At 48.1% G+C, this 576,716-nt stretch overlaps 2 protein-coding genes and 1 non-coding gene across 3 annotated transcripts; 2 read left to right on the top strand and 1 right to left on the bottom strand.

The window, feature by feature from the left end:
* Positions 1–34,402: 34,402 nt before the first annotated feature.
* On the top strand, positions 34,403–74,826 carry LOC144790656 (receptor-transporting protein 3-like). Its single transcript, XM_078665386.1, has 3 exons — positions 34,403–34,751; positions 47,527–47,711; positions 73,753–74,826. The coding sequence occupies exons 2-3, from the start codon at positions 47,530–47,532 to the stop codon at positions 74,090–74,092; spliced, it is 522 nt and encodes a 173-aa protein (XP_078521512.1). The 5' UTR covers positions 34,403–34,751; positions 47,527–47,529; the 3' UTR covers positions 74,093–74,826.
* A 32,985-nt stretch (positions 74,827–107,811) lies between these two features.
* Positions 107,812–567,460, bottom strand: MASP1 (MBL associated serine protease 1). Its single transcript, XM_078666144.1, has 16 exons — positions 567,335–567,460; positions 527,429–527,654; positions 427,098–427,275; positions 389,280–389,411; positions 384,783–384,979; positions 370,402–370,549; positions 369,229–369,347; positions 366,410–366,488; positions 325,217–325,354; positions 305,727–305,801; positions 176,848–176,982; positions 173,108–173,221; positions 166,617–166,802; positions 162,405–162,472; positions 130,114–130,213; positions 107,812–114,403 (listed from the first exon to the last, which is right to left on the bottom strand). The coding sequence occupies exons 1-16, from the start codon at positions 567,337–567,339 to the stop codon at positions 114,213–114,215; spliced, it is 2,091 nt and encodes a 696-aa protein (XP_078522270.1). The 5' UTR covers positions 567,340–567,460; the 3' UTR covers positions 107,812–114,212.
* LOC144793291 (small nucleolar RNA snR46) lies at positions 520,346–520,536 on the top strand. The gene has a single exon (XR_013602881.1). It is a non-coding gene; the product is annotated as a small nucleolar RNA snR46 (small nucleolar RNA).
* Positions 567,461–576,716: the final 9,256 nt, after the last annotated feature.

Below are 576,716 nucleotides of genomic sequence, written 5' to 3'. Positions count from 1 at the left end.
TACTTAAAATTGCGATTCCCTAAATGCACTGCAACAAAAAAGAATGCGATTTTGCATTTCAGAAACGCAAATTACCAGCAACTCAAAGTTGATGGTAATTTGCGAGAACTTTGAAAAATGCACAAAAGTGCATTTTTCAAAGTTCTATGTTGCACGCATACATGTCCTTGAGGCATGTGTGTGTGCAACATGTTTTTAAAATGCAATTTCAGGGGTGCATCAGGGTCTCCCTGTGGCACCCTTGAAATTGCATGCGCAATTCGCGAGTACCTATTTGGTACTCGCAAATTTTGCATGCAATTCCCATTGATTCCTATAGGCCTCATGGCCCATAGCAATGAATGGGAAGCAATTCCTTATTTGCGAATCGCAATTTGCGAATCGCAAATAAGGAATGTGTAGGATTCACAATTTTTTTACGATTCCTACATGCATAAGGAATTGCGATTCCTAAATTGCAATTTCTTACAAATCGCAATTTTGGAACCCCAATTCCTTACTTTGATGCATGTAGCCCTATATGAAGTGCAAAAAAGCATAAAGTGCACTATCATTTGGGGCGAGGAATTATTACCTGGGCAGCCTGGGAAGAGATTCAAAACAGGAGCCAGAATTAGCGAAAGCAACCAAATAGTGAATTGAGTGTAACCTGCGACTCTAAAGGGAAAGCCTATGTTCTGGTTTTTCCACCCAAATTGGATACTGCTCTATCCCAGGCATTGTGGAAATTGGGAAATGGTTAAGAACGGAGGTTAAAGGGCTGGATCTGGGAAACATCCTTTACGACGAAACTTTTACAACGCGGTACCATTACCACGCAGGTTTTACAACGCAAGTCGTTACAATGACTTGCGCTGGAGAGCCCTGTAGGATAGGGAATAGTTTAATTTACTATCTAACACCTTCCCTACTATCCACGGGGACTGGAGTCGGAATAGTAAATTAAACTATTCCACTATCCAGCGCCCCCCAACGCAAGTCGTTGTAACGACTTGCGTTGTAAAACCTGCGTGGTAACGGTACGCGTTGTAAAAGCACGCGTTGTACCGTCATACATCCCTGGATCTAGCGATTCTAATCTCTTCGTTCAGCATGAAAACATTTTCCTTAACTATGGCCTTATTTTGGGGTACACTACCATCTGGAGTTTCGAAAAATGTGCCCAGGCCCCTGTCATTGAACATTTTCCTGGCATATGCCAGCCAAGGTGTAGAGTATCTATTGCCCAAATACAGACAACCACTCAGAATGTTTTTCGAAAAACCTGCTTGTGTGGTACACCAAATTTTAACCCAGAGTAAAAGGGGACCCATTTTAACTTGATCTTCCTAATAGCCCATGCTCATTTGCTATGGGAGATATAGATTGGGGTCAAAATAATGATGGCCAATAGCCAGCAGAGGAACTAGTTTTCAGAGGCCTGCATTCTAGCTGGTGCTCCATGAACCCACACACCTGCTCCATATGTTCCTACACCCAGGCATTTGGATTTATATAACTGGAACATCTCTGTAATTAACTTGTACCCCAATGTTTTGGGAATACTCCAATTTTCTGTATTCTCTGGCTGGTCATTCTCCCCCATGACAAATTAGCTTCAAGCAGGATGCCAAAATAAGTAAAATGGGAAACCTTAGTGATCGGGGTCTTACTAATGAAACAATAATTTTTATTTGGTGTTTTCTGCACCACAGGTTAGGATCAATAATTTCTGGTGGTTTACTTTTCAACTTTTTATCATGAAATCATTAAAACCATTTAAAGGTATCTGGAGGCTAATTACTGTTTGTGAAATTAAAACCTCCTCATCTGCACATAAAAGAACTAGTAATGTACGAAAGACAATCCTGGGGGTATTGTTACTACTTAAGCCCAGTTATGAGTTAACATTTCTGACACACAGAAAAGAAGAGTCACTTTAGAAATTTGAAATTGTATTACAAAACAGCAGTCTGAATAAGTGTATTAAATTCAATTCTTAGCTCCAAAAAGATTTTCAGTGACAATAAAGGTGCTCAGAGAGGGTGCTCGTGTAGATTTACAAGCAAAAGAAAAAGGGGAGGTATGGACCCATTGCATATGCCATATTTCTTCACATTGAAGCCTGTTCCAAATCTTTACTACATAGCAGAATTAAATTCAGTTTAATCAGACTGAGGTTAAGGTGCAAATTCCAAATTGTCCTTCTGTGAAACATCTCCTCAATCCATCCAGACTTTTCATAGGATGTCGACGTTTCGAACCGGCAAGGAGGAAAAGGGCCAGTAATTGCCTCAACAGTGGGTCTTCTTCAGGACTGTGTAAGTGAGTAAAGAAAGAGCAAGCTGGAAAAAAACATCTTCCATGTGTGGATGAATAATCATTGTTTTGTGAAATGACAAGCCTTGGCAGCGTCAAGTACAGCAGATTGATACTTCAACGTCCAGTGGTCACGAGGAACACGGTAGCTGTCTGAACTTCATGGAAGGCAGGACTATAGTTCCCACAATGCACTAGACCATCTGGATTGTCCGATCCCTCAGCGGATTCTTCAGATCTCTAGTTTTGTTTTACCTGCAGTTTGCAGAGTACTAGTACCACTAGGCCAGGGGGGCTGAGGGAGCTTCAGTCTCTCACAGGGATTCCTCTGTCAAAGGGCCGAGAGTTAGCCTAGGATAAGTCTTTGTCAGACAATTCCAGTAGTGTTGCCACAGGTGCATATTATCCCTCCTTTGGTTTGTGTTAGTCCTGTTGTCACAGCCAAAGGTTTCTGCTATGTCCTCTTCGATACAGGTTGGTTCAGAACTGAGCTACTCGTGTCAGAGGTGGCCCTTAAATCCTAGATTTAGGGGTTTTAGCGGTGTGGGTGCAAGTGGTCAATGGTCTGCTTGCCCCAGCGGCAAAATATGTGTATCAAACCTAGGCATTTTATGGCAACATAGAGGGAATCAGGATTGCAATAGACGAGAACAACAAAGGCAAAAACTGTTAAAAAGTTATATTATCTTTAATTAAACATACATGAAAAAATTACAATTCATATTCAACAAAGACCAATAATACACAATTAGTTACATAAAATCATATACAGCTTATCAACATAATCAAATTAAAATCAAACAGTGGCATTCATTAATATCTACGCGCGTTTCGGCGTTGGAAAAACGCCTTCTTCATGAGCCACGGATATTTCTGGAAAGAAACATAAAAATATAACTATTTTTCTTTTTACAGTAAAACAATTTAATGAGTTTAAAACTATTCATATACCTCTTTTTTTTTAATACATGTTCTCATCTCATAACAAGACAACCTATTTCCCTCTTGATATAACAAGCATGGCGACAAATCCACCCCTGAGGTGACCACATCCAGGGTTGTAGGTCACCTTTTCTACCAAGAACACACTATTTACCCCTTTTAAAAGGTACCTTAGAAATACAGACATGGCAGCCCATCCTAGAAGTGTGACTAGCCTTCTGCGGATGTACACCTCATGAATACCGTATTTCCTGCCCATCCGGGTGTAAATGTGCCTGTGGCAGGGGAGGGCTGTTTCCTCCTTTGGGAGTCAGCCTTGATACATATCAAGGGTGCCATAGCCTTTTAAGCTCATCACCTTGATGTGCTACTTCACTAGCCTTCCTGGGAGAGCGGAGGTGTGACCTTCTTTCTGCCCAGACCTTTGTTCCTGACTCCTGGGAGTGATCACAGTGCCTGGCAGCAGGTTAGAATCCTGTCTTGGCAGCAGCAAATCCGGGCTGCCAGCCTGAGAACAGAGAAGCTGGGGCAATCAAGTTGGCAACCTCTAAGGTAGCCACCTGGGTGCATACCACCACATCACCCTCAACACAAGATTCATGCCAGGGGTGAGAAGGCAAGTTATTTGATACCAAACTTGACATATTTAGGTGGTACCATAATGGAGCTAGGGACCCCGATTCTGCCCAGGCGCAAGCCTGTGTTATCCTTCTGACTGCCTATCACTTATAGTGTACTTTAATGGTAAAGTCCACTATAGGGACATATAAGCCTGCACTTTCATGCCCACATATTTAATAAGGCACCCTGCCTCCTGGACTCAGGAGGCCTTCCTTAGGGGTGACGGACGTATATTAACAGCAGAACATTGAATTTGACACGCTTGGTAGGGACAAAGTCGTAATGGAGTAGCTTACACTGCTCCTGCAGTCTGCATTGGCAGGCCTGCTGTCCGTAGTGTACCTGGGACACTCAGGGTGGCACAAACAGTGCTGCCAGCCCGGGGGACCCCTTTCCCACACATGCCTTGGGTATCACTGGTATTGTATACTTGGACTTATAAGGAGGGTAAAGTCCTGGTCAATTGAGGTTGCCAATTTACACATAACAGTCTTAGGAAGTGTTTGGGCTGCAGACACCACTGCACTATCAGAGTCATAACCATCAGCATTGGAGCAAAAAGTGTGGGGGGGTCACCATCCAAACAGGGCACTTTCCTACAATATTCAAATGCTGTGAGATTTAACAATACCGCTCAGATTTTAGGAAGTATGTGACACCAGTCACTCAAAGGTGCAGTTTTAGGTCGAGCCTGGGCAGTGATGCACTGCTCTGCCAGTCATGCTGTATTGGAGTATGTACTTCAAGCCCCGCCTACTCTCTGCCCATATTTGTCATTGGCTTGTGTCCTTGCCCTTCGTAAACGCTGGTTTCTGATTTGTTATGAGGCTTGCAAGTCCCTCCTTAGTACCGCCTTGTCTTCATTCGTAACCTTCCATGAGGACTTTCCCTTTTACTTCGGATGTTACACTGTACGTCTTCTTTAGTCTGTAAGCACTATTTTTTTAATGAGTTTTTCTTACTGCAGGAGGGCAGGAGGGTGTCTCATGCACAGTTGTGCCCACCGCCTTGTTTATTTAACTCGTAGCAAACGGGGTGCTCTTCAGGGGCCATGGGAGACAGAAAGGGGCAACTCAGTGATGCCTTCAAGCATTTCGAATGCAATAGGTCTTGCATTTGCGAGAGTTTAAGCTGTTGGCACTGTGAATGGCAAGGCCTTTTGTTTATGTTTTAAAAACCAAAACATAAATAAAAGGCATTGTCACTTACAATGCCAATACCTCAAACTCGTGTAAATGAGAGACCTGTTGCATTGCAGAGGCTTGTTTAGGGTATGTGAGTGAACAGTCACTCAAAGGGTGCGGTTTTATGGAGAATGGGGTACCAGCCTTACAGAGAGTCATCAAGTTAGACTGTGCCGCAATGCGTCAATCATCTCATATCGACTCAGAAATAACCCAGTTTCACATTACAGGGAACCAGGTGAGGTCAAGGATCTCACAGCATGCCATGTGTAGTCAATTACCGCAAACCCTACCTCATGTGGGTACGCATCGTTCATCATGCTGCATCAAGCAGGAAGGTTTGGCGGCCATCTTTGGTGAGGAAGTTCCAATGCAGGAAAGCTTAGTGCCATTGAGTCACCATTGTCAGTCATAGGTGTTTGATTCCATTTGTGGATCGAACATAGTGACACTCACCGTCGATATAGGACATTGTAGGAAGAGAAGTACCAGCAAGCATCTGAAAGCTGTGTACTGGAAAATTGGGGGACCCAGTTCCCTGAGCATGAAGTAAAGCCTGACTCCCTGAACTATTTGCTCCAATTTTGTGCTAAAGTTATTACCCCTGTAAAAACAACAATTGATGGACAGAATGCAGAACAATGTCATACATTCACCCCAGTACAGAGATCTGGGCCTACATCCATCATTTCTTTGCACTCCACACCACCCCAGGTCAGACATGGCCATATGCAAATTAGCCTTGACCCTGTGCCTCATGGGAACAGTCCAGCCCGAACTGCCAAGCCATGTCTTTCCTGGACCGGAATCAAGCATCCTAGGATCGGTTTCTGGCTATCAGCCGTCATCAGCCTGGATAGCTTGACTCCAGTGGTGTGGAGAGCCTGGGACTCACGTCTATTATTATTACCCCTGGCAGCCTGGTTTACAGAGGCCATTAGCACCAAGTAGGGGCCGTATTATACAAAGTGCCCTGGGGGTGCAACAGGTGTATGTTCCCACTTTATGAGCCCCCTGTGCACTTTGTAATGAGAGAAGGGCAAGTAGATCCCTTCTGTAATACCAATCGCACCGGCACTAAATGTGTGGTGGTGTGACCCCAAGGGGCGTGCCCTCATTTGCATCTAGAAGGCTAGATGGCTCATAAAAGTACACACTCTATATTCCAATACAGTTATTGGCCTCTCGGCGGAGTGCACAGAGCAATACTTGCATATGTGCCAATGGTAGTTATAGGAAATATGAGAGATGCACATAGAGGATTTCATAAAGATATGGGGAGAAAAGGGGTGCACGTGTCTCTCAGAACAAGACGCTGCACAATTTTAGTGATGTGAGGGGGAGAATGGGAGGGTTTGAGAAACTTTCATTCCCTTCTGCCGTCATTATTAATGTTTAATTCAGACTCATATTTTCAGGATTGAAAAATGTTTGAGTCTAATTGTGAACAGCAAAATCATTGTTATTCATTTATCTGGTACATCTAACAAGCACTGGTAAAGGCAATACGTCTTCCTTGTTTTAGGTGGATCACTGACATAATATCGAATACACAAATATAGAATTACCAAAATATCGAAGAAAAAATATAGAATGCAGAAATATCGAATTCCTATCTACAAACAGGTAAGTACAAAAATATCGAATCAAAAATATAGTTTTAAAAAATACAGTTAGTCAAAATATCGAATTTTTTTTAATGTCTTAAAAGTAATTTAAAATTAATGAAATAATAAATATAACATTTACTATTACCACCCCAGTGAGTGCAACAGTAGGGAAAGCGTTGGATAGCGTAGGGGTAAAAATTACTATTCGATATTAAATTACTTACCTTCAATTAGATATTTTCCACCACTATATTCTGTCCATTTGATATTTTATCCATTCTATATTTTGACTTCGATATTTTGATAATTCTATATTTTGAATTCAATATTTTGTCTTGTTACCTTTTAGGTTTATGTGCTTTTTGTTGTGTGACATGTCTGGATGCAACATCAGAAAGTCACTGAGAGGCACCCAAATACTATTCAGGGGCACCCTGTGTGAAGCTCAGGATTTTAGTGTACATGTTTAAGCCACACCCTTAATTACATCAGCCATGCCACCTAGAAAGGATTCTTAGTTACGCTTTTTGGTGCACACCTCTTTTAGAGACCCCCATTTTGACTTTTTTCATGCAACTTAAAGCACTGGTTTGATATTGCTATCCCCACCCTATCCGGGGGCAAAAACACAGTCACATTTCATTCCAGTGCTGTAATGAAGTCTCTCTGGGTGGCTGGAGAGTGTAAGCTGAACTGGGCTCCATGCTAGATACAGGACACCTACTTGTAAAGTTGCTACTCAACCAGATAACGTTGAGGGTTCAGCTGGGTCTCAGCCCCGGCAGTAATTGAAAAACAACTCTGAAACAGGTCCCTATCAGGCTCTATATTCATGTCCTTAACTTTACTGGCAAAGCACTTTTCAATATCTCAGCAATAATGTAGAAACACTTCAGGTATTCTTTGTCCGGTCGAGTTGCAATTTGATCCACCGTCTCTTCCTGCAGAACCTGTTTATGCGGTTCTCCTTTTAAATGTCCTTTCCTAGCTGCTCTCCAAACACAGTGTTTGTGTAGTTATGCGTCTCAGAACACAGTAGCCTCTGACCCAGAGCGACCACAACAGAGCCACAAACAGGAGTGAGGTTTCTGCACTGAAAGTGTGATTAAGAAAGAACCAAGGGGCATATTATCAAGGGATTTATCTCCGCTTTTTTGGCTTTAAAAGCCAAGAAAGCGGAGATAAAATTATCTCTCTATCAGCCACAGGGTGCTAACACGCAAATTCGCATGTTAGCACCCTTTTTTTCTACGCTTCCCCTTGCATCTCTAATGAGATGCAAGGGGGCGTTCCAGAGAAAAATAATAGGAGAAATGTTGTTAAGCGACATTTCTCCTATTATCAAGGATTTCGCTAACCCTGTTAGCACTGCTTTTTTTACACCTGGTATTTTCCTGACTTAGCCATGGTATCCTATGGAAGGTGGATATCATGGCTAAGTTTGTGAGCCCCTATCAAAAAGCTAACGCCAAACTTCGAGAGATTATCGTTGGTTTTCCAGAGATAATTTCTCATTTGGCAGTTAACGCGAGGATTTTTATCACTTCTGAGATAAACCTTGCTAATAGCAAGTTATCTCTGCGATAATTTCCGGCGATGCTTAGTGTTAAACAATATGTTGCTAAGCATCGTTAGCGATAAATATCGCTAATCGTTGGTATTATGCCCCATCTTGTTCCTCAGCAAAACAGTCCGCTTCACCTTGAACAACAGAACCTGCATGCCCGCCCCTCACACACGCCATCTAACAAAGGACAGAGCTTCAGGGAGTCTAATCAGCAGCCCCTCGCTAACAAAGTCTTCAATAAATTCCTATAGATGGTCTTGACACCATCATCCTCACACCAGTGTCGGCATCTCCACTCTCCAGCTACAGAAACAGAGGCAACACACTTCCACAGTCTGAGGGAACCGTCCTTACGCTCCACCTTGTCTAATATCATAACCAGAAACGTCAAAGCAGATCCCACTTTCCTTTTGTAATTAAAGTTGAAAACCACACATGAGGATTGTTAGACCTGATGGTCTTCTCCCCAACCTTTGTCTCCCTACCCTCTTCTGAGCTTGTTGTTGCTGGTATTTGGACTCTGCACACTCAATCACTGCTAACCAGTGAAAAACTGCAGGTGCTCTCACCTCTAAACGGTATTATTGTCTCATATCCAATGGCATATTTTATTTATTTATAAGTCCCAGTGGCGTGCAATACATGTGCCCAGAGCCTGAAAATTAAATGCTACTAGTGGGCCTGCAGCACTGCTTGTGCCACCCACTTAAGTAGCCCTTTAACCATGTCTCTAGCCTGCCATTGCAGAGCCTGTGTGTGCAGTTTACCCTGCCATGTCCATCTGGCAAAATAAACCTTTTGCCATGCCGAAATCTATACTTTTTACACATATAAGTCACCCATAAGGTATGCCCTTAACAACACAGAGGGTATAGTACAATCTATTTAAAAGGCATGCCTTGTGCTTTTAGATATTACATTTCCTCGTAGTAAAAAACAACCTCTTACATTAGTTTTTCACTACTGCAAGGCCTACATCTCCCATAGGACAACATTGGGATTACCGTATTACATTTTATAAGTGTAATTTCCAAATGGCAAAATATAAATGATTGAAGTTTGGTGTCGCTGAAATCCAAATTCAAAATCTTAACTTATGGTGAAGTTGAATTTTAAATCACAATTCTGAAAATGCCACTTTTAGAAATTTTTCATTTTCTAGCTTTAGTTATCTGGTGCCTGTAGCCTGTCTAAGGTCACATGCCTGGGTGTAGTTGGTGGCAGTTGGGCTTTGTGTATTTCTCCTAGACAGCGACAGACATTGAGAGCGTAGGTGGATCTCTATGTAATGAGAAAATAAAAAAACTTGTGGAAGGGGGAGTGGATTCCATAATAATGGGGCCATATAAGAAAAGGCTGTGATGACAATCTTTTTTGTCTCTCTCCTCCCCCACAACCTTGTTCTCCATGATTTCCTCATTACCACTCTCCAAAAGTGCACCTCATTTCTCTGTAGCGTTTCTTTGACGTGCATTTAATTTTTTTTATAGTGCTGCTCATAGTTCACTCACACTCTTTACAATGAGCCGAAACTGCGACTAGACAAAATTCCGAACTCGCTAGTAGGAACATTAATCACCAGAGTTATCATGACGTTTTTATTATTGCCTGACAACTGCCTGATGCTCTAGTTCATGGGCTTTTAAACCAAAAATTACTTTTAAGCACAGCACCCCCTCACCCCCCCCCCCGCCAAAGGAGTGGCTGCACCGGTTGCCCCGCCCTAATGCCAGTTCTGCTCCCAGCAATGGGACAGGCCAATCATTTCCAGAAATGAGGTCAGAGCTAACCTCATAGTCATTATATAAGGAATATGGTCTATGGAAGAGGTGGGATGTGATACTTTACCTGAATGCCAGCCAGCAAAACAATTTAACAGATTTCATGTAGATGATTTAAGGGAGAGTAGAGTTCTCCTCTAAGACTTTTTTGACATTTTTGGGATCAAATGTGTAAAATGCTGCAGACCCTTTCAGGCCATTCATGAAATATTCCAGTATTTTCATGGTGCACCGGGGAAGCCTGGCCTTTCCTAGGAGTAGATATCATTTATTTCAAATGTCTTAAGTAAGAAATTACTTCCACTATACCAAAGTCATTATTTTTTCACGGTTGAGCCCCTTATGCCAATGAGTACATTCTATATGACAGTGCCGGAAATTTACCAAAGATACTTCAGCCACAATCTTGGGTACCTCTAAAAATTCTCTAAACTATACAATGGTCAGCATTTTGCCATTGACACTCCCTATCTATAAAATTAGTACAGGAAATCTTATGAGAAGAGTTACCTCAACTATCAGTTCCAACATTTTGCCATTGATCCACCCCATAGGCTAAGAATTATGTGCATCATGTCAGGGCCTTCTACAAGGAGTGGTGGCTTGTGTTCTGTGTGTGCCTGATGCTGGGTATGACTGGGTTAGTGGCTTTCTCAGTTAGACAGTTCGAGTGCCCGTAGCCAATGATCGTGTCTTCATAGAAGCATGGCAGGGCCTGCGGTTAGCCATAGGTAACCCCTCCCCTCCATATTCTATTAATGCCCTTGTCCATAAGGCAGGAATAACCTCCTGTATGCCAGACCAGCAGCACGCGTCCATGCATAACACACATACACTCACACACAAACATTCTCTCACACACACATTCTCACTATGGGGCAGATTTACAAGCCCCTTGCGCCACTTTTGCGTCACTTTTCCCATGTTAAAATCTGCCCCATGCCTCTTGCACTCTTTCATACCTTTATCTTTCACACACTCAAACACACTGCCACTCACACTTCCATTAGTCGATCTGCTTTTATTGTGTTGGAAAAGCTTGCACTGCTGCTTCTGTTATACCTGCCTTGCCTTTTAGTGAAGCTTAATAAAAATATATTCTGTATACGCTATTCAAAGATAATAATACATATCAATGTTTGTGACAAGTATGATGTGAATGAAAAGTTCACTTCCTTAACCCCTTGGCTGCTGAGGCTATTCCCCTGCTGTGCTGGTGGGCCGGGGGGACGCGCACAGCGCTGAGCTCGTCACGACCACGCCCGTTTAATGGAATGCTCAGCACAGCAGGGGAATTAGCCCAGCGTGCGTGCGTTCCACAGGCCATGACGAGCTCAGCTCGTCATGAGCACCGGAGCACCGTGGCTCATGACGAGCTCAGCTCGTCATGGGCATGGGAGGGGTTAAAATAGCTGTACAGGGCTGATATTTGGTTTGACATGTGCATCAAGCATTTACTGTATTGGCAATGAACTAATCTATGTTCTAACTTGTAATATCACAGCATCCAGATGATCTGATGAAATGCTTGACTTCTTCAGCAGCCATGGATTTCATCCAGTAACACTTTAAATGTTGGGGTTTTTGATACTCAACTTACAATGTAAAACAAAAACAATCCACACCCCGGAATAAAGCGTTGTGGGCATGGAAAGCCAGGAATGGCTGAAGGCGTCACACGATCCTCGATCCATCACTATACCCCACAGCCCTAGTCTCGCTCCGCATGCCATCCCACATTCTCAGTCCACTCTCCCCTCTTTTACCAGTCCTGTTGTCAAAGATGGAGTTAAGGAGACATCTAGTACTACGGAAAGAGCAGGTATTCCGTGGCTGCTTTTGTAGAAATGTGTGTAGATTCATGAAAGATGTGTCTTTTTATATGTGCAGAGTAAGAGGAGTGCTCATGCAAGCTCTGGGTGATGGCGAATAGTGTGAGTGAGTGCAGCATGAGTGGTGTGAGTGTAGGGTAAAAGAAGTGGCATATGTGAGTGTCAGGTGACCTGCATGAATGCAATGTGAGAGGAGGACCCATGTGAGTGTCAGGTGAGAGGAGTGTGTGCAGAGTGAGAAGAGTGAGTGCAGGGTGGTCTCAGCGGTATAAATGCAGTGTGAGTGGTGTGCCTGTGTGTCGTGTAGGAGGAGCGGCAAGAGTGAAGGGTTATCTGTGAGAGTGACTGGTGAGTGCATGGTGAGAGGGGTTAGTGCAGAGTGAGTGGTGTGTCCCTATGAGTTCTGGCAGACTACTGTCCCTGTGGGCAGGCAAGATGAACAGAGTGCATGTATTAATGCAGGCTGAGAAATGTGTCCTTGTGAGTGCAGGGTGAGAGGTGTGACTCCAGGGTGAGTGCTGGGCTTGTTTGTGTAGAGTGATTGCTGGGTCGAGTGCCGTGCCCATGTGAGTGAAGATGTGCGAGAAGATGTGAGTGAAGGGTGAGCTGTGTGAGTGACCGGAGTGCCTATGTGAGTGCACAGTGAACGATATGACTGTGTGAGAGTAGGGTGAGAGGATTGACTGCAGTGTGTGTGATGTGACAAACAAGTTTGGGTGTGGGGGAAGTACAGAGTCGGAGGAATTAATGCATGTTTAGCGATATGTTTGAGTGAGATTGCAAAGTGAGCAGTGAGAGTGACAGGTGAGTGAAGAGTCACATGAGTGCAGGGTGAGTAGTGTGCTCATGTAAATTCAGGGTGAAAAGCGTGAGTGCATGGTGAGTGCTGTGCTGATGTGGCTGCAGGGTAAGTGGAGGGAGAACATTGTGAGTTCATGGTGAGGGGCATGAGTGCAATGTGGTTGCTGTGAGTGCAAGTAAGTGGTGTGCTCGTGTGAGCATAGGTTAAGAGGAGGCTATACTGTGTGAGAGTAGGGTAACAGCGTGAGTGCAGTGCGATCGCTGTGTGTATAGGGTGAGAGGTGAAGTTGACAATTGAGTGGAGGGTCATGTGTGTGCAGGGTGAGCGGTGTGCTCATGAGAGTACAGGTAAGGAGGAGGGTGAATGGTGTGAGTGCATGGTGACCAGTGTGAGTGCAGTGTGATCACTGTCAGTGCAGGGTGAACATGAAAGTGAGGGGTGAGAATTCATTTTCGAGCAATATTTTGATGAGTCTGCCAGGAGAGACTGGTACCTCGGACCTGACTGCAGCCACAGGAACAGGCCCTCGCCTGTACAGATTCACATCTGCACAACATGAACGGTGAGCAGACGCCGCAATTGATTGGCAGTTCTGCTGAATCCGTGGGCGGAGGTCCATCCTACAGCTGCCAGTCAGAGACTACATCTGATCCTTAGTCTCAGCATTTGGCGTATGGCAAACTAGGGAGAAGTGCAAAAATGTAACCTGAGTGCCCTGCCACAGACAGAAATCTGGCATTTTACCTATTTTATGTGCCCGATCTAAGCAATCGCAAAGTGGCCTTGGAGACGATTCCGCGGAGGTCACCTTTTTTCGATAGTCAGAACGCTAGAAAGGGAGAAGGTTGTTTGTTACTTGGACCGGTGGGCGTGTTACAGATGGTGTGCTTTTACCCTGGGTCAGAGTTGAGGCCTCACCGCATGGGATGCTGGGTGGACATAGATGGTTCGTATGGGCCCTTGATGTGATATAGGGTGACCACCACAATCTTATTTTTAAGTCTAAAGAGTTTTTCTCAATGCTACTGGTTTCTTAAAGCACAGATGGTATCTGAAAGAGGTGAGAGGTGTTGTTTGCTTTGAACGGTGGGCATGACACAGATGGTATGCTAAGCCCCATGGTGTAAAAGAGGGTGCAATTCGGACGCTAGGAAAAAAGATTTAAATCTGGGAGATTAGGTGTAGCTTGTGTTTGCCCAAGAGGGCCCTGTGGTTCTTTGAGGTATCAACAAAAACACAACGGTAGGGGGGGACCTAGGGGAAGTTTACAGACCACGCTCTGGATACAGTCCCCAAAAGGCATATAAACAACAGAAGGTACCAGAGGGTCTCAAAGGGTGTGCCCACAAAGAACAGAGAGCCAACCAATCCCTGCAAGCCAAAGTGATGCGTCACAGAAGATTCTCAACAAGATGAGGAAAATACCCATCAGTCACCATACGGATCCGCCCTTCATCATTTGGGATTTTATCCGTACCACCCGTCTGAGAAGCTCGATGCCACACTAAGAGGTCAACCCGGTGGTAAGGGGGTTCCTCAAAAGGTAAAGGCAGTGACAGTGTGGTAGACCACTCGGTGTTAATAAGTGGCCCCACATATGGGACTGGGGTGTGCAGTGCTAGAAAGAGTGATAGGGTGAAGGAAACCAATAAGAAGTGTAGTTAAAATTGGTTTGAAAAGGCACTTGACAAAAAGTTTATTCGGTGTGTGCCTAACATACCAAAAGTATAAAATCAATACAACCTAAGGCTATCTCATAATGTAGACTGCTCCAGGTAAGGAAAGGTCAACTAGTTTCTGCAATACTGGGACTGCTGTTCCCTTGCATTCGTCAGGACCAATAAACAATTAAAAACTACTGCACCATGTGAATTTAAATAAAGTGAAGGGTGACACCAGGATAACAAAACAAGTGCATAAAGTCACCTGAATGCTCCAGATGCCCTTACAGTCTGTGTTGATCACTGAGGAAAAAGAGAAGGGTTAGGTATAGCTATCATCATCGAATGGGCTGACCAGAAGGTCCATTTTATGTGGATCAAACATTACATCACACTCACAGTGTTGACATGTAGACACTTAACACTAATATGGCCTGATTTATGAGTTATTTGGAAAGACAATTTCGTAAGCCAAATATCTCCCAGTCCTTACCTCGATCTGTAAGGTGGACTGACCTCACCCCACCTGGCTGCGGCTCAGGGGAAAATGAAGCACCGCTCTAGAAAACATGTGAAAAACACGTAAACAACACAATGCACACAACAAAGGACTGAGCACTTCCTCTTATCAGTAGCCGACAAGAAATGGTGTCGGTATCTATCAAAATGAATGTTTTGGTACCCAGCAGTCACGGAGCCAGGACTCAATTTAAAGCCAGCTGCCATTTGTTGGAAGAGCGCAGCATGGCGCGAGTAAGAGCGGTAGGCACGGAGCCTGGGCTCTGTTTAAAGTTAGATACCGTTTGTTTGAAAGAGCGCAGCATGGCGCGAAGAACAGCGACAGGTTTCTCCTACCTCTCCGTCGGTACTCCGGGCCGGCGTCCTGGCCGACTGGGGAGGTAACGAGAGGCGAAGTAGCGGTTGTTTATGAGTCGCGCTGCTATTGGTTGCCAGGTCACGTGGGGCGACTAACAGACCTGTAGAATTGGTGCAAAGTTAGGCGAGCCTGTGTTCTCATAGGCTATTGCACTATAGGCCGTAAGAGTTCATTGGCCGATCAGGCGTTTGGTGGTCATGGTAACGCGGGTCTAAGGCAAGTGTAAACACAACACGAGCAAAATACAGGGGGGAGAAAAACCGGGGAAGTACACAGATGTAATCTTGTATTAATTAAGAACAGGAAAAATAAGGAAAAAATAACTGGCTTTCAGTTGCTGACGCCCGATCAAGCGTTCAGAAGAAAGCTTGACTCGCGGGTCACTGGGGCTAAAAATAGCCGCGTAGTGCAGCTAGCGGTGCATGCCTGTTACCTAACACTGTAGTACAGAAAGAGATTACCCAGACACGGCTTACCATAAATCTCACTGGGATAAATATAGTGTGTTCATATTTATCGGGACAAAGTCCCAGGTAGGGTCACAATGTGATCAAGATGGACAAACTCACAGGGCGCTGTTACTCCGCCCTACTAGCGACATTCAAAGAGGAGAGAAAGGAGATGACGTCAAGCCCTTCATCAACTATTCAGACAAATGTTAGAACAAAAGCCCTCCCACAGGTAAAATACCCTGACGGGAGGCCTGATATGGTGGGGCCCTACACTGTTATTGTAGACGGAATCACAAAGCAGACCAGGGAATGTCATCGTTCAGGCCCCCTCTGTGTGTCTTCAATTTAAGCACCCATCTTTGTTCTTTTGTCAGCAGGTACCTAGTCACATCGGCTGTGTGTTTAGGGATAAATGGTTGCTCCAAAACAGTCCAATGGAAATCAGTGGCTAGGTGTTTAGCTTCAAGAAAGTGAGCAGTTAACTTAGTGGCTTGTCTGGCACACCTGATGGTACTCTTGTGCTCAGATATCCGTATGCGGACCTTCCGGGTAGTCATGCCCACATACTTGTAGCCACAAGGGCAGGTAATCAGATAGATCACGTGATCACTGTTGCAACTAGTGAATTTTATTTGTTTCCACGGTCTAGCCGTGCCGATATCTATCTCCAGTGATTTCTTTGTTTGTGCACAGGCCTGACAATTGCCGCAGGGATGGTGTCCCTGGACAGGAGGAAGGTTCCATAGTGAACCTATCGCCCTAGGCGGTTCTTCACGTGGCCTAGTGTGCACCAGTCTATCTCTTAGATTTGGGCCCCTCTTAAATGACACCAAAGGACGAGAGAGTGTTAGGCGTCCAGAATTTAATATAGACCAGTGCTTCTTGACCATCCTTTGAATGCTGTTTGAAAGACTCCCAAAAGTCTGGACAAAAGTGAGGCGTTCTAAATCAGGCTTAGGAGGTCTGGGTTCCAACAAGGCCTCACGATTGTTGTTCATTGCCCTCTTCATGGACCTTTGGACAAGTTTAGGGGGGTATTTTCGTGCCACCAGTTGCATACTTAGATCCTTCGAATGTTTTTTGAAGGCTGTTGTCGTAGAACAGTTCCTCTGAACCCGTAAAAATTGACTGAAGGGTAAACTCTCTTTCAATGCTCTAGGATGGTTGCTATCAAATAGCAGCAGAGAGTTCCTTGCAGTCGGCTTCCTGTAGAGCTCTGATCGTAGGCCTTCCGGGCCAGCAGTAATCAATAGATCTAGGAAAGCTAATTGGTGGTAACCGATTTCAATGGTAAACTTGAGATGGTTATTTCTCCTATTCAACCAGCCCAAAAATTCAAGGCAACTAGCACTTGACCCTCTCCACACCACAAAAACGTAATCGATATACCTTTTCCAGGTCATAAGGTTATCGACGAAAGGGTTCTCATTGTTCAGTACATGATTCTGTTCAAAAGAATGAACATATAGGTTGGCCAAGCTGGGGGCGTAAACGCTCCCCATGCTGGTCCCCGATGTTTGTAGGTAAACCTGTTCTTCGAATTGAAAGAAGTTTTGTTTCATGGCCATGGTGGCACAAGCCATTATAAATCGGACGGGAGTGATGCTGTCTAGTTCCCTGGACTCCAAAAGTTGGTACACTACGTCCAATGTCTCATCCTGGGGGATGGAGGTGTAGAGTGCCTCCACGTCAAAAGACACTAAGAGGTCCCTCTCTGCATCGAATTCGATGTTGGGTAGCAGTCTCAACAAATCAGTGGTGTCTTTGAGATAAGTGGGCATTTCTTGCACCATTGGTCTCAGGAAATGATCTACAAAGGTGGAGAGGGGTTCCAAGGCTGATCCTATCCCCGAAATGATCGGGCGCCCGGGGGGCGGTCGTTGCTCTTTATGAACCTTGGGTAAGGTATAAAAATAGGGCATCTTCGGGTGTTCCGTGCACAGGTAAAGGGCTTCGGCTGGTGTAATCCATCCCTCTGACGATGCTTCTTCAACCATGGTTTTGATGTCCCGTTTCAAGTCATCTGTTGGATCATGATTCAAAGGAGTGTAAGCATGCCGAGTATTGAGTTGCCTAAGGCACTCAGCTCGATAGACTTCAGTATCCAGGAGGACAATCGAGCCGCCTTTATCCGCTGGCTTTATTGTTAAGTCCTTGTTCTCAGTCAGGGATTTAAGTGCCAAGTGGTGTGATTTGGGCAGATTCTGGAAAATCTTATGTTTAGTGCTGAAGAGATCGTCCAGCTCCTTCTCCAATGCCTGTTCATAGGCTAACACCTGTGGAAGCATCAGATGAGTAGGGGGAGTGAAGGTCGACTTGCATTTCAGTCCGGTATTGACATCAACCTCATTCTGTGTTGAGGCTTCTTTCCCAGCGAAGAAAAAGTGTAGTCTTATCTTTCTTAGGAATCTGGCCACCTCCAAACGAGTTTTGAACTCATCATTATGATGGGTCGGCACGAAGCCCAGTCCTTTGTTCAGGGCCTCCTCCTCAATTGGGGTTAGGATATGTTTGCTCAAGTTCATGACTATACTGGAGCTGCACTGCTCTGTCCCGCCTCTTTGTTCTTGGACGAATTGCTCCTCAGAGTCCTCCCTTCTGTTGACGTTGGGGGGGGGCTGAAATGAACCTGAGGCTGTGGGTTCCCTCTCCTCTTGCCTCGGGATCTGCCCCGGCCAAACCCTAAAAAAGGCTGCCCGTTAAAGTTGTTTGAGGGGAAGTTCCCAGGGAAATGAGTCATGGGTGGTCCCATAGGTTGTTGAAAAGGGCCCGGTTGTTGTGGGGGGTAAAAAGGTGGCATGCCACCAAATTGCCACGGGGTGGGTGGCCACCATTGTTGTTGCTGGTTGCTTTTCCAGTTATTTTTGAAATTCCGTTTGCCTTGCCCACGCCCTCGTGTGTTAGAATAATCACTACTAGTGTCGCTCCCTGAGGTGTTATCACCCGAGCTGGATGTGCTGTAAGATGATCCCTTTCTGCGACCACTAGCTCCGAACTCTGGGGGGGTATAAGTGTCGCTTGAGTAAGGATATACTCTCTCAAATTTAAATTTATCCAGGTCTTTCCTGAATTTGTCCATCTTAACCGCCAAAGTATGCTCCCTGAAATCTCTGTTGTTTTTATTAGAGTCATCTAGGTTTTTGCTGAAGACTTTAGAAGCTATAGTAGTCTTGATCTTAGACTCTAGAATTTGAATTTCTATGAGCAAGGTATCAGCTATGCGTTTGGAGGTTTGGATGATCAGAATCAACCAGTCCCTGGTGCATCTCCAGGCGATAAGGGCCCAGTTTTTCAAAAACTCCTTATCACTTAAAAACAGCCTAGGTGCGTTAGTCACTATAAGTCCTGTGGGCACGCAGTCACTGCGCAAATATTGAGCCATAATGGTGCCATGTAGGGCTGTCCTCGTTTGTGATTTTTTTAAACCTAGTAATTTCCCCCACTCGTCCTCGCTCAGACTGACGACAGAAGTGGAAGACTCCGTCAAGTCAGGGTGTTCAGCAAGAGCTGCCAACAGGTCATCATCTGAAAACGATAAACCGTGATTCTCGGCCATAACTAAGGAAGTGCGCTGTCTGAAGTGTGAACTGTGTTCTAGAGTCACAAAAAAAGTTCGAAACAAAAGTGTGATGAACTATTGCTACGAAACCAATTAATCGTAGAAAAAAGGTCCGCAGTTGAAAAACTGCACTGAAACAACAAAAACACTACGGTAGGGGGGGACCTAGGGGAAGTTTACAGACCACGCTCTGGATACAGTCCCCAAAAGGCATATAAACAACAGAAGGTACCAGAGGGTCTCAAAGGGTGTGCCCACAAAGAACAGAGAGCCAACCAATCCCTGCAAGCCAAAGTGATGCGTCACAGAAGATTCTCAACAAGATGAGGAAAATACCCATCAGTCACCATACGGATCCGCCCTTCATCATTTGGGATTTTATCCGTACCACCCGTCTGAGAAGCTCGATGCCACACTAAGAGGTCAACCCGGTGGTAAGGGGGTTCCTCAAAAGGTAAAGGCAGTGACAGTGTGGTAGACCACTCGGTGTTAATAAGTGGCCCCACATATGGGACTGGGGTGTGCAGTGCTAGAAAGAGTGATAGGGTGAAGGAAACCAATAAGAAGTGTAGTTAAAATTGGTTTGAAAAGGCACTTGACAAAAAGTTTATTCGGTGTGTGCCTAACATACCAAAAGTATAAAATCAATACAACCTAAGGCTATCTCATAATGTAGACTGCTCCAGGTAAGGAAAGGTCAACTAGTTTCTGCAATACTGGGACTGCTGTTCCCTTGCATTCGTCAGGACCAATAAACAATTAAAAACTACTGCACCATGTGAATTTAAATAAAGTGAAGGGTGACACCAGGATAACAAAACAAGTGCATAAAGTCACCTGAATGCTCCAGATGCACTTACAGTCTGTGTTGATCACTGAGGAAAAAGAGAAGGGTTAGGTATAGCTATCATCATCGAATGGGCTGACCAGAAGGTCCATTTTATGTGGATCAAACATTACATCACACTCACAGTGTTGACATGTAGGCACTTAATACTAATATGGCCTGATTTATGAGTTATTTGGAAAGACAATTTCGTAAGCCAAATATCTCCCAGTCCTTACCTCGATCTGTAAGGTGGACTGACCTCACCCCACCTGGCTGCGGCTCAGGGGAAAATGAAGCACCGCTCTAGAAAACATGTGAAAAACACGTAAACAACACAATGCACACAACAAAGGACTGAGCACTTCCTCTTATCAGTAGCCGACAAGAAATGGTGTCGGTATCTATCAAAATGAATGTTTTGGTACCCAGCAGTCACGGAGCCAGGACTCAATTTAAAGCCAACTGCCATTTGTTGGAAGAGCGCAGCATGGCGCGAGTAAGAGCGGTAGGCACGGAGCCTGGGCTCTGTTTAAAGTTAGATACCGTTTGTTTGAAAGAGCGCAGCATGGCGCGAAGAACAGCGACAGGTTTCTCCTACCTCTCCGTCGGTACTCCGGGCCGGCGTCCTGGCCGACTGGGGAGATAACGAGAGGCGAAGTAGCGGTTGTTTATGAGTCGCGCTGCTATTGGTCGCCAGGTCACGTGGGGCGACTAACAGACCTGTAGAATTGGTGCAAAGTTAGGCGAGCCTGTGTTCTCATAGGCTATTGCACTATAGGCCGTAAGAGTTCATTGGCCGATCAGGCGTTTGGTGGTCATGGTAACGCGGGTCTAAGGCAAGTGTAAACACAACACGAGCAAAATACAGGGGGGAGAAAAACCGGGGAAGTACACAGATGTAATCTTGTATTAATTAAGAACAGGAAAAATATGGAAAAAATAACTGGCTTTCAGTTGCTGACGCCCGATCAAGCGTTCAGAAGAAAGCTTGACTCGCGGGTCACTGGGGCTAAAAATAGCCGCGTAGTGCAGCTAGCGGTGCATGCCTGTTACCTAACACTGTAGTACAGAAAGAGATTACCCAGACACGGCTTACCATAAATCTCACTGGGATAAATATAGTGTGTTCATATTTATCGGGACAAAGTCCCAGGTAGGGTCACAATGTGATCAAGATGGACAAACTCACAGGGTGCTGTTACTCCGCCCTACTAGCGACATTCAAAGAGGAGAGAAAGGAGATGACGTCAAGCCCTTCATCAACTATTCAGACAAATGTTAGAACAAAAGCCCTCCCACAGGTAAAATACCCTGACGGGAGGCCTGATATGGTGGGGCCCTACACTGTTATTGTAGACGGAATCACAAAGCAGACCAGGGAATGTCATCGTTCAGGCCCCCTCTGTGTGTCTTCAATTTAAGCACCCATCTTTGTTCTTTTGTCAGCAGGTACCTAGTCACATCGGCTGTGTGTTTAGGGATAAATGGTTGCTCCAAAACAGTCCAATGGAAATCAGTGGCTAGGTGTTTAGCTTCAAGAAAGTGAGCAGTTAACTTAGTGGCTTGTCTGGCACACCTGATGGTACTCTTGTGCTCAGATATCCGTATGCGGACCTTCCGGGTAGTCATGCCCACATACTTGTAGCCACAAGGGCAGGTAATCAGATAGATCACGTGATCACTGTTGCAACTAGTGAATTTTATTTGTTTCCACGGTCTAGCCGTGCCGATATCTATCTCCAGTGATTTCTTTGTTTGTGCACAGGCCTGACAATTGCCGCAGGGATGGTGTCCCTGGACAGGAGGAAGGTTCCATAGTGAACCTATCGCCCTAGGCGGTTCTTCACGTGGCCTAGTGTGCACCAGTCTATCTCTTAGATTTGGGCCCCTCTTAAATGACACCAAAGGACGAGAGAGTGTTAGGCGTCCAGAATTTAATATAGACCAGTGCTTCTTGACCATCCTTTGAATGCTGTTTGAAAGACTCCCAAAAGTCTGGACAAAAGTGAGGCGTTCTAAATCAGGCTTAGGAGGTCTGGGTTCCAACAAGGCCTCACGATTGTTGTTCATTGCCCTCTTCATGGACCTTTGGACAAGTTTAGGGGGGTATTTTCGTGCCACCAGTTGCATACTTAGATCCTTCGAATGTTTTTTGAAGGCTGTTGTCGTAGAACAGTTCCTCTGAACCCGTAAAAATTGACTGAAGGGTAAACTCTCTTTCAATGCTCTAGGATGGTTGCTATCAAATAGCAGCAGAGAGTTCCTTGCAGTCGGCTTCCTGTAGAGCTCTGATCGTAGGCCTTCCGGGCCAGCAGTAATCAATAGATCTAGGAAAGCTAATTGGTGGTAACCGATTTCAATGGTAAACTTGAGATGGTTATTTCTCCTATTCAACCAGCCCAAAAATTCAAGGCAACTAGCACTTGACCCTCTCCACACCACAAAAACGTAATCGATATACCTTTTCCAGGTCATAAGGTTATCGACGAAAGGGTTCTCATTGTTCAGTACATGATTCTGTTCAAAAGAATGAACATATAGGTTGGCCAAGCTGGGGGCGTAAACGCTCCCCATGCTGGTCCCCGATGTTTGTAGGTAAACCTGTTCTTCGAATTGAAAGAAGTTTTGTTTCATGGCCATGGTGGCACAAGCCATTATAAATCGGACGGGAGTGATGCTGTCTAGTTCCCTGGACTCCAAAAGTTGGTACACTACGTCCAATGTCTCATCCTGGGGGATGGAGGTGTAGAGTGCCTCCACGTCAAAAGACACTAAGAGGTCCCTCTCTGCATCGAATTCGATGTTGGGTAGCAGTCTCAACAAATCAGTGGTGTCTTTGAGATAAGTGGGCATTTCTTGCACCATTGGTCTCAGGAAATGATCCACAAAGGTGGAGAGGGGTTCCAAGGCTGATCCTATCCCCGAAATGATCGGGCGCCCGGGGGGCGGTCGTTGCTCTTTATGAACCTTGGGTAAGGTATAAAAATAGGGCATCTTCGGGTGTTCCGTGCACAGGTAAAGGGCTTCGGCTGGTGTAATCCATCCCTCTGACGATGCTTCTTCAACCATGGTTTTGATGTCCCGTTTCAAGTCATCTGTTGGATCATGATTCAAAGGAGTGTAAGCATGCCGAGTATTGAGTTGCCTAAGGCACTCAGCTCGATAGACTTCAGTATCCAGGAGGACAATCGAGCTGCCTTTATCCGCTGGCTTTATTGTTAAGTCCTTGTTCTCAGTCAGGGATTTAAGTGCCAAGTGGTGTGATTTGGGCAGATTCTGGAAAATCTTATGTTTAGTGCTGAAGAGATCGTCCAGCTCCTTCTCCAATGCCTGTTCATAGGCTAACACCTGTGGAGGCATCAGATGAGTAGGGGGAGTGAAGGTCGACTTGCATTTCAGTCCGGTATTGACATCAACCTCATTCTGTGTTGAGGCTTCTTTCCCAGCGAAGAAAAAGTGTAGTCTTATCTTCCTTAGGAATCTGGCCACCTCCAAACGAGTTTCGAACTCATCATTATGATGGGTCGGCACGAAGCCCAGTCCTTTGTTCAGGGCCTCCTCCTCAATTGGGGTTAGGATATGTTTGCTCAAGTTCATGACTATACCGGAGCTGCACTGCTCTGTCCCGCCTCTTTGTTCTTGGACGAATTGCTCCTCAGAGTCCTCCCTTCTGTTGACGTTGGGGGGGGCTGAAATGAACCTGAGGCTGTGGGTTCCCTCTCCTCTTGCCTCGGGATCTGCCCCGGCCAAACCCTAAAAAAGGCTGCCCGTTAAAGTTGTTTGAGGGGAAGTTCCCAGGGAAATGAGTCATGGGTGGTCCCATAGGTTGTTGAAAAGGGCCCGGTTGTTGTGGGGGGTAAAAAGGTGGCATGCCACCAAATTGCCACGGGGTGGGTGGCCACCATTGTTGTTGCTGGTTGCCTTTCCAGTTATTTTTGAAATTCCGTTTGCCTTGCCCACGCCCTTGTGTGTTAGAATAATCACTACTAGTGTCGCTCCCTGAGGTGTTATCACCCGAGCTGGATGTGCTGTAAGATGATCCCTTTCTGCGACCACTAGCTCCGAACTCTGGGGGGGTATAAGTGTCGCTTGAGTAAGGATATACTCTCTCAAATTTAAATTTATCCAGGTCTTTCCTGAATTTGTCCATCTTAACCGCCAAAGTATGCTCCCTGAAATCTCTGTTGTTTTTATTAGAGTCATCTAGGTTTTTGCTGAAGACTTTAGAAGCTATAGTAGTCTTGATCTTAGACTCTAGAATTTGAATTTCTATGAGCAAGGTATCAGCTATGCGTTTGGAGGTTTGGATGATCAGAATCAACCAGTCCCTGGTGCATCTCCAGGCGATAAGGGCCCAGTTTTTCAAAAACTCCTTATCACTTAAAAACAGCCTAGGTGCGTTAGTCACTATAAGTCCTGTGGGCGCGCAGTCACCTCTTAGTGTGGCATCGAGCTTCTCAGACGGGTGGTACGGATAAAATCCCAAATGATGAAGGGCGGATCCGTATGGTGACTGATGGGTATTTTCCTCATCTTGTTGAGAATCTTCTGTGACGCATCACTTTGGCTTGCAGGGATTGGTTGGCTCTCTGTTCTTTGTGGGCACGTTCTTTGAGGTATTTCTTTTCTCTGGGAACAAATTTTTATTTCTTTGTCTGACAGACTATAGGGCTCACTTAGGTCCGTGTACCATGCAGGGCTTCCCCTGTTCACAGAATAGCATACGCTAGGAGCGGGCTACGGTATTTTTAACAAAGTCACCATTTTTTTTCCCTGTCAGTTTTTTTCTTATTGTGGTATTGAAATTGATACAAGGTATATTTGATGTTGTTTGGTGATGTGATGCTGATAAATTAATGCACTTGTGTTTTTTGTCTCGAGTATTATGTTTTATCGATCCCTTAATCTCTCAATGTGCTATATGAAGGTGTTGCGATTTCTCACAATCGTTATTTCATATCACAGTAAAGTCTGCTATTTGCTGCCAAATTTCACGATGTTTTTAACAATTATATTATCGTCTAGTTTGTGACACTTCACAAGCATTGCTATTTGTGTTTGTGAAATGTTCTTGTTGGTGCATCTGTAAATAGCATTGAGCTCATAGTAAGTAGTTAGAACCAGCAATCCCCTTGTATATATTTGCCCAAAAACCAGAAAGACTAGGGGGCATTTGTTCCTTAAAACCATCCGAACTTATCATGGAGTAGCCACTAAATCACATGCAAACTAGGATCCCAACACAGGCTAAACAACTTAACAAGTATTGCCGCAAATGGCACGCACACACAAAGGCATACATATTTCCATGGACAAAGGAGGGAACCTTTGACCCTAACATAATCGAACACATGAGGACACATATACGGACCAAATGCATGGGATAGAAGGACAGGAGAGAGGCAGTATTAGAGCTGTGGGCCATCTTCGAGGAGGACCAGAGAATAATCTTATCTCACAAGCAATAAGCGAAGCATCCGCACCTCCCCTGCCATATGTAGGCATGGAGGTGCTCTCCCCGATGTCAGCTATCCCAGCGTTAGGATATACCAACCCGCCAGTTGGGGGAGCTAGAGGGTCCCATACTGAACAACAAACTGTTAGATCACACCAAACTCCTGCAACGCCATATCTAACCTCCGCTAGCTCCCGTACTAACCCCACCGGCCACATGCATAAACTCACATACCCTTACTAGCGATCACACTAAACTCCTGGATTGCCACATCTAACCTCCGTTCGCTCCTGCACTTACCCCACCGGCCAACTGCACAAACGCACGTACCCCTACTAGCGATCGCAACTAACTCCTGCAGCGCTGTGGTGTTGTGTGTCTTTATTTATATTTCCTACCATATAACACTACATCAATAAAAAAAGACATCAACGTTTTGATTAACATTTATTTCTATAATTAACATAATTAATAATACATTTAAAATATATTATTAAAAAAAGATAATAAACATTCATTGATTACACATTCTTTAACACTATAATAGCCACAACACACAGCTAACATTTGTTATACAATCACGATTAACAAATACTTAATAATTCATCAATAAAAATAAATGACTTCCTACCCTGCACACCATGTATACCTATAAACACCACAACACACACATAAAATGAATTACACAATTACCATAATTAATTACTAATTAACTAATATACATTAATTAACAACTAATTAATAATTCATCAATAAAAAATAAATCACTTCCCACCATTCCCATCATTTTTTCCCTTATAAACACTATAAGACACACCGAAAATTAATCATACAATTACCACAATTCATTACTAAATAACTAATTTAAAATAAGTACCAACTAATTAATAATTCATCAATAAAAAATAAATTACTCCCCACCCTTCCCACCATTTACACCTATAAACACCACAACACACACCTAAAATTAATTACACAATTACCGTAATTAATTACTAATTAATTAATTTACATTAATTACCAACTAATTATTAAACAATTATTAATAAATGAATTTACACAGTTAACACTATAACATCACAATTAAACAAATATGAATACATAAAATATGATTCAATAAATTCTATATAAATAAATTACTTCCCACCCTATTCCCCTATGAACCTCCAACCCACTATGGTACTAAAAACGCAAAATTCAATTTAAAATAAAATAATAACTACTATAAATAATCAATAACATTTATATAATTAAATTACTTTCCACCCTATTCCCCTATAAAACCGCAACCCGCTACGGAACTAAAATCGAAAAATTCAATTGAAAAAATTATTAACTACTAAAATTTTAACACATATAATAAAAATACATACAATTCGTATACGAAAAAAACTAACATCACACTCCTATAAAACATACACTAAAATACATAACATTAATAAAACATTGATGTTTATAACAAATATATTTTTACAAACGATATTAAACACTTTGATGTTTTTATTAATCAATATTACTTACCTAAAATCGATATTCTTGATCATGAGATTTTGTCTGTCGATATTTTTGACCCTCGATATTTTTACATCTGTATTTTGTCCCTGCACCAACTCACATACTCCTACTAGCGATCTTAACTAACTCCTGCAACTCCACATCTAACCTCTGCTTTAACGCCACATCTAACCTCCACTCGATCCTGCACTAACCCCACCGTCCATCTGCACAGGGTCTCATACCCCTACTAGTGATTACACCAAACTCCTGTAACGCCACATCTAACATCCGCTAGCCCCTGTACTAACCCCTCCGGCCACATGCATGAATCACCATCAACACTGCACCAAACACTACCCTTGGGTTCGGGAGCAGTGTGCTTCAACGTGTATCAGGGGTAGTAAGTGCTACATAGAATGCAATGTGCTCATCTTGGAAGTGTTGCAAGTTTTGCAGCACATGGGTCGACATGACCTCTAATTTAGTGCAAGGTGCTGGTTGAGGGGCAAAGAATAGTGTTTTTTAGGCTTCGCCTGCACAGCGCTTGCGCTGTGCTTGTGAAATCTCTTGTATTTATTATATCTTAAAAGGGGGCTCTTATCAGTTTCCATAGCCGATTGACTGTGTTAATTTGCTTTTGTGTGGAACTTTTTGTTGTTAATTTCCCCTGGCTGCTCGCATTTACGATTCTTCTACTAAAGCTGTTCACACAGTTTAGGCCCTATTCACTGTCAAGATAAGATCTCTTCCCATGGAAAAAGGCAGACAGCCATTAACAGTAGCTGGAATTCTTGCTTTTTATTACTCTGGGGCCGATTCTGATCCCGGTTGTAAAACATCCAGACCGACTCGCATCCATAGAGCTTTCTGACCGACTCGGGCTGGTAGGCTCCGAGCAACTGAGTACAATGCGATGCAGCGCTGACAGACTTGGGTCGCTCAGAGCCCCATTGAAGTCAATAGGAGCCTGTTGTACGGTGCGTACATAGGCTCCCATTGAGAAAAACGCACGTCTTGGACATGTGCACCCCCTATCGTGGGGATGACTCGGGCCTGCCCGCACCGTGCATGCATGTATAGGGGGGACCCTTGGCTCCCCCCAGTGACTGAGTCGTAGGACCCAGGGTAAAGGGGGTCCCGATAAGGACCCCTGAAGTCAGCTTCTTGTAGCTTTTTTGAGTCAGAGGATTCGAATCGAACTGGCTACTCGACGCGCGCATCGTACTTGGTCGCTCGGAAATCAGACCCATTGCGCTGTACGCGTCGGCCATCTTTGAGTCGCTTGGAAGGCTTCGTTGACGGGTACAAGTCGGTCATAGCGCGAGGCATCACATGCATTGTACTTGCTCGCTCGTACAGGAGTAGGAGTCAGTCGGAAATCATAGGAGTCGGTCGGAAATCGGCTCTACGAATCGGACTCGCCCTGATTTGTAGCCATTTCAGGCGAGATCGGAATCGGCTTTAGCCTTAGAATGTTTGTGGGATTTCCTATTCATGGCTCAGTATCTTTCTTTGCACTTTGTAGGCATTATCTGATAGATTTTTCAAATACATAAGCAAATTCTAAATGTTTTAATAAACATTGAGCAATAAAAATGAATTTAATTTACAAGAGCTATGCTACATTTTACTACTAAACAGGCAGCCACTAGTGCAGCTACCTTGGAGCTAAAAGAAGCTTGATTTAAATAATGCAGCAGGTGCAGGGGCACTGGGACAAAAGTTGTCATGAGTCCATTAAACACCAAATATTGCTATATTTTGCTACTAAACAGGCAGTCACAAGTGCAGTTATCTTGCAGGCAACAGGGTCTTTATTTGGATGGTGCAGGAGGTGAAGTAGCGCTGGGTCTAAAAGTTGTCAGAACTCCTCTAAACACCTAATATTGCTATATTTTACAACTAAACAGGCAGTAATAAGTGCAGTTATCTAGCAAGCGCTAGGGTCAAGATGTCAATAGTGCAGCAGGTGCAGTGACACTGGGACCAAAAGCTCCAGGCACCTCACTACACACCGATTATTGCTATATTTTACTACTAAACAGGCAATCACAAGGTCAGTTACCTTGCAGACATTATTAAAATAGTGCAGCAGGTGCAGTGGCACAGGGACAAAACTCTAGGCACCCTACTAAACACCTAATGTTGCTATCTTTTATTCCTATGCAAACAAATGATGGACGAAATGATGAATAAATCATACATTCACTCCCAGTCAGGAGATCTGAGTTAAATTCATCATTCTTTTGCCCACTATGCCACCCAAGTTTGGACCCAGCCATATGCAAATCAGTCTTGACCCAGTTCCTCAAGGGAATAGTCCAGCCCGAACTGCCAAACCAGGTCCTCCCTGGACCGGAACAAGCATCTTGCGACCAGTTTCGGGGTATTACCCCTCATTAGCCAGGCTAGCTTGAATCCAGTGGCACAGTGAGCACGGGACCCAGGTCTGTGCATACCCGTCCCGCTCATGGCGAAAAGAGCTACGCTAACAAATGATGGATGGAATGATGAATAAATCATACATTCACCCCCCAGTCAAGAGATCTGGGTTAAATCCATTGTTCTTTTGCTACTCGCGCCACCCCAGTTTAGATGGATTAAACGCGAATCTTTGTGACTGGGGCTGAATGTTTGCATTGTTCAGCATTCCGTCCATCATTTGTTCCTTTTGCATATTTTATTCCTATATACAGGCAACCACAAGTGCAGTTACCATGCAGACAACAGGGGCATGATCTGAATGGTGCAGCAGGTGCAGTAGTATCAGGCCCAAAAGTTGTCAGAACCCCTCTAAACATAATAACGTTATATTTGACTACTAAACATGACAGTCACAAGTGCGTTTATCTAGTACTAGATCTCGTTTTGCATTGAGGGCAAAAAATCTGAATTTAATAGTGTGCTCAGGCACAGAGGAAACTAATATCATAGGCATTCTAGATCATGCCCTCACTGAAGGCACAGGAAAAAACCCTCTAGTGGTAGCTGAGACTTTAGTTGTACATTTGCCCCCCTCGCCTCCGCTCCATTAGATTTGACTGGGGAGTGGGATAACTTTTGGAAAATTCCTCAGCTAGATCTCCCATTGTAGAAATAACTTTTATTGTTGGTTAATTAAAACCCTTACAATATAAAAACACTTTCAGCATATTCTTTAAAGAAAAACACTAAGTAAAATTACAGAAAGTTACAAAATTAACATTTTACTTAAAACTCTGCAGAGCTTCTCGGCAGTTAATGTTCGACTCGAAGACCAGGTTCGGGTCAGCAGTTTATTGGTGGTCGGAAAACTGTTACTGAACCCAAAGATGGAATGCCGCGCTTCTATAGTGGGGAGTGGTTAGCAGCACCGATGACTTCCAACAGTTTTAACGCCTTGTGACAAATGTTGTTAACCCGATATTCAACTTCGTGTTGTCCGGGTTTAAGGCTGCTATTATGCCTTGGCGGCATGATCAAATTCCGAGCTTAATCCATTCTTCTCTCAGTAAAAATCGTCTAACGGTAAGCATTGAGGGGCATAGACAAACTATATGTTCCATTCCTTCAGTGTGGTAGCCGCACAACCTACATTGGGTGTGATTATCTTGGTGGCGCCATTCTGGCCGATTCTTTAAAAAAGGCCATTCACCCATCCTTAGAGCCAGGAACTTTTGTTTCCAATAAAGTGCGAACGTGCTTCATAAACAAGGGGGCACAAATCCCAGATGTGTTTCCTTTTTAGGTCTCGACCTCTGCCAATGCGCTTGCGCATTGCAGATGTCGAGACTTATAGAGTTGGAACCACGAAAGCTAAACCAGGCGGATTGCCACAGCATCACTATGCGCTACCACAGCATCATTCTGCGTCACCACAGCATCACTCAGGGCCTCCACAACATCACTCACGGCCTCTAAAGCATCACTCATGGCCTCCACGGCATCACTCACGGCCACCACAGCATCACTCAGGGCCACCACAGCATCACTCAGGGGCACCACCACATCACTATGCGCTACCACAGCATCACTGAACGCTACAACATTACTCGTCGCCACCACAACATCACTCCGCGCCATCACAGCATCAATCTGTGCAACCATTCAACAACAACTGCTTTATATATGTTCTCTCAATGTTTCAAGCTTTATTACAAATGTCACAAAAAAGATGTTAATATTTCACTTCTGTTCTTGGATTTTTGTCACAATAAAATACACTGAACACAATCTTCACAAAAGTTATTTACAAAAGTTTAAGCTATTGCCATTATAAATTACAATCACTTTTATTTAAGCATTAATTATTTAAAAAAATTAAAAGCCATTGTTATTTGTAATATCAATACATCTAAGTCACGTAAATACAAAACATGTTGCATTACAAATGCTATAGGTGTCACATTTGCGAAAGTTATAATTATTGACATTGTAAATGACAAAGCTATTAATTTAGCTATTTTGAAAACCAACACATAAATAAAAAAAATGTGATTTCCAGACCAATAGCTCAAACTTTCATAATGCGAGACCTATTGCATTGCAAATGCTTGTTGACAATATTGCCCTATCCGAATGAAAGGACCACAACCTCACGCTCTTCTTAATAACTGCTTTTAATGCCAGCTGGGAGGGGTTTGTTCCCCAAAAATCCTTCACACCAAGTAGTTGTAAACTATGATCCAGGTGAAGCCGATATTTATGACTGCATTAACTTTTCTGGATTTCTTTCCAGAGATCGCCCAGTGGTTAATGGATCAAAAGAGGAGGACTGGTGTTGGCTCTTATGTTGCAGCACGATCTCAGGGCCACAAATGGCAGAACCAAATCAGATCCCAACGGTGGAATGACCTTTAATAGACCAGGCCATGCTAGTAGAATTGAATATTGCCTGGTCGACCTTACTCTGTGGCCCATTGTGTCAGATATAAAAGTGGTCGGAAGACCTGACAGCGACCACAATGTTCTCAATCTTTCTTTAATTAACTATGGAGAATGCAAACCCAACGTTAGGGGTCGGAGCGACCTAGGCAAGCTATCCCTTAGTAATAATCTGAGAACGATTCCATGGCCCTGGAAGCTGTTAAGTCTAAAGTGATTATGCAGGTGGCGGTGTTGTCCAAACTCACCAGGGTGGATATAATAGGGAAGTTGAGCAACCAACAGAAGATATTTAATATGCAGATATTGGAAATATTGGTCAAACACAAAAAGGAGGAAATGTCATGTTAAACGATGAGAGAAAAGACGCCCCCCGTGGCTGAGTGGTACAACCAGGAATGCAGGAAGGCCAAGGGAGAGTTCCTACAGGGAGTGAAATCTAAGCTCCGCCCAGATATGGCGGAATGTAGAGCCAGATATAGACAGGCATTAGATCACGCCAAGGAACAGTGGGAATGTTCGTTATGGTCTTCTCTACATAGTGCCTTGGTCGCCAAGGACAATAAGTCCTTTTGGACGAAAGCTGCCCTTTGCCTGACCGGACCCAAGTCGGCCCTACAGTTTACTGTACGGCCGGAAGAGTCGGTATCCCACTTTGTGGACCTGTATTCTTTTGGCAGTAAGGAGGACGAGGAGAATGTAGTTTTGGGGAGAAATCTCTCAATTGGCACCCTAGAAGTTCTTGAAATTTCACTACTAGAAACCCATGCAGCAGTTAGCTCCTGCATTCCCAGCCAGAGGTCCTGGCCCTGGTCGAATTGTTAATGATCTGTGCAGAGAAGATCTAAAAGACAGTGGCTCCTATATTAATATGTTATCCAATGCCATCCAATTAAGTATGAAATCCCCCCTCTTGTAACTCAGCTGAGATTATACCAATTTTTAAGAAAGGGGATAGGTCCAATCCAGCCAGGTAGTTATAGACACAACAGTCAATTATGTCAGCAATCAGATATTGGCCTGTATTCAGGATTGGATCTCTCGAGAAAATATTCTGTCCGTCTTCAAAGCAGATTTTTGTGTCAATATTAGTACCTTGGATCAGGTTTTTCGTTTCCTTTGTATTTACAGGAAAAAAATGTTTTATTGAAGGGGAAGTTTTACGTAGCCTTCGTGGATCTGCATGTTTTGCTCGGGCCTTTAACGATTCAGCGGGCCTTTAATAGCCGGTATAGCCCGCTAAGGCGGGCTATAAGGCTATATTAAATGATTTTAAACTTGCTTGTGATGAGCGTAGTTTGGAGCTCTAAACGCCTAATATTGCGATATTTTACAACTATGCAGCCAGTCACAATTGCAGTTATCTTGTAGCTGAAAGAGGCTTGATTCAAAGGATGCAGCAGGTGCAGTGGCACCGGTCCAAAAGTAGTCATAAGTCCACTAAACACCAAATATTGCTATATTGTACTACTAAACAGGCAGTCACAAGTGCAGTTACCTTGTTGGCAACAGGGCCATTATTTGAATGGTGCAGCAGGTGCAGTGGCACCAGGTCCAAGACTTGTCAGAACTCCTCTAAACACCTAATATTGCTATGTTTTACAACTAAACAGACAGTCATAAGTGCAGGTGACAGGGTCATAATTTCAATGGTGCAGCAGGTGCAGTGGCACCAGGGCCATAAGTTGTCAGAACTCCTCTAAACACTAAAGATATTGCCATTTTGACATACTAAATAAACAGCCACAAATGCAGTTACCTTTTAGGTACCAGGTTCATGATCTGAATGGTGCTGCAGGTGCAGTGACACCGGGGACCAAAGCTCTAGGGACCCCTCTATACACCAAATATTGGAATATTTTGCTATTAAACAGGCAGTCACAAGTGCAGTTACTTTACAGGCAATAGGGTCATGATTTGTGTGGTGCAGCAGGCGCAGTGGCACCGGGGCTTAAAGTTTCCTGGCTCATCCCTGCAAATCAGCAGGGATGCGCCAGGAAAGATGCGTCACGCAAGTTTACCCTTGCGCCACCACAGATGCGCCGTATTTACAATGCAGTGCATCATGGCGCACGGATAAACAGATGCATTTCGCATCTGCTGGCGTAAGGTTGGCGCAGTGCTGGAGTTGCGTCATGGGCGCAACGCAACTCCAGCACTGTTCCAACCCTGCCTATGTCCAACATGGTGCGTCACGCCTTACACCTGCTTCAATCAGGTGCAAGGTTTTGACGCATCAGCGTCGGAAAAGTGACTGAGTGAAATCTGCGTCACGTTGTAAATAGGGCTCAACGTGGCGCATGGTTTACGCCGCCGCTGTATCACAGAAGTGACACAGCCATTGCCATTACATCAATAAATTGAATTATTTCCCTCTTTCATTTCATTTTTCTAAATTTTGCTAAAGCTTACCCGCACTGTACCAAAAGTAACAGCACAATACATTGCCTTTTTGTACAGAAACAAGTCATAACACTTTCACAGACTTTCTGCAACTTATATTGTGCAACTACTCAGCAAGCTACAACTTACAACAAAAAACAGCTTATTATTAATCACATAAGCGAAACCGAAACCTAATGCGTTTGCTAATGCTTGTTTTTCCTAGAAGGCTCTCCTCACAGGGATGAGACGCAGGTGGGGGGGCAGGTTCTTGCCTGGACTCTGTGTAGACAGCTCGCTGAGCCTCCAGGCAGGAATCAAGGTCGGATCTACCCCGAGCTCTGAGTTTCGATTCCTGCTCAGGCCGCCTCCTCGGATACACTCAGCCCCAGCTGACGCCCAGCTCTGACTGTCACCCATCACATGCCCAGACTGTCAGTCACTGGAGCACAGCAGCCAGTCCCCCAGACAGAACTACAACCGCAGAGGCACCGTGTGCTCCTGGGCAAGTCTCCAGGGTCAGCGAAAAGTAACCGCAGGTATGTGACCAACAAAGGGTCTATCTGTTGTGGGGAGACCGACGGGGGGGGGGGTGTCTCCAGGTGATGTCTCCAAGAGAAGATAAGGTGCAGGGCGCAGCAGTTCACCAGCTAAACGCTCGCCGCTGATTTCATCCATAGACCGCACTCTGCTGAAAACCACATTCAGGAGCCGGCATAATCCACTCAGCCTTTTAACCTTCACGGTCGATAAATTTCCCACTTCAAATTAGGGTAATAAGGATACCTTTTATTCACGGCGCTTAGAGGCAGCAGAAGCGCTGTGAAGTAAAGTGTGCTATTGTGTCATATTTCGCGGGGTGCGCTCGGCCCCAGACGGCCCCAAGGGGGCAAGAGTTGAACATGTCAATCTTTATATGTACAGGACGTCTCTAAGACGCCCTTGAATTGCACCGACAGGCTTCGAGGCACATAGGACAGTGTGTTTGTGCATAGCTCGGATCTGGGGTTCAGTCTCTTTCCATCGACCCCCACTGTTCATATGACAGAACCAAGGCACGGTCACTCGCCCAGGCACACCCGAGCAGGCCCAGGACACCCCCCCCCCCCAACACCCCCCCCCACCCGAAATATGGCAGCCCCAGGCCAGTGACCATAAGGTGCTGGAAGTCGGGGTGCTGGGGGTAATGCAGCGCGACTTTAACTTTTGTTTTTTTTATCTGGTAAGAGTTGCTGTTCCTCAAAGAGTGACGTCAAAGCTTCTGCCCATGGCTGTTCATTATTTTAACAAGGAGAGTGGGGTTTACTTTCTCTAACTGCCAAGTGAGATGAAATTGTAAAGTGAACTATGTGGCGGTCGCGCAGGAATACAGCACACGCCATTTTTTCTGACACAAATTATGAAATCTAAATACCTGTATATGGACTGTACATATCCTTCAGACTAAATCAGCCGTTCGGAAAGCTTTAAATGAAGCACCATTGCTTGTAATCCTGAAGTGTAATGAAAAAAAAAGATTTAAATAGGATTAAAATAAATCAAGACATAATTATTTCCTGTAGGCGAATTTCCACGCATTGTCGCCACTCTTTTTAACAATAAAAAAATCCGCGTGTCTTTCCACATTTATGGCAATTTCAACAGAAAATGTGCTGTTTATTAATTATACTGCACTACCATATTTTAGTAATATATCTGCAAAAGTGTTCTGCAAAAAAACCCCACCAGCTGCTACTACATCCTTTGGGGCAGATTTATGTTAACTGGCGCATCCCCAGGGATGCGCCAGTTAATGTGCGCCACAGTGCGCCACAGATCCGCCACCCATGGTGCGCCGCATTTACAATGCGGCGCACCATGGGGCAAAAACGGCACAGTTGCGTGACGCAAGCGCGACGCAGCTCCAGCAAGGCTCGGGGGTGCTCCATCTCCACAATGCTGCGTCAAGACCTACGCCTGCTTCAAGCAGACGCAGGCTTTTGACGCAGCATTGGCCTGAAAGTGACTGAGTGAAATCTTATAGATTTAACTCAGCCACTTTTGCGAGGCGCACCTGCCCCCGAACGCCCACCCTGCGCCGGAACGCCCACAAGCGGCGCAGGGCTTTACAACGTGACGCATCTGCCTAGATGCGTCACGTTGTAAACCGTTCGTAGGGATGCGCCACGTTTACGCGGCCTTGCGTGACGCAACAGCGGCGTAAACGTGGTGCAAGGGCCTCATAAATCTTCCCCTTTGTTTGCTACACGCGTTCTTCGGACACTTGGGGGCGGATTTACAAGCCCCTTGCGACATCTTTACGCCGCTGTTGCGTCACTTCTATGTTGCTGCGGTGTCGGAAACAATGCACCACGTTGCGACACATTTACAACGAGACGCATCTAGGGATATGCGTCACGTTGTCAAGCCCTGCGCTACATTATACTTGTGTCAGGTGTAATGTATACAGGGTGGGCGTTCCGTCGAATGGAAGGCCCGTAAAAGTGACGCAGTGAAATCTACAAGATTACACAGAGTCACTTTTACGATGCCACTGAGTCAAAACCTTGCGCCTGCTTCAAGCAGGCATAAGGAGTGACGCAGCATGTTAGGAATAGGCAAATGCGCTGCTCTTACGCCGAAAAGGTGCATCACGCATCTGTCTAGCCTTGCACCAGGGTGTGTGGCATTGTAAATACGGCGCATTCATGGTGGCGCAAAGGTATTTTTACGTGTCGCAATTTAACTGCCGTATCCCTGCTAATATGCAGGGATGCACCAGTTCTCGTAAATCTGCCTCTTGGGATTTTCACACTTCCTATGACTTCTGTGATGTAAAATTGATGTCAGCACCCCCGCTCTGTACCCCACCTCGCTGTCTCCCAAACCACAACGTGGGGATGAGGTTGAAATAGTTGGGTACAGGCGCTTTCAGTCGGGTATGGTGAGGTGGCTGCAGCATTTCACCAAGAATTCTTACAAGCACACAGAGCCAAAAACGTACGGACACACACTTCTCTCTGTTTTAAAGCTCTTAAAACTGTGGGTTATTTTACAACATTTGCAACATTTCACAACACATTTTCTTTGAAGGCCCTGAAGGGGGACTGCATAACACAATTGGGCCTGCGGAATTTCAGCATTTTGATGAATAAATTCCTTCACTAAGTGTCTTTAGTCACTTCAGTTGGATCAGTTTCATGTGGACTCCTCAGGATCTGGGCTTTAACAAGCCATTTTGGTATATTGTATCTGTTTTTGTATTTGCATTGCTCCCTGCATTTTCCATCTTGCATTTTGTTGTATGTATGACTTGACTGTTATATGCACAGCGCTCTGATACCCTGAAGGGTCATGTTCACACTTTATAAAACTCCGCAAATAAATAAATAAAATAAATTACATGGTTCATACCGCACAGCTGAAATTCTTCCACTGACAGAAGAGATTGCACATCATTCACACAGCCTTTTGATTTTCTTGGGGACTCAGAGGAAGAAGTGGGTGGCTGTATCGGAGGCTGAGAACAGACCCTTTCAGAACTAAAGTAGATTTTCTGCTAACAGCCAGACCGGTGAAAGGACACCCCTGGATAGCAGCGACTATCCGAGGCATTCTTTTTAGGAAGTGCTCTTCTCAGAATAGGGACCATGTCTACCAGTGCTTAAATTGAGCTGGTGGTTTTCGGTGCTCGGCACCAGCACTTCATCCGGTGCTTCTGACAGCTGCCACAAGGTGGAGCTGTCTGGCTTATTTTGGAGATGACAACAACAACAGGTAATTATTCATTCAATATAAATAAAAAATGACTATTACCGGCTGCCCAAGCCATTCTTATAGCTTTGGGGGCCTGGAGTAGTCGGAAGAGGTGTGGCGCCGCGGCTAGGGTGACTGACTCTGGAATCTGGGGCTCACGGTTCAATCCCTGGCAGCTGCGGCAGATTAGCCCAGCACCATGTGACTCTGGGCAATAGCTTGCTTAATCTTCCCGACGCCCCCCAGCGCCTAGAGACCCTTACGGGTGATTGTGCGCTTTACAAATGTGGATTATTATTATTACTTGTAGGAGTGTGATGGTTAGTAGTTGTGCTAGTACTGCCATTGGCAGCGCTGGCAGAGGCAATGTGTGGTTTACAAATTAAGCACATGACAGCTGTTGGTGTGTGTAGAGGGCCTTATACAGCACAGATGGGGAGATGTGTTCCCACAGTGTCCCTCATACTTAAAAAAGTTTTGGGGGCGTTTGCCTTATATTTAAAAATATTCAGAGTAAAACTGACCTGAAGGGTCATGTGTCCCAAAAAAACAAAATGGCCATTTTGAAAACTTTAACAAAGAACTCCTTGACAACAGCTGAGCGTCAACACTAAGTAATGATAGGATTGCAACAGCCCTTGTCATCGCAGTACTTGATAGCTGTCTTTGCTACTGGTTTGAATGGTGTGAAGCACCCCACGTGGTATCAATAACAAGAGCCATCACCACCCCACTCTGGGAGGTCAGGTTGTGAGAATGAATAAGTGCATTTCAGGATCTCTCAGTGAGTGACATGGATAAGAAGGCAAAGCCGCTGAAGGTAAAAATGCCATATATTCATATACATACTTAAGTGAGCTGCAAGTCTGTGTTATGTGTCGAAAGCTGGTTTGTATGTAAGCTTGAATCAGAAAGATCCGAAAATTGTTTTATCAGACAAAAGATAAGGTTGTGCTTTTTGGATATGTGTTGAGTAACACCTACTGTGTGTGCAACATACTGGGCCCGATTCACAGAATGAACTTAAGACTCAATCCTAAACTTACTACTATTTTGGTATTCACAGAATGCACTTACTACTTTTGGCATTCACAGAATGAACTTACTACTTTTGGTATTCACAGAAGTTAGGATTTTGTCTTAAGTTTGTCCTAAGACAAACTTAAGACAGACTTAAGACATACTTAAGTTAGGATTTTGTCTTAAGTCTGTCTTAAGTCTGTCTTAGGTCAGTATTAAGTCAGTCTTAAGTCTGTCCTAAGTTTGTCTTAAGTCTGTCTTAAGTCTGTCTTAAGACAAACTTAAGACAAAATCCTAACTTCTGTGAATACCAAAAGTAGTAAGTTCATTCTGTGAATGCCAAAAGTAGTAAGTGCATTCTGTGAATGCCAAAAGTAGTAAGTGCATTCTGTGAATACCAAAATAGTAGTAAGTTTAGGATTGAGTCTTAAGTTCATTCTGTGAATCGGGCCCACCGTGAGGATATGGGCGTGGCTTTGGAGGGGTTTTTGGGGTGTTACACCGCTCTAATAAATGTATTCTCTAGTAAATAGTTGGGTATTTTATCATGATATGCCAGCGTGATTGTTGAGAAATGTGAAACTTACACTCCCCCAGTCTTACTGACCAAGTGACTCCCCGAAGCCAATCTATGGTCATTTGCCTCAAAGTCCCCTCTCCCTAGGGTCAGACAGAAAATAGTAGGCCCCGGCAGCAAAATAATAGTGTCCCCCCCATTAGCGAATCAAATTGCTAAAAAAAGGCCCACGTTTGCAAATAGGGCAGTCTTGAACTTGTAAACACGTTGCATAGGTTTTTTATAAGGAACAGGAGATTGCATGGATTTGTGCTTGCTACAGGATATTTTTATGGTAATATCAGAGAAATCAACAGTAAAAAAGGCACACCAAACTACGAAACAGGCTCAAAATCCCCCATAAAATACTGTCAACCCACTGAGCTATTAGGCTGGCGTTCATGCACTGCCTGATCTCCCTATAGGCTAGTCCCACCCTGCCTCTCTCTGATCACAGGGTCACATCTAGACCTCATTGCCCCCTTCCTTCACCCAAGATGTCTTGGCCCCAGTGCAGTTCTGACTGAACCACATAAGCCTTCCCCCTTTATGGAAGCCGTCAATTGTCTTCAATGTTTAATTTACCTAAAGATGGCCTGCATCACTCACAAGGCGCTACCTACACCACAACACCCCCCAGTACCTAGCCCAAAAACTTACCTTATCTGGAGGAAACAGACACTCTAGGAGCGCAGACAATCTACTTCTGAAACCCCCACGTTTCAACAAGACCAAAACCTCCAACAGAGCTTTCTCCGGAGCAGCGACAAGAATATGGAACTCGCTTCCGCCATACATCAGAAAAATCTCCTCTACTCCTCTCCTTAAAAAGGAAACCAAATCTTTCTTGAAGAGCAAATTTCTACCATAAAACTGCACAAACACGACCCCAGCTATACAACGTCCGAATGACCTCTACTTTTGAGTCAATGAGACCGCGAAGCTAAGACCTATGCAAACTCAAACTTTTTTTTTTTTGCTCAGAACAAGGCTCAATACTGCTATCCACCTGAACCTTTTACTATATGCTGTTACTTTTATGCTTTGTTTTGGTAAACAGCGTGTTTTCACCAATTGTTTTCACCTTGCTCTTTATGTAAAGCGCTCTGATACCCTACCCTGGGTCTGGTTCGAGCTGTAGAAAACTCTGAAAATAAATAAATAAATACAATTGTTGAGTTTCCATTCCCACAAAAAACACCTGAGCCTCAACTTGCCTTAGTGGCCAGGTTCCTTGCAGGTTGGGTTATGCTAACACCTTCTATCTGGATGTCTAGGTGGCTAGGGGTTCAAGGGGCAGGCTGGCCACTGGGCCTGGAATGTCTAAGCATGTGTCTGAGGCCAGTGGAGACCACACTGACCAGTCTAAATGGCTCTCCTTATCACATAGCTGCGTTGATGACAAAGGGCCAGATGTATCAAGATACCCATTTGCGATTCTCAAATAGCGATTTATAAGAAATCGCTATTTGAGAATCGCAAATTGATATGTATATACAAAATCAAATTTTTTTTGCGATTTCTTAGAATTCCTTAATTGCGATTAGCGAATTGCGAATCGCAATTAAGGAATACTTTCTCATTCATTTCTATGGGCCAGGAGGCCCATAGGAATGAATGGGAAGTTATTCTCAATTTGCGATTCGCTATTTGCTAATCGCAAATTGAGAATAATTTCAAGGGTGCAGGGGTGTCCAAAGGAAATATGCTTGGGTGCACATGTGGTGCACATGCATGACCTAAGGGCATGTATGTGCGTCACATGGCACTTTGAAAAATGCAAAAATGTGCATTTTTCAAGAAGTTGGTGATAATTTGCGATTCCTTAAGGGCATTTTGCTAATTTTTTTTGCTACATACATCACATTTAAGGAATCGCAAAATTTGCGATTCCTTAAATGCAATTGCAAAATAAGGAATCGCAAATTTTGCGATTCCTTATTTTGCACCAAATTTTTCTTATTACATTCCATTTAGCAAATTCGCATTCGCAAAGGCCGAAATTCTGCGAATTTCGGCCTTTGCGAATGCGAATTTGCATGATACATATGGCCCAAAAGTCTTTTCCTAGCTAATGCTGGAGCTGTGAGTTCTCCAAGTAAGGGGTCCTTTCATTCTTCTGTGCTCCGACTGGCAACCGAGCGAGGGTGGACTTTGTACCCCAGGGCGAACCAGATATGGAACCGGTACCCCACACATTTCAGGAACCGTCGCTGTTCCATTCACAGGAGCTAAAATCCCACTCTTTCCATTGCATCTCAATGCAATCCCAAAATCTGAGCGGCTTTAGGATGACCCACACCCAGGCCCTTATGTACTAACGTGTTTCCCCATAGACACAATGGGCCCGATTCACAGAACTAATTTAAGACAAAATCCTAAACTTACTACTTTTGGCATTCACAGAAGTTAGGATTTTGTCTTAAGTTTGTCTTAAAACAGACTTAAGACAGACTTAAGACAAAATCCTAACTTAAGTCTGTCTTAAGAAAAACTTAAGACAAACTTGAGACAAAATCCTAACTTCTGTGAATATCAAAAGTAGTACGTTTAGGATTTTGTCTTAAGTTAGTTCTGTGAATCGGCCCCAGAACGGGTAAAAGCCTTTGCTATATCAGGCACCTAGTGAGACTTTGTGTAAAGCGTACTTAGCAGACACGTTTCAATCAGTCGTCACTGGTACCAATGGAACAATAGTGGTACTCTTAGAAATCAAGCACATGCCATGTTATTATATAACATTTGCCAATATTTGTTTGACTTTTTTTTATCCAACACATTATCACAAGCAAGAAGGACCTATTGTAGCATGCATATAGGCACATCAGTGCGGAAATCCCAATAAACGTGCACATCCAGCTGTAGTCCATCTTGGGCGGGATATCCGTCTGCTTTGGTGAAATTGGATGAAGACAGTGCTTAATTTGAGCTGGGTGTTTCCAGTGCTTGGCACTTGTCAGAAGTGCTTCCATAAGTGGCTGTCAGGTGGGGAAGTGGTGCCCGTTGGTGCCACGCGCCCCTGCAGAGCTCTTTGCCATCAAGCGCTGGCAGGCTGCACACATTCTGAGGGGATGCCCCCTCAGGCCTGCATGTTGGTGTCACTTGGGCCCCCTTTGGCAAGCATGGTGGCACCCACAGGCGCTTGGCAGCACTCACAGTCATCTCCTAAGTGAAACTTTGAGCCCTGCCCTCAAGTCGTTTTAACAAATAAAGCACAAGCCAATGGAGGGCCACTCTCCAGGAGATGGGTGTTGGTGTAAAGGTAAGTCTTCAGCTAATAGATAAGTGGCAGGGCCTGTGTCAGGGGCAACTGCACCTTACGGCACCCATTGCCCCTGTCTGTGCTCGCAGTGGCAGCGTTGTGATTGGTCTGAGCGCCGTGGTTCAGCGCTCCGAGAGGGACTGGGGGCCTGGGCGCGTTCTCCACCCCAGGCTGTGATACAGCCTCGGGCCGGCCAAACATTCATGCGCACTTAAGACAGCGTCACCACTGTTCCTGTGACGTCCAGCCCTGCCCCATATCAGCTGAGACAGAGACGGAAAAATAAAATGATAATGTTTGTTATTATTATTTTATTTTTCCATTTTCAACTGCTCACAGAGCGGTGAGGCGACGCTCCTCCGCCTTGGCAGAGGAGCCGCCCCTGTCCCGTGCTGTCTCCAACTTGGCTCGTTTTCAGGATCAGGGCAGCTCTGATGACGCACCTCTCTCCCTCTCTCCACCTCCCCCCCACCCCTCTGCTTCCTCCTGTGCCCTCCTTTTTTCTTACCCTCTTTTTATCTCCCCTCCTCCTCCTCATTGTGGCCTTCATACCATGACACACTTCACCTTTCACTTGTGTCCCTTGAACTAGTTTACTGCAGGCTGTGATTTCCTTCTATTATTAATTGGTGTACACCACTCTGAGTCACTTTCCCTGTAAAGGAAACCTTTACATACGTAAATAGATAAAAGGTGAGGTTTAAGGCTTCACCCCCCTTTCTTCAGCGTTTTTTAACAACCCCGACCACCCAGAGATGCTAGCTGTAAGCCCAGGGTAAGATTGGAACATTTATTGCACTTTCAGAAAAGGCATACCTGAATCTTTTCTTTCAAAAGAACACTCTGCACAAATGGTAGATCTTCACAAAAGCAGCAGTGCGGAACAACCTTTACAACGCAACTTTTCAACGCACTACCATTACAACGCAGTCATTACATCGCAACATCCCTTACATCGCATGCCATTACATCGCAACCATTACATCGCATGACACTACAACGCATACCATTACAACGCATGTCATTACAACGCATGTCATTACAACGCAGTCATTACAATGCATACCATTACAAAGCATACCATTACAACGCATAGTACCCTACACTATCCAACACTTACCCTACTGTTGCACCCCCTGGAGTTAGAATAGTCATTTTTACCCCTATACTATCTAATACTTACCATACATGCAATGTAATGGTATGCGTTGTAATGGTATGCACTGTAAAGGTAGTATGTGTTGTAATGGAATGCGTTGTAAAGGTAGTTTTAGGCAATTCATTGTAATGGCATGAGTTGTAATGGAATGTGTTGTAAAGGATGTTGCGTTGTAAAAGTATGCGTTGTAACGTCATACAACCGCAGCAGTTATCACAATAAATATTTTGATCATGGAAACCACAAGTTTTCACTAATTTATTTATTTTAAAAAATTCCATGTCGTCTGGAACAAAGGTCATCTGATTTAATTTTCTGTGACATGTCCATGTTCTAATAGGCACATGATGTAACTGCCCTTGCCAGTAGGGCATCGTGGAATTGCACTGTTTTCAAATTTAGAGTTTTTAAATCTGTCTTCTCAATGTGGGACAGATGTTCCTCTGACTGCAGTGGGGAATGGGTTAGGTACTTTTTTTTTGGGGGGGGGGGCATGAAGGACATCAGAGTATATGAAGGGAAGGTTCCCACGTCACATGAAGTATCATTCCACTACAACTGGACCCCTCTAAATTCAGACCCTCAAGGCTGTTATCAACCCTTCCCTGGAACACCTACCACCTCCTTGTCACTCAGCTAAGAACCCAACAATGCGACCCGTTAGGAGACCACCTTTCTTGTATCTATGCAAGGTCTTCTTATACTCATCTCATGAGAAAACTGTGCTCCTGTTATTAATCAATGCGCAAGTTTCTCTCACGTGTACTCTCATTCAAAGAATGCTCGAAAAAAGCCTGTGAATGTTATGCAAAAGTGTTGGAGCCAGTGCTTAATTTGAGCCAGTGGTAGCTGGTGGGGTCCACCGGCACTCATTTTCAGGGACCATCACTCTTTTTCCTCATCTGACATTTCCCAAAAGCAAAGGAGGAAAAATCACACCAAGTGGCAAGAAAGTAAAAGAAAGGCGGAAAAACCATCACAAAGGGGGAAAGCGAGGACCGCGATGAGTGGGATAAAGATACAGGGATTGACTGGTAGTGGATTAAAGAGGCATGAGGTGGATTTAAGTCTACCCCACCTTGGCATTCCACGCAACAACCTTTAATGACACCGTCCTCAGGGTCGGAGCAGAGCTTCCGCACCGGCAATCACTCTTTTACAAATTAAGCACTGGTGAGAGGGTCCACGTGGTTGCCGTGCATAGCAATAGTGCACTTTACTTGTGCAGACTTATGTAGGCTTAAGAGAATTTTGACTTATTTCAGCCACCGCTAAAAAGCACCGATTCGGTATGCATCTGCTCACGCACTCCGCGATTTCCACCTCTCCTATAGTGTATGAACTACGTTAATTAATCAACCAATCAGTAGATTTGTAGAGCGCTACTTGTCACCTGTGAGGGTATCCAGGCGCGGCCAACTACATGTTACCACCTAGACCAAGGTATCCTGATATTACCAATGCTGCCCTCATCCTTTATACGAGAGCTGCACATCAGACGACCATTACAGAAATATCGTCTACGTAAAAATGGTGTCCTAAATATGGTTTACAAAAATAATGTATGTGCTATGCGTACTTAATTTCATAAAGGCACATTGCAGCTTTGCAATACTATGGGGGTCATTAGGATGGCGGGCGGACGGCGGGGGGTCCCGTGGGTGCTATTAGGATGTGTCGGACACAGTGGCGGGCGCATCCTGCATCCCTAACATTGTGGCGGGCGGTGCACTCAGCACCGCCCGCCACAATGCCAGGGAAGCATGTTGGGCACTTCAATGCACAACATGGCAGGCACCGCGCGGTGCCTGCCATGTTGTGCATGGAACTGCAGGGGGTACCATAGGTACCACCCATGTGCACCCCCCAGGAATCCCTGGGGGCCCGCAACAGCCCCCCTAGCAGACTCTTCATGCCTTTCCAGCCACGGAAAGACATCTGTAAACCCACATCCTAATATGGCTGGCGGTGTCTTTCAGACACCGCCACCATATAGAATCTTTTTCCGCCCGGTCGACATGTCGACCGGGTGGAAAAGCGGCGGACGGACTTTCCGTTCACCGCTGACCCCCCAGCCATTATAATATGGCGGGGGATCATTACTGCAGGGATGGCAGGCGATCGCCCCCGCCGGGCCGGCGGTGGCTACCTCCGGCCGGGCGGGGCGATCCGTCCGCCATCCTAATGGGGCCCCAAGAGTTATAGTTCAAGATTATACCTTTCCTCCCTATTGACCCCATTAATTAATACAATTTATTTAGATGTGGAATATCTCAGTCCCATTTGCTGTGGATTTTTCACTATGAACTCGAATGAGCTATATGTTTGTAAACGATATTTATGACATAATATTTATGTGAGCCTATATTCTGACAATGGTATTCCGGTCAATACCTGTTTTAGCCCTGCTTTTACACCATCAGTGGGAATTGTGATACATTGACCATCTTATGTATAGGGGTGGGCGGTAAACTCTGCTCAACTGGCGGAGTTCACTGAACTTTGCCCACTCCATGCTCCGCCTGGAGCACGGAGTTCCAGAAAAACTCTGCAAACCGACACATGGCGGAGTTTTTCTCACGCGCATCTCCCTTTCATTAGGTTAGCAAGCATGAGCAAGGAAATTGGAGTGCTCGGATGAGTCCCAGAGCAATATTTCAAAGCAGGCGGTTGCGGCAGGTCGCTACCATTCACGTTGAGAATACTACCGCTCAAGCAGAAAATCCACTTGAGCGGCAGAAATAAGCAGAGGCGAATGGTGCAGTTTTCGCCGATTTTACAGTGCATCACAAGCTCCCAGCGCTAAAAACCAGCTTGAGCAGCGTGACGTGCTCGCGGAACTCAGTGAAATCTCATGGAGTTTTCATGTGACTTTGCTGAATTTCATAGAGTACAATTCTGCTAGTTCCACCGACCCCTGCTTAATGTAGAGAACAGTGATCCCACTGGCACAATAGAAAACTATAAACAGAAAAATAAGAATATTTTACAGTAAGAGAGAATTGTAATTATTTTGTGTAGAACTCAATTGATTTTAGATTCAGATTACAAAAATAAACTTCGTGTAAGATTTCTAATTAGGCGTTCATTACTGCGATTCTAGGGAAACATCCTTTACAACAGAACCATTACAACGCGGTACCGTTACAACGCAGGATTTACCACAAAAGTCATTACAATGACTCTGGCTGGAGGGCGCTCTAGGATAGGGGATAGTTTAATTTACTATCCAACACCTTCCCTACTATCCACGGGGACTGGAGTTGGAATAGTAAATTAAACTATTCACTATCCAGCGCCCCCCAACGCAAGTCATTGTAACGACTTGCGGTGTTAAACCTGCGTCGTAAAGGTACGCGTTGTAACGGTACGCGTTGTACCGTCATACATCCCGATTCTAGTAATAAGAGTCTTAGTCTCACTGCAAACAGTTCAATGTGAAAATATGCTACAACAAAGAAGAATAGAATTTTGTATATGATGGTGGAAGTCACCTGAAAAGTCAGTAAACGTATTCGTAGAATTTCTGTCAGAGCCACAAGTTTACAGAATATCATTTTCATTGGTTCCTTTTCTTTGAAGGACATGTCTCGGCAGGAATCAGGAAACGCCTGGATTGACCTGTTCAATGAAATTCAGGAGGAGGAGCTAGAGGAGGAGCATGGAGACACATGGCAGCTCCACTTCAACTATAGCATAACCAACGAGCTGGCGCAAGAGAAGCGTAAGGAAGGGTGGAAGGTGTTTGAGAAGGCATCTTATGGCAGGTAAATATGTTAAACCGTGGTGAGCGCCGCCAAACCTGTTGGATACCACAATGAATCCCAGCGAGGCTGACTCCAACACCCATTTACCTGAGGTTGGAAAAATGGGTATCAATAAGCTGGGAAACATTAACTCTTATTGTGGTGAGCAGTGTTTAGTTAGTGAAAAATATAAGTGCCAAGGCCCAAAGGCGGTCTTAGGAGGTTGCGGTCCACGTGACTGCTGCGAGTTGCAACCGCTGGTGCGGAAACCGTTCTACAGTCCCTTTCTTAGACATTGGGCCTGATTCACAGAACTAACTTAAGACAAAATCCTAAACTTACTACTTTTGGTATTCACAGAAGTTAGGATTTTGTCTTAAGACAGACTTAAGTTAGGATTTTGTCTTAAGTCTGTCTAAAGTCTGTCTTAAGACAAACTTAAGACAAAATCCTAACTTCTGTGAATACCAAAAGTAGTAACTTTAGGATTTTGTCTTAAGTTAGTTCTGTGAATCGGGCCCCATAGTTCCTTTATCAGTACTATTGAGATGTATTTTAATCCTCAGATTTCCAACTGGATTTTGCAGCATCATAGAAACACAAACACATATATTGCATGTGGTCATTTGTTTCAAATAAGCATTGGTCCATGTAAGTGAACAGAAAGGCTTGTACGAGACCCCGGACAAGTGAAACGACAATAAGGTTCTCATTGCAGAAACTGGCAGTGCCCAACGTGCACCAGTGGATGACTCTACCTCCAGGTGGCATTCACCACCAATCACACAATGGCATGACATGCTCTTTTATGATATGTAGCGCAGTTTTTATGCTCCGCAATGTTCGGTAACTCTTTGGCTTTTTACTGCTGTTGGGTTAGTAGGAATGTGGCCTGTTGTCTGCTGGTTGTGACTTCTTTTCCAAATGGTGGTGGCTCTGAAAGACTGTCAGATCTTGCGATCTTCACTATTGGTGTGAGTTTGGTCATTGGGTTTTGGATTTCAATTATGATGTGTGTAAGTCTCACTAGATACTCAATTTGCAGACTATTTAATGCCATATCCAAGATGGCTGACATTCAGATCTGTCTCTGCTAACCTGGGATCACATTTTTTTTAAACAGGTGAATTAAACAGGTGAAAGAATCGGCAAGCCACACTCATGAACCACAAGGAGTGCACAGTACAGCGTACCTCACCGTTCTGTGCGAAGGACCAATGTGTGTCCTCCATCAGAGAGCATTGTGCACAGTATGCTTTCTCTGCTGTATCACGCTGGCAACACATCATTCCTTCTTATATATTGGATTCAGAGGATCCAACCTATTTGTTAATAAATATCTGTACTATCGGAGACGCCAGCTGTATCAGGTTCTCACACTCAGGTGTGCAAGGAAGCCGTGCTCCCCAAAAATGTGTGTCCCCTCACAATACTGTTGACTGCCACTGCCTGGTACCAGGTACTCCGGCCAATAGTTTGAACAAACATAACAGTGGTACACGTGGCACAAGGGTGTAACGCTTGCCCTGTCATGATGGTGGTAATGACTGGCATATTGCAGTCACTCTTGGCATGATGGTGCCCACTCCTGATGCAATACTTTTTGTCTTTTTTGTTTACATAATGTGTACTTTCTTTTTTGTAATAACATTTTTATTTGCTTTTCCAATACAATAGACCAGAGCACACATGACCAATAACAACATATAGAAATGCACGTATGTATTAATCGAACACACGATCTGCCCCCAGATATGGAGATGCTAGAAGCTTCCAGCTGATCCCACTATAAACGATACACATGATAATCGAAGGCATTATCACTACGGGTCATTGTACTAGGTCCATTTGGACTAGATTGTTGGTATTTAGTTGGACAACCTCTGGATTTGTAAACGGTTTCTTCTATCCAACCAGTAGACGTGCACTGTGGCCGCTTCCCACCCATCCATGATCCCCAGCAAAGGAAAGAGCGCTAAACACTGAGACTCACCGGACTCACGGAGCAATACCTTCGGCGACTTTGGCGATTCGGGGATGCGAGCCTATCCACCCCAAGGCACAGCTACAGCAGACAGCAACAGCAAGGGTGGAGCCGCGGTGACGATCGCGATTCGAGGCATCCTGACGATGTACTCCGGGCTCTGGGCGGCCGCATCAGGAGCAAGCGGGGACTGCAGGAAGGCGATCGGAAGGATCCCCTTCCTGTTCCGGGGCAGGAGCGGCAGCGTGAGCGCGGCAGACACCGCCGCAAGCACTGCGGTCCCAGTCTCAACTAATTTGCAGTTCCGCATTAGACTGGGGAGCGCTGTCAGAGCGAATTTGGTGGGACGGCCAGGACAGGCAAAATCGGCAGAATCAACAGATACGGGCGAATCCGAGGGATGCACCATAACGGAGGAGAGGAGTGAGAAGCTGACAGAGGAGACGTCCCGTATACCCCCCCCCCCACCAGAGGCGAGGCATTTCCACTTCGGAAATCGGCAGAATCTACCCAGGCCTGAACAGAGGACTGCATACACGGCCATGAGCAAGGTACAAGGAGGGAGAGGAGGGGAGGGTGTTGCCACGCTAGACTTGCTTGCTGGCTGTAGAGGGAACAGGCAAGTGAGTGGTAATAAGGGGACAGGACCAGAGGGAGCCAAGGGAGGAATAGAGGCAGAACACGCAATCCCACACGCAAGTTTGGAAACCAGGGGAGAAGGGGAGACTCAACCCCCCATTGTAGGGGCAACCCTTGTTGACCCGCCAGCAGAGCTTGAAGGTGGGAACAGGACAAGATCTAGCTATTGCCTCAGGAATAGGCAGTTCTCCAAACAGAGCTTCCCCCCCCCAACAAAACATAGCGTCCCCCCCAGAAGGACAAAAAGGAAGCCAAGAGGGGTTCCTAACCCAGATCACCAAGAGCAAAAAACAAAAAGCAAAACAGTGAAGGGGAAAGATCCAGGGAAAGACCAGTTAGAACGAAATATCAGAGTGACCCCCTCTCTAAGATCTTTCTTTAAAGTTTAGCAGCTGGTTCAAACGAGAGGCAATCACCCAGCTCTGGAAGATAAAAACAAACCTGAATCTGTTAACGTAGGCTTCACCCCAAAAAATAAACCTCCTGCTGGAGCGGGACCAAACGCCGTAATACCAGAGGACAAAATCCTGGGCATGAGCAAAGAGAAAGAGACAGCTACTCATATACCCCCACAGGCTGAGGCACCAGGAGACTCCGCCATGGCAAAATCTGCGGAACAATCAGCAGGTGACCTAGGGGAAGACCATCCCACACTAAGTCAAATGGAGAAGTTCATCGAGAAGTTCATGGACAAAATGCTGGGAGAAATGAGGGAAAAATATACAGTCTTAGAAGCTAACCAGAGCAAAATCCAGGAAGTGTGTGAAACTCTTGACGACAAACTGAACGTGCTAGGAGAAAGAGTGACAGCGGTGGAATCAATGGTAGAAGCCCTCAATAAAAAAGTGGAAACTAATCAAAAGGAAATCCGTTCCTTAAGAGATAGCGACAGAAGCATGAAGGAGAAACTTGAATCACTAGAAAATCAGGCAAGAAGGAACAACTTGAGGGTTTTGAACGTCCCAGAGAATTTGGAAGGGACGGACATCAAAAAGTTCACTGTCTCACTCCTGGAAGAGTACTTCCCCTGGGCCAAAGAAGCTAATCTGGCAGAAGACATACAGAGGGTTCACCGCGACCCCTTCAGCAAAAATAAAGAGAGGAAGACACCAAGGAAGATTTTAATTAATTTTAAAACTTACACCTTGAAAGAGAGAATCTTAAGCGAGGCCTTAAGAATGGGCACCTTTAATAAGGACAACTGGTCATTTAGAATCCGCTCAGACATGTCCAAAGCCACGCAGGACAGGCAGTGGGAATTGGGACAATATATGCAAGAACTAAAGTCCCTTGGAGCCACAGTTCAAATGAAATTCCCTGCAGCTCCGAGGATCATGTGGAGAAACAAAATGTATAATATCAGAGACCCAAGAGAGGTCGAAACTTTTTTAGAACAAATTAAGGATCAACTGCGGACCGCAACATAACACAAGAAAGGTGAAAAGGTAAAAACTTGCGAATTAGGTGAAGAATGGAGATCGAAGAGGGTGAATAATACCACCCAAACTGAAGAAGGGAGGCTTCCTCAGGGTGGGCAACGATGAATTTCACAAAAAGTACAAATACAAAATAAGAAGAGAACACGGGTGGGGAGCAAACTAGGGAAAAAACCGAAAAAATGTCCTCACTAATAAAACCAAAAGGAGTATACGGGGCCCGTAAACTTGAATTAGACCATGCACTCCCCAACATAACATAAGAAAATGACGACAAACTCCCAAAAAGTTAAAATACTCTCTTGGAACGTTAATGGTCTTAGAACAGCTAATAGAAGGAGGAGAATCCTTGATTACCTTAAAGAAGCTGACAGTGAGATAATCATACTTCAGAAGACGCACCTTTTATGCGCGGAATGGGACCAAATCATGAAAAATCTAAGCTGGGTCGATGCCCATGTCTGCACTAATCAAGACTGTAATATCAAAGGCACAGTAATAATCATCAAAAAATCACATAAATCCAAGATTGAACATAAGGTAGTAGACAATAAAGGAAGATGGGCATTAGCTAAAATAAGAATTTTGGATAGTATATTTACTGTAGCAGGCTACTACGGCCCAAACTTAGATGACCCAACCCCCCTTCAAAGACTCTACATAGAACTTCTATCAACAACCGCACCGATAATACTAGGGGCGACTAAAACATAATACTAGATCCCAAAATGTATAGATCTCCCCCAGGAAGACAGCAAATCTACCTAAAATGAGGGATTGGCTAGGAAACTAAAAAAAAGATTTGGATCTGTTGGATATGTGGAAAGAAAAGGGCGACAAAAGGCAGCCCTTTACCTTTCACAACAAAAAACTCAGACACAAATCAAGAATTGATTATTTTCTAATAAATAGGAGTTTTATAGGCAATATCAGGAGCATAGAGCATCTGCCAGCTCATTTGTCCGACCATTCAGCAGTCCAACTAACACTGCAAATGACAAATAACAATGTACAACCTAGATGGACTGTCGACCGATCTATATTACTAGACACACAGTTAACAGAAGAACTTAGGATTGCTACAGTCAACTTCTTTGAGGACAACAAAACTGGCAATTCAAAGCAAATCACCTGGGACACGTATAAGGCAGTAATCAGGGGGAAGCTGCTGAGTATGGGAGCTCATAGATCCAGAACTATGAAACAGGAAACAGGCGACTTGGAAAAGGGTATAAAAACACTCGACTCACGAATAGCGACTGAAGGCACTTCATCCATCAAAGAAGCACTAGAGAAGGAGAGGCAAGAACTAAAAGAGAAACTAGTTGACCTCCCGGAGAATAAAGTGAGGAGAAAATGGGAAGCCAGCAAACTATCGCAGCATGAATATGGAGAAGGATGCGGCAAAATGCTGGCTTGGAAAATGAAGACGGATCAAACCAGAAATAAAATATCCAGCATTCAACAGCACAACCAAATAGAATCAAGCTCCGAGGATACTGTAATAATGCAGGAGTTCACAGACTTCTTCTCCAACCTATACAAGAAAGACATAAATCCTACTGAGGAACAGATCAGAAAGTATCTAGATCTCCAGCCACTCCGATCCTTATCGGAAGAGGAAAAGAAGACCTGAACGAAGAAATCACAATTGAAGAAGTAAGAGACGTGATAAAAAGCTGAACTGCGATTACAAAATCTTTATGCAGATCATGGCTAGGAGGTTAGCTACTGTAATGACAAAACTGGTCAACCCAGACCAAAAGGGTTTCGTGAAGGGAAGGCAAATACAGGAGATAACCCACAAACTCTTTGCTGCAATAGATATAGCCACCTGTGAATAAAAACCTTTAACAATAATCACCTTCGATGCTGCCAAAGCATTTGACAGAGTCAATTGGACATTCTTGAACAAAGCCATCAGCAAATACAACCTAGGGGAGAACTTTATCCGCATGGTGGCGGGAATTTATAAAAAAACAAGAGCTAAGATACTAATCAATGGGAACCTCACCAATAATATCGAAATCCAGAGAGGAACAAGGCAAGGATGCCCGTTGTCACCTTTGCTTTTTAATCTCTACATTGAGCCTCTGGCAAGCAATCTTAGAAACCATAGCTCAATAACACCTTTTAAACATCAGGAATGGACCAAAAAGGTGGCTCTATACGCGGATGATCTGATGATATTTGCAGATAATTTTCAAAATTCCACTGCAGCAATAGAGGACACATTAAGTAACTTTGGGAAAGTATCAGGGTATCTGACAAATCAGGCAAAGACTGAGGCCATGAGTTGAAATACGCACCCTAACACCGCTTACTCCAAAGACAAAATACAATACTTGGGGATCAATTTGGTTTAAGACCTGGAAAAAGTGCCTCAGATAAACCTCAACAGAATTGCTGGAGAGACTAGAAGACTCCTCAAAGTATGGGATGGGCTACCACTAAGCTTCCTGGGTAGATCCAACATAATAAAAATGTCCATCTTACCCAAATTTACCTACCTTTTCAACACTATACCACTGGATTTCAAGAGAGACGCATTGAAGAAAATTCAGGGGGAATTAACGAGTTTCATCTGGTCATCCAAATGAACGAGAATCGCATGGAGTAAACTAAGGAGGAAAAAAGAACAAGGGGGGATAGCCAGTCCTGACCTTTTTGAATACTACAGGGCATTTCAATTCAAAAACGTGAGACATCTCTTGAAGAGTTGCCAATACTACCCCGAATTCTTACAAAATATGACAGGAAGAACAGATCATTTCCTATATAAATTTGGTCACCCCAAATTCTTCAAAAAGGTAAAACTAAAGATCCTAATCAACGCAGCAAAATTGTGGTATCAAATAAGAAGCACGCTAAACATACCCTATTACAGCACCTTGGCCCCTATATGGGAATCTCCGGGCACACCAGACTGCCTAAAAGACTGCATGGCCTCCCCGCTGAAAGTAGCAGGAATTAAGGAATGGGGCCAACTGATGATAGAAAACTCCATAACGTCGTGGGATCGATTAATCATAATTACTAACTCATCACTATCTAAATTTAAATACTACCAACTTACGAGCTGGGCTAAATCACTCACTGAGAAAAAAAGAGGAAACAAAGACCTAGAGAAAGAGATGATGAAAGTTTCTCCCATAAAAAAAAGAAATATAAAAGTGGTATTGGGCCCTCATAACTGCTGGGGAAGAAGACGTTTTGATCCCAGAAACAATATGGAGGAAAGATATACCAGAGCTAGACTTACAAAACATATGGCAAAGATCCCTGGAAAAGTGCTGGTCTACCATAAAACCGTCCGCCTTAAAACAGAATCACCTATTCACAATACACAGGGCCTACTGGACTCCCAAAAGCCTATCCAAATTCAAGGGAGCCAATATAAAGACCTGCCCTAAATGCGGAATGGAGAAGGCAAATGATCTACACATGTTCCAGGACTGTCCCATCCTCGACTGCTTCTGGCGGGAAGTTGGTAAGACGATAAGCCTGGTATTGAAAAAACAACTGGCCGTAAGTATAAACCTTATCATATTTGGGATTAACACCACAAATGATCTGGGTAAGCTAACAAAAAAAACAGGAAAATCTACTGTTTGTTTTAATACTACTAGCAAGGAGGGAAATATGCATAAACTGGGTTAAACCAGTACCACCACTACATAGGGACAGGCTGAACTCCATTGTAAAAATAAACAAACTTGATAGGAAAGGAAAATCCAGCAAAAAATATAGTTTTTGGGAAATATGGGAAGACCACTGTCAATCAGGCACTTAATGCACAAGGGCGATTCCGGAAAATCAAAATCAAAATCCAATGATTAAGCGGTGACAATAATTCAGACGGGAAACATTCCCGCCGAGAAGCCAGGAGGGCTATCTCCCCCACGAGCAAAGGGAATTATTGATTATGGTAAAGGACCAAGGAGACCCCAAACTAATACAACAGCTAAAGGGAAACTCCCCACCCAGGATGTCCACCACGGGGCAGTGAAGGTTCAGACGTTGTAGCGACGGGCTCCCGGAAACTCCTTACACATAGAATCGCACAATGAGGATTAAAAATAAAAAAATAAAAAAATAAAAATGATCCCCAACAAAGGAACCCTAGGCTCCAGTGAAAAGTTGTGTGCTACTATGCCCTTGGTGTATGTGTGTATTTTGGATCAGTACGTGGTATTGATTGGGCAACCCGATATGACGTGCAGGAATGTGCCTTCCATGTTCATACAATGTCAGCATGCAGCCGTAAGGGCTCTGCCTATTTTCCACAACCTGCGGGATGAAAGTATGCACTGTGCAAGTATCTGAATTGTACAAGTCTGGGTATAACAGAAATAGCCCGCAATCTGAGGGTCATTTTTGCTTCGGTCCGATCGTCATCCTCAACGGTTCCGCATTTTTCTCTGAGATACAAGAATGGGTCAGTAGAGTTAACGATCGAGGACCTCTACACCCATGAGATCCTCTTCCACCCTACTTGTTATATTGTGATACTTGCCTCCAAGAAGTGGAACCCAGGTGTCATGTCCTCTAGGAAAAGACATTGTTATATAAGTAGGTCAGCGGTCTAGCTGGCCCGGAAAGATATGGGACACCAGGAACTTCCTGGGAGGATAAGGAAAGCATTGGTTTCCCTCTCACTAAATCGGAGAGAAGAGGAAGCTCTGTATCAGTGGGGCATGTATAAGAGTTGAGGAATTAATAAACATGAGTGAACAGCCTTATTGGCTGATGTTGTCTTTTATGCAGAGTGTTATGCTTGCCTGCGCTGTGAGGAGAAACCTATCCAGAACAGGACAGGACACGAGGCACCCCACACAGCTCGGCATATAGCTGCTAGGGCATACCTGAGCTGCAAGTCCCCGAAGAATTGTCTGTCATGAATTGCAAGGTCAACTGTTAATTGTTCAGCGGATTTCATAAAGTCCGTCACCTAGAAGTCTCCGATTTTGGAGATACCAGTGAGATCCAGTGCTTCGAGACCCCGTGTCCGGCCACTTATTTAAGGAGTATGCAACGCCACCAAGGGGTCTCCGTGGTCACCAAGCTCTGCCAGCCTATGTGTTTGATTGCTGCTTGCCGGCAGTTTGTTGGGATTCTAGTGATTGTTGGTAGGGTGTGCAGGGCTTGGGCTCCATACAGAGGGGAGTAAAGGTCATACGGTTTCAGTATAGATAGCTCCTGGTGTACCGCGGTATCCACCCTGTTGCAGAAGAGGCAATCGTTCAACGAAATAGGTTGGGAGGTCCAGTACTTAAATTGGAGGTTAGGGATCCCCAGCCCACCGTCAGATCTAGTCTGTGCACATGTAGCAAATTATTCATGCGGGTTACCCCGCCCACACAAATTGTGCTAATAAATAGTGTTGTGTCTGAAAGAAATGTAGGAGAAGAGAATAACTGTAGTTTTGTTTATTGAACAGGATATGGGTCAGGGCTACCATCTTGAAGAAGGCATCTTGGGCCAGATGTAGGTCGCCAAATACCGGTCGGTAATGGCCTATTTCGGCCGTTACCGACCGGTATTTGGCTTTTGAGATGTAGGTGGGTCTGAATTTACAGAATCGGTATATTTACCGATTCGGTAAATTTACCACTTTGGTATTTTACCGAATCGGTAAATATACCGATTCTGTAAATCCATATGTAGGTGACACTCCTAAGAGTGCCACAGGCCCTTAAGAGTCGGTATTTTACCACACAATCCTATTGTGTGGTAAAATACCGAATTCAGGTGTGCATGCACATCTGTGCATGTACACCTGTGCCATGTGACACACAGACATGCCCTTAGGGCATGTCTGTGTGCCACATGGCACACATGCCTGTAGTTGGGGTGCTAGAGGGTGTCAAAGTGACACCCCCTGCACCCTTGCAGGATTCAGTATTTACCGAATTTGTAAATACCGAATCGGTATTTCACATTGATTCTTATGGGCTTCAAGGCCCATAGGGATCAATGTGAAATACCGAATCGGTATTTACAGATTCGGTAAATACCGACTCTTACAGAATCGGTAATTTTTTACCTACATCTGCCTCCTTCCTATTTACAGACTCTTAAATACTGATTCGGCATGAGTCGGTATTTAGTTGGCCCCTTGTCCCATAATGGTTAACCTAAGCTTGGCCCAGTTGCGGAGTTCCCGCTATCTCCTGCTCTGCAACGGGGTAATATTGAGTCTCCAGCCTAGTCCATGGTCAAACGTGATCATCATGTCAAGGAATCTCAGGTGGGAGGGGCCAATTTTAATTTTGAGATACAGGCATTTTGTGGAGGGTCCTCTACCAGTGCAATATAAATTGATTGTCCCCAGCTTACTCTGAGGTACGATCAGTGACGGCCTGTACCAGGGAGGGGGTGGTCGGGGCACAAACGCACGCAAAAACACAGACTCACATCCGTGCATGCACACACTCACACCAATTCACAACTCTCACTCCCAAATACTCACACGCGCACCAAACATTAAAAATAAAATCACACTTACCCGCATAGCTCTGCCTCAGGGTCCGAGGAGGGTTGGGTCTGCTGCCTTCCCTCATTGGCTGACATAAGATCAATGAGGGAAGGCAGCTGTGCCAAGTCTTGGAGCCAACAGTGTGGTTGGGGCAGCTGCCTTCCCTTACTGGCTGACCTTAGATCAGCAAATGAGGGAAGGCAGCAGTCCTTTGTCTATTCACAGAGTGGGACGGGGTCAGCGAGACTGCTTACCCCACCCTCCCCTACTCTGTGAATAGGTGGCAGTGATTGACACAGTCCTAGGCACTTTCAGGGCTTAGAGTAAAAGCGCCCAGGTCTGAGGCAATCAGTGATGCTCCCCCTCGTCACAAGGACAAAGGCCTCGAGGTGCTTCACCAGGCTGAAGAGGTCACGCCCACAGGAGCTGTAACTTCTTTAGCCCGGCAAAGTTCAGCTCAGGCAGCCTGGAGCCTGTGCATTTAGGCGTGTCTAGCTCCTGGCTGTCTGAACTGAAAATAGAGTGCCTTTGCTCAGCCTGGCAGACGCTCTTCTTTTGGGGGAAAAGATGAATGGGTGGGCCGCTGCTGGGTATGATGCATCCCCATAGACTTGCTGCATATGGAAAGTTCTTGGAATGGAGAGTTCGGGCTGCTGCACAAAGAGGAGGTGGTCATTTGTGTACAGAGAGATACTTTCTTTATAGACCTTCAACCCTCCGAAACCCCCAAAGACCTGCGTCACACCTGGTCCAGTCTGTGAGGGGCTCAACGACTAGGGCAAAGGGGAGCAGGGAGAGTGGGCGTCCCTGGCATGTACCGCAACCTATCTGCAATGGGGCAGAGAGAGCAGTGTTTACATAAACTTGGGCCCATGGGGCAAAGTAAAGGGCCCTCACAAACATGTGAAAACATTGACCACGCCCCTTCCTCCCTAGTACTTCACACATTAAGGGCCATTTGGCTTCAAAGGTTTCTGGAAGTCCGAAAACTGGTGAGGGAGCACACTGCTTCACCTCCCAGCAGAGTCGCCCCTAGGCATCATGGTAGATGCAGTTCAGTTCGCCAAGCGAGTACACTTGGAAAGTCTCTTGAGTGTTTCACCAGGTGGGTGCAGATTAGTGCTGGCCATCTCTAGACACGTGGTTCTAGATTATTATCCGTCATCAGCAGAGATTAGGCAAAATTAGTAAAGCCACCTTATCCACCAAATCAAATCAAGCTTTATTCGGATCATATGGAATGTCCATGAAAGCATACTATAAAATACAATAACATCCATATATAAAGAAGAAGAGAAAAAAGAGACAAAAAACGGCATCTTAACATAATTAAATATGCATAGTCATTATACAATTATACATATCATGAGGAAAATACACTTTATAATATTTCATAATTCAAGTTTTCTAAGTAAACAAGTTCATTCCTTAGTTTAATTGCCGACGTTATATAACCAAGTACAGCATTACAAACTGATATTGTATCCAAGTTATCCACCAATCTACGAGTCTTTGTAAAATACTATCTGGAACCTACAAAGCCCGTGCCTGGGGCCTCATTTATGAAAAGTGACGCATCGCTGCGTGAAAACAGCGATGCGTCACTTTTCACTGCGCTCTCCCTTGCGACATGATTGATGCGTCATATTTATAATATGACACATCATGTCGCAAGGAGTTACAGATACGTCAGTATTTCTGACGTATCTGTAGGCGCAAAAGTGACGCATTGCTGGAGTGTGTCACAAAAGTGACGCAACTCCAGCAATGCTTCCTTTCACATGGGGAAAGCCCCATGTGAAAGGGCTTGCGTCAGTCTTACGCCTGCTGTGAGGCAGGCGCAAGATTTTGACGCAACAGCATCCTAAAAGTGACGCAGTGAAATCTCATAGATTTCACTGCGTCACTATTACGAGGCTTTTTGCGGGTGAACGCCCCCTCTGCATACATTATACCTGGCGCAGGTATAATGTAGCGCAGGGGTTTACAAAGTGACGCATCTGCTTAGATGCGTCACTTTGTAAATAGTGCGCATCAGGAGGCAAGTTTTACGCCGCCGATGCGTCACAAAAAGTGACGCATCGGAAGCGCAAAACTGACGCAAGGCCTCATAAATGACGCCCCTGGTACTTCTGCCAGGTATGAAGCCTTTTAGGTCAGAACTAATTAGGGTGTGGATTTTCTTGACCAGCCACTGTATTCTTGCGCCTGCGCATTCTTGATTTTGTCCCATTCACGTTAAACATCCTATGCAACCAATCAGAAACTCACAATGTAAGGAACCAATCAGAAAGCAAAGGAATCTACACCCTGCTTATTCAGCCCCTGGTGTAGTCTTTCTTCAGTTACAGTTGGTTTGCCATGAGTGAAACCAAAACCAAACCTAACAACAGGTTCAGTGACTGACCTTTAATAATCATTTTACACTGTGTGCAGCCATCATTAAGTCAACCGAATTCATTAGATATTACAGATATGACCATTCTTCGCAAAGGGAGCAGCTGTTATAAATAAACCGAACATTGCTTCCTGGTGAGTTTTATTATGTTTATTCAAGATCAACAAAACATGCAAATCAACAACTTTCCAGGTGCTATAAATGTTAATGTTAAACCTGAATAAATGATATTTCTTCCTTGTTCTTGTTTGTGTTGCCATTGAATAAAAGTACACACAGCTGCACCCATTTTATGTCTGCTCTTTATTTATTCACACAAAGTTCATTATTGCACAGGCCACGCCCCTGGAGCTGGAAGTTCACTGTGGAACCGAAGAATAATGCACAGCCCTTCGACAACACGTTATGTGCCTGTTCCAGGTCTCTGGAACCAGCTGATTTGTTTATTACGGGAAACATCCTTTACAACGCAACTTTTACCACGCAGTGCCTTTACGACGCAACTTTTACAACGCAAACCATTACAACGCATTGCGCTGGGGGGCGCTCTAGGATAGGGAATAGATTTAATTTACTATCCAACACCTTCCCTACTATCCACAGGGACTGGAGTTGGAATAGTAAATTAAACTATTCACTATCCAGCACCCCAAAGCGCTATGCGTTGTAAAGGCATGCATTGTAAAAAGTGTGTTGTAAAGGCATGCGTGGTAAAAGCATGCGTTGTAATGTCATACATCCGTTTATTACGTGGGCATATGTCAGAGACGTGCCAATACATGGGCAAGGTGGCTCCTGCCCAGGGCCCCAGCCTTTCAGGTGACCCCTGCTAGACGCTGCTCTATTCTACACACAGTCCTGCCCTGATCACCTTGAATGATTTTTTAAAAATACATTATTTTAAATACCATTTTCCTTTATTTTTAATAGAGGTATTGTGCAGGAGTCTATTACAGATATTTTGCATAAAATGCTTTGTTTATGTTTCTCGACTCTACGCAACATCCATAGAAAAGTTCCTTTTAGATTAAAATGGGACCTCACATATGAGAAATGGCAGTGGGTCTGCTGCTATATTACAATATTGAAAACAACCATCAGAATCCTTCAATATTAAATGGAAATGCATTTAGAATGTCTTTAAGACTCTTTGGGGCATATTTACAAGGAGCTGTCACCACCAGAACGTCACTTTTATTCACTCTCTGGTGTTGATATCCCCTTCTCCTTATTTACAAAGCGGCGTTAAGCCCCTTAACATGGTTTACCACCACCTTGGAAATAAGGCCCCGTTTCACGCTTGAAAGGGGTGTGCAATGGGTGTAGCAGTAGGTGTTAATGGGTGTAGCAGTGGGCGTTAATGGGTGTAGCAGTGGGCGTTCTGCCGCAACACCCAGTGCTTTTTGACTCTATCCCAGATTTACAAGGCTAGGACAGCGCCAAAAACTATGACCAGGGAATACCTGGTCTTAGCCTGGCGATACAAGGAGAAATTGATAATTTCTCCTCATTGTTTGCTCTCTCCATGTGTGCTGCATTCTGCAGCACACATGGAAAAAGCAAATTGTCTTTCAAGATTGTTTATGTGCAGCAAGGTGTCCCTTCCTGCACATAAACAGTCACCCTTGCAACATGGCTGATCAGATGCGCAGCTCTCACCCTGCTGCTGCATCGCTCTTGCTCCTGTCTTCTCTTTGTCCCCCACCCCAAATTTTGTGTGCCTTCTATGTTTTTCCCCGTTTTGTCAAAGCCTTCGTCTTGCTTTTCTCTCGTTTTCACTGCCTCTCTTTGCTTTTTTCCTGTTTCTTGAGTCCCTTCTCCTTGCGTTTCCCTCATTTTCATTGCTTTATCCTCTCTTCATCCCCTGTTTTTTCAGCACACATGGAAAAAGCAAAACCGAGGAGAAATAATGCATTTCTCCTTATTTCGCCAACTTTAGACCAGGTTTTACCTGGTCTTAATTTTGGCGCTGCCTCCTATGTATGCTGCCCTTGTACATATGAGGCAGTGGTAAAATCAATAGGTGTTGCGGTAGAACACCCACCGCAACACCCACTGCCCAACCCTTTCACACTAACCATAGCTTGAAAGGGGGCCTTATGTACAAGGCAGCGTTAAGCCATGTCAAGAGGCTTAACGCTGCCTTGTAAATGACGCTAAGCCCCTATCACTCAATCACTCAATCAATCATTTTTAAAGCGCACTACATACCCGCAAGGGTCTCAAGGCGCTGGCAGGGCGCTACTGATCGAACAACCAGGTCTTGAGTGTCCTCCAGAAGGTCAGCAGGTCTTGGGTCTGGCGTAGGCTCAGTGGGAGGGTGTTTGTAATGGGGCAGGGGTAGTGGGAGTAACAGAGTCGGAAGCTTTGAGTAAGGATTTCAATGATGGCTTTATTTTCATGTAGGCTCTACGACTCCTGCTAGTCAGTCTTTCTCTAGCAAACGTTGCTGGATCCGTCTTAATGTTCTTGAGGGACTCCAGGTTGTCTTTCTCTGTTAGGACGTGGCCTCAGCAGGGTCCGATGCTCCAGGTACCCAAGACAAACGAAAGAGAAACAGAAAGACCAGAATTACTGGCACGTTCTAGCAGTTCTGTCAGGGACCGGGGGTGAGGGAAACCAAGTGCTCCAGTGATCCGGACTGCTAGCTAGGTGTGGTGCTCAAGTGCTCGTGAGGGGGGGAGGGTTTTGGAGAACACACGGCTGTACACGTATTTACACTAGAGGGTAGGTTCCTACTCGGCAGGCTGAACACGCCGTCCCACCCAACCCGCTACTTTGCCCCGTACCTCGGAGAGCCACGCCCCTCCCGTGGGTGCGTGGCTGGGCGGATCGTGGGAACAGTGGCCTCCTGGCTTGAAGTACACGCCTGGGCTCGTCTCGTCCTGCTCCACGCCGTCCTCCGCTCTCCTCGCTTGCACACTCCTCCTCAGCTCACTCCGTCCTTCTTCCTCCAGGGAAACGCCGTCCGCCTTCTTCCTGGTTTGTCCCTCTTTTGTCTCGGTTGCTCCGATGACGTCGTAGGGCGGAGTCTCGTCACTCCGGAAGGCGATGTGAAAGGCGCCCTGTCCTTGGTTTTCCCCGCATTCCCAGGTATGTCCGCTCTCCTTAGTGAGCCAGTCGTCCTCCAGGTAGGGGGGCTCGTGCTGTTGAGAGGGGAGAGAAATGGGAGATAAGGGGACCTCCGACCACCAGTCTCGTTGTAGGTCACCTTGATTGTCAGGGGGACGTCCCGCCCCGTCACACTCCTCCCCCCCTGGATTCTCCCGATCGGGGAGAGGAAAGACTCGGGATAAGAAATCCGCATTCCCATTGTTAGCGCCTTTCTTATGCTGTACAGTGAAGGCATAGGGCTGCAAGGATAGGAACCACCGGAGGATTCTAGAGTTACGACTCTGGTTTTGGTACATCCATTTCAATGGGGCATGGTCTGTTTGGAGGATGAATGGTTTCCCCTCTAGATAGTACTGCAGTTTGTCAATGGCCCATTTGATCGCTAAGCATTCCCTCTCTATCGTTGAATATCTACACTCTCTAGGGAACAGTTTCCGACTGGTAAAGAGAACAGGATGCTCAACCCCATCATCCCCCACCTGAGACAGGACTGCCCCTATTCCCACGTCCGATGCATCTGTAGCCAGTATGAACGTTTTGCTAAAATTGGGTGATTCTAGCACCGGGGCAGAGGTGATGATTGTCTTTAGTCCGTCAAAGGCATTCATGGCTTCCTGAGACGGTACCTGGATTTCTCGAAGCTTTACATCTTTTCTTAGGAGATCCGTGAGTGGGGCTGCGACCTCCGCAAATCTGGGGATAAACCACCGATAATACCCCACCAGTCCTAGGAAGGCTCTTAGGTCCTTTTTCCAGGTCGGAAAGACCGTTTCTTTGATGGCTTTTACTTTTTCTGTCTGGGGGGCTATGGAGCCATCACCCAGAACGAAACCCAAGTACTTGACCCTGTTGAAGGCCACCCTTCACTTTTTCGAGTTGACATGTAGTCCTGCGTCTCTTAAGGCTGCCAGAATGGTGCGGAGATGGTTCTTATGTTCATTCCAGGTTTTGCTGTATATCACAATGTCATCAAGATACGCAGAACTAAATGAAGGATACGGTTTCAAGACGTGGTTCATCAATCGTTGAAAGGTGGCAGGTGCTCCGTGCAGACCGAAAGGTAAAACCGTAAATTCATATAATCCTTCGACCGTGATGAAGGCGGTCTTTTTCCGGTCCTCTTCACGGAGGGGCACCTGCCAATACCCCTTGGTGAGATCCAGGGTGGTGATGTAAACGGCATCTCCGAGTTTCTCAACCAATTCGTCAACCCGGGGGATCGGGTATGCATCGAATGTGGATATTTCGTTGAGTGCCCTAAAGTCCATGCAGAAACGCTTGGATCCATCAGGTTTAGGCACCATCACAATCGGGGAAGCCCAACTGCTAGTAGAGGGGCGGATGACGCCGAGTTGTAACATCTCTCTGACTTCTTTTCTTACGGCTTCCCGTCTGGCTGCGGGGATACTGTACGGCCTTTGTTTCACGTATTTTCCTGGGGGAGTTTCGATGTGGTGCTCCACCAGGGTCGTCTTCCCCGGGAGGTCCGAGAAGATCTCAGAAAAAGGACGTAGAACGGTGTTAAGTTCCGTCTTCATAGAGTCAGAGAGATTGTCATTCACGACCAGGAGTTGGATAGTGGTCGATTTCTCCGTACCTGTGGGGACTGCCAGATGGTTCCCTCTTGGTGGGGGTCCGATCCATTTCTTTAAGAGGTTTATGTGGTAGCACTGGGTCTTACTGGGAGACAACCGCAGTCTATAGGTGGTGCTTCCGATGGACTCGATTACCTTATATGGCCCGGTCCATTCGTTTTTCTTGGATACCGATGGTAGGAGCACCAATGCCCAATCCCCTCTAGTGAGCTGCCGTAACTTCTTTCCATGGTCGTAGTATTTCTTCTGTTTTTCCTTTTGCTGTTCCAAGTTGGTATACGCGAGGCTTCGTAGTTTACCCAGTTTGGACCGTAGGTGTAGCGTATACTCCAGTAGGGTCTTTTGTTCCTGTTCGTCTTCGGTTTCCCAGGCGTCTTTCGTCATTTCCAACAACGACCGTGGAAGACGACCATACAGAAGTTCAAAGGCCGAGCACCCCAAACTGCTTTGCTTCTGAGCCCTGAGGACATATAGGGCTAAGGGTAGTAAGCGGTCCCAGTCAGGTCCCTCAATGGACAGCATTTTCTTCAACGTGGACTTTAGAGTTTGGTTATATCGTTCCACTAGACCATCGGTCTGGGGATGATAGACCGACGTCTTTATGTGACGGATATCCAATGTCTTGCAGACCTCTCTCATCAAACGGGAGGTAAAAGGAGTGCCCTGGTCCGTTAGGACCTCCTTGGGAAATCCGACTCTAGAGAAGAGTTCCAGGAACTTCTCTGCAATATTGGTGGTTGTAGGTGTTCTTAGGGGAAATGCCTCGATAAACCGTGTTGCATAGTCCACTATCACGAGGGCATATATATGGCCCCTGGATGACTTTGGTAGGGGACCGATTAAATCCATACCCACCCTTTCGAACGGAACTCCAATAATAGGCATGGGTTGCAAGGGTGCTGCCTGAGGACGGTGGGTGTTCCTTTTCTGACAAATCTCGCACTTCGCACAGTAATTCTGTACATCTTTATAGACCCCTGGCCAGTAGAAATAGCACAGGATGCTGTCAGTGGTTTTTTCCTTCCCAGCGTGTCCTGCTGTTAGGTGTGCGTGGGCGAAAAATAACACTTGGTCTCGGAAGGACACGGGCACCAGGAGTTGGAGGACTCCCCCTTCCTCGGCTTCCCTATACAACATGTCTTTCTTGATCACAAAACGGGGACAGTTCTGGGGTTGGGTACTATGATGCAAGTGGGCATTTTCCCATGCGTTGTATAGAGTCCTATCATCTGTTTGCGCGAACCTGAAACTACGGTCCATGATCCAGGGTTCTGGGGTGAGCAGCATTGGTTTAGGTCCTTCTCTCCTCGGGGTTTGTTCGTCTAGGGTCTTTCTGAACAATGCCAGGAACTCTGGATTGTCCACTCCTAAGATTACGTCTTCCGGAAGAGAATCAACCACCCCACTCTCACTAGGCAGGTTTCTTTGTCATGGGGAGTTATGGACACCTGGGCTAGCGGGTATGGTTTGACGTCCCCATGAACACAGCGAATATACACTAGGGTCTCTGGTACGTATTGACTGGGGAGCACAAAGCACGCTTGGACCACGGATTGTCTGCACCCCGAATCCAGGAGGGCCTTCACTACATATCCATTCATCATCATACTCACGTGGAATGAGGTCCCCATTTCTGCGGAATAAAGGACTGTTCGGGGGAGGTACCCCACCTCCATTGGTTCTTCTTGGGAACGTTTCCTGGGGCATAGACGGGCGATGTGGCCCCACTTGCCACAATCGAAACATTGGGGTCCCCGCATGAACGGTGGGTCGATCTTCAGCGGGCGGGGTCTTGGAGTCTCTATGGGAAACTTCGCTTTCTTTTCCGGTTTGGCCGGGGGCATGGTTTTGTTCGGTTTTTCATGTTCCCACCCGGTGAGACGAGGTTGGGCTCTCGCATAGTTTGCTGCCATGTCGATGGCCTGTTCGACAGTAAGTCCTGAGTGTTGCCGTAACCATCTTTGCGAGCCGTATGGAAGAGACTCCATGAACTGCTCCAAGTAGATTTTTGCCATTACTTCTTCCTTGGTGCTAGTGTCTGGTTTTAACCACTTATCAGCGGCCATTTTGAGTCGAAAGAATAGTGTCTTAGGATTCTCATTCGGGGTTCCTTTTTCTTTCCGGAAGCGGACCCTATAAGCCTTGGGATCCAAACCCAAATGATCCAGGATAACGTTTTTAATTAAAGGGTAGGGGGCATTGCCTACAGGGTTGGCTACCCGATAGGCGAACTGTGCCTCGCCGGTCAACAGCGGTGCCAGGAAAAAGGGCCACTTCTCCTCTGGCCACCCCAACGCACGAGCAGCTCGCTCGAAGTTTAGCAGGAATGCGTCAGGGTCCTCTCCGTGAACATATTTTTGTAGGGCAATCCCGGAAGGGTTGGGGACATGGATTTTGCCTTCTACAGGAGGGGCTATTGCTGGAGATGATACTGTTTTCTGGAGGCCCTCTAATTGTGCCGCGATGGTGTTCTGAAACATCTCACGATCGGCCTGTGCCGAAGTGAGTTGTCGCTCGACGGCCCACTCCAGTTTTTCCTGCCCCTTGATGATGTGTTGAATCAGGGCGTCCATCTCGGTATCACAGATGGGCTGAGGTGTTAATCCCACTTGTGACACCACTTGTAATGGGGCAGGGGTAGTGGGAGTAACAGAGTCGGAAGCTTTGAGTAAGGATTTCAATGATGGCTTTATTTTCATGTAGGCTCTACGACTCCTGCTAGTCAGTCTTTCTCTAGCAAACGTTGCTGGATCCGTCTTAATGTTCTTGAGGGACTCCAGGTTGTCTTTCTCTGTCAGGACGTGGCCTCAGCAGGGTTCGATGCTCCAGGTACCCAAGACAAACTAAAGAGAATCAGAAAGACCAGAATTACTGGCACGTTCTAGCAGTTCTGTCAGGGACCGGGGGTGAGGGAAACCAAGTGCTCCAGTGATCCGGACTGCTAGCTAGGTGTGGTGCTCAAGTGCTCGTGAGGGGGGGAGGGTTTTGGAGAACACACGGCTGTACACGTATTTACACTAGAGGGTAGGTTCCTACTCGGCAGGCTGAACACGCCGTCCCACCCAACCCGCTACTTTGCCCCGTACCTCGGAGAGCCACGCCCCTCCCATGGGTGCGTGGCTGGGCGGATCGTGGGAACAGTGGCCTCCTGGCTTGAAGTACACGCCTGGGCTCGTCTCGTCCTGCTCCACGCCGTCCTCCGCTCTTCTCGCTTGCACACTCCTCCTCAGCTCACTCCGTCCTTCTTCCTCCAGGGAAACGCCGTCCGCCTTCTTCCTGGTTTGTCCCTCTTTTGTCTCGGTTGCTCCGATGACGTCGTAGGGCGGAGTCTCGTCACTCTGGAAGGCGATGTTAAAGGCGCCCTGTCCTTGGTTTTCCCCGCATTCCCAGGTATGTCCGCTCTCCTTAGTGAGCCAGTCGTCCTCCAGGTAGGGGGGCTCGTGCTGTTGAGAGGGGAGAGAAATGGGAGATAAGGGGACCTCCGACCACCAGTCTCGTTGTAGGTCACCTTGATTGTCAGGGGGACGTCCCGCCCCGTCACAGTGTTCCATGCCTTGGCGGCGAGATGGGAGAAGAATCTCCCCGCTGAAGGTTGTTCTTCGGATGCGCGGGTGGTTGGGGATGTAGAAGGAGAGCCGTCTGTTGAGGTAGGTTTGGCCGGTCTTGTGGAGTGCCTTGTGTGCGTGGGTGAAAGTTTGAAGGATATCCTCTTGTTGACGTTGAGCCAGTGCAGGTCCCTCAGGTGGGGGGTGATGTAGCCGTGGCGTGGTACGTCGAGGATCAGTCATGCCGAGGAGTTTTGAATGCGCTGTAGTCCTTTGATGAGCTTGGTCGGGGCTCCCGCGTAGAGGGCGTTTCCGTAGTTGAGTCTGCTGCTGACGAGGGCCTGGGTGACTGTCTTTCTTGTATCTGTCGGGATCCATCTGTAGATCTTGCGGATCATGCGGAGGGTGTTAAAGCAGGAGGAGGAGACGGCGTTGACTTCCTTGGTCATTGAGAGCGTTGAGTCGAGGATGATTCCTAGGTTGCGTGTGTGGTTGGTGGGTGTCGGGGCTGCCGTCGGCCACCAGGAGTCGTCCCAGGCTGAGGGGTTGGAGCCGAGGATGAGAACCTCTGTCTTGTCTGAGTTCAGCTTCAGACGGCTGGTCTTCATCCAGTCCGCGACGGCCTTCATTCCTTCGTGGAGGTTGGCTTTGGCGGTGATGGTGTTCTTGGTGAGTGAGAGGAACAGTTGTGTCGTCGGCGTAGGAGATTATGTAGAGGTCGTGCTGTCGGGCGACGTGTGCAAGCGAGGCCATGTAGATGTTGAACAGTGTCTGGCTGAGGGAGGATCCCTGGGGTACATCGTCGATAAAAGTGACGCTGTGTTGGCAATAGGAGCTTGTACATATGCCCCCTTGTTCCTTGCAAGGCACAATCAATTGGGCAAAATGGGTAGTGCTGCCTCTAACCCAAACCCAATCATCTACAGAGTTTAGAAGGTTCAAAGTTGTCCCTGCGTTGTTGGAATTCTGTGGGGAGTTGCAGAGAATTCCGATGGAGAAAGATGGTGAAAGATGTTCAGCAAACACCCAGGGAACTACCTCCCTCTAAGATGCTCTCACTCTACAGGTCTGCCTGCAAACAATAGAACACCGGATGCCGCAGGAATGTTCCTGGACTGAACCCTGAAAAAAACAAGGGTGGAATATTTACAAAAGAAGTGACGGAGCGTGGCATTAGCCTTGTAGGCTTAACGCTCTGTTCCACCACTTCAGAAATGCAGGGCTGCAACATATTTACAAGAATATGGTACAATCCTGTGTTTCCCCCTGCGATGGTGCTAAACTTAGCAGCCTAGCGCCAATGCAGGCACCCTTGCACCATGGTGCAAGGATGCCTGCGTTGAGGTGAAGGATTGTTTATGCGCAGGAAGGTCCCCCTTTCTGCACATAAACAACCTGAAATAGCGTTTTGTAACTTCTATGTCTGCTGCATTGTGCAGCCCACATAGAAGTTGCAAATCGTCATTTTTTTAATGATTGTTTATGTGCAGAAGGGACACCTTCCTGCACATAAACATTCTTTACAGACGATTTGCTGTTTCTATGTGTGCTGCACAATGCTGCACACATGGAAACAGCAAAAACGAGGAGAAATAATGCATTTCGTCTTGTTTCGCCATGTTAAGACCAGATTTCCCCCAGCCCTAATTTTGGTGTTGTGGTGACACTACTATAATGAAGTTTACGAGCATGCAGACATGCTCACTGTGAGAGCATTGTTGAACTATGCATGTTGGGATGTCGGACACACAAAGAAAGAAAATCAGATGGAATTCATAGTCTCTTGTCTCTCTTCTCTTGCCGCATTCTGATTGCCCCATGGAGAGAGGGCAGGAATGTAAAAAATTTGGGCAATGTTAAATTCATTTAAAATGGCATTGCAAAAGGCATAACTGCTAAAACGCATCGGCCTCAATAAATTGAAGTTTGCAAGCTGCAGAGTGCTCCGTATCTATCTATCTATCTATCTATCTATCTATCTATCTATCTATCTATCTATCTATCTATCTATCTATCTATCTATCTATCTATCTATCTATCAATCTATCTATCTATCTATCTATCTATCTATCTATCTATCTATCTATCTATCTATCTATCTATCTATCTATCTATCTATCTATCTCTCTCTCTCTCTCTCTCTCTCTCTCTCTCTCTCTCTCTCTCTATCTATCTATCTATCTATCTATCTATCTATCTATCTATCTATCTATCTATCTATCTATCTATCTCTCTCTCTATCTATCTATCTATCTATCTATCTATCTATCTATCTATCTATCTATCTATCTATCTATCTATCTATCTATCTATCTATCTATCTATCTATCTATCTATCTATCTATCTATCTATCTATCTATCTATCTATCTATCTGTCTCTCTGTCTGTCTGTCTGTCTGTCTGTCTTTCTATCTATCTATCTATCTATCTATCTATCTATCTATCTATCTATCTATCTATCTATCTATCTATCTATCTATCTATCTATCTATCTATCTATCTATGTATCTATCTATCTATCTCTCTCTCTCTCTCTCTCTCTATCTATCTATCTATCTATCTATCTATCTATCTATCTATCTATCTATCTATCTATCTATCTATCTATCTATCTATCTATCTATCTATCTATCTATCTATCTATCTATCTATCTATCTATCTATCTATCTATCTATCCATCCAGAGAAAGAGAGAGAGAGAGGGAGAGAGGTGTCATACTTGGTTTCCAGCCCACCCTCATGGTGACCCTTATTTTTTGGCCAATTGTTTTGGTATTTATCCATATTTATTTTGCTTTTTGAGGATAAATGGAGTAGTGAATTGGTATATTTCCATATTTTTTACTGATAAATATGCAGCCTGTCGCGCTTCAGCAAATTAAACAGCCAAATATAGTGAAACACTACACTCACTGGTGAATAACTACTTTATAATACAAATATGAGTTAATGTATGCCTGTAGTTATGGAAATCTCAACCAGATTTTTTGGCGTCCCACACTGTCTATCTGCTCTTCTGTAGTCCTGGACATCACAAACACAGCATGGAGAGTCACTCACACGAACCACAACTTTCCACATTTTTCTGCTTTCAGAAATAAATACAGACAGGAAACATATTGGTTTCGGTCTGTATTTATTTGTAAAAATCAGTAAAAAAGGAAAACTGGAAGCCTTACTTATTATCTGTATGGTCCACACTGTAGTGCCTTCTTTTAACTTACCTCCAAGTAACAGCAGCCAATGAGATCAGCTTCTGAGCCTAGGTGTGGACAAGAGGAGAGACACCAAAACAGAGACAAGGCAGGGCTTTTAAAGAGCTTATATGAAGCCCAGCACTCTGCCAGCAGCCCCCAATCTGACGCCAAATACATATTTAATTATATTGAAAATGTTGAATGTTTTTCTACAGATTGCAATACCTTTGACTTGTAAGTCTTACATTGTGAATGTTACATTTGTTAGTCTAATATGTTTGGTTCTATATATCTTTAATAAAAACTAGCACAAAAAATGGAATGGTTCAAAAGTGCAAATTTAATGAAGCCAAATCACCATAAGGCCATTGTCGCCAACCCAGTTGGCATTACCAGTAGAGTATTGAATAAACACGGGCTTGCTGGCCCATGAGGATATTTCTGCAAGTCTGTTTTTTGTGATCATGATTCCCAATCCTGCCTTCTTGGCTTCTTGGCTTCCTGGCTCATGAGGATATTCAGGATATTCATGTAGTCTGTTTTTTGTGTTCATGACTCCCAATTCATGCTTGCTGGCCAATGGGGATAGTCCTGCAGTCTATCTTTTGTGATCATGATTCCCAATCCATGCTTGCTGGCCCATGGGAATATTCCTGTAGTCTGTTGTTTGTGTTCATGATTCCCAATCCAGGCTTGCTGGCCAATGGTGAAATTCCTGCAGTCTGTTTTTTGTGTTCTGACTTGCTGGCCCATAGGGATATACCCGCACCCTGTTTTATTGTGTCTATGCCTGCCAATCCATGCTTGCTGATCAATGGGGATAGTCCTGCAGTCTATCTTTTGTGATCATGATTCCCAATCCATGCTTGCTGGCCCATGGGAATATTCCTGCAGTCTGTTTTTTGTGTTCATGATTCCCAATCCAGCCTTGCTGGCCAATGGTGAAATTCCTGCAGTCTGTTTTTTGTGTTCTGACTTGCTGGCCCATAGGGATATACCCGCACTCTGTTTTATTGTGTCTATGCCTGCCAATCCATGCTTGCTGATCAATGGGGATAGTCCTGCAGTCTATTTTTTTGTGTTCATGATTCCCAATACAGGCTTGCTGGCCCATGGCGATATTCTTGCAGACTGTTTTTTTGTGTTCATGATTCTCAATCCAGGTTTACTGATTATTGGAGATATTCCTGAAGTCTGTTTTTTGTGTTCATGATTCCCAATCCATGCTTTCTGGTCAAGGGGGACCGTCCTGCAGTCTGTTTTTTGTGTTCATGATTCCCAATCCATGCTTTCTGGTCAATGGGGATATTACTGCAGTCTGGTTTTTGTGTTTATGATTCCCAAACCAGGCTTACTGATCGATGGGGCTATTCCTGCAGTCTGTTTTTTGTGTTCATGATTCCCTGTTGTCTGTCCTTTTTTGAGGAATACAGTAGCACTACAGCAGCAATGTTTAAGATTACTCCGATTTGTTGCATTAGTCATATATATATATATATATATAGACCTACCTCCATCTTGGAGAACATGTCCTCTTACTTCACACCTCAGTCTGTACAAAACGTGATTGCACTTTAGAGAATATCATGCATTTAATCAATGTTCGATAGTTGGTTATAAGGCATCAATCTGTTCGCATTTTTCTGTAACTGTTGATTTTTTATCCTGTCTGCAGCTTCACCTGCTCTAAGTGCTCCCATTTCTGGAATTCTGCCAAGATCTGCATCGTTTTTCACTACCGGCTGCGCGAGAGGGCTGGACGCGGGCAGGTACTCATGCGCCCCTTCCGCCAGCAGTGCCGTGAGTGCGGCAGCAAAACTTGGTGTACTCCACGATTCAATGACAGCGAAATCGAAGACATTTTGTTGATCTTGATTGCCAAAATTAAGAAGAACTGCTACCACGAGGTGGATCCCGATGAGCCGACTCCCACCGGTCCGAATACAATCCCGACGACACCCCATCATAAGGAGCTCTGTGAAGCCTGCCAGCAGGGCATCTGTACGAAGGCTTGAGCTGTGTGTCCGAGCTCCGCTAACAACTGGTGTACTCCATGGGCACCAAGAGGTAGCTCCAATGAGCTTCCATCACAGGGTGCCTGTGTCTATGTCTCCCATGCCGCTTCCACCGCTCTTATGATTTGGGACGATTGCCCCTTGTTAGGGAGGTATGAAATTGCTGGACTTCTCTTTAATAATTTAAAATATATATACACACACACACACGTATATACACATGTTCTAAAATCTAATAAAATATCTTATATTCAATTTTAATTATGCGGGAAAATGTGGATAAAAATAGGGTTAGCACCAGAATACTTTCCACGAAAAAACCCACAAATCGACATTTTGCAGATTTTTCCAGCAAAATGATTTGCTGAAATTAAAATCTGAAAACTTTGCAGGAGAAAAGATCTTTAAAAATATAACTTTTTTTCAATTGCATGAAATTGTAAATTGATGGATTTTGCTCATTCTAGCAATTGTTGTCCATACCTACAGATTGTACACAAGTATACACCTAAAATGGAATGTTCTTAATTATCTACTTATGATATTTTCCTTAGAGATAAGAGTCGAATTCTTTACACTCTCAATTCAGAAACAACTTTGAATTTATGGTAAAAATATGATTTTTGTGTCATCGGCGCGCCTCGTTTGCAGTCTTGGGTTTTCATTTGTAAACAATAGAGCGGATAAACCATGTTTCCTCACTTTTGAAGATATTAAATCGTATTTGTAATTACGCTTTAGAATAGTAATGTGCATTATTCTCCGGTGCCTTCCATACATACTATTATATTATTTCAGTGCAAGCCAGGACCCAGAGGCTTCCCTTCTCCTCTTGTTGAATCCCAAGGTGACACTTTTAAAAAAATATCTGTGTGTCCACCTATCCCTAGTTAAAGTAAAACTTCAGGCCAGATCCATCGGTAAACATCCTTTACCACGCAACTTTTACCACGCAGTGCTTTTACAACGCAGGTTTTACAACGAAAACCATTACAACTCATTGCACTGGGGGGCGCTCTAGGATAAGTAATAGTTTAATTTACTATCCAACACCTTCCCTACTATCCACGGGGACTGGAGTTGGAATAGTAAATTAAACTATTCACTATCCAGCACCCCCCAAAGCAATGCGTTGTAATGGCTTGCATTGTAAAACATGCGTGGTAAAAGCATGCGTTGTAACAACCTACATCCGATCCATCGGATGTTATTGAGGTCTCAAGTCTGATTCGCTTCTACTGGTCCCACCTACTTTATGCAAATCAGTACTGACCCTGCATCCCTTGGGACCAGTCCATCTCGTACTCCAAGGGGAGGCTCCCTCCAGACAGGAACATAAGCAACGTCAGACCAGTTTCAGGAATATGAAACTTCTTAATTCAGGGGCAGATTGATTCTAGTGGCACAGTGAGCAAGAAACCCATGTCTGGCCATACCCGACGCACTTAGGGTGGTGCATCAAACACACAAAGGTGATGGAAGGAATGCTTGTAAATAGTCCAAATCACTGGCAATCTCTCCGGGTAGCATTCCAAACCATTGTTTTTCATGTGCTGTGCCAGTCTAGGCAAAGTCCCGCCTTATGCAAATCAGAACTGACCCTGCTCCTCATGGGAACAGTCCATCCAGAATGCCAGGTACCTCAAAAGGGACCATGAAGGGACACGTCCAGTCTTCATAGGCCTCTTCCGTGAGATATAGTTTGGATCCAGTGACACAGAGAGCAAAGGACCTACGCCATGGCATAGCCTTGGCCACTGCTAACTCAAACACATGTCAGGGTTCCACGTCTGGGCGTACCCTTGGCCACTTGCGACATTAACATAAACACATGCCAGGGTTCCATGTCTGCGCATACTCATGGCCACTTGGGATGTTAACACAAACACATGCCAGGTTTAAACTTCTGGGCATACCCTTGCCCACTTGGGACGCTAACCCAAACACACACCAGGGTCCCATGTCTGGGTATACCCTTGGCCACTTGAGGTGTTAGCACAAACACACGCCAGGATTCCACATCTGTGTATACCTGTAACCACTTGGTGCATTAACAAAAACACATGCCAGGGTTCCACATCTGGGTATACCCATGGCCACTTAGGACATTAATACAAACACACACCGCGGTTCCACGTCTGGTTATACCCATGGCTACTTGGGATGTTAACACAAACACATGCCAGGGTCCCACGTCCAGGTACACCCTTGGCCACTTGGGGCATTAAAACAGACACACACCAGGGTTCCGCATCTGGGTTTACCCTTGGCCACTTGGTACGTTAACACACACAAACAAGAATTCCACATCTGGGTATAACCCTGGCCACTTGGGATATTTACACAGACACACCCCAGAGTTCCACGTCTGGGTATCCCCTTGATCACTTGGTCCGTTAACACAAACACACACCAGGGTCCCACGTCTGGGCATACACCTTGCCACTTGGGACGTTAACAACAATACATGTCAGGGTTCCACGTCTGGGCCTACCATGGCTACTTGAGGCATTAACATAAACACACACAAGAATTCCGTATCTGGGTATACCTTTGTAACCCTGGGCGTAGTTTGCATAGTAGCACTGCACGAGCTATGCGAACTGCGTAGTGCACTGTGCAAAATGCTGTTCGCACTGATTGCACAGTGACGGATGCTTGTCTGCACTGTGCAATCAGTGCAAACTGCATCTTGCACAGAGCAAGTGGTCATCTTCTGCCGCTCGAGTAGTTTTCTACTCGACCTGCGGCTTTCTCAATGCGGACTTGTTGTTTCTCATCGCGAGCGGTCGTTAGCATACGCGACCACTCGCAATGAGAAACCTGACCTCCCGCGTTGAGAATCTCGCCGGGAGGTATATTTTCCATGTTCGCGATTGACAACTTGATGTTGCTGATCGCGAACGAGGAATAATCTCGCCAGGATGTCACTTTGCTCGCTTGCGGTCGCCAACTTGACATTGAGGACATCAAGCAAGCAAAAAAAGACCGCTACGCTATGCGTGTTTGCAATGTGCTACGTGCAAATTGCGTAGTGCGAAGTGGCGCAAACTTCGCAAACTACTTGAGCGTAGCGTAGTACTTCGCCCAGGGTTATACCTTTGGTCACTTGGGGTGTTAACGCATACACACACCAGGGTCCCACATCTGGGCATACCCTTGGCCACTTGGGGTATTAACGCAAACACACGCCAGGGTCCCACGCCTGGGCCTTCTCTTGGCCATTAGGACGTCACATCAAGCGCACAAAAAGTGGGCAAAAAACAATGGGTTGGAATACTAATTCGAGCAATTCCCAGTGGTTTAAGCTCTTTGCAGGCAGCCTCTCATCACCCTTTCTGTGTTTGATGTTTATCATTAAGACTATCACTTGCACCTATCTAGCCCTGGTTTTTAATCCCGGTAGCATGGCAGTCACAGGCTTGTGCAGGACTTATACGCTTTTTAAGCATTTTTTTAAATTTGGGATTGACACCTTAATATCATGTCTCATTGCCTCAGTTTAACTTTTATTTTTGAAGTGCTTTGGGGCATATTATCAAGGGGGTTTATCTCCGCTTTTTTGGCTTTAAAAGCCAAGAAAGAGGAGATAAAATGATATCCCTATTACCTAGCTGACGCTAACACCAGTTAGCGACAGCTAGTAGGAGATAGCGACCATCTTGGGCCCCGCTTTGCACGTCAGTGATATTTATCACTAATGACATGCAAAATGGGCGTGCCAAGATGTTAGCGACTGGAAACAGTCGCTAACATCGCTATCTCCTATTACCAACTTTTGGAGATATTCGCGCTAAGCGTGAATATCTCCAAAAGCTAACACCTGCCCCTGAGCAGTTCTTAGCCATGTTATCCAATGGTAGGTGGATAACATGGCTAACAGCATTAGCTCGGTAATGCCTGAATATCGCTGACTTTGCAGCGATATTCATGCATTTTGGCCGATTTTTATCGCTTAGGAGATAAACCTTGATAATATCAAGGCTCCTAAGCGATAAAAATCGCCGCAGCTCGGCAATAAAAATATTGCCGCTAAACCAACATAGCGATAATTATCACTAGTTGTTGGTAATATGCCCCTTTGTTCGCTCACATTATTGTGACTTTTATCAAACTTTTTAAATATATTAAAAGAATGAAATAAAGTAAAAAACTGTTCCAAATGTAACTATGAGTCGCTGGGAGGAACAAATACCACACAATTTAACAAATCAGTATAAAATAGTATATTTTATAAACCAAATATTGTAGAATTGGTGCAATGGACAGGCTAATTTTTAGAGGTTGGTGAAAAAAAAACGTGTGGCAGGAAGCGATTGTTCTGCCTACTTTGTTCCCTCATGTGTGGTAAGTGAAATATGCACTCATTCGCATGGCAGTCACATCTTGCTTCTCGCTCGCTGTCAGCTGGTGGTACAAAGGGGTGTGCTATGGACGCCATGAGAGGTGTAATAAGTGATTGCATGTATTATTGTTGTTGAGAAAGAGGAAAAAGCCTCTCAGTAATGTTATTGTGCAGGAAGGTGTCCCATCCTACAAAAAATCAATCCTGCCTACACTACAGGTCCCCCTGCACCTGCAAGGGTGCATTATAGGTGCACTTGTATCACCATGGTTACTCACACAGGTGAATCAATCAATCAAGACATTTGTAAAGCGCGCTACTCACCCGTGAGGGTCTCAAGGCGCTGGGGGGTGGGGCAGGTGGGGGGATGCTGCTACTGCTTGAACAGTCAGGTCTTGAGTAGCCCCCTGAAGGTAAGTAGGTCTTCGGTATGCCATAGGAGGATGCGGCGGTTGTTCCAGGGCTTGGCGGCGAGGTAGGAGAATGATCTACCGCCGGTGAAGACTTGAATCAAGCAAGAGAACAGGAACATTGTATAGCAGGACATAAGCGGGATGCAGACACACACACACTCCTAAGCTCACACTGCACATTGTGGTAAATCAACATGTATCGAACCAACACCTTATGAAACAAACACCCACAAACTGCTCGAAGGTAAAACAGACCTGGAGACATACACAGGTGCCACAAACAATTTTTATTGCCGCACATTAAAAAATCAATATTAATAAATATGAGTAAGAGCAGCAAATGAACACTGCATCGCTCTGCAACTACCTGCGACAAGTGCAACCACAGGATTACCATGCACTGGCCTGTGCCCCCCTGGATGCCCACCCCTGCAAGAAAGGTACACATTTGTTATTCCAGACTTTGTAATACCATATGCACACAATTAGAAGAAGTTACACATTCTGGACATGCAACTACAGCTGCACACACACTTTACTTCTGCAGGACAACCACAGAGAAAGTTATTGCAGGTAAAGAAGCCAAAACAGAGTCCCACACTCATTTGAAGAGAATAGAAAAGCTCATTTGTTAGAACAGGAATTCTCTCTGATAGACAACATTCTAAATTCTGTACACACAATATTTAACTTATTACAACATAATGTTACCAGCCACAACAGAAAACAAACCACACACAGCAGAATACAGCACCAAGTAAGAGCTCTCCACTTCAATGTCATTGCTTGCAATTCTCTCCATTTAATAAACTCCTGAAGCTCATATGCCTTCAACTTAAGTTTCTAGGCTAAATAGATGTTCACAACCAAAAACCAGGATGGTCACAGATATAAAAAATATAGGTAAGTGATGGATGTACAATTACACTTGTTGCAAAAATTATGGTTTCCAATTGAGACCAGTGTGAACTTTTGGAAACCAATCACTGTACTGATTGGTCGGTTTGTAAAATTCCAAATCGGAGTGGGTTGCCGTCCAACACACTTCATTAATATAGATTTAGCTTCTCAAGTTCTGCACAAAGAATCCAGCTGGTCAGTGTTGCGGATGGTCGTTATTGTAGCGCAAAGAGCAGGACCTGCTGGCATTGCATGTTAGCGGTCCTTACGGGAGTCACAGTCTTGCCGCGAACAAACCTGTTCGCGTTGGCGAGCAGTCCAAACTTCAGGATTTCACCTTTTTCTTTTGGAGGAGCTCTCACTGATGCCAGCCAAGGGTCCAGGACCAGGGGAGACGTCTTGGGGCCCAGGCCTTACTTCAGAAGAGGCCAGGAGCTCCCAGTAAGCCCTGAAGTTCCAGCCTGCATTCCCACTTACCAGGCTGGTGATTGCTCATTGTATCTTTTTTATACAGCAGTGGGTACCACAGTCTGAAGGATGTTACCAGAAAAAAGGTCTGTGACAGCACGACCAGGGTCGTACTGAGTCAGAAAATAGGCCCGGGCACCGAAATAAAAGGGGCCACCATTAGTGAAACAGATAGCTCAAATAAAAGTGGTCCATATTTGCAACGGTGGCAGTTTTGAACTTGTAAAGACACACAGTGTAGGTATTTTGCAAGGTATGGAAGACTGCATGAATTTCAGCTTGCTCCAGGTAATGTATGTTGCAATATCAGAGAAAGCAACAGTAAAACCCAACCGGGCAGACCAGAAAAACAAGTCCAGAAGCAGACAAACTCAGGCCCACACACTGACCTGTCAGACCGCTGCCTGGTCGCCCTACAGGCGAGTCCAACCGCACAACCAGTCTTGACAAACACATACGGTGGCCCCAATGGTACAAACTCTGCAGCACACCCCATGCATGGTGTAAAAAGGCCTTTTCACATCACTCCAACACTGAAGTCCCATCACTGACTGATGGTCAAGCAGTCGTCCCTCTCTGTCTGGACCACAAGATCTGCATGCTCGAACTCGGGACTTCACTAACAACCAGCTTCTTCGTACCAACTGACAAAGTGCCTACGGTCTCAAAGTGCCAACTTTTGCAACTTCCAGTCAGTGACAGGCCTCAGGAAGACTGAGAAAGCCTCAACACACACCTCTTCTGCAAAAGAGCTGATGTAGAAGCTGCACCATTACCCATTTGCATGATTTGCCATTCCTACTTTGTCACATTGCTATATGCCCGTGCAAGGGTTGCTGCTATTCATGTGCTAGCGCTTCGCTTTTCCAACTAGACCACTAATTAAGCACTATACAAATGCTACAATACAAGGTAGGAATGATGAACTCTTTATCTGGTCCCTAAAAGCATTGGTACTTCGTTTCTCTGCATGTAGTAATAACATTGGCCAGCAGATGGCAGACCATGTCCATGCAAATAAAATTATACTGTGAAAGTTGTAGGAATAATAGATTCGGCCCCAAAGCAATATCGAAGGGAGAAGCTTGCACATTAGGTGATAGTCAATTCATTAAATAGTAAATAGATGCTGTCGTCCAATGATATATAAGTACCAGTTTAATGATTCACGTCTATGGATGTTCAGCTGCAGAATCTGACAAAACTAACGCCGGGCAGTGTAAACTATTTATCTTTCTTAGATACATTTGTAGGCATAGTGATTGAAGGTGGTGATATACGATGCCCTCTTTCCACTTATGTAAGTAAACCTTTTCCTCCCTATACAGTAAATAATTTGGGGGATTCAGGCCATCATCCTGAACCGGATGATGGAATTTGCCGCCTAACCTGTACCAGGAACTGACTCTTTAATCACCCCCAGAAGTTGGTTTGGTGACACTGGCTCTCGGGGTTTAGTGGTCTTTCACCCCTTAACATACTCACTAGTCCAGGGCACAAGTTCCAAAAAACAGAAGTGGGGGGACGCTGACGTCACGACAGGAAGTGACGTCACGAAAGGTGGCTTGCACCATCAGACTCCTTGCCTCCCCTCGCACACCCCTTAGATGTGTTTACATCAGAGAAGCCAGCGTGTGAGCAGCCTTCTGAATGGGCTCCGATCTCGCTCCAGAGAGGCCAAAGAGGGAATGTTTGTCTCCATTTGCTCCAGTTATCGAGCTCCCGGTAAAATAAGTGGAGGGACGCCGTCCACCCGCGTGGTACCCCGACTCGAGCCCTGCGCACTACCCCGTCCACGACAACATCCCTGCGTCATCTCACCATTAACTTTCTCAATTGCACCTGTCACGTGACTGTCCCACCCTCCCCATCTCTGCTGAAGCAAACATGGAAGAAACACGTGTGCTGGATTCACAGAACCCGCCTCCAGGGCTTCCCGCTCTCTCTTGACCAATCAAGAAAGACTTCCGCGCGTGACGTCAGCGCGCATGTAGACGCAGGGGCGGAGCTTTGAGCTGAGTCACGTTTAGGCCTAGGGCCATCCCACCTAGACATGATCAACAACCATCGCATCCTATTTTTAATTATTGATTACTGATTGAAGAATTGCGCATATTGCCGATGCCTGGTTTTATTTGTGACAACGATTTGGCCCGGCTCTGTTTTACTTGACAATAGTAGTTATAAGTTTCCATCAAAATCTGTAGGTGTTTAACTGTGTCTGTCGCGTTACACCTACATAGGACGGATAATTAAAGGTTTCGCACTGTGCAGTTGTGCAATGCAAGGCCACTGAGCACCCTTCTCACATCAGCATTCAGGGCAAACATATTTCTGTACATAATGGATGGTTGCTATTCAAGGATCACTCAGGGCCAAATTTATCAAGGGTTTCCTCACTTTTTGAATGACGCGGCAGGGTGCAGAAGCAACGCAATCTTTAAAATGTGATTTATCAATTCACGCAAGGTCAACTTTCGTTGCCGTCACGGGCTCGATAAATCCAGAGTAACACAACGCAGCACAAATCACTATGGGCCAGATGTAGGTAAATTCAATTTAGCGAGTCCTTAATAGCGATTTTTACCGAATCTCTATTAAGGACTCGCTAAATTGAATGTAGGTAGGACTCGCTAAGATATTAGCAATTCCTTAATAACGAATCGGTAATTGAGATTCGTTAATAAGGAATACCTAGTCATTCATTCCTATAGGCTATGAAGCCCATAGGAATGAATGGGGAGAGATTCACTATTTGCGATTTGGTTTTAAAGAATCGCAAATAGCGGAGCTATTTCAAGGGTGCCAGGGTGTCAAAAGGACACCCTGTTGTACCCCTGAAATGTGCATGTGTGCCACATGGCACTTTCAAAAAAGCAAAAAAGTGTTTTTTTAAAGGAAATCGCTAATTACCACCAACTTGAAGTTGGAGGTAATTAGCCATTCCTTAAGGCTGAAGTGCACTTCCTTGTGCCACTTACATTGCATTTAAGGAATCGCAATTTCTGATTCCTTAAATGGAAAGAGCAAAATAAGGAATCACAATTTTGCGATTCCTTATTTAGCAAGTAGGTTTAAACTCGCCTACATTGCTCTCAGCCAAATACCGGTCGGTGACGTAGAAATTCTGCAAATTTCTGCGTTACCGCTCGGTATTTGGCCACCTACATCTGCCCCTATGTTGCATTTCTCTGCCCAGGGAGGCATTCCATGGGTGGCACATGGGTGTTGCCTCGCAAAACCCATGGATTTTGACGCATTCGCAGATTTACCATAAGTGGGAGACTTGGGAATGCGCCACCACGGTCACACCTCCCCAGGTGAGGCGTAACAAGGAGAAATATATTTCTACATTTCTCCTTGTTTCTTCCCCTTTATATGTATGCATAGAGGAGAATGCCTCAAGTGACTCTTTTTTGTCCAGGAAGGTGTCTCTTTCTGCAGAAACACAAACCTGCTTCCAATGCAAGCACCCGTGCCCCATGGTGCAAGGGTGCCTGCATTGGTGCCAGGCAGCACATCTTGCACTAGGAAAAGGCAGGAATGTGCCGTACAGTGTTAAGTGCAGCTTATTCTTACCCTTTCTCTATCTGCGTGATAAAATGATAAATATACCCATCAGTGTTCCATAAGGTAATTTTTTGTCAGAACCTTCAAAAATCTTGGCTAAGTCTGTATGCGGGGCACTTATCCAACACTCCCACAAGATTTATCTGTCTCCTTTATACTTACTCTACTCTTATGGTTTTTGTAAAAACTGAATAAAGAGTACTACTACTAGTGCATCCTTTACTCCATTTTTGGGCTATAATGGGGGATGTATGACGTTACAACGCATACTTTTACAATGCATACCTTTACAACGCATTTTTTACAACGCAACATCCATTACAACGCATTCCATTACAACGCATGCCATTACAACGAATTTTTAAAAACTACCTTTACAACGCATTCCATTACAACGCATAACATTACATTGAATGTATGGTAAGTATTGAATAGTGTAGGGGTAAAAATTACTATTCTAAATCCAGGGGGGTGCAACAGTAGGGTAAGTGTTGGATAGTGTAGGGGTACAAATTACTTTTCTAACTCCAGGGGGGTGCAACAGTAGGGTAAGTGTTGGATAGTGTAGGGGTACAAATTACTTTTCTAACTCCAGGGGGGTGCAACAGTAGGGTAAGTGTTGGATAGTGTAGGGGTAAAAATGACTATTCTAACTCCAGGGGGTGCAACAGTAGGGTAAGTATTGGATAGTGTAGGGGTAAAAATTACTATTCTAACTCCAGGGGGTGCAACAGTAGGGTAAGTGTTGGATAGTGTAGGGGTACAAATTACTATTCTAACTCCAGGGGGTGCAACAGTAGGGTAAGTGTTGGAAAGTGTAAGGGTACTATGCGTTGTAATGTTATGCATTGTAATGGTATGCGTTGTAATCACATGCGTTGTAGTGGTATGCGTTGTAGTGTCATGCGTTGTAATGGTTGCGTTGTAATGGCATGCGATGTAATGGATGTTGCGTTGTAAAAGTTTCGTTGTGATGGTAGTGCATTGTAAAAGTTGCGTTGTAAAGGTTGTTTCCCAAAATGGGCTATGCTTTGCTAACGGCATTGTAAAGTACCTGTTAGGATCTTGTGCGCCTTGCACCTGACAGCCATTCCCCAAGTGCGCCTCTCATATCAAGTCTTCTTATCCCTACTTCTCTTACCCAATATCCCTTCAGTTTCAGGTTTCTTGACTATTTCCCTCTAGTTAGAATCACTAACCTTCCCTGCTGCTGCCACAACCTTCTCTGGCCCAAAGGTTCTCAGGAGTTTTCCAATCGAGTATTCCTTGTTGGGCCACTGTTTATCAAGTACAACTTTTCCAGACAATTCTGCAGAGCTGGTATATCCAGAAGGCACTTTCTTTCTCAATATATACTTTTTTTTAACGTTGTAATTTCCTGTTATGATATTGATTCACCAGGACTCCAAGATATATTCATACCAATACTTCCACATTGGTGACCTTTCTATTGTCATTTGTCAGGGTTTTCCAAATTGGTGAATGCTCCATCCAATCCATTCGAATGATTATTTGTTTCAAAGTGCCGCATATCTCCTTTTGGTTACTTGAAAGTTCTAGAAAGTTATGATGAGGTAAAGTAAGTCTTGCTCAGAAGAGAAGGTTGTTAGAATCTGGTTTATGAGGTGGAACCTTGTCCTATGCGCATCAGTCGTTGCACCTTTACTGCGTGACGCTCAGTTCAGTTCAGTTTGCATTAATTTTTCCAAAACAAGTGTAGTTTGGTTATGTTATGTTAATTCATATTACATTCTGTTTTGTTATGTTATGCACTTTTTTTAGTGCACCATCACCTGGCAGGGTATCCCGGTGCTGAGCAGGTGAGTCTAGCCAAACCTATGGGCTAGTGGAACTACTTTATAAGGCAGGTCTTAACCTTCTTGGGGAAGTCAAGAAGTCAGGAGGAGTCTCTTATGTGTCGACATAGATCCTTCCACGCTTTAGGAGCGATGTAGGAGAAGGCTCGACCACCAGATCTGGTTTTCCGTATATGTGGGATTTGTCGAGTAGGAGTCCGGATGAACAAAGGTGTCTGGAAGGTTTGTGACATCAGATGCAATTGTTGAGGTGCACTGGGCCAGTGTTATGCAGTGCCTTGAAAGTGTGAGCGAGGAGTTTGAATTGTGGTCATTTGTGAATTGGGAGCCAGTAGAGCTCCTCAGGTGTGGTGCGATGTGAAAACGGCGTGGGAGGTTGAGAGTGTTACTGGCTCCGAGTTCAGAATGGTTTGTTGGTCTTTTGGGGAGTTTATTGTTGATCCCAGCATGAATGGGGTACCGTAGTCCAGCTTGCTTGTGACAAGGGCATGCGTGATGGTTTTCCGGGTAGCAATTGTGGGCCATTTGATCATCTTCCTCAGCATCTTCAGGGTGTGGAAGCGTGAGGCTGTGATGGCATTGGCTCTGGCAGTATTGTTAAGTTTGCTGTTGATGATGAGCTCAATGTTCTTGGCGGGGTGGGTTTCGGTCCTGGCTCTGTTGGTCACTAGGTGAACTACCACGGCGAAGTGCTCTTCCCGAAGGTCATGATTTGGTCCTTGTTGGTATTCAGCTTCAGAAAGTTGGTCTTCATCCAGGTGGTGATTTCAGTCATACAGGTATGAACTTTATCTGGGTAATGGTCATCCGGTTTGGGAAAAAGAGAATAGGTTGCCTGTCGCCACCATAGGATAGGACCTTGACGTCATGAGAGTGGATGATGCTGACTAAATGAATCATTAATACATTGCACAGGGCGGGGCTCCGGGAGAATCCTTATGGAACTCCGCAGATGAGGTTTCCGTTTTCCGAAGGGTGCGGTGCCAGGCTGATGGATTCTGATGTCGTATAGGCACTGGATGAAGTTGGGGTAAATGAATGAACCTAGGCTGGAGACGTGACGGTCCAAGAATCCGTCCTTGTCAAACCCTGCGAAGAGGTCCAAGAGGATAAGGGCTGCAGTTTTCTTCTCCATCCGGACTCATGTGGTTGTCATCTGTGGTGGCAATGAGGGGAGTTTCCATGATGTGGTTGGATTTGAAACCAGAATGAGAGGTGTCAATGAGTTGGTGGTCATTGAAGTATTCGGTGACGCATCTGTGGATGATTTTCTTTAAGACCTTGGCCGGAAATAGTAAGAGGGAGACGGTCTGTTGTTGATGAGTGCTGAACGGTCCACGGAGGGGTTCTTCAGTAATGGAAGGACAGTTCAGGGCTTCAAAGCATCCGGGAAGGTCACAGAAGAGGTGGAGGCATTAAGAATGGGTGTGAGCATGGTGCTGATGGGTTGCAGTCCGGCGGGTAGGCGCGGTTGGGCAGGACTTCGATAGGTTCCTGAGTGGATGAACTTTATAGTGGCGGTGGTTTCCTCTGCTATGATGATGGACATGTGGTTAACATTGGTTCTTTGGATAAAACCGGGAGGCATTTGACGAGGTCTGTCGGGTGTGGTTGTAGGATGAAGTGCTGTTATCATTGTGATTTTGTTGCTAAAGAATTGAGAGAGATTGTTGCAGACGTCCAACGAAGGGGGGATTGAGTTGTAGTCGGCCACCGGTGAGATGAAATCCTTCACAATGGCAAAGATTTCTTTGCTTCTGTTGTTGTTGGAATCGATGCAGTCCACCACAGTGGCGTTTGGTGGTCCGGATCATTTGGTGGTAGCATCTCACGCCAGATTTAAATGTGCCCCTGTCTGCACAGCCCTGGATCACTCCTCTTTTGTGCTCCAGTTGTTTACAGTGGAGTTTCGACAGCCTGAGTTCCACGTGTACCAACTGGCCTGGGGTCTAGATCTTGTTGTATTGCTGTGTTTGAGGGGTTGAGGGAGTCGGCACAGGAGGTGACTGATTTGTTGAAATTCCTGATGACTTTGGGGAGGCTGTGTTCGGGTCAGTGGGTGTTGAGAGCGATGTTCCAGTTCTGATCAATGATGTTGTTCTAGTTTTCGCAGCCTGGTCTTGCAGTGGTGTCTGAGTGTTAAACTGGCACGGGGATGCTGAACTTGATGAGGAAGTGATCTGGTCAGAAGACTGGTGTGGGCTCTTTGACTTGGATGTTGCTGAAGGTGTGAAAATAGGGTCCAAAGGTTTCTGGTAACAGGGGTAGGTCCCAGTACTCATTGGGCTAGGCTCCCAAGGTCTTCGATGAGATATTATATGTTTGGGGGTCGGGGTGGTCTTCCAGGTAGAAGTTCAGGTCTCCGTGTAGGATGTAATTGCTAGCGTTGAGTGAAAGTGGTGCAACGAAGTCTGTGAGGGTGTTGGTGAAGTTGATGTGCTGTCCCTGTTTGCAGATGAGAGTGCCACTTAGGGTGAAGGAGGCTGTGACATAGAGCTTGATAGACAGGTGTTCCATGTTGGAGGATGACGTGTCCATGTAGGTGGTGCAGCTGATATCGCTCTTGTCGCTGATGATGACGACTCACCTCCGGGCTTGTGAAGTCTGTCTTGCCTGGTGAACTTGCAAGCGTGTTGTGTGGCTGTGGCAATGCAGGTTTGGTCCCATGGCATTATGCCATTAATCTAGCATTAATTCTATATTCACATCTCCAACGAGAGGTGTAGACCCGAAGAGCTACAGTGGACTGAGTACAAAGCCATGTGTGGGGTATTTAGTGGAGACTAGCTATGCAGGGCCATGCTAGCCTTTCATCCACAGAGAGGCTGTGGCACCTCAATGCTTCGCCGAGGGCGGATAACCAGACACTGGGGCCTACTGCGGGGTATCACAGCTTAACACAGGTCCCTCGGGCTGGGGAAAAGTCAGTCGCACGACCTGCTTGCTAGGCCTGTGATTCACTATGTCTAAGTCCTGCTGGCCTTTCAGAGGCAACAGGAGGTCTGTTGGAAAAACCCCTCCCAGCTGACTGACTCGGCCCCACCCCGGTGGGCCTTTGAGAGTCAATTTTTAGTGAAAAATATTGACTTTAATATTAAGTGGGGTCCTAGGGTTCCAGTAATGATTAAGTGGGGGTCAACAGAAGTCAAAAGGTTATGATCCACTGGTCTAGAGGATGCAGTGCTGGGTTGATGCACATCTGGAGCATGGGTGATGCCCAGATGCTACCTCTGCTTCCAGCCGGCAGAGGGCACAGTTACCCAGGGAATCTAAGCAGCCAGCTCTCACCACCACCAATGGCCTACCAACCCAAGGTGAAGGAGCAGAAACATCTGGACATAGAGTGTAGGATCAGTACACAGCAGCAACCTCTCTGTGGTCTCCCTGCTGATGTAGGAAAACAGGGGGCCAGGCTCTGACTGTCTCTGTCCCCCCAAGCAGGATGGTAGAAAGGTGCGATAGACAGACCCCAGCTGCTCCAGACTGTCTGTCGTCTCTGAGTGTACTGGCAATGGAAGTGTTTGCAGTGGAATGGAGTTCTGGACAGTTCGGATGTCCCACCAGAGGACACAAGAGGTGGGAGGGGTCAGAACAGCTGGCCCTGGCAGGAAGGGGATAGACTGCACCCTTATGGTCTACTGTGATTGACAGCCACATGGTGGACATGGCCCCTCTACAGACCTCTCTAGCCATCTCCTAAAGGCTCCTAAGATCTGGAAACCCTTGCTTTGGTGCAAAATATAGGGGCATATTATCAAGAACGGCGATAACATTGTCGCCGCTTTAGCGGCAGGAAACTGCTGCTAAAACGGCGATAATGGGCTTGATAATATGCCCTTGTGAATTCCCATAGAAGCCCAGGTGTGGTGTGAACCTGGGCTTCTATGGGAATTCACAAGGACATATTATCAAGCCCATTATCGCCGTTTTAGCGGCAGTTTCCTGCCGCTAAAGCGGCGATCATTTTATCGCCGTTCTTGATAATATGCCCCATAATTCTAAGAAAATGAAGACAGCTTTAAATAATTTGGCAAACTTTTACTGCCTTTTTTGATGGATTCAGTGTTGTTTGTGAAACGCGAGCTCATGGCGCCCTAATCGAATGTTGATTTCTTTTCGCGCGACACCGGCGGGGCACGTTGGCAGACGCAGAGAGGCTTTGCGTCTTTCTAAAGCACGCACTGTCAATTAAACAGGACAAACAAGCTCAGTGAATGCAAAGCCCCTCGTTTAGTTCAGCAGGTGGTAGATGGGCCACCCATCACGTAGACGCATCAGAGAGCTGAAGTCACGCTACGCGGCTCTGACGCTGTGCCAAGCAGGGCTGCAGGTTGGCATGAGTCACTTGCACCCTCCAGGGGTGGCATAGCTCGGAGGTGGCAGACACTTGCTGTGCCCTGGGCATCTCTCAGCCTGAATAATGACAGCCAGCGGTGCCACCACACTCAAGGGCATGTTTTCTTCTTCTAAGCATCCTTCGTGGGGCGAGAGGGCAGGCGTCTCTTGGAGCTAACAAACATTTTAATTAAAGGAAATACATGCTAGATGAGCTTGGAGTAATGAGTGTTTGTTTTTTAATCAGCTCTGCAGCGGAGCACGTCACCAGGGAAGAAGTAACAGCTTTCTGGTAGGGTTGAGAACTGGCTCCTCCGACGACCCGTATCAATCCGGTTCCATGTTGAGATGGCTAGCTCCGGCCGTCACGGACTAGTCACTGATCCGAGTGACGAGTCTGCACTATCTGGGCACGTCATCTCTGAGTGGATGTCAGGGGTATTGTCTCTGCTGGTAAAACCACCAGTTTCTTGAAGGCTCTGATACTCTCACCTCCTGGCAACTTGAGTTTCATCCTGACAGGAAACAGAAATGGCTCCCGTCGTTGCTGTGGAGGGAGTAAGATGTGCTGTGAATGACAGCAATATAGCAGGGAGGTCACCCTTTGCACCTTCCCGCCACATTCCGCACTACAATGATCTAGAAACTGGCATTAGTTTGAGTCACTGACATGGCATTGTATTGTAATTGTATTTATATAGTGCTTACTACCCCTGACGAAGCATTGAAGCACTTTATGCTGGGCAGCACTGTGCTCTGGACCCATTGTTACCAGTTAGTCTAATATTATTGGCTATTGTTAGTTATTGGGATTCTTTTTGAGCGGTCACGGCCTGCACCTGGCAGCCACCCTAGCTTGACTTGATCCTGGGGCGGTCAGAGGCAATCCAATCCCTTGGAAGAACAGAAATAAGTGTTTGCTCGTGGCGCCACGGACACTTGTAGGATGGGTCCTCTTGACGTGCCCCTGGCCAGCGTGTATAACATCACACAAAGACCACTTCGATGGAAAGTAATCAGAGGACACAGCTGGGAAATTTGGGAAGTCCACTTTATTGGCAGCTACTACATGACACATTTCGGCGGGGTGTGCCTTCCTCAGATGCTCTGTCACCGGGAACCTACCCCAACCTTCTTTTGAATATTAGGTGGTATTCCCATTGGTGGGAATCCAGCGGGACCCAGTTCTTTATTTCGAGTTTAGCTGCAGTCCTGGATAGTGAACTACAGCTCTTTGTTCCCATAATGAGCGCTGGTGTACCTGGCAAAAGATGGTTGTGTGTGAATAGTAAGTCCCGGCTTTTCTATCAAAGTCTTTAAGCGTAGAATTAGCACAGTGCCATCCAAGCTGAGATAGAAAGGGACAAGGGGGCATATTACCAAGGGCCTTATCGCCGCTTTAGCGGGAATTTTTCCCGCTAAGACGGCGATAATTTTATTACCTAGCTGTCGCTAACACGACAGCTAGTAGGAGATAGCGACCATCTTGGGCCCCGCTTTGCATGTCAGAGATATTTATCCCTAATGACATGCAAAGTGGGCGTGCCAAGATGTTAGCGACTGGAAAACAGTCGCTAACATCGCTATCTCCTATTACCAACTTTTGGAAATATTTGCGCTAAGCGCGAATATCTCCAAAAGCCAACGCCTGCCCTGAGCAGTTCTTAGCCATGTTATCCAATGGTAGGCGGATAACATGGCTAAGAGCATTAGCTCGGTAATGCATGAATATCGCTGACTTTTCAGCGATATTCATGCATTACGGCCGATTTTTATCGCTTTTGAGATAAACCTTGATAATAGCAAGGTTTATCTGCGATAAAAATTGGCGGAACTCGGCGATAATAATATTGCCGCTAACCGTGTTAAGCGATAAATATCGCTTAATCTTGGTAATATGCCCCAAGGTCTTTTACCATTTGAGGTGAGTCAATTTAGAACTACCCAGAGTTCTCTACTTCTTGTTTTGCATATATATATATTCTTTTCACATATGCAGGACTGAAACACAGACTTGTCTTCCTAATGAGGGACCAGAAATATGGAAGCCCCTAGCTACAGTCCCTGCTTCCCCATAATAAACAACAAAAAACATGAAAGAATGTTAGGCGGGGACTCAGATGAGCTGCTCCTTCCTTAGCCTCACATCTGCTTGTAGTTTCTCGACCATGCTTTGTTTGATCTGAGAAAGCATTTTCTAGGGGCGTCTTAGCCCCCACACTCCCCCCTGAAGATACCTCTAGATGCAGATGTCAATATTTTACACAGAAAATGGACTCTCAAAAGCCGACAGGGATGGGACGGAGTCAGTCAGCTTCTGTGGGTTTTTTCCAACAGACCTCCTGTTGCCTCTGATAGGCCAGCAGGATTAAAACATATTGAGTCACAGGCCTAGCAAGGCGGACGTGCAACTGACTTCTCCCCAGCCCGATGGACCTGTGTTGAGCTGTGGAACCCCGCAGTAGGCCCCAGTGTCTGGTTATCCGCCCTCGGCGAAGCATTGAGGTGCCACAGCCTCTCTGTGGATGAAAGGCTAGCATGGCCCTGCGCGGCTCGTCTCCACTAAATACCCCACACATGGCTTTGCACACAGCCCACTGACGCTCTTAGGGTCTGCACCTCTGGTGTAAGGTGTGTTTATATGATTAATGCTAGATTCATTCCATAATGCACTTTTAATAAATCTATTCATTCATTACCTTGCACTTTAACACCTCTAACAAAGCACATTCCTTTAATGAAGCTCTGGGCCTGTTGCATCACAAGGTTTTACCTCTTCTTAGTCTGTGGGGAAATGAGTTAACACACGAGGGCCTCACCCCTTCAGCCTCGTTGTGAGTTTAAGTAGAACAGGCTGCTACAAAGTAAGGGGAGCTTTATTGGTCATTCATGTAACACCAACCAGAGTCACAGGTCCTGCCTTTTAAACGTGTATAACTACCACCCACAATAGTATTCATGCCATCGACCGCAGAAGGATGAGAAGCTGGGACGGCACTGTTGAGCCACTGAGCTGCTAGGGACACGAGGGTACTTCACTTTTACGCCGCCGGTGCGTCACTTTTTGTGACGCACCAGCGGCGTAAATAATGTGCCTTGTTGCACCATATTTACAAAGTGACGCATCTAGGTAGATGCGTCACTTTGTAAACCCCTGCGCCACATTATACCTGCGCCAGGTATAATGTATGCAGGGGGGGCTTTCTTCCGCAAAAAGCCTCGTAGAAGTGACGCAGTGAAATCTATGAGATTTCACTGCGTCACTTCTAGGACGCCATTGCGTCAAAATCTTGCACCTGCCTCACAGCAGGCGTAAGACTGACACAAGCCCTTTCACATGGGGCTTGCCCCATGTGAAAGGATGCATTGCTGGAGTTGCGTCACTTTTGTGACACACTCCAGCAATGCGTCACTTTTGCACTTACAGATACGTCAGAAATACTGACGTATCTGTAACTCCTTGCGACATGATGCGTCATACTGTAAATATGACGCATCAGGTATGTCGCAAGGAGTGCGCACTGAGAAGTGACACATCGCTGCTTTCATGCAGTGATGCGTCACTTTTCATAAATGAGGCCCACAGTTCTCTGCAGCAGGAGCTCAACACACTGATTTCTCTTTTCTGCTCTGTACACGAATCCCTTCTCTTCATCGAGTATAAATGCCATTGCCTCTAGCAACCCAGTGTCCAGCCTTCTCTGTGCCTTTTCTTTTCCAGACAGTGACAAATTACCCCAGCGCCTTTCCTCCTCTCTCCTGCACCTGCAGTAAAACCGAAGGGCCACCTTGGAAGTGGCTCTTTGCTTCTGATTGGGCGAACTCAGAGTCTCTCAAGGAATTCCAATGCCTCGCCATGGCTCTCACCTCTAGTACTAACTAAGATGAATGACGACGGCCTCGAGGATGCAGCGAGCCAAGGGGATGTAATTACTGTTCAGGCGGAGCAATTGACAATATGTCTGCCATAGCAATACTGCTGGCTTGAAGGCAGGTTTGCTAAGGGTATGCACAGCGGTGCGTGACAGCGCTAGCCTTTCTGCGATCCCCAACGCTGACAGGCCTGTGTGGCACTTCAGTTTGCGGCACTTCTACGCAGTGTGTGGCGCTGATGTTCAAATTGGAAGCGATGAAATGTTCCCTGGTGGTCGTCACACTCCGGGGCATGTTTACATTGGTATTAGCTCAGTTATATGTTTCGATTTTTTGTGGCACCTTCGCTGTGCAATTGATGTGAAGACAGAAAGTGAAAAGTATTTACTGTAGTGGGTTTCCTGCCTCGAACCTCTATCAGTAACGGATCATCTGACCAAGATGATGATGCTAATAATAATAATAATAATAATACTAATAATAATAATAATAATAATAATAATAATAATAATAGGTATGATAATAATAATAATAGTAATAGTAATACTAATAGTAATACTGCTACTACTAATAATAATAGTAATAATAATAAAAAATAAATAATAATAATGGTAACAATAATAGTAATAATAATAATAATAATAATAATAATAATGGTAGTCATAATAATAATAATTGTAATAATACTAACAGTAATAATAGTAATAATAATAGGGGTAATAATAATAGTAATAATAATAGTAATAATAATAACATCAGTACTAACATTAATAATAATAATAACAATAATAGTAATAATAATAATAATAATAATAGTAATAATAATAAAAATAAATAATAATAATGGTAACAATAATAGTAATAATAATAATAATAATAATAATAATGGTAGTCATAATAATAATAATTGTAATAATACTAACAGTAATAATAGTAAAAATAATAGGGGTAATAATAATAGTAATAATAATAGTAATAGTAATAATAATAACATCAGTACTAATAATAATAATAATAATAATAATAACAATAATAGTAATAATAATAATAATAATAATAATAATAGTAATAAGAATAATAATATATGTTTTAGAATTCAATTCAGACAGTTCTTTTGCCATGCCTAAGCGCTGTAAATAATAGCAGTCCACTCTATTCAGTATTGTATTTGTGTTCTTAATTATGAAATAGGTCTAAAAGCATCAAAATACTGTGTAAAAAGCATGTTTATAAAAAGAATAATTAATAAACAACAAATGAATCACAAACAAAACAAAAGAGCACTGGAGACAACATCCGATACTACTGAAGTTGAGATCAATTTCTTCCTGATGAAGTGCCGAGACATCCTACAACAAGCTTTGGTAAATCCAATCAGTCCTTGCTGATTTATGTTGGCACATAGAACATGTGAAGCACTGTAGAACAAAGGCTTCTAATGTCTAATCTTAAGATATAAAAACACACACTTATTTTAACACCATGAACTTGGGGCAGCAGTCACTAATATTCACCTTGCTAATGCCAGATGCTTTTTAAGTGCACAGAGAGTGGCAAAGTCAATACAGGTCGCTGACCATCTTAAAACTACAGAAGCTTGTTCTCGGCTGAGTTCTGACAAGCAGCAAAGCCAACAGCAGGGCCACCACTGGAGCAGGAGGCATGGATGTTGATTCACCAAAATGCCAGAGGTCGTGGAAGTGACATTATATACCCTTTGACCTTAATTATGTAATCGGAAGTAAAATCATATGACCTTTGACTCTGCATCATCCCAAGAAGTGATGTCACATAACCTTACTCCTGATGACATCACAATAATTAACATTGCTGAAGTTACATAATTGCATAATTAATATTATATATTCCTCTGGGGGAGAACAAAGTGTGGGGGTTTCTCTTCCCTGAGAAATGTTTGAAAAAAATGGGCTTTACTAGTGCATTTTAATGCACAATTTTCACAAACCTTTGCTAAAAAGCCATAGACTCTAAAAAACACTCACTAAATATTTAAGTCCTTACATGGTGTGCCAAGATACTGAAATCTGATAGTCCCCATGAGATCACCCAGTAAGGTTTTTCAAATGAACTATGGGTGCCCCCTTATGTCAATAATTACCTCCATTGCTAGGACCAGCAATTTTGCCATGGGGGCCCCTTTTGCCCAAAACATTACATACAATAGGCCAGTGCCAGAGTTTTCCTAATACTGCTTCTCTTTCACTATGGAGCTCCCTCGCGTCAAAGGGTATGTCTAATATGACAAGGACCACATTTAGTCATGGATGACCCCTTGACCTTGCCGCAGATGTCTTCCCATATGCCAAGAATTTCCTCCAATGTGCCATCACAAGCAATTTGCCACATTGCCAACTATGCCAAGAATTTCCTCCAGGAGACCAGTGGTGCCATTTTGTTTCATGGGTGCTCCATGCCAAAATGGTTGCAGAGGGTATCTCATATACAAGTATTGCCTCCAGTATTCCAGCGCCAACATTTTGTGAAGGGTGCCTCTATAAGCCGAGAAGCATGCCAGGTACAACAGCGGACCTGCACGCATAGCAACACATGCTCACTTACATTCACTTATTCACACTCATCCTATCATTAGCACGGACTTGCACTCATTCATTTTCACCTACTCTTGTGCACTCACTCTCTCTCTCTCACTGTGAATCACTCACACACACTCACTCACTTTTACTCTGACTCACTCATAATTACTCACTCATCCACGATCCTATATACAAACATACATGCTCACACATATACACGCTCTCACCCAAACTCACTCTCACCCACATGCTCGCACAAAACATACATTAAAACCGTTCTATTTTTCTTATCTAAGATGCCAGTGAAGGTTCCGCTTTTTATTACAATAATAGTGAATAATAAACTATTATTCACTATTAATGTAATATAAATTAGCAGAAAACGAGGACCGGGACAACATCCAGGACATTACCAAACCCTCCATCTGTTGCCACCCCAGAGACACATGTAAGGGTCATCCCAAATAATATTAAAGCAACAGGGTTTTGGTAACATAACATGTGTATTTGTAAAGCGCGCGTTCACCCAGAGGTCTCTTGGCGCTGAATAACAGATGTTCATATGTACCCAACTCAATGGTACTCATTTTATCGACCTCAGATGGATGAAAGGCTGAGTGGCCCCACCAGGATTTGAACCTGTGACCATGAGGTCGAACACAGGCCCCTGCACTGGACGCATTAGTCCACAGAGCCACCAGGCCCAGTAAGGCACTCTGCTTAAGATCTAACAGCCTGATTCATGTACGGGCCGTTTTGCGTGTCCCTAATAGCGATTAATAGCGACTCGCTATTGAGGAAACGCAAAACGGCATTCATGTACTTTTCGGGGAAAAAATAGCGACTCGCACGCGGGCGCTAAAGCCGTTAGCGACCGACAAAAAACGCAGAAAAATCGCTATTTCCGGCTACCTGCGATCGGGATAGCGACTTGCAATCCCGATCGCACGGGATAGCGACTCGCAATCCCGTGGGATCGGGAATGCGAGTCGCTATTTCGCGGGATCTGGAAAACGGGAAGACGCATTACGAGCACCGTGATGACATCACAACCAGGAAGCAGCCAAATCCCACCCCCAAACAACACAGTGACGCTATCAGTCGAGTGTTGAAGACCGAAAGCTGCCGCTAAACTGCCGTTAGCGACTCACAACCCCGCCGAAATAGCGACCGCCATGTCGGAGGAACCCCAGCCAGGCCCCAGCAACAGCGCTGCCCGCAAGCGCAAACTGAAATTCTCCGAACAGGAGCTGGAGAACCTCATCGAAGGGGTGGTGGCCAACCACGACCAGCTGTTTGGTGCCAACTCCCGGAGGGTCCCAGAGCAGGAGAAGAGGAGGATCTGGGTTGGGATTGCCTCCAGTGTGAACTCTGTGGGCGTTGCGGACAGGTCTCTGGAGGAACTCAAAAAGCGGTGGTACGACCTCCGAGGCCGTGCCAAGGAGAGGGTTGCGGAGCGCCTTGGTGAGGCATCAGGCACCGGAGGTGGTGGACCGACTGTCCCACCCAACACCCCCCTGGAGGACCAGGTAGAGGACACGTTGGAGAGGGAGGCGTGTGTTGGCGTGACCCCTCTGGACTCCTCCCGCCCCACCCAAGACACCCAAGGTACGTGGCATGCGACTGCGACCCTGTCCCCTATGACCGCCCCTGACCAAATAGGCTCACTCATTGGCCCTTAGTCATGCCTATGTTGTGCATCAGGAAATGCCCTGAAGCATTGTGGGAGGCGTAGTATGTCCACAATGTAGTAGTACCACAATGCGGCCAGAAAGGTTCCAAAGTGCGCAAATACACAGCCACCCAGGGAATGACACCCAGCATGCATGTAACATCTGCACGTCTGACAGTCACATGCACCTAATGAGTATCCACTTACCCTCACAGGTGCGGGAGACAGCAGTGACAGTGAGAGGCTGCTGATCGATGAGGAGGCCCAGGAGGAGGAATCCCTACCTGAGACACAGCCACCAGCCCCAGCAGCAGCGCCAACACCAGCAGCCAGGCCCCCCGCCTCTGCTGCATCAACACCTACAGGCCCACCGGCTGCCAAGGCCAGGCCCCCCGCCTCTGCTGCATCAACACCTACAGGCCCACCGGCTGCCAAGGCCAGGCCCCCCGCCTCTGCTGCATCAACACCTACAGGCCCACCGGCTGCCAAGGCCAGGCCCCCCGCCTCTGCTGCATCAACACCTACAGGCCCACCGGCTGCCAAGGCCAGGCCCCCCGCCTCTGCTGCTTCAACACCTGCAGGCCCACCGTCTGCCAGAGCCAGGCACCCCACCAATGTGCCTCCAGTGGCTGCGGCACCTGCAACACCAGCTGCAACAACACCTGCAGCACGGCCAATAAGATCTGGCCCAGCCACATCCGCTACACAGCGGCCCAACAGCAGGCGGGGCAATGGGCATCTCCATGCCTGCCTGAGCGTGGAGCGGCGCATGCTCCGCATACACCAGCGGCAGTCCCAGCAGCAGGGAGCAATCCAGCTCCAGCTCCATAAGATAGGCCGCAATGTGGCTGGAGTCGGGGAGAGGATGGACCGCATGACGGCGGCCATGGACCGCATGACGGCGGCTATGGAAGACAACACTGCAGCGCTGGTGAAGCACCGCAGTGTTGCAAGCAGGCGCCACCACCAGTTGCTGAGCCGGCTGTCCACCTACAGCCGCTCCAATTATGTCTCGGCAAATGCCACCACCCTGCTTGCGCGGCGCTCCCTGACCCAGCAGCACCAACTGGTCCAGTGCTGCGAAGATATTACCCGGGTGCTGGAGCATTTGACCACCGCCGTCACCGCACTGCACGCACCTGTGCTACCGGCAATTGTGGGGGGTGATGATGCTAGTGAGGGTGCCTCCAGTGTCAGCAGCCACTCTGCCACGTAGGCCCCCCCACCTAGGCGCAGCACAAGGGCTACGCCTGCTCCAGCTGCCCAGGAGGAGGAGGAGCCTCCCAGGCGCATGCAAATTGTGCGCCGGAGGCGCCAATGACATTGTGTCAGGGACACAGGCGCAGGCTGAACTTAAGCCTGCCATGGACCGTGTCATGCAGTATGCATGAATACTGCATTTTGTAAATAGTTGTTTCCAAGACCCATTATTTTTTGTGATAATAACAAATACATTTATTTTGGTGCACACATACGCCTTGTGTAATCATTACAGTTTGCATGCAATTGTGATATGTGGGGTGGGGGAAGGGGGTGGGCTAGAAATTGTTAGCTGTGATGTGGTTGCGACGTCTGTGGCCTTCAGCTGGGTTCTCCCCGCGTGCATGGTGCGCATGTGCTGGTGGCCGGTCGTCCCCCTCAGATTCACTGCCTGAGATGTCAACTGGTATCCGGCGCTTGGTTGCAATGTTATGAAGCATTGCACAGACAGCCACAATGCGGCAGCACGCTGCAGGACTGTAATACATGGCCCCACCTGTCTTGTGCAGTATACGGAACCTGCTCTTGAGCAGGCCAAATGTCCTTTCAATACAGTTCCTTGTCCGGATGTGCGCAACATTGTAGCGGCGTTGCTGAGGTGTGGCAGGGTTGAGGTAAGGGGTCAGGAGGTATTCCCGTAGGGCGTAGCCACTGTCACCTGTATGAGAGGAGCAGATGTTGATTGCCTGTGCAGCGCAGTTACTTCATAGCAATGTGACATTGTCGACAAAGTGTACTTACCGAGTAGGTGTCCTTCCCCAAACTCTCCCCTGATCAGTCGTGTGTGGAGTCCGCTGTGCCTGAAGATGAAGGAGTCATGGGTACTCCCTGGGTACTGGGCCACAATGTCAGTGATGATGGTCTTGGCATTGCAGACCATCTGTATGTTGAGGGAGTGGTACGACTTCCTGTTGCGGTACATATACTCCGTGCCAGCTGGTGGGCAGATGGCTACGTGGGTACAGTCTATGCAGCCGAGGACATGGGGAAAATGGGCAACATTATAAAATTGTAGTTTTGTGAGGTCCAAATCCTGTTGGCTCGTGGGAAATGTGATGTGCCGGTGGAGCTGGGTGAGCATGGCGTCAACAAAAGTGTGGAGGCAGCGTGACATGGTGGGCTGGGATATCCCCCCAGCAGCGGCTACTATGCCCTGGAAACTGCCGGATGCCAGGAGGTGCAGGCTGCACAATACCTGCACATGTGTGGGCACAGAATGGTTTCGCCTTGTTGGGTGCTGCATGATGGGGTCGAGTTCTTGTATCAGCCAGGTGATCATTTCCCCATTCAGCCTGTATTTAGCATAAATCTGTTCTCTGGTTTGCCCCAGCAAGGTGACCCGCTGCCGGTAAATCCTTGCCTGCCTCATGCGTCTCCTCCGTGCTGCTCGCTGTAGCCTTCGCCGCCTCACCACCATGTACATCCCAGGCATTGTGGAACGCCTATTGCTGCTGCTGAATGTCCTTATGTGTGATTGGTCAGGCCTGGACCTGTTGGTGATTGGCTAACAGTTTTTCAAAATTTGGTTAATCATGGCTTTTATGGTTACCACCTGCTTTGAGTTGTCCTTAAATTGCGCCGCGCAAATGTGCGATTTAGCGCTTTTTCGCTAATGTATTTCTTTCATGAATGCCGATTGAGACAATATTGCGTTTCGCTATTCAATTCGCAGATTCCGTGGTTGGTCGCTATTTCATTATCGCTAATGCTCGGCTTCCCGGAGTCTGCGACTTTTACAGCGTAATCGCTATTCCGGTCGCTATTATTTTTTAGCGATTTCGCTATTTCGTACTTGAATGCCGATTCCGTGTTTTGCACCCGCAATTGCGTTTTCGCAGCCATTGCGGGCGCTATTTCGCTTCATGAATCAGGCTGATAGTGGCCTGGGTTCTCAGGGTAAAACACATTTCTGTTGTTAAAATGAGTTAAGTGTCAAAATGCACATTTACACCTTCTTAACAAATGCAGATTTTCCAAATGAGTAAGTATTGGGCCCTAGTAAATCTCGCACTGATGTAGATTTGAATGCCTGTACCTGGAGAGGCTTGTGAATCCCCTAATATTTGGATATGTTCTCCAAGCTTAGGAAGACACTGGTAAGAGAATAATGACTTTTTAAATCTAAGCTGTATCTGAGTCCCTAACCTTATAGTGGATCACTCTTCATACTACACCATCCAGCAGGAAGACAAATTTATGTTTCAGGTGTGGCATACTGCAAAGACGCGGCACTTTAAAAACAAAGACCCAGGTTTACTATGATTTTGCCTTGTGTCACTTTTGTGTTGCAGTCCCAAAGCAAAATACATTTTGGCAATTAATAAGCCATGTAAAGTTGATTTGCGCGGTTTAGTAAAAACAAAGTAACACAAGCGGTGCGTAGCCCTGCCTAGCGTTACTATGCACCGGGTAGGTTTTACATGGATGGAGCATGGGCGTTCTCGTGCACCCACCCATGAATTCTGAAGCAATCCCAGGTTTACAAAGACTTGTAAACCTGGGGTTGTGCCAAAATGGTACGCCTACCCAGCAGAGATGTAACGAGACGAAATATCTTTATTTTTCCTCATTACGTCCTCTTTCTAAGCTTGATGCCTTCTGCGTCATGCATATAAAGAAGAAACTGCGTCTTATTGTTGCTTTTGGGCAGGAATGCTCCCATTCCTGCACATATTTAATATTATTATTATTATTATTTATTTAGGGTCTAACAAACTATTAGATCCCACACAAACCGGCTTCAGGGCCACCAACAGCATGGAGGCAACTCTCCTGGCCATCCTAGATAACATTAGATCTCTTACCAATCAGGGGGGAGTTGTAGCCCTGATACTGTTGGACCTGTTGCAGCGTTCGACACGGTCTCGCACAAACGACTGTTGGAAATCCTGCATGAAAAGGGAATCCATGCCAAAGCCCTCCAGTGCCTCAGCTCGTTTTTGAACAATAGAACACAAACGGTACAATTGGGCCATTTCCTGTCCAAACCCAGCACCATCGGCTGTGGCGTCCCGAAGGGTGCAGCCCTGAGCCCAACACTCTTTAATGTCTATGTGTGATCTTTGGCAAAAATCAGTAAAAAATGGGGCGTCAGTATCTGCTCCTATGCGGACGACACACAGCTGATGATAGCTCTCGAGGAAAGGCATGAGGATACCAGGGCAAACTTGAACAACTGCCTCTCCGAGATGGCACAACGGATGTCAGAACATTGCTTGAAACTAAAACGCAGGGAAATCAGAAATCCTGTTCTTTGGAGGAGCCATTTTAATCTGGGATAATACCTGGTGGCCATAACCCTCGGAAATGCCCCAGCACCCAAGCAATGCGCTAAAAACCTAGGCATCCTCATCGACAATACTCTTTCCATGACGGACCATGTGCGGGCCCTGTGTGGAAGGGGATTTGCAACTCTGAAACTCCTAAGAAGGCTCTTTCTCTGGAACCCACTGGACTGTAGAAGAACAGTTACACAGGCCCTGCTCATCAGCAAACTTGATTATGGAAATGCTCGACTCGTAGGCATGGCAGAATACCTGTTCACACGCCTCCAGGTGCTGCAAAATGCCGCAGCCAAACTGGTGTGTAATAAAAGCAGCCTCGCTCAGCATGGATGTGCATGAAACAACTTCACTGGCTACCCATGCGACAAAGAGCAGAGTTCAAACTACTCAGTCACGCACATAAAGCACGGCATCAATGTGAACAAAATTGAATTCTACGTCCCTACGAGGTTCTTAAGGTCACTCTATCAAGCGCAGGCCAGGACAAAGCGTGTAAGGAGAGTGAGGGCAGAAGGACGTTCATTCGCATATCCAGCAGCTAAGAAGTGGAACGAACAACCTCAAGACCCACGCCTCACGGCTGACTATTTAGCTTTTAGAAAAAAACGTAAAACCCATCTGTTCCCCAAGGACTAACACCCGACAGATCTACTACTCCCACTGGCCGCCCTACAACGAGTTCTCGCTACATAGCGGTGTGATATACTCCGGGATGAATGTTGCGCTTTATAAATAAATAAATAAATAAAAGCAATCCTGCCTGTACACAGGCACCCTTGCAGCATGGCGGAAGGGTACCAGCGTTGGCGCTAGGTAGCACATAGTGCGCCAGTGCAAGGGAGAGAGCAGAAGTAAACATTTGGCACATTTCTGCTCTATCCCTTTCACGCAACAAAACCCAGAAAGTTGCCTTGCTGCGTTGCGTGAAACATGAATAAATGTGTTCCTAAGGGTAACAAGACAAAACATCGAAGTCAAAATATAAAATGGACAAAATATCGAATGGACAGAATATAGTGGTGAAAAATATCGAATTGAAGGTAAGTAATTTAATATCGAATAGTAATTTTTACCCCTACGCTATCCAACGCTTTCCCTACTGTTGCACTCTCTGGAGTGGGAATAGTAATTTGTACCCCTACGCTATCCAACGCTTTCTCTACTGTTGCACTCACTAGAGTGGGAATAATAATGTTTACCCCTACGCTATCCAACGCTTTCCCTACTGTTGCACCCACTGGAGTGGGAAAAGTAATTTTTATCCCTACGCTATCCAATGCTTTCCCTACAGTTGCACCCACTAGAGTGGGAATAGTAATTGTTATCCCTACGCTATCCAACGCTTTCCCTACTGTTGCACCCACTGGAGTGGGAATAGTAATTTTTATCCCTACGCTATCCAACGCTTTCCCTACTGTTGCACCCACTGGAGTGGGAATAGTAATTTTTATCCCTACGCTATCCAACGCTTTCCCTACTGTTGCACTCACTGGAGTGGGAATAGTAAATGTTATATTTATTATTTCATTAAATTTAAATTACTTTTAAGACATTTAAAAAAAATTGATATTTTTACTATATTTTTTAAAACTATATTTTTGATTCGATATTTTTGAACTTACCTGTTTGTAGGTAGGAATTCGATATTTTTGCATTCTATATTTTTTCTTCGATATTTTGGTAATTCTATATTTTTGAATTCAATATAATGTCAGTGATCCGTTCCTAAGTGCTTCCTTCCAAACAGTTCGTAGAAGCCATTGTGGAGTCTGGGAGATGGGGTGAAGTAGGAACGCCCCTAACTGAGGCAGGTGGCAGCGCAGAGCCACCTGGCTCTGTGCCAGCCAGGAATGAGGCAGGCCAGCTAGGACTGCTCTACTGGACTCTAAAGCTGAAGCACCATAGCTCGTCCAGCAGTCCGGCGGCGAGCACAGATGGCGAGCCTTCCACGAGAGGATGAGCTGGAAGATGGAGTGTGCCGTGGTGCAAAACAATTGGCAAAGAAGCAAACAGCTCGCAAAGGCATCTGTGGTTTGAGTAATAAACATATGGTAGTCATTAGCATACCAGCTGCTCATGTATAAGGTATAATTTGACTATAAAAATGGATATTAGAAATTTCTTATAATGCTGTTAATAAATATCTTCTGCACAGTCCTGTACCTCTGCTCAGGACATTTGCTAATTTAGGTGGGAACAACCTTAGAAGGTGACATATGATAATATTTAGAGTTTGGCAGAGCGAGACCTCATTCATAAACTGCCAGAGGTTCCACCCACACCAGAGCTTAATTTGAGCCAGTGGTTTACGGTGCTTGGCGCAGCAGTAAATGGCAACGGCGCTTGTGACAGTCGACCACAGGGTAGCACTGCCTGCCAAATTTGGGTATGAGCACAAGAACAGGTGTTTATTCATTAACAATCACTAATACCTGCCACCCAAGCCATTCTTGTAGCTTTGGGGGCCTGGAATAGTCTGAATTGTGTCACTTGCAGGAGTGTGATGGGTTAGTAGTTGTGTTGGTATTGTCATTGGCAGTGCTGGCAGGGGCAATGGATAGTGCAAGCTGCTGTGTCCTCCTGACGAGGGCCCTGGCACTTATTGTTTTACAAATTGACCACTGGCCCACACCAAACTTGCATTTTCCCCACTTTAATTATAGCTGGGGAACCACCATGTTTTTGACAGCACGGGCTCAGCCTGGTCAACTGTTGGAAACCCCTGACCTGGCAGCTCATTGGCCAGAGGGCTGCCCGGTCACAGAGCCACCAGCCTATCTTATTTAAAGTGGGACTACTGCCTCTGACTTCCTCTGCCAGGTCTGCAGTGAGAGGCAGGGAAGCTTTGGAAGGGAAAAAACACATTGACCACCCCCTCCTCCCACATGCAGGGAGAAACTCCCTGTGTGCGCGGAACATTGGGTCAAATTAGCAAGAACCTCGTTAAAATTATCGCCGTTTTAGTGGCAGTAAAAACTGCCGCTAAAACGGCTATAATGGGCTTGCTAATATGTGTTATAGAATTCCAATAGAAGCCCAGGTCAGGTGTCCTGCACATCTAACCTGGGCCTCTACTAGAATTCTATAACGCATATTAGCAAGCCCATTATAGCCGTTTTAGCGGCAGTTTCCTGCCACTAAAACGGCGATAATTTTAACGAGGTTCTTGCTAATATGCCCTTCTGTTTTTAGGTTTTTTTGCAAATAAACTGCCAATTTGAAGGAATTATTTCTAAAAAAAATATAATCGACTGCAGAGCATGCGAAACAACCTGGAGCCCCACATGCCATTCTGCTTTGCCGAAAGTGCATCCATTGCAGGTCACTGACGAGGAGTCGGGGGGGTCTCTTAATGTGATTGTCAGTCATCTGCTGGGGGGGCGGAGGCCATGGCCTTCTCCGACCTGACTGGCTGGGGTGTTGCTGGGCAAAAACTCTCACTCTTGCCCTTGAGAGGAGTAAATGTCTGACCACTTCTAGGGTGGGAAGGGGTTGGAGAGGAGCTTGTGAATAACAGTAAATGCAGGGGTTTGTAGGGATTTGCACACTTTCAAGTCTTATCACCCTTTAGAATATGCACCTCCCTCACTTGCATGTGACTTTGTCCCATATAATGTTACGTGATTGTGGGATAAATGTAAATGTTGGTGTACTTGTAAAGCGCACTGCGACGTCCTGGTTTTCCCTTTGAGATGGTCCCTTTCTGGGTATCTCCAAGGTGAAACCAGGCATCCCCAGCGTCTGTGGGGGGCGGTTGTAGAGATGAGGCAAGCTTAATGCCCAGAGTTGCCGAGTGTGTTCCCTGGTTAGAGTAGACACCGAGTCGAGAATTATCAAGTCCGTTTTGACACTGGTCCACAACCCTGCCGCGTCAGGAATTGAACCCTGGTCCCGGGCTGTCCTCTGCTTATGGGTCTGCCGCCTCTAACCAGTGAGCCACACCACTCCACAGGATACATGACTCCTGGGTCCTCTTTTGTGACTTCTTTGCAGTTGTAAAGGCAGCCATTTTGTCTGGTGAGTCAATTTAGCCAATAAGTGGCTGTGTGCGTGGGGACTTGATATGCAAACTCTGGCTTGCCTAAGGACGTAATTTGATGGTCAGCAGTCATTGGTTCTCGATGGAGTATTTAGGGTGACATTCTTATTTAGAGACCGGACAAGACACCCAGAAACCAGTCCCAGAATTCTTGTTTCTGGTTCAGGCAGTTCTGACTGGACTGTTCCCACGAGGCACAGGGTCAAGACTGATTTGCATATGGTTGGATCTGAACTCTGGTGGCGAAGTGAGCTAAAGAACGATGATGGATTCAACCCAGAGCTGTGACTGGGGGTGAGTGTCTGAAAAGTTTCAGCGCTCTGTCCATCATTTCCTTGTGTTGGCTTTGTTCGCCCTAAGTTGGCAGGGAATGTCCAGGCGTGGGTCCCTTGCTCACTTTGCCACTGGATTCAAGCTATCCTGGCTGATGAGTGGTGAAACCCCGAAACTGGTCCTAGGATTCTTGTTTCCGGTCCAGGGAAGCCCTGGCTTGGCAGTTCGGGCTGGACTGTTCTCATGAGGCACAGGGTCAAGACTGGTTTCTCGGCTCTCCTGAGCTCCGGAGCACTCAGGCTGCCTGAAGCCAGTTCTTGGAGCATGGAAGATCTTCTCAGGAGCTCCACCCGTGTGGACTCGACTCCTCCTCTGGAACCTGGCGCTACCAGGTCGAAGAAGGATGCTGGAGGCAAAGGTTCAGGACAGAGCCGGAGGCCCACCGCACAAGGTCCCGAGCAGGCACTCTATCATGTTCTAGTGTAGCAGGCAGCACAGCATTTATTTCTTAAGCTCCAGGCAGGTTAACCTGCTCTTGCGTTTCAAGGATGATGTTTTATGGAGTACCATTGAGTTGGGTAACAATAAACTTCTGTTATTCAGTACCAAGATAAACTTGGATGAATGTGCACTTTACAAATACACGTTATGTTATCTTTTAAAGAGCATACTAGTTTTGTAATGGTTGCATTCACTAAGGCAATGTGATGCCCTTCTTTAACTGTGCCTTGTGAGATCACATCTATACCAGATCCTGTGCATCAGCACACTGGGGGGAGGCTGCCTCTTCTTTGTCTAATAGCAACATGATTAAAAAGCAACACAGTCATGGTGTACATAAAAGGAAGAGCAATTTGTGAGTGATTTACAGTAATCGAAACAAAGAGACTTGTAATGCAACAAACTGAGAAGCCATTTGGGCCAACACTTAATTAAACTTTATTATCTTTAGGAGGTTCAACCACAATATCCTTTTTACAAAGAAGCCATGACATTACATTCACTAGTCATGTGAACATGAACATAATACTGAAAGGTTAAAAAATCTAAATTGATAACAATAAACTTAGAGCAGCATTGATTTCCCCATGATTGACAAGGCAGGCTTGCCAAGTCTCTTCATCTATTGCACTGTAAAGAAGCAAAACAAAACTGGTTGATGACTTAAAAACATCTGGGAATATTGCATCTTTGGAGGGCACCAGCAGTGGTTTGTAAGCACAGCCCTTTAAACTTCCATCTGAGTATGATCCTAGAAACAGACCTGTCATTCTTTAAACAAAGTTCACCGTGTGAGAGGAGAGGCGGGGCCTTGGAGTGGGCGGAGCCTGGAGAGTGAGCCTGGGGCTTTACCTGAGGAGCCATGGGGGGCTTTGGAGGGGGCAGGGCCTTGGAGATGCTGCTCCTACCCTCTTCAAAGGCACAAACAAAGATGTCCATGTCCTCGGCAGAGTGAAAAGCCACAACGGATCTCAACTGTGCAGCAGCTTCACACACAAGCTAAACATCTAGGTCCAGGTTGAAACATGTTCTTGTCTCTTTCCAATCTCCCCACTCTCTCTCACTCTCTTTCTCTCTCTTCCTTTCCTTCTCTCTTAAATGCTACTAGTGGGCCTGCAGCACTTACGGAGCTCTTCGCAGCACCTCATCGGACGGCACGCAGTGCAATGCATCCTCGATGCTAGCCTGCACCGCCGCCCTCACAGCTCATCGGAATCGCCGCTGCGAGACACATCCTCGATGCAGGTCTTGTATCGCTTCTCGAGACAGCAGCTGTGTGGCACGAAGCTCCACAACCAGGGTTCACGATACATTTCTCAACGGTACTAACTTGGTCTCTCAATCCGCTACATCGTGGTTGGCCTGAACTTGTAACTTTGTCCCGGTTCGATGTGACCGGACAACCCCAGTTGCCACTTTGTGCTTTTAAGCACTATTTTTACCTACATTTTTAAATTTGTATAACTCTGGTTCTACTAATTGCATTTTCGTTATTTTGGTCTCAAATACTTTATTCAATTTTACCCTATTTTTCTAAATTGGTGTGGTATTTTTCTTGTGTTGTGTTTTTACTTTATTACTGCTTGAGTGGTGCATAAATTCTTTGCACATTGCCTATCAGTTAAGTGCCAAGCTAACAGGCTTAAACACAGGTTAGTTTGGGGTTTGCTTGTGTTTCACCCTGACAAGAAAGAATAATAATAATAAGGGAGATTTGTATAGCGCCTGGTTACGCTAAAAGCGTGTCCCCGTGTGGCTGCTGCTTGAGTAGGGTTTCACCCCCTCAACTAGTAACCCAATTTCCCACACTCTCCGTCTTCCCTTCTACGTCTCTCCGTCATTTGCCCCCTCCCCCGCCCGCTGCCATAATCCCCAGGGAGCTGGAGACACACGCAATGTCCACCAACCTTCATAATACAGCCATTGACCGCTCAAGCTCCTCCCTCTCATCCCGGGGAAAGGCCTTATGGAATAAATGATCGTACAACCCGTGTGCAAGGTTTTCCAGCTCACCTTGTGCTCACCATGTGATATCAGCTGTTCACAGGGTGACCGTGTAAAGAGTGCCACTATATGTCCGACAAACACTGACACCGTCTGAGAAGACAGCTCTGTGAAGGCTCCAGAGGCGGGAGTAACGGAGACAGGAAGGGGCGGGCACTTGAGTGTACGCAGAGCCCAGCTCGCGAACATTGCCGTCAAACAAACATAGACCGATGTCCATTTCTGACCAACTGGAATACTGTGCTTGCAATACCCTGTCAGCCTTTGTAAACAACTTTTAACCCCTTCCATGCTGATGACGGCCCCCGTCCGTCATGCAACACGGTGGGCGTGTGCTGATGACGGCTGGGGGCCGTCACGATCCCGCCACTCTTTAGAAGTGCCGCACAGGCGCAGAATCGCGGCCGCGCCCAAGGGGTTAAATACTGTCAGGAAACAAACTGCTCCAGGGAGGCGTTACACGCATGGAGCGTGGGTGTTTCTATGCATCCACCAATGGATTTTGGCGAATTTCCAGATTTACCTTTAGTGGTAGACCTGGGAATGCATCAAAATGCTACACCTCCCCCCAGGGGAGGCGTAACGAGGAGAAATACGCTTATTTCTCCTAGATGTTGCCTCTTTCGACGTGTGCTACATTCTGCAGCACACACAGCAAGAGGGAAATGCCTCGGAGGATTCGTTTCGTACAGTACGGTGTTCCTTCTTGCACAAAAACAATCCTGCCTAAAACGCAGGCACCCTTGCACCGTGGCAAAAGGATGCTTGCATTGGCGCTAAGCAGCAGTTTGTGCGCCAGAGCAGGCGGAGAGCAGGAATGTGCCATATAATGTTAAATACAGCGCATTCCTGCTCTTTGACGCAGTACAGCAAGGTGGTTTGCTGCGTTGCATGAATATTTGATCAAAATGGCCCTTGGTATGCAACACTTCTCAGCACGACCGGGTAAGTTTGATATACAACACTTCTCAGCAGGACTCTGTAAGTTTAGTATACAACACTTCTCAGCAGAACTTTGTATATTTGGTACACAACACTACTCAACTGGACTCTATTGGGCATACCTACAAGCAACTATCGCCACCACAACGTCACTTTTTACGTCATTGTGGGGGTGATAGGGTCTTAGCCTTATTTACTAGGCAGCGTTAAGCCACTTAACGTGCCTTAACGCTGCCTTGTAAATAAGGCCTCTTTTTACACTATGCTTAGTGTGAAAGGGGTGGGCAGTGGGTATTGCTGTGGGTGTTCCACAGCAACACCCATTGATTTTGATGCGAGGAGAAATGCATTATTTCTCCTCGTTTTTGCTTTTTCCATGTATGCTTCCTTGTGCAACACATATGGAAAAAGCAAAATGCCTTGGATTGGTTATGTACAGGAAGGTCCCCCTTCCTCTACATAAACAATCTTTTTTTTAAAATTACATTTTGTGTAACATCCGTGTGTGCTGCATTAAGCAGCACATAAAAGTGACAAAATGGCATTTAAAGATTGTTTATGTGCAGGAAGGGGGACCTTCCTACACATAAACAATCTTTCCCCTGTACGCAGATAACCTTGCACTTTGGTGCGAGGGTGCCTGCGTTGGCGCTACACTGCTAAGTGTAGCGCCAGCGCACGGAGAAATGGAAGGCTGCAGCATATCCTTGTAAATATGGTGCAGCCTTGCGTTTCAGAAGTGGCGGAGTGAGCCGTAAAGCCAGGAAGGCTAACACCTTTCTCCGACACTTCCTTCAACATATCCCCCTATGTTTTGGTGTGCAGCACTCTGTGTTTGGTATAATGCTGCTTCTGCTCAGCAGAACTCAGGTACTTGCTTGTACTTGTTTGAAGTCTCTGCAGAGAAGCCAATCATTGAATGGGTATAACCATGAACTCTCCTCTCGCACTTGTGAGCAGTGTCAGAAGCTTGCCGTGTTGCCCAGTGCACTACACTGTGTGTTGATCGAGGATTGTACCAGGAGACTGAACAATACACACACAATTCACACACTGCATTTTATGAACAGTGAGTACACATTTGCCTGTTGGGTTTGGGGGTCCCTGCAAGGGGTGTATGGAATGACAGCAGGCACAGGGGGGACAGGAGAACCTCAGATGTAGGAAAAGGCCACCAGGAGTTGGAAGGTAAGGGGACTTATGACATTGCCACAGACACAACATCAGAGGTGACAGTTTATGCACAGAAAAGGGGTCTGTATTGTGGGTTATGTTCTCCTTGGGGGAAATGCTGGTGCCAGGGTGAGGGTAGAGTTTGATTCTGAACCACGAAGATTACATTCACAGGGGCATATTACCAACAAGTAGGGATAATTATCACTAAATAGGCTTAGCGATGATTTTTTTTATCGCTGCCTATCGCTGGATATGTTAGCAGAGAAAACATGCTATTAGCAACGTTTTTCTCCACTGTGCTAAAGTATCCAGCGATAGCGGCGAACTGCGTGAATATGGCTGAGAATACAGAGATATTCACGCATTAACGACGAAATGCTCTTAGCCATGTTATCCACCTCCCATTGGATAACATGGCTAAGAACTGGTCTGAGCAGGCGATGGTTTTTGGCGATAGCGGGAATATTTCCATCACTACGCATGCCTTGCTAATAGGCGATAGCGACGTTAGCGACTGCTTTCAGTCGCTAACAGGTTGGGTATGCCCACTTTGCATGTCATCAGCGTTAAATATCACTGACATGCAAAGCGGGCCCCAAACCGCTCGCTATCGCCTAAAAGCTGTTGTTAACATCAGTTAGCGACAGCTTGCTAATAGAGCGATAGAATTATCGCCGCTTAGCAGCCGAAAACAGCCGCTAAACCGGCGATAATTGCCTATCGCCACCCTTGGTAATATGCCCTACAATTCCTGGGTGTGTAGAGGGGTCTCGCCAGACTTTTTGCACAGAGGACTCAATTTGTAAAGTCAGTTGCACATGGTCTGATCTACGAGTACAATTTCATTTTAAAATTTCAGAAAATGAGATTTTGCATCCGTAAAGTTATGTACACATGCATATTTTACCCTAGTAAGGTGCAAATGTACACATGAATAAATCTTTCTCAAGAGGCGAGGAGCAGCACACCAGTGGCAGACCCTGGAACAGGTGGACACCGCCACATACTCAAGAATTTGTGAGAGTTCTTAAACTTTGTCTCTACCAATTATCACTCCGAAAACAGCTGATTTACTCATGTCAAGGACAGGGGTAAGTCTTCCACCGGACTACGAATAGGACGGGAGCACCCCAAAAAATGTGGGGGCTTGTAGAGGAAGACGCTTATTCACAGTGCGTAAAAGGAACCCGGTGGGAAAAAATAAAAGTGCCTGTCCCTAATCTGGAATTCACAAACATTTTCAAGCTTATTCTAGAAAACGACCACTTTTTGATTTTCAGCACTACTGTGACTTCCAGATATTCACAAGTCTTCAAAAAATGAAGAAGTACAGCTACGAGTGAACATTCATGGGGGCAGATTTACAAGAAAGTGACGCATCTATAGAGATGCGTCACTTTCTTTGCACCACCCTAAAAAATGCTTGCGCCACCATGGATGTGCCGTATTTACAAGACGGTGCACCATGGCGCAAGGATTGACAGATGCGCCAGAAATTCTGACACATCTGTTGGGGCAAAAGTCACGCATTGCTGGAGTCGTGTCGCAAGCACAACGCAAATTCAGCAATGCATTTTGTTGCCTATTCCCACTACACTGCCTCACCCCCTGATGGCAGAGTCTCTCAACACATGTTGGGAAACCCACTCCCCTGGTGGCAGAGTCATGGGCAAACTCAAGATGTTAGCAAAGTCACACCCATGGTGTCAGCCAGGGTGCAAACTGAAAATATGTTAGCAAATCCATACCCCTGGTGCAGAGTCACGGTGCAAACTCAACACATGTTGGCAACTTTGCTCCCTTGTTGACAGAGTCATGGTGCAAACTCAACACATGCTAAAAAAAAGCCATACCCCTGGTGGCAGAGTCATGGTGCAAACTCAACCCATATTGGCAAAGCCATACCCCTGGTGGCAGAGTCATGGTGCAAACTCCACACCTGCTAAAAAAGACATACCCCTGGTGACAGAGTCATGGTGCAAACTCAACACATGTCAGCAAAGCCATACGCCTAGCGCCTAGTTATGGTGCAAACTCAACACCTGTTGGCAAAGTCACAACCCTGGTGGCAGAGTCAGGGTGTAAACTCAACACACATTGGCAAAACCATACATTTAGTGGTAGAGTCCTGGTGCAAACTCAACACACGTTGGTAAAACCATACACTTAGTGGTAGAGTCAAGGTGTGAACTCAACACACGTTGGTAAATCCATATTCCTGGAGGCAGAGTCATGGAAAGAGTTAATTATGTATGTGATCTGAGGTTAAAGTTTTAAAAGGAAAACGGTACTTGAGAGGGCTCATAGCAGAAGGGTAAGAAAGAGTTAATATCCGCCAGGATCCATGAAGTTTTTGTGAAATAAGTCCTTACGTTTGCTATAAGTTTCCTAAGCCCAGAAGCATGTTTGCTCTATCAATATCACCTGACCTCCTTTTAATAACGCGCCATTATTCAGTTTGCCTCCTGCAATATAATTACAAAATCAGCCAGTTCGCCAGAAGGTGCGTTTTTCAATCATTTTTGCTAATCAAGCGTAGGTTTTCCCAGGAAATTGATGTAGCCTTTGCTCCTGGGAGGGCGATTTCTGCAGTGCCGACAGCGCCGGATGGCGAGTCGTTTCTGTCTGAAGCTTGCCCCGATAAGATGGCCCTTCCAGCTCTGGCCACGAGGCCGGGCACCATTTTTTAGGCGTTAATACTTCACTCCACTCTTTTCCCTAATCCAGGGCAAATTCTTCAGAACGTCAGCGTAGACTCCGTATCGATCCTGCTCCCCGCAGCCGACCCCCCAGGAGACGATGCCGGCGAGAAACCAGCGCCTCTGCGAAGCGCTGAGCGTCACCATTGGGCCGCCGGAGTCACCTGAGCACGCGTCCTTCCCGCCTGCAGAAAGAAATAAAGAAAGGACTCAGTTGTACAATGGAAAATTGTCTGCAGCACCTTTACCCTTTTGGGGGGTTAAGGGGCAATCACACATCTTTTTGCATATTTACTACATCACGTAACACTAAATAGCCCTTTGTGGAACAAAGTAACACGTAGCTGCATCAATCAACCTTCCCACACAAAATACAGTTTTTAGTGAATAGCTGACCAAAGTGCAGGACAAAATGAGTTTGCTTTACCAACTTCTGTATAATGTGTGCAAAAGGGGCAGAATGGGGTGAAAACACGGCAAGCACCCTTTGGTTTTGTGGCAAAGCCATATGTACTAAAATAGCGTGTGTTGATTTTGCGGGAAACCCTAATGTTACATGAAACCAGGCTCAAATAAGGGGCAAGAAAAATGTCACGTGATACCCTTATGTATGACACGCACAACTGCCCTGAATTAAAACAAGGTCAACTTTCAGTTCATTTAAAATGCCCCATAGTTTCTCACGAACTACACAATCAAAAGCCGCTGAGAGATCTACAAAGGCCATATAAAAATTCCCTCCTTTAGCCCTGGTATATTTATATATAACAATGCCTCAGGATCGATAAGTGTACTAAACAGTAAGATGAAGAGAACATTAATAATTTACTCTTCCTGTCAATTTGAATCTCCTCAATAAATCTCATACATTTCCAATATCCGTAGTCAATGAACAAACACTATGGTACACCTATTTATAATTCGAATTACTTTGTATTTTATTTTATTCCATACATTCTATGCAAAAAGTCATATTTTCAAATTCAAAATACACACAACTACATTAATACAACATATATACACACTTATTTACATGTATACATATAACACAAACACAAGTATAAAAAACTTTCTTGCTCTCTTAGCCCTTATTATATATCCGGATGCACCTCACACGTTATAAACATAGTGCATTCCCTTCCCTATTAGATCACCATCCTTGGAGTCACCTTAAGGTTTTATTAATTGAAACCCCTTTCTATTTTAGGAGCTCTCTACTTATTATACATTCTATTTTGATTTTATATGGTGTCTCAAATTATCTGTCGACGCGTTTCAGCCACTCTACTTGATGGCCTCATCAGGACTAGGGCAGTCGAGTGCATACTTTTCAATTCCACCGGTCTTGAAACTTTACGAATGGACACCCTGGAGGGTGGGCCTTGTGGTGGAGATCTCCACTCAAGTCGCTATTGGTGTGCCATAGCGTGGCGTCCGTGTTGCTAGACCGTGGAGAGACCGGTATCGGAAAGAGGAGAGAACCGGCATTGTAAGAAGGGAGAGATTCGTACACTGAGGGAACGCTCACGGAAAGGAGACAACCCATTTGGGAATAATTTAGTGCAAAGAATTGGCACACGAATAGTGCCTAAAATAGAAAGGGGTTTGAATTAATAAAACCTTAAGGTGACTCCATTGGAAGAACAAGAATTTGGAGAACTTAAACGCCTCTACGTGATTGAAAGGGTGTCTGAACCCACCCATGAGTCTCCCTGATGGTGATTGCTGAGAAGCCAAGCAGCCAGGAAAAGTCAGGCTTTGCATAAACATGCTTCACCCCAACCTTGCAATCAAGAGAGAGAGGCACATCACCCCTACAATGGATGATGTCGTAGAAGATTGCAATGGTTGTCAAAACTAGACCTCAGTGTTGGTTACCACCAACTACCTCTAAACCTGGCGAGTCTGTACATTACAACATTTTCAACACATCTGGACCTACGCAGCTACAAAAGACTAAACTTTTGGATCTCGTTCGTTGCAGAAGTATTTCAGAACACCATCTGTGAGACTGTCTCTAGCCTGCAAGGTGTAATGATCATTAGTGACGACATCTTAATATACCATTTCTTATGCGACGAACACCACTTACTCCTCACAGCAACCTTACAATGACTCAGCGACCATGGCCTTAACCTACACAGAGACAAGTGCATCTTCTTTGGATTGCAGATTGGATTCTTTGGGTTTGTCTTTACAAATGAGGGACTGAGAAATTTAGAGGCCATCCAACATGCGCCAGCTCCTCGCAACGACACCGAGGTGCGCAGTTTCCTTGGAATTGCCCTGTATTTTGGGCGATTTCTACCAAGCCTGATGAACCGCGCAGAGGCACTGATACCACTCAAGAAGACCATGGCAAAGTGTGGGCGGGGCAACACCACGATGGCCTACTTCAACCCAGAGAAAGAAACAGAAATGGTTGCTGATGCCAGCCAGTGGGGCAAGGGCAGTGCTCACGCAGGAACAGGATGGGGGTCTCTCTGGCCTTTGTGAGCCACACTCTCACTGTGACTGAAGCGAGATACACCCAAATCAAATGGGAAGCAGTGTCTATAAAATAGGGATGCAAGCATTTCCACTTAGACCTCTGAGGCAGGAAGTCCATGGGGGTCACAGACTGCAAGCCATGGGTCACACTGCTCAGCAGGGCACTGGAGATCAGTAAAGCCACACTGGACGATGAGGCCTTGCAGAATGTCATCACCGTCCAGGCAGGATCATGGAAGACATTCCTGCAGGACGCCAATCAATGGAGACCGGTCAGAGAAGAAACGTTTAAACCAGTTTATGCAGGGTGTGGCAGGAACTGTGTGTGACACAAGACAGTATACTACGGAGGGGCCACTGAGTCAAGGATTCAGCTAGCCGGCAGCAAAGAGTAGTGGACCTTGCCCATGATGGGCATCAAGGCATGTCCAAAACCAAGGCACGCTTGCTAGAGAAGGTGTGTTTTCCGGGACTCGAAAACGCTATGGATGACCCCATATAGTGCTGTGTGGCATGCCAAATTATTTATTTATTTATGTCATTTGTAAAGCGCCTGAATCACCCCGAATGGGGTATCTCCGCGGTAGTACGTCGCTAAAAGGTAGTAGACAGAAGGAAGTGATCCAGAATTAGAACAGGTAGGTTTGCTAGAGAAGGTGTGGTTTCCGGAACTCGAAAACGCTATGGATGACCCCATATAGCGATGTCCGGCATGCCAAATTACAGGAGGTGCGAGCGCACCTGCTCCCATCACCACGGAGGACCCATGAACGACGCGCTGGACCAATGCTTCAGGAGCTTCCTGGATGGACGCCTCACTATAGTGACGGTAGATGGGTACTCAAAATGCCCAGTTGCGGAGCTGACGGAGTCAACCACATTTAGCACGAACAGGCCATTCCTGGAAACAATCTTTGTGACATTTGTGCTACCTGAAGTGGTGCACACAGACAATGGACCCCCTTCTCAGGAGGCAAACCTCAAAGCATTTGTCAAACACCCAGGAGTTCATCACAGGTTAACCCCTTCGCTGCGGCCGTCGGCCAACAGCCGTCACAAGTGCTACCTCGGTAGTGCTGCGCATGTCCGTTGACCGACGAGGCCCAGCCCTCGCAATAGAATGCCCGCAGCGCGGTGGATTTTGCGCCACGCTAAACGGGTTAACTACACCTCAGTGGCCCCAAGCCAACGGGGAGGTCAAAAGATTTATGCAGACACTTAGCAAGGCCCCGCGTATAGCCTCGGATGAAGGGGTCAATGCGGAGATTCTTAAGGGCGTATTTGAACGTGTTGCACTGCACAACAAGGTGCCCATCCCTTGCTATGCTACTAAGGCAACCAGGATGCAACACCATTCTGATAAGCCCTCATTGGCAGGACAGAGATAGGCGCCAGCCATCATGGAAGGGCCAAAGCATCAAACCTGACACCTGGAGACGAGTTCTTATTCAAGATCAAAACCCCGGTTGGAAATTCCATACCATGCATTAACCGAAACCATGGATAGTGAATGAGGTAAAAGGGAAACTTGTATCAGCCTGGAGAGGCCGAAAGGTGGTAGCTAGAAACGTGTCCTGGTACTAAAAGATACGTGCCAGACCTGGGCCAGGAGCTATGAACCCCAAAGAAAGAGGCTCCACAATGGACGAACTGGATGAAATTGGGTATGGATAAAGCCCGCGAGGGCCAGATCTTTCAACACCACCGTCGGCTGCTAAACAGCTGTTCCCCCCACACACACTCCAGCAACACTGCTGATTGGAGGGTCAAGTCGAGGCCCATTAGAAAACTCACCAGCAAGCCCAGTGCAGTGCCAACCCAGAACCAGAGGAAGAGGTGTGGCGCCGCGGCTAGGGCGACTGACTCTGGAATCTGGGGGTCACGGTTCGATCCCCGGCACCTGCGCAGATTGCCCCAGCACCATGTGACTCTGGGAAATAGCTTGCTTAATCTTCCTGACGACCCCCAGAGACCCTTATGGGTGGTGGTGCGCTTTACAAATGTGGATTATTATTATATAATGTGCGGCCAAGCCCTGCTGACGTTGGAGGGGATGTAGTGAGCCACCCGGCACAACGTAAGGAGGCCCTGATGTGAACCTCTCGTGGCTTAATTGACACCCTTTTCATTGAGGAACCTCTCGACAGGTGAGTATTTTGTTGCGCGCCCTCCACTGGCTGCAGGGCTGGACAGGGGAACCGGAGCAGCCCTCGCAATAATGCTCACAGAGCCACCGGGGAAGTGCCTGGTGGAATAAAAGATTCAGAAAAGGGGGTGGTAATGAACAGAGTGTCTGAATTAAGCAGACCACTCTTACCCAGTCCAAAGATCAGGGCTTGATCCATCACCGTTATTTAGCTCACTGCCCCATCCCAGCTCAGAACCTGGCTATATGCAAATTAGTCTGTCCCTGGCCCAGTGCATAATGGGAACAGGGCAGACCAAACTACCAAGCCAATTCTTCACCAGAAAGGAGACAAGCTTCCGGGGACTGGTTTCTGTCATTTCAGCCGTCGTCGGCCCGGCTTGCTTGAATCCTGATGGAGCAGTGAGCAAGGGACTCACGTCTGAGTATACCCTGCCACACCTATAATGGCCAAAAACGATTCAGAAAAGGGGGTGGTGATGAACAGAGTGTCTGAATTAAGCAGACCACTCTTACCCAGTCCAAAGATCAGGGCTTGATCCATCACCGTTATTTAGCTCATTGCCCCATCCCAGCTCAGAACCTGGCTATATGCAAATTAGTCTGTCCCTGGCCCAGTGCATCATGGGAACAGGGCAGACCAAACTACCAAGCCAATTCTTCACCAGAAAGGAGACAAGCTTCCAGGGACCAGTTTCTGGCATTTCAGCCGTCGTGGGCCCGGCTTGCTTGTATCCTGATGGAGCAGTGAGCAAGGGACTCATGTCTGAGTATACCCTGCCACACCTATAGTGGCCAAAAACGATTCAGAAAAGGGGGTGGTGATGAACAGAGTGTCTGAATTAAGCAGACCACTCTTACCCAGTCCAAAGATCAGGGCTTGATCCATCACCGTTATTTAGCTCACTGCCCCATCCCAGCTCAGAACCTGGCTATATGCAAATTAGTCTGTCCCTGGCCCAGTGCATCATGGGAACAGGGCAGACCAAACTACCAAGCTGTTGGACAGGCCACGTGTAAGGCTTGCTCCCTCCCCGCACGACCAGGCCCGAGCCCCGCTCCTCAGGCGTTACACGCAACAACAACCCGTTTCCCGTCTCCTATAGGGCCCCTGCCCCTGAACATCTCCACATCGTGGGCCCGATTCCCTACCGGCCCTCTCGCCCGGCCTGGGCGCCATCTTGGACACGGCACCACGAGGCCGCGTGGCCTCCGATCAACCCTAACCCTGGGCCTGGCCAGGCCCCGACATCCCGGCACCACCATCCACCCAGGAGGTGAGCGGACTACTTGGCAGGTCAATGGGAGAAAGAGGTGTTGATGGCTCTCCCCCGCCAGGTGCCGATCGCCCCCAGCTCCCCCAGGCGCTGGCTCCACCCCCCTGCTGGGTGTCTGGACTCCCTCATCCCGGACCTCCCGACCTCCCAGTGCGAGGGTCCGGACATCAAAGGGCGCCAGACCTATAACTGGCGCAGCTCCAGAGCAGGAAGGGAGTTGTATCCTGGAGTCGAGAGACGCAGTGAAGAACTCATCCTTGACGGACTACTGGCGCTGCCGTAGCCCTGCCTTGCGAACTACCGATCTGCCTGCTGGCGCTGCCGCGGCTCTCTGCACCCATCTTCATCGGGACCTGCTGGCTCCGCCGCGGACCGTCACTACCTTCAACCATCCCGGGACCTGCTGGCTCCGCCGCGGCCCGATCATCTAGAACGCCGAGCTCGAGGATTGTGAGCTAATTCATCTACCACCACATCCCCCAGAGTGGTAACGAGACTGTCCCGCTACCCCCCTACCCAACCAAGAGACTAGAATAGAGGGGACCCCGGAGTCCCGACCTCCTTGTACCACCTCACCGTACTTAAAGAATTGCTTATAAAGTAACATTGAACCTTATCCTTGTGTGGTGTACGTCAGTGGGGGGGAAGTTATTTGTCTGTACGATTGCTGGAGACGGATCTCCCCGGAGTCCTCTCCCCTTATCCTCGGCCGACCCTCCCGGTCCGTCTAACATTGGTGGCCAGCGACGGGATCCGAATCAACGCGTAATCGTACAGAGAGTAGCTCACCCCACGACAAAACCACGATGTCAACCAAAGAGAGCGGATCCACCGAAAAATTCCAGATGGAGAAATTGGAAGAATACAGCCATCGTGAGTTGAAACAATTCTGCATTGAACTAGGTATCGCTACCACCGGTCTGAATACTAAAGACGATTTCAAGCACGCCATTGAGTCATGGGCAGAAACCGGGGCCGTCAGACCCCCGGACCAAAATCTCGCAACAGCAGAGAAAGACACCACGGCTCCCGAGGAGCGAAGAACGGGTCTCTCGCAAGAGGAGATCCAAGAACGAGAAAGAAACCGACTACATGAGCTAGAGATGGCCCGGCTCAAAATGGATGGCGAACTCAAATTAGCCGAACAAAAACTAAATCTGGAACATCTGCGGCTCCGAGAAGAACGGGAAGAGAAACAGAGACAAAGAGAGCTTGAAGAGAAGAGACTGGCGTACGAACACAAACGCAAACTAGCTGAGATAGACTTACGCAAGCAGAACAAAGAATTAGGAGCGCCCGAGCAACCGCGCCCCCCGGGGGTGACAGAAAGGAAGGTACACATCCCCAAGGATGTCGTTCGAGAATATTTCCGAGAGGACGACATACAGCAATGGTTCAAGGCCTACGAGATCGCTATGACCTCCCACCGGATCGATCGAAGCGACTGGGGAGCCGGTCTATGGGGGAGGTTCGTCAATGAGGGCCGCGATGCCCTGCTACAGCTCCCAGACCATCTGATGACCTCCTATGACCACATGAAAGCTACCCTCCTCACCCGCTATGGGCTCACACCCGAAATGTACCGCCAGAGGTTCCGAAACTGCACTCGGATCCCGGGCACAACTTGGGTGGAATACGTGAACTATTTCAGCCGGGCCTTCGAGGGGTGGATCAAGGGAAGCAACGTAACGACTTACGAGCAACTCTTCAATCTCATGGTATGGGAGCATCTATCGAACAACTGCTTCGTCGAGCTCAGGCAGCACCTCCTCGACAGTAAATGAACTGATCCACGACAGCTTGCCGCCGAGGCTGACCGGTGGGAAATTACCCGAGTGGGCCGAACTGGGCCCCATGAACAGAACCGGAACAACCACGGTCAGCACCGTCCCCGAGGAGGAGGAGGGGGCCAGGGACGAGGGAGAGACAACGCCCCGGCCGCTCCCGCTACCAGCACCCCACCCCCGGCCAACCGGGGCAACACCCCGGCGCGGCCGGGATACAGAGCCAATGTCACGTGTCACCGATGCCAGCGAGTCGGCCACTACGCCAACGACCCGAATTGTCCACAGAGCCAGACTCCGAGACCCCGCCAGATGGCTGCCGCCGCCCTGGGGGAAGAACAAATCTACGAAGAACATGAGGAATGTGAGCAAGAACGCCAGGAATGGGAACCAGCCGCCATGGTTCTAGCGTGCCTAGGGGGAAGAGACATGGTCCCGCGGGTCCCCCTACCCGCCAACACCCGGAAGTACAGTCAATGGGTGAACATTAATGGACGCAGGGCCGAAGCCCTACGTGACACCGGGGCCAGTGTAACGGCCGTCCGATGTCACCTGGTGACCCCAGAGCAGATTCTGCCGAACGTCCTCTGCCCTGTCCGTTCAGCCGACAATTCGGAGAGTCTATGTCGGATGGCTTGCGTCCCCTTCGAGTGGGGAGGAGTCTCCGGCATGTTGGAAGTGACGGTCCGAGATGATGCCCCCGTAGACTGTCTCCTGGGAAATGATCTTGAGAGTTCCCCGTGGGCCGCCGTAGAGAGGAGAGAGCACCTAGGGATGTTGGGCATCCCGGATTGGGCGTGCGTAACCACCCGGTCCATGGCTGCCCGTGCCATCCCCCGACCCGAAGAACCTGAATGGCCGGCACCTCCTCCCCCGGTCGCTCCAGACACCGACCGTGCCGTCACCCCAGAACAAACTCCCGAGGGGCTCGTTCAGCCTCAGGACCTTCCCGGCCTGGATCAGTGGCGTCAGGAGGGGGGGCCCACCCAAGAACAGTTTCGCCACGAGCAGAAGACCTGTCCCTCCCTCGAGGGACTCCGCCAACAAGCCCTCGCCCAGAGTGCAGGGGATACCTCCGGAACCCATTGGGTCTATTGGGACAATGACCTGTTGTACAGCGAACAGAGAATCGCAGAGTTAGGGGCCAGTCGAGTACTAGTGGTGCCCCTCCGCTTTAGAGACTTCTTGCTAAACCTGGCCCACGATGTCCCCCTGGCTGGCCACCTGGGTCAGGATAAAACCTACAGTCGCCTGGTGACCCACTTTTTCTGGCCCAAGATGAGGAACGACGTACTCCAACACTGCCGATCTTGCCCCACGTGCCAGGCCAGCGGGAAGAGCGGCCGCAAGCTTAAAGCACCCCTGCAACCTTTTCCAGTGGTCACCACCCCGTTCGAGAGGGTGGGGATAGACATTGTGGGACCCCTGGACCCCCGTACAGCACAAGGACATCGGTTCATCCTAGTACTGGTGGACCACGCCACCCGCTACCCTGAGGCTGTTCCCCTGCGAACTGTGACAGCCCCGGTAGTCGGCCGGGCCTTGATGGGGATCTTCTCCCGGGTGGGCTTCCCCCGAGAAGTCGTCAGCGACCGGGGCACAAACTTTATTTCAAAATACATGAAGTCCCTCTGGCAACAGTGTGGGGTCACCTACCGATTCACGACCCCCTATCACCCTCAAGGAAACGGACTGGTTGAGCGGTTCAACCGCACGCTCAAAGGGATGATTGGGGGGTTGGAAGAGCCCCTCCGCCGCCAGTGGGATGTGCTACTACCGTGCCTTCTCTTTGCCTACCGAGAAGTCCCCCAGAAGTCCCTCGGCTTCAGCCCGTTCGAACTCTTGTATGGGCACCCGGTGCGGGGGCCGCTCAGCCTAGTCAAAGAGGGCTGGGAAATGCCCCCTCTAAAGAACCCTCCAGATGTTTTCAAGTACCTCCTAACCCTCCGCAACCAGACCAGATGGTTCAGAGAGATGGCAAAAGCAAACCTGGAGGCCAGTCAGGAGGACATGAAAAGGTGGTACGATCAGAATGCATCCTCCATCGAATTTGAACCCGGCCAACAAGTGTGGGTAATGTCTCCCACCGAACCATGCGCCCTGCAAGACAAATGGACGGGGCCCTTCAAAGTAATCGAGCGCAAGAGCCCTGTCACCTATCTCATCGATATGGAATCTTCACGAAACCCTCTCCGGGTCCTCCACGCTAATAGACTTAAACCCCACTTTGTACGCGCAGAGCTCAGCCTCTTGATGGCAACCGACAATGGAACCGAGGAGGACTCCGAACCCCTCCCTGACCTCCTACGGTCTCGGGAGAAGGACGGCTCCGTGGACGGGGTCCGACTCTCGGAGGCCCTCACCCTGGAACAGCGCCAAGGCTGCCGAGACCTCCTGCTGCAGTTCGCCACCCTGTTCTCCCTCACCCCAGGGGTCACCCCCTGGTGCTTACACGACGTGGACACTGGAGACAGTCCCCCTGTCCGCCACCGGGCCTACCGCGTACCAGATCGGGTACGGGCCTGCATCCAAGAGGAGGTGGCCAAGATGCTCACGCTCGGGGTCATCGAGCCCTCAGACAGCCCCTGGGCCAGCCCAGTGGTACTGGTCCCCAAAGCGGCCGCCCCCGGCGCCACCACGGAGCTTCGGTTCTGCGTCGACTACCGGGGCTTGAATGCGGTCACCAGAACAGACGCACACCCCATCCCCCGAGCAGATGAACTAATCGACCGCATGGGAGCTGCCCGCTACCTCAGCATCTTCGACCTGACAGCGGGCTACTGGCAGATCGGTCTCACACCCCGGGCCCAAGAACGATCTGCATTCTCCACTCCTGATGGCCACTATCACTTCAAGGTCATGCCATTCGGCATGAAGAATGCCCCAGCAACATTTCAGCGGCTAGTGAACCAGGTCCTGGCAGGACTCGAAGAATTCAGCGCCGCCTACCTGGACGATATCGCTGTGTACAGCCGCCACTGGTCCGACCACCTCCACCACCTCCGAGAGGTGCTACAGGCCCTCCAACGAGCTGGCCTCACGATCAAGGCCAGCAAATGCCAAATTGGCCAGGGGTCCGTGACCTATCTCGGGCACCAGGTGGGAAGCGGTCTGGTGGCCCCTTTGCAACTCAAGATCGCTGCCATCCAGTCGTGGCAGCCCCCCATTACCCAGACCGAGGTCCGCGCCTTCTTGGGACTCACAGGCTACTACCGGCGGTTCGTGAGGGACTATGGCAGCATCGTAGGGCCCCTCACGGAACTCACATCCAAAAACCAACCCAAGAAGGTCAACTGGACCCCAGACTGTCAAGCGGCCTTCGAGAAGCTGAAGGCCGCCATGTGCTCCGCCCCGGTGCTCCAGGCCCCCGACTACAGTCGGGAATTTATCGTCCAAACAGATGCCTCCGACCATGGCGTTGGGGCAGTCCTTTCCCAGCTGAACCCCGAAGGACTTGACCAGCCAGTGGCTTTCATCAGCAGACGACTCCTGGCCCGAGAACAACGCTGGAGCACCATCGAGAGGGAGGCCTTCGCCGTGGTGTGGGCCCTCAAAAAGCTCCGGCCTTATCTCTTCGGCACCCACTTCCGGGTCCAGACCGATCATCGACCCCTGCAATGGCTAATGCAGATGCGGGGGGAAAACCCGAAACTACTACGTTGGTCCATCTCCCTGCAGGGGATGGACTTCACTGTGGAACATCGACCCGGGCAAGACCACGCCAACGCAGATGGCCTGTCACGCTTTTTCCGCCTCGACGAGGAGAGTCCCCAAGAGGATGGGTGACTCTCCCCGCCTTCAGCTGGGGGGGACGCATGTTGGACAGGCCACGTGTAAGGCTTGCTCCCTCCCCGCACGACCAGGCCCGAGCCCCGCTCCTCAGGCGTTACACGCAACAACAACCCGTTTCCCGTCTCCTATAGGGCCCCTGCCCCTGAACATCTCCACATCGTGGGCCCGATTCCCTACCGGCCCTCTCGCCCGGCCTGGGCGCCATCTTGGACACGGCACCACGAGGCCGCGTGGCCTCCGATCAACCCTAACCCTGGGCCTGGCCAGGCCCCGACATCCCGGCACCACCATCCACCCAGGAGGTGAGCGGACTACTTGGCAGGTCAATGGGAGAAAGAGGTGTTGATGGCTCTCCCCCGCCAGGTGCCGATCGCCCCCAGCTCCCCCAGGCGCTGGCTCCACCCCCCTGCTGGGTGTCTGGACTCCCTCATCCCGGACCTCCCGACCTCCCAGTGCGAGGGTCCGGACATCAAAGGGCGCCAGACCTATAACTGGCGCAGCTCCAGAGCAGGAAGGGAGTTGTATCCTGGAGTCGAGAGACGCAGTGAAGAACTCATCCTTGACGGACTACTGGCGCTGCCGTAGCCCTGCCTTGCGAACTACCGATCTGCCTGCTGGCGCTGCCGCGGCTCTCTGCACCCATCTTCATCGGGACCTGCTGGCTCCGCCGCGGACCGTCACTACCTTCAACCATCCCGGGACCTGCTGGCTCCGCCGCGGCCCGATCATCTAGAACGCCGAGCTCGAGGATTGTGAGCTAATTCATCTACCACCACATCCCCCAGAGTGGTAACGAGACTGTCCCGCTACCCCCCTTACCCAACCAAGAGACTAGAATAGAGGGGACCCCGGAGTCCCGACCTCCTTGTACCACCTCACCGTACTTAAAGAATTGCTTATAAAGTAACGTTGAACCTTATCCTTGTGTGGTGTACGTCAGTGGGGGGGAAGTTATTTGTCTGTACGATTGCTGGAGACGGATCTCCCCGGAGTCCTCTCCCCTTATCCTCGGCCGACCCTCCCGGTCCGTCTAACACAAGCCAATTCTTCACCAGAAAGGAGACAAGCTTCCGGGGACCGGTTTCTGGCATTTCAGCCGTCGTCGGCCCGGCTTGCTTGAATCCTGATGGAGCAGTGAGCAAGGGACTCATGTCTGAGTATACCCTGCCACACCTATAGTGGCCAAAAACGATTCAGAAACGGGGGTGGTGATTAACAGAGTGTCTGAATTAAGCAGACCACTCTTACCCAGTCCAGAGATCAGGGCTTGATCCATCACCGTTATTTAGCTCACTGCCCCATCCCAGCTCAGAACCTGGCTATATGCAAATTAGTCTGTCCCTGGCCCAGTGCATCATGGGAACAGGGCAGACCAAACTACCAAGCCAATTCTTCACCAGAAAGGAGACAAGCTGCCCTGTTCCCATGATGCACCTGGCCAGGGCCAGACTAATTTGCATGTAGCCAGGTTCTGAACTGGGATGGTGCAGTGAGCTGAAGAACGGTGATGGATCAAGCCCTGATCTTTTGAGTGGGTAGGAGTGTTCTGCTTAATTCAGATACTCTGTCCATCACCACCCCCCTTTTTGAATCGTTTTAGCCACCACAAGTGTGGAAGGGTATACTCAGATGTGAGTCCCTTGCTCATTGCACCATCAGGATTCAAGCAAGCCGGGCCGAAGACGGCTGCAATGCCAGAAACCGGTCCCCGGAAGCTTGTTTCCTTCCCGGTAAAGAATTGGCTTGGTAGTTTGGTCTGCCCTGTTCCCATGATGCACTGGGCCAGGGCCAGACTAATTTGCATGTAGCCAGGTTCTGAACTGGGATGGTGCAGTGAGCTGAAGAATGGTGATGGATCAAGCCCTGATCTTTTGACTGGGTAGGAGTGTTCTGCTTAATTCAGATACTCTGTCCATCACCACCCCCCTTTTTGAATGGTGGAATAAAAGGCCTGTCCAGTCCCGACTGGCTGTTCATTCCAGCGAAGGGCCGTCCTCAGAGCAGCATCACAATTCCTGCAGTTCCCTTCCACGAGGAACTCGAAGCCAGGCAACGTGTTTGTAGAGCCATCAAACTTGCGCACCATCATGGCGCCTTTTTAAGGGGTCACATGGACTGCACTTCGGGCACCCTTCCTTCGGGGCTCTACCAGTGTGATCTGCAAGGGCACCATCTGAGGCACTACCAATGGGTGTGCCTGGGCAGGGGACCTTGTCTGACTGGACTGAAAGAGTGGACCGTAGAGGAAAGGAGAGGGGGTTGTGACAGGTTTCTGGACCTGGCAGGGTGGCAAGGCTGGGAAGAGTCAGTCACATGCCAGGACTTCTCTGGCATGTGACTTTCTGTGCCCTCACCTTAACAACCAATCAGAGAGGCGCAGAGAAAAGCCTAATTTATCATAACCCTGAGTTGGTTGATAATAAGGGCCATTACTGCTGTTCTATGAACCTCACCCTTCAGCCCTGCGAATCTTCCAAAGATAGAAACCCCCCACCCTCAATGCAAAGCCTGTGAACACAGCATGAACTCTATGAGTGAAATATATTGCAGTGTCACTGCCACGGCTCCTCCACACCCCTCCCACCCACCCACATGGGTTCATAACTGGTGATGTTGTGGCGTCTTGTTGCTCGGATCAGCATCACTGGTAGAAATACAAATTATGGCTGAACAACACACCTAGGTGCAGGCAGGGCTTTAAGTGGGATGAAGAAACTGGGGGGGTCTCTCAAAGTGTCGTGGACAATGTAATTAAGGGCGTGGCTTAAAAACACGTAGGCTGATAATTTGTGCTTAGCATAGTGTGCCGCCCGACTTCTATTTGGCTGTTTCTGTCATTGCATCCAGATATATGATACAACAAGTAACATCATACCTACAACGAGTCAGGACTATTGGCTTTGTCAATCAATCAATCAATCAATCAAACCATTTGTAGAGCGTGCTACTCACCCGTGAGGGTCTCAAGGCGCTGAAGGGAGGGGGAGCTGCTACTGCTCGAAGAGCCAGGTCTTGAGGTGTTTCCTGAAGGAGAGTTGGTCCTGGGTATTTCGTAGGTGTGCGGGGAGGGAGTTTTATGATTTGGCCGCCAGGTAGGAGAAGGATCTTCCTCCGGTGGTGGTTCTGCGAATCCCTGGGACGGTGGCGAGGGCAAGGCTGGCGGAGCGGAGCTGGCGTGTGGGCATGTAAAACGAGTGGCGGCTGTTGAGGTATACGGGCCCATGTCGTGGAGCGCTTTGTGTGCGTGGGTGAGGAGCCTGAATGTGATCCTCTTGCTGACGGGGAGCCAGTGCAGGTTTCTCAGGTGGGCGGATATGTGGCTGTGGCGAGGGATGTCGAGGATGAGTTGTGCGGAGGCGTTCTGTATGCGTTGTAGTCGTTTCTGGAGTTTGGCGGTGGTTCCTGCATATAGGGTGTTTCCGTAGTCCAGTCGGCTTGTGACGAGGGCCTGGATGACCGTCTTTCTGGTTTCGGTGGGGATCCACCGGAAGATCTTACGGAGCATGCGTAGGGTGTTGAAGCATGATGACGAGACAGCGTTGACTTGCTTGGTAATCGTGAGGAAGGGGTCCAGGATGAATCCTATGTTGCGTGCGTGATCCGAGGGTGTCGGTGCGGTGCCCAGCGCCGTGGGCCACCAGGAGTCGTCCCAGGCGGAAGGGGATTGTCCGAGGATGAGGACTTCCGTCTTGTCTGAGTTCAGCTTCAGGCGGCTGAGCTTCATCCATTCTGCGACGTCTTTCAATCCTTCCTGTAGGTTGGTTTTGGCGGTGGCTGGGTCTTTGGTGAGGGAGAGTATCAGCTGGGTGTCATCGGCGTAGGAGATGTTGATGTTGTGTTTGCGTGCAGTGGCGGCGAGGGGGCTCATGTAGACATTGAAGAGGGTTGGGCTGAGCGAGGATCCTTGGTTGTTAGTTGCATAAGATAAATAAGCAGCAACGATGGCTTGTATATAATATTGAAAAAGCTTCCACTTAAAGCCCTGGTGACACCAGGACAATATTGCTACTCCTGAGTTTCAAAAAGAGAAAGGAAATCCAGAGAGAAAATGACTCTTTAAAGGATTTCCCTTCCCCTACAACGCTCAGCTGTTATGATGTCATGCCGTAACTTTTCCACTAGTGAGAAGTGAGCAGTGTGAGCACATGCACATTGATGTGCCTGCTGTCACTGCAGTCCGGGAAAAAACGGACTGCCAGTGCCAGGGCACAAAACAGAGCCCGATAGAAATCAGTTTCGAGGCCTCGTTTAAAAAACTGCTGGTGCTCAGCACCGGTGAGACCCGGCCCACTTAAAGCCCAGGGTGCAGGCTATCCCGACCATTGAAGTTGTGTCCTGAGGTGCACTGTACGCTCTATTCTCAGCCGTTTTTTCAAAGGCCACGCCCACCGCAGCCCCACACTTACCTTGCTTCTCGCCGGCGCATAGCATGTCATCCGTCACCTTCATGTCCAGGGTGGCGTACGTCTGTCTGCACACCTCCAGGTCTATCACAGGAACCTCGATCTGAAAGGGACACACAAGTCACCACTGGAAATGGAATTTAACAGAATTTTTTCTTTTATTCTTTTTGTGAAGGATGTACAAGCATTGTAACTAAACAACGAAAACATACCAGATAAAGAAACCTAGGATTTCTTGGCGGATAAGTATGGCCATTTCTCTGCTTCCTCTCAAAACAGTGACCATCCATTGTCTTCACTTTTATTCTAGCTTTCTCAATATTTTTCTTCCTGGGTTTATCCCAACATTTGTTTTGATGGTTTTGTGCTTTTTCTGGTTATTTAATCCTGGAACTTTCTAATGTTATTTCCAAAACACAAACTAATCCTACTATTTGGTACACAACAAACCACGGCCGCCCTAACAAGTCTTATTATGGCTGTTTGCTCTAAGGCACACGTACCCTGAAACAAAGTGTGTCTACTGCTGTTCTACCACGTGTACCAACTCTAGGGGCCATATTATCAAAAAGGGCGATACATTATGCCTGCTTTTATCGGCAGGAAACTGCTGCTAAAGCGGCGATAATGGGCTTGATAATATGCCCTTCTGAATTCCCACAGAAGCCCAGGTTTACACGAGAACCAGGGCTTCTATGGGAATTCACAAGGCCATATTATCAAGCCCATTATCGCCACTTTAGCGGCAGTTTCCTGTTGATAAAAGCGGCGATATGTATCGCCCTTTCTTGATAATAAGGCCCTAGGGGGCAGATTTATGTTGGGAATGCGCCACGTTTGCGTCACGCAACTGCGGCGTAAACGTGGCGCATCCCTACGACCCATTTACAACATGACGCATCTAGGCAGATGCGTCACGTTGTAAAGCCCTGCGCCACTTGTGGGCGTTCCAGCGCAGGGTGGGCGTTTCGGGGCAGGTGCGCCTCGCAAAAGTGGCTGAGTGAAATCTATAAGATTTCACTCAGTCACTTTCAGGCCAATGCTGCGTCAAAACCCTGCGCCTGCTTGAAGCAGGCGTAGGTCTTGACGCAGCATTGTAAAGATGGGGCACCCACGAGCCTTGCTGGAGCTGCGTCGCGCTTGCGACGCAACTCCAGCAATGCGCCGCCTTTACGGCACAGATGCGTCACGCATCTGTGCCGTTTTTGCCCCATGGTGCGCCGCATTGTAAATGCGGCGCACCATGGGTGGCGGAGCAGCGGTGCAAAATAACTGGCGCATCCCTGGGGATGCGCCAGTCATCATAAATCTGCCCCTATGTTTCTAATCTCTCCATTTTTTGCCCCATCTTTCCTTTCTGCCAGTAGGACATGTCTAGACGTCTAGGCTTCACGCTATCAGCCATCCCTGTAATGACTTCGGTCTATCTTTCTGCTACTAAAGACAAAACAACAGTCCATACATGACTTTTAGATCTGGACATGATACTCCAGATGTGATCTTGAGAACAGGAAACAGCCCTTCTGGTGGTCTCTCTAGAGATGACTTTAATGCTGCAAATGAGACTTCCAGAACTAGGCACCATACTCCAGATCCGACCTGCAGAATTGAGACAATGATACATTTTTGGCAATCAGAAGGGGACAACCTGCCCTTGATGTAGCTCAAAAATGGCGACGGTCCGCCCGATGTGGTAACCAAAAATGGGTGCAAGACTGCAAAAAGATGGCTCCGGAAATAGGCACCCCACTCCTCTTATGGTCTAGAGTTTGCCATATTATTGCAAATGAGATTTGCAAATCACGACAGAGTACCCCAGGGGAAACGGCCACTACAACGCAGCCGTTTCCACGAAACCTTTACCACGCATGCATTACAACGCATGCGTGGTTACAATGAGGGGCTTTACCACGCATACCTTTACTACAAAATAAGTAGTAAAGGCATGTGTGGTAAATGAAAAGGAAAAAAAGGAGGTTTGGGGGGGTCTCCCCCCCAAAAAAAATAATAAAGCGCAGGATTAAAAAGGGGGGTTGGGGGGACTCTCTCCCCCCAAAAAATGAACCTGAAGAGCCGAAGCTGATGCAATCAGCGTCGTTAGAGAGGAAACTGAAAGTAACTTCCAGTTCCTCTTTACGTCGTACGATCAACGTAACCAAAGAAGATGGAGAGGAGGCGAGTTAAAAGGTAAGGGGCATTTTAGTTTAAAAAAAAAAAAGATTAAGGGTTAAGGGCAGGGATAATTATAAGGAGCGGAGGCTGGGGGCATGTAAGGAGAGAGGTATAACCTTTAACAAGAGTATGCCCTCACCATGCATAAATTTACAACGAAAAATGAAAAACATTGTAAATCTATGCGTGGTAAAGGAATGTTCGAGGTAAAGGTTATACGTGGAAAATGAATTCCGTTGTAATGCATGCGTGGTAAAGGCATGGTTGCAATGGAATTCGTTGTAACGACATACAACGGTACCCCAGATATGGCCGAGGAACTTAATATGCTGCTTTATGAGGTCCCCTGTCTCGATCAAGTGATCTGCATCTGAAAGCCCACCTCTCACGCCACTCAGTGTGAGAGATAAGATCCTTTTCGGCTCTGAGCTGTCATTCTTCCACAGAAGCCAAAATACAAAAAAAAGTTCCTCCTGATTTCTACAACAAATTCCCTCAGAAGGCTAAAACCTTTTCTCTTAATCTATCTATTTATACTCAAACTGCAAAGACATTAACATACATCTAATCCTTTGCAATATCTGCCAGGGCTGGTAGAGCTAGCAAAGTGTTTTCTGGTGCTTACAAAAAGGTAATGAACTAGAAAGAAGATGCCTGGCAACCAGGGCCGCACTGGGAACCACAACCGGCCCTGGCAAAATGCTCGGCTGCCCCCCTCCCCACTCAAAGGGGTTGGTGGTGCCGCCGAGCTCTTTGCCGGGGCCGGTTTTCGGCCGATTTTGGTACAGGGCCGATTTTGCAGCTATGCTGCAAAAACGGCCCTATAACAAAAACGGCCCCCAGGGGCCCAAAACCGGCCCCCACCCATGCGGCGCACCAGGGGAATGCCCGGTGCCCGCTATGGCCAGTCCGGGCCTGCTGGCAACCACCTGTTTTTTTAATGGCTTCCACCATTGTTTGGGTTTTCACCGCATTGCATCCTCCAATTTTGCTGTTTTGTTCCTTCCCCGGCTCATGTATTTGCTATCCTTCTGCTGTCCTACTGCCAATTTCCAGTTTGGGTCTTGCTGTCCATGGACTTGGGGGTGATTGGTTGCATTGAAATAGGCCAAAGTGATACCTTTGCTTAAAAAGCCTGCTCTTGATTCCACTAAAGCAGAAAATGATCGGCCCATCTCGCTGTTATCTTGGATAGCCAAGATTACTGAGGCGTATGTGAACTCCCTCTTGTCAGACTATCTCACTCGTAATAACATACTGGACTCCTCTCAAAATGGCTTTAGACCCGGCCACAGCACGGAGTCTGCGCTTCTGGCTGTGACGGAACACCTCTGGTCGGCCATGGAGGGGGGCCAAACTTCGGCACTGATCCTGTTGGACTTAAGTGCAGCGTTCGATACGGTATCACATGACATCCTGCTGCGTCGCCTGGCGGAGGTAGGAATTACGGGTCAGGCCCTGGAGTGGCTTGCCTCATTCCTTCATGAGAGGTCTTTCTAAGTATCAGCCCCCCCCGTTTATGTCCAGTGAACACGGCATCAAGCAAGGGGTGCCACAGGGCTCCTCCCTTAGTCCCCTACTATTCAATATTTATGTTCTACCTTTGGCTGCTGTAGCCTTGAGTAGGGGCCTGCCATGTTCTCATATGCTGATGACACCCAGTTAGTGGTGGCACTCTCTAATAACACCGAGCAAGTCGCCTTTAAGTTTCAGGGCGATCTTGCGGCAGTGGCCGAGTGGATGACTGCTAACTGCCTCCGACTTAATTCCAACAAGTCGGAGGTATTGATAAAGATCAATTTACAATGGTCAGGCAATTTCAGTAGTTGTTTCCTAAGTTAGATTTGCCCGGCGTAAAAACGCCTCTGATACCATATGAAGTTATTCAATAAAGAGGCAGGCGCTGGAGACTGGAAGACAGGAAACAAGTTTTATTCCGGCGGAGTAGAACACGTCAGATCGGACAACAAGGTATCGTCTCGAGGTGCTCTCTCAACCTCTCTGAGACCTGGTCTTTTATACACTGGTTCAAGACATGTGAACGTCCTTTATTACAACAGGGACATTGTAGAGCATGAGAATGACATCAGACCGATATCCCTGACACCCCCCAGTTCCAGCCCATTCCAACACATGACAACAGTAGAGACCCTTTCCCCTCATATGATTGGGAGGGGCTATCACGCAGCTGAGTGTTCTGCCAATCTCTCTGGAATGTGTGCGCCTGATCGAATCTCTGGGGGTGGAGGGTCGTGATCAATAGTGGCTTCTTTCAGGAAAGGCGAGTGCATACAGTAATGGGCAATAAACTGTATCCTCGGGCTAGAGGATGACCAGCGGTCCGTGCTGACGTTCAGGCTCAGAGGAAGGGGTCATCAAAGGAGGGGTATTCATGGACGGAGAGGAGGTGTTGGTCAGGCGCAGGGTGCGATTCCCTGGGACAGAGTCATGGGAGGGGAGGGCTCATGACTTGTGCATGAGAGAGCGGGGGTAGTCAGGGTGCATGGGGGACGCTTGCAGGGTCAGGGAAGTGCGCTGATGAGTGATCGTGAACAGGGAGACCATGGTACCTAAAATGGCTGCCGTGTATGCTCGTACGTGGGTCTGCAAGATGGCGTAGATGATGTTCAATACACGAACTAAAATTCCACAGTCCTCCCTTTAACATGTCTCGCCAGCTTGTCAGTTCGGATCAATCCCCATGAGACCACGCACCTCTACCTCGTATAGGGGACTCATGTGCTCAGGTTTAAAGTTCAAAGTCTTTGGGCACATACAGTTGGAAATGAGTGCACATAAAGATGGTAAACATTGAATACCTAAACAACACCCACATAGTATCATGATTGGTATTAGCAAAAACGTGAACAGTCTCCATCCCCAGTTCTTTAAAGTGTCCCAGAACCAGCCTCCAAGCGACCATCCTTCCTGTTCCTGGTGAACCTGTGGTAAATAAATAAATAATACCCTATTTTTGACTAGGCATATATCATTGCAGGTAGCTCAATAAATAAGAGTCAAGATTCGAGGTAGTAGGAGTTTCTGCAGGTTTATTACAGCATAAGGACAGGATCAGGACAACCTGCATAGAACGGGGGTAACAGGGCCCGGCAGCTGCCGGGGCTGGGTCAGGAATGAGCGCGCCAACTTTTAATAACAATACATGAACTTATATACATAGCGCGAACACATAGCATTACATTGCAGTAGGCGTAGCAGTGGGTGGAGCAGAAGGCGTGACGCGTAGCAGTCGCGAAAGATAACAGTAAAAGTGGGTGTAACTGGGCGTATACATAGACATGTGGTGCAAACGTAACAGAATATGTAAACCATGGAGGGGGCTACCTAAGGAGCCGGGACCTCTAACCTGGTGGTGCGCGTAAACTGGCAATGACGTGTTACTAGGAGAAGCTGGGGGCTATGAACTCTGTGCTAGGAGTAGAGACTAAAGTCTGGAGGGTCGGAGCGACATGTACCTAAACCCTATCTGGTATCTGATGTTTAGGGAACATGTTGATATAAACTAGAAGTCATGAGGGGAAAAGCCAACTTGACTCTAAGTCTGGACCATGCATTATTCTACATGTAGTGCGTGATGAAGAATATTAAATAACCATTAATACAATATTTCTCTAACATGGAGCCGAATAGGCTAGACAATGACGGAGACTATTGATGCAGTTCAGTAGTTTAGGAATGCAGAGAAGGAGGACTGAACTGATAGCTGGAACTATAACATACTTTTGACAGACTCAGAGGCAGAGCCGGGCTGCACCGGGCACTGCGAGGCAGGAAGTAAGTGAAGGGTCGAGGATACAGGTGGGGGCTGTATCGCTCCTCAGCCAGACTTCAGGAGACAGGAGCTGAATCTAGGGTCCGGGCCCTTTTGAGGCCTAGAAACGGGGACTTTATAATGAAATAACGTGCACACTGAGAAACGTGGCAACGTAGCTTTACATAGGCCTGATAATCGTATTATTCACGAGGACATACCAGAGGTGGACACAACTGTAATTGCGTCATTAATCGGACATGGGGAATAACATATGCATATTTGTCATGCACACATAACATATGATGGATGAGGCGTAGGGACACAGAACATGGCAAATTTTACTTTTCCACATTCCCTCCTTGTCACTACGTTTCCATCAGGAAACATCAATTTTCATGATACCGTCTATCATTTCATACAGTATCATTTGCTCGTCTCGAATTATCTTGGAACGGGACTTAGAACGGGGCTTGGGACTAGGAATACAAGAGGTAGCACACATGCTGCAAATCGCAGGGCCACATTGTATACAGAGGCAGCAGCTAAATATGATCGCTACTGCTATACTTAGAAAGGACAGGACTTTCCATCCCCATGTGGAAATTATATTCCAGAACCAACCGGACCATGTCCAGGTGCCTGGATCTTGGTGTAACAGATGGGCAATATTATGGAGTCTGGTTATAGCTGAATAGACAGACGGCGCGTTATTTGGAATGAAAATGCAGCAACTAGATCCGATGACTCTACAGGCCCCGCCCCTATCGGCCAGTATGACGTCAAGGACGAGACGATTCTGTAAAACGACAAATCTCATAGCAGATTGCTCTTCAGTTAAGTTACCTAGAGCGGAGGCAGTCTCATCTACTACTGCTTCAAGGGTTCTTGTTAACCTACGGATTAGCTTACTATTTACAACTGTACCTAGATAAGGGAAAACACCTTTATCTATATCAATGAATTGCTCTGCGGCAGTTTCAGTATAATCGACAATCGGGAGATTTCTCTTGTGTCTAGTGTGTACTAGATGTGTGTTTCTGTGATAATCAGATGGGGCTAGGAAAACAGGTGGCAGTAGGAAGGCAATGTAACAGGTTCCCTCCCAATCGAGGGGCAGACGAACATATGCGGTTTGACCACAAACAAAATATGAATGACGTGAAGCTTTGAAAATAGATTTCCCACTGTCACTATACTGGATAACAGTAGTACATTCACTATGTCCTACGTGTACAGAACCATAACTACGGACACATAATTCGCCTTTGACTGGTAGTACTGAAATAGCAGGTGAGTCTGGAGTAGTATCAGACTGAACATTCAGGACCATGAAATTCGACGAATAATTACCTAAATTATATACTTCATTTTCTAGATCTAACCCGGTTCTGTGGGGGAGACCTTGCTTGTCTGGAAAACATGTGCTGTTAAGAAAAGACATATCTGTTGAGGATGACGTTAGCGTGGACCATGCTCCACACGAACCATTATGTGAGAATGGATAAGGAAAAAGTGGCAGAACTCCCTTCGGTGTCTGGAAAGGGGGGAGTCGACCACACACCCAACAATTAGTGGCATTGCTGGTCTGGTGTGAGTAATGTAACATACGGATAAATGTGTTGTTACGCATAGCGAGGCGGTAAGAATATTCGTGAGGAGGCAGATCACTAAACGTGTGCTCTACTGTAACATTAGCAGACTTATTTACATGAGGAACTGGAAAATACAGGAAAAATGCGTAGCTGGTGCAGGAAATCATTATGCTGATGAATAATATGAAACTTAGAAAAACGATACATTGAGTTGAACTTTGACTGACTCTCTCACTATGGGGGTCTATTTTATACATGTCAGAAACAGTCTAACCGTTTCACCTAGGGGAGGACTTATACAATCAAACTGACTGACTTATTTTACTAGACCTGAGCTTTAACTTATACTCCTGCTGCGGAGTTTTCTCTAACAAGGGAGGGGTTGTAATAATGTCTTTTGCGGGACAGTCCTTAAGAGTAATGTCTTGGCAGTCTTTAAAATCCTGGGACTCCTTGGAAATGTTTTTAGAAACGGGTTTCAATCCATTGAAAAGTTTTACATGAGAAAGATGGACCCACCCCTTCCTGCCTTCCAACTTGACGGCAGTACGGGTGGTCAAGAGGACCTGACGTGGCTCCTTCCAACGTGGCTCCAGCGGACTTGATCTGTCGAAATTTCTGATCATCACCAAGGAGCCTGGAACGATCTCGTGCGGTGCCACCTCGGTATTGTCTGGAAATGCGGCGGCAACCTGTGAACGACATGAGTTGAGGGCAGACATCAAGGAAGCTAGGTAATCTGTCAGCATATTACATGAAACATCGGTAATACTTCGGGGTCTAGGAGTACCCCACATGTTAGGGGGGCGGCCGAATACGACCTCATACGGGGACAGACCTGATCTGGAATGTGCGACCATGCGCATATAAAACAAAGCGACTGGCAGAGCTACTAGCCAGTCCACACCTTTTTCTTTACAAACTTTGGCAATACGGATTTTCAGGGTCTGATTATGTCTCTCGACTAGACCGGCTGCTTCTGGATGGCGTATACAATGGAACTTCCACTGGTACCCTAACAACAGGGAAACGTGCTTCATTAACTCTGAGGAGAATGGCTGACCGTTATCAGAATATACGACTCTAGGGAGTCCGTATCTAGGGAAGAATTCACGAACCAACTGCTTGGCAGTGGTCGCGGCTGTGTAATCTGGAACTGGATATGCTTCTGTCCACCTGGACAAAGCGCATACAACTACAAGGACATACTTGAAACCTCGACATCGCTCCATCTGAATATAATCCATCTGGAGGACCTCAAAAGGGTGGTCAGGGGGCTGGAAACCACCTTGTTCCACCGGGACACTTTTACCTGGATTAAACTGACAACATATCATACAGGTACGGACTTTCTGTTTGGCTGCAGCTCGTAAATGCTTGTTGAACCAAATGTTCTGGATACTGTCTAACATAGCTTTTTCTCCTAAATGTGCTGGACTATGTGCGGTATTAATAATGACTTGAACCATAGAGTCGGGGAGAAACCATGTGGCTCTACCCTTCGTTAACCATCCTTGATCTGTCTGGACCCCTCCTTGTTCGGACCATTTCTTGATTTCATCGGGAGTAGCATGTAACTGGATATCTATGACATCTTGTGTAGGGTCCTTAACTGTCATACATGTAGTTGGATCTGGAGTATGTGTCATGTTAACTGGAATGTCTGGAGTCTGTGCTGTAAGCTTGGCTGTGCGGTCTGCTAGATCGTTACCTTGAGAAATAATGTCAGTAACTTTCGTATGTGCTTTGCATTTCATGATAGCAATAGATGTCGGTAAATGTATGGCATCTAACAGAGCTTGAATAAGGAGACCATGCTGAATCTTGGTTCCATGAGAAGTCATGAAACCTCTCTCCTGCCAGAGTACTCCGAAGTCGTGTACAACTCCGAATGCGTAACGTGAATCTGTGTAAACATTAACTTTCAGGTTCTTGGCATGTATACAGGCTTGTGTCAGAGCAACTAGCTCTGCTGCTTGAGCGGACAGGGTATCAATACGGTGTGTTTCAATAACTTCGGTGTCAGTAGTCACGGCATACGCGGCGACTCGTTCTCCTGTACTAGTTCTCATACATGAACCATCCACATAAAGTGTCAGGTCAGGATCTGGTAACGGAATGTCTGTCAGGTCTTGTCTTGGCTTTGTCGTAATGTTAACTACTTCCACACAGTCATGTGGGTCAGGGTTCAAACTGACTGATGGTAACAGTGTAGCAGGATTCAGGACGTTGCAGCGTCTAATTTCTATGTGTGGCTGGAACAGAGTCAATTCATAACCTGTTAAACGTGCAATTGTCAAGTGCTGAGTTTGTGTTCGGTTCAAAAGAACTTCTACTGAATGTGGGACTTGTACTGTCAAGGAGTGTCCTAAAACTATGGAATCACTTTGTCTGATAGCTAGTGCTGTGGCTGCAACTGACTTGAGGCATGCAGGCAACGCCTGGGCGACTGGATCTAGTGTGCTCGAAAAATAAGCACAGGGCTTGTATTGACCTGCTTGATCTTGTGTAAGAACAGATAATGCTGTACCTTCGCGTTCAGTAACAAAAAGTGTAAAAGGCTTACTGTAGTTCGGTGTAGCTAGAACTGGAGCTTGGCATAAAGCTTTCTTTAACTCGTTGAAACTAAGTGTATGGACAGATGTCCAAGGGAGGACAGTCGATACGGCTGCCTCCTGTGTCGTTAACTGTATCAGTGGCTTGGCTAGAAATGCATACTGGGGAATCCATTGTCTACAATAAGAAGTAAGGCCGATAAAAGCACGTACCTCCTTCTGGGTTCTGGGCTGGGGAAGACTCGCTATTAACTGGATACGGTCTGGTGTCAACTGCCTACCCCTCTTGGACAGCAAGTGTCCTAAGTATACCACTTGCTGGACACAGAATTGAAGCTTCGAAGGTGACACCTTGTGCCCCATCTCGGCTAGGAAATACAAGACTGTAAGTGACGCTCGCTCGCAATCACGTTCAGAACGGGCTGTGATCAGTAGATCATCGACATACTGGAGCAGGGCAGTGTCAGTTGGCATGTGAATATTGTCTAGTTGTCTCTTAAGTGCTTGACTGTAAATACTAGGACTTTCTGTGAAACCTTGAGGAGCGCGTGTGAACATATAGCTCCTTCCATTTAAACAAAATCCGAAAAGAAACTGGCTGTCTGGATGAATTGGAACACTGAAAAATGCATTCTTAAGGTCTATGACAGTGAAAAACATGGCTTCGGAATCAATAGCAGTTAACAGGGAAGAAATATCTGGGACAACTGGGTACTGTGGAATAATACATTTGTTAAGCTCTCGTAAATCAATCACTAAACGATATACTGGGGGTGCATTTGGATCAGTACGTTTCATGACTGGAATGATCGGAGAATTGCATACATTGGAGTCAGTTTCTACAACTACTCCTTGAGCCATGAGCTCGTCAATAATTTTGGATAAGGCTGCTACAGCCTCAGGTGGCAATCTGTACTGTCTGATTCGGGGTAACACTACACCTGGTTTGAGGGTCACACGATAGGGTGTGATTTGCATGTAACCTACATCAGTTGGACCTTGCGCCCATAAATGCTGCGGAACTTTAGACAGTCTGGAATCAAAATCTCGTAATACATAGTGACCCTTAAAGTCACGTAGGAACAGACGTATTCCCTCTGGGGAACAGCAAATAACTGCACCTAACTCTTTCAGTGTCTTAATGCCTAACAGATTTTCTGGACATGACTTAGTAAGTAACAGATCAGTAGTGCGGGACAATGGCCCTACTTCTAGAGTAACTGGCTTTGATATCTCGTTAACTATTGGCTTTCCTGAAAATCCAAGGGAAACATTTCTTGAGCCTGAGAGCGGAGCCCCTGGAACTTCGGCGTGACTAATTGTGGTCCTACTTGCCCCTGTATCGATCAAAAACTTTCTGTCTTTCCCTAATACTTGACTGTGAACATAGGGACCTTCTTGATCTACAGGTATCTCGATGAGAGGCAAGCCTACCTCCCTCTCTAAGCTGTTTCATGAATATGGCTGATACTCTGGATACTCGGACTGTGCATACTGGTACATCTGCGATGTAACGTGCTGTGTTGCAGCGATGGGCTGCGGTACTGTAACTGTCTGTTGTGCATTCTGTGGCTGAGGAGTCTGTGAAACTTGTTCTTGTCTCGGCGGACGTGGTCTTTCTTTAGTCTTACCAGTAGCTATGTTGTGTTTCAGAACTGCACACTCGTTTATAAAATGACCTGGCTGTTTACAATAATTGCAGTTCCCTTTAACGGGAGCTGCAGGATGACTGGCTTGATTCGGACCCCTCTTCTGACTGTCTTGAGGAACAGATTGTGCAACTAGCACTTTCATTTTCGTGTCTTTCATACGTTTTCTTTCGTGTTCTTGCTCTTCCCTGATTCTATTCTGGTGGTATTGGAGCATCTGGAGCATCTGGGACGGAGTATTTGCTTGCCAGGTGCTTTCGACTTTCAAAACTCGGTTCTTAATTTGTGGACTTGAATTCTCGACTAATTTGGTAACGAAAAGGTGAGGGTATGACTCACTACTTGTCTTGAGACCACTGTTAATACTGAAACATTTTTCAAACCTAGAATAAAAATCACTAATATCTTCATCTTGTTTCTGTTTACAGGCTGAGATTGCATCCCAGTCTTCCTTTCTCGTTGTCAATAATCTGGGTAAAACTTGAATCAATAATTCTGGTAATTCTTTACATTTATCTCCAAGACCGGTACCTGGTACTCGTGCCTTGTCTTCAGCTTCTAGAGCTGTCCAATCGATCTTTTTCTCTCCCACCTCCCATTCTTTTTCCTTTAACTTTTCATACACCCCTGCGGGCAACAGGACTTTTAACATTTTAATGATATCTGGGTAAGTGTATTCTCCCATACGGAGCATGTCTTTTAATTCTCGATGGAACCCTGCTGGATCTTTGTCATGACAGGGAATTAATTTCTTCATTTCAAGAAGTTCCATCTTTGTAATCGGAGTGTATACAAACACTCGTTGCATTTCGCCACCCGTCCCTTTGACTGGGTGGACTTCTCGTAACGGATTCTGTCTGTCTATGTAAAACGGTTTACTTTCTGGGGGTGAGACATGAACAAAATGCGGGTTCAGAAACGTTCTATATTTGTGACGCTGTTCTAGAATGACACTAATTAAATCGGTACCTAGACCTTTCCACTTATACTGGAGTAACTCGTTCAGGACATCATGTAACGGACCTGGATCAGAGTGTTGACCCTCATACAGAGTAATGAGGTGCTGAATCATATACGTACCCACCAGTCGCTGCTCGGCTGGGGGCAGTTTCAGAAACATTTGTGCCACTATTTCGTCTGGAAAAGTGGTAGAATCAGTAATCCATCGGACGGCTGATCGGGCTAGTTCTTGTTCATGCATGGTACTTAACTCACTATAACCGATTCGTGATTTCAGAATGTGATCGGTGGCTTGAAATACTTGTTCTAGAGAACCTTGTTCTGGTGCTGGATGACGGAAAATAGACTTGGGTTCTAGACGTAAATGGCGATCTGGAAATCTAGATTTTCCTACATACGCTATTCTGGCGGGATTCTCGTCTTCCTCTTCAGGATCAGAGATACTTTCTTTCTCGCTTACTTGTGCTGCTTTACGCTGTTCGTGTATCTTTATTATCTCTTTACGGATTTTCTTGTACATACTTTCCATAGCACCGACGGTCTTGTGCTTACCCTCGGCTATATTATCACTCCACCTTGTCAGGATTCTCATTTCGGCGGGATCTTTAGACGGGTAATCTTGTTCTCTTATTAGACAATTGATCAGGAACTTTAATATCATGAGCTGGATCTCGGCTTTCCTTTGAGACATAATCTCGCCAATACTTTCTGGATCATCCCCTGTACGGATGAAACGATATATTCTGTCTAGATCTTCTTTCATATTCGGTAAGGTGACTAGATACTCGGTCACCCTCCTTACGCGTACGGAATATAAAACCATATTATACTCGCCTGGAACTGCGTCATAGACACATTCGCCAAGGGCTTGTCTGATTTCTGTGACAGACTTATTACTTTTAGGAGTACGCTGTGATGCTTGAGCATGTAATTCGAGTGCTGATAAACGCTTGTGTGGCGGCGGGGTTTGAGGAGTAGCTCCTCCTGCGGCCCCTAGACTGGAGTCGTCTACTGAGGCTCTACGTCCTGGCAGAGTGGGAAATGGAACTGTAGGCTGGACTTGTATGGCGGGCTGGACCGGGGGTACCGTAACAGGTACTCCGGTGTCTGGAGGAACGGGAAGTGCCTGATTTACAGGGACTGGCGGAGCGCGAACAGGATTTGCATATTCTGGGACTGTGTCGTCCAAGTAGGACGAAATAAAAATATCAGCTGCGGTCGGTTTGTGACGTAGCTTGGTCGGAACTAATGGTGGCGGGAAATTACTGGATGCCTCTGGGGTCGCTTTTGGCAAACCTTCGGCAAGAAGAGGATACATACCCTTAATGAGGGCATGCCTCTGTCTGTCTGACTGTTCGATTTTGACTTGTTCACCTATCTCGATTAATTCTCTCTCTTGGGCTCGTTCTTGGGATTCTCTACTTAACTCTGACTTTCTGGCTTCTTTTTCCGTTCTTTTATGAGCTTCCTTACGCCATAACTCGATGGCATCTTTCTGTGACTGTCTGGCTTTCTTTTTCCATAATGCTTCTTCTACTCGCATGATACATTCGGCATCCCATGTACCCGATACGGGCCATCTATACTTTTCTTCTAACTGTTTGGTATACTCTACCCATAAATCTAGATACAGTATGGCGCTTATGCCATGTTTCTGATACATAAAATGACCTGGACTGTCCCTAGGCGGAACAGGAACTGCTTCTTCTAATAAACCCTTTCTAGTTTTTAACTGACGTAACTTGGAAAAGAGCGGCATGACTGGACTATAATCTGGACATAATACAATACACAATAAAAACACGAAATCACGTCGCACTCATACCACAACATTAAAATACATGAAGAACATTGTAAATAACAGTTCGAACAGAATATTACCTGGAACACTGGGAACAGAACAGAACAGAATGTCTCGAGAACGGAACAGACTAGAATTACTGGATGCACTGCTGTAACAGTACGGAACATACCGGTCCCATAAAGGGACGCATCAAGACCCGTATCCACCGAGGTGAACACTTCGTTTGTGAGTCTGGGCACCACCAACCCACGGACCAGGAGTCAATTTAGACTGACCCTGTCTAGATACTACCCCAGCAATGGTACTCACCGGGCAGCACGGAACGGAAGGCCTCGGACGGGACTGGACTGCTACAACGACGGACTTCGGACTTCAGTTACGGGTGGGCCTCCGGATACCTCGGACCTTGGACTCTCGGCTTGGGCTCTGGTCGGGACTCGCCGCGTTCCTCCACCGTCTCGTCTGGATGCTGGACCGCCTCCTCCGTCTCCTCCGTGGGCCTGAGGGATACTTGAGCAGAAATATCTGCCACTGCGCAGAAGAGTTCCGTCACGACTGCAGAGGGTCAGGGGGTCGGCGTGGCTTCACCGACGCGTGGGGAAAGGGCAAGTCCCTGTTCGGGCGCCATTATGTGGTAAATAAATAAATAATACCCTATTTTTGACTAGGCATATATCATTGCAGGTAGCTCAATAAATAAGAGTCAAGATTCGAGGTAGTAGGAGTTTCTGCAGGTTTATTACAGCATAAGGACAGGATCAGGACAACCTGCATAGAACGGGGGTAACAGGGCCCGGCAGCTGCCGGGGCTGGGTCAGGAATGAGCGCGCCAACTTTTAATAACAATACATGAACTTATATACATAGCGCGAACACATAGCATTACATTGCAGTAGGCGTAGCAGTGGGTGGAGCAGAAGGCGTGACGCGTAGCAGTCGCGAAAGATAACAGTAAAAGTGGGTGTAACTGGGCGTATACATAGACATGTGGTGCAAACGTAACAGAATATGTAAACCATGGAGGGGGCTACCTAAGGAGCCGGGACCTCTAACCTGGTGGTGCGCGTAAACTGGCAATGACGTGTTACTAGGAGAAGCTGGGGGCTATGAACTCTGTGCTAGGAGTAGAGACTAAAGTCTGGAGGGTTGGAGCGACATGTACCTAAACCCTATCTGGTATCTGATGTTTAGGGAACATGTTGATATAAACTAGAAGTCATGAGGGGAAAAGCCAACTTGACTCTAAGTCTGGACCATGCATTATTCTACATGTAGTGCGTGATGAAGAATATTAAATAACCATTAATACAATATTTCTCTAACATGGAGCCGAATAGGCTAGACAATGACGGAGACTATTGATGCAGTTCAGTAGTTTAGGAATGCAGAGAAGGAGGACTGAACTGATAGCTGGAACTATAACATACTTTTGACAGACTCAGAGGCAGAGCCGGGCTGCACCGGGCACTGCGAGGCAGGAAGTAAGTGAAGGGTCGAGGATACAGGTGGGGGCTGTATCGCTCCTCAGCCAGACTTCAGGAGACAGGAGCTGAATCTAGGGTCCGGGCCCTTTTGAGGCCTAGAAACGGGGACTTTATAATGAAATAACGTGCACACTGAGAAACGTGGCAACGTAGCTTTACATAGGCCTGATAATCGTATTATTCACGAGGACATACCAGAGGTGGACACAACTGTAATTGCGTCATTAATCGGACATGGGGAATAACATATGCATATTGGTCATGCACACATAACATATGATGGATGAGGCGTAGGGACACAGAACATGGCAAATTTTACTTTTCCACAAACCTCCGAGGACAGTCTGTGGAGGTGTTCGATTGCTTTGTAGACTGAAGGTGAGTTATCTGGAACGTAGGTGCAACAGCTGGAGCCGATGATGCGGCATGCACCTCCACGGTCGGCCAGAACCACATCTAGGACAAGACGGTTTTGAAGAGCCACCAGGCGGACTGCCTGAAGCTCAGCCGTGTTGTTGGCGAGGACGCCAGCGGTGATGTTAATAGTTGTTTCTAATGCCTGAGTCAAGTGTCGGATAGCGCGGCTATTTGCCATTGGTCCCCACAGAGGAACAAGTCCCTTTGCTGCATCCAGGAACTGTGCTCCGGTGGAGTCGGCTTGTTCAACATCTCCAGCGCGCTTTTGCCGGTGGTGGTTGGCTGGAGCCACATACGTGGGAGGAAGAATGAAGGCGATGTAGCACGTACCCTTCCAGCCTTTTGGGAGCCACGTGTAAGCTTTGGTGCCACAAACAAAGTACATATTCGGGGAAGCAACAAAGGAGGGGGGGGTCAGCTGAGGCCAATGCTTTGGTGATGCGGCAAGAACTGTGACCCACCAGTTGCGTTCCTTGTCCTTCGAGGCATACGAATCCTGTGACATTGATGACAGACAGGGCCGCAGTCAGAGTGGCAGCCGTTTGTTTGCGCAGGTGGGAGAAGGTGGATCTGGCTGGATTGTGGAGCACCTGCATTTCGACCCTTTCTTTGGCAGGGATGTTCGCAAGGAAGGTTGAACCTGAAATTGCGGGACAAAAGGGCTTTCCTGTGTTGTTCGGCCAGAACCCATAGTAGAAGTGCGACACTGTCTGACCAGAAGTGGCGTTGTCCTTGTGGCTTTCTTGCATGAGGATCAACCAGGCGAGGCAAGAGCCGTGAACTGAGAAAGGTGAAGGAATAAAGGGGATGGAGTGTCCGGTAGCATGTGGGAGCAACCCACAGATCCAGCAGTTGGTGGCATTTGCAGCAAGGTTGTGTTGGTGCAACAGTTGTACAAAGGAATTGTTCCAGAATTCCCTACGCCTTTCTCGAAGCTGAGGTGAAAGGGTGATCAGGTGGTGCTCTTTCACGGTGGTTGGCTGGACAGTGGTTGGCAACATTTGGTGAGCGGTGTGCTTTCCTCCAGGATCCAGAAGGAAGTCATGAGGAGGAGGCAAAAGAGGAAGACAATGAAGAAAGCGATTGTCTTTGGTTTGTGCAAATTGTCAGTTTTTGGATTCCTATAGTGGGTATTTCCTGTTGCTTTCGACGTCTTCTTATCTGGCGCTTCCATCATCTTCTTATCTGGCGCTTCCATCATCTTCATCTTCAAGGTGCTCGGTAGTGGGCAGAACCACAGACTTAGTTTAGCTTCTCTCCAGGTAACCCTTGGTTGCTTTGGGTCACCGTTCTGAGATTTTTAACTTAGTCAGTGGCCTACTTAGCCGAAGCTCCCTCCTTTCGACGCAGGAAATACCCTTCTCGAGATGGTACAGTAGGATCAGAGTGTTTTGCAAGTTCAAGTGCCTCGGTATCAGGATAGCAGTTCAGTGAAGGTCGGTCTTTGTTCAGGAGCTCTTCTTGGGTGCTGACGTTGTCTGTTGTGGCCAGGGTCGAGGAAATCTTTTTGCAGTGATGGGCGTGCAGCCAGTGATTCTTCCCCTCCACTCGAAGAGCCGTCCGAGTGGTGATCAGTACTTGCCAGGGGCCCGTCCACCGGGGTTCCAGACTCTTTGCTCGTTGAAAGTTCCGGATCAAAATATAGTCGCCCGGTTGGATATCGTGACCGGGACCCCTGGAAGCATCGGGGATGGCCTGCTGCACCTGTTGATGAATGACAGACAACGTTTTAGTTAACTTGTACAAATAATCTGACAGCAGGACGTCGGGGACGTCATGAATGGAGGTTGGTTTGGGGGCAGTCCAGAGGTTCATAGGCCGCCCAAACACAACTTCGTAGGGGGTCAAGTGGTGCTTATTGGGGGTGGAGCGCATCGATAGTAATGCCAGTGGAAGGGCATCTGGCCACTTAAGTCCTGTGGTGGCCACTATTTTTGCCAGTTTCAGTTTCAGTGTGGCGTTGTGTCGTTCAACCAGGCCAGCGGATTGAGGGTGGAAGACCGCATGGAACCTTTGTTTGACCCCCAACCCCTTCAGGATAAGTTGGATAACTTCAGCTATGAAGTGGGGGCCATTGTCGCTCCATAAAATTCGACAAAGGCCATAGCGAGGGAAAAACTCCTTCAATAGTACTTTGGCAGTAGTCATGGCAGTGTTATCACGGGTCGGATAGGCTTCCACCCATTTGCTGAAGGCACATACAATGACTAATACGTACTTCAAGCCTTGGCACCTCTCTAGTTGGATGTAATCCATCTGGAGGACCTCAAAGGGGTGGTCGGGGATCCCAAACCCTCCCCGGGGTACCACAGTTCCTTTCCCGGGGTTGTGTTGTAAGCAGATAAGGCACTGTTGGACTAGGCGTTTGGCTGAGTTGGGGATCTTGCCGTTATGCCAGACTTTGGAAATGAGTTCGATCATGGGGGCAGAACCTATGTGAGCAGGGGAATGTGCCATTGTCAGTATGGGAATCAAGTATGCATCAGGCAGCAACCATTTGTTTGTGTCCTTTGTTCGCCAGCAGCCTTCATCGTCCCTCAGACCCACCCGTGCCCACTCAGTCAGTTCGTGTGGTGTGCTGGTCGATTGGATATCCCTGATCGTTTCCCTAGCGTTCGTTCATTTTTCTGCTTGTGACCTGGTCACATACATGCGTGACGTGGCCCTATTCTCGGCTGTGGTTCGGGCAGTGATGTCGGCTAGTGCATTTCCCTGTCCAACTAAATCTGTCACCTTCTTGTGTGCCTGACATTTGATCACTGCTAATCGTGTGGGGAGAAGGACTGCTTCAATCAGGGCGGAGACTAAATCTCCGTGAAGGATGGGTGTACCATGGGACGTCAGGAATCCCCTTTCCCTCCACAGGATCCCAAAATGATGAACTACCCCGAAGGCGTACTGGCTGTCTGTGTAAATGTTCGCCGTGGTTCCTGCTGCTATGATACATGCTCGTGTGAGGGCAATTAGTTCTGCTGCCTGTGCGGATCGTTGTGTGATGCAAGCTGTTTCAACTACTGTTCGAGCAGTCGTTACCGCATAGGCAGCAGAAGTGGTGCCGTCTGGGAGTTTGATGCAAGAGCCATCTACCCATAGTTCTCCGTCAGGATCTGTGAAAGCAATGTCTCGGAGGTCAACTCTACCCCTAGTCTGTTCGTCCGTGAGGGTCACACAGTCGTGTATAGGGGGCACATTGGGGTCATTTTCAGGCAAGGGTAACAGTGTAGCAGGATTCAATGTCGTGCATCTCTTCAGGGTGATGTGGGGCACAAGTAAAGTCAATTCGTATCCTGTCAGTCGTGCACTAGTCAGGTGTTGAGTCTTTGTCTGGTTCAAAAGCGTGTCAACTGCATGGGGTACTAATACTGTGAGAGTGTTCGAAAGTACAATTCCCTCACTCTGTCAGATAGAGACAGCAGCAGCAGCTACTGCTCGAAGGCAGGCTGGTAGAGCTCTGGCGACTGGATCAAGAGTGGCAGAGAAGTAGGCACAAGGGCGCTGCTTGGCGCCGATGGGCTGAGTTAGAACAGACAATGCGCATCCCTCCCTTTCGTGAGTGAAGAGGGAGAAGGGCTTTGAGTAATCTGGTGTTCCTAGAACGGGTGCCGAGCAAAGGGCATCTCGCAACTCCTTAAAGGATGCTTGGCATTCGGGGGTCCACGGGAGTGGGAACGGAACATCTTTGGCCAACAGGGAAAGTAGGGGTTTTATAATGAGACTGAAATTTGGTAGCCATTGTCGGCAGAAAGAAGTAAGGCCTACTAATGAACGGACTTGCTTCTGTGTTTTTGGAATAGGGGTGTCTAGGATGGTTCGGATTCTGTCGGGTGTAAGTTTTCTCCCTTCTTTGGACAGGAGATGACCTAGATATGTTACTTGGGACTGACAGAACTGTAGTTTCTTTTTGGAGACTTTGTGGCCATTTTCCGCGAGAAAGTGCAAGAGTTGGATAGTGGCTGTGATTGCAAGTGGAGTGGTGTCGGCAGCCAAAAGGATATCGTCGACATATTTGATCAACACTACTCCATCTGGTAGCTGGACAGCGTCCAGCTGCCTTTTCAGGGCTTGGCTGTAAATGCTGGGACTTTCAGTGTAGCCCTGGGGAGCTCTACAAAATCGGTATGAACGGTTTTTTAAAGTGAAGCCGAAGAGATAACGGCTGTCTGGATGGATGGGGATAGAGAAAAATGCATTTTTAAGATCTATAACGGTGAAGATGGTGGCAGTGGACGGGATGAGGGTCAGAATGGTGGCGATGTCTGAGACTACGGGGTATTGTGGCACCACCACTTTGTTGACTTCTCGTAGGTCGATGATGAAGCGGTACGCTTTCTCATCCCCCTCACCTTGCTTCTTAACAATGGGTAGGATAGGACTATTGCAGACATTACTAACCACTTCCTCTACCACTCCTGCATCTACCAAGGACTGAATAATCGCTACCAATGCCTTCTCGCCTTCGGGCGATATCCGGTACTGTGGGAGTTTCGGGACTATTGCATCTGGTCGAACAGTTATGTGTACAGGATCGATCATCATTCGTCCTACATCCGAGTCGTTTCTGGCCCATAGGTGCAGGGGTAGCGAATCGAGCAAGGATAGGTCAGCATCGGTTATGGCGTACATATGTCGTGCGGGGTAGGGTCTGGACATGCTCGGGTTGTCGTACAGGATGACTCGGACTCCATCCGGGGAACACCTAATAGTAGCTCGGAAATGTTTCAGTAAATCAATACCCATAATAGCGTCAGGGGAGTTGGAGGAGAGCAGAAACGTCGTGTCAGTGGGATTGTTTCCTAGGTCAAAGGAGATAGGTACAGACAGGGGATTAGTGGAGGGCGTCCCATCGAAACCTATCGAGGTGATGTGTGAGCCAGACAAGGGTGCCCTTGGAATCAGTCGTTTTGATAACACACTACGTGTCGCTCCAGTGTCTACCAAAAATGGAGACTTTGTACCCAGGACCTTAGCAGTGACATAAGGACCTTGCTGGTCAACACAGAGCTCGACTGGATCCCTCCCTTGCCCCTGGCAGTCCTATGCAGAGTCGTGATCATTGTAGCCATCAGACTGTTGGCACTGATTCTGTCGGGGGCGGTCAAATGTGTTTGATCTACCAGATCGGTCATTGGTGGTGTCGTGAGTCTGTCCTCGTCCCTGCCCTCCAGTTTTGGGGCCATTTGTCATGTCCCTTGTCTCTTTATTTTTAATCAGTTCCCGAAGGGCTAGGCATTGAGACTTCCAATGTCCAAATTCTTTACAAAATGCACATTGGTTCTCATCAAGGTCGGTTCGTGGAGCGCCAGGGGTGGGGTTGCGGTCTCTAGGGGCCGAATTCCTAGGGGCATTTGACTGGTAGTTCCCCCTATACCGTTCCCTCCCTGTGGTCACTCCCTGTAGTTGTGCAATCATTACTCGTTCCTTTAGGTCCTTTTTCTTTTTCTCAGTTGCCCTTTCGTTCTCATTCTTTTGGTGTTCGTAATACTGAGCCATCTGAAGGATAGCTGCAGGTTTAGAGGCTCCCCAACTACTTTCGCTAGTCTGTAACTTTTGGGAGACCTCTTGCGATAGCCCCTTTACGTAGTTCCGCACGAATAGGTGTTGTCCGGTTGCGGTGGTCATGTCTTGGCCACTGTAGTCGGAGAACACTGTTTCAAATCGTGAGAAGTATTCTGATACGTCCTCCTGAGGTTTCTGGCGGCAGGCCGTGACTATCGACCAGTCTACCTTCTTTTCTGGGATCAACGTTTTCAGCTTCTGCACTATTTTGTCAGGGAGTTCCAATATGTCTTTTACAGGTTTCTGTCCGGGCTCTTGCTGCCTATCTAGTTCATCGAGTTTTGTCCAGGTGTGTCCGAACAGATCTGTGTGGTCGGCTCTCCGGATTTGCTTCCACACATCAGCCGGCAGACACAACCCGAAAAACAAATCCATGTCCGCTAGAGTCATTATGGTTGAGCCCAAGGCTGTGCCTAATTCGGTATAGAATGCTGTAGGGTTCTTTCTTAAGTCGGGCAGGGTTTGTCTAAAAGTTAAAATATCTTGCCGATCCCATGGTTGGTAAACCCAGTTGTACACAACCCTCCCTTTGGCATCTGCATGGTTGATATCATCGTTTGTTCCCTGACCTCTCGGGGGAACCCAATAGGGGGCAGCTTCTCTGATAGGCATCATGGTGTTGGCTGCTTCTAATGAGGGCTCAATCGTCTCATGGACTGTGATCTTGACCTCTGGTTTCTGTTCCGCGAGGTGGCGGAAGACCTCAAGCGTTTGCATGAAGAGGTCCGTCACATCACTTTCAGCCCCATCTCCGACATCGACCCTTCTATATAGAGTCGTCAGTTTTGCAGGACCCTTATTCTGGTACCTATCCTCATATGCGTTCAGGGTGTGGTAGCTGAACCGTAAAATAAAATGCCATCTGTGACTACCGGCATGTGAATTGTGCATATTCATCGTATATTCTTCGCTCTCCTTCCGTTCTACCAGGGTTTTTGCTATCTGGTCGATTCCATCCCGCTCATCTTTGCTCAACCTATTTGGTCTGGTTGTTAACTGTTTGCCAGTCTCAAGTTCATCTGGTGTTGTCACCAATGTGGCTGGTGCGAAGGCCGTAAGAGTCGGGGCACTAGCGCTAGGGTTACCCTCGACTGCACTCTGGACTGGTGAGTGTTGTGCTAAAGGCTGGCTGGGAGCATAAGGAGGAGGCATGTAGATCATTGGAGGACCGAGCAGTAACTCGTCATTTGCTCGCTGTTTGGAGGGAATCTCCGGGTAGAGCGTGGAGGTGGTCCTGACAGGGCATTGGCCTGTCAGTCCTGATTCTTGCGTTTGTTTAACTTCCTCTCTTCTTCTTATTTCTTCATCTAGTTCTTTTGCGGCCAGATGGGCTGCTTTTCGTAATTCTTTCACTGTTTTTGCTTCCTCTTTTTTCCTGCGATGCTCTGCTTCTTTGCGCCACATGCCGATACTATCGAGCATAGTGGATGTTACCTTATTTATTTTTACAGCTGCTTCTAGTGTTTTTATTTTATTTTCATCAAAAGAACCTATCAGTGGCCACTGGTTTTTAGGATCCCTTTTTGTATATTTATGCCATAACTTACTATAAGCTATAGCGACTAGTCCTTGCTTAGTAAACATGTCCTTATTAGGGGTGCCTTCCAGTGGAGCTGGATGGTCCATCTCTAATAAGCGGTCCGGGTTGACCCAACTATGAGCCAATGGGGAGAAGATAGGCATGACGGATTACAATGGGGGGGCAAAAGCCTGCACTACCTATCCTTTCCCTATTTGCAAAGACTGGACAGAATATTCTATTCCACGCTATTTGCAAACAGGGAATACCTCCAGAAAGAACCAATTCCCAAAACAGTCAATGTTTGGGCAAACAATCAATCAATGAAGGAACGAAATAGGTACGACGTGTTACATTTTTGCGTTACCTACCCTTCACTATCGGCAAAGGGAGAGATAATATTCCTATTCTTCCCGTTTGCAGGCAGAGAAGATTCCTAAGAGAACCAACTTCGAACAATTCAATGCTCGATTCAATCAATCAATCAATGGGGAGGAAAAAAATAGGCACGACGTGTTAAAGTTTTGCGTTGCCTACCCTTCACTATCTGCAAAGACTAAACAGAGTATGGCGATTCTGTGTTTGTTTGCAAATAGAGAATCTCCCAGAAACAATCAATAGGAAATACTAGTATTATCAAACAATCAATCAATCAATCAATTTCGCAATTTGTCGTGTGTCACGACCTTACCCGGACCGCATGGACAGTTTCTCGTCTTCCGCTTCCAGCGCCCGATCGTCCTCTACTCTCTGTTGCTATCGCGGCACTCCTGGTGGTTCCCAGTCAGGACCGTAGATCATTCGGGAGAGGTCTGCTCGGAATCAGTGAAGTTCAGATGATCGGCTGTCAGACGAGGGTCTATTGGACAGGAGCTCTTCCGATCGTTGCAGTCGTTCACTCTGTCGTTGGGACCTCTCCCACTGGATCCACGTGTCGCTGATGGGCCCCGCGTTTGGGACGCCAATTGATAAAGATCAATTTACAATGGTCAGGCAATTTCAGTAGTTGTTTCCTAAGTTAGATTTGCCCGGCGTAAAAACGCCTCTGATACCATATGAAGTTATTCAATAAAGAGGCAGGCGCTGGAGACTGGAAGACAGGAAACAAGTTTTATTCCGGCGGAGTAGAACACGTCAGATCGGACAACAAGGTATCGTCTCGAGGTGCTCTCTCAACCTCTCTGAGACCTGGTCTTTTATACACTGGTTCAAGACATGTGAACGTCCTTTATTACAACAGGGACATTGTAGAGCATGAGAATGACATCAGACCGATATCCCTGACACCCCCCAGTTCCAGCCCATTCCAACACATGACAACAGTAGAGACCCTTTCCCCTCATATGATTGGGAGGGGCTATCACGCAGCTGAGTGTTCTGCCAATCTCTCTGGAATGTGTGCGCCTGATCGAATCTCTGGGGGTGGAGGGTCGTGATCAATAGTGGCTTCTTTCAGGAAAGGCGAGTGCATACAGTAATGGGCAATAAACTGTATCCTCGGGCTAGAGTATGACCAGCGGTCCGTGCTGACGTTCAGGCTCAGAGGAAGGGGTCATCAAAGGAGGGGTATTCATGGACGGAGAGGAGGTGTTGGTCAGGCGCAGGGTGCGATTCCCTGGGACAGAGTCATGGGAGGGGAGGGCTCATGACTTGTGCATGAGAGAGCGGGGGTAGTCAGGGTGCATGGGGGATGCTTGCAGGGTCAGGGAAGTGCGCTGATGAGTGATCGTGAACAGGGAGACCATGGTACCTAAAATGGCTGCCGTGTATGCTCGTACGTGGGTCTGCAAGATGGCGTAGATGATGTTCAATACACGAACTAAAATTCCACAGTTTTGGTGGTTGGCAGAGACCATGGTCTGTGGAGTGACCTCTGGTGGCCAGCTAGCCTGGGCACGCCTCATCCCCCAAGCAAGTGGTTAAGAACCTGGGGGTTTGGTTGGACTCATCTTTAAACTATCAAGTCCAAACCAAAAAAATAGCAGGTACGTGTTTTGGACTTTTACGGGGGCTTAGGCCGCTGATAGGCCTCTTTGATGCCTCTATATGTCAGGTTATTATCCAAGCTATGGTCCTGTCCAGACTGAATTATTCGTGCTCCCTCTATTTGGGGACAATAAAGCAGAGGTTCAGAGGCTGCAAAGGGTACAAAATGCTGCAGTCGGAACACTTCTAGGTCTGCACAAGTTCTGCTCTGTGTCCTGTGCCATTCGCCGCCTCCATTGGCTTCCAGTGGCCAGGCGTATTGAATTCAAGGCTCTGTGTATCTCTTGCAAGGCCTTGAAATTGGCCACCCCACCTATTTTAGCCAATCTCCTCTCACCGTATGTTCCTGCATGTTCCCTCTGGTCAGAGGGTCAACATTTGGTAGTGGTCCCCCGGATCTGTAGAGTGCGGGCTGGTGGTCGCTCTTTTCGCTATAGAGCTGCCGCACTCTGGAACACACTACCTGTGCAGATTCGTGGCTTAGAGAACTACCTGGAATTTAGGAAGGCCATCAAGACTCTGCTCTTCCCCACTAACTAGCTGGTGTAACTCTGCAATCTGTCGGTCTTTCCTTCAGCGCCGGGATGCCCTTTTGCTGGGGAAGCTGTCGCGCTATATAAAACACCCTAACATAACATAACATAACATGCCTGCAGCTGGCCGGTTGACAAACTGCTTACCGGGTTCTTTATGGTCTCAAGGGGTTTCCTGGTGCCTTCATGCGCGTTGTTGCCATCTCTTCTGAAATACCCAGTGAGTTTGAACAGCCTGCAGCTCCTTGTTCAGACTTTCATGTTTGTTGTTCACACGTGTTAATTGTCATTGTGCAGTTTGTTGTTACCACTCCAACGTCATCATCTTTGACCATGCTGAGGGATCCTCCTGATATGTCTCCCAGCAGATGTGGCATGCTCTCCCTCTCGCCCATCCTCACCCGTATAGCCCTTTCCCTCTTCTGGACAGTTCTGGGAGGTTGCTCAAACTATACCGCTCTCAGGAAGTCCTTGCGAGGAGACCGGTGGATTGTCATCTGAGTCTAGTGCCTTGCGTTCACTTGCGGGAACTGATGCATTCCTGATAGTTCCCCAAAATTCAATATTACTCATTCTAACCCTCCATTGCGGATGTATGTCGATACCACGCATACCGTTACAACGCGGTATGTAACAACGTGGTTTTAACAACGCAAGTCATTATGTCGACTTGCACTGGAGGGTGCTGGATTTAGGATTAGTGTAAATTACTATTCCAATTCCAGCCTACGTACAGTAGGGAAGGTGTTGGAATAGTAATTCACACTATTCCTTAGTCTAGAGTGCCCTCCAGTGCAAGTCGACATAATGACTTGCGTTGTTAAATCCACGTTGTTACATACCGCGTTGTAATGATTGCGTGGTAAAGGATGTTTCCCCTCCATTGCATTATTTAAAAAATACTTCCTGTTTTCAATTACTGCCTGATTATATTCATAATTATTGCATTTCCATCACATTGTAATTGTAATGTCTTCCAGTCCAGGTAGATCAATTTTTCTTGTCCACGCTCATTTCGGCTACACACATTGTTTATGCAGGCTTCATCAGGTCCACACATCTTCTTACAACTAAGGGTCTGATTTAGATCTCAGCGGATTGGTTACTCCGTCACAACGGTGATGAATATTCCGCCTGTCAAAATATAAATCCCATAGTGTATAACGAGATTTATATTTCGGTGGATGGGATATCCATCACCGTTATGACGGAGTAACCCATCTGCCGAGATCTAAATCAGGCTCTAAATATCAAGGTAGAAATTATTGTGATGATAAGTGTATATAAGTAAACTTAGGTTTACAATTTTCAACTCCACATCTACATATTTTGAAGATCCATATAATCTCAAAGTATATATTTGAGGATTTAAGAATAGTACATCTATACTTCCCTACTAAGCATGGGCGGATTTTGCGAATTGACAATCCGCGAACTTGCGTATTTACGGATTCGCAATCTGCAAAATCCGCGAACTCTCGCGAATTTGCGGATTTTTTTTTATTTTTATGTTCGCAAGGATTTCTGCCAGTTCGCGAGGGTTCTGTACCAGTTCGCAATTGCGAACTTACTTGTCGGCTAGCAACGGCCGCGACTATGTTGTTTCTACATCTGGTTCATCATCACAGGTTCACAGCACCCTCTGTTTCACCACTGCCACCCTCTGGTACACCCATGCCACCCTCTGGTACATCACTGCCACCCTCTGGTTGGTTTATCACTGTAGATTATGGGGGTGAAAAAAAGCAAGCACACCTGCCCTGCTTCAACTGACATGAATTAATTTGGGGTTGATTAATGTGTCACTGAATTTAAACTTCCAGTCTGGCTGGCACCTGCTTCCTTATCTGTAATTTGCTGAACTCTGAAGGGGCCCCTCAGGAAGCACTACAGGGAATGGTTACTAATGATAAGATTGAACTTTTGCACCTGATGAGTGCTTTCAGTTTTGTCTGTAATTGCTTTCTGTTGCAGTGTAATTTTTTTAACAGGAACTTTTTTTTTGTATACTTGTAGCTATTCTCTGAGCCTGCTGTGAGGGTCAGAGCAGGGTCATAGAATAGTTGCAAGTAGGCAAATGAACTCTGAAGCGGCCCCTCAGGAAGCACTACAGGGAATGGTTACTAATGATAAGATTGAACTTTTGCACCTGCTGAGTGCTTTCAGTATTGCAAAAATCCAAATATCCAGCAGCATCCACAAAAGTAATCCTTCCAGGTCAAGATCCAAATCAAAGTGACCAGCACATGAAGAAAGCACTGGGAGATGCCTGGTGGACAGGAACAGGAAGTTGGAGACTGTGGGGCACTTCCTTCCTCCCACCCCCACCCCCCAAAATGGACTCCTTGCAAAGAAAAAGTGCAGGCAGATGTCAACCTGAGGAGTTATTCTGATAAAAATCATAATTTTCAAGGTTTATGCTGCCTGCTGGTGGATTTCTTGTGCGAAATTGCAAATTTTGCAATTTCGCAATTGCGAGATTGTCGCTGCCCGCCGCATCTACGTGTTCGCAAGTATTTACTCCCGCGAAAATTGTATAGTATTCTAGTTGGCAAGCAAAAAATCCGCTTCGCACGGATTTTACGAATTTTCGGCAAGTTCGCTAGAGTTCGCGGATTGCGAATTTACCGAAAATCCGCAAAATCCGCGAGCGGAACGGATTTTACGCCCATGCTTATTCCCTACATGCACTCACCTTCACAATATTCTAGTCCTCCATATTTAGGCCTCGAAGTTCTGGCGCCGCAGTGTTTCATAGTCAATATTCTGGTGGAATACCGCTAGCCAGAGCTTATGTCAAGAGCCAGCTAGCCTAAGCGCAGTTCACTCTCCAAACTTTACATACAAGACAACAAACACATGGTGAGGGGCACAGTGCAGCTCACGTGACCTTGTACCAAGGTCCAGTGCTCCCATTCTTGAAGCTCAGACACCCAAAAAACAGATTAATGCCAGAGATCACAGGCACAGCAAGTCAAGAGTTGGGAGACAATGAGCAGACTTCTTGACCTACCATTTATTATCTGGATTCCTATTTTTTTTTTATAACATCTAGACCAGCTCCTCCCTCCCCCATGCACAGCGGGCGCGCCAAAGGCAAGCCCGTCTACGCCCGTCCACGCCTGGACCGCGCCCAGCGCCACGACCCCTGGCCCCGACGCTGTCAGCCCACGCGACGGACCTACGACGCCGCCACTCTCAACGCACTCAAATCCGGCCGGAAACCCGCCTGCTACCGAGCCACCCCGAAAAGGCACCCACGGACCCTTCACCTGCCAAGCCTGCAATTACACCTGCCTCGGGACCTGCACCGCACCCGAAAGGCCAGGCACCAGCAACAACCACCTCAAGTGCATCCTGCTCAACACCCGCTCCATCCACAGACACGCCGTCGAACTCTGGAACCTGCTTCGCACAACATCTCCAGACGTCGCCTTCCTCACGGAAACCTGGATGAACGCCTCCTCAGCGCCCGACATCGCCATAGCCATCCCGGACAGATACAGAATCACCCGGAGGGACAGCGTCAACCAGACTGGAGGAGGTATCGCCATCATCCACAGAAGCAGCATCCGAATCACGACCAACTCTGACGACACCCTCACCGCCGCTGAGCACCTTCACTTCCAGATACACACCGACCCCAAGACCACCCTCAGAGGCACTCTCATCTACAGACCCCCGGGACCACGCACACAATTCAGCGAAGCCATCGCAGAATTCATCAGCCCGCACGCCCTCACCTCCTCAGACTACATCCTCCTCGGGGACCTCAACTTCCACCTGGAGAACAACAACGACAACAACACCACCACCCTCCTTGTCAACCTCGCCAACCTCGGACTCAAGCAACTGGTGAACACCCCACCCACTACGCCGGCCACACGCTTGACTCCGTCTTCTTCTCCAGCAAGCACATCTCCTTCAGCCACTCCACCAGACTACACTGGACAGATCACAGCTGCGTCCACTTCAACTTCAGGAGAACCACGACCCACCACCACCCGCAACAGGTTCCCCACAGAAGCTGGAGCAAGATCACCGCCGACCAGCTCACCACCTCCCTCAGCCAGAACCCTCCCGCCAACACTACGGACCCCAACGAAGCAGCCCGCAACTTCACACAGTGGATCACCAACTGTGCCGACGACCTCGCACCTCTGAAGAACCCACCCAGCAGACCCAGCAGCAAGAAAGCCTCGTGGTTCACCAACAAACTCAAGACCTCCAAGAAAAACTGCAGCACCCTCGAAAAAGCCTGGCGACACGACCAAACTACAGAAAACCTGACAGCCCTCAAGAACACCACCTGCATACACCACCAGTTGATTCGCACCACCAAAAGAACAACATTCAAAGAACGACTGGACAACAACACCCACAACAGCAAAGAACTCTTCAGCATCGTCAAAGAGCTCTCCAACCCCAGCGCCGGAAACAACGACATCACACCCTCGCAAGACCTCTGCGACTCACTCGCCTCATTCTTCCCCGGCAAGATCGCCAACATACACAACAGCTTCGGCGCACAGACCATCCACCCAACCACCGAACCAACGCCCCCTACCACCACCCTCTGCAACTGGACCCCGGTCAACACCGAAGACACCACCCACACGATGAACACGATCCACTCCGTCTCCCCTTCCGACCCCTGCCCCCACCACATCTTCAACAAAGCCGGCTCCATCATCGCACCCCAACTCCGGGACATCATCAACACCTCCTTCACCACCGCCACCTTCTCGGAGAGCTGGAAGCATGCCGAGCTCAGCGCCCTCCTGAAGAAACCGACAGCGGACCCCACCGACCTCAAGAATTTCCACCCCATCTCGCTCCTACCTTTTCCTGCCAAAGTCATAGAGAAGACGTCAACATACAGCTCGCCGCATTCCTCGAGACTAACGGATCCCTCGACCCCTCACAGTCCGGTTTCCGAGCTAACCACAGCACCGAGACTGCCCTCATAGCAGCCACCGATGACATAAGATCCCTGCTCGACAATGGGGAAACAGCTGCCCTCATCCTCCTGGACCTCTCTGCAGCGTTCGACACAGTATGCCACCGCACACTGATACAGCGCCTCAGCAACACCGGAATCCAAGAGAAGGCACTGGAGTGGATCATCTCGTTCCTTGCCGGAAGAACCCAAAGAGTCCGCCTCACACCGTTCCTATCCGCAGCCACCGAAGTCATCTGCGGCGTGCCCCAAGGATCCTCGCTCAGCCCCACCCTCTTCAACGTCTACATGAGCCCCCTCGCAGCCATCGCACGCCAACACAACCTGAACATCATTTCCTATGCCAATGACACCCAGCTGATCTTCTCCCTCACCAACGGCCCCTCCACCGCCAGAGCCAGCCTACACAAAGGAATGAAAGACGTCGCCGAGTGGATGAAGAACAGCCGCCTGAAACTGAACTCAGACAAGACGGAAGTCCTCATCCTGGGTTCATCCCCCTCCGCCTGGGACGACTCCTGGTGGCCCCCTGCCCTGGGCACCACCCCCAAGTCGACGGACCATGCACAAAACCTGGGTTTCATCCTGGACTCCTCCCTCTCGATGACCAAACAAGTCAACGCCGTCTCGTCATCCTGTTTCAACACCCTGCGCATGCTCCGAAAGATCTTCCGATGGATCCCCACCGAAACCAGGAAGACGGTCACACAGGCACTCGTCACCAGCCGACTGGACTACGGGAACACCCTCTACGCTGGAACCACTGCCAAACTACAGAAAAGACTCCAGCGCATACAGAACGCCTCCGCACGACTCATCTTGGACATCCCCCACCACAACCACATCTCCGCCCACTTGAGAGACCTGCACTGGCTCCCCATCAGCAAAAGAATCACGTTCAGACTCCTCACCCACGCACACAAGGCTCTCCACGACCTGGGCTCCAAGTACCTCAACGACCGCCTGACCTTCTACACACCCACCCGCCAGCTACGATCGACCAGCCACGCCCTCGCCACTGTACCACTTCTCCTATCTGGCGGCCAAGACATGGAACTCCCTCCCCATCCACCTACGGCTCACCCAGGACCATCTCTCCTTCAGGAAGCAACTCAAGACCTGGGTTTTCGAGCAGTAACAGACCCCTCCCCTCCCAGCGCCTTTAGACCCTAGCGGGTTAGTAGCGCGCTTTATAAATCTGTTGATTGATTTATTGATTGATTGACCTGTTGCCGGTCACTAAAGGCATCTTCAGCCCTGCTTATATTAGTTTATTAAAGAACATATTAAGGCAGAGATAAAAAAAAAAGAAAATAACAAATGTCAACCCACCTCCAATAATGCATCTGGAATCTTCGACAGGAACTGTTTCCCCCATCCACTGACAACCACATGGTCACCTGAAGAAGAAATGTGAATAAGGGGGGGGCAGAGATGTGATTTATGAAATAGATACAGGTGGACAGAGAGAAAGATACAATAATTAATAAAAGAACGCAAATGTGGAAGAAAAATAGCAAGGGACCAGTGGAAGAAGATGGATAACAAAAGGATGAAATATAACATGAATGAGCAAATTTCTAAAAATGAATGAATGACGTTACAACGCATACATTTACAACGCATGCACTTACAACGCAGGTTTTACATCGCAACATCCACTTCAACGCATTCCATTACATTGCATGACACTACATCGCATTTTAAAAAACTAACTTTACAACACATTCCATTACATCGCATACTACCTTTACAACGCATACCATTACAATGCATACCATTACATTGCATTTAAGGTAAGTATTGGATAGTGTAGGGGAAACAATTACTATTCTAACTCCAGTGGGTACAACAGTAGGGTAAGTGTTGGATAGTGTAGGGGTAAAAATGCCTATTCTAACTCCAGGGGGTGCAGCAGTAGGGTAAATGTTGGATAGTGTAGGGGTTAAAAGTTACTTTTCTAACTTCAATGGTATGCATTGTAATGGTATGCATTGTAATGCCTGCGTTGTAGTGACATGCAATGTAGTGTCATGCGTTGTAATGGTATGTGTTGTAATGCCTACGTTGTAGTGCCATGCGTTGTAAATGATGTTGCGATGTAATGCCTGCACTGTAAGTGTAGTGCGATGTAATGGTTGCGTTGTAAAGGTTGTTTCCCGTTAAATATAGATGCAGATCAACAATTAAAAACAAAATTACTAATATGGATTAATACAATGAAAGAATGAACATAGGAAAGAAATAAAGAAGGAAAATGAAGGGGGGACAGAGAGAAATAAAGAAAAATACAAGAAAGAGAGAAAGATGAATAGAATGATGGGAAGAATGGAAGCCAGCAAGCAAGAAAACAAAGAAATAGAAAGCATAAGAATGAAGAAAATAAAACAAGAGCAAGAAACAATAAGAAAGGGAAAAATAATAAAGAGCAATGACCAGAAAAAAAGAACGAATGGTGAAAGAAGAAACAAAGAAAGAAACAAGGAAAGAGCAAGTGTGAGAGAAAGAAAAACGTGGGAGGATGAGAAAAGAGATAGCATGCATGAATAAAAAAGAAAAATGATTAGAAAGGGAACACTTCAAAAGCTAAAAGCAAGCCTATGGGCCTCTGGGCACATAGGAATGAATGGAAAGGTATTCCTTGATTGTGAATCGCACTTTGTAATTCGCAATTAAGGAATATTAAGGAATTTCAGAAAATATTGCAATTCCTACCTACATGGCATTTTGCGAATTCTTAATAGCGATACCCTAAAAATCGCTATTAAGGACTCGCTAAACTACATCTGGCCCCATGTATCAAAATTCACCCGACGATTTATCTTTTGACACGGGCACGAAAGGGTTGATTTGGAACAAGGTCACACATAGTTGTTGCAGCAAATTTTCTCTCTTCCCAGAGCAAGAGATCCGCCTTCTCAGCATTAGGCTTTACGAAGTTCTGGCCCATCCATCCATCTCTGGACAGGTATCAGACAATGAGGCAAGATGGAAGCAGAATCCCGAGCTCGGTCCAGCTGGACCACAGTCTGTCAATCATGCACACATTAGATTTCTCAGCATCCAGAGAAGTGGATAAGACACAGCAGGGGTTGAACATAAAGGTTAAATAACAGTTATATGACGGAATCCCGCGTCCGTTTAGCATGCATGCCTTTACAACGCCGGTATTAATACGAAGCGTTCCTGTACCACATAAGTCGTTATAACGACTTGCCTTAGAGGGCGCTGGATTTTGAAATAGTATAATTTACTATTCCAATTCCAGTCTGCGCAGCAGTAGGGAAGGTGTTGAACTTCAAATCTAACACCACTCGGCCAATGCACCCCCTAAAGCAAGTCATTGTAACGACTTGCTAAACGAATGCATGACAACGACGTATTCGTACTAAAACCGACATTGTAAAGGCACAGACTGATTCCGGCTTCGTAATAAGGGATGCTTCTCCTTAAATAACATCAGCGACTAGGAGGAGCCTTGGAGCTGTTAAATTGTAAAATCTGATTCTCTCGTTTTTTGATTTAAGCTATGCCTCATCCATTTATCACCCCTGCCCTGCTTCTGGCCCGGCTCTTTCCTAGACACCGCATCTGTATAAACATGAGTAGAGTCTAGATTGCGGCATTGTAGGCTGTGTATACATGCAGAGTCAGTGCAAAAGAACAGCTGGTGTCTGCTCAAGGTTTTCAGACAATGGGTAATCCCCAAGTAAAGTTTACTCAGATAGCATATCTTGTTGTTCAGCCTTACGACGTAGTAATTGCACAAGACACAGAGGCTGTCGATTCTTGCCGTTACCTCATTTGTGTGTTTTTCCCAAAGCTCTATTTACCTCTGGGCGTCCCTTGTTTGTGATCTTTTGCTATAAAAACCCATGTAACCCATCGTTCAGTGTGCTTCTCCTAGAGTATCTCTTTGGTGCTTGTGGGATGGGCCCCCATTCATGAATACTAAATAAATGATCCTTGGTTTGTATTTCACTCCAGTGTTGATTCCTCCTTACTTGTTAAGAACCCGTGGACTAACGGGTGACCCTGCACCAGTGGGTTATTTATAATCCACTTCCACAGAGCAACCCTCAGTTACTAGGGATGACTGGTCCCCTTAATAATGGACAATGTCTTTGCAGAAAGGAGCAAAACAAAACCACACCATGCCCTACAAATGGTCTTAACCACTCATTGTGACCTACCACTCCAAAGGCAGTAGAGAGACCAACGAGGAACACACCAACCGCTTCTTCATGGGTTGGTGTAGCTCTGATGTCATCTCCCAAAGACACAAGCACCTACCTGTCGAAAGCCCACCTGCCGGTCATCCATTGGTTCTCCAGACAGAGGATTAGCTATTGGCTTTTCTAAGATTGTGCCACTCCTTGCTTCAATGAGGCTGGGACCATCCCAAAATGAAGTGGCAGATATTCATTAATCCAGTAGTCTTTCCTGCTAATAAAGGATCCATCTTTGGACCGCAACAGGTGGACAGGGGTCAGAAGGAGATCCCGATTTATTGGAGGATGTGAGGAGGCCCCTTGTCCCGCTCTCAACTAGCTAAAACCAGATCATTTCCATTGTGTCCTCAGGCAATGATGGGTACATTTTCTCTACTGTTGTATTTGTATTATTTGTTATCTTTCAATACATTTCTTGATTTTTCTAACAAAAAAGACTGCTGGATGGTTATGAAACTCATAAGAGACTGGAACATCATAGCACCAGAGAGGCTTGGCGGAAGAAAAAAGAAAGAACGAAGAGATGAGTTGATATAATTCCGGGTGTGATGGCTTAGTGCACTAATGCGTCCACAGTAGGGGCCTGTGTTCGAGCTCATGGTTAGAGGTTCGATTCCCGGCATGTTCACTCAGCCTTTCATCCTTCTGAGTTCGATAAAATGAGTACCATTGAGTTGGGTATCACTAAACATATGTTATTTAGCGCCAAGCTGCCCCTGGGTGAACGTGCTTTACAAATACATGTTATGTTATAAAAAGAGAAGTAAATTAAGTTATTTACACAAGTAAGCGACAGAAAAGAAAGTACAGAAATTAAGTAACCGTAGTAAAAAGGCAGAAGAACCACAACAATAAAAGAAAGATGTGATGCAAAGCCAGAAAAACGAAGGAAGAATGGAAGAAAAATGCAGAAATAGGAAAAGACGAAAGAATAGAAAGAAAGAAAAGTAGAAATGAAGGAAGAGATAACAAAACAAGGAATGAAAAATAAGGGAGAGAGTTTGGATCAGATTGTAAGAATGAAAGAAATATGGGCAAGCAAACAATGAAAGAATACAGAAAGATGTGTGGGAGAAGAGAGAAGGACAAAGCAGTAAAATGAAATGTAAAAAAGGAAGGAAGTGGAGAAAGAAGCAAGAGAAAATAGAAGGGGAGGATGAAGGAAATAAAAGCTAAAGTGAAAAAAGAAACAAGTCAGAAGTGAGGGGAAAGAAAAGCGATAAAAAAAAGAAAATAAAGCAAGAAAGAGTAGAGGTCAGAGAGAGATAAAAGAAAGGTGAGCATGAGCGCCCCCCGCTTCGTTCCCTCTCACCTGTCTGCAGGGGGGCCGTGGGGAGGCACACCGGCATGACGTAGTCATTGAGGCGAGGCCTGTCCGCCAGCTCCAGGAGCCCGAGGTCAAACGCAAAGGTGGAGCTGTTGTAGGCCGGATGCAGCAGGATGGACCGGGCGTGGAAGGCCTGCTCGGAGGCATCCCGCCTCAGGGTCCGGTGCTTCCCTGGGAGCAGAGAGGAAGAGAGGGGTCACTCAGAGGCTGTCACTCAGAGGCACTCCCTTAGAGGCACTCACTCAGAGGCACTAACTCAGAGGCTCTCACTCACAGGCACCCACTCAGAGCAACTGACACGGAGGCACTCACTCACAGGCTCTCACTCAGAGACTCTCACTCAGAGGCACTCACTTAGAGCAACTGACACGGAGGCACTCACTCACAGGCTCTCACTCAGAGGCACTCACTCAGAGCAACTGACACGGAGGCACTCACTCACAGGCTCTCACTCAGAGACTCTCACTCAGAGGCACTCACTCAGAGACTCTCACTCAGAGGCACTCACTCACAGGCTCTCACTCAGAGACTCTCACTCAGAGGCACTCACTCAGAGACTCTCACTCAGAGGCACTCACTCACAGGCTCTCACTCAGAGACGCTCACTCAGAGGCACTCACTCACAGGCTCTCACTCAGAGACTCTCACTCAGAGGCACTCACTCAGAGACTCTCACTCAGAGACACTCACTCACAGGCTCTCACTCAGAGACTCTCACTCAGAGGCACTCACTCAGAGCAACTGACACGGAGGCACTCCCTCACAGGCTCTCACTCAGAGACTCTCACTCAGAGGCACTCACTCAGAGACTCTCACTCAGAGGCACTCACTCAGAGACTCTCACTCAGAGACACTCACTCACAGGCTCTCACTCAGAGGCTCTCACTCACAGGCACCCACTCAGAGACTCTCACTCACTCACAGGCTCTCACTCAGAGACTCTCACTCAGAGGCACTCACTCAGAGCAACTGACACGGAGGCACTCCCTCACAGGCTCTCACTCAGAGACTCTCACTCAGAGGCACTCACTCAGAGACTCTCACTCAGAGGCACTCACTCAGAGACTCTCACTCAGAGACTCTCACTCAGAGGCACTCACTCAGAGACTCTCACTCAGAGACACTCACTCACAGGCTCTCACTCAGAGACTCTCACTCAGAGGCACTCACTTAGAGCAACTGACACGGAGGCACTCACTCACAGGCTCTCACTCAGAGGCACTCACTCAGAGCAACTGACACGGAGGCACTCACTCACAGGCTCTCACTCAGAGACTCTCACTCAGAGGCACTCACTCAGAGACTCTCACTCAGAGGCACTCACTCACAGGCTCTCACTCAGAGACTCTCACTCAGAGGCACTCACTCAGAGACTCTCACTCAGAGGCACTCACTCACAGGCTCTCACTCAGAGACGCTCACTCAGAGGCACTCACTCACAGGCTCTCACTCAGAGACTCTCACTCAGAGGCACTCACTCAGAGACTCTCACTCAGAGACACTCACTCACAGGCTCTCACTCAGAGACTCTCACTCAGAGGCACTCACTCAGAGCAACTGACACGGAGGCACTCCCTCACAGGCTCTCACTCAGAGACTCTCACTCAGAGGCACTCACTCAGAGACTCTCACTCAGAGGCACTCACTCAGAGACTCTCACTCAGAGACACTCACTCACAGGCTCTCACTCAGAGGCTCTCACTCACAGGCACCCACTCAGAGCAACTGACACGGAGGCACTCACTCACAGGCTCTCACTCAGAGACTCTCACTCAGAGGCACTCACTTAGAGCAACTGACACGGAGGCACTCACTCACAGGCTCTCACTCAGAGGCACTCACTCAGAGCAACTGACACGGAGGCACTCACTCACAGGCTCTCACTCAGAGACTCTCACTCAGAGGCACTCACTCAGAGACTCTCACTCAGAGGCACTCACTCACAGGCTCTCACTCAGAGACTCTCACTCAGAGGCACTCACTCAGAGACTCTCACTCAGAGGCACTCACTCACAGGCTCTCACTCAGAGACGCTCACTCAGAGGCACTCACTCACAGGCTCTCACTCAGAGACTCTCACTCAGAGGCACTCACTCAGAGACTCTCACTCAGAGACACTCACTCACAGGCTCTCACTCAGAGACTCTCACTCAGAGGCACTCACTCAGAGCAACTGACACGGAGGCACTCCCTCACAGGCTCTCACTCAGAGACTCTCACTCAGAGGCACTCACTCAGAGACTCTCACTCAGAGGCACTCACTCAGAGACTCTCACTCAGAGGCACTCACTCAGAGACTCTCACTCAGAGGCACTCACTCAGAGACTCTCACTCAGAGGCACTCACTCAGAGGCTCTCACTCAGAGGCACTCACTCAGAGGCTCTCATTCAGAGGCACTCACTCACAGGAACTGACTCAGAGGCTCCTACTCAGAGGCACTTACTCAGAGGCTCTCACTCAGAGGCACTCATTTAGAGGCTCTCACTCAGAGGCACTCACTCACAGGAACTGACTCAGAGGCTCTCACTCAGAGGCATTCACTCACAGGCACTCACTCACACGCACTCCCTCTGAGGCTCTCACTCAGAGGCACTCACTCAGAGGCACTCATTTAGAGGCACTCACTCAGAGGCTCTCACTCAGAGGCTCTCACTCAGAGGCACTCATCGGAGACTCTCACTCAGAGGCTTTCACTCAGAGGCACTCACTCACAGGCTCTCACTCAGAGTCACTCACTCACAGGCACTCCCTCTGAGGCTCTCACTCAGAGGCTTTCACTCAGAGGCTCTCACTCAGAGGCTCTAACTCAGAGGCACTCATTCGGAAGCACTCAGTCACATGCACTCACTCTGAAGCACTCACTCAGAGGCTACATCTACTGTTCAAAGGCCTTACTATTTATTCCCTGACTTGAAACAATCGGCCTTTGTAATATAGAGTGTGTGTTTTCTGTTCAGTGTTTGTGTGCCTTTTGTATTGTCATTTTTACCAGCAGGACATAGCACCAGCAGTGGCAAAACAGTTCAGGCTAGGCTAAGAAGAACATTTATCACTTTATTTCAATTTCCTTACAGGTCACCAATATTAACGCTGGATATGTCTTGCATTTTTAATATTGTGTTCTTTTTCAGATTACTAAGTAGAATACTTAGTGGGTATTGTATACTGTGCATGATATCTTGGCATGCTTATCACACAGTAGTACTACTTGTACATACATCACTTTTTAATCATTTATTTACTTTGGTTAATTCTTCGACATTTGCACGATATTATAGTGAGTACAGAAGGGATCTTGCTTGATCCTGAAGAAGAAGCCTGCGGCTTCGAAACATGTTGACAGACTCAGGAGGGACCGCTCATTAAGACATTACACCTCCAACCCACCTTTTAACCGTACCAGCTCCAAGGAATATTAAAGTTGTTTAGTCAATAAGAGCCATGTACTTTTTAGTTCACTCCTTCACTCACTCCTGACCTTTCCACTCACTTTCCTACATGAAACATGTAGGAAAGACCCCAATGAAGCATGACACCAAGGGACCTTTTGGTGTGTGGGGAGTATTTAAACAAACACTGTGTGCTTCCCACCACTGTAGGACACACACACAATCTGTGAGTACGTGAATTCAAATCTATCTGAGGGTGGATCTTTATGTTTTTTTATACATTTCGAAAGGAATACATATCCACCTCCAGTGCTCCTTTTGAGCACTACCTCTCCACTCCCCTGATGGGTGTTGAAGCACTTTTTTGGCGAGTGGCACGCTACTCCGGGACCAATAAAGAGCTGTTTGTACATTAGACTATTATAAGAAAAGGTAGCCCGAGTGGCAATAACTGCATCAGCAGTGCAAGCTTCCCTGACACAAAGGATAGTTACAGGACAGGTGTCACACACAGAACATGTGCACCATGTGCATCAGCAGTGCAAGCTTCCCTGACACAAAGGATAGTTACAGGACAGGTGTCACACACAGAACATGTGCACCATGTGCATCAGCAGTGCAAGCTTCCCTGACACAAAGGATAGTTACAGGACAGGTGTCACACACAGAACATGTGCACCATGTGCATCAGCAGTGCAAGCTTCCCTGACACAGAGGATAATTACAGCTCCTGTCACTGTCCCTTGTGTTAGTGAATCTTGCACTGCTGCTGCATGTGGTGCACCTGCTCTGTGTATGTGTGATCGATCATGCGCTGCTGCCACCGATCCTGTCACTATCCTTTGTGTCAGGGAAGCTTGCACTGCTGATGCACATGGTGCACATGTTCTGTGTGTGACACCTGTCCTGTAACTATCCTTTGTGTCAGGGAAGCTTGCACTGCTGATGCACATGGTGCACATGTTCTGTGTGTGACACCTGTCCTGTAACTATCCTTTGTGTCAGGGAAGCTTGCACTGCTGATGCACATGGTGCACATGTTCTGTGTGTGACACCTGTCCTGTAACTATCCTTTGTGTCAGGGAAGCTTGCACTGCTGATGCACATGGTGCACATGTTCTGTGTGTGACACCTGTCCTGTAACTATCCTTTGTGTCAGGGAAGCTTGCACTGCTGATGCACATGGTGCACATGTTCTGTGTGTGACACCTGTCCTGTAACTATCCTTTGTGTCAGGGAAGCTTGCACTGCTGATGCACATGGTGCACATGTTCTGTGTGTGACACCTGTCCTGTAACTATCCTTTGTGTCAGGGAAGCTTGCACTGCTGATGCACATGGTGCACATGTTCTGTGTGTGACACCTGTCCTGTAACTATCCTTTGTGTCAGGGAAGCTTGCATTGCTGATGCACATGGTGCACATGTTCTGTGTGTGACACCTGTCCTGTAACTATCCTTTGTGTCAGGGAAGCTTGCATTGCTGCTGCATACATTGCACCTTTTCCTGTGTGTGTGATCGAGCAGGCGCGGCTGCCACCGATCCTGTAACTGTAGATAGCTAGATAGACTGACAACATAAGGGTGGCCTGACAGCAAAAGGTGTCTGTAGCCAGGCCTAAAAGAATTCACAAAACGTTCACATAATTACACCTGAAAGTGGAGTCTGGTACTGGTTTCCAGTCATAACCTGAAAATGAATCTGCACCTATGCGGGCATGATGTAGGTTTACGACTTTATCTGTGAATCAGGACCCTGCATTTTGTTTGAAGTGTCTAAATGTGCGCTAAATATCATCAGATGGATTTCCATGCATTTATCAGGAATTTTTATAATGAGAGAAAAGTGGAAATACCAATACCAATACCACATTCTTGCGGGAAACATCCTTTACAACGCAACCATCTCAACGCACTACTATTAAAATGAAACGATTACAACGCAGGATCCATTACAACGCATGCCATTACAACGTAAGAATGGGTAAGTATTTAATTTAATCATAACCCCTACACCAGCAAACTCTTACCCTACTATTACTCCCCCCTGGAGTTAGAATAGTAATTTTAACCCCTACACTATCCAACACTTACCCTATAAATTACGTACCCATACTTACGTTGTAATGGCATGCGTCGTAATGGCATGCGTTGTAATGAAGCCTGCGTTGTAAAAAATTCATTGTAATGGCATGCGTTGTGAAAGCATACGTTGTAGTGACATACATCTATTCTTGCTCAAGAAATCCTAGCCTGTTACCAGCAGGAAAGCGCTGGAGGTAACACACACCTATATAACGAAAAACAGTGGAGGAACTGTGGGCCACAGTATCAAGAAAGGGAGATACATTATCGCCGCTTTTATCGGCAGGAAACTGCCGCTAAAGCGGCGATAATGGGCTTGATAATATGCCCTTGTGAATTCCCATAGAAGCCCAGGAGCTGGTGTTAACCTGGGCTTCTATGGGAATTCACAAGGCCCTATTATCAAGCCCATTATCGCCGCTTTATCGGCAGTTTCCTGCCGATAAAAGCAGCGATAATGTATCGCCCTTTTTTGATAATATGGCCCTATAGCCTTGTTATTTCCCTCTTTCAATCTAAGTTTGCAGTAATGTCATGATTAAGGATTGTAGTAAGATACTTATTGGAATAGAGACACTACTACTACCTGCCCTATCTGTCCGTCTGAAGCCTTCCGTCGACGGAATACTTAAGGTCCGCCCTACCTCCAATGAAGGTTGTGAGGGCATGGCGTCTGCGACAGCGTACCCTGCCAACCCAACTCTATATTGGGTCATTAGCAACTGGTAATAGTCACACTGCAGCAAAGTCTATTTCCAGTGGGGACCAGTATGCAGATACATGCTGGGGCTAACATATGACAATTTTCTGTGCAAGGAAAAGGCATATCTGCATTTTTGATGCAAGAATGCCACTTTTTTTCTAAATAGGAAATATCAATAATAGGCATGTTAACCCACTTAACCCACATTTAAAACCACATTTTGGATTTTCATCGTTTCCTATATGAATGCTTTAGAGATGCCCAAATTCTCATGTATTTGTATTTCTGAACACAACTCACCCAGGATAATTGTGAATGAAGACGCGTTTCTGATGTCAGAGGGATGCACCACAGGGTTGTCTATGTCCAAGGGGTGGTGAAGGCAGTGAGCCGCTGTCAGAACCCAGTGAGCCCCTGCAAAGCAAGAAGGACATGAGGATATATCACTCATAAGGTGGGGGGCCTGCTCTATGAAGCATCAGTGGCTAACACACTCTCATGCAGAGCAGAGCTTAGAGTACTGTTCATCCATCAAACACCACCATCTTAATTAATCTTTTGTTCTTTCTAACAAGTGCTGTTATTACCCATCTCCATAGTATTCTTCAATCTACCTCAGAAGGATGAAATGCAGAGTTGCCTGACTGAGATTCAAGCCACTAACTTGCAGGGTACTTACAGATCTCTACAATAAGCACTCAACCCCATGGGCTGTCTTACCTATTCCTCTCTGTCTGTATTGCAGCCAAGACAGTGTGGTCTCCAAAAACCTCTAGGCTTGTCCTCCAGCTGCAAATGAGTTTCTGCCAATAAAGCCACTTGCCATCAAGTTAAAAAGGCAGATTGCTTACCATGTGATTCCTCTACAATGCACCTCATCTCTGTTTTGTTGTGAACAAATCATCTTCTTGACTCCCAAGTTTTATATGTGTAATATGTTCTCCCTGTTGTATGAGGCCCCACACGCCTGTCATCATTTCCTGGTCTCTGCAAATCTGGTTTCCTCTGGCATCATCATGATGGTGGCATGTACAGTCCTTTAAGGTGGATTATGTAGGGTGCTGTGGTGGTGAAGCAGCACACCTTGTTTACACTGATTGTAATTTTCCCCCCAGTAGTTATACTGGCCTTAGCACCATGCAGCTAGTGCAAATTGGATTTTTTCTTTGTAAATCTATGCACTTATCAGTGCAAAATAACACAATAAGACTTTCTGCTGCTCTCTGGAGCTCGATCAATAAGCATTGGTAAAACCTGTAGGGTGACCTTCGGGCCTCAGTATCTCAAGCCATTACTAGCTGTCCCTCATGAGACAGAAGCAACATCTTGAAGACTTTAACAAGACAACAGCCCTGCAAGACATTACTAGAAGTCCCACTCCAGTCAGAAGCAACTGCCTACAGTCTTTCAAAAAGCTGCATAACCTCAAATCATTACTCAATGTCCCTCTCGAGTCATAAGCAACTGCATACAAAGACTTTCAAAAGCTGCAGTACCTCAAGTCATTACAAGATGTCCCTCTCTAGTCATAAGCAACTGCATACAAAGACTTTCAAAAAGCTGCAGTACTTCAAGTCATCACTAGATGTCCTTCTCGAGTCATAAGCAACTGCATACAAAGTCTTTCAAAAACCTGCAGTACCTCAATTCATCACTAGATGTCCCTCTCGAGGCAGAAGCAACTGCTTAGTCTTTCAAAAAGCTGCAGAACCTCAAGTCATCACTAGATGTCACTCTGAAGTCAGATCCAACTGCTTGCAGTCTTTCAAAAAGCTGCAGTACCTCAAGTCATCACTAGATGTCACTCTGGAGTCAGATCCTACTGCTTTCAAAGTCTTCACAAATGTTTAGTATCTCAAGTTGCTGCTAAATGCCCTTAAGTCAAATGCAACTACTTGAACTATCTTTCACGAAGCAAAGGGGGTGTGACTTCAACATATATATTTGCATATAAGCTTTTGCACCTCTAATGATTTGGACATCTTTTCCATAGGCGAAATAAATGTTCTATAGCTGGGTTACGACGATAAATCAATATTCCAACCTTCAATAAATGTATTGCAAGGGAACACTGTGATGCCTCCAGCCGGCCTGGGGTTGCTTGTAGTCCGGTCTGGCGGGGTCCTCACCTAACAGTCAGGGGCGGTCTCTTCCCATGTATCAGGAGCAGGGTCAGTACTGATTTGCATAAGGTGAGCCTTTGTCTGACGTACATGGGTGGTAAAAATGAAGGACTGGAATGCGGCCCTGAGCGATTGTTAGAGACAGATTAATTCAATCATTCCATGCATCACCTTGTTGTTGCAGTAACTATTCCAAGGCCAGATAATGATGACAAGTCAATATTGTAACTTTCAATAAATGTCTTTATTGCTTCGGAACGCTGACACCCTTATATACGTAGGTCCAAGCAGTCACTGGAACTAACAAGTTCCTTCAAACCCATTTTTAGCTGACTACTTCTAACTAGGTAGTCGTCTCCCAGCAAATTGTGGTTGCTTGTAGTGAGAGGATAGGTTGTGGATAAACTGGACTCTTCCATTGTCCTGCGTTGTGTAAGGAAGAAGCAAAAAGACCACTGAACACCTCAATGAAAAATACATTCGGCCAAATGCCCTCCTATGTATGTATATGTATTTACTTTCACTATGATTTTTTGGAAAACATGAAGCCGACAAGACATTCATAAACCTGCACTACCACAACCTGCCACTGGAGGTTTCTCTTGTGCCAAATGCCACTGCTTAAAAAGTCTTTCACAAACCTGCAGTACTTCAAGTGGTCGCTAGATGTCGCTCTCTGGTCAGATGCGAATTGGTTGAAATGTACTTCATAAAGCTGCAGTACCTCAAGGCATACTAGTTGCCGCCCTTCTTGATGATTCTACAGCATAAAAAGTCTTTCACAAAGTTGCAATACTTCAAGTGGTCACTAGATGGCCCTCTTGGGTCAGATCCAACTGCTTGTCTCTTTCTTTCACTAACTAGTGGGAATTCTGCAGCATATCAGGGACGATACAAAATAAGTGATGGGTGGAATGCTAGATGCTAAGGCTAGAATCTCAGCCACTGGTAATTACTCGGGCCGCATCCAGTCCATCGTTATTTTCTACACCATACCACCTCAGTTTGGACCATGCAATATGCAAATCAGTCTTGACCCAGCTCCAGTAAGAACAGTCTAGCCCAGACTGCAGGTCAGGTTCTTTCTGAACTGGAACACAAGCAAACCAAAACCACTTCCACTTTGATTGGAGCTCTTGAGTTGAGTGTAACTTGTTTCTAGTTTCACAGTGAGCACGGGACTCACGTCTGGGCTTACCCATCGAGCCTAGGGCGTCACACTGAAGTATACAAAAAAGTGATGGGTGCAAAGCTTAAATTAATCTCAGCCACTGGTTAATACTCGGGCCACATCCCAGTCTATTGTTATTTTGCCTACCATGCCACCTCAGTTTGGACCACTCCATATGCAAATCAGTCTTGATACTTAACCAATAGAAACAATCTGTCCTGAACTGGCGGGCAGGGCCTTCCTGAACCAGTAACCCAAGACCAGCTTTGCCCTGATTGGGGCTTTTCAGTCATGTGTAGCTTGGTTTCAATGGCACAGTGAGCACGGGTGTAATGAAACTTGAGCCCCCCACGGCAAAGTATATAGAAGCAAACCCCATGCTCCAGACCCAGTCAGAATTTGCCAGGCCAGGGGCCTGCCACTCGTGCACAGTGCCAGAGGGGACCCCCTGGCATTCAGGGGCTTCCTGTACTGCGGGGGATGCGGGCCTATTGTTACACCATTGCAGGATCCGCGTCTGGGCATACTGAGGTAACAGGGCCCATTCACTATTCAAAATTCATTTGCAAGCACTGGATGAAACACTGCAGGCCAGAGAGTCAATGGAATGTAAACAAGTTGATACAGTAGACATTTTGACCCAGCTCATACTTTACTCCTTCTCTTTTATGCATGTGTCATCTTATTATTCTCCCAAGATATGCCTTTGACCCGCAGCTCATCAGTTTCTGCTTCCCGCGGCTTACCAATCAATGAGCCACCGCAGAAGGGACGGCCATCTTGAACCATCATGGCGATCCAGGGTGAAATGCCTTTCTTGGCATAGGTTCCTCCAGCAATCCTGGCAAGGGCACTCCTGGTGAACCTGGGGCTTCCACACACTGAAACCAGTAGGAATGCAAAGGGTTAGTACCACAGGGGCAAATTCCAAAGGGACCGCCATGCACATAGGTTTGGGCTGATAAGTGATCGCTGAGAAAGCAAGTGCAGTCAATAAATACCATAAAAACCTGTGAATTTTTAAACATTTAGGGACATAATGGGAATTGTGTCGCAGCTCTTGATGCACTGCACTGTGTGTCAGGGAAAGGGCCGGATGGCACCAAACCGTATGTATCCAATACTGTGCATTCCTGGCCTTTCTCCTGCGCTGGCTCTGTTTTGGGTAGCCTGGCGTCAACGCAGGCTCCCTTGAACCATGGTGCAATGGTGCCTGTATTGCATGCAGAGTTGTTTTTCTACAGGAAGGCACACCTTCCTGCACAAAAACAATCCCCTGAGGCAGAATGCAGCACACATAGAAAGAGGAAAGAACTAGGAGAAATAAAGATATTTCTCCTCGCTACGCCTCACCTGAGGAGACATATCTTTTGGTGCATTCCCCCAGATTTGGTAAAACCATGGGATTTGCGTGGGACAGCGGTTAATTTGTAAAAAAATAAACGCTGTGGGTCTTGTTAGGAGGCAGCTTGCACCAGCCAATGTCTCCTATTAGTGCCGCCTAAAACAGAACCAACTATTAACAATGAAGGTGGGGAGAGGATGTGGGTAATGGCCAGAGATGCTGACTTCCGAGCTGGGGAACCAGGTTCGAGTCTCAGCGTCGACTCAACATCCTGTGATTCTGGACAAATCACATAGGGCCTCATTACGATGTTGGTTCGAGTTGCCTCCGACTGACACCGTTTCTACGTGGGAACCGGCCGACCACAGTTCAGCGGTTCCGTACACCTAATTACGTTACGACCGCACATGGTGCGGTTGCAAACTCCCATTTCAATTGTTGAGCTTGTGTGGCGGGCGGAAACCGCCTGTAGTACAAGCTCCCATTGAGAAATGGGAGTTTGTGTAAATTCCTGCACCATACGGCAGGCACCGTGACGGTGCAAGGATTTTCAAGGGGGCACCATAGTACTTAAGGGCAGTCTGTGTACGTAAAGGCAGCCAGTGTATGTAAGGGCAGACGGCATACGTAAGGTCAGTCTGTTACGTAAAGGCAGCCGGTGTATGTAAGGGCAGACAGCGTACGTAAGGGCAGTCTTTGTAGGTAAGGGAAGTCTAAGCAATGAATGTGTTATATCCTGGCTATGTACGGATGTTACTCATATCTTAACCAGCTCCTAGCTGCTCAGCCAGTGTGAGTGTTCTGCGTGGGATGTTGGTGTGATGGACATGCATGGAATGTGTGAGTGTTCTGCGTGGGATGTTGGTGTGATGGACATGCATGGAATGTGTCAGTGTTCTGCGTGGGATGTTGGTGTGATGGACATGCATGAAATGTGTCAGTGTTCTGCGTGGAATGTTGGTGTGATGGACATGCATGGAATGTGTGAGTGTTCTGCGTGGGATGTTGGTGTTATGAACATGCATGGAATGCGTGAGTGTTCTGCATGGGATGTTGCTGTGATGAACATGCATGGAATACATGAGTGTTCTGCGTGGGATGTTGGTGTGATGGACGTGCATGGAATGCGTGTGTGTTCTGCATGGGATGTTGGTGTGATGGACATGCATGGACTGTGTGAGTGTTCTGCGTGGGATGTTGGTGTGATGGGCATGCATGGAATGTGTGTGTGTTCTGCGTGGGATGTTGGTGTGATGGGCATGCATGGAATGTGTGAGTGGTCTGCGTGGGATGTTGGTGTGATGGACGTGCATGGAATGTGTGAGTGTTCTTCATGGGATGTTGGTGTGATGAACATGCATGGAATGTGTGAGTGTTCTGCGTGGGATGTTGGTGTGATGAACATGCATGGAATGTGTGTGTGTTCTGCGTGGGATGTTGGTGTGATGAACATGCATGGAATCTGTGAGTGTTCTGCGTGGGATGTTGGTGTGATGGGCATGCATGGAATGTGTGTGTGTTCTGCGTGGGATGTTGGTGTGATGGGCATGCATGGAATGTGTGAGTGTTCTGCGTGGGATGTTGGTGTGATGGGCATGCATGGAATGTGTGAGTGGTCTGCGTGGGATGTTGGTGTGATGGACATGCATGGAATGTGTGAGTGTTCTTAGTGGGATGTTGGTGTGATGAACATGTTTCAAATGTGTGATTGTTCTGCATGGGATGTTGGTGTGATGGACATGCATGGAATGTGTGTGTGTTCTGCGTGGGATGTTGGTGTGATGAACATGCATGGAATGTGTGAGTGTTCTGCGTGGGATGTTGGTGTGATGGACATGTGTGGAATGTGTGAGTGTTCTTAGTGGGATGTTGGTGTGAGGAACATGCATGGAATGTGTGAGTGTTCTGCGTGGGATGTTGGTGTGATGGACATGCATGGAATGTGTGTGTGTTCTGCGTGGGATGTTGGTGTGAAGAACATGCATGGAATGTGTGAGTGTTCTGCGTGGGATGTTGGTGTGATGGACATGCATGGAATGTGTGAGTGTTCTGGATGGGATGTTGGTGTGATGGACATGCATGGAATGTGTGTGTGTTCTGCGTGGGATGTTGGTGTGATGGACATGCATGGAATGTGGGTGTTCTGCATAGGATGTTGGTGTGATGGGCATGCATGGAATGTGTGAGTGTTCTTAGTGGGATGTTGGTGTGATGAACATGCATGGAATGTGTGAGTGTTCTGCGTGGGATGTTGGTGTGATGAACATGCATGAAATGTGTGAGTGTTCTGCGTGGGATGTTAGTGTGATGGACATGCATATTAATTGTGGGTTTCTAAAGCGCTAGAATTGACTCCCGAAGGAGTATCTCTGCGCTGTAGACCGCTGGGAAACCCGTCCTGGCTTTCCATGTGAGATGGTCCCTACTGGGTATCTCCAAGGTGAAACCAGGCATCCCCTGCGTATGTGGGGGTGTCGTGTTTTGGCAGCTCCTGAGTTAGCGTTTAGCACAGCTACACGGTCTTTTCTGTTAACTTGACCAAAACGAACGGGGGCCATTTTGAATCCCTCTGACTTCCGTTTCCTATGAACACGCTGCCTCGTGGTCAGTGTGCCCTTTCGTCCTTTCTCGATACCCATGGTCACTATTCTGCTCGGCAACAGGCTATTTTTAGTACTGGTCAAGCGCACATGCGCACTATGCATCAACTGGTCACTCTTTAGGAATGTTCACACTAACTGACCAGTGCCGTTGAACTCCTCCCACGTGCTGGCTGTGTTCCAAAAATGACCTTATATGTACCTAAAATGTGTAACTTGTAACCGCCTATCTTTTTATTGCTATTAAACTATATAAAAGAGGTCGCGCACCGATGTTCGGTGTGCTACTTCTTACATTGCCGAAGGGTGCTGTAGGAATGTATCACCACCCCATGGGGTCTTAATAAACTTGTCTTTTACCTTTTCCAGTGTCCGTGCCAACTTCTATACTAAGGCGTTCGAGAGTTTAGCAGAGTATGTAGGCCTGATTTGAACCCAACACCACAATTGGCGACCACGAAGGGACTCATCGGCGACTCGGATGCCCGAAGGAGAGGTCGTGACGAAGGTCAGGAAACTCGCCATGGACGCGTACGCTGCCACTGAGTGACCCGAGTCTTGGCACCCACGGTGTGTTTTCCCTTCCTTCTGATCTGACCTTCCAGGTGGCGCCGGTCCTCGACTGAGATTCTGATCTTGGATTGTCGTGATGTGCCGTTTTGGCTGATTTGATCACAGAACTTGGCAGTTGGACTTTGGACGTTTGAAAATATTTGGTAAGCTTTTGAGCGGTGAGGTAGTCTACTGACACTTACTGTGGCTTTTTGAAACTTTGAATTTGAATTTGAATTTGTTAGCTAACGTTTTGAATCTTTGAATTTGAATTTGAATATGTGAAGTGCACCTCACATAGGCAGGCATGTAGGGATATTTCTCTGATTTATTTGATTTGAACGGTACACCGCGTTAGGTGACATTTTTGTAGTATCACATTTTCGTGGTACTTTTTGGAACATGCCTGTTTTTAGCACACTCCGTAGGATGTGCTGTTCTGAAAATGGTACCAATTATCGATTAAGTGAAAAGCAGCCGGCTCCCCCAGAGGGGACTCCAAATCGTGAAATGTATGTCAAATTCGGTATTCCACCTATAATGTATAGTACATTATGGCATAAGTATACTAAGACTGATCGTGAATTACAGTGGCCGCTATATGGGTCGTTTGACCTTCGAAAGGTACAGTATGTAGAGCAGTGTTTGTTTCAGCGAAGGTCTAGACAAGATATGTTTGATTGTGTGCGTATGTGGGAGAAAGAGGTGCGTGAACGAGCGAAGCGTGAGGAAGCCTTGGCGGAGAAAGTGCAGCGGAAGGCTGCACATGACAAAGCTTTACAGCTACAGGAGAAGGAATTACAGGAAAAGAAAGTGAGGGAGAGACGAGAACGCAATTTACAGGTTAATGGTCAATTCCCTATCAGGCGTCCTCTTTATCCAGTCCTTACTAATGAAACAGATGATTTTTCATTACTAGATCGTTGTCCGCCTCCGTACATCGTACCTACGGCTCCGAACGAGGACTCGGACGAGGATAGTGATCGAACACAGCGTACCAGGTTACATGCGGAATGAGCTGCGGAATTACGTTCATTTGCACGAAAACTAAATATTAATACTGTTACTGTTTCTGACGTTACTGAACAAATGGAACAGTGGCCTGATAAGGAACGACTGTATTTTTTAGATCATTTTGGAGATGAAGTTGTTGAGCGGTATAGAAAATATTCTCTCGAGTTAGAACCAAAGGAGATATCCAAGGGTCGTGAGAATTTTCGTAAAGGTCTTTTTGTTCTTTCAGATGCGGACGACTTCTTCAAGCGTTTGATTGAACTGCGTAATGAGGCGACACGACTACGGGAGTTGGAAAAGTCGAAGAATTCGTCTACGTCCGGAGCGACGGGGATATCCAAAGAATGCCCTATCTTTGAAACAGATAAGATCGCTGCGATTAATGTTAGACCTATGCGAGAAGCTGCGCCTTTATATGTCCCTCATAAAGGGGATGGCACAGATGATGATAAAAGATCCAAAGACGCGAAAGGGTATTTTGTATATAATTGGGTTTATACGCCTTGGAATAGAGCAGATGTCATGGCGCTTAAGAATGCTTTACCTGATCCCCGTAAAAACCCTGCGGCTTTCTATGAAAATGTTGAAAGTGCAATTTCTTCATGTATCATGACGTTAGTTGATATTGATCTATTTTTCGGGTTGATATTGCCCCCTGATATGTGGAGAGCGATTCGTAGGTTTGATGACCTCACGACTCTCGGGGCCACTTGGAAAGATCTTGTTCAGGCTGATTTAGATAGAGAACCAGCATGTAAGCCGTGTCAATTAATATTAGACCTTCCAGGGGCCATACTAACAAAACTAAAGACTCTTGCTCCCGCTAAAAAGATTGATTGGACTATATTAGCCTCTTGTAAGCAGAAAGCGGATGAATCAGTTTCCGATTTTTTCCCTCGCTTCGAGGAAGCGTTCCATGATTACAGTGGTCAATTATTGACAGAAGATACTGGCAGGCATTTATTCGTTGATAAGTATGTGGCTAATCTCCTACCGGAGATTGCGAAACGATTGAAAGCGAGTGAAAGTTCATGGACCACAGCAACCCCTGCTTCTTTATTGACTATGGCTCAATATTATGAAAGACAGGAATTAGAGGCAAAAGAAAGTAGTGAAAAGAAAGCAAAGGATTTGAATACGAAGGTAATGTTAGCCCAGGTTCAGGCTACGAGAGGAAATAACAGAGGAGGGCGAGGATCATACAGTAATGCTCCTCCCCCTCGTTCTGACATTTCTGTGAATCAATGTGCATACTGCAAACAGTTTGGGCATTGGATTGCAGACTGTCCGGTGTTTCGAGAGCAGCGTAATTTGAGGGGACGAGGAAGTGGAAGGTCTAGGAATTATTATGGAGGGTCAAGAGGAGGTTATGGCACGAATGATCGAGGAGGCTATGGTACGAATGATCGTGGAGGATATGGAGCAAGGGGTCGTGGTCAGTCTGATTATAATACGTTTGATAACCGCAATCAATATCAGATAAATGAGGGTGGTCCTGCTGAACCACGAGATGAGCATTATGCATAGGATTGCGTAGGATGGGGTGTGGAATCGGTTGAGGTACCAGTTGATCAAAGGGGTCCATACATAGAAGCACATGTTCTGGGTTCCACTGATCAATTTCTGGTCGATACAGGAGCTACTCGTAGCGCTTTGTCCAAATACTTGGTTCCAAGGGCTCCCCTGTCTGGCGAGGTAATTACAGCAATAGGGTTCGATGGAACACCTACTTCTAGCCCATTGTCTCAACCAGTTGCATTTCATGTTGATAAATTTGCTGCCCCATGTCCCTTTTTGTTGTCTCCAAATACACCAGATAATATTATTGGACTCGATATGTTAAAACACTTTCGAGCTACTATTCGCTGTGCCCCAGAAGGAGTGCGAGTTGTGTTGAATGAGAATTACCCAGACTTTGAGCGAGTGTGTTTTCTCCATGAATCTGAAGTATTGGCCTCCTTACCAAACACGTTGTGGGCCACTTCTGACACGGATGTGGGGCAGATGTTAATCCCTCCAGTACGTATTACTGTAAAGGAGGGAGTATCTCTACCACGTGTCCCACAATATAAGATTTCCAGAGAAGGAGAACTTGCTTTGATGCACATTGTGAACGATTTGATTTTGGCAGGAGTAGTTGAGGAAGTCCCCTACAATGTTTGCAATAGCCCAATTTTACCGATTCTTAAAAGAGATACAGATGCTAAGGTTTACCGTTTCATTATTGATTTGAGGGAAATAAACAAGATAGTGGTGCCTCAGTACCCGGTGGTGTCTGACATCACCACGTTGCTTACGTTGGTTCCATCGACGGCAACTACTTTTACAGTCATCGATTTGAAGAATGCCTTCTTTTCGATCCCTGTACATCCTGACAGTCGATATCTATTCGGCTTTACATTAAATAATAAATCGTACAGATTCTGTCGAATTCCTCAAGGCTATACTGAAAGTCCTAGCATTTATAGTCAGGCATTAAAAAGACAGCTTGATTCCTTTGACTTACAAGAGGGAGTGGTTCTCATTCAATATGTAGACGATATCTTACTTGCTGCAGACACGCCAGAACAATGTGAGAAGAGTACCTTTTCTTTGCTTTCCTTCCTGGCCAAACATAATCATAAAATTTCGAAGAAAAAGTTACAATATTGTAGACCAAAGGTGACCTACCTCGGTCATCTTTTGTCTAAGGAGGGCCGTGCATTGACACCAGATCGAATTCAAGCAATCCTAGATACTCCAGTCCCTCGCACTCAGAAGGATGTTCGCGCCTTTATAGGTTTGACGTCTTTTTGTAGGCAATGGATATTGGGTTTTTCACATATCGTTAAACCATTGTTGGCATTGTTGTCTAAAGATACACCGATTCCCATTGAATGGACGGATGAATGTCAGAATGCTTTTGAGCAATTGAGACAAGCTCTTTGTTCTGCACCAGTGTTGGGTACACCTGATTACACGAAGATCTTTACATTATATGTACACGAGAAGGATGGGTGCGCATTGTCAATGTTAGTGCAGACACACGGAGACAAACAGAGGCCTTGTGCATACTTCTCGGCGGTACTCGACCCTGTGGCTCGAGGATTGCCTGGATGTTTTCGAGCAGTTGCAGCAACAGCAGTTGCGATACGACAAAGTGAGGGAATAGTTTTGTCACACAAATTGTTGGTGCTAGTTCCCCATGCGGTAGATGCGTTACTGAATCAAACAAAAACGCAGCATCTAACCAGTGCCCGTTTGACAGGATATGAGCTAACATTGTTGGCGCCGCACATCACACTAAAGCGATGTGCGACACTAAATCCTGCTACTTTACTGCCGGATCCTGTTGCTGAGACCCAGAAGGAAGAACAACATGATTGTGTTTTTCTGACTGAGGAACAGACAAAGGGTCGTATCGATTTACAGGATACGCCATTTCCAGATGTAGATGGGGAACTGTGGGTTGATGGATCGTGTGTGAGGTTACCAGATGGTACGACTTCCGCAGCTTATGCGATCACGACACTTAAGACCGTGGTAGAAGCAGCACGAATACCCCAGAAATCGGCTCAAGCAGCTGAATTGATAGCCTTAACGAAAGCATGTGAGTTAAGTGCTGAGCTATGTGTGAACATTTACACGGATAGTCGTTACGCTTTTGGAGTAGTGCATGATTTTGGCCTACTTTGGAAGGAACGAGGATTCCTGACTTCACACGGAGTACACATCATGCATGGAGAGTTGGTACGCGATCTCCTGAATGCACTGTTATGCCCAAAGAAAGTTGCAATAGTCAAGTGTAGTGCACACAAAAAGGTGACGGACAAAATAGGGCAAGGCAATGCTTTCGCAGACCGCATTGCGAGAGAGACCGCTATGCTGCAAAATAATTTCCCCATGTATGTGGTGAAGTCACAAGCTGAGCGGTGGCATGATGCTAGAGAAGAAATACTAGATATACAGAAGTCAGCATCTGAGGCAGAACGTATGAAATGGGCCACTGAAGGAGTATTGGATGATGAGGGTTGCTGGCGTAGTAAAGATATGGAGAGATGGAAACTACCCATGGCCTATTTACAAACAATGGTGCAAATGACACACGGGCTGGCACACATTGGAGCTCTCGCAATTACTAAATTGCTTACACGAGTTTGGGAAAATGCTGACATTGCTAGCACGGCTAAGAGAGTAGTGCAGACCTGTCTGATATGTTTGCAGCACAATCCTGGACAAGGGACTCATACTCCTAAAGGAGGGTTTGTTCCACCTACTGCACCATTCGAAGTACTACAAATGGATTACATCCAGCTGGAACGCTGTAATAATCTCAAGTATGTCCTAGTAGTGGTGTGTGCCTTCAGCAAATGGATTGAGGCTTACCCTACGAAAGACAATACAGCATTGACAACAGCTAAGGTGTTACTCAAGGAGTACTTCCCGCGCTACGGTGTTTGTAAACTTATGTGGAGTGATAATGGCCCTCATTTCATTGGAAAAGTAGTGGAATACGTCCTGAAAGGATTGGGAATCAAGCAACGATTCCATGCTGTCTTTCATCCGCAATCAGCAGGTTTAGTAGAACGATACAATGCAACTCCGAAGCTGAAGCTAGCAAAGATAGTGGCATCTACATCTCTGAAATGGCCGGAGGCTTTGCCTCTGGCATTGCTGTCCATTCGGTCAGTGCCACATTCTCGATCTGGCCTCACACCCTACGAAGTGGTGTTTGGAAGGCCTATGAATATTTGGGGAGTTCCAAAACCTCGTTTGATACATGATATGCCTTGTATAATGATGAACGATTATCTGGCACGATTAACAAATGATTTGCTTTCTATCCATCAACAGGTTCGAGAGGCGCTCCCTGATAACTCCACTGGTGAGGCTCACGATCTCCGCCCTGGGGACCACGTGATGGTCAAAGTATTTGAACGATCCAGCAGTTTGGAACCGAGATGGCATGGCCCTGAGCAAGTGCTGCTGGCTACGCGAACTGCTGTGAGAGTCACTAACAAGAAGCGGTGGATACATTCAACGCACTGCCGACGTGTCTCTCCGGATCTGGTGAGCCCTGTGGTGCTATCCGACTACAGAAAGATTTTGGATACAGAAAAGAGCCCAGCTGTCACGCCTGATGAATTGGAGGGAGCCTTCCCGGACCACGTTGTTTCTGATAAAGTGAAGTACAATCTACGCCCCAGGAAATAAGATTCCTTTTGTGTTTTTGAAACTGGTTGGTAACCGCTCTGAGGTTTGTGAAACGGAAGCCGGGAATATCAAGGGGGGGGGGGATCAGTTCTGCCCAGTGTAGCGACACCCGTCTTGAATCCCGGAGAACAAATCAACGGCAGCCTCGGTTCAGAACCATCGTTTTTATTTTTCCCGCTTAGTGTTGTTTTCTTGAAGAGTATTGTTTTGTGAACTATGGCATCTCCTTCGACACGAAGAGGGAGAATTCTTGGTGTTGTTTTGTTTGTCTTGACCGTAGTGGTGATCGCAGTATTAGCTTGGACTATAGAACTGTTGTTTCCTGTACGAGAACATTTGCTGCCCACCACTCCAAGTCCATCTGAACATTTTTATTTCACTCTGCCTTTTCACGAAGAAAGACATAGGCAGACTTATTTGAATAACAGCTTTATTAAGATTTTGCATCATACTCATAACATGACCAACACGTCCAATTGTTGGGTATGTGGAATGTTGCCCGGACATCAGAAGAAGGGAGGAACACCACTCATTCCTCTCCCGTTTTCTCATAATGGTTCTTGTCATGCTTGGTACACTCTTCTTTTTACTCTGCGATGGCCAACGAAAGGTGGACTACTTTTTCGGTTGAATAAAATATGTTATAACGACAAAGACGGCTATCCACATGCTGAAGGAACTAAGTTTGAATGGGAAGAGTACCGTCCGGACAATGTTTCTACACCTCGTGTATATACGAATCAAAGACTTATAAATGTGACGAGCTCGCATATGATAACAGTCATTGATACAAAAGCAGATTTGTGTATTAGAAATAAAGGTACAATCCCTGTAGGCCGCAGTGAATGTAATATTACACTTACCTTTGATACACCAATTGGAATTGCATTTGTAGCTTCACATAACACATATTTCATTTGTGGAAATAAGGGATACCATCGTCTACCATTGGGATGGTTGGGAACGTGTTATATAGCTTTTGTATTACCACCTGTATTTATTGCTCCTCCCATGTACCACAATGATTACGTTCTGTACCATGATTTCATACTAAACAGGGTCAAACGAACAGTAGATCTTGATGAAATAGACCAGACTGATACCACTTTACAACAATATGTAGATTTCAATTTGGGGTTATTCTCATTCGTAGGAGCTGCACTGAATAGCAGGAAGATAAGGCGGCTTACGCGTGTGGTGGAAGCAGTCGCTAACGAAACTGCCTCCGCTTTAGGGAATATTACTGAGGAATTGCAAATTACCAGAATTGTGGCGCTCCAGAATCGAATGGTTCTAGATGTGATACTAGCTGATAGAGGTGGAGCATGCCGCGTCATCGGAAGTAGTTGTTGCGTGTACGTACCAGATAACTCACCTTCTGTATATGATTCGATTACAAAATTACATAAGATAGCTGCTGAGATCCACCCAGAAAATGGAACATGGACCTTTTCTGGTTGGTTCTGGACCCTGCTTAGTACTTGGGGTTGGAAATTATTAACGATTCTCTGTGTTTTTATTGGAGTACTATTTTTCCTTTGTCTATGTATTCAATGTGGCCCTACATTATGTTCTGTATGTATCACAGCCTGTATTCCGTCCAAACGAGCTATTGATAAGCAAGAGAAACTGATCAATGATGAAGTATTGAAAATAATGGCTATTAACATTGAGGATGAACATTCTGACTACGTCCACTATGAGGTAGCTTTTGCTAAACGCTAAAAGGGCCGTCTGTCGTGTTTTGGCAGCTCCTGAGTTAGCGTTTAGCACAGCTACACGGTCTTTTCTGTTAACTTGACCAAAACGAACGGGGGCCATTTTGAATCCCTCTGACTTCCGTTTCCTATGAACACGCTGCCTCGTGGTCAGTGTGCCCTTTCGTCCTTTCTCGATACCCATGGTCACTATTCTGCTCGGCAACAGGCTATTTTTAGTACTGGTCAAGCGCACATGCGCACTATGCATCAACTGGTCACTCTTTAGGAATGTTCACACTAACTGACCAGTGCCGTTGAACTCCTCCCACGTGCTGGCTGTGTTCCAAAAATGACCTTATATGTACCTAAAATGTGTAACTTGTAACCGCCTATCTTTTTATTGCTATTAAACTATATAAAAGAGGTCGCGCACCGATGTTCGGTGTGCTACTTCTTACATTGCCGAAGGGTGCTGTAGGAATGTATCACCACCCCATGGGGTCTTAATAAACTTGTCTTTTACCTTTTCCAGTGTCCGTGCCAACTTCTATACTAAGGCGTTCGAGAGTTTAGCAGAGTATGTAGGCCTGATTTGAACCCAACACCACAGGGGGCCGTTGTGGAGATGAGGCAAGCTAATGCCCAGAGTTGCCTAGTGTGATCCCTGGTTAGAGTAGGCACAGAGGCGAGAATTATCGAGTCCGCTGACCCTGGTCCTCGACCCTGCCGCGTCGGGAATAGAACCCTGGTCCCGGGCCGTCCTCTGCTTCCGGGTATGCCGCCTCTAACCAGTGAGCCACACCACTCCATGCATGGAATGTGTGTGTGTTCTGCGTGGGATGTTGGTGTGATGGACATGCATGGAATGTGGGTGTTCTGCGTGGGATGTTGGTGTGATGGGCATGCATGGAATGCGTGAGTGTTCTTAGTGGGAAGTTGGTGTGATGAACATGCATGGAATGTGTGAGTGTTCTGCGTGGGATATTGGTGTGATGGACATGCATGGAATGTGTGAGTGTTCTTAGTGGGATGTTGGTGTGATGGACATGCATGGAATGTGTGAGTGTTCTTAGTGGGATGTTGGTGTGATGGACATGCATGGAATGTGTGTGTGTTCTGCGTGGGATGTTGGTGTGATGAACATGCATGGCATGTGTGAGTGTTCTGCGTGGGATGTTGGTGTGATGGACATACATGGAATGTGTGAGTGTTCTGGATGGGATGTTGGTGTGATGGACATGCATGGAATGTGTGTGTGTTCTGCGTGGGATGTTGGTGTGATGGACATGCATGGAATGTGGGTGTTCTGCGTGGGATGTTGGTGTGATGGACATACATGGAATGTGTGACTGTTCTGGATGGGATGTTGGTGTGATGGACATGCATGGAATGTGTGTGTGTTCTGCGTGGGATGTTGGTGTGATGGACATGCATGGAATGTGTGAGTGTTCTTAGTGGGATGTTGGTGTGATGAACATGTTTCAAATGTGTGATTGTTCTGCATCGGATGTTGGTGTGATGGACATGCATGGAATGTGTGAGTGTTCTGCGTGGGATGTTGGTGTGATGGACATGTGTGGAATGTGTGAGTGTTCTTAGTGGGATGTTGGTGTGATGAACATGCATGGAATGTGTGAGTGTTCTGCGTGGGATGTTGGTGTGATGGACATGCATGGAATGTGTGTGTGTTCTGCGTGGGATGTTGGTGTGATGAACATGCATGGAATGTGTGAGTGTTCTGCGTGGGATGTTGGTGTGATGGACATGCATGGAATGTGTGAGTGTTCTGGATGGGATGTTGGTGTGATGGACATGCATGGAATGTGTGTGTGTTCTGCGTGGGATGTTGGTGTGATGGACATGCATGGAATGTGGGTGTTCTGCATAGGATGTTGGTGTGATGGGCATGCATGGAATGCGTAAGTGTTCTTAGTGGGATGTTGGTGTGATGAACATGCATGGAATGTGTGAGTGTTCTTAGTGGGATGTTGGTGTGATGAACATGCATGGAATGTGTGAGTGTTCTGCGTGGGATGTTGGTGTGATGGACATGCATGGAATGTGTGTGTGTTCTGCGTGGGATGTTGGTGTGATGGACATGCATGGAATGTGTCAGTGTTCTGCGTGGGATGTTGGTGTGATGGACATGCATGAAATGTGTCAGTGTTCTGCGTGGAATGTTGGTGTGATGGACATGCATGGAATGTGTGAGTGTTCTGCGTGGGATGTTGGTGTTATGAACATGCATGGAATGCGTGAGTGTTCTGCATGGGATGTTGCTGTGATGAACATGCATGGAATACATGAGTGTTCTGCGTGGGATGTTGGTGTGATGGACATGCATGGAATGTGTGAGTGTTCTTAGTGGGATGTTGGTGTGATGAACATGTTTCAAATGTGTGATTGTTCTGCATGGGATGTTGGTGTGATGGACATGCATGGAATGTGTGTGTGTTCTGCGTGGGATGTTGGTGTGATGAACATGCATGGAATGTGTGAGTGTTCTGCGTGGGATGTTGGTGTGATGGACATGTGTGGAATGTGTGAGTGTTCTTAGTGGGATGTTGGTGTGAGGAACATGCATGGAATGTGTGAGTGTTCTGCGTGGGATGTTGGTGTGATGGACATGCATGGAATGTGTGTGTGTTCTGCGCGGGATGTTGGTGTGAAGAACATGCATGGAATGTGTGAGTGTTCTGCGTGGGATGTTGGTGTGATGGACATGCATGGAATGTGTGAGTGTTCTGGATGGGATGTTGGTGTGATGGACATGCATGGAATGTGTGTGTGTTCTGCGTGGGATGTTGGTGTGATGGACATGCATGGAATGTGGGTGTTCTGCATAGGATGTTGGTGTGATGCGCATGCATGGAATGCGTAAGTGTTCTTAGTGGGATGTTGGTGTGATGGACATGCATGGAATGTGTGAGTGTTCTTAGTGGGATGTTGGTGTGATGGACATGCATGGAATGTGTGAGTGTTCTTAGTGGGATGTTGGTGTGATGGACATGCATGGAATGTGTGTGTGTTCTGCGTGGGATGTTGGTGTGATGAACATGCATGGCATGTGTGAGTGTTCTGCGTGGGATGTTGGTGTGATGGACATACATGGAATGTGTGAGTGTTCTGGATGGGATGTTGGTGTGATGGACATGCATGGAATGTGTGTGTGTTCTGCGTGGGATGTTGGTGTGATGGACAGCATGAAATGTGGGTGTTCTGCGTGGGATGTTGGTGTGATGGACATACATGGAATGTGTGAGTGTTCTGGATGGGATGTTGGTGTGATGGACATGCATGGAATGTGTGTGTGTTCTGCGTGGGATGTTGGTGTGATGGACATGCATGGAATGTGTGAGTGTTCTTAGTGGGATGTTGGTGTGATGAACATGTTTCAAATGTGTGATTGTTCTGCATCGGATGTTGGTGTGATGGACATGCATGGAATGTGTGTGTGTTCTGCGTGGGATGTTGGTGTGATGAACATGCATGGAATGTGTGAGTGTTCTGCGTGGGATGTTGGTGTGATGGACATGTGTGGAATGTGTGAGTGTTCTTAGTGGGATGTTGGTGTGATGAACATGCATGGAATGTGTGAGTGTTCTGCGTGGGATGTTGGTGTGATGGACATGCATGGAATGTGTGTGTGTTCTGCGTGGGATGTTGGTGTGATGAACATGCATGGAATGTGTGAGTGTTCTGCGTGGGATGTTGGTGTGATGGACATGCATGGAATGTGTGAGTGTTCTGGATGGGATGTTGGTGTGATGGACATGCATGGAATGTGTGTGTGTTCTGCGTGGGATGTTGGTGTGATGGACATGCATGGAATGTGGGTGTTCTGCATAGGATGTTGGTGTGATGGGCATGCATGGAATGCATAAGTGTTCTTAGTGGGATGTTGGTGTGATGAACATGCATGGAATGTGTGAGTGTTCTTAGTGGGATGTTGGTGTGATGAACATGCATGGAATGTGTGAGTGTTCTGCGTGGGATGTTGGTGTGATGGACATGCATGGAATGTGTGTGTGTTCTGCGTGGGATGTTGGTGTGATGAACATGCATGGAATGTGTGAGTGTTCTGCGTGGGATGTTGGTGTGATGGACATGCATGGAATGTGTGAGTGTTCTGGATGGGATGTTGGTGTGATGGACATGCATGGAATGTGTGTGTGTTCTGCGTGGGATGTTGGTGTGATGGACATGCATGGAATGTGGGTGTTCTGCATAGGATGTTGGTGTGATTGGCATGCATGGAATGCGTAAGTGTTCTTAGTGGGATGTTGGTGTGATGAACATGCATGGAATGTGTGAGTGTTCTGCGTGGGATGTTGGTGTGATGGACATGCATGGAATGTGTGAGTGTTCTGCATGGGATGTTGGTGTGATGGACATGCATATTAATTGTGGGTTTCTAAAGCGCTAGAATTGACTCCCGAAGGAGTATCTCTGCGCTGTAGACCGCTGGGGAACCCGTCCTGGCTTTCCATGTGAGATGGTCCCTACTGGGTATCTCCAAGGTGAAACCAGGCATCCCCTGCGTATGTGGGGGGCCGTTGTGGAGATGAGGCAAGCTAATGCCCAGAGTTGCCTAGTGTGATCCCTGGTTAGAGTAGGCACCGAGGCGAGAATTATCGAGTCCGCTGACCCTGGTCCTCGACCCTGCCGCGTCGGGAATAGAACCCTGGTCCCGGGCCGTCCTCTGCTTCCGGGTCTGCCGCCTCTAACCAGTGAGCCACACCACTCCATGCATGGAATGTGTGTGTGTTCTGCGTGGGATGTTGGTGTGATGGACATGCATGGAATGTGGGTGTTCTGCGTGGGATGTTGGTGTGATGGGCATGCATGGAATGCGTGAGTGTTCTTAGTGGGAAGTTGGTGTGATGAACATGCATGGAATGTGTGAGTGTTCTGCGTGGGATATTGGTGTGATGGACATGCATGGAATGTGTGAGTGTTCTTAGTGGGATGTTGGTGTGATGGACATGCATGGAATGTGTGAGTGTTCTTAGTGGGATGTTGGTGTGATGGACATGCATGGAATGTGTGTGTGTTCTGCGTGGGATGTTGGTGTGATGAACATGCATGGCATGTGTGAGTGTTCTGCGTGGGATGTTGGTGTGATGGACATACATGGAATGTGTGAGTGTTCTGGATGGGATGTTGGTGTGATGGACATGCATGGAATGTGTGTGTGTTCTGCGTGGGATGTTGGTGTGATGGACAGCATGGAATGTGGGTGTTCTGCGTGGGATGTTGGTGTGATGGACATACATGGAATGTGTGAGTGTTCTGGATGGGGATGTTGGTGTGATGGACATGCATGGAATGTGTGTGTGTTCTGCGTGGGATGTTGGTGTGATGGACATGCATGGAATGTGTGAGTGTTCTTAGTGGGATGTTGGTGTGATGAACATGTTTCAAATGTGTGATTGTTCTGCATCGGATGTTGGTGTGATGGACATGCATGGAATGTGTGTGTGTTCTGCGTGGGATGTTGGTGTGATGAACATGCATGGAATGTGTGAGTGTTCTGCGTGGGATGTTGGTGTGATGGACATGTGTGGAATGTGTGAGTGTTCTTAGTGGGATGTTGGTGTGATGAACATGCATGGAATGTGTGAGTGTTCTGCGTGGGATGTTGGTGTGATGGACATGCATGGAATGTGTGTGTGTTCTGCGTGGGATGTTGGTGTGATGAACATGCATGGAATGTGTGAGTGTTCTGCGTGGGATGTTGGTGTGATGGACATGCATGGAATGTGTGAGTGTTCTGGATGGGATGTTGGTGTGATGGACATGCATGGAATGTGTGTGTGTTCTGCGTGGGATGTTGGTGTGATGGACATGCATGGAATGTGGGTGTTCTGCATAGGATGTTGGTGTGATGGGCATGCATGGAATGCGTAAGTGTTCTTAGTGGGATGTTGGTGTGATGAACATGCATGGAATGTGTGAGTGTTCTTAGTGGGATGTTGGTGTGATGAACATGCATGGAATGTGTGAGTGTTCTGCGTGGGATGTTGGTGTGATGGACATGCATGGAATGTGTGTGTGTTCTGCGTGGGATGTTGGTGTGATGAACATGCATGGAATGTGTGAGTGTTCTGCGTGGGATGTTGGTGTGATGGACATGCATGGAATGTGTGAGTGTTCTGGATGGGATGTTGGTGTGATGGACATGCATGGAATGTGTGTGTGTTCTGCGTGGGATGTTGGTGTGATGGACATGCATGGAATGTGTGTGTGTTCTGCATAGGATGTTGGTGTGATTGGCATGCATGGAATGCGTAAGTGTTCTTAGTGGGATGTTGGTGTGATGAACATGCATGGAATGTGTGAGTGTTCTGCGTGGGATGTTGGTGTGATGGACATGCATGGAATGTGTGAGTGTTCTGCATGGGATGTTGGTGTGATGGACATGCATATTAATTGTGGGTTTCTAAAGCGCTAGAATTGACTCCCGAAGGAGTATCTCTGCGCTGTAGACCGCTGGGGAACCCGTCCTGGCTTTCCATGTGAGATGGTCCCTACTGGGTATCTCCAAGGTGAAACCAGGCATCTCCTGCGTATGTGGGGGGCCGTTGTGGAGATGAGGCAAGCTAATGCCTAGAGTTGCCTAGTGTGATCCCTGGTTAGAGTCGGCACCGAGGCGAGAATTATCGAGTCCGCTGACCCTGGTCCTCGACCCTGCCGCGTCGGGAATAGAACCCTGGTCCCGGGCCGTCCTCTGCTTCCGGGTCAGCCACCTCTAACCAGTGAGCCACACCACTCCATGCATGGAATGTGTGTGTGTTCTGCGTGGGATGTTGGTGTGATGGACATGCATGGAATGCGTGAGTGTTCTTAGTGGGAAGTTGGTGTGTTGAACATGCATGGAATGTGTGAGTGTTCTGCGTGGGATGTTGGTGTGATGGACATGCATGGAATGTGTGAGTGTTCTGCGTGGGATGTTGGTGTGATGGACATGCATATTAATTGTGGGTTTCTAAAGCGCTAGAATTGACTCCCGAAGGAGTATCTCTGCGCTGTAGACCGCTGGGGAACCCGTCCTGGCTTTCCATGTGAGATGGTCCCTACTGGGTATCTCCAAGGTGAAACCAGGCATCTCCTGCGTATGTGGGGGGCCGTTGTGCAGATGAGGCAAGCTAATGCCCAGAGTTGCCTAATGTGATCCCTGGTTAGAGTCGGCACCGAGGCGAGAATTATCGAGTCCGCTGACCCTGGTCCTCGACCCTGCCGCGTCGGGAATAGAACCCTGGTCCCGGGCCGTCCTCTGCTTCCGGGTCTGCCACCTCTAACCAGTGAGCCACACCACTCCATGCATGGAATGTGTGTGTGTTCTGCGTGGGATGTTGGTGTGATGGACATGCATGGAATGCGTGAGTGTTCTTAGTGGGAAGTTGGTGTGTTGAACATGCATGGAATGTGTGAGTGTTCTGCGTGGGATGTTGGTGTGATGGACATGCATGGAATGTGTGTGTGTTCTGCGTGGGATGTTGGTGTGATGAACATGCTTGGCATGTGTGAGTGTTCTGCGTGGGATGTTGGTGTGATGGACATACATGGAATGTGTGAGTGTTCTGGATGGGATGTTGGTGTGATGGACATGCATGGAATGTGTGTGTGTTCTGCGTGGGATGTTGGTGTGATGGACGTGCATGGAATGTGGGTGTTCTGCGTGGGATGTTGGTGTGATGGACATACATGGAATGTGTGAGTGTTCTGGATGGGATTTTGGTGTGATGGACATGCATGGAATGTGTGTGTGTTCTGCATGGGATGTTGGTGTGATGGACATGCATGGAATGTGGGTGTTCTGCGTGGGATGTTGGTGTGATGGACATGCATGGAATGTGGGAAACAACCTTTACAACACAACTTTTACAACGCACAGCCATTACAACAAAACTTTTACAACGCAACATCCATTACAACGCATGCATTTACAACGCAGTCATTACAACGCATGACACTGCAATGCACACCACTACAGCGCATGCCATTACAACGCAGTCATTACAACGCATACCATTACAACGCATAGCATTACAACACATAGTACCGTTACACTATCCAACACTTTCCCTACTGTTGCACCCCCTGGAGTTAGAATAGTAATTTTTACCCCTACACTATCCAACACTTACCCTACTGTTGCACTCACTGGAGTTAGAATAGTAATTTTTACCCCTCCACTATCCAACACTTACCCTACTGTTGCACCCCCTGGAGTTAGAATAGTAATTTTTACCCCTCCACTATCCAACACTTACCTTACATGCAATGTAATGTTATGCGTTGTAATGGTATGTGTTGTAAATGTAGTATGCGTTGTAGTGGAATGTGTTGTAAAGGTAGTTTCAAAGAATTTGTTGTAATAGCATGCGTTGTAATAGCATGCGTTGTAATGGTATGCGTTGTAATGGATGTTGTGGTGTAAAAAATGCGTTGTAAAGGTATGCGTTGTAAAAGTGTGCGTTGTAACGTCATACATCCATGGAATGTGGGATGCATGGAATGCTTGGGTGCCTGTGTGGTGTGGTGTGGTGTGTTGTGAGAGTTGAAGTTGGGCTGAAGTTGGGCTGAGCAGCAGGCAGGCTGCTCCTGGTGGGGCTAATGTACATGATTTCCATCCTGTTGTACTGATATACCATCCCGATGTACATGCATAGCAGCCTGCAACTTGGACATAGTAAAGGAACTACAAAGACACAACTGGCTAAGTCTGGTGTCACAGCATGTCTGTGCCCAGAGAGAGGCTGGTGTTCTCTTGGCCTCTCGTGCTCCTGGCTGTCTGGCCTGGCAGAGTGGCATCAGCTGCTGTGGATTACCAGCCCCCCTGCACCCCACATCCCCCCAGTGGCGCATGCGCTCTGACGCCGGCTGCAGGGGCGCGAGGAGGCCTCGGTGACACTTCACACTGAGTGCATCCAGCCGGCGCTAATTGATAGTTATCACAACTTAATTAAGCCGTGTCAGGCGGTGGGATCATTCATCACTCAATTAGAGGCCCGGCCTGGTGTCTGAGCGCAGCTCCGCCGGGCAGTCTCTCTGAGGGGGGGAGGGGGGGGGTCAGATACTGCTCAGTGCCCCTCTGGGGTAGGGTGACCAACCGTCCGTAAATTTCACGGACAGTCCGTAATTTCGTCCGTCTGTCCGTTGTCCGTGAAGGATTCTTTAACGGACGCCATTTGTCCGTCATTTTAACAGGGCACCGGTCGCCTCGCCCTAAAGCCGGCACAGCTTGCCCCCACCTCCCGACTTCACTTGGATGCTGCACCAAAGCTCCTCAGAAAACCCGCAGCATTGGAGAGGCACAGCGGGGTGGCAGCCCTGACACCTCCAGCCCTTGACGACCTGTTAAGAGGTGCTCGAAGGTGACTGAGAGGGAGGGGCTGCAGCTTCAGGAGTGGGGGCTATTCCGATGCAAACAGCCCTGAATGCGTCATGTCTCTGCTATTTAGAGGGGGGCTCACACATTCCATTACTACCCAGGGCCCCAAACATCCTAGACTCGGCCAGATTACACCCCTGATTGCACCGAGGCAGCACGTGCCTCTCTTCACCGAGCTTAATTACTGTCACTAAATTGTAAGCAAACCTCGGTTCTTCAAACATGCAGTCTATAATGTAATACAATAAAGAAATGGCGCAATCACACCCTCACTGATTAACAAAGTATGGAGGACAATCAGTTCTCTTAGAGTATCTCCTGTAAGTACTGTACATCACAGTGGGGGGTGGCATTTTGGACAGAGAGCCTGTCTTCTCGTTGTCTTGATGATACTAGAATACTGCATGCCCACCCCGGTGGATCCTGTTCACTCTCCTGTGATGGCTCCTGCCCTCCCCTCAGTGATGGCTCCTGTCCCCCCATGTTGTGGCTCCAGTCCACCCCCGCCTGTGATGGCACCTGTCCCCCCATGTTGTGGCTCCGGTCCACCCCCGCCTGTGATGGCACCTGTCCCCCCATGTTGTGGCTCCAGTCCACCCCCGCCTGTGATGGCTCCTGTCCCGCATGTTGTGGCTCCAGTCCACCCCCGCCTGTGATGGCTCTTGTCCCCCCCTGTGGTGGATCCTGTCTCCGCCCTGGGTGGCTTCTGTCCCAGTCTTGGAACGGCCCCTGCAGCGAGGGTGAAGTTCTTGATGGGCCTCTTCTCAAAAGGGCTCAGCTCAAAATTAATATGGAAAGGTGGGCGAGAGAGTAAGTGAAGGGATGGGTGAATGGCTGGATGAATTAGTGAAAGGGTGAATGGATGAATGAAAGATTGAATAAATGGATAATGAGAGAGGATGGATGGATTGATGAGTGAGGGGAAGGATGGAGAGAAAATGAAATAGCTGGATGTATGGGTGGAAGGGTAGCTGGATGATGGATGAGGGGAAGGATGGATGGATGAGGGGAAGGATGGGTGGATGATGAGGGGATGGATGGATGGAGGGGAAGGATGGATGGATGAGGCGAAGGATGGATGGATGGAGGGGAAGGATGGATGGATGAGGCGAAGGATGGATGGATGGATGGATGGATGGATGGAGGGGAAGGATGGATGGATGGATGAGGAGAAGGATGGATGGATGAGGGGAAGGATAAATGGATGGGATGGATGGATGGGTGAGGGGAAGGATGGATGAAAGGAAGGATGGATGAGGGGAAGGATGGATGGATGAGGGGAAGGATGGATGATGAGGGGAAGGATGGACGGATGGATGGATGGATGATGGGTGGGTGAAAGGATGGATGGAGAGTGGGTGGGTGAAAGGATGGATGAATGATGAGTGGGTGGGTGAAAGGATGGATGGATGGATGAGTGGGGAGTGGGTGGATGGTTGGGTGGATGATGGGTGGGTGGGTGGATGAGTGAAATGATGGATGGGTTGATAAGTGCAAGGGTGAATGAATGGACATATGAGTGAAAGGGTGGATGTAAGGATGGATGAGTGAGTGAAAGGGAGGTTAGATGGACAAAAGGATGAATAGATGTGTGAAGGAGTGAAATGATAGATGGATGAATGATAGGGTCAATGGATGGATTCATGAGTGGATGAGTAAATGGATGGATGGGTTGGTGGATGGATGGAAGGAAGGATGGCTAAGTGAAAGGGTCAATGGAGAGAGAAAGGGAGGATGAATGGATGACTAAAAGAGTGGATGGGTGGAAGGATTAGTAAGTGAAAGGATGGCTGGATTGATGAAAGGGTAAATGGCTGAATGGATGAGTGAATGGATGGATGGGATGAAGAGTGGATGGATAAGTGTACAGGTGGATAGGGTGAAAGGGTGGATGAATGGATAATGGAGGATGAGTGAAAGGATGGATGAGGGGATGGATGACGGGATGGATGAGTGAAATGATAGATGGAGGGATACATGATGGATAGGTTTGCAAATGGTTGAATATGTTTGGAAATGGCTGGGCTTACTTATATACTATTGTGCGACCTCTGATGTGTCTGTAAAACTTACCTATTGTCCTGAAGTTTTGTCCTGAATTTTGACCTCCTGTCCTGAATTTGTGTCCTGAATTTTGACCCTTTGTCCTGAATTTTTACACTCACCGTCCTGAATTTGCGCCAATGCCAGTTGCCCTGTGTCAGGCAGTCTCTCTCCGAGGGGGGGCTGGGGACAGCAGCTGTCAGTGAGTGCTGAGACAGAAAGTGAAAGCTCTCCTGGGGGTCACAGCCCTCTGTCAGGCAGTCTCTCAGGGGGTCACAGCCCTCTGTCAGGCAGTCTCTCAGGGGGTCACAGCCCTCTGTCAGGCAGTCTCTGGGGGTCAGAGCCCTCTGTCAGTCAGTCTCTCTGGGGGTCAGAGCCCCCTGTCAGTCAGTCTCTCTGGGGGTCGCAGCCCCCTGTCAGTCAGTCTCTCTGGGGGTCGCAGCCCCCTGTCAGGCAGTCTCTGAGGGTCGCAGCCCTCTGTCAGTCAGTCTCTCTGGGGGTCGCAGCCCCCTGTCAGGCAGTCTCTGGGGGACACAGCCCCCTGTCAGTCAGTCTCTCTGGGGGTCACAGCCCTCTGTCAGGCAGTCTCTCTGGGGGTCACAGCCCCCTGTCAGGCAGTCTCTGGGGGTCACAGCCCTCTGTCAGGCAGTCTCTCAGGGGGTCACAGCCCTCTGTCAGGCAGTCTCTCTGGGGGTCACAGCCCTCTGTCAGGCAGTCTCTCTGGGGGTCACAGCCCCCTGTCAGTCAGTCTCTCTGGGGGTCAGAGCCCCCTGTCAGGCAGTCTCTTAGGGGGTCGCAGCCCCCTGTCAGGCAGTCTCTCTGGGGGTCACAGCCCCCTGTCAGGCAGTCTCCCTGGGGGTCACAGCCCCCTGTCAGGCAGTCTCTCTGGGGGTCACAGCCCTCTGTCAGGCAGTCTCTGGGGGTCACAGCCCCCTGTCAGGCAGTCTCTCTGGGGGTCACAGCCCTCTGTCAGGCAGTCTCTCTGGGGGTCACAGCCCCCTGTCAGGCAGTCTCTGGGGGTCACAGCCCCCTGTCAGGCAGTCTCCCTGGGGGTCACAGCCCCCTGTCAGGCAGTCTCTCTGGGGGTCACAGCCCTCTGTCAGGCAGTCTCTGGGGGTCACAGCCCCCTGTCAGTCAGTCTCTCTGGGGGTCACAGCCCTCTGTCAGGCAGTCTCTGGGGGTCACAGCCCTCTGTCAGGCAGTCTCTGGGGGTCACAGCCCTCTGTCAGTCAGTCTCTCTGGGGGTCACAGCCCCCTGTCAGGCAGTCTCTGGGGGTCACAGCCCCCTGTCAGGCAGTCTCTGGGGGTCGCAGCCCTCTGTCAGGCAGTCTCTGGGGGTCACAGCCCCCTGTCAGGCAGTCTCTCTGGCGGTCACCGCCCCCTGTCAGGCAGTCTCTGGGGGTCCCAGCCCTCTGTCAGGCAGTCTCTCTGGGGGTCACAGCCCTCTGTCAGGCAGACTCTGGGGGTCACATCCCCCTGTCAGGCAGTCTCTCTGGGGGTCACAGCCCACTGTCAGGCAGTCTCTGGGGGTCACAGCCCTCTGTCAGGCAGTCTCTCTGGGGGTCTCAGCCCCCTGTCAGGCAGTCTCTGGGGGTCACAGCCCTCTGTCAGGCAGTCTGTCTGGGGGTCACAGCCCCCTGTCAGGCAGTCTCTCTGGGGGTCTCAGCCCCCTGTCAGGCAGTCTCTGGGGGTCACAGCCCTCTGTCAGGCAGTCTCTCAGGGGGTCACAGCCCTCTGTCAGGCAGTCTCTCTGGGGGTCACAGCCCTCTGTCAGGCAGTCTCTCTGGGGGTCACAGCCCCCTGTCAGTCAGTCTCTCTGGGGGTCACAGCCCCCTGTCAGGCAGTCTCTCAGGGGGTCGCAGCCCCCTGTCAGGCAGTCTCTCTGGGGGTCACAGCCCCCTGTCAGGCAGTCTCCCTGGGGGTCACAGCCCCCTGTCAGGCAGTCTCTCTGGGGGTCACAGCCCTCTGTCAGGCAGTCTCTGGGGGTCACAGCCCCCTGTCAGGCAGTCTCTCTGGGGGTCACAGCCCCCTGTCAGGCAGTCTCTGGGGGTCACAGCCCTCTGTCAGGCAGTCTCCCTGGGGGTCGCAGCCCCCTGTCAGTCAGTCTCTCTGGGGGTCACAGCCCTCTGTCAGTCAGTCTCTCTGGGGGTCAAAGCCCTCTGTCAGCAGTCTCTCTGGGGGTCACAGCCCCCTGTCAGGGAGTCTCTGGGGGTCGCAGCCCTCTGTCAGGCAGTCTCTCTGGGGGTCTCAGCCCCCTGTCAGTCAGTCTCTCTGGCGGTCACAGCCCTCTGTCAGGCAGTCTCTCTGGGGGTCACAGCCCTCTGTCAGGCAGTCTCTGGGGGTCACAGCCCCCTGTCAGGCAGTCTCTCTGGCGGTCACAGCCCTCTGTCAGGCAGTCTCTCTGGGGGTCACAGCCCTCTGTCAGGCAGTCTCTGGGGGTCACAGCCCTCTGTCAGGCAGTCTCTGGGCGTCACAGCCCTCTGTCAGGCAGTCTCTGGGGGTCACAGCCCCCTGTCAGGCAGTCTCTCTGGCGGTCGCAGCCCCCTGTCAGGCAGTCTCTCTGGGGGTCACAGCCCTCTGTCAGGCAGTCTCTCTGGGGGTCGCAGCCCCCTGTCAGTCAGTCTCTCTGGCGGTCACAGCCCCCTGTCAGTCAGTCTCTCTGGGGGTCGCAGCCCCCTGTCAGTCAGTCTCTCTGGGGGTCGCAGCCCCCTGTCAGTCAGTCTCTCTGGCGGTCACAGCCCCCTGTCAGTCAGTCTCTCTGGGGGTCACAGCCCCCTGTCAGTCAGTCTCTCTGGGGGTCGCAGCCCCCTGTCAGTCAGTCTCTCTGGGGGTCACAGCCCTCTGTCAGGCAGTCTCTGGGGGTCACAGCCCCCTGTCAGGCAGTCTCTCTGGCGGTCACAGCCCTCTGTCAGGCAGTCTCTGGGGGTCGCAGCCCCCTGTCAGGCAGTCTCTGGGGGTCACAGCCCTCTGTCAGGCAGTCTCTCTGGGGGTCGCAGCCCTCTGTCAGGCAGTCTCTGGGGGTCACAGCACCCTGTCAGTCAGTCTCTCTGGGGGTCGCAGCCCCCTGTCAGGCAGTCTCTGGGGGTCGCAGCCCCCTGTCAGTCAGTCTCTCTGGGGGTCGCAGCCCTCTGTCAGGCAGTCTCTGGGGGTCGCAGCCCCCTGTCAGTCAGTCTCTCTGGGGGTCGCAGCCCCCTGTCAGGCAGTCTCTGGGGGTCGCAGCCCCCTGTCAGGCAGTCTCAGGGGGTCACAGCCCTCTGTCAGGCAGTCTCTCTGGCGGTCACAGCCCCCTGTCAGACAGTCTCTCTGGGGGTCGCAGCCCCCTGTCAGGCAGTCTCAGGGGGTCACAGCCCTCTGTCAGGCAGTCTCAGGGGGTCACAGCCCTCTGTCAGGCAGTCTCTCTGGCGGTCACAGCCCCCTGTCAGGCAGTCTCTCTGGGGGTCGCAGCCCCCTGTCAGGCAGTCTCTCTGGGGGTCGCAGCCCCCTGTCAGTCAGTCTCTCTGCGGGTCGCAGCCCCCTGTCAGGCAGTCTGAGGGGGTCACAGCCCTCTGTCAGGCAGTCTCTCTGGCGGTCACAGCCCCCTGTCAGTCAGTCTCTCTGGGGGTCACAGCCGTCTGTCAGGCAGTCTCTGGGGGTCACAGCCCTCTGTCAGGCAGTCTCTCTGGGGGTCACAGCCCTCTGTCAGGCAGTCTCTGGGGGTCACAGCCCTCTGTCAGGCAGTCTCTGGGCGTCACAGCCCTCTGTCAGGCAGTCTCTGGGGGTCACAGCCCCCTGTCAGGCAGTCTCTCTGGCGGTCGCAGCCCCCTGTCAGGCAGTCTCTCTGGGGGTCACAGCCCTCTGTCAGGCAGTCTCTCTGGGGGTCGCAGCCCCCTGTCAGTCAGTCTCTCTGGCGGTCACAGCCCCCTGTCAGTCAGTCTCTCTGGGGGTCGCAGCCCCCTGTCAGTCAGTCTCTCTGGGGGTCGCAGCCCCCTGTCAGTCAGTCTCTCTGGCGGTCACAGCCCCCTGTCAGTCAGTCTCTCTGGGGGTCGCAGCCCCCTGTCAGTCAGTCTCTCTGGGGGTCGCAGCCCCCTGTCAGTCATTCTCTCTGGGGGTCGCAGCCCCCTGTCAGTCAGTCTCTCTGGGGGTCGCAGCTCCCTGTCAGGCAGTTTCTGGGGGTCCAAGCCCCCTGTCAGGCAGTCTCTCTGGGGGTCACAGCCCTCTGTCAGGCAGTCTCTGGGGGTCACAGCCCTCTGTCAGGCAGTCTCTCTGGGGGTCACAGCCCTCTGTCAGCAGTCTCTCTGGCGGTCACAACCCTCTGTCAGGCAGTCTCAGGGGGTCACAGCCCCCTGTTAGGCAGTCTCTCTGGGGGTCACAGCCCCCTGTCAGGCAGTCTCTCTGGGGGTCACAGCCCTCTGTCAGGCAGTCTCTCTGGGGGTCACAGCCCCCTGTCAGGCAGTCTCTGGGGGTCGCAGCCCCCTGTCAGTCAGTCTCTCAGGGGGTCACAGCCCTCTGTCAGGCAGTCTCTGGGGGTCAGAGCCCCCTGTCAGTCAGTCTCTTGGGGGTCACAGCCCCCTGTCAGGCAGTCTCTGGCGGTCACAGCCCCCTGTCAGTCAGTCTCTTGGGGGTCACAGCCCCCTGTCAGGCAGTCTCTGGGGGTCACAGCCCCCTGTCAGGCAGTCTCTCTGGGGGTCACAGCCCCCTGTCAGGCAGTCTCTCTGGGGGTCACAGCCCCCTGTCAGGCAGTCTCTGGGGGTCGCAGCCCCCTGTCAGTCAGTCTCTCTGGGGGTCACAGCCCTCTGTCAGGCAGTCTCTGGGGGTCATAGCCCCCTGTAAGTCAGTCTCTCTGGCGGTCACAGCCCTAGGTCAGGCAGTCTCTCTGGCGGTCACAGCCCTCTGTCAGTCAGTCTCTGGGGGTCATAGCCCCCTGTCAGTCAGTCTCTCTGGCGGTCACAGCCCTAGGTCAGGCAGTCTCTCTGGCGGTCACAGCCCTCTGTCAGTCAGTCTCTGGGGGTCATAGCCCCCTGTCAGTCAGTCTCTCTGGCGGTCACAGCCCTAGGTCAGGCAGTCTCTCTGGCGGTCACAGCCCCCTGTCAGGCAGTCTCTCTGGGGCCCTCTGTCAGGCAGTCTCTCTGGGGGTCACAGCCCTCTGTCAGGCAGTCTCCCTGGGGGTCGCAGCCCTCTGTCAGGCAGTCTCTGGGGGTCACAGCCCTCTGTCAGGCAGTCTCTGGCGGTCACAGCCCCCTGTCAGTCAGTCTCTCTGGGGGTCACATCCCCCTGTCAGGCAGTCTCTGGGGGTCGCAGCCCTCTGTCAGGCAGTCTCTCTGGCGGTCACAGCCCTCTGTCAGGCAATCTCTCTGCGGGCCACAGCCCCCTGTCAGTCTCTCTGGGGGTCGCAGCCCCCTGTCAGGCAGTCTCTGTGGGGGTCGCAGCCCCCTGTCAGGCAGTCTCTCTGGGGGTCACATCCCCCTGTCAGGCAGTCTCTGGGGGTCGCAGCCCTCTGTCAGGCAGTCTCTCTGGCGGTCACAGCCCTCTGTCAGGCAGTCTCTCTGCGGGCCACAGCCCCCTGTCAGTCTCTCTGGCGGTCACAGCCCTCTGTCAGTCAGTCTCTCTGGGGGTCGCAGCCCCCTGTCAGTCTCTCTGGGGGTCGCAGCCCCCTGTCAGGCAGTCTCTCTGCCGGCCACAGCCCCCTGTCAGTCTCTCTGGCGGTCACAGCCCTCTGTCAGTCAGTCTCTCTGGGGGTCGCAGCCCCCTGTCAGGCAGTCTCTCTGGGGGTCACAGCCCCCTGTCAGTCAGTCTCTCTGGGGGTCACAGCCCCCTGTCAGGCAGTCTCTCAGGGGGTCGCAGCCCCCTGTCAGGCAGTCTCTCTGGGGGTCACAGCCCCCTGTCAGGCAGTCTCCCTGGGGGTCACAGCCCCCTGTCAGGCAGTCTCTCTGGGGGTCACAGCCCTCTGTCAGGCAGTCTCTGGGGGTCACAGCCCCCTGTCAGGCAGTCTCTCTGGGGGTCACAGCCCCCTGTCAGGCAGTCTCTGGGGGTCACAGCCCTCTGTCAGGCAGTCTCCCTGGGGGTCGCAGCCCCCTGTCAGTCAGTCTCTCTGGGGGTCACAGCCCTCTGTCAGTCAGTCTCTCTGGGGGTCAAAGCCCTCTGTCAGCAGTCTCTCTGGGGGTCACAGCCCCCTGTCAGGGAGTCTCTGGGGGTCGCAGCCCTCTGTCAGGCAGTCTCTCTGGGGGTCTCAGCCCCCTGTCAGTCAGTCTCTCTGGCGGTCACAGCCCTCTGTCAGGCAGTCTCTCTGGGGGTCACAGCCCTCTGTCAGGCAGTCTCTGGGGGTCACAGCCCCCTGTCAGGCAGTCTCTCTGGCGGTCACAGCCCTCTGTCAGGCAGTCTCTCTGGGGGTCACAGCCCTCTGTCAGGCAGTCTCTGGGGGTCACAGCCCTCTGTCAGGCAGTCTCTGGGCGTCACAGCCCTCTGTCAGGCAGTCTCTGGGGGTCACAGCCCCCTGTCAGGCAGTCTCTCTGGCGGTCGCAGCCCCCTGTCAGGCAGTCTCTCTGGGGGTCACAGCCCTCTGTCAGGCAGTCTCTCTGGGGGTCGCAGCCCCCTGTCAGTCAGTCTCTCTGGCGGTCACAGCCCCCTGTCAGTCAGTCTCTCTGGGGGTCGCAGCCCCCTGTCAGTCAGTCTCTCTGGGGGTCGCAGCCCCCTGTCAGTCAGTCTCTCTGGCGGTCACAGCCCCCTGTCAGTCAGTCTCTCTGGGGGTCACAGCCCCCTGTCAGTCAGTCTCTCTGGGGGTCGCAGCCCCCTGTCAGTCAGTCTCTCTGGGGGTCACAGCCCTCTGTCAGGCAGTCTCTGGGGGTCACAGCCCCCTGTCAGGCAGTCTCTCTGGCGGTCACAGCCCTCTGTCAGGCAGTCTCTGGGGGTCGCAGCCCCCTGTCAGGCAGTCTCTGGGGGTCACAGCCCTCTGTCAGGCAGTCTCTCTGGGGGTCGCAGCCCTCTGTCAGGCAGTCTCTGGGGGTCACAGCACCCTGTCAGTCAGTCTCTCTGGGGGTCGCAGCCCCCTGTCAGGCAGTCTCTGGGGGTCGCAGCCCCCTGTCAGTCAGTCTCTCTGGGGGTCGCAGCCCTCTGTCAGGCAGTCTCTGGGGGTCGCAGCCCCCTGTCAGTCAGTCTCTCTGGGGGTCGCAGCCCCCTGTCAGGCAGTCTCTGGGGGTCGCAGCCCCCTGTCAGGCAGTCTCAGGGGGTCACAGCCCTCTGTCAGGCAGTCTCTCTGGCGGTCACAGCCCCCTGTCAGACAGTCTCTCTGGGGGTCGCAGCCCCCTGTCAGGCAGTCTCAGGGGGTCACAGCCCTCTGTCAGGCAGTCTCAGGGGGTCACAGCCCTCTGTCAGGCAGTCTCTCTGGCGGTCACAGCCCCCTGTCAGGCAGTCTCTCTGGGGGTCGCAGCCCCCTGTCAGGCAGTCTCTCTGGGGGTCGCAGCCCCCTGTCAGTCAGTCTCTCTGCGGGTCGCAGCCCCCTGTCAGGCAGTCTGAGGGGGTCACAGCCCTCTGTCAGGCAGTCTCTCTGGCGGTCACAGCCCCCTGTCAGTCAGTCTCTCTGGGGGTCACAGCCGTCTGTCAGGCAGTCTCTGGGGGTCACAGCCCTCTGTCAGGCAGTCTCTCTGGGGGTCACAGCCCTCTGTCAGGCAGTCTCTGGGGGTCACAGCCCTCTGTCAGGCAGTCTCTGGGCGTCACAGCCCTCTGTCAGGCAGTCTCTGGGGGTCACAGCCCCCTGTCAGGCAGTCTCTCTGGCGGTCGCAGCCCCCTGTCAGGCAGTCTCTCTGGGGGTCACAGCCCTCTGTCAGGCAGTCTCTCTGGGGGTCGCAGCCCCCTGTCAGTCAGTCTCTCTGGCGGTCACAGCCCCCTGTCAGTCAGTCTCTCTGGGGGTCGCAGCCCCCTGTCAGTCAGTCTCTCTGGGGGTCGCAGCCCCCTGTCAGTCAGTCTCTCTGGCGGTCACAGCCCCCTGTCAGTCAGTCTCTCTGGGGGTCGCAGCCCCCTGTCAGTCAGTCTCTCTGGGGGTCGCAGCCCCCTGTCAGTCATTCTCTCTGGGGGTCGCAGCCCCCTGTCAGTCAGTCTCTCTGGGGGTCGCAGCTCCCTGTCAGGCAGTTTCTGGGGGTCCAAGCCCCCTGTCAGGCAGTCTCTCTGGGGGTCACAGCCCTCTGTCAGGCAGTCTCTGGGGGTCACAGCCCTCTGTCAGGCAGTCTCTCTGGGGGTCACAGCCCTCTGTCAGCAGTCTCTCTGGCGGTCACAACCCTCTGTCAGGCAGTCTCAGGGGGTCACAGCCCCCTGTTAGGCAGTCTCTCTGGGGGTCACAGCCCCCTGTCAGGCAGTCTCTCTGGGGGTCACAGCCCTCTGTCAGGCAGTCTCTCTGGGGGTCACAGCCCCCTGTCAGGCAGTCTCTGGGGGTCGCAGCCCCCTGTCAGTCAGTCTCTCAGGGGGTCACAGCCCTCTGTCAGGCAGTCTCTGGGGGTCAGAGCCCCCTGTCAGTCAGTCTCTTGGGGGTCACAGCCCCCTGTCAGGCAGTCTCTGGCGGTCACAGCCCCCTGTCAGTCAGTCTCTTGGGGGTCACAGCCCCCTGTCAGGCAGTCTCTGGGGGTCACAGCCCCCTGTCAGGCAGTCTCTCTGGGGGTCACAGCCCCCTGTCAGGCAGTCTCTCTGGGGGTCACAGCCCCCTGTCAGGCAGTCTCTGGGGGTCGCAGCCCCCTGTCAGTCAGTCTCTCTGGGGGTCACAGCCCTCTGTCAGGCAGTCTCTGGGGGTCATAGCCCCCTGTAAGTCAGTCTCTCTGGCGGTCACAGCCCTAGGTCAGGCAGTCTCTCTGGCGGTCACAGCCCTCTGTCAGTCAGTCTCTGGGGGTCATAGCCCCCTGTCAGTCAGTCTCTCTGGCGGTCACAGCCCTAGGTCAGGCAGTCTCTCTGGCGGTCACAGCCCTCTGTCAGTCAGTCTCTGGGGGTCATAGCCCCCTGTCAGTCAGTCTCTCTGGCGGTCACAGCCCTAGGTCAGGCAGTCTCTCTGGCGGTCACAGCCCCCTGTCAGGCAGTCTCTCTGGGGCCCTCTGTCAGGCAGTCTCTCTGGGGGTCACAGCCCTCTGTCAGGCAGTCTCCCTGGGGGTCGCAGCCCTCTGTCAGGCAGTCTCTGGGGGTCACAGCCCTCTGTCAGGCAGTCTCTGGCGGTCACAGCCCCCTGTCAGTCAGTCTCTCTGGGGGTCACATCCCCCTGTCAGGCAGTCTCTGGGGGTCGCAGCCCTCTGTCAGGCAGTCTCTCTGGCGGTCACAGCCCTCTGTCAGGCAATCTCTCTGCGGGCCACAGCCCCCTGTCAGTCTCTCTGGGGGTCGCAGCCCCCTGTCAGGCAGTCTCTGTGGGGGTCGCAGCCCCCTGTCAGGCAGTCTCTCTGGGGGTCACATCCCCCTGTCAGGCAGTCTCTGGGGGTCGCAGCCCTCTGTCAGGCAGTCTCTCTGGCGGTCACAGCCCTCTGTCAGGCAGTCTCTCTGCGGGCCACAGCCCCCTGTCAGTCTCTCTGGCGGTCACAGCCCTCTGTCAGTCAGTCTCTCTGGGGGTCGCAGCCCCCTGTCAGTCTCTCTGGGGGTCGCAGCCCCCTGTCAGGCAGTCTCTCTGCCGGCCACAGCCCCCTGTCAGTCTCTCTGGCGGTCACAGCCCTCTGTCAGTCAGTCTCTCTGGGGGTCGCAGCCCCCTGTCAGGCAGTCTCTCTGGGGGTCGCAGCCCCCTGTCAGGCAGTCTCTCTGGGGGTCGCAGCTCCCTGTCAGGCAGTCTCTCTGGCGGTCAAAGCCCTCTGTCAGGCAGTCTCTGGGGGTCACAGCCCTCGGTCAGGCAGTCTCTCTGGGGGTCACAGCCCTCTGTCAGGCAGTCTCTGGGGGTCACAGCCCCCTGTCAGGCAGTCTCTGGGGGTCACAGCCCCCTGTCAGTCAGTCTCTCTGGGGGTCGCAGCCCCCTGTCAGTCAGTCTCTCTGGGGGTCGCAGCCCCCTGTCAGGCAGTCTCTGGGGGTCACAGCCCTCTGTCAGGCAGTCGCTCTGGGGTTCGCAGCCCCCTGTCAGTCAGTCTCTCTGGGGGTCGCAGCCCCCTGTCAGGCAGTCTCTGGGGGTCGCAGCCCCCTGTCATTCAGTCTCTCTGGGGGTCGCAGCCCCCTGTCAGGCAGTCTCTGGGGGTCACAGCCCCCTGTCAGGCAGTCTCTCTGGGGGTCGCAGCCCCCTGTCAGGCAGTCTCTCTGGGGGTCGCAGCCCCCTGTCAGGCAGTCTCTCTGGGGGTCACAGCCCTCTGTCAGGCAGTCTCTCTGGGGGTCACAGCCCCCTGTCAGTCAGTCTCTCTGGCGGTCACAGCCCCCTGTCAGGCAGTCTCTGGGGGTCACAGCCCTCTGTCAGTCAGTCTCTCTGGCGGTCACAGCCCCCTGTCAGGCAGTCTCTCTGGGGGTCACAGCCCCCTGTCAGGCAGTCTCTCTGGGGGTCACAGCCCTCTGTCGGGCAGTCTCTGGGGGTCACAGCCCCCTGTCAGTCAGTCTCTCTGGGGGTCACAGCCCTCTGTCAGTCAGTCTCAGGGGGTCACAGCCCTCTGTCAGGCAGTCTCTGGGGGTCACAGCCCCCTGTCAGGCAGTCTCTCTGGGGGTCACAGCCCTCTGTCAGGCAGTCTCTGGGGGTCACAGCCCCCTGTCAGGCAGTCTCAGGGGGTCACAGCCCTCTGTCAGGCAGTCTCTCTGGCGGTCACAGCCCCCTGTCAGACAGTCTCTCTGGGGGTCGCAGCCCCCTGTCAGGCAGTCTCAGGGGGTCACAGCCCTCTGTCAGGCAGTCTCAGGGGGTCACAGCCCTCTGTCAGGCAGTCTCTCTGGCGGTCACAGCCCCCTGTCAGGCAGTCTCTCTGGGGGTCGCAGCCCCCTGTCAGGCAGTCTCTCTGGGGGTCGCAGCCCCCTGTCAGTCAGTCTCTCTGCGGGTCGCAGCCCCCTGTCAGGCAGTCTGAGGGGGTCACAGCCCTCTGTCAGGCAGTCTCTCTGGCGGTCACAGCCCCCTGTCAGTCAGTCTCTCTGGGGGTCACAGCCGTCTGTCAGGCAGTCTCTGGGGGTCACAGCCCTCTGTCAGGCAGTCTCTCTGGGGGTCACAGCCCTCTGTCAGGCAGTCTCTGGGGGTCACAGCCCTCTGTCAGGCAGTCTCTGGGCGTCACAGCCCTCTGTCAGGCAGTCTCTGGGGGTCACAGCCCCCTGTCAGGCAGTCTCTCTGGCGGTCGCAGCCCCCTGTCAGGCAGTCTCTCTGGGGGGTCACAGCCCTCTGTCAGGCAGTCTCTCTGGGGGTCGCAGCCCCCTGTCAGTCAGTCTCTCTGGCGGTCACAGCCCCCTGTCAGTCAGTCTCTCTGGGGGTCGCAGCCCCCTGTCAGTCAGTCTCTCTGGGGGTCGCAGCCCCCTGTCAGTCAGTCTCTCTGGCGGTCACAGCCCCCTGTCAGTCAGTCTCTCTGGGGGTCGCAGCCCCCTGTCAGTCAGTCTCTCTGGGGGTCGCAGCCCCCTGTCAGTCATTCTCTCTGGGGGTCGCAGCCCCCTGTCAGTCAGTCTCTCTGGGGGTCGCAGCTCCCTGTCAGGCAGTTTCTGGGGGTCCAAGCCCCCTGTCAGGCAGTCTCTCTGGGGGTCACAGCCCTCTGTCAGGCAGTCTCTGGGGGTCACAGCCCTCTGTCAGGCAGTCTCTCTGGGGGTCACAGCCCTCTGTCAGCAGTCTCTCTGGCGGTCACAACCCTCTGTCAGGCAGTCTCAGGGGGTCACAGCCCCCTGTTAGGCAGTCTCTCTGGGGGTCACAGCCCCCTGTCAGGCAGTCTCTCTGGGGGTCACAGCCCTCTGTCAGGCAGTCTCTCTGGGGGTCACAGCCCCCTGTCAGGCAGTCTCTGGGGGTCGCAGCCCCCTGTCAGTCAGTCTCTCAGGGGGTCACAGCCCTCTGTCAGGCAGTCTCTGGGGGTCAGAGCCCCCTGTCAGTCAGTCTCTTGGGGGTCACAGCCCCCTGTCAGGCAGTCTCTGGCGGTCACAGCCCCCTGTCAGTCAGTCTCTTGGGGGTCACAGCCCCCTGTCAGGCAGTCTCTGGGGGTCACAGCCCCCTGTCAGGCAGTCTCTCTGGGGGTCACAGCCCCCTGTCAGGCAGTCTCTCTGGGGGTCACAGCCCCCTGTCAGGCAGTCTCTGGGGGTCGCAGCCCCCTGTCAGTCAGTCTCTCTGGGGGTCACAGCCCTCTGTCAGGCAGTCTCTGGGGGTCATAGCCCCCTGTAAGTCAGTCTCTCTGGCGGTCACAGCCCTAGGTCAGGCAGTCTCTCTGGCGGTCACAGCCCTCTGTCAGTCAGTCTCTGGGGGTCATAGCCCCCTGTCAGTCAGTCTCTCTGGCGGTCACAGCCCTAGGTCAGGCAGTCTCTCTGGCGGTCACAGCCCTCTGTCAGTCAGTCTCTGGGGGTCATAGCCCCCTGTCAGTCAGTCTCTCTGGCGGTCACAGCCCTAGGTCAGGCAGTCTCTCTGGCGGTCACAGCCCCCTGTCAGGCAGTCTCTCTGGGGCCCTCTGTCAGGCAGTCTCTCTGGGGGTCACAGCCCTCTGTCAGGCAGTCTCCCTGGGGGTCGCAGCCCTCTGTCAGGCAGTCTCTGGGGGTCACAGCCCTCTGTCAGGCAGTCTCTGGCGGTCACAGCCCCCTGTCAGTCAGTCTCTCTGGGGGTCACATCCCCCTGTCAGGCAGTCTCTGGGGGTCGCAGCCCTCTGTCAGGCAGTCTCTCTGGCGGTCACAGCCCTCTGTCAGGCAATCTCTCTGCGGGCCACAGCCCCCTGTCAGTCTCTCTGGGGGTCGCAGCCCCCTGTCAGGCAGTCTCTGTGGGGGTCGCAGCCCCCTGTCAGGCAGTCTCTCTGGGGGTCACATCCCCCTGTCAGGCAGTCTCTGGGGGTCGCAGCCCTCTGTCAGGCAGTCTCTCTGGCGGTCACAGCCCTCTGTCAGGCAGTCTCTCTGCGGGCCACAGCCCCCTGTCAGTCTCTCTGGCGGTCACAGCCCTCTGTCAGTCAGTCTCTCTGGGGGTCGCAGCCCCCTGTCAGTCTCTCTGGGGGTCGCAGCCCCCTGTCAGGCAGTCTCTCTGCCGGCCACAGCCCCCTGTCAGTCTCTCTGGCGGTCACAGCCCTCTGTCAGTCAGTCTCTCTGGGGGTCGCAGCCCCCTGTCAGGCAGTCTCTCTGGGGGTCGCAGCCCCCTGTCAGGCAGTCTCTCTGGGGGTCGCAGCTCCCTGTCAGGCAGTCTCTCTGGCGGTCAAAGCCCTCTGTCAGGCAGTCTCTGGGGGTCACAGCCCTCGGTCAGGCAGTCTCTCTGGGGGTCACAGCCCTCTGTCAGGCAGTCTCTGGGGGTCACAGCCCCCTGTCAGGCAGTCTCTGGGGGTCACAGCCCCCTGTCAGTCAGTCTCTCTGGGGGTCGCAGCCCCCTGTCAGTCAGTCTCTCTGGGGGTCGCAGCCCCCTGTCAGGCAGTCTCTGGGGGTCACAGCCCTCTGTCAGGCAGTCGCTCTGGGGTTCGCAGCCCCCTGTCAGTCAGTCTCTCTGGGGGTCGCAGCCCCCTGTCAGGCAGTCTCTGGGGGTCGCAGCCCCCTGTCATTCAGTCTCTCTGGGGGTCGCAGCCCCCTGTCAGGCAGTCTCTGGGGGTCACAGCCCCCTGTCAGGCAGTCTCTCTGGGGGTCGCAGCCCCCTGTCAGGCAGTCTCTCTGGGGGTCGCAGCCCCCTGTCAGGCAGTCTCTCTGGGGGTCACAGCCCTCTGTCAGGCAGTCTCTCTGGGGGTCACAGCCCCCTGTCAGTCAGTCTCTCTGGCGGTCACAGCCCCCTGTCAGGCAGTCTCTGGGGGTCACAGCCCTCTGTCAGTCAGTCTCTCTGGCGGTCACAGCCCCCTGTCAGGCAGTCTCTCTGGGGGTCACAGCCCCCTGTCAGGCAGTCTCTCTGGGGGTCACAGCCCTCTGTCGGGCAGTCTCTGGGGGTCACAGCCCCCTGTCAGTCAGTCTCTCTGGGGGTCACAGCCCTCTGTCAGTCAGTCTCAGGGGGTCACAGCCCTCTGTCAGGCAGTCTCTGGGGGTCACAGCCCCCTGTCAGGCAGTCTCTCTGGGGGTCACAGCCCTCTGTCAGGCAGTCTCTGGGGGTCACAGCCCCCTGTCAGGCAGTCTCTCTGGGGGTCACAGCCCTCTGTCAGGCAGTCTCTCAGGGGGTCACAGCCCTCTGTCAGGCAGTCTCTCTGGGGGTCACAGCCCTCTGTCAGGCAGTCTCTCTGGGGGTCACAGCCCCCTGTCAGGCAGTCTCTCTGGGGCCCTCTGTCAGTCAGTCTCTCAAGGGGTCACAGCCCTCTGTCAGGCAGTCTCTCTGGGGGTCACAGCCCCCTGTCAGGCAGTCTCTCTGGGGCCCTCTGTCAGTCAGTCTCTCTGGGGGTCGCAGCCCCCTGTCAGGCAGTCTCTCTGGGGCCCTCTGTCAGTCAGTCTCTCAGGGGGTCACAGCCCTCTGTCAGGCAGTCTCTCTGGGGCCCTCTGTCAGTCAGTCTCTCAGGGGGTCACAGCCCTCTGTCAGGCAGTCTCTCTGGGGGCCGCAGCCCCCTGTCAGGCAGTCTCTGGGGGTCGCAGCCCCCTGTCAGGCAGTCTCTGGGGGTCACAGCCCTCTGTCAGGCAGTCTCTCTGGGGGTCACAGCCCTCTGTCAGGCTGTCTCTCTGGGGCCCTCTGTCAGGCAGTCTCTCTGGGGGTCACAGCCCTCTGTCAGGCAGTCTCTCAGGGGGTTACAGCCCTCTGTCAGGCAGTCTCTCTGGGGGTCACAGCCCTCTGTCAGGCTGTCTCTCTGGGGCCCTCTGTCAGTCAGTCTCTCAGGGGGTCACAGCCCTCTGTCAGGCAGTCTCTGAGGGTCGCAGCCCCCTGTCAGGCAGTCTCTGGGGGTCCCAGCCCCCTGTCAGGCAGTCTCTGGGGGTCACAGCCCCCTGTCAGTCAGTCTCTCTGCGGGTCGCAGCCCCCTGTCAGTCAGTCTCTCTGAGGGTCGCAGCCCCCTGTCAGGCAGTCTCTGGGGGTCGCAGCCCCCTATCAGTCAGTCTCTCTGGGGGTCGCAGCCCCCTGTCAGGCAGTCTCTGGGGGTCACAGCCCCCTGTCAGGCAGTCTCTCTGGGGGTCGCAGCCCCCTGTCAGGCAGTCTCTGGGGGTCACAGCCCCCTGTCAGGCAGTCTCTCCGGGGCCCTCTGTAAGTCAGTCTCTCTGGGGGTCACAGCCCTCTGTCAGTCAGTCTCTCTGGGGGTTGCAGCCCCCTGTCAGGCAGTCTCTGGGGGTCACAGCCCCCTGTCAGGCAGTCTCTCTGGGGCCCTCTGTAAGTCAGTCTCTCTGGGGGTCACAGCACCCTGTCAGTCAGTCTCTCTGGGGGTCGCAGCCCCCTGTCAGGCAGTCTCTCTGGGGGTCACAGCCCTCTGTCAGGCAGTCTCTCTGGCGGTCACAGCCCTCTGTCAGGCAGTCTCTCTGGCGGTCACAGCCCCCTGTCAGGCAGTCTCTGGGGGTCACAGCCCCCTGTCAGGCAGTCTCTCTGGGGGTCGCAGCCCCCTGTCAGGCAGTCTCTGGGGGTCACAGCCCCCTGTCAGGCAGTCTCTCTGGGGCCCTCTGTAAGTCAGTCTCTCTGGGGGTCACAGCACCCTGTCAGTCAGTCTCTCTGGGGGTCGCAGCCCCCTGTCAGGCAGTCTCTCTGGGGGTCACAGCCCTCTGTCAGGCAGTCTCTCTGGGGGTCACAGCACCCTGTCAGTCAGTCTCTCTGGGGGTCGCAGCCCCCTGTCAGGCAGTCTCTCTGGGGGTCACAGCCCTCTGTCAGGCAGTCTCTCTGGGGGTCACAGCCCTCTGTCAGGCAGTCTCTGGGGGTCACAGCCCCCTGTCAGGCAGTCTCTCAGGGGGTCACAGCCCTCTGTCAGGCAGTCTCTGGGGGTCGCAGCCCCCTGTCAGGCAGTCTCAGGGGGTCACAGCCCTCTGTCAGGCAGTCTCAGGGGGTCACAGCCCTCTGTCAGGCAGTCTCTCTGGGGGTCACAGCCCCCTGTCAGGCAGTCTCTGGGGGTCACAGCTCTCTGTCAGGCAGTCTCTGGGGGTCGCAGCCCCCTGTCAGGCAGTCTCAGGGGGTCACAGCCCTCTGTCAGGCAGTCTCTCAGGGGGTCACAGCCCTCTGTCAGGCAGTCTCTCTGGGGGTCACAGCCCCCTGTCAGGCAGTCTCTGGGGGTCCCAGCCCCCTGTCAGGCAGTCTCTGGGGGTCACAGCCCCCTGTCAGGCAGTCTCTCTGGCGGTCACCGCCCCCTGTCAGGCAGTCTCTGGGGGTCACAGCCCTCTGTCAGGCCGTCTCTGGGGGTCACAGCCCTCTGTCAGGCAGTCTCTCAGGGGGTCACAGCCCTCTGTCAGTCAGTCTCTCTGGGGGTCACAGCCCTCTGTCAGGCAGTCTCTCAGGCGGTCACAGCCCTCTGTCAGGCAGTCTCAGGGGGTCACAGCCCCCTGTCAGTCAGTCTCTCTGGGGGTCACAGCCCTCTGTCAGTCAGTCTCAGGGGGTCACAGCCCCCTGTCAGTCAGTCTCTGGGGGTCAAAGTCCCCTGTCAGGCAGTCTCCGGGGGTCACAGCCCCCTGTCAGGCAGTCTCTGGGGGTCACAGCCCCCTGTCAGGCAGTCTCTGGGGGTCACAGCCCTCTGTCAGGCAGTCTCTCTGGCGGTCACAGCACCCTGTCAGGCAGTCTCTGGGGGTCGCAGCCCTCTGTCAGGCAGTCTCTCTGGGGGTCACAGCACCCTGTCAGTCAGTCTCTCTGGGGGTCGCAGCCCCCTGTCAGGCAGTCTCTGGGGGTCACAGCCCCCTGTCAGGCAGTCTCTCTGGGGGTCACATCCCCCTGTCAGGCAGTCTCTGGGGGTCGCAGCCCCCTGTCAGGCAGTCTCTGGGTGTCGCAGCCCCCTGTCAGGCAGTCTCTGGGGGTCACATCCCTCTGTCAGGCAGTCTCAGGGGGTCACAGCCCTCTGTCAGGCAGTCTCTGGGGGTCACAGCCCCCTGTCAGGCAGTCTCTGGGGGCCACAGCCCCCTGTCAGTCAGTCTCTCTGGGGCCCTCTGTCAGGCAGTCTCTCTGGGGGTCTCAGCCCTCTGTCAGGCAGTCTCTCTGGGGCCCTCTGTCAGGCAGTCTCTCTGGGGGTCTCAGCCCCCTGTCAGTCAGTCTCTCTGGGGGTCTCAGCCCCCTGTCAGGCAGTCTCTCTGGCGGTCACAGCCCTCGGTCAGGCAGTCTCTCAGGGGGTCACAGCCCTCTGTCAGGCAGTCTCTCTGGGGGTCGCAGCCCCCTGTCAGGCAGTCTCTCTGGGGTCACAGCCCCCTGTCTGTCAGTCTCTGGGGGTCACAGCCCCCTGTCAGGCAGTCTCTCTGGCGGTCACCGCCCCCTGTCAGGCAGTCTCTGGGGGTCGCAGCCCCCTGTCAGGCAGTCTCTCTGGGGGTCAGAGCCCCCTGTCAGGCAGTCTCTGGGGGTCGCAGCCCTCTGTCAGTCAGTCTCTGGGGGTCACAGCCCCCTGTCAGTCAGTCTCTGGGGGTCACAGCCCCCTGTCAGGCAGTCTCTCTGGGGGTCACAGCCCCCTGTCAGGCAGTCTCTGGGGGTCGCAGCCCTCTGTCAGGCAGTCTCTGGGGGTCACAGCCCCCTGTCAGGCAGTCTCTCTGGCGGTCACCGCCCCCGGTCAGGCAGTCTCTGGGGGTCGCAGCCCCCTGTCAGTCAGTCTCTCTGGGGGTCACAGTCCTCTGTCAGGCAGTCTCTCAGGGGGTCACAGCCCTCTGTCAGTCAGTCTCTCAGGGGGTCACAGCCCTCTGTCAGGCAGTCTCTGAGGGTCGCAGCCCCCTGTCAGGCAGTCTCTGGGGGTCCCAGCCCCCTGTCAGGCAGTCTCTGGGGGTCACAGCCCCCTGTCAGTCAGTCTCTCTGCGGGTCGCAGCCCCCTGTCAGTCAGTCTCTGGGGGTCACAGCCCCCTGTCAGGCAGTCTCTCTGGGGGTCACAGCCCCCTGTCAGGCAGTCTCTGGGGGTCGCAGCCCTCTGTCAGGCAGTCTCTGGGGGTCACAGCCCCCTGTCAGGCAGTCTCTCTGGCGGTCACCGCCCCCGGTCAGGCAGTCTCTGGGGGTCGCAGCCCCCTGTCAGTCAGTCTCTCTGGGGGTCACAGTCCTCTGTCAGGCAGTCTCTCAGGGGGTCACAGCCCTCTGTCAGTCAGTCTCTCAGGGGGTCACAGCCCTCTGTCAGGCAGTCTCTGAGGGTCGCAGCCCCCTGTCAGGCAGTCTCTGGGGGTCCCAGCCCCCTGTCAGGCAGTCTCTGGGGGCCACAGCCCCCTGTCAGTCAGTCTCTCTGGGGCCCTCTGTCAGGCAGTCTCTCTGGGGGTCTCAGCCCTCTGTCAGGCAGTCTCTCTGGGGCCCTCTGTCAGGCAGTCTCTCTGGGGGTCTCAGCCCCCTGTCAGTCAGTCTCTCTGGGGGTCTCAGCCCCCTGTCAGGCAGTCTCTCTGGCGGTCACAGCCCTCGGTCAGGCAGTCTCTCAGGGGGTCACAGCCCTCTGTCAGGCAGTCTCTCTGGGGGTCGCAGCCCCCTGTCAGGCAGTCTCTCTGGGGTCACAGCCCCCTGTCAGTCAGTCTCTGGGGGTCACAGCCCCCTGTCAGGCAGTCTCTCTGGCGGTCACCGCCCCCTGTCAGGCAGTCTCTGGGGGTCGCAGCCCCCTGTCAGGCAGTCTCTCTGGGGGTCACAGCCCCCTGTCAGGCAGTCTCTGGGGGTCGCAGCCCTCTGTCAGTCAGTCTCTGGGGGTCACAGCCCCCTGTCAGTCAGTCTCTGGGGGTCACAGCCCCCTGTCAGGCAGTCTCTCTGGGGGTCACAGCCCCCTGTCAGGCAGTCTCTGGGGGTCGCAGCCCTCTGTCAGGCAGTCTCTGGGGGTCACAGCCCCCTGTCAGGCAGTCTCTCTGGCGGTCACCGCCCCCGGTCAGGCAGTCTCTGGGGGTCGCAGCCCCCTGTCAGTCAGTCTCTCTGGGGGTCACAGTCCTCTGTCAGGCAGTCTCTCAGGGGGTCACAGCCCTCTGTCAGGCAGTCTCTCTGGGGGTCACAGCCCTCTGTCAGGCAGTCTCTCTGGCGGTCACAGCCCCCTGTCAGGCAGTCTCTCTGGCGGTCGCAGCCCCCTGTCAGTCAGTCTCTGGGGGTCACAGCCCCCTGTCAGGCAGTCTCTCTGGGGGTCACAGCCCCCTGTCAGGCAGTCTCTGGGGGTCCCAGCCCCCTGTCAGGCAGTCTCTCAGGGGGTCACAGCCCTCTGTCAGGCAGTCTCTCAGGGGGTCACAGCCCTCTGTCAGGCAGTCTCTGGGGGTCACAGCCCTCTGTCAGGCAGTCTCTCTGGGGGTCACAGCCCCCTGTCAGTCAGTCTCTCTGAGGGTCACAGCCCTCTGTCAGTCAGTCTCTCTGAGGGTCACAGCCCCCTGTCAGTCAGTCTCTCGGGGGGTCACAGCCCTCTGTCAGGCAGTCTCTCAGGGGGTCACAGCCCTCTGTCAGGCAGTCTCTCTGGGGGTCACATCCCCCTGTCAGTCAGTCTCTCTGGGGGTCACAGCCCTCTGTCAGGCAGTCTCTGGGGGTCACAGCCCCCTGTCAGGCAGTCTCTGGGGGTCCCAGCCCCATGTCAGTCAGTCTCCCTGGGGGTCACAGCCCCCTGTCAGGCAGTCTCTCTGGGGGTCACAGCCCCCTGTCAGGCAGTCTCTGGGGGTCACAGCCCCCTGTCAGGCAGTCTCTGGGGGTCGCAGCCCTCTGTCAGGCAGTCTCTCTGGGGGTCACAGCCCCCGGTCAGTCTCTCTGGGGGTCACAGCCCTCTGTCAGTCAGTCTCTCTGGGGGTCACAGCCCCCTGTCAGTCTCTCTGGGGGTCACAGCCCTCTGTCAGGCAGTCTCTGGGGGTCACAGCCCCCTGTCAGGCAGTCTCTGGGGGTCACAGCCCTCTGTCAGGCAGTCTCAGGGGGTCACAGCCCTCTGTCAGGCAGTCTCTCTGGGGGTCACAGCCCTCTGTCAGGCAGTCTCTGGGGGTCACAGCCCTCTGTCAGGCAGTCTCTGGGGGTCACAGCCCCCTGTCAGGCAGTCTCTGGGGGTCACAGCCCCCTGTCAGGCAGTCTCTGGGGGTCACAGCCCCCTGTCAGGCAGTCTCTGGGGGTCGCAGCCCTCTGTCAGGCAGTCTCTGGGGGTCATAGCCCTCTGTCAGGCAGTCTCTCTGGGGGTCACAGCCCCCTGTCAGTCAGTCTCTCTGGGGGTCACAGCCCTCGGTCAGGCAGTCTCTCTGGGGGTCACAGCCCTCTGTCAGGCAGTCTCTGGGGGTCACAGCCCTCTGTCAGGCAGTCTCTGGGGGTCATAGCCCTCTGTCAGGCAGTCTCTCTGGGGGTCACAGCCCCCTGTCAGTCAGTCTCTCTGGGGGTCACAGCCCTCTGTCAGGCAGTCTCTGGGGGTCACAGCCCTCTGTCAGGCAGTCTCTGGGGGTTACAGCCCCCTGTCAGGCAGTCTCTGGGGGTCACAGCCCCCTGTCAGGCAGTCTCTGGGGGTCACAGCCCCCTGTCAGTCAGTCTCTCTGGGGGTCGCAGCCCCCTGTCAGGCAGTCTCTGGGGGTCGCAGCCCCCTGTCAGTCAGTCTCTCTGGGGGTCGCAGCCCCCTGTCAGGCAGTCTCTGGGGGTCGCAGCCCCCTGTCAGGCAGTCTCAGGGGGTCACAGCCCTCTGTCAGGCAGTCTCTCTGGCGGTCACAGCCCCCTGTCAGGCAGTCTCTCTGGGGGTCACAGCCCCCTGTCAGGCAGTCTCTCTGGCGGTCACAGCCCCCTGTCAGGCAGTCTCTGGGGATCACAGCCCCCTGTCAGGCAGTCTCTGGGGGTCACAGCCCTCTGTCAGGCAGTCTCAGGGGGTCACAGCCCTCTGTCAGGCAGTCTCTCTGGCGGTCACAGCCCCCTGTCAGTCAGTCTCTCTGGCGGTCACAGCCCCCTGTCAGGCAGTCTCTGGGGGTCACAGCCCTCTGTCAGGCAGTCTCAGGGGGTCACAGCCCTCTGTCAGGCAGTCTCTCTGGCGGTCACAGCCCCCTGTCAGTCAGTCTCTCTGGGGGTCGCAGCCCCCTGTCAGGCAGTCTCTCTGGGGGTCGCAGCCCCCTGTCAGGCAGTCTCTCTGGGGGTCGCAGCCCCCTGTCAGTCAGTCTCTCTGCGGGTCGCAGCCCCCTGTCAGGCAGTCTCAGGGGGTCACAGCCCTCTGTCAGGCAGTCTCTCTGGCGGTCACAGCCCCCTGTCAGTCAGTCTCTCTGCGGGTCGCAGCCCCCTGGCAGGCATTCTCTGGGGGTCGCAGCCCCCTGTCAGGCAGTCTCTGGGGGTCACAGCCCTCTGTCAGGCAGTCTCTGGGGGTCACAGCCCTCTGTCAGGCAGTCTCTGGGGGTCACAGCCCTCTGTCAGGCAGTCTCTCTGGGGGTCACAGCCCTCTGTCAGGCAGTCTCTCTGGGGGTCACAGCCCTCTGTCAGGCAGTCTCTCTGGGGGTCACAGCCCTCTGTCAGGCAGTCTCAGGGGGTCACAGCCCTCTGTCAGGCAGTCTCTCTGGCGGTCACAGCCCCCTGTCAGGCAGTCTCAGGGGGTCACAGCCCTCTGTCAGGCAGTCTCTGGGGGTCACAGCCCTCTGTCAGGCAGTCTCTGGGGGTCACAGCCCCCTGTCAGTCAGTCTCTCTGGGGGTCAGAGCCCCCTGTCAGTCAGTCTCTCTGGGGGTCGCAGCCCCCTGTCAGGCAGTCTCTGGGGGTCACACCCCCTGCCAGGCAGTCTCTGGGGGTCACAGCCCCCTGTCAGTCAGTCTCTCTGGGGGTCAGATCCCCCTGTCAGTCAGTCTCTCTGGGGGTCAGAGCCCCCTGTCAGGCAGTCTCTCTGGGGGTCGCAGCCCCCTGTCAGGCAGTCTCTCTGGGGGTCGCAGCCCTCTGTCAGTCAGTCTCTCTGGGGGTCGCAGCCCCCTGTCAGGCAGTCTCTCTGGGGGTCGCAGCCCTCTGTCAGGCAGTCTCCGGGGGTCACAGCCCTCTGTCAGGCAGTCTCTCTGGGGGTCACAGCCCCCTGTCAGGCAGTCTCTGGGGGTCACAGCCCTCTGTCAGGCAGTCTCTCTGGGGGTCGCAGCCCCCTGTCAGGCAGTCTCAGGGGGTCACAGCCCTCTGTCAGGCAGTCTCTCTGGGGGTCACAGCCCCCTGTCAGGCAGTCTCTCTGGGGGTCAGAGCCCCCTGTCAGTCAGTCTCTCTGGGGGTCGCAGCCCCCTGTCAGTCAGTCTCTCTGGGGGTCAGAGCCCCCTGTCAGTCAGTCTCTCTGGGGGTCACAGCCCTCTGTCAGGCAGTCTCTCTGGGGGTCACAGCCCCCTGTCAGGCAGTCTCAGGGGGTCACAGCCCTCTGTCAGGCAGTCTCTCTGGGGGTCACAGCCCTCTGTCAGGCAGTCTCTCTGGGGGTCACAGCCCCCTGTCGGTCAGTCTCTCTGGGGGTCGCAGCCCCCTGTCAGGCAGTCTCTGGGGGTCACAGCCCTCTGTCAGGCAGTCTCTCTGGGGGTCACAGCCCCCTGTCAGGCAGTCTCTCTGGGGGTCAGAGCCCTCTGTCAGGCAGTCTCTGGGGGTCACAGCCCTCTGTCAGGCAGTCTCTCTGGGGGTCACAGCCCCCTGTCAGGCAGTCTCTCTGGGGGTCGCAGCCCTCTGTCAGGCAGTCTCTGGGGGTCACAGCCCTCTGTCAGGCAGTCTCTCTGGGGGTCACAGCCCCCTGTCAGGCAGTCTCTCTGGGGGTCGCAGCCCTCTGTCAGGCAGTCTCAGGGGGTCACAGCCCTCTGTCAGGCAGTCTCTCTGGGGGTCGCTGCCCCCTGTCAGGCAGTCTCTGGGGGTCCCAGCCCCCTGTCAGGCAGTCTCTCTGGGGGTCACAGCCCCCTGTCAGGCAGTCTCTGGGGGTCCCAGCCCCCTGTGAGGCAGTCTCTCAGGGGGTCACAGCCCTCTGTCAGACAGTCTCTCTGGGGGTCACAGCCCTCTGTCAGGCAGTCTCTCTGGGGGTCACAGCCCCCTGTCAGGCAGTCTCTCTGGGGGTCACAGCCCTCTGTCAGGCAGTCTCTGGGGGTCAAAGCCCCCTGTCAGGCAGTCTCTGGGGGTCACAGCCCCCTGTCAGGCAGTCTCTGGGGGTCACAGCCCTCTGTCAGGCAGTCTCTCTGGGGGTCACAGCCCTCTGTCAGGCAGTCTCTGGGGGTCACAGCCCCCTGTCAGGCAGTCTCTGGGGGTCACAGCCCCCTGTCAGGCAGTCTCTGGGGGTCACAGCCCTCTGTCAGTCAGTCTCTCTGGGGGTCGCAGCCCCCTGTCAGGCAGTCTCTGGGGGTCACAGCCCCCTGTCAGGCAGTCTCTGGGGGTCACATCCCCCTGTCAGTCAGTCTCTCTGGGGGTCGCAGCCCCCTGTCAGGCAGTCTCTGGGGGTCACAGCCCTCTGTCAGGCAGTCTCTCTGGGGGTCACAGCCCCCTGTCAGGCAGTCTCTCAGGGGGTCACAGCCCTCTGTCAGGCAGTCTCTCTGGGGGTCACAGCCCCCTGTCAGTCAGTCTCTCTGGGGGTCGCAGCCCCCTGTCAGGCAGTCTCTGGGGGTCACAGCCCTCTATCAGGCAGTCTCTGGGGGTCACAGCCCCCTGTCAGGCAGTCTCTCTGGGGGTCAGAGCCCTCTGTCAGGCAGTCTCTGGGGGTCACAGCCCTCTGTCAGGCAGTCTCTCTGGGGGTCACAGCCCCCTGTCAGGCAGTCTCTCAGGGGGTCGCAGCCCCCTGTCAGGCAGTCTCTCTGGGGGTCACAGCCCTCTCTCAGGCAGTCTCTCTGGGGGTCACAGCCCCCTGTCAGGCAGTCTCTCTGGGGGTCGCAGCCCTCTGTCAGGCAGTCTCTGGGGGTCACAGCCCTCTGTCAGGCAGTCTCTCTGGGGGTCACAGCCCCCTGTCAGGCAGTCTCTCTGGGGGTCGCAGCCCTCTGTCAGGCAGTCTCAGGGGGTCACAGCCCTCTGTCAGGCAGTCTCTCTGGGGGTCGCAGCCCCCTGTCAGGCAGTCTCTGGGGGTCCCAGCCCTCTGTCAGGCAGTCTCTCTGGGGGTCACAGCCCTCTGTCAGGCAGTCTCTCTGGGGGTCACAGCCCCCTGTCAGGCAGTCTCTGGGGGTCACAGCCCCCTGTCAGGCAGTCTCTCTGGGGGTCACAGCCCTCTGTCAGGCAGTCTCTGGGGGTCACAGCCCCCTGTCAGGCAGTCTCTGGGGGTCACAGCCCCCTGTCAGGCAGTCTCTGGGGGTCACAGCCCTCTGTCAGGCAGTCTCTCTGGGGGTCACAGCCCCCTGTCAGGCAGTCTCTGGGGGTCACAGCCCCCTGTCAGGCAGTCTCTGGGGGTCACAGCCCTCTGTCAGTCAGTCTCTCTGGGGGTCGCAGCCCCCTGTCAGGCAGTCTCTGGGGGTCACAGCCCTCTGTCAGGCAGTCTCTCTGGGGGTCACAGCCCTCTGTCAGGCAGTCTCTCTGGGGGTCACAGCCCTCTGTCAGGCAGTCTCTGGGGGTCACAGCCCCCTGTCAGGCAGTCTCTCTGGGGGTCAGAGCCCCCTGTCAGTCAGTCTCTCTGGGGGTCGGAGCCCCCTGTCAGTCAGTCTCTCTGGGGGTCAGAGCCCCCTGTCAGTCAGTCTCTCTGGGGGTCGCAGCCCCCTGTCAGTCAGTCTCTCTGGGGGTCAGAGCCCCCTGTCAGTCAGTCTCTCTGGGGGTCAGAGCCCCCTGTCAGGCAGTCTCTGGGGGTCGCAGCCCCCTGTCAGGCAGTCTCAGGGGGTCACAGCCCCCTGTCAGGCAGTCTCTCTGGGGGTCAGAGCCCCCTGTCAGTCAGTCTCTCTGGGGGTCGCAGCCCCCTGTCAGTCAGTCTCTCTGGGGGTCAGAGCCCCCTGTCAGTCAGGACTCAGGGGGTCGCATTCCCCTGTCAGTCAGTCTCTCTGGGGGTCGCAGCCCCCTGTCAGGCAGTCTCTGGGGGTCACAGCCCTCTGTCAGGCAGTCTCTGGGGGTCACAGCCCCCTGTCAGTCAGTCTCTCTGGGGGTCACAGCCCCCTGTCAGTCAGTCTCTCTGGGGGTCAGAGCCCCCTGTCAGTCAGTCTCTCTGGGGGTCGCAGCCCCCTGTCAGTCAGTCTCTCTGGGGGTCAGAGCCCCCTGTCAGGCAGTCTCTGGGGGTCACAGCCCCCTGTCAGGCAGTCTCTCTGGCGGTCACAGCCCTCTGTCAGGCAGTCTCTGGGGGTCACAGCCCCCTGTCAGGCAGTCTCTCTGGGGGTCACAGCCCTCTGTCAGGCAGTCTCTCTGGGGGTCGCAGCCCCCTGTCAGGCAGTCTCTGGGGGTCACAGCCCCCTGTCAGGCAGTCTCTCTGGGGGTCACAGCCTTCTGTCAGGCAGTCTCTCTGGGGGTCACAGCCCCCTGTCAGTCAGTCTCTCTGGGGGTCAGAGCCCCCTGTCAGTCAGTCTCTCTGGGGGTCACAGCCCCCTGTCAATCAGTATCTCTGGGGGTCGCATTAACCTGTCAGGCAGTCTCTGGGGTCACAGCCCTCGGTCAGGCAGTCTCTCTGGGGGTCACAGCCCTCTGTCAGGCAGTCTCTCTGGGGGTCACAGCCCTCTGTCAGGCAGTCTCTCTGGGGGTCACAGCCCCCTGTCAGTCAGTCTCTCAGGGGGTTACAGCCCTCTGTCAGTCAGTCTCTCTGGCGGTCGCAGTCCCCTGTCAGTCAGTCTCTGGGGGTCACAGCCCCCTGTCAGGCAGTCTCTCTGGGGGTCAGAGCCCCCTGTCAGGCAGTCTCTCTGGGGGTCGCAGCCCCCTGTCAGGCAGTCTCTGGGGGTCCCAGCCCTCTGTCAGGCAGTCTCTCTGGGGGTCACAGCCCTCTGTCAGGCAGTCTCTCTGGGGGTCACAGCCCCCTGTCAGGCAGTCTCTGGGGGTCACAGCCCCCTGTCAGGCAGTCTCTCTGGGGGTCACAGCCCTCTGTCAGGCAGTCTCTGGGGGTCACAGCCCCCTGTCAGGCAGTCTCTGGGGGTCACAGCCCCCTGTCAGGCAGTCTCTGGGGGTCACAGCCCTCTGTCAGGCAGTCTCTCTGGGGGTCACAGCCCTCTGTCAGGCAGTCTCTGGGGGTCACAGCCCCCTGTCAGGCAGTCTCTGGGGGTCACAGCCCTCTGTCAGTCAGTCTCTCTGGGGGTCGCAGCCCCCTGTCAGGCAGTCTCTGGGGGTCACAGCCCTCTGTCAGGCAGTCTCTCTGGGGGTCACAGCCCTCTGTCAGGCAGTCTCTCTGGAGGTCACAGCCCTCTGTCAGGCAGTCTCTGGGGGTCAGAGCCCCCTGTCAGGCAGTCTCTCTGGGGGTCAGAGCCCCCTGTCAGTCAGTCTCTCTGGGGGTCGGAGCCCCCTGTCATTCAGTCTCTCTGGGGGTCAGAGCCCCCTGTCAGTCAGTCTCTCTGGGGGTCGCAGCCCCCTGTCAGTCAGTCTCTCTGGGGGTCAGAGCCCCCTGTCAGTCAGTCTCTCTGGGGGTCAGAGCCCCCTGTCAGGCAGCCTCTGGGGGTCGCAGCCCCCTGTCAGGCAGTCTCAGGAGGTCACAGCCCCCTGTCAGGCAGTCTCTCTGGGGGTCAGAGCCCCCTGTCAGTCAGTCTCTCTGGGGGTCGCAGCCCTCTGTCAGTCAGTCTCTCTGGGGGTCGCAGCCCCCTGTCAGGCAGTCTCTGGGGGTCACAGCCCTCTGTCAGGCAGTCTCTCTGGGGGTCACAGCCCCCTGTCAGGCAGTCTCTGGGGGTCACAGCCCTCTGTCAGGCAGTCTCTCTGGGGGTCACAGCCCCCTGTCAGGCAGTCTCTGGGGGTCACAGCCCTCTGTCAGGCAGTCTCTGGGGGTCACAGCCCTCTGTCAGGCAGTCTCTCTGGGGGTCGCAGCCCTCTGTCAGGCAGTCTCAGGGGGTCACAGCCCTCTGTCAGGCAGTCTCTCTGGGGGTCACAGCCCCCTGTCAGGCAGTCTCTGGGGGTCACAGCCCTCTGTCAGGCAGTCTCTCTGGGGGTCGCAGCCCCCTGTCAGGCAGTCTCAGGGGGTCACAGCCCTCTGTCAGGCAGTCTCTCTGGGGGTCCCAGCCCCCTGTCAGGCAGTCTCTCAGGGGGTCACAGCCCTCTGTCAGGCAGTCTCTCAGGGGGTCACAGCCCTCTGTCAGGCAGTCTCTCTGGGGGTCACAGCCCCCTGTCAGGCAGTCTCTGGGGGTCACAGCCCTCTGTCAGGCAGTCTCTGGGGGTCACAGCCCCCTGTCAGGCAGTCTCTGGGGGTCACAGCCCCCTGTCAGTCAGTCTCTCTGGGGGTCACAGCCCCCTGTCAGGCAGTCTCTGGGGGTCACAGCCCTCTGTCACGCAGTCTCTGGGGGTCACAGCCCCCTGTCAGTCAGTCTCTCTGGGGGTCGCAGCCCCCTGTCAGGCAGTCTCTCTGGCGATCGCAGCCCCCTGTCAGGCAGTCTCAGGGGGTCACAGCCCTCGGTCAGGCAGTCTCTCTGGCGATCGCAGCCCCCTGTCAGGCAGTCTCAGGGGGTCACAGCCCTCGGTCAGGCAGTCTCTCTGGCGGTCACAGCCCTCGGTCAGGCAGTCTCTCTGGGGGTCACAGCCCCCTGTCAGGCAGTCTCTGGGGGTCACAGCCCTCTGTCAGGCAGTCTCTCTGGGGGTCGCAGCTCCCTGTCAGGCAGTGTCTCTGGGGGTCACAGCCCCCTGTTAGTCAGTCTCTCTGGCGGTCACAGCCCCCTGTCAGGCAGTCTCTGGGGGTCACAGCCCTCTGTCAGGCAGTCTCTGGGGGTCACAGCCCTCTGTCAGGCAGTCTCTGGGGGTCACAGCCCCCTGTCAGGCAGTCTCTCAGGGGGTCGCAGCCCCCTGTCAGGCAGTCTCTCAGGGGGTCACAGCCCTCTGTCAGGCAGTCTCTGGGGGTCACAGCCCCCTGTCAGGCAGTCTCTCTGGGGGTCGCAGCCCCCTGTCAGGCAGTCTCTCAGGGGGTCACAGCCCTCTGTCAGGCAGTCTCTCTGGGGGTCACAGCCCTCTGTCAGGCAGTCTCTGGGGGTCACAGCCCTCTGTCAGGCAGTCTCTGGGGGTCACAGCCCCCTGTCAGGCAGTCTCTGGGGGTCACAGCCCCCTGTCAGGCAGTCTCTGGGGGTCACAGCCCCCTGTCAGGCAGTCTCTCTGGCGGTCACAGCCCTCGGTCAGGCAGTCTCTCTGGCGGTCACAGCCCTCGGTCAGGCAGTCTCTCTGGCGGTCACAGCCCCCTGTCAGGCAGTCTCTGGGGGGTCACGTTGTAATTGTATGCATTGTAACTTCATATATTCGAGCGAGGAAGCTGGGCTCATGGAGCAAAATCTTAACCGCATGCGCGCTGCGGCGATTTTCGAGCTACGCGGCTTTTTTCAAAAAGCCGCGTTAGATGACGAGCTCAGCTCGTCATCAGCGCCGAAGGGGTTAAGCTACCATCACACAGTATTTCAGCCAAGCAATATTAGCACTGTATTTTAGCACTTAATGGGAGTTTTTTTAATTGCCTTTATAACTGAACCGTTACATATTTTCAAGTGCACATGGTATAAACTGATTTGGTGTCATATCCGGTGCAAAGTTGCCGCCTTTCCTAGTCTCAAGAAACCACCCAGACTGAGCTTGGCCCGACAGTGAGGGGGCCTCGGCAAGCCGAGCCACTAAGCGATCCCACTCTATGTAGATTTTCTTAAACTCTGCAAGATAGCTTCACTCAGGTTATGAATAGCTTTTACCCAATGAGCTTTGTGTGCCCAGCTTTGTGTGCAGCCTGGGCAGCTGACTTCGGAGCACAGGGTTCACGGTTCGATCCCGGCTCCGGCGGCAGCTCAGCTCAGCACCATGTGACTCTGGACAATAGCTCACTTAAGGGCATATTACCAAGGGCCTTATCGCCGCTTTACCGGGAATTTTTCCCACTAAAGCGGCGAAAATGTAATCGCCCTATTACCTAGCTGTCGCTAACACCAGTTAGCGACAGCTAATAGGAGATAGCGACCCTCTTGGGCCCGCTTTGCATGTCAGTGATATTTATCACTAATGACATGCAAAGTGGGCGTGCCAAGATGTTAGCGACTGGAAACAGTCGCTAACATCGCTATCTCCTATTACCAACTTATGGAGATATTCGCGCTAAGCGTGAATATCTCCAAAAGCTAACACCTGCCCTGAGCAGTTCTTAGCCATGTTATCCAATGGGAGGTGGATAACATGGCTAAGAGCATTAGTTCGGTAATGCATGAATATCGCTGACTTTACAGCGATATTCATGCATTTCGGCCGATTTTTACCGCTTTTGAGATAAACCTTGATAATATCAAGGTATCTCAGCGGTAAAAATCGTCGGAGTGCGGCGATATTATTTTAGCCGCTAACCATGCATAGCGATAATTATCGCTATTGCTTGGTAATATGCCCCGTAATTTCCACGATGGCCCCCAGCGCCTTGAGACCCGTAAGGGTGAGTAGTTCACGCTTTACAAATACGGATTTACGATTTTTTTTTATTTCAATAGGGGTTAGTGTTTATTAAGCTATTATGACAACACTTTTACGCTTAATGAATTGTCTGTTTTACCGTCCGGTTCCGCAAATGTCCTTTGTTGGTAATTAAGGCATCACATCCTTTAACCAGGATACGTCTCATGCTGTGCTGGACAGCATTTTCTACCCAGTGAAGTGTGTGGCTATATTAATTGGTCTTGCGGGAGCACCTTGATGGTGACGTAGGCAGGCACCCTTTAGTTGACTCGAAAACACTTGCATTGTCGTGGCATTCTCCCCCATTAGGACGCTTCTCCTTTAGTCACCGTTAGAGACATTCTTTTTCTCTTTTTTTGCTAGGAGACGCTGTCACCCTAGTCAAGGGTTTGGTCTCAATACTACTGCCAACATTTTGTTGTTTACTATCTCTTTTAATCCTTTTTAACTTGTGCGCTGCCCCTCCTCCTGTAATTGATTTGAAATGCCTGTTATCATGCACATTTTTGTATGCATAATTGTAAATGTTTTATTTAACCAAACAATAAAGACATTCATAATAATCAACAGTTGCAAGTATGGAATACAATTCCTCTACAGTATATTGTATTGCTCTACGATTGCATTGTTATAGCGCCTCGAGCTATGATGCTCATTTTTGTACGAGTATCATGCTACATTGTGCATAGTGCCTGGTTGGAAGGGTGTTGTACTTGCTGTGACCGTCATGTGTGTTTTTTTTTATTTTTAAACAGAGTTTTACATAGCGCCAACTGGAACCGAATTGGGTATCGGAGCGCTTTACACAGCACCAGTGGCGCTACATGAGGACACATTAATTTTTATTAGGCACGGGGAGATTACGTGATTTTGCCCAGAATCGCAGGATGTTCCGCGTCATTGCCGAGACTCGAACCCAGTTCCCCCGATTCGAGGTCGCCACTCTAGCCGTTAGGCCAACTCCTCTCCCCATTGGTTGGGAGTGATGAGAGAGGTGCTTTCATCTCGTCATGAGCCACGTAACCTTGCAATGTAATGGAGGAAGGTCAATGAGCGATAGGGGGTGCCCTAGTAACCTTACCAACGTAGCTTGTTGTGCACTTACTGTCTGTGTGTAATTGTGTTGGCATGGGCATGCTTTTTTTGTATGCATATTTAATGTCTGCGTGTACACGGTATGTGCACATACGTGTGTGTACCTGTTTGAATTTTTATATGCGTGTGAATAGGAGCATGAAAGATGTGTGTGAAGTATTAGTGTGTTTCATACGTGTAAACGTGAGTCTGCATGCATGTGTCTGTATCCTAACATGTGCATGTGTTCATATGTGTCTGCTAATATGAGGCCCTAATCACAGAGGTATTTTCGGACGTGAACGTATGCTGATGACTGAAGCCCCTCCATTCATGCCCACCAGGGGCCTCATTTATGAGAAATGACGCATCGCTGCGTGAAAGCAGCGATGCGTCACTCCTTGCGACATTCCTGATGCGTCATATTTAATGTATGACGCATCATGTCGCAAGGAGTTACAGATACGTCAGTATTTCTGACGTATCTGTAGGCGCTAAAGTGACGCATTGCTGGAGTGTGTCACAAAAGTGACGCAACTCCAGCAATGCTCCCTTTCACATGGGGCAAGCCCCATGGGAAAGGGCCTGCGTCAGTCTTGCGCCTGCTGTGAGGCAGGCGCAAGATTTTGACGCAACGGCGTTCTAAAAGTGACGCAGTGAAATCTCATAGATTTCACTGCGTCAGTATTACGAGGCTCTTTGCGGGGGAACGCCCCCTCTGCAAACATTATACCTGACGCAGGTATAATGTAGCACAGGGGTTTACAAAGTGACGCATCTGCTTAGATGCGTCACTTTGTAAATATGGTGCAACAAGGCACATTGTTTACGCTGCTGGTGCGTCCCAAAAAGTGACGCACCGGCGGCGTAAAAGTGACGCACGGCCTCATAAATGAGGCTCCAGGAACTTACACAGGCATGCCGGGAAGGCGTAAATAGATCAACTACTGTGGACTGCCACACGTGCGGTGTGCAGAGCCAGATCACATGCAAGGGACAGGAAGGGGGGCTATATGGCTTGCCTTGTAAGTCTGTGAACTGACTTGTATACATTCCATTCCTTCCAGAGGCTTATAAGGCCCAGGGGACCCTGTACCCCGGGGTTGGCTGCCTCCAGGTGGGTCTTGCCCTAAGATAACTATATCTTAGGGCCCTCGTTGTGCACTGATTATGACCTCACATATTAAATCACTCTTAAAATGTTCTGTGACATAATTTTTGACATCACAGATGACATCATCCAATGAGTGTGCTAGTTTGTTTTATAGTTTACACAGTGGTGAGTAGCTACCATATTCCTTTTCTACCTAATTTTGTACGGCCTGTGTCCAGCTAATGGGTGTAATTGTTTACAAAACGTATATGCTCCTAATGCATCGTATGTGTGTTGAGGTAATGAACACGTTATGAATCCGACTAGCCCCACTCCCCGAGCCGTTTTCGGCCCCTTGGCCCCAATTTCCCGGTGTCCAATCAATTTAATAAGGGGAGGGTTGCACGGGGCCGCCCTCCTCGATCTAATTTGTAGCCCTGGGTATCTCATTGCCTGGGCCCAATGTGCTAATTAGGAGGGGGGGGCTACCTGCCCCCAAGCTCTAAGAAGGCCCTGGGACCCCCAGGGCCATGTTTTTTTTAAAGGGAAAGAGGCCTCATGCATCTCTGCCCTGAGCCTCTTTAGGCCCTGTGGACCCCATCCCAGAGGCCCATGTTTTTATTTTTATGGGGAGGGGGCCGCTGGGCCCCCACTCCTCGAGCCTATTATGGCTGCTGGCTCCCATCCTCTGGTGCCTGTCTGTAATATAAGTGGGTGACCCAGTACCCACCCAGGGCAATCCCAGTCAACATGTTGAGGGCTGAGGGGCCCCCGGGTCCCCACAGCCCCAGCTGGCTCCCCACCAATGGCAGGAGTTGGCATTGCTCCCGACCGCAGGGATCAATCTGTTGATCAGTTTCCCTGCCCGCATCAGTTTCGACAGGTGAACCAATCTCAAGTGTGCTCCCTGCTGGTGGGAACATTTTTGGAGCCCCCCCTACTGGAGCAGACATTGTGTTTGCCCCCGTTTGGTGAAAATAAAAAAAAATGCTCCCATCAGAGAAGAGAAAACACAGGTTTCCCTGCCCCACACAGGGTCCCCTCCCTTAAAAAATACATTGGAGCCAAATGGATGGGGTAGCCAGGGCCAATTCTGACTTGGGAGGGGGCTGTGTGTCCCTCCCCCAAATTTATCAAATCAGGGCCTAGGAGATGTTGTTGAAAGCCAATCAGCATGTTCACACCTGCGGGAGACTGACTCCTATGGGAGTGAGATGACTTCCTGGGTCAATCAGGACGCTCAACTTTTTAAAACTGGGTCTGATGGACTCTTGAGAGAATCCTTCAAACCCAACCGTCCAGATATACAATTATTTTTAACCTTAATTTCTCAAAAAACTACTCAATGGATTTACACCAAATCACAAATAGCACAATCTGCGGACCAAGCTCTAGCTTCCTGCCAAATCGAGTGTAATTCCGTTCAGCATTTTCTGCTGTAACCTGTCTTAAAGAAGTCCATGGAAAATGAATGGGGATTTTGCGTTTATACATCCCTCTTTTTCTATTGGCCCCTGCTTAATGGAGCACCTCGAAACTTTCCATGTTGAAACTAGGAAAAAAGAGCACTTTTTTGGAAGAGTTTTGTGAGGATTCATCAAACGGTGCCAAAGTTATTAGCAACACAAACCTAAGGATAACTATCCAGTGGCGATCGGAGCTGCTCGCCATCTAAACCTGGGAAATACCCAGAGTTCACTTACAGATAGATGGATGGATGGATAGATAGATGGATGGATGGATGGATAGATGGATGGATAGATAGATAGATAGATAGATAGATAGATAGATAGATAGATAGATAGATAGACAGACAGACAGACAGACAGACAGACAGACAGACAGACAGACAGACAGACAGACAGACAGACAGATAGATAGATAGATAGATAGATAGATAGATAGATAGATAGATAGATAGATAGATAGATAGATAGATAGATAGATAGATAGATAGATTTATTTAAATATGTGAACGGAAGGTGTGTTTCGAGGATTCAGTATCCCAGGGTTTGGGGAGAGAAAGACTGGGGTTACCAAGTCCCAGTATCAGTAGTATTCGAATTGTAATGGAGCTCTTGTGTTTTTTTCCCCCTGACTTTTTCACTGCTCTGCTTTATGAGTCTGCATGAACTGCTTGCATTTCTGCTGATGGCCACAGGGAGGCACACTGGTGCTCAGTCAATACACAGGGGGGGAGTGGTCTCCACAGAGATGACCCTGAGAAGCAAGTGATCTTCCCTCTACTCTAACGAGCTTTGCAGTCACAGCACACTTCCTGTTTATCAGCCATTTGTCTCCCAATTATCTTGCAACGAGCACTTCATGTCCCAATCCTCAGGTGGAAGGTTATAGTTCCGCCTTATAATGAGCAGCACAAATGTGACGTCTGCGCCGAAGACCAGTGCGCGCGGTGACCAAGGCGATATCACTGGCTTATCGCTGAATAAACGCAGAAGAATGCATTGATAAACAATGAAACACGTTTGACTGCTAAAAAAAATATATATATAAATAAATATATATATATATATATATATATATATATATATATATATATATATATATATATATATATATGTATATATATATATATATATATATATATATATATATATATATATATATATATATATATATATTACCTACTGGTGATAGCCAGTAGGTATATATAGTTAGGATTGTTTTCCATAGGGAAATCACAACATTCTATTGGGAATATCTTTGGCGCCGGTTGAGGAATCTTCCTGACATTTTCCTTAACTTTGCCTCGCGGCGCTCCGCTCCTTCCCTGAAAGTTTTGGGGGGATTCGTCAAGCGGGGGCCGAGATAAAAGGGGGGTCCCAAAACGTGTTTTCCCCATGTTAATTTCCATAGGGCGGTTGGACTCACTTTTAGCCCGAACGGCTGAATGGTTTTCCACCAAACTTGGCAAAATTGTAGGGACTGGTAGCTCGATGTGCCTTTGCTATGTCTCAAGATATGTGCTCCAGTGGTTTTTACGAAAATTAACTTTGAAAAAATATATATTGGGCTACATTGGGCTATATATATGTTAGAGCCCAAATGTAGCCCAATGTAGCCCAATGTAGCCCAATGTAGCCCAAAGATGGCCACCAGAGACAAAAAAAAACAAATGTAGCCCAAATATCAGCCAGATGTAGCCCAACTATAGCCCAATGACAGAATGGCCCAGAGTGTTCTAAAGAACAACTAGAGCGCTAACAGTCTTACTTATGACAAAAGTATGGCACACCTGAAGTCATCTTGATTGGAATAAAGTGTTAACACTTAAAACATTTAATTTGCAAAGGAACAAAATGAGGGGGTTCATTTTGCCATAGAAATTATGATTAGTGCTGAAGAAAGAAAAATTAGGGCACATTTTGAGTGACTTCTCAAATCCTCTTATATTTCATTAAAAAAATTCTGATATGCAGTCTCCCAAGATGGCCACCAGAGACAAAAGAGCCCAAACGTAGCCCAAATATCAGCCAGATGTAGCCCAACTATAGCCCAATGACAGAATGTCCCAGAGTGTTCTAAAGAACAACTAGAACGCTAACAGTCTTACTTATGACAAAAGTATGGCACACCTGAAGTCATCTTGATTGGAGTAAAGTGGTAACACTTAATACATTTAATTTGAAAAGGAACAAAATGAGGGGTTTCATTTTGCCATAGAAATTTTATATTTATATATATTCACTGAAAAAACCATAGGTTACACACCAGTTATAGTTAGGAATTAGCATTTAAAAAACCTTTGAAATTCACTGAAAAAACATAGGTTTCAGGCCTTATATAGTTAGGAATCAGCATTTAAAAAACCTTTGAAATTCACTGAAAAAACCATAGGTTTCAGGCCTTATATAGTTAGGAATTAGCATTTAAAAAAACCTTTGAAATTCACTGAAAAAACCATAGGTTTCAGGAGTTATATAGTTAGGAATTATTTTTTAAAAAAACCTTTGAAATTCACTCAAAAAACTATAAGTTTTAGTGGTGTTATAGTTAGCTGGACATTTTACTCATACAAAACCAATGAAATTGCTCCTATATAGTTAGTTGTACTAACTATATTTCGCGCACCCGCAATCCACTGCTGATGATGTCACATATTAGATCATTCATGACATGGTCAGTGACATTACTGATGACATCTCAAATGACATCACTGATGACATCATCCACGTGACAATCACATACACCTTTTCATACACTATTACAATTTTTCATCACTGTTTGTAAAATACAGAGTATCATATTTAAATCCATTGTCACAGCAATACAAGTATCTACAAATCCACTCAGTGATTCATAGATGTATACACACATCTAATCACTTACCTATGGATTCACTCATACATGCTGTCAATGAACAATAGAACACTATCAAAAATACTTATACATCTATATCGACATTAAACAACGGCACGCATCCTATTCACATATGAAGTCATCCTACTCACTTATGCAAACAATGGATCATACTTACATATTTACTTAGCAAAACACTTATACAAACACCACTTCTTCTAATCATTTATATAGTAAGTCATACTTAGTGAATTATAAAAACATTGGGCCCGATTCACAGAACTAACTTAAGACAAAATCCTAAACTTACTACTTTTGGTATTCACAGAAGTTAGGATTTTGTCTTAAGTTTGTCTTAAGACAGACTTAAGACAGACTTAAGTTAGGATTTTGTCTTAAGTCTGTCTTAAGTTTGTCTTAAGACAAAATCCTAACTTCTGTGAATACCAAAAGTAGTAAGTTTAGGATTTTGTCTTAAGTTAGTTCTGTGAATCGGGCCCATTATTACAAGTATACAGTTATCCATACAGTCACTCACACAATCATTGTGTCTTATGTATACTTATTTATATACAACAACTGACACATACACTGCCTTTTATTTTTCTAGTTTGTTGGACCTGTACCTTTGAGAAATATATTTGCTCATCACCACACCCATAAAGAGATTCCCTCACCCAAACTGTTAGAACATGTAGTTTTAACTTCATATATCTACTGAGTCAACTATTCACACATCTTTGGACAGTCACACACCCCCCACCGAACCACACACACTTTCACACTCCCATACAAATACTCAGTTAACTAATCAATAACTAATATAGACTTTCACATAGCTAGTAAACAACTGTAGAATCAGTTTACACAACAACTGACAAAGTGATACAGATATTCACACAGTTTAGTCACTATCCACTATATTTAGTGAGACATTATAAATTGGTCAAGTAAACAGTCAATTACACTGCTACTAAATCCTCCATCCAAATATTTATTTATATATATCCACTCATTCTTCAATGTAAATTGCTATATATATAATGCATATTTAAATAACGAAGCAAACCACATTCACTGGATGATGTCATCAGTGATGTCATCAGTGATGTCATTTGAGATGTCATCAGTGATGTCACTGACCATGTCATGAATGATCTAATATGTGACATCATCAGCAGTGGATTGCGGGTGCGCGAAATATAGTTAGTACAACTAACTATATAGGAGCAATTTCATTGGTTTTGTATGAGTAAAATGTCCAGCTAACTATAACACCACTAAAACTTATAGTTTTTTGAGTGAATTTCAAAGGTTTTTTAAAAACTAATTCCTAACTATATAACTCCTGAAACCTATGGTTTTTTCAGTGATATATATATATATATGTATGTGAACAAGCTCCCTTGCGGAGCGAAACGCGTCATTCAGTAATAAACGTTTTTCCTGCATACTCACTCGAGTTGGTTCGTTTGTGAGCTTTTCTGGCCGTTTGATGTGGCGTCCTGAGGTCTGCACCCTGCCGTAGCCTGTCGTCCATTGACGGGTTGGGATCTCTCATATATATATATATATATATATATATATATATATATATATATATATATATATATATATATATATATATATATATATATATATAGTTTCTATAGTTTTAAGTGACATTATAGTTGGATGAAACTTATTTTGAATGCAAAATTCACAAAAAAAACAAAGGCTCATTTGAGATTAGTTAGACAAAATTTAAAACGAAAAAATAAACACTGAAATTCACCAGTTATAGGTATCTCAAGGAACTATGGGCCAGATGTAGGTTGCCTAAACCGGTCGGTAACGGCCGAAATTACCGAATTTCGGCCGTTACCGACCGGTATTAGACTTTTCAGATGTAGGAGGTCAGATTGAAGGATTCGGTAATTTACCGAATCGGTAATTTAAGGGATTGGTAAATTACCGAATTCTTAAAATACCGGTTCAGTAAATTACTGAATCCTTAATGTAGGGAGCACTTAAATGAGTGCTTTTACCATTCGAGGATTCGTTATTTACCACCAACTACAAGTTCATGGTAAATATTGAAAACCCTAAAAGAAGCAATTTTTTGCAATTTATAAAAGTGCCATGTGGCAGACATACATGCCCTTAGGGCATGTATGTGTGCCACATGTGCACCCCTGCTTATTCCAGGGGTGCAACAGGGTGTCAAAGTGACACCCTGCCACCCTTCAATGTGTTCCCCCTTTTACCGATTCGGTAATTCCCATTCATTCCTATGGGCCTCCAGGCCCATAGGAATGAATGGGAATTACCGAATCGGTAAATACCGATTCGGTAAATACCGAATCGTACCGATTCGGTAATACTTACCGAATTTTTACCTACATAGCATTTACCGATTCTAAAATACTGAAGCAGTAAAAATAGGTATTTTAGAATCGGTAAATGTAGTTTACCTACATGTGGCCCTATGACACATTCCCTAAAGTAACTGTAACTCAATACCGCTCCATGCACAGTTTCGGATATTGCAGTGATCTCATCAATGATGTCATCAACACGTCATAAGTGATGTAACATGGGAGGTAATTCGCAGTAGATGAGACTCGAGATAACTAGAACTGGTGAATTTCAGTGTTTATTTCTTCGTTTTAAATTTCGTCTAACTAATCTCAAATGAGCCTTTGTTTTTTTTGTGAATTTCAGTATTTTTTGCGTGGTTTTGGCCCCAGGATGTGGTCCAATTCAAGCAACCAACCCCAAACCTCCATGGTTGGGGCCCCGTGCGTGCAGGGGGGGTCCCTTGAACTAGCACAGTGCTTGCTTTATTCCATTAATGAGAACATTTTGGGGTGCAGGTTTTGGGGGTCTTCCTGAAGGATAAAAGGGCAGCCAGAAATGTGAAGCCAAAGTACAGAGAGATGTCCAGCCGGGTATGACGGCTCAGAGGGCTAATGCATCCATTGCAGGAATCTATGCTTGACCCTTTGATCACAGGTCCACAGGTCTGGCAGGTCCACTCAACCTTTCATCCTTACAAGGTCATTGTCATGAATTCCATTGAATTAGGCCACATTAAGCATCTATTATTAAGCACAAGATGCCCCAAAGGGAGAACATGCTCTTTACAAATGCACATCTTATGCTAGTTTTTTGTTGGCAGGGATCTGACTCTTATCAGTGACTACTGTAGGTTTTTATAAGGCAAAAGCCCTGAGTATTGTAATCAAAGAGTTCCATATTTAAAAAGAGGCCAAGTAATTAATTCACTGATTGTTTTAGAAGCCTGAGCTGAGAATAGCTTTCCACACCTGGAGGTCCATTAGGATGGTGGGCGGACTTAGTCCGCCCGCCATCCCATCGGTAATTGGGTACCGCCCGCCATAAGGGCGGGGGTCCCGCGGGGGTATTAGGATGCATCCGCCACTGTGGCGGGCACATCCTGGATTTTTAGCATTGTGGCGGGCGGTGCTCTCAGCAACACCTGCCACAATGCTAAAAATGCACTTTTACATTTGCATAAACAAAGCAGCAGGCACCGCGCGGTGCCTGCTGCTTTGGTTATGCAAATGCAGGGGGTACCACAGGTACCCCCCCGTGTGCAACCCCCACCTCTCCTTCATTCTGGGGGCCCACAGGGGGTCCCCAGAGTGAAGACCGCATACCTTTCCGTGGTGGCATCGCCGTCACAGAAAGGCATCTCCCTAAGCCCATTGTAATATGGCTGGCGGTGTCTAATAGACACCGCCACCATATTAATCCTTTAACGCCCCGGCCGCAAGGCGACCGGGGCAGAAAAGCGGCGGACGGTCTTTCCGTCCGCCGAGGTCCCCCCCGCTATACTAATATGGCGGGGGAATTCGAATGCGGATGTTGAGTGGATTGCCCCCGCCAACCTGGCGGGGGCAATCCACCCGACATCCTAATGGGCCTCTAAGTTTGATTGAGGGGTATTATATCATTTGCCATATCTCCATCCTTGAAGACTAGAAATGTTATGTGAAACTTGGGATAAGGATGCATATTACACTGTTGTTCAGTCTCAGGCAAGAACCATCAAGTGACCACACGGATTATTTGAGATGTAAGTGCTTTTTTTAAATCAGAAATTCTGAAACGCCGTGACTTGAAATCATAGCCAGCTGCTGTCTACCCTGTAAATATAATTTATTGACATGAAGATTTAAGTTCCAGCAGTTTGGGACAAACACCAGAAGCTCAATTTGAAGCAACATCTGGGGAGTGCAAGAGATTATAAATTAAAACTGACAGGATCTTTTTTGTCAACACAGAGGATCCAATATCGTCACAAACTTTCCAGATTTAGGGACTGAGACAATTCAGAAATGTAATTTTGAGAGCACTATAATGAAACATATCACCCACTTAAAAATGTAAGAGGGCTGTCATAGTAAAAATAAAATCTTGTTTTTCTGTATTTGAATATTCCGCACATCTTTGATATTTGTATTGACTGTAGACAATAGATTAAAATCCTCTTAGAGTGGATTTTGGGTCTGACACTCGCTCATTATTCAATAGATTACTTGTCAATCTCAGAACCCTGCTTGAGATTCTTTGGAACTGTTCTCTATTCTTGTGGTTGGCCTGCCTTTGGGGTACTTTGATTTAACTTTGTTTAAAATGAAAGAACTCTGGGGCATATTATCAAGGACCGGTGTTAAAATAATCGCCGTTTTATTGGCAGGAAACTGCCGAGGATAATGTTCTGGTGTTAACCTGGGCTTCTATGGGAATTAACAAAAGCGTATTATCAAGCCCATTATCGTCATTTTATCGGCAGTTTCCTGCCGATAAAACGGCAATAATTTTAACACCGGTCCTTGATAATATGCCCCACAATCTTTCCACTGATGAAGTTGGAGTTTCTTCTTCGTTTTGCAAGATTCTATTGCAATTGAATTTTAGCACTTAATTAGAGTGCAAGGGTCGGACCTTTCCCTGTTCCATGTGCTCCCCTCAACTGGCCTTCGCCCCCCCCCCCTTCTTCCAGACCTTCGTCTGCCCCCCATCTCTCTGACTGCCTCATCTCTTTCCTGCTTCTCTCCTGCTGCTGCCACACGTCCCTCTTTCTCTCCATCAGTCCCACACTCTCTTCATTGTTCTCCTTCCTCCCTTGTGAACCCCGCCTCCTTCCCTCATTGGTCTTTGTTAGGGGGGGGCTGGTGATGAACACAGGCTGCTCTTCACAGCCCCCCCTCCCCCCTTTCTGCTGCTCCCTCCAACTTCACTGAATGCCAGCTCAGGAAGTCAAGATTCTTTTTGAAAAGTTTGGCAACACTGTTGACTGACTTCCTCAGTACCATCCATTCTGCAAAGAAAATGGAAGCTGGGAAGCAGTTGCCAAGAGCTCCTGGGAACCAAGAAAGAAAGTGGCAACTAGGCGACAAAGCAAACTTGCAATTACACATCTGAAGTCAAGGGCCACTAGTCCATTGGAAGAACAAAACCACACGTCTCTAGACACTCGGAACATCACACTTGGGAGAAATCGGGTTGTTGATCGGGGGATGAAACCCTGCTCAAGTAACAGTCACAATGCTTGTCAGGGTGAACCACAAAAACTCACTAAATTAATCTGTGCTTAACCCTCTGGTAGCGTGACACAAAAGTCATGTCTAACTTAGGTGCAATGTGTAAAGTATATGTTCAGCACCTAAGCACTGATAAAGAGAAAGTACAACCCAAGAAAAATCCCACACTAATTTGGAAAAATAGAGTTAATTTTAATAAATAAATTTACACCAAAACAACAAAAATCCAATCAGTAGAACCGGAGTTATGAATTTTTTACGTTGAAAGTGAGAAATAGCACCTAAAAGATCAAAGCGCCAACGGTGGAGATCTGGTCACGTGAGGCCATGGCAAAGTCAAAGGTTATGGCCGACTGCTGTAGAGCAGAGTTCGGATACATGAAGTGGATTCGGCCCGGTCTCCTCTTCCCTTTGGATTTAGAAGAATTTTTCAACAAAAGGACTGAGAAGGTAAAGTTCAGTGGGGCAACGCAGACTTCTGTGTCCGAGGAGTAGGCGTCATCAATGGGGAGCCGCTGGACGAAGTTGCAGTAAAGATTTTTATATTTGAACTTAGTCTCTTTTTTTAAAGTCGAAAGTCTCCAGTGGGAAGCTTCACACTGTAGCCGACAAGGGCTTCACAAGCCTGGATACCCCTTCTGCGAGGAGATGCTGAACAGGATTTGTGCTGCAGAGAAGAACGAAGCAGGAAATGCCGAGAAGTCAGGCTGACCTGTGATGCACCCTGGGTGGATCAGCAAGTGGGTAGGTCTCCTCTTGGTTTTCAGAAAAAAATGTAGCATCATTTTTTTTAATTCCCTAGTTTTGGATTTGGATAATCTGGTTACCTTTGGCACCACTTTCAATGGTCCAGGACTGGAGTGGTGCCACTTGGAAGGTCAGAACTCACTCAGGCTGGGTCCAGGTACAAGTTCAAGATAATTGGAGTGTTCTGGCCCTGAGGCTCTGATCAGGAGGCCAGTCAGAGTGTCCTTGGAGTCACTCTGGAAGTTTTGGGTTCAAGCAGAAAAGTGGGACGCAAACAGCAAGGCAGTTCTCTGAGGGCACAGGGCTGGCTTCGGGCAGCAGGTAAGGCCTCCTAATGCAGCAGGGTCATCCTCTTAAGTACACAGCAGATCACATGCAGCAGGTCAGTACTCTGAGAGTGCTTCTGGAGGTCTAGAAGTGAACTGGAGAGGGGTTCTGAGAGCTCTGTTTTTATTCCTGGTTCCCCCTTTGAAGTGGGAGAAACGTCTGGAGTTTTCCCCCACCTGAATTGTCTGTAATTTCCTGCCTCCCTGCCCTGGTCCCAGACTGTCTGATGTAATGGACTAAAACCTGGTCATTGAGATGATAGCCATTGAAAGAAGCTCTAAATATGTAAGAGGAGAGGAGAGTGCAGTTAGAGAGAGGATTCTTCTAGCACAATCTACAGGGTGAAAGGGGAAGCAGTCTGAAGTGGAAAACAGAATGAAGGGGGCAGAAGGTAAGAGAAGCTGAACAAGAAAGGAGAGGAAAGGAGGAGCTGGACTGAGGTCACATTTGAAGTGAATGCAGAGGAAACAGAAGAGATACGGGGCCAGGAGAGAGTAGAACAGTGGAGGAACCCTTAAAGAGAAGGTGATTGGCAGAAGTAACCGCTGGAGCAAGAGAGCAGGCAGGAAGGCCTCCCTGCAGTATGGAGCAGAATAAGCAAGAGTAAGAGGTTTTGTGACTTAGAAAGTGAGGAGAAGAATCTTATCAAACAACCAAGAAACATCAGAAATATAGAGAGAGGAAGAGAGGCAGGAGTTCAAAATTATGCCCAGAGCATGTGCCAAAGGGAAAAGAGATAAATGAGAAGCAAAGTAAACATAAAGAAAGAAAGTGGAGCGGGAATAATGAGTGGACGCTGCAGGGAAGAGGATAGGTTCTGTTTTAGATGGGTTCAGGTGCAGTGCATTGGGAGTGTGTTGAAGAAAGGCAACAGGAGATTATGTCTTGGAGAATAGGTTAAGTATGAGAAAGAGAAACAGAGCTGGGAATCTTTGGCATACAGATGGTGAGAAGGGGTTAAAGAAGAAACAACCCCTGAGGGTGGGGTTCTCTTGACCAATCAAGAGCAGGGGGTAGCAAGCCACTCCTAGGGCAGTACAGAGTGAAAACTAAAAGAGGATTGCAATGTCCACTGAGTTTGCTGGATAGAAACCTGATCGAAGATGAGGCAGCGAGGAGGTAGAACCAAGGAGATAGAATCAAGGGCATGCAATCAAGGAGGCAATAATCAAGGAGGTAGAAACAAGGAGGAGGAATGAAGGAGGTAGAATCAAGGAGGTAGAATCAAGGAGGTAGAATCAAGGAGGTAGAACTAGCGAAGTAGTATCAAGAAAGTTGAATCAAGGCAGTAAAATCAAGGAGGTAGAATCAAGGAGGTGGAATCAAGGAGGTAGAATCAAGGAGGTAGAATCAAGGAGGTAGAACTAGCGAAGTAGTATCAAGAAAGTTGAATCAAGGCGGTAGAATCAAGGAGATAAAATCAAGGAGGTAGAATCAAGGAGTTGCAATCAAGGAGGTGCAATGAAGGAGGTAGAATCAAGGAGGTAGAATCAAGGTGATATAATCAAGGAGGTATGAACAAGGAAGTACAATCAAGGAGCTAGAATCAAGGAGGTAAAATCAAGGAGGAGGAATGAAGGAGGTATAATCAAGGAGGTAGAATCAAGGAGGTAGAACTAGCGAAGTAGTATCAAGAAAGTTGAATCAAGGCGGTAGAATCAAGGAGATAAAATCAAGGAGGTAGAACCAAGGACGAGCAATCAAGGAGGTGCAATGAAGGAGGTAGAATCAAGGAGGTAGAATCAGTGAGTTAGAATCAAGGAGGTAGAATCAAGGAGGTAGAATCAAGGAGGTGGAATCAAGGAGGTAGCATCAATGAAGTAGCATCAAGGAGGTGGAATCAAGGAGGTAGAATCCGTGAGTTAGAATCAAGGAGGTAGAATCAAGGAGGTAGAATCAAGGTGATATAATCAAGGAGGTATGAACAAGGAAGTACAATCAAGGAGCTAGAATCAAGAAGGTAGAATCAAGGAGGAGGAATGAAGGAGGTAGAATCAAGGAGGTAGAATCAAGGAGGTAGAACTAGCGAAGTAGTATCAAGAAAGTTGAATCAAGGCGGTAGAATCAAGGAGATAAAATCAAGGAGGTAGAATCAAGGAGTTGCAATCAAGGAGGTGCAATGAAGGAGGTAGAATCAAGGAGGTAGAATCAGTGAGTTAGAATCAAGGAGGTAGAATCAAGGAGGTAGAATCAAGGAGGTGGAATAAAGGAGGTAGCATCAATGAAGTAGCATCAAGGAGGTGGACCCAAGGAGGTAGAATCCGTGAGTTAGAATCAAGGAGGTAGAATCAAGGAGGTAGAATCAAGGAGGTGGAATCAAGGAGGTAGAATCAGTGAGTTAGAATCAAGGAGGTTGAATCAAGGAGGTAGAATCAAGGAGGTGGAATCAAGGAGGCAATAATCAAGGAGGTAGAAACAAGGAGGAGGAATGAAGGAGGTATAATCAAGGAGGTAGAATCAAGGAGGTAGAACTAGCGAAGTAGTATCAAGAAAGTTGAATCAAGGCGGTAGAATCAAGGAGATAAAATCAAGGAGGTAGAATCAAGGAGTTGCAATCAAGGAGGTGCAATGGAGGAGGTAGAATCAGTGAGTTAGAATCAAGGAGGTAGAATCAAGGAGGTAGAATCAAGGAGGTGGAATCAAGGAGGTAGAATCAAGGAGGTAGAATCAAGGAGGTAGAACTAGCGAAGTAGTATCAAGAAAGTTGAATCAAGGCGGTAGAATCAAGGAGATAAAATCAAGGAGGTAGAATCAAGGAGTTGCAATCAAGGAGGTGCAATGAAGGAGGTAGAATCAAGGAGGTAGAATCAAGGTGATATAATCAAGGAGGTATGAACAAGGAAGTACAATCAAGGAGCTAGAATCAAGGAGGTAGAATCAAGGAGGAGGAATGAAGGAGGTAGAATCAAGGAGGTAGAATCAAGGAGGTAGAACTAGCGAAGTAGTATCAAGAAAGTTGAATCAAGGCGGTAGAATCAAGGAGATAAAATCAAGGAGGTAGAACCAAGGACGTGCAATCAAGGAGGTGCAATGAAGGAGGTAGAATCAAGGAGGTAGAATCAGTGAGTTAGAATCAAGGAGGTAGAATCAAGGAGGTAGAATCAAGGAGGTGGAATCAAGGAGGTAGCATCAATGAAGTAGCATCAAGGAGGTGGAATCAAGGAGGTAGAATCCGTGAGTTAGAATCAAGGAGGTAGAATCAAGGAGGTAGAATCAAGGTGATATAATCAAGGAGGTATGAACAAGGAAGTACAATCAAGGAGCTAGAATCAAGGAGGTAGAATCAAGGAGGAGGTATAATCAAGGAGGTAGAATCAAGGTGGTAGAATCAAGGAGGTAGAATCAGTGAGTTAGAATCAAGGAGGTTGAATCAAGGAGGTAGAATCAAGGAGGTGGAATCAAGGAGGCAATAATCAAGGAGGTGGAAACAAGGAGGAGGAATGAAGGAGGTATAATCAGGGAGGTAGAATCAAGGAGGTAGAACTAGCGAAGTAGTATCAAGAAAGTTGAATCAAGGCGGTAGAATCAAGGAGATAAAATCAAGGAGGTAGAATCAAGGAGTTGCAATCAAGGAGGTGCAATGGAGGAGGTAGAATCAAGGAGGTAGAATCAGTGAGTTAGAATCAAGGAGGTAGAATCAAGGAGGTAGAATCAAGGAGGTGGAATCAAGGAGGTAGAATCAGTGAGTTAGAATCAAGGAGGTAGAATCAAGGAGGTAGAATCAAGGAGGTGGAATCAAGGAGGTAGCATCAAGGAAGTAGCATCAAGGAGGTGGAATCAAGGAGGTAGAATCAAGGAGGTAGAATCAAGGAGGTAGAACTAGCGAAGTAGTATCAAGAAAGTTGAATCAAGGTCGTAGAATCAAGGAGATAAAATCAAGGAGGTAGAATCAAGGAGGTAGAAACAAGGAGGAGGAACCAAGGAGGTTTACTCAAGGAGGCAATAATCAAGGAGGTAGAAACAAGGAGGTAGAAACAAGGAGGTAGAACTAGCGAAGTAGTAGGTAGAATCAAGGAAGTGGTGTCAAAGAGGTAGAATCAAGGAAGTAGTATCAAAGAGGTAGAATCAAGGAAGTGGTGTCAAAGAGGTAGAATCAAGGAAGTAGTGTCAAAGAGGTAGAATCAAGGAATCAAGGAAGTAGTGTCAAAGAGGTAGAATCAAGGAAGTAGTGTCAAAGAGGTAGAATCAAGGAAGTAGTATCAAGGAGGTAGAATCGAGAAGGTAGTATCAAAGAGGTAGATAAAGGTGGTAGAACAAAGGAAGTACAATCAAGGAGGTAGTATCGAGGAGGTAGTATCAAGGAGGCAGAATCAAGGCACTAGAATAAAGGAGGTAGAATCAAGGAGGATTGAACGTGTGGTGATGCATAGTGCCTTCGAGTGCTATCTATCTATCTATCTATCTATCTATCTATCTATCTATCTATCTATCTATCTATCTATCTATCTATCTATCTATCTATCTATCTATCTATCTATCTATCTATCTATCTATCTATCTATCTATCTATCTATCTATCTATCTATCTATCTATCTATCTATCTATCTATCTATCTATCTATCTATATATTTATCTATCTATCTTTCTATCTAGCTATCTATCTATCTGTCTGTCTGTCTGTCTATCTATCTATCTATCTATCTGTCTATCTATCTGTCTATCTATCATAACTATCTCTCTCTCTCTCTCTCTATATATATATATATATATATATATATATATATATATATATATATATATATGTATTTTTCTTTCTATCTTTCCAAATATACATGCACACACACACTTATTAGAATGTTTGAAGGAACCACCCTCAAAATTAACAAGGAATATATATGTAGTTTTTACCACAAACAATACTTGGTAATGTACAACTATGTAGTACAATGCGCTGTAACGGTCAAAGCCTTACATTGCATATGTGGTAAATGCATTTGTGGTAACAACTGATATTCCAAGAGAGAAAGGGCAGAAGTAATACAGAACCAACTTTGGTGGACACTGAGGGGTCAATAGCTGGTATTTTAGAGATAAATGTGATAACATTCTTAAAGGAAAGGAAGAGTCAGCCAGATGGAAGGAAAGATCATAAAGAATGGAAAGAAAAGGAAGAAGAAGAGACTAGAGCTTGGGAATAAGAGAAGCAGATAAAGGGATACATGAAGCAGCTAGAGGGCTCGATCTCATCAGAACAATGTGGTGTTCAGAGAAATAGGAAACAATGGAGAACATCCTTTTTTCTGGAGAATTTATACTTCCAAAAGAGAAGTTAGAGCAAAAAGATTAAATTTTTTTAATGTAAAAAGGTTATTAAAGTCAGAAGCAGAGAGAGGAAATGTAAGGGAACGGGGAGCAAGAAGATAATTGATAGAACAGAGGCACCAGAGGAGAGGAGAAAGAGAAAAGACTAGATTTTGGAATTGAGATTTTTTGACAGAAAACTGTAGATTCATAGGCAGAGTGCAGAGATGAGAGACGGGCGTCTCCTGACAGTATGCAACTTTTTAACCACCACCACTCTGCCCTGCGCAGGGATATCCGTTGGGAGCAGAGGGACGGAGGGCTAATGCAAGAATAATATACCTCTAAATGTTCACCCAGTGGCATCTTGGTGGTAGGACTAAATTCCAGGGTTGACTGAAAATAGGGAGCTGTTAACAGAAAAGGCGAGATTCTAGAGCTCTCTGAAAGGAGGCATGAATTGATATAGCACACAAGATTAGACTGTATGTTTTGGAGGGTGGTGAAGTCTAAAAATAAGCTGCATATCATTAAAGTAGGACCGAAAGTCCAGGCCATAAGATCTGTCAGGGATCAAAGGCCTCATGTGAATGTTGATCAAGATCAGAGAAAATAAATATTAGGCCTGGGCCGTGTTTGCGGAGTTCTGCTAATCAGAACACTGTGAAGTGACCAAAAAATTCTACTGTGCTATGCGGAGTTTTGCAAGCAGCCGAGTGCATTAGGTTACGCCGTTTGTGCTGGTTTTTAGCGCTGGGTGTTTGTCTCACGCTGAAAAATCAGTGCAAAAGGCACCATGTGCAGCACACGAGGGCGCTGCTTCTTTCTGCCAATCGAGTAGGTTTTTCAAGATGAGCGGTAGCAACCATCCGTGACCGCCCGTGTTGAGAAAACTTGCTGGAAGGTGTTCTATCATTTGATTTTCCTCGCTCGCGCTCACCAACTTAACGTTCGGAGCATAGTTTTTTGAACCTCTGTGTGGTCGGCAGAGCACGAAAAACTCCGCAACCTCCTCAAACAGAGCGGAGTTCACCGCCCAGGCCTAATAAATATCCCTGAACGACTTTGCGGAGTACCAGACAGGGTTCAGACTGAAAAGTGGAGAGATTCACAGATTAAGTATACACAGATAGGAGAGATGGGAAACAGGAAAGGGCAGGTCCACCTAATCGACCATCGGCCAAAAGGTTGAGCAGAATAGAATGACCAAACTTATTGAATGCTACGGAGAGATCCAACAAAATTAGTCCTAGGGGGATGTCTAGCAACCATCACCTAAAGCGACAAAAGTGCTGTATCAGTGCCATACCTGAACGAAAACTCACCCTTCTGGATCTAGCAATTCATGTATTCAAAAAAGTTATTGAGATGGTGACCAAATATTACTCCTAGGTTCTGCAGTGGTGAGGAGCAGAGAGATGTATCTATAGGTGCCTCTATTCCAGGATATAAAACAGGCTTCTTTAATGATGGTTTGACAATACTTTTCTTCCAGCATGTGGGCACACAGCCTGAGGAGAAGATATTAAGAAGCAAAGATAGGACACGTACGATCAGAGACGGAGTGCGTGCAATTGAGGAAAGAAAATAGTATGATTGAAAGTCTTCAACAGTGGGGAAATCCTCCACCAAAGAATCCTGTTGTAAAGTAGTTTGGGCACCTTCTGGTCATGATGGGATGGATCAGTTGTAATATTGTCGTATATGAGACACATCTTATCGGTGAAGAAAGAGGCAAGTCTGCCACACAATTCTTGAGCAGAAGGTATGATGGACATGCTGGCTGAGCAGATGAGATCTCCAAACATGACTTGAGCTGAGTTTGCAGCTGTTTGAATTAGTTGCTTCTAATAGATGACGTAGCTCAGATAAAGGAACTTCTTATAGAGTTTGAGCTGAGTTTGTGGGTCTGAAGAGATTTGGAAGAGTAAGACTGACTCCACTTTCTTTCTGCCCACTGTATCTGAGGTCTGTGTGCACTCAGTGGGTACCAGTGGTAAGCCACAGCGTGCTTCCAGGATTGGGATTCAATGGTGGAGACCGCGACAAGCCTAGAACAGTGGGAGAGATTGACTAGGCAGAATTGAATATGTCATGGTTGGTGTAAGCGTCAGGTGGAACAGAAGAAATAAAGAGGGTCACTGGGGACGGGTGTAGAGTAATAACATGATAACATGTTGCCTTCAGGTGACACAAGAAGACACAAGGACACCACATACCACCTCCACAAGATACTATGTACAGGACAGAATGCTAACAACCCCCTGAAGATTACACCCATTATATCATACAAGAGCTGAGGCATACACTGGGGCATTGTGTTGGCAGGAGGTGACAATCAGTTTTTTATTTATTTAGAGAGTTTTATATAGCGCTGGCAAGACCCAAGGGTATGAGAGCGCTTTACAACAAGTACCCAGATAAATAAGAGAGGATAGACAGACAGAGCAAAAAGGAGAGTCTATGGGAAGGTATTGCGGTGTATTTGTCCGAATGTTAACCCGTTGCGTGCTGATGACGGCTCTACGCCGTCATGAGTCATGGGCGGCGCCACTAATTCCCCACCTGTGCGGGCAAATTAGTGGGCGGGGTCATGACGGCTCCATGCCATCATGAGCACAAGCCGCCCATGACTCATGACGGCGTGGATCCATCATAAGTACGGGAGCACCACGCCCACCCCCTAGCCCATCCTGCGCTGCTCCGGAATTCGCGGTGCAGGGAAGGGGTTAAAGGTGAGGTTACGTAGTTTTCGGCCCCGCTTCGCTACAGCCGCCATTTTGTGTTTAGTCGCCATTTTATGCCTCACTCAGGCAGCACCGCTAACGCGGTAAAATGGTCCTTCTGCCTTTTCTGCTGCTCCATGTCTTTTCCGTTAAAGAACAACCATTGTCCTTGTGTGCGATACTGATGTCAGGGTCTGTCCGAGTTCGCAAAGGCATGTCTAGACTGATTAATCCATGTCTTACTCCACTGTTTGGGTCCCACCATTCTTCTCTACCTTATCTTATTTAACTGGCCTTCACTATTCTCTTTGTGTGTTCTCTTGTTACATAGCCCTTCTTTTGAAGCATTCTACACATGTTTTGCCACCTGCAAATTGAATTACGGGCACTAGTGTTGATTAACCTGAGGGGAGGAGAGCACACGCGGTCTGAAAGGAGGGTGTGTTTTAGACATTCGATAGCTTGTTTTCGAACTATTCCTATTTGTCAGTTTTGTGTATATTGGGAGTTGTCATTGTAAACTTGTGTTGTATAATAGACTGTGCACCACGGATTGAAATGGCAGTCTCTTGAGAACCTACCTGTGTGGCACTTCTTAGATAACTGTGCTTAGCTGCAGCTAATAAAACTACTTTTCTACGCCTAACAGAGTGTCTCGTGTCTCTGTCGGTCGAGGCAGGTGAACTCGGAGATCTTAGGCGTGCCCTGCGCCGCCTGGCCCAAATGGTCAGGTTCTCCAATTGGCGGCCCAACGTGTGGACAACTTCAGCGGTAGTAGTTTTTGCCCGAGAGTCGTGAGGAGCTTCGCAAGAAAATTCCGGAGGAGTTCGCGAACCACGTGAGCGACCCCTGCATGTCGAAGTGGACCGAAGGTCTTTTGAAGCGTGGCTACTCCTTCCCGACGGCTGCTGACGACTGCTGCCCTGACTGTCGCCCTGCCTTGGCCCTTTGGTGATGACTGGTATCGCGAGATGTTAGACGGACATCTGTTGGCGTGAGAAAAGCATTTAGTTAAGTATTTGTGGGTAGCGCCCACTCTCTTTGTTTTTGTATTTTGTTATTCGATTAGCGCGCTAACCGAAGCCAAGGGGTAAGTACGCTTGTGCTGTGACTCTATTGTCTGAAAATCCCTTGACGTTTGTAAGGAAGTCCAGTTTGTTACGAAATGCCCGGATTTAGTAAGTTTAAGAAATGTTATTGTTTTGGTTGTTCTAGGGATTCCCGGCTAGAGGATTCTTGTCCGATTCCTCCAGTTGGGACTCCTACTTACGAGCTGTATTCGAAACATGGTCTGGGTCCTATTGTTTTTAATGAAACATGGATCCGATACACTAAGAAGGATGGTGTTTTACAGTGGCCACAAAATGGTTCTTTTGAGCCCGATATATTAGATAATTTGGAAGCGATTCTATTCAAGAGAAAAGCCCGGCTGGCAATGTTTGACTCCTTTCGCCTATGGCGTAAGGAAGCCAAACAGAAAGAAATTAAGCAAATGAAGAAAGATAAGAAAGAGCAGAGTATGGCGATTCTACAGGCTGCCCAGCAATTTAAAAATGACGAAGCTGATTAGGTGATTGAGGTGTCGGAAAGACAACATCGTATGGCAATAGATAGATGCTATCCTGTGTTACCTACTGTATCAAAGAGTAAAACTCCTGATGATGATTCTTTTATGTCCCATTTGTTGACATTACCTCCACCTTATGTGTTAGGTGCTAATGCACCGCCATTGCAGCCTGCTGTTAATCCAGCTGCTTTAGTTCCTGCACAGTTGCCTATTCCTGTGATTCCACCTCCGCCCCCTTTGCCAGCGACATCTGTACCCCAATATCCTGTGCCTCAGCCTTACCCATCTGTCGTTTCCTTTGCTACAGATTCTTCGTCTATTTTACAAAATACGTTGTCTCCTGTTTTGGTGTCAGATTCCCCTACAGCTCGACAACGTTTAGTCGATACTGTTTCAGGTCTTTTTTCTTGAGCCTCTTTATTTTTCTCCTGCGTCGTCTAGGAGACAATCCCGTAGTCAGTTTCCGGATTTGGAAGAACGGACTAAATTAGATTCTATTGCTCGGAATTGGATTATGAGTAGTGTATAATATAGTGTACGTGATATTTTAGATACTTTCCTTCAATGGAACGTGCCCACACAGAGATACGTATTTAATGTTATGTGCAATACTCTGATTAAAGAATGGGGAGACGTGGATCTAGATTCACCTCCTCAGGATTTATTTGAAACACAGGATCAGTTTGATAAGGGACTTATTGTGGGTCCTGCTGTAGAGCATGCTGTTCAGAAGCTTGTTACTTTTCGATCCGCCTTTTTCTCTCAAAGTTCTCTTGAGCCCGATCCTGCGGTTCGTCGTAAGATGGCACAATATCCTATGCGAGAAGTTCCTCCAATATGGAGAGATGAGGTCCCACAAGCAGGTAATGTTCCTGGTGTTCTTGCTCATTTTCAGCGTATATGGGTACATGACCCTTGGAAAAGGTCAGAAGTATTGGCACCTAAACAGTCTTTACCGGACCCCCGTAAGAATCCTGCTGGGTATTATAAGGAGCTGTCTCAGACTGTTGACGCTTGTATTATGAATTTGGCAGATATTGACTTACTTATGGGAAATATAGTCCCACAAGCAATATGGACCAAGATTCGTAGGCAGGATCATGCTGCAGCTTTAGGTGGTGATTGGGCTGCCATTACAGCTGCGGATGAAGGACAAGTAGGTGGTGCCAAACCGGATGTCTTGATTACGGAATTACCTGGAAGAATAATAGATTTGATGAAAACTATGATGCCTGCGTTGCGCGTCAATTGGGATAAGATAGCGGCGTGTAAGCAAAAGACGGACGAAAGTGTCTCCGACTTCTTTACTCGTTTCGAGGAGACTTTCATCGACCATAGTGGGCAAGACATGAGTACTGAAGGTGGACAGCGATTATTCGTAGACAAATCTGTTTTTAATTTACTTCCAGAATTAGTGCATAAATTAAAACAATCAGAGAGTTTGTGGGCTGTCTCTTCCACTGCTCAGATATTGGCTACAGCTCAATATTATGAGAATAGGGATAAGGAAGATAAGGAGAAAGCGGAGAAAAAGACTAAAGACTTAAAAATGAAGGTTCTTCTGCAACAGGCTTATCCCCCTCGTTCTGCTCAACACCAATATCCACCGCCCCCGCAGTTTCAGAGGTTGTTACAGAAGCCAGTACCCTCAGTTCCACAAGTTCCATTGGGCCCTAATCAGTGTGCCTACTGTAAGGAAGATGGTCATTTTAAGAATACTTGTCCAATTTTATTACAGCGGTATGGTGGACCATTAGCGTCACGGGGTCGTGGTGATTCTCGATCCATATCCAGAGGTAGGGGTCGTGGTGCGTCGACGCAGGAACGACGTCCCTCTCCCCCTCAGGATTCTACAAATTACTTTGATCAGCAGAATTCTCAATCTGCACAATACTACAATGATGACTATTGTTTCGATAATGAGGATGTTGATTTTCATACTAGCTAGGACAGCCATAGGCAAAGTAAGGGAGTCGTATCAGTTCCAGTAGATCAGGAAGGTCCTTATGTTAATGTTATGACATTAGGTGTTACAGAACCATTTCTCTTGGATACTGGTGCTATGAGAAGTTCCATAATGCATTCTAAACTCCCTGGGGCACCTTTGTCTGGCTTAACAAATGTTTCTGTGGAATTCTCTGGCACCCCAGTTTCAAATCCTATTTCTTGTCCTTTGCCCATTTCCATTGGTCCATACGATTTGGAAGCTCCACTCCTTTTAACAACAGGATACAGAGAGAATTTATTGGGGTTGGACTTATTGAAACGTCTACATGCTACACTGTATTGTTCACCCTCTGGTGTGCACCTCACTTTGGGTGATAAATTGACTTCCCCGATGTATGTATCTAAAGAACAGCTACCACCTGAATTACGTTCACTTCCTGCTACACTTTGGGCTACGGGTCCGAATGATGTTGGCTTATTGCAAATTCCACCATATGTGATTACTGTTAAAGACAATGTTAAGATGCCACGTGTTCCTCAATATAAAATATCCAGTGATGGTGAGAGAGCCTTGTTGGCCATTGTTCATGATTTGGTTCAGAAGGGTGTGATTGAAGAGACTAGAGGGAATGTTTGCAATAGCCCTGTTTTGCCTATTCTTAAACGTACTGATCCCTCTCAGCCACCTGTGTACCATTTTGTAATTGATCTTCGAGAGGTCAACAAAATTGTTGTCCCTCAGTTTCCTGTTGTGCCAGATATAACAGCCTTGCTTACTATGATTCCTGCTTCAGCGGTCTGGTTCTCGGTTATTGATCTTAAGAATGCTTTCTTAAGCATTCCTATTGCTGAAGAAAGTAGGGATCTTTTTGGCTTCTCTCTCGGAGTCCGAAGCTTCCGGTTTAAACGTGCACCTCAGGGCTATTGTGAAAGTCCTTCCATATATAGTCAAGCTTTAAAGTCTCAGCTTGACACCTTTTCTTTACCCTCAGGTGCTACTCTTGTCCAATATGTGGATGATTTGTTGATCGCTGCTGATTCGGAAAATGTCTGTAAAATTGCAACTGTGTCGCTCTTACGAAATTTGTCTGATTTACATCATAAAGTATGATCTTCTAAGTTACAATATTGCCGACAAGAAGTTACCTATTTAGGTCATCTCTTGTCGAAGGAGGGAAGGCGATTGACTCCAGAACGTATTCATGCAATTTGCACGGATGCCTGTACCATCCACACAAAGAGAAGTGCGTGCTTTCTTAGGCATTACCTCTTACTGTAGACAGTGGATTCCAAAGTTTTCCTTACTTGCTAAACCTCTGTTGGCACTAACAGTTAAAGATACGCCCCAGCCTCTGCCTTGGACTGATGAATGTCAAAAGAGTTTTTCAGATTTACGTACTGCCTTGCGTTCTGCTCCTGTGTTGGGTACTCCAAATTACAGTAAACCTTTCACACTCTATGTTCATGAAAGGGAAGGTTGCGCATTATCAGTACTGACGCAACAATTTGGTGACAAACAAAGGCTGTGTGCCTATTTTTCTGCAACATTAGATCCAGTAGCTAAGGCATTACCTAATTGCTTTAGAGCAACAGCAGCAGCGGCAATTTCTATTCGTCAATCCGCTGGACTAGTGTTAGATCATACTCTTAATGTTATGGTGCCACATGCAGTAGATACTCTTCTTAACAGGACGAAAACTCAGCACTTAACGAGTGCTCGCTTGTCTGGATATGAGTTGACACTTCTAGCTAGCCATACACACATAAAAAGATGTAATGTTCTGAATCCAGCAACATTGTTGCCTATTTTGGATGCGAACAATGTACAAGATCAGCATGATTGTTTTCTTCGCACTGAAGAAGAAACGAAGGGTCGAGTAGATCTGAAGGATACACCACTTGTGGATCCGGATGGGATCCTATGGGTAGATGGGTCTTGTTTCAAACTTCCTAATGGCGAAACTACAGCTGCTTATGCAGTAACGACTTTGTACACCGTGGTAGAAACTGCACGCATTTCGCATAGTTCAGCGCAAGCTGCAGAATTGATTACGTTGACAAGAGCATGTGTGTTGGCGAAAGGGAAAAGAGTGACTGTCAATACTGACAGTCAGTATGCATTTGGCGTTGCCCATAGTTTTGGTCGTTTGTGGAGGGAAAGAGGATTCTTTACCTCCCACGGCAACAAGATACAGCATGGTCAGTTGGTAACTGACCTTCTTGAATCACTTCCTCTGCTACTCAAATAGCGATTGTGAAGTGCAGTGCACATAAGAAGATTACTGATGAAGTGGGTCAAGGAAATGCATTTGCAGACGAGATAGCGAAGGAGACAGCGAGGAATGTTGAAAGTCGCATGTATGTTGCGGGCCCTGCTAGATGGGTCGCAGAAGCTGGTATGTGTGAAGACACAGTGGAAAGTGTGAAAGCGATTCAGAAGGAGGCCACCGAGAAAGAATTAAGTACGTGGATAGAGAGTACGGGAATGTTGGATAGTATGGGATGTTGGACGGAATTGTCAGAACATCAACGATGGTTGCTACCAGATGCGTATGTACTGCCTGTAGTTACTATGGCCCATGGATCAGCCCATATTAATGCAAGGGGTATATGTAAGCTTTTAGCTCCAGTATGGCAGAATGAGGGTATTCCTAAATGTGCAGAAAATGTGGTGAAACCTTGCATTGTTTGTTTGATGCACAATCCAGGAAAGGGAACCCCAACTCCAGCAGGTCACTTTGCACCCCCTACGTACCCATTCGAGGTACTGCAAATAGACTATATCCATATGGAACGCTTTAATAATCTCAAATACGTCCTGGTGGTGGTTTGTGCCTTTTCCAGAGGGATAGAGGCCTACCCCCTAAAGGACAACACTGCCTTGTCCACTGCAAAAATACTTTTGAAAGAATTCTTCCAGAGATTTGGTTTGCCGCGCATTGTCTGGAGTGACAATGGAAGTGAATTCGTAGGTCAAATTATGCAAAAGGTGTGTGTGGGTCTAGGCATTAGACAGAAATTCCATGCGGCAAACCATCCTGAGTCAGCAGGTCAGGTAGAGTGCTATAATGGCACTCTCAAACTTAAGTTAGCAAAGATTCAGGCCAGCACGGGCCTTTCTTGGCCCGATGCCTTGCCTTTGGCACTCCTTTCAACTAGAACGACTGTTCATTCTCGTTTGGGGCTTAGCCCATATGAGATTGTGTTTGGACGCCCAGCTAATGTCTGGGGAGTCCCCAGACCCAAAAAGTACTCAGATATTCCATACCCGCTGTTGGTTGACTATTTGCATGATCTCACCACTAAATTGCATGTTATTCGTCAACAGGTCCAAAACGCTTTACCGAAGGCCTCCTCCGATCCCGGACACTCCATCCAGCCTGGGGACTGGGTGTGTCTGAAGAACTTCCAGAGGAAAAAGAACTTGGAACCTCGCTGGGGGCCGCCGAGACAAGTGTTACTCACAACTCGTACAGCTGTCAAGGTCTTGGGAAAGAAAAATTGGATCCACGGCGTGCATTGCAAAAGGGTACCATTGCCTTTACCTTATGACCAGTGGGTCCGAGAAGGTATCGGTGATAGTGAGTGCGAGAAGGTACCCAGCTTCGTACCGTTTAGCAGTGCACGCCTGGATTGGACTAGCTCAGAGAAGGAGGACGATGACGTCTTACAGGAAGCTGTACCTGTGCATCTGAGACTTAACACTACAGATCCCGAACATTTTTTCAAGGACCAAACAACGCCTGGAAAGAGACTATACAATCTGAGAAAGAGATTGCCTAAAGACAATTAATTTTGGTTTCCTTTAATTCTGTTTATAAAGAAACGTTCATTTTTTTCCCTTTATCCATCAAGTTGCAGGGTCACGGTAGGAGTCTTGAGCTGTGACCTGAATAGTGACTAGGTCAACAGGACTTGCAGTGTCATAGGACGGCTAACAATCACAGCCAAGTGATTAAGAAAGATTATCGTGAGCAACACCTTTAGAGTAATGGATAGTACAGGGAAAGGAAGTGATATTAAAAGAAATAAGAAATTATTATTGGGTCGTTGTGGCGTAGCACTATGTGTTTTGGTATGTTTATGTAGTTTATTAGCATGCATAGGATGGCTTATTCACGTCCTGCAGTTGGTACCTGTTACCGCTTCTGCCCCTCTAAATCCCTCTACTACTGTTTCTCCGCATAAATTTTACTCACTCCCAGACCACGAGCAAATGAGAAGAATGGAATATCTTAATAATTCGTTCATTCAACTGTTACACCAGCATCAATTGATAGTAAATGTTACTGATTGTTGGGTCTGTGGTCTCATACCACATAATACACAAAGAGGGATGCCGTATCTAGTCCTCCCCTTTTCATACGAAGGTTCTGCTTGGGCCTATCTGGCTATGTTTTCCAATGCATACCAAAACTTACTCCGATATCCTTCTGGTGGATCCTATAATGGTGGAGTGGATTTCAGTCACAGTTCTTTGATAAAGGGTATTGTAACGATGGCAAAGATTGCTGACATTATCAAGATTCCCAAAGACGAGAAGAGAGCATACGATGGGTGGAATATAACTCGTTATACTCTCAGCCTCAATGACAAGCTTAAGCAACAGAGTTCTACACCGATTTGGGTACTACCCCAAAGAGGTTGTTTGTGCTTGCAAATAAATGGCCAGAATACCAAAATTAAGCAAGAGAGGAGCAATTGCTCCCATACTTATGTCTATACTCCTTCTACCCCCGCACCATTGGTAGCATCGCAAGGTACATATTTTATCTGTCATGACAAAGCTTATACATGGCTTCCCCCATACTTCTCGGGGACGTGTTATATAGCTTTTCTCCTCCCTCCTACATATACTGCTCCTGCTGATTATCATAAAAAGAGAGTTGCTAGATGAGTTGTAGATTTGGAAGATACAGCAGGGCAAGAAGGAGGGGATTTTCTGAAAGGGTTTCTTCCCTTTTGGGGTCCGATGGCCAATAGCAAAAATATCAGACAGTTGGTCCGCGTGGTTGATGCTACCATCAATGTGACTTCTGGAGAATTAAAGAATTTGACTGCTGAGCTTCAGGCGGATCGACTTATGACTTTACAGAATAGAATGGTTTTAGACATAGTCCTTGCAGATAAAGGAGGAGTCTGTAAACTGATTGGATCCAGTTGTTGCATTTATATTCCTGACAATGCCCCTACAGTATACCAAGCCATCTCTAAGCTACATGTCATCTCTGAGTCTATTCACCAAGATACTGGAGATTGGTCTGTGATGGGATGGTTTTGGGGACTACTGTCCACTTGGGGATGGAAAGTGCTAACTTTCCTTGGAATGATTTTAGCACTCGTCTTTTCTTGTTGTCTTTGTCTACAGTGTGGTCCAGCCATCTGTGGACTTTGTGCCACGATCTGTGTCTCCAAACCAGTAGCACAGCAGACAGAACATATTAAGATGATGGTGCAACAACATCTCAATGACCTCATGACCATTGATATCGACTCAGACTAACATGAGTTCCTTTGTGCATTGCCTGAGTATGGCAAAAGGAGGGGCTGAGGTTATGTAGTTTTCAGCCCCGCTTCGCTACAGCCGCCATTTTGTGTTTAGTCGTCATTTTATGTTGCCTCACTCAGGCAGCACGGCTAACGCGGTAAAATGGTCTTTCTGCCTTTTCTGCTGCTCCATGTCTTTTCCGTTAAAGAACAACCATTGTCCTTGTGTGCGATACGGATGTCAGGTTCTGGCCGAGTTCGCAAAGCCATGTCTAGACTGATTAATCCATGTCTTACTCCACTGTTTGGGTCCCACCATTCTTCTCTACCTTATCTTATTTAACTGGCCTTCACTCTTCTCTTCGTGTGTTCTCTTGTTACATAGCCCTTCTTTTGAAGCATTCTACACATGTTTTGCCACCTGCAAATTGAATTACGGGCACTAGTGTTGATTGAACTGAGGGGAGGAGAGGACACGGGGTCTGAAAGGAGGGTGTGTTTTAGACATTCGATAGCTTGTTTTCGAACTATTCCTATTTGTCAGTTTTGTGTATATTGGGAGTTGTCATTGTAAACTTGTGTTGTATAATAGACTTTGCGCCACGGATTGAAGTGGCAGTCTCTTGAAAACCTACCTGTGTGGTCCTTCTTAGATAACTGTGCTTAGCTGCAGCTAATAAAACTACTTTTCTATGCCTAACAGAGTGTCTCGTGTCTCTGTCGGTCGAGGCAGGTGAACTCGGAGATCTTAGGCGTGCCCTGCGCCGCCTGGCCCATAAGGTCAGGTTCTCCAAAGGTGTCAAGCGAGGAGGTGATCCTTGAGGTTTTTTTGAAGGTCACAAAGGAGGGGTTTGTTCTGAGATCTGCTGGTAGCGAGTTCTAGATTTTGGGGGCATTTCCTGAGAAACAGCACACCAGGGCTTTTTTGTTTGAGTCTTTTTGGGGAAATGAGAAGTAGGTTGTTGGTGCTCCTCAGGTTTCTTGCCTGGCCTGCCTTAATGAGCTTGGCTGCCAGGTAGACTGGTTTGCCAGTGTGAAGGACTTTGTGGGTGAGACAAACAGTTTTGAACTGGCAGTGAGCTTGAATGGGGATCCATTTGAGGTTTTTCAGAGAGGGTGAGATGTGATTGTGCCTTTTTGCTCCAGTGACCATCCTTGCTGCTGCGTTTAGAGTTGATCTCAAGGGGCTAGGAGATATTTTGCTGTGCCTGTGATGGTAGTGTTTCCGTACTCTAGTCTGGATAGAACCAGGGCTTGCGTTGCAGTCTTGAGATCATTAAGTGGGAGGAAGGGTTTAATTTTTTGAGTAGTTTTTAGTTTGTAGTGTGTACTCCTAGCAGCCATGTGCGCGCTCATGTTCAGGTTAGAGTCCAGTAGGATACCCAGAGACTTTTCGGAGCCGGTCAGGGTATGGTCGAAGTTTATAGAGTCAATAAGCTTAATCCATTCTTGGACCTGGTGGGTTTGTCCGTCGTTGGAGAGGAGAAGGATTTCCGTCTTATCTTGGTCAAGTTTAAGGTGGTTGTGTGATAGCCAGTTTTGAATTATTTTTTAGGGTGTTGTTGGGATGGCGAATGTCTTCTGGGGAGGAGACTTCCAGGTGGAGGTGTTTGTCATCTGCGTAAAGGTGGTAGGTGATGTTGGCTTGATTGATTATGGTAGTGAGGGCTCCGTCAACATATATCAGTCAACTTATATCAATTGCCCAGTCACCCTCCTATAAATTTATAAGAATTCGTTTAGACATTTAAGCCCAGGGAAGGACAGAGGTTGTTTGTCTGGCCAATGACCAGTGATGACTGACCTTCCTTGAGGTGCTGTATCTGCCATTTATTCTATTTTCGTTATTTTGCATTTTCTTAAAGCTCAACTCAACCGAGGAGGTGCCAGAGTACAGTACAACACAAGCTGGTTAAGATTAACCACTTACATATAACCCATAGTTAACAATGAGAGCAGAATATCAGAGTTATTGTTAACAACATAATTTCAAAACCAGTTTCACCAAGATGTAGAGAACGGAGAGAAACAAAGAGTAAAAGACAAACAGGAAGAGAAAAAGAAAGGAGGCATAGAGTTAAGGAAGTTAGGAAAATGAGAACTTTGAGGCACAAAAAGCATTACGATATTAGGAATAGGAAGGAACTTGACATGAAGGATCTTAGGTTGTGAAGAGCTAAGATGAGGTAAAGCATCAGAAAGACAGGGAGAGATGAGATGGTGGCAGGGGTTTGTGCTATTCAAGAGAAGGGTAAGAATCCATAAAGGGAAGATAAGAAGCAAGAAGTCAGGGAATGGGAAAATTCGAGTGAGTAGTAAGGACATCAGGGATCGTGTGAAGAGAAATGGCTGAAATGTGCGGGAGACAAGGAAAAAGAGAGAAGCAGGGGCCAGAGAATACAACTAACTCAAATGGATCTTAAAGAAGTTTGGGGCATATTTACAAGGGCTTTATTTCTGCTTTTTTTTAACTTAAAAAGCCCAAAAAACAGAGATAAAAATATCGCCCATTTACAGAAGGGTGCAAACATGCATAATCACATGTTAGCACCCTTTTTCCCAATGCCTCCCGTTGCATCTCTAATGAGATGCAAAGTGGACATCACTGGGCAGTACAACCTTGCAAATGTCGCTGTTTTCTCCAAAAACTAACGTCTGCTAAAATGCAGACTTACCTATCCCTAACATAGGGGTGGATTATGGATTATGAAAACCAGCGATGTTCCCTGCAAAACGGCGATAACCTCGCTATCTCTGGAATTGTTATCGCCCTGGAGAAACGCGTTGTTAATAACGTGCTACCAGGGCGATGAATTCTAGAGATAGCCTGCGATAATAAAATTATCGTTAAGCATGGCGAGCGATGCTGGCCGTACTTAACGGTAACAATAATTTTGTTATCGCAGGCTATCTCTGGAATTTATCACGTTTGAGACATTCAAAGATCACCCAGCGCTGGTTTCCAGTTGGTGTGGGCTGCTTCGGAGGCGCTGCCGCCCCAAGTCCCTCTGGCTTTGACCTGATTCATACTTTGTTAACTCAACTTTTTTTTTTGGTACTTGTTGCATTAGAATCATGCATCTCTTTAAAATAGTTACATTTTACTCATTTACTCACTAAAGATCTGCGATTAGGAAATCAATCGTTTTGATCGCCGCAGTAGCTTTGCCTTTACATGTAATAGCAAAGGCCAGAAGTCGTGAAATTGTACTGTTGTATAACTCCTATATATCCCTATATCGTGTTAAGTTAGCATAGGTACGTTTGAGATTTAAACGCCATTTTTCCTTTCTTGCAACTTCTGCACACGACCCTCATTTGTTGACTTAGCTTTCAACCTAGTAGTTTGCCGTGGTGAATGTGAGAATAATATGTTATTGCTCTGATATCTGCTTTGTTTAATAAAACATGTCTGCACGGAGAGTGCTGAAGTTTCAGGAGCAACACGATATGGAATTGTTATGAGGTCTGATCTCCACGCCTTCATAGTCATAACACAAGTGCAGCCTTTGCCAACTTGGGCTTGAGGCGGGATTGATATTGCTTTGCACGAGAATTGTTAACACACTTGATGCGGTGCACATGCAGAGAGAGCTGGTGTATGCTGATGTGATTCCTTCATGCTAGGACACTAAGGTATGGGCCCGCCCTAAAACAACCCAAAGAGACCTTCTTAGATAATAATATAATATATGTGTTAGGGAGGGTGAGATATAAGTGTTGTTAACTCTTATTCATTACAGCATGTTAACATGCTGTCACCATTCGCTTTTTATGTCTTAGTAACTATGCTGATAATTTTGCTACTGATAATAAGTATACTTGTATTATCTAAGATACTGCGCCTGAGAAGACGGCATTAGTAAATAAACATTTCAAATGCACATGTGTCTTCTTTACTCCATGTTCTGGTTTGTAATGATAATATAACGAAAGAGTGTTCATGAGTCCCACGTACCCTGAGGTACTGTAAGTTCATGTTCTGGTTTGTCTAAACATTGGGAGTTTGATATGTCCAATGAGACACTGTAGCTAGCTCGGTAAGGGGTGAGTTGGTTGCTAAGGTAAGTTTTGGGACACCCTAATTTGCCGAGGTTCCACTCCTCTGTGCACAGTTCTGTGTGAGTACAGAAACCCTGCAACATGGCGCCCAACGGTTTCGGTGGTCTTATATCATGACACTCGAGTAGTTTATCGTTCATGCCTTAACCCCTTCACATCCGTTTCCGGAAAACGGGGTGTTGGTGAAACCTACCTATTTTTTCAAGTAGGTCTTTATTCAAGCTTGATTCTTACTTAAACGGTTTCTTTGAATTACTACCCAGTTGTGCTACAAAGTATTCTTTGTGTTTTCTTGTTTCCAATTCTGTAATGGCGGCAGCGGTGGCTATTGCGCAGCATAGTCGCGTAGCGGTACGCAACCATCTTCAGACGTACCAAGTCCCAGTAGATGGGATGGCTGTGATTTTCGTGGTAAGTGCAGATCCGGCGTTTCCTTACGAGTTGTTTTACTCTTGGGTTACGTTTCCGGCTGTGGACGCTAATTCTGGTTTGTACCACTCCTACACCGCCTCGGATGTCCCGGCTGAATATACGCCATACAGGGCATTGGAAATACCTATTGATCATTGGCAGCATCGAGTTTGGTTTGATGGCGCCCTCCCCCACTCTTTGTCCCGTGCGAGGTTAGGTCCACTCTCAATTCCAGGTACTAATTGGCCTGCGCTGGGTGGCTTTACCCCGCACCCGAATCACGGGGCTTGTACCCTGGCAGAAATTCGCAGGCTGCATGTAGTTTCCATTTCCGTGATTCGTGCTTTAGTGCAATACATCGGTCGACATCTTCCTGGTGGTCCCCAGGGGGGTGCGGCCGCTCCCATGGAACGAGGCGGAATGCGTCTCAATCCTGTTATGGTAAATTCGGTTTTTGGTGCGCGTCCTGTTGACAACGATGACTTCCCATTCTGGCTAGCAGAGAAGTTTGATCAACTGGAAGCGGTTTTTCCGAATTCCACTCCTGCTGATAAACATAGAATGTTGACGATTACTCTCCCGAAGGATATTACTCCTGAACTTGCTGACTGTGACAGCTGGGGAAAAACATTTGCGGCAGTTTATACAAGGTGCTTCGGCACCCCGTCTATGACTGCCCTGCCTGAAATCGTTCGACGTGTTCAGAATGATCACGGTCCAGAGGCAGCGGTTGAATTGGGTATGCGCCTGTGTGGTTCTTTTGAGATTGTAAGTGATCTCATTCTCTCCAATGTTAAAGGAGATGCAGTTAACTTTCAGGTGTCGAATGCTTTGGCTGCTCTGCCCGATGCCGACAAACCCCGCCAGTTAGCAAAGATTGTGGTGGCCGCTTATAAAACGATTGGCCGCACAAGTAGAGGTCTGAAATATTTTCCAGTGAAGGAGAAAAAACAACCACAGGGGCAATCTGCAGTGACAGATGCCCAGCCAAAGTCCAAGAAACAAAATTGGCCTAAAAAACAGACACAGGGGAAGCAGACAATGCAGACTCAGGGTTCTTTTCCTGCAATACAAGCTCCTGCGCCATCCGAAAAAGTTTATGATTTGCGCGACCGCGCGATGATTAAATCACCTGATCGTTTTCAGGGTTCTGATCAACGCTCTCCTCGTTCCTTTCAGGACACATCGGCCCAGAAAACCGGTGGAGGAGGAGGGGGTGGACGTGGACGTGGTGGCCAACAAGGACGTGGTCAGTCCCGCCAGACGGACGGCGCAGTGAAGCAGGAGGATTCTACGCCTCGGCGTCCGCAGTTTGCGAAAAAGAAAGTCGCAGCCTTAACAGCGCATCGATATGCCACAGATAGTGGGAACGCGGCTTCGGAATCTGACGTGGGCTCTGACCTTGCTGGACAGCGCGGCGGAGATAACCATAGTCAGAGAGGCGCTGCGTCCACTACTGAGGGTGACAGCGACTGAAGTCTACGTTGTGATAGAAACAGCGGATACGAGACTTGCTCCCCCTGAAAGACTATATGAAATTGTCCTGTTAATTGAAGGTGACATACAGCGTACCGTTAAAGGTGTATTTTGGGAGAATCTGTCTTCTACATATGATATTTTACTTTCGGAGGCTGACTGGCCCCCACCTTTTGTGCTCGCGGCGCCGCGAGGGGAGGAGGTAATCCTACCCAGTTTCGCGAACACTGTCTCGAAAGAGCATGCGCAGCATTTTGCAGAAGAGTGGGCTCGGGCTCTCGCGCCGGCTCTGTACCGTAACCAATGTGGTTGGGATAAATTGTCGCCTTGCCACGAAATTCCGTTGCGGTCTCAGCCGCAGCCTCAACCTCAATATCCCATTCGGCGTGAAGCAAAATCTTCCGTCGCGGAAATCCTTGAACAATTGGAATATCAGGGAGTTATTGAAACGTGTGTGTCACCGATGAATAATCCCCTTTTTACTGTGAATAAACCTGACGGATCATATCGTTTGGTTTTGGATTACCGGCATTTGAACTCGCATTGCCGTAACTGTGCAGTACAGAATACCCACGGCTCTGCCCTAGTGGATAGTCTCGTGCGTAAGCGTTTCAAGACAACGCTTGACATATCCAATGGTTTTTATGCCCACAGGTTGGACAGCTTTAGCTCCCAATGGACCAGTTTTACAAGCGCTGGAGTCCAAAAGCAATTCCGGCGTCTTCCAATGGGCTACAAGAATAGTCCTGGTGTATTTACCGCTCGAATTGTCTCTATTCTGGAGGCACTCGACCCTGATGCTTTTTCGTATGTGGATGACATATATCTCACAGACGACGATATTTGGGAGCATCTGTGTCGTGTAAATTCTCTTGTTTGCAACTTTGCAGACATGGGTTACAAATTCAACTTTGCAAAATCGCACATTGCTGAACACACAGTGTTGTTTTTGGGCTATGAGCTCAACAATGAAGGTAGAGGTTTGGCTCCTCACTTCTTGGAGAAGTGCGCACAATTGCGCGCACCAACAACTCTGAAAAAATTACAATCCTTACTGGGCTTTTTGAATTTCGGCAGAACTTACATTCCGGAATATGCCCAGCGTATCAAGCCTTTGTATGCTTTGATACAACCAACTTTCTCAAAATCATGCTGGCTGCCTGAGCATTCAGCCATTTTGCAATCCTTGCAGGCTGATCTGCTCGCTTCTAAATATTTACTGACTCGTGATAACCACACCAACCTGGTCATAAGAATAATTCCTGGGACGGTGGGTTTCACGTACCTCACTTTTAATGAAGGTGACACAGTACCTATTGCTTACAAGTCACACTTGTACACCTCGGCTGAGATGCGGTTTCCCACCATAGAAAAGGTTTTAACTGCAGTACAGATGGCTATTCTAAAGGAACGAGCTCTGTCACAGGGGAAACGCATGCTAGTGGTAACACCCTGTCCTCATTTGGAGGCAGTCACGAAAGCCAGTGTACCAAATTCAAAGGCTTTGCACCCTCGGTGGATTCAGTGGGCTGCGTCATTGTCATCCACGGATGTCATGTTTATTTTTGACGCTTCCTTACGGTCGCAGGAGTACTTGCAGTATGAATTCGTTCACCCTGCTCCTCTGGCGATGCGACCTTTGGAGGACTTCCATTGCATCATTTACACTGATGGGTCGGCGCAGGTTGCGCATGGCTCTAAACATGCCTACGTTTCCGCATGCGCCATTGTGGTCGGTGCTATGTTGAATGATGAGTTCATTTCCAGGGAGGTACACACGTTGCCCCTGGGCGATTGCACCGCACAATTGGCAGAGCTTCGTGCTCTCTTACTAGCTTTGGAGTACGCAGATCCAAGTGTTACTACTCTAATTGTAAGTGATTCTTACTACTGTGTCCAGTCTTACAATGAAAACTTGTTCTTTTGGATTCAAAATGATTTTCATGATTCCAAGGGTAGCACAATAAAACATAAAATGATCTGGGTTCGAGTGGCAGAGCTTAAGGCTATGTTGCCACTCGTTTATGTGATTCATACTCTCGGTCATCAGCGCGTGGGAGTTCACGCTGTTGGCAACTCGCTTGCTGATGAAGCGGCGAAATCAGCAGTATCTACATACTTAGTTGCAGCAGTTACTAGGTCTAAAACCAAGATTGATAGCGACATCTTGGCAGCGATTGCTGCCTCTGAGAAGGGAAGTAAACATCCTGCGGGATTCCCTTCGAAGTATAAATACCACTTAAGTCCCGAAAAGGTTCCTTTTGTGACAATTCCTGATGTTGGGGAACGGCTGATTCCCAACTCGGATCGCAGAGCAGACTTGATTACAGCGGCTCATGAGGGTGTGGCGTCTGCGCATGCGGGCGTCTCGGCCACTGTAACTCAATTACAATTACGTTTCTGGTGGCGGGGACTGTACAAACAGACGCGTGATTATGTCCTTCTGTGTGACATATGCCAGCAGATTAAACCTTCAACTGCTACGCGTCCGCCTCAGACTCAGTTGTACATTTCTAATAAACCACTAGGCTGTGTTTATTTAGATCACTGCGGTCCATTTTCATCTGATACTGCGTATAAATACATCTTAGTAGCAGTTGACTCATGCACACGCTTTGTGTGGGTATGGCCACATCGCAGCGCTGATTCCCGGACTGTCATCAGAGATTTGCGTATCTTTATAGGGATTTTTGCCTGTGGTACCTTCCATTCGGATCAGGGTCCGGCTTTCGCCTCTAAGGCGTATAAGGATGCCATGACTTCGATGGGGGTCCAAGTCAAGTTTTCGTCACCCTACAGACCCGAGGGTAATAGTGTAGTTGAACGAATGAACCGTGATTTAAAGCAATCTTTGACAGCCCGAGTTATAGGCACTGGCAGAAACTGGCTGGCTCACCTCTATGGCGTGCAGCGTGCTCTTAATAATCTCCCTAGAAGGTCTCTGGGTGGGCGGACCCCATACGAAATGCTCTTTGGCATCAAGATGTTCGTCCCTGACCTTGACGGTCTAGACTCGGTGGTTCGCGCCACTTCCTTTGACGCAGATGAACATTGCAATGTTTTACAGAATCTACAAAAGACGAGAGACACTCTTGCAAAGGAACATTTGCCCTCCACATCGGATGATGCGTTGCAGATCCCGGTAGTTGGCTGGCTACCCCAAGTTGGAGAACTGGTTCGAGAGAAGATCGAAAACAAGAAAGAGTTTGGTCCCTCCTATCGAGCTCCGGTCCCAGTGCTTGGAGTAAAGGGCACAAGAACAGTCATTTTACCACCACTTCCAGGTCGTAAGGAAAACAGGTTTATTTCTATTGACAATGTCAAGATACACAGAGTGGCCGATTCTTCTTAGCATGACACCGGCTGTTTCCTGTCCTTCCATTGTGAGAAATTCAATTATGCCCACTGCTTCTAATATTGAACCTGAAGTGGCCATCGAATTACCTGCTGTTTCCAGTCCATTATTGAATAATTTACCAGTAACTAACCTTGATGAGACAGACTATACATACCCCACTGATTTGTCCATGCCTGACCTACAAGCTCGTTTAGCCACGGAATCCAGATTTTCATTTGACTCTGCTTCCCTTGCCTCGAAAAAACCCTCTAAAATTGCAGTATATGCCAGCCTGTTTAAAAAACATTTTTTGATACCTCCTTGGATTTACATTTGGCTGGTCCTTTTTTCAGTTTACCTTTTTATGTCAATTGGTTTTGTGTTTTATTTTTTTCGGATTATGAATGGACACTATGTCGAGGAGAGAACTTGCATTACTCATTTAAATGGAACATTGGCCCCACTTTCCTCTTCACATTCTACACACAGATTAAAAAGAGACTTGACTTTGGTTAACATCACAGCATGGCCTGTTCTGGATGGAATCGCGTGGGATGCAGTTCGTTTTCAGATTCATGGTCCAACGGAAGTCGTTAATGTTCCTAATGTACTGAGAGTTAATATGGGGGATGTGGTGAAACAAAACATTCGTTCTGATGATTGGGATGTTAATGCTGTGGAAAGTTTGTTTTCTGATTTAAAATACTATGCTGCTTTTGATGCTGAGGATTTATATTTAGAATCTGCTAATTATGGTGAATTGTTCTGTTACCAACATTATGGCAATCACTTCTTACACAAGACATCTTCCCGAAGGGATGCGGTTAATTTTACTCAGTGGGAACATTGCCCAGCACCAACACAAGGGAGTTCAGAAACGTTTCTTAAAAAGTATACTTATTTCACTGACTTTAATCAGTCCAATCCCGAGTCCTTTTATTTTAAATTTCACAAACAGCCACTGTCCAAGGTTCGACTTACAAATACAAAATTGTTATATTCAAAGGCCTTCCTGGATCAATTAGTTACTGGAGGGTATGAGTTATGGAAGGATACCATAGACCTTAAATCAGTTTGGGGCTCAAGGGCCTGGCAGGTACAAGGCACTGAGGCTTTGCACCGTGCATGTCTCATCCCAAATCATATGTGGTTTTTAAATGAAACCATTTCCCAGACCACGTGCTTTGGATTGGCTACATCTAAAAGGTTAAACACCCCGTCTTTCCCGGAGTTGGAGGAATATGAGAATTGGAGTAATTTTACTCAATTGTCCATTAGAGATATACAGGTTCTACTTCTGAATTCCTCCTTTAACATTTCCAGTATGAATCCCAAGGGTTGGCTGCTTTGGCACCGTAGTGCTGATTCTTGCCAAAAGAGATTTTTAAACATAACTGACGGTTTTAAGACTGTTAGATCTGATCCCCGTTTTGATTTGAGTCATACTGTCACCTCTTACTCAGTGGGCAAGTTGTGTCAAGCTTGGCTGAAACATTCAACTTTACCTGCGGTTAAGTATCACCTTTCCAAACTGAATGCAGACGTGGATTTGAATGATTTCATTAAGGGCCCAGCTAGTGGCAGGTCGAAACGCTGGTTATATGGTGTTTACAATGAAATTTGGAAACTCTCACAAATTGAGGCTGCTTCACGCCTTAGGGCTATTGATCAGGCAAATCTTGAGAAAGTTCTTGCAGTTGTTGACAATAGCATTAACGTGCTTTCCTCAAGAATTTACACATTAGATAATATTGTGTCGTCTGTTGTTGATATTGTACATGATGAAGTATCTGTATTATACCATGGTCAAAATCAATTACGTTCAATCATGCAGTTTGCATGGACACTTCAGACTCTGAAAATGGGTAAAGTTCCCTGGGGATACATGAATGTTTCTTCTTTATTTGCACCGTTTAATTTGACAGACAAACAACGCTTGCTTTCAATGCGTGATGCTTCCTTTTCTATGCTCCATATTGAAAGGTTGGAATCTTTACCTTTTTCTGTGGCAGAGGCCACTGCTGCTACGTGGCTTATCCACGGTTTAATAACGCTGCCTTTTGCTTTACATAAGTTCTCAAATTGTATGAAATATGTGCCAATAGGTCGTTTTGAACCCTTAGGTAGCGGTTTTCTTCATGAGGTCTGGTCACTCCCATACACATACAGATGTTTCAAGGATGAACAAGAGGTTTATCTAACAGGGGATGAGTGTACTGAGACGCCAGATCATTCTTTAATGTGTAGACACATACAGTTACACGGTTCATGTAACAGGGACAGACCGAATATGGCTTGCGTTTTACAGGGCACGCCAGTTCCTGCTATCATCCCCACGTTTAAATTGTTAGAGAATGGTAGTTATTTAATGCTCAATAATGAAAACTGCTGTGGTTTAATTAAAGGTATAGCTTTCATAGTAACGGTTAGTGAGCGAGTTATTTGCTGCAGAAATGTTCTTTATCCTCCCACACGTGAACATAGGGAGTCTTCCATTTGGCCACAGATACCGACCTTGGGAGCAGAATTCAGCGGCATGGCTAGAATAAGAGCTCTATTGTCCCAGAAAGAGGTGGCCTTGAGCTCGGCCCGTGAAACTTTCGTGCTTCACATTGCTAACACCCGTACGGAGGTTCAGGCTCTATTGAACACTGATTTGCCTTTGCATTTCGGAGCCATGGTCCGTTCTATCTTTAACGCATCCTCCACAACGGGCCTAGCACATTTTTTTAAAGTTGTTAGCGGTGGTCTCGTGACTTCCTTTGAGAAGATATTTGGAGTCATCCCTGCATTCTTCCATTCTATTTTTTCATCCTTATTTGGAGGGTTCCCGTTTTTGCTTGCATTAGCGGCTGGCGCATTGGTGGTTTTCTGCCTTTTTAAATATGGATGCCCTTCCTGTGCAAGACCACGCACAGCTACTACTGACGCGGTTTCGCAACCGCATGCTTGATTACTATGGCACACTGCCGTTAGCGACTCTAAGCACGGCGTTTGGATTATCTTTTCGGTTCTCCTATTTCACCTGTGTCCAGCCTGTATTTCGCTGTCTGACCTGTGATTTCCTTTGGGCCATTGATTTGTGTCTCTGCGGACCAGCATCTTCTGACGTCGATTTTGATCAACTGATGAGTCCTATCATTGCTCACGAGTTGGTTTGTTCTGACGAAAGGGTTATGGCCTTGGCGGTGGCACATGGACTAATGGGTCCCTGGGATGTGTTGTCGGCAGCGCAGAATTTCTTGGAACTAAGTTTTCTTGAGAACCCACCGAGCTGTCCTCTGATGGTTATAGAGGATCCGGTGCTGGAAGATCACGTATGTTCCTTTCATCTTTTAAATTGGATGGCTGAACTGTTTTCTGATGAGGACAGTGACTTCCTCCTGGAGGCTGTTGCAGCTTACTTTTCATATACGGTCTTATCATAGACACTGCCTCAAATTGACATGCTGATTGATAGCATTTCCTTGATTTTATTGACTTTTGGTCAAGACATTTTATTTTTTGCTTGCCTATTGGCTTGAGCCACAGTATATTTGTGGGCTATTTTTTTTTAGCATTAATTTTTATATTTGAATCTTTATTCATGCTCGTTTATAAATGGATTCTGCTCTCATGTGATGGCACTTCTGTTACCTTATTTAGTCCGTTCTCGGATCATGGGGGGGTGTTGTATAACTCCTATATATCCCTATATCGTGTTAAGTTAGCATAGGTACGTTTGAGATTTAAACGCCATTTTTCCTTTCTTGCAACTTCTGCACACGACCCTCATTTGTTGACTTAGCTTTCAACCTAGTAGTTTGCCGTGGTGAATGTGAGAATAATATGTTATTGCTCTGATATCTGCTTTGTTTAATAAAACATGTCTGCACGGAGAGTGCTGAAGTTTCAGGAGCAACACGATATGGAATTGTTATGAGGTCTGATCTCCACGCCTTCATAGTCATAACACAAGTGCAGCCTTTGCCAACTTGGGCTTGAGGCGGGATTGATATTGCTTTGCACGAGAATTGTTAACACACTTGATGCGGTGCACATGCAGAGAGAGCTGGTGTATGCTGATGTGATTCCTTCATGCTAGGACACTAAGGTATGGGCCCGCCCTAAAACAACCCAAAGAGACCTTCTTAGATAATAATATAATATATGTGTTAGGGAGGGTGAGATATAAGTGTTGTTAACTCTTATTCATTACAGCATGTTAACATGCTGTCACCATTCGCTTTTTATGTCTTAGTAACTATGCTGATAATTTTGCTACTGATAATAAGTATACTTGTATTATCTAAGATACTGCGCCTGAGAAGACGGCATTAGTAAATAAACATTTCAAATGCACATGTGTCTTCTTTACTCCATGTTCTGGTTTGTAATGATAATATAACGAAAGAGTGTTCATGAGTCCCACGTACCCTGAGGTACTGTAAGTTCATGTTCTGGTTTGTCTAAACATTGGGAGTTTGATATGTCCAATGAGACACTGTAGCTAGCTCGGTAAGGGGTGAGTTGGTTGCTAAGGTAAGTTTTGGGACACCCTAATTTGCCGAGGTTCCACTCCTCTGTGCACAGTTCTGTGTGAGTACAGAAACCCTGCAACAGTACGTTTGTGTTCAGTTTCCCCGAGAGCCAATCACTGTCCATGGACTTCCATGATTGCACCAGCGGAGACTTCAGTCGGAGTCACTCCTCCGCATTTCAGATTGTACATAAATATCAAAGATGCCTGGGATGTATATTATGTTATTGTTGCATCCACAGATAAAAGTTTATTGGATTGAAAGGAAAAGACAACTGAGCTCAGGACTTCGGTTTAATTCACTGTATATATTTTAATTGCACCAAATTTGCCTTTGCATTCGAGTAAATTACACATGGCTGAAACATAAGAAAATCGTAAATAGTTTTATTGCATTTGAAACCCTTTTGTGTCCCTTTAGTGCCTTTTGTGAATTGTAGAGTCAGCAGGTAACAGAAGAAATGGTTTCCTGTGGTTTTCATGTATGCTCCCTGCTGTGCGCCTTATACGTCGCATAAGTAGGACGAGGAACATTAAAATAATGTGTTTGTTTATTTTATTCATTCGTTTTGATCGCTTGCATTAGTGTGCTCAGTGGTATGTCTATGCACGCAAAGCAGCAAGAGCTTGTAGCTGTGTCCCTCATTGTATGATTCAACTGCGCATGTGCACCTGGGTTTGCATACATATCCCAAGGTGCATTGCAATTTGTCAACACTATAGTTTTCATTTGAGCTAAAAACCTGACTCAGTGCCTGTCTGCAAATAAAATACAAATGTCAGCAGGGCTTAATTTGTGCCAGTGCTTTCTGGTGCGTAGCACCGGCATTTACTTTGTAGGGCCGGGTCTACACGCGTCTGCTGCACGAGACGTCACACATGATATTGATGATTTATACGTGGTTTTGTTGTCCTTGAGCATAAATCCGAGTTTGGTGTCGCCATCGATAAGTGATATGATCATACAATATCTGCTTGAGTGACTGATCTCACAGCGCAGCGTGCAAGTCACGCCGTCCACAAGGGTAAACTCATAGGGGCCGATGAACAAAAGGGTCTACGCACTTGTGGTGGAGCCCCACAGTCATGGAAGGGGGTCCTGCACTCGTGGCAGGGGGTCTGCACTCAAAGAGGGGAGTCCCACACTCATGACAGGCGATCCTGCACTAGTGGTGTCGGCCCCGCAGTCATGACAGGGAGTCCTGCACTTGTGACGGGGGGGTTCTGCACTACTGGCAGAGGATTCACAGTAGTGGCGGGTGGGTTCTGCACTTGTGGCGCAGGTTCCGCAGGATTGAGGGGGGGTCCTGTACTAGTGGCGAAGGCCCTGCAGTCGTGGTAGGGGGTCCTGCACTCGTGACGAGCAGTCCCGCACTCGTGACGAGCAGTCCCGCACTCGTGACGAGCAGTCTTGCACTCATGGCTGGGTCCTGCACTCGCAGCAGGAGGTTCCTGCAATAATTGCAGGGGGTCTCGCACTTGTGACGAGCAGTCCCGCTCTTGTGACGAGCAGTCCTGCACTCGTGACGAGCAGTCCGCACTCGTGACGAGCAGTCCCGCACTCATGACGACCAGTCCTGCACTCGTGACGAGCAGTCCCGCACTCGCGACGAGCAGTCCTGCACTCGTGACGAGCAGTCCCGCACTCGTGATGAGCAATTCCCGCACTCGTGACGAGCAGTCCCGCACTCGTGATGAGCAATCCCGCACTCGTGATGAGCAGTCCCGCACTCGTGATGAGCAGTACCGCACTCGTGACGAGCAGTCCCGCACTCGTGACGAGCAGTCCCGCACTCGTGACGAGCAGTCCCGCACTCGTGACGAGCAGTCCCGCACTCGTGACGAGCAGTCCCGCACTCGTGACGAGCAGTCTTGCACTCATGGCTGGGTCCTGCACTCGCAGCAGGAGGTTCCTGCAATAATTGCAGGGGGTCTCGCACTTGTGACGAGCAGTCCCGCTCTCGTGACGAGCAGTCCCGCACTCGTGACGAGCAGTCCCGCACTCGTGACGAGCAGTCCCGCACTCATGACGACCAGTCCTGCACTCGTGACGAGCAGTCCCGCACTCGCGACGAGCAGTCCTGCACTCGTGACGAGCAGTCCCGCACTCGTGATGAGCAATTCCCGCACTCGTGACGAGCAGTCCCGCACTCGTGATGAGCAATCCCGCACTCGTGATGAGCAGTCCCGCACTCGTGATGAGCAGTACCGCACTCGTGACGAGCAGTCCCGCACTCGTGACGAGCAGTCCCGCACTCGTGACGAGCAGTCCTGCACTCGTGACGAGCAGTCCTGCACTCATGGCTGGGTCCTGCGCTCGCGGCACCGGGTCCTGCAATCATTGGAGGGGGTCTCGCACTCGTGGTGGGACCTCCCCACTGCAGTTACAGATTTCAGAGACTCCCCTATGACTGCGGGGCCTCCGCCATGAGTGCTGAAGCCCTTTGTGAATCGGCCCCCTAGGGTGTATGGGAGTAAACACAAGCCCAGAATTACACAAATTCCACGGAATGCAGTGCAGTGCAGCAGAGAGTTGCTGTGCTGCGGTGAGTAGAAGAGAGAGCAGAACAGCACCATATTTTCAAAATTATGGCACAGCTCTGCTCTCTGCTGGTGTTGGCGCACGTGTGGCAGCCTAGCGCCATCGCAGGCTTCCTTGCATCATGATGCAAGGATGCCTGTGTTGGTGGTCAGGATAGCCTTTAAGGCTGGTTCCTCTTTGCATGTGTGCTGCAGAATGCAGCACATATGAAAGGAGGTAATAACAAGGTTAAATAAAGATATTTCTCCACTTTGCACCAGCCCTGGGGAGGGCAGCTTTTTGGTCCAAACCCATGAATACAAGACTTTGAAAATGTGGTTTTGGGTTAAAATCTATTGGTGAATGCACTGGAACGCCCATGCATCACCCATGGAACACCTCCGTAATGCAAGATAACCCACGGCAGCACTATGCGCCGTGTTGCATTATGTTTTCTTGACAAAGCCCCGCAATGCAACGCAAATCGACATTTGAGTGGTTTGAAAATCCCAAATTGGATTTTGCAGTGAGGATGCGGCAAATAATTGATGCAACCCTGATGCAAATTCGTATTATCCCCTCCCATGCTCATGACGAGCTCAGCTCGTCATGAGCCACGGTTGCGCTGTGCTCATGACGAGCTGAGCTCGTCATGTCCCGCCCGACGCACACACGCGGGGATAATTCCCCTGCTGTGCTGAGCGTTCTAAAGAAATGGGTGTGGTCGTGACGAGCTCAGCTCGTCATGAGCTCAGCGCCACCGTGCAGCGTGACGAGCCAAGCTCGTCATTAGCACCGGGGCGCTGTGCGCGCCCCTCCGCCCCCCGGCACAGCGGGGGAATTACCCCTGCGTCCAAGGGGTTAAATGTGGGCCGCGGTCTATAGGCGGATGTGTCTGTAGCGTATGGGCGTCTGTACTCGACCTATAGAAATCAACGCATGGGCTCTAGTGAAGCGAACACCCAGAGCTGACAGGAAACCCGTCAGGATCTATGAGTTAAAAGACGGGGCGGTGGATGTGAGCAGCTTCTTTTGAGGGGGATCACAGGCGTCCGCTCAGAACCTATAGGATTGCAATGAGCCGTCAATAAAAGACAAAACGAAAGTACATGGAACCTGATGTACAGAGTCTATGGGAGGTCTAAAGAAGTGAATTCACCAGTCTCTGAGGGTCAGATGCATCAAAGGGTTTTACCCATTCTGTGTCTATGGGAAAATGTGTTCGTACATATGGCCCTAAGAGTCCACATATGGGCACTGATTCTGAGTAGGATTTAGTACACTAAGTATATATCAATCTTCCAGCGGAAGCTATTACTGTGAATGGTAAATACCTCCTATTCTGAGCTTTATTGAGTAAAATGAGGCATAACATGCAGAATCAGTTTTTTAACCGCACCTCTGCATGTTTTCCTTTTTTTATTGTACATTTTCCCCCAATTAATATCAGGATGTTTGACCTACCACACTCTGTTAAGAGAAGGCAACAGCACTGTGATAATCATAGCACATTCCAGGATTTCAATCCTTGTGCAAACTAATTCTCCTCCACTCTCAGAATCAGGGTCATAGAGGGAGACAAGTAGTAGGACTGTAGACATCAACTTATGAAGTCTCTGGAAGTCAACACCCTAAGGAGGTCCCACACAAGGAGTGTTGGGAGTCAGCACAGAATAAACCAAGTCCAAAGGTGCAAAATCTGTGTCTATGAGTCTGAACTGAGGAAATATGGGTTAAGACAGTGAGGGGATTGTATGATCTGGCAGAGCTCCTGCTCCAACAAACTGTGCTTGCCGCATCCCATTTAGAGCTCGCCAGTAGTCGATCATTGGTGGTGGTCCCATCTGCCACAGGGCGGCCATATTTACTGCATTGGAAGACCCACCCAACTTCGCATGGATAACCCAAAGCAGAGTTCTATGGTGAGTCTGCTGTGCTAAGAATGGGGGAAACACACAGAGAATTTTGCAATGGCCCACAGACTAGGAAGAAAACTTCACACACATGGGGGCCATTGATTTTTTGCAAGCGTAAGCCACAACTTTCAGGGTCTGTTTCTGCTAAAAAAATAGAGCCATTCCTGACCCGATGCGAAGACATGATGGTCGCCTGGTAATACTATTTTGCCACAAGTGGTCCCACTGCACTCCTTGTACCACTTTCGGCCAAACGATCCTCGTGGACACAGAGGCATGTCTAATCATAGTATTGGTCATCCAGCCGGAGGCCAGATGTACAGTGAAAAGTGTTCAGATTCAAAGGGCCTGAATTACAGTTTGCCAGATGGTGTAGAGTTTGCAAGAATGGAGGAGGACCAGCTGCAGCTGTCCAATTGGGCTGCGGGGCCACGCCCCCCCTCCTTTTGGCCACTATAAAGAATGTCTATCAGGCTGAGCGAAGGTCAGCCTGACAGACAGACTTATTTTCAGGTCTGGCATCCAGGAGCTAGACATGGGCTAAATGTGCAGGCTCCAGGCTGCCTGAGCTGAACTTAGCCGGGCTGAAAAAGTAACAGTTCCTGTGGGCGTGGCCTCTTCAGGCTGGTGAAGCAACTCGAGGCCCTCGCGACAAGCGGAGCATCTCTGGTTGCCTCGGTCCTGGAAAATTCAGTTCTAAGCCCTGAAGTGCCCATGGCTGAGTGTCAATCACTGACACCTCATCACAGAGTGGGGTGGGGTCAGCAGTCTCACTGACGAGTGAGGGACTGCTGCCTTCTCCCATTGGCTGACCTAAGGCCAACCAATGAGGAAAGCCAGCAGGCCCAACTCTCCTGGGATCTCCGAGACAGAGCTGTGCAGGTACATATGATGCACGCGTGCATGAATATTTGGGAGTGTGTGTTGTGAATGGACGTGTATGTGGGCATGTGTGAATGTATGAGTATGACTGAGTGTGTATGTGTGCTTGTGTGGCCCCCCGCCCCCTCCCTAGTAAAAGTCACGGCCGTCACTGTGGAAGACATTAAATTCACCATTCAAACAGTACTCCGTCTGTCAAATTTAGAGATGACCGCAAGCCTAGCAGCCCAGCCCGGACAGCCAGCCCCATCTCTGTCCCTTGATAGGAACAGTTGCCTTCAAGATAAAATAAGCTTGGCAGCTGGCCATCATCTGTTTTGATAGCTGTCCACCAAACCTTTAACTGTTTTTGTTTTTCAGAAACTAACATCAAAAGTAGGAGTTAGCTTCTAAAAAACAAAAAAAATTATTTCTCCCAACTGTGAGAGTTTTCTCCCAGGATTTGGATCATTATTTCCTTTTTATGAGTGACTAGCAGCCCGTCCCGACGTTGTCCGGGAGCAACAGGCTTCCCCGACCCCCACCCACCCCGACATTGTCCAGCAGCCCGGCCCCCGCCTAGCCCGTCCCCCTCCTGCCCCGACCCCCGCCAGCCCTGACCCCCGCCTTCCCCGACATGGGTCCCCTTACCTCAGCCGCCGCTCCTCCCGCCTGTCCGCTGCTGATATACTGCTTTAAATATGTCTGTTCTTCTTTGCAGAGGTGTACAGCTGACCAATCCGTTCTACAGAGTGTACATTGGCTGGGAAAGCTTACATCATAGCTAATCTTTTTGGCCTAGAGGTGTGTTAATGATTGCTGTTTCACCATAAAAACACAGGATCATTCTCTTTTCTCCTGCAGCCCGGGCCCCCGTCCAGCCCGTCCCCCGCCTGCCCCGACATGGGTCCCCTTACCTCAGCCGCCGCTCCTCCCGCCTGTCCGCTACTCGCACCGCCGCTGGCCTGTACGCTGCTCCTCACGTCAGCGCTCCTCCCCGCGCCATGTCCGCCGCTCCCTTACCTCAGCCGCCGCTCCTCCCGCCTGTCCGCTACTCGCACCGCCGCTGGCCTGTACGCTGCTCCTCACGTCAGCGCTCCTCCCCGCGCCATGTCCGCCGCTCCCTTACCTCAGCTGCCGCTCCTCCAGCCTGTCCGCTGCTTGCAGCGCCGCTGGCCTGTCCGCTGCTCCTCACGTCAACGCTCCTCCCCAGCGCCATGTCTGCCGCTCCTCGTCGCGCTCCTGGACGCCGCTCCTCCCCGCGCTCCTGACGTGAGCACGCACGTCGCGGCCGGCGCTACTTCGGAGGGACTACTTTTTTTTACTGTAAATTTTTTAAATAACATTTTTTTTTTATTTATATAGCCTATAACCATCTACACACCCTGACGATTCCAACGGTGTATCGGGTGTGTAGATTGGCGCTGTGGTTCCCGAGTTTAACCGCCTCAAAGGCTGGAAGTTCTTCCTTTATTATAGTAGTATAGATAGACAGGAAAAAAGGGCTTTACACAATCACCCTTCCTCTGACGGCCTCTACTCTGTCAGGCTATCAGGGGAAGCTTTCTGTAACTGAAGCCAAAGGGGGGCTCTGTTGACAGAAAACTTGTGGTCTGCCCGACTCTGAATGAGGTGGACAGATCAAGGAATTGGAGACATAGTACTCTGTCACATTTGCGATGGAGTACCCTCACCGTCAAACTCTAAATCATTTCAAAAGTCTATAGTAGTGAAATCACAACCTTGACCAATCCACACATGTAGCGTATAGGAGTCGACAAAGAGAACAAAAGGTCATCAAAACATAAGACTCAATCAGAGGGCCACAGGTGGACTGCAAAGTGTTTAGGGCGGTGGAGGCACACTGGGCCCGATTCCTAGAACTAACTTAGGACAAAAACCTAAACTTAGTACCATTTTGCTATTTACAAAAGGCACTTACTCATTTCGGTATTCACAGAAGGCACTTACTCATTTCGGTATTCACAGAAGGGACTTACTCATTTCGGTATTCACAGAAGGGACTTACTCATTTTGGTATTCACAGAAGTTAGGAGTCCTAACTTTAGGACTCCTGAATGCCTTCTGTGAATACCGAAAGTCTTAAAGTTAAGATTCTTCTCAGTTTAGTAGTAGTAAAGTTAGGACTCCTAACTTCGGACTCCTAAATGCCTTCTGTGAATACTGAAAGGAGTAAGTGCCTTCTGTGAATACGAAAATGGTAGTAAGTTTAGGATTTTGTCTTAAGTTAGTTCTGTGAATCGGACCCACTGTGTGTGTTGAATGCAGGCAGGGGCCCAGGGGTTAGTAGTTTGTGACAGGGGGGCAATTGCAGCTCTGCCTTGGAAACAGTGGTTGTCACACCTATACAAGAGGTAAGGGAAGCAAGGGTCTGGCAGACTGGACATCCCCCAGTTTAGTGCCACCTCAGCTGATGTCATCCAAGTGAGTTAATAGATATGAAAGAGGTGTTGAGGCTTGGCTGGTGCGTTGCGGACCGAGAGAGGCCTGTTGTTCCTGAGCTATGACCGGGCGATATCTCCTTTTAATGCCCCCATAGTATTAACCCCTAGGTACGCTGAGTCCTAACTCATTGGACACAATAACCTGAGAAAAAGTTGTGTTCCTTTTTGTGACACTAAACTCTATCATGCTTCATTGTGGTACCAATGGGTACAATACAATCCAGCACTTTCAGAGCTGATACATGTGTGCGCTGCCACGTGGAACTAATGTAGAGAAGCGCGGTACATGCGCAAAATCTAGTGTAGAAGGTGTTGTAATAAAGTTGCACAAACTGGCATCAGTGTTACACTAGTGGTGTTTGCACAAACTGTTCTATTGAGTTAGTGAGGTGCACAGGGTTCACTGATGCAACTACGACGGCTTCACTCTGAGCAGAACGAGTACTAATATTATATGAAAGGACTTGTCTACCAGCAGAAACACAAAAAATTAACAGATATAAGCAATTCTGTATGGAATGTATAAAGGTAATGCAAACTTAGAGTTGCTTTTGAATCTCTAATTTCATGAAAAATTAGTTGAATAAGGGCCATATGTATCATTCAAAATTGCAATCGCAAACGCCGAAATTCACAGAATTTTGGCGTTTGCAATCGCAATTTAGCGAAGTGGGATGTATGAATGGAAAACAGCCTCGCAAAATAAGGAACCGCAAATTTATGATTCCCTAGTTTGCGATTGCATTTAAGGAATCGCAAATTGCGATTCCTTAAATGCAATTTAAGAGGCCCAGAAAAAGTGCAATTTAGCCATAAGGAATCGCAAATTACCACCAACTTTGAGTTGGTGGTAACTTGTGATTTCTTTGAAAAATTCACTTTTTTTGCATTTTTCAAAGTGCCATGTGGCGCACATAAACGCCCTTAGGGGATGTATGTGCGCCACATGTGCACACATGCACATTTCAGGGATGCAACTGGGTGTCCTTTTGACACCCTGGCACCCTTGAAATTGCATTTTCAATTTGCGATTCTCTAATTGAGAATCACAAATTGAGAATGTCCATTCATTCCCTCTAGGCCCATTGGAATGAATGGGGAGGTATTGCTTAATTGCGAATCGCAATTTGGAATTAAGGAATATGTAGGATTCGCAAAATTATTTGAAAATCTTACATACATAGCGTTTTGCGATTCTCAAATAGCGATTTGCAAAAAATCGCTATTTGAGATTCGCAAAACCAAAGTTTCATACATATGGCCCTTTATCATATCATTTCAAGCTGTTTACCTTTCCTTTAAGGAGTGGTCTCATAGGATTTAGAAAGAAACAGGCAATATCATCACCTGATTAACATGAAAGTCTGACCAAACTCTTAATTACAGAATGTGCACACTGGCTTCCATCAAAAGATTCACAGTGAGGTGGTGCTCGAAGGAATAATGAAAAGTTAATTTGCCATGCGAAAATCCTAAAAAACGAACAATTTGTCGAGAAGTAAAGCGCAATGAAGAGAAGAGGCTCAGTTGTAAGACATGCATTCAGGATGCTCTAGGAAGCTGTACCTGGAAGGACGTTTGCATCCTGTCTTAAGGCCTGATTTATAGTTTCACAGATGGAGGTTAATCCATCGGGATATCAGAGGACAATATCTCTGCCAGTCTGATGGACCTTGCCCACCAAATTTGGAGTTGTTCACCAGCACTGCAGACAACTCTTTACATTGACAGGACCCGCTGCTAAGATGGTTTCCGTCAATTTAGGAAATGTTTGATGGTCGGTACCATTACCCATGGACGGCTGGCCAATAATCTTTTCTAAAGTTTTTGTTTTTTTAAAAACTCCTAAATCAGGAGTTTATTTTTTAAAATTAGAAAAAAGTAAGGGCCCCCACACTCTGAGATTTTTCTCTCAGGATGTGAGTGGTCATTATTGCTTTTTCCTGTCCCTTATGACTTGGTTCTTCCTGGTAGCGACAGACAAAAAAAAAAAATAATAAGATTTACAGTGTCCACCGTAAATAGGACGGACAATGTAAAGTCCTTTCTCCGACAGCCCGCATCCCATTGTGCTGTTGGAGGTAGTATTCCGTCAGCGGAATCAATGAAGTCTCTATCGACAGAATACTTATGACCCGCCTGACTCTAGCTGAGTCAGTTAGCCTGAGGGTTTAGTGGACAGGATACTCTGATGCATTTGCGAAGGAATAACCCCCTACGGCAAACACATAGGGGCTCATTAGGATGGAGGATTTTCCGCATCCTCCGGGCCGGTGAAGCCACCGCCGGCCCGGAGGATGCGGAAAATCCTCTGCAGACCCACCAAAGAACCACCGCCACATTAGGATGGCTGGTGGGTCCTGGTTTCAGTCTGCCGCTTTTCTGCCGCGGTTGGCTTACAACCGCGGCGGAAAAGCTCTAACATGGCTGGTGGTGTCTCTCAGACACCGCCAGCCATATTAGGATGGTGTAAAATGTATGCTTTTCCGCCGTGGAAAAGCATACGGACATTCACTTTGGGGGCCCGTTGTGGGCCCCCTGGGTGAAGGGGGGGTGGGGGGTGCACATGGGGGGTACCTATGGTACCCCCCTGCATTTGCGTGAACAAAGCAGCAGGCACCGCGCGGTGCCTGCCGCTTTGTGCACGCAAATGCAGTGCATGCATTTTTAACATTGCGGCGGGTGCAGCTTGAAGCTGCACCCGCCGCAATGTTAAAGATAGAGGATGTGACCGCCACCCTGGCGGTCACATCCTAATTGCACTGGAGGGACTGCCACGGCCCCTGCGGACGGTCCCTACTCCTCTAGGGTGGCGGACGCACGCAAGTCCGTCCGCCATCCTAATGAGCCCCTTAATCTGGCCCTTGGTTTTGCTGATAAACTCCCCGAGCTCATTAACCCAGAAGATTAATTCTGGTAATGTGGTCTCCTGGCACGAACCATTAGAATGGAAGAGATCATTTTTTACTATCTATTGACTATCTCAGATGTCACTAGTCAATGAGTACCTGATATATCACGGATAGGACAGCATCCGATAACACATATCTACCAATACCTCAGCATTTCTAGAGTATCTGCGGACACTCCAGCTCTTGAAGAGTTTCTGTTCTGATGAAATGGTACAAACTTCCAATGGAATGCCATATGTTCAACTGTAGTCTATATATCACCCCTTACAGGCTATCTGATATGTCTTGATCCATAGGGTAAATGGAGAAAGGCCAATGCTTCTAGATTGTCTGGCAATATGTCACCCTTTTGGAGTATGTGATTTGTCCACGCTTGTAGAGTATCATATGATACGTCAATATATGTGAAGAATTTGATGCTATATCAATTTTTTTACAATATACTATGATAGGTCAGCACTTGTTGATTGTCTGATGATATTTCAACACTTGTTCAGTATCTGATAATATGTCAACTCTTTTGTGTATCGGATTATATTTCAGTGCCCGTAAAGTATGCGGCAGTACATCAATGTTTTACAATATCTAGTAATACATCAATGGTTGTTGAGTATTGATGATACTTCAGTCCTATTTGTGTATGTGACTATATGTGAATACTTGCTAAGGACTGATAAGATGTCAACATTTGTTAAAGGTCTACGGCCTTGCATGTTGCATCATTCGTGCTGATGGATAATATCCTGCCTGCACTTCGCCACAAGATGAAACAGCATTGACGAGGCAGGAATAGAATAAAAAAACTACTAACAAACAAAAAAGAGTGAGGGCAAGATGAAGGGGGTGGGTATGAATGGAACTCCCAAGAAAGAAGAAAATGGGGAGCATAGAGAGCATTGCATGGAAACTGAAGGCGTTTCGGATCATGACTCGCCCCAATTGTCATGCCACCAGTACTGGTACAAGCCAACAGGTTCTACGAAGGGTCAGTCGAACAAAATAACACACAATGAGTAGAGAGAATGAGAACCAGCGAAGGCAGATTCGCTGACGGATAGCATGTCGGAGAGTTTCCTGTGGTCAGATATCCTTCAATCCTTGTTAAATATCAGATGTCAGGTCAAAGCATGTTGAGCACTTGTTGACTGGAGTGTGTGATGATGCATCATTGAGAGAATGGCCAATATGTCAACATGTTTGCTGGTTATCTGATAGTTTAATGGTTGCCTGAAGTCCTGTAATTATTTGTAGAAAGATAGGTTGCTCCTTAAAGCACCTGCAAAGCCATTACCACCAACTGGTAAAATCTTACTAGCTGCATAACATCTGAGATATCACTGCTTGCATATTTCCTGATGATATGCCAATTCTGGTAGATGCTATTGTTGTAGAGAACTTGACAATATTCTATCCTTATAAGGTACATAAGGATATCAACTACACAGATTATTTAGCCTTATGTTGCCTTTGCCGTGTATTTGATAATATATCATTGGCTGTAGAGTGTCTGGTAATATGCGAGTGCATGCAGAGTAGCTAGCGTAGAGGTTGTTGTCTGCAAGTTTATGTTCCCAGTTTGTCTTCCAACCACTCCACATAGTTTGACACTTTGGTGTAAACACCATAGACTTGTTTGCTTGCACATTCCTCAGGTCCTCCCCAGGAGACCAGCCCCTGGACAACCCAGCGGTTGGTATCAGGGTCCTGCATGATAAAGGCACCGCCACTGTCCCCTAGGCATGTGTCTTTTCCGCCTTCGTAGAACCCAGCACAGAACATGTTCTCGGTCACACTGTAGTTTCCAGAGCGAGACTCGTAACTGGTCTTGCACTCGGCGTGCAGCACGACAGGTAACTTGACGTACTGAAGGATGTCGGAGAGCGTCCTCATCCCAGAGCTGATAACTTCATCAACAGTGACATTGGGGTTGGAGATGCCCCAACCTGCAACAAGGCCAAGCGTGTTGGGAAGAGGCCCTTCCATTTCATGGTCCAACTGGGGGAGACAGAGCGGCATAACGTACATACTCAGGGTAACTTTATCCTTCAACTTAACCAGTGCTATGTCATGATTATAAATTTTAGGATCAAAGTCATCATGTAAGATGATTTTCTCCACTGTCCTGTTGACTGCGTCCATCTTATTGCGCACATCATGCAGTCCCAAGTAGACGGTGACATGCTCCTTCGAGACAGGGATCACCGTGCTGTCTCGGCGCTGGGAACGGAGGACATGAGCCGCTGTAAGGACCCAAGACGGAGATAAAAGAGCTCCTCCTCCGAACCACTTCTCTTCCGGCACTCTGGAGAGATCTTCCACCACAATGAGAACCTGCCATGGAAAGTAACCAGGCTCGGCGTTCCTTCCACCAATGATACGTTTAATCACTCCCGGCAGAGGGCGGGTCGGCTGACCACACACTGTCAAAACAAAGAAAAGAAGAAACGTTAATAAAATCCATCAATGCTGGCAAACACTAAGCAGGTACCTCAATTAATCAATCAATCAGAACATATTGATCACAGCAAATCACCCGGGTACTTAAGAATTAATTTGAACATGGCTGATTAATATTGATTATGTTGGTGTGACCTCAGAATTGGAGACCTTTCTTTACAAGTCTGCATCGGCATTCATTGTGGCTTTGGTTATCTGCAATAACCATTCGTCCCAATAAGTTGGGTCGTCTGAGTGCTATTGGGCATGCTAGCTAAATAAGGAATGATTGAGAGGGCATGAGTGCAGTGGAATTACAAGTAGGCCTGGGCAGTAAATTCCGTTCCGCTCGCGGAATTTGCAGAATTTTGGGTAATTTTGCGTTCCGCAGAGATTGGGAAATGGCTCAAAATTCTGCGTTCCGCAACTTCGTGAAATTTTTGCATGTTCGCGTTCTCAGAATGCGTGTTCATGAGATATTTCCCCCGGGCACGCAAACAGCGACTGCGAACAGTAAAAAAGCATCACGAACAAGCAATTCTGCGTGTTCGCAGAATTTCTGCTTGTTCGCTGAGATTTTTTACCGTTTCGCGGCGATTTGCGTAACTCGATTACGCAAATTCCGCCCACCCCTAAACAAGTAGAATGAGAGAACTCTTCTCGGGACATCAAACACATACATATTTCTCTATGAGTAAGACACCTACTCCTTCCATTATACGGCCTCTTTGACAATAATCCCAAAACTCTGCAGATAACAGTTTTCTCTCGTACCCTTCTTACTAATTCTCATTGCATTGACCTCCAACACACTGTATTGGTGAGCAAGCATGTGAGCCCATGGCTTGGTCTTCCAACAATAAGTGCGTTAACACTCTGAGCACTCCATTGTGTCAAGGGCTTTTTATTCCTCCATTTAATGCTAAGAAGACACCCTTATATCTAGGTACTCTAATATGGATGGGCCCGATCCACAGAACTAACTTAAGACTAAATCCTAAACTTACTACTTTTGGTATTCACAGAAGTTAGGATTTTGTCTTAAGTTTGTCTTAAGACAAACTTAAGACAGACTTAAGACAGACTTAAGACAAAATCCTAACTTAAGTCTGTCTTAAGTCTGTCTTAAGACAAACTTAAGACAAAATCCTAACTTCTGTGAATACCAAAAGTAGTACGTTTAGGATTTTGTCTTAAGTTAGTTCTGTGAATCGGGCCCGTAGTTCTTTTTTTGGGAATGAGATAAATTGACCAAGGTGGTCTAATATACCGGCATTCCAGAGTAGTTTGTGAGTTTAGGCAACGCAACCCATTATTGCATTGGCAAACATTTGAATATCATAAGGGTGAGGGGTTGATCCCTTTTTTAGCATCTTTAGTCTGCATTATAACCCATGGTAGTTCAGTTCTAGAGCAAGATCTACAAAGACAGCAAGATAGAAACCCAAACTGTTTGATGAACACTTAATTGACTTAATAATAAGCTCAATGGACATTCTTCAGGAAATAATGTGTCTATATTTTTCCAAAGAATATTCAAACAGAAATTCACCTCATTGATATCTAGCCAAATCATCAAAGCCATTAGACCCTAAATATCCCTTTCCTATTTGGTGTTGCCAAGGCTTTTGAATTTAGGCGAGCCATTGATCACCCATTTTATGTAGCCTGGAATCTCTTGATAGAGTTGAGCGTCAATTTAAGTTCACAAGGTGAAAGCGGAGAGTTTTGAAAACTCCTGAAAATCATAGCCTGTCTAAGAGAGTGGACCCCTTGGGGCAGATTTATGATGCCCTTGCGCCTCCTTGCGCCGCAATTGCGTCACGTAATGTGACGCAACGGCGGCGCAAACAATGCGCCCTATTTACAACGTGACGCATCTAGGAGATGCGTCACGTTGGAAACCCCTGCGCCATGAGGAGGCGTTCCTGCGCAGGGGGGGGGGCGTTCCTGCGCAGGAACGCCTCCTAAAAGTGGCTGAGTGAAATCTATGAGATTACACTCAGCCACTTTCTACGTCAATTCCTTACGCCTGCTTGAAGCAGGCGTAAGGGTGACGCACAATGCATTGAATATGTGGCTCCTGTGCATTGCAGGAGTCATGTCGCACTTGCGACATGACTCCTGCAATGCGCCGCCCGTACGCCGAGAGATGCGTCACGCATCCTCACTGCCTTGCACCATGGTGCGCCGCATCATAAATGCGGCGCACCATGGGTGGCGGAGCTGTGGCGCACTGTGGCGCATGTTTACTGGCGCATCCCTGAGGATCTAACATAAATCTGCCCCCTTGTGTCCAGGTCTAACCACAAAAACCTTGTTTGCAGTGTCTGCTCTAGGCATTACAGAGAAAACAAATATCAGTAAATTTTCAAGGTCATTAATTTCAAGAAATTGATTTGAATTCCAAATTTATACCAAGAAACATATAGCAATGTGATTTTCCCCATGCAAATCAGCTGTTAAATTGAATTTCCATTGATCATCGAAAGCAATAGGTGATTCTTGTTGACCGTGAAGTGATTTCATTTGATTTTGGTGCCGTCGGTCATGCATAGGATATTCGTACTCCTGGAGATTTTACCTGACATCTCTGTTGACGTGGACCTTTGTCTTCTATAGTTTGGTGGTTCAGACCGAGGGTGCTGAAGGTTTAATTTTCATTCTCATCACAATTTCAGGGATTTTTTGTGTAAAGAGTCATCAGGAAACCTTTAAAGGTTTTGGAGCAATAGGGTACGAATTTGGAGGTTCTCGGCTTCTCATACGGAATGTGTCCATGTGTTAAATTGTTCTTCTGTTCAGCCAGCCACAAGGACCACCAATTCTCCAGGAAGCCAGGGAGGTAGGAGGGAGGTGGCAGCCGTGTGTTGTGGTTTATGCTAAGGGGTCCTTGGGCAAGAGACGTGACTAGGTTGACAGTGTCTGGTGGTACCCAGAGTCTTTTTTTGGGAGCAGAAAGGAAATTGCTACATATAAGCACCCAGTGCAACAGCTTTGCAGTTATCAGTTTTGGTAGTAACATTTGTTTTTCTGCCTTTATGACCTTGACATCACATCCAACCACTACCACTCTATCACTGACCACACAAGCCTCTACATCTCAATGCCCACTCTGCCAAGACCCTTATTAGCACTCGAGTGCTCCATAAAAAGATTATTGAAACAGTCAATCCCTGTGCCTTCCTCATGACAGGAAACACGTTCACCGCCTGCATGACTGAAGTAGCTAACTGGAGGAAAGCCAACTGTGCCAGGCTCAAAAAAGAAGAGACAGAAGTAGTGTTCTTTGGCATGAGCACCCCACCAGGAGCTGCACACCCATGGAAAGAAATGGTTTAGCAACTTGTGTCACCTTTCTGTTCCTGGAAGCCAGACCATTTTCCTGAACAAAGAGGCGCCACCTCTGGGGTGTGGTCGCTATTTTGGGCCAACACTCTGTGTGGCTTCCTTAGAGTGGGTTGTAACACCTCCTTCTGTGGCAGGCCTCTATTGTTCCTTTGCTAGGGAGTCATTCACACTCCTCCCCAGGACGGCAGAATGCTGTCTGGTGGCCAGAATCTGGAAATGACCACTGGAAAAACTGGGCAAAGTCTGGCAAGTTTCTAAAAGTTACTTTTCCTTAAAAGTGACATTAAATTTGACTTGAGCATCGTCAGGTTTAGTGATTAATTTGATACCTTGAAGTACCTATATTAGTAGTCCCGTTCAGAAATCATCGAGGTTGGGATGTCAGCTGGTAACTCTGTACTTGCCAATGGGGCTAGTAGCCTTTCCAGACTAAAAACATCAGTTTGGGATTTTTACTGCAAGGACATATTAAGGTACACGCCCTAACTAATAATATACAGCTCCCTGCCTTAGGGCTTGATAGGCTTCCTTAAGGGTGACATATATATTATTCAGGGAGGTGTGAGCTTTGCCATTGGATTCAATGGCAACGTTCAACAAGCTGCTTGAAACGGCTCCTCTTGGCAACAGTAGCCGGCCGGGAGCCATGTTGTATTTTGTCACAGTCGGGGTGGCTCAATCAGTGCTGCAACCCTGGGTGGACACTTTAACCTCCAGGTCATGGCTACCTTTGGAACCGCATACTCGCTACTTATAAGTAAGTTAATGTATGATGATTGGGGGTAGCCAATTCAACATACACTTTGTAAAGGGTTGGAACAGTGGCACCGAGGTCTGCTTCGTAGGCCCAGTGCACTCTCAGAGTCGAAAAACCAGCAACATCAGTGCAAAACTTTGGAGGCGATTATGCTAAAACAGGCATTTCCTTACAGTATCCATTTCCTGATTCCCCCCACTGCCTGTGGTACCCTTTTCCTTGGCCCCGCTTCCCATGTGGCTATGTACGTCTGCCCCACTCCCCCCATTGGCATCATTTTTCTGACCATCTGTCCCCCTGTGGCACCTGTTGTGCTTGGTTCCTTCCCTTTATAGCACCCATTTCAATACACCCGCTTCCCCCGGCACCCTTTGTTTTATGCTCCCGTCCCCCATGTCTCTCGTTCCTCTGACCCTCTTCCCCTCCTCAGCTGCACCCAGACTCCTGTGATCCCCAGCCCTCCCCTGGCACCCAGACTCCTGTGAGCACCACCCCTCCCCTGGCACCCAGACTCCTGTGAGCACCACCCCTCCCCTGGCACCCAGACTCCTGTGAGCACCACCCCTCCCCTGGCACCCAGACTCCTGTGAGCACCACCCCTCCCCTGGCACCCAGACTCCTGTGAGCACCACCCCTCCCCTGGCACCCAGACTCCTGTGAGCACCACCCCTCCCCTGGCACCCAGACTCCTGTGAGCACCACCCCTCCCCTGGCACCCAGACTCCTGTGATCCCCAGCCCTCCCTGGCACCCAGACTCCTGTGAGCACCACCCCTCCCCTGGCACCCAGACTCCTGTGAGCACCACCCCTCCCCTGGCACCCAGACTCCTGTGAGCACCACCCCTCCCCTGGCACCCAGACTCCTGTGATCCCCACCCCTCCCTGGCACCCAGACTCCTGTAAGCACCACCCCTCCCCTGGCACCAACTTCACACATTGTTGGCCTGCATAAAAGACAGGGTGTATTTATCCTTCTGAAACATTTAAATCTCCCTTGTATCTCTCTTGCCATCATCTACTCCATTCAGTCAGTAAGTCAAATCTTTATTCAGTCAAAACATGACCATAAAAGCACAGAATAAAACACCATCATCACTTAGTAATAAAACAAACTTTCATTATTGGTATATCTAAAAAAGACGAAGAGACATAACCGCATTAAAAAATTAAGGTGTGCCCACTTAGTGACGACAACTTAGTGCACTGTAGTAAACCACCCCATCGGTACCCGTAACACGAAGGCCACGGTTCAACCTATTGGGTCTTTTAAATTTTTAAATCCCCTGTCTTATACCCCCTCTTACTTTTTTGTTTCTCTCTATTCATCTCCATAGTATTTTATTGTCTCTCTCTCAGATATCTCCCTTGTCCTTCTGCTCCGGTTTGCGCAGGGGAGGTCAGTGAACATGTCTCATATCTCTCCGCACCCTCATCTGCAGTTTTTACACCCCAATAGTTCTTACTGTCCCCCTGGGATCTCCTGGTGTTCACACATGGGGAAATTCATCAGGCATCTCCCTCCTCCCTCTTCAATTGGAGTTGTTGTAATTGTCTCCTTGGTATCTCCTCTCTCCCTCTTGCCCTCCATAGTACCCCAGGGGTACTGGCATGTCTCTCTCACACTTTCCATGTCACCCCTTCACTCTTGCTGTATACATACCCAGGAGTACTTCAATGTGTGTGCTACTCTCCTGTACAGATTTGTTTTTTAATGAAGTGACTCTCTTATCTCACTGGTCTTCCTCCTCTCCCATATTACAGTCATAAGATATCTAGATATCTCTCTCATCCCCACTTATGTCCCTCAAAAACATACTTATGGCCACTCTTGTCTCTCCACATCACCTCTGGCCCATGAATACTTCCTGCTGTGTGTCTGGTGGTCCTGGGAAATTGAGGCATGTCTGCTGCTCTCTGAGCAGGAGTCAAGGGCCCAGGGTTATCATACACACTGGGAGAGAAGTGTTTATGTTACAGCAGCTTCCTCTGCTCATTACTGGAGCGGCCAAGGGGGCTGGCCCTGCCTTATCAAGCAATTATTGAACACAGAACATCTTCATCCCCCCACCAGCATCTGGGTCCAGAGTGAATAACAAGCTCCATTGAAGCCAGTGGGGTGGACATTGTCTGATACACTCATGTCCACTATAACACTAACAAAATAAATAAATAAATAAATAATATATATATATATATATATATATATATATATATATATATATATATATATATATATATATATATATATATATATATATATATATATATATATGTATATATATATATATATATATATATATATATATATATATATATATCAAACAGGAAAATCTCTACTCCCCATCAGGAAAAGAGCACGCACACGAGGACCATTTGGGTTAAGGCCTTTTTATTAAATGAGCCTCCTCCAACCCAGCATAGATACGCGTTTCAGCTGACGCAGCAGCCTTCTTCAGTCTAGTGTGCACCATTTTGGTATCAACCTTTATACATACTTAAAATCATAGACATAGAAAAGTTCATGACGTTTTAAAAAATATATAAATAAATTATTTGCCATTTAAATAGTAAATGTAAATATTTTTAAGAACAGTGAATATTGAACGTTTCATTGGTACTGTGTATTAGATGGTTATTATTATCGGCATTTCTATAATGCATAATGCATGCAAGATTGTTCATAAATAAAGTGCATAGTGCACAGACCAAACCATTCTAATACAAATTTATACTAAATCACTGATCCTGAACAGTAGATATCTTCATGTTATTCTACATCTGGTAATGTCCATATGCCATTTAAAAGAATCCCATCGCGCTGGTCATATGGTTATAAGTGTAAAACCATTGTGCTGCTCAAAATTATAATTAGAATTCGAGGGAGACACGCTGCATTACATTGCCATTATACTGCATTCAAAAACATTGTTGGGGATTGTCCGTATAATCACGTCCGGCTCATGGTGAGCAATGCTGAAATTGTGTGCTGTTGTGTGTCATCGGAGATTGAAACATATTTAAATTATAGCACTGACTGACAACACGCTGCATGTTTACTGAAGCATATAAATGATGGAGTGCGCACCTTCTTGCAGCACTCATTACCCAGTCCGAGCCTCCTAACGAAGGTTATCTAAAATGCAGGCCGGGACTACTCATCCCATAATGCCTCGGAATTATCACACCACTGATCAGAGGCATCGCATGTGCCGAAATGAAAGTTAATGTTTCTCCTGACGAACATGAGCATAGCACAAACTCATTCCTGTGGCGTGTTGCTGAATGAGGAACGTTTTTCAACTAACCGATATACACCTCTTGAATCAACATAAACAATCACCAGCTCGGACTCCCCACAGGCTCTAAATAGATTAAATCAAACAGAAATGGCCAGCTTTAATGAGCCGGTAATCGGAAAGTCTCTCCTCCTGCAGCCGTGTGTTATATATATATTCAATTTCAAAGTGCTTTATTCGAGTGTTACTCATAAAAGCAGACATACAAACACGTATTAAAAAACAATTAAATTACAAAAGTCATATTTGACATAAGCACATATCACATTAAAAAAAACAGATGTAATTCAGCAGGATTTACATAATCACAGGTGTAAAGTTCATTACTGGTTAAAAATACAGTTAAAACCGATACAATTTCAATGCTAAAAATCAATAAGATTTCAGTCCGAAATGACACATAAAATATACCAATACAGAGAATAGATAATCTAGCAGTCTCTGAACAACTAGGCAGAGAGTAGTTACCCTACTAGCAATCTCTGCCTAATTACCCACGCCCACCCCAGGTACTTTGCAGTCGCAATTGTAATCCAAGTCAAAGAAGTAGATCTAACAATGCGCAAAGCTACCATACTGCTTTTAGTACCCAAATTCCTACACATAGGTGCCAACCAGACTCGCCTTGGAACAGAATATACATGGCAGGAGAACAAAAAGTGACCAAGTGTTTCGTTTCCTTTCCCACAGACTGGGCAAGTAGCTGGTCCTCCTTCTCTCCACTTAGATGTTAATTTACGGAGAGGGAGAGAGCCAGCCCTTAGTTGGAAAAACAGTTTCCTATCCATGGGTTTCGAAATATAATCCCAATACATTTCATATATAGGGAACAGTTTAGCCTCAAGAAAACTGGTAGTCATGGACCCACTGTTAATACTGAGCAAACTCCTATTAGCAACCCTTTCCCAAAATATGTTTTTTAGGATTGACTTAGTGGGAAATGATGACCCGACTGGATCAGACCATAATGCATTTAGTCCTAGTTCAAATAGGGCAAGTTTTAATGATTTGAACCATCTAATTTTGTTAAAACGATCTACTTTAATGACATCAATGAACCCATCCGCATAGTGGGAGAGCTCAGGCGTAGTCCAAAGTCTGCGCCAGTATAAAATCGGACGTAGTTTACCCATTTCCGAGATTTCTCTCCTGCCAAGCTCATATCTCAGAGGCAGTAGCGGGCTACTCTGTGGGGTGCCTGTAAGTTTCCTAAAGAATTTATTCTCAGATGTTTGGAGCTCCCGCAGGTTTTCATGCCCCCACAACTCAGCCCCATACAACGCTGACCCAATTGCTTTTGCCTGATATATGATCAAGGGTGGTTTAATCGGTTTGGTCAGCGATTTCCTATGCTCCTTTATAATGGTACCAGCTAGTTGCTTGTGCCTTAATGTTGCAATGTTTAGGTGTTGGTTCCATCTATTATCATTGGAGATAAGAATCCCCAGGTATGTAAAGGATTTTACAACTTCAAGGATGCGTCCACTCATGGTAATTTTGGATTAAAAATTTCTATGCGGATTAAAAACCATGAGTTTTGTCTTAGATGCGTTCACCTCCAGACCATGATCCCCACAAAACTTATCAAATATTGCCAATGCTTTTTGCAAACCACTTGGGGTTTTAGATAAAATTAACGTATCATCGGCAAACATTAAAATAGGAACTTTAACACCTGCGAGAGAGGGAGCATCCACTACCTGAGACTGCATGCGGGGGACAATGTCATTAATAAAAAGGGTAAACAGTGTTGGTGCCATTGAGCATCCTTGCCGAACCCCGCGCTCAACAGGAAATTCGGCAGTGTCATTACCGTACCCACCCCATTGAATTTTGGCATAAGTACCTTCATGTAATCTCATGATCAAGGTCAACAGGACCCCAGGGACCCCCAGATCCGCAAGCACTGCCCACAGTTTAGCCCGTGGTACCAGGTCGAATGCAGCCCGCAGATCAACAAATGCTGCATAAAGACTGCCACCACCTAGCACCATGGTCCTCCACTGGATCAGTTGAAAGTGAAAAACCTGATCCACAGTGCTCGTTGCCCTGCGGAACCCAGCCTGAAAAGGGGATAGAATATTGTGGTCCTCCGCCCAGTCGAGCAATCTATTTATAATCACTCGCCCCACGATTTTTTGGACAGTGTCAATTAAACTGATTGGGCGGTAGTTGCAAGGTTGGGCGCGATCTCCCTTTTTATATACAGGGATGATTACAGCACCCCGCCATGATACCGGGATTTCTGCACCCTTGGCAATGTAGTTTAATAGCAGGTAAATATATTTACTCCACCTTCCAGTGTCGTTTAGAAAAACATCCGCTGGGACCCCATCAATGCCAGGAGCTCTGCCACTATGTACAGTTTTTAGGGCAGACAATACTTCGCTCTGAGCGAAGACATTGTCTTCTACAAACAAATAAGTAGGGCGAATGCTATTTACAGACTGATCCCTGGTAGCGTACTGTTCACTGAAGAATTTGACCCATGCGTCCGGCGGGACATTGTTGTTACTTGCTTCTTCAGACCTTTCCTGACCCCATTTTACAATGTGCCAAAATAATCTAGAGTGTTTGCGATCACTTGCACATTTCAACTTGTTCCAATGGGCTTCATCCCAATCTCTTTTCGCCTTAGCAATACAGTTTTTATAATGCTTCCTAGCAGATCGAATCTCCCCCAAATTATTACTCTTGATCGCTGCTCCCAGAGAGGTTCGTGCCACCTTACAATCATGATTATACCACTTAGCAGGTTTATAAGCACATGCCCTCTTTCTATTTACAGGTTTTAAAAAATAACATTTAATTTCATTAAAAAGAGTCACATGTACTTTTGTAGTATCGTCATGGCCCAGAGAGATCCCAGCCACACACTCCAAGGCCTCAATAGCCTTATCAGTCACATCTCCTATTTTTTCTAAGACCTGCTGATCTGTCCTAACTCCTGACCACCTCAACCTGCGCATGTCATTAGTTGGTACAATCATCGGTGGTAGAAGTTCGTCACGGGGATAGATACATTGTCTTTAGACAACCACCATTTATGAGTAACGCATAAAGGGTTATGGTCGCTCTCTAGCCTTTCTGTTACTACCATGTCACTAACAGTTGACCAAAGAGACATGCTACAGATGACATAATCAATGCGGCTTTTATTTCTCCCATTATTGAAGGTCATGGCTGGTACTCTATCTGACTTAGTTCGACCATTCAGGGCTCTTAGCCCTTGTTCAAGGCATATTGCATTTAAACCTAGAATATCCTCGGTCCAGCGAGTTACTGGAGTAGCATCTAGTGTGGGAATGCCCCATTGCTTATCTTCCTCTGCACCCAGGAAAGCCTCACCAGTGACCAGAGGTTCGAACGTACAGTTTAAGTCGCCTGCAATTATCATGTTCTTCCTTGTTGAATATTTCTCTAGAAGATCATACAGGGTCAAGAGAACCTCAGATTTTCCTGCATTTCCTCCTCTAACATATATGTTATAGATGTCAATGGGGATGGATGAATCACTCATGAGTCTAATGAGCTGTATATCTTTTTGATCAAGCTCCACACTTTTTACTACAACCTTTAGGGACTGCCTGACCCATATAGTAAGGCCCCCCCATCGGGCGCCCTTTTGGGCCCTTGATGGCTGGAACGTAAAAATTTAAGTACCCCAAAGCAAAGACAGGGTCACAGGCCCATGTCTCTTGGAAAATGCAAATATCATATTTGCTTACAAACCCAAACCAGTCTGCACAATCCAACTTGGAACATAACCCAGCCACATTCCAGGACAATAGATTCCCTGTGTTAATTTCCATATCAGATTTAGGACTGGGAACAAACCCATTCAACACCGTATCACCAATACTGTTGCAGTTTACATTGTCGTTGATTGGTCCTACTGTAGCCTCAGAGTTGACATTCTTAGTTCGAGTTTCTACTGGGTGACCGATCACCCCAGTAGTACTTGCATCACAGGTATTTTGCAACATAGAATTAGGGTTGAATAGTTGTCAGTCACAGGCATCCAGGTTTGAAAGGGCAGAGAATCTATTTTCCAAACCTAATCCACACTCAGTAAAACCAACGTCCTTCCTGCCCCTTTTGGTCACAATGTTCCATTTTGTTCTTAGAATACTAGAATTCGGACCGCTTCCTTTCCGAGGGTAGAAAAAGTCCAAAGTCAGTGGAACAATTGAAGTGGATCTTCGCTGTGGAGGTAAGATGTTGGGCAAGATGTTTGACAAGACCCCAGGGTCTGAAAAGTGGAGGACAGCACACTCCCCCTTAAACTTTTTGACCCTATTACCAATCCACTCGACCCTTCTAGCATTTACAAGTTCTTCAGATAATTGCTGCTTTCCCCAGGGTGAAATTACCATGTTATTAGTGAGCCACGATAAGGATTTGTTTATTAAGGATGATGTTGATTCAGTCTCTCCTGGTGCTAGTGGGGGAACATTTGCAAGGACGAGAACTAGTGGAGAAGCTTCTACTACAAGCTCAGATGACCCTTTCCCAATATTAAAATCTCCAATAATGGGGACGGGAGGTACAACATCTGAGGCACCACCAGAGGAGTCAATCTGTGAAACCGTTGGAGGGTTTGGCGCAGGAATAGGAATAAGTCCACTTTTTTCAGCAGAGGCTGTTTTACTCACTAATGGCTCTATCCTAGACAGAACGGCTTCCGGAAGATTTCGTACCTCCACCAGAGTTTTTTCTAGTAAACCTTCCAGTCTACTAACCTCGGCGGTTAGTTTGTCTATTTTACTGACCAGAGGTTTAACTAAACCTGTAAATTTTTTATCCATCATATTCCATAATTTATTAAATTGGGCATTAGAGAGGGTAACATAGGCTTCGCTAGTCAAATCATCCTCCTCGTCCTCAAGTGATTTCCTTGGTGGGGTTGCAACTTTATTTTTAGCTGACCTTAAACCCTCCCGTTTTGACATAACCTTTATTTTATCCCCTGTAATCCTCGGGGCTGGAACAGGGGCTGGAATGTGGATTGGGGACTCATTATTAGTGGATATCACAGTCACAACTTCACTTTCACTATTATCTTCTGTTGGACCTGGGCATCTTGGCAGGGTCATCCCTAAACTTTTTGCCTTCCTCCAATACTCTCTCTGACCTGTTTTTGTTGGTTTAATGACTCTGGGCACTTTACCACTGCTGACCAGTGCTAAAGTGCATATGCTCTCCCTACTGTAAAGTGTACATGTGATTGATGTCCATGATTGGTTCATTGGATTTACTGTCAGTCCCTAGTAAAGTGCACCAGGAGTGCCAGGGCTTGTGAATGCCAATACTGCTAGTGGGCCTGCAGCGCTGATTGCGCCACCCACAGAAGCAGCCTTAAAATGTGTCTAGGGTCTGCCATTGCAGAACCTGCGTGCAGTCTGGTACTGTCATGCTGGCTGGGCAAGTGCACACACTTGCCAGCCCCTAAACCTTCCCTTAACTTCATATTAGTCACCCCTATGGTAGGCCTGAGGGCAGGGTGCATTTTAAGTATGAGGTAGAACATGCCCTGATGTGTGTGGCAAGTCCTGATAGTGAATTACTGCCAAATTCATTTTTCACTATTGTAAGGCTACCAGTTCCCTTCTAGGCCAGATGGGCTGCTGGAATTATTACACTCTATAATCCAAGCAGGCTCAGGGAACATGGTAGAAATTAAGGTTTAGTATGCCTGAACTCAGAATAATAAAATACTCCTTTTAGTAAAGTTTATTTTAATATCCTGGGTTTGCAAATGCTACTTTTAGAAAGTTAGCATTTGCTTGTCTAACCATTTCAGCCCGCCTCTGCTCTTGTGTGTATCTGACTGTCTGAGTGTGTGAGTGACAGGGCTGGGAGTTGACAGGTTGTGAATAGCAGGATGACACCTTAGTGGGTGGTGGGAGTTTCCCCTGAATGATGCATCAGGCTGTGCTCTGCCTCCACAATGCTGGCTCCGCCCTCCTGGGGAGCGACTGATGACTCAGCCTGCACCTGGCCCAGGAAGGACCGAAGCTTGTCAACAAAGTGCTCAAGCTGCCCCTGTCTTCACAATGCCGGCTCCGCCCCCCTGGGGAGCGGCTGATGTGCCTGCCCTCACACTGAATGCAGAAGCAGAAGTACCCACCACAAGTGCTCAGGGACTGGAGCAGTTATGCAAAGGCCCCCCTGGCCTGTAAGAACAAAAGAAACTGTGTATAAAAGTAGGAGCCCTGCTCCTTGTAAATTAGAATCCTGTTTTACCACGAAGGACCTCTGCCCGCCTAGAAGGAGAAGAGACGCTGGGAGAACTGGCCTGCTGCTTGCCTTGCTGAGAAAGGAGAGGAAAAGACTTGATGAGAAAAGACTTTGCTGCTTTGTGCTTAAACATTCTCCAAGGGCTTGACTGAGCTTGCCCCCTGACCTGAGCCACAGGACCATCTGGCTCAACCTGCCCTCTGCTCGTCTGCCGGTAATTAACCGGGATATCTACTACTGCCGGAGCTGTGACCTTGGTGCCCCCCAGCCCCTCCCTGAGGCCGTGACCGACTGTGTCTCCTCGTCCCCGCCGAGGAAGAGCTCCGCTCCGTTGAGCCGCTCTCCCCCCGCTGAGGAGATCGCTGTGTTGACCGCCTGGGAAGGCTCGCTGCTGTGGTGCCCCCCAGCCCCTCCCTCAGGCCGTGACCGACTGTGTCCTCTCGTCCCCGCCGAGGAAGAGCTCCGCTCCGTTGAGCCGCTCTTCCCCCGCTGAGGGGATCGCTGTGTCGACCGCCTGGAAAGGCTCACTGCGGTGCCTCACCCTCCCGCCAGAAATCCTTTGCCGGACTCAAACAGACCCAGGGGACAGACCTCCGCTGGACGGACGCCTCGGGTGCCAGCCTCGCTCTGCCTGAGCCGCTGGGCACCTCGCATCTGTCACCGGAGAAAAGCCGCCACTGAGACTGTCATCGGGCTCGTGGCCCGCAACGTTACTTGACCCCCTTTGTTTTCTGCCCACTGCCCTGTTCACAAGCGCCCCCCGGCCTAAAGATCCGCTGTGGTGCGAGCCGCCCTTTCCAGCTGACTCGCACCGCTCTCTGTGTCTGCCTGCAGCTCCGCGCTGCGAGAGCACTCCAGCCCCTCCCGCTGGAATCCTTTAGCTGTCGGGTCCCGCAGGCTGCAATCTGAGCCCCGGCCCAAGTGACTGGGGCTGCGCTGGGTTCTTGGGCCTTCCCTCCTCCTGGACAGCCCTGAGGTCGGTGTTTCCCCCCCGTGTGGGTCCCGTAGACCAGGGGGGCCATCCGCTCCACGAGGCCCAGCCGGGCCGATCGCGCCTCACGCGGGAAGCGTGAGACTTGGCAGGGGGTCGGGATTTCACCCATCTAAGGCGCCGCGGAGTGCGGCAGAGTGCATAGCAGGACCCCATAGGTCCTAGAGGGGTGGAAAAGTGCACAATCTGGTCAGAAACGACCAAAGAATTGAAAGAACACTGTGGAATACAACTGGAAGTAAGCACAGAACATTGGAACTACAACTAAAAGAGAACCTTTGCCCATTTACAACCTGTGGTGCACCAGAAACGTTATTTGGTCTTGTGATAAGTCTGACCTAAGAGATATATATATTTTACATAAAGAAGCGTATTTTTATATACTCACAGCTTGGTGTCCATTTGTGGGGGGATTGGTGTATTTTACTGTGTGTGTGATTACAAATGCTTAACTAACTAACGCCTGGAGAATAGCCTTGGCTGCTCACGCCACGCACCTAGAGGGTGAGCAAGGGTCATTCTAAGGGGTCATCCTTCGCCCTGACTTAGAGGAGAGGGTCCCTGCTTGTCACAAGTGCATACTTGCGCCAACCAGAGACCCCCAATTCTAACATCTTCAGTACTAGCAACTGTGCCACTAGGCTGGATGGTAATTGTATCATGGAGAGAATCGTATGCCACCCCAAATGGACTACTATTTTGTGGTGCAAAAGGATCCTCTATCTCTTTATCGTCCAAAGGAGATTGGTTAGATAAGTCTAATCCCAATGAGGATCTCCTATTGCTGTTTATTTTTGCCACAACTTGAAAAAGATAATTATCTATGGTGTTATTGGCTGGGATTTGCTTTTTCGCAGGCATCTTTCAGTTGGGCAATAAACTCAAAGCAAGATTGTTTCTCACAGGACTCAGCAGTTGTTTTAATTACCCTGGGCAATATAATTCAAGATAGACAGTATCCAGCAAACAGTCGACGGGATTTCCAAACAGGGACCCTGGCCCAACCCAACCTAGTCCAACCTCGGACGCCCTCAGACGGCCCGCCCTTTGCCCGGGCTTTGCCCCGGGCATCCCGCTCGCGTCCCGCGAGGGAGTGGCAGCGTTGTTTAAATGCGCCTCCTGGCGCTTGCAGATGACGCTATACCCCAGAAGGGCTGCTGGGAAACGTAGTGCAGCCCCTCGCCGGTCTCCTCTCGGCGGCTCCCGCTTTAGTTGTCAAAAAAGCGGCTGAGCAGCGGGAGACTAGCGGGCGGGTTAGAGCAGGCACAGAGAGGTCCAGTAAGGGCTCCAGAGGCAAAGACAGGAACACTGGCGGCAACCTCAGCGCGGACAGGCAAACAGGAGCAACCTATATATATATAATGTAATTTGTTGCAATAGTACCAGTTATGCTGTCTAAGTAAGTAATCCAATGTGATGTATGGATTTATATTTATTTGCTCATGGTGTGACTCACATCCCTCTCCTTGTTCTTAAAATCCCCCCAAAATGTAAGCCTTACAAAGGATGGAAAAAAACATATTTGAGCATACACGTAGACACAGCACACACAAAAACACGTCTTTGCAGACAACAGGCAAACACACACATCAACAGATAAACAGGCCCCTTAGACACAGAGCCACAGGGACCCATGCACACAGACCACCAATCATGCAGTGATCCAAGCATACAGACAAACAGACATCACTTATCTAGTCTGCTGATATAGACATTATCCAGCTTTTAAGCCTCTTGAAAGCTCTAGAAGGAACAAGAGGGTGAAAATGGGGGAATACCTGAGGGAACGAGAAACAAGATGTTTGAATCCAATGTTCTTGACCAAAGAGACGGGCGGGCGGGAGATGAATCTCGGTTTCCGGTCAGCAAGGATGAAGCAAGAGGCAGGCAGGGGAGGAAGAAGTGAAAGACAGGCAGCAAGCATTGTGAGGAATCAAGGACTGACCATGAGTAAAGAGTCGTGCTAGACAGAGAGATGTCAGCGCCTCGAGACCCGCATGGGTGATTTGCAGCGCTTTATAAATGCTTGATTGATTGATTGATGTCCGGTGCAGTCACAGAGATCTAGTCAGTCATGTACATGGACAACACAGATGCGGACACACAGACATAGCAGGCACATAAACCGGACTCGGAAGTATCACTCTCACGGTAATTCCCTATTTTTTGGCCCATTCCACCGGGTTTCAACAGGTGAAATGTCTGCTCATTCACTCTTGAATTCATTTTTTCATTCACCCACTCAACAATCCATATAACAACACAAACAAAAAAGCCAATCAAGGAGGAGGCACTGAAATAAAAATAAAAGCCAGACCTATTGGCTTTACCATTGCTTGCAAAGTTTTGTACTGGGGGTGTAGATGGCTTTGTAAAAATGACTGGGTCCCCCCTTTCGTGTCAGGCTTGCACTTGGCTCTTTTACTTCCATTCTCAAGCACACCTCCTCCGACAGCAATGTCTGAGGCCAGGATACACACCACATAACCGAGAGAGAATGGACACTTGTAACTACAACACCATAAGTTTTATTTGAATCACCCTCATAAACACTATGTATTTTGTGCGGTGTATGTCGTTTCTCCGCCCCACATAGGCGTTATAGCATTTATCATCAGGTGTCCAAATTGTGTTATATGCCTGCCTCAAGCCTGAGGCAACCTCTGGTATAGGTAGTAGTGTCCAGAGGTCGTAGAAGCAACGCAGTGAAATCTATAACACTTGACTGCGCCATTTCTTGGCCGCTAATGTGTCAAAATCTTGCGCCTGCCTCACAGCAGGCGTAAGACTGACGCAGGTCCTTTCACATGGGGCTTGCCCCACGTGAAAGGACGCATTGCTGGAGTTGCGTCATTTTTGTGACACACTCCAGCAATGCGTCACTTTTGCGCCTACAGATACGTCAGAAATACTGACGTATCTGTAACTCCTTGCGACATGATGCGTCATACTGTAAATATGATGCATCATTGGTGTCGCAAGGAGGGCGCAATGAAAAGTGACGCATCGCTGTTTTCACGCAGCGATGCGTCATTTCCCATAAATGAGGCCCCAGATCTCTTCAGAAAGAATGCAGACAGGTGGTTGTACACAAGTGAGGGGCAAAGCTCAGATTTGCCTTTCAATTGGCTATCAATTTGCTCCCAAAACACTTACCAGCAGGACCAACCAAGCGCTAACATCCACCAGAAAACATCAGCCAGCGCAGTCTCCATTGATCCAACGTAGCACATGCGTAATGTCATAGGCGATCACGTAAGACGCCCAAGGCCTGATTCACAAACTGCACTTTATAGTACAGAAAGTAGCGCTACAGTAATACGTTTTAGTCACTAAAAAATGAATTTAAGCAAACATAGAATTGTAAATCTCAACTTCTCCTGTCTTCTCTATGAGGAGACCCTCAAGCCTGTAAGTTTACTGCTTAGTACTAAATGAGGGAGGGGACCGGGGGAGGGCCAGTAAAAAGGGACAGACTATTAAATGGGAGGTGTTCAGGTAGGGCGAAGTAGGGGTTTTGGGGAGTTAAGGGAGGGAGAGATACCCACCTACAAAAGAGTAAACCCATTGCTATAAACAAACGGCACATTTAATGTTACTGCAGCCAAAACTGACCCAAAACAGTCATAAATATACTCCTGCTCAGAGTTGGAGTAAGTCCAACCCAGCACGCGACCAGCCACCCTCCCATAGAAAATAATGGAGGTAACAATGGAGGTATTTACTATAGCCTTATAGCCCGCCGTAGAGGGCTATACCGGCTATTAAAGGCCCTCTCCAGTGTTAAAGGCCCCGAGCCGAAGGCGAGGGCCTTTAACAAAGGAAAGGGACTTTAATAGCCGATAAAGCCCGACTACGAAGGGCTATAAGGCTATTAGAACATTCTACCACTAGAGGGCAGAATGTTCTAACAAAAAAGAACAAAGCCTTATGGGAGCGTGAAGGGATTGGAATCCCCTCAGGCTCCCTGAAGCCTTTGTTCACAGCCAGAGCTGTGAACAAAGAAACATTGGAATGTTGGAGCTCCAGGCCTATACCGGCCATTATAAGCCCGGAGCACCCCATTGTTTTCAATGGAGCTCGAAACATTCCAATGTTCTAATGAAGATTACAGCCCTGGGTGGACCAGAGAGTGGTTGGGCCTTCATAAATAAGTAGCTATGCCTCCAGCCCCCCCAATAATTCACCGGTATGTGCAAAGGATGCATGTCATAGAGTACTGAAGGCTTCTCTATGCCATGCTGGCACGTAATAAAGACAAAATAAATGCATAACTTAACATATAACGTAACAGATAACATATCATTGCGCAATGTTATAGGCATTCTTAAATGCTAATGCTTGCTTGGAAGTGCCTACACCTTTCTCACATAGATGTCTCACTTGTTTGATGTCTCTGGCTCAAAGTAGAGGCACTTCCATCTTCTTATGCACACTCCAGTTTGTCACTGGTCACTTTACCTCAATATTCCATCTTTGACCCACCCCTTCCCTCTTATGAAGTCTCACAGGTTAACTCTAGGTTGGTTCAGGTTTCAAGCTCCTCCCTGTGCCTGTATCAGCCCCGCCCACCCTCTGGCCAGCGTCTGCTTACCATCCCACCCACCCCGCGTCCCATCACCGCATAGGGCAGGCGGACGGGGTAAGTATCCGAGACACGTCAAGGTCTGCCTCTCAGAAGTGTTTATGTACCTGGCTGACATGTTGGTATGGTGGATCCCAGCTCCGCGTTCTTCCATACTCCGCTTGCGTCACAGGTGTAGGCACCTAGGGGTAAGGATGTAAAGGTCACATATGCACATATGAACGTATGCCGGTGTGCAACACTATGCTAGGCAGAGAAGTATTTTATGTTTACACTCACACAAGTCAGAACACTTGAAAAGTACAACAATTCAGCTAGAGGCCATTCCATACACTGAAATGAGTGACAGGTGTCAATGCTGAAGTAATTCACAAACCTACACACCAAGACAAGTGTGTGTGGGAGATTTTTGTGAGTTTATATATTTTTTGAATCATTAACAACAACAAGGATGTATTTTTGCACTTGATTGAGCATCTATATATTTCCATTGTACTATTGTTTTTTTGTTTTGAAGCAAATTCTCTATAATGTGTAGAAGTGTGGTTTCCTGATATGTGTTACCTAGGTCACAATTTATGTACAGGCCCCATCTTTTCTAAAATTGAAGTGACCCATCACTAATGCTCCTGCTCCCTGAAATTTCTGCTGCACAAAGTCAAGCTGAGTTTTACTAGTTTATTTCCACTGTAATTGTTTATTCTGCTCTCAATTAACTTTCTTGCCCTTAGTCACAACCTGTACCATTATCAAGGTCCTTCCACTGGTTTACCGTGGCTAATTCATTCATATAACACACTATTGTTAATGTATATAGTTTTGTTCTAGCATCTCCGGACAGCATTAACTTAGAGGGGGCTAATTAATCCTATATGTAGGTAGCTAGTGCTTAGGTATTAAGACAACATGATGTTTAATATTGACGTGCTCTGATTTGCTGATGAAATAAACTCTGCTCACACCACAGTGATGATGCAGTTTCTGGAATTCAATATGTGAAAATAATGTGTAAAAACCACTGATTTGGGGGATGAGCTAGAAAGACTTTCCTGTTCTGCTAGGGATACTGTCCACTACTCTCCTGATTTTGCTGGGCACTTAGAACTTAAAATAATTTTCTGGATTTGCATTTCTCTGTATTGTCCTTTCTTTGAGAGCCTGAATGCATAGTTTATTTTTGAATTTTTTAAATAAATCCTTTAAACTTTTATTAATCTAGAACTCAGTTATTGAATGGGTCCGTTTACTTAATAATTTGTATTTCCAATATTTGATGCATTGGGAGGTGGCTTAACATGGGGACACATTGCAGCGATCCGACATGGTGAATGTGGGCATTCTGATTGAGGTCAAAAGTTTGGGGGTGTCTAAACCTTTCGGAGTACCCCTTGCTGACACAAGCTGCTACACAGGCATTCTAAAGGACATATTTCAATGTTGCACTATTATTTTCAAGAGCACAGGTCAGTGCTCACTTCCTGTGTTACCAGTGGTGCCTGGCAGCGAATGGGGGTGACGGGCGGTGGGGGTTGAAAAAAACCCCACACCTTTAAAATGGCCGCTGTCTCTCCGTCGCATTGCCGCTCTTTTTGGCGAGTGCAAAAAGAACAATTGATGGACAGAATGCAGAACAATGTCATACATTCATCTCAGTACAGAGACCTGGGCCCGAATCCATATTTGTTTTGCACACCACGTCATTCCAGTTTGGACCCAGCCATATGCAAATCAGTCTTGACCCTGCGCCCAATGGGAACAGTCCAGCCCGAACTGCCAGGCCAGGTCCTCCCTGGACCGGAATCAAGTATCCAAGGACCGGTTTCGGGCTTTCAGACCTCATCAGCCTGGATATCTTTTCTCCAGTGGCATGGAGAGCACGGGACCCACATCTGGGCTCTTCTTGGTGAGGTGCGAACCAGGAAGCACCCAGGCTCCCCATTGCCAATCACAACGCTAAATTGCAGAGTTGTGATTGGTCTGAGTGCCGTGGTTCGGCACTCAGACTGGGACAGGGAGCCCGTGAATGTTCCTCACTAGTCTGTGTATTATAGCCTCGGTTTAAAGATGCAAAGTGGGCATGACTTTTTTGTCGCCCAAGACGGCCGACCAAGCAGTCATGCACACTTTAAGTGTGCAAATCCCTCCTCCCCCTGTGACCCCGGCCCCGGCTCCACCCGGCCTAACCCAGCCCAGCAGCAAAGCAAAGTAAAATATTAATAACAAAGTTATTATAATTTTCTTTTTTTCTGCCCTGCGAGCAGTGGGGCGACGTTCCCCTGCTTCAGAGGAGGAGCCACCCCTTTATGCTACACTATTACTTTGAAGAACATGCCTTGATGTTATGTTGTTCACTTCCTGTGTTACTCATTGTTACATTGTAATCATCTCGTGGGGGTTATAGTCTTACTACACAGGGTCTAGCTCACTGTTACACTGTTAACTTCCTTTTCAACATTGTTATCTTCCTTGATGACACTGTTACCATACAAAGCCTGTCTCACTCTCGCAATGTTAACTTCATGTTTTGAACAGTCACCATACGCATCTCTTTCTCACACTGTTACCTTCCTGTGTTACTTTTACTTTACAGGGCTTACCTCACCCTTGCACTGTTACCTTCCTGTGCTACTCTTACTTTACAGGGCCCACCTCGTCCTTGCACTGTTACCTTCCCATGTTCTCGGCCTTGCACTGTTACCTTCCTGTGTTACTGATACTTTACAGGGCCCGCCTCGCCCTTGCACTGTTACCTTCCTGTGTTACTGATACTTTACAGGGCCCGCCTCGTCCTTGCACTGTTATCTTCCTGTGTTACTCTTACTTTACAGGGCCCACCTCGTCCTTGCACTGTTACCTTCCTATGTTACTCTTACTTTACAGGGCCCACCTCGCCCTTGCACTGTTACCTTCCTGTGTTACTGATACTTTACAGGGCCCGCCTCGTCCTTGCACTGTTATCTTCCTGTGTTACTCTTACTTTACAGGGCCCACCTCGTCCTTGCACTGTTACCTTCCTATGTTACTCTTACTTTACAGGGCCCACCTCGCCCTTGCACTGTTACCTTCCTGTGTTACTGATACTTTACAGGGCCCACCTCGCCCTTGCACTGTTACCTTCCTGTGTTACTCTTACTTTACAGGGCCCACCTCACCCTTGCACTGTTACCTTCCTGTGCTACTCTTACTTTACAGGGCCCACCTCGCCCTTGCACTGTTACGTTCCTATGTTACTCTTACTTTACAGGGCCCACCTCGCCCTTGCACTGTTACCTTCCTGTGTTACTGATACTTTACAGGGCCCACCTCGCCCTTGCACTGTTACCTTCCTGTGTTACTCTTACTTTACAGGGCCCACCTCACCCTTGCACTGTTACCTTCCTGTGCTACTCTTACTTTACAGGGCCCACCTCGCCCTTGCACTGTTACCTTCCTGTGTTACTCTTACTTTACAGGGCCCACCTCGTCCTTGCACTGTTACCTTCCTATGTTACTCTTACTTTACAGGGCCCACCTCGCCCTTGCACTGTTACCTTCCTGTGTTACTGATACTTTACAGGGCCCACCTCGCCCTTGCACTGTTACCTTCCTGTGTTACTCTTACTTTACAGGGCCCACCTCGCCCTTGCACTGTTACCTTCCTGTGTTACTCTTACTTTACAGGGCCCACCTCGCCCTTGCACTGTTACCTTCCTGTGTTACTGTTACTTTACAGGGCCCGCCTCGCCCTTGCACTGTTACCTTCCTGTGTTACTGACACTTTACAGGGCCCACCTCGCCCTTGCACTGTTACCTTCCTGTGTTACTCTTACTTTACAGGGCCCACCTCACCCTTGCACTGTTACCTTCCTGTGTTACTGTTACTTTACAGGGCCCGCCTCGCCCTTGCACTGTTACCTTCCTGTGTTACTGTTACTTTACAGGGCCCGCCTCGCCCTTGCACTGTTACCTTCCTCTGTTACTCTTACTTTACAGGGCCCCCCTCGCCCTTGCACTGTTGCCTTCCTGTGTTACTCTTACTTTACAGGGCCCACCTCGCCCTTGCACTGTTACCTTCCTGTGTTACTCTTACTTTACAGGGCCCACCTCGCCCTTGCACTGTTACCTTCCTGTGTTACTCTAACTTTACAGGGCCCACCTCGCCCTTGCACTGTTACCTTCCTGTGTTACTGTTACTTTACAGGGTCTAACTCACCCTTGCACTGTTACCTTCTTGTGTTACTGTTACTTTACAGGGCCTAGCTCTCTCTTGCACTGTTACCTTCCTGTGTTATTGTTACTGTACAGGGCCTACCTCACCCTTGTACTGTTACCTTCCTGTATTACTGTTACTTGACAAGGCTTACCTCACCCTTGCACTGTTACCTTCCTGTGTTACTGTTACTTTACAGGTCCTACCTTACCCTAGCACTGTTACCTTCCCGTATTACTTTTACTTTACAGGGCCTACCTCACCCTTGCACTGTTGCCTTCCTGTATCACTCTTATTTTACAGGGCCTATCTTCCCCTTGCACTGTTACCTACTTGTGTTACTGTTACTTTACAGGGCCTAGCTCTCTCTTGCACTGTTACCTTCCTGTATTATTGTTACTGTACAGGGCCTACCGCACCCTTGTACTGTTACCTTCCTGTATTACTGTTTCTTGACAGGGCTTACCTCACCCTTGCACTGTTACCTTCCTGTGTTACTGTTACTTTACAGGGCCGAGCTCTCTCTTGCACTGTTACCTTCCTGTGTTACTGTTACTTTACAGGGCCGAGCTCTCTCTTGCACTGTTACCTTCCTGTGTTACTGTTACTTTACAGGGCTTACCTCACCCTTTCACTGTTGCATTCCTGTGTTACTCTTACTTTACAGGGCCCGCCTCACCCTTGCACTGTTACCTTCCTGTGTTACTGACACTTTACAGGGCCCACCTCGCCCTTGCACTGTTACCTTCCTGTGTTACTCTTACTTTACAGGGCCCACCTCACCCTTGCACTGTTACCTTCCTGTGTTACTGTTACTTTACAGGGCCCGCCTCGCCCTTGCACTGTTACCTTCCTGTGTTACTGTTACTTTACAGGGCCCGCCTCGCCCTTGCACTGTTACCTTCCTCTGTTACTCTTACTTTACAGGGCCCCCCTCGCCCTTGCACTGTTGCCTTCCATTTGTTACTCTTACTTTACAGGGCCCACCTCGCCCTTGCACTGTTACCTTCCTGTGTTACTCTTACTTTACAGGGCCCACCTCGCCCTTGCACTGTTACCTTCCTGTGTTACTCTAACTTTACAGGGCCCACCTCGCCCTTGCACTGTTACCTTCCTGTGTTACTGTTACTTTACAGGGTCTAACTCACCCTTGCACTGTTACCTTCTTGTGTTACTGTTACTTTACAGGGCCTAGCTCTCTCTTGCACTGTTACCTTCCTGTGTTATTGTTACTGTACAGGGCCTACCTCACCCTTGTACTGTTACCTTCCTGTATTACTGTTACTTGACAAGGCTTACCTCACCCTTGCACTGTTACCTTCCTGTGTTACTGTTACTTTACAGGTCCTACCTTACCCTAGCACTGTTACCTTCCCGTATTACTTTTACTTTACAGGGCCTACCTCACCCTTGCACTGTTGCCTTCCTGTATCACTCTTATTTTACAGGGCCTATCTTCCCCTTGCACTGTTACCTACTTGTGTTACTGTTACTTTACAGGGCCTAGCTCTCTCTTGCACTGTTACCTTCCTGTATTATTGTTACTGTACAGGGCCTACCGCACCCTTGTACTGTTACCTTCCTGTATTACTGTTTCTTGACAGGGCTTACCTCACCCTTGCACTGTTACCTTCCTGTGTTACTGTTACTTTACAGGGCCGAGCTCTCTCTTGCACTGTTACCTTCCTGTGTTACTGTTACTTTACAGGGCCGAGCTCTCTCTTGCACTGTTACCTTCCTGTGTTACTGTTACTTTACAGGGCTTACCTCACCCTTTCACTGTTGCATTCCTGTGTTACTCTTACTTTACAGGGCCCACCTCACCATTGCACTGTTACCTTCCTGTGTTACTGTTACTTTACAGGGCTTACCTCACCCATGCACTGTTACCTTCCTGTGTTACTCTTACTTTACAGGTCCTATCTTATCCTTGCACTGTTACATTCTTGTGTTACTGTTACTTTACAGGGACTAGCTCTCTCTTGCACTGTTACCTTCCTGTGTTACTGTTACTTTACAGGGCCTACCTCACCCTTGCACTGCTGCCCTCCTGTGTTACTTTTACTTTACAGGGCCTAGCTCTCTCTTGCACTGTTACCTTCCTGTGTTACTGTTACTTTACAGGGCCTACCTCACCCTTGCACTGCTGCCCTCCTGTGTTACTTTTACTTTACAGGGCCTAGCTCTCTCTTGCACTGTTACCTTCCTGTGTTACTTTTACTTTACAGGGCCTACCTCACCCTTGCACTGCTGCCCTCCTGTGTTACTTTTACTTTACAGGGCCTACCTCACCTTGCACTGTTACCTTCTTGTGTTACTGTTACTTTACAGGGCCTTGCTCACTCCACACTGTTAACTTGCTGTGTTACTTTTACTTTGCAGGGCCTGTCTCAATCTTGTACTGTTAACTCCCTGAGTTACTCTTACTTTACAGGGCCTAGCTCACTTTTGCAGTGTTACCTTCCAGTGTTACTCTTACTTTATAGGTTTATAGGGCCTACCTCACTCTTTTTTTTTTTTAGAAATATATTTTTATTGCAGGAAATGTAAGGAAGTACAACGTTGCCACCTGTATCAGTACGCAATCCAGTGTGGGTGGGGACCACTTGTTCCCTATACACGGCCATTTAGCCCACAACCCGGAGGTCGGGCGGCGTATGTTAGTCCCTTAGAGCGTGGTTCTCTCCAGCCGCATATCAAATCACAGGTATTAAAGTAATTCACATCTGCTTTTATTCAACTGCCTCAAAACTGACCCCCCAACCTCCCTCCTCTCGCCCGTCCCCCTAGAGGAAGATGGGATTGTCCATCACCTCTCGTCGTTTCAATGCTGCATAGGATCAGAGACATCTCACTTCCTCTAGCCCCTACCCCCCCCCCACTCGTCATCGGTAGGTCAATCTGTGTGTGGTCAACTGAGGATAAAGTGGCCGTGAGTCTGCTGCGGTATCGCCGCGCTAAGTTATTCCGGCGCTACAGTGGGATCTAGGCCTTCTCCCTCCGTACTGTCTGTGTCATCATGTGCGCCATGGTCGCGCAGGGTCTGCACTATCGTTTCCCAAGCCTGCGCTGCCTCTAGCGCCCGCTCATCTTGTCTTCGCTTCGCCTGCTGGAATCTTAGTGTGCTTTCACTCCCCGCCCATTTAAGCATTTCATTGCGCCATTTATCGCCCGACGGACCAACTCGCGCCTTCCAGTGTCTGGTAATTTCGCGTTTAGCTAACAGCAAGCCCAAATCAATGAACTTACTGGTGATTTTAGTCTTGGGGGTATGCGAAAACCAGTGTAAAAGTCCTACCGCCACGTCCACCCGTAGCGATCTACCAGTTACCGCGGTCAGCGTGTCACCCACTATTGACCAAAAGGAGGTCAGCTCAGAGCAGGACCATGGCATATGCAGAAGGTCCGCACCGGGCGCCCTACATCTAGGACAGGCCGCCGTCTCCAGACCAAAATACTGCTGCAGTTTCACCGGGGTCAGATAGGCTCTATGCAGCACATAGAAGTGGACCAACTGGAAGCGTGCATTTCTCGTCCCCTTCCAGGTCCTCCGCAGCAACTGGGACCACGTGGCCTCTGGAATTTCCCTACCTATGTCTGTCTCCCATCTGGATTTAATGGTCGTCAAGGGGGCCAATCTCCCCTCCACCATTCTGGAGTAGAGGCACGATACCGCCTTAACTGTCCCCGCAGACATCATTACATATTGACATGTCGTTGACAGTAGTGGTTCCTCGTGACCGGTCCTCCAGTGAGCCTGAATCGCTCTCGTGAGTGCCGCGTGGATCAAGAAATCGCCTCTAGGGATGTCGTAGCGATCCAAAAGGGTCTGGAAGGGCAGCAGCCCCCCATCCTCGTAAAGGTCGCCCATCGTCTGTATCCCCATGTCTTCCCAAACACGGAGACGGGACCAGTCTCCGCCGTGGGGTAATGCAGTAAGCATTCCCAGCGGGATCTCCGGGGCATAGGGTCGCGAGCCACCGAGCTTGCGATGTGCACGGTTCCAGCAGGAGCGTATGGTTCGGTCCTCCTGAGTGAGGTGTTTCAGTTCTAATGTCTGTTGCAGCGCAATATATGATAAAACATGCCTGGGTGTGCCACTGCCCCTCAGCTCTTCCGGGCCTCGGAATTCACGCGCGATTTCTTGGGTGTAGAACTGTAATTGGGCCGCTAAATAATACGTCTCAAAGTCCGGAGCCGCCCATCCTCCTTCCGCTCTCGGTCGCATCAAAGTTCCGAGCGCCACTCTACGGCGGCCTGCTCCCCATAGGAACGACACTATCATGGAGTCCAGGCCCCGAAAAACAGATCTGGGGATCCACACCGGGAGCGTTCGGAAGTAGTACAGCAATCGGGGCAGCGCCACCATTTTTAAAAGAGCAACGCGCCCCGCCAGCGATAGGGGCAGGGTAGACCAGAAGGCCATGCTGCCCTTGAGCGCTCAGATGCCCCTGGGGATATTACCCTCCAGGATGTCGATCCGGCGATGATAAATATGTACCCCTAGGTACTTAAAGCAGGCCGGTTCCCACCTGATTGCTCTGTGAGTATCCGGTTGGAGGCCATCTTGGCGCATCGGAAATAGGCAGGTCTTAGCCCACTTTACCCGAAGTCCCGACAACTCCCCAAAAGACGTGAGCACCGAATCTGCCCCCGTCAGGGCCGCATCAGCGTCTTCGAGGAAGAGCAACAGGTCATCAGCGTACAGGGAAATGTATTGGGGACCCAGCGGAGTCTGTAGTCCCCTATAATAGGCTCCTATGCGAATTGAGATAGCCAGCGGTTCCACAGCTAGAGCGAACAGCAAAGGGGACAACGAGCAACCCTGCCTCGTGCCTCTTTCCACCGGGTACTGTTGGGACACCAGCCGGCCCGACTTCACTCTGGCCACCGCCGCGGTATACAGCACTTCGGTCCACTTCAGGAATCCCTCTCCTAATCCAAATCTCTCGAGAACTCTGTGAAGGTAGACCCATTCCAGGCTGTCGAAGGCCTTTTCCAGGTCTATCGAGAGAATCATAGGGTTGGGAGCATTCTCGTGCTCCATCTCTAATAGTCTGAAAAGTCGTCGGATGTTCATTGTCGTGTTGCGTTTGGGGATGAAGCCTGCTTGGTCGGCGTGTACCAGGGAGCTCAGGTGTTCCAGTAACCGCTCGGCTAAGATGCTACTCAAGATCTTGTAATCTACCGTGAGCATTGATAGTGGTCTATAAGAGGCCGGGTCCGTGCCTTCACGACCCGGTTTCAGAAGAGGAATCACCAGTGCCTCCCGTAACGAGCCCGGCAATCTTCCCAAGGACTTCGCCTCCCTGTAAACCTGTAGGAGCTTTGGGGCTAGGATATCCGAGTATGTGGAATAAAATTCCACCGGCAGACCGTCTAGGCCCGGTGTTTTGTTACGTGCCATTCTTTTGATCGCACCCTTGATCTCGCCTAGCTCCACATCGCGTCCCAGGGCCTTCGCCTGAACTGATTCAAGAGTGGGGATAGGCAGGTCCTTCAGGAAAGCATCCGTCGGGGAAGTGTCCGGCTGTAACCGACTACGATATAGCCGCTCGTAGTAACTTCGGAAGCAATGAAGGATTTCAGGTGGAGTGTAAACCTCTCTATTCCCGTCCGACCTCATCGCCACGGTGGGTGAAGAGCTTCTAGAAGGGTTAGCAAGCCAAGCTAATAACGCATGTGAGAAGTTGGCCTGATGTGCAGTGTTCACTATTCTAGTGATCACTATATATCAGTCCAAACAACCCTTATTGATGATTGGTTGTAAGTCAACCTTATAGACCAGCTATCCTAGTAGCATGGATACGAGCAGTCTAAGGCTAAGACTCTAGAGGGCGTGTTAAGCCAGCTGTTTTACCATCACATTACCCCTTGAACACCCAGTGAAAGGACACCACACAAGTGTTATGAAAATAAACAATGTATTTATTAGAATCACAACAACCCTGTACTCTTTATGAGGACAGGGTGCTAAGCACAAAACAAAACTCTTATGAAAATACTTAAGTTAGCACGTTATACACAAATGCCCGAGGGGCACGAAAAACCATATACTCTAAAAGTGGAATGCGAGATTACTAGCAGGTAAGTACAGTACTAATAGGCTTTGGAATCGCTAGGACTTGACTAGGGAATCGTTAGATTACTTCTAGGAGACCTAGGGGACTCGGGTGCAGAGTGTGCACTCTCACGCGGGATGCGGGACAAAGTCTATGGAAGCTAGTAAAGGCAAAGTTAGTGTTCACGGGCGAACCCGACCTGGTAGGGAGAAAACGACAGTGGATCCTGACCCTTGGATAGTGAGGCTATGCTGGGACACCGAAGTGCCGAAGTTACCTAGCCCAGGGGCTGCAGCTGCATAGGTCTGAAAAGACGTCGGGAATCTCGTTGCCGGACCAGGAGCCTGGAAGAAGGAAGTTGCTGGCAGGCGACCAGTGAAGAAAAGTTCGATGGATCCAAGCCTGGATCAAGGAAGAAGGAAACCTGAAAGCAGAGGGGACCAAGTTCTTGAATCACTAGCCAGTGATTAAGTGGGCACCAGGATGGCACCGGGCGAAGTCACCGCAGTCAGGTGAGTGGGCGCTGCTGGGCTCTGCAGTCTCTCGGACCAGGAGGCGTTGTCGGCGACCAGGATGGAGGTGCGAGCTGTCCCACAAAGGTTCTTGCTGTCGACGTCGCTGGACCCAGGATTGGGCAACAAGTCTTGGCAAATGCAAGGCCCACGCGGTGGACCTAAAATGGCGTCTTAGCCGGACCAGGAGGGTCCAGGGTACTTCTCCGATGGAGGGAAGCAAGGGCCAGTCTGGAGCAACCAGACCAGCAGCAGTGTTGTCGTCGGGCGTCGTTCGGAAGGCCACAAGCCAGCGGGCTAGTAGCCAAACAACGCGGTGAGCAGCAAAAAGCAGAAGGGCCCCACGCCGATCGTGGAGATGCTGGGGGGCTGCTCTTCGGTGCTGGAGCTGCTCAGGGCGGGGGCTTCTCGGTCCCCAAAGCACTCACCAGGAAATTACTCGGTGGGCTTGCTGTGCAGAAGGCGTGCAGTCTTGGCGATGGCCGGTCCCTCGAGGTCTCGTCGCACCCACGGTTCTCAGCTGTGCTGTAGAGGTGGGTAGAGGTCAGAGGTGCCAGGGAAGCCGGGTCTCGTCGAGCTGGGCAGTCGGATTCCGGAGGAAGGACGTGCAGCAGACCGCAGTGTTCTTGGATGGTGCCTGCGGATGCAGGGTGACTACTCCTTAGCCACAAGGGAGAATCTTGAGGAAGAAATCGTGAAGTCCTTTCGTGGAAAGTGGTATCTTGATTCCAAAGATGATCTGATTTGGAAGGGGGCCAGTCTCTACCTTTATCTTGGAAAAGGGGGCTGGCACGCGACTAAGTCCTGCCCTAGGGGTGGGACCAGGAGGGGGGTGGTTACACCCACTTCCTTGGCGGGCTTTTCCCCAGCACAGGGTCTGGAGTGTCCCTGGAACTGGTTTAAGCCAGCCTATGCACAGTGAGCACCGGGGTGCCACGTGCAGTCACCTTCCTCTGAAGCCCTGCCTACCTACAATACACAAAACCCTGTCTGAGACGGTGCTGGCACCGCCCCTGGCAGGAAACCCTTTGTCCTTATCTCCTGCTCTGGGAGGACTCCCAGCAGCAGGAGGGCAGACTTGTGTCTCGGTGGCAGCATCCATTTTGTGGATGCTAAGGCTCTGTCTGACTTTTAACCGGGTTATAGGTTACATGCATGTCGTGTCCCTCTAGAAGGGTGGAATGCTAACCCCGTCGCCAGAATTGGCGAGGGGTTAGTATTCCAATTCGTATGACACCTTACTCGACATGTTTTGATAAAGCGATACCAGAGTTGGCATATAACCGCGAGGATTATAATGCACTTAAGAGTATATGGTATGCGATATCATGGAAACGGCTAAGGGATGGATCCCGAAAGCCGCAGACAGGCTCAGCTCATGCCAGAGCACCATCTCACACGATTCCAAGCACTCTGCCTTCAGGATTGTTAAGGCCTGCCATAGGAGTGACTGATAGGAGATCTGTGTGTCCATTTTAGGGTTAGATATAGGTATACTATATCTAAAGCAAGGGGTGAGTACACCACCTTGCCCCAGCTGTCGTGCAGCCAGTTGTGTCAGTTTAGTTAGTCAGCCCAGGGGTGGCATAATACATGCTTCAGCCCCTGGGAGACTTCTGGGTACACCTCAGCCCTGGGTACAGGGACTTGGAGAGGGCCCAGTGCCAATTCAGTACCTGAGTACAATTTGGATAGAGAGAACAGCTAGGCTGTGGGTCTGATTAGCAGGCCCACAGCCAGGGAAAGTCGTAAACCAGTGCAGCAAAAAGCAAAAATCTGGGTGATCATAGGATTGCAGACCCTACTCTCCTACAACGCACTTGATTTGTCGCCTTCCGCCAGCGATCTAGAGAGGTAGGTCTTATAGTCGTAGCTACGTAGTCGCTCAACCTCCACCGCCACTGCCTCTTTAGCCGCTAGGGCCTGCTGCTGAAGCTCCGGGCGGCCAGGGCGGGAAAGCTCAAGGTCACGGAGGACCCGGTCAGCTCTGGCTAGGTCTTCCAGAAGTACGCGGCGCACTCCTACCTTTTGCGTTATGCAATAACCTCTCACCACGACCTTAAAGGCATCCCACTCCGTGGCTCGTTCTGTCGTCGTACCCTCGTTAACCGCAAAATAGCTTGCTATCTTATCCTCCAGGTCTCCGCGAAACACCTGATCCTCTAGCAATTCCGGCCGCAATTTCCAGGAAGGCACACAAGGGGCCCCCTGAATCCATCTAAGGTCTATCAACAGTGGGTTGTGGTCAGACATCGTCCTCGTTAAATATTCAGACCGTACCGCCGTAGTGGCCACCTCCCTAGACCCTAGGAAGCTGTCCAACCTCACATGCAATTCATGCATCCCCGAAAAGTGTGAGTAATCTCGAGTACCCGGGTTATGGGCCCGCCATATATCCGTTAGTCCCCACCCAGTCTGCCAAGTCAGTCTACCCTTTGCCACTCTGTGGGCCGGGGAGTCCGGAAGGGGAGGATGTGATCTATCTAAGTCAACGTCGAGCACCGAGTTAAAGTCCCCACCTATCAGGACAGGTCCCGACAAGTAACGAGCCAGAGAGCCGGATAGTGCATTAAAAAAGGCGAGCTGGTCCGTGTTGGGCGCATAAATGCAGCAGATGCTCAAATCCCTGCCCCCAAGTTTCCCTGCTAACGCGACATACCTCCCTTCTGGGTCTATGGTGTGATCAACCACCTGCAAGGGTACTCCCGCCTTTATCCAGATCAGCGCGCCTCTCGCATAAGCCGAGTATGAAGTGCAGTACACCTGTCCCCGCCATCTACGCTGTAGCGCAAGTCCCTCGTTTTTATTGAGATGAGTTTCTTGTAGCAGAGCGATCTGTACTCCCCTACGCACTAAATAAGCATGGACCTTGTGACGCCTGGACATGGTGTGCAGGCCCCGTACGTTCCAGGTGACGCATTTCAGGTTTGAGAAATCAGCCATTGTCCCATATCGCATTCATCAGTCTCTCCGCGCACCGCACAGCTAATGGTATATGTCCAACAACAACCTCCCCGATGACGAGTCCCCCCCTCACTAACTGTAACTCAACTTGTAAACATGAACCCCCAACCACCCTCCCCAGAACAGGTTCCAAATAGCAACATCTAGTCCCCATCCAAACTATAGGTTCTAAGACCTCCTCTCCCTCTATCCTTCCGGTAGTCACCGTAGGCGTGCCTTAAGGGCAGTGTGGGGGGCCGAGCGCCGACGCGGGATCCCTCCGCAGGCCGCAGCGCGGCCGAACTCCACAGTATCAAAATTTGTATAAGGGAGTCCCTACAACCCCCTCCCGTAACCATTGACTGCACCATTCGTTCTCCTGAGCCCCCTCGCTCCCCGCGGATATCCTCTCCCCGCAGCCCCCCAACCAGAGCCTCCTCACCCCATAACTTTATTGTTCATCCAGTAGTCCTTCAGCTGTCTCGGGGGTAACCACCGGAAGTCTCACGCTGTCCGTCTCGGAGCCCTCCGTGTCCGATTGGCCCCCACTCACTTCCGGATCTGAAGGAGCTGCTCCGCGCTCCGTCGATGGGCCAGATATGGAAGAAACCATTTCCAATGCTCCACGTCGTTCTGCCGCAGTCTCCAGCGTGGACGGCCCAGTAGTCCTACCTCTGCGGTGTCGGAACCTCTTCGATCTCCTCGGTGGTGCCACATCCATCGTAGATTGAGATGAAGCTCCAAAACCATCCTTGCCCGCTCTGTACAGTTCCAACCAACCGCATACCTCATGCGGGGTGTCAAAGAACTTGGTGGTGCCATCCACTATGATACGAAGTCGTGCCGGGAACAGTAGGGAGTATTGGATGCCTTCATTTCGTAGTTCTCGTTTGACGGCTAGAAAGGATGACCGACGCCTTTGCGTTTCATAGGTGTAGTCCGGGAAAATGTTCACTCGGCTGTTGTCCACCTGATAAGGACCTTTCTGTCTGGCAGCTTGAAGTAGAAGGTCTCTGTCTCGGAAATGGAGCAGCCGCGCCACCACCGGACGGGGAGGTCGGCCCTGTAACGGGGGTCGGGCAGGTACTCTGTGCGCCCGCTCTAATGTGTAGAAAGGGGACAAAACTTCCGGTACCACAGTTGCCCGCAGCCAGTTCTCCAGGTACTCCACCATGTCCCCGCCTTCAATTTTTTTGGGAAGGCCAACCACACGAATGTTATTCCTCCTGTTCCTCCCTTCCGCATCCTCCGCCCGCTTTTCCAGCGCTTCTATGCGGGCCAAGGCGTCCTTCATTGATGTGTCCAAAACTTTCTGCGCCGGCTCTAGTTGTCTCACCGACCCCTCAACTTCCTTCACTCGGTCAGAGAGCTTGCCATGATCCGCTCGGAGTAGACCCAATCCCGTCGCCATCTGCGCAATGTCCTCTCGCAAGGCTGATCTGGTCTCCGTGATCGCCTGTAGGATCTTGTCCAGCTGTGTTTGAATAGGGGAGTCCCCCAGGTTGTCCACACGAGATCGTTCCTCGTTGTCCGGCGGCTCTGCGTCCGATGCCGCCTGGGCACCTCCCTTTGGGCCTTTCGGTTTCCCCATGGTTGGAGGTGCACGCCGGCTAGGCGCCTCTGAGTCGGGGCCGATCAAACTCGTGTCGGTGTCGCTCCCCCCTGTGCCGCCTCCAGTCCAGTCAGTAGGTCGGCGGATGATGGGCAGGGCGGCGCAAGCTTTCGGGGCGCTGATCGTGGCTGTGCTCGGTCACTGTCCGATCAGAAAGCACGTGTCTGCTGTCGCACAGGAGTCCGGGGGGAGGGCAGCAGCAGAAACGCCACCCCCCAGTGGACCGGGGTTGTATCCCTGGGCCTCAGGCCCTCTGAAGGTCCCCGCAGGGCCACGGCATCCTCACCCCTGTTCAGCATTCAGTGTAGGACTCCCTTCCGCGATTACGGGGGGCAGTGCTAACTCCCCCCGGCCAGCAATGCTCCACAGTCCCCCTCTCGTACCGTCCCGTTATGAAAGGCGGCCTCACCAATGGGCCCTCCGTCGGCACCTCCTCTCCTCCGTCCGCCGCACCTCAGTGCCTCGTCATGAGGCTTGTTGTCTCGCAGGTAGTTCTGCCAGGGGCTCAGGGGGGTCCCGCTACGGCCACAGCCGGTCCGCCAGCGTCACTCGGCGAGCTCCGGGTCAGGCGTACACACTGCCCCCGCCGGCGCAAGTTCCAACCTTCTCCCGGCTGCGGTCGGGTCTCGCCGCCCCTCCCCCGCGTCTCCGCCGCTCCTCTGGCCTCAGCCTCGGGCCCCCGGCCTGGAGGTCCCCGGGGTAACAGGCGATTGTCGCTGTGTCGGCGGGGGTGGGGAACGCCTGATGCGGCAGGGCTACCGCGTTTCTCGGGGTCTCGGTCGCCCACAATTCAGCGTCGGCGCCATCTTGGGCTCCTCATTGCCGCCGTCTTCCCTCGACTTTACTGTTACAGTTACCAGTTCATTTTCACTATTTAACTGTTACCTGAATGTCCTGAATCACATCTCACATAAAGACTATCTCTCAGACTCCTACAATATTACCTATGTATTGTCCCGCATTGATTAGGCTCACAAGCGTTTTGGGGGAGGGAGTGAGTTGGGCTCCCTTGGAAGTCAGAAAGAATTTCATCAATAAAGTATTACTTCCTGGATGTGGTAACTTTGAGGTGAAATGTCTGCTCTTAGTATCTGGTATTTCTGATGGCCATGGGTCCCTTATTCCAACGCATCAATGGCGTTCGCTATGACGTGTTCAGCAACCCGTGCTGCCGACATAGCGAGGTGCCCTGCACCAGGTAACAGGGCCCAAGAGGACCTGTGACAATAGAGTAACCTTCTTCTTACCGCTCTGTGATCAATACGAAACACAAGCTTCGGACTGACTCTCATCGGCTTTGTGCGCTACTGCCAGTAATAGGTCCCTGTGGGCGTTACCTAAGATAATGCACAGGGTAGAGGGCATAACACTATGACGTCAGGCGTGGCAGAGGTGGACCGCTTTAATCCTGCCTCTTGAGGCTTCGATACAAAATACAAGTTAATGAAACTAGAAAGGCCAGGTGGGGGGGTCCTAGGCCCAAAAACACACTACTGTGAGGAATGGAGAAACCTGCAACTGAGAGGAAGATGTCACACTGAAGGCCAATGGCAGATATTACTATCATCATCATCATCATTATTATTATTATTATTATTATTATTATTATTATTATTATTATTATTATTATTATTATTATTATCATCATTATCAAAATTATTAGCATGCTTAATATAATTACTCTGATCATGGACATTATCCTTACAATTATCATGATTATTTTTATAGAATCATGTATTATTATTGTTATTAGTCTTACTACTTCTGCTAATGCTAATGTACTTGCTATCATCATTAAACCTCGCTGTTGTGTAGTACTAGTGTTCTTGTTTTTCTTGTTGACATTTTCTTGTGAATATTATTGTTGCTATAATTATATCATCATCATTAGAATTACTATCATCATCATCATCATTACCATTATCACTATCATCATCATCAATATTATTATCATCATTATCATTATTAGTTTTGTAATTATTATTATCATCATCAAAATTATTAGCATGCCTAATATAATTACTCTGATCATGGACATTATCCTTACAATTATCATGATGACTATTATCTAAACATTTATTATTATTGTTATTATTTTTACTACTAATACTATGACAATTACTAATGTTAATGTACTTGCTATCACCATTTTAGCCTTGCTGTTGTGTATTACTAGTGTTATTGTTGTTCTTGTTGACATTTTCTGGTGATTATGATTGTTCTTCTTGTTCTTGCTACTATCATCCCTCCATCCAGTCTTTAAAGAGGCTCTCTGAGCTCAGCCAGGTGCCACAAACTTTGCTATTAGAAAAGTGGTAATTACTTTTTTTTTTGTTTTATGTAGCACAAACTCGATCCGCACGTATCAGAGCGCTTTACATCAGCACCATTGGCCTTACAGATGGACACATTCATTTTCTTAGGCATGAGAGAGATTGAGTGAATTGCACAGAATCACAGGATGTTGAGCGTCCCTGCTGAGACTCAAATCCGGTTCCGCGGCTTCGAGTTTGGCCGCTCTAGCCATTAGGTCACATCCTCTCATTACGTAATGTGGCGATCCTCCCACTGCACGTTGAAACAGGGGTGTTGCTGCAATTGCAGGGAGGTGGCATTCATGTAAGTGATTGTACGTAAGTCTTCTAAGCGCTTATTCCCACTACAGAAAACATACCAGAGCAACACGCATCCTAAAACAACGCGTGTAGAATGTGGCCACCCCTAAGATTCTCTCCTTTTTCCCTCCTTTCTTTTCTTGGTAGATCTGCTTGTGGGTGATCAGAAGCTTTCAAATATCCACATGTAGGTACATCTGTGGGTCATAACAAGTCCTTTCCTTCCACTGCCAATGTTACAGCAGCTTTAAAGTTACAACTGCAGTGGGCTTGAATACAGGTAGGAGCAGAACTTCTTGGGGGGTGACAGGAGAGACTGAGAGGGGGAATGGAAGATAGAGAGAGCGAGACAGAGAGAGAAACTAAGGGAGAGAGGGATGTCCCTGCTCCATCCCCCCATTCTTTTTCATTCTCTCTTCTTTAGCCTCGTTTCTACAATCGCTTATGTCACTATCAAGACTTCCTATTAGCCATCATGGCCACAAGACCACTGGTCACACGATACAGCTCCTCTTCAGAAGCAGAATCCCCAGGATGCCTGCACCCAACCCAGGTATCTAAGCAGATGCTGGAATATGTTATGGGCAACTGCTGTGCAACACTTGTCTATTAGTAGGGAGAGGACCTTGAGCCGGCACCCCTTCCCCTTAGTAGACCCTCCAGTCCCTTCATCACCCTTTCAAAAAGCACTTCCATCAGTACCTCACACGGGGGTCTCCGTAGGGACAGCTTTCATCCGGACCACCTCACCAACCAACACAAAGAGAAGATAAGAGGGTGCAGCACCCGCAGACCTCCAGCGCGGCTGAACGAACAAATGAATGAGTGAATCTGTACAGCGTACAAGTACCTCAGATAGAGGTGTCCTGGCACCTCTCAAACCACTCTACCAGGTCAAAGAAAAATATTCAGCAGACAAAAAGTTATTTGCTGAACAGAGAAGCTTTTAATAATTATGTCAAACTTTCATAGTTAGGTTGGGCAGGAAGAGAGGTAGGCATGGTATTCCATTCATGAGATGTTTGGACCAAGAGAGAAGACCATCCGTGTCCGAATTTTTTATATTTCTGTACATTGGTCAACTTTTGTGATCTTGAATAGAAAAAACAAGATGGAGAACATGGTGGACATGTATGAGCCCGGTGCATTACAGTATATTGGAAGGGCACAGGTCCTCCGATGCTTGGCTTCCAAGCTACAAATCAGGGCAACCTCATAATCAATGGCTGCGACAAGGAAGGGTTGGTGTAGGAGTGATGAACATTGCCGATAAATAATCTGGGTACTCGCTTGTACCTAACATCATTGCCAAATGCCCTGGAGAACAGATAAGCTGGAGAGGAACCAACTGTTCAAGGTTTCAATGCTGGTTAGGTCTCAATATTTGTAAAGACTTTATTTCTCTCACTGAAGCTACTGTTGTGTACTTTGGCCATCTACAGAAAGGAACCTATTCAAGGGTCCACTCTCTGCGCCTACAAGGTTTCTGTTGCTCGCCATTAAAAAGTGTTTACGTTCAAGCACCCTCTACCTGGTATCATTGTAACATTCCTTCCTCTCACCTACAAGATGCCTACAGAGGAAGTGCAAGACATTTCTAGTCCTATTGTGGCTTATCGGTCAACTGACAAACTGAGAATGAGTCCCTGGTGGGACACACTTACTGGTGATGTTCGGTTTCATCTCATAGTACGGCTGCTCGCAGGAATACTGGATGCTCGACTGGTAGGTGGTACCACTGTTTGCAGAGAGGAAGGCTGTGTGCCCATTTTCCAGTTGCAATGGAGCTTTGCAATCAACAACTGAAACAGAAGAACCAAAAAATATGTAGTCAGTATCAAGTGAAGATATATCTCCTACCGCGAGGTCGCCACAAGCGTGCACTCGGTGTTGAGTTTGTGACCAGACTCCTCATCCACCAATAGCTTTGTGCCATCAATTGTTAAAGAGAGAAATCAACTCCTACAGGTTCCCATATGGAATATTCTTTTCAGGATCCTTGAACGCGCGTTCTTGTCAACATTTAACAGCTCTACATATGAAATCAATACCCATGGTGAAACATATTTTGAGGATCCAGAGTAATTTAGAAAAAAGCATCCTCAGGTTCATTTAATTTTTTGCAAAATCCCTACTGAAATAGAAAAACAGCTGTTTTGATAAAAAAACCTCTAAAATGTCATAACATCCATACCTCCCACTTACCCCCTAAGCACAGGATTAACAATGGTGGCTTCTCTTGAGTTGTAGACAACCTGGTAATAAGGCCTTTGGATTACTTATGTCACAATAGGCAGATGCGCATGAGACATCTCTGAAGTAGAATGTATTTTGGAATTCTTCCTACATCCTTCCTGGATGGTGATGCAGGTCTGAGGAAACCTTGCGTTAGTGCCCAAAATAAGCAATTAAACTCTTTACATTTGTACAACGCTGATACATTCAATCATCCAAGAGAGAGAATGATGTCCAGGAGGGGAACCGTGGAAGTCGGACATTTCCCAAAACTCCCCGGAGAAGTGGCTGTTGATTCTTCTTTTGTGCTGATGTGTAGATGGGAAGCAATGGAAAACTGAGCAGGAAAATACTTCACAAAAACAAGGCATGTTTTGCATAAAGGGGCCTGAACATGGATCAAGAATTAGTGCTTAATTTTTGCCTGTGGTTTCTGGTACTCAGCACCAGCAGTTGTGACAGTCTGCCACAAGGTGGCGCTGTCTGGCTAATTTAGAGATGAACACAACAACAGTTAATTATTAATTCAATATACATAAGAATGGCTATTACCTGCCTCCCAAGCCATTCTTATAGCTTTGGGGGCCTGAAATAGTCCGAATTGTCACACTTGTATGATGTGATAGTTAGTAGTTGTGTCGTTACTATCATTGGCAGTGCTGACAGGGGCAATGAGTGGTGCAAGGTGTAGTGGACTCCTGACAGGAGACCTAGCACTTATTTTTTTTTACAAATTAAGCACTGACAGTGTTCTACCCTTATACAACATCTGCATGTAATGAAGATCCTGTTAAAATACACAACCCCATCATGTGGAATGATAAATCAAAGTGACTGGTGTTAAGTGGAAAACAGGACAACCCTTTATGGACTCCAAGAAATCTTTTAGCAGAATATTTGTTAGTACACATACAAAATTTGTATGCAAATTGGTTAATTGGCAAAACAACCAACCTAGAGCTAACAACTGTTGACCCCCACAGATCTACCTGCTAAAACCCTATCACCTTCGACTACGCAGTACTATTTTACACTGATGAACACATCTTCAGAGAAAGACAAATCGGTTAATTGGCAAAATAACCAACGTACCAACCAACAGTTGTTAAACTGTTAACCTCCCCAGATCTACCTGCTTAAAACCTATCACCTTTGACTACGCATTACTATTTTGTATTGATGAACACATCTTACGAGAAAGTCACTGATGGAGAATCTCTAAGTCAAGACTTCCAAGACCAGTCTTGAACCCATCGATCGAGAAACTCCTCGTCATTTCCAATCACTGCGCTTTACAAATATAAACCTATCACTGGTAGCCGACCAGTCATCATGATTGGCCTCAGGTCACCCAGACGTGGGTCCCTTGGTCACTTTGCCACTGGATTCAAGCTATCCTGGCGGATGACGCTGATTAGCCAGAAACCGGTCCCAGGATGCTTGTTTCCGGTCCAGGGAAGACATGGCTTGGCAGTTTGGGCTGGACTGTTCCCATGAGGCTCAGGGTCAGACTGATTTGCATATGGCTAGGTCTGAACTGGGGTGGTGGAGTGAGCTAAAGAATGATGATGGATTAAACCCAGATCAGTTGACTGGGGGTGAGCGCTTGCATTCTTCAACACTCCGTCCATCATCCCCTTTGGTTCTGCTTTACATATGCCTCATGGGCTGCTTGAATGACATAAGGTCCCTTCGTGGCACGGTGATTATGCTGCATTGCTTTTTTGTATTTTATGATCTTATCAATTTCAATAAAAAGATTTTTTTTAAAAGCTTAATATCTTTGACTATATTCGTGGGTACATATTCCTCAAACCTGTAGTCCCATTTCCAGTGTAGTGCGGTTCTTGCATTTTTTATACAACTGACCTCCAACCTTAGCATGTGTGTTGGCTCATCCAATATGCCGCTTAGGCAACACCCCCAGTATAACGTTGGCTTGGCATAGTCCAATATCCAGTGGTGGCCGGTATGGTATGGGGTGGCGGGCGGTGGGGGTAGGAGGAGGGAAAAAAATCACTTACTTGAGAGCAGTCTCTTCCATGTCGGCTCTCCTCAACCAGGAAGCACCTAGGCTCCCCTAAGCCAATCACAATGCTACAATGCAGCGTTATGATTGGTCAGAGCACTGTGGTTCAGCGCTCGGACAGGGAATGGGAGCCTAGACCTGTCTCCACTCAGGTTGTAATGACTGTTTGGCCGGGCCATGAAGGCCACTCAAACCCTCATGCGCACTTTAGGTTTTAGCGCTGGGGCAGCTGTAGCGCTCTACAAGTCACAGTAACATAATATAACATAACCACTCGTCCTTCCCAGCGTCACGGGAGCCAAGCCCTGCCCCGCCCTAACCTGGTTGACACTAAAAATAAAATGATAATTTGTTATTATAAAAAAAAATTACACTGCTCCGAGAGCAGTGGGGCGATGCCATTTGTAAATATCGTTTACAAAAACATAATTCCACTGGGGATCGTTTTTCTACCATGTACTCCAATGGGGCCATATTTTTGTAAATTATATTTACAACTCAGCATTTTTGTCCTTGTGTTGTGTATCACACTGGTTGCTCTCATGTTTTCCTGTTTTATTACAGTCCTAGTTTGCCATACTCTCCTAAAAAATTCTGAAAGGCTGTCCTACAGGAATCCTATTGTTCTGGTCAATTTAAGTATGTTAGGCAGTATTCCTCTCGGTATAGCTAAGATACTCTTGAATGTCTTTGCGATTTGATCCCAAAAGTTCTAAAACGGGAATAAAATAGGAATAATTAGGAAATTTTCATGAGCAATCAGTATAATCAGCAAGGACTGTGCCCTCTTTGCACTTTTACTAGTAGGGAATTGGCCATTTTGAGACCCATTCACAAATGAATTTCTGAGTGTGTGAACTAGTAGTCCTATAGATCACCTGTTAATTTTTTAGTTTCCTGTAAGAAACACATAGGAGTCCTATAGGATTCATATAAATCACTAAGGGGCAGATGTATCAAAATACCTATTTGCGATTCTCAAATAGCGATTTTTTGCGAATCTCTATTTGAGAATTGCAAAATGGTATGTATGTAGAAATTCACATTTTTTTTGCGATTTCTTAAAATTTCTTAATTGCGATTAGCAAATTGCGAATTGCAATTAAGGAATATTTCCGCCATTCATTTCTATGGGCCAGGAGGCCCATAGCAAGGAATGGGAAGTTATTCTCAATTTGCGATTCGCAATTTGCTAATCGCAAATTGAGAATAATTTCAAGGGTGCAAGGGTGTCATAAGGACACCCTGATACACCCCTGAAATGTACATGTGTGAGCATATGGCACACATACATGCCCTAAGGGCATGTATGAGCGCCACATGGCACCTTCACAAATGCCAAAAAGTGCATTTATAAAAGGAATCGCAAATTACCACCAACTAAAAGGTGATAATTTGCGATTTCTTAAAGTGAAATAGCAAAACTAAAATGTTTCTTACATAGCATTTAAGGAATCGCAATTTGCGATTCCTTAAATGCTTACGCAAAATTAAGGAAGTGCAAAATTTGCGATGCCTTAATTTTTGCATCATACATACCATTTTGCGAATTTTTTGTCGCAAACGCTGCTTTTTTGCGAATCGCAGCGTTTGCGACTAAAAATTCCTTTGATACATCTGCCCCTAGGACACAACATACAGGTAGACAAGTGCATGAGTTGGGTAAAGAAGTAGGGGCTGCCGGCTCAGTAACAGCGTACTTGGTAATGTTTCACTGTGGTGCCTACAGCTCCGAAAGGACGAAGGAAGGTTGGAGGGATTCTGGATAAAGTCAAACAAGATTATCCAATCTCTGGAACTAGTTCTTAATCACAGACTTCAAGTGGCTCACAAACAGTGTAACAAGCCTGGAGGCGAGAAGTAAGATTGGTCATAGTAGGAAGGCAGCTAAACACGACTGGACAGGTCATTTATCTCATCAGGCATTTCCCAGGAGGGCTGGAGCATTCAGGGTCTGTTTTTTGAGCTGGCAACTCTGTCACTTTATTGCAGTAAGCACCGCATTGACTAAGAAAGAGAAAGACAGGCAAAGAGCCTGATTCACAAAGGGACTCCACATTCGTGGAGGAGGTCCCGCAGTCGTAAGGGAGGCCTTGCATTCGTGGGGGAGGTCCCGTCGTCAGCCGTGGGGGAGGCCCCGCAGTCGTGAGGGAGGCCCCACAGTCATGGGGGAGGTCTCATCGTCAGTCGTGGGGGAGGTCCCGCAGTCGTGAGGGAGGCCCCGCAGTCGTGAGGGAGGCCCCGCAGTCGTGAGGGAGGCCCCGCAGTCGTGGGGGAGGTCCCGCAGTCGTGAGGGAGGTCCCGCAGTCGTGAGGGAGGCCCCGCAGTCGTGAGGGAGGCCCCGCAGTCGTGGGGGAGGAGCCCCAGTCGTGGGGGAGGAGCTGCAGTCGTGGGGGAGGAGCTGCAGTCGTGGGGGAGTCTCTGGACTCGGGGCAGAATGTCTGCAGTGAGAATTCTCAGAGAGAGAGGAAGGAAAGGGAGATCAGAGGAGGGAGAAGAGAGACAGGAGAGATGGAGAGAGAGAACATTGATGTATGGAAAGAGAAAAAGAGTGGGGAAGACGGAAAGGTGGCTCATTTCGATTTTTTTTTGCCAATGCTGCTTGTTGCCTCAAAGTCCAGTTAAACTTTATTAATACAGAAGAGGTGGTGAATATTTCTTATTAGAGATGAAACTCCTCTGAAAAAAGGGGTGTTGTACTAAGACTGTAAGCGATAGCTGAGATTCTCTTAGGCTACTAAAAGATATTTATCACAGAAAGATCTCCACGTCATAGGATACCAGGGAAAGGAATCACTGACAGACTATCGAGGAGCTAAATATCGACCTACAAAAATATCGATGACAAAATATCGACTACCAGAATATCGAATTCCTATACAGGTAAGTACAAAAATATCGAATCCAAAATATCGTTGTAAATAATATAGTTTCTTAAAATATCGAATTTTTTGAATGTCTTAAAAGTAATGTAAAATTAATGAAATGATAAATATAATTAAGTAAAATAAACCTAACAATACTTAAATAACCTTAAAATTAATAAATAATTAATGTAATTTAAAACAAAACATGCATTTTTATTTTTTAATTCATCTATATATTAACTTAATAATATTATTAGCATAGGATAGCGGGATGGTAAAATTTACTATTCCCACTCCAGTGAGTGGAACAGTAGGGTAAGCGTTGGATAGCGTAGGGGTAAAAATTACTATTCCCACTCCAGTGAGTGCAACAGTAGGGAAAGCGTTGGATAGCGTAGGGGTAAAAATTACTATTCCCACTCCAGTGAGTGAATCAGTAAGGAAAGTGTTGGATAGAGGGAGGGTAAAAATTACAATTCCCACTCCAGTGAGTTCAACAGTAGGGAATGCATTGGATAGCGTAGGGGTAAAAATTACTATTCCCACTCCAGAGAGTGCAACAGTAGGGAAAGTAATGATTTAATATTTAAATAAAAATAAATTAATTATCAATACCAATAAAACATTTTTTTTAATGAATTACCAATTACAAAATATTTAATAATTGATTAATTATAAATACCAATAAATATTATTAAAAAGTAATTACCTATTAATAGTTAATTAACAACAAATTAATTTCCAATACAAAAAATGAATAAGTAATAAAAAATGCCAATTAATAATCAATTAACAGTAAATTAATTATCAATACAAACAAAGAATGTCAAAAATTAATCAATTACAATTAAATTACTTCCCACATTATTCCCCTATAAACCCACAACCCACTCCGCATAATAAATTAAAACCATTGATATAATTATCAATGAATCAATACAGATTATTTACCAAATAATAACAATTAATTACCAATTAATAATTAGTTAACAATGTATTAATTATCAATACCAATACATAAAAATAAATAATTACTTAATTACAATTAAATTACTTCCCACCCTATTCCCCAATAAACTCACAACCTGCTACAGAACTAAAACACATAATTAAATTAAAAATAAATAATAATTCCTAAAAATGTATATTTAATTTACTATAATTAAATTACTTCCCACCCTATTCGCCTATAAACCCACAACCGATACAGAATTAAATCACGCAAAAATAAAATAACTTAAAATTCATTACTTTAAAAAAACTTCAAACATACATTACAAAAATATTACATGCTTTTAACACATATACTAACACTTAAAACACTATAAAAAATCGATATTTTTAACAACTATATTATGACTTAATACTACTAACTTCAATATTATGAAAGTCGATCTTTCTTACCTGAATTTCGATAATCTGCACCACTATATTTTTGCAATTCGATATTCTGTCCATTCTATATAAAAAAAACTTGATATTCTGTCCCGTCAATATTTATTTTCCCGATATTGTTATGACTAGTTATCCATGCAAATGTGTGGGTAAAATTCATTAAAAACAATTAAGGAAGATTTTGGACAAAGACATGGTAGTATTTGAACCCTGAAAGTGAAGGCAAAGTTGGACCCTATCCTCATTACAGTATGTATTTATTTGGTGCACATTACAAATGTAATTACCTCTAGGCACCTAAGGCCCGATTATGATGGCAGGCGGATCGCCATCAACCCTAAAATTTCCACCGGCAAATTAGGATGGCAGTGGGAATGTGAATGGTACCGCGGTGGACGGAAAGGCCGTCTGCCGTGGTCCCGCAAGGTGGTTCTTTCCCATCCCCCTTGCGGGACCCGGTACAATGCAGGCACCGCCATGGGCATTACGATGCCTGTCTTTTTCTGCGGAGATTCTGCTGCAAAAAGACAGGCGGAGAATGCCTTCAGGGGCCCGTTGCGGACCCCGTGCGGGGTGGGGGGCTGCACGTGGCCCCAGCATTTGCATGTACGAGGTGCCTGTCACGTTGTACGGCCCCTGCATTTGCATGTACGAGGTGCCTGTCACGTTGTACATTCACATGCACAACATGTATTTTTACATTGTGGAGGGTGCTGGCACCCGCCGCAATGTAAAAATACAGGATGCGCCAGCCAGTGTGGCAGGCGCATCCTAATTCGCATAGTGGGACTGCCACACCTATGGCGGGCGGTCCCTTTTGCCAATGCGACGGTACTTGTCCGCCCACCATCGTAATCGACCCCCTAGTTCTACTAAACTATCCTCCATCAGATAACACTGCATCAATTGTTGATCAGAAGACTTATGAGTCGAGAAAGACTGTTGTGACTACTTTTCGGGAAGCTTGAAGGGGTGACTAATGTTTAATATGCAGTGGTAGAGAGTTCCAAATCTGTGATCCCTACTCCATGAACTTCCAGCCCCTCGCCAGTGGGACATGGGACTCTCAGCAGCATCTGCCTGCTTGATGCCAACAACCATGGTGGCCAGAGCCATGACAATGTCCCCCACAGGGGCATTTACTTCGAAACATTTAAACACCAGGGGCCTCATTTATGAAAAGTGACGCATCACTGCGTCAAAACAGCGATGCGTCACGTTTCACTGCGCCCTCCTTGCGACACCAATGATGCGTCATATTTACAATATGACGCATCATGGTGCAAGGAGTTACAGATACATCAGTATTTCTGACGTATCTGTGTGGCACAAAAGTGACGCTTTGCTGGGATGTGTCACAAAAGTGATGCAACTCCAGCAATGTGTCCTTTCACATGGGGCAAGCCCCATCTGAAAGGGCCTGCGTCAGTCTTACGCCTGCTGTGAGGCAGACGTTAGATTTTGATGCATTTGCACCCGAGAAGTGGTGCAGTAAAATCTTATAGATTTCACTGCGTCACTTCTACGAGGCTTACTTGTGTCAGAACCCCCACCCTGCATACATTATACCTGGCGCAGGTATAATGTGGCGCAGGAGTTTACAGAGCGACGCATCTCCCTAGATGCATCACTTTGTAAATATGGTGCAACAAGGCGCATTTTTTACGCCACTGGTGAGTCACAAAAAGTGACGCACCAGCGGTGTAAAAGTGACGCATGGCCTCATAAATGAGGCCCTAGACTACTTTAACTTGACTAGATTTATTGTTGACAGCCAGTGGAGGGAAGAAAGCCGATCCCTGATGCTTCCATACCTGCCTTGTCTTAAGACTAATGTGATTGCCATGTTTTGAATGAAGTGCAGGCTTTAAATCAGCCCCTTGGGTAATCCTCCATGTATTGTACTGGCATAGTCCAGTTTTTAATTGATGACTGAACCTACAATTGGTTTAAGTAGTTCTGTTATATCTTGTGTGTTTATCTGTGTATCTTCCCTGTTGCTTTGACCCTTGCTGTTCAGGCAGTGTGAGTGTGCTGCGTGGAATGTTGGATGGTGGTGGTCAATGGAATGCTGGGGTGCCCGTGAGGTGACAGATGTCAGCTGGAGTATGGGTTGACCAGCAGGGAGGCTTTTCCTGGTGGGGCTGCTCTTTCTAGGGGCAACCCTGGACCAAGCTATGGATGTACTTATCTGCAGGGAAGACGAATAAATTATCATCTAAACCTACACCTCAGCTGCCTGTCTTTTGTTACAACAGGTTAATTGTCTAGACAGGGCACTATTTGTTTTAAATGCTGCAGACACCACAGGCTGCACTGACCACCTTCCCTATACGTGCCACAAAGTTCAGACTTTCAACTCATACTACCTCAGATTCCTTGATGGCTTCCTAAAGGTGGTGGGAAGACCAAACTGTTCAGAGGTAGGTGAATCTTACTTCAAACCTGTATCTTGATCTTACGTGAGAAACCTCCTATTATGCCTCACCGAGGGCCTCATTTATGAGGCCTTCCGTCAATTTTGCGCTTCCGATGCGTCACTTTTTGCGATGCATCGGCGGCGTAAAACATGTCTCCTGTTGCGCACTATTTACAAAGTGACGCATCTAAGCAGATGTGTCACTTTGTAAACCCCTGCGTTACATTATACCTGCGTCAGGTATAATGTATGCGGGGTGGGTGTTCCCCCCGCAAAAAGCCTCGTAAAAGTGACACAGTGGTGAAATCTGTGAGATTTCACTGCATCATTTCTAGGACGCTGTTGCGTCAAAACCTTGTGCCTGCCTCACAGCAGGCGTAAGACTGATGCAGGCCCTTGTGAAAGGACGCATTGCGTGAGTTGCATCACTTTTGTGACACACTCCAGTAATGCGTCACTTTTGCGCTTACAGATACGTCAGAAATACTGACGTATCTGTAACTCCTTGCGACACGATGCGTCATACATTAAATATGACGCATAAGGTATGTTGCAAGGAGTGCGCACTGGGATGTGACGCATCGCTGCTTTCACGCAGTGATGCATAATTTCTCATAAATGAGCACCTGAGTTCCAGTCCACTGGTCTTCATCCAGCGATTTCTGCTATTCAGTCCTTTTCTAAGTTCGACAAAGTTACGATCAGTAACTTATGTGCGCATATATACCGGCGTACCTTCTGCATAGGAGTGGTACCGCAGTCCTTGAACCCTGATGATTGAAGACAGCGGTTTGATAAATATGTGAAAGAGAACTGAGAAAGAAGGGAAGCCGCGGGCACTCTGCGTTCCAGCCTTGCTTCACTTCAGAAGACTTGAAAATGCAGAGTTTGGCTCATCGTGTGCGACCAAATCTGAGGGATTGAAGCCAACCCGTTGCCAAGTCCGACACAGCAGCTCCCACCACAACATCTGGAGCAGCAGGCCACTGCATGAGAGGCACCAACAGATGCCGCAAGATGTGGAGTGGCATCCTGCCCACAACTGCAACAGCAAGAAGATCACTGCTCCCTGCACACCTTGTTCCAGCCTGAATTCTGAGTGATACGCAACCAGCTGCGGATGAGAACCTTCAAGTCAAGGTTCCGCCTTCGCTTCTATAACTTTTGGAATCCAAGGAAAGCCTCAAAGAGAACGATAGTTCTGCAAAACCTGGATCTAGTGATCACTTTTTAATCAGTGTGGACTTCCTTAGAATACCAGGTACCTCTTCTGCACGTTAGGTGTGATTTAGTATCTTTCAGATGCCTTGTGCTGTAACAGAAGCCATTCTATTGGCTACCAGTCCAGGTGAGGGATGATGGAGGAGTGTGGCTCAATGGTTAGAGCGGCAGACCCTGATGGACCAGGGTTCAATTCCCACCTCGGCGGTTCTTGGGCTCAGTGTCCTCGGACCTGTTAATTCTCACCTCGGTGCCTATTCTAATCATGGGTCCCACTCTGCAACTCCAAGACAATAGCTTGCTTAATCTACACAACGGCCCCAACAGCGCTGGGATGCCTGGCTCCCCCTTGGGGGTGCCCAGGAGTGGGCACTTCACAGGGAAAGGCCAGGAAGGGTTCCTCAGCGGTATTCGTACGAGCGCCAAGAGGCCTCCGGGTAGTCGTGCGCTATACAAGTACCTCTACATTTACATTTACACGTAGCTGGTTGCTTTAATTCAATCTCAGCAATTTCTACTTTCTTGAAATGGAAGTCATCATTGGGACCACCATCAACATTGCACCGTTTTGTACAATCTCTGTTTTTTCATCTCCATGTTCTTTAGACACACAACACCACTGAGCTGATTACTGATAGGCTGTTGAATATTAGCAAATGTTTATAGGAAAATGTATTGAACACTTCTGCTTTCTGAGCAGATGGAAGAGGACAGAGCAGGAGATTTTATGGTCTAGATATGGTCAGCAATATGTAAGAATGTTACTTTAGTTTAATAGCTGCAACTTCAGTTTCATTGCACAGGTTTTATCTATTCCCTCAAATATAGCTTTCTTCTAATTCTGCAGCTCAATTATTACCTAACAAGTGCCACTTTTTTATGTAATAAATGTAGCTTTCTTCTAAACTTTCAGCTGAGTTTTTAGCTAGTTGCTGTCCTCTGTGAGTTTAGATTTCCGCCACCTTGTTTACATTCCAAAAATCAGCTGAACTGTAAAGGCTGCAGAAATCTACAAATCATATTCTAGGTTTCACTTTGTGGCGCTACCCCGTAAAAAAAAAAGTGAAATCCACCACTAGCCATAGAATGGGGACCCTTGTAGCCTCTGGGGTACAGAAGAGGCTGCCATCCTTGGGGGTTTAAAGAGGGGGGGGGATCACTGGCCCTCATCTCTTTGTGGAGGTTTAATATGCTGGAATCTCAAAATATGTGCATATATTTTTATTATTATTGTTATGATTTTTGTTGTTAGTATTATTATTATTGGAAATAATAATAATAATAATAATAATAATAATAATAATAATAATAATAATAATAACAATAATAATAATGAGAATAATACTATTAACCCGTTGACCGCGGCGCGAATTCAGCTGCGGTACGGGCATTTTAATCAGTGGGCGGGGTTTGGACGGCCCCCTGGACGTACCCCGTACACGCCCTCTGTCACGGGCCGTCCTCAGCATGGAAGGGTTAATAATAATAGTAATAATAAAAATATTAATATAGTAATCGTAGTAATTATAACAGTATAACAGTAATAGTAATTATAGTAATCATAATAATAGCAATAGCTATAGCAATATTAATAAAAATAATCATAATCATATTAGTAATAATATTAATACTAATAAGAATAATAGTAATAGAAAAGGTAATAATAATAGTAAGAACAAAAATAGTTATAATAATAATCATAAGCATAATGATAATATTATTAATAATAACAAGCACACTCATCATAATGCTAATAATAATAATAATAATTATGACAACCATCGTAATATTAATAATGATCATCATCATCATAATGAGGACGATAATAATAATAATAATCATAGTAATATTAATAATAATAATAGTAATAATAATCATGGTAATAATAATAATAGTAATTATAATAATCACAGTAATAATAATACTAATAATACTAATAATAGTAATAATAATATTAATACCACTAATAATAATAATACTCATAGTAATAATAATAGTAATAGTTATAATAATAATAATCATTATTATTACTATTATAATACGTATCATCATATCATTATAATAAGCATAATAATAACAGCAACAACAAAATAAATGATCATCATGTCACATGAAGGATCTAAACAGCAGTGCCAGGGCACATGATTATCACAGAGTCTGAAGCACATCCACCACACAACAGATTTAAAGTGAGCAACAATGCAGAATCTACAAAGCAATCATTACAAAACTCAAGAAATCTCATCACTATCAACCAACCTGTGTCCTCTGATGGAGCCCTCCTCCTCTCCTACCCTGCCTCTCAGCAGCGTTTGATACTGTGGGGCGCCATCTTCTACTCCAACGACTCAACACCACAGGAGCTCATGTGGTGAGGACGTACCATAGAACAGGTATACCTTGCAGACACAACACAACACCTTCCATTTCTGTCCGCGCCATTCTTGTAAAGGGTGGAGGTCTCCCAAGGCTTAATGATCATCTGCTCTTATTAAATGTATATCTGTCTGCACTTTCCAAGCTTTAGTATCTATATGCTTACCCCTTACAACTGAAATTAGAACATCTAGATTATCCTCAAACTTGAAAAACAGCAGACCCAGGGAAACCTAGGCTTTCAGAATATCTGCAGGTATCAGAGTCCTCGATGCTATAAAATCACCTGAAATTAAATCCCTCAAGAGCTGAGGGCCTGTGGACCCCATATAACCCCTCTGACTTCACCATGGCCTGCCCTAAGCCCCTAACCCTAAACCCAAGCGACAAAAAAAAATCTGGGTATAAATACACACTCTAAATTGTCACTCCAAGGTCCAGTCAATAGTGTGACAAAAAGCCCTTTCAACACCATGGGAGTATTATGCAGTGGCGGCCCCTCCGTTAAGGTGGAGGTGCGTCGGCCCACTGCTCTCTGAGCAGTCCAAAAAGGAAAAAAAATGATAATAACACAATGTTATCATTTTTTTTTTCAGTGCTGAGCGGGGCTGTGCTATCCTGAATGACAGCTGCAGCCAGCAGGGAGGAGGAGTGCTGGGCTCCATAAGTGCGCATGAAGGTTTGGCCGGCCATCTTAGGACGGCCAACCCGTCATGCGCACTTAGCATTTCTCCACCCTCGGGCATAGTCTGAGCGACAAACCAGTCCAATCAGACCAATCCATGCTTGAAATTCTATTACAAGCATGACAGCAGCTTTGTGATTGGCTTAGGGGAGTCCGAGAGCCTGTGTGCTGTTGGGAGTCAGGCACAGAAGAGGACGGAGGAGATTCAGTAACCCTATACCGGCAAGTGATCTTTTATTTTTCTGCACCCCTCCCCTCCCTCCCCACTGCCCCAACACTGCTGGTCACCAGCAGCCTCTGCTGGCATAGTAATGTATCCTTCTGTACTTGGGCTACTCCTAAAGGCTCACAATGTGACCAGGTGAACGACCTTTCCAATGGGATCACATAGTGTTTAGTCGACAAAATTCAAAAATCCAAAATGTTGTGACATCATCACTCTTGTCCTGAGGACTCTGCACCGGCAGCCTTTCGGAAGAAGAATCTCTTCATCTCTTTCCAAGCGCTCTGCGTTGCCCATTGGGGAACCCTTATCCCAGGAAACTTGAATCAAGAATGACCTGCTTCATAGTCACCCCTTTCAGAGAAATGACTTCTTGAATAAAAAAAAACATGCAAACTATGGAACACCCTACCAAGAAAGAACAGATAATCATCAGCAACCTCAAATTCTGAAGAGCACCAAAAACCTGGCTTTTTGTCCACATCATGTGGCTCAAGGCGCATACTGGATTCAGGAGGGTCAGTGGCAGTGATCCTCCTGGATCTCAGTGCAGCCTTCGACACAGTTAACCATCGTGTCCTTCTCCACCGACTCACGGCAGCAGGGATCACCGGGACGGCACTCAGCTGGATAGAATCCTTCCTCACCGGACGCACGTTCCAGGTATGGGACGGCAATTACCACTCATCCACCCTCCCCCTCACAAGCGGGGTCCCTCAGGGATCTTCCCTGAGCCCGACGCTTTTTAATGCATATATGGCCCCTCTTGAAGACGTGGTGACACCATTTGACATAAAAATGGTAAGCTACGCTGATGACACTCAACTGGTCGTCTCCTTATCCCAACTAGTCGACCACCCAGAGAACCTGGCCAACTGTCTCACACAAATCCACAGCTGGATGAGTGATTCATCATTAAAATTAAATGGGTCTAAGACGGAAGTGATGCTCCTGGGAAAACAATGGGCGACCATCCCCCCAACAGTCTGGCCTGACGTGTACGGAGAAATCCATTCTCCGAAGCGTGAAATCAAAACCCTTGGAGTGTGGCTAGAACCTGAGCTCACCATGAAGACGCAAGCGGCCAAAACTGCGGGTACCTGTTTTGGGCTCATGCGTACTACCCGTAAGATTCTCCCCTTATTACCACCTGCTTCCAGGAAACTCCTTATCCAGGGACTAGTGTTGTCCCGTCTGGATTATAGCAATATGGTCTACCTCGGAGCCCCAGAGGCCACATTGACGAGACTGCAGCGGACACAGAACGCTGCGGCACGTCTGCTCATGAACCTTCCCTCGAGAGTGTCAGCAAAACCAGCCCTCAAGGCCCTGCACTGGCTCCCTGTGCGCCAAAGGGTGGAATTCAAAGCCATGTGCACGACACACAAACTAATCAACGGATCTGGCCCTGCGATCCTCAGCAGCTTGGTCACCCCCTACAAAGCATCCAGATCCCTCCGTTCGGAGAATGAGCACTTAGCCAACATCCCCAAATCCAAAAGGACACGCACAGGAGGACGACGATTCTCGGTTCAAGCGGCCATGGGATGGAACTCCCTCCCACGCACCCTCAGACTGGAATCCAGTTACCTGGTTTTTCGCAAAAAACTGAAAACGCACCTATTCCCGAAATAAATGTCCCTCCTCCCTTCCCTTCCCTCAATGGATATCAGCCTTTTTACAGCGCGGGGATGCCCTTGGGTCACCAGGCGCTATACAAATCGCTAAATAAATAAATAAATAATAAACTCACCATGAGTCTATAGATTCTCAGGTCTTTAGACTCCATAAGATTAAGTTACTATGAGCTGAGGAAACCCTGTCACTTTGGATGAAAATCTGGATTGCCCTACCAGGTGGCTCAGCCCAGTGGGTCTGGCCATGGTTGCTGCTTGTCAAACCCGCTAAACCGCCACCTCAAGTCCTTCAAATGAACTGATGGAAAAGCCCTCATTGCACCAACAACAGGGGTGGGCTCTTGGGTTTTGTCCTCACTGACCCTGCTGATCACATCAATGTCCTCACCTTTCACTTCCACTTACAACACAGTTCATGCAAAGATGGCGGGTAGTTGCATGCGATCCCACTCTCTCCACAGCAGCTCATGCGTACGCACCCTACCACTCGGCTCAAATATCACACAACGCATCAAAGTAGTCCCATTTAGTACAAACTACAAACAACACCTGTTCAACCATGCACTCAAAGGCGCCAAGAGTAGTATGAAGCTGTATATAAACAACACAAAGGGCCAGATTCACAAAGGTAACTTATGCGTAGTAAAGTTATGAGTGTGGAGTCTGTGCACGGCACACTCTCGGCAGTGAGCCGTAAGAAAATTCCACCCGAGCGCAGCGACTCCACCCCGAGTGCAGCGACTCCACCCCGAGTGCAGCGACTCCACCCCGAGTGCAGAGACTACGCACTTGTAACTTGACTACACATAAGTCACCTTTGTGAATTAGGCCCATAGATAGTAGCATCCCACTAGACAACCCATAAAGTCTGCCAAGGTGTAGGAAAAAGCTGTAACAATACCATGCAATAAAACACAGTACAATGTTTATTTATAGCACAGTGACAGATTCCATACAGAGGACACTATTAAACCAAATAGCCTACTTTAGAAGTGTCTCACATTGAAAATGTATTTGCAACAAATTAAAATCTGTGTGTTGGTGTGGTGATTTACACAGCACATATGGAGCTTCTGTTCCATCAGTAGACAATCAGAAGGCCTCCTGCATCCGGGTGAGCAGGATGTTGAGTTTTGCAGATTTGATCAGGGGTCCTAGGGTGGTGTGACCCTATGCTACAGGGAATAAAATACATTCTCTCAATCAAAAAAAGGGTCTCAAAAGATAATTCAGAGTTCCTTAACCTTATAAAGGAACTTGCGTTGTTCCTCTGTACGGTCCTTAAACACTATAGTGTCCAGTGACCAAGGGACAGTATGGGATACAAGTGAAGTAAAATAAGCTTTATTCGATTTATATAAATCATAAAAGCACAAAACGCATATTTCCATTATAGAGCATTAAAAAAGAAAACAGTAAGGGATTCTTTAACCCATGTGCTACCTAACAGACCAGCTCAGTGATAACAGAAAACCCAAAATATGGGGACCAGGGAGCCCAGTGCGTGGGGGAGCACAGCTGCAAAAGCAGGTGATTCAGTTGCCTATGCGGCACCAGCAGTCACAACAACACACAACAACTGGGGAAAACAGCACTTACAAACTTACAAAAAGAGTTGAAGAAATGATGTGTCAGGCTTGATTAATATTAGCAAACAAACATATTTGCACAAACTTTCTTGGGATGTTGCCATCAACACCAGAGCCTCGGGTCTAAAACGAAAATCACTTTAATCAATTTTATATGTAACTAGCTTACCCGTCGCGCATTGCTGCAATCTCAGAAGAAAGGAAACTTGTTATGATAACATTCAATTTAAATTGGGTCATTTTTATTGAAACTCATTCTATTTTAATATGGAAAACATTTCGAAGTGTCGTTTTAATTCTATTTATTTATTCGAGTGCTTGTGGATACACGATATTTTTTTTGCCAACTGGTGCGTACACGAATAAATCAGGAGGTTTTCCGACGCGTAAGCTGGCCACATACAGTTGTCCATGTGAGAAGCACGGATTCTCCAAATCTAGTCCACACACTTGCAGCGATTGTCCTTGTGCTTTGTTGATGGGCATTGCAAAAGCGCGTCGCACCGGAAACTGTAAACGTTTATCAGCATTCGAAAGATTATGCCCTGGGGAGCCGATATTTAAAAATAATTTATGCCAGAAACCATCGCGGGAGTGTACTCAACAACTTCCCAAAGTTTCATGACAATCAGATGAATGGTATAGTAATGCATAAAGGACAAACAGACAGACAGACAGACATACATTCGTTTTTATATATATAGATTGCGTATGACCCAGCAACTGTTCAGTCGAGATGGATATTCAACTTTCAAACGGGTTGTTTTCCTTGGGGATATTTAAGAATCTGCAGAGTCAAATTGAAGTGAAGGTGCTCAGAATCTTGGACATGAGCAACAATTCTTCTCTAGAAAGCATTAACAAACTTTCTAGACAGCATTATAATGGGATAATTGCCCAAAAACCAGTTATGGATCCAAAGAGTAAGGTAAAAGTCCCAAGAGAGGGTGATGAAGGAACACCTCAATGAGAATTCCTTAGTGGTGCAATAAGTTGCTTTCCTGAAGCATTAGGGGATTAGGACACATGTAACGTTTATGTTTAAAAAACTAGAACTAATAAAAAATGAATGACGTCGCCTAATTTACTTCAAAGCCATGTTGTCTGACAGACTTTGTGGTGTAATATTATAATGAGTATATTGAAAAGAGGTTAAGATCAAAGGGGGAAAATGCTGTGAGAATCACACTCTGATTGGCTGGGTACGCATTATTATATTAGACTTTAGTTGTGGAAAGGAGGCCAATTTTGACAGTTAGTGCCTTCTTTATAAGTGAGCTGAATGGCCAGAAAAGTCTAAAGCTTAGATGGCATGTCCCAAATGCTAAGAACTTACAAAGGCATGGAATTTTACTAAGTTATCTGGGAGATATGGGAACATGAGTATTGCTGTTGCATGTAATTCTGCAAAAGACACAAAATTGATGGACGGATGTAGGTAATTCTGCATCATCTTTATAGCACAAACCTAGCTAGAGATCATCGGAGCACCAGACAGCATCCCTGGGCACTCATTTATAACGAGGGCAGGAAGCAACTTGACTTCTATTATGTAGGGTGGTTGTGCACCTTAAAGAGATGGATCTTCCTTTTATTTCTGACTTGTAGAAAGTCAGAGCCAGTCTGATGTCGCTGGGGATGTCACAGACCATTGGTGTAGGGATGGTCTCCTTTCTGGTCTATCTTAACTAGATGTCTTTGTCTTGAGTCTGGTGATGTCCTGCCTCCTTCTAAGGCTCTGACTGCCTGAGAGGATGCTCTTCCCACATGAGCAGGGTGCTGTATCTGAATGGCTTGTAGATGGTGCAGCTGGACATGAAGGTGATGTGGGCTCCGGGGAGCTAATGTGGTTCCTGCAGGGTTTGGGCAACACGATGGAAGTTCTCCTGGCCCTTTATGAGGCTTGTGGAAGGATGGAGGATCCATTCAAGGACGTCATCGTGATATCGGTGAGGCTGTTGAGAAGAACGTTGCCTCTATCCTGGTGGAAGGAGACCGGGCGTGCACTGTACTTATGAAGCAGGCTGGGAAGGGTTTCTCTTTTTCAGGATGCATAGTTGGCACCATTCTTTCATTCAGGATAGACAGCTGGCACCTTTCTATGTTCGGGATAGACAGCTGGCACCTTTCTATGTTCGGGATAGACAGCTGGCACCTTTCTATGTTCGGGATAGACAGCTGGCACCTTTCTATGTTCGGGATAGACAGCTGGCACCTTTCTATGTTCGGGATAGACAGCTGGCACCTTTCTATGTTCGGGATAGACAGCTGGCACCTCTCTATGTTCGGGATAGACAGCTGGCACCTCTCTATGTTCGGGATAGACAGCTGGCACCTCTCTATGTTCGGGATAGACAGCTGGCACCTCTCTATGTTCGGGATAGACAGCTGGCACCTCTCTATGTTCGGGATAGACAGCTGGCACCTCTCTATGTTCGGGATAGACAGCTGGCACCTCTCTATGTTCGGGATAGACAGCTGGCACCTTTCTATGTTCGGGATAGACAGCTTGCACCTTTCTATGTTCAGGATAGACAGCTGGCACCTTTCTATGTTCGGGATAGACAGCTTGCACCTTTCTATGTTCGGGATAGACAGCTGGCACCTTTCTATGTTCAGGATAGACAGCTGGCTCAGGATAGACAGCTGGCACCTCTCTATGTTCGGGATAGACAGCTGGCACCTCTCTATGTTCGGGATAGACAGCTGGCACCTCTCTATGTTCGGGATAGACAGCTGGCACCTTTCTATGTTCGGGATAGACAGCTGGCACCTTTCTATGTTCGGGATAGACAGCTGGCACCTCTCTATGTTCGGGATAGACAGCTGGCACCTCTCTATGTTCGGGATAGACAGCTGGCACCTCTCTATGTTCGGGATAGACAGCTGGCACCTCTCTATGTTCGGGATAGACAGCTGGCACCTTTCTATGTTCAGGATAGACAGCTGGCTCAGGATAGACAGCTGGCACCTTTCTATGTTCAGGATAGACAGCTGGCTCAGGATAGACAGCTGGCACCTTTCTATGTTCAGGATAGACAGCTGGCACCTTTCTATGTTCAGGATAGACAGCTGGCACCTTTCTATGTTCGGGATAGACAGCTGGCACCTTTCTATGTTCGGGATAGACAGCTGGCACCTTTCTATGTTCGGGATAGACAGCTGGCACCTTTCTCTTTTCAGGGCACAGCTGGCACCTTTCTATGTTCGGGATAGACAGCTGGCACCTCTCTATGTTCAGGATAGACAGCTGGCACCTCTCTATGTTCGGGATAGACAGCTGGCACCTCTCTATGTTCGGGATAGACAGCTGGCACCTCTCTATGTTCGGGATAGACAGCTGGCACCTCTCTATGTTCAGGATAGACAGCTGGCACCTCTCTATGTTCGGGATAGACAGCTGGCACCTCTCTATGTTCGGGATAGACAGCTGGCACCTTTCTATGTTCGGGATAGACAGCTGGCACCTTTCTATGTTCAGGATAGACAGCTGGCACCTTTCTATGTTCAGGATAGACAGCTGGCACCTTTCTATGTTCGGGATAGACAGCTGGCACCTTTCTATGTTCGGGATAGACAGCTGGCACCTTTCTATGTTCGGGATAGACAGCTGGCACCTTTCTATGTTCGGGATAGACAGCTGGCACCTTTCTATGTTCGGGATAGACAGCTGGCACCTTTCTATGTTCAGGATAGACAGCTGGCACCTTTCTATGTTCAGGATAGACAGCTGGCACCTTTCTATGTTCAGGATAGACAGCTGGCACCTTTCTCTGTTCAGGATAAACAGATGACACCTTTCTCTTTTCAGGGCACAGCTGGCACCTTTCTCATATTCAGGATGCAAGCCGGCACCTTTCTCTTTTCAGGGCACAGCTGGCACCTTTCTCATATGCAGGATGCAAGCCGGCACCTTTCTCTTTTCAGGGCACAGCTGGCACCTTTCTCATATGCAGGATGCAAGCCGGCACCTTTCTCTTTTCAATATATAATAGAAGGGGGTTCCCCAATGGGATTTTTGGTTGTTGGCAGGAAAATTGGGGGAAATTACAACAAAATAGAAAACAACACACCCTGCCAATACAGATATCAAGGGTCCCAATAGGGATCCACAAAGTTATGTATGGGGTGACATCAACAAAACATCTGAGCCATAGACTTTACTGTTATTTTAGAGACATAGTCATTTTATTACTATTTGTATAGGTTTGTTTCCCAAGTTAATGGTTTTTGTGAAACACATTTCATATATATACATTTTTCAAAAATGATAAAACAGAAAACAACAGGTGAATGTATAGGAAAATTAGATAAAATACATACACAAGTTCCTCACACTCCCGTACACACAGGGACAACTCACACACAATCCAGAGTTCACTAATTCATTCGCTTTCTCATTCATTCATGCAGTGACATACAGGGGGACCCTTGATATCTGTATTGGCAGGGTGTGTTGTTTCTATTTTGTTGTACCTTTCTCTTTTCAGGATAGAACGGTGGCACCTTTCTCTTTTCAGGATAGAACGGTGGCACCTTTCTCTTTTCAGGATAGAACGGTGGCACCTTTCTCTTTTCAGGATAGAACGGTGGCATCTTTCTCTTTTCAGAATGAACCAATGGCACCTTTCTCTCTTCAGGATGTGCAGCTGGCACAATTATATTTTCATGGTACACCAGTGGCACCTTTCTCTTTTCAGGATAGACTGCTGGCCCCTTTCTCCTTTCAGAATTGACAGCTGGTACCTTTTTTCCCAGGATGGACCACTGGCCCCCTTTTTTTCAGGTTGCACAACTGGCACCTTTCTTTTTTCAGGGTAGACCGCTGGCACCTTTCTCGCTTCAGGATGCACATCTGGCACCTTTCTCTTTTCAGAATGGACAGCTGGTAACTTTATTTCCCAGGATGGTCCACTGGCCCATTTTTTCAGGTTGCACTTCTGGCACCTTTCTTCAGGATGCACATCTGGCACCTTTCTCTCTTCAGGATGCACATCTGGCACCTTTCTCTCTTCAGGGTGTATAGCTGGAACATTTCTCTCTTCAGGATGCACATCTGGCACATTTCTCTCTTCTGGATGCACATCTGGCACCTTTCTTTTTTCAGAGTGGACCAGTTGCACCTTTCTCTTTAGGATGTACATCTGGCACCTTTTTCTCGTCAGGATGGACAGCTGGCACCTTTGTCTCTTCAGGGTGCATATCTGGCACCTTTCTCTCCCAGGATGCACAGCTGGCACACCTCTCTCTGTAGAATGCACATCTGGCACAATTCTCTCTTCAGAATGGACAGGTGGTAACTTTATTCCCCAGGATGGTCCACTGGCCCATTTTTTCAGGATGCACATCTGGCACCTTTCTCTCTTCAGGATGTATAGCTGGAACATTTCTCTCTTCAGGATGCACATCTGGCACATTTCTCTCTTCTGGGTGCACAGCTGGAACCTTTCTTCAGGATGCACATCTAGCACCTTTCTCTCTTTTCAGCATGCTTAGGAGGCACCTTTCTCTCTTCGGTATGCACTTCTGGCACATATCTTTCTTCAGGATGCACATCTGGCACCTTTCTCTCTTCAGGGTGCACAGCTGGCACCTTTCTCTTTACCGCATGCACAGCTGGCACCTTTCTCTCTTCAGGATGCACATCTGGCACCTTTCTCTCTTCAGGATGTATAGCTGGAACATGTCTCTCTTCTGGATGCACATCTGGCACCTTTCTTTTTTCAGAGTGGACCAGTGGCACCTTTCTCTTTAGGATGTACATCTGGCACCTTTTTGTCAGGGTGCACATCTGGCACCTTTCTCTCTTCAGGATGGACAGCTGGCACCTTTCTCTCTTCAGGATGGACAGCTGGCACCGTTGTCTCTTCAGGGTGCATATCTGGCACCTTTCTCTCTCAGGATGCACAGCGGGCACACCTCTCTCTGTAGAATGCACATCTGGCACAATTCTCTCTACAGTATTCACAGCTGCCACATTTCTCTCTTCCAGATGCACAGCTGGCACCTTTCTCTCTTCTGGATGCACAGCTGGCACCTTTCTTTTTTCAGGGTAGACCGGTGGCTGCTTTCTCTTTAGATGTACATCTGGCACCTTTCTCTCTTCAGGATGCATATCTGGCACCTTTCTCTCTTCAGGATGCACATCTGGCACCTTTCTTCAGGATGCATATCTGGCACCTTTCTTCAGGATGCACATCTGGCACCTTTCTTCAGGATGCTGATCTGGCACCTTTCTTCAGGATGCACATCTGGCACCTTTCTCTCTTTTCAGCATGCATAGGCGGCACCTTTCTCTCTTCAGGATGCACATCTGGCACATTTCTCTCTTCAGGATGCACATCTGGCACATGTCTTTCTTCAGGATGAACATCTGGCACCTTTCTCTCTCCAGGATGCACATCTGGCACCTTTCTGTCTTCAGGGTGCACAGCTGGCACCTTTCTGGCTTCAGGGTACACAGCTGGCACCTTTCTCTTTACAGCATGCACAGCTGGCACCTTTCCCTTTTCAGGAGGCACATCTGGCACAGCTGGCACCATGCTGTCTGTATTTCTTAGTGATGTGTTCTGTGAAGGGGAGGTCTGTATTCAGGGTGGTAGTAAGGTCCTGGTTTATAGAGTGGTGGCCGGGTTACTCTGTAACAAACATGACGGATATTCCGTCTACCTAATTACACGTGTATTATATCTTGTAACACATAAAATAAGGTAAACGGTTATCCATCACATTTGACACGTCCACCAACCTCTAACTCGGGCATCGAGCCATTTTGTGTTTTCTGTCCGCTGGGGGTCACTTTGCCTAGATTGATGCCAGCTTCCAAGGTGCCTGGCGCTGGTGTCAAGAAGGATAATTCATATGTCTTTATCAGTTGGCCAGAGCCAGGGGCATAACAAGGGCCCCGTAGCCCGAGCGGGGGTGGAGGGGGCACACTGTTCATCTCTACGGAGGCCCCCTCTGCTGGCCATCCGCAAACAAATAAAACATTCAGAAGCAGAAAGGCAGTTAGAGAATGGGTAATGGTGACCCCCTAACCTTACCTTGGGTGGGGGGGGGGCTGAGGTTTTGTTACGCCACTGGCTAAAGCTTCAGGTAGGGACTATCGGCAGGTTCTTATAGATGTCTGTTCAGATGACGGGGCAAACACGACCTACGCACCCTCACCACCTCTTCCCAACCTCACTCTCTGACATTCACGTGGTGCCTGCTTTCACGTCACAAAAACTGAGACTGTCATGATATACATTGCCATTTACAAAGTCATTCTATATTTTATGTGCATTTTAAGCCCAGGTTTAGGTTTGTGTTAGAATTGGGGGTTTGCATTTGTGCACCGGTTGCCAGTGAGTCCCAGAGGCGCTCATTTTAGTGAACCGGGCCTTTTTTGATCCTGAAAATCTGCTTTTTGACAGGCCATTACTGTTGTGTAAACAGTGTGAGACTGCTGCCTGGTTTACACAACACCCAGGGGCTGACTGGGCGTGTGAGGATGGAGAAAGAGAGATAGAGAGAGAGATAGGTGTGTCAGGGCTTTAGGTGCGGAAGGTGCGCAACACCAGAACAGATTTTGAAATGGGCAAATTACAGAAATTCTACGTCTTGTTTTTCTAGCTCTTGCCTTTGCATGTATGCTTCTGCTAAAAACCTAGCGGAAAGGCAGCGGAGCGCTGCACAGGGTTAAAGACAAGCTTAAAGTCAATCAGGCACATGCATCAACCATTTTTGCGAGCGCAAACGGTGCAATTCGCAAAAATCGTCCGTTAGCGCCCGCAAAATGGGCAATTGCGATGCAGCAAGGTTAAAGACACTTGCAATTTCAGAATTCGCAAACAATTGCGATTTCTTAAATTGCAATTGCATTTAAGGAATCACAATTTGCTAATCCAAGAACTGCTTTAAAATGGAGATTTCGCTATTAGGGGGTGCAAGTTACCATGATGTTGAACTTGATGGTAATTTGCAAAAACTTTGAAAAATGCACTAAAGTGCATTTATGAAAGTAGTAGGTTACACACACACATGCCCTTGGGGCATATGTGTGCGCAACATGTGTGCACAGAGCAATTTCAGGGATGCGACAGGGTGTCCTTTGGACACCCTTGTACCCTTGAAATTGCAAGCACAATTTGCGAGTACCTATTGGTACTCGCAAATTGCTCATGCAATCTACTATTCATTCCTATGGGACTGTCGGCCCATAGGAATGAATGGGAAGGCATTCCTTAATTGCAACTTGACATTTGCGAGTCGCAATTAAGGAATGTTTGGGATTTGCTATTTTAATAGTGATTCCTACATGCATAGGCTTTTGAGAGTCTTTAATTGCGATTCCTTAATTATCGCAATTAAGGACTCGCAAAAGCTTTTCTTGATGCATATGCCTGAATGTGTGATACAAAGGTAGAATGTTTGTGGTTAATGCAGTGTGATGCAGTGTTTTTAAAGAGCTGCATCTTCAACTCCGTCCTTATTGGAGCAACACTGGGGGGTCCTGATGAAAATGGGGGTGTTGTTTCAGATCCTGGGTGCACAGATGGAAAGCAACTGCTGGCTTGGTTTTTTATACCTCTTAGTCTGCAGCTGTGTCCTGGCTGCGAGTGTGCCAAGAACCACCAGGGTTGGTGAGCTTGCAAGAAAAGTGGGAATGCTGGCCTTGATGGCTTTGAAAATGCTGCGGTCTGGCCAGGGTAGCCAATGAAATTTCATCAGGATGATGGTGATTGGACGGTATTTTTTCAGGCCCCGGATGAGACATGTTGCATCATGTCCGATGCCCTTCAGGGGTATACAACCTTTACCACGCAACTTTTACCACGACCTACCTTTACCACGCAACTTTTACAACGCAGGACCCTTTACCACGCATACCATTACAACGCTGGTATTTACAACGCAGGTACCTTTACAACGCATACCATTACAACGTAAGTATTGGTAAGTATATAATTTTATTTAAAATATTTTAGGTTTGGGTTTTGGATAAATGGGTATTTTTAGGGTTCAGGGTCAGTTTTCAGTTTTTGGGTAAATGGGTATTTTTAGGGTTCAGGGTCAGTTTTCAGTTTTTGGGTACAGGGGTATTTTTAGGGTTCAGGGTCAGTTTTCAGTTTTTGGGGTACAGGGGTATTTTTAGGGTTCAGGGTCAGTTTTCAGTTTTTGGGGTACAGGGGTATTTTTAGGGTTCAGGGTCAGTTTGGGGTTTTTGGGTAAAAGGGTATTTTTAGGGTTCAGGGTCAGTTTTGGGTTTTTGGGTAAAGGGGTATTTTTAGGGTTCAGGGCTGGGTTTGGGTTTTGGGGTTCAGGGGTATTTTTAGGTTTTAGGGCTGGGTTTGGGTTTTGGGGTACAGGGGTATTTTTAACATATATTTAAAAATTAATAAATAAATATTAATATAAATAATTAAAATATTAAATATTAAAATAATAATTTATTAATTAAAAAAAATATTATTAATAATTAAATTATTTTACCATATTATTTACTTACCTATACTTACGTTGTAATGGTATGCGTTGTAATAGTACCTGCGTTGTAAATACCAGCGTTGTAATGGTATGCGTGGTAAAGGGTCCTGCGTTGTAAAAAATGCGTGGTAATGGTCTGCGTGGTAAAAGAACGCGTGGTAACGTCATATATCCCCTTCAGGGGTACCAGGGCGGTCTGGGAGGCCATGAGGCAGATGTAAGAGTGCTAGGCATTGAACAGCTGTTCTGAAGTTGCCTTCTGGAAGAAAAGGTTTGCCCCTAGAGGAGGCAGATTGTACCAGGTCATTGTATTTTGGTGACCACAAGTGAATCCAAGTGACCGGGCATTCAATGAAAGTTGGGGTTCAAATATATCCAGTGTCATGTCATTCAACCAGGTTTTGTACTATTTCTCATTTATTGCCCTTAACAAACCGGCTCGGACCCCTTCTGCTCCCTTGCTGAATCAGTTACACTGGCTCTCGGTTAAGAAGCAAGCCATTTTAAAGATGCTCTGTGTGGCTTTTAGCTCACTACAAAGTAGGGGCCCGGTGTGTTTCAGAAACAAAATTAGTTGGTATCAGCTTGTGCGACAACTAAGATCTAGTAATGCTAACTTTCTGTGCTCTCACAGAATACACAAGGCAAAGATGGGTTTCAAAGCCTTTTCCCATCTAGTAGCCAGTCATTGGAACAAACTACCTCAGAACATCAGAGCCTGTAACGACATCATCATGTTCAAGAAACTTCTAAAGACATGGCTCTTTTAGTAGCATTTGCCCAGTTTGACCTCCTCCTCGAAGCGCCGAGAGATCCCTTTGGGGATGATTCGCTGCGCTATATAAATCCACAAGTAAAGTAAAGTAAAGTATTGTTCTTGGCAAATGGGATTCTATCTTGGTTGGGTTGATCGTCAGGTAGTCACGGGACATCCACGCATCGCTGATGTGCTCCTAGGGCCCAATTCACAGAACTAACTTAAGACAAAATCCTAAACTTACTACCATTCTGGTATTCACAGAAGGCACTTACTCATTTTGGTATTCACAGAGGGCCTGATTCACAGAATGAACTTAAGACTCAATCCTAAACTTACTACTATTTTGGTATTCACAGAATGCACTTATACTTTTGGCATTCACGGAATGCACTTACTACTTTTGGCATTCACGGAATGCACTTACTACTTTTGGTATTCACAGAATGAATTTACTACTTTTGGTATTCACAGAAGTTAGGATTTTGTCTTAAGACAGACTTGAGACAAACTTAAGACAGACATAAGACAGACTTAAGACAGACTTAAGACAGACTTAAGACAGACTTAAGACAGACTTAAGTTAGGATTTTGTCTTAAGTCTGTCTTAAGTCTGTCTTAAGTCTGTCTTAAGTTTGTCTTAAGACAAACTTAAGACAAAATCCTAACTTCTGTGAATACCAAAAGTAGTAAGTTAATTCTGTGAATGCCAAAAGTAGTAAGTGCATTCTGTGAATACCAAAATAGTAGTAAGTTTAGGATTGAGTCTTAAGTTCATTCTCTGAATCGGGCCCAGAGGCATTAAGGAGTCCTAAAATTAGGAGATCTAACCAATGTTCCCTCTATTTTTTTTCCTCTGTGTGCGGCAGTGGAGGGTCTCTGTGCGCTGCAACCATGGCTATGTGGGCCAGGAACCAAACCATGCGTGTCTGCGGTGCCAAATTGCACTCAAAACTTTTACTTTAAAAAGTGAAAAGATGGTGCATTATCACACATACAGTGCCACAATAAGTGTCTTAAGGACAGTTTGCAAATTGGATAAGCATGCCATGACATGAATTGGTTAAACTGGCCCGTTCTGCCCTTTGTTCCACTTGTTTTTTGTGCCCGTTCTGCCCTCTGTTCCACTCATTTTCCCCCCGTTTTTGTGCCCTTCTGCCCTCTGTTACAATCGTTTTTTGTGCCTTTCTGCCCTCTGTTCCACTTCGTTTTCCCCTCGTTTTTTGTGTCCTTCTGCCCTCTGTTCCACTCGTTTGTTGTGCCTTTCTGCCCTCTGTTCCACTTGTTTTCCCCTAGTTTTTTGTGCACTTATGCCGTCTGTTCCACCCGTTTTTTTGTGCCCTTCTGCCCTCTGTTCTACTTGTTTTTGTGCCTTTTTGCCATCTGTTCCACTCGTTTTTTTGTGTCCTTTTGCCCTCCGTTCCACTCGTTTCCCCTCGTTTTTGTGCCCTTCTGCTCTCTGTTCCACTCGTTTTTTTGAGCCCTTCTGCCCTCTGTTCTACTCATTTTTTGTGCCTTTCTGCCCTCTGTTCCAGTCGTTTCCCCGTCATTTTCTGTGCCCTTCTGCCCTCTGTTCCACTCGTTTTTTGTGCCCTTCTGCCCTCTGTTCCACTCATTTCTTGTGCCTTTCTGCCCTCTGTTCCACTCGTTTTCCCATAATTTTTGTGCCCTTCTGCCCTCTGTTCTACTAGTTTTTTGTGCCTTTCTGACCTCTGTTCCACTCGTTTCCCCATCATTTTTTGTGCCCTTCTGCCCTCTGTTCTACTAATTTCTTGTGCCTTTCTGACCTCTGTTCCACTCGTTTCCCTATCATTTTTTGTGCCCTTCTACCCTCTGTTCCACTCGTTTTTTTGTGCCCTTCTGCCCTCTGTTCTACTCGTTTTTTGTGCCTTTCTGACCTCTGTCCCACTCGTTTCCCCATCATTTTTTGTGCCCTTCTGCCCTCTGTTCTGCTAGTTTTTTGTGCCCTTCTACCCTCTGTTCCACTCGTTTCTTGTGCCTTTCTGCCCTCTGTTCCACTTCGTTTTCCCCTCGTATTTGTGCCCTTCTGCCCTCTGTTCCACTCGTTTTTTGTGCCTTTCTGCCCTCTGTTCCACTCGTTTCTTGTGCCTTTCTGCCCTCTATTCCACTTCGTTTCCCCCTCGTATTTGTGCCCTTCTACCCTCTGTTCCACTCGTTTTTTGTGCCCTTCTGCCCTCTGTTCTACTAATTTCTTGTGCCTTTCTGACCTCTGTTCCACTCGTTTCCCTATCATTTTTTGTGCCCTTCTACCCTCTGTTCCACTCGTTTTTTTGTGCCCTTCTGCCCTCTGTTCTACTCGTTTTTTGTGCCTTTCTGACCTCTGTCCCACTCGTTTCCCCATCATTTTTTGTGCCCTTCTGCCCTCTGTTCTGCTAGTTTTTTGTGCCCTTCTACCCTCTGTTCCACTCGTTTCTTGTGCCTTTCTGCCCTCTGTTCCACTTCGTTTTCCCCTCGTATTTGTGCCCTTCTGCCCTCTGTTCCACTCGTTTTTTGTGCCTTTCTGCCCTCTGTTCCACTCGTTTCTTGTGCCTTTCTGCCCTCTATTCCACTTCGTTTCCCCCTCATATTTGTGCCCTTCTACCCTCTGTTCCACTCGTTTTTTGTGCCTTTCTGCCCTCTGTTCCCCTTGTTTTTTTGTGCCCTTCTGCCCTCTGTTCTACTCGTTTTTTGTGCCTTTCTGACCTCTGTTCCACTCGTTTCTTGTGCCTTTCTGCCCTCTGTTCCACTCGTTTCCCCATCATTTTTTGTGCCCTTCTGCCCTCTGTTCCACTCGTTTCTTGTGCCTTTCTGCCCTCTGTTCCACTTCATTTCCCCCTTGTTTTTGTGCCCTTCTGCCCTCGGTTCCACTCGTTTTTTGTGCCTTTCTGCCCCCTGTTCCCCTAGTTTTTTGTGCCCTTCTGCCCTCTGTTCTACTAGTTTTTTGTGCCTTTCTGACCTCTGTTCCACTCGTTTCCCCATCATTTTTTGTGCCCTTCTGCCCTCTGTTCCACTCGTTTTTTTTAGCCCTTCTGCCCTCTGTTCTACTCGTTTTTTGTGCCTTTCTGACCTCTGTTCCATTCGTTTCCCCATCATTTTTTGTGCCCTTCTGCCCTCTGTTCTGCTAGTTTTTTGTGCCTTTCTGATCTCTGTTCCATTCGTTTCCCCATCATTTTTTGTGCCCTTCTGCCCTCTGTTCCACTCGTTTCTGTGCCCTTCTGCCCTCTGTTCCACTTATTCCTTGTGCCTTTCTGCCCTCTGTTCCACTCGTTTTCCCATCATTTTTTGTACCCTTCTGCCCTCTGTTCTACTAGTTTTTTGTGCCTTTCTGACCTCTGTTCAACTTGTTTCCCTATAATTTTTTGTGCCCTTCTGCCCTCTGTTCCACTCGTTTTTTTGTGCCCTTCTGCCCTCTGTTCTACTCGTTTTATGTGCCTTTCTGACCTCTGTTCCACTCATTTCCTCATCATTTTTTGTGCCCTTCTGCCCTCTGTTCTGCTAGTTTTTTGTGCCCTTCTGCCCTCTGTTCCACTCGTTTCTTGTGCCTTTCTGCCCTCTATTCCACTTCGTTTCCCCCTCGTATTTGTGCCCTTCTGCCCTCTGTTCCACTCGTTTTTTGTGCCTTTCTGCCCTCTGTTCCACTCGTTTCTTGTGCCTTTCTGCCCTCTATTCCACTTCGTTTCCCCCTCGTATTTGTGCCCTTCTGCCCTCTGTTCTACCAGTTTTTTGTGCCTTTCTGACCTCTGTTCCACTCGTTTCCCCATCATTTTTTGTGCCATTCTGCCCTCTGTTCTACTAGTTTTTTGTGCCCTTCTGCCCTCTGTTCCACTCGTTTCTTGTGCCTTTCTGACCTCTGTTCCACTCGTTTCCCCATCATTTTTTGTGCCATTCTGCCCTCTGTTCTACTAGTTTTTTGTGCCCTTCTGCCCTCTGTTCCACTCGTTTCTTGTGCCTTTCTGACCTCTGTTCCACTCATTTCCTCATCATTTTTTGTGCCCTTCTGCCCTCTGTTCTGCTAGTTTTTTGTGCCCTTCTGCCCTCTGTTCCACTCGTTTCTTGTGCCTTTCTGCCCTCTATTCCACTTCGTTTCCCCCTCGTATTTGTGCCCTTCTGCCCTCTGTTCCACTCGTTTCTTGTGCCTTTCTGCCCTCTATTCCACTTCGTTTCCCCCTCGTATTTGTGCCCTTCTGCCCTCTGTTCTACCAGTTTTTTGTGCCTTTCTGACCTCTGTTCCACTCGTTTCCCCATCATTTTTTGTGCCATTCTGCCCTCTGTTCTACTAGTTTTTTGTGCCCTTCTGCCCTCTGTTCCACTCGTTTCTTGTGCCTTTCTGCCCTCTGTTCCACTCGTTTCCCCATCATTTTTTGTGCCCTTCTGCCCTCTGTTCCACTCGTTTTTTGTGCCTTTCTGCCCCCTGTTCCCCTAGTTTTTTGTGCCCTTCTGCCCTCTGTTCCACTCGTTTTTTTATGCCCTTCTGCCTTCTGTGTCACAGCTCTTGTGTGCTGTGAGGACGCGGGGCAGACTGTGGCCTTTTGTTTAGGTATTGCTGTTAATCAGAGCCCCTTCACGGGCTCCGATTCACAGCAATACTTAAACAAAAGGCCACAGTCTGCCCGCGCTTTACTAACAAAAGCATTGACAGTTTCCAAACACAGCGTGTTCTAAAGTACGCGCTGTGTTTGGAAACTGGCTACGCTTATATTAGTAAAGCGCGGGGCAGACTGTGGCCTTTTGTTTAAGTATTGCTGTTAATCGGAGCCGGTGAAGGGGCTCTGATTAACAGCAATACTTAAACAAAAGGCCACACAGTCTGCCCCGCGCTCCCACATAGCCACAAGCACCCCCAGCCCCCCCACCTCCTTACCTGCACTCCTCACGACCTCTCCGCCTCCACCGCATTCGCGCCGCTCGCTTCTGCAAAGCGGCCGACGGCGCGACTCTCGCGCAACGTCCTGCCTATGTGCGCGCTCCACGCGAGGTGGTGCGCGCTGACATCAGGAGCGGTGCGCGCGCGCGCCTAGTGGGAACGGTGGTCCTAACTTTACTACTCCTAAACTGAGAAAAATCCTGGGCCTCATTTATGAAAAGTGACGCATCGCTGCGTGAAAACAGCGATGCGTCACTTTTCACTGCGCCCTCCTTGCGACACCAATGATGCGTCATGGCGCAAGGAGTTACAGATACGTCAGTATTTCTGACGTATCTGTATAGGGCAAAAGTGACGCATTGCTGGAGTGTGTCACAAAAGTGACGCAACTCCAGCAATGTGTCCTTTCACATGGGGCAAGCCCCATGTGAAAGGGCCTGCGTCAGTCTTACGCCTGCTGTGAGGCAAGCGTAAGAAATTGACACATTTGTGTCCTACAAGTGATGCAGTGAAATCTTATAGATTTCACTGCGTCAGTTGTATGACCCTTTCTTGCGTCAGAACGCCCCCCTGCATACATTATACCTGGCATAGGTATAATGTTGCGCAGGGGTTTACAAAGCGACACATCTACCTAGATGCGTCACTTTGTAAATATGGTGCAACAAGGCACATTTTTTACGCTGCTGGTGCGTCACAAAAAGTGACGCACCGGCAGCGTAAAAGTGACGCACAGCCTCATAAATGAGGCCCCCTAACTTTAAGACTTTTGGTATTCACAGAAGGCATTTAGGAGTCCTAAAGTTAGGACCCCTAATACTTCTGTGAATACCGAAATGAGTAAATGCCTTCTGTGAATACCAAAATGGTAGTAAGTTTAGGATTTTGTCTTAAGTTACTTTTGTGAATCGGGCCCCTAGTGTTTGAGGCATAGAATGTCTAAAGCAGAGTATACGTTTAGGTAGAGGTGTGTCTCGTTGCCATTTCGGGGAATCTTGAAGTTGTTATCTATGAGGAGAGCACCACGCGGATCCATGGACCGGATATTAAAGAAAGTAAAATGGCCGGAAACTGCACCTTACCTGGAAGGGTCCGTATCCTTTCACATTGATCATTCACAGACTACATCAGCTGTAGTTAAGCAGAATCAGTGTTTAATGAAGTTTTCTAGGAATACAAGAACACTGTGGTCTCAGGAGTGTACTTTATTTCATTGGTGCACAAGGAGAAAAAAAGGAGTGGTTCAAATTCTGTAGTGCAATAGATTCTCCACTTTGCAGCGTCTGGTTTGCATATTCACGAGCAGGCAGCACAAGCAGCATATATTAAGGCAGGAGACATCAGCACATTAGAATCAGAGGAGCTTGAAAACCACCCAGAATCACCATGGCAGCTGAAAAGAGCCAATCATCTCCTTACTCTACTGGGCTTGTGATTGGCAGTCGTGCGGCAGGGGCAGAAACAAGAGGGGATTGGCACAAATGGTGAAAGGTCGATTTTGTACAACTTTTTAAATTAAACAATTCCCTGATTTGGGGTTGCCACAAACCCATATAGACATATTTAAAAAGTATTTTTTTTTAAACACACTGACAGTGTGGGTCAGAAAAGGTGTGTTCTGGGTTCCAATTTTAGCCAATTCAAACTCTCTACTTTTTGTGACCCCCACTGCCCTGAAGCCACCAACACACAAGGTCCAAACAATAACAATACAGCAAAAGGAGCATTCAATTTTAATTAATCAATTTCCTTACAATAATCCCAGGGATTATATTCTTCTCCAACACTTCATCCAATAGTCCTGATCAAGGTGAAAGTACCACACTTCATCCAATCGTCATGATCCCATTCAAAGTAGACATTCAGGAGTCTTGTATATATCTTGGCGTCCAATTTTATTCAAATATTGCAATTTGACAGAAGTAATCCATACAGCCCAGCCAACGCGTTTCGTCCCACATGGGACTTCATCAGGGCTTCATCATTCTGGCTTCCCAGTGAAAGTGCCCATTAGGTCTACACCTACGGGCAAAGTGTTGGAGAAGAATATAATCCCTGGGATTATTGAAAGGACATTGATTGGTTGAAATTGGACACTCCTTTTGCAGCAATATTTAAAAAGTAGCACAAAGTAGCATAAAATTAATTATTCGAAATGTATACTTTACAAAGAAATACTTGAGTCATAAAATCAATATACATCGGATTTACAGGAGTGGACAGGTTCATAGGGAAATGCTAAAGCACGCAGAGGGGGCATTCACATATCAGGCCTGCAACGATAGACCTCTAGGCGCTGCAGAATGTTCACAGAGAATTAAACATTGAACACAACCATGGAGTGGTAGAGCAAAGTGCAGAACTGGTGGTGTTTGGGGTGTATCCATCAGACACTATGCAAGAGCATGTTGCTTGTGTTGCGTCTAAATAAGTTTTGAATGTTTGCGGACACAGGAGTGCTTTTACTTGCTTGCAGTCGGTAGGTCGGGTCATGTTCACTCAGGATAGGGCTTTCTTCACTCACAGTCTTCGCTCTCCCGGTTTGCGACATTTCCCTTTCTCTTGGTGGATTGTTTGCTGTTGGCCTGACGACTTGTTGTGGTGTGGCGGGGACACTATCTGTTAGCAGGGCCCTTGTCCGACAAGCCCTAATGTCATCACATTTAGAGATGCAGCCTGTTTTTGAGTAATTTGTTTTTATAATGTGGTGGTTTGGGTTGTTCCATGTCCAGTGGTTTACAATAGTATATATTTAAATAAATAATGTTTAGTGTGCATGTTGGGTGTGCTCATGTGTCTTTGTGTAAATGTATATGTGCAGGTTGTACTGAATTGTAATTGCATTTATGTAAAAGTTACTAACGCTGACGAAGTGTTGAAGCCCGTTGTGTGTGCATGAGTTTGAGTGTGTGTTTGTGCATGTGTGTGTGCGTTCATGTGTTTGCATGTGCATTTATATATTTATGGAGTTTTAAATTCTTCAAAGCATGTTGCTCCAGAATGCTAGTTGGCTCACGGCTAAAACCTAGATTCAGGGTGGTCCAAGAACACCCCAGGTAGAATGGTGGCTCAGATAGGACAAAAAAAGGTTCTATCAGGACACCAGACCTTGCAGTCTGGTCTGTAGAAGCTTGGCAGAGCAGAGAGCCCAGCCTATCAACAGAATGGAATAATTAGCGCAAAGCGCGCTTAGCGCGTCTTTTACTATCGCCGGCTGTCGCTGGATTACATCGCTGTGTTGGTGGCGTATTAGCAACGCTTTGCTCAGAGACGATGTAAAATCCAGCGATAGTGGTGAAAACCAGCAATAGCGCGAGAAATCCGGCGATATTTTGACAGCGCTAATGTAAAGCTTGCTAATAGGCAGGTGTGGACTCAGCCTGACAATCCCCCTCCCATTGACAAGATGGCTAAGTCAGGTTTTAATCAGACGTTAAATACCAGTGATAATCGCGGTGAGCGTGACTTTTATTATTGCTTCGCAGGTCCAGGCCGCATTGGTAATAGAGGGAAGTTGTGTTTGCGACTGTTTCCATGTTGTTTTAGTGATGAACGCCTGCTTTGCATATCATTAGCGATAAATATCGCTGACATGCAAAGCGGCAAAATAAATGGCTGCTATCGCAAGGAAACAAGCGCTAACGCATGTTAGCAAATCCTTGTTGATAGTGTGATAGGAAAATCACCGCTCTTCACGCGATTTGTGACAGAAAAGCAGCGAAACTTCTCTTGATAATATGCCCCTTAGTCACATATTCACTAGATTTTGTTATTGACGCACCATGGCCCCTGTGACTAGGATGTTGTTTCGTGCAGGTTGTTCTTTTCCCTAAGAGGTCTTCTATAGAGAGGTCCCCAAGGGCCTGTATCAAAGGGTTTTTACCCATTCTGTGTCTATCGTACATATGACTCCAAGTCTGTAACTTGAGGTAGTCGGCTTAGCTCCTTAAATAAGGATCTAGTTAGGATCCTCCTATGTATTTTACTTGTTGTGGTGTGTGTGAGGTTGTGTGCATGTGTGTGTGTGTTAGGGTGTGTGCATATCTTTATGTCTGCACATATGTATTCATGAAAGTTCATGTGTATGTGTGCTTGTGGATGTCTGACATTTCACGCACACAGCGTAATGATGCGTGACACTTTCATCCTATTTTGTTCTGGAGATTCGCTCTCTTCATCACTACACTCACACAGGGGCAAGGACAAGTCTCCTTACCCTACATAACTCTAGTTTTGTTGTTACCAGCGTTGCAGTCTGACTTCAACAGGTGTATCTGAAGAGCATGAATCCCTAATAGAGTCACAGGGGTATGGTAATGCATGAGTCTAGTCTGCTGCAGGCTGTGCTGTTGCAGAGAGAGGTTATTGGTCCTATCGGGACCTGATTTACCAACGGGTGGTAGGAATTGAAAAGCTAGCTATGATGAGGGAAGAGTCGGTGACCTGAAGCACCTACACTTGGGTGATAGCGTCATGGTTACTGCTCTTCGGATTCACCACTCTACTGATTCCTGGCAATGACAGGCTGTGGCCCAACTCTCCACCTTCTCGTAAGAGTAGCAACACATTGTACCAAGCAGCCTTCTCGAGACCATTAGTATTGCATGACTCTGGAAGGGAGAACTCAGAGGGGAAGAACTTTATGATTAATGCAAATAGAGTGACTCGAAGTCGAAAACCTTGGATTCCCAAAAATAACTCGAGTCAGGTAGAAAAGTCGGATTCTTCAAAACAATGGTACCTAGATTAAGAAGGTATAGCGGTAGATAGGTATCTGGCCACTGTTAAGCCAGTCGTTTGAACCAGTTGTACTTCCATATGTACTAGGATGCAGTCCGTACCGGCGATCTCACCACCATCAAAGTCCTGGAGATGATGAAACTGCAAGAGCTCAGGGTGCGGTGGTACCTCTCTACGCCGATGTTACGTAACTCTACAAGCGACATTTTGGGATGAAGACATGGCTGTCCAGGAAAGAGTCAAACTAAACCAGGTAAGTCCTCCAAATTCAACATAGCAGTTGTCGCCAAAAGGCTAGTCCAACACTTCTTCTGGTGCCGATCTTCGGCTAATCCGGTTTTCTGTTTCTGTAGCGCAGCGGAGGTGGAAAACGAGCAGCGATGCACAATGCAGACAGAGGAGACACAGGCAACAGATTGAGGAGAGAGAAAGAAAGAGGAAAGGAGTTAGTAGTCATGCACGTAGACACCATGCAGAAAACCCAACCACCGTGGAGAGAAAAAGTTAACACAACAGCAGGGTACAATGTTAGATATTTGAGTGCCAAACCAAAGAGCTTGCAGGCCAGGTGCCATTGGACTGAGCATCACCCACATGCACCAGAAAACCAGGGAAGGGTTTAGTAAAATAAACATGGGTCAGTAAGCCAATTTATCAATGTTTAAGACAGGTCAAACATCAATTTTGCATAAGCAGAAATGGCCATCATCTGCAATTCTCATCCCATTAATTCTTTTCCAATTTCTCTCTTTTTTTACCCTTTTTTTCAAGCCTTGGTTTCTTTTCATCTTCAGTCACGCATTTAGGGGCATATTATCAAGGCGGGCGAAATTAAATTATCGCCGCTTTAGCGGCCGTTTTCGGCCGCTAAGCGGCGATAATTACATCGCCCTATTAGCAAGCTGTCGCTAACAGCAGTTAGCGACAGCTTTTAGGTGATAGCGAGCGGTTTGGGGCCCGCTTTGCATGTCAGCGATATTTATCGCTAATGACATGCAAAGTGGGCGTACCCAACCTGTTAGCGACTAAAAACAGTCGCTAACATCGCTATCGCCTATTAGCAATGCAGGCGTAGCGATGGAAATATTCGCTCTAAGCGCCAATATCTCCAAAAGCTAACGCCTGCTCAGACCAGTTCTTAGCCATTATATCCAATGGGAGGTGGATATTATGGCTAAGACCCTATTGGCGTTAATGCGTGAATATCGCTGTATTCTCAGCGATATTCACGCATTTGGCGCTGTCGCTGGATATTTTATCGCCTTAGAGATAAATGTTGCTAATAGCACGTTATCTCTGCGATAATATCCGGTGATGCTTGCCGATAAAAAAAACTCGCTACAGAATTATTTCTGACAGAAAATGTGGATACTGCTTGTTGCGCCTCTATTAACGCTAATGATATCATTGATATATAAAACGGACTGTTTAAATTGACCCTTTTAAGTAGTATGTTTAGAGTTGGGGAGAAAATGGAAAATTTGAAAAGTTGCTCTACTGATTGAATGCAGCTGAATGTTGACGCTGCGGTATACAATGAATATGTAACAATGGTTATTGTGTTGGCAACAATAAAAACAAATTTCAAAAAAACAAAAAAAAAAAAAAACTCGTTAAGCCCATTTAGCGATAAATATTGCTAGTTGTTGGTAATATGCTCCTTAATCACTTATTACTTTTTTCATGCTTGTCTGATTTCTTTCTTTTAGATCTTTTATTCGTGTTCTATTGTTTTATGTTCTCCTCGTTGGTTCTCCATGTCCTTTCATCTCTCAACCCTTATGTGTGTTCTCCTTTTCGGTAATTTCCTGCATACAGATTCTTGCAGGTAAAATCACCACTAAAACTGTTTCACTGAATGTAAATGTATCCAAATGGGCAACAGCAACAAACAAATACATATTTTTATACAGCCTTAGTAAGGACATGCGGAAGGTGCGTAGGCAACATGAGTACCCATAAAACCACACTACACTCATATTCAAATCCCACCCACCTGGCACCACCTGCACTCTTGGAAAAAATGGTGAAATGCCTGACCTGCTCCAGAGAAAATACAAATATTGGACCAAATAAAAAAAAGGCGGCCAGATGCACGACCCTATCAATTTACGAGTCACAAATTGTGTTGTTTTGTGACTCGCAATTTGCGACTCGCAAATAGGAATGTACAACAGTGTCTCAGACACTGACTGAGATTCCTAATGGGGTCGCACATTGCTTGCCTCATTAATATTCATGAGGCAGGTGCAATTTGCGACCCAATTGGGAATGGCTAACACTCTCAGGGGTGGTGGCCTGCTGGGGTCAGCAGACCGTCATGTCTGTGACTGATTTTTAAATAAAGCAGTTTTTTTAATGTAGCCCGTTTTCCTTAAAGAGAAACGGGATGCATTTAAAAAATAAAATGAAACTTTACTGTTTCATGTTTTAAGAGTAGGCAGTGGTCCGCGGGACCACTGTCTGCTCTTCAAAAATATTCTCAATACCAGTCATAAAAGGGAAGGGGTCTTCTGAGGACCCTTTCCTGTTTGCGAGTGGGTTACCACCCATTTCAAATGGGCGGTAAACTGTGAGTGTTTTGCAGCCGCAAAACAATCTTACATCGCAATGCGAGTTGCTATTAGGAAGGGACACCCTTGGCATGCCCCATCCTAATAGCCGGTCAGAAACCCTATTCTGCAAGTCTGTAAAAGGTTACCTACTCACAAAATAGGGTTTGTAAATAGTGCAGACCTATTTTGCGGTCATAAACGGGTCGAATTCCCGTTTGTGACCGCAAAAAACAGTCGTACATCTGGCCCAGGGTCTGCAAAAAAAGTTGGATTTCTGAGATGAAATACCAGGATTTGTGGCCCGAATTACATTTACCGCTGTATTAAACCTGCAAGTAAGATGCATTTTCCACTGTTTTACATTTACGGGCTTGGGGCGGGAAAGCATTGCAAGGGAGAGCCCAGGTGATGGGCCTGCCCATATGGTTGGAGCCCCCACAAGGCAGGATCCCTGAAGATATTTACTAACACTGCGCATGCTCGTCCTCCTGGGGCCCGCCCTATCAAAAGGCAAGAGACGGCAGCACCTTAGGTGCACCAGCGATGGTGGCCTCACGTTACTTCACAAGGTCTCTTTTCAGTAGACGTGGATTGTTCTACGAAAGAATCCTGAAACACTGTGCAATGCCAGTAATACATATCCTGAAAACATATTCACTCTTAAAACAAGCATTGGGCAGTGTTGTCACCCACAGTGCAAGTGAGCCAAGGACAGACAGGGACTGGCCCAGTGCCCCATGCTGCACAGGATAGGGGATGGAAGCAAAATTAAAGAGACTGCCGAACAGTCCAATGGATTTGGAATCTAGTAAAACCACTAAACTTTGTGCTAGACCAGGGCCGGACTGGGAACCAAAACCGGCCCTGGCAAAGTGCTCGGCCGGCCCCCCTACCCCACCCTCCCCCGCTTCCCCCCTGGGGTTGGGGGTGCGACCGAGCTCTTTGCCGGGGCCGGTTTTCGGCCAATTTTGTTACAGGGCCGATTTTGCAGCAGTGCTGCAAAATCGGCCCTGGAACAAAAACGGCCGCCAGGGGCCCAAAACCGGCCCCCACCCATGCGGCGCACCGGGGGATTGCCCGGTGCCCGCAACGGCCAGTATGGGCCTGTGCCAGACCCAAAGAGATGGGAATGATATGCATTCAACTGACTTTTCACCTGTTTGTCTGGCGGGTAATTGATGTCTACTCTGCTGGGTATCTCCTTATTGGCTTGTATGCCTATTGGCTGGCCTTTGGTCTGGGTCACTCCTCATTGGCTTGTATGTCTATTGGCTGACCTTTGGTCTGAGTATCTCCTCATTGGCTTGTATGTCTATTGGCTGACCTTTGGTCTGAGTATTTCCTCATTGGCTTGTAGGTCTATTGGCTGACCTTTGGTCTGAGTATCTCCTCATTGGCGTGTATACCTATTGTCTGACCTTTGGTCTGAGTAACTCCTCATTGGCGTGTATACCTATTGTCTGACCTTTGGTCTGAGTAACTCCTCATTGGCGTGTATACCTATTGTCTGACCTTTGGTCTGAGTATCTCCTCATTGGCGTGTATACCTATTGTCTGACCTTTGGTCTGAGTATCTCCTCATTGGCGTGTATACCTATTGTCTGACCTTTGGTCTGAGTATCTCCTCATTGGCTTGTATACCTATTGGCTGTCTTTGACTCACCAGAGAAGGTGAGTACCACTTTCACTGTTGAACCTTGCACACCTGAGCCTCACCAATATTGTTCACTTTAACAATGCGCAAGTGCGAATGCACTGCAGAGAACTAGGGAACAGAGTAGATATGTCGTCACTTACTTTTACAAGTGGGGACCAGGTTGCTCCATGTGCCATCCTTCTGACACTCGATCTGGAACGAGTCCATCTCAATATCATCCTTAGGGAGAAAAAAAGACAAATAACAAATTCATGAGCTTATAGACCTTGGAGGCTGTGTACTCTCGGACGCAGAGTGAGTAACGCAGGGCTCCCAGTAAAGTAAGGGGTCAGGTTTAAAATCCACCTTAGATTTCTAATAGGCAAATACATCGACCCTTTAACTCTGGAATAACCATGCCATGAAAAAGAAGTGCTCTGTGCAGCTGTTTCCTCATAAGTATGACTTTGTCACATTTTCCAAATAATCTGCCTTAATACACATATTGCAACAAAATAGGAGTTTCTAGGTCCAACTGATGAAAAGTTACTAAAACTCTACACACAGGGCAGTGCAGCAATTGTTACTTTGTAAAGGCTAAAACCCCAAAAGTTATATTTGTTACTTTTGAAGTCTGCGATTGCTTTGAACAGATATTAAACAATGAGGAATAGTTCCCACATGTTAGTCAATATACCCAACTGATGGATATGGAAAGGACTTTTGCACAGAAAGCAATAACCTTACTTAGTTATAGATATTTCAATCAGGGTAGAAATAATAAACCCTTCTTTGTTGTGAAAACCTTTAGTTTCAATATTCATTCACATTCTATTTACAGGACACACTTTTGTTTTCAAACGAACAGACATTTAAAGATGGCGCTCGGAGTTTGAGAAGGTCAAAATCACATTTTAAAGTCAGGAACCGCATTACAGACAGGGTCAGTGTCAGACCCTTCAGTGTCTGCACTTGGCACAGACAGGACAATGTGCCCTATTGCAGCAAAAGTGATGGTCCCTTTGCAGTTGTGACCCCACGACAACCATGGGACCAGCACATTATTGAAGAAGAACCCGCCGTTTGAAGCTGTCAGTCCATGTTTCACTGGAGGTGATGACATGGCCACCGTTTTAAAAAGGTTCAGAGCAGTGTTTAATTTGAGCAGGTGGTTTCCAGTGCTCGGCACCGGCATTTAATTGTGCATCCCGGCACATGGTGGCGCTGTCTCTCTAATTTAGAGATAAGCACAACAAGGCAAACATCGTTTACAACGCGGTGTTTACACCGCAGTGCCTTTACAATGATGCCATTACAACGCAAGTCGTTACTACGACTTGCGCTGGATGGCGCTGTTGGATAAGGAATATTGTAATTTTATATTCCAACACCTTCCCTACTGTTACGTGGGCTGGTGTTGGAATATGAATTTATAATAATCCTCAATCCGCGCACACCAACGCAAGTCGTTGTAACGACTTGCATTGTAATGGCAGCGTTGTAAAGTACCGCGATCTAAAAGATCGCGTTGTACTGATGTACATCCGCACAACAACAGTTGTTTATTATTTCAGTATACATTTCAACAGACTAATACCTGTCATTCTTATAGCTTTGGGGGCCTGGAATAGTCTGAATTGTCTCACTCGTAAGGGTAGAGTGATTGGTAGAAGTACTGTTGGTTCTGCGACTGCCAAGGGCAATGGGTGATGTGAGCTGCAGTGTCCTCCTGACGAGTTCCCTGAAAGTTATATTTTTTACAAATTAAGCACTGGTTCAGAGAGGCTTCTTCAAGGCCAGTGTAACAATATAGACCTTCTATGCAGCTGCCCCTGATGCCAAAAGCAAACTGGCACAGGATTTCCCCTTGAACAACCAGATAGTATCCAATTTCCCAGAGTGGTGCAGGAAATGGCCACTGTCCAAGGGTGCTAAAATCAAAGCACCATCGCTGCATGCTTGCTGAAGAAGAAGAGAATGATGCGAGCTGAAACAGAGCATGCAGCAGCGAAAGATGCTTCAGTTACCCCTCTGCCCTCCTCCACCGCTGCTTCTGAGTCTGACAAACTTGTTTATCATGCATGCATGCTGGCAACATGTTTACCATCACTGTCAGAATGTGACTACCTAATACCCTGGTCTGGAATGCACTACATTAATTTTGTTTTAATCCATCAAATAATTTGGGACACAGTCCTAGCTGAATTGTTGTAATCTAATTTAGACCCTCAGAATGAAAGCAATTCTAATACATGTTTAAAAAGACTCATTAATTAGCATGTGCCAGATAGGAAACGTTGATGTCAGTGGTGTACAATGTAGGTCCACAAGGGCTGAAAGAACGCAACCTTTCTAAGAATATCGCTCACTATGGAAACGATTCCTATACTGATTCTATGCAAAGACATCTCTTTGGGATATCTTCGAAAGGTGGGCCTTGTGGACCAACATTGGACACCCCTACTTTATATAAACTAACAGGGGGGCGGTCACATATTTCTCCGAGGTGAGACGAGCACTGACAGGACTCGGCAACCCGAGATCCCAAACCAACATGGACGCACCCGCTCGGGTTCCTCATTCGCATTAAAGTCTGCCCCACCCACGGCCTCCCTTGAACCCGTACACCGGTTCGAAAATCTCACCGGTACAACGATTTAATGCACCACGCCATTGCAGCCCTGAAGAGTCACAGGCATTGACCTGGTGACGAAACACGTGTCGGCTGGCGTTGTTTTTCCTTCAAAAGAATATCATCTACATAAACAACTCACATTGAACTACCGGTGTCGACTTTCTTATAAATAATTCCGCTGTATCTAAACTGTTTAATCCATACGTGTGCCCAGTACCTATTGCACGTATTTCTGCCCGCAAGCAATCCTATAGAAAACAGATATCACTCTGTGGACACTCTGTGTTCTCTTGGTCCATTCCCTCACCCTTGTCCTTGTTGCTATGAAAGGGACACTCCCCATACCTTCAGCACATGGTAGCCGGGGTTGCAGGTGACGAGCGCCTGGTCCTTGAAGGTGTACTTGGACTGTATGGGGTCGATGTTTCCATTGGCCGGCGCCTCTAAGACTGGGCAGGAGTTTCCTGTATGATAAAACGCGAAGCAGGATTAAGTGCATAGTCTGAACACAGATTTGAAAGTACAACCATTGGTTCTAAAGTCTGAGCTCCCCTCCATCTGAACCAAACAGGCACTTTTGCAGCAAAATGTGTATAACTCAAGTTCAGGGCCTTTATCAACCAGTACAGCCCTCTGCAGAGGGCCATAATGTTATAGCACTGTAGACCCGTGGCTAGTGTTTACAGAGATGTAAGCGCTGTGCTGTTTCGCAGCCGACTGTGGGCGGAAATCTATGAAAATTGCACTTTTCTTTATCTTGATGATTATACCCGGGGGCGGCTCCCCCGTTAAGGTGGAAGAGAATCGCCCTACTAACTAAATTGCCCCCAGAGATGAAAAATAAAATAGCAATGAAGTTCATTTGCTACCATTTTATTTTTCAATAACCCGACCTGAGCCGAGCATCAGGACGAGGGCGGAGCCGCTGCAGATTGGCGGCATCAGAGAGAGGTGATGGGAGGGCACTTTAAGTTTAAAGTGCGCATGTCTCTTTGGCCGGCTGTCTTGCTATGGCCAGCCAGACACACACTTTTTAAGCCTCTCTCAGCCGGGTGTCTAAAACATCTGGGTCAGAGAAAGCATAGGGCTCCAGTGTCCTCGGGAGCGCCGAAGGAGGCAGACTGTGAATGACTGGTTTGGTCAGCCCCAGAGGGCTGACCCAAACAGTCATGCACACTCAGGAGTGGGCACACCACTCCTCCCCTGCCCCGGCCTGCTCCCAGAGCAGCTTCGCCCACCCACCAACAACCAAACCCTTCTGTTTTCTCACAGTGCGAGAAGCAGAAACATAAAATGGCAGTTATTACTATTTTATATTTTTGCTTCCCACATTGCGAGAAAGCAGTGGGACGACGCTCCTCCGCCCTAGTGGAAGAGCCGCCCCTGGCTCTGCCACAGTACATCAGTTTCATGCTGGAGTTTCTCTAAGTATATGCTATACAATACCACATGCATGCGCATGGAACCTTTTCTTGAGGTTGACCATATTGGAGGAACTAGGTAAACGATGGAGCTTACCTGTGGCGAAGTAAGATACCTTCCACCCTCGGTTCTCCCCAGAGTTATCGCTGTGGAACAGAATCTGGACACTGTGGCTTCCCGTCTCTATCCTCCCTGGAGATTTATCACCACAGAAGGGGCCGAACTCCTTCCTTCCGGCTTTAATCTGGGAAGAAAAACATAAACGTATATAAGAGGTGGTCTGTATGGATGTACAACCTGTCTTCCAAGGTAAGCACCCAGATATCCCAACCAAGCCTGAGCCGGTGGAACTCCAAGTCGCCGTCCTCTGGCCTGGTATATCTTGGGACCTGCAACGCAGCCAGGGTCCAGTGTAAGGTACGGTTGGCAGAATCAGCCTCTGCCAGTCTCAGGGCACTATACTCTAATTGCTTCTGTATATGTCAATAGTGCCATTTCATCTTGCTGCCCTTGACCATTCAAGGTGCTTAGGCTTCATTTATGAAAAGTGTTGCATCGCTGGGGGAAAACGCTGATGCAACACTTTTTATTGCGTCCTCCTTGTGACACCATGGATGCGCCGTATTTACAGTACGGCGCTCCAATTTGCAAGGATTGACCCCACATACATCAGGAATCCTGACATATCTGGTGGCGCAGTAATTACGCATTGCTGGGGTGTGCCGGTCACCTGATGCAACTCCAGCAATGGTGTCATTACACATGGGCGAGTTCTGTGTGAAAGGCACTGCATCACTCCTTTTGCCTGGTTGAAGCATGCGTCAGGATTTGACACAGTCAAGTCGGAGAAGTGGTTTATAGATTTCACTGCACCACGTCTACAAGCCTTTTTTGTGTGGGAATGGCCACTGTTGGACTTGGCCCTGCTTGCAGGGTCATCCCAAAACTTTTTGCCTCCCCCTACCCTTTTTGCTGTATGGCATTGGTGTTCAGCGATGGGATAGGACTTGTGTTTGCGCAGTACCACAGCGACTACTGGTTGCACTACAAAGGGTGCATTTAGAACAATCTCAGAGTTGGGGATTATTTTTCCGGATTGTGCTTTCCTCCTGAAAGTGTTGTTGTTGAATTGTGTTCCCCTGTTGCACTGTGGGTTGTGTATCCCGGGTGTTTCTCGCCAGGATGGGGTTAACCTACAATGAGGATGACCTTTGAGAGTACACTGAGGAGGAAGCCAAGAGTCTCTGCAGGGAGAGAGGGATACCCACAGGAGGCAAAAGCCGCAGGAAATTGTACCTCTAAGAGGCCCTAAAAAGGGGGAACCCTTAGAGCCCTGTGGGGACCTTTCAGATTACCCCTCCGCATATCTAACGGGTGGATTTGGGGGAGACCGTGTGGATGACTTCAAGACTGAGGAAGACAGTGAGGGTTCGCAGTCTATAACCCTGGAGGGTTGTGAAACTGAGGAAGAAGAAGATGACAGGGTGGAGACGCCAGTAGCTAATGGGGCCACCATAGGCAGGGAGTCCCGTGCTGGGTCCAGCCCCAGGGGCACTGCCCCATCCCTTTCCCTGTCCCTGGAAGAGTGGGTAGATAGGAGGGAAGAAAGGGAGCACCAGCTGGCTTTGGAGATGCTCAGGTTAGAGCACGCCAAGGAGTTAGCACAGCTGAGGGAGCAAGAAAAAAAGCTGGAGACTGAAATGGTCCTTGCACAGGAAAGGATGGCTGAGGATGAAAGGGCCTTCGCCAGGGAGAGACTAGCTCAGGGGGCTAGGTTGTCCTCTGAGAGTGGTTTCTGTGGTCTGGATTCACCAGTGAGGGTGGGATCCAGTGGTGGCAGTGAGAGTGAATCCAATGTAGGAAGTCCCACTCCCAGAGCCCGGGAGTCGGTGCCTGATTCCCAGGAAGAGGGGGACAGGTTGGAGTTCAAGAACAGTGAAAAACTGTCCCACCAGTCATTGGGGGGAGTTTGCGGATGTGTGTTGGACTGCATTGGAGGATTGGGTAGTGTGTAGCACGGTGAATGATTAGGAAGGGCTGTTCCAGGTAGTTATCAAGGAGCACATGCTAAGAAGTTGTTTCCGAAGGTTGCGCCACCACCTGTTGCAGTGTGGGTACTCTGACCCCAGGGAGCTTGCACGGGAGGCAGACCTCTGGGTGAGTGCCAGAGTGTCTGAGGAGGCATTGGGGAGTGATCCAGAAGGGATGGCTCAGGGATCTTCCCACCCAGGGAGGGGGAAGAAGTGCAGAGTAGCCCAGCTAGGCCCCAGGGTAGTGAGAGGGTTGTAGGGCCTCATCTCCCATCTACAAGAAGGAGTGAGACAGGGAGGTGTCCCGAGGTGCCCCAACCGCAGTCTCATGGCCTGGAGAGTTCCATACGGGAGCTTAAGGGAGGGGGCCTAGGCTGAACTGATAGGCCATTCATTGATTGGGATCGCCTGATGTCTGGAGAACCCAGGGTGTCTGTAACTAGAGCTCCAGTGGTTCTGGGGTCTGCTTAGTTGCAGGGTTTAGATCCTGGACTGGGATGCCAGGGACAGGTACTGCCTGACCTGGCGAGAGGGATGGCTGTAAGCAGTGTCCCTACCTGTTTGACTTCCAGGGGCACTTCTCCAGATGGGAGGGTGCGGCACTCTGGAAGGGGGTGCAGAGGATGGAAGGACCCACCTCTCGCACTGGCTCAACCACAGGGCTTCGATCCTGGGTTGGGAGGCCCGGTTCAGGTATTGCCTGACCTGGCGGGAGGGACGTCTGTAAGCAGTGTCCCCCCGGAGCTGACTTCCAGGGGTACTACTCCAGTTGGGAGGGTGCGGTACTCTGGGAGGGGGTGAAGGGGAAGGGAGGACTCGCCCCTGGCACCGGTTCAACCTAAGGGTTTAGACCCTGGGTTGGGGGATCAGTTGGAGGGTCACGGCCCTGGACTGGGGAGAGAGTGGTGGTCTGAGGGTGCCCCGCATAGGAGGAGAGTGCGGAACCCCAGAAGGAGAGGTAGGGGAGGAGAGCCTCGCTCCTGACTGCTGGTCAGCCTGAGGGTGCAGACCCCAGGAGGGAGGACCAGCGGCAGTGTGGAACTGCACGGAGGAGAAGTAGAGTGGCCAACGGGTACTACGGGCCTGGGGCTACTGCCCTCCACTCTGTGAGACAGCAAGGTCCAGAGACATCTGGATGGCCTAGGGGCCGGTCCTGGCCGCAATCAACTAGAGAGTACCGGTGGGGTGGCTTAGTTGGTCCAGGGAGTGTTGACAAATGGAACCACCTGGGTCCGGAGTGGCGGAGAACCAGCGGGTGCCCCTGCAGTTGCGGGCCTGCGTCCATGTTTTCTCACCCTAAGCAGGGAAGCCCATCAAGACATTGATTGTTCTACCCTGGCTTTTGGCTGGGAGGGGGTCATGTTGGACTTGGCCCCGCTTGCACGGTCACCCTGAAACTTTTTGCCTTCCCCCTAGCCTTTTTGCTCCTGAAGAATTGGTGGTTTCCAGATGTTGGACCCTTTAGCACTGGTTAGCAGTGCAAATTGTGTGTGCTTTCTGCCTTACATAGGCTTACCTTAGGACCCCCCCCCCCCATGGTAGAAAATGTAGAGACCATGTGTGGTGTGGAATGAAAATAAAAAAGCTGCGCAATGGTGGGCGCAAGTTCATTTTAACAGTTTGGGAAATGTCACTTTCAACAATCACCATTTCTGTGTCCTTTGTACCACCTGCCTGAGGTGGGTTGCAGGTCTAGTGTTTGAAGTGACCAAGGCGGCTCCGCCCCCAGAGGTGTGTCTGTCGCCCACACCCCCAGCTTTTGGAGGGAAGTCTGGCAGACAGGGTGCTGTACACCTCCCCAAAAACAAGTTGAGACTGGATTAGCAGATAACCTTCTAGAAGGTTCTGGCCCTTTCTGGTAGGTGGGGTGAGAGGTGTATATGTAGGGGGACTGTGCCTCCATGTGATAGACTGAGCGTGGACTTGAATGAGAGGGGACACTCTGCCAGGAGGTACCGCCGCAAGGGCCTGTGTGCTGGCCCCTGAGCCCATCTGTACCCCCCTGCTGTCCACAGGGCTAGAGAGAGCCCATTGCTGGAGTGAAGACTGCTCTGCCAGGAGGAGTGCCACTTTATTGGGGTTGAACATTCCTAGGAACTGCTGTCCTCTATTGATGAGTGCCCACTGACTGCTGAACCTGCCCAGCATTGCCGGCCTGTTCTCCTGCCCTAGCACCTCATGGGTGCTATCATCTGTTTGCCTGCACTCCAAGGAGGTGAGGAGCATGGGTGCTACTCCCTTGGGTGGCACCCTGGGACAGTGAGCCATCTAGCACCTCGTGAGCGCTGCCTCCAGCCCCTGCCCAGGAGAAGAAGGTGCGTGGGTCCTGCAGCGCTGTGCTGCCAGAGTGTTATATTCACATTGACTATGCTCTGCTTGCTGTCTAGCGCCTCGTGAAGTGCTACAACTGTTTTCCAGCCCCCAGGACTCTTAGTCCTGCATTCCTGGACTTAGCGCTGCAACTTTACTCCTGCATGAGGAGAGCACTTTATCTGTACTGCCCAGGAGGAGGAAGGAGCTGGTGCCTGGAGCGCTGTTCCGCGAAGGAATTCCAGCGTGTGGGATTCCCCCCTATATTTTTCCAAAGGAGCGGGTGCCCACCCCGCATTTATACAAAGTTACATATCTGCCTAGATGCGTCACTTTGTAAATAGGGCGCAGTATTGTGCATGGATTATGCTGCCGTACCGTCACTGAAAAGTGACGCAACGGTGGTGTAAGGCCTTCATAAATAAGGCCCTTATTTATTAATACACATTTGGAATATATATGAGGGATGATGCACTGAAGATTATACATTTGGAAAATCAGGCTTTAAGATCACTACTTTGAGCAGAGTAAGGCTATATACATAAATTCTGTTCCAAGAAGAGATTGAATGGCATGGGTATGTGTAGGGTTTCACGTCATGTATAAAGCAGCTGTAGAAAGAATTTGAGGGCGCTCTTGAATGCTTGATGTGTGGATCTGTAGCAGAAGTGGGGGATGAGAATTTGAGCCATATCATGTTTAAAATTACTCCTGAATTGATTTCTTCCAGGTTGGTACGAGGGTGATGAGAGAGGATGAGACTAGGCAGATAACGAAGGTCGAAGAAGCTGGAATATCGGTGGCCCTCCGGTATTTATTTATATTTATTTATTGGATGTATGACGTTACAACGCAGGCTATTACAACGCCTGCCTTTACAACGCGGTTTTTACATCGCATACCATTACAACGCATAGTGCTTTTAGGTGCTGGATAGTGAATAGTTTAATTTACTATTCCAACTCCAGTCCCCGTGGACACTAGGGAAGGTTATTGGATAGTAAATTAACCTATTCCCTATCCTATAGCGCCCCCAGAGCAATGCGTTGTAATAGTTTGCGTTGTAATGGTTGCGTTGTAATGGTAGTGCGTTGTAAAAGTTTCGTTGTAAGTGATGTTTACCATATTTATTTAGTGTTTTGTAGAATGCAAACCAGACCCGTGAGGGTATCAGAGGACTTTGCAGTAGTATCAGGTGGGATACAGGACAAAGGGGGGAGGAGAGCCGAAGGGATAGGGAACAAATAGATACAGTATATGGCAAGACAAACAATCATAATATCCGACTACCTTTTGGGATAGGAGCAAAATGATACAATAAGCTAGAAAAGGAGTCTCAACACCCTGGAGGTTTGTTCGGAAGTGCCGGGTGGGTAACATAAGGAGAGGAGGCCAAGGGATAATGCTGTAACGATAGGTGAAGTCAGGTTACGAAGGTTATAAGAATGAAGGATGCAAGAGGCCTCTGATGGCAGTAAAGCAATGGAGAGCCAAGGCTGGAAATGGAAGGACAGAGCTGGGAAGGCAAAGATGATTAAAGATTCATTGGTGCAGAGGTTATAAAACAATCTAGGGAAGAAAGGTGCCACCAGGATGATAGACTAAATTGTGAAGAAGAGAGAACACAGGACAAAGCTTTGGGGGATACCTATAGGAAATGGTGTTGGAGGAGGGTAAATGTGCATCTTGATACAGAGAAGCTGTAGATAATGGAGAAGGAGGAAAACTGGTAAACGGGCAGAGACCTTGAAGTTCAGAAAGGAGAAGGTGGGGGGGGGGGTTCACAGTACTGAAGCCAAAGAGCTACTGAAGTTTGCAACATAAGATCACACACTCTAAGATGAGTTGGGGCCATGTAACATCAATGGGAGAGACTTAGAGAAGAGATGTGTGAATAAGGCAGCACTGGGTTCTGGAGAAGAAAGGAAGGAGGAAGACAGAGGAAGGGTTATCAGGAAACAATCTAAGAGCTGTGGGTGTCTTGAGCTGGAAGACAAGAGCAACAGAGCTGAAGCATCCTCCTTAGAAGCCGGTGAGAAAGAAGTGTTTGAAAATATCACTGAGGCAGGAGAGAATGAAGGAAGATAGAAGAAACTGTTTTATCCATCAAGGCAGAAACTATGGAAGGCACACAGGAGGGGTGGCTGTCTGGGGATGGGGAGGAGTTTACCTGGAAGGCAAAGGTAAGAAGATCTGGCTGCCAGGGGAGTGTGTAGTAAAGAGGTGAGGAAAACCAGCGAGAGATGCAAACAGCTCAGAGATGATGGATTCTGAGCATTCTTTGGGTCAAATGATGTAGCACAGGTGTTCTGAATCTGTGGTCTGGGCACCCCTGGGTCCACGATGCGTACTCGGGGGGTACCTGACTGCTTAGATAATTAAATTATATCAGATTCGCTTAATAAGGTGAATTTAAATAAAGAAGCAACATGTAAAATGTGACACGTAAAACATTCTATAAATGTGAGGTCATTAGAAATTAGAGGCTAAATATCTAGGGGAAGATTTATAATAGCTGTCGCATCCCTGCATATTAGCAGGGATGCATCAGTTATTTTGCATGACTCAAAAAAAAACTTGCGCCACCATGGATGCGCCACATTTACAATACGGCGTACCATGGCGCAACAATAGACAGATGCTTGACGCATCTATTGGCATAAGGATGACGCAGTGCTGGAGTTGTGTCGCAAGCGCGATGCAACTCCAGCACTGCTCAGGGGTGCCCTATACACAATATCCTGCGTCACTCCTTCCGCCTGCTTCAAGTAGTAACCATATGACCTATGACCTGCATCACTTAACCTGAAGTAAGTTTTCCCTTTTTATATCACTGTTATGTTATCGATAATAAGCGTATTTTTGTATACAAATATTTCTGATCGACTTCTTGGCATAATACTTTTTTTGTACCCAGACAAATGTTTCTTTTGTGTACATCATATGATGACACATGAGTAAAAGACTGTTGATGCCATATAGGTGTGCCTTTACCATTATGTATTTAGAGAGGAGCGTCTCTATCAAGAGAGCCGGATCCCAAAGGGTTATACTTCTGAATATCGACCCCAACAATATCGAGGTACAAGAATATAGAGGGCAGAATATCCGAGGCACAAAATATCGAAAGGTACGTGCATATAGGGAAGTATAGATTTACTATTCAATAACTTCACATCTACATACTTTGTAGGTATGTACCACCGGGGTACATATATCTAGACTTACTAACCTGTATGTATTTATTTTTTTGACATTTTGTCTTCAATATTCAGTCCCATCAATATTGTGGTTTCGATATTCAGGGCGCACCCCATTGCATAAGGGGTCCTGCCTATTATCAGCATGCAGTTCCTGGGCATTCGCGGGCAGCTGTGAGAACAGTTATGCACCTCTGTGATTACACTTCAGGTTATCCCAAACCTAGAGGCAGATCCTATTGGGGCATATACCTCCATACAGAATTTTGCATTATTATTTTTGTTTACCTTTCCAAATATTATTTTGGTACTCCTGTTCTTTACTGGCCTACTGTATAGTAAACACGGCTAAGTGTGTTTTGGGGGGTCTGAGTGGCTGCAGAGAACCACCTTCAAATATTGTTAAAGTCTGAGGCACGTCTGATTCTAAGATTACAAGTTGCTCTTTATATTCCGACCCATGCTAAATTCTCCTGTTCACGCAGGACTCAGAATTACGTCCTTAAATTTCGGCAGGTCAAACCTGTTGAAATTAACGTCGAAAATGATATGGTATTTACCGTACCATGCAGATTATGATGCATTAAACTCCAAAATCTGCATGTTGTTCCCCACAAACTCATAATAGGCGTGAATGATCTCACCGGAAAATTAGTGTACCCCCTTAGTATTGAATATGCTACTTACCAGTATGCATCTGTTCTTGGCATGTAGGGCTGCTAACATTCATATCTTATGCATAGATCGCCCCCTAGTGTTGGGTCCGGATGATTGCACATTGTTGTCCTGGAAGAGTCTTCGAAGTATCACGAGATAGGTGGCTCCTCCCCTGGACTACAGTGCGCATGGGCATCGACTCCATCCCCAGATTGTTTTTAGCCATTGTGGCAAAGATGGAGTGTGATAGTGTAAACGATGTCCATGCTAGTGATGAAATGCATGAAGTAGTCTGCAGCTGCTACAGGCGCCGGGGAGGAGGGCGGGCGATATGAATGTTAGCAGCCCTACATGCCAAGAACAGATGCATACTGGTAAGTAGCATATTCAGTTCGAGGCATGTGGGCTGCTAAATTCATATCTTATGCATAGAATACATAGCAGTCCCCTCATGAACGGCGGCCGCCCGTGCCAGCTGCAGAAGTCTGAAAAAGAGTTTTGAGAACAGCCTGTCCTACAGCTGCCTGCTGTTTGGAGTGCACATCTACACAGTAATGTTTGGTAAATGTATGTGGTGTAGCCCACGTGGCTGCTCTACAAATATCCTCTAAAGGAATGTTACCTAGGAATGCCATGGAGGCCCCCAGTTTGCGGGTGGAGTGCGCCCTGGGGGGTACCGTTAAAGTGCGTTTAGCCTTCTGATAACAAATCTGAATGCATTTAACGATCCACCTGGCTATTCCAGCTTTGGAAATAGCGTTGCCTTTGTGCTGTGCGGAGAAGGCAACGAAAAGTTGCTGTGTCTTCCTAAAGGGTTGTGTTCTGTCAATATAGTACATCAATGCCCTTTTAACGTCTAGCGTGTGGAGCATTCTTTCTGCTACTGTTTCTGGGTTTGGAAAGAATGCGGGCAGTTCAATGGTTTGATTGACATGAAACTGTGACACCACCTTCGGAAGGAACTTGGGGTTAGTGCGGAGCACTACCCTGTTTGAATGCACTTGTATAAATGGCTCTTGTATCGTGAGCGCCTGTAGCTCACTAACACGCCTTAGAGACGTGATAGCAATGAGGAAAGCCACTTTCCATGTCAAGAACTGAATCTCACATGAATGTAGAGGCTCAAAAGGTGGGCCCATCAACCTAGTGAGGACCACGTTGAGATTCTATACTGGAGCGGGTGGGGTCCTGGGAGGAATGACCCGCTTCAGCCCTTCTAGAAAAGCTTTAATGGCAGGCACCCTGAAAACAGAGAGATGCTGCCTGTTTTGAAGATAAGCCGCTATGGCGGATAAGTGTATCCTAATGGAAGCGTACGCTAGATTGCATTTGTAAAGATGTAACAAATAGCAGATGATGTTAGGAATGGAGGCATCTAGCGGGTCAATGTTGTGTGCTGTACAATAAATGACAAACCGCTTCCATTTTGCAGCATAGCAAGCTCTTGTAGTGGGCTTCCGTGCCTCCCTGATGATGTCCATGCATTTAGGAGGCAGGTTGAGGTAGCCAAACTCTAAGACCTCAGGAGCCAGATCGCCAGATTGAGCTGTCGCGGATCTGGGTGCTGAATGTCGCCATGGTTCTGCGTCAAGAGCCTGGGTGTGAGGTGCAGCCTTTGATGCGGTACCACGGAGAGTTCTAGAAATGTGGTGTACCATGGTTGGCGTGCCCACGTTGGAGCAACTAGGATGAGTGTCATCGAGTGTTGCTTCAGCTTTCTTGCCACCAGCGGTATCAGAGGTGCTGGGGGAAAAGCGTACGCAAATCTGCCTGACCAGTTCATCCATATCGCATTTCCCTGCGACTGTGGGTGAGGGAACCTGGCGGCAAAGTGTTGGCATTTTGCGTTTTCCCTTGTGGCAAACAGATCTATCTCTGGATGACCCCACTGTTGAAAGTACGGGTGGAGTACTGATGGATGTATCTCCCACTCGTGCATTTGATGGCTGTACCTGCTGAGCAGATCTGCCATCTGATTGTCTGTGCCCGGGAGGTGTTCCGCCATGAGGAAGATGTTCCTCTGAATGGCCCACTTCCACATGCTCTGAGCCAGGTGAGACAGCTGTGGAGAGTGCGTACCTCCCTGTTTCTGGATGTAATACATCACCGTCATGTTGTCCGTCCGGATTAACACGACTTTGTTGCACAGATGTATTTTGAAGGATTTGAGTGCCATGAAGATTGCCAGCAATTCCAGATAGTTGATGTGCATCTTCTTTTGCTGCGTCGTCCATAGTCCCTGCACAGTGTAGTGGAGCACATGAGCTCCCCACCCCTGGAGAGATGCGTCCGTTGTTAGGATAATTTGTGGCACAGGCTCCTGGAACGGTCGGCCCTTGCAAAGGTTGTGTGGATTCCACCAATGCAGAGAGTTGTACGCCCGACCGGTGACCAACACTAGGTCTTTTAACTGTCCCTGAGCCTGAGTCCACTGATGCACCAAGCATTCTTGTAGCGGACGCATATGCAACCATGCGTGCGGGACAATGAAGATGCAGGAGGCCATCATGCCTATCAACTGCATGAACACTCTCGCTGGGAGTGAGTGTTGCGGTCTGAACCTCCGGATGAGCGACTGGATGTTGCCGATCCTCACATGGTTTGGCTGAGCCGCAGCTGTCAGAGTATTGATTGTCGCGCCCAGATACTGCCGCACATGGGCTGGCTGGAGGTGCGACTTTGGATAGTTTAACGAAAACCCCAGACTGTGAAGGAGGTGAATTGTGTGGGACATGTCCGCGGTGCACTGCTGTTCCGACTTTGCTTGAACGAGCCAGTCGTCTAGGTAAGGATAGACATGTATGTTTTGTCTCCTGAGGTGCGCCGCCACGGTCGCCAGACACTTCGTGAACACTCTGGGGGCAGTGGTCACCCCGAAGGGCAGGACCTTGAACTGGTAATGCCTGTTTTGTATGGTGAACCTGAGGTACTTTCTGTGGGACGGGTGGAGTGGTATGTGAAAATAAGCATCCTTGAGGTCCAAGGTTGCGAGGAAGTCCCCCTGGTTTCACAATGGTAGAACCTGCTGTAGTGTTAACATGTGAAAATGTTCTGAGAGTATGTAGAGGTTGAGGGGGCGTAGGTCTAGAATGGGCCTGAGCGAGCCGTCCTTTTTTGGGATTAAGAAGTACAGGGAATAAACCCCTGTGCCTTCTTCCTCCACCGGCACGAGCTCTATAGCGCCTTTTTGCAGCATCACCAGGACTTCTTGCTGCAATAAGTGCAAGTGCTCTGCTGACATAGGACGGTGTCTTGGGGGTATGTTGGGTGGAGTGGATGTTAGCTCTAAACAGTAGCCGTATTGGATAAGTTTCCTGACCCACCTGTCTGTGGTGATGGATGTCCAGACTGGCAGGAACTGCTGGAGTCTCCCCCCGACAGGTGTTGGATGGTCGGGGTGCAGTGACAGGGAGTCACTGTTTGTTGGCAGCGGAGGAACGGGAATTATTGTTGCCTCTGCCTCTGTCCTTTGAGCTGTTTCCTGTGTAACCACCTCTATTCTGTTTTGGGTACGAGGCCTGGGCGCCTCCCTTGTTGAAATGCGACTGCTGTGCCAAGTGTCCTCTGGCAACACCCCGTGCACCTGAGCGACGAAAAGTGTTCCCTCTATATTGCTGAGACTGAAGCGCCCCCATTGACTTAGCCGTTTCAGTATCTTTTTTTATCTTTTCGAGGGTGGTATCAACCTCTGGGCCAAACAGTCTGTCTGGATTGACAGGCTGGTTGAGGATAGTCGTTTGTATCTCAGGCTTGAACCCTGAGATGTGGAGCCATGCCTGACGCCTTAACATAACACTAGTGTTGATTGCTCTTGCTGCTGTATCATCGACATCTAGCGCACATTTAATCGCAGCGTTAGAAATGAGCTTGCCCTCTTGTATCAGCATCTCAGCTCCTTCTTTAAACTGGTCTGGAAGGTGTTGTAAGAGCTGCTCTAAGGTGTCATAGTGCGCCCTATCATACCTGGCTAACAGGGCTTGAGTGTTAGAAATGCGCCATATGTTGGCTGCCTGCGCAGCCACCCTTTTGCCCCCTGCCTCCAGCACTTTAGACTCTTTGTCCGGGGGAGGAGCTTCACCCGTTGTCTGTGAATTTGCCCTCTTGCGGGCATTGGAGACCACCAAGGAGTCTAGAGGCAACTGTCCTCGCGTGCTGTAATTTTCCTTTTATAGAGGGTTAATCTACCCGTGTCGATAAACTGCTCTGAATGTTCGGTAGGCAAGGGTGGTCGACCAAAACCTCCCGTGAGCTGAGCCACTGATTCCTCGGTCACCGTACGAGGGGCAAAAGCCTTCGGCGCCACCTTTGGCGGTAGAGTGTAGAGTATCGGCATCGGAGTCTTGTCCAGTGGAACACTCTGCTTCGGCACCGAGTGTGTTTTTTGCTCCGACGCCTTGTCCTTTATTTGTTTCAGGGAGTCCGTGACTTGCTTTGTAAACGAAGCGGATGGCTTCGTCGAGCCGACCGACGACCTATGCCCACCCACAGGGGAAGAGCCATGCGTCGACGATATGTCTTTGTGCGGCGGAGGCGCGGATGCACCTTTGACAGCTGTGTTCCGGTCCCCCGTCCCGGTCTTAGTCGTCGACGTCGCTGACTGTGGAGCAGCGGATTTGACCTTCGGCGTAGGGGCTCCAGACTTCGGCTCGGTGCCCTTTGCTGACGCCATTTCGACTGTCCGCGTGCCTGTTGGTGCGGCAGTCGTTGCTGAAGGAGTCTCGACAGTCTTTTTCGACTTCAGCTCGACCACCTTAGACGACACTGGCTCGACGACCTTCTTCGAGCCGGTCTCCTTGGCCCCTTTCGGTACCTTAGCCTGATCGACAGCCTTCTTTGGCTTCGAGGCCTCCGAAGACGACGGCGCTGATGCAGTCCCAGACGTCTTCAGTTTCGATGATGTGTCGGCCATCTTAGTAGTTTTCGATGCCGAAGGTTTCGGTTTCGGTTTCGATTTGTGTGATGGAGGCTCCGTAGTCGTAGCCGGGCCAGGAGGCGGGGCCGAGGATCGAGGAGTAGGGTCGTGGGTAAGGCCGAGTGGCGATCCCGTGACCTGAGCCTTAGTAATTGTACGCACGGGGCATAGCTCTTCCTTTGAGCTATCTTCCGCGGCCCCATAAACTTCCACGTCGTCCCCTACCTCCTCGACGGTTTCGTACAGGTCCAGGCCCTCGATGGGTTCCCCGTAGTCGGCCTCGACCTCCGCCGATGAAGGTGAGATTTGCAGGAGAAGCTCTTGCTCGTCTGCTTCGGGGTCTGTTAAGATGTCGACCGGCGCTGGTGCCGATCGCTGGGCCTCGAGGCACGCCATGCGCCGAATCTTGAGCGTCTTCTTCGACCTGAATTTGGAACAGGCCATACAGTTGGCCTCATTGTGGTCCGGTGACAGGCACTTGTTGCATACAGGATGCACGTCGATGTGTGGGTATTTCGAACCGCACACAGGACAGTACTTGAACGGGCTTCGTTCCATCGTAGCGTCGTCTGGGTCTTGCTGCGTCGACAGGGCCTCGATGACCGAAGAGTCACCCGACTCCACAGTTATCCGACTCGAAGAGTTGGAGTACACACAAGACCGAACGCTAACAATACCGACGAAGTAAAGAAAGCCTTGTGGCCTTCAAAAGTTGTTTTATCGATTCCGAACAGGAGACGTCGAAATCACATCCGAACCCAATGGCGGAAAAAAACAATCTGGGGATGGAGTCGATGCCCATGCGCACTGTAGTCCAGGGGAGGAGCCACCTATCTCGTGATACTTCGAAGACTCTTCCAGGACAACAATGTGCAATCATCCGGACCCAACACCAGGGGGCGATCTATGCATAAGATATGAATTTAGCAGCCCACATGCCTCGAACAGCTGTTTATCGAGAGCAATAAATAAGACCTAAACTCATAATCAGGCCCTTAGACTGAACAGCATATCTGGTCTCAATATTACATTAATTATTGAAAGTATAAATTTACTATAGATAACTCCACATATATGTAAGTGACTATGTGTTTGTGTGTGGAGTTAAGAACATAAATCTACACTTCCCTTTATATCCTTGCCATCACAGTATTGTGGTAGTCAAAATTTGGCTATAATATTTGCATAGCAGGATGTATTGGAGATGATATTCGTACGTACAACCTTGAGAAACTCTTGCCCATCTCCTCTTGTCCCCAGGGACCCGTGAAGTATAGCTGTAAGCCCTAGAGCACAGGAGGGACCAGGACTCATTGTACAAATCCTCCCCTGGTCTGAGTAGGCACGCTATGAACAAGCAAGACTCACCTTCACGAAATCATAGGGGCACGAAACCTCAGGGTGGTCTTCAATGTCGAAGCTGTCGTCAAACACAAGTGTGATGGAGAACCCCTCCTCCAGTTCGATTCGGTAGAGACAGTCCGAGCTCTTGGGGTACGGGTTTGGGAAGTCGGAGCTGGATATCGTACCACTCCTCAGGGTAAAAAGATTATCACTGCACTCCACTGAAAGAGACGTAGAAACAGAAAGAGGTTGGTTACTGCACTCCACTGAAAGAGACGTAGAAACAGAAAGAGGTTGGATACTGCACTCCACTGAAAGAGACATAGAAACAGAAAGAGGTTGGATACTGCATTCCACTGAAAGAGACGTAGAAACAGGAAGAGGTTTGATACTGCACTCCACTGAAAGAGACTTAGAAACAGAAAGAGGTTCGTTACTGCACTCCACTGAAAGAGACGTAGAAACAGAAAGAGGTTGGATACTGCACTCCACTGAAAGAGACATAGAAACAGAAAGAGGTTGGTTACTGCACTCCACTGAAAGAGGCATAGAAAGAGAAAGAGGTTGGTTACTGCACTCCATTGAAAGAGACGTAGAAACAGAAAGAGGTTGGATACTGCACTCCACTGAAAGAGACATAGAAACAGAAAGAGGTTGGATACTGCATTCCACTGAAAGAGACGTAGAAACAGAAAGAGGTTGGATACTGCACTCCACTGAAAGAGACGTAGAAACAGAAAGAGGTTGGTTACTGCACTCCACTGAAAGAGACGTAGAAACAGAAAGAGGTTGGATACTGCACTCCACTGAAAGAGACATAGAAACAGAAAGAGGTTGGTTACTGCACTCCAATGAAAGAGACATAGAAACAGAAAGACGTTGGTTACTGCACTCCACTGAAAGAGACGTAGAAACAGAAAGAGGATGGTTACTGCACTCCGCTGAAAGAGACGTAGAAACAGAAAGAGGTTGGATACTGCACTGCACTGAAAAAGACGTAGAAACAGAAAGAGGTTGGATTCTGTATTGCACTGAAAGAGACGTAGAAACAGAAAGAGGTTGGTTACTGCACTCCACTGAAAGAGACATAGACAGAAAGAGGTTGGTTACTGCACTCCACTGAAAGAGACATAGAAACAGAAAGAGGTTGGTTACTGCACTCCACTGAAAGAGACGTAGAAACAGAAAGAAGTTGGATACTGCACTCCACTGAAAGAGGCATAGAAAGAGAAAGAGGTTGGTTACTGCACTCCACTGAAAGAGGCATAGAAACAGAAAGAGGTTGGTTACTGCACTCCACTGAAAAAGACATAGAAACAGAAAGAGGTTGGTTACTGCACTCCACTGAAAGAGGCATAGAAACAGAAAGAGGTTGGTTACTGCACTCCACTGAAAGAGACACAGAAACAGAGAGAGGTTGGTTACAAGTACCCTGAATATGTGACTATGGCTGTCTGTGACATTTCTACTCGCTTCCCATGTGTTATAAAGCCTACACCTCAACATCATCGCTTCTGCTGTCTATGATAACTCCTATAACAGATGACTGTCCTTAACAAGGGGGTCATAATTTTTGGCATTCTTAAATGGCTCAGGAAAATCCTTGGCTGTTGTCCGGCTTCAGCACAGAGGACAGTGGTCCAGGCTCTGGCCATTTCCAGACTGGATTATGGCAATGTTCTCTACCTCGGTGTCTCGAAAACTCTTCTCAAACAACTTCAGACAGTGCAAAATACTGATGCGTGCCTTCTACTCCTCCCTCCTAAATTCACTTAATCAGCCAGTTTTTTCCACAAACTTCATTGGCTCCCAGCAGAACGTCACATTCCATTCAAAGCTTTATGCTACATTCATAAATGTCTTTACAACACTGGTCCTCTGCACCTGAGATTTCTAGTGACTTGGGATGTGCCAAATCGTTCGCTCCGCTCAAGTTATCGTGAGTTGTCAGTGGTTTCTAGATTTAGGTAATCCTGCCAAGGGGGTCGGACCTTTGCGTTTAAAGGCCCTATGCTCTGGAATACCATGCCTCAGAAGCTGAGAGACTGTAGCTTACTTACAACTTTCTGGAGAATACTAACAACCTGGCTGTTTCAACCATCCTAACGCTTGACGATTGGGTGTGATTGTTGGGATGCCCTGGATTGGAGCTATGTTTTCGTGAAGAGTTTAGTGCTGCAAAACATTTTTTAGGTAGCCATGAGCTTTACAAATCACCTATAATAATACTCAGCACAGGGCCTCATCAGAGATGTTTCATTTGGCACCTACTGCAGTATGTATCTCTCGATTTGGTGCAGTAAGCCGGATGCCCAACAAGGAGGACGGTCAGATGTCCCATAGAGATGCCGCAATATATCCACCAAATGTGGTGCAGTCACTATCACTGTTGCCCAAGAGTTCAATATAGTAAGTTGCTGTTTAAAACAATAGTGTAAGTGTCCAATGGTCATTAGACCAATGTACCAATGTACCAAGACTGAACAGCATTTCTGGTCTCAATGTTTTGAGTAATTGGGATTTGAGAAAATTGCACTTGGGTAGACCTCGAGGGCCCGAATCACATCTGTGTTAGCTGGTGCTTGGGTAGGGACCGGGGGCCGCTGTGCTGCTCCAACGCTAGAGGTAGGTAAGGTTGGGGGGTTGGTTAGGAGGGTTGATGGGCAGACACTGATGCTTTTTGTAGGGGAGGGCTCAGCCGGGACAAAACCTACCAGCTAATTGTCTACAATGAAGTTAGTTTCCTCTCTTGCTGACTCCTTTTCACATTCAAGAAGGCGCTACATGCTGGTGGTAACTGGTCCAGGTAGCGAGGTGGCTCTCCGGAGGCTATGGCATGCAGCAAGCAGATGAGGAGTAAATAAACAAATGCCTCACTTACTTGCTGAGCCTCCTTTCTTTTGTTCCAGCGGTCACTCCTGGGCCAAAAGAGGGGCTATATCCTTTACATTTTTTTCAGCACTTTGAAAAAAAGTGTAGTTTTCCCCCCCTAAACTGCCAATTTAGCTCTTTCTTTGTAAATTATAAAATCACAAATTCTGGAGGGCCTGATTGCCCAAGCTTCCCCTGCAGACGGTAGCACGGCTTTCCAAACCGCAACATAACGTAACTGTTCACAGTAGACGACAATACAAGATGGCCGAGATGGTTGTCATTTGGAGGTCGCCAGAGGTCGCACCTGATCATCAGCTTGCGACCCCTGGCATGTTGCCTACAACCCCATGATTTATGAGGGTAACCTGAAATTATTGGTTCATCATACAGGAGTATTGAAACCGCTTGGGTACTCAAGCTCCCCTTTTTTAGTTCGAGCCTAGGCAGCGCATGCGCTGTGTCTTCGAGACATGCTGTAGTCAGTTGTGGCTGTCCAGCCAGCCCTTGGCTTTTAGTGGTTTGTTGTACTGTCTTTAAGAATAGCTTCTTTGCTTGTTTGTCCCTTCTTTTCTGTGCTTGGTCACGCCCATGGAGTAGGGACAAACTACTGGAAAATATCCGCTTGTGTGTTTAAGTGTTTTTGGGGGAACTTTTTCTTTTGTCCGTGTTCATGTTTGATGTGTGTGCCGGACTTGTTCGCTGCTCTTTTTGTTCTGTGTTCATGTGCGCTGGACTTGTTTGCTGTTTTTTTTGTGTTTAACCAATTATACATTAAACATCGCTAATGGGATTGTAACGACTTTCGTCTAAGTTTTGTTTCTAGCTTATTTTCTGCGATGTGTATGCGGACTCACAGGACTTGTTCCTTCTTCGTGCTCTGGAAGAAGCACAAATAATGTAGGGCCCCCGGGGCACAAGCAGGGATCCACTTGAGTGCGTTTATCATCTCCTGCACTCCACCGTCCCCCCGGAGTCCAAGTAGACATCCACTTCAGTACTTTTTTTAATTCACAAGCAAGCATGCCATGTGCTCTCCCGCACTCCAGTAAAGCTGCTTTAAAGCTATAATGTTGAAGAAAGAGTTGATGCATGTATAAAGGATTCTTGGGCTTGTCTGTCAAGCGCCATTTGACGAAAAACCATACACTACCATTTAGATGACCAACGCCACATGCAATGGGCGTAATCCATTCGGACACATTTTCCTCTGTATGCTTTTTATTGCTAAACTGTGTTCCACTTTTTTTTTCAGTTTTTATATATTGTAAACTCAACCCGTTCTGCATGTCAAACCTAAAATACAACAGGAACATAGCAGATCAGGAAACACTCAGTCCGAAACAGACCACTTAATATTTGAGTAAAGGTATTGAGACAGATAGGAAACCGTTCATTTTTTGTGGGAACAGTTTTACTCTGATGTTATTTTCCAAACCTTGGCCCATTTGGGTTCTCCTTGTCTTATCGTTCATTTCCTTGACCTTCGAACTGGATGCACTTTCAGCATTGACTCTTACCAGGGCTGCTCCAAAAGTCTCCAAATCTATGTCCCTAATTTCTACTATCTAACTCTTTGTCTGTGTGTACGCAACCAGTAAAATCCATAAATGTGACTTATAGGACTGACAATTCTCCACATCACTCTACCTTTGCATGTCCGGTTGTCCGCGTGGAGCAGGTAACCGAACCTGCAGGAGCAGTAGAAACCCCCAATGTAGTTGTGGCAGTGGTGGTCACAGGCGAGCTCCTCGTCACCGCGCTCCGTGCACTCATCCACATCTGTGGAGACAGAGCAAGGAACAAAACACAAGAGGATGAACACCAAGTAGAGAGATTTAGAATCAGGTCACAGAATGCAAGCAAGCAATGCCAGGAGAGTCATGGGGGGGGGGGGGGTCATCGACAAAAGAACGCCAAATGGAACAAGTGAAGGACTATTTCTGCAGCATCAGTGGCACTACTGTACTTTGTAAAAATATCGAATTTCTTTAAAATAATGTCAAATTAAAAAAATAGCTAAAATAAATAGCTAAAATATACTTAAAAATACTTAAATCACCTTAATATTATTAAATAATTAATTTACCTTATAAAAAAAACATACAAACATATATGTTAAAACATATATATATATATTAACATAATATTAATAAAAAAAGTACACAATATTATTACCGTAGGATAGCGGGAGTGTAAAAATTACTATTCCCACTCCTGGAAGTGCAACAGTAGGGAAAGCGTTAGATAGCGTAGGGGTAAAAATTACTATTCCCACTCCAAAGAGTGCAACAGTAGGGAAAGCGTTGGATAGCATAAGGGTAAAAATTACTATTCCCATTCCAGAGAGTGCAACAGTAGGGAAAGCGTTGGATAGCGTAGGGGTAAAAATTACTATTCCCACTCCAGAGAGTGCAACAGTAGGGAAAGCGTTGGATAGCGTATGGGTAAAAATTACTATTCCTACTCCATGAGAGTGCAACAGTAGGGAAAGCGTTGGATAGCGTAGGGGTAAAAATTACTATTCCCACTCCAGAGAGTGCAACAGTAGGGAAAGCGTTGGATAGCGTAGCGGTAAAAATTACTATTCCCACTCCAGTGAGTGCAACAGTAAGGAAAGCGTTGGATAGCGTAGGGGTAAAAATTACTATTCCCACTCCAGAGAGTGCAACAGTAGGGAAGGGGTTGGATAGCGTAGGGGTAAAAATTACTATTCCCACTCCAGAGAGTGCAACAGTAGGGAAAGCGTTGGATAGCGAAGGGGTAAAAATTACTATTCCCACTCCAGAGAGTGCAACAGTAGAGAAAACGTTGGATAGCGTATGGGTAAAAATTACTATTCCTACTCCATGAGAGTGCAACAGTAGGGAAAGCGTTGGATAGCGTAGGGGTAAAAATTACTATTCCCACTCCAGAGAGTGCAACAGTAGGGAAAGCGTTGGATAGCGTAGCGGTAGAAATTACTATTCCCACTCCAGTGAGTGCAACAGTAAGGAAAGCGTTGGATAGCGTAGGGGTAAAAATTACTATTCCCACTCCAGAGAGTGCAACAGTAGGGAAGGGGTTGGATAGCATAGGGGTAAAAATTACTATTCCCACTCCAGAGAGTGCAACAGTAGGGAAAGCGTTGGATAGCGTAAGGGTAAAAATTACTATTCCCACTCCAGTGAGTGCAACAGTAGGGAAAGCATTGGATAGCATAGGGGTAAATGTTACTATTCCCACTCTACTGAAAATAAATTAATATAATTCACATAATTATCAATTAATCAATTAATAAAAAATTATTACCAATTAAGAATTAATTAATTACCAATTAAAAATTAATTAACAATGTATTCAAAATAAATAACAATAAATAAATTAACATATTTAATTAATTATCATTAAATTACTTCCCACCCTATTCCCCTATAAACCCACAACCCTCTACAGAAAATAAATTAATATTATTCACATAATTATCATTTAATCAATTAATAAAAATGAATTATCAATTAGGAATTAATTAATTACCAATTAAAAATTAATTAACAATTTATTCAAAATAAATACCAATAAATACATTTACATATTTAATTAATTATAATTAAATTACTTCCCACCCTATTCCCCTATAAACCCACAACCCAATACAGAAAATAAATTAATATTATTCACATAATCATCAATTAATACAAATTAATTATCAATTAAGAATTAATTAATTACCAATTAAAATTAATTAACAATGTATTCAAAATAAATACCAATAAATTAATTAACATATTTAATTAATTATAATTAAATTACTTCCCACCCTATTCCCCTATAAACCCACAACCCGCTACAGAATTAAATTACGCAAAAATTAAATAACATAAAATTAATTACTTCAAATAAATTACAAAAAATATACACTTTTCACACATATACTAACATACAAAAATGCGATATTATTAAAAATTCGATATTTTTAATAACCTATATTATGTACTTCGATATTTTGACTCTATATTTTTAAAATCGATATTACATTACTTACGTTAAAAACGATATTTTTGATGTCTATATTCTGTCCATTCGATATTTTGTCCATTATATTTTGGAATCGATATTTGTGTTAGTCTATATTTTGGAATTGATATTTTGACTATATACCCAAGTGGATATGTTCTGCACACTTCCAAGTAGGACTGCACAAAACCAATACTCTTATAATCACAACATTTTTCACATAGAGCTTGCCACCCTGGATTGCAAAGCTACAGACCGTTCATCTTGTTCCTAAACTACACCTCACAGTGCTCGGGGGAAGGGTAATTTCCCAGAACCGCTTCTTACCCGGGGTCAGCTCCTCCCACCAATGCATGGCCTGCGCGACTGCGGCGTTGCACCTGATAGCGATCCTGCTGTATCGCGCAGTCATGTGCAGTTCATTCTAAAAGAGTCGCCCATCAGCAGCAATTAGTTGGGAGGGCTGCACCGTTACACCATGAGCACCATGCCTAGAGACCTTGGTGTCTTACACACTGTCTAAACTTTTTTCAGAGTGCGCTTGGTATGTCGGTGAGGGACTACGGGGCATATTAACAACGGGTAACAGTAAATATCGCAATTCGCACTTAGCGCAAATTTGAATATCGCCGTCTATTGCTGGTTTATATCGCGGAGTTAGCGTGTTATCATCAACGTCTAACTCCAAGGCAAAAAAAAAAAACAGCGATAGCGGAAAAATGTGCGATTATCGCTGGAAATCCAGCGATAAAAGCACAGCGATAGGCAAATCCTTGTAGATAGGGCAGGGTGGACTCATCCATACAAGCCACCTCCCATAGGATATAATGGCTAAATCAGATTATAAGCAGGCATTAAGAAACCAACGATAAGCGCGCTTAGCGCTACTTTTCATATCGCTATGCGGGTTTGCGGAACCATTGATAATAGGAGATAGTTGTGTTAGCGACATTTTCCAGGTTCTTTTAGTAAGGTACGCCCACTTTGCATATAATTAGCATTGCAAGGTTGGGCGTTATGAAAACCGGCGCTGAGGCAGCGAATCACGCGCTAGCGTGTCCTTGCTCATAGTGCGATTAAATTATCGCCGCTTTTCGGCCGAAAACGGACGCTAAAGTGGCGATAATTGTCTTGATAATATGCCGCTTCATTTCCAAGAGCCGTGTGCATTGGAGAAGACTCTCTCCCCTGTCCCCTGTCCCCTATCCAAGGTCATATGCACACATGTATATTTCTCCAAACCAGTGACTCAACGAGTAGGTAACGTAGTATGTAGTTATTCTTTACATCAGGCAACTAGAAGGGGTTTACTAGTAGGACCTGTGGTTATTCTGGTCTACCTGCAATTTAACCCAAGTAAGGAGAATCTTGGCGGTACCATCCTTCTTGGACTAAATCTAATCTATAATGACCCAGCTCTGGCTTCAGCATCTGGGAAGATTGAACAGTAGAATTAGGGATCGGTGAAAATATCAGGTTCTGCCCTTTTCAGGCTCCCCTTCTTTAGGGAATGTGTTGTTTGCTCCTGGCAACAAGTATTACACATATGTGAAAAAACACAATTATTGAAAACTATTCCTCAGTTCATTTTATACTTTCTGGTGAAAGGCAACTGCGCCACTTTTATCTGGAATAGCACTGAAATCTAAATACATTTACTTCAATTAAAATGTATCGACACTTTTTGTTTTACGAATGTTTTAATAACTTTTATAACTTTAAAGAATATTGTTTCAATATTTTTTTCGATTTTAAAGATGTGCGTCTCTGATGAATACTGTGGATAGTAAGATACAGATTTCCTTTTGAAAATACATTCTCCATGTTTAATCATTTACAGGATATTCATATGCATGCTTTAATTTATATAGAGAATGTCGCTAATACACACAAGAGCACATGTTTTTAGCTAAGTATAAAATCCTCTGAAGAAAACAGTTTTCACATCTCTACCAAGAATACATATTTGCATCTGAATTAAGTGATCAGACTTTCTTCTCTGTGTCATTGCCCTTTAGGTCGCGTGGCTACTCACTTTGAAATAAAGGCCATTGACTCTGTGAAATGTTTGTCATTTGCCTTGGTGTAACCATGGTAGCCGCTGACCTTTCCTTGCTAATGTTAGCCATCATACCAAGCTTGTCAGCTCTTCAAGTTTACACTTCTGTATCATTTTAGAGCCCTGTTTAAGGTAAGGTATAACTTTGGGCCATATGTATCAACATCCTGATTTGCGATTCTCAAATAGCGATTTTTTTAGAAATCGCAATTTGAGAATTGCAAAACGGGATGTATTAAAGAAATCGCAATTTTTTTGCGAATTCTTAGTATTCCTCAATTGCGATTAGCAAATTGCAAAATCACAATTAAGGAATACTTACCCATTCATTTCTATGGGCCAGGAGGTCCATGGGAATGAATGGGAAGTCATTCTCAATTTGCGATTCGCAATTTGAGAATCGCAAATTGAGAATACTTTCAAGGGTGCATGGGTGTCATAAGGACACCCTGATGCACCCCTGAAATGAACATATGTGCACATATGGTGCACATACATGCCCTAAGGGCATGTATGTACGCCACATGGCACCTTCACAAATGCCAAAGTGTGCTTTTGTGAAAGAAATCGCAAATTAACACCAACTTGAAGTTGGTGGTAATTTGCGATTTCTTCAGAGAAATCGCAAATCTTGAGTGCTTCTTGCATAGCATTTAAGGACTCGCATTTTGCGATTCCTTAAATGCTTACACAAAGTTAAGGAATCGCAAATTTTGTGATTCCTTAAATTTGCGATGCGAATATCCTCATACATACCGTTTTCCGAATTTTGAGTCGCAAACGCTGCTTTTTTGCGATTCGCATCGTTTGCGAATCAAAATTCGGTTGATACATATGCCCCTTTATTCCTTAAATGTTAGCGTTTATGGTAACCGGTGGTATGGGGTCTCTTGTTGCCCGTTCCTGTGGTCACAGGTTGCTTTTCTTTAGGTTAAGTAACATTCTCAGACTTCATGTAGGCGTTTGAGCAGGCTTTTTTGACAACTTCTGGAAAATGTCTACAACTGAGCTAAGGATGCAGCAAAACCTTAAACAATTACCTGAGTGTCTAAGAGTTCATCCCAGCTCAGAAGGAAGTGATAATGTCCAGACAACTGAAATGTTTTGATTTTATGACCTTCATAAATTCTAGATAATTGTGTTTTTTTTCCATTTCATATGCATTCCATCATTTTATACATAATTTGCACATCTCAAGTGGCTAGTTAATCATGCTTCATATAAAATGATATTTAGCTCCTGACAGTGATGGGGGGGGGGGGGGGGTAAAATGTAGCCAGCTTCACCAATGCCTACGTCAAGAATTGTTTTCTAAAGTTTGAGTACATTTGTGAATTTCAAGAACTTATAAAAAAAACACAAGAAAAATGTAACCGAACCCCTCTCTCTGTAGTCTCTCGGATCCGGTTTAGTCCAGACCTGGTTACAGGTGTCAATTGCTTTAACACTGTAGTAAACATTCAGTGAGGCCATGAACAACACTTCAGTTCCTCGTCAGGGCTACTGAGTGCTTTGTAAATGCAATCACAATACAGTGTGCACTAGTATAAAGTGCCTCGGGGATGTTGCACTGGTTACTAAGGCGATGACCGCTGGATTCAAGGATGCTTGCGCTGTAGCCACCATTTTAGCTTCAGGCCGCGGCCATTTTGGCCACAGGGTTTTTCTACAAACCAATGGCCTTGTTCCAAGCAAGGTGATTGGTCAGCAGACCTGTTGCACACAGGAATGACACTTCCAACACTATCTGTGTAAAGTTATGCAAATGACATGCTAAGATGGCGTTCCCACACCTAGAATCATGCGCTACGGATTCTACCAAGATGTCCCCCCACCGCCCGCCTGGTGTGTCTTGCCGTCTTCAGTGTCGGGTGAGTACCTGCACAGACTGTGTAATAATGCTGGTGAGGGAAAGTGAACGTGTCACTAGGAGGGTGAATTGGGTCTTAAACCGGTAAAACAAGGAGGTGGAGGTCACCAGTGCAGTGCTCATTGAGGGGTGTCCTGTAAAATAACCTATTTGCACCCCTGAACTTGGGATGTCCACCTGATCCTAAATAAAAAAGCTTCCCTGTTTGTAGCATGTGAGACCAGCCTGGCTGCTGCATTCAGCGGACGCAGGGGTGCAGGGCTTAATTTGTAAATAATATAAGTGAAGGTGCTCAAAGGTGTTCTCAGGAGCTCGGCACTACTAAATGTTGGGGTTGGTGAACACTAAGATTGCTACGCCTTGATTCCACCCCATGCTGCTTTGTTCCGCCGCCCTGCACTTCATGTATATCTCGTGAATACCCAGGCTGCCTGGTCCTGGTTCCACCCCATGCCTCTTTCTTCCACCACCCTACACTTCCTGTGTCCTTATCTCATGAATACCGAGGCTGCCTGGTTTTTGATTCCGCCTTTTGCCTCTTTCTCCCCCCCCTACACTTCCTAACTCTTTATCTTATGAATACCAAGGTTGCCTGGTCTTGATTCCACCTCATGTCTCTTTCTTCCACCTCTTTTCTTCCACCCTACTACACTTTCTTCACTCATGGAAATTATTTCCATCCTCGCTTGCTCCCTGTTTAACTATATTTCGCACCATCCTTCTTTTTCTCCCTTTTTGCATTTGTCTGTCTTTTCTGGGCCAAAGCCTGAGAATGAAAAATAAGTTCTAGGCCCCTTACCTGAGTTACGGTGCCCGCCACCACCCGGCACTGGCACACGTTAAGCACTGGATGCAACACACAGTGTGAGCCACTGAGACACCATGATCTCCTGCTAATGCAATTAACAATCTGATGCAACATTCACAGGCGTGACTGTGCTGAACCAATGACTGATCTTCGAGCTGCTGAGGCTGCACGACTAGCAAAACTATATCATTATTATAATTGAACTGTTGTTACATTCAGTAATCTATAATTGCATTGCATTGATAGCATAAGCATTTTATACCTCCACTAGCTTTTTTCAATGCAAATAACAAACTCACATATCCACCGCTCAAATTAATTTAATATCTCTGTGGAAAAGTAAATTTTGCCATGTTCTGTGTCCCTACGTGTTCCCCATCTTATGTTATGTGTGCATGATTAATATGCATATGTATCCCCCATGTTTGATTAAAGACGCACTTACAGTTGTGTCCATCCCTAGTATGCCAGTTCCCAGTTCTCGTGAATACTACGAATATCAGGCCTATGTAAAGTTACGTTGCCACGTTTCTCAGTGTGCACGTTATTTCATTGTAAAGTCCCCGTTTCTAGGCCTCAAAAGGGCCCGGACACCAGATTCAGCTCCTGTCTCCTGAACCCTCGCTGAGGAGCGATACAGCCCCCACCTGTATCCTCGACCCTTCACTTACTTCCTGCCTCACAGTGCCCGGCTCGGCCTGGCTCTGCCTACGAGTCTGCCAAGAGTATGTTATGATTCTAGTTATCAGTCCAGCCCTCCTTCTCTGCATTCCTAAGCTACTGAATCGCATCAATAGTTTCCGTCATTGTCTAGCCTTTACGTCTCCATGTAAGAGAAATACTGTATTAATGGTCATTTAATATTCCTCAACACGCACTACATGTAGAATAATGCATGCTCCAGTCTTAGAGTCTGTTAGCCTCTCCCCTCCTGACTCTTAGTTTATATCAACATGTTCTCTAAACATTAGATACTAGATAGGGTTTAGGTACATGTCGCCCTGACTCTCCAGACTTCAGTCTCTACTCCTAGCGCAGAGTTCATAGCCCCCAGCTTCTCCTAGTAACACGTCATTGTCAGTTTGCGCGCACCATTAGGTTAGAGGTCCCGGCTCCTTAGGTAGTCCCCTCCATGTTTCCGCCCCATTTATGACATATTCTGTTACGTTTACATCACATGTCCATGTATACGCCTCTTGTTACACCCACTTTCACCCTTATCTTCCGCGACTGCTATTGACCACACCCACTGCTCCGCCTATCGTATGTCTTGTAATGCAACTGTTTTAGTATATATGCTTGTGCATTGTTATTAAAAGTTATCCTTTTCCTTAATCCTGTCCCAGGCAGCGCTGCCATCCTATTCCTGTGCAGGTTGTCCTGTTCCTGTCCTTATGCTGTATTAAACCTGCAAACTCCTACTACCTCGAATCTTGACTCTTATTTATTGAGCTATCTGTTATTGCTATGTCCAGTCAAACCTAGATCCGGTATTATTTATTTATATACCACATAATGGCGCCCGAATAGGGACTTGCCCTTTCCCCACGCGCCGGTGAAGCCACGCCGGCCCCCTGACCCTCTGCAGCCGTGACGGAACCATACCGTGCACGTGCAGATATTTCTGCTTCAAGTATCCCTCAGGCCCACGGAGGAGACGGAGGTGGCGGTCCAGCATCCAGACGAGGCGGTGGAGGAACGCGGCGAGTCCCGACCAGAGCCCAAGCCGAGAGTCCAAGGTCCGAGGTATCCGGAGGCCCACCCGTAACTGAAGTCCGAAGTTCGTCCGTCCGGCGTCGAAGCAGTCCAGTCCAGTCCGAGGCCTTCCGTTCTTGCTGCCCGGTGAGTACCGTTGCTGGGGTAGTATCTAGACAGGGTCAATCTAATTGACTCTGGTCCGTGGGTTTTGGTGGTACACAGACCCAAAACGAAGTGTCCACTTCGGTGGATGCGGGTCCTGACGTGTCTCTTTATGAGACCGGTAAGTTTCGTACTGTTTTAGCAGTGCATCTAGTTTCTGTTCTAGTCAGTTCTGTTCTCGAGAAAACTCATGTATTCTGTTTTCAGTATTCCAGGTAGTATTCTGTTCGAACTGTTATTTTAAATGTTCTTCATGTATTTTAATGTCGTGGTATGAAAGTGGTGTAATTATCGTGTTCATTGTGTATTGTATTGTGTCTAGATTACAGTTCAGTCATGCCCCTATTTTCCAAACTACGTCAGTTAAAAACCAGAAAAGGTCTGTTAGAAGCAGCAGTTCCTGTCCCGCCTAGGGACAGTCCAGGTCACTTTATGTATCAGAAGCATGGCATAAGTGCCATATTATATCTAGATTTATGGGTGGAGTACACCAAACAGTTAGAAGAAAAGTATAGATGGCCCGTATCAGGTACGTGGGATGCCGAGTGCATCATGCGAGTAGAAGAAGCATTATGGAAAAGGAAAGCCAGACAGTCACAGAAAGATGCCATCGAGTTATGGCGTAAAGAATCTCATAAAAGAACCGAAAAAGAAATCAGAAAGTCAGAATTAAGTAGAGAATCCTTAGAACGAGCCCAAGAAAGGGAACTAATCGAGATAGGTGAACGAGTTAAAACCGAACAGTCAGACAGACAGAGGCATGCCCTCATTAAGGGTATGTATCCTCTTCTTGCCGAGGGCTTGCCAAAAGCGACCCCGGAGGCATCCAGTAATTTTCCGCCACCATTAGTTCCGACCAAGCTACGTCACAAACCGACCGCAGCTGATATTTTTATTTCGTCCTATTTGGACGACACAGTCCCAGAATATACAAATCCTGTTCCGCCAGCTCCTGTAAATAATGTAAATCCTGCTCCTCCAGTCACCGGAGTACCTGTTACGGTACCCCCGGTCCAGCCCACATTACAATTTCCCGCCGCGCCAGCACGAAGAGTATCAGTCGACGATTCTAGTTTAGGGGCCGCAGGAGGAGGTCCTCCTGGCACCCCGCCACCACACCAACGTGTAACGTTAGTCGAGTTACATGAACGTGCGTTACAGCGTACGCCCAAATATAAGTCCGTTGCAGAAATCCGACGAGCCCTTACTGAATGCCGCTATGATCCAGTCGCAGGTGATGATAGTACAGTTATATATTCCATCCGTGTAAGACGGGTGACCGGGTATTTGGACACCCTACCGAATATGAAAGAAGATCTAGACAGAATATATCGTTTCATCCGTACAGGGGATGATCCAGAAAGTATTGGCGAAGCCATGTCTCAAAGGAAAGCTGAGATCCAGCTCATGTTATTAAAGTTTCTGATTAATTGTTTAATAAGGGAACAAGATTATCCGACTAAGGATCCGGCCGAAATGAGAATCCTGACAAGGTGGAGTGATAATATAGCCGAGGGTAAGCACAGAACTATCAGTAGTATAGAGAGTATGTACAAGAGAATTCGTAAGGAAATAATAAGGTTACACGAACAACGTAAAGCAGCACAAGTAAGCGAGAAGGAGAATGACTCTTCTACAGAAGAGGTAGAGGACGAGAATCCCGCCAGAATAGCGTATGTAGGAAAATCTAGATTTCCAGACCGCCATTTACGCCTAGAACACAAGTCAGTTTTTCATCATCCAGCACCAGAACAAGGTTCTCTAGAACAAGTATTTCAAGCTACCGATCATATTCTGAAATCACGAATCGGTTACAGTGAGTTAAGTACTATGCATGAACAAGAACTAGCCCGATCAGCAGTCCGATGGATTACTGATTCTACCACTTTTCCAGACGAAATAGTGGCACAAATGTTTCTGAAACTGCCCCCAGCCGAGCAACGACTGGTGGGTATGTATATGATCCAGCACCTCATTACTCTGTATGAGGGTCAACACTCTGATCCAGGTCCGTTACATGATGTCCTGAACGAGTTACTCCAGTATAGATGGAAAGGTCTAGGTACCGATTTAATTAGTGTTATTCTAGAACAGCGCCACAAATATAGAACGTTCCTGAACCCGCATTTTGTTCATGTCTCACCTCCAGAAAGTAAACCGTTTTACATAGACAGACAGAATCCGTTACGAGAAGTACACCCAGTCAGGACAGCAGATGGTGAAATGCAAAGAGTATTTGTTTACACTCCGATTACAAAGATGGAACTCTTAGAGATGAAGAAATTAATTCCCTGTCATGACAAAGATCCAGCAGGGTTCCACCGAGAATTAAAAGACATGCTCCGTATGGGAGAATACACGTATCCAGATATTATTAAAATGTTAAAAGTCCTGTTGCCCGCAGGGGTATATGAAAAACTCAAGGAAAAAGAATGGGAGGTGGGAGAGAAAAAGATCGATTGGGCAGTTCTAGAAGCTGAAGATAAGATACGAGTGCCAGGTACCGGTCTAGGAGAGAAATGTAAAGAATTACCAGAATTGTTAATACAAGTTTTGCCCAGATTATTAGCGACTAAAAAGGAAGACTGGGATGCAATCTCAGCCTGTAAACAGAAACAAGACGAAGACACTAGTGATTTTTATTCTAGATTTGAGAAATGCTTTATTATAAACAGTGGCCTCAAGACAAGTAGCGAGTCATACCCTCATCTTTTTGTTACTAAATTAGTTGAGAATTCAAGTCCACAAGTTAAGAATCGAGTTTTGAAAGTCGAAAGTACATGGCAAGCTAATACCCCGTCCCAGATGTTACAGATGCTTCAGTATCACCAGAATAGAATCAGAGAAGAGCAAGATCATGAAAGAAAACGTATGAAAGACACGAAAATGAAAGTACTAGTTGCACAATCTGTTCCACAAGACAGTCAGAAGAGGGGTACGAATCAAGCCAGTCATCCTGCAGCTCCCGTTAAAGGGACCTGCAATTATTGTAAACAGCCAGGTCACTATATAAACGAGTGTGCAGTTCTGAAACACAATATAGCTACTGGTAAGACTAAAGAAAGACCACGTCCGCCTAGACAAGAACAAGTTTCACAGACTTCCCAGCCACAGAATGCACAACAGACAGTTTCAGCACCGCAGCCTATTGCTGCAACACAGCATGTTACACAGCAGATGTACCAGTATGCTCAGACAGAGTATCCAGAGTATCAGCCATATTCATGAAACAGCCTAGAGAGGGAGGTAGGCTTGCCTCTTATCGAGATTCCTGTAGATCAAGAGGGTCCCTATGTTCATAGTCAAGTACTAGGGAAAGACAGAAAGTTTCTGATTGATACAGGGGCAAGTAGGACGACCATTAGTCACGCCGAAGTTCCAGGGGCTCCGCTCTCAGGCTCTAGAAATGTTTCCCTTGGATTTTCAGGAAAGCCTATTGTAAACGAGATATCTAAGCCAGTTACTCTAGTAGTAGGTCCATTGTCCCGCACTACTGATCTGTTACTTACGAAGTCGTGTCCAGAAAATCTGTTAGGTATTAAGACACTGAAAGAATTAGGTGCAGTTATTTGCTGTTCCCCAGAGGGAATACGCTTGTTCTTACGTGACTTCAAGGGTCACTATGTATTACGAGATTTTGATCCGAGATTGTCCAATGTTCCACAGCATTTATGGGCGCAAGGTCCAACTGATGTAGGTTATATGCAAATCACACCCCATCGTGTGACTCTCAAGCCAGGTGTAGTGTTACCACGAATCAGACAGTACAGATTGCCACCTGAGGCTGTAGCAGCCTTATCCAAAATTATTGACGAGCTCATCGCTCAAGGAGTAGTTGTAGAAACTGACTCCAATGTATGTAATTCTCCGATCATTCCAGTCATGAAACGTACTGATCCAAATGCACCCCCAGTATATCGATTAGTGATTGACCTTCGAGAACTTAATAAATGTATTATTCCCCAGTACCCAGTTGTCCCAGATATCTCTTCCCTATTGACAGCCATTGATTCCGAAGCCTCATTTTTTACAGTCATAGACCTCAAGAACGCGTTTTTCAGTGTCCCCATTCATCCAGACAGCCAGTTTCTTTTCGGATTTTGTTTAAATGGAAGGAGCTACCAATTTACACGAGCTCCTCAAGGTTTCACAGAAAGTCCTAGTATTTACAGTCAAGCACTTAAGAGACAACTAGACAATATTCACATGCCAACTGACACTGCCCTGCTCCAGTATGTCGATGATCTACTGATCACAGCCCGTTCTGAACGTGCTTGTGAGCGAGCATCACTTACAGTCCTGTATTTCCTTGCCGAGATGGGGCACAAGGTGTCCCCTTCGAAGCTTCAATTCTGTGTCCAGCAAGTGATCTATTTAGGCCACTTACTGTCCAAGTGGGGTAGGCAGTTGACACCAGACCGTATCCAGTTAATAGCGAGTCTTCCTCAGCCCAAGACCCAGAAGGAGGTACGTGCTTTTATCGGCCTTACTTCTTACTGCAGACAATGGATTCCTCAGTATGCATTCCTAGCCAAACCACTGATACAGTTAACGACACAGGAGGCAGCCGTATCGACTGTCCTCCCTTGGACATCTGAACATACACTTAGTTTCAATGAGTTAAAAAAAGCCTTATGCCAAGCTCCAGTTCTAGCTACACCGAACTACAGTAAGCCTTTTACACTTTTCGTCACTGAACGCGAAGGTACAGCATTATCTGTTCTCACACAAGATCAAGCAGGACAATACAAGCCCTGTGCTTATTTTTCGAGCACATTAGATCCAGTAGCCCAGGCTCTGCCTGCGTGCCTCAAGTCAGTTGCAGCCACAGCACTAGCTATCAGACAAAGTGATTCCATAGTATTAGGACATTCCCTGACAGTACAAGTTCCACACTCCGTGGAAGTTCTTTTAAACCGAACACAGACTCAACACTTGGCAATTGCACGTTTGACAGGTTATGAATTGACACTGTTCCAGCCACACATAGAAATCAGACGCTGCAACGTTCTAAATCCTGCTACACTGTTACCGTCAGTTAATTCGAATCCTGCCACACACGACTGTGTGGAAGTAGTTAATATTATGACTAAGCCAAGACAAGATCTGACAGATATTCCATTACCAGATCCCGACCTGACACTTTATGTGGATGGTTCATGTATGAGAACAAGTACAGGAGAACTAGTAGCCGCGTATGCAGTGACTACTGACACTGAAGTTATAGAAACACACCGTATTGACACTCTGTCCGCTCAAGCAGCAGAGCTAGTTGCTCTGACCCAAGCCTGCATACACGCCAAGAACCTGAAAGTTAATGTTTACACAGATTCACGCTACGCATTCGGAGTTGTACACGACTTTGGAGTGCTCTGGCAGGAGAGAGGTTTCATGACTTCTCATGGAACCAAGATTCAGCATGGTCTCCTTATTCAAGCTCTGTTAGATGCCATACACTTACCGACATCTATTGCTATCATGAAATGCAAAGCACATACGAAAGTTACTGACACTATTTCTCAAGGTAATGATCTAGCAGATCGCACAGCCAAGCTTACAGCACAGACTCCAGACATTCCAGTTAATCCGACACAGACACATACTCCAGATCCGACTGCCTGTATGACAGTTAAGGACCCCACTCAAGATGTCATAGATATCCAGTTACACGCTACTCCCGATGAAATCAAGAAATGGTCCGAACAAGGAGGGGTCCAGACAGATCAGGGATGGGTAACGAAGGGAAAAGCCACATGGTTTCTCCCCGACTCTATGGTTCAAGTCATTATCAATACCGCACATAGTCCAGCACATTTAGGAGAAAAAGCTATGTTAGACAGTATCCAGAACATTTGGTTCAACAAGCATTTACGAGCTGCAGCCAAACAGAAAGTCCGTACCTGTATGATATGTTGCCAGTTTAATCCAGGTAAAAGTGTCCCGGTGGAACAAGGTGGATTCCAGCCCCCTGACCACCCTTTTGAAGTCCTCCAAATGGATTATATTCAGATGGAGCGATGTCGAGGTTTCAAGTATGTCCTTGTAGTTGTATGCGCTTTGTCCAGGTGGACAGAAGCATATCCAGTCCCAGATTACACAGCCGCGACCACTGCCAAGCAGTTGGTTCGTGAATTCTTCCCCCGCTACGGACTCCCTAGGGTCGTATATTCTGACAACGGCCAGCCATTCTCATCTGAGCTTATGAAACACGTTTCCCTTTTGTTAGGGTACCAGTGGAAGTTCCATTGTGTACGCCATCCTGAAGCAGCCGGTCTCGTAGAGAGACATAATCAGACCCTGAAAATCCGCATTGCCAAAATATGTAAAGAGAAAGGTGTGGACTGGCTAGTAGCTCTGCCAGTCGCTTTGTTTTATATGCGCATGGTCGCACATTCCAGATCAGGTCTGTCCCCGTACGAGGTCGTATTCGGCCGCCCCCCTAATATGTGGGGTACACCTAGACCCCGAAGTATTACAGATGTTTCAAGTAATATGCTGACAGATTACCTAGCTTCCTTGATGTCTGCCCTACACTCTTGTCGTTCACAGGTTGCCGCCGCATTTCCAGACAATAACGAGGTGGCACCGCATGAAATCGTTCCTGGAAGTTTGGTCCTTGTGAGGAATTTTGATCGTTCAAGTCCGCTGGAGCCCCGCTGGAAGGAGCCCAAGCAAGTCCTCCTGGCCACCCGTACTGCCGTCAAGCTGGAAGGCAGGAAGGGCTGGGTCCACCTGTCTCATGTGAAAAGATTTTACGGACTAAAGACTGTTTCCAAGAACATTTCCGAGGATTTTAAAGACTGCCAAAGTACTATTCTCAAGGACTGTCCCGCAAAAGACAATGATACAGATTCCTCCCTGTTAGAGAAAACTCCGCAGCAGGAGTATAAGAAAAAATTAAGGTCTAGTAAAATAAGTCAGCCAGTTTGATTGTCTAAGTCCTCCCCTAGGTGAAACGGTTAGACCGGTTTCTGACATGTATATAATAGACCCCCACAGAGAGAGAGTTAGTGAGAACTCTAAAAGTTGCACTATTATTTTATGTTTTCTGCTATATCTCAGCCTTATGATTACCTGCACAAGTTATGCATTTTATTTGTATTTTCCAGTTTCTCATGTAAATAAGTCTGCTAATGCTACAGTAGAGCACACGTTTAGTGATCTTCCTCCTCATGAACTCTCATATCGTCTTGCTATGCGTAATAATTCCTTTATCCGCATGTTACATTATTCACACCAGACCAGCAATGCCACTAATTGTTGGGTGTGTGGTCGACTCCCCCCTTTCCAGACACCGAAGGGAGTTCTGCCACTCTTTCCTTATCCATTTTCACATAATGGTTCGTGTGGAGCATGGTCCACGTTAACGTCATCCTCAACAGATATGTCTTTTCTTAACAGTACATGTTTTCCAGGCAAGCAAGGTCTTCCCCACAGAACAGGGTTAGATCTAGAAAATGAAGTTTATAATTTGGGTAATTATTCTTCGAATTTTATGGTCCTGAATGTTCAGTCTGATACTACTCCAGACTTACCTGCTATGTCAGTATTACCAGTAAAAGGCGAATTATGTGTCCGAAATAATGGTTCCGTACATGTAGGCCATAGTGATTGTACTACTATTGTCAAGTATAGTGACAGTAGGAAATCTATTTTCGAAGCTTCACGTCATTCTTATTTTGTTTGTGGTCAGACCGCATATGTTCGTCTGCCCCTCGATTGGGAGGGTACCTGTTACATTGCCTTCCTACTGCCACCAGTTTTTCTAGCCCCACCTGACTATCATAGGAATTCCCACCTAGTACATACTAGACACAAGAGAGACCTCCCGATTGTCGATTATACTGAAACCGCTCTAGAACAATACATAGATATCAATAAAGGTGTCTTCCCCTATTTAGGTACTGTCGTGAATAGTAAACTGATACGTAGATTAACGAGAACCCTTGAAGCAGTAGTGATTGAGACTACTTCTGCTCTAGGTAACTTAACCGAAGAGCAATCCTTTATGAGAATTGTCGTGCTCCAGAATCGTCTCGTCCTTGACGTCATACTGGCCGATAGGGGCGGGGCATGTAGAGTCATCGGATCTAGTTGCTGCATTTTCATTCCTAATAACGCACCGTCTGTTTATTCAGCTATTACCAGACTCCATAATATTGCCCATATGTTACACCAAGATCCAGGCACCTGGACATGGTCCGGTTGGTTCTGGAATATAATTTCCGCCTGGGGATGGAAAGTATTGTCATTTCTAGGTATTGCAGTAGCGATCATATTCAGTTGCTGCCTCTGTATACAATGTGGCCCTGCGATTTGCGGCATTTGTGCTACCTCTTGTATTCCTAGCCCCAAGTCCCGTTCTAAATCCCGTTCCAAGAAAATTCGAGACGAGCAAATGATACTGTATGAAATGATAGATGGTATCATGAATATTGATGTTTCCTGATGGAAACGTAGTGACAAGGAGGGAATGTGGAAAAGTAAATTTTGCCATGTTCTGTGTCCCTACGTGTTCCCCATCTTATGTTATGTGTGCATGATTAATATGCATATGTATCCCCCATGTTTGATTAAAGACGCACTTACAGTTGTGTCCATCCCTAGTATGCCAGTTCCCAGTTCTCGTGAATACTACGAATATCAGGCCTATGTAAAGTTACGTTGCCACGTTTCTCAGTGTGCACGTTATTTCATTGTAAAGTCCCCGTTTCTAGGCCTCAAAAGGGCCCGGACACCAGATTCAGCTCCTGTCTCCTGAACCCTCGCTGAGGAGCGATACAGCCCCCACCTGTATCCTCGACCCTTCACTTACTTCCTGCCTCACAGTGCCCGGCTCGGCCTGGCTCTGCCTACGAGTCTGCCAAGAGTATGTTATGATTCTAGTTATCAGTCCAGCCCTCCTTCTCTGCATTCCTAAGCTACTGAATCGCATCAATAGTTTCCGTCATTGTCTAGCCTTTACGTCTCCATGTAAGAGAAATACTGTATTAATGGTCATTTAATATTCCTCAACACGCACTACATGTAGAATAATGCATGCTCCAGTCTTAGAGTCTGTTAGCCTCTCCCCTCCTGACTCTTAGTTTATATCAACATGTTCTCTAAACATTAGATACTAGATAGGGTTTAGGTACATGTCGCCCTGACTCTCCAGACTTCAGTCTCTACTCCTAGCGCAGAGTTCATAGCCCCCAGCTTCTCCTAGTAACACGTCATTGTCAGTTTGCGCGCACCATTAGGTTAGAGGTCCCGGCTCCTTAGGTAGTCCCCTCCATGTTTCCGCCCCATTTATGACATATTCTGTTACGTTTACATCACATGTCCATGTATACGCCTCTTGTTACACCCACTTTCACCCTTATCTTCCGCGACTGCTATTGACCACACCCACTGCTCCGCCTATCGTATGTCTTGTAATGCAACTGTTTTAGTATATATGCTTGTGCATTGTTATTAAAAGTTATCCTTTTCCTTAATCCTGTCCCAGGCAGCGCTGCCATCCTATTCCTGTGCAGGTTGTCCTGTTCCTGTCCTTATGCTGTATTAAACCTGCAAACTCCTACTACCTCGAATCTTGACTCTTATTTATTGAGCTATCTGTTATTGCTATGTCCAGTCAAACCTAGATCCGGTATTATTTATTTATATACCACATAATGGCGCCCGAATAGGGACTTGCCCTTTCCCCACGCGCCGGTGAAGCCACGCCGGCCCCCTGACCCTCTGCAGCCGTGACGGAACCATACCGTGCACGTGCAGATATTTCTGCTTCAAGTATCCCTCAGGCCCACGGAGGAGACGGAGGTGGCGGTCCAGCATCCAGACGAGGCGGTGGAGGAACGCGGCGAGTCCCGACCAGAGCCCAAGCCGAGAGTCCAAGGTCCGAGGTATCCGGAGGCCCACCCGTAACTGAAGTCCGAAGTTCGTCCGTCCGGCGTCGAAGCAGTCCAGTCCAGTCCGAGGCCTTCCGTTCTTGCTGCCCGGTGAGTACCGTTGCTGGGGTAGTATCTAGACAGGGTCAATCTAATTGACTCTGGTCCGTGGGTTTTGGTGGTACACAGACCCAAAACGAAGTGTCCACTTCGGTGGATGCGGGTCCTGACGTGTCTCTTTATGAGACCGGTAAGTTTCGTACTGTTTTAGCAGTGCATCTAGTTTCTGTTCTAGTCAGTTCTGTTCTCGAGAAAACTCATGTATTCTGTTTTCAGTATTCCAGGTAGTATTCTGTTCGAACTGTTATTTTAAATGTTCTTCATGTATTTTAATGTCGTGGTATGAAAGTGGTGTAATTATCGTGTTCATTGTGTATTGTATTGTGTCTAGATTACAGTTCAGTCATGCCCCTATTTTCCAAACTACGTCAGTTAAAAACCAGAAAAGGTCTGTTAGAAGCAGCAGTTCCTGTCCCGCCTAGGGACAGTCCAGGTCACTTTATGTATCAGAAGCATGGCATAAGTGCCATATTATATCTAGATTTATGGGTGGAGTACACCAAACAGTTAGAAGAAAAGTATAGATGGCCCGTATCAGGTACGTGGGATGCCGATTGCATCATGCGAGTAGAAGAAGCATTATGGAAAAGGAAAGCCAGACAGTCACAGAAAGATGCCATCGAGTTATGGCGTAAAGAATCTCATAAAAGAACCGAAAAAGAAATCAGAAAGTCAGAATTAAGTAGAGAATCCTTAGAACGAGCCCAAGAAAGGGAACTAATCGAGATAGGTGAACGAGTTAAAACCGAACAGTCAGACAGACAGAGGCATGCCCTCATTAAGGGTATGTATCCTCTTCTTGCCGAGGGCTTGCCAAAAGCGACCCCGGAGGCATCCAGTAATTTTCCGCCACCATTAGTTCCGACCAAGCTACGTCACAAACCGACCGCAGCTGATATTTTTATTTCGTCCTATTTGGACGACACAGTCCCAGAATATACAAATCCTGTTCCGCCAGCTCCTGTAAATAATGTAAATCCTGCTCCTCCAGTCACCGGAGTACCTGTTACGGTACCCCCGGTCCAGCCCACATTACAATTTCCCGCCGCGCCAGCACGAAGAGTATCAGTCGACGATTCTAGTTTAGGGGCCGCAGGAGGAGGTCCTCCTGGCACCCCGCCACCACACCAACGTGTAACGTTAGTCGAGTTACATGAACGTGCGTTACAGCGTACGCCCAAATATAAGTCCGTTGCAGAAATCCGACGAGCCCTTACTGAATGCCGCTATGATCCAGTCGCAGGTGATGATAGTACAGTTATATATTCCATCCGTGTAAGACGGGTGACCGGGTATTTGGACACCCTACCGAATATGAAAGAAGATCTAGACAGAATATATCGTTTCATCCGTACAGGGGATGATCCAGAAAGTATTGGCGAAGCTATGTCTCAAAGGAAAGCTGAGATCCAGCTCATGTTATTAAAGTTTCTGATTAATTGTTTAATAAGGGAACAAGATTATCCGACTAAGGATCCGGCCGAAATGAGAATCCTGACAAGGTGGAGTGATAATATAGCCGAGGGTAAGCACAGAACTATCAGTAGTATAGAGAGTATGTACAAGAGAATTCGTAAGGAAATAATAAGGTTACACGAACAACGTAAAGCAGCACAAGTAAGCGAGAAGGAGAATGACTCTTCTACAGAAGAGGTAGAGGACGAGAATCCCGCCAGAATAGCGTATGTAGGAAAATCTAGATTTCCAGACCGCCATTTACGCCTAGAACACAAGTCAGTTTTTCATCATCCAGCACCAGAACAAGGTTCTCTAGAACAAGTATTTCAAGCTACCGATCATATTCTGAAATCACGAATCGGTTACAGTGAGTTAAGTACTATGCATGAACAAGAACTAGCCCGATCAGCAGTCCGATGGATTACTGATTCTACCACTTTTCCAGACGAAATAGTGGCACAAATGTTTCTGAAACTGCCCCCAGCCGAGCAACGACTGGTGGGTATGTATATGATCCAGCACCTCATTACTCTGTATGAGGGTCAACACTCTGATCCAGGTCCGTTACATGATGTCCTGAACGAGTTACTCCAGTATAGATGGAAAGGTCTAGGTACCGATTTAATTAGTGTTATTCTAGAACAGCGCCACAAATATAGAACGTTCCTGAACCCGCATTTTGTTCATGTCTCACCTCCAGAAAGTAAACCGTTTTACATAGACAGACAGAATCCGTTACGAGAAGTACACCCAGTCAGGACAGCAGATGGTGAAATGCAAAGAGTATTTGTTTACACTCCGATTACAAAGATGGAACTCTTAGAGATGAAGAAATTAATTCCCTGTCATGACAAAGATCCAGCAGGGTTCCACCGAGAATTAAAAGACATGCTCCGTATGGGAGAATACACGTATCCAGATATTATTAAAATGTTAAAAGTCCTGTTGCCCGCAGGGGTATATGAAAAACTCAAGGAAAAAGAATGGGAGGTGGGAGAGAAAAAGATCGATTGGGCAGTTCTAGAAGCTGAAGATAAGATACGAGTGCCAGGTACCGGTCTAGGAGAGAAATGTAAAGAATTACCAGAATTGTTAATACAAGTTTTGCCCAGATTATTAGCGACTAAAAAGGAAGACTGGGATGCAATCTCAGCCTGTAAACAGAAACAAGACGAAGACACTAGTGATTTTTATTCTAGATTTGAGAAATGCTTTATTATAAACAGTGGCCTCAAGACAAGTAGCGAGTCATACCCTCATCTTTTTGTTACTAAATTAGTTGAGAATTCAAGTCCACAAGTTAAGAATCGAGTTTTGAAAGTCGAAAGTACATGGCAAGCTAATACCCCGTCCCAGATGTTACAGATGCTTCAGTATCACCAGAATAGAATCAGAGAAGAGCAAGATCATGAAAGAAAACATATGAAAGACACGAAAATGAAAGTACTAGTTGCACAATCTGTTCCACAAGACAGTCAGAAGAGGGGTACGAATCAAGCCAGTCATCCTGCAGCTCCCGTTAAAGGGACCTGCAATTATTGTAAACAGCCAGGTCACTATATAAACGAGTGTGCAGTTCTGAAACACAATATAGCTACTGGTAAGACTAAAGAAAGACCACGTCCGCCTAGACAAGAACAAGTTTCACAGACTTCCCAGCCACAGAATGCACAACAGACAGTTTCAGCACCGCAGCCTATTGCTGCAACACAGCATGTTACACAGCAGATGTACCAGTATGCTCAGACAGAGTATCCAGAGTATCAGCCATATTCATGAAACAGCCTAGAGAGGGAGGTAGGCTTGCCTCTTATCGAGATTCCTGTAGATCAAGAGGGTCCCTATGTTCATAGTCAAGTACTAGGGAAAGACAGAAAGTTTCTGATTGATACAGGGGCAAGTAGGACGACCATTAGTCACGCCGAAGTTCCAGGGGCTCCGCTCTCAGGCTCTAGAAATGTTTCCCTTGGATTTTCAGGAAAGCCTATTGTAAACGAGATATCTAAGCCAGTTACTCTAGAAGTAGGTCCATTGTCCCGCACTACTGATCTGTTACTTACGAAGTCGTGTCCAGAAAATCTGTTAGGTATTAAGACACTGAAAGAATTAGGTGCAGTTATTTGCTGTTCCCCAGAGGGAATACGCTTGTTCTTACGTGACTTCAAGGGTCACTATGTATTACGAGATTTTGATCCGAGATTGTCCAATGTTCCACAGCATTTATGGGCGCAAGGTCCAACTGATGTAGGTTATATGCAAATCACACCCCATCGTGTGACTCTCAAGCCAGGTGTAGTGTTACCACGAATCAGACAGTACAGATTGCCACCTGAGGCTGTAGCAGCCTTATCCAAAATTATTGACGAGCTCATCGCTCAAGGAGTAGTTGTAGAAACTGACTCCAATGTATGTAATTCTCCGATCATTCCAGTCATGAAACGTACTGATCCAAATGCACCCCCAGTATATCGATTAGTGATTGACCTTCGAGAACTTAATAAATGTATTATTCCCCAGTACCCAGTTGTCCCAGATATCTCTTCCCTATTGACAGCCATTGATTCCGAAGCCTCATTTTTTACAGTCATAGACCTCAAGAACGCGTTTTTCAGTGTTCCCATTCATCCAGACAGCCAGTTTCTTTTCGGATTTTGTTTAAATGGAAGGAGCTACCAATTTACACGAGCTCCTCAAGGTTTCACAGAAAGTCCTAGTATTTACAGTCAAGCACTTAAGAGACAACTAGACAATATTCACATGCCAACTGACACTGCCCTGCTCCAGTATGTCGATGATCTACTGATCACAGCCCGTTCTGAACGTGCTTGTGAGCGAGCATCACTTACAGTCCTGTATTTCCTTGCCGAGATGGGGCACAAGGTGTCCCCTTCGAAGCTTCAATTCTGTGTCCAGCAAGTGATCTATTTAGGCCACTTACTGTCCAAGTGGGGTAGGCAGTTGACACCAGACCGTATCCAGTTAATAGCGAGTCTTCCTCAGCCCAAGACCCAGAAGGAGGTACGTGCTTTTATCGGCCTTACTTCTTACTGCAGACAATGGATTCCTCAGTATGCATTCCTAGCCAAACCACTGATACAGTTAACGACACAGGAGGCAGCCGTATCGACTGTCCTCCCTTGGACATCTGAACATACACTTAGTTTCAATGAGTTAAAAAAAGCCTTATGCCAAGCTCCAGTTCTAGCTACACCGAACTACAGTAAGCCTTTTACACTTTTCGTCACTGAACGCGAAGGTACAGCATTATCTGTTCTCACACAAGATCAAGCAGGACAATACAAGCCCTGTGCTTATTTTTCGAGCACATTAGATCCAGTAGCCCAGGCTCTGCCTGCGTGCCTCAAGTCAGTTGCAGCCACAGCACTAGCTATCAGACAAAGTGATTCCATAGTATTAGGACATTCCCTGACAGTACAAGTTCCACACTCCGTGGAAGTTCTTTTAAACCGAACACAGACTCAACACTTGGCAATTGCACGTTTGACAGGTTATGAATTGACACTGTTCCAGCCACACATAGAAATCAGACGCTGCAACGTTCTAAATCCTGCTACACTGTTACCGTCAGTTAATTCGAATCCTGCCACACACGACTGTGTGGAAGTAGTTAATATTATGACTAAGCCAAGACAAGATCTGACAGATATTCCATTACCAGATCCCGACCTGACACTTTATGTGGATGGTTCATGTATGAGAACAAGTACAGGAGAACTAGTAGCCGCGTATGCAGTGACTACTGACACTGAAGTTATAGAAACACACCGTATTGACACTCTGTCCGCTCAAGCAGCAGAGCTAGTTGCTCTGACCCAAGCCTGCATACACGCCAAGAACCTGAAAGTTAATGTTTACACAGATTCACGCTACGCATTCGGAGTTGTACACGACTTTGGAGTGCTCTGGCAGGAGAGAGGTTTCATGACTTCTCATGGAACCAAGATTCAGCATGGTCTCCTTATTCAAGCTCTGTTAGATGCCATACACTTACCGACATCTATTGCTATCATGAAATGCAAAGCACATACGAAAGTTACTGACACTATTTCTCAAGGTAATGATCTAGCAGATCGCACAGCCAAGCTTACAGCACATTCTCCAGACATTCCAGTTAATCCGACACAGACACATACTCCAGATCCGACTGCCTGTATGACAGTTAAGGACCCCACTCAAGATGTCATAGATATCCAGTTACACGCTACTCCCGATGAAATCAAGAAATGGTCCGAACAAGGAGGGGTCCAGACAGATCAGGGATGGGTAACGAAGGGAAAAGCCACATGGTTTCTCCCCGACTCTATGGTTCAAGTCATTATCAATACCGCACATAGTCCAGCACATTTAGGAGAAAAAGCTATGTTAGACAGTATCCAGAACATTTGGTTCAACAAGCATTTACGAGCTGCAGCCAAACAGAAAGTCCGTACCTGTATGATATGTTGCCAGTTTAATCCAGGTAAAAGTGTCCCGGTGGAACAAGGTGGATTCCAGCCCCCTGACCACCCTTTTGAAGTCCTCCAAATGGATTATATTCAGATGGAGCGATGTCGAGGTTTCAAGTATGTCCTTGTAGTTGTATGCGCTTTGTCCAGGTGGACAGAAGCATATCCAGTCCCAGATTACACAGCCGCGACCACTGCCAAGCAGTTGGTTCGTGAATTCTTCCCCCGCTACGGACTCCCTAGGGTCGTATATTCTGACAACGGCCAGCCATTCTCATCTGAGCTTATGAAACACGTTTCCCTTTTGTTAGGGTACCAGTGGAAGTTCCATTGTGTACGCCATCCTGAAGCAGCCGGTCTCGTAGAGAGACATAATCAGACCCTGAAAATCCGCATTGCCAAAATATGTAAAGAGAAAGGTGTGGACTGGCTAGTAGCTCTGCCAGTCGCTTTGTTTTATATGCGCATGGTCGCACATTCCAGATCAGGTCTGTCCCCGTACGAGGTCGTATTCGGCCGCCCCCCTAATATGTGGGGTACACCTAGACCCCGAAGTATTACAGATGTTTCAAGTAATATGCTGACAGATTACCTAGCTTCCTTGATGTCTGCCCTACACTCTTGTCGTTCACAGGTTGCCGCCGCATTTCCAGACAATAACGAGGTGGCACCGCATGAAATCGTTCCTGGAAGTTTGGTCCTTGTGAGGAATTTTGATCGTTCAAGTCCGCTGGAGCCCCGCTGGAAGGAGCCCAAGCAAGTCCTCCTGGCCACCCGTACTGCCGTCAAGCTGGAAGGCAGGAAGGGCTGGGTCCACCTGTCTCATGTGAAAAGATTTTACAGACTAAAGACTGTTTCCAAGAACATTTCCGAGGATTTTAAAGACTGCCAAAGTACTATTCTCAAGGACTGTCCCGCAAAAGACAATGATACAGATTCCTCCCTGTTAGAGAAAACTCCGCAGCAGGAGTATAAGAAAAAATTAAGGTCTAGTAAAATAAGTCAGCCAGTTTGATTGTCTAAGTCCTCCCCTAGGTGAAACGGTTAGACCGGTTTCTGACATGTATATAATAGACCCCCACAGAGAGAGAGTTAGTGAGAACTCTAAAAGTTGCACTATTATTTTATGTTTTCTGCTATATCTCAGCCTTATGATTACCTGCACAAGTTATGCATTTTATTTGTATTTTCCAGTTTCTCATGTAAATAAGTCTGCTAATGCTACAGTAGAGCACACGTTTAGTGATCTTCCTCCTCATGAACTCTCATATCGTCTTGCTATGCGTAATAATTCCTTTATCCGCATGTTACATTATTCACACCAGACCAGCAATGCCACTAATTGTTGGGTGTGTGGTCGACTCCCCCCTTTCCAGACACCGAAGGGAGTTCTGCCACTCTTTCCTTATCCATTTTCACATAATGGTTCGTGTGGAGCATGGTCCACGTTAACGTCATCCTCAACAGATATGTCTTTTCTTAACAGTACATGTTTTCCAGGCAAGCAAGGTCTTCCCCACAGAACAGGGTTAGATCTAGAAAATGAAGTTTATAATTTGGGTAATTATTCTTCGAATTTTATGGTCCTGAATGTTCAGTCTGATACTACTCCAGACTTACCTGCTATGTCAGTATTACCAGTAAAAGGCGAATTATGTGTCCGAAATAATGGTTCCGTACATGTAGGCCATAGTGATTGTACTACTATTGTCAAGTATAGTGACAGTAGGAAATCTATTTTCGAAGCTTCACGTCATTCTTATTTTGTTTGTGGTCAGACCGCATATGTTCGTCTGCCCCTCGATTGGGAGGGTACCTGTTACATTGCCTTCCTACTGCCACCAGTTTTTCTAGCCCCACCTGACTATCATAGGAATTCCCACCTAGTACATACTAGACACAAGAGAGACCTCCCGATTGTCGATTATACTGAAACCGCTCTAGAACAATACATAGATATCAATAAAGGTGTCTTCCCCTATTTAGGTACTGTCGTGAATAGTAAACTGATACGTAGATTAACGAGAACCCTTGAAGCAGTAGTGATTGAGACTACTTCTGCTCTAGGTAACTTAACCGAAGAGCAATCCTTTATGAGAATTGTCGTGCTCCAGAATCGTCTCGTCCTTGACGTCATACTGGCCGATAGGGGCGGGGCATGTAGAGTCATCGGATCTAGTTGCTGCATTTTCATTCCTAATAACGCACCGTCTGTTTATTCAGCTATTACCAGACTCCATAATATTGCCCATATGTTACACCAAGATCCAGGCACCTGGACATGGTCCGGTTGGTTCTGGAATATAATTTCCGCCTGGGGATGGAAAGTATTGTCATTTCTAGGTATTGCAGTAGCGATCATATTCAGTTGCTGCCTCTGTATACAATGTGGCCCTGCGATTTGCGGCATTTGTGCTACCTCTTGTATTCCTAGCCCCAAGTCCCGTTCTAAATCCCGTTCCAAGAAAATTCGAGACGAGCAAATGATACTGTATGAAATGATAGATGGTATCATGAATATTGATGTTTCCTGATGGAAACGTAGTGACAAGGAGGGAATGTGGAAAAGTAAATTTTGCCATGTTCTGTGTCCCTACGTGTTCCCCATCTTATGTTATGTGTGCATGATTAATATGCATATGTATCCCCCATGTTTGATTAAAGACGCACTTACAGTTGTGTCCATCCCTAGTATGCCAGTTCCCAGTTCTCGTGAATACTACGAATATCAGGCCTATGTAAAGTTACGTTGCCACGTTTCTCAGTGTGCACGTTATTTCATTGTAAAGTCCCCGTTTCTAGGCCTCAAAAGGGCCCGGACACCAGATTCAGCTCCTGTCTCCTGAACCCTCGCTGAGGAGCGATACAGCCCCCACCTGTATCCTCGACCCTTCACTTACTTCCTGCCTCACAGTGCCCGGCTCGGCCTGGCTCTGCCTACGAGTCTGCCAAGAGTATGTTATGATTCTAGTTATCAGTCCAGCCCTCCTTCTCTGCATTCCTAAGCTACTGAATCGCATCAATAGTTTCCGTCATTGTCTAGCCTTTACGTCTCCATGTAAGAGAAATACTGTATTAATGGTCATTTAATATTCCTCAACACGCACTACATGTAGAATAATGCATGCTCCAGTCTTAGAGTCTGTTAGCCTCTCCCCTCCTGACTCTTAGTTTATATCAACATGTTCTCTAAACATTAGATACTAGATAGGGTTTAGGTACATGTCGCCCTGACTCTCCAGACTTCAGTCTCTACTCCTAGCGCAGAGTTCATAGCCCCCAGCTTCTCCTAGTAACACGTCATTGTCAGTTTGCGCGCACCATTAGGTTAGAGGTCCCGGCTCCTTAGGTAGCCCCCTCCATGTTTCCGCCCCATTTATGACATATTCTGTTACGTTTACATCACATGTCCATGTATACGCCTCTTGTTACACCCACTTTCACCCTTATCTTCCGCGACTGCTATTGACCACACCCACTGCTCCGCCTATCGTATGTCTTGTAATGCAACTGTTTTAGTATATATGCTTGTGCATTGTTATTAAAAGTTATCCTTTTCCTTAATCCTGTCCCAGGCAGCGCTGCCATCCTATTCCTGTGCAGGTTGTCCTGTTCCTGTCCTTATGCTGTATTAAACCTGCAAACTCCTACTACCTCGAATCTTGACTCTTATTTATTGAGCTATCTGTTATTGCTATGTCCAGTCAAACCTAGATCCGGTATTATTTATTTATATACCACATCTCCCTATAATAATTCACCACTGGTCCTTTTGGGGTTCCGCAGTAGCGTGCAACTCGCCGAAAGAGCGTTTCGACGCCTCGTCAGGGGTAGTAAGCACTATCATTGTACTTTTGCTATATTGTAATACCTACTCATTAACCGATGTAAAGTGCTCTGATACCCTTGGGTCCAGCCAGCGCTATATAAAACCTTTAAAATAAATAAATAAATACATATATAAATGCAATTACAATTTCAGTGAGCCTCGCGACATTCGTATTTGATTAGGCAGAGCAGAGCTCTCCAGCGTAAATGACAGTCCAGCAGCCTTCTGATGTGCAGAGAGCAGCTGTAACACCAGAATTACAGGCTGTGACTTGACCCTGTAAACAGCACAGGACTGCCCAGCAGAGACACCAAACCTGTCAACAAACTCCACGATTGCTTATCCTTTCGTCCTTCCAGCTCCAGCACCTCTGTCGCAGGCAGCCCCAATTGGTGCAAATAGATTCATGGAGGTGAGATGGGACAGGCGTCTGGCTAATTTGCATAATGACTACATCCCAGAAGCCACCTGCACAAGGTTCTTCTCTGTAATTTACTGCATCTGTCATGGTTCTATCAACAGCTCAACAGGTGAAGGAGTGTCGCGAGAGACTGGATGGTGGGCGCTGGGGAGGGTCGTGAATTACGCAGGTCAGTCTAAAGACACCACAATACCACCCTCAGAACGATGGGCAGATGAAAGAACGAATGATGCTAGGTGCCAAGACGTAAAGTAAAGTAAAGTCCACATTTGTAAAGCGCACAATCACCCGTAAGGGTCTCTAGGCGCTGGGGGCCGTCGGGAAGATTAAGCGAGCTATTGCCCAGAGTCACATGGTGCTGGGCTAACCTGCCGCCGGAGCCGGGGATCGAACCGTGGTCCCCAGATTCCAACGTCAGTCGCCCTGGCCGCGGCGCCACACCTCTCCCGTCACTTCATAGCACCAAAAACAAGGAGTAAGTGCAAGGCGCTATAATAAAAATCCATCCAGTCAGTCTTAGATAAGGGGATAGAACGTGAAGTCAAACAAGCATTGGTAATACATCGGTTTCGCCTATGTAATGAATAAAGAGCTATTTTCATCCATCATCCGCCAGGAGAAGGAAAGAGCTCCCTGACAGATAACACTGGAGTGGAGAGGATGTGGCACAGCGGCCAGAGCTGCTGACTTGAGAGCTGGGGATCCTAGTTCGAGTCTCGGCCGGTGGGAAAATGATAAGAGAAGCAGACGATGAACAAGCATTGGTAAATGCAGGAAAATATGCTACAGGCAATGGAAGTGGGGGGAAGCTAAGTGGCATGCACAAGAACAAATGAGAAGCCGGGAAAGAGAGGAGGCATGATGTAAGTCCCTTTGAAGTTTATATTTAAAACAATAGATTTCTCAAGCACAGCGCAAGTTCTGTGCAGGCGAAACCTAAAAAGGATAGGAGGTGTACTGGTAACAGCTTTTAGTATCGATATACACAGATGATATGAGAAATGACATTCCTTGATGACATCACTCTTGACATTACATAAAACATCACCATTGAGATCATCAAAGACATCCCGGAAGCTGCAAACAAGTACCTGCTTTTTGCCATATGTTTGTTTATATTGGAAATGCAGACTTATTTCTATATGTATCCATTGCAAGGATATCTAGATGTGGTAAGTGGTACTGCAGACTTCCAGCTGTAATCCATGGCTATGAGGATGTCTTAAGCAAGTGATAGTAATGGAAGCGACATTTATTATAAGCAAATAACATCAAAAGGGCATCACTGGACACATGTCAATATGTATTGCTTCGCCGTTGTCTCTGGTCATTAAAGCTATAAAACAAAACCTAACAATCATTGTCAGATGATTGTCAGGGTTATGATTGCTTCTGCGATTGGGTAACTAGGGCGCTTGACTCCCTTATCCCAATAGTTTTGTGTAAAACTGGGGCAAGGAATTCCAGCCCGTGGTACGATGACTCGTTGCGGGCACTTAAAAGCATCTGTAGGCGCGCTGAGCGGGATTGGCGCAAAACTTATAACAGCGAGAAAAAAAAAATGTATTTGCCCATTGTGAAACTCTACCATCGAGCAGTTTGCAGAACCCGCGCTGCCTTCTATGCCCTGCAATTTCGTACCAGCACGAACCCCTCCAAAACTATTTTTAAGGTGTTGAAAGACCTTACCGCTAAAAAGGTGACTGCGACCTACCAGAGCTCTACGGAACACTGTGAAACCTTAGCGGATTTCTTTTTGGAAAAGGTCAATGCCATTTACCGTGCCTTCCCTTTGGTCGCCCCTTTCGCTGACGGACCCCCTAAGCCTTTGGTATCGGATGTGTTACATTCTTTCCCGAGCTTAACATCAGAAAATCTTAGTAAACTGGCTCAACAGGTGAAGTCTGGGTCTCCGGCTGATCCGTTATGCCCGGCTCTGTTTAAAGATCTAGCTGCGCACGGTATCTCGCCGGTCTGCTCACTGATTAACACGTCATTTACATCTGGCGTAGTTCCACTGAAGTGGAAACAGGCCGTGGTTAGGCCTATTCTCAAGAAGCCAAACTTGGATGGCAGTAAGCCCGAGAACTACCGTCCAATTTCACTCCTCCCGTGGCCTGCTAAAGTTGCGGAGGTGCATGTCAACTCTGTCCTCTCGGACCATCTACTTCAGGCTGATATCCTAGACATGACACAGAATGGATTTCGTGCTGGGCATAGCACGGAGACGGCTCTACTGTATATGGTGGAGCACCTACGCTCCGTGCTTGATGCGGGTCAAACGGCGGCGCTGGTGCTATTAGATCTGAGCGCCGCCTTTGACACCGTATCCCACCCTATCCTTCTGCGTCGTCTGGAGGAAGCTGGCGTTGCGGGCCTTGCTCTCCAGTGGTTCCGTTCCTTCCTTGCCAACCGTTCCTTCAGTGTGGCCGTCCCGCCTTATCAGTCCGAATTCCACCCTTTGGATCTGGGGGTACCCCAGGGCTCCTCGCTGAGCCCTACGTTATTTAATCTACACGTAAGACCGCTGGCTGAGGTTGTCAGGCAGTGGGGTATGACCATGGTGTCATACGCCGATGACACCCAGCTAGCGGTCACGATCAGCGGGGATGCCAACGTGGATGCCCCCAGATTCCAACAAGGACTTCGGGCGGTCACCGGCTGGATGACGTCCAACTGTCTCCAGCTGAACGCTAGTAAGACAGAGGTCATGATCTTTGGCAAACAAACGGAACTTTGGGGAGATAGATGGTGGCCATCGGACTTAGGCCTTACACCTACCCCAGTTTCTGAGCTCAAAAACCTTGGGGTCTGGTTGGATCCATCCCTCGCCTTCGTCTGCCACACCAAACGCACGGCGGCCTGTTGTTTTGGCATCCTGCGTGGACTCCGTCCCGTGCTTAAGTTCTTTGATGCCACCACCAGGCAACTTGTGATTCAAGCTACAATTATTTCCAGGCTGGATTACGCTAGCTCCCTCTTGGTGGGCTTGAATCAAGCGGAAATTGGGCGCCTTCAGCGTATTCAGAATGCCGCAGCGAGAGCGGTGGTGGGATTGCCCAGATTTTGTTCCACTACTAACACCATGCGCTCGCTGCATTGGCTTCCGGTGGCACAGCGGATCCGGTTTAAGGTCCTCGGTGTTGCCTATAAAATCCTTAAGGGATCTCCGGCTACGATCCTTTCCAAGCTCCTGGCTCGCTATGTTCCTGCTCGGTCCCTAAGATCCTCGGACCTAGAATTGGCTGTTGTTCCCCGCTTTAAACGCAGCAGGGCTGGCGGACGTTCTTTCCAAGTCCGCGCTGCAGTACTTTGGAATTCCCTGCCCCGGCGATTCGGTCCCTCAGGGACTTGCTCTCTTTTTGCCGAGCTGTTAAAACTCTCTTGTTCACTTAGTACTCTGGTTTTTCGGTTCTGTGCTTTTTAGTTGTGTTATGCTGCTGCCTTGTCGGGCGCCAGGACGCTCCTTCGCTGGAGCATCTGTGCGCTTAATAAATACGCATAACATAACATAACATAACAGAGCCAGTAGGTTGAGCCTTTTGACTCTATTGGTTTTGCCAATGCTGGTTTCTGATGATGCACATCATGGACCAAACAAATTGTCCGACACTACTCTACAGCATATGGCAGAATTATAAAGCAAATGAAAGGTGTGATGACACAACCATGTCATTTTGTAAATGTGTGCACGACGGATAACGTATGCATGTGTATATGCGTCACCATACCAATGGATGCAGCTGGCCATATTTTATTTACCAGTCCAAAATTAATTATTAAGTAAATAAAATTAATGTCGCTAGCGTAAAAGCACTTTTTGTAAGGTAGAGAGTCTGGAAGCAACTTGCTGCCTGTCCCGCCAAAATAATTATATTTAAAACCACTGCAGGGGTGGGGTAGGGCAACAGAGGAGTGGGTGGGGGAGGAAAAAAGTAGTGGGTGGCCGGTACAATAAAAATAAACCTAGGCGGGGGAGAAGGGGAAAAGCAGCACACAAAGGTGAGAGTAACACAGGAGGAGGTGGGAAACACATGAGGGAGAGAGCAAACACTGTGTGAGGGGATGGAAGAGCTTTGTGAGGAGAAGCAGATGAGAGACAGCGAGCAGCAAATGAGAAAGAGAGCAACACGGAACATGTTGGCGGGCGAAGAGGCAAGTGAAAAGAGGAAAGCAAGTCATCCAATAAATATCAAGCAACTGAGGGTGACAATAAAGCCAACCAATGGTAAGCAAAGAGTGGGTTGTAGCTCACTGTACGCTCTTGGTAAACCCACAATAGGTCTTTCGTAACTAGACGGCACTGTCGGGCAGGCGAGACCTAAAAACCAGTAAGAGTCGCCAGGTATGTTGAGCTTTGCAACCACAACTCTCCCTCACTACTCCCTGAACTGCTCTTACTCTTAGCCTTACGCATAAAGTGATAGACAACATTACAAATGACATCATCAATGACATCATGACCAGCACCATATACCACATCATCAGCCACTTCTCTACTTTTGATGCATGTTTAGGGGTGGTTTACATCTGCAAGCAACAAGTCTTATAAAGAATATATGGAGAGAGAGAGAGGCAACCTGAGTTCCATTTGTTAGCAAATGCGCTCACATGCAAGATGGCCGCAGTATTACTGTCAACAAACACATGCTCTGGCCATTGCGACTTACAGACATAAGGGCCTGATTTTGATTTCGGCGGACGGGTTACTCCATCACAATGGTGACAGATATCCGATCTGCCACAATATTAATCCCATAATATCCTACGAGATTTATATTTCAGCGGACAGGATATCCAATACCGTTGTGACGGAGTAACCCGTCCGCGTAAATCTATATCAGCCCTAAAGCCGCAATCTCTATTGCCTGCAAACAGCATTGGAAAAGAGAGACAGATAACTTCAAAGTCATGTTTTTGTGGGTGGAAGAGGAAATGTTTCCCAGGGTAGAGTATTGGTAGCATGGCATTGTGATTGTGTCTGACTGTGAATGCCTGTGCATCCTGTTTAAGGACAGCCTTCAATGGAGTCCATGTTTAAATGCTGGACAAGCTTTTGGAAGTTCCCATGTGTCCGGGTCGTTGAAGTTTAACCGAAAATCTTAGAGGGCATCATGAGAACGTCTGTCTCTGCCATGAGCTTTGCATTAAAGGGAGGTTGATCTTAATGTATGGGGGGTGTAGGAGGTACTGAAACAGATTGTTGTTATGGTACCATTTAGAAAGTGACATTGAAGATGCAGTGGGCTGCTCCCAGGGGCACACATAGGGGCACATTATGATGGCGGACAGACCTGAGTCCGTCCGCCACCTTAGAGTAGGAGGGAACCTCCGCATGGCCTGCGGAGGTCCCTCCAGTGCAATTAGGATGTGACCGCCACCCTGGCGGTCACATCCTCTATTTTAAACATTGCGGCGGGTGCGGCTTCAAGCTGCACCCGCAGCAATGTTAAAAATGCACGCATTGCATTTGTATGTAGAAAGTGGCAGGCACCGTGCGGTGCCTGCCGCTTTCTGCATACAAATGCAGGGGGGTACCATAGGTACCCCCCATGTGCACCCCCCACCCCCCCTTCACCTAGGGGGCCCGCAACGGGCCCCCGCAGTGAAGTTACATATGCTTTTCCACGGCGGAAAAGCCGCCGCGGAAAAGCATGTTTCAGAGCCCATCCTAATCTGGCTGACGGTGTCTGAGAGACACCGTCACCATATTAGTGCTTTTCCGCCGCGGTTGTGAGCCAACCGCGGCGGAAAAGCTGTGGACGGAAACCGGGACCCACCAGCCATCCTAATGTGGCGGTGGGTCTTTGGTGGGTCCGCGGAGGATTTTCTGCATCCTCCGGGCCGGCGGTGGCTTCCGCCGGCCCGGAGGATGCGGAAAATCCTCCATCCTAATGAGGCCCTTTGTCTGGTTTTGGTGTCAGTGGGGTTTTTGGTTGAAAGCTTATATTGGTTTATGCCTTTCGGCTTTCCTTTTAGGGCTTTAAATCTGCCAGAATTGTGCTTGGAGGGGATTGTGACTACCAAGTATCTTGGGAAGGCAAATCCATGCAAAGCTGATAAGAAAATAAGACTGTGAGAACATCCTGCATAGAAACTTTTGGGGTAAGTGTACAACAACCGAATAAAATTTGGCCCATAAAACTGGATCAAGTGGTAATCTATGAAATGAGCTCTCTTAAAATAAGCTCTGCCTAAACCATCTTTGACATGTGGAACTGTGTCTGATCCAGTTATTAGACAAAAAGATTTTGGGCCCTGATGTGGAATGGGTGGGGTTGTTGTGGTTGCAAATGGGCATTATTGCCAGGGCAGTGCCATTTGAGGCCTATTTATTTCTGCCAACTACATGGGATCAACAGCTGGAGATGCTGTGTTTTCTCTTTCCTTGAAGCAAGAGGAGTCGGCCTAACGGCTAGAGCGGTCGACCTCGAATCTGGGGAACCGGGTTCGAGACTCGGCAATGACGTTGAACATTCTGGGCAAATCACTTAATCTCCCCCTGCCTAACAAAAATGAATGTGTCCTCATGTAACGCAAATTGTGCTATGTAGAGCTCTCCGATACCGGGTCAAGTACGCGCTATATAAAAACTCTGTAAAAACCCTGCCTCGGCCCCCTTGCCTGAGAGCTTCTAATTGGGTCTGGAGTGTGGGGGGGCCTTCCATGTACTGTGCAGGGGGGCCCCTTCAAATTTCGTTACACCACTGGGTGCGATGTAGGATAGTGAAAATGAACAACCTCCAGTTTTGCTTTTGAGGATGCAGGGAGTGTGTACGATGGAGAGTGAGGCAGAGCGTCGGTGTCTGGTGGGTTGGAGAAAGTGAATACGGCTGTTCGCTTTTTCTGGTCCTGTGGAGTGGAGGGCTTTGTGTGTGTGTGACCAGTTTGAATTGGTTTTGCCTGTGAAATGGCAGCCGTTGAAGCTTCCTGAGGTGCGGTGTGATGCGGTTGTGGCATGGGAGGTCTGGTATGAGTCTTGCGGCTGTGTTCTGGATAGTCTTGGGTCTGTGTAGGAGTTGTTTGGAGATTCCGGCATAGAGCACATTGCTGAAGTCCAGCTTGCTGGTGATGAGTGCTCATTGTCAGTCCTTCTGGTGTTCTGAGGCAACCATTTGAAGATCTTTCACAGCATGCGTAGGATGTGGTAGCCGGCGGTGACAACTGCCTTCACCAGAGTGGTCATGTTGAGCTTGTCATCAAGGATGAGCCTAGATTTCTTGCATGGTTGGTGGGTGTGGGTGTTGGTCCTAGCTCTGATTAACCTTCAATGTCTTTGTTATTGTGGTAATATAACTAAAACTCATCTTTTAAAGGATTTGAAATAATTAAGCAGCCTAGCTTTGGTTGAGGTATGTATTTTATTTTTATGTGATAAAATGCTATCTGTTACTGTGTTTCTTAATATTGGCAAAGGTGGAAGCTAAGACATGGTACATTTTAAAAGTATTTGCAAGAATAGTGATTGCAAAATGTACTAGTGTGTAGTCCCCAAAATGGACTTCTTCTTGCACTGCGGAATAATCATACAATTTGACTCTCTGCGTACTAACCGGTTAGGCGCTGCCACACTTGCATATTGTGACAGGTCTTTTTCAGCTTTTCCAAATTCTGTCAAAAAATTAAACCAATGCGTATAGTTTGACCAACTAGATTTTGTTATTTGTCTATTTTAAAAACAAAAACAATATTAATTGCTTAGATATTTGGAATAGAATCTGGATCTGTTTTCTGTGATGTCTGTTATGTTATGTACTTGTAGAATGCTCTATCATCCGCAAGGGTATTCTGCCACTGTCGTTCGCATGTCTCTATATATTCATTCAGCCTTGTTGTTCACACTTAGGTAAAGTGTTTTTCCTACTTCACAGTGTTGTCACCAGGGTGTTTCTCAGCACTATGGTGTTGATTCTGACCGCATCGGTTAGTGCCGGCCGGATTCCTTTCCGACCGAGCCATTCCGATGGTCTAGGTCAGAATGGAATCCGACTCGGATTTCCGGACGGCCGACGACAGGCTCGGAGAGCCCGTCTGCCATCCGGAAATCCTTCAGTACTCCCCCGGTCGCCTCTTTACGAACGAGGGAGTACGATGGCAGTTTTTCGCTGCCTTTTCATGCCGGTGTATCCGGCACGAAAAGGCAGTCAGAAACTGTCTCTGGGGGCCGCCATGGGTGCGAGGCCACCAAATGGCAGCCTGGGGGCGCCTATGGTGCCCCTCTGTTGACCCCTGCACCCGGTGGCAGGCACCTTGGGGTGCCAGCCACAGGGTGCAGGGAAGAACTGCACCCCTGGTCTACACAATGCAGGCATGCATTCTGCTTGGAATGCATGCTTGCATTGTGAGGTATACGAGTGAGACCGAACCCTGTTTGGTCGCATCGTACTAACAGGGCCGTAACCGACGACAGCTGGTCGGTCAGTTACGGCTCCTGACCGATGTCGGACGGACTCATGTCCGTCCAACATCGGAATCGGCACCTAAGTCGTGGTACGGTTGTGAGGTTACCTCACGGAACTGGCAGTGATCGCAGCGCGACACTCGCGGGGCCCCAACATTGGTGTGTTGCGTCATTATTACTACCGATTCATTTTAGGATCATCTGATACTGCTCCAAGACACTGGTACAGTAGCACCAAGAAGAATTTCCCGTTTGCACAATACTTTTATGAACTACGTATATTTGGTATTGATGTAGCTACTTACCCACTGCAGTGTAGTGCGCATCAAAACCTGTGAACCGCTCTTCGTTGGAAAAGTCTGATCTGAAGGTGAGGCTGAGGGTGGTGCCCGGGGACAGGATCTCTTGCTGTCCGGGTGCTTGCTCAGTGTCGGTGCTCTCCTTCCCACAGAAGGTGGCCAAGGACTCACCCTCGGCTTCAACCTGCAAGCAAAATGAAGAGTGATCCTTCTGTTACATTACTTCCTACAAATCCCCCATTACTCAGCCTCCTATGTCATACCTTCCTCTGCATCTCATACCCCCAAGTTTCCAAAATGTCCCAAAGGTGCATGCCTTCTAGCACCCACATTTGTGACACAGGTTGTTTCCTGCCTCCTGTGCTTCTTTGTGTCCAACACTCCTGGCCCACACCACCCTGTGCATCCTGTAATTTTTGTCCCCAATTTCTCCTGCCACATCATATATTCTGCTTCTTACACCACCTAATATCCAATTCATCCTCTTACCACAAAAAGACACTCAGTTCCCTTAGCTCCTGCTACCCCCCAGACACTCTGTGCTTTCAATAAAATATTTTGAAAAATTAACTTCAGTCATCTGAATCAAATTCACCATGATACAAATCATAACACCATTCAAAATTGCCACAACTAAAAATAAAATATGTAAATAAAAATTATCAAGTTGTTCCCATAATCATTTCACCTAGTAAATAATGTAAATGATATAAAGATATAATGTTTTGATGGTTAAACATTGTGGTTCACATTAGTTTAACAATACTAACACAATGCTCTGCAGATATTTCTTGCATCACCCCCTTGCGAGCTAAAGCTTCCTAAAATGATCAGGATTAGCCATGTTTCTATTAAACATATCAGTTTCTTAGCCCCTTGTACTGTGCGAATTCCGAAAGGACATTTGAGACAAATTCAACTGTTACTTGTTTTTGAGGGAATGAATTTATCCTGTCAGGCAAACCCAGCTAGCTGCCTGACACAGTGTTTGTTCCTTTTCACATTTCTGATACTCTTTAGAGGCATTCCCTTTGGGACAGAAAATAACAAGTAAATAATGATGTTTAAGATCTTTGTAGCTGTAATAATTTTAGAAAATCTTAAAATCTGTCAAACTCCTTAAACCGTGATCAAATTCTATACATTGGGTTACCTAATTATATTTAATGAGTGTTAACTTTTGCAGGGGAACAGGTATGACATTTATGTTTGGTGTTGAAGGAATTAAATCACAATTCTGAACATGCCACTTTTAGAAATGTCATTGTTTTGTCCTAACCATTTGGTGCCTACGACATGTTTCCTGGGACATTTGGCCTTTGTGCATTCCTCCCAGACAGCATCGCAATAGAGGGTCTAGATATTGGCAGGATGGGCGCTCTCTTCCAACGCAAGGGGCAAAGCTTTCACCTTTAACACTTGCCCTTCAAAGGCACTGGCCTCGCTCACACTCAAAGAACTTCACACTAGCCTATTGAGATCCTAGACGATCTGCGGCCTGGGCAGGGAGTCAGGAAATTCCAGACTCTTCTGTTCGGGGAAAACTCTATAACTTTATCCAACGTCATATTGGGCACCAGGCATAAATATTGGACCACTCAGGCCCAACTCTTCAGATCACTTCTGGACCTTTGGAAGAATCAAAAGCAGGACAACTCTGCTGCCCTGCTGCAAGAAGGGCTGCCCAGCTGTACTGCTGCTCTACATGTAAGAAAGACTGCTCTGCTGTCCTGCTGCCTAAGGAAGAAGGCCCCCAGAGTGACTCCAAGGGCTAGTTGGCTGGCCTCCTATTCTGATATACAGAAACACAGCAGGCTCCTGACGTTGACACAAACGCATCTCGTTGCAGGACCACGCATCACAGTTTCTGTTTATCGGCTACTTAAGTACTGACCCAGCATGATGCATCTCGACACCGACAACTGACCCATCTCGATGGCTCCTCGACACCCGCGCTGCGCAGGCCAATGCAAGGACTTCGTATCTCGACACCCAGGACAGGAGATACTTCAACAGCAGATTGAACACAGTCCTGTATCCTGCTCGTGCTCCATAATGGTTAACACAACAATGATGGACAGAATGTGGATCAATGTCACACATTCACCCCAGTCCAAAGATCTGGGCCCAAATCCATCGTTTTTCCACTCCACACCACCCTGGGTTAGACAATGGCGATATGCAAATCAGCGCTGACCCTGTGCCCCATGGGAACAGTCCAGTCCGAACTACAAAAGCCATGTCCTTCCCAGAACGGAAACAAGCATCCGAGGACCGGCCCGGTTTCGAGGTAACACCTCTCTTCAGCCCGGCTAGCTTGATTCCAGTGGTGTGGAGTGCCTGGGACTTACGTCTGAGCATTCCCTTGCTCACTTTGCCACTGGATTCAAGCAAGCCGGGCTGAAGACGGCTGGAATGCCAGAAACCGGTCCTCGGAAGCTTGTTTCCGGTCCAGGGAAGGCATGGCTTGGCAGTTCGGGCTGGACTGTTCCCATGAGGCACAGGGTCAGACTGATTTGCATATAGCCATGTCTGAACTGGGGTGGCAGAGTGGGCTAAAGAACGGTGATGGATCAAACCCAGATCTTTTGACTGGGTGTGAGTGTTTGATTGGTTCAGATGCTCCGTCCATCACTACCCCCTTTTGTACCGCTTTGGCCGCCATAAGTGTGGCAGGGTATGCTCAGACGTGAGTCCCTTGCTCACTTTGCCACTGGATTCAAGCAAGCCGGGCTGAAGACGGCTGGAATGCCAGAAACCGGTCCTCGGAAGCTTGTTTCCGGTCCAGGGAAGGCATGGCTTGGCAGTTCGGGCTGGACTGTTCCCATGAGGCACAGGGTCAGACTGATTTGCATATAGCCATGTCTGAACTGGGGTGGCAGAGTGGGCTAAAGAACGGTGATGGATCAAACCCAGATCTTTTGACTGGGTGTGAGTGTTTGATTGATTCAGATGCTCCGTCCATCACCACCCCCTTTTGTACCGCTTTTGGCCACCACAAGTGTGGCAGGGTATGCTCAGACGTGAGTCCCTTGCTCACTTTGCCACTGGATTCAAGCAAGCCGGGCTGAAGACGGCTGGAATGCCAGAAACCGGTCCTCGGAAGCTTGTTTCCGGTCCAGGGAAGGCATGGCTTGGCAGTTCGGGCTGGACTGTTCCCATGAGGCACAGGGTCAGACTGATTTGCATATAGCCATGTCTGAACTGGGGTGGCAGAGTGGGCTAAAGAACGGTGATGGATCAAACCCAGATCTTTTGACTGGGTGTGAGTGTTTGATTGGTTCAGATGCTCCGTCCATCACTACCCCCTTTTGTACCGCTTTGGCCGCCATAAGTGTGGCAGGGTATGCTCAGACGTGAGTCCCTTGCTCACTTTGCCACTGGATTCAAGCAAGCCGGGCTGAAGACGGCTGGAATGCCAGAAACCGGTCCTCGGAAGCTTGTTTCCGGTCCAGGGAAGGCATGGCTTGGCAGTTCGGGCTGGACTGTTCCCATGAGGCACAGGGTCAGACTGATTTGCATATAGCCATGTCTGAACTGGGGTGGCAGAGTGGGCTAAAGAACGGTGATGGATCAAACCCAGATCTTTTGACTGGGTGTGAGTGTTTGATTGGTTCAGATGCTCCGTCCATCACTACCCCCTTTTGTACCGCTTTGGCCGCCATAAGTGTGGCAGGGTATGCTCAGACGTGAGTCCCTTGCTCACTTTGCCACTGGATTCAAGCAAGCCGGGCTGAAGACGGCTGGAATGCCAGAAACCGGTCCTCGGAAGCTTGTTTCCGGTCCAGGGAAGGCATGGCTTGGCAGTTCGGGCTGGACTGTTACCATGAGGCACAGGGTCAGACTGATTTGCATATAGCCATGTCTGAACTGGGGTGGCAGAGTGGGCTAAAGAACGGTGATGGATCAAACCCAGATCTTTTGACTGGGTGTGAGTGTTTGATTGGTTCAGATGCTCCGTCCATCACTACCCCCTTTTGTACCGCTTTGGCCGCCATAAGTGTGGCAGGGTATGCTCATACGTGAGTCCCTTGCTCACTTTGCCACTGGATTCAAGCAAGCCGGGCTGAAGACGGCTGGAATGCCAGAAACCGGTCCTCGGAAGCTTGTTTCCGGTCCAGGGAAGGCATGGCTTGGCAGTTCGGGCTGGACTGTTCCCATGAGGCACAGGGTCAGACTGATTTGCATATAGCCATGTCTGAACTGGGGTGGCAGAGTGGGCTAAAGAACGGTGATGGATCAAACCCAGATCTTTTGACTGGGTGTGAGTGTTTGATTGGTTCAGATGCTCCGTCCATCACTACCCCCTTTTGTACCGCTTTGGCCGCCATAAGTGTGGCAGGGTATGCTCAGACGTGAGTCCCTTGCTCACTTTGCCACTGGATTCAAGCAAGCCGGGCTGAAGACGGCTGGAATGCCAGAAACCGGTCCTCGGAAGCTTGTTTCCGGTCCAGGGAAGGCATGGCTTGGCAGTTCGGGCTGGACTGTTCCCATGAGGCACAGGGTCAGACTGATTTGCATATAGCCATGTCTGAACTGGGGTGGCAGAGTGGGCTAAAGAACGGTGATGGATCAAACCCAGATCTTTTGACTGGGTGTGAGTGTTTGATTGATTCAGATGCTCCGTCCATCACCACCCCCTTTTGTACCGCTTTTGGCCACCACAAGTGTGGCAGGGTATGCTCAGACGTGAGTCCCTTGCTCACTTTGCCACTGGATTCAAGCAAGCCGGGCTGAAGACGGCTGGAATGCCAGAAACCGGTCCTCGGAAGCTTGTTTCCGGTCCAGGGAAGGCATGGCTTGGCAGTTCGGGCTGGACTGTTCCCATGAGGCACAGGGTCAGACTGATTTGCATATAGCCATGTCTGAACTGGGGTGGCAGAGTGGGCTAAAGAACGGTGATGGATCAAACCCAGATCTTTTGACTGGGTGTGAGTGTTTGATTGGTTCAGATGCTCCGTCCATCACTACCCCCTTTTGTACCGCTTTGGCCGCCATAAGTGTGGCAGGGTATGCTCAGACGTGAGTCCCTTGCTCACTTTGCCACTGGATTCAAGCAAGCCGGGCTGAAGACGGCTGGAATGCCAGAAACCGGTCCTCGGAAGCTTGTTTCCGGTCCAGGGAAGGCATGGCTTGGCAGTTCGGGCTGGACTGTTCCCATGAGGCACAGGGTCAGACTGATTTGCATATAGCCATGTCTGAACTGGGGTGGCAGAGTGGGCTAAAGAACGGTGATGGATCAAACCCAGATCTTTTGACTGGGTGTGAGTGTTTGATTGGTTCAGATGCTCCGTCCATCACTACCCCCTTTTGTACCGCTTTGGCCGCCATAAGTGTGGCAGGGTATGCTCAGACGTGAGTCCCTTGCTCACTTTGCCACTGGATTCAAGCAAGCCGGGCTGAAGACGGCTGGAATGCCAGAAACCGGTCCTCCGAAGCTTGTTTCCGGTCCAGGGAAGGCATGGCTTGGCAGTTCGGGCTGGACTGTTCCCATGAGGCACAGGGTCAGACTGATTTGCATATAGCCATGTCTGAACTGGGGTGGCAGAGTGGGCTAAAGAACGGTGATGGATCAAACCCAGATCTTTTGACTGGGTGTGAGTGTTTGATTGGTTCAGATGCTCCGTCCATCACTACCCCCTTTTGTACCGCTTTGGCCGCCATAAGTGTGGCAGGGTATGCTCAGACGTGAGTCCCTTGCTCACTTTGCCACTGGATTCAAGCAAGCCGGGCTGAAGACGGCTGGAATGCCAGAAACCGGTCCTCCGAAGCTTGTTTCCGGTCCAGGGAAGGCATGGCTTGGCAGTTCGGGCTGGACTGTTCCCATGAGGCACAGGGTCAGACTGATTTGCATATAGCCATGTCTGAACTGGGGTGGCAGAGTGGGCTAAAGAACGGTGATGGATCAAACCCAGATCTTTTGACTGGGTGTGAGTGTTTGATTGGTTCAGATGCTCCGTCCATCACTACCCCCTTTTGTACCGCTTTAGCCGCCATAAGTGTGGCAGGGTATGCTCAGACGTGAGTCCCTTGCTCACTTTGCCACTGGATTCAAGCAAGCCGGGCTGAAGACGGCTGGAATGCCAGAAACCGGTCCTCGGAAGCTTGTTTCCGGTCCAGGGAAGGCATGGCTTGACAGTTCGGGCTGGACTGTTCCCATGAGGCACAGGGTCAGACTGATTTGCATATAGCCATGTCTGAACTGGGGTGGCAGAGTGGGCTAAAGAACGGTGATGGATCAAACCCAGATCTTTTGACTGGGTGTGAGTGTTTGATTGGTTCAGATGCTCCGTCCATCACTACCCCCTTTTGTACCGCTTTGGCCGCCATAAGTGTGGCAGGGTATGCTCAGACGTGAGTCCCTTGCTCACTTTGCCACTGGATTCAAGCAAGCCGGGCTGAAGACGGCTGGAATGCCAGAAACCGGTCCTCGGAAGTTTGTTTCCGGTCCAGGGAAGGCATGGCTTGGCAGTTCGGGCTGGACTGTTCCCATGAGGCACAGGGTCAGACTGATTTGCATATAGCCATGTCTGAACTGGGGTGGCAGAGTGGGCTAAAGAACGGTGATGGATCAAACCCAGATCTTTTGACTGGGTGTGAGTGTTTGATTGGTTCAGATGCTCCGTCCATCACTACCCCCTTTTGTACCGCTTTGGCCGCCATAAGTGTGGCAGGGTATGCTCAGACGTGAGTCCCTTGCTCACTTTGCCACTGGATTCAAGCAAGCCGGGCTGAAGACGGCTGGAATGCCAGAAACCGGTCCTCCGAAGCTTGTTTCCGGTCCAGGGAAGGCATGGCTTGGCAGTTCGGGCTGGACTGTTCCCATGAGGCACAGGGTCAGACTGATTTGCATATAGCCATGTCTGAACTGGGGTGGCAGAGTGGGCTAAAGAACGGTGATGGATCAAACCCAGATCTTTTGACTGGGTGTGAGTGTTTGATTGGTTCAGATGCTCCGTCCATCACTACCCCCTTTTGTACCGCTTTAGCCGCCATAAGTGTGGCAGGGTATGCTCAGACGTGAGTCCCTTGCTCACTTTGCCACTGGATTCAAGCAAGCCGGGCTGAAGACGGCTGGAATGCCAGAAACCGGTCCTCGGAAGCTTGTTTCCGGTCCAGGGAAGGCATGGCTTGACAGTTCGGGCTGGACTGTTCCCATGAGGCACAGGGTCAGACTGATTTGCATATAGCCATGTCTGAACTGGGGTGGCAGAGTGGGCTAAAGAACGGTGATGGATCAAACCCAGATCTTTTGACTGGGTGTGAGTGTTTGATTGGTTCAGATGCTCCGTCCATCACTACCCCCTTTTGTACCGCTTTGGCCGCCATAAGTGTGGCAGGGTATGCTCAGACGTGAGTCCCTTGCTCACTTTGCCACTGGATTCAAGCAAGCCGGGCTGAAGACGGCTGGAATGCCAGAAACCGGTCCTCGGAAGTTTGTTTCCGGTCCAGGGAAGGCATGGCTTGGCAGTTCGGGCTGGACTGTTCCCATGAGGCACAGGGTCAGACTGATTTGCATATAGCCATGTCTGAACTGGGGTGGCAGAGTGGGCTAAAGAACGGTGATGGATCAAACCCAGATCTTTTGACTGGGTGTGAGTGTTTGATTGGTTCAGATGCTCCGTCCATCACTACCCCCTTTTGTACCGCTTTGGCCGCCATAAGTGTGGCAGGGTATGCTCAGACGTGAGTCCCTTGCTCACTTTGCCACTGGATTCAAGCAAGCCGGGCTGAAGACGGCTGGAATGCCAGAAACCGGTCCTCGGAAGCTTGTTTCCGGTCCAGGGAAGGCATGGCTTGGCAGTTCGGGCTGGACTGTTCCCATGAGGCACAGGGTCAGACTGATTTGCATATAGCCATGTCTGAACTGGGGTGGCGTGGTCAGGAAAATAACGATGGATTCACCCCAGATCTGTGACTGGGGGTGAATGTTTGACAATGTTCAGCATTCCTTCAAACCGGATAGTTTGCATTGTCTTGCCACATAGTGTGCTTTCACGGGGCACCACTCTGAATTTTCAGACCTCTCTTTTTTAGGCCAGGGTAGAGTCTGGTCTCCTCATCTCTCGCTTTTTGCTTTAATGGGCAGGGCCCCTGGTCCTACCTTTTTGGTTATTCTCTGACAAGTGCAGATCCCATATTATTTGAATGCATTTCAACCCCCTGGCTTTGCCCAGATGTATATCTTTCACTATTGCTCTGTCAAACAAGTTACGTAGAAGAGATACGCCCGCTGCGTCACATAGAATGTTGGAGTAGAGTTTTCACTTATTGTGTCATGTAGAATGTTGGTGCTTGCACCTACTGCGTCATCATCTGTCAGATAGACTGTTGGCGCTGAGTTTGCACCTATTACATCACGCAAAATGTTTGTGCAGGGTTGGCTCCTATTGCGGGCAGGAGAAAGTTGGCACAGAGTTTGCACCTATTGCGTCACGTAGAATGTTGGCGCAGAGTGTGCCCCTATTGTGTCACGTAGAATGTTGGCGCAGAGTTTGCCTCTCTTGTGTCACGTAGAATGTTGGCGCAGAGTTTGCCCCTATTGTGTCACGTAGAATGTTGGTGCGGAGTTTGCCCCTATTGCGTCCCATAGAATGTTGGCGCAGAGTTTGCCCCTATTGCGTCACGTAGAATGTTGGCGCAGAGTTTGCCCCTATTGCATCACTCAGAATGTTGGCGCAGAGTTTGCACCTATTGCGTCCCATAGAATGTTGGCGCAGAGTTTGCCCCTATTGCGTCACATAGAATGTTGGCGCAGAGTTTGCCCCTATTGCATCACTCAGAATGTTGGCGCAGAGTTTGCCCCTATTGCGTCATGTAGAATGTTGGCGCAGAGTTTGCCCCTATTGCGTCATGTAGAATGTTGGCGCAGAGTTTTCCCCTATTGCATCACTCAGAATGTTGGCGCAGAGTTTGCACCTATTGCATCACTCAGAATGTTGGTGCAGAGTTTGCCCCTATTGCGTCATGTAGAATGTTGGCGCAGAGTTTTCCCCTATTGCATCACTCAGAATGTTGGCGCAGAGTTTGCACCTATTGCATCACTCAGAATGTTGGCGCAGAGTTTGCCCCTATTGCGTCATGTAGAATGTTGGCGCAGAGTTTGCCCCTATTGCATCATGTAGAATGTTGGCGCAGAGTTTTCCCCTATTGCATCACTCAGAATGTTGGCGCAGAGTTTGCACCTATTGCATCACTCAGAATGTTGGCGCAGAGTTTGCCCCTATTGCGTCATGTAGAATGTTGGCGCAGAGTTTGCCCCTATTGCGTCATGTAGAATGTTGGCGCAGAGTTTTCCCCTATTGCATCACTCAGAATGTTGGCGCAGAGTTTGCACCTATTGCATCACTCAGAATGTTGGCGCAGAGTTTGCACCTATTGTATCACTCAGAATGTTGGCGCAGAGTTTGCACCTATTGTGTCACATAGAATGTTGGCGTGGGTTTGCTCCTATTGCGCCCCATAGAATGTTGTCGCAGAGTTTGCCTCTCTTGTGTCACGTAGAATGTTGGCGCAGAGTTTGCACCTATTGTGTCACATAGAATGTTGGCGTGGGTTTGCTCCTATTGCGCCACGTGGAATGTTTGCACAGGGTTTGCTCCTATTGCGGTCAGGAGAATGTTGGCGCAGAGTTTGCACCTATTGCGTCACGTTGGATGTTGGCGCAGAGTTTGCACCTATTGCGTCACGTTGGATGTTGGCGCAGAGTTTGCACCTATTGCGTCACGTTGGATGTTGGCGCAGACTCAGAGTTTGCACCAGTCCCTTTAAAGCCCCCTGTGAGCCCTGACTCCGGTAGCTTCCGGCCCTTGTTCTTCGAAGCGCTCTAGACACTGGCCCAGGGGGGGCACGCTTTGCCCCATCCCTCCGGGGTGCGTGCCAGGGCCCTTCATCCGGGCTCTTTGTCCGCCCTCTGGGGGTTCACTTCACTCTGGCTCGGGGCCCTTGTTGGTCAACATTGTGCGGCGCAGCTGCGGGTCCGCGGCGCGCCCTGCATCCTAAAAGGGCCTTTGAATGTGATCGACGCCCCCCCAGCCCCTCCCTCGCTGGTGCCAGTGTTGGGGGTTCATGGGAAGCGAGGCAGCAGCCCGAGGCCTTTGCATTGGCATTGAGGCGCTGCATACATCATGCCCGCGCGCACAATGGGGCGCAGCCCTCCATACGGGCCACTCTCCGGGCTAGCGCCTCTCAGCCTTCCGAGGGGCTTAGCGCTCACAATGGCCCTGCCCCCTCCCCCACACCTCTCCCCCCCACACTTGTCAACAGGAGCTTCCTTTCACACGCTGCTCCATCTACACAAAGTGTACGTTGAACTCTGCCCTGGTGAGAGCGCGCCCAGCGCTGGCTCGAGCCCGGGGCCACAATCTCTGAAGCGCCCCCACCCCCCCAGACTTCCTTCTCCACGAATTCCCTCACTGCCACCCTCACCACGTGCCCCCACCTCTCCACAGCCCCTTCAAAATCCCATCAGGGGTAGCAAGCGCTATATAAATACAAACCTCTTTCCCTCTTCTATCCGCCACCTACCCTTCTCTACCCAAATAACTGAATAACATATCCGCCACTCAAATTACTTCATATTTCACTATATTAATTTTCAACACTAATCCTTTATGGGTTCCAGAATAGCGTGCTACTCGCCAGAAAAGCGCTTCAACACCTATCAGGGGTAACAGGCGCTATATAAATGCAAACCTTTTTCCCTCTTCTATCCTTCTGCTATCATTCCAATTCTAAAACAAGCATTTACAATGCAAAGGTTTTGCCTTTGCCAAAGTTAGAGCTATTAGCATTGTAAATGACAAATTGTTTATTTATGTGTTGTTTTTGAAAACAGATAAATAAATGGCATTGTCATTTACAATGTCAATAGCTTAATCTAATAGTCCCTCATACAGAAGATGAAACAAAAATACTCCTGTGGCTGATCCAAGATGTGACTGACACACACCCAGAGCACAGCGAGGGGGCAGGGAAGCAAGCACAGCCAGGGGGCAGGGAAGCAAGCACAGCCAGGGGGCAGGGAAGCAAGCACAGCCAGGGGGCAGGGGAACCAGGGGGCGGGGAAAAGGTTTATTGGTCACCTTTCTATTATTTATTACTATATTGTACTGGAATTACGCGGGCGGTTGAGGGCCAAATTATGCGGCTGAGTGGGGTAAATTATGAGGCAAGAAAAAGCAAATTGTGTGCCGTAATGCAGGCTGCAGCACATTTTGTTTAGAATAACTTCAATATTTTTACACTTCATACTGTCTAGACGTTAGTTGCACCTCGTTAGTTCCAGTGTAACACTCAAATATAGCAATAAGCCACAGAAAGGTGATTAGTCAAACTTTGCAAAAGGGCCCTCTCCTCTTCAAGCGGCAACACGTGGTGCTGCGTTTTTAGTAACGTTAACCATTTGAGCTAGAAACTATTTCTTTGTTATAATCTGCTGATTATGCAGCAGATGGTGAATTATGGGGTAAATCCGGCAAATCTATCATTATGCGAAAGGCGCTGCAAGCAACCGCACAATTCCAGTGGCCCTGGTTATTGTCAAGATGTGGATACTGAAGTCTAAAAAACAGAGCTTTCCACTGCACAATTAAGCAAGTTCCATGCATACTCACAGAGGTATTGCGCCATCCAAAACATAATGGAAACAGATACAGCAATAAGTGAGGTCCAAAGGGTTTATCAAGGGCCCTCTACCAACACTCTTTGAATACTGGGGCTGGGGAAAACTAAGGTTGCCAAGTTTAGATACTATCTCGAGGCTCTTTCTTTCACATCTCTTCACTTCATGCCTTTTATCCCTGCTTTCTCTCGTTGTCACTGGTTCACTCACTTCCTTCTCTAGTGTCTTTTCTGTCTATCTGTCGCTTGCTCAACGTCAAAGTCTGATGATGATAAGTAAGTTGCCTGATGCCCACCACCTGCGCACATTAAGAACAGGCTGTCGTCTTAACGCAGCTCACGCCCGTGAGCCAGCTGACAAATTAGAGTTACTGCACGCCATGAGAGCGGGACCCCGCGCGCATAACAACAAACTGCGTCAGAAGCTGGTCTTCAGATGCGCAGATTCCCTCATGTGAAGTACGACTCTCCCCCGACGCCTCACTAATGACTTCTCCCAGGATTGGTGCAAGGCAATGCACGGCGCGGCGCTACAGTAGATGATTTATACTCTCATTCGTGCTGTGGGCAGAACTTGAAGTTGACATCTGGGATTAAATTTGGTGGTATACACCCACGTTTATTCTTGCCCCAGTAGTTGTGGGGGAGTGTTACTCTGCTAACATGTTTGAGTCTGCACTGCTCGCCCTCGTATGCGACCTCTCCTCCCAAAATGCACCGAGAAAGCTGCTTTCACTCACCAGTGGTAATACCACAGCTCTACCTTAACCACACATTATGGGTCGTGGGGAGTCTGGGGACCCTAAGCAGCCGCAATTGCAATTGAGCGGGCCCACAGAGTGCTCACCCCTAACGTCACACTCACAATGACACGGTGTAGGTAATTAAATTATATGCAGTCTCTTCTCTCACCTCTTCTTCAAGTGTATAATTAAAAGCGCTCAGCACTGCCCGCCGGTACCACCAGGCCTGAATTGACTCTTTCCTCACGACAGTGACGACGAGAGGCGAGCCCGGGAGCGTAGTGGTGAGCACGTAATGCGTCACACCTATCGCGATGCGAGGGGAGGGCTGGCCAAATGTCCAATGCAATGAGTGCGAGTTTCAAACAGTGCGAGGCAGGGGACAGCCTTTCTCTTCTGAAACCTGAAGTGCTTCACTTTCATGCGTACCGCGGCACTGGAGGCCCGTTGCGGACGCCCTAATAATTTTTTTGGGATTGGGAGTAGTTGGGACAACTGTTGACAACAACTTTTCCCAGTCCCAAAATAAATTACAAGCGGAACGGTAAACGGGTCTCAGTGCCGCGCGGCCGCCTCAAAAATGGTGCCGCCTGGGGCGGACCGCCCGGACCGCCCCCCTCGCCCCCCCCTAGCTACGCGTCTGGGAACCGGATCGAGTCTAGCGGGAGGAGGAAGCATCCTGTGATTCTGGGCAAACCACTTCATCTCCCCCTGCCCAGAAATGAATGTGACCGTCTGCAACACAACCGGTGCTCATGTAAAGCGCCCGGATAGCTTCGGGGCGAGTTCGCGCTGTAGGGGTAGGGGGGCGGAACGGCACAGACGACATGAGACACGGGGGGGGGGGGGCTCACGGACAGCGGGAGGGGGGAGGGAACGGCAGCACTCACCTCGACTTCCTCCAGCGGCGGTCGGCTGCTTAATGGGAGAAATAAACAAAATAAAAAAAAATAAAACTCCGCCCACCGCCGCGATGACGACATCGCAGAGGCGGAGAGGGAAAAAATGTCGGGAACGCCCCCGAATCTGGTCCGGCCTTTGACGGACAGATCCGGCTCCCAATGGCTAGCCTCCATTTATGGAGCTAGCCAATGGGAGGAGGGGGCAGATACCCGACCCCACATAGAGGATTAGAGGATATCATTAGATTTTGCTAGCGCATGCGTACTTCGTACGCATGCATCGCTAGTCAAAACCTAAAAAACTGACTAACCTATCCACCACTTAAAATGTACTTGCATGTTTTTCACTATACTAATTCAACACTAATCCTCTATGGGTCCCGGAGTAGCGTGCTACTCGTCGAAAAAGCGCTTCGACGCCTCATATGGGGTAGTAAGCGCTATATTAATGCAATTACAATACAATACAATACAATACTCATACCAGAGTAGGGTGTCAGAGCACTTAACATCACCCACCATTATGCAGAGCTAGTGATTCATACGTGGTAAACCACTCTTTAGGGAATGTTACATACACCAGTGGGGATTACAGGGTGTAGAAGTGGTCACCGATTCTAGCAGACAGTGCATTTTAGGAGTATTTGCTTTGGACAAGCACAAACTCAAATAACAAACAAACCATGTGGTTGGCTTTACTAATAAGAATGTATTTCTACTCAAATTAACCCTTTTTAACAACATTAGGATAAGGAAAGTAGCATAACATTCTAACCTATGCCAAGCAGTTTGCATGCAGCTCTGTAATGACAGTTTATATCTCACTGTGCTATTTTAGGGTTGAAACATCTGAACTTCAGGTAACAAAAGGATCTCTGTGACAAAAGCAGTACAATAGAGTACAGTGATCTGTGTGCCACACGTTCTTTGCAGCAGGCACATTAGCCCTCTGTGCTACTTTATCACGAGTGGAAACTTCCATTAGACAACAGGCTTAATCTCTGTCCATCAGGAACATTAATCACCAGAGGTATCTTTACATTTTTATTGTTGCCTGAAAACTGCTGGACACAGAAAGAACTCTGCAGCAGGTGCTTGTAAACATATTAGTTCGAAGCACAGTGCCTCCTGAGGTCAGCACCAGGTGCGGCTGCACCAGTTGCACCGCCCTAGAGTCGCCCATGGGCGTGTGCCCTGCTGCACGGTGGTGATGGTGCGATGCAAGCCTCCACTCTCTAGTAACAAGGCTCCGTGCTCTAGGGCTGGTGGGGTGTCCAAGAAGGGCTGCCCCACCCCAGCCCCTTTAGCTTTTCTGACCCCTGTGCCACCAGGAGGCATCAAGACTGTTTACGTCTATACATCACATGAACCAGACAAGCGACACATTCAGTACTTTAATATCATTCTTAGGGTAGATTTACTAACATTTTGCACCAGGTTGGCCTCACATAAGCACCATATGCAAACAGAAATTTACAGCATATCCCTCTGTATATAAGCATTTCCTTTTACCATAAAAATATAAATAAATAAATACATACTATAGTTATGTACCTATCTTTGTGTATTGCTTTGTGTGAACATGTAGAATAATTATGTTGCTTAAAAAAACTAAAAACGAATAAAAAAGTACAATAACACCTGAAAACCGTAGTTTATCTGGCGCGTCTTTGGTCTACGTGTACTTGCTTCCATTGTGCATCTATGTACCTTCCATGTACTTGGATCTGTGTGTCTGTTACTTTTCTCCTGAAAAAGCATATCCAATGCGCTACCCTATTTCTCATCCTGTGCCTTTATCAATAGCTTTAATCTACATATACTTACTTCCTTTATTCATCTATATACTTTCAATGTACTTATGGATCTATATATGTATCAATTTCTTCTAATTTAGCATTTCCAATGCATTACCCTATTTCTCAGCCTATACTTCGCTCAATATATCTTCTAGGCCTACATTGTGACTCATCTTAAACTTCTTTCTACTACTCTTTCCAATGCACTACCCTATCACTCATCCTATACATCTATCAATATATCCTCTAAATCCACTCTCTCATTTAGCCCAAACCCCATACCACTACTATGACCCCCAAAATAACCCTTTCTATACTCTCCCCTACTTTACCCCCTTGCATCATCTGACACATCTTTTACTATACCGAGCCCCCAAAATAAACCTTTCTAAACTCTTACCTCTGACTCTTCCCCTACACAACCCCTTTTTACTCATCCAAAAGCCTCCTCCTACTGCTATGAGCTAAAAAAATCTAAATCCTTCACTCTTCTATCCCTCCACTATCCTTTTCAAGTAAAATAACAGACTAACATGTTCACTTCTCAGATTTCATATTCCACTGATCTAATTCACCACTGATCCTTTGTGGGTTTCAGAGTAGCGTGCTGCTCGCCAATAAAGAGCTTCAACACCCCATCAGGGTTACAAGCGCTATATAAATACAAACCTTTTTCCCTTTTCTTCCCCTCCCCAACCCTTCTCAATCCAAATAACTGGCTAACATATCCACCACTCAAATTACTTCCATATTTCACCATACTAATTCACCACTAATTCTTTATGGGTTTCCGGAGTAGCGTGCTACTCCCCCCCAAAAAAGTGCTACAACAGCCCATCAGGGGTAACAAGCGCTACATAAATACAAACCTATCTTCCTCTTCTATCCTTCTGAATCCAAATAACTGAATAACCTATCCACCACTTAAATTGCTTTCATATTTCACTATACTAATTCAACACTAATCCTTTATGGGCCCCGGAGTAGCATGCTACTCGCTGAAAAAGCGCTTTGAGCCTCGTCAGGGGTAGTAAGCGCTATATACATGCAATTACAATATAATACAATACTTTTCCAAATCGGCGCAAAATGTTTATTTGAATTTACTTTCCGGCTGTACTGGAAAAATTGGCTTAAAGTAATGTAAACACTTTGTGCGGCATTGAATACTCTGCGTCGAGGCGTCGTTCAGTGGGTGGAACATGCGTGCTCCCATCAACCACCCATGGTTTTCGATTCAAGCACCAAATTACTAACAGTGGAAGATAGTGATTTGCCCCAAAACATAACGCATCTTTGTGGCAGGCGTAAAAATGAGAAATCTGGCTTTTATTTCTTCAAACATTTGCGACTTTGCACATGTGCTGAACTGTACACACAGCCACAGTGGGAAAAGTTTTAAAGTTTGTCCAGGCATAGTGTTTTGTGCAGGAAGGGTATTCTAGAATCACTAGACATACATGTTCAAATGTGCTCTATGTTTTAGGTCACAAATATGTTTGCATATATTTCTCTTCGTTGCATAAGTATTAGGGATACAAATTCACTTATTTTTAACTTTTAGCACTGACTAGTATCTTAACGATGTGTTTTAACGCCAACAAGAACTGGACCCTTTTCAATTGGGCAAAACCCTCTCGAGGGGTCTACTGACAGCTGGTTAGTTACCTTAACAATATATATATATTTTTTTGAGATACCAGTAAACGTTTGAATATAACTAAGATATAGGTACAAACAGCTGTATGGTGTTCAAGTTAATGTTTAATCTAGTGAGTGGCCCTCTCTAGCGTTTATTCACTACCCATGCTTCAATCAGGTGCCCGCCCCTGAATACTAATAGAACTGGAGTAGGACAGAGCGGCCATTTAAGAGCATTTCTTATAAATACAGTTTTATAAGACCATCATTGGCCCATGGAATCCTATGTTTTCTGAAATATTTTCTTTTGAACCGTCCCTTAATTTGGGATAATACTGTGTTGGAGTTCCTTTTACGCCACGTTTGAAAAATCCAATATGGCGCAAATTGTTAAGGGTTGTGCACATCCTGGTTCTGCCTTACTAATAGGCAGTACAGTTTTCATGTCTTAAATCTGTATTTTGGTTGAGCTAATGTGTTGTAGTGCTCTCCCTTTCAGCTCATCTACTGAGCTGGCGTATGCACTGTTTACTAGGTCTCACCGGGGAATGCTATATCAACCTTGCCTTCTGTGATTACCAAATGAGTTAGTGCCTTCTGTGAATGCCAAACTGAGTAAGTGCCTTCTGTGAATGCCAAACTGAGTAAGTGCCTTCTGTGCTCTCCCTTTCAGCTCATCTACTGAGCTGACGTATGCACTGTTTATTAGGTCTCACCGGGGAATGCTATATCAACCTTGCCTTCTGTGAGTACCAAATGAGTTAGTGCCTTCTGTGAATGCCAAACTGAGTAAGTGCCTTCTGTGAATACCAAAATGAGTAAGTGCCTTCTGTGCTCTCCCTTTCAGCTCATCTACTGAGCTGGCGTATGCACTGTTTATTAGGTCTCACCGGGGAATGCTATATCAACCTTGCCTTCTGTGAGTGCCAAATGAGTTAGTGCCTTCTGTGAATGCCAAACTGAGTAAGTGCCTTCTGTGAATGCCAAACTGAGTAAGTGCCTTCTGTGCTCTCCCTTTCAGCTCATCTACTGAGCTGACGTATGCACTGTTTATTAGGTCTCACCGGGGAATGCTATATCAACCTTGCCTTCTGTGAGTACCAAATGAGTTAGTGCCTTCTGTGAATGCCAAACTGAGTAAGTGCCTTCTGTGAATACCAAAATGAGTAAGTGCCTTCTGTGCTCTCCCTTTCAGCTCATCTACTGAGCTGGCGTATGCACTGTTTACTAGGTCTCACCGGGGAATGCTATATCAACCTTGCCTTCTGTGATTACCAAATGAGTTAGTGCCTTCTGTGAATGCCAAACTGAGTAAGTGCCTTCTGTGAATGCCAAACTGAGTAAGTGCCTTCTGTGCTCTCCCTTTCAGCTCATCTACTGAGCTGACGTATGCACTGTTTATTAGGTCTCACCGGGGAATGCTATATCAACCTTGCCTTCTGTGAGTACCAAATGAGTTAGTGCCTTCTGTGAATGCCAAAATTAGTAAGTGCCTTCTGTGAATGCCAAACTGAGTAAGTGCCTTCTGTGCTCTCCCTTTCAGCTCATCTACTGAGCTGACGTATGCACTGTTTATTAGGTCTCACCGGGGAATGCTATATCAACCTTGCCTTCTGTGAATACCAAAATGAGTAAGTGCCTTCTGTGAATGCCAAACTGAGTAAGTGCCTTCTGTGAATACCAAAATGAGTAAGGGCCTTCTGTGCTCTCCCTTTCAGCTCATCTACTGGGCTGGCGTATGCACTGTTTATTAGGTCTCACCGGGGAATGCTATATCAACCTTGCCTTCTGTGAGTACCAAATGAGTAAGTGCCTTCTGTGAATGCCAAACGGAGTAAGTGCCTTCTGTGCTCTCCCTTTCAGCTCATCTACTGAGCTGGCGTATGCACTGTTTATTAGGTCTCACCGGGGAATGCTATATCAACCTTGCCTTCTGTGAGTACCAAATGAGTTAGTGCCTTCTTTGAATGCCAAACTGAGTAAGTGCCTTCTGTGAATACCAAAATGAGTAAGTGCCTTCTGTGCTCTCCCTTTCAGCTCATCTACTGAGCTGGCGTATGCACTGTTTATTAGGTCTCACCGGGGAATGCAATATCAACCTTGCCTTCTGTGAGTACCAAATGAGTTAGTGCCTTCTTTGAATGCCAAACTGAGTAAGTGCCTTCTGTGAATACCAAAATGAGTAAATGCCTTCTGTGCTCTCCCTTTCAGCTCACCTACTGAGCTGGCGTATGCACTGTTTACTAGGTCTCACCGGGGAATGCTATATCAACCTTGCCTACTGTGAGTACCAAATGAGTTAGTGTCTTCTGTGAATGCCAAACTGAGTAAGTGTCTTCTGTGAATACCAAAATGAGTAAGTGCCTTCTGTGCTCTCCCTTTCAGATCAACTACTGAGCTGGCGTATGCACTGTTTATTAGGTCTCACCGGGGAATGCTATATCAACCTTGCCTACTGTGAGTACCAAATGAGTTAGTGCCTTCTGTGAATGCCAAACTGAGTAAGTGTCTTCTGTGAATACCAAAATGAGTAAGTGCCTTCTGTGCTCTCCCTTTCAGCTCACCTACTGAGCTGGCGTATGCACTGTTTACTAGGTCTCACCGGGGAATGCTATATCAACCTTGCCTACTGTGAGTACCAAATGAGTTAGTGCCTTCTGTGAATGCCAAACTGAGTAAGTGTCTTCTGTGAATACCAAAATGAGTAAGTGCCTTCTGTGCTCTCCCTTTCAGATCAACTACTGAGCTGGCGTATGCACTGTTTATTAGGTCTCACCGGGGAATGCTATATCAACCTTGCCTTCTGTGAGTACCAAATGAGTTAGTGCTTTCTGTGAATGCCAAACTGAGTAAGTGTCTTCTGTGAATACCAAAATGAGTAAGTGCCTTCTGTGCTCTCCCTTTCAGCTCAACTACTGAGCTGGCGTATGCACTGTTTATTAGGTCTCACCGGGGAATGCTATATCAACCTTGCCTTCTGTGAGTACCAAATGAGTTAGTGCCTTCTTTGAATGCCAAACTGAGTAAGTGTCTTCTGTGAATACCAAAATGAGTAAGTGCCTTCTGTGCTCTCCCTTTCAGCTCAACTACTGAGCTGGCGTATGCACTGTTTATTAGGTCTCACCGGGGAATGCTATATCAACCTTGCCTTCTGTGAGTACCAAATGAGTTAGTGCCTTCTGTGAATGCCAAACTGAGTAAGTGTCTTCTGTGAATACCAAAATGAGTAAGTGCCGTCTGTGCTCTCCCTTTCAGATCAACTACTGAGCTGGCGTATGCACTGTTTATTAGGTCTCACCCGGGAATGCTATATCAACCTTGCCTTCTGTGAGTACCAAATGAGTTAGGGCCTTCTGTGAATGCCAAACTGAGTAAGTGCCTTCTGTGAATACAAAAATGAGTAAGTGCCTTCTGTGCTCTCCCTTTCAGCTCATCTACTGGGCTGGCGTATGCACTGTTTATTAGGTCTCACCGGGGAATGCTATATCAACCTTGCCTTCTGTGAATACCAAAATGAGTAAGTGCCTTCTGTGAATGCCAAACTGAGTAAGTGCCTTCTGTGAATACCAAAATGAGTAAGTGCCTTTTGTGCTCTCCCTTTCAGATCAACTACTGAGCTGACGTATGCACTGTTTATTAGGTCTCACCGGGGAATGCTATATCAACCTTGCCTTCTGTGAGTACCAAATGAGTTAGTGCCTTCTGTGAATGCCAAACTGAGTAAGTGCCTTCTGTGAATACCAAAATGAGTAAATGCCTTCTGTGCTCTCCCTTTCAGCTCAACTACGGAGCTGACGTATGCACTGTTTATTAGGTCTCACCGGGGAATGCTATATCAACCTTGCCTTCTGTGAGTACCAAATGAGTTAGTGCCTTCTGTGAATGCCAAACTGAGTAAGTGCCTTCTGTGAATACCAAAATGAGTAAGTGCCTTCTGTGCTCTCCCTTTCAGCTCAACTACTGAGCTGGCGTATGCACTGTTTATTAGGTCTCACCAGGGAATGCTATATCAACCTTGCCTTCTGTGAGTACCAAATGAGTTAGTGCCTTCTGTGAATGCCAAACTGAGTAAGTGCCTTCTGTGAATACCAAAATGAGTAAGTGCCTTCTGTGCTCTCCCTTTCAGCTCATCTACTGAGCTGGCGTATGCACTGTTTATTAGGTCTTACCGGGGAATGCTATATCAACCTTGCCTTCTGTGAGTACCAAATGAGTTAGTGCCTTCTGTGAATGCCAAACTGAGTAAGTGTCTTCTGTGAATACCAAAATGAGTAAGTGCCTTCTGTGCTCTCCCTTTCAGATCAACTACTGAGCTGGCGTATGCACTGTTTATTAGGTCTCACCGGGGAATGCTATATCAACCTTGCCTTCTGTGAGTACCAAATGAGTTAGTGCCTTCTGTGAATGCCAAACTGAGTAAGTGCCTTCTGTGAATACCAAAATGAGTAAGTGCCTTCTGTGCTCTCCCTTTCAGCTCATCTACTGGGCTGGCGTATGCACTGTTTACTAGGTCTCACCGGGGAATGCTATATCAAAATTGCCTTCTGTGATTACCAAATGAGTTAGTGCCTTCTGTGAATGCCAAACTGAGTAAGTGCCTTCTGTGAATGCCAAACTGAGTAAGTGCCTTCTGTGCTCTCCCTTTCAGCTCATCTACTGAGCTGACGTATGCACTGTTTATTAGGTCTCACCGGGGAATGCTATATCAACCTTGCCTTCTGTGAGTACCAAATGAGTTAGTGCCTTCTGTGAATGCCAAACTGAGTAAGTGCCTTCTGTGAATACCAAAATGAGTAAGTGCCTTCTGTGCTCTCCCTTTCAGCTCATCTACTGAGCTGGCGTATGCACTGTTTATTAGGTCTCACCGGGGAATGCTATATCAACCTTGCCTTCTGTGAGTGCCAAATGAGTTAGTGCCTTCTGTGAATGCCAAACTGAGTAAGTGCCTTCTGTGAATGCCAAACTGAGTAAGTGCCTTCTGTGCTCTCCCTTTCAGCTCATCTACTGAGCTGACGTATGCACTGTTTATTAGGTCTCACCGGGGAATGCTATATCAACCTTGCCTTCTGTGAGTACCAAATGAGTTAGTGCCTTCTGTGAATGCCAAACTGAGTAAGTGCCTTCTGTGAATACCAAAATGAGTAAGTGCCTTCTGTGCTCTCCCTTTCAGCTCATCTACTGAGCTGGCGTATGCACTGTTTACTAGGTCTCACCGGGGAATGCTATATCAACCTTGCCTTCTGTGATTACCAAATGAGTTAGTGCCTTCTGTGAATGCCAAACTGAGTAAGTGCCTTCTGTGAATGCCAAACTGAGTAAGTGCCTTCTGTGCTCTCCCTTTCAGCTCATCTACTGAGCTGACGTATGCACTGTTTATTAGGTCTCACCGGGGAATGCTATATCAACCTTGCCTTCTGTGAGTACCAAATGAGTTAGTGCCTTCTGTGAATGCCAAAATTAGTAAGTGCCTTCTGTGAATGCCAAACTGAGTAAGTGCCTTCTGTGCTCTCCCTTTCAGCTCATCTACTGAGCTGACGTATGCACTGTTTATTAGGTCTCACCGGGGAATGCTATATCAACCTTGCCTTCTGTGAATACCAAAATGAGTAAGTGCCTTCTGTGAATGCCAAACTGAGTAAGTGCCTTCTGTGAATACCAAAATGAGTAAGGGCCTTCTGTGCTCTCCCTTTCAGCTCATCTACTGGGCTGGCGTATGCACTGTTTATTAGGTCTCACCGGGGAATGCTATATCAACCTTGCCTTCTGTGAGTACCAAATGAGTTAGTGCCTTCTGTGAATGCCAAACTGAGTAAGTGCCTTCTGTGAATACCAAAATGAGTAAGGGCCTTCTGTGCTCTCCCTTTCAGCTCATCTACTGGGCTGGCGTATGCACTGTTTATTAGGTCTCACCGGGGAATGCTATATCAACCTTGCCTTCTGTGAGTACCAAATGAGTAAGTGCCTTCTGTGAATGCCAAACGGAGTAAGTGCCTTCTGTGCTCTCCCTTTCAGCTCATCTACTGAGCTGGCGTATGCACTGTTTATTAGGTCTCACCGGGGAATGCTATATCAACCTTGCCTTCTGTGAGTACCAAATGAGTTAGTGCCTTCTTTGAATGCCAAACTGAGTAAGTGCCTTCTGTGAATACCAAAATGAGTAAGTGCCTTCTGTGCTCTCCCTTTCAGCTCATCTACTGAGCTGGCGTATGCACTGTTTATTAGGTCTCACCGGGGAATGCAATATCAACCTTGCCTTCTGTGAGTACCAAATGAGTTAGTGCCTTCTTTGAATGCCAAACTGAGTAAGTGCCTTCTGTGAATACCAAAATGAGTAAATGCCTTCTGTGCTCTCCCTTTCAGCTCACCTACTGAGCTGGCGTATGCACTGTTTACTAGGTCTCACCGGGGAATGCTATATCAACCTTGCCTACTGTGAGTACCAAATGAGTTAGTGTCTTCTGTGAATGCCAAACTGAGTAAGTGTCTTCTGTGAATACCAAAATGAGTAAGTGCCTTCTGTGCTCTCCCTTTCAGATCAACTACTGAGCTGGCGTATGCACTGTTTATTAGGTCTCACCGGGGAATGCTATATCAACCTTGCCTACTGTGAGTACCAAATGAGTTAGTGCCTTCTGTGAATGCCAAACTGAGTAAGTGTCTTCTGTGAATACCAAAATGAGTAAGTGCCTTCTGTGCTCTCCCTTTCAGCTCACCTACTGAGCTGGCGTATGCACTGTTTACTAGGTCTCACCGGGGAATGCTATATCAACCTTGCCTACTGTGAGTACCAAATGAGTTACTGCCTTCTGTGAATGCCAAACTGAGTAAGTGTCTTCTGTGAATACCAAAATGAGTAAGTGCCTTCTGTGCTCTCCCTTTCAGCTCAACTACTGAGCTGGCGTATGCACTGTTTATTAGGTCTCACCAGGGAATGCTATATCAACCTTGCCTTCTGTGAGTACCAAATGAGTTAGTGCCTTCTGTGAATGCCAAACTGAGTAAGTGCCTTCTGTGAATACCAAAATGAGTAAGTGCCTTCTGTGCTCTCCCTTTCAGCTCATCTACTGAGCTGGCGTATGCACTGTTTATTAGGTCTCACCGGGGAATGCTATATCAACCTTGCCTTCTGTGAGTACCAAATGAGTTAGTGCCTTCTGTGAATGCCAAACTGAGTAAGTGTCTTCTGTGAATACCAAAATGAGTAAGTGCCTTCTGTGCTCTCCCTTTCAGATCAACTACTGAGCTGGCGTATGCACTGTTTATTAGGTCTCACCGGGGAATGCTATATCAACCTTGCCTTCTGTGAGTACCAAATGAGTTAGTGCCTTCTGTGAATGCCAAACTGAGTAAGTGCCTTCTGTGAATACCAAAATGAGTAAGTGCCTTCTGTGCTCTCCCTTTCAGCTCATCTACTGGGCTGGCGTATGCACTGTTTACTAGGTCTCACCGGGAAATGCTATATCAAAATTGCCTTCTGTGATTACCAAATGAGTTAGTGCCTTCTGTGAATGCCAAACTGAGTAAGTGCCTTCTGTGAATGCCAAACTGAGTAAGTGCCTTCTGTGCTCTCCCTTTCAGCTCATCTACTGAGCTGACGTATGCACTGTTTATTAGGTCTCACCGGGGAATGCTATATCAACCTTGCCTTCTGTGAGTACCAAATGAGTTAGTGCCTTCTGTGAATGCCAAACTGAGTAAGTGCCTTCTGTGAATACCAAAATGAGTAAGTGCCTTCTGTGCTCTCCCTTTCAGCTCATCTACTGAGCTGGCGTATGCACTGTTTATTAGGTCTCACCGGGGAATGCTATATCAACCTTGCCTTCTGTGAGTGCCAAATGAGTTAGTGCCTTCTGTGAATGCCAAACTGAGTAAGTGCCTTCTGTGAATGCCAAACTGAGTAAGTGCCTTCTGTGCTCTCCCTTTCAGCTCATCTACTGAGCTGACGTATGCACTGTTTATTAGGTCTCACCGGGGAATGCTATATCAACCTTGCCTTCTGTGAGTACCAAATGAGTTAGTGCCTTCTGTGAATGCCAAACTGAGTAAGTGCCTTCTGTGAATACCAAAATGAGTAAGGGCCTTCTGTGCTCTCCCTTTCAGCTCATCTACTGGGCTGGCGTATGCACTGTTTATTAGGTCTCACCGGGGAATGCTATATCAACCTTGCCTTCTGTGAGTACCAAATGAGTAAGTGCCTTCTGTGAATGCCAAACGGAGTAAGTGCCTTCTGTGCTCTCCCTTTCAGCTCATCTACTGAGCTGGCGTATGCACTGTTTATTAGGTCTCACCGGGGAATGCTATATCAACCTTGCCTTCTGTGAGTACCAAATGAGTTAGTGCCTTCTTTGAATGCCAAACTGAGTAAGTGCCTTCTGTGAATACCAAAATGAGTAAGTGCCTTCTGTGCTCTCCCTTTCAGCTCATCTACTGAGCTGGCGTATGCACTGTTTATTAGGTCTCACCGGGGAATGCAATATCAACCTTGCCTTCTGTGAGTACCAAATGAGTTAGTGCCTTCTTTGAATGCCAAACTGAGTAAGTGCCTTCTGTGAATACCAAAATGAGTAAATGCCTTCTGTGCTCTCCCTTTCAGCTCACCTACTGAGCTGGCGTATGCACTGTTTACTAGGTCTCACCGGGGAATGCTATATCAACCTTGCCTACTGTGAGTACCAAATGAGTTAGTGTCTTCTGTGAATGCCAAACTGAGTAAGTGTCTTCTGTGAATACCAAAATGAGTAAGTGCCTTCTGTGCTCTCCCTTTCAGATCAACTACTGAGCTGGCGTATGCACTGTTTATTAGGTCTCACCGGGGAATGCTATATCAACCTTGCCTACTGTGAGTACCAAATGAGTTAGTGCCTTCTGTGAATGCCAAACTGAGTAAGTGTCTTCTGTGAATACCAAAATGAGTAAGTGCCTTCTGTGCTCTCCCTTTCAGCTCACCTACTGAGCTGGCGTATGCACTGTTTACTAGGTCTCACCGGGGAATGCTATATCAACCTTGCCTACTGTGAGTACCAAATGAGTTAGTGCCTTCTGTGAATGCCAAACTGAGTAAGTGTCTTCTGTGAATACCAAAATGAGTAAGTGCCTTCTGTGCTCTCCCTTTCAGCTCAACTACTGAGCTGGTGTATGCACTGTTTATTAGGTCTCACCAGGGAATGCTATATCAACCTTGCCTTCTGTGAGTACCAAATGAGTTAGTGCCTTCTGTGAATGCCAAACTGAGTAAGTGCCTTCTGTGAATACCAAAATGAGTAAGTGCCTTCTGTGCTCTCCCTTTCAGCTCATCTACTGAGCTGGCGTATGCACTGTTTATTAGGTCTCACCGGGGAATGCTATATCAACCTTGCCTTCTGTGAGTACCAAATGAGTTAGTGCCTTCTGTGAATGCCAAACTGAGTAAGTGTCTTCTGTGAATACCAAAATGAGTAAGTGCCTTCTGTGCTCTCCCTTTCAGATCAACTACTGAGCTGGCGTATGCACTGTTTATTAGGTCTCACCGGGGAATGCTATATCAACCTTGCCTTCTGTGAGTACCAAATGAGTTAGTGCCTTCTGTGAATGCCAAACTGAGTAAGTGCCTTCTGTGAATACCAAAATGAGTAAGTGCCTTCTGTGCTCTCCCTTTCAGCTCATCTACTGGGCTGGCGTATGCACTGTTTACTAGGTCTCACCGGGGAATGCTATATCAAAATTGCCTTCTGTGATTACCAAATGAGTTAGTGCCTTCTGTGAATGCCAAACTGAGTAAGTGCCTTCTGTGAATGCCAAACTGAGTAAGTGCCTTCTGTGCTCTCCCTTTCAGCTCATCTACTGAGCTGACGTATGCACTGTTTATTAGGTCTCACCGGGGAATGCTATATCAACCTTGCCTTCTGTGAGTACCAAATGAGTTAGTGCCTTCTGTGAATGCCAAACTGAGTAAGTGCCTTCTGTGAATACCAAAATGAGTAAGTGCCTTCTGTGCTCTCCCTTTCAGCTCATCTACTGAGCTGGCGTATGCACTGTTTATTAGGTCTCACCGGGGAATGCTATATCAACCTTGCCTTCTGTGAGTGCCAAATGAGTTAGTGCCTTCTGTGAATGCCAAACTGAGTAAGTGCCTTCTGTGAATGCCAAACTGAGTAAGTGCCTTCTGTGAATACCAAAATGAGTAAGTGCCTTCTGTGCTCTCCCTTTCAGCTCATCTACTGAGCTGGCGTATGCACTGTTTACTAGGTCTCACCGGGGAATGCTATATCAACCTTGCCTTCTGTGATTACCAAATGAGTTAGTGCCTTCTGTGAATGCCAAACTGAGTAAGTGCCTTCTGTGAATGCCAAACTGAGTAAGTGCCTTCTGTGCTCTCCCTTTCAGCTCATCTACTGAGCTGACGTATGCACTGTTTATTAGGTCTCACCGGGGAATGCTATATCAACCTTGCCTTCTGTGAGTACCAAATGAGTTAGTGCCTTCTGTGAATGCCAAAATTAGTAAGTGCCTTCTGTGAATGCCAAACTGAGTAAGTGCCTTCTGTGCTCTCCCTTTCAGCTCATCTACTGAGCTGACGTATGCACTGTTTATTAGGTCTCACCGGGGAATGCTATATCAACCTTGCCTTCTGTGAATACCAAAATGAGTAAGTGCCTTCTGTGAATGCCAAACTGAGTAAGTGCCTTCTGTGAATACCAAAATGAGTAAGGGCCTTCTGTGCTCTCCCTTTCAGCTCATCTACTGGGCTGGCGTATGCACTGTTTATTAGGTCTCACCGGGGAATGCTATATCAACCTTGCCTTCTGTGTGTACCAAATGAGTTAGTGCCTTCTGTGAATGCCAAACTGAGTAAGTGCCTTCTGTGAATACCAAAATGAGTAAGGGCCTTCTGTGCTCTCCCTTTCAGCTCATCTACTGGGCTGGCGTATGCACTGTTTATTAGGTCTCACCGGGGAATGCTATATCAACCTTGCCTTCTGTGAGTACCAAATGAGTAAGTGCCTTCTGTGAATGCCAAACGGAGTAAGTGCCTTCTGTGCTCTCCCTTTCAGCTCATCTACTGAGCTGGCGTATGCACTGTTTATTAGGTCTCACCGGGGAATGCTATATCAACCTTGCCTTCTGTGAGTACCAAATGAGTTAGTGCCTTCTTTGAATGCCAAACTGAGTAAGTGCCTTCTGTGAATACCAAAATGAGTAGGTGCCTTCTGTGCTCTCCCTTTCAGCTCATCTACTGAGCTGGCGTATGCACTGTTTATTAGGTGTCACCGGGGAATGCAATATCAACCTTGCCTTCTGTGAGTACCAAATGAGTTAGTGCCTTCTTTGAATGCCAAACTGAGTAAGTGCCTTCTGTGAATACCAAAATGAGTAAATGCCTTCTGTGCTCTCCCTTTCAGCTCACCTACTGAGCTGGCGTATGCACTGTTTACTAGGTCTCACCGGGGAATGCTATATCAACCTTGCCTACTGTGAGTACCAAATGAGTTAGTGTCTTCTGTGAATGCCAAACTGAGTAAGTGTCTTCTGTGAATTCCAAAATGAGTAAGTGCCTTCTGTGCTCTCCCTTTCAGATCAACTACTGAGCTGGCGTATGCACTGTTTATTAGGTCTCACCGGGGAATGCTATATCAACCTTGCCTACTGTGAGTACCAAATGAGTTAGTGCCTTCTGTGAATGCCAAACTGAGTAAGTGTCTTCTGTGAATACCAAAATGAGTAAGTGCCTTCTGTGCTCTCCCTTTCAGCTCACCTACTGAGCTGGCGTATGCACTGTTTACTAGGTCTCACCGGGGAATGCTATATCAACCTTGCCTACTGTGAGTACCAAATGAGTTAGTGCCTTCTGTGAATGCCAAACTGAGTAAGTGTCTTCTGTGAATACCAAAATGAGTAAGTGCCTTCTGTGCTCTTCCTTTCAGATCAACTACTGAGCTGGCGTATGCACTGTTTATTAGGTCTCACCGGGGAATGCTATATCAACCTTGCCTTCTGTGAGTACCAAATGAGTTAGTGCTTTCTGTGAATGCCAAACTGAGTAAGTGTCTTCTGTGAATACCAAAATGAGTAAGTGCCTTCTGTGCTCTCCCTTTCAGCTCAACTACTGAGCTGGCGTATGCACTGTTTATTAGGTCTCAGCGGGGAATGCTATATCAACCTTGCCTTCTGTGAGTACCAAATGAGTTAGTGCCTTCTGTGAATGCCAAACTGAGTAAGTGTCTTCTGTGAATACCAAAATGAGTAAGTGCCTTCTGTGCTCTCCCTTTCAGCTCAACTACTGAGCTGGCGTATGCACTGTTTATTAGGTCTCACCGGGGAATGCTATATCAACCTTGCCTTCTGTGAGTACCAAATGAGTTGGTGCCTTCTGTGAATGCCAAACTGAGTAAGTGTCTTCTGTGAATACCAAAATGAGTAAGTGCCGTCTGTGCTCTCCCTTTCAGATCAACTACTGAGCTGGCGTATGCACTGTTTATTAGGTCTCACCGGGGAATGCTATATCAACCTTGCCTTCTGTGAGTACCAAATGAGTTAGGGCCTTCTGTGAATGCCAAACTGAGTAAGTGCCTTCTGTGAATACAAAAATGAGTAAGTACCTTCTGTGCTCTCCCTTTCAGCTCATCTACTGGGCTGGCGTATGCACTGTTTATTAGGTCTCACCGGGGAATGCTATATCAACCTTGCCTTCTGTGAGTACCAAATGAGTTAGTGCCTTCTGTGAATGCCAAACTGAGTAAGTGCCTTCTGTGAATACCAAAATGAGTAAGTGCCTTTTGTGCTCTCCCTTTCAGATCAACTACTGAGCTGACGTATGCACTGTTTATTAGGTCTCACCGGGGAATGCTATATCAACCTTGCCTTCTGTGAGTACCAAATGAGTTAGTGCCTTCTGTGAATGCCAAACTGAGTAAGTGCCTTCTGTGAATACCAAAATGAGTAAATGCCTTCTGTGCTCTCCCTTTCAGCTCAACTACGGAGCTGACGTATGCACTGTTTATTAGGTCTCACCGGGGAATGCTATATCAACCTTGCCTTCTGTGAGTACCAAATGAGTTAGTGCCTTCTGTGAATGCCAAACTGAGTAAGTGCCTTCTGTGAATACCAAAATGAGTAAGTGCCTTCTGTGCTCTCCCTTTCAGCTCATCTACTGAGCTGGCGTATGCACTGTTTATTAGGTCTCACCGGGGAATGCTATATCAACCTTGCCTTCTGTGAGTGCCAAATGAGTTAGTGCCTTCTGTGAATGCCAAACTGAGTAAGTGCCTTCTGTGAATGCCAAACTGAGTAAGTGCCTTCTGTGAATACCAAAATGAGTAAGTGCCTTCTGTGCTCTCCCTTTCAGCTCATCTACTGAGCTGGCGTATGCACTGTTTACTAGGTCTCACCGGGGAATGCTATATCAACCTTGCCTTCTGTGATTACCAAATGAGTTAGTGCCTTCTGTGAATGCCAAACTGAGTAAGTGCCTTCTGTGAATGCCAAACTGAGTAAGTGCCTTCTGTGCTCTCCCTTTCAGCTCATCTACTGAGCTGACGTATGCACTGTTTATTAGGTCTCACCGGGGAATGCTATATCAACCTTGCCTTCTGTGAGTACCAAATGAGTTAGTGCCTTCTGTGAATGCCAAAATTAGTAAGTGCCTTCTGTGAATGCCAAACTGAGTAAGTGCCTTCTGTGCTCTCCCTTTCAGCTCATCTACTGAGCTGACGTATGCACTGTTTATTAGGTCTCACCGGGGAATGCTATATCAACCTTGCCTTCTGTGAATACCAAAATGAGTAAGTGCCTTCTGTGAATGCCAAACTGAGTAAGTGCCTTCTGTGAATACCAAAATGAGTAAGGGCCTTCTGTGCTCTCCCTTTCAGCTCATCTACTGGGCTGGCGTATGCACTGTTTATTAGGTCTCACCGGGGAATGCTATATCAACCTTGCCTTCTGTGAGTACCAAATGAGTTAGTGCCTTCTGTGAATGCCAAACTGAGTAAGTGCCTTCTGTGAATACCAAAATGAGTAAGGGCCTTCTGTGCTCTCCCTTTCAGCTCATCTACTGGGCTGGCGTATGCACTGTTTATTAGGTCTCACCGGGGAATGCTATATCAACCTTGCCTTCTGTGAGTACCAAATGAGTAAGTGCCTTCTGTGAATGCCAAACGGAGTAAGTGCCTTCTGTGCTCTCCCTTTCAGCTCATCTACTGAGCTGGCGTATGCACTGTTTATTAGGTCTCACCGGGGAATGCTATATCAACCTTGCCTTCTGTGAGTACCAAATGAGTTAGTGCCTTCTTTGAATGCCAAACTGAGTAAGTGCCTTCTGTGAATACCAAAATGAGTAAGTGCCTTCTGTGCTCTCCCTTTCAGCTCATCTACTGAGCTGGCGTATGCACTGTTTATTAGGTCTCACCGGGGAATGCAATATCAACCTTGCCTTCTGTGAGTACCAAATGAGTTAGTGCCTTCTTTGAATGCCAAACTGAGTAAGTGCCTTCTGTGAATACCAAAATGAGTAAATGCCTTCTGTGCTCTCCCTTTCAGCTCACCTACTGAGCTGGCGTATGCACTGTTTACTAGGTCTCACCGGGGAATGCTATATCAACCTTGCCTACTGTGAGTACCAAATGAGTTAGTGTCTTCTGTGAATGCCAAACTGAGTAAGTGTCTTCTGTGAATTCCAAAATGAGTAAGTGCCTTCTGTGCTCTCCCTTTCAGATCAACTACTGAGCTGGCGTATGCACTGTTTATTAGGTCTCACCGGGGAATGCTATATCAACCTTGCCTACTGTGAGTACCAAATGAGTTAGTGCCTTCTGTGAATGCCAAACTGAGTAAGTGTCTTCTGTGAATACCAAAATGAGTAAGTGCCTTCTGTGCTCTCCCTTTCAGCTCACCTACTGAGCTGGCGTATGCACTGTTTACTAGGTCTCACCGGGGAATGCTATATCAACCTTGCCTACTGTGAGTACCAAATGAGTTAGTGCCTTCTGTGAATGCCAAACTGAGTAAGTGTCTTCTGTGAATACCAAAATGAGTAAGTGCCTTCTGTGCTCTTCCTTTCAGATCAACTACTGAGCTGGCGTATGCACTGTTTATTAGGTCTCACCGGGGAATGCTATATCAACCTTGCCTTCTGTGAGTACCAAATGAGTTAGTGCTTTCTGTGAATGCCAAACTGAGTAAGTGTCTTCTGTGAATACCAAAATGAGTAAGTGCCTTCTGTGCTCTCCCTTTCAGCTCAACTACTGAGCTGGCGTATGCACTGTTTATTAGGTCTCAGCGGGGAATGCTATATCAACCTTGCCTTCTGTGAGTACCAAATGAGTTAGTGCCTTCTGTGAATGCCAAACTGAGTAAGTGTCTTCTGTGAATACCAAAATGAGTAAGTGCCTTCTGTGCTCTCCCTTTCAGCTCAACTACTGAGCTGGCGTATGCACTGTTTATTAGGTCTCACCGGGGAATGCTATATCAACCTTGCCTTCTGTGAGTACCAAATGAGTTGGTGCCTTCTGTGAATGCCAAACTGAGTAAGTGTCTTCTGTGAATACCAAAATGAGTAAGTGCCGTCTGTGCTCTCCCTTTCAGATCAACTACTGAGCTGGCGTATGCACTGTTTATTAGGTCTCACCGGGGAATGCTATATCAACCTTGCCTTCTGTGAGTACCAAATGAGTTAGGGCCTTCTGTGAATGCCAAACTGAGTAAGTGCCTTCTGTGAATACAAAAATGAGTAAGTACCTTCTGTGCTCTCCCTTTCAGCTCATCTACTGGGCTGGCGTATGCACTGTTTATTAGGTCTCACCGGGGAATGCTATATCAACCTTGCCTTCTGTGAGTACCAAATGAGTTAGTGCCTTCTGTGAATGCCAAACTGAGTAAGTGCCTTCTGTGAATACCAAAATGAGTAAGTGCCTTTTGTGCTCTCCCTTTCAGATCAACTACTGAGCTGACGTATGCACTGTTTATTAGGTCTCACCGGGGAATGCTATATCAACCTTGCCTTCTGTGAGTACCAAATGAGTTAGTGCCTTCTGTGAATGCCAAACTGAGTAAGTGCCTTCTGTGAATACCAAAATGAGTAAATGCCTTCTGTGCTCTCCCTTTCAGCTCAACTACGGAGCTGACGTATGCACTGTTTATTAGGTCTCACCGGGGAATGCTATATCAACCTTGCCTTCTGTGAGTACCAAATGAGTTAGTGCCTTCTGTGAATGCCAAACTGAGTAAGTGCCTTCTGTGAATACCAAAATGAGTAAGTGCCTTCTGTGCTCTCCCTTTCAGCTCAACTACTGAGCTGGCGTATGCACTGTTTATTAGGTCTCACCAGGGAATGCTATATCAACCTTGCCTTCTGTGAGTACCAAATGAGTTAGTGCCTTCTGTGAATGCCAAACTGAGTAAGTGCCTTCTGTGAATACCAAAATGAGTAAGTGCCTTCTGTGCTCTCCCTTTCAGCTCATCTACTGAGCTGGCGTATGCACTGTTTATTAGGTCTCACCGGGGAATGCTATATCAACCTTGCCTTCTGTGAGTACCAAATGAGTTAGTGCCTTCTGTGAATGCCAAACTGAGTAAGTGTCTTCTGTGAATACCAAAATGAGTAAGTGCCTTCTGTGCTCTCCCTTTCAGATCAACTACTGAGCTGACGTATGCACTGTTTATTAGGTCTCACCGGGGAATGCTATATCAACCTTGCCTTCTGTGAGTACCAAATGAGTTAGTGCCTTCTGTGAATGCCAAACTGAGTAAGTGCCTTCTGTGAATACTAAAATGAGTAAGTGCCTTCTGTGCTCTCCCTTTCAGCTCATCTACTGGGCTGGCGTATGCACTGTTTATTAGGTCTCACCGGGGAATGCTATATCAACCTTGCCTTCTGTGAGTACCAAATGAGTTAGTGCCTTCTGTGAATGCCAAACTGAGTAAGTGCCTTCTGTGAATCCCAAAATGAGTAAGTGCCTTCTGTGCTCTCCCTTTCAGCTCAACTACTGAGCTGGCGTATGCACTGTTTATTAGGTCTCACCGGGGAATGCTATATCAACCTTGCCTTCTGTGAGTACCAAATGAGTTAGTGCCTTCTGTGAATGCCAAACTGAGTAAGTGCCTTCTGTGAATACCAAAATGAGTAAGTGCCTTCTGTGCTCTCCTTTTCAGCTCAACTACTGAGCTGGCGTATGCACTGTTTATTAGGTCTCACCGGGGAATGCTATATCAACCTTGCCTTCTGTGAGTACCAAATGAGTTAGTGCCTTCTGTGAATGCCAAACTGAGTAAGTGCCTTCTGTGCTCTCCCTTTCAGCTCATCTACTGAGCTGGCGTATGCACTGTTTATTAGGTCTCACCGGGGAATGCTATATCAACCTTGCCTTCTGTGAGTACCAAATGAGTTAGTGCCTTCTGTGAATGCCAAACGGAGTAAGTGCCTTCTGTAAATACCAAAATGAGTAAGTGCCTTCTGTGCTCTCCCTTTCAGCTCACCTACTGAGCTGGCGTATGCACTGTTTATTAGGTCTCACCGGGGAATGCTATATCAACCTTGCCTTCTGTGAGTACCAAATGAGTTAGTGCCTTCTGTGAATGCCAAACTGAGTAAGTGCCTTCTGTGAATACCAAAATGAGTAAGTGCCTTCTGTGCTCTCCCTTTCAGATCAACTACTGAGCTGGCGTATGCACTGTTTATTAGGTCTCACCGGAGAATGCTATATCAACCTTGCCTTCTGTGAGTGCCAAATGAGTTAGTGCCTTCTGTGAATGCCAAACTGAGTAAGTGCCTTCTGTGAATACCAAAATGAGTAAGTGCCTTCTGTGCTCTCCCTTTCAGCTCATCTACTGGGCTGGCGTATGCACTGTTTATTAGGTCTCACCGGGGAATGCTATATCAACCTTGCCTTCTGTGAGTACCAAATGAGTTAGTGCCTTCAGTGCTCTCCCTTTCAGCTCATCTACTGAGCTGGCGTATGCACTGTTTATTAGGTCTCACCGGGGAATGCTATATCAACCTTGCCTTCTGTGAGTACCAAATGAGTTAGTGCCTTCTGTGAATGCCAAACTGAGTAAGTGCCTTCTGTGAATACCAAAATGAGTAAGTGCCTTCTGTGCTCTCCCTTTCAGCTCATCTACTGAGCTGGCGTATGCACTGTTTATTAGGTCTCACCGGGGAATGCTATATCAACCTTGCCTTCTGTGAGTACCAAATGAGTAAGTGCCTTCTGTGAATGCCAAACTGAGTAAGTGCCTTCTGTGAATACCAAAATGAGTAAATGCCTTCTGTGCTCTCCCTTTCAGCTCAACTACTGAGCTGGCGTATGCACTGTTTATTAGGTCTCACCGGCGAATGTTATATCAACCTTGCCTTCTGTGAGTACCAAATGAGTTAGTGCCTTCTGTGAATGCCAAACTGAGTAAGTGCCTTCTGTGAATACCAAAATGAGTAAGTGCCTTCTGTGCTCTCCTTTTCAGCTCAACTACTGAGCTGGCGTATGCACTGTTTATTAGGTCTCACCGGCGAATGTTATATCAACCTTGCCTTCTGTGAGTACCAAATGAGTTAGTGCCTTCTGTGAATACCAAAATGAGTAAGTGCCTTCTGTGCTCTCCCTTTCAGCTCAACTACTGAGCTGGCGTATGCACTGTTTATTAGGTCTCACCGGCGAATGTTATATCAACCTTGCCTTCTGTGAGTACCAAATGAGTAAGTGCCTTCTGTGAATGCCAAACTGAGTAAGTGCCTTCTGTGAATACCAAAATGAGTAAATGCCTTCTGTGCTCTCCCTTTCAGCTCAACTACTGAGCTGGCGTATGCACTGTTTATTAGGTCTCACCGGCGAATGTTATATCAACCTTGCCTTCTGTGAGTACCAAATGAGTTAGTGCCTTCTGTGAATACCAAAATGAGTAAGTGCCTTCTGTGCTCTCCCTTTCAGCTCATCTACTGGGCTGGCGTATGCACTGTTTATTAGGTCTCACCGGGGAATGCTATATCAACCTTGCCTTCTGTGAGTACCAAATGAGTTAGTGCCTTCTGTGCTCTCCCTTTCAGCTCATCTACTGAGCTGGCGTATGCACTGTTTATTAGGTCTCACCGGGGAATGCTATATCAACCTTGCCTTCTGTGAGTACCAAATGAGTTAGTGCCTTCTGTGAATGCCAAACTGAGTAAGTGCCTTCTGTGAATACCAAAATGAGTAAGTGCCTTCTGTGCTCTCCCTTTCAGCTCATCTACTGGGCTGGCGTATGCACTGTTTATTAGGTCTCACCGGGGAATGCTATATCAACCTTGCCTTCTGTGAGTACCAAATGAGTTAGTGCCTTCTGTGAATGCCAAACTGAGTAAGTGCCTTCTGTGAATCCCAAAATGAGTAAGTGCCTTCTGTGCTCTCCCTTTCAGCTCAACTACTGAGCTGGCGTATGCACTGTTTATTAGGTCTCACCGGGGAATGCTATATCAACCTTGCCTTCTGTGAGTACCAAATGAGTTAGTGCCTTCTGTGAATGCCAAACTGAGTAAGTGCCTTCTGTGAATACCAAAATGAGTAAGTGCCTTCTGTGCTCTCCTTTTCAGCTCAACTACTGAGCTGGCGTATGCACTGTTTATTAGGTCTCACCGGGGAATGCTATATCAACCTTGCCTTCTGTGAGTACTAAATGAGTTAGTGCCTTCTGTGAATGCCAAACTGAGTAAGTGCCTTCTGTGCTCTCCCTTTCAGCTCATCTACTGAGCTGGCGTATGCACTGTTTATTAGGTCTCACCGGGGAATGCTATATCAACCTTGCCTTCTGTGAGTACCAAATGAGTTAGTGCCTTCTGTGAATGCCAAACGGAGTAAGTGCCTTCTGTAAATACCAAAATGAGTAAGTGCCTTCTGTGCTCTCCCTTTCAGCTCACCTACTGAGCTGGCGTATGCACTGTTTATTAGGTCTCACCGGGGAATGCTATATCAACCTTGCCTTCTGTGAGTACCAAATGAGTTAGTGCCTTCTGTGAATGCCAAACTGAGTAAGTGCCTTCTGTGAATACCAAAATGAGTAAGTGCCTTCTGTGCTCTCCCTTTCAGATCAACTACTGAGCTGGCGTATGCACTGTTTATTAGGTCTCACCGGGGAATGCTATATCAACCTTGCCTTCTGTGAGTGCCAAATGAGTTAGTGCCTTCTGTGAATGCCAAACTGAGTAAGTGCCTTCTGTGAATACCAAAATGAGTAAGTGCCTTCTGTGCTCTCCCTTTCAGCTCATCTACTGGGCTGGCGTATGCACTGTTTATTAGGTCTCACCGGGGAATGCTATATCAACCTTGCCTTCTGTGAGTACCAAATGAGTTAGTGCCTTCTGTGCTCTCCCTTTCAGCTCATCTACTGAGCTGGCGTATGCACTGTTTATTAGGTCTCACCGGGGAATGCTATATCAACCTTGCCTTCTGTGAGTACCAAATGAGTTAGTGCCTTCTGTGAATGCCAAACTGAGTAAGTGCCTTCTGTGAATACCAAAATGAGTAAGTGCCTTCTGTGCTCTCCCTTTCAGCTCATCTACTGAGCTGGCGTATGCACTGTTTATTAGGTCTCACCGGGGAATGCTATATCAACCTTGCCTTCTGTGAGTACCAAATGAGTAAGTGCCTTCTGTGAATGCCAAACTGAGTAAGTGCCTTCTGTGAATACCAAAATGAGTAAATGCCTTCTGTGCTCTCCCTTTCAGCTCAACTACTGAGCTGGCGTATGCACTGTTTATTAGGTCTCACCGGCGAATGTTATATCAACCTTGCCTTCTGTGAGTACCAAATGAGTTAGTGCCTTCTGTGAATGCCAAACTGAGTAAGTGCCTTCTGTGAATACCAAAATGAGTAAGGGCCTTCTGTGCTCTCCCTTTCAGCTCATCTACTGAGCTGGCGTATGCACTGTTTATTAGGTCTCACCGGGGAATGCTATATCAACCTTGCCTTCTGTGAGTACCAAATGATTTAGTGCCTTCTGTGAATGCCAAACTGAGTAAGTGTCTTCTGTGAATACCAAAATGAGTAAGTGCCTTCTGTGCTCTCTCTTTCAGATCAACTACTGAGCTGGCGTATGCACTGTTTATTAGGTCTCACCGGGGAATGGTATATCAACCTTGCCTTCTGTGAGTACCAAATGAGTTAGTGCCTTCTGTGAATGCCAAACTGAGTAAGTGTCTTCTGTGAATACCAAAATGAGTAAGTGCCTTCTGTGCTCTCCCTTTCAGCTCATATACTGAGCTGGTGTATGCACTGTTTACTAGGTCTCACCGGGGAATGCTATATCAACCTTGCCTTCTGTGAATACCAAAATGAGTAAGTGCCTTCTGTGCATGCCAAACTGAGTAAGTGTCTTCTGTGAATACCAAAATGAGTAAGTTCCTTCTGTGCTCTCCCTTTCAGATCAACTACTGAGCTGGCGTATGCACTGTTTATTAGGTCTCACCGGGGAATGCTATATCAACCTTGCCTACTGTGAGTACCAAATGAGTTAGTGCCTTCTGTGAATGCCAAACTGAGTAAGTGTCTTCTGTGAATACCAAAATGAGTAAGTGCCTTCTGTGCTCTCCCTTTCAGCTCATCTACTGAGCTGGCATATGCACTGTTTATTAGGTCTCACCGGGGAATGCTATATCAACCTTGCCTTCTGTGAGTACCAAATGAGTTAGTGCCTTCTGTGAATGCCAAACTGAGTAAGTGTCTTCTGTGAATACCAAAATGAGTAAGTGCCTTCTGTGCTCTCCCTTTCAGATCAACTACTGAGCTGGCGTATGCACTGTTTATTAGGTCTCACCGGGGAATGCTATATCAACCTTGCCTTCTGTGAGTACCAAATGAGTTACTGCCTTCTGTGAATGCCAAACTGAGTAAGTGTCTTCTGTGAATACCAAAATGAGTAAGTGCCTTCTGTGCTCTCCCTTTCAGCTCATCTACTGAGCTGGCGTATGCACTGTTTATTAGGTCTCACCGGGGAATGCTATATCAACCTACAACACGCAGACACTGTGATTGGAACGCTCAACCGAAACACAAGAGCCCAAGGCCAGTTTCTCTCTGACTGGGGCTCTTCAGTTGGGTGTAGCTAGATTCTGTTGGCACAGTGAGCACGGGACCCATGGCTGGGCATACCCGTGGCTACTTAGGGCGTTACCCCCTCAAGATTCCTTATGCCACTGGTGTAACACCCCAAACACCCCCCAAAACTACGCCCCTGCCTGTAATATTGCTGTGTCTATAATTAGAATCTAGTTCACTCAGGCGGAACACATAACAACCGACTGCCCATGGTGGGGGGCAGGGATAAGAATCACTGCGTGATTGAACACTTTCACTTTTAATAAATTATTTGAAAAGAATTTTGATATGCTAGGGTGAAAAGCTTCCCTGTGTTAAACCCCCACACCTTTTGTAGGTCTCGCCCAGCCAGCGCGCATGCGCTGCCCTAGGAGGGCCTTTAGCCATCGGTCTTCACTTTTCAAGCACTGCACTAGTGCTTGCGGCGGCATCCATCTTGCAGGAGCGAGCAGCGGCACACCACAAGCACAAGTGCAGTGCTTGAAAAGTGAAGACTGCTCTCCCAAGCATGCGCGCACACCACTCACAGGCTCCATCTGTGTTTTTTTCGTGTTTTTCTAGATGTGCTCCACATTTGTGCCCCACAAGTTGTGCTTCTTTGGCAAAAGGCTCTGATCGCATTGATGACTTTCTCTGAGGAGAGGCAGTTTTGAGTATTTGTGACACTGGTGTTATTTTCCGCAAGATGTTTGCTAGAGTGTCTGGTTTTACGTATGCCCTGCCTTTAGTGAAAGATTGTGCGTCTCTTTTTACTGACAGTTTGCATATGTGGCTAGAGTGATTTCTTTACATAGGGTTCGCATTCTTTCACTGGAACATTTTACTGACAAGTATTTATGCAACTCTCAACGTTTTCTACACCAAGCCTTGTTCATTAATTTCCTCTGACTTGGAGGTTTTGTTTGTGTTTTGTTGAGACTGTTGTCTTATGTGACTATGTTACTGGATAGCTGTGTAGCAGGCACGGCCCGTGCAGGGCGTTATACAGGGGCGGTGACGTCAGGCGGGGGAGGGTCAGGGTGGGGGGTTGTAAAGTGCGGGATATGGACCATTACAGGTAAGTACCGAAAAAAACGAATAAAACAAATTTCCTTACCTGCGCTGCATCGCCAAATGTGATGCAGCGCGGGCAACAAAATTCGTTTTTTTTTCGGTACTTACCTGTAATGGTCCATATCCCGCATTTTACAACCCCCCACCCTGACCCTCCCTCGCCTGACGTCACCGCCCCGGTATAACGCTCTGCACGGGCCGTGCCTGCTGTGTAGTGTACATGTTTGGCGAGGAGAGAATATATGTTGTAGATCTTTTGAGGAAGTGTTTTGAACTGCCGTTTGTCTGCGAGTTAATACTTTCTATGCGGTTTTAATGGGAGGGGTGTTATGTGTCTAGTTTATGAGACATGATTCACTTATTTATGTTTCTTTTGTGTGCGCCTTGTGCATCCCTTGTGTGGTTCTTTTTAACTGTGCTGTGTGCATGTGTGCAGTTTGTGGAGATTACATTCCGGTTTATTGGTGTATCTTTTGTCGGCGCGTCTATTATGAAGAGTTTACTTTCATTGACATTGTGCATGTGGGCAGTATTTTGAGGATTTAAACTGGGGGGCACATTCTTTTGTGTGGATAACTTTTGAGATGGTCAGTTTTACACAAGGGACTATTTTTGAGGGGTCAGTATTTACGTACGGATGTCTAAATGAAAGGCCAGTTACATTGTTTCTCCTGTTGCCAAAGAAACCTTGGAATTCAATGTCAGCTTATTAACCATTTTAATACTTAACTTCTCTATAACATCGCTTACAAACGTTGGCAAAGCCAATAGATCTTCCTAAACACTTATAAGGTACCAAAGGCGAGACCTACTGGCTATGCCAAGGCTTGTTTAATTTTGAAGCTACTTGTTCACATTCTAACACACTGCCATGCGGCAGGATTTACATGCAAGCTATTTCCAGAGCTGGGATCGTGCACGGGCTCGGAGGGGCGACCCTCGGCTCGGCTCGGCTCGGCACGGCTCGGCTCGGCTCGTTCTGTTGATATGTTGGCTCACACCCCCCTGGAGCGTGCAGGAGTGAGTCTCCTGGGTGCTGCCTGTCTGCAGCGCCAGCATTTGAATAAAGCACCGTCAGTCCCTGCAGAGCCAAGGGCAGGCCGTGTAGGGCATGTTAATGAGTGTGTTCCTCCTGTTGATGGGGGGGTCACACCAGCCCCCCTTCCCCCGCCACCTCCACCACTGGACTGTTCAGCATCACATGCAGCAGGACGGGCACCGCCCACAAGCAAGTGCCTACTCAGTTCCTCAGTCCCTGCTGTTTCCTGCCCATCCCCTCTGAGGCCTCTCTGAAAACCTCAAGGGCGCTGGAAATTCTGACTTTCGCATTTAAAGGCTGAAGCTGTCACGTGACGTGTCTGAGAGGCCACAAAGTGCAGTGGGAGCTGGTTAGAGAAGTTAAGCCAGGCAGCATGAAGGGAAAAGTATTACTGAGGCGAGGGAACGGGGCAGTTTATGGACAGGTCGGCACATTAAAGGCGGGTTAGGCTGGGACGGAGTCAGTCAGATCCCAGGACAGCTCCCTTTAAAGGATGGTGGCGGCGGGGTGGGGTCAGTCACGTGTCTGGCCGGTGCTATGGATCCCCCCTGAGTCCATACCATTTCAGCCTGTCCCTGGATGCCCTGCTGTGCTTAGGGTAACCAACTGGCATGGGTGCAAATTCAGGACGGTCAGCGTAAAAATTCAGGACAAAAATTCAGGACAGAAGGTCAAAATTCAGGACAAAAATTCAGGACAGAAGGTCAAAATTCAGGACAAAAATTTGGGACAAAACATAAGTTTTACAGACATATCAGAGGAGGTGGCACAATCATATATATAAGTAAATAGACAACCAAAATAAATACAAGTCAAAATAAGTTTATATAAGGTTGCGCCAATCGTGCACTTCACAGTTTTTCAGTATGTGTGCAGCTTTGCAAAGCGACATCGGGCCCTTTCGCCAATCAAGATTTGTGCTAGTAACAATAAACATTAAAAAATAGTATTTTTGTATTTGTATGTTGAAATCTGTCTTTTAAATGTACAGTGAAAACGCTGTTAGTTATTCTATTTTTATTTTCTCCAGCATGGTGCCAAGACAAAAGCAGAATGCTTTGCCCTAGTCCCATGCAGGAGAAGCACACCACATGCTGTCACTACATTTGGGCCCATTAGCACTTATAGAATGACAACCAGCTGCAGTCATAGAACGACAATGGGCCACTCCACAGTCTGCGCCAGGTCCGGGAGGGGCCTCTGCAGGCAGCCTCTTCAGATTAAAAGATAAGAGCGAGAGGCCCAAGTGAAATCTTTTAAACTGTTTTGAGCTTGTGCTTGTTTTTGAGCTCACGGGGCCTCTCGCACGGGAAACAGCATTCCTTACTGAAATTTCCTATTTCGATTTTAGTATGATGCCTGTACGGCGTCCGTAATTTGAGATCCCCAAATTACGGACGCCTTACAGACATCATACTAAAATGACGGACGGTCCGTGAAATTTACGGTTGGTCACCCTAGCTGTGCTAGGTCCGGGACGCCCTGTTGTTGATTCTTGTCCTTTCCTTTTTAGGTCTCGCCTGTCGATGCGCATGCGCATCGAGCTTGCGAGACTATTGCGGCTTAACCACTCTTTAACTAACAAGCAAGGAATCGTGGCGATTCCTTGCAGTGCCCGTGACTTTTAAGCTCAATGCGCATGTGCATTGAGCTTAAAAGCGCGTGCACATCAGTTCCCTCAGCCGCAATCGCCGTCTGTTCCCTCAGCCGCATTCCTCCGACACCTTTTGAAGTGAAGCTTAGCTTCACTTCAAAGGCCCCGGCTTCTTCACACCCACATGCCGCTCTCCCCGCTCCGCCCCCTCCCCTGCCCGCCGTGTGCATTTCTCCTCCACCCCCTCCCCACAGCAATGCCCTCCGTCTTGTTTTTTTTTTTTTGCATTACCAGCTTTTCAGTCTTTTTCCTTTGGGGGGCCTGCAGTGTTGCTCTGTGCATGCTCCGGGTGTGTGATAGTAAGCTCGACTCCCCCACCCCTCCCGGCCCCGTGTTTCTCTCTGAATACAGTGGGTGGGATTCTGAAACTGTTTACGGTGTTCCCCACTTACCATAACACACCCCTAACCACAGTCTCTCCTAATGTCAGTTTTCCATGACTGTCTTCTGCCCCTAAAAAAATCACACAGTATTGCCTTCAAGGGGGTGTGCTGTTCCTCCTACATAATTCAAGACCGACTTCAGCCTCTCCTTTGTGTTAGCATAAGTTTGTGTCTTGTGGGTTTGCTCTTGGGAACCCATAGTTAGCTAAACACTGCTTTAAATTAAAACGCTGTTCATAGCAGTCCTGTTAATTTTGCGTTCGCTGGCATTGTAGCTAATTGCCTTTTAACATCTGTTTAGTGTGAAATGAAAGTGATGACGTGCCATATAGTTCTAAGGCGCATAAATCACTAAGATTGTGTTTTTTAAAAATGTTACCACCTTGCTTCTCATCCTTACTACTAATAGGCATGATAGAATCAGTATTCTTGATGTCAGCAAGAAGTAATATTAGTTAAGTAATATAAATAAATTAGAGCTTTCTGATAAAGTTGCCTATCGGTATCTACACGGTGTGATGAATATGACTTGAAAAATGTAAGTAACAACTCTACAAATCGAAGGCATAGTGAAACCTTCCATCTCGATTTGTGTACTTGATTAATATTTGGGATTATTTTCTGGCTGCTTTGTTTGACTGGTGACATTCCCCAATACGATCTGACTGTCGTGCTTTGTTTAAATATCAAGTTATACAATTCACCTCGATCTCTTACCCGGCTCTTTCCCTCTCTCTGGGCTGAGTAAACTAGGATGCCCCTGGTGGCTGGCTCAGTACAGGTGGGCGGGCGGGCTCCATCTGGCAGGCGGAAGCGCTGTTTGTTGGCACTACTACGCGCTTGCACTGCGCGGGATGGTTATTCAGTAACACAAACAATGCCAGTGCTTGTTCATGCACAAACCTCTCCAAAGCGCGGCGCCGGTTTTTTTTGTGGTATGGGCGCAGGCTTCCCAGCATCGGCTCAATGCTGAGGGTGTGATATCACCCCCGTCCGGTCGCGCGCCTCGACCTCATTGTTAGGTGCCGCCATGTGAGACAGATGGAAGTCCTGCCGGAGGGTGGACTATTCTCCCCTAGCGGGGGTGTATACACAGCACCAGGCGCGTTTAGCGTTAGCCCTTTTTTAGTCTGCCCGACAGGTTTTTCCGCCTCTGCCCACAACGGACTGTTGGGTCTCGTGTGACCGGGCGCCCATGCTAGTCATCAGCAGTGATATCACTTAATTGGCACGCTTAATCCCGTTCTGACTTCCCATAGCGGGACACAAAAGCTGAATTTATATGGTTGACTTCCACAGACATGTAATGTAAAAAACAAAAAAATATTTTATGATTGCGCACATTCTTGATTTGGAGATGATGGTACCTTAATTTTAGCATTTGCCTGCTAAACCTCCATCCACTTAAGTGCAAATCAATATGGTAATTAAATTCAGTATTTTTTATCAAAGTCTATCTGTTGAAAGATTTTGGCATTTGTGGAAATCGTATTTCATCACGTGAATAATATAAAGCAGTGTTTTTAAATCCTTAAAGCTTATTTTAACATGCATGGCCTCGCGTTATACTATCTCTTTACACCTCCGCCAAAGATCTTTCAAGATATGACACCCTGCAATCATTTCACTCCAATGTGAGATTCTCATGTAAAGGATTCTCCAAGATGGCAGTTAAAACACATGCCTGCAGCTCTACCCCTTTTCTCTTCTGACCGAGACCTGGTTGCTAGTGGAACAATTTATCGCATGCTGCAGCGAACATGAAAATACCCGTGTGATTGGTCTTTTGGCCCTTAGGTTTGTTTCTGTTAATGGGAACTATGCTGGCCTTTTTAGAAGGTTAAGTGAACGTTTTGGCTAGGTTTATTTGTTGTTGGACTATTTGGTCTGACTGCCGACCCTCACCCACCCCCACCCACCCTCACCCTCACTCACCCTCAACCCCTCACCCACCCTCACCCACCCCCACCCACCCTCACCCTCACTCACCCTCAACCCCTCACCCTCACCCTCACCCTCACTCACCCTCAACCCCTCACCCTCACTCACCCTCACTCACCCTCACTCACCCTCACTCACCCTCACCCTCACTCACCCTCACTCACCCTCACCCACACTCACCCTCACCCTCACTCACCCTCAACGCCTCACCCTCACTCACCCTCAACCCCTCAACCCCTCACCCTCACTCACCCTCAACCCCTCACCCTCACCCACCCTCAACCCTTCACCCTCAACCCCTCACTCACCCTCACTCTCACTCACCCTCACTCACCCTCAACCCCTCACCCTCACTCACTCTCACCCTCACTCACCCTCAACCCCTCACACTCACTCACCCTCACTCACCCTCAACCCCTCACCCTCACTCACCCTCAACACCTCACCCTCACTCACCCTCAACACCTCACCCTCAACCCCTCACCCTCACTCACCCTCACCCTCACTCACCCTCAACCCCTCACCCTCAACCCCTCACCCTCAACCCCTCACCCTCACTCACCCTCACAACACATATTGTGTTACAATAGGTGTCACATTTGCGAAAGATAAAACTATCTAGAGATGTAGCATAACGACCAGAGCTGCCATATAAGTCACGTAAATACAAAACATGTTGCATTCCAAATGCTATAGGTGTCACTCATCCATTTGCAAAACGAAAAATGTCAAACTCTTCTATTGCGAGACCTATTGCATTTTCAATGCTTGTTGTCCCTTGGATTCCATCCTGCCGACCTTCAGTCATTTCTCTTACGCTGGACTGCCTTATCTCTTTCTCCCCCTCAGGTCCCCCTCTCTCCTCTCACCAATCTCAGCCTCCGACTCTTCTCCCCCACATATTGCTCTCTATCCCTTTTGATTTTAATTTTATTTTTTTTATTTTTTATTTTTAATCCTCTTTTCACTCTGTAAATATGTGATATATACTTGTCCAAGCCGAATCGCTGGTAAAATGGAATCCTGAGAAAATCTACTATTTGTATATATATGTATATAAAGATAACTCTAACCACTAGGATATGTAGAAGACCTTTTATTCACTACCATTCCTATGTGATTCTTAGAGTTTATCCATTTGTATCTTTTCCTTGAGTGACTTTACAACTTGTACATTTGCAATTTTGTTCCTGTTTGTATCTTTTATGTAACTCATGTAATCCTAAATCCTTATGTATCGCAACTGGTTCTTTTGTAAAGCGCCCTGACACCTTCGGGTAATGCTCGCGCTATAGAAAATCGCATTAAATAAATAAATAAGTGACGTCAGGGCAGTGTCCGTGCAGAACAGAAGGGCCGGGGCAGAGTCAGTCAAATATGAAGCGGAGTCCAATGAAATGACAGCAGGACCCATCGGAATAAAACAGATTTTGGGAGGGTGATGTGAAAGGTGAGGACGGACAGGCCAGTCTAGGGGACACGAGAGGCCGGTGGGGCTGGAGCAGAGTCAGTCGCCTGTCAGGGGGGTGCCTTTGACTGGCTGCTGGGGCTGGGAACAGTCGACTGACTGTCAGGATGGGTCCACTGAGGGCTTACAGAGGAATCATCAGTCAAGTGTCAAGATACCGGCTTGGGTTGGTTGATCAGACATTCTGGCTTGCTAGGAGGGCCGGCTCAAAACAAGCCAACCCCCCATAGACCTCCCACCATCCAGGCCCCTGGGCTGGAGGAGGTCAGTGACCTGCCTTAAACTGCTTCGTTTGCCACCAATATTTCCCCAGATTTTTTATCGGATAATATTTATAATTTCTGAGGAGAAATGTAAAATCCTGTTCAGTTTACACAATCTTACTGGTTTATTGTTCTTTAAAACAGGCCGCTCACAAGAAACGGGCGGTTTCTTTGGGGATCGAGCCTGTATTTTGACCCAGTCCAACCCCAACAGGACGGTGCGAGAGAGAAGCCAGTGGAAGGTCGGGCTGGGGCAGAGTCAGTGGCTGCAGAACTGAAACAGCCCCTGTGCATCCATCATGCCTGCACCCCGGGAGAGGCGGCCTCCGTTCCACTCTCCTCGACTCAGGGCCCAGAAGTGGCCGCAGGCCTGGGGGGGTGGGGTGGGGGGTCTGGGGGTGACACTAAGCAGAGCGCGCGCCGGCGGCCATTCCACCGCCTTATCTCTTGTTATGACAACTCTTCGGCCGAGGGACGCGGCTCCACCAGCCAAAATGTGGATGGCAAGACCTCCCCGCCGGAGGGGGGTAAACAAGCAGCGGCGCCTAATTAACAAGCTGCCAGCTGGGTGGGGGCGGGTTCAACAGCACCCCCATCCTTATCCCCCCCCCCCCCAAGAAATGCACACATGACCCTGAGATTTTGGCCTCACTAACTACTGTGCTGCTGTGAAAGCCGGGGAGTCTGCTAGGGTGCAGTCTGCAGCCCTCAACAGCAGGGGGCACATACTACCCTGAGTGTGGGGTTAGAGGGAGCCACTGAGGTGCAGTCTACAGCCCTCAGCAGCAGGGGACACATACTACCCTGATTGTGGGGTTAGAGGGAGCCACGGGGTGCAGTCTACAGCCCTCAGCAGCAGGGGGCACATACTATCCTGATTGTGGGGTTAGAGGGAGCCACCGGGGTGCAGTCTGCAGCCCTCAGCAGCAGGAGACACATACTACCCTGATTGTGGGGTTAGAGGGAGCCACTGGGTGCAGTCTGCAGCCCTCAGCAGCAGGGGGGCACATACTATCCTGATTGAGGGGTTAGAGGGAGCCACTGAGGTGCAGTCTGCAGCCCTCTGCAGCAGGGGACACATACTACCCTGATTGAGGGGTTAGAGGGAGCCACTGGGGTGCAGTCTACAGCCCTCAGCAGCAGGGGACACATACTACCCTGATTGTGGGGTTAGAGGGAGCCACCGGGGTGCAGTCTGCAGCCCTCAGCAGCAGGGGACACATACTACTCTGATTGTGGGGTTAGAGGGAGCCACCGGGGTGCAGTCTGCAGCCCTCAGCAGCAGGAGACACATACTACCCTGATTGTGGGGTTAGAGGGAGCCACTGGGGTGCAGTCTACAGCCCTCAGCAGCAGGGGGCACATACTACCCTGATTGTGGGGTTAGAGGGAACCTCTGGGGTGCAGTCTACAGCCCACAGCAGCAGAGGACACATACTTCCCTGAGTTTGGGGTTAGTGGGAGCCACTGGTGTGCAGTCTATAGCCCTCAGCAGCAGGGGACACATGCTACCCTGATTGTGGGGTTAGAGGGAGCCACTGGGTGCAGTCTACAGCCCTCAGCAGCAGGGGACACATACTACCCTGATTGTGGGGTTAGAGGGAGCCACTGGGTGCAGTCTACAGCCCTCAGCAGCAGGGGACACATACTTCCCTGAGTGTGGGGTTAGAGGGAGCCACTGGGGTGATGTCTACAGACCTCAGCAGCAGGGGACACACACTACCCTGATTGTGGGTTTAGAGGGAGCCCCTGGGGTGCAGTCTACAGCCCTCAGCAGCAGGGGGCACATACTACCCTGATTGTGGGGTTAGAGGGCGCCACTGGGGTGCAGTCTACAGCCCTCAGCAGCAGGGGACACATACTACCCTGATTGTGGGGTTAGAGGGAGCCACCGGGGTGCAGTCTACAGCCCTCAGCAGCAGGGGACACATATTACCCTGATTGTGGGGTTAGAGGGAGCCACTGGGGTGCAGTCTGCAGCCCTCAGCAGCAGGGGACACATGCTACCCTGGTTGTGGGGTTAGAGGGAGCCACTGGGGTGCAGTCTGCAGCCCTCAGCAGCAGGGGACACATACTACCTTTACCCTGATTGTGGGATTAGAAGGAGTCTCTGGGGTGCAGTCTGCAGCCCTCAGCAGCAGAGGCCACATATCAACCTGGATGTGAAGGCGGGAGTAACCTCTGAGGGGTGCAGTCTACAGCCCTCAGCAGCAGGGGACACATACTACCCTGATTGTGGGGTTAGAGGGAGCCACTGGGGTGCAGTCTGCAGCCCTCAGCAGCAGGGGACACATACTACCTTTACCCTGATTGTGGGATTAGAAGGAGTCTCTGGGGTGCAGTCTGCAGCCCTCAGCAGCAGAGGCCACATATCAACCTGGATGTGAAGGCGGGAGTAACCTCTGAGGGGTGCAGTCTACAGCCCTCAGCAGCAGGGGACACATACTACCCTGATTGTGGGGTTAGAGGGAGCCATGGGGTGCAGTCTACAGCCCTCAGCAGTGGGGGACACAGGCTACCCTGATTGTGGGGTTAGAGGGAGACACTTGGGTGCAGTCTACAGCCCTCAGCAGCAGGGGACATACTACCCTGATTGTGGGGCTAGAGGGAGACACTGGGGGGGGGGGCAGTCTACAGCCCTCAGCAGCAGGGGACACATACTACCCTGATTGTGGGGTTGGAGGTTGCCACTGGGGGGCAGTCTACAGCCCTCAGCAGCAGGGGACACATACTACCCTGATTGTGGGGTGAGAGGGAGCCACTGGGGTGATGTCTACAGCCCTCAGCAGCAGGGCACACATGCTACCCTGATTGTGGGGTTAGAGGGAGCCACCGGGGTGAAGTCTATAGCACTCAGCAGCAGGGCACACATGCTACCCTGGTTGTGGGGTTAGAGGGAGCCATGGGGTGCAGTCTACAGCCCTCAGCAGCAGGGGACACATACTATCCTGATTGTGGGGTTAGAGGGAGCCACTGGGGTGCAGGTGCAGCCCTCAGCAGCAGGGGACACATACTACCCTGAGTGTGGGGTTAGAGGGAGCCACCGGGGTGCAGGTGCAGCCCTCAGCAGCAGGGGACGCATATTACCCTGATTGCGGGGTGAGAGGGAGCCACCGGGGTGCAGTCTGCAGCCCTCAGCAGCAGGGGACACATATTACCCTGATTGTGGGGTTAGAGGGAGCCACCGGGGTGCAGTCTACATCCCTCAGCAACGGGGGAAACATACTACCCTGAGTGTGCGGTGAGAGGGAGCCACTGGGGTGCAGTCTGCAGCCCTCAGCAGCAGGGGACACATACTACCCTGATTGTGGGGTTAGAGGGAGCCACTGGTGTGCAGTCTACAGCCCTCAGCAGCAGAAGACACATACTACCCTGATTGTGGGGTCAGAGGGAGGCACAGGGGTGCAGTCTACAGCCCTCAGCAGCAGGGGACACATACTACCCTGATTGTGGGGTTAGAGGGAGCCACTGGGGTGCAGTATTCAGCCCTCAGCAGCAGGGGACACATACTACCCTGATTGTGGGTTTAGAGGGAGCCACAGGGGTGCAATCTACAGCCCTCAGAGGCAGAGGGCACATACTACCCTGATTGTGGGGTTAGAGGAGCCACTGGGTGCAGTCTACAGTCCTCAGCAGCGGGGGACACATACTACCCTGATTGTGGGGTTAGAGGAGCCACTGGGTGCAGTCTATAGCCCTCAGCAGCTGGGGACACATACTACCCTTATTGAGGGGTTAGAGGGAGCCACAGGGGTGCAGTCTACAGCGCTCAGCAGCAGGGGACACATACTACCCTGATTGTGGGGTAGAGGAGCCACTGGGTGCAATGTAAAGCCCTCAGCAGCAGGGGACACATACTACCCTGATTGTGGGGTTAGAGGAGCCACTGGGTGCAGTCTATAGCCCTCAGCAGCTGGGGACACATACTACCCTTATTGAGGGGTTAGAGGGAGCCACAGGGGTGCAGTCTACAGCGCTCAGCAGCAGGGGACACATACTACCCTGATTGTGGGGTAGAGGAGCCACTGGGTGCAATGTAAAGCCCTCAGCAGCAGGGGACACATACTACCCTGATTGTGGGGTTAGAGGGAGGCACTGAGGTGCAGTCTACAGTCCTCAACAGCAGGGGACACATACTACCCTGATTGTGGGGTTTAGAGGTAGCCACTGGGGTGTAATCTACAACCCTCAGCAGCAGGGGACAAATACTACCCTGATTGTGGGGTTGGAGGGGGACACTGGGGTGCAGTCTACAGCCCTCAGCAGCAGGGGACACATACTACCCTGATTGTGGGGTTAGAGGGAGCCACGGGGGTGCAGTCTACAGCCCTCAGCAGCAGGGGGCACACACTACCCTGAGTGTGGGGTTAGAGGAGCCACTGGGGTGCAGTCTACAGCCCTCAGCAGCAGGGGCCACATACTACCCTGATTGTGGGGTTAGAGGGACCCACTGGGGTGCAGTCTGCAGCCCTCAGCAGCAGGGGGCACACACTACCCTGATTATGGGGGTTAGAGGGAGGCACTGGTGTGCAGTCTGCAGCCCTCAGCAGCAGGGGGCACATACTACCCTGATTGTGGGGTTAGAGGGAGCCACTGGGTGCAGTCTGCAGCCCTCAGCAGCAGGGGACACATACTGCCCTGATTGTGGGGTTAGAGGGAGCCACCGGGGTGCAGTCTACAGCCCTCAGCAGCAGGGGACACATACTACCCTGATTGTGGGGTTAGAGGGAGCCACCGGGGTGCAGTCACAGCCCTCAGCAGCAGGGGACACATACTACACTGATTGTGGGTTTAGAGGGAGCCACAGGGTTACAGTCACAGCCTCAGCAGCAGGGGACACATACTACCCTGATTGTGGGTTTAGAGGGAACTACTGAGGGGCAGTCTACAGCCCTCGGCAGCAGGGGACACATACTACCCTGATTGTGGGGTTAGAGGGAGCCACCGGGGTGCAGTCATAAGCCCTTAGCAGCAGGGGACACATACGACCCTGATTGTGGGTTTAGAGGGAGCCCCTGGGGTGCAGTCACAGCCCTCAGCATCAGAGGACACATACTACCCTGATTTTGGGTTTAGAGGGAGCCACTGGGGTGCAGTCACAGCCCTCGGCAGCAGGGGACACATACTACCCTGATTGTGGGGCTAGAGGGAGCCACTGGGGTGATGTCTACAGCCCTCAGCAGCAGGGCACACATGCTACCCTGGTTGTGGGGTTAGAGGGAGCCACTGTGGGGCAGTGTACAGCCCTCAGCATCAGGGGACACATACTATCCTGATTGTGGGGATAGAGGGAGCCACTGGGGTGCAGTCTAAAGCCCTCAGCAGCAGAGGGCACATACTACCCTGATTGTGGTGCTAGAGGGAGCCACTGGGGTGATGTCTACAGCCCTCAGCAGCAGGGCACACATATTACCCTTATTGTGGGGTTAGAGGGAGCCACTGGCTGCAGTCTACAGCCCTCAGCAGCAGGGGACACATATTACCCTTATTGTGGGGTTAGAGGGAGCCATGGGGTGCAGTCTACAGCCCTCAGCAGCGGGGGACACAGGCTACCCTGATTGTGGGGTTAGAGGGAGCCACTGGCTGCAGTCTACAGCCCTCAGCAGCAGGGGACACATACTACCCTGATTGTGGGGTTAGACGGAGCCACTGGGGTGCAGTCTACAGCCCTCAGCAGCCGGGGACACATACTACCCTGAGTGTGGGGTTAGAGGGAGCCACTGGCTGCAGTCTACAGCCCTCAGCAGCAGGGGACACATATTACCCTTATTGTGGGGTTAGAGGGAGCGACCGGGGTGCAGTCTACAGCCCTCAGCTGCAGGGGACACATACTACCCTGATTGTGGGGTTAGAGGGAGCCACTGGGGTGCACTCTACAGCCCTCAGCAGCAGGGGACACATACTACCCTGAGTGTGGTGTTAGAGGGAGCCACTGGGGTGCAGTCTACAGCCCTCAGCTGCAGGGGACACATACTACCCTGATTGTGGGGTTAGAGGGAGCGACCGGGGTGCAGTCTACAGCCCTCAGCAGCAGGGGACACATACTACCCTGATTGTGGGGCTCGAGGGAGCCACTGGGGTGATGTCTACAGACCTCAGCAGCAGGGGACACATACTACCCTGATTGTGGGGTTAGAGGGAGCCACCGGGGTGCAGTCTACAGCCCTCAGCTGCAGGGGACACATACTACCCTGATTGTGGGGTTAGAGGGAGCCACTGGGGTGCAGTCTGCAGCCCTCAGCAGCAGGGGACACATACTACCTTTACTCTGATTGTGGGGTTAGAAGGAGTCTCTGGGGTGCAGTCTACAGCCCCTAGCAGGGTGCAGTCTGCAGCCCTCAGCAGCAGAGGCCACATATCAACCTGGACGTGAAGGCGGGAGTAACCTCTGAGGGGTGCTGTCTACAGCCCTTAGCAGCAGGGGACACATACTACCTTGATTGTGGGGTTAGAGGGAGCCACCGGGATGCAGTCTACAGCCCTCAGCAGTGGGGGACACAGGCTACCCTGATTGTGGGGTTAGAGGGAGCCACTGGCTGCAGTCTACAGCCCTCAGCAGCAGGGGACACATACTACCCTGATTGTGGGGTGAGAGGGAGCCACTGGGGTTATGTCTACAGCCCTCAGCAGCAGGGCACACATGCTACCCTGATTGTGGGGTTAGAGGGAGACACCGGGGTGAAGTCTATAGCACTCAGCAGCAGGGCACACATGCTATCCTGGTTGTGGGGTTAGAGGGAGCCACTCTGGGGCAGTGTACAGCCCTCAGCAGCAGGGGACACATACTATCCTGATTCTGGGGATAGAGGGAGCCACTGGGGTGCAGTCTAAAGCCCTCAGCAGCAGAGGGCACATACTACCCTGATTGTGGTGCTAGAGGGAGCCACTGGGGTGATGTCTACAGCCCTCAGTAGCAGGGCACACATATTACCCTTATTGTGGGGTTAGAGGGAGCCACTGGCTGCAGTCTACAGCCCTCAGCAGCAGGGGACACATATTACCCTTATTGTGGGGTTAGAGGGAGCGAACGGGGTGCAGTCTACAGCCCTCAGTTGCAGGGGACACATACTACCCTGATTGTGGGGCTCGAGGGAGCCACTGGGGTGATGTCTACAGACCTCAGCAGCAGGGGACACATACTACCCTGATTGTGGGGCTCGAGGGAGCCACTGGGGTGATGTCTACAGACCTCAGCAGCAGGGGACACATACTACCCTGATTGTGGGGTTAGAGGGAGCCACCGGGGTGCAGTCTACAGCCCTCAGCAGCAGGGGACATATACTACCCTGATTGTGGGGTTAGTGGGAGCCACTGGGGTGCAGTCTGCAGCCCTCAGCAGCAGGGGACACATGCTACCCTGGTTGTGGGGTTAGAGGGAGCCACTGGCTGCAGTCTACAGCCCTCAGCAGCAGGGGACACATACTACCTTTACCCTGATTGTGGGGTTAGAAGGAGTCTCTGGGGTGCAGTCTACAGCCCCTAGCAGGGTGCAGTCTGCAGCCCTCAGCAGCAGAGGCCACATATCAACCTGGATGTGAAGGCGGGAGTAACCTCTGAGGGGTGCAGTCTACAGCCCTTAGCAGCAGGGGACACATACTACCCTGATTGTGGGGTTAGAGGGAGCCACCGGGATGCAGTCTACAGCCCTCAGCAGTGGGGGACACAGGCTACCCTGATTGTGGGGTTAGAGGGAGACACTTGGGTGCAGTCTACAGCCCTCAGCAGCAGGGGACATACTACCCTGATTGTGGGGCTAGATGGAGACACTGGGGGGGCAGTCTACAGCCCTCAGCAGCAGGGGACACATACTACCCTGATTGTGGGGTTAGAGGTTGCCACTGGGGGGCAGTCTACAGCCCTCAGCAGCAGGGGACACATACTACCCTGATTGTGGGGTGAGAGGGAGCCACTGGGGTGATGTCTACAGCCCTCAGCAGCAGGGCACACATGCTACCCTGATTGTGGGGTTAGAGGGAGCCACTGACTGCAGTCTACAGCCCTCAGCAGCAGGGGACACATATTACCCTTATTGTGGGGTTAGAGGGAGCCACTGGGGTGCAGTGTACAGCCCTCAGCTGCAGGGGACACATACTACCCTGATTGTGGGGTTAGAGGGAGCGACCAGGGTGCAGTCTACAGCCCTCAGCAGCAGGGGACACATACTACCGTGATTGTGGTGTGAGAGGGAGCCACCGGGGTGCAGTCTAATGCCCTCAGCAGCAGGAGGCACATACTACCCTGATTGTGGGTTTCGAGGGAGCCACTGGGGTGATGTCTACAGCCCTCAGCAGCAGGGGACACATACTACCCTGATTGTGGGGTTAGAGGGAGCCACTGGGGTGCAGTCTGCAGCCCTCAGCAGCAGGGGACACATACTACCTTTACCCTGAGTGTGGGGTTAGAAGGAGTCTCTGGGGTGCAGTCTGCAGCCCTCAGCAGCAGAGGCCACATATCAACCTGGATGTGAAGGCGGGAGTAACCTCTGAGGGGTGCAGTCTACAGCCCTCAGCAGCAGGGGACACATACTACCCTGATTGTGGGGTTAGAGGGAGCCACCGGGATGCAGTCTACAGCCCTCAGCAGTGGGGGACACAGGCTACCCTGATTGTGGGGTTAGAGGGAGCCACTGGGGTGCAGTCTACAGCCCTCAGCTGCAGGGGACACATACTACCCTGAGTGTGGGGTTAGAGGGAGCCACTGGGGTGATGTCTACAGACCTCAGCAGCAGGGGACACATACTACCCCGATTGTGGGGTTAGAGGGAGCCACTGGGGTGCAGTCTACAGCCCTCAGCAGCAGGGGACACATACTACCCTGATTGTGGGGTGAGAGGGAGCCACTGGGGTGCAGTCTGCAGCCCTCAGCAGCAGGGGACACATACTACCTTTACTCTGCTTGTGGGGTTAGAAGGAGTCTCTGGGGTGCAGTCTACAGCCCCTAGCAGGGTGCAGTCTGCAGCCCTCAGCAGCAGAGGCCACATATCAACCTGGACGTGAAGGCGGGAGTAACCTCTGAGGGGTGCTGTCTACAGCCCTTAGCAGCAGGGGACACATACTACCTTGATTGTGGGGTTAGAGGGAGCCACCGGGATGCAGTCTACAGCCCTCAGCAGTGGGGGACACAGGCTACCCTGATTGTGGGGTTAGAGGGAGCCACTGGCTGCAGTCTACAGCCCTCAGCAGCAGGGGACACATACTACCCTGATTGTGGGGTGAGAGGGAGCCACTGGGGTTATGTCTACAGCCCTCAGCAGCAGGGCACACATGCTACCCTGATTGTGGGGTTAGAGGGAGACACCGGGGTGAAGTCTATAGCACTCAGCAGCAGGGCACACATGCTATCCTGGTTGTGGGGTTAGAGGGAGCCACTCTGGGGCAGTGTACAGCCCTCAGCAGCAGGGGACACATACTATCCTGATTCTGGGGATAGAGGGAGCCACTGGGGTGCAGTCTAAAGCCCTCAGCAGCAGAGGGCACATACTACCCTGATTGTGGTGCTAGAGGGAGCCACTGGGGTGATGTCTACAGCCCTCAGTAGCAGGGCACACATATTACCCTTATTGTGGGGTTAGAGGGAGCCACTGGCTGCAGTCTACAGCCCTCAGCAGCAGGGGACACATATTACCCTTATTGTGGGGTTAGAGGGAGCGAACGGGGTGCAGTCTACAGCCCTCAGTTGCAGGGGACACATACTACCCTGATTGTGGGGCTCGAGGGAGCCACTGGGGTGATGTCTACAGACCTCAGCAGCAGGGGACACATACTACCCTGATTGTGGGGCTCGAGGGAGCCACTGGGGTGATGTCTACAGACCTCAGCAGCAGGGGACACATACTACCCTGATTGTGGGGTTAGAGGGAGCCACCGGGGTGCAGTCTACAGCCCTCAGCAGCAGGGGACATATACTACCCTGATTGTGGGGTTAGTGGGAGCCACTGGGGTGCAGTCTGCAGCCCTCAGCAGCAGGGGACACATGCTACCCTGGTTGTGGGGTTAGAGGGAGCCACTGGCTGCAGTCTACAGCCCTCAGCAGCAGGGGACACATACTACCTTTACCCTGATTGTGGGGTTAGAAGGAGTCTCTGGGGTGCAGTCTACAGCCCCTAGCAGGGTGCAGTCTGCAGCCCTCAGCAGCAGAGGCCACATATCAACCTGGATGTGAAGGCGGGAGTAACCTCTGAGGGGTGCAGTCTACAGCCCTTAGCAGCAGGGGACACATACTACCCTGATTGTGGGGTTAGAGGGAGCCACCGGGATGCAGTCTACAGCCCTCAGCAGTGGGGGACACAGGCTACCCTGATTGTGGGGTTAGAGGGAGACACTTGGGTGCAGTCTACAGCCCTCAGCAGCAGGGGACATACTACCCTGATTGTGGGGCTAGAGGGAGACACTGGGGGGGCAGTCTACAGCCCTCAGCAGCAGGGGACACATACTACCCTGATTGTGGGGTTAGAGGTTGCCACTGGGGGGCAGTCTACAGCCCTCAGCAGCAGGGGACACATACTACCCTGATTGTGGGGTGAGAGGGAGCCACTGGGGTGATGTCTACAGCCCTCAGCAGCAGGGCACACATGCTACCCTGATTGTGGGGTTAGAGGGAGCCACTGACTGCAGTCTACAGCCCTCAGCAGCAGGGGACACATATTACCCTTATTGTGGGGTTAGAGGGAGCCACTGGGGTGCAGTGTACAGCCCTCAGCTGCAGGGGACACATACTACCCTGATTGTGGGGTTAGAGGGAGCGACCAGGGTGCAGTCTACAGCCCTCAGCAGCAGGGGACACATACTACCGTGATTGTGGTGTGAGAGGGAGCCACCGGGGTGCAGTCTAATGCCCTCAGCAGCAGGAGGCACATACTACCCTGATTGTGGGTTTCGAGGGAGCCACTGGGGTGATGTCTACAGCCCTCAGCAGCAGGGGACACATACTACCCTGATTGTGGGGTTAGAGGGAGCCACTGGGGTGCAGTCTGCAGCCCTCAGCAGCAGGGGACACATACTACCTTTACCCTGAGTGTGGGGTTAGAAGGAGTCTCTGGGGTGCAGTCTGCAGCCCTCAGCAGCAGAGGCCACATATCAACCTGGATGTGAAGGCGGGAGTAACCTCTGAGGGGTGCAGTCTACAGCCCTCAGCAGCAGGGGACACATACTACCCTGATTGTGGGGTTAGAGGGAGCCACCGGGATGCAGTCTACAGCCCTCAGCAGTGGGGGACACAGGCTACCCTGATTGTGGGGTTAGAGGGAGCCACTGGGGTGCAGTCTACAGCCCTCAGCTGCAGGGGACACATACTACCCTGAGTGTGGGGTTAGAGGGAGCCACTGGGGTGATGTCTACAGACCTCAGCAGCAGGGGACACATACTACCCCGATTGTGGGGTTAGAGGGAGCCACTGGGGTGCAGTCTACAGCCCTCAGCAGCAGGGGACACATACTACCCTGATTGTGGGGTGAGAGGGAGCCACCGGGCTGCAGTCTACAGCCCTCAGCAGCAGGGGACACATATTACCCTTATTGTGGGGTTAGAGGGAGCCACTGGGGTGCAGTCTACAGTCCTCAGCAGCAGGGGACACATACTACCCGTACCCTGATTGTGGGGTTAGAGGGAGCCACTGGGGTGCAGTCTACAGCCCTCAGCTGCAGGGGACACATACTACCCTGATTGTGGGGTTAGAGGGAGCGACCGGGGTGCAGTGTACAGCCCTCAGCAGCAGGGGACACATACTACCCTGATAGTGGGGTTAGAGGGAGCCACCGAGGTGCAGTCTACAGCCCTCAGCAGCAGGGGGCACATACTTCCCTGATTGTGGGGTTAGAGGGAGCCACCGAGGTGCAGTCTACAGCCCTCAGCAGCAGGGGACAAATACTACCCCGATTGTGGGGTTAGAGGGAGCCACTGGGGTGCAGTCTGCAGCCCTCAGCAGCAGGGGACACATACTACCCTGATTGTGGGGTTAGAGGGAGCCACCGAGGTGCAGTCTACAGCCCTCAGCAGCAGGGGACAAATACTATCCCGATTGTGGGGTTAGAGGGAGCCACTGGGGTGCAGTCTACAGCCCTCAGCAGCAGGGGACACATACTACCCTGATTGTGGGGTGAGAGGGAGCCACCGGGGTGCAGTCTAAAGCCCTCAGCAGCAGGAGGCACATACTACCCTGATTTTGGGTTTCGAGGGAGCCACTGGGGTGATGTCTACAGCCCTCAGCAGCAGGGGACACATACTACCCTGATTGTGGGGTTAGAGGGAGCCACCGGGGTGCAGTCTAAAGCCCTCAGCAGCAGGAGGCACATACTACCCTGATTGTGGGGTTTGAGGGAGCCACTGGGGTGATGTCTACAGCCCTCAGCTGCAGGGGACACATACTACCCTGATTGTGGGGTTAGAGGGAGCGACCGGGGTGCAGTGTACAGCCCTCAGCAGCAGGGGACACATACTACCCTGATAGTGGGGTTAGAGGGAGCCACCGAGGTGCAGTCTACAGCCCTCAGCAGCAGGGGGCACATACTTCCCTGATTGGGGGGTTAGAGGGAGCCACCGAGGTGCAGTCTACAGCCCTCAGCAGCAGGGGACAAATACTACCCCGATTGTGGGGTGAGAGGGAGCCACCGGGGTGCAGTCTAAAGCCCTCAGCAGCAGGAGGCACATATTACCCTGATTGTGGGTTTCGAGGGAGCCACTGGGGTGATGTCTACAGCCCTCAGCAGCAGGGGACACATACTACCCTGATTGTGGGGTTAGAGTGAGCCACTGGGGTGCGGTCTACAGCCCTCAGCAGCAGGGGACACATACTACCCTGATTGTGGGGTGAGAGGGAGCCACCGGGGTGCAGTCTAAAGCCCTCAGCAGCAGGAGGCACATACTACCCTGATTGTGGGGTTTGAGGGAGCCACTGGGGTGATGTCTACAGCCCTCAGCAGCAGGGCACACATGCTACCCTGGTTGTGGGGTTAGAGGGAGCCACTGTGGGGCAGTGTACAGCCCTCAGCAGCAGGGGACACATACTACCCTGATTGTGGGGTTAGAGGGAGCCACCGGGATGCAGTCTACAGCCCTCAGCAGTGGGGGACACAGGCTACCCTTATTGTGGGGTTAGAGGGAGCCACTGGGGTGCAGTCTACAGTCCTCAGCAGCAGGGGACACATACTACCCGTACCCTGATTGTGGGGTTAGAGGGAGCCACTGGGGTGCAGTCTACAGCCCTCAGCTGCAGGGGACACATACTACCCTGATTGTGGGGTTAGAGGGAGCGACCGGGGTGCAGTGTACAGCCCTCAGCAGCAGGGGACACATACTACCCTGATAGTGGGGTTAGAGGGAGCCACCGAGGTGCAGTCTACAGCCCTCAGCAGCAGGGGGCACATACTTCCCTGATTGGGGGGTTAGAGGGAGCCACCGAGGTGCAGTCTACAGCCCTCAGCAGCAGGGGACAAATACTACCCCGATTGTGGGGTTAGAGGGAGCCACTGGGGTGCAGTCTACAGCCCTCAGCAGCAGGGGACACATACTACCCTGATTGTGGGGTGAGAGGGAGCCACCGGGGTGCAGTCTAAAGCCCTCAGCAGCAGGAGGCACATACTACCCTGATTGTGGGTTTCGAGGGAGCCACTGGGGTGATGTCTACAGCCCTCAGCAGCAGGGGACACATACTACCCTGATTGTGGGGTTAGAGGGAGCCACCGGGGTGCAGTCTAAAGCCCTTAGCAGCAGGAGGCACATACTACCCTGATTGTGGGGTTTGAGGGAGCCACTGGGGTGATGTCTACAGCCCTCAGCTGCAGGGGACACATACTACCCTGATTGTGGGGTTAGAGGGAGCGACCGGGGTGCAGTGTACAGCCCTCAGCAGCAGGGGACACATACTACCCTGATAGTGGGGTTAGAGGGAGCCACCGAGGTGCAGTCTACAGCCCTCAGCAGCAGGGGGCACATACTTCCCTGATTGGGGGGTTAGAGGGAGCCACCGAGGTGCAGTCTACAGCCCTCAGCAGCAGGGGACAAATACTACCCCGATTGTGGGGTTAGAGGGAGCCACTGGGGTGCAGTCTACAGCCCTCAGCAGCAGGGGACACATACTACCCTGATTGTGGGGTGAGAGGGAGCCACCGGGGTGCAGTCTAAAGCCCTCAGCAGCAGGAGGCACATACTACCCTGATTGTGGGTTTCGAGGGAGCCACTGGGGTGATGTCTACAGCCCTCAGCAGCAGGGGACACATACTACCCTGATTGTGGGGTTAGAGTGAGCCACTGGGGTGCAGTCTACAGCCCTCAGCAGCAGGGGACACATACTACCCTGATTGTGGGGTGAGAGGGAGCCACCGGGGTGCAGTCTAAAGCCCTCAGCAGCAGGAGGCACATACTACCCTGATTGTGGGGTTTGAGGGAGCCACTGGGGTGATGTCTACAGCCCTCAGCAGCAGGGCACACATGCTACCCTGGTTGTGGGGTTAGAGGGAGCCACTGTGGGGCAGTGTACAGCCCTCAGCAGCAGGGGACACATACTACCCTGATTGTGGGGTTAGAGGGAGCCACCGGGATGCAGTCTACAGCCCTCAGCAGTGGGGGACACAGGCTACCCTGATTGTGGGGTTAGAGGGAGACACTTGGGTGCAGTCTACAGCCCTCAGCAGCAGGGGACACATACTACTCTGATTGTGGGGTTAGAGAAGCCACTGGGGTGCAGTCTAGAGCCCTCAGTGGCAAGGGACACACACTACCCTGATTGTGGGGTTAGAGGGAGCCACTGGGGTGCAGTCTGCAGCCCTCAGCAGCTGGGGACACATACTACCCTGATTGTTGGGTTAGAGGGAGCCACCGGGGTGCAGTCTTTAGCCCTCAGCAGCAGGGGACACATACTACCCTGATTGTGGGGTTAGAGGGAGCCACTGGGGTGCAGTCTACAGCCCCCAGCAGGGGACACATACTACCCTGATTGTGGGGTTAGAGGGAGCCTCTGGGGTGCAGTCTACAGCCCTCAGCAGCAGGGGACACATACTACCCTGATTGTGGGGTTAGAGGGAGCCATTGGGGTGCAGTCTACAGCCCTCAGCAGCAGGGGACACATACTACCCTGATTGTTGGGTTAGAGGGAGGTCCTGAGGGGTGCAGTCTACAGCCCTCAGCAGCAGGGGACACATACTACCCTGATTGTGGGGTTAGAGGAGCCACTGGGTGCAGTCTACAGCCCTCAGCAGCAGGGGACACATACTACCCTGATCGTGGGGTTAGAGGGAGCCACTCGGGTGTAGTCTACAGCCCTCAGCAGCCGGAGACACATGCTACCCTGATTGTGGGGTTAGAGGGGGCCACTGGGGTGCAGCCTACAGCCCTCAGCAGCAGGGGACACATACTACCCTGATTGTGGGGTTAGAGGGAGCCACTGGGGTGCAGTCTACAGCCCTCAGCAGCAGGGGACACATACTACCCTGATTGTGGGGGTAGAGGGAGCCCCTGGGGTGCAGTCTACAGCCCTCAGCAGCAGGGGACACATACTACCCTGTTTGTGGGGTCATAGGGAGCCACTGGGGTGCAGTCTGCAGCCCTCAGCAGCAGGGGACACATACTACCCTGATTGTGGGGTTAGAGGGAGCCACTGGTGTGCAGTCTGCAGCCCTCAGCAGCAGGGGACACATACTACCCTGATTGTGGGGTTAGAAGGAGCCACCGGGGTGCAGTCTACAGCCCTCAGCAGCAGGGAACACATACTACCCTGATTGTGGGGTTAGAGGGAGCCCTGGGGTGCAGTCTACAGCCCTCAGCAGCATGGGACACATACTACCCTGATTGTGGGGTTAGAGGGAACCACCGGGGTGCAGTCTAGAGCCCTCAGCAGCAGGGGACACATACTACCCGGATTGTGGGCTAGAGGGAGCCACTGGGGTGCAGTCTACAGCCCTCAGCAGCAGGGGACACATACTACCCTGATTGAGGGGTTAGAGGGAGACCCTGGGGTGCAGTCTAGAGCCCGCAGCAGCAGGGGACACATACTACCCTGATTGTGGGGTTAGAGGGAGCCACAGGGGTGCAGTCTACAGCCCTCAGCAGCAGGGGGCACATACTACCCTGATTGTGGGGTTAGAGGGAGCCACCGGGTTGCAGTCTACAGCCCTCAGCAGCAGGGGACACATACTACCCTAACTGTGGGGTTAGAGGGAGCCACTGGGGTGCAGTCTAGAGCCCTCAGCAGCAGGGGACACATGCTACCCTGATTGTGGGATTAGAGGGAGTAACTGGGGTGCAGTCTACAGCCCTCAGCAGCAGAGGACACATACTACCCTGATTGTGGGGTTAGAGGGAGCCACAGGGGTGCCGTCTACAGCCCTCAGCAGCAGGTGACACATACTACCCTGATTGTGGGGTTAGAGGGAGCCTCTGGGGTGCAGTCTGCAGCCCTCAGCAGCAGGGGACACATACTACCCTGATTGTGGGGTTAGAGGGAGCCACCGGGGTGCAGTCTACAGCCCTCAGCAGCAGGGGATACATACTACCCTGATTGTGGGGTTAGAGGGAGCCACCGGGGTGCAGTCTACAGCCCTCAGCAGCAGGGGATACATACTACCCTGAGTGTGGGGTTAGAGGGAGGCTCTGGGGTGCAGTCTACAGCCCTCCGCAGCAGGGGGCACATACTACCCTGATTGTGGGGTTAGAGGGAGGCTCTGGGGTGCAGTCTACAGCCCTCAGCAGCAGGGGGCACATACTACCCTGATTGTGGGGTTAGAGGGAGCCACTGGGGTGCAGTCTACAGCCCTCAGCAGCAGGGGACACATACTACCCTGACTGTGGGGTTAGAGGCAGCCACTGGGGTGCAGTCTAGAGCCCTCAGCAGCAGGGGACACATACTACCCTGATTGTGGGGTTAGTGGGAGCCACCGGGGTGCAGTCTACAGCCCTCAGCAGCAGGGGACACATACTACCCTGACTGTGGGGTTAGAGGGAGCCACTGGGGTGCAGTCTAGAGCCCTCAGCAGCAGGGGATACATACTACCCTGACTGTGGGGTTAGAGGGAGCCACCGGGGTGCAGTCTTGAGCCCTCAGCAGCAGGGGACACATACTACCCTGATTGTGGGGTTAGAGGGAGCCTCTGGGGTGCAGTCTACAACCCTCAGCAGCAGGGGACACATACTACCCTGATTGTGGGGTTAGAGGGGGCCACTGGGGTGCGGTCTACAGCCCTCAGCAGCAGAGGACACATACTACCCTGATTGTGGGGTTAGAGGGAGCCTCTGGGGTGCAGTCTACAGCCCTCAGCAGCAGGGGACACATGCTACCCTGATTGTGGTGTGAGAGGGAGCCACCGGGGTGCAGTCTAATGCCCTCAGCAGCAGGAGGCACATACTACCCTGATTGTGGGTTTCGAGGGAGCCACTGGGGTGATGTCTACAGCCCTCAGCAGCAGGGGACACATACTACCCTGATTGTGGGGTTAGAGGGAGCCACTGGGGTGCAGTCTGCAGCCCTCAGCAGCAGGGGACACATACTACCTTTACCCTGAGTGTGGGGTTAGAAGGAGTCTCTGGGGTGCAGTCTGCAGCCCTCAGCAGCAGAGGCCACATATCAACCTGGATGTGAAGGCGGGAGTAACCTCTGAGGGGTGCAGTCTACAGCCCTCAGCAGCAGGGGACACATACTACCCTGATTGTGGGGTTAGAGGGAGCCACCGGGATGCAGTCTACAGCCCTCAGCAGTGGGGGACACAGGCTACCCTGATTGTGGGGTTAGAGGGAGCCACTGGGGTGCAGTCTACAGCCCTCAGCTGCAGGGGACACATACTACCCTGAGTGTGGGGTTAGAGGGAGCCACTGGGGTGATGTCTACAGACCTCAGCAGCAGGGGACACATACTACCCCGATTGTGGGGTTAGAGGGAGCCACTGGGGTGCAGTCTACAGCCCTCAGCAGCAGGGGACACATACTACCCTGATTGTGGGGTGAGAGGGAGCCACTGGGGTGCAGTCTGCAGCCCTCAGCAGCAGGGGACACATACTACCTTTACTCTGCTTGTGGGGTTAGAAGGAGTCTCTGGGGTGCAGTCTACAGCCCCTAGCAGGGTGCAGTCTGCAGCCCTCAGCAGCAGAGGCCACATATCAACCTGGACGTGAAGGCGGGAGTAACCTCTGAGGGGTGCTGTCTACAGCCCTTAGCAGCAGGGGACACATACTACCTTGATTGTGGGGTTAGAGGGAGCCACCGGGATGCAGTCTACAGCCCTCAGCAGTGGGGGACACAGGCTACCCTGATTGTGGGGTTAGAGGGAGCCACTGGCTGCAGTCTACAGCCCTCAGCAGCAGGGGACACATACTACCCTGATTGTGGGGTGAGAGGGAGCCACTGGGGTTATGTCTACAGCCCTCAGCAGCAGGGCACACATGCTACCCTGATTGTGGGGTTAGAGGGAGACACCGGGGTGAAGTCTATAGCACTCAGCAGCAGGGCACACATGCTATCCTGGTTGTGGGGTTAGAGGGAGCCACTCTGGGGCAGTGTACAGCCCTCAGCAGCAGGGGACACATACTATCCTGATTCTGGGGATAGAGGGAGCCACTGGGGTGCAGTCTAAAGCCCTCAGCAGCAGAGGGCACATACTACCCTGATTGTGGTGCTAGAGGGAGCCACTGGGGTGATGTCTACAGCCCTCAGTAGCAGGGCACACATATTACCCTTATTGTGGGGTTAGAGGGAGCCACTGGCTGCAGTCTACAGCCCTCAGCAGCAGGGGACACATATTACCCTTATTGTGGGGTTAGAGGGAGCGAACGGGGTGCAGTCTACAGCCCTCAGTTGCAGGGGACACATACTACCCTGATTGTGGGGCTCGAGGGAGCCACTGGGGTGATGTCTACAGACCTCAGCAGCAGGGGACACATACTACCCTGATTGTGGGGCTCGAGGGAGCCACTGGGGTGATGTCTACAGACCTCAGCAGCAGGGGACACATACTACCCTGATTGTGGGGTTAGAGGGAGCCACCGGGGTGCAGTCTACAGCCCTCAGCAGCAGGGGACATATACTACCCTGATTGTGGGGTTAGTGGGAGCCACTGGGGTGCAGTCTGCAGCCCTCAGCAGCAGGGGACACATGCTACCCTGGTTGTGGGGTTAGAGGGAGCCACTGGCTGCAGTCTACAGCCCTCAGCAGCAGGGGACACATACTACCTTTACCCTGATTGTGGGGTTAGAAGGAGTCTCTGGGGTGCAGTCTACAGCCCCTAGCAGGGTGCAGTCTGCAGCCCTCAGCAGCAGAGGCCACATATCAACCTGGATGTGAAGGCGGGAGTAACCTCTGAGGGGTGCAGTCTACAGCCCTTAGCAGCAGGGGACACATACTACCCTGATTGTGGGGTTAGAGGGAGCCACCGGGATGCAGTCTACAGCCCTCAGCAGTGGGGGACACAGGCTACCCTGATTGTGGGGTTAGAGGGAGACACTTGGGTGCAGTCTACAGCCCTCAGCAGCAGGGGACATACTACCCTGATTGTGGGGCTAGAGGGAGACACTGGGGGGGCAGTCTACAGCCCTCAGCAGCAGGGGACACATACTACCCTGATTGTGGGGTTAGAGGTTGCCACTGGGGGGCAGTCTACAGCCCTCAGCAGCAGGGGACACATACTACCCTGATTGTGGGGTGAGAGGGAGCCACTGGGGTGATGTCTACAGCCCTCAGCAGCAGGGCACACATGCTACCCTGATTGTGGGGTTAGAGGGAGCCACTGACTGCAGTCTACAGCCCTCAGCAGCAGGGGACACATATTACCCTTATTGTGGGGTTAGAGGGAGCCACTGGGGTGCAGTGTACAGCCCTCAGCTGCAGGGGACACATACTACCCTGATTGTGGGGTTAGAGGGAGCGACCAGGGTGCAGTCTACAGCCCTCAGCAGCAGGGGACACATACTACCGTGATTGTGGTGTGAGAGGGAGCCACCGGGGTGCAGTCTAATGCCCTCAGCAGCAGGAGGCACATACTACCCTGATTGTGGGTTTCGAGGGAGCCACTGGGGTGATGTCTACAGCCCTCAGCAGCAGGGGACACATACTACCCTGATTGTGGGGTTAGAGGGAGCCACTGGGGTGCAGTCTGCAGCCCTCAGCAGCAGGGGACACATACTACCTTTACCCTGAGTGTGGGGTTAGAAGGAGTCTCTGGGGTGCAGTCTGCAGCCCTCAGCAGCAGAGGCCACATATCAACCTGGATGTGAAGGCGGGAGTAACCTCTGAGGGGTGCAGTCTACAGCCCTCAGCAGCAGGGGACACATACTACCCTGATTGTGGGGTTAGAGGGAGCCACCGGGATGCAGTCTACAGCCCTCAGCAGTGGGGGACACAGGCTACCCTGATTGTGGGGTTAGAGGGAGCCACTGGGGTGCAGTCTACAGCCCTCAGCTGCAGGGGACACATACTACCCTGAGTGTGGGGTTAGAGGGAGCCACTGGGGTGATGTCTACAGACCTCAGCAGCAGGGGACACATACTACCCCGATTGTGGGGTTAGAGGGAGCCACTGGGGTGCAGTCTACAGCCCTCAGCAGCAGGGGACACATACTACCCTGATTGTGGGGTGAGAGGGAGCCACCGGGCTGCAGTCTACAGCCCTCAGCAGCAGGGGACACATATTACCCTTATTGTGGGGTTAGAGGGAGCCACTGGGGTGCAGTCTACAGTCCTCAGCAGCAGGGGACACATACTACCCGTACCCTGATTGTGGGGTTAGAGGGAGCCACTGGGGTGCAGTCTACAGCCCTCAGCTGCAGGGGACACATACTACCCTGATTGTGGGGTTAGAGGGAGCGACCGGGGTGCAGTGTACAGCCCTCAGCAGCAGGGGACACATACTACCCTGATAGTGGGGTTAGAGGGAGCCACCGAGGTGCAGTCTACAGCCCTCAGCAGCAGGGGGCACATACTTCCCTGATTGTGGGGTTAGAGGGAGCCACCGAGGTGCAGTCTACAGCCCTCAGCAGCAGGGGACAAATACTACCCCGATTGTGGGGTTAGAGGGAGCCACTGGGGTGCAGTCTGCAGCCCTCAGCAGCAGGGGACACATACTACCCTGATTGTGGGGTTAGAGGGAGCCACCGAGGTGCAGTCTACAGCCCTCAGCAGCAGGGGACAAATACTATCCCGATTGTGGGGTTAGAGGGAGCCACTGGGGTGCAGTCTACAGCCCTCAGCAGCAGGGGACACATACTACCCTGATTGTGGGGTGAGAGGGAGCCACCGGGGTGCAGTCTAAAGCCCTCAGCAGCAGGAGGCACATACTACCCTGATTTTGGGTTTCGAGGGAGCCACTGGGGTGATGTCTACAGCCCTCAGCAGCAGGGGACACATACTACCCTGATTGTGGGGTTAGAGGGAGCCACCGGGGTGCAGTCTAAAGCCCTCAGCAGCAGGAGGCACATACTACCCTGATTGTGGGGTTTGAGGGAGCCACTGGGGTGATGTCTACAGCCCTCAGCTGCAGGGGACACATACTACCCTGATTGTGGGGTTAGAGGGAGCGACCGGGGTGCAGTGTACAGCCCTCAGCAGCAGGGGACACATACTACCCTGATAGTGGGGTTAGAGGGAGCCACCGAGGTGCAGTCTACAGCCCTCAGCAGCAGGGGGCACATACTTCCCTGATTGGGGGGTTAGAGGGAGCCACCGAGGTGCAGTCTACAGCCCTCAGCAGCAGGGGACAAATACTACCCCGATTGTGGGGTGAGAGGGAGCCACCGGGGTGCAGTCTAAAGCCCTCAGCAGCAGGAGGCACATATTACCCTGATTGTGGGTTTCGAGGGAGCCACTGGGGTGATGTCTACAGCCCTCAGCAGCAGGGGACACATACTACCCTGATTGTGGGGTTGGAGTGAGCCACTGGGGTGCGGTCTACAGCCCTCAGCAGCAGGGGACACATACTACCCTGATTGTGGGGTGAGAGGGAGCCACCGGGGTGCAGTCTAAAGCCCTCAGCAGCAGGAGGCACATACTACCCTGATTGTGGGGTTTGAGGGAGCCACTGGGGTGATGTCTACAGCCCTCAGCAGCAGGGCACACATGCTACCCTGGTTGTGGGGTTAGAGGGAGCCACTGTGGGGCAGTGTACAGCCCTCAGCAGCAGGGGACACATACTACCCTGATTGTGGGGTTAGAGGGAGCCACCGGGATGCAGTCTACAGCCCTCAGCAGTGGGGACACAGGCTACCCTTATTGTGGGGTTAGAGGGAGCCACTGGGGTGCAGTCTACAGTCCTCAGCAGCAGGGGACACATACTACCCGTACCCTGATTGTGGGGTTAGAGGGAGCCACTGGGGTGCAGTCTACAGCCCTCAGCTGCAGGGGACACATACTACCCTGATTGTGGGGTTAGAGGGAGCGACCGGGGTGCAGTGTACAGCCCTCAGCAGCAGGGGACACATACTACCCTGATAGTGGGGTTAGAGGGAGCCACCGAGGTGCAGTCTACAGCCCTCAGCAGCAGGGGGCACATACTTCCCTGATTGGGGGGTTAGAGGGAGCCACCGAGGTGCAGTCTACAGCCCTCAGCAGCAGGGGACAAATACTACCCCGATTGTGGGGTTAGAGGGAGCCACTGGGGTGCAGTCTACAGCCCTCAGCAGCAGGGGACACATACTACCCTGATTGTGGGGTGAGAGGGAGCCACCGGGGTGCAGTCTAAAGCCCTCAGCAGCAGGAGGCACATACTACCCTGATTGTGGGTTTCGAGGGAGCCACTGGGGTGATGTCTACAGCCCTCAGCAGCAGGGGACACATACTACCCTGATTGTGGGGTTAGAGGGAGCCACCGGGGTGCAGTCTAAAGCCCTTAGCAGCAGGAGGCACATACTACCCTGATTGTGGGGTTTGAGGGAGCCACTGGGGTGATGTCTACAGCCCTCAGCTGCAGGGGACACATACTACCCTGATTGTGGGGTTAGAGGGAGCGACCGGGGTGCAGTGTACAGCCCTCAGCAGCAGGGGACACATACTACCCTGATAGTGGGGTTAGAGGGAGCCACCGAGGTGCAGTCTACAGCCCTCAGCAGCAGGGGGCACATACTTCCCTGATTGGGGGGTTAGAGGGAGCCACCGAGGTGCAGTCTACAGCCCTCAGCAGCAGGGGACAAATACTACCCCGATTGTGGGGTTAGAGGGAGCCACTGGGGTGCAGTCTACAGCCCTCAGCAGCAGGGGACACATACTACCCTGATTGTGGGGTGAGAGGGAGCCACCGGGGTGCAGTCTAAAGCCCTCAGCAGCAGGAGGCACATACTACCCTGATTGTGGGTTTCGAGGGAGCCACTGGGGTGATGTCTACAGCCCTCAGCAGCAGGGGACACATACTACCCTGATTGTGGGGTTAGAGTGAGCCACTGGGGTGCAGTCTACAGCCCTCAGCAGCAGGGGACACATACTACCCTGATTGTGGGGTGAGAGGGAGCCACCGGGGTGCAGTCTAAAGCCCTCAGCAGCAGGAGGCACATACTACCCTGATTGTGGGGTTTGAGGGAGCCACTGGGGTGATGTCTACAGCCCTCAGCAGCAGGGCACACATGCTACCCTGGTTGTGGGGTTAGAGGGAGCCACTGTGGGGCAGTGTACAGCCCTCAGCAGCAGGGGACACATACTACCCTGATTGTGGGGTTAGAGGGAGCCACCGGGATGCAGTCTACAGCCCTCAGCAGTGGGGGACACAGGCTACCCTGATTGTGGGGTTAGAGGGAGACACTTGGGTGCAGTCTACAGCCCTCAGCAGCAGGGGACACATACTACTCTGATTGTGGGGTTAGAGAAGCCACTGGGGTGCAGTCTAGAGCCCTCAGTGGCAAGGGACACACACTACCCTGATTGTGGGGTTAGAGGGAGCCACTGGGGTGCAGTCTGCAGCCCTCAGCAGCTGGGGACACATACTACCCTGATTGTTGGGTTAGAGGGAGCCACCGGGGTGCAGTCTTTAGCCCTCAGCAGCAGGGGACACATACTACCCTGATTGTGGGGTTAGAGGGAGCCACTGGGGTGCAGTCTACAGCCCCCAGCAGGGGACACATACTACCCTGATTGTGGGGTTAGAGGGAGCCTCTGGGGTGCAGTCTACAGCCCTCAGCAGCAGGGGACACATACTACCCTGATTGTGGGGTTAGAGGGAGCCATTGGGGTGCAGTCTACAGCCCTCAGCAGCAGGGGACACATACTACCCTGATTGTTGGGTTAGAGGGAGGTCCTGAGGGGTGCAGTCTACAGCCCTCAGCAGCAGGGGACACATACTACCCTGATTGTGGGGTTAGAGGAGCCACTGGGTGCAGTCTACAGCCCTCAGCAGCAGGGGACACATACTACCCTGATCGTGGGGTTAGAGGGAGCCACTCGGGTGTAGTCTACAGCCCTCAGCAGCCGGAGACACATGCTACCCTGATTGTGGGGTTAGAGGGGGCCACTGGGGTGCAGCCTACAGCCCTCAGCAGCAGGGGACACATACTACCCTGATTGTGGGGTTAGAGGGAGCCACTGGGGTGCAGTCTACAGCCCTCAGCAGCAGGGGACACATACTACCCTGATTGTGGGGGTAGAGGGAGCCCCTGGGGTGCAGTCTACAGCCCTCAGCAGCAGGGGACACATACTACCCTGTTTGTGGGGTCATAGGGAGCCACTGGGGTGCAGTCTGCAGCCCTCAGCAGCAGGGGACACATACTACCCTGATTGTGGGGTTAGAGGGAGCCACTGGTGTGCAGTCTGCAGCCCTCAGCAGCAGGGGACACATACTACCCTGATTGTGGGGTTAGAAGGAGCCACCGGGGTGCAGTCTACAGCCCTCAGCAGCAGGGAACACATACTACCCTGATTGTGGGGTTAGAGGGAGCCCTGGGGTGCAGTCTACAGCCCTCAGCAGCATGGGACACATACTACCCTGATTGTGGGGTTAGAGGGAACCACCGGGGTGCAGTCTAGAGCCCTCAGCAGCAGGGGACACATACTACCCGGATTGTGGGCTAGAGGGAGCCACTGGGGTGCAGTCTACAGCCCTCAGCAGCAGGGGACACATACTACCCTGATTGAGGGGTTAGAGGGAGACCCTGGGGTGCAGTCTAGAGCCCGCAGCAGCAGGGGACACATACTACCCTGATTGTGGGGTTAGAGGGAGCCACAGGGGTGCAGTCTACAGCCCTCAGCAGCAGGGGGCACATACTACCCTGATTGTGGGGTTAGAGGGAGCCACCGGGTTGCAGTCTACAGCCCTCAGCAGCAGGGGACACATACTACCCTAACTGTGGGGTTAGAGGGAGCCACTGGGGTGCAGTCTAGAGCCCTCAGCAGCAGGGGTACATACTACCCTGACTGTGGGGTTAGAGGGAGCCACTGGGGTGCAGTCTACAGCCCTCAGCAGCAGGGGACACATGCTACCCTGATTGTGGGATTAGAGGGAGTAACTGGGGTGCAGTCTACAGCCCTCAGCAGCAGAGGACACATACTACCCTGATTGTGGGGTTAGAGGGAGCCACAGGGGTGCCGTCTACAGCCCTCAGCAGCAGGTGACACATACTACCCTGATTGTGGGGTTAGAGGGAGCCTCTGGGGTGCAGTCTGCAGCCCTCAGCAGCAGGGGACACATACTACCCTGATTGTGGGGTTAGAGGGAGCCACCGGGGTGCAGTCTACAGCCCTCAGCAGCAGGGGATACATACTACCCTGATTGTGGGGTTAGAGGGAGCCACCGGGGTGCAGTCTACAGCCCTCAGCAGCAGGGGATACATACTACCCTGAGTGTGGGGTTAGAGGGAGGCTCTGGGGTGCAGTCTACAGCCCTCCGCAGCAGGGGGCACATACTACCCTGATTGTGGGGTTAGAGGGAGGCTCTGGGGTGCAGTCTACAGCCCTCAGCAGCAGGGGGCACATACTACCCTGATTGTGGGGTTAGAGGGAGCCACTGGGGTGCAGTCTACAGCCCTCAGCAGCAGGGGACACATACTACCCTGACTGTGGGGTTAGAGGCAGCCACTGGGGTGCAGTCTAGAGCCCTCAGCAGCAGGGGACACATACTACCCTGATTGTGGGGTTAGTGGGAGCCACCGGGGTGCAGTCTACAGCCCTCAGCAGCAGGGGACACATACTACCCTGACTGTGGGGTTAGAGGGAGCCACTGGGGTGCAGTCTAGAGCCCTCAGCAGCAGGGGATACATACTACCCTGACTGTGGGGTTAGAGGGAGCCACCGGGGTGCAGTCTTGAGCCCTCAGCAGCAGGGGACACATACTACCCTGATTGTGGGGTTAGAGGGAGCCTCTGGGGTGCAGTCTACAACCCTCAGCAGCAGGGGACACATACTACCCTGATTGTGGGGTTAGAGGGGGCCACTGGGGTGCGGTCTACAGCCCTCAGCAGCAGAGGACACATACTACCCTGATTGTGGGGTTAGAGGGAGCCTCTGGGGTGCAGTCTACAGCCCTCAGCAGCAGGGGACACATGCTACCCTGATTGTGGGGTTAGAGGGAGCCACTGGGGTGCAGTATACAGCTCTCAGCAGCGGGGGGCACATACTATCCTGATTGTGGGGTTAGAGGAAGCCACTGGGGTGCATTCTAGAGCCCTCAGCAGCAGGGGACACATACTACCCTGAGTGTGGGTTAGAGAGAGCCTATGGGGTGCAGTCTAGAGCCCTCAGCAGCAGGGGACACACACTACCCTGATTGTGGGGTTAGAGGGAGCCACCGGGGTGCAGTCTAGAGCCCTCAGCAGCAGGGGACACATACTACCCTGAGTGTGGTGTTAGAGAGAGCCTCTGGGGTGCAGTCTAGAGCCCTCAGCAGCAGGGGACACACACTACCCTGTTTGTGGGGTTAGAGGGAGCCACCGGGGTGCAGTCTAGAGCCCTCAGCAGCAGGGGACACATACTACCCTGAGTGTGGGGTTAGAGAGAGCCTCTGGGGTGCAGTCTACAGCCCTCAGCAGCAGGGGATACATACTACCCTGATTGTGGGATTAGAGGGAGTAACTGGGGTGCAGTCTACAGCTCTCAGCAGCAGGGGACACACACTACCCTGTTTGTGGGGTTAGAGGGAGCCACCGGGGTGCAGTCTAAAGCCCTCAGCAGCAGGGGACACATACTACCCTGAGTGTGGGGTTACAGAGAGCCTCTGGGGTGCAGTCTAGAGCCCTCAGCAGCAGGGGGCACATACTATCCTGATTGTGGGGTTAGAGGAAGCCACTGGGGTGCAGTCTAGAGCCCTCAGCAGCAGGGGACACATACTACCCTGAGTGTGGGGTTAGAGAGAGCCTATGGGGTGCAGTCTAGAGCCCTCAGCAGCCGGGGACACATACTACCCTGATTGTGGCGTTAGAGGGAGCCTCTGGGGTGCAGTCTACAGCCCTCAGCAGCAGGGGACACATACTACCCTGATTGTGGGGTTAGAGGGAGCCACTGGGGTGCAGTCTAGAGCCCTCAGCAGCAGGGGACACATACTACCCTGAGTGTGGGGTTAGAGAGAGCCTATGGGGTGCAGTCTAGAGCCCTCAGCAGCCGGGGACACATACTACCCTGATTGTGGGGTTAGAGGGAGCCTCTGGGGTGCAGTCTACAGCCCTCAGCAGCATGGGATACATACTACCCTGATTGTGGGATTAGAGGGAGTAACTGGGGTGCAGTCTACAGCTCTCAGCAGCAGAGGACACATACTACCCTGAGTGTGGGGTTAGATAGAGCCTCTGGGGTGCAGTCTAGAGCCCTCAGCAGCAGGGGACACACACTACCCTGTTTGTGGGGTTAGAGGGAGCCACCGGGGTGCAGTCTAGAGCCCTCAGCAGCAGGGGACACATACTACCCTGAGTGTGGGGTTACAGAGAGCCTCTGGGGTGCAGTCTAGAGCCCTCAGCAGCAGGGGGCACATACTATCCTGATTGTGGGGTTAGAGGAAGCCACTGGGGTGCAGTCTAGAGCCCTCAGCAGCAGGGGACACATACTACCCTGAGTGTGGGGTTAGAGAGAGCCTATGGGGTGCAGTCTAGAGCCCTCAGCAGCCGGGGACACATACTACCCTGATTGTGGGGTTAGAGGGAGCCTCTGGGGTGCAGTCTACAGCCCTCAGCAGCAGGGGACACATACTACCCTGATTGTGGGGTTAGAGGGAGCCACCGGGGTGCAGACTACAGCCCTCAGCAGCTGGGGACACATACTACCCTGATTGTGGGGTTAGAGGGAGCCACCGGGGTGCAGACTACAGCCCTCAGCAGCAGGGGACACATACTACCCTGATTGTGGGGTTACAGGGTGCCACCGGGGTGCAGTGTACAGCCCTTAGCAGCAGGGGACACACACTACCCTGAGTGTGGGGTTACAGGGAGCCACTGGGGTGCAGTCTACAGCCCTCAGCAGCAGGGGACACATACTACCTTGATTGTGGGGTTAGAGGGAGCCTCTGGGGTGCAGTCTTTATCCCTCAGCAGCCGGGGACACATACTACCCTGATTGTGGGGTTAGAGGGAGCCACCGGGGTGCAGTCTACAGCCCTCAGCAGCAGAGGACACATACTACCCTGATTGTGGGGTTAGAGGGAGCCACTGGGGTGCAGTCTACAGCCCTCAGCAGCAGGGACACATACTACCCTGATTGTGGGGTTAGAGGGAGCCACCGGGGTGCAGACTACAGCCCTCAGCAGCTGGGGACACATACTACCCTGATTGTGGGGTTAGAGGGAGCCACCGGGGTGCAGACTACAGCCCTCAGCAGCAGGGGACACATACTACCCTGATTGTTGGGTTAGAGGGAGCCATTAGGGTGCAGTCTGCAGCCCTCAGCAGCAGGGGACACATACTACCCTGATTGTTGGGTTAGAGGGAGCCATTAGGGTGCAGTCTGCAGCCCTCAGCAGCAGGGGACACATACTACCCTGATTGTGGGGTTAGAGGGAGTCACTGGGGTGCAATCTACAGCCCTCAGCAGCAGGGGACACATACTACCCTGATTGTGGGGTTAGAGGGAGTCACTGGGGTGCAGTCTACAGCCCTCATCAGCAGGGGACACATACTACCCTGATTGTGGGGTTAGAGGGAGCCATTAGGGTGCAGTCTGCAGACCTCAGCAGCAGGGGACACATACTACCCTGATTGTGGGGTTAGAGGGAGTCACTGGGGTGCAGTCTACAGCCCTCAGCAGCAGGGGACACATGCTACCCTGATTGTGGGGTTAGAGGGAGACACTGAGGTGCAGTCTACAGCCCTCAGCAGCAGGGGATACATACTACCCTTATTGTGGGGTTAGAGGGAGCCTCTGAGGGGTGCAGTCTACAGCCCTCAGCAGCAGGGGACACACACTACCCTGATTGTGGGGTTAGAGGGAGCCACTGGGGTGCAGTCTACAGCCCTCAGCAGCAGAGGACACATACTACCCTGATTGTGGGTTTAGAGGGAGACACTGGGGTGCAGTCTACAGCCCTCAGCAGCAGGGGACACATACTTCCCTGAGTGTGGGGTTAGAGGGAGCCACTGGTGTGCAGTCTATAGCCCTCAGCAGCAGGGGACACATACTACCCTGATTGTGGGGTTAGAGGGAGCCACCGGGGTGCAGTCTGCAGCCCTCAGCAGCAGGGGACACATACTACCCTGATTGTGGGGTTAGAGGGAGCCACCGGGGTGCAGTCTACAGCACTCAGCAGCAGGGGACACATACTACACTGATTGTTGGGTTAGAGGGAGCCATTAGGGTGCAGTCTACAGCCCTCAGCAGCAGAGGACACATACTTCCCTGAGTGTGGGGTTAGAGGGAGCCACTGGTGTGCAGTCTATAGCCCTCAGCAGCAGGGGACACATACTACCCTGATTGTTGGGTTAGAGGGAGCCATTAGGGTGCAGTCTACAGCCCTCAGCAGCAGAGGACACATACTTCCCTGAGTGTGGGGTTAGAGGGAGCCACTGGTGTGCAGTCTATAGCCCTCAGCAGCAGGGGACACATTCTACCCTGATTGTGGGGTTAGAGGGAGCCACTGGGGTGCAGTCTACAGCCCTCAGCAGCAGGGGACACATACTGTTGGACCCGGCCTCATGGCGTGGTCCTACCCCTCCCGCATGGCGGGCCCAGGACAACATCAGCCCTCCTCCGGACCTCGGGCGGCCCCTTCGGCCCGACCCGGCACGCCCCAACACCACCGATCCGGCTACCATCCCGGATTCCCATCCTCGGCCTGACCCCAGCGTAGGCCCATCACGACCGAAGCACGAGGCTGTGCCCGACTCCATCTTGGGCCCACCACGTCACGACCACGCGGCCTCGGCCCAAGCCGCGGCCCAAGCGCAGCCCAGACATCGAGGCACCAAGGTCCACCCAGGTGGTCGAGTGGCCACTCGACAGATCCCGGAGGGAGAGGAGTTTCGATGGCCCTCCAGCCGTCCCCGGACGCCTGGTATCGATCGCCCTCCGGCCTCCCTGGGCGCTGGCTCCACCCCCCTGCCGGGTGTCTGGACACCATCATCCCGGCCCCTCCGGCCCCCAGGCGCGAGGGTCCGGACATCAAAGGACCTCCGTCCTATTTCTGGGCCAGTCCCGGAGTAGGACGCCAGTTGTATCCTGGACTGGAAGCCCTGCTGACGCTGTCACGGCCGACACCAGACGAACTCATCCGTAACCCAACGACTATCTGAGAGCCTGCTGGCGCTGCCGCGGCCTACCTTGCTGAACCACCTGAGAGCCTGCTGGCGCTGCCGCGGCCTACCTTGCTGAACCACTTGAGAGCCTGCTGGCGCTGCCGCGGCCCACCTTGCTGAACCACCTGAGAGCCTGCTGGCGCTGCCGCGGCCCACCTTGCTGCAACCATCTGAGAGCCTGCTGGCGCTGCCGCGGCCCACCTTGCTGAACCACCTGAGAGCCTGCTGGCGCTGCCGCGGCCCACCTTGCTGAACCACCTGAGAGCCTGCTGGCGCTGCCGCGGCCTACCTTGCTGAACCATCCTGTTAGCCTGCTGGCGCCGCCGCGGCTCGAACCTCTCGGAACCCCCCAGCTCGAGGATTGAGAGCTGTGCGTAGGGTATCCCTTCCTCCACCCAGAGTAAGACTGTCCCGCTACCTTACCCCCCTTGTCCGAGACTTTACGGATCCCACGATCCCGCTGTATATACTGCCAAGAGCCTCAACCGTTACTACTTATAAAAGCTTGAGAACTCGACCTCCTGCGTGGTGTCCATTTGTAGTGTTGTGGTTACTCTGTTGTACGATCCTAGGAGGGGCCCTCATTCAGGAGGCCTCTCGGCAACGCTCGGCTACTTCTCGACAGAAGGGTTGACCTAGGGGTGGTCAGTCAGACCTCTTCTGCCTCCCCCGGGTCGCCTTTCTAACATTGGTGGCAAGCGCCGGGATCCGAGCCCACGCAGATCGTACAGAGAGTGATTCACTCGCTACCCAGAAAAACCCACTGCGACCATGAGCACAGAATTCCAGAAGGAGAAAATGGAAGACTACAGTCACAAGGAGCTGAAGCAATTCTGCAAAGATCTAGGCATCGCTACCACTGGCTTAAGCACCAAAGAGGATTTCAAATCGGCCCTGCAGGCCTGGGTGGACGCCGGTGAGGCGCCACCTCCGAGTGAAGATAACCCGGGCCCGGACGGAGGCCCGGAGGCTCAGCTGAACCCAGCGGGAGAGAGACCCGCAAACCCAAACCCGGGCCTCTCCCACGAAGACGCCCGAGAACGAGAGAGGAACCGGCTCCACGAGCTGGAGCTTGCGCGACTCAGACAAGAAGGAGAGATCCAGCTGGCAGAAAGGAAGCTAGCCCTCGAGCAGCTACGACTAGAAGGAGACCTAGAAGAAAGGCGAAGACAAAGAGACCTCGAGGAGAAGAAACTCCTGCTCGAGCACGAGCGCGTCCTCAAAGAACTGGAATTTAAAGCCAAAACAAACGAGACTGACCGCTCCGGGGGTAAGACCTCACCTCCCCCGGTAGACACAAAGGTGCACATACCCAAGGATGTCGTCAAAGAGTACTATAAGAACGACGACATCCAGCAGTGGTTCAAAGCTTACGAGGTCGCCATGGCCGCCCATCGAGTACCCCTCAGGGACTGGGGTGCCGGCCTGTGGGGGAAGTTTATCAACGAAGGGAGAGACGCCCTGCTGGAGCTCCCTGATACCGAGAGGACCTCGTACGAGCACATGAAGACCGCCCTCCTCACTCGCTACGGACTCACCACCGAGATGTACCGGCAGCGATTCCGAGACTGCAAAAAAATCCCCGGTACCACATGGGTGGAATACGTGAACTATTACAGTCGAGCCTTCGAGGGGTGGACTCGGGGCTGCCAGGTCACCACCTACCAGCAATTAGTCGACCTCATTCTATGGGAACACCTGTCCAATAACTGTTTCATCGAACTCCGGCAGCATCTCCTCGACAGCAAATTGACTGAGCCACGAAAACTCGCTGTCGAGGCAGACCGATGGGCGAGCACCCGAGTTCCTCGGAACACGATGGGAGATTACGGCCGGGGGTCCCCGGGGAACCACCGACCACGAGGTGGCGGAGTAGGCCAGAGCCGGGGTCGAGACGTCCCCCAGGGGTCATCCCCTACATCCACGTTGCCCACCCTGGGCCGGAGAGGGGCCCCCCCAGCCAGGCCGGGGCCCCGCCCGAACGTTACGTGCCACAGATGCCAGCGACAGGGTCATTATGCGAATGACCCCCTCTGCCCGATGAACCAGCGACCCGGCACCACCGGGCCCCCAGCCCGCCATATCGCGGCAGCTGCCCTAGGTGAAGAAAGAAGTGAGGAAGAGGACCACGACCACGAGCAGGCCGAGTGGGAGCCCGCCGCCATGACCTTAGCCTGCCTGGGTACTCACGACATGATCCCCCGAGGGCCGATCCCCGGCAACACCCAGAAGTACCGCCAGTGGGTCACCATCAATGGTCGCCGGACCGAAGCCCTCCGTGACACTGGGGCCAGCGTGACAGCGGTCCGCTGCCATCTGGTGACCCCGGAACAGATCCTTCCTAACGTCCTATGCCCAGTCCGATCCGCAGATAACTCCGAAACTATGTGTCAGATGGCCCGCATCCCCTTCGAGTGGGGGGGAGTGTCGGGCGTGCTGAAAGTGACTGTCCGCGACGATGCCCCCGTGGACTGCCTCCTTGGGAACGACCTGGAAAGTTCCCCATGGGCTGGCGTCGAACGAAGAGAGCACCTGGGGATGCTAGGCCTTCCCGAGTGGGTCTGTGCGACCACCCGCTCCATGTCCGCCCGAGCCTCCGCCCCGGCGGTAGAGGTTCCGACAGAGGAGCCAGAATGGCCTGCACCTCCACCACCCGTCGTCCCCGAGGACGCTGACACCGAGCCCGGCCCCCAAGGGCCCGACCAAGAAGGCCTCACCAAGCTCAGTCACCTCCCGGAACTCGCTCAATGGCGCCAAGAAGGTGGCCCCACCCGCGAACAGTTCCGGCAGGAACAGAAAACCTGCCCCTCCCTCGAGGGGATGCGGCAGCAAGCCGCTACGCAAGCCACTGGAGACCCCGCGGGGTCCCACTGGGTCTACTGGGACAACAACCTCCTTTACAGTGAGCAGAAGATTGCCGAGCTAGGGGCCGGCCGGGTGCTGGTTGTACCCCTCCGGTTCAGAGACTTCCTCCTGAACTTAGCACACGATGTGCCCCTCGCCGGGCACCTGGGGCAGGACAAAACTTACAGCCGCCTGGTGACCCATTTCTACTGGCCGAAGATGCGCACTGATGTAAAGAACCACTGCAGGACCTGCCCGACCTGTCAAGCCAGCGGAAAGAGCGGGGGGAAAGTCAAAGCCCCGCTCCAGCCGTTCCCTGTGGTAACCACCCCCTTCGAGCGAGTGGGAATAGACATCGTAGGGCCCTTGGACCCTCGCACCTCGCAGGGGCACCGCTTCATCCTCGTCCTGGTGGACCATGCCACCCGCTATCCTGAGGCCATCCCCCTCCGAACCATCACGGCCCCCGTGGTGGGCCGAGCCCTCATGAGCATCTTCTCCCGAGTCGGCTTCCCCCGAGAAGTCGTGAGTGATCGGGGGTCCAACTTCATCTCGAAGCATATGCGGTCCCTATGGCAACAGTGCGGGGTCGCATATAAGTTCACCACCCCGTATCACCCCCAGGGGAATGGACTAGTGGAACGCTTTAACAGGACACTGAAGGGAATGATCCAGGGCCTAGAAGAGCCCCTCAGGCGCAAGTGGGATGTCCTGCTGCCCTGCCTCCTGTTCGCCTACCGAGAGGTACCCCAGAAATCCCTGGGGTTCAGCCCGTTCGAACTCTTGTACGGACACCCGGTTCGAGGCCCCCTTAGCCTGGTCAAGGAAGGCTGGGAGACAGCAGTTCGAGATGCCCCACCGGATGTCTACTGGTACCTCCTGACACTCCGCAGCCAGACGCGGAAGTTTAGGGAACTTGCCGAGGCCAACCTGGAGGCCAGTCAGGAGGAAATGAAACGCTGGTATGACCAGAACGCCTCGTCCATCGAGTTCGAGCCGGGCCAGCAAGTCTGGGTCATGTCCCCAGTGGAACCGTGTGCCCTCCAGGACAAATGGACGGGGCCCTTCAAGGTGGTGGAGCGCAAGAGCCCCGTCACCTACCTGGTAGACATGGAGTCCCCCAGGAACCCCCTCCGGGTTCTACACGCTAACCGGCTCAAGCCGCACTTTGCACGCACTGAACTGAGTCTGCTGCTGGCGACCGATGACGGAGCTGAAGACGACTCCGAACCACTACCAGATCTCCTCAGCACCACCGAGAAAGACGGCTCCTTCGAGGGGGTCCGGCTCTCCTCTACCCTGACCCCAGAGCAGCAACAAGACTGCCGGAAGCTGCTGGGGCAGTTTGCGGATCTGTTTTCACTCACGCCGGGGGTCACCCGGTGGTGTGTCCACGATGTGGACACCGGAGACAGCCCCCCTGTGAAACAACGAGCTTTTCGAGTGCCCGACCGGGTTCGGGCCTGCATCCAATCCGAGGTGGCCAAGATGTTGGCCCTGGGGGTAGTCGAACCCTCCAACAGTCCCTGGGCCAGTCCCGTTGTGCTGGTCCCGAAAGCCGCTTCCCCCGGAACAGCGCCCGAGCTCCGGTTCTGTGTTGACTACCGAGGACTGAATGCAGTCACCAGGACCGACGCACATCCCATCCCCAGGGCGGATGAACTGATCGATCGCCTAGGGGCCGCCAGATACCTCAGCACCTTCGATCTCACGGCGGGGTATTGGCAGATCGGCCTTACCCCTGGCGCACAAGAGCGATCGGCCTTCTCGACGCCAGATGGCCACTATCACTTCAAAGTGATGCCCTTCGGCATGAAAAATGCGCCGGCCACCTTCCAGAGACTAGTGAACCAAGTGCTGGCCGGACTAGAGGAATACAGCGCCGCCTATCTAGATGACATTGCCGTGTACAGCCTTCACTGGAATGAGCACCTGTCCCACCTCTGGGAAGTCCTGACGGCCCTCCGGCGGGCCGGACTAACAATCAAAGCCAGCAAATGCCAGATAGGCCAAGGGTCCGTGACCTATCTAGGACACCAAGTGGGGAGCGGTCAAGTAGCTCCCCTCCAACCCAAGGTAGACGCCATCCGGGCCTGGGAGCCCCCGGTCACCCAGACCGCCGTCCGAGCCTTCCTGGGGCTCACCGGATACTATCGGCGATTTATAAAAGACTACGGGAGCATTGTGGGGCCCCTCACCGAACTGACCTCAAAGAGATTACCCCAGAAGGTGCACTGGACCCCTGCGTGCCAGACAGCATTTGAGACTTTAAAGACTGCCATGTGCACCGCCCCTGTGCTCCAGGCCCCCGACTACAGCAGAGAGTTTGTAGTCCAAACCGACGCCTCGGAGCACGGCATCGGGGCGGTCCTGTCACAAGTTAACCCCGAAGGAATCGACCGGCCTGTGGCCTTCATCAGCCGACGCCTCCTGGCAAGGGAACAGCGGTGGAGTACCATCGAGAGGGAAGCCTTTGCCGTGGTGTGGGCACTCAAGAAGCTCCGGCCTTACCTCTTCGGCACCCACTTCCGAGTCCAGACCGACCACCAGCCCCTGCGTTGGTTGATGCAGATGCGGGGAGAAAACCCGAAACTGCTGCGCTGGTCCATTTCTCTGCAGGGGATGGATTTCACTGTGGAGCATCGCCCCGGCAACGACCACGCCAATGCCGACGGCCTGTCCAGATTCTTCCGCCTCGGCGAGGAGAATCCCCAAGAAGATGGGTGACTCTCCCCTGCCTTCAGCTGGGGGGGACGCGTGTTGGACCCGGCCTCATGGCGTGGTCCTACCCCTCCCGCATGGCGGGCCCAGGACAACATCAGCCCTCCTCCGGACCTCGGGCGGCCCCTTCGGCCCGACCCGGCACGCCCCAACACCACCGATCCGGCTACCATCCCGGATTCCCATCCTCGGCCTGACCCCAGCGTAGGCCCATCACGACCGAAGCACGAGGCTGTGCCCGACTCCATCTTGGGCCCACCACGTCACGACCACGCGGCCTCGGCCCAAGCCGCGGCCCAAGCGCAGCCCAGACATCGAGGCACCAAGGTCCACCCAGGTGGTCGAGTGGCCACTCGACAGATCCCGGAGGGAGAGGAGTTTCGATGGCCCTCCAGCCGTCCCCGGACGCCTGGTATCGATCGCCCTCCGGCCTCCCTGGGCGCTGGCTCCACCCCCCTGCCGGGTGTCTGGACACCATCATCCCGGCCCCTCCGGCCCCCAGGCGCGAGGGTCCGGACATCAAAGGACCTCCGTCCTATATCTGGGCCAGTCCCGGAGTAGGACGCCAGTTGTATCCTGGACTGGAAGCCCTGCTGACGCTGTCACGGCCGACACCAGACGAACTCATCCGTAACCCAACGACTATCTGAGAGCCTGCTGGCGCTGCCGCGGCCTACCTTGCTGAACCACCTGAGAGCCTGCTGGCGCTGCCGCGGCCTACCTTGCTGAACCACCTGAGAGCCTGCTGGCGCTGCCGCGGCCCACCTTGCTGAACCACCTGAGAGCCTGCTGGCGCTGCCGCGGCCCACCTTGCTGAAACCATCTGAGAGCCTGCTGGCGCTGCCACGGCCCACCTTGCTGAACCACCTGAGAGCCTGCTGGCGCTGCCGCGGCCCACCTTGCTGAACCACCTGAGAGCCTGCTGGCGCTGCCGCGGCCTACCTTGCTGAACCATCCTGTTAGCCTGCTGGCGCCGCCGCGGCTCGAACCTCTCGGAACCCCCCAGCTCGAGGATTGAGAGCTGTGCGTAGGGTATCCCTTCCTCCACCCAGAGTAAGACTGTCCCGCTACCTTACCCCCCTTGTCCGAGACTTTACGGATCCCACGATCCCGCTGTATATACTGCCAAGAGCCTCAACCGTTACTACTTATAAAAGCTTGAGAACTCGACCTCCTGCGTGGTGTCCATTTGTAGTGTTGTGGTTACTCTGTTGTACGATCCTAGGAGGGGCCCTCATTCAGGAGGCCTCTCGGCAACGCTCGGCTACTTCTCGACAGAAGGGTTGACCTAGGGGTGGTCAGTCAGACCTCTTCTGCCTCCCCCGGGTCGCCTTTCTAACACATACTACCCTGATTGTGGGGTTAGAGGGAGTCACTGGGGTGCAGTCTACAGCCCTCAGCAGCAGGGGACACATACTACCCTGATTGTGGGGTTAGAGGGAGTCACTGGGGTGCAGTCTACAGCCCTCAGCAGCAGGGGACACATACTACCCTGATTGTGGGGTTAGAGGGAGCCACTGGGGTGCAGTCTACAGCCCTCAGCAAGTGGGGACACATACTACCTTGATTGTAGGGTTAGAGGGAGCCACTGGGGTGCAGCCTGCAGCCCTCAGCAGCAGGGCACATATACTACCCTGATTGTGGGGTTAGAAGTAGCCACCGGGGTGCAGTCTACAGCCCTCAGCAGCAGGGGGCACATACTACCCTGATTGTGGGGTTAGAGGGAGTCACTGGGGTGCAGTCTACAGCCCTCAGCAGCAGGGGACACATACTACCCTGATTGTGGGGTTAGAGGGAGCCGCTGGGGTGCAGTCTGCAGCCCTCAGCAGCAGGGGACACATACTACCCTGATTGTGGGGGTTAGAGGGAGCATCTGGGGTGCAGTCTACAGCCCTCAGCAGCAGGGAACACATACTACCCTGAGTGTAAGGTCAGAGGGAGCCACTGGGGTGCAGTCTACAGCCCTCAGCAGCCGGGGACACATACTACCCTGATTGTGGGGTTAGAGGGAGCCACCGGGGTGCAGTCTACAGCCCTCAGCAGCCGGGGACACATACTACCCTGATTGTGGGGGTTAGAGTGAGCCACCGGGGTGCAGTCTACAGCCCTCAGCAGCAGGGGACACATGCTACCCTGATTGTAGGGTTAGAGGGAGCCACCGGGGTGCAGTCTGCAGCCCTCAGCAGCCGGGGACACATACTACCCTGATTGTGGGATTATAGGGAGCCACCAGGGTGCAGTCTGCAGCCCTCAGCAGCAGAGGACACATACTACCCTGATTGTGGGGTTAGAGGGAGCCACTGGGGTGCAGTCTATAGCCCTCAGCAGCAGAGGGCACATACTACCCTGATTGTGGGGTTAGAGGGAGCCACTGGGGTGCAGTCATCAGCCCTCAGCAGCAGAGGACGCATACTACCCTGATTGTGGGGTTAGAGGGAGGCACTGGGGTGCAGTTTACCGCCCTCAGCAGCAGGCGACACATACTACCCTGATTGTGGGGTTAGAGGGAGGCACAGGGGTGCAGTCTACAGCCCTCAGCAGCAGGTGACACATACTACCCTGATTGTGGGGTTAGAGGGAGCCTCTGGGGTGCAGTCTACAGCCCTCAGCAGCCGGGGACACATACTACCCTGATTGTGGGGTTAGAGGGCGCCACGGGGGTGCAGTCTACAGCCCTCAGCAGCAGGGGGCACATACTACCCTGAGTGTGGGGTTAGAGGGAGCCACCGGGGTGCAGACTACAGCCCTCAGCAGCAGAGGACACATACTACCCTGATTGTGGGGGTAGAGGGAGCCCCTGGGGTGCAGTCTACAGCCCTCAGCAGCAGGGGACACATGCTACCCTGATTGTGGTGTTAGAGGGCGCCATTGGGGTGCAGTCTGCAGCCCTCAGCAGCAGGGGACACATACTACCCTGATTGTGGGGTTAGAGGGCGCCACTGGGGTGCAGTTTGCAGCCCTCAGCAGCGGTGGACACATACTACCCTGATTGTGGGGTTAGAGGGAGCCACCGGGGTGCAGTCTACAGCCCTCAGCAGCAGGGGACACATACTACCCTGATTGTGGGGTTAGAGGGAGCCACCGGGGTGCAGTCTACAGCCCTCAGCAGCAGGGGACACATACTACCCTGATTGTGGGGTTATAGGAAGCCACCGGGGTGCAGTCTACAGCCCTCAGCAGCAGGGGACACATACTACCCTGATTGTGGGGTTATAGGAAGCCACCGGGGTGCAGTCTACAGCCCTCAGCAGCAGGGGACACATACTACCCTGATTGTGGGGTTATAGGAAGCCACCGGGGTGCAGTCTACCGCCCTCAGCAGCAGAGGACACATATAAGAAGGATGTTAAGGTGAGGAGAGCCTCCTCAGCAGTCAGGGCCACATATCCCTGGCTACTGGACCTCTGCGAGTGCACAGGCCCTCAGCAGCAGGGGTCACCTAATGCTGATAGTTTTGCAGTAAGGGACATGAGAATACCAGAACATTCAGTTTAAAGTAAAAAAAAATACAATAACAAATAAAAGGCTAATCAATTTACCGACCTCGGAAGGATGAAACGCTGTGTCAATCTGTTGGAATTTACAGATAACCACAGATGTTAGCGGTGAGAGTTTAACTCACTGAGCCATCTTCTTGGCCAGAGCGGGCTATGTCTGTATGTGAGGCCCGCGGCCCTCCATAGACCCATTATCATGAGACAGGAATTAACCTAAGACGTACAATGTGCAGTGGTTGAGAATAAACAAGCAAACCCAGCAGCCGCAGGCCTGAAAAACAAACCTTTCAAGAGGTTTATTTTTTCATCCCTAGATCAGAAGACAGCCATGGTTAGCTCCATGTTTACAGGGTATGGATTGAAGGGGTGTGCTATGTGGGTATGAAAGAGCATTATTGGCATATGTCCTGGCATTTCATATGCTATCATGCACACAAACAATGCAAGGGGGGGGGGGCTGTGCAAGACATGGGGCACCTTCGTCATACCCGAATATAATGTCACTTTAACTTTATTTTTTTTCATTGAATTTCCTTTTTTTTCATGTTCTAAATTTAGGATGCGTAAACTATTTTTCAGGCGGCCAACCACAAAGCACGTGGCCTACAGCCATGCACAGCGGTGGTTTGGCAGCGTCTGCAAGCTTCTAGCCTGGTGTGAAGAAGAATGTATGTAGGGCTTTGCTTCTGGTAAATAATGAACAAACTCCCACTTGACCTGAATTCCTTCAATACCAGCTAGCATATAGCGTAGAAGCAGGGCTTTGACTCATAGGGGCATATTACCAAGGGTGGCGATAGGCAATTATCGCCGCTTTAGCGGGCGTTTTCGGCCGCTAAGCGGCGATAATTCTATTGCTCTATTAGCAAGCTGTCGCTAACAGCAGTTAGCAACAGTTTTAGGCAATAGCGAGCGGTTTGGGGCCCGCTGTGCATGTCAGCGATGTTTATCGCTAATGACATGCAAAGTGGGCGTACCCAACCTGTTAGCGGCTGAAAGCAGTCGCTAACGTCGCTATCGCCTATTAGCTAGGCAGGCGTAGCGATGGAAATATTCCCGGTATTGCCTAAAACTAAAGCCTGCTCAGACCAGTTCTTAGCCATGTTATCCAATGGGAGGTGGATAACATGGCTAAGAGCATTTTGTCGCTAATGCGTGAATATCGCTGTATTCTCAGCGATATTCACGCTATCGCCAGAAAATTTATCGCTTTGGAGATAAACGTTGCTAATAGCACGTTATTTCAGTGATAATTTCCAGGCGATGCTTAGCGATAAAAAATTTGTTGCTAAGCCTAGTTAGCGATAAATATCGCTAATCGTTGGTAATATGCCCCATAATTTCTCCAAACATGGATTTACATTTCATATATACTTTTTTTTGTTATTCACATTATTAAAAGCAATTGAATCAGGATCATGATTTTCATTATGCAATTTCTTTTACATTATTTTTTATTTCCAACTTATTTACAAATTTTAATAGTACATTTTTTATAGTAATCATAATCCTCGCGTAATCTATACAAAAACTCGAAACTAATTTTCCAAAGTAGAAACGATTTCCACAAAATGACAGCTCATTCACCTACTCCTCACTCGTATCACTAACACATACTACACACATTCATACCCCCCCAGTACAACACCGCATGCACAGAGGGTAAATACTCGGGGTGAGAACATCAACCCTCAAATGCTGTGCTGGTAAATGGGGCATCAGACTATCAGGTCGATGTACATTTCGATGGACGTGTCACATTGGGCCCGATTCACAGAATTAACTTAAGACAAAATCCTAAACTTACTACCATTTTGGTATTCACAGAAGGCACTTGCTCATTGCGGTATTCACAGAAGGCACTTGCTCATTGCGGTATTCACAGAAGGCACTTACTCATTTCGGTATTCACAGCAGTTAGGAGTCCTAACTTTAGGACTCCTAAATACCTTCTGTGATTACGGAAAGTCTTAAAATTAGGTTTTTAATCAGTTTAGGAGTAGTAAAGTTAGGACTCCTAACTTTAGGACTCCTAAATGCTTTCTGCGAATACCGAAAGTCTTAAAGTTAGGATTTTTCTCAGTTTAGGAGTAGAAAAGTTAGGACTCCTAACTTTAGGACTCATAACTTCTGTGAATACCAAAATGTGAATACCAAAATGAGTAAGTGCCTTCTGTGAATACCAAAATGAGTAAGTGCCTTCTGTGAATACCAAAATGAGTAAGTGCCTTCTGTGAATACCAAAATGAGTAAGTGGTAGTAAGTTTAGGATTTGTCCTAAGTTAGTTCTGTGAATCGGGCCCATTGTCTCCATCTTCACCAGGACCTATTGGTTCTCTCATTTTCATATGGGTGGACAGCGGGAATCTTTTGTCTCTGGTGTTAAAGAGACACACTCCAGCCGGAGCGATGTTGGCCCCTGGATCGGTAATTGTTTCGTAGAGTATGAGCTGGTTAAAACAGGTTCGATTTTCCTGATGTACGCGTTTTTACCAGACTGGAATTTCCCAATGAGGAAGCTTTCTGTATAAAAGAGGAGGGACCTCCGATTTAACCTCTCTACAACGGAGCCTCTAGTCACTCTAATGGGAAGGCTTACAGTATCGAATGCATTATTTTTTCCATATATTTCTTCATATTAGGAGAGGTGTGGCACCGCGGCCAGGGCGACTGATGCTGGAATCTGGGGATCACGGTGTGATCCCCGGTTCCGGCGGCAGGTTAGCCCAGCACCATGTGACTCTGGGCAATAGCTTGCTTAATCTTCCCGACGGCCCCCAGCGCCTAGAGACCCTTACGGGTGATTGTTCGCGCTTTACAAATGTGGATATTAGGTCAAACTCGTGGACTGATTTTGAAAGTGTCTTAGGACCTGCGATTGAAAGTTGAGGGTACGGACTTTGTGATTTCCTGACGAAGTCTGTTCATCCTGCAAAAATTCAGGAATGCGACTCGTATGTCATGGCGCTCACTACTTCTCCGTTCGACTAGCGCATGAAATGTTGGAAAAAAGTGGATCAAGTAAGTGGCCAGCAGAGTGAGTGGGACCTTGGACTAGTTGGGAGAGCTGGCAGGCCACTAGATCAGCGGAGAAGTTGACCACTTCTGAGTCGTTGGGGTTGTCAAGATGCAGATGTAAGTCACCAATGACAGTGAAGTTGGCCTACCTCACGACCAGAGAACCAACTATATCAACCAGCGCTGCCCTACATTCCTTCGAAGGACCTGGGGGGGCGGTATACCAGGATACCAGACATGGTATAGCTGGAGTTAAAGGAGATCCAAAAACGTCCATACTCGCAACCCGCTACGGTTTCTTTGACAAGGGTGCAGGTATAGAAGGATTTAAAAACAACTGCAACACCGCCACCTCTGGCCTCTCGATTGGGAGTAACGATACTATAGCCCGGAGGTAGCGCCAAACCTGGCTCTGTCACCGTATGTACTGACAACCATGTCTCCGTCAAAAAGAGGACATCAGGGGATTCATCATGTAACAAATCATACACATCCAGGTGGTGCTTAACTAACGACCGGCAGTTAAGGCTGAACAATTTAATGTCCTGTCCGGAGCCAGGAAGAAGAATAGAGGGGATGAGATGATCGCCCATGAATTAAAACCACAGTTCCCACAACAGAACGGACCCTCAAGTAGGTTTCAGGGGGGAAGACCACAAGTGCGCCCTGTTAGCCTAATGGCTAGAAGTTCGTCACGAGGATAAGAGAGCAACAGATAGATTCATGAACGAAAAATCGTCTCGCAAAGGGCCAGATTCTCAGAATCTGGCCCTTTGCGAGCGCAATGATTGCATTTGGGATTCATCTTCCCAAATGCAAAAATCGCTATTTGCGAAATCGCATATTTGCGAGGAATTGCATTTAAGAAATCTCTATTTGAGATTCCTTAAATGCAATTCATGAAACTTTTAAAATATGCGAATTCGCAATTTCCTGCCGCTATTTACCACGAAGTCTGACTTCGTGGTAAATAGAGAAAACTTAGAAAAATACACTTTAGTGCATTTTTCTAAGTGGTATGTTACACACTCACATGTCCTTTGGACATGTGTGTGCGCAACATCAAGCTACATTTCCATTTCAGGGGTGCTACAGGGTGTCCTTTGGACACCCCTGGCACCCTTGAAATCGCATCCTTATGTGCGATTAGCAAATTGCTAATCGCAAATAAGGAATAACTTCCCATTCATTCCTATGGGCCTGTAGGCCCATAGGAATGAATGGGAAGTTATTCCTTATTTGCGATCAGCAATTTGCTAATCGCAAATAAGGATGATGTAGGAATCGCAATATTTTTTGCTATTCCTACATGAATCCCGTTTTGCAAGTCCTTAATAGCGATTCACTCGCAAAACGGGACTTTGATGAATCTAGGTGCATATTATTACTAAAACCGGCAGCATAACTGGGGTCTGGTGACGTCCAGGTACGGACAGGTGCAGACGGGCTTGCCTTTGGAGCGCCTTCGGAGTGCCAGCGGAGCGTCCGCTGTGCGTCCGCGGTCTGTTCATGCCTAAATACCGGCAGCGTGAACAGTGCCGCCCCCCCCGCCCCCGGAAATACGTCACCAAGGCAAGTGACAGTGATCAAAAGTAGCCGCCCTCCACAGCAAACGGCTGATTGCCGCTGTTGACCAGAGCGGAAGAGAGCCCCGACAAGTAAGCAGAATGGGGAGAAGCAAAGTGGGTGACAAATTCAGTAAAAAACACAATTTACACTCAACGTTTTTAAAATAGAACTTGTACCCTGAGACGAGTAGTACCCATGTTGGACGCTGTGCAGCATGTGCGTGCACCGGGTGCAATATAATCTTTAGGTGTTGATCTTTTTTGACCAGTTGGAAGCATAAAAAAATCCAACCCACAATTACATTTTTGTGACTTCTGGAAGTTTACCATGAACAGAATATTTTGAGCCAAGGGGGTTCCTGAGAGGAGAAAATCAGTATGAGATTTTGTAGTTTTTATCAGAATTTCTTCATTTTTAAGTGTCGCGGTACCAAAAAATGGTACAGCGGTTCCAATGACTCCCAGGACAACCGCATTTGATTGGTTGGTGTAACTTTATTCATGCAACTTGAAGTAGTTCCTGTCCCAGTTACACCCTGTGCAATCTATCCTTATGTTTTTTGGATTGTCCTCATTTTTGGGGGATTAGACCAAAAGTAACTTTGTAGACAGGCTTCAGGAGGAAACAATGCTGATGCTCAAACTCCTGGAGATGTGAAGGAGGAAACCAGAGCCCCCTCTGAATCAAGAGGTTATGAGTTTTTCTCATTTCCAGTAAGTCCTTGTGATCAAAGTCATGTGCAAAATCTATGACATTGAGTTCAGCAGAGGAACTGGAGGAAAGTACTCCTTTGGTACTCCTGGGGTACACGAGCATCTCAACACATGCCATCCCGCCAGGTTAATGCAACACAACGGAGAAGGCACGAAGAGTAGGGCGAGTCTACTTTTGGCACTGTCCTCCAGCCCATGGTGGCTCCTGGAGATACACTCCCCTTGGTTGTCCTGGCAGCCGGACTCTGATCCGAGATTTGGCAGACTTAGACACTATAGTCTTTTGTCTTTGTTTCCAAATTTTTTATTGGTTTTCCAACCAATAAATAGGTAGGAGTGCATACATTGAAACATTTGTTCAACCAAATATGTGAGACAGATTTGATCATACGAGATACATCGATTCGACATTGGAGGAGATGGAATAAACTAACAAAACAGCACAGCACAGTTTCTACTTCTCTTCCCATTCAAGTTCCACGTAGGAGACGAGTCATGTCCAGACGTGTCCGTGCCATCCACTTCCGAGCTCTGCCTCTTTCGACTATTTGGTAGCCGGGGCCAATCAGTGTCCGTTGTGCCATGGTGCCCTCAGTTTCTTCCATGATTCCCACAAGACCACCTCAGGAGTTTACTCGCCGGCCGCCTTACCACAGTGGCCAAGAATTGTTGGACCCCAAGCCATGTGCATCGGGGAACCCCTCGATCTCGAAATCTGGTACAGTTCGAGGAGGACTCTGCCCTCATCTTCCACAGCCCTTCTGGGGTATACTATACTCTGTGAAAATAATTAAATTGAACAAGCCGGTTGTCGGGTTCAGATTGCAAGCGAGCGGGGAGCCATCTTGGCCTCTTGCTGGTTGTTGTCATCAATTGGCCCAGGTCTTATGCCATCGGGTCTAGGTAGGGTGTTAGTGATCAGTGGGCATTACAGCCACTAAACACTGCCTTTATTCAGGGGTTCAAGCATTAGCTTTAAGAGGATTAAACTCAGGGAGAGGCACCAATTGGAGGGGTTCAAGTCTGGGTCACAGTTGGAGAAATCTGAAAAATTTGACTTTTTGCATCCTGTATTCCACCTCAGAGATTCCTGAGGATTTCATACATTCCCTCTCCCATATGTCCCCCCAGTTTAGAGATCCCAATGTTGTCCCATCTGTTAAAGTCAAGTAACCCTGGGGCTGAGAGGAGCCAGTCACCAAGCCAAGTGGGTTTCCTATAGCAGGCAATCTGGCACCGTGCCATTGTGCCGGGCGGTAAGTGGTCAGGTCGTCACAGGGGGGAGAACATAGGGTATTCTTGATTAGTACAGGAGCTGCATAGGGCTCATCCCTTGAAAGACGTCTAGGGGTAGATGTATCAAGATTCCATTTTGCGATTTCTAAATAGCGATTTTTAAGGAATCGCTATTTAGAAATCGCAAAATGGAATGTATGTAGAAAATCGCTATTTTTTAGCGATTTCTTAGTCTTCCTTATTTGCGAATTCGCAATTTGCAAATTCGCAATTAAGGAATAATTTCCCATGCATTCCTATAGGCCAGGAGGCCCATAGGAATGATTGTGAAATATTTCTTAATTTGCGATTCGCAATTTGCGAATTCGCAAATTGAGAATAATTTCAAGGGTGCAGGGGTGCCTCAAAGACACCCTGCTGCACCCCTGAAATTTACATGTGTGTGCCTATGGCACACATACATGCCCTATGGGCATGTATGTGCGTCACATGCCACCTTCACAAATGCCAAATAGGGCGTTTTTAAATGAAATCGCAAATTACCACCATCTACAAGTTGGTGGTAATTTGCGATTTCTTAACACAAATTCGCAATTTTTAAAACCCACACACATCGCATTTAAGGAATCGCAAAATTTGCGATTCCTTAAATGCTTAAGCAAAATAAGGAATCGCAAATTTTTGCGATTCCTTATTTTGCGATTTTGTGATACATTTCAAAAAATGCAAAAAAGCCTTTTGCGATTCGCAAAGGCCGAAATGATACATCTACCCCTTATTTCCTAACCGGTGGGCTGAATCGTCTCTCACCATTGACAATGATAAGGTGGGCCGCCCATTTATAAAATGGAGTGCCGGCTCTGCCGCGCCCACCCTTATAAGTGGACTCTGCATTTGACCCTAGAGACTGCCCACAGAAACTCACTGTATTTGGCTTTTAAATTGTCAAAATGGTTTTGTGGGATGGTCTGAGGTAGGTTTTCAAGATATATATAGGAGTTTGGGAAGGGGAATCATTTTGATTAATGTGACCCCGCCCATAATAGTTAATGGGAGGGTTTTCCATTTGCGCATATCATTATTGATTTTGGTCACAGGGTGGGTAGATATTGAAGGCCAAGGGTAAGTGCGGGTAGAGGACAATGTGTGACTCCATGGGCTTGACTGCGTCTAATATCTGTGAGCGAGCAGGCGGCCTCTGCTCAGTAGACTCAGGCGGTAGCACAACAGACCAATTGCAAAAAGTTTTATTTTTTATTTTTTATTTCTCTCCCCATGTTAGGACACAGTATGTTCAATTATTTGTAGTTTAATCCCCTTCAAAAAGTTTCAAAAAATTAAAATAGTAAAAAAAAACTAAAAAAAACTTTTTTTAGAAATGCCTTTATTGGTTCATGGATACATAAAAAAATTGCTTGAAGTTTGACATGTCTGTCTCTGACAATCTAAGTATGTTACAAAGGACCTGGGTTTAGAAGTAGTAGGATTTGCAAAAAGGGGTTGTGATATAGGTAGAAACCTTTGGCATATCCAATAATATTTTACTCACCGACCTTTGTGCTACTAGGGCGATTTGCAAAATACTGGTTCATAGAGGCTCTCAATCCTACCTCCTTCATCAATATTCATGAGATAGGTTGCAAATGACGTCTTACTGCGATTGCTGTTATCACACTGGTCTGCTGTGACCTGCTGGGGTCAGTGGACCGCCATGTCTGATATCGCTTCACCGAGGCCAGGCGCTGGGTCCAACACCTGCTGGGGATGGGTCACCATGCCACCCATGGGGCGGCCAACCCTCACTTTGCATCACCTCAGCCGGTGCACAGCGGGAAATGGCTGCAGGGTCTGGCCTGAGGACAGGCTCTGCATCCAACCCGCCACACCCCACTTGTGCACATATATTTTGTGATATAGATGATCCATGCACATATAGTAGTCTTCACTGTGCACTTATATGCTCTCTATCTGAATACTAGAATTTTCTCAGGGAGTCATCATTATGTATGCCCCATTTACATCATCTGTACATGTACAGAAATATTTATTCTGTATATTTACAGCTGAAAAGTCCTAGCAATGGCAGAATGTGTTCTACATAAATAAGTACACCATAACATACATGTATTGCCCGTAACTTCACTTTTACACTTAATAAATGTAACACAGAAATCCAAGTCCTGGTTTGTAGCTATTGGTATCCACATCTTTAGAGACTCCAGTGGACAGGTCATGGAGGTCAAATCGCCCTTGGCTGGTTCACCGTCCAACAGGATCACAAGTTAACTCACAAAAGAAATGTCCCTTTACTAGTTGCCCAAGAGCAGTTGTTCCCTCCCCCACAGCTCTGCTTGCACAATTCCTGGATTGTGTTAGGTTATTCATTGGTTTCACTTGTATAAACATTTGTGGGGTTTGCCCCCACGCCTGGCAGCGTTCAGGCTTTCAGCTGGATTAAGTTTAGCTTTGGTTTCGACAGAGACATTTATGTAAAATCTATTTTATTAGATGGGACTTGGACACGCTGTGGCAAATGGTGGAGTCTGGGGTGGATGCCTGGAGGTGAATGCAAGCCCAGCTGTTCCACAAGCAGTGTGTGAGTCCCATGTAACTGGGGTGGGGGGGATAGGGGGGTTAAGTAGGTCCCTGTCTTCGCTCTGTGCCTGATGGGGGCAGACGTTTGCTATAAGTGCCTGTGTGCTGAGATAGCAGCAGTGCATGAAAAAAGAGCAAAAGGCCAAAGTGTATCACGTTTCCTGGAAGAGGCTCCCCTTTACACAGTGACGTCATTTATGTATTTAAGAGTGACAGCGAAGCCAACATCTACCTCCTCCATGAACACAAGAACAGTGGTAGCAAGGCTGCCGGGGGCCCTATTGACAGCAAGCAAAAAACATGGATGGCCTTCCATCAACAACACATGCAGACAACTTCCTGCTGCCTCCCCCCCCCACCCCCCCAGCCCCCCTGAAGGTGACCACTGCACCCCTTTTCTGTGCTGCAGCTGTGACTAAAACCCCAAACCATAAAAGAGCCTTCCATCAACAACACGTGCAGCCCCTTCCTGCTGCCTCCTCACCCCCCCCCCAGCACCCCCTGAAGGTGACCAGTGCATCCCCTCTTCTGTGCTGCAGCTGTGAGTCAAACCCTCAAACCTTAGAAGAGAGGGAGGTGGAAAGCACTCATGTTGGGTAGCAATGCTTTTGACTCTAATATAACCAGTGTACATGCTGAAAAAACAAGTAAGGAACAAAATAATGTCAACGTTTAGAACTGTAAAATAAGAATGAATATATAAAGAACAAATACATTATCAATGAAACAAAAACGCAATTTCATATCCAACTTTGTGATTATCTAGCATGCTGGTGTATTTGTAGATCAGGTGAGGCTGTTAAGGAAGCTCCATGGTGTAGAAACAGGGATTATTCTGCAGTGTGGCTGTGAGACCTCAACATGCAATAATGTACAAAAACCCTTAGCTCAGTGCTGGCTAGCTCCGAGAAGCAGAAACATAAAATGGTAATGGAAGCTCTGAGGTGACAGAGACAGTGGGATATTGGAATGACCATCACGCTCCGAGCGCACGACGCCGGAGATTTCATTTTATCAGGATGTATGCTTACTTTTGAATTTATTTTCAGACCCGAAGGGAGCATGTGATGCGCCTGATTTTCTCATCCGATTGGCTTTGGCTATGATTGCAATACTTGGGCTAACCTTTCAATGAGATACTGGTCACCTTGAATGAATATGAGATTTATAATGCACAAACTTAGTCCGAAAGGTCATCAAGGCGCAATCTTGCACTCACGGCGAGGTTTGCACATTTTGGCAATTCACAGAGACAACCTTAAACGGCAACACACAATTCTGTTCATAGTCCTGATGAAGACCCCATGGTGATGTGTTTTGATACTCACACGGTTTCTAGGGGTCGAAACGTCGACGTATATAAAATCAAATGTTAGTGCCCAATTAGTCCTTATATTTATGAGATTATATGCTAGGTTGAGATAACGTATCCTATGGTTAAAACGGCTCCGAACAAATTGACTAAGTTATATGTGTATTATTGTTTATGTATATAAATGTATTGTGATTTGTGTATATAATGTCACTGTACTCACTTATCTTGTTTTCACCATTGTCTGAAACCCAGATTGTTCTTTTGTGTGTTTATGTCCTGGGTTTCAATTTACTTTTGGAAAGTTATGATTTTCTTCATATAAATCATACCCACATTTCATTTATTGCCAGTGGTTTATTTAATTAATTTTATTATATAAGAGAATCTTTGTTGTGTCTTTTTACACCATTAACTGGAGTTCTCCCATTGGTGGGGTCAGAATAAAAGGGTTCTAATCGATTTTCGTGGCAGAACCGTTGTTCAAGTAACATAATTATCCCCAGGTTCTGTGCGTAACTGGGTCACCCCATTGATATTAATGACTAACATGGAGAAAATGGCCTCCCCATAGGCGCCTGACTGGTCAGCGTCCCGACGAATCACAACAATGCCATTGCAGCGTTGTGATTGGCTTAGGGGAAGGGAGGGAACCTGACTGCTTCCTGTTCCTGCAGAGGCAGGACAGCAGGAGAGCAGATTAGGAGCAGAGATGACGAGGGACCCGGGAAGGTAAGTTTATTTTATTTTTAAATTGCTGCCCCCCCACACGAATCCCCAAGCAAACCCCTCCCCACCACACGGGGGCGGGCTACTGAGGCCTTCTCTAGGGGTAGTTTAATAGTATTGAAAAGGAAGGATATGACCTGGCAGAAAGAGTTTATCTTGCCCAGTTGAGTTGGCAGTTTTAAAGCTGCCCGACTTGGCAGCAGTGGAGGCCTAGAGTCATGCTTTCACCTTGTATCTGCATCGGTGGCACAATTAAGATCAGCAGTCCACAACTCACATTTAACGTATTGCTGTTCAGAGTAGTTAAATGAAACTTTTACATACAGTATCACCTGTGTTAATTAAACTGCTTTCAGCCAGGGGCTACTAACGCCCTCTGCACTGGACACGCGCCTGTATCCATGTTCACCAGACCCTCTCCAAAAACCAGAACTTGTGTTTAATTTACTGAAATTTGGCGAGGCAGATAATGGAAAAGCGAGACTGTCCCGGCCAATCCGGGACACCTAGGGGTCCATTAGGATGACGGGCGGACTTTGCCCGCCCGTCATCCTATCGTAAATCGGGACCGCCCGCCATAAGGGCGGGGGTCCCGGGGGTGCCATTAGGATGTGCCCGCCACCGTGGCGGGCACATCCTGTATTTTCAGTATTGTGGCGGGTGGTGCTCTCTGCACCGCCCGCCACAATGCTGAAAATGCACTTTCACATTGTCATTTGCAAAGCGGCAGGCACCGCGCGGTGCCTGCCGCTTTGTAAATGACAATGAAGGGGGGTACCACAGGTACCCCCCATGTGCACCCCCCCACCTGTACTTCACTCTGGGGGCCCGCAGGGGCCCCCCAGAGTGAAGACCGCATGCCTTTCCGTGGCAGCAGCGCCGCCGCGGAAAGGCATCTAACAATGCCCATTGTAATATGGCTGGCGGTGTCTAATAGACACCGCCACCATATTAAACATTTTCCGCCCCGGCCGCAAGGCGACCGGGGCGGAAAAGTGGCGGGTGGTGTTTTGGTCCACTGCGGTCCCCCCCGCCATTGTAATATGGCGGAGGGGAATTCAGGGAAGGATGTCGGGCGGATTGCCCCCGCCAGCCTGGCGGGGGCGATCCGCCCGACATCCTAATGGACCCCCTAGTGTCACTAGCCACCACTGCTCCGAGGCCCCGGTGCCACAGCACCAGCTGCACCATTGAATTGACTACATGAATAGCCTACGCATACTTTGCCATGTTTGTTATTTTCTAATTAAGTTTCATATAGAAAATGTGAACTGAGGAACACATACAAATCCCTGTAAATAGTAAAACAAAAGTAAGGCATACTGTCAATATCATAAACGTGAAAAGCATGTTTATATGAATTACAGAAATTTAAATACGCTTAGGTAAGTGTTTAAACATGGATACCTGTACTTGTAGACATGTTGCTCTGCCTTCATGTGTGTTCGACTTGTGCATGTTTGTCTGTCTGTGTCCTCTGTCTTATTGTATAAACTACAACAAACCCACAACTGGTGCATACTCAGCCCCCTTTTATTCAATCTTTATGTAAAACCCTTGGCTAACATCGTAGAGCAGGCGGGGCTGACCCTGTTCTCTTACGCTGATGACACCCAGATTGTCTTCTCCCTATCAGGGCGAGACAAGAATAACCCCTCTGCACTAAAGTCGGGCCTCACTCTTGTGGCGGACTGGATGCAGAGGAACTGTCTCAAACTGAATGGGGAGAAGACAGAGGTGGTCATTCTGGGAAAAAATAAGAACCTCTGGGGCCCTCAGCACTGGCCAAATGAGATGGGTGCACTTCCTGTACCCACACATGCTGTACGCAACTTGGGCGTCCAAATTGACGACAAGTTAACAATGAAGCAGCAGGCCACTAAGGTCGCAGCAACCTGTTTTTCTACTCTTAGGTGGCTACAAAAGATCTTATGGATGCTTCCCATTCCCTCCCGTAGAACGGTTGTCCAGGCATTGATAACATCTCGCCTGGACTATGGCAACATACTATATTTGGGTGCTGATGTAGCCACTGTCAAAGTACTGCAGGTTGTACAAAATGCAGCTGCGCGACTCTTGAAGAATGTCCCTAGAAGAACTTCTGCATTATCTGCCTTGCATGATCTTCATTGGTTGAAGATCTCCAGCCGCATAAAGTTTAAGGCATTATGCTACATGTTTAGGATCAAGCAAGGTATTGCACCTACTTATCTACAAAAGCTGGTGCAACTTTATAGGCCTAAACGTACCTTACGATCCTCGGAAATTGGCAATTTCTCTATACCAAGATTTAAGCTGGCAAGGATGGGGGGACGTTCCTTCTCCTATCTCGGTCCCAAATATTGGAATGCCCTGCCCACTGCCCTTAAATTAGAGACCAGCCTTCTTCGTTTTCGCAGAGCACTGAAAACGCTGTTGTTCACATAAGTAGTTAGTACCTGCAGGTTGGCTATCTGATATCTTCTTCTCCAGTCTGTCCCTAGCGCCGGGAAACCCACTGTGGGTAGCTGTGCGCGGTAAAAGTTTAAATAAATAAATAAATAAAATGTGCAACCTTCCTTAGGTCAGACTGGGCTGTTGGCATTTCAGTTCTATACTCAAGTGTTTAAAGTCCTACATTGGACAGAGGGTTACTAATGATTAGCTAAAGAGTTAAAGACATTATCTTTTTAAAGTTTGTTGGCCAACAAGTTATTCTTTGACCAAAGAGTTAAAAATAACAGGGCCTAAAACCTTTGAGGAGTCACCCTCGTCCGGATACTGACCTCAAGGCATGCAAACATTACATCTGTGACGTTAAGTGCTGTGTTATAGTTCTTTTTTCCATGGGAAGAAAATCTTAAATTAAAAATCCTAAAATAGTTGCAATGTGCTTGAAAATTCTGATTAGGTTCGACTACATCATTTGATATAAAATCTCCTCTTCTCCGGCCAGCGCGAGCTCAGACCGCGCAAGAAGGACCGGTCGCTTACCCTGACGTAGTCGTACTCGCAAAGGTAGGACGGCTCCAGGTCGAAATGGATGAAATATATCTTGATCCTGAATCCGGCTGGGACCGTGACGTTCCAAGTCACCTCTGTGTCACTAGGGTAGGATTCTGGGAACCTGGGGGACTGGATGGTCCCATACATGTCCGTCATCTCAATGGCCCTCACCGCAGACGACAGCAGGGCGCAGGCGGCGAAGAACAGGTGGAACCTGGGAAGGACAAAACACATGTACAAGAAGAGTCAGTGAGATGCTCACAGAGGCAAGATGTCTGCCATGGAGGTCAGCAAAGTGGTACAAAAGGGGGTGGTGATGGACGGAGCATCTGAACCAATCAAACACTCACACCCAGTCAACAGATCTGGGTTTAATCCATCACTGTTCTTTAGCTCACTCCACCACCCCAGTTCAGACATGGCCATATGCAAATCACTCTGCCCCTGTGCCTCATGGGAACAGTCCAGCCTGAACTGCCAAGCCATGTCTTCCCTGGCCCGGAAACAAGCTTCCGAGGACAGGTTTCTGGCATTTCAGCCGTCTTCAGCCCGTCTTGCTTGAATCCAGTGGCAAAGTGAGCAAGGGACTCACGTCTGAGCATACCCTGCCAACTTATGGCGAACAAAGTGGTACAAAAGGGGGTCAGCAAAGCAGGGATGAACAAATTGAAAAGTGGCAGTGGTTTTCAGAAAACACAGCCAGCACCTCTGTCGTGTTTGCACAGTTAACAGCAATACATGTATTTACGGTGCGCTCAATGCAGATATCATGCCACCCACAATATCATTAAATGCGCGATAATAAATTACCACGCATTACCCATGTACAAAATTCAAATAGCAAAGCACTGCGGGTCTATAAATTCAAACAGACTAGCTTGCAGTCAGATAAAAGTTTTATTTTCCAAGCATTTCCAAGCGTCAAGCAGTCCATATTTCACAGTTTGATCACAAGTAGATCGTTTTAACAAGTGGTTGACACATAGATAGTACAGCCAAACAGCTGACACGTGTTTCGTCGCTTGATGCATCTTTTTCAAGGCTGTTAACAAAGAAACCGAAGGGGGAAGAAAGTTTGAGAGTTTGTCTTGATGAATCACAACTTTTCACCATTTTCGGGAACATGAACTCTCTCTCTCCTAACGAGGTTTCTTAACTTGACAGCACAATGGTGTTGTCTATCTGTTGATACACATTAATCTAGTCATCACTTAGGATCTGTGAGACTTCACACAACTCTCAAACTTTCTTCCCCCTTCTTCTTCTTGTTCTCGTTTCGCATGATCTCTTGAAGTCACTTATTTGCGGCACAATACTAATACCATTAGCAATTTTCCCTGTTAGCAATCTCCAAAGTTGAATTGTGTACGGTTTCTTTGTTAACAGCCTTGAAAAAGTCACATCAAGCGACAAAACACGTGTTGGCTGTTCGATTAAATTATCGACGTGTCAAGAACTTGTTAAAACGATCTACTTGTGATCAAGACTGTGACATATGGACTGCTTGACGCTTGAATTTTAGGCAAAGCAGGGATGTTTACCATCATCACTAAAGAGTCCAGTTTTCAGTTTTTGCAGATTTTCTCACACAAGTATGGATGGAAAACATTATCTAGTTTCTATATTTATGTTAAAAACGACAACAACAGACATTATCAGGCAGATGTATCAAGCATTTTTTTTGTCGCAAATGCTGCGAATCGCAAAATAGCAGCGTTTGTGACGAAAAAACGGGAAATGGTATGTATCATGCAAAAAGCCTCGCAATATTAAGGAATCGCAAATTTTGAGATTCCTTAATATTGCGTAAGCATTTAAGAAATCGCAAATTGCGATTTCTTAAATGCTATGTATTAAGCATTTCAGTTTTGCGAATTTAGGCTAAGAAATCGCAAATTACCACCAACTTGTAGTTGGTGGTAATTTGCGAATTCTTTTACAAATGTACTTTTTGCAATTTGTAAAGGTGCCATGTGACGCTCATACATGCCCATGTGCGCCATATGCACTCTTTTTTTCTTTGTTATTTGGGATTTAGCACTCCATTGGAGTAAGTTTTTTTCCTGCCTCTCTTTGTGTCTTTTTTCAACACCTGAGCTCTTTCCCTTGCATTCTCTTCCTGTCCCCATTTACTGCTCATTCCCTATGTGTTTTTTTTTTTAACTTTTTGATAAGCCCATGTTCGCTCTCTTTTCCTTGCTCTTTGACAACCCTTCATCCCCTCAATCGTGCTCTGTCTTCGCCGTACCACAGCACAGTGCTGTTGTGACTTGGGATTGGGCTCTGGGTCTCTCTTCTTCCTCTTTCCCTCCTCTTCACAGACTTTTTCTGCTCTCTCACACCTTTTCTTTCCTCTCCAACAGCTCTCTCGGATATATGACGTTACCACGCGTTCTTTTACCACGCAGACCATTACCACGCATTTTTTACAACGCAGGAACCTTTACCACGAATACCTTTACAACGCAATACACTACAACGCAGGTACTATTACAACGCATACCATTACAACGTAAGTATAGGTAAGTAAATAATATGGTAAAATAATGTAATTATTAATAATATTTTTTTTAATTAATAAAATATTATTTTAATATTTAATATTTTAATTATTTATATTATTATTTATTTATTAATTTTTAAATATATATGTTAAAAATACCCCTGTACCCCAAAACCCAAACCCAGCCCTGAAACCTAAAAATACCCCTGAACCCCAAAACCCAAACCCAGCCCTGAAACCTAAAAATACCCCTGTACCCCAAAACCCAAACCCAACCCTGAAACTTAAAAATACCCCTGTACCCCAAAACCCAAACCCAGCCCTGAACCCTAAAAATACCCCTGTACCCCAAAAACTGAAAACTGACCCTGAACCCTAAAAATACCCCTTTACCCAAAAACTGAAAACTGACCCTGAACCCTAAAAATACCCCTTTACCCAAAACTGAAAACTGACCCTGAACCCTAAAAATACCCCTTTACCCAAAAACTGAAAACTGACCCTGAACCCTAAAAATACCCCTTTACTCAAAAACTGAAAACTGACCCTGAACCCTAAAAATACCCTTATACCCCAAAAACTGAAAACTGACCCTGAACCCTAAAAATACCCCTTTACCCAAAAACTGAAAACTGACCCTGAACCCTAAAAATACCCCTTTACCCAAAACTGAAAACTGACCCTGAACCCTAAAAATACCCCTTTACCCAAAAACTGAAAACTGACCCTGAACCCTAAAAATACCCATTTACCCAAAACCCAAACCTAAAATATTTTAAATAAAATAATATACTTACCAATACTTACGTTGTAATGGTATGCGTTGTAAAGGTATCTGCGTTGTAAATACCTGCGTTGTAATGGTATGCGTGGTAAAGGGTCCTGCGTTGTAAAAGTTGCGTGGTAATGGTAGGTCGTGGTAAAAGTTGCGTGGTAAAGGTTGTATACCGCTCTCTCGCTTGCTGGTATTGGTCATCTTAAAAGTGTAGAAAATAAAATGTTCTGTGCTTTTAGCTGAGAGATGGCCAGCACTGGCACTGGCTTTGCCAAAGCTCACACATTTTTAAAAGCATTCAGCACTTGCAAAGCCAAAAAAAAAACACTGAGCATTGGCAAAGCGAACCCGTTTGACTTTACCATTGCTTGATTTAACTTTGGTCTGGTTCTGTGCTTTCAGCTGAGAGATAGCTAACCACTGGCATTGGCTTTGCCAATGTTCACACATTTTCAAAAGCATTCGGTACTTGCAAAGCCCAAGAAACACACTGAGGATTGGCAAAGTGAGACTGTTTGACTTTGCCAATGCTTGTTTTAACTTTGGTCTTGTTCTGTGCTTTCAGCTGAGAGATAGCTAACCACTGGCATTGGCTTTGCCAATGTTCACACATTTTCAAAAGCATTCGGCACTTGCAAAGTCCAAAAAAACTCACTGAACATTGGCAAAGCGAGACCGTTTGACTTTGCCAATGCTTGTTTTAACTTTGCTACTGGAATTACAAGAATTGGTAAAGTTTAACAAGCATTGCCAAAGACAATCGGTCCTGCTGTAATGTGCTAATGCAGAGAAACACAGGCATCCAGAAATGCTGCTTACATGGCTTTCATGCATAATCAGTTTATCACATGAAAGCCTTCTCAATTGACTTTGCCAGTGCTTGGAAAAAAACAGCAGATAAGATTAGTCTCTGAACAGAATGCATATAATTAGATAAAGAACCAACCAACAGCATGAGTGTGCTTTTCAGGTAGTTCAGCATGCATTTCAACGGAAGCACTACTTGGAATGGTGGAAGGATACACCAAACAGCCAATAGCAGGAGGTGAGAGGGTGACAAGCCACTGGGTGGAGCCCAAACCGCATACGTTTAAATGAAGGTAGATGTGCTGTCAAGCCAGACCTAAACAGGGAGACAACAGGGGCCTTGTGCGTTGGTGGGTTAAAGTGCACACTGCCACACAGCCCACCAGGGGGCACCGGGCAGCTGAGGTTGTGTTCTGCGTGTTGCATGCTATCTAAATGCTCTGTTGAGGATTTAAAAGTAATAGTAATTTTTTTTCTTTTTTTTTTACTGATGGAGGCGAAGGAGTCGGGCCCGATTCACAGAATTAATTTAAGACAAAATCCTAAACTTACTACTTTTGGTATTCACAGAAGGCATTTAGTAATAGTAAAGTTAGGATTTTGTCTTAAGTTTGACTTAAGACAGACTTAAGACAGACTTAAGACAAACTTAAGACAGACTTAAGGCAAACTTAAGACAGACTTAAGACAAACTTTTTTTTTTTTTAAAACCTTTATTTGTACAGAAAGGATATACAAGGCTGGGCCTACAACCGATCTGGCCGGCCACGACATGTTAAAGCAGTCAAAAATTCCAAAATAGTAGTCACAGAATCAGAGTAAAATTGTACATTCAATATAGTCGCTAAAAGAGAGGGGGAAGTATGAGGATCTATACGGCCAGCAATCAGGAGTAATATAGGTTAATTTTATAATATAACGATAGGGCGTATGGCAGGCTCAGCGAGAACAAAACAATATCCGGATACCCCGCACAAATCATTAACAGCCAAAGGATAAAGGGCAGCAATGTAGAAATGGCAGTACTATACACATCGGTAGAAGGACAGACGTAGGAAGCACAAATCAATATGCAATCAATAATAACTTGGCGTACCCACCACCCAATAGCACTTGGATACAGAACAGGGGGGCCGGAATAGTAATATCATTAAAAGTAGCCCGCCATACTAACCTGGGGAGAAAAAGAAAAGGGGAGGGGAGGAAGAGGGAAAAGGAAAGAAAAGAAGGAAAGAAAACACAGATTAAAAGAAGAGGAATGCCGCGTCGGAACAAGCTCCCCATAGCAAGGAACACACATAGGAACAGGGGAATTGCAACGATGAGGGCATGGGAGTCGCATCGGAAGCAGCAGAACTTTAAGAAGAGGAACAGCGACGTCACATATCCCACCCAAGCATACCACGGGAGGCAAAGGATAGACGCGGCACCCCCATAAAGATATACAAAAGGGCCATAGAACTGAAGAAAATAAAACAACAAAAAAGACCCAACCCACCCATCCCACCCAGCACCCCTGCAGAAGGCTACGGCCTATCCTCCAAACAGCGCGCCTGTCGCCCTAAACCAGAACCCGAAATATAGTGGAGATAAGAGAGAAAAGAAGCAGAAGACAAAAAAAGATACGGAAACAAAGTAGTAAATAGGAGGGAGGAGCATGAGATCAGAAATAAATACGGTCGGCTACAGCCCTCCACCCAACCATACACTACAGTACATGTGTACTAGAACGATATAGACTCGAGCACAATAAAACTTTCAGAGAGGTTTCTCATAGCACTATGAATATGGGCAACTCCGCCATGAATTCGTATACCAATAATCTTTCGGGGGCCATGCATCTCACCCCAATCCCTTCTTCACTGCATTTACCACCCACCAAATAACAGCCTGAAGCGTGCAATACGATGCGAGGCAAGCACACAAATCAAAAAGAGTACGATACAGATGCTGGTCAGAAAGGTCAATGAAAAAGCAAGTGAATAAAAATTCAAGTAAGCAATCCAAATATATCAGCAACAGCAACAGGGGCAATAAAAAACAGGAGTGCAGTCTCGTCGTTCGAAAAGGCGGGAGTATACTGGCAAAATAGAAACAAGACCTCATCAAGGTAAAAACAAGCAGCAGTCCGCCATCTTTCTCAGGCACCCGGGGATGATCGGGCCCTCGCACAGTGTCTAAGTCTCCAGTTTCCGAACATCAAACAGGAGGTTCTGAAGCCGCCGATGTACAAATCCATTGGTGGATAGCAGCACCATATTTCGGAGCCATCGAGGGGGGGTGAGGCAATGGTATCACCGAGGCAAGAGGGGACCTTGAAGGAGCGTTCACCCAAGATGGCGGTGGATCGGGACAAGTCCTCAGGAGCACCGGGGGCCAAGGTCGCGTGTAAAGATCTCAAGGCAGCAAGAACGTCGCCGATCGTAGGCTCACGTCCACATGGCCATATTTCCGCGCAATCTAGCAACCGGAGATCGCCATCAGGAGGAAATCCACAGCTCCAAACTGCGGCAGCCATTTTGTAAATTCAACCCCTTCTTCACTCTCCGCAACCCCCGGAACAGTCCACAGACGTAGGCCTTTACAGATGTCTGGGGGGTCCCGGCAATGACCACCGCGGTGCAGAAAAGAGAGCCCCACCAAGCAGAAGGTCGCCTATGCTCGAGCCGGCGCTCCTCAAAAGTATAGCTCGAGCGCGAGGGTCCAGGGTCGATGGACGGAGCGGCGGCGGGGAAACCCCTTTACACGGTTAGTCCATGGAGCACCGCGCCCCGCACCAGCCTCACGGCCGTCAAGGCAGGCCCGGTTCAGGATCACCGGGGATTTCTCACAGTGGCTCTCTCTCGTGGTGCAGTCTCTCAGCCGGGGCCAACAGTCACCACAACGCCAGGCCGGATCCAATAGGCGAAGCCCCGGTCTCAGCTGCACAAAGGCCCCGGTTTCCGCGAGAGGGCACAACTCCGGTTCCACCGCAAGTCGGAGACTCCAGGTCAGACGGTGAGTGGGAGCGAAGTGTTGCGTTTCTCTTTTTTCGAAAATGTATCGTCTCTGGGCAGGATATGTAGCAGGATATGTGAGTCAGGCCAGAGGGCTGACGGAGCCGAGCTACAAGGCGACCATTTCGCTCCGACTTAAGACAAACTTAAGACAGATTTAAGACACACTTAAGACAGACTTAAGACAGACTTAAGACAGACTTAAGACAGACTTAAGACAGACTTAAGTTAGGATGTTGTCTTAAGTTTGTCATAAGTCTGTCTTAAGTCAATCTTAAGTTTGTTTTAAGTCTGTCTTAAGTTTGTCTTAAGTATGTCTCAAGTATGTCTTAAGTCAGGCTTAAGTCTGTCTTAAATTTGTCTTAAGTCAACTCTAAGATAAAATCCTAGCTTTACTACTACTAAAAGCCTTCTGTGAATACCAAAAGTAGTAAGTTTAGGATTTTGTCTTAAGTTAGTTCTGTGAATCGGCCCCTCACTTTTTACAGGGGTGGGCTGTAAGGGGGTGGTGGCTCGGATTTTCTCAGCTTACTGGGTTGGGCTGGAAGGGGTGGCTCAGGGGTCTTCACAGCTGCAGGGGTCACACACCTGCTGATAAATAAAGAAAGAAAGAGGGGGCGCACAGGAAATCCCTCAAAGCGGATTAACTCTTGCGGTGACGGTGAGGAGCCCTGGGGCTAACGTGTCTGTTGTCTGGGAATCACCCAAGCTGTGTAAATAACAAAGGGGCGGGGCTAGGGGGCTTATGGAGCCCACCTGGGGGCATAGAGAAGCTGGCGCAGGTGTCTGGGTGCTCCACTATCCCGGGCATCAGGGACATTTACATTTAAAAGTATGTATGTGATTTGTTCATATAGAAACCTGTCTTTATAAACTCTGATGTGTTTATTATTGTATATATACAAGTGGAGAATTGTGTGGAGAAGTGTGGCTCACCGATTAGAGCAGCAGACCCTGATGCAGAGGTCTGGCCCGGGACCAGGGTTCAATTCCCCGCCTCGGCGGGTCTTGGGCTCAATATCCTCAGACCTGATAATTCTCGCCTCGGTGCCTAGTCTAATCCTGGGTGCCACTCTGTAACTCTGGGCAATAGCTTGCTTAATCTCCACACTGCGGATGCCTGGCTTCACCTTGGGGGTGCCCAGGAGTGGACATTTCACAGGGAAAAGCCAGGAAGGGTTCCACAGCGGTATTCATACAGTGCTTAGAGACCCCTGGGTGATAGGCGCTATACAAGTGCAAATTACATTTACATTTTCATATTGGTGTTGTATAAAGCACCAGCATCTACTTCATAGCGCTGGGAAGTCTTAGGCGCTAGTTCCCTAGTGGTGGCCCAGTCCAGGGCTGGCTGCCATGGCAGCAGATGTGGGGAGAGAGCTGTCGGTTCTGAGGACGTTGTTAGGGTCTAGTCCGTCCCTATAAGAATAGGTGACCCGGGATTGATTTAGGAGCTTCTATAGCTCCTTCTTGAAGAAGCAGCTCCTCGCGGAGCTAGCCACATTAGATTCCACCCAATAAAATACATCCACAGACGCCATCTAGTTCACGGCCCTTCACCCTCTGTCCGATACGAGAGGGCTGTAGCCCAGCTGGGGGTACAGGTGACACTGCACAGAGAGGAAAACTGGGGCAACCCTTTGACGTTTCACCCTTGCACCGAAGCCACTGAAAAGAAAGCTCGCCTCTGGAAGGCCGGCGGAGCTGGGGCAGTGTCAGTCAGCTGTCAGTATCCAGTTCACTCCTGTTGCACTTCAGAGACAGAGGCGCCCTGGGACTCTGCTGACACGTGAACGGCGGCTCCAAGCAGCCTTCTAGCCGTCTCTTGTTTTTATCACTGGCTTGGGTGACTCTACCCCAGCCCTACTGACTCTCCAGTTACACCAGCCTACAGGGAAGTTTAGGACCAATCTTTAAAACCATTTTACGTCTGCCCAAGGAGGCGCGTGAGGCACGAGCTGGAACGCCAGTTATCACAGATAGCAAGGTCATTTGTAGTGACGTAGTCAATGGATGCATGAACACACCAAGGGGCATATTATCAAGGCAGGCGTTAAAAATTATCACCGGTTTAGCGGCAGAAAACTGCAGCTAAAGTGGCGATAATGGTCTTGATAATATGCCCTTGAGAATTCCATTAGAAACCCATGTTCTGGTGTCAACCTGGGCTTCTATTGGAATTCTCCAGGGCATATTATCAAGCCCATTATCGCCGGTTTAGCAGCAGTTTCCTGCAGCTTAAACGGCGATAATTCTAACGCCAGCATTGAGAATATGCCCCCAAGTGTGGGCCGACTCCGCCTTTCATTCTTTTGAGTCTGGTTTGCATAATCTTTGATGGGGGAGGTGCCGAGGGGCAGTTGTCCTCACCTAGAGAAGCTTTAGCTAGTCATTGAAACTGTTTTAATGGGCAGTAACTGTGGTAAGGTTGTGAAGGGGGAGGGGCATTGCGCAGCAACTCACACCATTGCGCACTGTTTGCGAAAAAGGCTCTAAGGGTTCATACAGCAGCGCACACCAGTGTGCACTCCGCAGAAAGGTTAGCGGCGCGAACCCAGAGAGGTTTGGATTATAAAGGTCTGTACATGATAACAAGGTGGGTCAGTGAATTGCAAGGTCGCTGCTACCAGGTCCTGTAAGTCATGAGTTTGAATCCTGCAACACCAACTCATCCATTTAGAACCATATGTTTTTTAAAAATCTTTTATCCGTAAGCATTAGGAATGCTTAGAAACGGGCGCAAGTAAGGCCTCAAGTGGTATAAAAAGAATCAGTGACAAAGAAACCCCTCCACCTACCACGAGGTGTGCAATGCATAAAGGGGGGCAGACATAAACCCCCCCCCCACTCGATGTGATACAGTGGGAACGTTTTAGCTAACCGTGGGCGGAGTTTGCAGAGTTGCACTACGCGGAACTCTGCGAAGTGCAAAAAAAAAACCTCTGCCGCACTACGCGGAGCCCCAAGGAAGAGGTGTGGCGCTGCGGCCAGGGTGACTGACTCCGGAATCTCGGGATCACGGTTCGATCCCCAGCATCGGTGGCAGATTAGCCCAGCACCATGTGACTCTGTGCAATAGCTTGCTTAATCTTCCCAACGGCCCCCAGCGCCTAGAGACCTTTACGGGTGATTGTGCGCTTTACACACACACGCTTTACAGCACCATACACAGCGCAATCGCTCCATACTTTCCTTTTCTGCCGCTCAAGTATATTTTTACTCTAGTGGCAGCTTTCTCAACGCGAACGGGCAGTTTCTCAACGCGAGCTGTCGCGAGCATACGCGTCCACTCGCAATGAGAAGTCTGACCCCCTCCCCGTGTTGAGAAATCTTGCCAAGATGTTGATTTTCCTCGCTTGCACTCGCCAACTTGATGTTGACGATTGTCAACGAGGAAACATCTCACCAGGAGGTTGATTTTCCTGGCTTGAGGTCGCCAACCTTATGTTCACGAACACCAGCGAGTAAAAAACTTTTGGAACTCTGCGAGCTCCGCGTAACACGGAGTGCGGGAAAACTCAGCAAACTCCCCGAACAGAGCGGAGTTCACCACCCAGGGTTAGTTTTAGCCATGGTATTAGGAGGGTGTCTTGACCACTTTGCCAAAACATGCTGGTGGTGAACTCTGTATTTAAAGACTGGGCAGGTACCACACACACAGTGGCATCTCTTCGACGACTGTAGTCCCAGGGTCTCACCATTGGAACCCCTCACACCACAGTTGGTATGTTATGAGCAAGGTGGAAACTATGAAACCAGAAGACATGCTTTTTATCAAGCCCAGCCTCTCCTCGTAACAAATTGTGTGGATTTGGACAATCACTTTTTGAGCATATTTTTCTCTAATTTACATAACTACTAAGTATGTCATAAGAAAAAAGGCTTGGAACTTACAATCATATGATATCACACATGGGAGAAAACACACTGTGTCATGGTCTTTGCACTAAAATGAAGTGCAGTGAGAAAGTTATCTGGGACTAAGGAAATAATGAAATTGGCTAAACGTCCTTCTGGAGTTTCTAAAACACAGAGAGACATGGACAGACACAAGCACACACAGTTTAGAACTGAACATGGATTCTCGGTGTCTGGTACAGAGATTGGTGAACGGGTTACTCCACCACAGCTCCCCAACATTTAGACGTCGCCGTGACGGCTGACGAGTGGGTGGCTCACTTTTCAAAGATATTCGGCGGTTCCCCCGTCGACACTACAACTGTGGTCCAGACGGAAAAGGATCGTACCAAGGACCAAATATATCCCATTGAACTCCATTTCAACCTCAATGAGGTCACTTACGCTCTTACATCTTCGAAAACTGGTAAGGCCCCCGGTCCCGACGGAGTCCCTCTCGATATCTTTGTAAGTAACATAGAACTCTGGTCCCCCCTCGTCACCCAGGTGATGGCAGCAGTCTCAAAGATTGGCTTTAATAGACTCCTGGTCCTCTTCCATTCTGCTCCCTATCTTCAACAAGCATTTACAATGCAATGGTTTTGCCTTTGATAAAGTTAGAGCTATTGGCATTGCTCTTGACATTTTTATTTATGTTTTTTTTAACATAAATAAATGGCATTGTCATTTACAATAGCAGGGCAAGGCCCAGGGGAGGGGGGGCGAGGAGAGACGAAGGAGAGCTGCGGGCTCAGGGAAGGGGGGGCGAGGAGAGACGAAGGAGAGCTGCGGGCTCAGGGAAGGGGGGCAAGGAGAGACGAAGGAGAGCTGCGGGCTCTTGTTGTAATGCTTGCATGGATGAGTTGGTGGATGCATGGATGGGTGCATGCATGGATGGGTGTATGGATGGGTGTATGGATAGATGCATGGATGGGTGGATGGATAGATTCATATATACAGCCAATCCCTCAACAATTTATGCAATCCACCAACCCATCCAACCAACAACCCATCCATGCATCCACCCATGCATCATGCATACATCCATCCATCATGCATCCATCTACCCACTGCGTCCCACTCCGACCCCTCTAAATATAACTCATTTTTTCTGTATATAGAGATGACTGTATTCACTAGTATATCCCTTCCATATGTATATAGAAATATAACGAGAAACAACAGTCTCTTCTTTGTGTGACTACATCTAGTACATTTCAATTGTTTTCCTGTTTGTATCCTTAGGTTTAAGTCCTTAGGTTTGGCAACTGGTTCTTATGTAAAGCGCTCTGACACCTTTGGGTAAAGTTCGCGCTACATAAAATCACATTAAATAAAACTTTACCCCACAAATCCAACCATCCATTTGTGCCTAGGCTTACATTTTACGGCCTCGAAGCACACAGAGAAGGGACAGTTTACTAAGTCGAGGCTTTGTAGGGTGCATGGCAGGGGACAGTTTTAGGCACCAAGGGAGGGTAGGGAGCAGAGTCAGAGTACTTCACGGTGCTAGGGGGCACTTTTTTCTGGTTCAGGGCAGGGGGCTACGGTACTTTTTGGAGCATGGCCTTATTTTAAAGGGCTCAGTTCAGGTGGAGGAACGGCACAAAACACCAGGCAGACAGAGGGCAGAAGGACACAAAAAATAGGGGAAACAATTATAACTGAGGGCAGATTGGCACAAAAAACCAGGCAGACAGAGAAGAAGGACACAAAAACGAGGGGGGGGATTCTAACGGAGGGCAGAACGGCACAAATCCCGAGGCAGACAGAGGGCAGAAGGACACAAAAACGAGGGGGGGATGATTCTAACAGAGGGCAGAACGGCACAAAACACCAGGCAGACAGACGGAAGGAGGACACAAAAACGAGGGGGGGGTGATTCTAACGGAGGGCAGAACGGCACAAAACACCAGGCAGACAGAGGGAAGGAGGACACAAAAACGAGGGGGGGGGGGATTCTAACGGAGGGCAGAACGGCACAAATCCCGAGGCAGACAGAGGGCAGAAGGACACAAAAACGAGAGGGGGATGATTCTAACAGAGGGCAGAACGGCACAAAACACCAGGCAGACAGAGGGAAGGAGGACACAAAAACGAGGGGTCGGGGTGATTCTAACGGAGGGCAGAACGGCACAAAACACGAGGCAGACAGAGGGCAGAAGGACACAAAAACGAGGGGGGGGTGATTCTAAGAGTGGGCAGAACGGCACAAAACACTAGGCAGACAGAGGGCAGAAGGACACAAAAACGAGGGGGGATGATTCTAACGGAGGGCAGAACGGCACAAATCACGAGGCAGACAGAGGGCAGAAGGACACAAAAACGAGGGGGGGTGATTCTAAGAGTGGGCAGAACGGCACAAAACACTAGGCAGACAGAGGGCAGAAGGACACAAAAACGAGGGGGGATGATTCTAACGGAGGGCAGAACGGCACAAATCACGAGGCGGGCAGAAGGACACAACAAGAGGAAGGGCTAGAGAAAAGGGGGGGGGGGGGGAGACAAGAAAGCACGCAAATCAAACCTAGAGTGCTGGGTAAGAATATGAAGATTGGCTAAGAAACCATTCGAGTCAAACAGAAAAAAACCCAACTATTTTACGCGTTAGTACTATTGGTCAGAAAGATGAGCTGCTTGGGAGAATCACATTCCTGGACTGGAATTACTCTGAATGCAACAATAGAGGTGTCAACGTGTAACACGGTGCACGCTTAGTAACAGCTGGCATGCTAACACATGGATAGCCTCGGACTTCAGTGAATAGGGGACTTGTGGAAAACATGCGCATCTTACTGCACAAGCTAGGGCCGACGGGAAATTATTTACACCGGAGTAAGACTTACTCCCTGCAACAGATAGCTTACCACACACCTTTCTCGTACAATTCACCTTTCCAATGAAAGACAGGTTCGTCGTCAAATTGTTTGTCCCTTGTGTGGTGGTTAGAATGCAGTGCATGTTTACAGGCCTTTCTGAATCACTGACGATCCCTTAACACTAGATTGCATGGTCACTGTCAGGGCCCACTGCCCAAACCTGCAACTGCAGTACTCTCGATCGATGTCCGCATTTGACATGCTAGAAGTAAAATAATCCGTTTGCCCCTCACAAGCGTAACAAATATGAAATCAGGTGACCTGCATTTAACTGCCAAAATGTAAACAAGCCTAAGATGTGCTTGCAGCTTTCCAATATAGAAACCAAATGATACTTTATTCGCAAAAAATATATATATATACACACTACAATTGGACTCCTTGGGTTCACTCACATGCAAACCTCAAGTGACTCCAACTACTAAATCTACATTCACACCAAAAAAAAAAATACTTGACACAAAACCGACCAATAGGCATGCCAAAACCATGCTCAAAACAGGCCAGAAAGTTAGTCTCGTTTTGGCAACCAGGAATAATGAATTTACAATAAACATGGCCATTGAAAATGTATTCTTAAACGTCGAAAAGTCTATCCTTCACACAATACCACCTGTGAAGGTAAACATTAGTATACTACCCACACGAATGCCTGACTTTCTGGCTGACGTTTAAAAGTGCATTGTAGCATAGAAAATACTGTAAATAACCAACTGTGTGTGTTGGAAATTCCAACTGACATCTACACCCAAATTCTACAAATGTAGCCCGGCATTTATCAATACCAAACAAATTGTACTTAAAGAGAACGGAAATTACCATGTGAAGCAACACTGAGGTGGAGTGAGCATAACTATCACCTGCAATTATGGTTCCAATGAATCTTAAGCATCCAAATGTGTGTTCAACATGAAGATGAATTGCGGACAATCCAACTCATCCAAGATTTGACAGATTAGTTTACTGAAGACACTTTTACATACAGTTTAACCAAACTAAAGAAAACTGATCTGAGGTACCCAAATGTTTGGAGGCGTATTCAGATCGCAGAACCTGTATGCTAACATTTTCCTCTTAATTTCTCTGATAGCTGACAGACCGTTAGGACACCAGGTTGGCGCTGTAAAACATGAGCAGCTTCACCAAAATGATGCAATACAAGGGGTGCGGAGACTCCACATGCAGTAGTTGGAACAGTGTGGCTCGAGGGCTGCATCTACCAAGCAGTTTGAAAGCATGCATCAGGAATCTCTGCAAGGAACAGCATTTCTGACAAGCGAAAATGGCAAGACACGCCAAAGCAAGCAATACGCGTCATAGTGCACACAAAAATGTCCAAGTACATTAGCCTCAGGAATCCATGTATGAATTCCGATCAGCTAAGTCAGCCAAGCTGATTTTCATCTTTAGCTATGCTTTAAAGGGTTTGAGTCATGCTGCAATGTAGTACCTTTTTATTTCTGAAGCCATATTGCAGTTTATTAGGTTAACTATATTTTAATTTGTCCCTATGAATAGTGCTGTTATTACTATTACAAATTACATTTGGCAACACGTAAAATCGTTACCTACTGCACGGGCTGTTTAGATTTAAAGTCAGACTCACCATGGTCAGTAAAGGTTCCATCAATAGAGGGGTTGGGTTGGGGGCGGGGACTTTTGTGTAACCCTCACTGCAATGTGAGCTCCAAGCTGCGATCCCGACCCCAGGTTACTGGTATCTCATACCTGACCAAGGCGGCCTCCCTATCCCGCGAGCGGGCCTATCTATATAGGGGCCGTGAAGGCACATGGTGGATACCCACAGGCTTGTTTGGGCGGTTCGGGCACTGCACGCTGCCAAAACATCCTTACAACGAAAGTAAAGGAAGTGTCCATGTATGTGTGGCAGGGTGATCATTTCCTGCAGCAGACCGCTGCCACTCCAGTTAGCTGCTCTACAGCATGCTTTGCCTCAAATATGGCCACGCCCCTTTCCCGGGTATGGCAGTTCTATCTTAATAAATTACGTTTAGGATAACATGGATAGGATAATGTGTTGAGAGTAACAGGTAGGGGCGAGACTGCAGACGGACAGGCTGCTTCAGCATGATAGTAAGGACAATCATTAAACAGTTTCCTAAGATGATTATTTACTAACACAACATGTTGAATTAGACACTTTCGTTAAAATTCATGAATTAACACTGTCCGTAGTATTTAAGTAAATAATTGTATTTATAGCAATAATAATCTAATGAATGCTCGGAATTTGGTTAACACTTGTACAATATGCAAGCCTACTTAGTCGTTCCTTGCACATGCTCCCCAACTGTACCCAAACAAACAAATCAGACACTTTCCCCACTGCTCCCCAACTGTCTCAACCCAAAGGCAGAACTGAAAGCGCTGTAACCGTCAGTGTTTCTTTCCTCCTGGTCAGAACTACAACTATAATCATATCAGCTTGCTTTGTAATTAACGAAGCAAACTTGTCAAGCTCTATGAGAAAGGTCGATATGAAAAGGAAATAGCTCTTTGATGCACATTCAGCTTGTTGAATTAAAACCCAAGATGCTATTAAAAACAAGAAGGCAAGAAACAAAAAAAAAAAGAGCACTCACCTGGACATCTTCCAGCAGATCTCTTGCTTCCTGCTCTCCACTCCTCCTCCCGATGACGCGGCGGAGGCTTGGCCGGCTGGGCCAATCCCAGCGCGGCCCTGGCTGGAGACGGACGGCTGCTTCCTTCGGCTGGGGAACTCGGCTTCGGGGGCCGCGGCGGGGAAACAAAGGGACAATGCCGGGTGGGCACCGGCTTTAGAGGTCAGCAAAAGCGCTCCACGCGCTCTAAGTGAGGCTCCTTCTCACGGCCCGAGCAGGAAGGCGGGTGCCGGCAATGCCGGACCAGATTCGGGGGCGTTCCCGAGAATTGGCTTTCGGCTGACGTAGCGTGACGTAGCCAAAAGGGAAAAATTCTCGGGAACGCCCCCGAATCTGGTCCGAGATTGACGGACAGAGCCTTCTCCCAATGGCTAGCCTCCATTTATGGAGCTAGCCAATGGGAGGAGGGGGCGGATACCCGACCCCACAGAGAAATTACATAAGATTTTGCTAGCGTATACGTACTTCGTACGCATTGCCGAGGCAAAACCTAAAAAGGGGGAACGCAATAACCCAGCCTGTTACAGGCCCATCTCTCTCCTGGACTCCCTGGGGAAAGTTGCAGGAAGACTGATATTGGAACGCCTCCAGGATTGGGCGTCGGGGAATAACATTCTAAGTGATCTCCAGTATGGATTCCAGGAGGGACTTGGCACTGTTGAACAGGCACTGAATTTAACCCTCTTAATAGGCAAGTACGTAGGGGCAAAAGGAGGAAATTTGTACTTAGTTTATGTTGATCTCAGCGCAGCATTCGACTGCGTGATACACTCTAGGCTGTGGTCCATTCTTAGCGAATTGGGGGTAGACCCCCTCTCATAAAATTTCTCCGCGAGCTCTACTCCGACGCTACTGCGTGCGTGAGATATGGGATCGGCGGTGAACTTTCTCCTTCATTCCCAGTAAATAAAGGAGTTAGACAGGGCTGTGTCCTGGCCCCTTTCTTATTTAACCTTTATACCAACGGGCTGGAATCGGCCATGTTAGCAAGGAGCCAGGACCTTCCATCTATTAACCATCGCCCTATTCCCGCTTTACTTTACGCGGATGACTCAGTCATTTTAGCAAGAACACTAATCCAGCTACAAAGACAATTAGACAAATACTGTCAGTTCATGCTTTCCTTGGGGTTAAAAGTAAATAAAAGCAAAACCTTTGTCATGCACATCGGTCCCAAGGCAAAGAACCCGAAACCTGTTTTTATAGAACAAGTTAGATTGCAGCGTGCCAGGGAATATTCTTACTTAGGTATTCTAATGGACGATCAGTTATCCTGGAAACAAGCAGTGGCAAGTAAAAAGTTGCTCTACCAGAGAGCAACTTCAGCTCTTGTTTCCTTTTCGAGAAAACTGGGCAAACCAGCCCCAGCCGAGTTGCTCAAAATTTATCACGCGAAATGCCATAGCGTAGCAACTTACGGCGCAGGTGTCTGGGGCTACGCTCCCGTAGACGATTTACAAAAGGTCCGAAACGGGTTTTTAAAATACATCCTGGCACTTCCCCAAAGCGCTCCAACATATGGTTGCCACATCGAGCTGGGCATCGACTACTTAACCGATAACATCAGATGTCAGCCGATCCTCCTATGGCATCGTATCTGGAACAAACCGCAATGCCATTTAACCCGCTCACTAATATCTGATTGCCTATCCGTGGCAAGTTGGAACAAAATTCCTTGGCTATTATATGTCTCCAACTTTCTAAAGGACTTGAACTGCACATCTTACTTCTCTGAGCCTATTTCAACATCAGATATTACCAGAAGCGCCCTGAAAAATCTCTGTCTAAACCATCTCAGAGATTTGCGTCTCTCTCAAGAAGTAATTAAGCCAACAAATGTGCAGATCCTAATGGTTCAGACCTCCCCTGGAATTCAGCCATACTTAACCTTTTTCTTATCTAACCATGAAAAATTTGTTCTAACCAGGTTTCGATTTAATTCTTTCTTTCGCCTTGTTACTTTCCCCACTGAGTTAAATTGGTCCCATGATCTGATCAAATGTCCGTGTGATGGAATATCATCCCAGTCGACAATACATGTAACCTTGTTCTGTCGCTATTACGAGCAACCCCGCAAGCGCTGGATTATCCCACTTCTTCATGCAATGGGTTTGAGAACCTGCCAGCCAGCTTACCTGGCCCTGCAGTCACTAGACTCACAATATGTTGCTAAATGCGTAGCTTGCTTCTTAAAATTATGTTTGAAAATTCGCTGTAACGTTTGAGCTACTGTTTTCATGATTCCAAGCCTTTTTGTATCAATTCGCAATATTGGTTTTATCAAAAGTTTTTAAATGTCATTCAGTTTTTACCTGTATCATAACACCGTATTTTAACTATATACCGAAATTTTATGATGTACTTTTTATGATTTGCCAAATGCCAATCGAATAAAAGTTTTGATATGATACTCCACCACAAACATGATGGAAATTCCGCCCGCCGCATCAGAAGTGCCATAGGATATAAAGCACTTGTAATAACGCAGATGGGGTATCGATCACATTTGTGATGGCGGATCCCATTCACCAGACTCTAAATCAGGCCATAAGATAGAATCAATTCTGATGTGCATCTTCGTAGTTTACACGTTCCACCCGCCCAATGTTAACAGGTGATACTCTTGTAAGAAGAGGATCAGTCTTGCATGAGCTCGCCTACACATGGGCTTACATCTCTCCAGAGGTTTGAGCAGATCTACGATGAGGAACAGGTGGGCGAGGTCGAGGAGAAGAACCAGGGACATTTATCGCTCATCTGGCTTATTCGTCCTAATACCAACAATAGCCATTTTGTAAGGTACGGACCTTGAAAGAAGCAGACCTGCTCTGGGATGTTGGCACTCCCATTTCACCAAACTGTTTGCTCTTGGTCAAACCATATCCATCCCATGTCTGCGTGCCCTTAATGAATTAAGGGACAACACCGTAATTGGGGGGCTCCGCGCACAGGTTGGCCTGACACCTAGCCCAGGGAAGGGGTACACCGACGGCATTTGATGCTTAGTATTACTTTTTTAAATTAGCATGCTTTCCTGGGTTGCCCATCGACCCATTGGCTGCCAGGGGTAAGCGGGGATGCCTGGTAGGTGGGCAGGGACTCAGAACCGGGCCACCAAGCTAGTAGACACCTTGGCACCTGGAACAGGAAGGCAGGCAAATTCTGGGTACACTTGGCTTTAAATCTTTAAACAAGTCGGTGCAGAAAAACTACGGTCTGTAAGGCAAGGCCAGGGACATGCGCTACAGTGAGTGTCTTTTGGCGGCTCTCCGAGAACTCTATGGCACTGCCCTGGGGATTGTGGGCAGGTGGAGCTTGCCCCAGGGGATCAAGACCTGCCCCAGTGCCCAGGCTCATCTACTGAAGGGAAGAAGGTTGGATCCCTCTCCGGGTTGTTCTGTCATGGATGTTTAAGGACCTCAGCTGACTTGTTGGCCTTTGGCCGCTCTCCTTGTGCGGGAGCAGGGCAGTTCTCCTCATAAAGATTATGGGGTAGATGTACAAGCCCCTTGTGTCAGTTTAGCGCCATTGTTGCATCAATTTTGTGTCGCAGTAGCGGCGTAAAAGTTGCGGCCCATTTACAACGTGACACATCTAGGGAGATGCGTCACGTTGTAAAGCCGTGTGCTACATTATACCAGCGTCAGGTATAATGTATGCAGGGTAGGCAGTGAAATCTACAAGATTTCACTGCCTGATGTTTAGGACGCCACTGTGTCAAAACCTTACGCCTGCTTGAAGCAGGCCTAAGGCGTGACGCAGTGTATTGGGAATAGGCCGCAACACGCATTGCTGGAGTTGCATTATGCTTGCGACACGCCTCCAGCAATGCGGGAATTTTTTGTCAACAGATGCATCAGAATTTCTGACGCATCTGTCAATCCTTGCGCCATGGTGCGCCGTATTGTAAATACGGTGCATCCATGGTGATGCAAGGGTTGTGCATGATGGAGTAGGGAAAGTGAAGCATTCCAACAGATGAGTCACTTTCTTGTAAATCTGCCACTATATCCAGGGGACTCGGTAGCGAGAACTTGGGATCTACAGTCAATTCGCCAGTTCTCCAAGGACCAGTGGGGTGGCCAAACATTCCTTCAACAATGTGGTCAGGCAATGCGGGACGTTCTCCAACTCTTTTCCATTGTATGTAAAAGTATGTACATTGTCTGATGGTAATCAAGGGCCATATGTATCAAGGTACCAATTTGCAATTCTGTAATAGCGATTTTTAAGAAATCGCTATTTCAGAATCGCAAATTGGTATGTATCAAGAAAATTGCAATATTTTAGCGATTCCTTGATATTCCTTAATTGCAAATTCGCAAATTGCGAATTCGCAATTAAGGAATACTTCCCAGTCATTTCCATAGGAAGGAATGGGAATTTATTCTCAATTTGCGATTCGCAATTTGCTAATCGCAAATTGAGAATAATTTCAAGGGTGCAGGGGTGTCCAAAGGACACCCTATTGCACCCCTGAAATAAGCATGGGTGCACATGTGGTGCACATACATGCCCTAAGGGCATGTATGTGTGTCTCATGCCACTTTGAAAAATGCTGAAATGTGCATTTTTCAAGGAAATCGCAAATTACCACCAACTAGAAGTTGGTGGTAATTTGCGATTCCTTAAAGGCATTTAGCAACATTTTTTGGCTTCATACATTGCATTTAAGGAATCGCAACATTTGTGATTCCTTAAATGCAATTGCAAAATAAGGAATCGCAAATTTTGCGAATCCTTATTTTGCACTAGATTTTACTTCATACATACCATTTTGCAAATTCGCATTCGCAAAGGCCGAAATTCGCTTTGCGAATGCGAATTTGCTTCATACAAATGGCCCCAAATGTTTTAATGCTCTCTTGTGGTGTAATAAATACAGCCGGAGAACTGTTTTCTCAAATGTGAAATCGGATTGTATTGGGCCAATTCTTTGCCTTTCTCTGTAGAGGGAGGCCTGAAATTCAGGCCTGGGGGTTTCTTGGATTTTCACAACTACTCCAGGCATTGGTGGGGTCCACAGCCTGGTGCCATTACATGATATAGACCAGTGAGCTACTGTACCTCAAGCCAAGCTCGAGTTAGACTCCCGGCTCTTGCTCAGCTCTTTCATTTGGGTTCTGTCTGTGTCCCACAATCTATCCTACGGCATCAAGAATTGGATGGAAAATATTAACTTTTGATGTAGAATGAGAGAGAGAAATAGATACGAATGAAGAGGATGAACTTCACAATGTGAAACCAGAAAACCTGGACTCAACCCTAATTTTCCTGCTTGGCCAAATTGTGTGATCCTGGGCAATTGTTTTATGGGAAACAACCTTTACAACGCAACTTTTACAACGCACTACCATTACAACGAAACTTTTACAACGCAACATCCATTATATTGCATGTCATTCCAACGCAACCATTACAACGCATGACACTACAACACATACCACTACAACGCATGTCATTACAACGCATACCATTACAACGCATAACATTACAACGGATAGTACCCTTACACTATCCAACACTCACCCTACTGTTGCACCCCCTGGAGTTAGAATAGTAATTTTTACTCCTACACTATCCAACACTTACCCTACTGTTGCACCCCCTGGAGTTAGAATAGTAATATTTACCCCTACACTATCCAACACTTACCCTACTGTTGCACCCCCCTGGAGTTAGAATAGTAATTTTTACCGCTACACTATCCAATACTTACCATAAATGCAATGTAATGTTATGCGTTGTAATGGTATGCGTTGTAAAGGTAGTATGCGTTGTAATGAAATGCATTGTAAAGGTAGTTTTTAAAAATTTGTTGTAATGGCATGCGTTGTACTTGTAATGGAATGCGTTGAAAAGGATGTTGCGTTGTAAAAAATGCGTTGTAAAGGTATGCGTTGTAACGTCATACATCCTTGTTTTATTTCATCTTGCCTCCTTTGTCTTATGAGAGTATCATGAAACACATGAGTACAGGATGTGCACTGTACAAAAGCTTTTCTTGTGTTTTTATTTAATAGACTGTAATGATTCTCCTTGTATAACAACAACCGTGGCCACATAACATAATATGCGTATTTGTAAAGCACACGTTCACCACTACGGTTATCTTGGCGCTGAATAACATATGTTTATTGTTACCCAACTCAATGGTACTCATTTTATCGACCTCAGATGGATGAAAGGCTGAGTGGACCCACCAAGATTTGAACTTGTGACCATGAGGTCGAACACAGGCCCCTGCAGTATACGCATTAGTCCACTGAGCCACCAGACGTCAACAGACATCCCTCTAGGTTCACTACTCCTATTGTGATTAGAAATAAGAGCAGGGAATGCATGTTTTAAGTTCATGTTTGGAAACTAGCACTTCCTTTGAATACCACGCCATGCAGTCATATCAGCTTTTCACCTACAAATCATTGACTTCAGGTGTGTTATTCTAATTTATTGTATGCAATAAGTCAAGACTGCAACACCCAAAATGCATTAGGCTATCACATAAAAGTCCAGGACTAGAAACAGTGTCCCTGATGACCCGCAGAGAGGTGGTCGCCCTAAGCGCTATGAAGCATAAGAAGCAATTTATCTGTTGAAAGTCGATGACGTGGTGTTCACAAAAGAGTCTGGGTCATTCAGGAAGTTCTTGTGCAGTGTGTTCTGTACAGCGCCATACATCTCACTGGTCCTAGGTCTGCGCTACAAAAATACATGGGGGTTGATCTACAAGGAAGTGCCGCAGCGTGGCACCGCAAGCCCTTTGGCTGCACCACGCAGCAGCACTTCCGAAGCACAGGGATGCAACATATTTAAATGTAAAAATGTAAATTGATACTTGTATAGCGCACTACTCACCCGCAAGGGTCTCAAGGCGCTTGTACGAATACCGCTGTGGAACCCATCCTGGCTTTCCCTGTGGGGTGTCCACTCCTGGGCACCCCCAAGGTGAAGGCCAGGCATCCTTAGCGTTGTGGGGGCCGTTGTGGAGATTAAGCAAGCTATTCCCCAGAGTTGCACTCCATGATTGGAATAGGCACCGAGGCGAGAATTATCAGGTCCGTGGAATTTTTGAGCTCAAGACCCGCCGAGGCGGGGAATTGAACCCTGGTCCCGGGCTAGACCTCTGCATCAGGGTCTGCCGCTCTAACCATTGAGCCACACTTCTCCACTTTACAAGAATATGTCGCCTCTCTGTGCTTCCCCCTGCGCTGGGGCATAAACTGCAGCCATGCGCTGGCACCCTTGCACCGTGGTGCAAGGATGCCTGCATCGTGGGGAGATTGTTTTTGTGCAGGAAGGGGCACCTTCCAGCGCAAAAACAATCACTACAGGTATGTTCCTGTTTCAATGCGTGCTGCCGAATGCAGCACGCATTGAAAGAGCAAACAACGAGGAGCAATGAAAAAATCTCCTCGTTGCGCCTCGCCACGCCACCTCTAGGGTGGCGCAGCATTCAGACGCATATCCAGATTTCACGATTTCTCGTAAATCTGGAGATGCGTCTTGTTCAATGGGTGTTGCCTGGGAACACCCACAGCAACACCCATGGAACGGCCCTTTCACGCAAAATGCTGCGTTTGAAGGGGCCGTATTTACAAGGACGGGAAAAGTCACGCAGGGTGGCTTTTCCTCTCCTTGTAAATATGGAGGAGCCCCCTGCGCCACCAGTACGACGTATTGGTGGCGCAGGGGGCTTGTAAATCTGCCCCACAAAGTACAAATAAACAATGCAATGAGGTCTAAGCAATGATGGGATATGCATGAGCTGTTCCCAAACCTGCACTGTGGTACAAGGCATAATGGAAGACCCATGAACTGCCCACAAACCTGTCCTGCAGCCTCAGGCTGGATAAGAGACGGTGAGCTGCCCCTGATCCTACCCCATGGTCCAATGAAGGACGGAAAACCCTTTTATAACTTGCTCATGTCGCTGGACACACCTGTGCTAACAAAGTTACAAACAGTAGCCCATGGCCCACAAGAGCATGCAGGACACATGCACAGGACTTCATTTAGAGATGGGAGGGAACTATCAATTCTAAATATAAAGTAGAATAGAATCCATCAGATTAATTTTCTCCTCGATAATCCATGGTGGAGAAAATTCAGTCAGGGATTCTACTCTACATCTAGAGTTTCCTCGAGTATTTTGGGGACTTTTAGCTACTCCAAGGTCTCATGTTGCAGAAAAGGGCAGTGAACCCAGAGCCCGTCTTGGGTCTGACCCCACAGAGCCAGAGGGGTCTCCATTTTGCCTCCTGCAGCAGAAACACTGGGGGGCCGATTCACAGAATGAATTTAAGACAAAATCCTAAACTTACTACTATTTTGGTATTCACAGAATGCACTTACTACTTTTGGCATTCACAGAATGAACTTACTACTTTTGGCATTCACAGAATGAACTTACTACTTTTAGCATTCACAGAATGCACTTACTACTTTTGGCATTCACAGAATGAACTTACTACTTTTAGCATTCACAGAATGCACGTACTACTTTTGGTATTCACAGAATGAACTTACTACTTTTGGTATTCACAGAATGCACTTACTACTTTTGGTATTCACAGAATGCACTTACTACTTTTGGTATTCACAGAATGAACTTACTACTTTTGGTATTCACAGAATGAACTTACTACTTTTGGTATTCACAGAATGCACTTACTACTTTTGGTATTCACAGAATGCACTTACTACTTTTGGTATTCACAGAATGAACTTACTACTTTTGGTATTCACAGAATGCACTTACTACTTTTGGTATTCACAGAATGAACTTACTACTTTTGGTATTCACAGAATGCACTTACTACTTTTGGTATTCACAGAATGAACTTACTACTTTTGGTATTCACAGAATGAACTTACTACTTTTGGTATTCACAGAAGTTAGGATTTTGTCTTAAGTTTGTTTTAAGTCCGTCTTAAGTCCGTCTTAAGTCTGGCTTAAGTTTGTCTTAAGACAAAATCCTAACTTCTGTGAATACCAAAAGTAGTAAATGCATTCTGTGAATACCAAAATAGTAGTAAGTTTAGGATTGAGTCTTAAATTCATTCTGTGAATCGGGCCCTGGAAGTGCTGATGGGCAGTTATGGCCAAGGCCTTGTTCACCCTGCAGGTTGTTTGGATTTTCACTAACAATTACCTCCTTAATTATATTTTAGTAATTAATATAGTGCTTCTCCTACCTCTGAGGGTGTCAGTGCGCTCAACATAAACCAATAATTTATGGGAAGAAGGTCTACGGGAGGAGGAGAAAAATTAAGCATGGACCAGCAGCTGGGTCATTCATTACCTGTGGAGGAAACAAACTGCAGTGTGGGAACAAAAGAGTCCAAATTCTCCTACATTTGAAGTTCATTTCTTACTTTTTAGGAGACCTGAAAGTATCCTTGGTGTATTTCTGGTACATGAGTTGCAGCTTTCTAGGAACACTCATTTAGCTTATATTAAAAAATTGAACCAAGAAATAGTTTCTACAGGCCAGATGTAGGTAAAATCAAATTTGCGAGTCCTTAATAGCGAATGTTACCGATTCTCTACTAAGGACTCACAAAATTGAATGTAGGTAGGAATCGCTAAAATACTAGCGATTCCTTATTTTTTTCTTAATAACAAATCGCAAACTGAGACTTGTTAATAAGGAATACCTACCCATTCATTCCTATGGGCTTGGACGCCCATAGGAATGAATGGGAAGATATTCACTATTTGCGATTCGCTATTAAAGAATCGCAAATAGCGGGAGCTATTTCAAGGGTGCCAGGGTGTCAAAAGGACACCCTGGTGCACCCCCGAAATGTGCATGTGTGCACATTTGGCGCACATACATGACCTAAGGGCACGAATGTGTGCCACATGGCACTTTAAAAAGAGCAAAAAAGTGTTTTTTTAAAGGCAATCACTAATTACTACCAAATTAAAGTTGGTGGCAATTAGCGATTCCTTAAGGCTAAAGTGCAGTTTCTTTTATGCTACTTGCAGTGCACTTAAGGAATCACAATTTCCAATTCCTTAAATGCAAGAGCAAAATAAGGAATCGCAATTCTGCGATTCCTTATTTTGCTAGTAGGTTAATACTCACCTACATTGCTCTCAGCCAAATACCGACCGCAAACGCTGAAATTCTGCGAATTTCAGCGTGAACGCTCGGTATTTGACCACCTACATCTGGCCCAAAACCTATTAGAAGTTTTTTTTTTTACAAAAATATTCTAAGTATGGCTGGGTTTTCTACCCAAGAATTAGAGAGCTTCTTTAATTAGGAGCTATGTTTAAAACTCTTGTGAATTAAGGAGCGTGCCTTGATTTGCCCACAGAGATGTGTCTGTTTTTCCGTGATACAGACAGAACTCCTGTGGACTGAAGTTTGCTGTTGCTAAATCCTGGAGTTAAAGTCCGACATTCCGAGCAGCCCACAAGCCTCCCTCAGGCCAGGGGCAAAGGTTCATCTTCGAATTTTACAAACATTGAGCAAGAATTGCAGCATTCTTTCAGGTTTTATAAATGATTCTAGGACAGGATGTCAAAGTCGGTGACCTCTGAGCACCAAAGGAAAACTTAGATTGGGGACGTTTGTAGGGGCACTGGGGAGACCAGGGAAGTATAATTAAAAGAAATATATAAAGTGATACTTGCAAAAAACACAGGGAAAGTTTGGCACGTGCAAAAATCTGTGTTTACGTAAAGCATTCCCAGCTGAAATGACTGGAATATTTTTCCCTTGAGAAAAAAAAAATGATAGATTAAAAAATAGCTCAGTGCATTGATTATATATATATATATATATATATATATAATATAAACTGCGATTATCAGCTCGTAATACACAGGTCAAAGGTTTGAATTTCAGTTTTTGTCCTTCTGCAGAGGATAAAATAAGTGTCATTGACTCGGTTGGCAATAACACCATTAGCCACAAGTGAAAAAAAAAATGTCAGTGTCAGCCAATGTCATGTCATGGTGGAAGCTGCAATACGAAAGGGGGGTTGTGTGTGAAAATGTCATCTTAATCTTTAACCCTTTATATGAAAGGGGAAAATGTTATTCCACTGTACAGTCATAGCCTACTTTGGTCTCTGTTTGGGGGTAACTCCCGTATGGTGAGCACCGGAAGTGGTCTCTGCCCCAGTGTTGGGGAGACTGGTGTCTTAGGGGGTTGAAGAGCAGCACCAGCTGTATTTTACCTAGGGGTGGGTGGAATTTGCGTAGTCGCAATACGCAAAACTGTGCGAAACGGTAAAAATCTACGCGAGCACGCAAAAGTTCCGCGAACACACGAAATTGCTTGTTCTGCCCATTCGCGATGCTTTTTTCCTGTTCGCGAATGCTGTTTACGTGCTCAGAGAGAAATATCTTGCAAACACGCATTTTGAAAGCGCGAACAAGCAAAAAAGTCCGCCAAGCCGCAGATCACAGAATTTTGGGCCATTCTGTATTCTCTGCGGAACGCAAAATTACCCAAATTCCGCAAGTGGAAGAGAATTTACAGCCCAAAAGCGGTAAATGGTTACTTGCTTGAAACTTTAAAGGCATGTTGTTAGAAATGGTGTTACTGGTTGATTGTGGTGTGAGCCCTTGTCAAGCAGCAACCAACAATCCTAGTCATGGTACGGCACAAGCACACCCCAAATTAACCTGTGCTCAACCCTCTGCTAGCTTGGCATAAAGCAGTCAGGCTTAACTTACAGGCACTGTGTAAAGTAGTTGTGCAACACTTCAAATGGTAAAACAGTGAAAACACCACACAAAAAGGACCCCACACCAGGTGTGAAAAATATCGCAGAATTTATTAAATAAAACAAGACCAAAATGACAAAATTCCAATTCGTAGATCTGAAGATATTGAATTTTAAAGTTTATAGTGCGAAATAGCGCCAAAAACACATAGCGCTGCTGGGGATATCTGATTGCACCAGACAGGGACAAGGTCACAAGTTCAGTCTGACTGTGATGGAGCATGGGCTGGCTACAGTTAACCAGTTAGGCCTGCAAAACAGAGGGGCTTATTTATGAGTCCCTGTGTCACTTTTGCGCCACCGGAGCGTCACTTTTTGTGACGCACCAGCGGCATAAAAAATGTGCCATGTTGCGTCATATTTACAAAGTGGCGCATCTAGGTAGATGCGTCACTTTGTAAACCCCTGGGCCACATTATACCTGCGCCAGGTATAATGTATGCAGGGGGGGCGTTCTGACGCAAGTAAGCCTCGTAGAAGTGACGCAGTGAAATCTATAAGATATCACTGCGCCACTTCTAGGACGCAAATGCGTCAATATCTTACGACTGCCTCATGGCAGCCGTAAAACTGACGCAGGCAGATGTCACATGGGACTTGCCCATGTGCAATGACCCATTGCTGGAGCTACGTCACTTTTGTGACGCACTCCAGCAATGCATCACTTTTGCGCCTACAGATACGTCAGAAATACTGACGTATCTGTAACTCCTTGCGCCATGATGCGTCATACTGTAAATATGACACATCATTGGTGTTGCACGGAGGGCGCAAAGAAAAGTGACGCATCGCTGTTTTCTCACAGCAATGCGTCACTTTTCATAAATGAGGCCCAGAGTATCTTAAATCCTGGCTGTGGAGCATTGTGTGGATCTGAATCGTAGATGGGCCAAGAAGCCGAAGTGATACGTTGGTCCCGGGCTGCAGTGAGGCTGCGGGTTGAGGTCCTGTTGCATGATCATCAAAGATCCCATCAGCTGGGCTTAAGAAGGGCAGTCCGGTGTCGGGGATGTAGCACGGAGCTGTGATGCGGAGCCCGTCATCGAGACTGCTATCGACAAGAGATGCGAGAACCTGGGCTTTGGATGCAACGCACCACTGGGGCGATGCATTGGATCTGAGATGCTGCGGTGGGCGATGCGGGCTTTTCCAACCACCCATTCCACACAGCAGTCGCAAATAATCGGTTTCGCTAAGGAATGTGCTGCTCAGTTGAGGAGTAGCATCGGTTCTACTTGGGGATGCACCTCTCAGCAGAGAAGATGCGTCGGTTCTGCTGGCAAACACCTTAGGCCCAACTCAAAGGATCCAGGACTGGGGGGGGCAACACTTGGCAGGCCAGACTCACAGATGACAGAGTCCAGGTGCAAGTGCGAGGTTGTTGGAAGTCTGTTATGCCCCTGAGGCTTCACATCAGGTGGCCAGCCAACTAGCCCATGGAGTCACTCTGAGTTGGGCAGGTCAGCACAGCAAACCAGGGCCCAGATGTAGGTAAAATAGATTTACCGATTTTAAATTACCGAATCATACCGATTCGGTAATTAAAAATCGGTAAATCTATGGGGTGGATATGTAGGAACATCCAGATGTTCCTTTTACCGATTCGGTAAAAATCGGTAATGCCCTTTCATTCCTATGGGCTATGAAGCCCATAGGAATGAATGGGCATTACCGATTCGGTATTTACCGAATCGGTAAATACAGATTCACACTAGGGTGCAGGGGGTGTCACTTTGACACCCTCTGGCACCCCCAAAAGAGGCTCGGGTGCCATGTGGCAGGCATACCTGCCCTCAGGACAGGTCTGCCTGTCATATGGCACAGGTGTGCATGCACATATGTGCATGCACACCGGAATCGGTATTTTACCATCAAATATATTTGATGGTAAAATACCGAATCGGTAAGGGTTGTGGGACTCAGAAGAGTCCCACCTACATATCGAAATCACCGAATAGGTATAAATACCGAATCGGTATTTTACAGATTCGGTAAATTTACCGATCGGTAAATTTACCGAATCTGTAAAATAATGTGTCCCTACATACCGATTACTGAATACCGGTCGGAAACGGCCGAAAATACCGATTTTCGGCCGTTACCGACCGACCTACATCGGGCCCTAGAAGTCCAGCAGAGTGGGAGTCCTTAAGCAGCACAACAGTCCTTCTTCCTGGCAGAGTATCCACAGATCCAGTAGTCTACTGATGTGTTGGCGTCTGAGGTCCTTCTTTTATAAACAGTTGTGCCTTTAAACTGGGGAGAGGCTGTTACAGACATGCCTTTGAAGGGCACAAATGCCCTGCCTTCCCTTCCCCAAATAGTGTAATAAAAAATATTGACAATACAAAGATGAGTGCAGCCGCAACTGACGTCCATAAGTTTGAGCTGCCTATACGCTCCTGGTACTGATTTTGCCACATCTGAGGACAAGGGTTGCAAAGGAAGTGCCAGTGGTCACAAGTGCCCTGCCAGGGGTTGCAACTGCGACCCCTGGCAACACTTAAATGACGCCCATGGCTAGGTGAACCCCTCAAATCAGGATCCAGTAGGAAGTACATGTGTAAAACACAACTACACCTGGATTGAGGAGAGTTATTGTGGTTTGAACGGAACAACAACTGGAACCCTGAGAAGTGTCAACATCACGTCGCAGAGTCTCAGGTAACGGGGCCAAGGAGCTGGGGAAGCCGTAAGTGCGACAGAGTGCTTTCTTTTACTCACAAGGCCACCCGTGCTCTTTGCTCTGGGCCCGAGTTTTTGAGGGCCCTCTGCTTCTATTACAATATGCATTTAAATAGCAGAAAGCTTGACTTGCTCCTTAGTGTTACACCTGCTAGTTGGCAACAAATACTGTTACTTCTCTTTCTCAGCATATATATTTCCTTAATTATGAGCTGCTCCTTGAATCAGAAGCCCTGCACGTGTTTTGCCCCCTGCCCCATAAAAGCATCTGGCCAGGGCCAGCTTTAGCACTGGTGGTACCCGGTGCCACAATATTTTATGGTGCCCCCCTCTCCATGACCTTTTCATCTGAGTCTCTCACTATCAACAGACAAACGTGCCCCTCATCTCTCCATAGCCCTTCTCTCACATACATTTAGTTTGTTTTAAAGCACTGGTAAAGGCTGGGTTTACTAATCCACTCAGCTCTCCACATAAAATACAGATCTGTCCCTTAGGCAGGCATATTAACCCGCTGAGCTGCTTTATGGGGAGTCAAAACTGCCACTAGACAAAACTCTGATCTTTCTCTCTGTAGCAGGAGCATTAATCACAAGAGGTATCTTGACATTTTTATTGCTGCCTGAAAGCTGGATGCACAAGGAACTCTGCTGAAGGTGCTTTTTATTCATAAGTTATTGCTAAACACAGCGCCCCACCCCCTGAAGTCAGTGGCCCTTCTTCAGGTCAGCGCCCGGTGCGGATGCACCAGTTGCACCACCCTAAAGCCGTGCATCTTACATGCTGTTTGCACAGAAAATCACAGCAACAGTAAAAAGCAACAACACCAATTCGTGATACAGAAAAAGGATCCTGGTCTCCGTCAGCTACGACACGGTCTTGAAGACACCAGAGCCCTGGTCCTCTCAGACTGATGATCCAGCTAGATCTACTGAGGAGCTCATAACAAGGGCACCTCAAGACTCCAAGTATAAGACACCATGCAGTAAGGCTCCGCGTCGACCGACGATGGGCGAGCACATCACCCCAGCTCCGGAGGAACTCCACTGACTCCCAGCGGCCCTGAGGATCACTTTCGGAGTACTATGGACCATCTTCAAATCAAAGAAAGGTGTGAGGGCCGAGCTACCCCCAAAGCTGACTCCGCACTACAAGCCCCCCTGCAACCTCCGATCAAGCAAAGCACAACTGATGCTCAAACCAGATTCACCCAAAAGTCTCCCAGAGGACGAACAATCAGAACTCTTGGTGCACATCTATGGAAGTCACCAAGGCTGCCCGTGAGAAGAATGTATGCGTTACAATGCATACATTTACAATGCATGCCTTTACAACGCAGTTTTTACATCGTAAAATCCTTTGCAATGCATTCTTTTACATAGCATGCAATTACATCGCATTTTCTGAAACTATCTCTACAACATATTCCATTACATCACTTTATACCTTTACAACGCACACCATTACAATGCATACCGTTTCATTGCATTTAAGATAAGCGTTGGATAGTGTAGGGGTACAAATTACTATTCTAACTCCAGGGGGTGCAACAGTAGGGTAAGTGTTGGATAGTGTAAGGGTAAAAATGACTATTCTAACTCCAGGGGGTGCAACAGTAGGGTAAGTGTTGGATAGTGTAAGGGTAAAAATTACTATTCTAACTCCAGGGGGTGCAACAGTAGGGTAAGTGTTGGATAGTGTAGCGGTAAAAATGACTATTCTAACTCCAGGGGGTGCAACAGTAGGGTAAGCGTTGGATAGCGTAGGGGTAAAAATGACTATTCTAACTCCAGGGGGTGCAACAGTAGGGTAAGTGTTGGATAGTGTAGGGGTAAAAATGACTATTCTAACTCCAGGGGGTGCAACAGTAGGGTAAGTGTTGGATAGTGTAAGGGTAAAAATTACTATTCTAACTCCAGAGAGTGCAACAGTAGGGTAAGTGTTGGATAGTGTAGGGGTAAAAATGACTATTCTAACTCCAGGGGGTGCAACAGTAGGGTAAGTGTTGGATAGTGTAGGGGTAAAAATGACTATTCTAACTCCAGAGGGTGCAACAGTAGGGTAAGTGTTGGATAGTGTAGGGGTAAAAATTACTATTCTAACTCCAGTGAGTGCAGCAGTAGGGTAAGTGTTGGATAGTGTAGGGATAAAAATTACTATTCTAACTCCAGGGGGTGCAACAGTAGGGTAAGTGTTGGATAGTGTAGGGGTAAAAATTACTATTCTAACTCCAGGGGGTGCAACAGAAGGGTAAGTGTTGGATAGTGTAGGGGTAAAAATTACTATTCTAACTCCAGGGGGTGCAACAGTAGGGTAAGTGTTGGATAGTGTAGGGGTAAAAATTACTATTCTAACTCCAGGGGGTGCAACAGTAGGATAAGTGTTGGATAGTGTAGGGATAAAAATGACTATTCAAACTCCAGGAGGTGCAACAGAAGGGTAAGTGTTGGATAGAGTAGGGGTAAAAATTACTATTCTAACTCCAGGGGGTGCAACAGTAGGGTAAGTGTTGGATAGTGTAGGGGAAAAAAATACTATTCTAACTCCAGGGGGTGCAACAGTAGGGTAAGTGTTGGATAATGTAGGGGTAAAAATTACTATTCTAACTCCAGGGGGTGCAACAGAAGGGTAAGTGTTGGATAGTGTAGGGGTAAAAATTACTATTCTAACTCCAGGGGGTGCAACAGTAGGGTAAGTGTTGGATAGTGTAGGGGTAAAAATTACTATTCTAACTCCAGGGGGTGCAACAGTAGGGTAAGTGTTGAATAGTGTAGGGATAAAAATGACTATTCTAACTCCAGGGGGTGCAACAGAAGGGTAAGTGTTGGATAGTGTAGGGGTGAAAATTACTATTCTAACTCCAGGGGGTGCAACAGTAGGGTAAGTGTTGGATAGTGTAGGGATAAAAGTTACTATTCTAACTCCAGGGGGTGCAACAGAAGGGTAAGTGTTGGATAGTGTAGGGGTAAAAATTACTATTCTAACTCCAGGGGGTGCAACAGTAGGGTAAGTGTTGGATAGTGTAGGGGTAAAAATGACTATTCTAACTCCAGGGGGTGCAACAGTAGGGTAAGTGTTGGATAGTGTAGGGGTAAAAATGACTATTCTAACTCCAGTGAGTGCAACAGTAGGGTAAGTGTTGGATAGTGTAGGGGTTAAAATTACTATTCTAACTCCAGGGGGTGCAACAGAAGGGTAAGTGTTGGATAGTGTAGGGGTAAAAATTACTATTCTAACTCCAGGGGGTGCAACAGTAGGGTAAGTGTTGGATAGTGTAGGGGTAAAAATGACTATTCTAACTCCAGTGGGTGCAACAGTAGGGTAAGTGTTGGATAGTGTGGGGTTGAAATTACTATTCTATCTCCAGGGGGTGCAACAGAAGGGTAAGTGTTGGATAGTGTAGGGGTAAAAATGACTATTCTAACTCCAGGGGGTGCAACAGTAGGGTAAGTGTTGGATAGTGTAGGGGTAAAAATGACTATTCTAACTCCAGTGGGTGCAACAGTAGGGTAAGTATTGGATAGTGTAGGGGTAAAAATTACTATTCTAACTCCAGGGGGTGCAACAGTAGGGTAAGTGTTGGATAGTGTAGGGGTAAAAATTACTATTCTAACTCCAGTGAGTGCAGCAGTAGGGTAAGTGTTGGATAGTATAAGGGTACTATGTGGTGTAATGGTATGCATTGTAATGACTTGCGATGTAGTGCCTGCATTGTAGTGACATGAGTTGTAATGACAAGCGTTGTAGTAAAATGCAATGTAATGGCTGCGTTGTAATGACATGCGATGTAAAGGCTGTTGCAATGTAATGACTGCGTTGTAAAGGTAGTGCGAAGTAATGACTGCGTTGTAAAGATAGTGCGAAGTAATGACTGCGTTGTAAAGGTTGTTTCCCCAGGAGAAACCAGCCAAGATTAGTACTGTTGGTAAAAACATGGACTGATCCTTTACAGGGGGCGCTCTCTCCGTGGAAGCTGTCCTTGGGACCACCTCTTCCTCTCTTACAAGACAGGCCCCTCGAAGGACAGTATGTCCTGGGGGCCACAGACAATCGACACAACCTGGAACAACCCAAGGACCCGACCACCCTTCGACAACCCCCTTCCGGGATGAAAAGCTCTCACTTACAAATTTTTGACTGGTTAAGAGGTGGCAGTGCAGAGTGGGTCTGTGTCACAAGGCAGCACCATACAGATCTATAAACGAAATTAAAATATGTAAATAAAACAAACAGGGCCACCAGTGTGCAGGGAATAGCTCTGGCACGTTGGGACCATTCTTGGAATGATGCCGAGATACCCATGGGTGGTTGCACGCTTTATAAATTGCATAAATTGCATAAATAAATAAATAAATAAATAAATGCAGGCCCCACCCTCTGTAGTGCATCCTTCCTTCCACATAACTGTGGGCATTCAAGGCATGTTGAGGCTACCGTAGACATGGCGATGCCCACCCCTGCCACAAGGCTGGGCAAGGCATAATGGCAGCACTTCCTTGCATACAGTGGGCATCCTTGGCATACTAGGGCCTCTCCTGACATAATGCCAGTCCTCCTCCGCATACCATGGGCACCCTTGGCAGTGTCCCATGGCATGATAGTGCCAATTCGAGTGAAATTGTAGGTAATCCTGGAATAATTATGGCATCCCCTGGGCACGATTGTCATCGTCCTTTCCATATTTTGGGCATTCTTTGTTTTCTTTCAAGGTTTGCTGGGCTGGTGTTTTAGTTCACCGGGCTGGCAGGACCTCTGTTTTTATTTCCTAAGCTTGTGATTCTGATGCCATGCCACACTGCAAGATTAGAGGGTAAAAACCGAGTGATGGGCTGACGAGGCACAGAAAGAGGCGAGCTGGACAGAGACAGCACAGAGATGCCTGTGCTTTCATGCATTAGTGCATTAACCCAAGACCGATTGGATTTGCCACTGCTTGTTTAATTTATATTTAGACTCTAGGCTGAGGTTTTCTCGAGGTGCAAGAGTCCACCGGGGCAGACAGGAGCTTGTGTGGCAGAAGTTAATGTTTTAAAGGGTAGGGTGGTGCTTCACAGGCGGGGGGTGGGGGTTGGAGGTGGGGGGGAGGGGTGCAGTGAAAGTGAAGGGGGCATCAGACTGCCACATGGACCTGTTCCCAGGAGAAAGCCCCACACCCTCTGTGTGAGACATGAGGTGTCTGGGAATGCCAATGAGTGAATATCCCTTCGCCACAGCCCCCACCTCTCAAGAGCCTGCCTTTGTGAATGAGCGTCTGACATCCGGGCATTCACTCCCTCCTAAAGAGACCCCTCCCCCCTCCCCCAGGAACAACACCTTTTCAGATATAAGTAGGCCCCCGCCTTGTCTGCCTCACAGAGGAATCTTTCACAACACACTTCAGCCAGACACAGCCAGGCTCAGCAGGGCCCGCGCCTTCATTCACTTTTGTGGCGGGCAAGCAGCTCAGCCTTTCATCCCATGCAAGTCGATAACATGAGTGCTATTCAGTTGGTCTATTCACAGAACATCAGAATCGCGGACCAGCAACTCTCATGGCATTATTTTAAAGTTTTAATCTAGGAAGCCGCAGGGCTGGGCACCTGTTCTTTTTATTACTGTGTATACCCAGCCAGGGAGGGGGTGGGGGTATAGAGGTCTGGGCAGTGTTTGCGCCTTGGGCTGTGAGCCATTTTAAATTGTAAATTAAAGTTTGGAAAAATCTCGGTTGGAAAATGCAGAGAAGCTACAAAGTTCAAAACAAATAATTCGAAAAAAGGGCAGTCTTTAAGAGGCATATTAAGTTTGAAATGCAAAAGATATCTATATTTCAAAACAAACCACGAATTACTATAAAATAAAGCATTCTACCATTTACCCCAATCCTTCCTCAAACCCTAAAACTTTCTCTCACCCTCTCCCAAACCTTAATCTTACAGAAGTTTGGCCTTTTTGCAAACTTTTGCAATCTCTTCTCAGAGAAGAGGCGGGTGCAATACAAGTAAAGAGAATATGTAAGCAGCCTATTAACATAGCGCACACCACAAAATAAAATGTCGTGGCGCTTTAATTTATTTCTATGGTGCCCAAAATCCTACCCATTGAGTTCATTCATTAACAGTGGGCCAACTCAAATCCTACAATGAAAAGCAGATTAAACAAATAACGAAACTAAAATTGCCTAAAACATGAATTAAAGCCCGCAGACGCTGGACAATCCTATTTTTTTTCCACCTCAAGTTATGTTATGTTATGTTATGTTATGTTATGTTATGTTATATATGGGTCTTGTATAGCGCAACAGCTACTCCAAAGGAGTGTCCCGGCGCTTTTATGCTCCAGACCCAGAAAAGGAAGCTAAAAAACATAACAACAGACAGGAAGCACAGAGGAAGGAGACAGAAGAAATCTAGTTCGAGAATAACCAGGTCTTAAGATCCTTTCTAAAGGCCAACAGATTGGACGTGGACCGCAACGCCAAGGGAAGGGAGTTCCACAACTGCGGGGCCAGGTATCTAAAAGATCGCCCTCCCAGGCGTGCCCTCTTTATACGCGGGATCGCGGCCAGGGCCAAAGACTCCGATCTTAAAGATCGCGTCGGCCGGTAAAAAGCCAACCTTTTCTGTAGGTATTTAGCACCCGTGGCATGCAGTGCCTTGTGAGCTAATGTCAGAGCCTTAAACTTTATCCTCTTCCGTATGGGAAGCCAATGGAGGGATTGCAGCAGGTTTGAGGCACTGGCGCGACGATGCAATCCAAAAATTGCTCGTGCTGCCGCGTTCTGGGTCACCTGCAGGCGCTGTAAAAGGTATTCTGGGAGGCCCAAGTACAGAATGTTGGCGTAATCCAATCTGGATCCGATGAGGGCCTGTACAATTATTCTCCGGTGTTCCTGGGACAAAAGAGGAAAAAACTTTCGAAGCATCCGAAGGATGCCGAAACAGGTTCCAGTAAGGGTAGCCACCTGGGAATTAAGCGTTAGCCCATTATCAATTTTAATTCCCAGGTTCTTAGCCCAGATGGACGCCTGAGCCGGAGGGAACATGTCAACAGGCCACCAATCATGCCAGTTCGGTTCCAGAGGACATCCAAAGAAAAGTATCTCAGATTTATCCGAGTTACACTTGAGGCTGTTCAGATGGAACCAGTTAAAAACAGCCCCAAGGCACTCACGGATACTTTCCCCATCGAATTCTTCGCTCTTACGGCAGGTGAAAAGAAGCTGGGTGTCGTCAGCATATGAGACGATCTGGGCCCCGAAGGACTCCACCAAAGTCGCCAGAGGGGTCATGAGGATGTTAAATAGAGTTGGGCTCAGCACTGAGCCCTGGGGAACTCCGACTCCCAATGGCGGCATTTCGGCAGATCCAGGAGGGACCCAGACCGTTTGCCGGCGGTTGGCTAAGAAGGAACAAAACCAGTTCAGCACCGTCCCCCCAATACCGATGTCATGAAGTCTTATGAGGAGATCCTCATGGGGGACGGTGTCGAAAGCCGCCGACAAGTCTAACATGACTAACATCACCCTGCCTCCGTCATCCAGCACCTCCTTTATAATCTCTGACACTTCCAGAAGCGCCGTCTCAGTGCTTAGGTTGGATCGAAAGCCCGATTGAGACGCATGAAGAAGCTCATAAGATTCCAGGAAGTTGGAAAGCACGCTATGAACGTGCTTCTCCAGGATTTTAGTCAGTGCTGGAAGGAGCGAAATAGGCCGATAGTTGGATGGAACCTCTGGGGCAAGATAGGGCTTTTTAAGAAGGGGAATCACCATAGCCTGTTTCCAGGAAGGTGGCAGAAATCCCTGACTCAAAGAAAGATTCAGAATAGGATTGGCTAATGGATTAACAACATCAGCCATTCTGGCTAAAAATTTTGCCGGGCAAGGATCACAAGGTGAGCCAGATTTCAGGTTCCTCATCAGAGCTAGAGATGAAGCCATTGTGAGGGGCGGAAAGTCCAGAAGGGCCGGGCCAGAGATAGGCTGGTGTGCTATCTCATTAGACAGAGTCAAATGTTCCCCTGCCAGTCTCGGAGAGAAGGACTCCTGAATCTGTCTAATTTTAGTTGTAAAAAAATTAGCAATGGTATTCGCCCAGCTCTCATCTGGAGCCTCCTGGTCCGAGATCGAGCGGGAAGTAGTGAATTCGCGTACGATCTGAAAGATTTCCTTGCAGGAGTTGGCTGCTTCCTCAATTTTCCTAGCAAAGTAACACTTCTTAGCCTGTAAGATTAAAGCATGATATGATTTCATCATGGCCTTATAGGTCTCTTTAGCCTCCCCGTCATAAAAGGCCCTCCATGCACGTTCAGCGGCTTTACACTGTCTGCGGGATTGAGCGACCTCTGCCGTGAACCACGGGGCCGAAGATCGTTTGGTGTCTGATCTAGGTAATATTTAATATTTAATCTAAGTAATATTTCGTACTATTATCTAACTCGGTGGTCGTCGGTGTTGACCCTGGAACTTGAAGAATGAAAGGCTGAGTTACCGCATTAAAATCGTGGAACCCGTAAGCACGAAGACAACACTTATCTCTGCTGCAGGCGCCTTGACCAACCGAGCTAGAGTACAGTTGAGAGCAGTTTTTGTTGTGAATCACATTGGTGCATCATGAAACCGGTTGGTATTGAGCTGGGCAACCACAGACCTACTTGGCACGTTTTGCTGATGCGAGAGGGGGGCCCCTGCCAGTGTGAAATGCTGATCGCGTGCGCATGCACTGCACAGTATGAATGCTGTGCACTGCACAGTATGAATGCTGGGCATGCTCTCGTGATGACCATTTCTTTGGGAACTTTGAGAAATCCCAGCATGCTGCAGTGAGTACCGGGACTCTCCCGGTACTCTCCGTGGGCACGGAGAAGTTCCAGTACTCAGAGGGGGGAAACAAAGAAGTGCCGCCGGTAGTCAGTACCGGTGAGCACCGGCCCATTTAAAGCACTGGTCTAAATGCACAACATTGCACACAACCGTGGTGCTCACCTCATCTCGCCCGCCTCCTCCGTCCTCCCGGGGCTCCAACTCCGTCCAGAGGGCTGTGTGTCTGTCTGTCCTTCTGTCCGGGGCTGGCTGTTCCCAGGCAGGGCACGCCCCCTCTCACTCACAGGAGGCTGGCAGGACACGGAGGCGCTGCCCCCCTGCACCACCCGCTTCCATCATCCCTCTCTCAGCCCCGCCCCCCCTCCCTCCAGGTCCAGTCTGTCCCGGCGGAGCTGGTCGATGCCTGGCACCAGGCGCTTCGGACTCACCACGGGATTCCGGCCAGAACCCTTCTCGCCTTTTCAAACCGGCAGAAAATGTTTCCGAGTCCCTGTTTCCAAAATCTTTCTAGGTGACTAGGGAGATTTTTTTATTTCTGAACTTTATATATGTAAGTTCTCAAGTGGCATTGGGGTAGGTTTTTTATCCAAAACACAAGGAGTTGGAACACTCGCTGGGTCAGTGAGCAAACAAACTCTACCAGTGCTTAATTTGTAAAATACATGAGTGACAGGGGTCTCACCAAGAGGCCACTGCGGCTTGCATAACACTTTGAACCCGCCGTGCTGCCAATGGTGTTAGCACCACAACTACATCAACACAAGTGTGACAATGCACATTATTCGAAGGCCCTTAAAGTTATAAGAAAGGCTTGGGTGGCAGGCAGGGCTTTAAGTGGGATGAAAAAACTGGGGACCTCTCACAGGGGTGTGGCAAATGTAAATAAGGGCGTGGCTTACAAACACATAGGCTAAACATCTCTGCTTAGCATTGTGTGCCGCCCGACGTGTATTTGACTGATTGTGGTGTTCTCTATTGGCTGCTTCTCTACACTGTTTCTGTCATTGTGCCCAGATATACGATACAACAAGTAACATTATACCTACAACACGTCAGGACTATTGGCTTTGTCAATGGTTACTGGTTGCTAAGATAAATAAGCAGCAACTATGGCTTGTATATAATATTGAAAAATCTTCCACTTAAAGCCCTGGAGACACCACGACAATGTTGCTGCTCCTGAGTTTCAAAAAGAGAAGGGAAGTCCAGAGAGAAAATTACTCTCATTAAAGGATCTCCCTTCCCATACAACGCTCAGCTGATATCATGTCATAACGTCTCCACTAGTGAGAAGTGAGCAGTGTGAGTACGCGCACACTAGTGAGAAGTGAGCAGTGTGAGCAATGCACACTAGTGAGAAGTGAGCAGTGTGAGCATCGCACACTAGTGAGAAGTGAGCAGTGTGAGCACCACACACTAGTGAGAAGTGAGCAGTGTGAGCAGCGCACACTAGTGAGAAGTGAGCAGTGTGAGCAGCGCACACTAGTGAGAAGTGAGCAGTGCGAGCAGCGCACACTAGTGAGAAGTGAGCAGTGTGAGCAGCGCACACTAGTGAGAAATGAGCAGTGTGAGCAGCGCACACTAGTGAGAAGTGAGTATTGTGAGCAGCGCACACTAGTGAGAAGTGAGCAGTGTGAGCACGCGTACACTAGAGAGAAGTGAACAGTGTGAGCAGCGCACACTAGTGAGAAGTGAGCAGTGTGAGCAGCGCACACTGGTGAGAAGTGAGCAGTGTGAGCAGCGCACACTAGTGAGAAGTTAGCAGTGTGAGCAGCGCACACTGGTGAGAAGTGAGCAGTGTGAGCAGTGTGAGCAGCGCACACTAGTGAGAAGTGAGCAGTGTGAGCAGCGCACACCAGTGAGAAGTGAGCAGTGTGAGCACGGCACACTATTGAGAAGTGAGCAGTGTGAGCAGCGCACACTAGTGAGAAGTGAGCAGTGTGAGCAGCGCACACTAGTGAGAAGTAAGCAGTGTGAGCAGCGCACACTAGTGAGAAGTGAGCAGTGTGAGCAGCGCACACTAGTGAGAAGTGAACAGTGTGAGCAGCGCACACTAGTGAGAAGTGAACAGTGTGAGCAGCGCAAACTAGTGAGAAGTGAGCAGTGTGAGCAGCGCACACTGGTGAGAAGTGAGCAGTGTGAGCAGCGCACACTAGTGAGAAGTGAGCAATGTGAGCAGCGCACACCAGTGAGAAGGGATCAGTGTGAGCAGCGCACACTAGTGAGAAGTGAGCAGTGTGAGCACGCGCACACTAGCGAGAAGTGAGCAGTGTGAGCACGGCACACTAGTGAGAAGTGAGCAGTGTGAGCAGCGCACACTAGTGAGAAGTGAGCAGTGTGAGCAGCGCACACCAGTGAGAAGTGAGCAGTGTGAGCAGCGCACACTAGTGAGAAGTGAGCAGTGTGAGCAGCGCACACTAGTGAGAAGTGAGCAGTGTGAGCAGCGCACACCAGTGAGAAGTGAGCAGTGTGAGCAGCGCACACTAGTGAGAAGTGAGCAGTGTGAGCAGCCACACATCCATGTGCCGCTGTCACTGCAGGAGCGCCTGGGCCAGGGCACAAAACAGAGGCCGATAGAGACCTGTTTCGAGGCCCTCTTTAAAAAACTGCCGGTGCTCAGACCCGGTGAGACCCGGCCCACTTAAAACCCCCTGAATATATGATGCAAGAAGTAACATCATACCTACACCAAATTACGACTATTGGCTTTGTCAATGCTTGATAGTTGCATAAGATAAATATGCAGCAACTACGGCTAGTAGATAATATTGAAAAAGCTTCTACTTGAAGCGCTGGTAAATCCATATTTGTAAAGCACAAACTACTCACCCATACGGGTCTCAAGGCGCTGGGGGCAGTCGTGGAAATTAAGTGAGCTATTGCCCAGAGTCACATGGTACTGAGCTGCCATCGGAGCCAGGATCAAACCGTGAACCCTTTGCTCCGAAGTCAGTTGCCCTTGCTGCTGCACCACACCTCTCCACTGGTGAAACCATGACCATGTTGCAGCTTCTGCATTTCAAAAAGAGAAGGGAAATCCAGAGAGAAATTGACTCTCTTGAAAGGATTTCCCTTCCCCCACAACGCTCACCTGGCATGACGTCATGCCGTAACCTCTCCACTAGTGAGAAGTGAGCAGTGTGAGCAGCGCACATCGATGTGCCGGCTGTCACTGCAGTCCGCCTGTGCCAGGGCACAAACCAGAGCCCGATAGAGACCTTTTTCGCGCCCCCCTTAAAAAAACTGCTGGTGCCCAGACCCGGTGAGACCTGGCCCACTTAAAGCCCTGGCAGCAGGTAATAGTCATTTTTAATGTATATTGAATTGATAATTTACTGTAGTTATGGTAATCTGTAAATTAACTGGACAGCGCCACCTTGTGGCAGACTGTCACAAGTGCTGGTGTTGACAAGTAAGTGCTGGTGCCGGGCACCGGAAAGCACCAGCTCAAATGAAGCACTTCCCAGACTGTTGAAATAGATATCTCGAAGAAGAGTTTGAAGGAAGTTGCTTTGAAGTGTTCCTTTTCCCTTGAGTGCTTGTATCCTGTTTTACATAAAAAAAAAAATGTTGGCCCTTGTGTCAGCAACTTTTGAATGTGTGCAAAAGCCTAGGTTAGTCCCTTGACAACAGTGAAGTCCTGAACCTCTCCTAAGACCTGAGGGGGTGCACCAAGCGTACCCTCATTGCAGGGCACACGTTGTAATAAAAGAAGTGGAGGGACCTAACAAGTTGTGCAGTATGCAAGTGACATCATGGCGCGTGACATCAAAGCTTGTGACATCGCTGGTGGCATCACAGGAAATGACATCCCAACACATGACCTCACAGGAAGTAGCATCACAAGAAGTGACATCAAATCTTAACACCTCACATATGTTTAGCAGGTCTATCATGATTAAATTTGAGCACATTACGAGATTTAACAAATGAGATTTTGAATCGCGGTTATGCCAAAAAGTGACGCAACCCAACACAAAAACGTGGGCAAAAACATATACATGTATTTTTTAAAAACTCAGCTGCAAAGAAATTGGCAACAAGGAGAAATTTGGCAGTACATCTGTTCTGCATAATTTGTTGCAAATTCTATTATGAAATATCTAATGGGGTTAAGGCACCTGCTGCAGAGATCTTTGTGTGCCCACCAAATATCAGGTAATAACAATAATGGTAAGATAACTCTAGAGGTTAACGCATTTGCTGGAGAGATCTGTGCCTTGTCTAGTCCCTGTTCTGAAACAAAGGTAGCATAGCGGGCTAATGACTCTCCTGCAAAGCACATCATGTAACATGCAGATGGCAGATTTTTTTTTATGTTGCTCGGTAAGTGGGTAACTGTTTGTAACCTAGAGATCCTTTTGTTACCTGCAGTTCATGCATTGTAATCCTAAAATAGCACAGAGAGCTGCGGAGGGCATGTGCCTCCTACACCTTGTAACCCTCACTGTCTTATGTAGAACATTCTATACATTGATTTACACACTCACATATGATTTATTGTCAATGTTTAATGTGTATGTGTGATGTAAAGTGACTGACACCCTGCATTGGGATGAGTAGCGCTATAAATAAATAAAAACAAATTAGTGGTATTTAAATTGTTATTTGTGTAAATACTGGGACAGGCCAACACACCTGACATTCTTACAATGCATGCATCTCTTAAATACAGGGACTGAACAAAGTCAAATGCTGCCTCTCTTAAGCACCGTGGAGAGATAACAAGCTGGGTGCCTTTGATTTCACACCATTGTATTTGCATCAAAGTGTGAGGCTCCAGACAGCTCCCAGTCAGGAGATTCAAACAAAAGGAGGCCTGATGGCCCCTTGACTTCACCTTTTGTTTTGGGCCCAGCTGGGAATTCAAATAACGAAGCCCCTCCCCGCCTGCACCTTGCTTCTCGTAAGAAAAGCTGACAACGTGCAGGCTCTGCTGAATGTGTCCCGGTGTCTGAAAATTACACCAGGACGAATTCAGCATTTTGCAGTGGGGCCCCAACCTCATTTTATTTTATTGTTTTATTTTTATTTATTTTGCAGAGTTTTATGTAGCGCGAAGTTGACCCTATCAGGTATCAGAGCGCTTTACATAGCACCAGTTGCGTTACATGAGGAAACATTAATTTTTGTTAGGCACGGGGAGATTAAGTGATTTGCCCAGAATCACAGGATGTTCAGCGTCATTGCCGAGACTCGAACCCAGTTCCCCAGATTCAATGTCGACCGCCCTAGCTTTAGACAGCGTCTACCCTGTAAAAATATTGGGAGGATGCCATCTACCCACTTGTATCCTCGACTTGTGCCCTGCCTCGTTGACTACAGGAAACTACTGTTCCTGTTGTGGGTTTACACACAGAGAGGTTGTGACCTCTACCATGTTTGGTGAATCCATAGTTGTGACCAGACCTTTTTATTTGTGTCACTACAGAGAAGACCTGCTGGCCTGCTCATGTAAAGTTCTGCTTCTATGTGCCTACCAAATCCTAGTGCAAACACCCCAAGTGTATGTTGTGCCTGTTTGTGTATGTGGTCTGCGTGGTACATGTGTGAGTGAACCAGGGTAATGGAGGCCTATGGCATCCATTTTGGATATCCCTGGCCTAGTAGACTGGCCTTTTGCACAAGATGGGGATGAGGTTGACTTCCCAGACAGTGGAATTGTGTTGCTGATTTTTGTGAAACTGGTGGAAGGAGCCCTAGATGCTGACGTTAATGAAGAAGAGACAAGGCTAATTTCTAAATTAATTTGTCTTTTGCTGAATAAATAACTGCAGATTAGTCTGCTTGAACTGCTGTTTGGTGGATGGTGGGGGTGAAGGGTAGACTACAGTATGTTGTACAAGGTAAAGGGGACCTTTTAGGTGAGATCCAGTTTTTTGCCATCCCTTAAATTACACTTTAATTTGGCTAATGATAGCCGTAGGCCCGGCTGTTCATCCGGGGACCGGGCCAACAGCAGTGGACAGTGGGATAAGGATTTCCCTTCTTTCTCTCCCCCCTCTCACGCCGAATAAAAGGAACCCAACATCAGACACGAGGAATGAATTGCCAGGGACTGAGGGCCCCACAGGAGCAAAGGGTGCCAAGCCTCGTGGGAGACGACCATTACAACGCGGTCTTTACACCGCACTACCATTACGACGCGGTCATCACAACGCAAGTCGTTTCAACGACTTGCACTGGAGGGCGCTCTAGACTAAGGAATGGTAGATTTACTATTCCAACACCTTCCCTACTGTTGCGTAGGCTGGAGTTGGAATAGTAAATCATCTATTCCTAAGTCCAGCGCCTACAGAGCAAGTCGTTGTGACTCCAGCCTCATGGAGGTGGGGTGAGGAGCACCCACAGAGCAGCGCTCGGAATCTCCCCACACCCACAGACCATGCACGAAACCTCAGCATTATCAAGGGCTCCTTGCTTTCAATGAAACACCAAATCAGGCCGTCATGTTCGCATGCTTCCACAAGCTCTGCCTCCTTCGTAACATCTTCAAGTGGATCCCCATGGAGTCCAGAAAAACAGTCACCCATGCGCTCGTCAGCAGAAGACTCAACTACGGCAATTCAATCTACGCCAGCATCACCCAGTAACTCCAAAAGAAACTGCAGACCGTCAAGAACGCCTCCGTCAGACACATCCTGAACATCCCACGCTGCAGCCACATCACCTGTCACCTCAGAGACCTTCACTGGCAACCTGTCAGTAAGAGAATAACTCCTAGCTTCTCACGCTCGTCTACAACACAACGCCGGACCTGCATACCTCAATCACCGCCTCTCCTTCTACACTCCCACCACACATCTCTGCTCCGCCCAACTGGCCCTGGCCACCGTCCCACGGATCCGTAAGACACACGGCTGGAGGAAGATCCTTCTTTGACCTCACTGCAAAGACCTGGAACTCCTCACCTCTGTACCTCAGGCAATCACCATCGCTGCAATAATTCAGGAAGGACCCCAAGATCTGACTCTTGGACTGAACCTCAGACCCAGTCCCCCCGCCCAGCACCTTGAGACCCTCTCGGGTGAGTAGTGCGCTTTATAAGTCCTTGATTGAATGATTGACAAACAGCCGAAGAGCACCCCTGGGGGAGAGAACATCTCTGCCTGGATATGGGACATCCAGTAACTCTTGGTATCAACCGGTGAATTTCTCCCCAGTACTTCTTCTGCCCCTTCAGAGACCCGTGCCTGGCTGGACTGCCTTACTGGTAATTGCACTTAAACCAACCCTGGAGAGGTGTTATTACCACTTTATGCATACATTGTGGTGCCCGTGTACACAAGGAGAGGGATGACGGGCAAAGATAAAACCCAAGCAGCCAAGGGCAGGGCAAGATTGAATACTTTACCAAACCCACTAAGACATCGGACACAGGAGAATCAAATGACCGCATGACCCCTGCTGGGACACCGGAGAGACAGACATGTCTGCCCTGATAGAGAAGGTCATACAAGAGTCCGAAACATTTCTGGAGGAGAAGATAAGAGGAGTGGTGATCAAGGTGTTACTCCTCCACCAAAACCTATGGAATCGAACGGAACGCACTATGGCAGTAGATGCCGCATCTCCACTGTGGAAGACAAAATGGTTGCTCTCTGAAAAGAGATGAAAAAAACTCCATCACAAGGTGGTGGAAGTAGACAGGTAGCTGAATATGCAGAGGGACAATTCCACAGAAATAACCTTTGCCTGGTATGGGTCCCAGGGGAAACAGCCATCACAACGCTGGCACAGCAACGCACTACCATTACAACAAAACTTTTACAACGCAAGATCCATTACAACGTAAGCTATTACAACGCATGCCATTACAACGCAGATGCTATTACAACGCATGCCATTACAACGTAAGTATGGGTAAGTATTTAATTTAATTGATATCAATTTTATTTTTATTTAATTTATTTACAAAAAACATTATTATTTTAATTTAATTTAATTTTAATTTAATTTAATATATTTTAGCTTAATTTAATTTAAATTTAATTTATTTTAATTAAAACCCCTACACTATCCAACACTTACCCTACTATTACACTCCCCTGGAGTTAGAATAGTAATTTTAACCCCTACACTATCCAACACTTACCCTACTATTACACCCCACTGGAGTTAGAATAGTAATTTTAACCCCTACACTATCCAACACTTACCCTACTATTACACCCCCCTGGAGTTAGAATAGTAATTTTAATCCTACTCTAGCCAACACTTACCCTACTATTACACCCCCCTGGAGTTAGAATAGTAATTTTAACCCCTACACTATCCAACACTTACCCTACTATTAAACCCCCTGGAGTTAGAATAGTAATTTTAACCCCTACACTATCCAACACTTACCCTACTATTACACCCCCCTGCAGTTAGAATAGTAATTTTAACACCTACACTATCCAACACTTACCCTACTATTACACCACCCTGGAGTTAGATTAGTAATTTTAACCCCTACACTATCCAACATTTGCACTACTATTATATTCCCATTAAGTAAAATAAAAAAATACTAACCCATATTTACGTTGTAATGGCATGCGTTGTAATAGCATCTGCGTTGTAATGGCACGCGTTGTAATAGCATCTGTGTTGTAATGGCATGCGTTGTAATAGCATGCGTTGTAATGGATCTTGCGTTGTAAAAGTTTCGTTGTAATGGTATGCGTTGTGAATGTATGTGTTGTAACGTCTTACATCCGGTCCCAGAGGGCGCTGAGGGCATGGAGCTGGAACAATTCTTCACTCCCTGGGTGAGAGCCTGGGTTCAGATGGAGGCACTGTCACCATGCTTAGTGCTGGAGAGGGCTCATCACTCCCTGGTGCTACAGCCGCCACCGGGGGTGCCGCACGCCAAGTCATCACAAGGTTTCTCAATTATGACAACAGAGATGCCATGCTGTACTTGGCCAGGCAGGGAAAAGAGTTGACCTGCGACGCTGCCAGGGTGATGTTGTTCCCAGATGATACCCTCAAAGTGCAGAAGCAACCCAGGTCCTTTATTGAGGTCTTGCAGAAATTCAGACCCATGCACATCTCGTACACGCTTCTCTACCCTGCCAGACTTAAGGTGATTTTTAAAGGCAAGTCAATGTTTTTTAACACCGCGGGAGCTGCTTGGGAGTGGTGTGAAGAGCAGGCGCCTCTACGGCGACAGAACAATTCCCCAACAGACTGTCCTCTAGGCGGCACTCAGGGGGGCTCCCCCTCCTGGTCCAGACGAAGCCTGAGACAAGGGGCGACAGATGTTTCCATTTCAGAAGTTTGGGGTGGGGGGTGTTGGGTTTTGTTATAGTTTCCTCTTCTTGTTGTCCCATAGCTCAACAGGGTTTATACAAAACCATAAGGCCAAGTCCGTCTTGTCTCTTTATTACTATGACGAATGATATGTACCGAGTCCTATGCAAGGTGAGCGCCTGGAACGTGAATGGACTTAATAACAAAGATTAGGAGGGCTGAGGTTGTCCTCAGAGCAAAAAAGTTGGTAGCCACTGTCCTTCTTCAGGAGGCTCACCTAATAGGCACATACTGCCCCTTCCTG

Source organism: Lissotriton helveticus, chromosome 11 (genome assembly GCF_964261635.1).
Source record: "Lissotriton helveticus chromosome 11, aLisHel1.1, whole genome shotgun sequence".
In the NCBI taxonomy this organism is placed as follows: domain Eukaryota; kingdom Metazoa; phylum Chordata; class Amphibia; order Caudata; family Salamandridae; genus Lissotriton; species Lissotriton helveticus.
This window is presented reverse-complemented; position numbering and strand designations above follow the sequence as displayed.

Coding starts and splice junctions, on each gene's coding strand:
- MASP1 (XM_078666144.1), bottom strand. Junction 369,348..370,401: donor GGTATCTTACTTCGCCACAG/GTAAGCTCCATC, acceptor TTTATCATACAG/GAAACTCCTGCCCAGTCTTA. Junction 173,222..176,847: donor CTGCGGTGGCTCATTGATTG/GTAAGCCGCGGG, acceptor CTTGCTTTGCAG/GGGCTCACTGGGTTCTGACA.
- LOC144790656 (XM_078665386.1), top strand. CDS start 47,530: ATGTCTCGGCAGGAATCAGGAAACGCCTGGATTGACCTGTTCAATGAA. Junction 47,712..73,752: donor GAGAAGGCATCTTATGGCAG/GTAAATATGTTA, acceptor TCCTGTCTGCAG/CTTCACCTGCTCTAAGTGCT.